This window comes from Catharus ustulatus, chromosome 2, assembly GCF_009819885.2.
Source record: "Catharus ustulatus isolate bCatUst1 chromosome 2, bCatUst1.pri.v2, whole genome shotgun sequence".
NCBI lineage: Eukaryota > Metazoa > Chordata > Aves > Passeriformes > Turdidae > Catharus > Catharus ustulatus.
In genome coordinates, this window is record NC_046222.1 from 38,867,279 (window position 1) to 39,410,304 (window position 543,026).

General features: G+C 41.5%; 1 protein-coding gene across 11 annotated transcripts; it reads left to right on the forward strand.

The window, feature by feature from the left end:
- The first annotated feature begins 32,887 nt into the window (after positions 1 to 32,887).
- FAT3 (FAT atypical cadherin 3) lies at positions 32,888 to 437,191 on the forward strand. Of its 11 annotated transcripts, none has more exons than XM_033052633.2 (30): positions 87,378 to 87,485; positions 87,618 to 87,828; positions 119,655 to 122,966; positions 216,997 to 217,311; positions 297,660 to 297,721; positions 325,742 to 326,056; positions 327,916 to 328,126; positions 328,571 to 328,639; positions 337,313 to 337,452; positions 346,903 to 347,178; positions 348,728 to 348,938; positions 352,616 to 356,689; positions 364,024 to 364,220; positions 365,341 to 365,494; positions 366,343 to 366,576; positions 382,549 to 382,938; positions 385,207 to 385,421; positions 386,141 to 386,278; positions 388,930 to 389,073; positions 389,626 to 389,823; positions 392,289 to 393,087; positions 400,711 to 400,845; positions 401,852 to 402,009; positions 409,565 to 410,033; positions 419,166 to 419,319; positions 420,508 to 421,163; positions 423,876 to 423,989; positions 427,343 to 427,402; positions 429,994 to 430,029; positions 430,625 to 437,191. In XM_033052633.2, exons 3-30 carry the CDS (start codon positions 119,672 to 119,674, stop codon positions 431,242 to 431,244), a joined length of 13,839 nt encoding a protein of 4,612 aa, XP_032908524.1. In that variant the 5' UTR covers positions 87,378 to 87,485; positions 87,618 to 87,828; positions 119,655 to 119,671; the 3' UTR covers positions 431,245 to 437,191. The 11 variants fall into 11 exon arrangements, 10 of the variants coding, with proteins under 10 accessions (XP_032908523.1, XP_032908524.1, XP_032908531.1 ...); XM_042779062.1 differs by lacking the exons at positions 87,378 to 87,485; positions 87,618 to 87,828 and adding exons at positions 99,258 to 99,617; positions 429,526 to 429,601 and having other exon boundaries at positions 430,625 to 430,680; XM_033052632.1 differs by lacking the exons at positions 87,378 to 87,485; positions 87,618 to 87,828 and adding an exon at positions 32,888 to 33,002.
- Positions 437,192 to 543,026: the final 105,835 nt, after the last annotated feature.

The window sequence follows — 543,026 nt, forward strand, 5'->3', positions numbered from 1 at the left end:
AAGCCAGCCCAGAAAGCTGGAGGGGTTGGCCACATTGCAGTCCTCTGACTTGGGGACAAGGGTGACCCAGAGGGCTGAAGCTCTGGGGACGGTTTTCAGGGAAGGGAGTGTCCTGCAGGTTAAAAAAGAGCTAATGACTGATACTTCAAACTTTATTCAAGACATTATTTTCTGCAGGTTTTGAAGAGCATCCAAGTAAGTTAAGGCCACAGATGGGATGAAATGAACTCGATTTAAATTTGGATTTCACACTGCACATATGCATACACATACATGCACACAGCACAGCAGCTTCTCTGATCTGAGAGACAGGTCTGAGCTGCTCTTGAGACAGAGATCAGCCGTGGCACTGCATCCCTAAGTCACCACACCCCTACGAATTATAGCCACAAATATTGCGGGGAAGGCAGAAAGGGAGAAGGAAATATCTTCACCTCTGCAAAAACAAGTTTTAATCAACACACAGAAAATGCTTCCTCTTTCCCATCTGTCTCCTCATTACCTATGATAAGTGGAAAGTAACACCTTCTCTCAGCTCCAGGTTTCTTCCACTGATCTTCATGGCACCTTTCATATACGAGCAGACAAGGACCAAGCCATTATTTCTCACCACAGCTCTGAGAGGTTTATGGCTTTTTTCCCTTCCTACAAAAGAAAAATGTCTGAATGCTCAGGAACTCCTTGAATTTTTCAGCAGCTTAAGTTTCTCTTTTACTCCTTTGCATTTATATCTGCAAAGAGGACAGGGAATCACACTAAGTCTCTGATTTGCACTTATACTACATATTCACACTTACGTGGGACTTTGAAGGAGAGTTTCAAAATGGGGGAAGAGTTTGTTCTTTCTTTTTATTTATATTAGCTGCTAGGTTACATCAGGTGAAATTTCCACTTACCTGATCCTTCATGGGCCTTTAGACATCTAGATCTCCCAGAAGGAAAGAATGGTGCCCTTGCACCTGATCCTGAAGGCCAGAGATTTGGGTTATTTAAATTATTTAAATTGTTTTCTCCAGATATCTGTGTGATTTGGGGGAAGAAAAGTTCTACTCTACTCTGCCTTGTGCCTTCTCTATGCGACAACAAAGTGGATTAGTGCAAGAGGGCTTTAAATCAGAACAGCCAGCTTAGGCACTTGTCTTACACAGGGGTAAATGATGCTGTGAGATAGATGGGCTATAAAGCAGGACAACCTTTGTGCTTTTGTTCCATCACCTGTGAAGTTTTGTCTGGTTTGGTCTCCTTTGCATTTGCAAGGTAAACTCAAGATCACCAGGAGAGGAAAAAGCAAGATAAGATACATCTATTCTTCATATATGAAATAAAATAAAAGTTCTGGCAATTGTAACTAAAGATCTCTGAACACTTTATGTAAGAATGCAGCTTCCATCTTAATGTTGGATTGTACCCCTACTTAACCAACTGTATTTTTTATTTAAAACATTCTTCTCTGATGGTATTAAACACTACTGTCAAATATTTAAGAAGCTTCCCCTCAGTGGTGAAAAAAGAGACTACATGTGCAATTTAAATACATCTGTTAGCATGTGGAGATCACTGGTCACTCAAGATGAAGAATACTGAATACCATGAAGGTCTTTCATTTATTGCATGTCTAGTAGTTAATAATTTCTTCTTCAACACTTTTATTCATAAAATGTGCAGAAATTTTATGTTATTTTTTAATATGACTTCTCTTTTTCCTATTCCTGGGTGCTAAAAACCAACCAGAAAAAAATCCCTCCAGCAACAAAACCAAACAACCCACACAAAACTTTTGAATTTCTAACACCAAAACAAATGTAGTACTTTTTTATCTTTAACCTCCTTCAGCAGCAGAGTATATTGACCATATGCAAACAGTGCTAAACGGACAAGATAAGGATGTTCATACAGGGAAAAAAACCAAACCTCCAAAACTAAGAAATGTTTTAAAAAATTCAGGTATGCATATACTACAACTTCCTCTTGCAAAGGGCACAAACATAGTCTGCTTATCAAGTTATCTGTGGTTGTGTACTGGGTCTTCATTTGCAGCAATTGGGTCTCATTGGTGCGGATATTTGGACTAGCATTCTGAAATAAAATCATCAAATCTCTTAATCTCTGCAAATGCAGCAGAGACATAGCAACTTTGTCCTTACAACAAGGAAAGAAACCTATTACTCCTCCAAAGTAAACAAGAGAAAATATTTCCCAACCCAGCTAAATGCTGAAACTTCTCAGCTATGTCAGTGCCCCAGTTAAAAACAAACAAAAGGGTTGCAATAGCCTTTGGAGCCTTTCAGCTTCAAGTATGTATTCAGAAAGGTTCTCCTTGTGAAGTTAATGTCTAATGAATATTGCAGGAGAACTTGCTGATTCTGGCTCTATCAAAATCTGGCTGCACAAAGCAATAAACACACAAAAAGGAGCCACAAGTGGACCTTTTATACTCAATCTGGAAAAAAAGTTTAACTGGGAAAACATTTCAGAGGCCAGTTTTGATTCCCAAGCACTTAAATTTATGTATTTATGTGTGTATTTATTTATTTGTTGGCTTATCATGTTACATTTAAATGAGAGGGAGAAAAAAATGGAAGTTCTGTTTAACAGGTGAGGGGAAAGTGATATAAGGGATGACAAAAAACTGGAGCTGCATAATGTGGAATATGACAAGGGAAATAATGAATTGAAGTGAAGCATTAGAGTAACAGATGCATCACTCAGTCCAAAGCCATATGCACACAGAGCCTTGCTAGAGGGCAAAATGTGCCCTAGAAAGAGAAACTCTAAATTTTACTACAAACCATATGTGGGATTGGAGGAGACATGAACAATTATGGGATAGAGGGAAGTTTGTACTGAAATTACAAACAGAAAACATATACATAAGCTATAGAAAATTATACATGCAATACATTCAATATACCACCACCATTTATCTTGATTGGCTTTGTGTTAAACCTTCCATTGAGGATTATATTCAAACACATGAAGGTCTCCTTGTCCTCACACTGTCATTATGAGATAGGATGAATCAAAACCCCAGCTGTCCCTCTTGTGCCACCCTCCAGTGCTTTCCTCTTGTCTCTCATCTGGGTAGTCTCCACTGCTGCCTCTGAGTACAGTCCCCACATAACCACACTCCAGGCAAGGAATTCACTGCCTGTCAGTAGCTTAAGTGTGTGAGGAATATCAACAGCCACGAGGTGCCACTTAAAACACAGTGGGAAGACAGAAGCACTGGAGAGAGTTGCTCTCACTCCACTGACCCTATTTTGCATGCAGGTGCCCAGCAAGGAAATTAAACCCTGGACACACTTTGCATGGGTTTGGCCACCTCCCTTAACTTCCCATGCTTCTTTAGCAGCAGAACTACTCAAAAAACTCTCTCTCTGACTTCTGATTACCATTGCATTTTATAAAGGGAAGAAAGATAATCTCAGTAAGAGTAAAATAATCCTCTTGTGTATCAGAGAAAGCAGCCAAGTGCAGGCCCATGGCACACAGGAGGACATGAGATTTCGGAAATGCAAAAGCAATTAGAGCTACAGTGTTTCAGGATTTCTTTTCAATGGTTTGTTGTGGTTCTTACCACTACACATGCATGATTTTTATGGAAAGCAAATAACACTTATAAAAATATCTGCTTCACTAAAACTTGATTTCCTGCAAAGATTCCTAACTGCAAATGTTCAATCAGTTCCAGACACAATCATTTGCAAATGGCATCAAAACTGTTGATCTTATTTAAAACAAACAAAGAGGCAAACAAAAATCCTTTCCCTTACTGAATCACAAAATGCTTCTGGATGTTTAGATTCAGCATATCACAGTTTAGAACTAAAGATTATCTAAAAAAACAACTCAAAATTCTGATGGAAAATCACTATGATTTCTTAAGTGATCAGGCTGGTAATTCTGTTAAATCTGAAAATTGTCCATTTATTAGAAGAGGATTCTAATTAAAGGAAACCTGGACTGTCTGTAACCACAGCAGTGTGATCACAACATCAGAGAGTCACTTCTTGCAACATGTGGCTGCACAGAACACTGGTAACACCCTCTCAGTCCCATAGACAGTCAGAATAACCACCTCTGGCTGAAATGTTTGGGTAGAAGACTTCAAATACAGGGCTTGTGTTTTCATTAGCATGGAAAGTCATGCTCATAAAACTCAGCTTTGGCTAAAACAGGCTCTCTGTCACTGGTGATTTTTAAATTAAGAGTGGATTTGTGGTCTTTACAAGATAACTCTGATTCCTTTTCATATCAGTTTTCACAATTGTGTATGATATACTAAATTATTTTTAACTGCAATAACGTCTTCCTATGCATGGCCAAAAAAGTGTTTTTGCTGAAGGAAAAGCATGGCTCCAGTCATGTTCCATAAATTCATCACAAAACATTACCAAGGTTTCCAAAATACTAATTCCCACAGACCTGGAATTGGTATCCTTCAGTCTAACAAGGTATTGCTTACAGAACTGTAAGAAAGGAGAGAAAAACAATTAATTCATGGGAATAAATATACTCAGCCTTCAGTGCAGGGTTTTGATAACACTCAGAAGATGAGACCTCAGGCTTATATGAGTGGTAGAAACTGAAAGAATCTCCTGGCACCTGGCATGGAAAAGAAATTGAGAGTGGGAACAGGGGGTGAAAGAAGGAACAAGAGGAGAGAGAAGAAGATCAAAGTTCCTCATGTTCAGATCATGTCTCATCAGGAGTCTGTTTGACCCCAAGTGCCAGGCACAGCTAAGACACACCTTGCAAGTCACCACTGTGGTTATATTCCTCCCTGGAGGAAATCAAAGGAAATTCTACAATCCTCTCCCTCTGGTTCTTAATCTTTCCCCTCTGACTGTCACTGTGCAATAGCACATCTCCCACAGCTGAGACTCTGGGCTCATTTTTTAACATGTCCCAGATATTTGGTGGATAACCTTTAAGATAAGGAGGTCAGTGAACTCCTTAATGAGTTTCAACATTTTTATAAATCTATTTAGTACCTAATAATTTTCTACAGCCTTCAATGGCACTTATGCATCTGGTTGTAACTTTGACAAACGTCCAGCCTTCATCCATATGTTAAGATAGAAACAGAATTTGAATTGAAGATTTATAACCTGAACTTGAAATTGTAGATATATAGTGACAAAGAAAAGTAAATGCCCATGTGCTCTTTCCAGTTCATGACATAATTTCCTTCTGCACAAGCTTACATTGGAGCAACATATCAAACTAATTCAGTAATAGCAATAACATTTTGCATTGTTACAGCACTTGCCACAAGTGAGTTAAATAACCACTGCTCTTCAAACACTTTCACCACCACCCTTTAGGATTTAGGATATTACAGGCTGGTGAGAGATATTAAGTAACACATCTCAAACCATTCTTGACATCTGTTGCTGAAGCAGGAATAGACAGCGAGTCTCCTGGGTATTTACCCATTCATTTCACCACTAAACGATCATTTCTGTCTACGATATGAGTTCTTCAGTCAAGAGATTTCAATTACACAGCCCATGAACACAATTCACATTTACCCTTGGCGTAAAAAAAAAAAAAAAGCATTGATTGAAGGAAGGACCAACTTCCTTTTTTTTTTTTTTAATTGGAATTTAAACTAATTATCTTAGACAGGCTTGACAGGGCAAAACAAAGGTTGGCAGCTCACATCCAGGAATACTCTGACAGCATTGACTTCCCCCAGTGGAGGATTTGTTCAGGGCAGCTAAGAAAAAGGTGCCCATTGAGGAGCACAAGAATACACCATCAGTTGTGATCTCCATCCTCATCTAAGATGAATCCTCACATTATAAACATTCACAGTATCCTCACAATATAAACATTCTTAGTATCTCCAGCTCAAATAGGAAAGTATAAGCCCCTTCCAGATAAATGCTGGATAGAAATAAGTACTACAAAGCTTTTAATTGGTAGTTTTACCCCATTACGTTGGTGACATTCGGGGCCACCTGGTAAATAGCAAGGTGAGAGACCCTGGACCACATTCTCACCATTAAATACACAGCACTTTGCAACTGTCCCCAACAGCAGTAGGAATGCTCCCTTAAGTTTCAGTGCTGAGAGATCACGAGGGCCTTTCTTCTCCACTGGAAATGGGGATTAAACACATATTTATAGAAACATGGTTTTCACATGCTGTGCTGGATCAGTGCCAAGATGCTCTGCATACTGCAGGCTGATGCCATATTCTCAACCCCACAAAACCCAGTAACATGATCAGAAACAGATTTTGCAGTATGAATTTGATCTAAGGGAAGTCAGTGCCTATTGCCTAAGATGCAGTAGAGCTAATATTGCTGCCAAGATTATCAGACTACTGTCAGGATTGCTCATCTTTCAGCAGACATCTTGAAGTAGTTGTTTTACCTGGTACCATTTCCCCAAGCTTTTCAAAATGACACGAACATTTTATAACAAGTTATTATAGAGCAAGTATTTTTTTCTTTTTCTTCTTTACAAAGGCATGCACTAGGGGTTGGAGGTCAGGGACTTACCTGAAAGATTTGTGGAAACTGAAGGAAATAAAATTAATCCCCCAAGAATAAGCCCAGTAAAGTCCAAGTTGCAGTGAGAAACAGCAGTTTACATGGTTTTCTCAGCAGCCTTTGGGTACCCCAGGAAGAGAAATTACAGCAATATTTCTATAAAGACTTAGAAATTATATTTTTAACAACTTCAAACTCTTCTCTTGGAAATTAGTCATTGCTCAAATAACTTGTTACTCTTTTGCCCTGAAGACTGATTGGATTATGTAGATATGGGACAGAACATTCTAGTTGTCCCTGCTTACCACAGAAAATATATCCTTTTCCCACTCTCTTCACATCCAAAATTGTTTTAACTTAGTATCTTTTGGGGGAAAGGGAAGGAGGATTTTTCCATTCTACATGCTATGAAACTCCTGTGTTAAACAGTGCTGGAGATGACTTCTTATTAACAGGCAGTAAAGAGCTGTTGTACTATTCTCCTTACTCCCCACCTTCAATTTTCATACTCACAGAAACGAGTTCAGCTACCATCTGTAATTCCACTTCTAGCAAGTTGAATGTCAGAATTCCTGGGGTTTTACCAATGCTAGAGAGCCCTAGGGAAGATGCCATTAGCTTATTCAAATGTCAAGGGATGTGACATTTTCTACCATTGATACATCACCTTTCAACATGTGAAACTTGAAAAGTCCTCATGTCTCCAAAGCAGAGAGAGCATAAAAGTAGCTTCTAATATCCTCTTTCTCCCAGAGGAAATGCATGCTTATGCAAAAGCTCAAGGAAGAGCAGAGAGGACAAAACTTCCTTCAACTCTGCCCGTGCGAGGAAAAAAGCATATGCTTTGAAATATGATAGCAAATACACTGCACAGGTATCATGGAGACAGGGTATGGGTGACGTACATCTGTATTCTGCTGGTCAAAATGACTGCAGAGTTCTTTGGTTTTATTCAAATGTGGCCTGGAATAACCCAAAATATTTTATGGAACTGACCTACCTCATTGCTGATGGCAACAGAAGCATAACATGGCTGTTTCTAACTCAGGCACACAAATTGCTGGGCTCTTGATCCAGTGAGTGATGTGACTCTCTCCAGCTGCATATTAGAAAATGGGATTGCTATGGGTCATACTGAAGGTTCTGAAGAGTGAGGGATTTTTCACTGCTTAAGCATGCTGTGCTGCTTTCTGGACACATGCATAAAAAGGAAATAACAGAAAATAAATAAGGTTGCATGGTTAGTGCTTCAGGGCTGCCAACTGTTGCTGTTTTATTGAAGCTTGAGAAATTTACTGATTTACCTAAAGTTGCAGCTCCTTTAGTCTGGTGTCTATACATCAGTTTTATTTTCATTTTTCAAGAATGACTCTATTTTTTTATGGCTGAAGAAGTAATTTTGAAGCTTTAAAAATATGAAGACAAATAAAAAAGGAAGCCAAGAATACAGTAGGAGGTGGGAGGAAGAATTGGGTTTTCAGAAATTTAATAGTCTTCTGCATTTATCTCATGCATTTGGAAGGTGACAGTGAATCCTGAATTTTGAATGTCCAGAATGTGCAGCACTGAGGTGGGAGAATAGTATTAAAGAAGATACACATATTTCAAAGAGATCAGATGTGTTTGGGAAGGAATAAGCCAAAGAATCCTCCCATTTTCATGTCTCCCCTCTACTATTAGACTAGACCTTTGTTTAGATACTGGTATACCTAAAATGAGCAGGAATATGTCAGTTTTCAAGGACTGATCTCTAAATCGAAGGACCTGATGCTCTGGACCAGTGACTGCAGCTACAATCTCAGTTGTGTTGGCCATAGCATGTGCTGCAAGGACCACTGACTCCATGGAAAAGGAGCACATTTGCCAATGATGCTTCCTCACATGCCTGGGAGGAACGTTGCAGAAGGCTTTCCACTTCATCCAACAGAACCTCTGATCCTCACAGAGTTACACATCCATGTTCAAACCCCAACCAACCAAACGAGGATGATTTGCTTGCAAGGAGAACAGGAAAAACATGGAAATGGTTATGAAAGAAAGTGTGTGTTGGCTCAAAATTTAGAGGGCCAGGACTGGGTGGGGAATATGAGAATTTTTAAGGAAAGATGACAGTATTCTGGTTTTGGAATGCACGAGATATTTTGCATGGAGCACCTTCTTCAATGAATAGCATGTATTCCACACTGAAGAAATTCTGCTGAAGTGATGGTGTTGAACTTCCCTCGATAAACCAATGGGACTAAGAGAATGCATAGGTGCTGTGCAACATTTCCGAGGCAGAGAACTGGGACCAACATAGAAGTTAGCAAATGAGATGTCTAATTCCAAGGTTTCTTCTATTCATTTCCTTGTGAGATCATATGCAAGATTAATTACTGGACTTCACTTTTACCATATCTAAGAAAAGATTTCACCTTTTTTAAAATTCCTTCCAGATACTCTTTTTTTATGGAGACTCTTTCTTTTTACACACTAGAAAACTAGGACGATTTTTTTTTTATTACATATTACTTTTGTGTTGAAAGAAGCATAAAGACAAAGCAACATTTTGCAGGCACACAGACGGTAAGGATTTTTTTGATGGCATGTTGTCTCTCACAAACAAATCGATGCTGACTTACTCTACTGTTTCCTATCCTCATATGCTGCATATACAGAGAGTCTTGTTTGCAAATTTCCACTTTCACTGCTCAGACAAAAACACTGGAAAATGTTCCACTGGGTTATGAACCAGTCAGTTTGAAGAAAATGTGCTGGCTGGCTCTTTCTGTCAAAGTATCTGTCATAGGCATATTACACATTTCCAGCCAAAAAAATAGGGAAAAAAAAAAGAATAAATACTTCTGCCTATTAAAACAAAGTGAATGCTTTTGCCATGATATAATTAGCCTCTGAAAATGTGTCAAATTAGGGGGTTTTACTTTGTTTTATATTTCATTTATGTACCTGTAATATATGGCTAACAACATAAGGGATAAGTAGTTAAAAGGTAATCTTAGGACACAGATCACTTGGAAGTTTTAGGTAATTGGAAAATACACTTTTGAAAAATACACCTTTTATACAGTGTATTTGCCCAGGATTACAAAAATCCTTTATCTGCACAGAAAACAGGATGCTTGAACCCAAGGTGAGGGCTGAAACGATCAGGTCATCTGAGATTTCAGCCTTCAGAGAGTATGTGGGAAGATTTCTAAAAAAGAAAAAGCAAGTGAGAAAAGAGGAGATTTCCTGATTCTGCTTTGACAAAGTTACTGAACGTGTGATGACCATGCAGGCATGGCTGCCAAGCCCCTCTTAAGCACAAGTGTCTTGTCTTCAGCAGCATGGCTCAGGGTTCACATTTTGATAGCAGCCTTCCAAGGTTTCACCTTACCTGCACTAAAATCCACAGTAGTAACCTAGGTTAGACTGCACTGAGATGATTGGACACGCAGGTGTTCAGTTTGTACCTCAGGAGAGATCCTAGTGCTTCCGCTAAGTGTATCCAACAGGACAACAGTGCCATTGAATGCCAAGCAGGTCACAAAAAGTTAAAGTCATCAGCATTTCAAAAGACTGAGTACCAACTGACCAACAACTGGTTCTAGAGAAGGTTTTCTTCCTGCTGAATTCACAAATACCTAAGTGTCTGTGAGTATTTGTTATCTATGCATGACAAGTGTAAATATATGTTTATAAACATTCATGGTGGTTCTCAAACTTTCTGGACCAATGAAATTTTGAAACCTTTGCAGGTGATCATATTCCACTATATTCAGCTTTTGACTGAAGGAGTTTTGTTAAATCCTGCTCCGAGTCATAGCCCAAGCTGTCAGTGGGCAATTTCCCTTGGGTCACCACTGTACAGTTTTGAATTTAGTAAAGCAGCACAAAACCTGCTGTTTCAAGGCTGAGGATGGATTCTGACACTGAGACTGGAAGTCAGCAATGTCAAGATAACTTTGCCATGCCTCTCTATCTGTAATTCATGAGTGGGGCTTCAAAACTGCTAAGTATTTTCTCACTTCTCCCACTTTGATATCAGTAAAACATGGTTAGATGTGCCTTCATTCTAATGATGAGCTCTTCACCATAATGATACACAGTGAATTAAGAGATTAGCTGAATGTCTTGCCTCTGTGGTGACAAGCATGGCGAATGCATCATTTCAAAACTAAACATCTATGGACAGAGTAGCAGAAAAGGAAAAGTCAGAACCACTGCTCAGAGCAAGGAGCTGAGGAATGGGCAGTCCTGTGTTATGGGTGCACCCAACACAGCCTCCATGTGCCACCACACAGCTCTGTCCCTTTCCCATCGCTCACTTTCCATCTCTCCCATCACTTCAGGCTGCTATGCCTTCATCTCAGCAAGCAGGAGCAATTTCATGAGGACAGAGACTGTTTGGCCACTTGAGGTGAAACAGACACAAGGCTGTGCTGCCTCCTTCATGGGAGGGATGGAGGGCTTAGAGCACTTCTGTCTGTGGGTATGGTGCTGTGAAACCTCGTGCACTCTCTTACCAGGGGTCAGACTGCAGCACCCAAGGGGTCTGTCAAGTCATTTTCTCTTGAAAAGTCAATTTCTCTTGAAACCAAGAAATATTCTGCTTCAGTCTGGTTCATGGCTGCAAGCTGATGGAGTTTAATGATTTGGAAAGGCATCTTTATAGATTGGGAAAGCACAAGGACATATTAAAGAACAGGAGTAAACAAAGCCAGGAACATGTAAAATACTTTATAATTAATAAATGACCACACCAATTACAGCCATCTAGTGGGCATATGTATTAAGCAATGAGTTGTCAACAAAGTGGTGTTCCTTGTATTGTTGGAAAATGTGCCTCTTTCAAGCTCTGATCTATGTTCCTAATTAAACCAGCCAACACAAACACCTAGGAACACAATGCTTTACGGAACAAAGGCTGAGTTGCAAAGCTGGGATTCTTTTGCCAACCCCACTTAAGGTTGAAAGTGTTTGCATCAAGAGCTTTGGTGTATCTCTGCTAATAGTGTAAGTATGGGCTGCAATCGCAATAATCCTTCAGCATTTTAAGTGCAGGAATAAGGGGAAGAAATAAAAGCTCTCCTTCTCCATGAACACTTTGCCTTGAATTTCATCAGCAGGGGATGCATGTATTATTCAATCATACACCTACCACTACTATGAAGTTGCTCTTAATTATACTCCAAGTGGAACCTCTCAGGTAATCAGAATTCAGGGCTAATGCATAGCTATTCCCCCATCAATTTATAATAGACACAATTAATCCAATTTAGAATTTCAAGTTTTAGTGATTATTAAATGCAAACAAGTGTTCTTTCTTTCGCTTGAGGGTGACCATTTTTTTAAGTGCATCTCTTTTTATGGCTTAAAAATGTATAAAGTAACAATTTCCACAAAAGCAGTTAGAGCATTAACATTAAGGAATCATGACAGAGCATGAACTTCAGTGTGCTGGGACTAAACCCTGTGGGAATTCACTTTACCCATCCTCCCTCTAAATGTCTGGGCAGTCCCCTTCAGTTACTCTGTGCCTCTATTGCTCTTCTGCTGTTTTTGCCTTGGGAACGATTTACAGCACAGCACAGATAATAAACTGGCAGGGATGATCCAGTCAGAGATCCTCTGCTACCAACCAGCACCCTGGCATCTCTTTTGTTTCTTGAATTCCTACTAAACATGAAAGATCAAGTGGTATGCATATCAAATTCCTTAAAGCAAGGAAACATATGTCACTCTTAACAGTGAATCAAAGCTTGTAGCTTATGGCAGTAGGGTTCCCAGGAGGAAAAAATATATAGGGCAAAGCAAAGGTGTATTTAGAATGAAAAGAAAAAAAAAAATCAAAAAATCCTTCCATGACTGAGAAGGCATTACACCTCTGGAAGCAAGAATTAAAAAAAAATGTATCTCTTTCTTGCTTTTTCCTCCTAAGTTTAAAATATATCTGACCTATATAATTTTAATGTTAAGCTTCAGATTTACTGAAGCATAATTATATATTATACTACATACCAACACAACACATTAATTCAAGGGTTTTGCCCATCTTTGGAAACATGGATTAAATCTCTAAAACTGTTTGTGTTTCATGCTCACTGTATATTTATAGATGGTGCATCTATCAGGACATTTATTTTCCTCCTGTATGTCCTTAATGTAAAAGCAACCTTTAAAAACACAAAGGGAAGAAAATTAACCCTCTCTCCCCTCAAACCCAACTTTTCTCCCAGGCAAGCAGAAGGAATAGCTGGGAAGGAAGGGAAGACAGAATTCACAACTGATCTGAGGAATCTCAGCACTCTGTATTTTTAGTCATCTCTGGCTGTCACAACTGTGAAGAAAATCCAAGTTGAGCTTCACTAGAGCAACGGTGTGGGCTTGGAACTGCAGAGCAGCCTGAAACAATCACTCCAAGAAACAGAAACTGCTGCACTCCTCACATCCAAGATGCTAACTCCGATGCTCATATGCGAACGCTGTTAACTGTTTCATGGCCCAGCAGAGCACAGCAGAAAGCCTACCGAGCTCTGCACAGTTTTCAGCGTGCCCAGGAGGCCTTCCAAAGGAGCAGCTGGTATGGATTTCCAGTACATATGCTGCTCATGAACCAGGCCCACCCATCCACTCCCATGTTTTGCCATGGGACAGCACTGGGTTGGGTGGAAATGCCGTCTCAGCTTTTTCTAGATGCAGAAGTAGCTCGGATACATCAACACGGTAATTCAGGCAGAAGATCCACTCTGCACTAGGCAGCACTAAGCACTTGTGTCCAAAGCTGCCATTGGTGGCTACACTGCTTCCAGTACCCCAAGCATGGACAGGACCAGCCCACTGTGCAGCTCTGTGACCAGTGACCTCTGCCAGCTTCCTGGTGGGTGGCCCTGGTGTACCTCCTGGGTCTCAGTAAGGCCAATCTCCCTCCTCCTACAGGGGAAGAGGATCCACCAGGTGGCACAATGCTGTAGTAACTTCAAGGATTAGAAAAAGAATGGGGGCTCTACAGTCATTATATTCCTCACTTCATTTTTTGATCAATTTGTTCCTTCGTTTGTGAAGCTTGCCATTAAACATGGCCAATATGAACTATAGAAACCTCATCATCCCACCAGAAATAAGCAAAATATGAAACTATTAAGTCAAAGAATAAAACCACAAAGAAAAGTACAATTAAGCACACATTTATAATGCACTGAAAGTGCTTAATATCCTGAACAAACTACTAAAGGAAGTGGCGAACACCCCACCCTTTGGGGTCTTTGGAACAGGACTCTATGCCTTTCCTGAATTTGTGTGTCAGACAAACACAGGTTTTGGGCTTCATACAGGGTAACTGAATGAAACTAAATACCCTGTTAGGTGCAGGAAGTTCAGTGATTTAATTGTCCCACTTTGCCTTCAGCTTCCTGTATTCAGCTGCTCATAACTAAGGCCTTACTAAGGGCCAATGCTGTGTTGAAAAGTTTCCTGGTTTTTTACAGTTTACATTTACAGAAATTTTGTACATTTCTGTATGTGTATGTGGGTATCATGTCTATAGGAATTACGTAATCTTCCTATGAATAACGAGTTGCATTGGGTCACTCAAATCATGCAGCCTTTCCAACACAAAAGAGAGTAAAACAAAATGTAAATTATTTTTTATGCCAGCTTCAAGGCCTTGGGTTCATCCTGGAGCACACATCCAGCAAGGCACAAGATTAACCACACCTCTTGGAGAAGCACAAGCTGCCCTCATTATGAGCACTCCTTCATGCATCAGATGCTCTATTTTTAAGTACCTCTGCTGCAATGAGCCCAAGGCTGAGGAACAAGTCTGGGGAATTTCCTTGACTTAAGACAATGATGTTGCACCTCAGTGATGTTTCTCCAATGCAAGGAATGACTCAGCTCTAGGTTGCAAATTTCACTTTAGGGAATGTAGGGTCAGCATAGTTGTAGCCATATTGAAAACACAAAGTCTTTCTGGTCAAAGCTTTCTCAAGAAGCTGAAATAGCAAAATCAGCCAGTTGAGCTTTTTTCAATGGAGGTATCCTTCATCAGTTCTATCCTTGGACCTTTTTCTGCTGCTTCCAGTCTTTCTCAGACTTTTTGGACCCACCATCTTATATTCTCACATCTTTTTGTTGCTTTTTGGCACTGCCACCCAGGTGAGACTATTTTCACAGCCATGTTCAAGTATCTTTTCTCAATCTTTTGGAAAAAACTTTGTTTTTCTTTGCCTGCTGTCAGAAATCCCTTGATCCAAGCTGCCTAACCAGACGCAGACATTTTCACTGCATGTTGCTAAATCAATTTAACTTTTTATTGTTCAGTACGCAACAGCCAGGTCAAACTACCCAGTGGCTTTTACAGAGACAGACAGACAGACATACAGAGGTTAGGGCCGCAGGTGTCCATAACAATGAACCTCACAGACTGAAGCAGAAGCAAACACAACTGAACCGAACCAGACACAAAAGTAGAGCAGGCATCACATATCCACAGTCTGGGCTTCAGGGGTATTTTTGGACATCTGTTGATGAAGTGAGAGCCAATTTTTTGTGTGTCACTGAAATGATATGGCTGTGATGGCAGAATCCAAATCTGACAGAAAGTGATTGTCAGAGAAAGGAGGTAACTTTAAAAAATTACTCAAAATGCTTTATTTTTCATCTGTATTATTACCACAGTATGTGTTTTTTGAAAGAAAAGCCGAGGTGAAATTGAGAAATTACTTGAAGGGGATAATAGAAATTGTAGGAAATAGGGCTGGAAAAGGATCTCAAACACCATTCACAACCACTTTCACAATTTGTGGCAAACAGCAGGACAGTGGCCATCCTCAAAACTTTTTCAAGAATAAGACAAAATACTTCATAGTTCTCTGCAGGACTTAAATCCTCCTTACCTTTTATGTATGGGGCTGTGTGAGGCATACAGACCTATGTCACCCCCAAAATAAATCAGCTATGCATGCAAATTTTAAGGAGAATGTGTGACACTTTCAGAGTTTATGATGTGCATTTTTTGCAGTTTATGTACCTACGTGCATTTCAAATCAGTTGATGGGATGGCGTTGTTTAATCTAGCCCATCTTTTTCTCAAGTGATTCTCAAAGAAAAGCAACTAGAAATGGCCATTTATAACATGTAAGGATGTGGTTTCACAACGCCAGGTGCTGCACTAGCAAAAGAACCTGGTTTCCTGAAGTAGTTGAAGGGATGATCCCACAGGAGCTCTGTCATCAGGAGAAAAGGCAGCACACCACAGCCTAGGGAATACAAAAAATACCCAGTGTAAAGGGAGGAAAATATTTGAGGCCAAATTCTTTGTAAGATGAAACCCTTGTGCGGTTTATAAAGTATGCCAAAAGTTTGTGCAACTGTGCAATACAACCAAGAAGTAAATTTGGAGAAACATCTTGAGAGAAGAGAGGAGGTCCAGCTTGCTATCTGTATTTTCTAATTCAATTACAAGTGAACTGCATACAGCAGAGAAACCCAGTCCTATAGACTGTGAGTCATCATGATCATATTTGGCACAAATTTTAATATTATATTCCTGTTTAAAATAACCAGAAGTTAGAAGTAAGACATGTGACAAAATCAAATAAACTATCTTTAATCAAACAAGCAGGAAACTGAAGCTTTATGTCTCCTGAACCAAGCCAGTACAGTGCTGGGCACAATTCAACGATGTTGCAGCTTCTTATTTTAGTGTCTCACTGAGGCACGGGAAGAGCTAAGGACAAGCATGCATTTAAGCAAAATCAAAGGCTAACTTCCATTATTTCTTCCTTCTGTAACCAATTTCATAATTAAGCAGGTAATCTTGCTAACTCACTGCTTGTTGCTTTAATTTCAAGCCTGCCTAGCTCTTGAAAAAGTAATTCAGTAAATCTGACAGGCAAAAAACCCATGCTTTTTCAGAAAACTTTCCTCAAAAGCACTGATACAGTAAACACCTGTTGGAGGGGCTGCAACCCAAAATACAGGCATGAATTCCAGAACACAGGCTGTGCTTCCTACCATTGCGCAAAGGACAGGGTTACTCGAAGACCTTTTCAGCTGGCATGGGTCACTTAAACACGATCAGCAGGCAGGAATTTATGAGGCAATTCATACTCATGAGCAAAACTGGTACTAGAAAAACTATCCCAAAATGTAAAGCACAATTTTTTCCTCATTTTGCAGCATGTACTTGTCCAGCCAGGTTGACTCTTAAATACATGATAGCTTTTGAGTTATAATTATTGTAAACTGCTGTTTAAAGATATTTACACTCTTAAAGAACCATGATTTTTCGGCATGATTAGCTCCTGATTTCCAGAAACTGAGGATGTATTTACCAGCAAGCTGCAGTGATCTCAAACAGAAAGCTATTTCTTTCATCCCATACTCGTATTGGCAATCATCACCAGGACCTGTTGCAGTGCCTGGAGTAGCTTTTGTTGACGAGGCATGTCCCAAAATCTGAACTTTACTTTCTCAGCCTTTATTTTGTGTGGAGAAACTTGTAATTTTGAACTCTACTGCAATCTCCATTGCATACCAGCAGCATAAACCTTTCTCAAACACAGCACACATGCATCGTTTAAAACCAAACATGATGCCTTTCATAAAAGGAGCATCTTTCAGCGTTGATGCTTGACCAGATCTTGTACCACGGCTTACACAAAGCAGCTGAAGCAAGTAATGAAATAGGACAGACTCCACAGTGGTGAAATAGCCCACCCACTTAGTTAACCAAGGGTTAACCACTCCCATCTGACTCAACCTTTTGAATGCCTTTTGAAGTTATCATCATTTGTGCTTTTGGCACTTGCAACAAGCTGAGTGCCCTTGGAGACAGCACCTGTGAAAACTGGTTTTTCCTAAGCAATCCTGATCCCAGCATGGACCAGATGATGAATTTTGGTCGTTTCCCATTCCAGATACTTCCACCAGAACAAAAGGCAAAAAATTCAACCTGAGTTCTAGGTGGAAAGGCTGAGATACTGAGTCTTGTTTAGCCTGGAAAAACGTGTCCTAACTGCGACCTTTCAGCACCTGAAGGGAGTCTACAAGAGACTATTTACAGGAGCAAGAAGTGTCAGGACAAGGGGGATGGTTTTAAATTGAAAGAGAGTAGTTTTGATTACACGGTAGAAAATTATTTGCCATGAGGGTGGTGAGGCATTGGCATAGGTTGCCCACAGAGACTAGGGATACCACACCCCTGGAAGTGTACAGTTCCAGGCTGGATGGAGCTGTCAGCAACCTGGTCTATTGGGAGGTGTCCCTGACCATGGCAGGGGGATGAAACTAGACGATCTGTAAGGTCCCTTCCAAACCAAACCAAATCAAACCCCTCTATGATTCTCTTCTGACCTGGTTTGAGTTCAGCCTGTCTCTTGTCTGACAGCAAGCATATGCTCCCAGATCCAGTTTGTAACCAGAGCTTTTTTTCACTGATTTATCGCAACACTGCCTGTACCTTCCAGAGCAACACTGCTTGCCAGGCAGCCCTCCCTCTTTGCTCCTGACACATGAATCCTTACCTTCTTTTTAGCCCCAAAACGAGTGAAATAGCTCTTGAAAGCCCATAAATGCTACTTGGTGTGCCAACTATGAAATCTCTGGGGTACATCTTGAAGATTTATTTATTTATTTTCACAGTGTCAGTCACACATACACAGGAAGAAAGAAATCCATGAAACAAGATTTTCCTGCATGCTGAGACTCTCTTGACAATCTAACAGCAGGGTGATCTCAATAGGGTTAATCTAAAAGGAAGCCACTTGTCATCAAGAGTAGGGCTGAGAAGGACCGTAAACTGCTATCAATCTGGTAGTACTTCTCATAAAAAAAGCCCCAAACCCACCTGCCATCATCTGGGCATCTTCATGGTGTGTTAAGGCTGCAACATGCTCTCTCAGACAGAGCTTAGACATTCCAGGCTTGCCTTTGGAAAGCAGCTTACCTTAATAGAGTGGTGTGATTTTCCTTGGTCTTGGCACTCAGAAAGCATACTGGGCAAGCAGAAAGCCTGTGGGGATGATTCTCTAGTGTTTGCATGAGATTTTTCTAATTTCTTTCTTTTTTTCATGCCTTTTTTTTTTTATGCTACCAGCTGCTTCATATTCTGCCACTTGCTACAGAAGAAGGCTGTTCCATCTTGATAGGATCCAGTTCAGTGCATAGACTTCACAAAATTGGAGACACAAACTGGTTTATTTTTCCAGTTTACAGATTTTGTTCAAAAACCCAGCAGCAAGTCCTGAGGCACAGTGTGCCAGCACCAGAGACTGAGTGATGCAGAGGTGATTTCTGGAACATCTTTTCCATTTATAATTCAAATCCAAAAATATTTTTATGACTTCCTTCTTTTCCTTCTGCTGTGATCCATAAACAGAATAGACATTCAAGCTGAAAATTGCTTAAAGATTCTTACTCATTCACATGAAAAACAAAGTTTTGAGCTTTCTCGGCCTAGTGTATTCATATCATAGCAATTTTTTCAAAGAAAACTGCCTGTTCAAATCAGATCCAAGATTTTTTTTCAGATTTACATAGGAGTGGAAAAAGTAGAAATCCTGCCCACTCAAGACCCCCATTGGGAATGGAATTTTAAAATAAATTGTGAAAAAAATCCAGGAGATCTATATTATGGCCAGATTGGTAAATATGGACAAAACATGCAATATCAGTAGGCAGTGAAACTGAGGAAGCCTGCTCTCCTAAGGATCTATGCTCTGCAGATGTACTCTTGGTGCCTTAATAACACTTGATTTCATGTTGTGGCCCTTATCCCAGGGATATTAACAGCATCTCTCTCATCAATCCACCCTCTGTTATATTAGAACTTGTCAAAAAAAAATCTCCTTGGGACCATTGCTAAATGTGATTGAAATTGCACAAGCCAAAAAAACCCAGGGGAAGAGAGTGACAGATAGATGCACAGAGAATATGAGCACAGAAGCCCTGTTCCAAAATGAAAGCAGACTAAAAGCTGGTGTAGTTGCATTCAAAGTGGAATCCTGCTAATTTAAATCGATCAGTGAACATTTCCAAGTGCACCAAAAAGCGCCAAAAGAACAGGTTGTTTGCTTATAAAGGGAACGCCTTAACCATTTAACTATCACTTTTGTCGACTGATGGGGAAATGCAGTGTTACGTGGGCAATCAGACGGGAAGTTCACAAACACTCTCTGCAGATTTAAAATATGCAGGAGCATGAGAGAGTGTAAAAAATGTAAATCAAAGGAACCAGCTCCTATCTGGATTGAATAAATGAAGGATCATTGAAAAATGACAGGGTTTGTGGGAAAACAGTAGTTAGAGAGTATGCTTACACATATGCTTGTAAGCTTATATACACTTCTGCTTACAAATAGCGCCAGGAATGTTCTCAAGCACTGGAAATCAGTCCTCTAGGCTGCTAACTTGTCAGAGAGTCCCTGACACTATGCATCCCAGGCCAAGTACCTTCTTCCAGCCATGGATTAGATGTTAGCATGGATCAAAGGCCAACAGACAGCTTGGTGGCAGCCTCCCAGCTTTATAAGGTTTATAAAGAAAAAAGTTTAATAGTCTGGAGACAGCCCAGCATGACAGCAGTATTCCTCCAGCTGATCTCACCAGCCAGCCTTCAGGGGAGGATGCCACATGCTCTGCACTGAAGCCCACTGCCAGACCAAAGGCTGCTGATGCTCCGGGGAAATGTGAGCACCACACATTGATGTCAGCACCACTGCAGATCATCTGACTTTGTGAGAGATATCATGCAGCTTGGAGAAGCACCTGGAGAGGGAGAAATGGGAAATAAGCATCCATATACATTTTCCCCCACCCCTCTAGCTTGAAGAATTTTTACAATAACAGCCCAAGAGGAAAATCAGACATCCCCTTGCTAGCAGCTCAAGCTACCACAAGGTCATCTTGCCCTTTGGAGACCTCCCCAGCTTTGTGCCCTGACATGCTGCAAGTGCCTCTTAAGCCTGAATAAACTCTAAGACAGGGTTTACCAGCCTCAACACTGGAGAACACCACCATGGAAAGCGGATTCAAGCTATTATGCTCAATTCGTTTTCTATTTATCTTCTTTTAATGGGCAGAATTTTGGGAGATAGGACAGCACAGACACACCTAGCACTGATGCAAATTCTCTCTCCAAATCTACTTCCCCACTTCTTGCACTTCTCCTGTAGGAAAATCCCAAATTCCAGGTCCCTTCCCAGACACTAAGCGTATCTTCTGAACCACAGAGAACTGCAATAACCACATCATGGAGCCACTTTTGTCACTCCCTTTGCAGACAAGACAACATGAAGTTCAGAAATGTGCATCTACCTCATCACTGAGCCACCAGCTTTGACCATCCACCAAGTGAATGCCCCTTTTTGATAGTGAGAAAACTCCCCCTTTAAATTTAACAAACTTGTGCACCTGCTCTGTGGTCAGGGATAAAATTCAGATCAAAATTAAGGTGCACAAACTCCAATAAATACTTGTAGGTGTAGATGATGTCCAGTTCAAACAGTGAGGAGATGGGGCTCTGCCCAATCAACATGCCTGTCCCAAGCACTGACTAAATCTCATCTCCTTTCCTATACAGGTTCTTTGTCCTTGAGGAAACTCCAGCCTTCTGGAATCAAATCTCTCTTCTACTCTCTGCCTGCCATGAATCATTCCACTTCCTCTCCTGTGCAATGCAGGACTATATTCCTGTCATCTGTCCCAATCCACTCTCTAGCTTTCCCTGATGCACTTGTGATCTCAGTTCTCCCAGCCTATGCTCTCTCACTGCCTATGACAATCTAACCTAAAGGTCTCACAGAAGAATGGGACATATTCATACACACTGCCTTCCCCATCCAATAATTCTTCTCATATGAGCATTTATTTTCAGTCTTTGCCCTCAACAGGGTGAAGCTTCACAGATATTAAGTCTTCTGGACATTATAGGTAATTTCTAAAGAAAAACATAAACCCACACATTGATAGAGACAGTCACTTGCTTTTTTTAATTGAATGATGAAGCTGACAGGAATGAAAGGAAATACTCCCAGCATCAATTCTATGTTAAAAAAGTAACTAGTACAGTAAGTGAGAGGAGCATGATAAGCAAGGACTATGTAAGGAAGTGCTTGAGTGGTGATGGGAAAATCTTAATCCTTTGCTGAAGGCATTTAAACTGAAGGGCTAAATTGCCTCCATGTTAATTTTGATGTTACCCTGTAATATCTCTGAGTGCTCTTTGGTGAAGCTCTAATACCTTTGCAAAAGTTAATGTTTTATATCCGATTAACTCAAATGGGTAAGATATGTTATAATGATGGCATGTATTTAAGAAAGACAGGGAAATTAATGGTATGGGCATAACTCCCCTCTACTGTTTTAGATGGAAAACCCATGAGACAAGGACTCTCCTGTTCTATTGCCAGCTCAGGTACAGGAAGCCCTCAGCAATCCACTTAAGTTCTTCTCTGTTTCCCAAATGACATAGGAAGGGAATATTTATCCTTCAGAGATTATACCTAACTCCCATCTTTTGAAGATAAATATCTTAATGTGAGGGCTGTATACTATTACGTGTACAAAAGCAATGACAAGAAAAAATACTGTATTTTTGAAACAGATGTTTGTATCAAATGTTATATACTGTATAAACCAAGCAAGCTAGAAATTGTTTTTTTCTCCCGGTATTGATTTCTATGTTGATTCTTTTAAAACATTGTCTGGATTGGCTTTTTTTAATATTTTTATTGTTTGCATCTATTTCAGACAGTCCTTTCCTTACCAAGAACAAGGACTTCATAGCTTCTGTAGCTATGCTTCACTCTGTCTTTTGAACCATGATTCTGTGAAAGGAAATGGCAATCCCTTATCTCTTTTAGTTTCAATGATGACTTTTCTTCATTCCTAGAGGAATACTTTATCATGATCTACAAAAGCCAAATTAAAAGGAAAAATACAGAAAATTATTTAAATTATTTCAAGTGATGAGGAGTACAAAATAACAAATGACTAAAGAGGTGAAAGTGTTGAAGCAGGCATTTTTCCTACACTCAATCTCACTGTAGAAGCATGCCTGGATTAATTCAAGGAATGCTGGAATCTCTCATCCCTCTCAAACTATTGGAAAGGAACTCTTCCATGCTACACTTGAAATGCTATGTTTTTCTAGCTTTCTAAAGGCAATATACAACAGAAATCCAGACCCCTTGGACTTACTGATTTCCAGGAAGCACAGAAAGGCCCTGTTTTGGTCTAATTTCTTCTAGGATAAGCAAAATCTCATTTTCTAAATTTCTTAGGCGTGCTTGACTTGATAAGGAGTCAATCTTCCTCTTTGACATAACTGCAGCTTATCTATAGGGCCAACACTATTAAACACCTCCTGCATTGCACTCCAGAGGTGGCTTCATGTGTGTGGTGAAGAGGATGATCCCCATCTACAGCTCATAAAGAGTTTTATATAAATGTCCATTACCCATGTAATGGCAACAGCCAACAGTTTTATTAGGCAATATAAAAATATATTAGGGTTATAAACTGTAATGCCTCAGGACAGAAGCCAATCAGAGGCTCTCAATTTAACCAGAAGAAACTTTCTGTTTGCAAGTTATTCCCTCATCATCTGTTAGGCTGTTTCTTGCCTCCATCTGCAAAACATCAGGAGACAGTCATGCTCAGAGCCAGGTTGTTGAATCCTGATGGGGTCTGGTTGGGTCCAGTCTAGAAAATCCCCAGTTCTTGTCACAAAGCATAATTGAAGTGTGGCACTTCACTTTATCAAATGATTGATCTCCAGTGAAGACCAGTCCAGGAATTCTCACATGAAATTCATGCTTGATAAAACAAATTTATAGATTTTTTTTTCCTCCCAACTTTTCATTAGTTTAGTTCTGGACATTTTCTTGCTATGTTCAAGCCCTTCAAGTACCAGATGAAATGACAACAAGCATTTCAGGTGGTGAAGAGGATATAACAGTACTATGAACCCTGCAGTCCAGACAGACACGGTCTTAGCTTTTGCCTTGGGATTCCAGTAAAATATCTTGGAACTTCTTTGTATCACAACACTGTATTACCAATCTTTAGGATGCACACAACTCTAAAAATTGCCTCCAGCTTTCCAATACACCCGCTGAGTTTTCCTCTTTAAGGCCACACCTCAAATGCCCGAAACACTTCTGTCAGGTTTTACTTTGTTTTAGCCTTTTAATGAACTTCTCATTTCCCCAGCAGCCCAACATGTGTCCCTCAAGTTTTTTTCTCATTTTCCCCTGCTTTCTCCTAATTCTCCTCTCCTCTCCTCTCCTCTCCTCTCCTCTCCTCTCCTCTCCTCTCCTCTCCTCTCCTCTCCTCTCCTCTCCTCTCCTCTCTTCTCCCCTCCCCTCCCCTCCCCTCCCCTCCCCTCCCCTCCCCTCCCCTCCCCTCCCCTCCCCTCCCCGCCCCTCTCCGCCCCTCCCCTCCCCTCTCCCCTCCCCTCGTCCCAAGACTGTTAGCTTTGTCCTTGTTGCTTCTCCCTGGTGTGTAGTTAATCTCAGGAGCTAATTGACATGTATGAAATAAAAGTGGCTTGACAACCTTACTGTGTGACTGTCACACACCCTTATGGCTCCAGAAGCCTTGTGGAATATATGGAGCAACTGCAAAGTTGCATTAAAGGCATTAAAAAGGCTTCAAATTTTGCTACTAGAAAGATGATTTTTCTCTGCATTAAAATATATTCCTTAATTGAGATTAGTGAGTTATTTTGTAAGGTAGCCTCCTAAATATAGCAAAGAAGCTCATGCTGCTTTCAGGATATGGCTTTCCCACGGGTTGCTACCTCTTCCTCTATGAGACAGAAATAGCCATAATCTCATCTAACAACCTGCTCAGATTGTAACACCTCTCTGTCTGAAAAAAGGCTGGTAAGGGAAAAGGATGGGATCTTTTTTGCGTGGGATAAGAGTATTGGTTTGTGTTGTCTTTTTAGGGGTGGCTGGGTGAAGCACATTTGGATGGAGAAAAGCAAAGAGCATCTGTTTTGCGCAGTTTGTGATGGCTTGGCCAGGTTGGTCTCACTGAAGATCACAGCCATTTCACCACCAAAAGCAAAGTGACATCAGTGAAGGGCTCTATTTGCAGTAGGTGCAAGTAACAGAAGTCAAACACACCGAGGGTTTCCCTATTTCACACCTCAATGAATCTTCTGCTTTATGTGCCTGCATACTGGTTTGCTGAGACAAGGCTTTGTTCAGTCACACTGTGCCTTACTGCCTCTGTCAGGCAGCCTGCTCCCAAAACTTCTGAATCCCTGTTTAGGATAGGGATCTATAAAACATTAAATTCCTGTAAGAGTTATAAAATTATGTTGCAAGAAAGGAGAAAAAGATTGAAAGAGACTAACTAGATACCAAAGAATTAATTCTACAAAGAGATAGCATCACTTCTCTAAAGTGGAAAAGATCTCAATTTGCATCTGAATAGAAGCCAGAGAATCCATTTCTGCCCTTGTGGCCCTGGGGTAAGAGTTGCAACTATGATTCAGTTTCCCAGATGGAAGTGATAGAGCTTCCCGATTTTCAGCGGGTATTAAACAGCCAACAATTAACCAGGTCCCCTTCTAGCTGTTGCAAACTGCCTTCCAAAACTTGCATCATCTGTAACTAGGCACTTGTACTTCCTTTGGATCTTCCCTTAATCCCCAGAGAGTAACTAACCTTCAGGGTGTAGGATGAGCAGCAACCTTTGCAGCTCTCTCCAGAAAGCTGGGAAAATGGTACCAGTAAAAACCAGAATCCTTCCCAAGCTGGATCATCTTCCCAGGTCTGTTGGGGACTTTGAGGAGCTGTGAGGCAGCAGCATGCAGTAGGTAGCAGCACTTAAAACACAATCACACCCCAAGATGACAATGCCATATTTGTCAGGATTGATTTTTATCACACTTTATCCTTTCGTTTCCAATGTTCTTTTTATTTTTTATGGTCTCTAGTTTCCTCTTCGTGTCCTATCATACAGTTGACTATTCTTACCTGTCTTTACTGAAGTCATCCAACACTGGCATATTGGATGTGCTTATTTGACCAGCAGCTTTCCGTTTTTTCCCCCTCTCTTTTTTATCATCTCTTTTCTGCTTGTTTTCCATCATTTCTGTTTTTTATCTCACTGAGTGAAAGCACCAGGGATTGCGGTTCAGGAATGACTCAGCTGGAAGCAGAGGGCAGAGGGCAGCATGCAAAGCCAGCACCAGAATTACAAAATGCACCTGACAACTTGTCATTAATGCGGCCACCAAAAGAGGGAGAGTAACAATGCAATCAAACAGGACTCAAATTCATGTCTCATACTCTGCTCATTACCAAGAAGGCTTTGAGGAATGACAAGTTTTTAATCCTGTAACTCTATTATGAGCTGATGCCAACAGGAGCTGTGATACAAGTTAAATTAGGATTGCTTGGCATGGTAACTGAAAGCCATCTCACCTGATGTGAGATGGCAGCTATGGCATGCAACCACAGATAAGTTGAAATTTGTAAATATATGCTTTCTAGATTTTTTTTAAAACCAGGTACCATGAAAGCATACAACAGCAAAAGAACCTGTGAACCCAAGTAAACATGATCATTACCTCCTGCTGAACTGTTGTGCACAGCCAAGCAATTCCTTCTGCTCACTTAAAACTAAGGGTTTGCTAAGTCTGTGTTATACTTCCTCTTTATTTTCAGCAGCTCAGTGTACAGCTGGTAAAATTTTTCTCTGGTTAGAAGCTTGATTTATAAAGTCTCTAGTCCTAAAACAGGAAATGACTATTTCATCCCCACAAATTTAGAAGGATTTTTTTTTGCTTTTATGTTCCACAAAATCTGTTTTTATTTCCTATAAAGGGTCCAGTCCAACTGCCATCAAAATCTCTAGGAATTCCCCTGACTTCAGCCAGGCTTGGTTCATGCCCTAAGGCAGTGCTATAGAAAGAGACAACACCTAATGAAATCATGTGTGCAAAGAATCAGGGAATCCCATACTAAATCTGCACCCCACAAACAGCCATGCCTAAGCTTAAACGTGCATTAAAATGGAAGTAGAAAAAGCCATTCATGTCTATCAAGTTAAGCACATGTTTAAATGTTTACTGGAGTCAGTTCTTTGTGCAATGAACAGTAAAAGCTGTACAAAGCTATTGTGGGTAAGATCAACCCTTCCCTCATGCTGCATGGTACCCTGATCCTTATAGCTTTCTACTGTCTGGCTGCAGAACCTTTCATAATTTTTATAAAATCATGTTGCTTTCATTCAATTCTGTCTCTTGCATTAATTAATATAACAGACTTTGATGGTGAACATTTGCACTGACCTCAGAGTTCTCCAAGGAGAAATCTCAGAACTATTTACTGTATCTATTAACAAAATTAAAGGCCCTTAGTCAAATTCAAACATCTAAAAGGTAAATCACTTTGAAATACAAAATAGCATATATGTTTATTTGTCTTAAAACAGAAGACAGACAAAAAGCGTTTCTGGGTTTGTACCACAGACAGAAAACTGAGGCACAGAGACAACCCATGATTCCTCTAAAATCTCACAAGATACAGGTAGAAAAAACAGGGAATCAAATTGCAATTTGACTGGTAAACTTGCAAAAATACATAGTTTCTTATCTTATGATCTCCAGTGACTCTGTATTTAATTTTTCAAAATGAGAAATCAAACTCAAGGAGGTTAAGGTAAAGGTCAAGAGCTACCTAGAAACCCGCTGGCAGAACTGAGACGAATGGAAACTTCTGGCTCTACACAGCACTTCCTTCCTCTCTCAGATCTGTTTCAATGAAATAAAATTTAAAAAAATGCAGCCAAAAAACCTGCTCTCAATTTTCTGTGAGCAGGGTTTGATACGTTAGATCCAGGCATCAAATGCACTATTACCCTGATGGAGGGTAAGCGCTCCAGCATCACCTCCTGTGATTTGCCTTCAGCTCACTGATGACATTGCAACCCTCTCTGACTGGCAGGTCTGTTCCCTGGGAAGGGAGTCTGTGGATTTGATGTACTCCTCTTTGAGACAGCGCTAAGCACAGCTGGGCTTGAATGAGACTGGGTTATGGCTGAGATGAGCAAAGTAGAGCAGAGAGAAAAGCAAACTTTATTTCAGTTAAACAGTCAGAGGTGACCAAGTCCTTTACAAATAGGCTGTCCAAAAAAGTGGTCACAGCACAAAGTCTGACAGAGCTCGGGAAGGATTTGGACAATGTTCTCAGGCACATGGTGTGACTCTTGGGGTTGTCCTGTGCAGGGCCAGGAGCTGGACTCAATGATCTCTGTGGGTCCCTTCCAACTCAGGATATTCTATGATCTGTTATTGCTGCATTCTTCAAATGGAAAAAATCAGACACACCAGATTGAAAGTTTCCTTTCTACATGGGATGATCTCACTCTGTGAGTTTAAGTCAAACCTCTGACATTCAGCTGCTAGAAATGCTAATAACTTTGTGCTGCAAGGCATAATCTGGCATAATACAAGGCAATACTTCAATATGCACTGTCAAAATGGATCTTTTGATGTGTGATCCCACTGTAGCCTCTAAAAGAGATGGAGATATCTGGCAAAACCCTGATCCAGTTTTTCTTGCATTAACAGATCTTTTTGGTCGAATGGCACCATAAGCTAGTGATAAGCTTTGTGCTGTACCTATCCCCTTAATTATTCCTGCAAACCCTCTGTTGCTGACAGTCCTGCAATGCCCTTGAATAACATTTGTGTAGGAATGCTGTTTCTTGAGGAAATGTGAAGAATGGCCTTGAAGCAAATTTCTGGTGTCGTCACCATCAAGCTGTCTTGTGCTGCCACATCATGTTTCTAGAGAAATCTTTGAGCACTGTCACTACTTGTTAACTTTCCTAACACTGCACTAGTGCTACTCACTGTCAGGAAAAGTGAGAAGAGACAAAAAAGCCACAAGAAATTTGCAGTGAGGTCCTTGGTATGACCAGGAGGCTGCCTCTCTACAAGGAATCAGATGGTCAGAGAAAAAACCACGTAGGGGATATTGGACTGTGATTTGTTCACATCAATCTTGAGGAGCTTCTGAATCAGGAGATTTTCTCTGTAAGATAAAGGAGAGGCTCTGAGCAGGAGATACTAGTGAAACTCAGGGAATTTGCAAAAAGCGATGAATGATTTTATATAATTTGGATGACATTTCAAATAATTGTTTTAATTATTTTAAATCCCTGTTTAGTGAAGTACTTAAGCACTGTTTTTAGTCTAACCATCCAGTACTAAAGCACTTTCAACTAATACTGTACAGAAATTCCAACTAAAACACCATTCTGTAAAAAACAGCCTCACAAAAAGTAACTTCAGTGCTGTACTTTTCACCCCTCTAAAAAGGGGAGCAAAAAAGAACAAAAAGCATTGTCAATTCATATGTGCAATAATGGTGTCTTGCTATGTAGTCACAAAGTTCAAAATTCAGGTGAGTATATGGAATATTTTTGCTTTGTGCTCATGCCTTATTCTTCCACTGCTATCTGCTACCCAGACCTTTAATTGGTAGCAAGCCCACAAAGGCAAACGTAGCCCATTGAATGCCTCTTCCTATGTTGGTGGTCTGTGGCTCTCAAACAGAAAGCAATTGCATGAAAACAAGCAATCTCTCACACTGAAAATCATTGGTAGTATACTGAATAAAGTTAGATTATGGATTAAGGAGCCAGTGAATTATGACTGATTACCTTTTCAAAGTAACTCACAGAGCAGCCCTGGGGGACAGATTGTATTAAAACAGTTCCAATATGCAAATAGTTTGATACTTTGAAAAATAGCAGTGTTGTTAACATTTGGCCTGGTGACGGAAAAGTGTATTAATTTGCCCAAGCAACTGTCGCTAAAACAGCGTATAAATAGCCCTTTGCATTAATTCAAAGTGAAATGTCAATGTTTCATAATTTATGATATTATGCTGAGATTAAGCTTCAGTAGCTGACTACTGGATCAGTTAACATCAGGTCTAAAACTTGCCTGCCTGTCTCCTGAACCTTGAATCTTTGGGAAAACCTTTCCTTTCTGCTTGGATTTATATTTATTTATACTAGCTGAATTATGTATGATAATTTCAATGCAATTTACTGAGTTAAGAGAATGTGAAATATTCAGTTGTCGCAGTGGTTTACTCACATCTTCTTGAATCTGACTGTCTTGGCAGGAAAATGAGGAGAAATTCCTGCTTCTCAGGATATGAGGATTTAAAAGCTGTTTCCTGCTCTCTATCTGTAGAGCATGATGACATTATTAATCAGACATAGAATAAGAGAATAATAAAATTATCAGAGTTGGAAGAGACCTCTAAGATCATTAAGTCCAATTGTCAAACCAGCACTACCAGTACAACCCCTGTATCACTAAACTACCACCCAGTGCCAGATCCAGATGCCCTTTAAGCACCTCCATGGATGGCAACTCCACCACCTCCCTGGGCACTCTATCAGCAAAAAGTTTTTTCTAATATCTAATTTGAATCTCCCTTGTTTCAGCCTAAGGGCATTTTCTCTAGTCCTCTCATGATAAAAGAGACTGGGTCCCTCCTCACCACAACCCCCTTTCAGGTAGCTCTAGAGAGCCAGCAGGGCCCCACTGAGCCCCCAGTTCTCGAGACTAAACAGGTCACCACCTTTCCAATACCATATCACAGAATGCTTGGATTGGAAAGCACCCTTAAAGATCATCTAGTTTCAATGCCACTGCCATGGGCATCTTCCACCACAATATGTTGTCGAGACCCTCATCCAACCTGTCCTTGAAGAATTTCAGGCACATCCACAACTTCTCTGGGCAGCTGTTCCAGTGCCTCACTGCCCTCAGAGTAAAGAATTTATTCAACCTGCTCTGAATCACCTTTCACATTGTGTAAATTTTACTGTACCTGACAGATACACAACTATAAAATGGTGATATGGGAGACAATACAGTTCTTTCTGCCCTAGTTATTCCTTAAGCATAATTTGAGAATTGCTCACCTCCTTGAGAAAAAAAAAAAAAAAAAAAAAAGATAACGAGATTGTTATAGATGAACAAAAATGTTATATACATGCAAAATGGTCTTGTTAATCAACAGAGCTCACTCCCTGCTGGAGGAAGCTCCAGAAGAACAACAGAAATCATTACCATGCTGGTAGGATTGATTAATTAGGAAAACAGCTTCTACTAATACTCATTAGCATTTATACATTGTAAAACCCACTAAATGTATGTGTAAATAACTTTCCTAAAGAGACAACTAAGGGTGCCTGAAGGGTGCCACATGATGTTACTGTTGTTTTCTGCTTCTGTGGGTTTTGCATTGTAAGAAATGCTTCTGCATTGGCTAAGAAAACCTGTAAGGAGCTGGAATAGGAAGAGAACACACAGAAGGCAAACTCTGAGACATGAGACAGGTTTGACATAAGAGCAAATGAAAACTCTATGCCAGGACATGTTTTCATTTGGCCAGACAGGGGATGGTGGAATATGGGAATAAATCCAGGGTGCTGCTACCAGGCATAGCATAGGTAAGGACTACACAACCCCTTTATAGCCTCAGGAAAACACCGTGAGGAGCAGGATTATCTCACCCTCCCAGGACTAAGATTTGGACACGCTCTGGCTCCGTTTGAGGAATGGGGTAGCAAAAGCAGACATGCTCAGAAAGCATCTGTGTTGGCCCAGATGCTATCTGTTAGTGCCTTTTGTTTCACAGTATGAATTTCTGGGTAGAGGACTTTCAAATAATGTGGTTTAAATTTAGAAAGTGACCATTCAGTTATCAGTGCAGTGGAAAATTATAATGAAATGGAGCACAGTAAGTCCCAAATACTGGTCAAAAGATGATCATCTGTGTAATCTGTGTTTTTTGGAGATCATGTGCAAAAATAAAGCACTATTTTTAGTCTGGGTTTCAGGAGAGTTGTGTTTAGTTCTTGGCTCTGCCACAGACTTCCTACATGACCTTGGGCAAATCGGTTTCTTTCTCAGTACCATCTGCAGCATAATACACTTTCCTCCCACTCTAAATTTGTCTAGTTGATGTGGATTATGGGCCTTTTGGAGTAGGACATCTCCTTGCTGTGCTCATTTAGTGAGTGGCACAGTGAGGTTCTGAACTTGTAACTTCTAAATAGCTTTTTAATGCACCAAGATCACCTTCCATGATCAGCGTAAATAGGTGGTGGGTATAAAATCATTAACTGTATTGCAGATTTTAGACAAGGCTGTGTTTTGTTACATGCTTCTATTATAGAACATTTTATTTCAGTTGCTAAATTTTACAAGCAGCTTTTGTATTTATTTTCCTTCTCCTTTTTTACAGTGCAGCCAATGGCCTCCTGCTTTGTGGTTATTATCCTGGTCCCTGTGATTAGCGTGGAGCTGCTGGTTGGTTTTGTCTGCTTACTTGTTTTTTCACCTTCACTCTAAATTACAGCAGCAAATTGCCCAGGGCATGAGTGGTTTATGGAACCAGTGATGCTGCCAGTCGTCACAGGGACCTTCTTACCTGTACCTGGGTTTAGCAGCTGTGACCTGCAGCCAAGTGGGAGGCAGGGACAAAGTGAGAGAACAGCAGACGAGAAAACAAACAAACGTAGCACCATTTCAAAGCTCTTGCAGAGCAGGGAATAGCTGAAGGTAGACATTATTAAAAAAAAAAAAAAAGAAAAAAGAAAAAAAAAGATGCTCAAGTTATCACTCTCTCTCTTGAATGAGATACCTGACCAGGCAGAGGCCTGGGCTCTACTTCTCTCGAAGGAAACAAACTGAACAGATGATCAAACAGGTGCCTCATCACAACATCCTATTAAAATAGCCAGACTGAGAACCTGGATAAAAATTCACAAGTGCAGAAAGCACTAAATGTATTTCCCATCAGCTAAAGCTGGAGGGACCGGCTCTTTGGACAGCTGTAGCTTTCGCAGCAGTGTCACGGCTCTCACGGAGCTCCGGCCACCCACCTGCGCTCAAGGCAGGCTGCGATCGGGCTGCCAGCGCCCACCGGGATCCCGTGTGGGACCTGGCGCTGCCCAGCGCGGGGACCAGGCTCCCCCGGCGCGGCTCCGGCAGGGCTCGGGGTGCAGGTGAAGCGCCGTCAGGGCCGGGGCGGCCGCCGGGGAGCGCAGAGCCGGCACTGCCCGCCCGCCCGGCGGCAGGACAGCAGCGGGGACCCCGAGGGCAGCACGGACACCGCGCGGCGCCCTGCCGGCAGCCGATGACCTTGGGCGAGACCCCGGTAGGACAGGCATTCCACGAGCGCCTCCTGGACCCCCCGCGGGCCGGGCGCGGGCGGTGGGAGCCCCGCGGCGGGCGGGGCCGGGGCGGTGGCGGCGGCGCGGTCCCTCCCCGCGGGCGGGAGGCGGGCGCGGGCCGCGCTCCCGGCAGGCTGCGCTGGGCTGCGCTGAGCTCGGCGCGGCGCCGGCCGGGGAGCGCCGCACTCGCCTCCTTCCTCGCCTCTCCACACAGCCCGGCGGCACCCAGGGCGGCATGGAGACCCAGCGCGGGAGGCCGCGGGGCAGCGCCCGGAGCTGAGCCGGCCGGTGCGTACCCGCCTGGGGCTCGGGGAGGGGCGCGGAGGCGATGGCGGAGAAACTTTCCGCCGGGCAATCTCGGCGGGGCGCGGGGGCTCCGGGGGCTGCGGCCGCCGCTCGGGCAAACTTCTGCGGCGGCGGCGGCGTCGCTGAGCTGTGCCCGTGTCCCGCTCCTCTCTGCCCTGCAAGGTGCAGCAGCGGGCGGCTCGGCTGCCCCGGCGCGCTTCCCGCTTCGCACCCGCGGTCAGCGCGGTTTTCGTGTTTCGGAAATTTCCTCGCCGCCTTTTTAGCGCTTTTATGTTGTAGTTTTTGTGGCGGTGGTGGATTTTGGGGGTTTTGAGTTTGGTTTTTTTTTTTAAAACTTGTGGCAGCGAGGGCGAGGGGGTGTGCGTGTGTCTGTCGCTGCTCTTCAGCTGCAGTTGCTCTTGGCCGAGCCTGGGGACTGGCTGCAGCTGCTTGGGCTGGGGAGAGACGGGTGTTACCCGGAGGACCTGCCTGTTCGTATTTCTGTCTGTCTGTCCGTCCGTCTATTTTCTCGTCAGTGTGTTCGGGAGGGAGGGCTCGCCGGCTCCGGAGCGGGGCGCGGGCTGGAGCTGGGGCAGCGCTCTGTCCGGGACAGCGCGGGCAGCAGCAGCCGTGTCCCCTCGTCCCTGCCGGGCTCTGCTGGGGCTGCTCTGCGGGCTCCCCATCCCCTCTGCGCGCCCCGGAACTCGGGCCGTGTGTCCGTCTGTCCGTGTGTGTCCGTCTGTGTGTGTGTGTAAGGGCTGGGGTGTGCACCCGGGAAGGGAACCTGCTCCGGCTGGCGATGGGTTAAACGTGGCACTCCCAGCTCTAACTTCTGCTATTAAGGGAAGTAATTCAACCTCTCCTGCCCACTTTTTGAATCCCACTGGATTATTTGCAGGAGGGAAAGAGAGCCGCAGTGCCCCAAGGAATGCATCAGTGGGTGTCTTTTACCTTTTTAATTTTTTTTTTATTACTATTTTTCATGGTGGCTTAGTGCCCTTGCTTTGTTGTTGGGAGGATTAAGCGTTGCCGAGTGTCCTTAGTCCCAGATTCAATTAAAATAAATACAAGTACATGGGACATAAAGGGAAGTCAGCACTGACATCCCGGCAGAGGCACTAAAGCATCAAGTTTGGTTAAAAGGAAGGGATTCGAGGAAGTGAATGCTTCTGTTCATACTGATTTGCTTTCCCTTTGCAGTGCTGTCAGACAGCTTAAAAAGAAGTGTATCTTTTGATCAGGGTTTGTGTGTTCTTTACCAACTTCTGTCCAACAGAAAGAAGTCCTCTGCACAGGTGTTACAACTTACCTCTCATTTAGCAAATGCTTTATGGAATTTGGTTTGAGTTTTCAGTGAAGGAATTAAAGATCAGGAGAGGATGCACTATGAGGAATGCAGAGCACAGTTGCTGCAGCACTCTGCTTGCTGCCTGGATGTTCTGCTTGCACTGAGGACTCGTTCCTGGTCTGGAGCAGTTGTGGGAGGGTATAAGCATTAGCTGGGAAAGCAGAACAAGGCAGAATAGCCTGGCTAGTACTTGTCTGTCTCTTCCTGCTGACATTCAGAGGGCTGCTCCTTCAAGTTAAAAAAAAATTCCTTTTGTTGATTGGAGAGGACTTGGTGCTGGGTCAAGGAGAGAAGGAGTGATCCCTCCAGATCTAGCTTGCTGTTGCAGAGTGCTATGGAGAAAGAGCTTGCAGGTGTAATCGTTGTGTTCCAAAAAACGCTGGAATCTTGTTGAGAGAGCCAAACAGGAGACAATGTACTGCAGGACTTCAAACTATGGATATCCCTCTGTCTGATCCTTTGGTGGTGCTAGTGTTGTGGAAAATCAGCAGGTTGGCTGTGCTTATCTTGATGCAGTAAATCATAGTTTTACCTACTTTTGTTCCTGTTTATTTTTAAGCTTGATTCTTAACATAGCATCTCTTGGCATTGTAATGACTGTGCTCCGTAGGATCACGTGTAGGATGGTTCCTGAGCTGTGTGTTCTTATCCTGTGTGCTGGACAGTGATGGGGTATAGTCCCCCCAGGTTCCCTAAATGCTGACTTGCTCCCTTTCTCACATGAGGGACTTTTGTTCCACCAGGTTATGTTGTTGTGGCCCCTACTGTGTTGCACTACTACTGATGTACTCTGATTGATGGATTTTGTCACATACAATGAAATGAACAATTAGCAGGTAGTTAGGGTGTTTAGCCATTGCTTGTTAGGAGCAGTTTGTAGGTGCTGTTCCAGTACAGATATATTTCTGTGCTATGTTCTAAAATGTCTTCTGACACATGCCAACTGCAGTCATACAGCTTGTATTTACAGGCAGGTTTTTGTGAAGGACAGGAAGTTGGTTAGGAAAAGGTTTGTTTAAGAATGTTGTGCCAGTGTGTAACATCATGCTTCTGGATGAAGGTTTGAATTCCTTACAGTTCAGCAGTGTCTTAAATTTTCTAACTGTTTGATGAGTATTTGCTTGCTTATGTGAAGGGTTTCATGACTTCTGCCTGCAGTTCATAACACAAAAGCTCTTGGCACTGTTAAGACCCTTATTGTGCTGGCTGGAAGTTCCAAGGCAGAATGGGCAGGAACTCAAAATTGCTGTGACAGAGGTGAAATCCTGGCTACACTGACTTCAGTGGGAGTTTTGCCATAGATGACAATGGGCCAAAACTTCAATCCAGAAGTAGTTCTCCCTTGTTGTTGGTAATACTGCTGTATTCTCTAGGGAAGCACTTGCTTTTCTGCTGCCACCCAGACTGTCTGTTAGGCAGAGAAGATAGAAGTCTCTTAGGATGTCATGCTGTGCCTTTCACAAGCACAGCATTCTTGGGAAGGAAACCAGGGCAGATAGGAGTGGAAACAAAACCCTAAATGTGGATACATGCTGACTGTCTTACTGCTTGTGTCCTGAGTCATTCCCAGGAACATGGACCAAGAACTCTGAACTGAGCACAATTAGCTTCTTGAAACTGCAGAGGAGGGATCTGTCAATGCCTGCAGCCAGAGCATCTCCCAGTCCCTGCTTCTGCATTTACAAATTATTGGTTTAGTGACAGACATTCAATATGTGAAGCAACAGTACATTCATTAATTCAACCCTACTTAGCCTGTGCACACTGGGTGAATTTTCTGCGTGTATGTGATCTAGTGAGTTATTCTCAGAGACAGTCCATATATCCAGCATCGAGATAAATTTTTATGTTACATGACAATGATAAATGGGAAATGTTTACTACTTTTTTCTATGACTTGAAAGGTATGTGGTACAGAATATCAGAATATGCATTTAATCAGTGCTGATTGAAAGTTGGTCCAGGTCATGGCCATGTAATAAAACTGATCATCACAAGAAGAATGTGTTGCTTCAGTTTATTATATTCAGTGAAACAGAAGAGGGTTTGTTAATATATACCAAAAATGTTGACTGGGGTTGAGGTATTTGAATCTGTCTGATTTTTAATTTTTTTTCAAGTGGAAACACGGTGGTGTCTGCAGCTCCGGTGTAGACAATTTTCTTTTACAGAACATTCTTCTGCCTTGCATTCACGCCAGACTTTTAGATATTTTGCTCCTGTGTGATGATGAAAGAAATGAAAATATAAACTAATATGAAACTGAGTAGCCTGTCCTGCGTGTGCATCATTGCATGCACGTCTTTAACAGACTTAAATTAAGGAGAATGTGTTGAACATTAATAAATTATACTTTGCTAATGTCTCTTAGCTTGTTTGGTATGAGGATTTAAGCATCTAAAACAAAACAGTGCTGATTCTTATTTACTTTATACAAGTACACATGCCTAATTTTGTCCCAGTATAGAAAATTATAGATATCATAACAGGCATTGTTTTAGACCCTGAAGTTGTGTGAGTGGTTAACATCTGGATGTGAGTATTAAAGGCAAGTAAGTTTTGGACACTGTTAGTACTGTCAGGATGCAAAAGATGGCAGTGCTGTGAAGAGGGATCTGAGCAAACCCTGCTGGGCTGCTGTTCAAACCTCTGCTCTGAAATCTGCATGGACTTCTAGGTTTGAGGTTTGTTTTTATTTTTTCTGCAAATCAAAGAGTTGATCATAGCCATCATTATATTTTTGCTCTGTATCTAAGCCCTGAGTAATGCATTCTCTTCAGTGCTTGAACTTGAGGGCTGAGCTGGAGACAGGACTTGCTAGGTGCTGGATTAGAATATGCATCAAGTGATGCAGTGTGAGAGAAATGCTGTTCTTGGTTTGCTTGTTTTTCTTAACTTCATGTGCAGTGCTACAGGTGGGGGAAGAGTAGCTTGAAAGCTACCCAGTGGAAAAGGACCTGGGGTACTGGTCAACAGCAGCTGAACATGACCCAGGGTGATGGCCAGGAAGGTCATGGTGTGGCTGGATAAGCAGTGGTGTGGCCAGCAGGACCAGGGCAGTGACCTCCCCCTGTGCTGGGCACTGCTGAGGCCACAGCTCCAATCCTGTGCTCAGTTCTGGGCCCCTCCCTTCAACAAAGACATTGAGGGGCTGGAGCATGTCCAGAGAAGGCAGCGGAGCTGGGGAAGGGTCTGGGGCACAAGTGCTGTGAGGAGGAGCTGGGGGTGTTCAGCCTGGAGAAAAGGAGGATCGAGGGGACCTCATCACTCTCACAGCTGCTTGAAAGGAAGGTGTAACGAGGTGGAGGTCTGTCTCTTCTTCAATGTAGAAAGCCATAGGACAAGAGAAAATGGTGTCAGGTTATGTCAGGGGATATTTAGGTTGGATATTAGGAAAAATTTCCTCATTGAAAGGGCTGTCAACCCTTGGAAGAGGCTGCCAAGGGAAGTATCACCATCCCTGGAGGGATTTAAAGGATGTGTAGATGTGGCACTTGGGGACATGGTTTAGGTGGTGGACTTGGCGATGCTGGGTTAATGGTTGTACTGGATGATCTTGGAGGTATTTTCCAACATAAATGATTCTATGATTGTGTGAAAAGAGCAAAATATAGGGTTTTTTTTTGGGTGAAATTAATGTTGCATGGGATTAGTAGCAATGATGTGACAACTTCTGATTTCACTCTTTTTTTTGTTTTTCTTGAAAGAATCAAGAGCAGACTTTGAGTGAGGTTGCAGGGATGTAGAGAGATGTTGGGTTTTGTGTTGGAAAATTCTCCATTGTCTTATTGAGCTGTTGTTGATTTTGCTGCTGTTCTTGGTGTATGAGCCTGGTTACCATAATAATTATACCTAAATGCGTCTATGCCTGTACCGCCTGTCATGTACAGTAAATCAAAGGCATGGACCCTGCAGGCACTTAAAGCAAGTTAACACAAATGAAAAACACCAGCGGCTTTGCCTGGGAGAAAACAATATTTTATTTCTTTTTCCTAGATGATGACACTACTAATTGTATGGCTTCCAGTGCGTGAGTGTAACTTCCTTTGACATCAGTGCGTGTTGGCTTGGCCATTCCACGTGTGCCAGCGCAGTGCAGCCCCTGCTGCAGGGCTTCAGTGGTGCTGTCTGTGCTCCTGCTGAGTCCACAGCTCCATCCCTTGGCTGCAGAACTGGTCAGAGAGAAGTGACAATGTGTGACCTGAACTGGAATCATCCTTCCTTTTCTATCTTAAGCCGATTTCTCCTCTTTTTTAAAAAATGCATCCCTGATTTAAAAAAAAATTAAAATTTTAAATGAGTTTAGCAGACCATCCTGAGATGTTCTGGGATTTCTAGGGAGGTAGCCATCAACAGGCTGAGTTAGGCCACTTCTGTCTTCAGTGGAGCTGGTAGTGGGATTTAATGCTGACTGTAATAAGAATTGCTTTTGGGCCATTTGGAGCCCTGCAGCATTTCCAACTTCTTAGCTTAGCCCTGTAGAGTATCTGGGTAGAGGGAAATAGTTTTGAAGACTTCCTGTAGTGCTGGTGAGAAATGATCTGTCACCAGCACTGGAAATGCACCAGAAACACAACTTGTTTCTGCTTGCACTGTGCAAACCAGCCATAAATAACGTTTCTTCCATGTCTTTGCAGACTTCAAAGAGTCTTCCAGCTGTTACAGGAAGCCTAGTGAGAGAAGGTAGCTGCAAGTTTAATTGTAGCTTCGGGACTTTAGCTCAATCAAAATCCAAACAATCTGATAAAAATTACAGACACTTGAATGTTGTCAAAGGTTAAAAGTGAACCCTCTTCAGAGCAGCGATTAATGGTTTACATCTTAAATTAAAGGAGCTTATTAATGTTCCTAAATAACATTGAACATACATTATTTTTGCCTTCGAACCATCTGAGCACTTTGCATGATATTGCAGGTTATATTTCTTGATAAGTGCATATAATGACAGCATAAATGTCGGTTTTGCTATCAGATGTGTAGTTCTAGTATCTTCTTGATATTAAACATGATTATGTCCCACATTGCTTAAACAAATCACGGCACCCAGAGTCTTGAAAGGATGCCTTTGTGTTCTGCTACAGGGTGAATTTTTTTGATGACTCCTCATATTTCATGGAATCCTAGAATGGTTTGGGTTGGAAGGGACCTTAAAGTTTAGGTAGTTCCAACCCTCCTACCATGGGCATGGACACATTGCACTAGATCATGTTGCTCAAAGCCCTATCCAACATGGCCTTGAACTCTTCCAGGGATGAAGTAGCCACAACTCTGCTGGGTAACCTGTTTCAGTGCCTCCCCACCCTCACAGTAAATAATTTCTTCCTAATATCTAATCTAAACCAGACCTCTTTCAGTTTTAAGACATTACCCCTTATTCTATCACTAAATGCAAGAACATGAAAAATGTTCACTGGTGTACTTACGGAATCTTTTTTCATTGCCCTTTACATCCCTGGCCAGAATTAATTCTGTTAGTTCTTTGACTTTCCTAACCTGCTCCCTGTCTGCTTGGACAGTCGCTCTGTATTTCTTTCAGGCTGCCTGTCCTTGCTGCCATCCTCTGGAAGCTTCCTTTTTGTGTTTCAGTTTGTCCAGGAGCTTCTTGGTTCTGTGCGTCTGTATTTAAATAAATAATTAATAATTTTGAGATATGCATGTATGGGGTGGGTTTGGTTAGGTTGGTTGCTCAGGTTTGGTTTTTGTTTTTTTTTTTGAAAGCTGGTGTTTGAAAGTCTTTCATTCATCTTCTATGTGGCAATTAGGCAATGGGAGGTTGTGCTGCAGTCTAGGTGAGTGAAGTCACTGCTTGCATGGCTGCATCTTTGTGGTGTGATTGCATGTGAGGTAAAGTTGCCAGCTTGTGTTGGGATGACCTAGCTTTATGGATTTTTGCTGTAGTGCAGTGATGGATACACTGATAGTCAATAAACTCATAGCTGAGGTTTTACATGGGCATTTTTTACAGAAGCTTGCTGATATTTTTTAGTCAAAATTGAGAGACCACTGTTCATTGCTAGGATTTTCAAGGAAGCATGATTGCTGGTTTTATTTAGAGAAGACCAGCCTTTTTCTTTATTCTTGCACTTTGTCAAAAAAAAAAAAAAAAAAAAGAAAAAAAAAAAAAAGTGTTGCTTCTGCTTTGCCCTTGGTAGTGGGTGTCTATATTATTGCAGTGGTCCAGACCTAGACAAGTCTACACTATCCAGAAGGAAGTGTTCCTCTGGCAGATGAGCTGGAGGACTGGGCAGAGCAGCAGGAGTAATTTATTTTAAGCTGGAGGTTTTCATTTGGGGCTGGTATGCAAACAGAGCTAAAAGGCAGATGTTGATTTCCAGTAGCCAAAGCCTTCTGTGTTGTGAGCTGCTGAATAGCTGGGGACATTGTGATGGTAAAGCCTCTTGATGCTTCTGCTACTTGCCTGGACCCCTGGATAACTCTAAGATTTTTGTAAGTCTTCAGGCAGCAGACTGATTTTAAAGTCTTACTGCTGACCTTCCATGCGTGAGCACAGTTCTCTCCAAATGATGTGTGAGCTTTGGATCACCTTTGATGCACTAGATGAGGCTTTGCCAGCCTGCCTTGCTGCCCCGTGCAGGCTGCTGGCTCACTTTCCCTCGGCTTTGCACGGCAGCATCTGTTTGGGAGGTTCTTTACCCAGCATGTTTGGTGCAGAGAATATTTAAAGATGCCCACAAGGCTCCTTCGGTGTGGTTTACTGCATGAGTAAAAAACCATTGTGATCCACATCATTAGGACTGCAAGCACATTTTCTGTGTGCTTTTGTAGCCATATTGTGAGGTCAGGAGTAAGTGGTGAGGCATGTATGGTGCTGTCGGGGTTTTGAGGATTGACCTTTGCCAATCTGTGATGCATCTGTTTGGCTGTGGTTTGAGTGAATTTACACAGTGAGGTGTAGCTGGACTCGTGCTGGGTCCTGCTCCTCTGAGCTTGCACAGTACACACTTGAGTTCTGCTTTGGAGCAAACCAGATCACACTGACAGCGAGAGCCTGAAGGGCCCTGCTGGAAATTAAGCCAGTGGTGATTCCTTATGGATTATCACGGTGTGGGGAAAAAGACCTGTTTACCATGTTAAACCAGCATGATGCAGAGTTCTGTTCCTTTCTCTGCTTCCTCTGCTGTTTCCAGAAGCTGCATTCTGGAACACCCTTCCAAGAGCTGTTTCTCTCTGTAGTGGTTTAGAGACAGCTAAAATGCTTCTGGAGCATTAACAAGTATCAGTTGATCCACAACTGATTTGTTCACTTGTACATTTGGAAAGACTAAGGAAAAAGTGAAAGGGAAGAGAGATTGCAAGAGGAGTAAGGAGTGAGTAGAATGTACAACTCTGTCTGGGCATGGGTTAATGGATGTGGAGGAGCAAAGGGTGAGGGAAAGGAACCATGGGAGGGTGCAGTTTTCTGATGGTGGTGATTCAGTAAAGGAACGTGAAGGCTTTGGGGCCCTGGACTGTACTAGGTACCTGGCTGGGGAATGGGGAGAAGGAGGAAGATACTATATTCAGCTATATTAGCCTTTAACTGGTTTATTTTTTTTTAATAAGCTGTCTTAAAGACCTGAGATTTTCAGCACGGCTAGAACAACATAGCTGATGTCTTTGTTTGGTGTTCTGAGATTGACAAGCCTAAAATGGGCTTTCAGACTTAGTTTTTCATTAGCTAACTACATGCAAGTGGAAAATGTGTCTGGACATAGATTCTGAGAGACAGTGATGTACAAAGGAGCTGGCTGAAATTGAATGAAGTTTGACTTCTCAAAATTTGGTAACTTTGGGAATGCTTCATCCCTTATTTTACTGGTTTGTTGTTTTGTATATAAAAATGAAGGTGATATTAATAATAAAAGCAATGTTTCTACCTGTTCCAAAAAACTTTAAGGAATTACTGTGATAGGCAGATGAGCTAAAAAAATGTTTTTTGAAGAAATTCCCATTATTTTTCTCACTGACTCTTCTGAGAGATTTCCTTTTGGCTTCCCAGTTGCTGTGATACACAACTTCTCCTTAACCCAAGTTTAAAATTAATTTAGCATTCCACGACTTCTGCAGATGTAACAGTCTATCACAGCTTGCAGTGTATGCCCTGCAAGGAGTTCACCTGCAGCGTGGACTGGCCTGGCTCACATCCACATGAAGAGAGTCTTGGCAAAAGGAGGGAGATGGAAGCATTCTGCAGTGCTCTTTTGTGCGTATAATTTGCCTTTCTCACTTTTATTGCTTTTCATCTACTGTGTGCTCTTTTCCTAGTGCTGAGCTGCAGTGACACCACACCAGTTCCCTGTAGCATGCAAAAGAGAGCTTAGCCTATAATGACAAAAGTAATTTTTCTCCTGACTGATGTGTTGCTGGAGCTGTAGGAGCATCATTAGTCACTTGGGTAGTCCTGTTGGTGTGTGTCAGCCCTGTGTCTTGCCACCAGGACCAAAACTGCAGCCAGAGGTGAAGCCCTTCCCTGAGCTGGTGAGCCCAAGGGCAGGTGCTGGTGGCTGGGGCTTGCACAGCAGGCAGGCTGGGCAGGGAGCTTGTCCTGGCCTCAGAGCATGCTGTGCTCATGGCCATCCTCACAGATGCCCTTCAGGGGTTGTATGGAGATATGCACTGGCTCTAATAGGAGTCATTAAGCAGAAATTATGTGGGTCATTATCCTATGTGGAGTGGGAGTTCTTGTACAGTGCGTATGTGTACATTGAGGATTGTGGCTGTTATCTTGGTATGTCCTTACTGGATTTAAATAATGTTGCTCTTACGTGTTTTAAAGTTGTTCCTAATGGGATTGGCCACCTTCAGGGTGCACTTTATGTGTGGGCTGTCTTTATTGTACTGTCAGTGTAACCGTATTTGTTGCTGAAGGTCAGCAGTAGACTAGAAGTCCTAGTTTCTGCTGTCCTCTTGGTTAAGTAGTTCGCGGCAGTTTTGGAGTAATTTTCCTTCCACCACACTGAAACTGAGATTAGAATCTGATTTTTTGGATTTCAGACTAAGGGAATAGTGACTTCTCGTGAAAGTTCGTTTCCTTGCCAGTAGAGGCTGGATGACTTAATCTCTGCATATATCAACACGTTGTTCAGGTTTCACACCAAAGTTTCCAGGGCTAACTATAACAAATACTTAAAAATGTAAGCCTGGCTTGTAATTGAAAACCTTACTTGGTTATACAGTTCTGGGCATAATGAAATGACAGCTCAGGGCTGGATTTTTAGGACAGCTCTATCTGCAATAATATTCAGTTCTGGGTCTATCAAAACAGCCCTCTAAAGCCGGAGCTGCCTGTGGCATGGCATTTGCTCAAATATGCCTTAATAAAGTCAGTGCAAGGTTTCCTATCCAAAGGAATAATGAAGTCTTTGGGTGTATCTGCTTTTCATATACCTGCTGGGAAGTCCTAGGGGCTGAGATTCTATGAAGATGGCAAATTTGGATTAATTCTGAGGGAGATGTGGCTGCTTGGGTTGCTCTTTCCTTCCTTCCTTTTGGGCAGGGAGCATACGGCTGAAGCTGATGTCGTGGGTGGAGATGGGAGCAGAGCCCTTTGCAGCGTGATTGCTGAGCTGTTTGCAGAGCAGGATTTTAAAACCTACCATCATGCAGACTTGCATGCCATCCCTTGCAAATGGAGGTACAGTAGTTTCACGAATACAAGCCGCACGGATTATAAGCCGCACCCCCGGTGCCTCGACAATGTTGCTGTCTTTGTCAATAGATAAGCCGCACCCCGAATATTAGCCGCACTTTCGTTCGTCGCGAGAATCCGTGCGCAGCTTTCACAAATTGGCCAATTAGTAAGAGGATCGCGGCATAGCGGGCTTTACTGGCTCGGGGCGGGGCCAGGCAGGCTCGGCCCGCTCATGGTTGCCGACGGGGCCGGGTGGCCCAGCTCAGCGCCACGGCTCGGCGGGGCTGGCCGGGTGGTGCTGCCGCCGCCGCCGGGCTCGCTGGCCCCCCTCTCCCGTCAGCACCGCCCCGCTGCCGCGTTCGCTCGCCCGGCTGGCAGGGCTGCCGCCGCCGGGCTCGCCGCCCGCCCCGCTGCCGCTTTCGCTCGCCCCGCTGCCGCTTTCGCTCGCCCCGCTGCCGCTTTCGCTCGCCCCGCTGCCGCTTTCGCTCGCCCCGCTGCCGCTTTCGCTCGCCCCGCTGCCGCTTTCGCTCGCCGAGCGCCGCTTTCGCGAGCGCCGCTTTCGCTCGCCGAGCGCCGCTTTCGCGAGCGCCGCTTTCGCTCGCCCCGCCGGCAGGGCTGCCGCCGCCGCCACCAGGCTCGCCGGCCGCCCCCTCCCGTCTGCACCGCCGCCGCGTTTCCTCGCCCTGGCCGGCACTGCAGGCCCCCGCACCGCCGGGCTCCCCAACGCTGCTGGCCCCGATTCTGCTGGGCTTCCCCCGCTGCCAGGCAGCCCCACCCGCCGGCCTTCCTGCTTCTGCCATGCTCCCCTGCACTGCTAGCCCCAGTTCTCCCGGGCTCCCCCGCCATGCTGGCTCAGGCTCTGCCGCCCTCCCTGCCCCGCCCTGCTGGCTCAGGCTCTGCCGCCCGCCCCCCACACTGCTGGCCCCGCCTCTGCCAGGCTTTCCCACCTCTGCCGGGGCCGGCCGGGCTCCAGCTTGGCTTGGGGCTGCCGCGGGCTCTCACTTCCGTGTTGGCAGCTTTTAGAATTTTGTTAATAGATTAGCCGCCCCGGAATATTAGCCGCACTTCCGGGTTTCCACCAAAATTTTGGTCAAATTGGTGCGGCTTGTATTCGTGAAATTACTGTACATGAACCTGCTTATTCCAGCAGGACAGCCCCAGGTGCAGCTGGAGGAATCAGGTATCTGTTGAGATCTAGATGCAGAAATGCTGTAGACTGAACTCGTCTTTGCCATTGCCAGCAGGAGCACTTCATTTGCAGTAATGTTATTTTATCATGAGCCAAACAAAACCACACAATTTAGCTAAAACCACACCAGACTGTGTGTTTTAAAGGTATCAATCAGTCTGCTGATTTAAAAGAAAAACCTTTTTCTAGCCTGCTTTTCTGTACTGATTCTTTTTTAGCTCTTAACATATCTTCCCTGCCCATTCATGAGTTGACTTTGACATTAGGTCATTGGGTCAAAAACAGGAATGAGGTGTATGGGGTTTGCCACCATTTACAAAACCAGTAACTTTTTCTCCCTAATACTATGGACTCTGAGTTACAACAGGCTTCATGGCTGACTGTGTTGTGAACATATAAAGGTTTTATCTTCTATAATACCCAGGCTTTCAAATCTGCCCCAAGATACTCACTTAGGAGTTATGGAATAAAGAAATAAATCTACAGACCAATAGTCCCTCCAAGGAAACCATTTTACCATCCTTGTCCCTGTGTGCCCACAATTTTTTCCACTGAAAAAAGAAACTGATGGGAAAAAAGGAAACCCTGAAACTCTGACACGTCAGGGAATATTTCCCAAATTCATTTGGAGGGAAATGTTACTGCCTATTATCTTCAGGTCTTGCACTGTCTTGTATTGTACAGGTCTGCAGAATCTCTGAGGGTCAAGCTTGTCTCAGTCCTAGCAGTAATCCCAAAGGTCTGTCTCCTAGGAAAGGATTAGTGCCAAGCCCTCACACTCCATTTAAATGGACAGACCTGTGCTCCACCTGCAGTAGTCCCGCACAGACACACAATCCTGATTTGTTCTAGCGATTGCTTGCTTTATGAGTTCCCAGAAAACATCTACTATATCTTGGTATTTAGTGTTGCATAAGATGAACCTTTTGAAGGAGGGAGATTATGGAGCAGTTCGATAGGAATGACTGATAACAAGTGAAAATGCTGCTAAGCAGCCCTGAGCTGCTGCAATCTGGTGTGGTCTCAGTGGTCATCCCAGCCAGCCCGTTCTGGAGGCTTGTGTCTGCACTGTGGAGACACAGCTCCAGCCCACAAACATGTGGTTTGTTTCACTGATGCACATCAAAAGGCTTCATGAGTTAGGGCAGGATCGTGACTTGCTCCCGTTTTAGAAATTAAGGAATCAAGGCAGAGGCAGGTGAACTGGCTTGCTCCACAGCTTCATAAGTACTGGAGATTGAGTGAGATCTGGCACCCAGCTGTCCTCAGATTTCTGATGAGCAGCAGACTATGCTCAGCAATTCTCCCCAAGAGGAGGGAGACACATAAGCTTGACCTAGCACTGCAGTGCTTAAAAAGTCACTCATCTTGATTAGGGCACTGTGCATGTTGTTGATTTAATTTAACGTTTCCCTCCTGCTCTTCCCTTTCCTATAAGAGATTATTAAAAGCAGCATTGAAATACTTACATGGTGTTTTTCTAAAGAAAACTGGTTCAGATGCTGAGGTAGTCAGATATCACCCATGAGCTGCAGTTTGTCCAAGTCCTGGGAACTGATGCCCTCCCTGCCAAAGAAGACAGGACTCTTGGCCTCCTTATCATCAGCAGAGCTAGAGATAAAGGAATTCCATGCAGGAAAGGTCACCCCAGCTTAGTAACAGAGCCTCCCTCTGTGGTTAATGATAAGCACTTCCAGGTGGGTTTCATTCCTTCCTTCCCATGTATCTGGCCAGGCACTTGGGGTGGGTGATTCATGGTGCTTACATTGATTACTGTGGCAATGGAGTTGACTAATTTAGATTAGATTCATAAATTTTAGCTGGCTGAGTTGGATGAGAAAAATTCCCCGCTTTGCCATCTTGGGTGAGTTTAGTGACCTCCAGCAATGCTACCAAACTAGTGTCTGTTAGAGAACTGTATTGGTGAGAGAAAAGAATAAAGAAAGAGAGTGACTATGTTACTTCTAGGGTTCTCTTGATTTGAAGATCCAGGATGATTAGAAATTGCAGATATACTTTCTGTAGGTAGGGGTATTTGGGTGTTGTGTTTTGTGGAAATTTTGGATGAAAGTTTTTGACAGAGGTAAGCATGCATAACTTACAGGAACTCTATTTGGGAAGCAGCAATTAGGAAGAGGGCAATAGCAGAAATTAAAAGAGAGGAAATTCTGTTAATGCCTGTCTTTTTCGTAGCAAGTAGGTCAGTGAGCTGAAAAGGACCCTAAACAGATTTGGAATCCTCACACAGTGAGGAAGTTGAGATGGCAATTTAATCAGGGTTTCGTTTCATAAAGCAGGGAGTAGTCAGAATTGCAGAAAATGTGTTTTATTTTGACATTGAAAATAAAGATAGAACTTGTGTCAGCCCTGCGTTCCCATGCAGAGACAGCCAAACCCATTGTCTTTGGGTTTTATGGATGGAGGGACTAAGGCAGATTAATTGAGGCCATGCAAGATTATTGTCTTGCACATGTGATTGCTGACCTTGGTGCAAGGCACTGTCTCTTTGTGTGTCCCATGCAAGGCAGACTGTGCCACGGCGTGGGTGGCAGAGGGGCTGTGGGACCCCCTTATCAGGGCTACTGTCACAGGGGGTGGGCAGGAGCTGAGGTGCCCTGATTCAGAAAACCATTTGCGTGATGAGCAAGTGACGACACGATTCCCGCTCCCCAATGAGCGTCAGGGTAAGAGTCCAATTATTTTGTGCATAATGAGGAGGTTACTGAAAGAAGGACTGGAGTTTGGCAAGGCAAAATGGGAATGCTCTCTTGCTTCCATTTTGCACTGGGAAGCTTCATTGTTTAGTTATGTGATTATGGTTGTAGTTCTGGCTCTTGTGGTTTGAAGTTATTGAAAGGATGATGCGATTGTCGTGGTATATCTGGGAATCACGTAAGGTAGAGTAGGAAAGAGGCTGTGGCCATATAACCCAGCCTTTTTTGGAAACATCCTGGGGATGATGGAGGAGTAATCGTGGATCACAACATGGACATGTTAATTCAATACAGAATCAAGTCCATCATATTAGCCATTACTTATTTTAATTTTTTTAAGGAAAGAAAATTTCAAACCTGTCTTTATGCAGACTTATCTGAATCCCTCATTCAATAAATATAAGAACTTTTTGATCTAGGAAACTTGAAACAACTGTAAGAACTGAACTGGGATGAGATGCTGGTGCAATGACAGCAATGGGTGGGATATTGCATTGGTACTGGTAAGCCAGGAATGCTCTGGGCCTGAGTGGTGGGTACAAAGCTGCAGCAGGAGACCTCTCTGCACCCTGGGAAACCCAATCGGCTGCTTCAGTGGAAAATATGGTGAGAAATCATAATTGAGCCATTGTTCTAAAAATGCTTTGGAGCCTCTAAATTTTTACCTATGTTTGGCTGCTTTGGCCGACAACGTTTTTCACTGAAATAGAGTTGTTTAGGAACACTTCTAAAATTAAAAAGTGGTGTTCTCCCATTCTCCATCTCTTAAAAGATTTTCTTCCATTGTTTAGGCTGCAAGGTGGAAATGAACAAGAGATGATTGTTGCACCTTGAAACCCACTAGGTATTCTCCAAACAGTTTAAAAATCTTTCATAAACTTGAATGAAATGCTTTAATAAAAAATAAGTGTGTGCGTGCATAGAATTTAAAAGCATCCTCATCTAGTTTTTCTCTTTTTATTTTTATATAAATTTACTTAACATGTAGAGAGGCAGCGAGCTGTGTACCTGTTTAGTTATCACATTAATGAAGCTCTAGGTTGAAAGGAGATGAAGTTATAAAAATAAAGTGCTTCGTGGCATTGATTTCTCTAGACGCTAACAAGGCAGAATTTGAGTGGAGATGACAACAAAGTAATGTCTCTGATGGCTAACATGCCAAATTAAAGAAAATGTAAATAAATCAACTGAGTCATCCTGTTACTTTGCAGGCTAAGGAAGTTATACAAACAATTTCTGGAGTCTTCTAGAGGTTTTTAAAACTGGTGATGCAGTACTAAAGGCATATGAGATATTAAAATAATTTCTTGGTGTATAACAGATTTATATTTTGGAGTGGGAGTTTCTGAGAAGAAATGATCCTTTATTTAATGCACAGCTGTATGGTGGAATCAGTTGCAAGAGTAATGAAAACTAAACCTGCCAAATGACTAGAACAAGAGGTCCAGTCTTCTTCAAGGTATCAAATAAATCCATAGAATCCATTAATGAAAGATAAAAATTAAATGGATGTAGCTCTCTTGCCTCCAGAGGGAGGTGGAAGTCTCTCTCTACCACAGGGTCTTGCTTCTGTAGCCCATCCTGCAAGGAATTTTAGAGCAGCATCATTGCACAACTGTCTCTCAAAGTAAACCTGGTATTTTGGAATGTCCTATTTACATGTCTCAGTGGCTTTGGAAGTATCACAATGAATTTACAATAAAAGGGAAGTGCCTTTTCCTTCTCTGCTCCGTAGCCCTCTTCACTGGTGCTTTGTCTTCAGCCTGGGGTTGTAGCATCCAAGTGGAAACATCCCTCATCTAACATGGCATGAGCTTCTTTGGGCGTGGCACACCTGCATCAGGTTGATGGATTTTCCCTGTTATAAGTGTAGAATTCTGTTTTTGCAGAGTTAGGGATTTCACGTGGTAGTGTGCAAATACAAGTGAAAAACTGGCCTAATAAAATCTCTAGTTGAGATGTAGCTGTCTGAGAGAAATTTTAGCTTTGTTATAAAACCTAAGCCTAAAATTGAGACGGAGAAGTACTTGGCATGTTCATGAAAATGAAGCATGTGAAACTGGAGTCTTTGATATCACTGGTTTTATAGCACAACTCCCGAACTGTGTTTCACTTCAGGAGGATTCAACCCAATAGATAAAAATCATTATATTATATGGCATGGTGTGGATTTTGTTTTGATGAAATAGGGGTATTTGTAAGGCAAGTCTAGGTTGCAGTTAGGCTGGAGTATTTCTTCCTGTGATCTTTCTTTACCTCTTGTAGCTTTAATAAATAAGTGGATTGATAAGAGTTCTTGAATATATTTTAGTGGTTTTTTTCTATCTTGCTTTTTGTGCAGTAGAGGTCTAACCTACAATTTGTGATCTTATTCAGTCATCTTTGAAATGAATTTTTCAATAATTTTTTGAGAAATTGAAGGTTTTTCTCTTTGCCTGTTTTATAAAAGATATGAAAAACCAGGTCACATCTGCCTTTTAAAACTTTCTGTTGGATTTTCTTTGTTTGGGTTTTCAGATTGAGTTATTTACTTACTCTTTATCTGTTGTTTATTTAGTTATTTAGATTTTCATGTTGTTTGAGATTTTTCATTTTTTTTTTTTTTTTTTTTAGTTTGGATTTTCTGTTGTAGCATCTTCAATCTGATACATCTGGTGAAAGTTTTTGAGGAGGCAGGGAGGTGACTTTTGGGACTTTTTTACCTATTTCTGTGGTGGCCTCAGATTAATACATATTTTTTTATTACTTTCTGGAAATGGAAATACAGAGAGATAATACACCTATGGAGAAGTAATATCCGTCTGTAAGGAGGTGAGTAGGGAAAATACGTATTCTGCAGAAATAGAATATGTATTAGTTTACATTTCCTTCTGTATTTTGAGCTCTAAGAAGTGATAGGATGAGCTGTTGTTGCAAGCTGCTGGTTAATCTGATGCTTTTAAGGTCTGCTTTCCATTGCGGTCAGGGAGTCTCACTCCACATTCAAGTTGCTAATTCTTGACACACAGGATATTTTCCTTCTCATTAAAATGTATTTATTTATTTTACAGTGAGAATATCTTGTTTAAGATGCTTCTTTTGATCTTTGGTAATGTCACAGACTCAGTAAGACTGCTAGCATAAAGTAGTGTTTATCTCATTTCGCTTCTACATCCACTGTTAATTGGACCTGAGTAATATAACCCCATTGCAATAGCTGTTTTAGTTTGCCAAGTCTCAATATGGTGTCCAGAAAGATGCAGGTAATATTAGTGCTTGGAAATTGCTCCCTGACTGTAATTGGAAGGCTTCTTCATGTGTTTCTGTGATTTTATTTGCATTTATTGGGTTTTAGGCCATTTCAGAAATACGGGGAGAGGGAAGAGGTATAGTGAGAAGTACAAAGTTTTTGCAAAAACAATTTATTTTTTTTTTAGCTTGAATTTGTAATATCACTTGGGTTTCTAGGGCAACAACTTCATGTAATGCAGATCAGCAGCTGAAATACTTCTCCTAGCAGCTGGAGAGTGAAGTTAGCAGGACCCACGGTCTGTTCTGCAGCCAATACTGTGAGCTTTGTGGCTGGTGGGGATTGTCCCTGAGCTGCCCTTCATAGCTGGTATCTCTCCGGGGAGCAGCAAGCAGTGACACCGGAGCTATCCTCAAGGGAGGTACAGTGCAGGATGCTGCAAGTTCAGGGGAGTGAAAAAAGTCAGGTTTTTTATACCTCTGACTCTGGAGGAGCTTTGAGAGGAGGGAGGAGGTGATGAAATGAGCTTTCTCCAGAAACTTGGATTGCAGAGGAATGTGAAACTTCACAGTTTTCTCCCATATTGCTCTTGAAAGTTAACACAAGAGATAGGAGTGGGAGACAGTTTTCTGACAGGAATCCCAGATTCTTCATCCCCAGAAGCTGAGATGGTGACAAGAAGCTGGGTACTCAGCAGAGAGTTACCCGCAAATTTTGTTGACTGAGTTAAATCCTCCAGCAAGCAGGTGTCGGGTAAATGTTTTGATTCCTTGCAGTATATATTTGCATATTTGAAGATTTCTGGTACTTATGACTCATTTTTGTTTGCCCAAATTTTAAAAAGAGCAAACCGTCAAGGCCCTTAATTTTTATGGGATTGCTGTGTAAGGGCTTTGAGATGCACACCCCGAGCTGGGCGTGCTGGGAGTGTGATGTACTTGCAGGTCCTAACCATTGGCATCTTATGGATAGCTGTAGTCTCACCTCAGGCTGTGTGAAGTGTCTTTAACCATCACTGTCTCATCATCTCCAGGCCTGAACCTGTTTTCTAGCAACATCTCTGCTGGGTCTCTCTTGCCCTCCCCAGCATGGGTGTGGCATTGTGTCCTGCTTCTTGACCAGGGTGCGTGGGGGTCAGTGTCACAGGTCAGGATGTAGCAAGCAGCTCTGGTCCTTTTACAGAGGGTCCTATGAAGTGTTTTAGAGCTCTAATGGAGGGTGAGGCTTCATCCATAGTGACATTTTGTTTATACAGGTTTATTTTCTTCATGCAAATATGCTGGGGGGGTTGGAGGAAGAGAAAACTTGCTGAGAGAGTAACGCTTGATGCCTTGAAGCATTTTTTTCCTTGATAAAAAAAGCTTTTTCTGTGTTTTTGTTGGTTTTGTCACTTTTCATTTGCTGGGATCATGAAAGGTGGTAATATGCCCTGTGTAACCTTCTTACGTGTATTTTTGTCTGGTACATTAATAGCTTCATTAATATGTGCGGAAAAGCAAGTTTCAACTTACTAGTTGCTAATCAGAACATGAAAGTGGTGTTTTTTTTTCTAAAAACTGTAATTCAAGGTTATGCATGTGCAAAAATAGCTTTAGGCTACAACAAATACTTTCTTCAGCAGGTCTGGCTCATTTTATTGACATATTGTTTTGTAAACTGTGGGTGACTTGCATTGTTCTCACCAAAATAACTTGCATCAATCAACATAAGAGGGTAATTAATTTACATATTTTCATTGTGGAAATGATCCAGACTCTACAGTGCTAGACTTGAGAGAGAAAAACTGAAATAACATTTTGGGTTTGTAGTTTGTTTTTTAGTTATTCTTCATTTCTGATTGTGCTGGAGAAACCGTTGTGACCTTCTTAAATTTGAACTTGGCATAGCATTGAATGAAAATAAAGCAAGACCTATTTCATCACTGTGTGGTACATCAGTACAGCCTTAATGAGATGAGGAGAGGGCAGCTATTGCATGCCATAGCAAAGTGTAGTCCAAAATACTTGGTAGAACAAATGCAAGAGTTAACTATTTCCTTTCTCTATGAGAAGCTGAAGCCAGCAGAGGAGATGTGAGAGATAGGAAGTCTGATGAAATTTTTCAGGGTGTACCTGGCAACACTCCACATGCCACAGGTGAATGAAAATGTGTAGCATTTTAATGAATAGGCAACGGCTGGCTCCTGTTTGTATGAGGCAACAAAAGGTTTCAGAACTGTCTGAACTTCTCAAGTCTATTGGTGAAGTGTAGTTAAAACACTGGTTTCTGAATCTGATGAAGTGCAGAGAACAGAGTGGTTATTGCTTTGCATGGATTGACAGGAAGTGGCTCTTGGGGGAGTGTGAACTTGTGTCTATAAAGGTTTACCTCTCCTCCTTTGCACCCTGACTGTTATGTCTGCTTGATTATTAATAGCTGCTGTTTTATTTTTTTTTTTTTTTATTTTTACTGCCATAGGGTGACGGAGCAATGAGACAGGAAGCTCAAAGCCTCCACTTAAAGAGATACCACACACAGGCTGCTCAGGCAAATCCAGTTTACCTACAGTGTCCTTAAGAATAAATTCTTACAGTATTAAAGCTGAGATGTAGTGCAAAAGAGCCTTCATTTTATGTTATGCATTCTCTGTTACGTTGCCTGATCTGTTACCAACATTGCCACTGTGACTTAATTCCTCACTTTTAAGCACCACCTGAGGGGTAGGTAGCACTGGAGGTGAGAAAGCTTTTTCTTAAGGCAGGGGACCAATAAGATTTGCCTGACATCACCTGAGGATGTCTTTGGGAAAAAACCGCCAAACAAACCACTTCTGTTTCTTGCTGGTTTTGTTCTTTAAACCTGATTCCTGATAGGTTTTTTGAGAAATTGCCCATGAACAGAGAGCATTTAAACTGATTATGCTGGCATTTCTAGTGGCTTTCTAGTGGTTAGTGTTGCATCACTGGTGCCAATTTTTTATCCTTCTGTGAGAGAGATAGCTGCTGTCATTAAACTATTGCTGCTGTAGAGATGAGGACTGGGATCAGATTTTCTGGGTTTGAGTTCTGGTACTGAGATGAGGAGCCCAGCAGTACTGCTTGTGCTGAGCAAGCATTAGCAGCTCCTCTGGGACCACTGCTGGGAAAGCAGCAGGTTGGCCCAGCTCACTGGTAACATCCCTAACTTCAGAGTATGTTCTGCCTCCTGCTTGCTTGCAATCCCGTGTCTCACTCCTCCTGTGCCCACACAGAACTCCCCCCCGCCTTGCATGCAGTGGTGTTTTCAAGCTGGCTGTGCTGGTGATGGCTCAGTGCCCATGTTCTGCTTCCACTCAAGCTGGTAACCCTCCCACTTTTCATGGAGTACCAGTCAGCTCTCCAGAGCTTTCCTGCATTTTTCCCTGGATACTTGAAAGAACAAAGGATTTTCCTGTTTTGCTGGCAAAGAATTGGAGAAGTGTCTCACCCAGCAGTGAAAAAGTACTCGTGACTGTTTACTCAGGGACATGAAAGACAAAGGACGCTACAGAAGGTTATATAGGCAGATGATCATTGTGAGTGTTGGCAGCTAGGCAGGACCAGGTTAGTCCCAGGTGCTCTTACCTGTGCTAACTCTGCTGGGGAGTGTTAAGCTGATGGGGGGAAATGCAGTTGGGCTTTCAGTAATTTGCAGAGATTGAAATCAGACTTTACTCTGTAACAGTCCAGATGCGTTCTGCTTTCTTTTCTTTCCATAAAACTGGAAGTGTCAGAGTACTGCAATTCAGATGCAATTTTTGACTCAAGCCCATTTTCTCAACCTGCTTACTTTGAATCAAGTGGTGCAGGGGCTTGAACTTGGGCTGTCCTCATACCAGGTCAGTGCATTTGTCTTTGCTCTGTGCTTAATTGATGTGATCTGCAAGCAAAAGAGAATTGGTGAGCTAATCTAGTGAAAGCCTGTTCTCAAAGCTTCAGTTTTTAATCTCTTCCTGGAAGACAAGTGATGGGTGCAGTAGATGGTGCCAAATACAGGGACCCAAACAGTACTCCCACGCTGGCAGAGAGCACGTTATCCCATCCTTGCTCTTTGTAATGACTTTATGCATTATGAAAATTCATGAGGATTTTATTTTCCTTTGGGTTAAGGAATTATCTGATCAGCTGTCTGTCATTCTGAGAGTGTCTGGATGCTGACAGTGTCTGGATCCAGTCTGTATTCCCCTTCTATCTCGACTCCTTTTACAAAGCTTCTGACTGGTATCCATTGTCCTGGCAGCGTTCATGGGCTCTTTTTGGAGGGCACGCAAATGACTGAGGCCCAAAGCCAACTGGTGCAATGCTCAATGAGCACTGCAATGCTTAAATAGGCATGAAGGCTGGAGTTGTGTTGCCTAAACAGAGATATCTGCTGCCATGTTAGGAGCTTCAGGGTAGCACGTCGCTGTTGGTTCAAAAGGGCATGGATCTTTCAGCTTCCAAGATGCCTCTCGGGTGCCACCATGCCCCAGTGACTGGGCAGATGAAACTCTTGTAGGCTTCTGTTAATTAAGTGATAACTTGCTGTGTGGGGAGGATAAGCAGAGTGACTCTTCACAAATTTTTATGCTTTCCTGATAAAACAGCAATTTATTTGATCTATTGTGCCAGTTCAGTAAGTGATAGAATCCTAGAATGGCTTGTGTTGGGAGGGACGTTGGAAGACCTTCTAGTGACAACCTCCCCCTGCCAGGGGAAAGGACACCTTCCACTAGACCAGGGTGCTTAGAGCCCCATCCAGCCAGGCCTTGAACACTGCCAGGGATCCAGAACTTGTCTGAGCAGCCTATCCAATATTAGCAATATTAATTTTTAAGGAAGTTGGAATATTGGGGGTTTTTTAAGAGAAAGTGCAGTAAAGACAAGTTCAAGGTTGCAATGTAGTAAAACAAATTGATTGGGATAAATTTCATTGGGATGTGCTTGTATCTAGCTTTTCAGTAGTGTACCATCACAGCAGGACAGGGGTTGGGACTACACTGGCATTAGACATGCATTGACAGGTTCCACTATTTTAATTTGCTTCACTGTCATGTCTTGCAAACTTATCTCTCCTCTCATGCTGTCTGGTGCATTTAATAACTGGATATTGTTAAAGTAAATCTCAGGAAAGGGAAGGTGAAAAAATAAGTGAAAGGATCTCAAAAAGTAAATGAAAGAAGAATCTAGCTTTCCCTAGGGTTGTGAGTTTTTTTATTGGTTTTTTTCTTTCCCCCTTTTGAAAACTGTTAAAAAAATCCCTCTACCTTAATCTGGTATTGTAGTAGGCATTTTGCATCTGGCCCCATGAGAACCCCTTTCTAAGCAGGTAGAATATGCAAATAAACACAAATACTGACTTGGATTCTCTAACTGTCTAGGATTCCCAAAGGGAGTGAAGCTAAGCCTAATTTTTTTTCTATTTTCCTCAACTGCACGAAGCTCCTTCAGCTCACAGGATCTTCCCGTTTTCAGTCTTCATGATTGGGAATGTGTCTTCTTCCAAATGCCATTTAAAAACATTTCCATGCAAGACTATGGATCTTTCCTGAGATCTGTATTTTTTCCCCCCACATTTGTAAATATCTTTACAGACAAAAAGTACAGTAATTTCACGACTATAAGGCGCACCCTTTTGATTGAAAATTTCCCCTGAACCCAGGAGTGCGCCTTATAGTCCGGTGCGCCTTATGTGATGGACAAAATTGCAACATTTGCCACCCCGGAAGTGCGAGCCGTGGGGGGAACCGGCAGTGCCACGGCAGCCGGGTGGAGGCGGGCCTGGGGGCCTGCGGCACCGCCCCTGTCGGGTGGAGGCGGGCCCGGGAGCCCATGGCTGCCAGGTTGAGGCAGGGCCTCAACCAGCAACTGTGCAGGGGGAGCTGGGGGCAGAGCCTTGCTGCAAAAAAAAAGGTGCGCCCTATAGTCCAGTGCGCCTTGTATGATCTACAAAGTTGCGAATTTTACCGTCTCCCGGGGGTTGCGCCTTATGGTCCGGTGCGCCTTATGGTTGTGAAATTAATGTACTGCAGCATTTAAAACCAGTTTCAAAATTAATGGCTGAGCATGGTGATCTTAGAAGTCTTTTCCCACGTAAATGGTTCTCTGCTTATATTCTTTTAGGGGAGTCAGTTATTGATGGGATTCCGTGTGGTGTGTAGGGTTTTTGAGGAGGAAAGCAGTAGCTGTCACTGCCATGGAAAAGGAGAAATGAGAGAACCTTATAGGGTGACTCCCAGTTGCATTGTGGAGCAAGTGCCTGACCAGTTTGGTTACTACAACAGTACTGCTAGGATTCGTGCAGAAGGGGATGTTATTGCCATTCCCAGTCCCCAGAGAGGAATTGTGCTTCCCTTGAATTCTCCTTGGCTTCAGTCATTCATCTGACCCTGAAGGGCTGTTGTGACAAGTTCCTTCATGTGCAAGGGCAACATGAAGCTGGCTGGGTTTCAGCAAACACTGGTGCTGAGTGGTGTTTGTGTTGTGTATATAGAGTTGCAGAATGCTTTCAGAACGAATAGTCCACGGCAAAGCTGTTTTAATGAGCTGGAATGCCAATTGTAGCATATCCTACCCAATCTGGCAGCGTTTTACTGAGCTGAAATACCTTCTTTGTTCTTAAAATAGCCCCCACTGATTCAGATTTTAATTGCAGATATTACAGCTGTCAAAGGAATGGAGAGGTGACCAGATGATTGTGTTGATAGTATAAATGGAAGCTGGGGATATGTAGAGTTCCAGCCTTTAGATCTTCCTTCATGTAAGATATGCCTGTATGCTGCAGTGATTACAAGGGACAGGGGCTTTCTCTAATGCTGAGATGAACCTGAAGTGCACTGTGCCTCATTATATCCACCATGCTGAGTAAACTAGTCTGACAAACAAGCACGTAGGGCTGTAAGGATTTCGGCACTAATAATGGTAAAAAACAGGCATAGATATTAAATATCTTGGTTAAAGCCTGAATCTTGATCAATGCGGATGGAATTTACTACTATGCTGTGAGACTGTGATTCAGGAATAAATTTAAAATAAAACAGTAACTAAGGAGGTGAATAAAATATAGGGATTTACGATTTTGGGCGTCAGACTGCATGTTTGCATTGCCTATCAGTCAGTGCTGGTCAGGGGGTGAGAAGTCTTCTGAGTAAGTGAACTGAATCTTTTCAGCACAGATGTGTCAGGAGTGATTTTCAACTGAGCAGGCTGCCATGTTGCTGTTTTACTTCATTACAAATCAAATTCTCTTAAGTTTTGCAAGTTAATGGATTGCCTTATGGAAAGACACATGATAGGTTGTCTTTGGTTTGTATGTCTACGTTTCTGGTACTGAGGATGGATTTTTGGCTGGATGGAAAGGTGCCTGGCAGGTTCCTCAGACTGCAGAAAAACATCAACAGTGTAGGGTGGGACCACCCACCTTAGGTGATAATAGACATGAGAAGGAGGGAAGAAAATAGGAAAAATCTCTGGACTGAGTCTGCAGCTCAGTGCAATGCTGACTACACAAACTGACACTGTGAGTTTGTCTTTGAACCTTTCACTGTTCTGGACAAGAGTAGAAAGCCATCTCTCTGAGGGGAGAGGGTGCTTCTGCCAGCTTTGGGAGACTTCTGCAGGGAATCTGAGAGAGTTATGGATGGATGGTAGTGCACCTTGGCAGTCTTTTGGGATTCACCGTTGTCCCAGTGTTGCTGTTATATGAAGGTTTCCATTACATCTCTTATGCTTAGTATTAGTCACCATTAGCTACACATTCACACAAAGAATGATCAAGTGAGGGGCTGATACTTGCTGCACCTAGCAGATCTGGTCCTTACAGATGTATAGGGCTTTCTTACCCATTCCTGGTGTGAAAGGTAATATCATCCATGGCTGTCGAAGATTTAATTATGCCTTTGCAGCATTCTGATGAGCCTGAAAGGATTTTGCTGTGACTTACCAACAACAACAAAAGCAAGGTACAAGATGGATAATGGGATTTTGTTTGTGTGTTTTGCTTGAAGTACTGAAGATGGAGGGGCAGATTGTTGCTTCAGGAGAACTAAAACCTTTTTCTTTTACTCTGGTGCATATTACTTTGTAAACACAGTAATAAAATAAATTTGATTTTTTTTTTCTTCCCCTGTATCTGTGACAGGGACGTTCTGCTCCAAAGATACTGGGCCTATGTGCCTCACTACATTAGTTATATAACTAAAGAAAATGTTGGTAATGGATGCTGTGTTGTGTGAGGAGTGAGGTGTGTGAGTTCTCTAGGTGCCCTATGATACCTGTCCTGGTGGCAGGATACTTGTCTCCCACTTCATTTTATTCCTTTGCCTTTGGTTGACAAGAAAGGAGAAACAAGATGAACTTTCTTTTCTAAAATATTGACTGTCTTATTAAAAATCTTTCAAAAGTGGAAAGCAGAATTGTTTTAAGGTTACAAGAGCCATTTGAGCTGCCTTGCAGCCTCACCCAGGAGGGGAGACCAGCAGAAGGTGCTGGTACACTGGTAGCAAATTACTGGCAATAATTACCTTGAACTATGCTGTCTTACTGAAGTTTGAAGAATGAATGTGTATGCTTTCTTGCCCTCTTGTGTTTTGGGGGCTTATATTTTTTAAATAGATTCACAGTAAGTTTTAAAACATTGCAGCAGGGCCTTATCCTGACCATTGATTCAGGGAAATCTTTCAGTTGAATTTTCAGAGGTTTCACTTCTCTGAAGACCTTTACAAACCCAGTATTTTATAAATGGTGAATAGCAGACATTGCTACATATCCTTCTGATTGCTGTGTGTGTTCACTCACATTTACTGGATAGAAAGTGGGAGGAACATCTCATATACACCATTTATGTGCAAATGATTTAAAAGCAAAAGGTTTGGAGGAGGTAATGTGAATGAAAAATGGGAGCTTAAGAAAATTGCACCTGATGACCAAACCCTGTAATTTTGCAAGCCAGAAAGTAGGCGTTGTTTTTCAGACAACCCAAAAAACCCCACAACTCTACATCCCACTCTCAGATGGAATTGAAAGTAGTAATGAAAAAGGTATTTGTTCATCATCTGTTTGTACCAGCATGGGGACAATATTACTGAGACTAGGTGGTACTAGCAGGACTGAAGGAAATAAGGCGCACACAGATTTTTCTTTTCACAGTGAGTGCAGTTAATGATTAGGAAGAACTCATCCAAAAATGCAACTCATGGGGTTTGGCTGCTTTCACAACTGGGTGCCTCTGTGGGAGGTGGGGGTAGCTCAGTTTGAAATAGTGCACTAGATCCAGGAGCCATTTGGCCTGAACTGAGCAGTCAAGCAGTGTGCTCTTGACCTTAAATTCTGTAAGGCACTCAAATCACTTGTGTGTGTGCATTTTCAATATATTAATTTAAAATTTTTTTTATAGTTCTAAAATGGGGACTGTCTCATCCTGAGGAGGTGGTAAGTAGAAAGCGATGATTATTGTGGTTTTATTTTGAAGTATATTTTAATACCTGCTTGTCCCCAGCATGCTCAGTAGTCCTGTTTACTTTCCTCCTTGACCACCAAGTTGGACTGCTGGTGGTATCCCTTGCATCAGTGGGCTGGATAAACACTTGAAGTGCACTTTGAGGAAAAAGCATTTTGCATCCATGTGTTTATTTAATGCAAAATGAGGCTGAAGGATTAATCAGATAATTACATTAATAGTGTAGTGTTCTTTAAAAGAAAAGGATTGTTGAATACCAAGTTAGTATTGCACAACACGTCCCTATGCAGGAAATGGAGGAGGAGTTCTTCAGGGACCCTGCTGCCCTCAGTAGGTATCAAACTATCAAAATATTAAAATAGCTTTCAGTGCATATGGACCAGGATAGTTAGATGCAATGTTTGGTGGGAGTAATGACTGTTTCTTATTCTGTAGTCATAGGAGGGAAATGAAAACATCTAAAGATCAATCTATTCTTGTAAAACTGGGAGGAGACTTCCTTTCTTATTCCCCTTTAATTTAATTTAATATTATATGGAGCTGCTGGATGAGGCTTGCCTTGGAGTTAACATAATAGGACCCCCATTTGTACTGGGTGTTAGCCTGTATAGACTTGAAATTTGCCCCTGGGCTGAGAGGCGAAGTGGTAAAGGGTAATGCAGGGAAGTACTGTCATCAGCCCTCAGGAAAGGCTGCCTGGCCAGCTCATCCTTCCCAAAGATGGACAAGATTTGGGATCTGAAAATGGCCAGGTCTCCGTGGGCCTGAGTTCAGACCTGCCTGGACAAAGGAGAGGCATTTTTGCTATGCAGAAGCTGTTGTAGCAGGAGCATGCCTGTGCACATGGGCTGAGCTCACCCTCTTCAGCCAGTGGGCTTGCTCTGGTCTGGAGGATGTGTCACTGGGGTAGCAGTGACCCATACATGCCTGAAAACGCCGTGCTCAGACGTGATGTAGGCAAGGGAACTCCTGCTGCAGGACCAGCTTCCTGGTGCCTGGAGGAGGCTCAGCTGTCTGGTGTGAGCTCTTATAGGGTGCAGATGCTGCACAACTGGTTTGGAGATCCTAAGGTGAGCTCTCAGCCTGCTTATCCAAATTTGTGTGCTTGAAGTTAGGCTCAAATCCATTTTTGGGCACCCATTAGGTTGTTTCTAAACTTGCAACACTGTTCACAGCTTCTCTGGTCAACATCTTCTAGTTCTTCACTGCTCTCAGGGTAAAGAATTTCTTCCTAACCCAACCTGACACAGCCCAAATCTCTCCTCTTTCAGTGTAAAACAGTCCCCCCTTGTCTGATAATCCCTCTATCCATGTAAAAAGTTACCTTCCCTCTTTTTCATAAACCCTCTTTAGGTATTGGCAGTCTGCAAGGAGGTCTCACCAAAACCTTCTCTTTTTGAGGCTGAACAATCACGACTCTTTAAGCCTCTCTTCACAGCAGACATGCTCCAGACCTCCGATCATTTTTGCGACTCTCATGTTCACTCACTCCTACAGGCCCACATCCTTCTTTTGGTCAAATCCCAGAGCTGGATGAGGTATTTCAGGTGGGGTCTCATGAGGGCAGAGTAGAAGGGGAGAATTGTCTCTGTCAACCTGCTGGTCATGCTTCTTTTGATGCAAGCCAGGATAAGTTGGCTCTCTGGGCTGGTTGTGGCATCAATGCAATGGCTCATCATTTCCATGCCAGACAGCAGGGAGGCAGCAATGGTCTCAGTACTGTGAAGGCCTTCACAGGCAGAGAGGGTGTGCAATAAACTTCATTGCAGTAACTTAGGGGTAGTTTTCCGGGCAGTTCCTGAGGGGAAGAGGGAGAAGCAGAGGGTCTGGGAAGGTGGGTGGGTTGCTGCCATGCTGCCCTGGAGAGCTGTACCTCAGCCCCTTGCAGCAGCTGGAACCTGGCACGGCGGAGGCTCCCCGGTAGAGGACATGGATGCCAGGGCAGTAGCCACTGTGTCAGTGTTAGTCACACAGCGTGTGGCTGCCTGAGCTCCCTCTTGTCATCGCTGTGAAGCTGAAATTCAGTGGCAGTTTCACAATGGCACAGTTCTCTGTGTGAGGGAGGGAAAGTAGGTCACAGACTGCCCTGCATTTGTTTGTACGGCTGTAGGGCCGTGCCGGGAGCTGAAGGCACTGAGGATCCAGCAGCCAGAATGTGTTTCTCACCCCTTTCCTTTGTCTGACTCTGGCATGGGAGTTGACTGGGAAGAGGTGCTGGAAGGTTTGGGTGGCTGGCCTGCTGTGGTTACTACTGTTTCAGGTTTTTGGTGTGACTGGGCACTGAGCATTGCACAGGCTAGTCAGACTGCCCACGTGCCAGAGAGGAAATGCTACAGGTGGATGAGCTACAGCACAGATAAAGTACAATGGACATTCAAAGTTTTGGCTACTGAAGTGTGTGCTTAGTATCTATGTGCCTGAATTGCAGAAAATGCTTCAGGATACCAATATAAGGCCTTCCAACCCCAGAGGCAGTGACAGCATAGCAGCACCTGTGTTTCAGCAGTGATGCTGCATGGTGAGAGGAAACTCTCTGCACTTCTTTTAAAGCTGTGGTAAGCCAGTGGTCTGAGGGTTGGGAGAGAAGTGAACAAAGTGGGAACCCAACCCTATAACCCAAAGCTTGAAGCTTTAACGTGACCAGAGTAATGCAAAGACAAGGTTAATGCAGTTGTTGTACAGATAATCAGAGAACTGTCTGGCAAACCCTTGGAAGCACAGCTGGAAATGTGATCTGCATTTGTGCATCAGCAGTTGGGGCTCAGAAGAGTGGAGGATCTCCAACCACACTGACCTGTGCTCCATGATGTAGAAGGGTTTGGACCTGGTGCCCCTGGACACTCCTCTACCTGTGCAGTTGTAGAAGTGGATAAATTGTTTTTCCTTGCCTTAGCTGGAGTGGATGGAGGCTCCAAAGGGGCACAAAAGGAGCACAGATCAGGTTCTCCTCTCTTTACTGACCTCCCAGCAAAGAGGGAAGTTGGAATTGTTGGTGTAACATAAAACAGGGCCAGGGAGCAATTCAAGTACCTCTCCTATGTTAATTCAGTATTTTTCCATTTTTTTTTCATTTGGCTTAAATATGAAACTACTTAAGAAATAAAAAGAAATCCCGTTAACTGGCTTCCTGTGGAGGGTATCGCTGGATGTTCTGAGGACTGTTCATCACTTACTAAAAAGTTAAAACATTGTGGCTCTTTTTGACCACCGCAACTCTTCAACTGTTGCTTAGCTACCCCTTGGCAATGACCTTTTCTGACATAAATGGTGTTGTGAACCTCCAGGCTGAAAAGGAAAGAGCACAGAACACCCAAAGTCTTTACCCTGAACTCAGTGTTTTCTATTCCCACCAGGAGCTCCTGCATTTTATGCATTATTTCATGGAATCACAAAATCACAGAATCATTAAGAATGGTAAAGGCCTCTGAGATCGTTGGCTCCCACCATTGACCCATGTCCACCACTAAACCATGTCCTTAAGTGCCATGGTTACACATGTGTTAAATCCCTTTAGGGATGGTGGCTCCCCACTGCCCTGGAGAGCCTGTTCCACCCTTTCAGTGGAGAAATTTTTCCTGTCTAATCTCCTGACAACTTGAGGCCTTTTTCTCTTCTCTTCTCCTATCACTTGTTACATTGAAGAAAAGATTGACCCTCACCTTTCTACAATATCTGTTCAGATAGTTGAAGAGAACATTTGACAACACCATCAAAAATTTTGAGTGATAGTTAGTGGGATTCTATCTGAAATGTAGGCTGTGAATTCTTGAATTTCTAAGCTGTCATTGCCTTCCAGATGGTTCCTCTGTGGAATTTTGGTGCCATCAAGGTAAAAGCATTGCCTTTGTGCAGGCAGTCAAAGCTGAGTATTACCAACCTTCCCTGGCATTTGGGTTGGAGCAGCAAGCAAACTACATGTGGCAAGCAGTATGGTATTCCTTCAGTCATGGCCCAGCACTGCTTGGTTTGGTGGTCCTTGTGTCCAGAAAGAGTCTCAGGGATTCTTCCCTACCAGCCACGGGCAAGTACTCCTCAGTGTTGGGGTCACTGGCATCACAAACCGCTATTTCCATGGCCTGGAGGGAGCTCTGTGGGGTTTTGCAAAAAGAAAGGCAGTCTGTGGTGCGTTTTTATTTCTTTTTTCCATTTTCAACTTGTCGTGTTCTGAAAGGTAGATCTCAATTTTAAGTATTTTTATCAGGCTGGCAGGTCATTTTTAGAGAAGGAGAAAGTTGGTCTATCCTGCATTGCATACATTTCATTGAAATTATAAGTACTGATGCACTGAGAACTCAAAGTTAGACTTCTTTTGGTTTGCTTAGCTTTCAGTAACGTTTCTGAGGTAGATTCAGCCCATAATGTGCATTTGTGTCTCTTGTTCTGTTAGATCATGTTCCAAGCAGGGCAGTCTTCTGTTTCTTTTTCTGGGAGAAAGGGAGTGTTTTTGTTTTCAGTGGAATTGAGCTCTCATTCCCTCAAAGCCAGTTCAGCTGTGCAGGTGTGTATGGACGCAGAAGGACCAGTAGTGACAGACCCAGACCAACAGCCTGTGCAGCAGAGAAGGCAGGAGATGATCCTAATGCTGCAGAGTTGGCATCTGAACATAGGCTCCCATTATCTAAATACGGAACAGGACAGCTTCATTTTGAAGCCAAATGTCAGAAATCTTCAGCTTGTGTCAAAACCAGAGGCTTTATCTCAGCTTTCTGTAAGTTGTCAAAAGTAGAATTTCCTAATATGGATGCCATAGCCTACACTACAATTTTTGGATAAGTTATGTAGAATCCGATGACCTCCTATTCTGAGATAAAGAACAATAGATTACAATGAAGTTACTAAGGAATTGATTTTCCATACCTTTGAAAATAGAATTGTGAGTTAATAAACTCTTTGTTGGTCAAACATCATCTCTAAGTAAGCTTGAGTGATGAAAACCTAAGGAATGCATTGGAATTTGTTAGGTTTTGTGCCACTGTGAAAGATGCCAAAAAACATCAGTAAAGATTACCTAGTTCATGGTTTGTGGGTGGGTACAAAGCAGTTTGGATAGCAGTTTGGTGGATACAAAGCAGTCTTATCTTAGGGGAGTCTAGTAGTAGTTTATTACAAAAAAGGAAGATAAGTTTATTACAAAAAAGGGAAAGAGAAGTTGTATCATTTTTTAAATCCTCAAACTTTGACCCTATACTTTTTCACTACAGTATTATCCCAGAAAATCAAAAGGTGAGATCTCTTGAAGGTTTTGTGAAGGATCATGTTTTTGCAGAAAGGTAGAGTTGGAAAAGATGCAGAAAATTAAATTCAATAAAAAGTTCTCACTTATTAAGCGGCTTTTCAAGCAGTTTTAGAAGAAAGCAGCAAGGTTCAAGTTCAGACTCTAGCCTCAAGATGATTAGGTGCTGCAGTGTTTGATTTCTTGTCTGCTGCAGGACAGATGCCCAGGACACAGAATGAGTCAGAGCTTCAGCAGAAATAGAGGATGTAAAATCTTGGTCCTGCGAAATGAAGAAAAAAAGTTTAAAAATTTATGTGTTGAATGGTTACCTGATCACTTTCATTTATGAGTGATAACTGTAACACTAGTGAGTTGTAGAAGAGCAGCATTTCAGACTGTGATTGAAAGCTTGTGATGGCAGGCTGCTGAAGGCTCCTTTCTTAGCTGTATGCCACACCAGAGGGAAGGATATTGGTCAGAAGGATGGCTAATAGTCCTGGCCAAAATGCCCTGTCCCTCCACAGGACCTGACAGCCCCATCTCTGCTTGACACTTGATGAGGAGCTTCCTCCTGACCTGCTGCCTGGGGGTGCAGTCTCATGTCTCCCTGCAGATCTGGTGTGGAGATGTCCTTTTGGGTTGCACTTAAATTTGTGTTCTGGGCACTGCTGCTGGTGATGTCTCCATGCTCAGAGGAAGGGGATGTGCTCCCAGGCCAGAGGAGATCCCAGTTACAGAGGAGTCTCTGCAAGTGAGCTCAGTGAACGGTGAAGGAGGATGCAGGAGAAGGGCGTGCAGAGCTGGCAAGTGTGTGTGTGTTGCAGTTTCTAAGTGTCAGGTAAACTCTCAGGCTTTCAGAGGGTAAATCAAGGTGATGACTGGTAGTGCATTACTTTCCCAGCTGGAACTTGCTCTGTGTAGCTGCCTTAGTAAATACATATCCCTCTCTCTGAGAGCTGGCAGGGGAGTGACCTGCCCTTTAATCTCAATGTAGCAAAATACACAAGAGCAGTTAGAAACACACTCTATTTCCCACCTCGCATTCTTGCACAGATATGCTTTTAATTATGTCTGACTTTTTTTGGAAAACATTTAGCTGCCCTTGAGTGACCCAGGGATTAATTTTTCTAACCTGAATCAATACTAGCTATATGGAAAGTATGGCTGTCCTGCTGAGCTGTGCGGGCTGTCCAGCAGGCTGGGCTTATCTGGCTTTATCAGTGTTCGTGAGATGGCAGTGTAGCATGAGCCAGGCACACCAGCCTCCCCTCCCTCTCTTGTGGAGAAAGAAGGTTGGTACCCAGCAGTGCTTTGTCCATTTTTTGAGGCATCTCTTTTGAGGTGGGATGCATTGCTGAGGTGCTGGTTGCTTTTCCCTGATGAGATTGGGAGCATTCCCCTGGACAAGCCTTAGCATGGATTGATTTTAAGTGAGAGTAGTTAATCTCTGGTAAAAAACTGTTCAGTCCCTTTGTGTTGATTTGAACACACTTCACAGAATCATAGAATTGTTAGGGTTTGAAGGGACCTGAAAGATCATCTAGTTCCAATCCCCCACTGTGGGCAGGGACACCTTCCACTGGATCAGGTTGTTCATCCAACCTGGTCTCAAGTATTCCAAGGATGGGGCATCCACATCTTCACTGGGCAACTTGTTCCAGTGCCTCACCTGCACAGTAAAGCATTTTTTTTGTAATGTCTAATCTAAATCTACTGTCTGTTTAAATGGTTTTGAATGGAGAATAGATGGATATTTTTTTATACAGTTCTGGGATGAGCACATGCTTGAAAGTTTTGTTTCTTTACTGGATAGCCTCATTGGTACGAGTACAGCAGTCCCCAAAATACACTGCAGTGTAGTAACACCTCAGCTTGCTTTAAATGGTGTGTTGAGAACTAGCTGCAATCGAGCAATGGCAGCATGGAGCTCAGCACAAGCTAATTTTCCCTGCTGCTTGTGTGCACCAAACATCTTGGAAAATAGTACAGACATACTTGTAACACTCCTGGAAGAAGAGTGTCATACATAAAATTACTCTGATTAGCTGTCTTCAGGAGTGGTGGTGATTCTCCCCCTGAATGTTTACACCTGGTATGTACTTGGGCATGGAAGAGTTCGTTTCAGAAATTAGGATTAATGGGTTGAATGTCGTAAGTTTATATAAACACTATATTCAGTGTATTTAACAATTTCACTTGTTTTCTGTCCATTATTTCCTCTTTTTCAGTTCATTTCATTAGTTTCCTTAAGGTTTTAGTCTAATAACCATTTCTGAAATATAAATATTAGTTTCCCTTTTTTCTATTAGGCTGTCTTAAATTAGAGGCCTGATTTCATATGAAAGGTTTGTTGTAAAGATGGGTAGGATGGAAAACCATTCTTTTCATGGTGTGCACTGCATTGCTTCAGGATAACTCAAACTTCTGCAGTTCAAGAAACAAGATTTTATTTATATTGATTTAAGGAAAAGCTTAGGGGGTTACATTTGCATATTTAATGTAGTTAGAATTTCAGTTATTTGCATTAGCAATTGCTTTACTTTCAGTATTAATAAGGCAGGTGCTTTTGTATACATAAAAAATGAAAAAAAAGAAAAAAAAAAGAGAAAAAAAGTAAAGAGATTAGTGCCACAGGTTAATTTTTGTATAAAGGTAATGACTTCCAGCCACCACAGTAACACTCAATATTCCCCTAGTGATACCTTGAGTCAGGAAAGAAATTAACTTCTGTATATTAAGTTAACAGTGGCAAACAAAATTGAAGATGAAAAGAAAATGAAGGGGCAAGGAAAAAGGCTCAGTTCCTCCACACTGCCACAAGGAACACTCAACTCTAATTTCAAGATTTTGTTATTTCCTTTAATGCCCAACAGAAGTGAAAAATGCATTGGCAGGGCCATATGCATTTGCTGGGCCGTATGCAGATCTCTTTGGAACTTGTGGGACTTAGATTAGGCGTATCTTTTATTTGGTTGTTTTTATGTTTCAGTTTTGGTTTGGTTTGTTTTTTTGGGGGAGGGTGTTTAGGGGTTTTTGGCTTTTTTATTTTTTCCAGAAACAAAGAGACAAAATAGGCCTGCTGAAGGGTGTGCTACAAAACTTGCGGAATATCTGCCTTACCTATTGTATCCTTTTGTTTTTTAATGAAGTTTCACTGGGTGATGTAGATTAAAGCTACTCCTGTGTAGAACTACGTGAAGTCTTTTCCATTAATGCAGTGTCAAGTACCTGCTTAGGAGGAAAGCCTACAGGTGTTTCATTTGGCACCTCTGTCCCTGTGGTGTGTTTGTGTAGCCAGAAAAAGCCAAAAGATGAGGACTGGATGTGTTCTTGCAGCAATGCCTTGGAGCTTTCCTCCCATGGAGCTAGAGTGGACTTGAGGAAACTCTCTGATCTCCAGTAATGCAATGACTATGTTCCCTTCTTTGGAAACAGAGCAACTCTGTTAGGGCATAGGAAGGAAGCCAAAAAGTCACATTGGCTGAGAACAAATAATGAAATTAGCTAGTGCTGCTTCCCTGACAGAGCTAATAAATGGGGCAGAAAATCTAACGAAAACCAGAAATGAAGATGGGGTTGTTTATGAATTTTTTAGGACTGTGTCTGTAATATGTGTGTGTATATATATATATATATCTTTCTATTTCTATTTTTCTCTCTAAATATATATGCATTTTTTTTTTTAATTTTTTAATGACTGTGTCATTTTAAAACAACAGTGTGCTTTTTGAGTTTCTGGTTCATGCCACTGCAAATTCTTTTCCTAAATCGTTAAGAGACCCGCAAAAGTACAAGGAGCTTGGCATTGCTCTTTAAATGGGCAGGATCTTGGGAAGAATTCATTTCTCTTGTAATGCAGTTAGTTCTATTTCTGTCACGTTCAAATCCGCTCTGACCCGGAATATTGAATTAGAGCTGGCTGTGGGTGTTAAGTGTCTCCACAGATACCTTTGCTTGTGTTTCTAGAAAGAAAAGAAAGTGGATGGTCCTGTCTGTGTCTGTGTTTCCTGGAGAGGAGCTGTCCTGCACCCAGCTGGCTGAAGAGGACCTGGCATGACAAGTTAAGCAGGTGCCTGTCCTTGGCAGGAACATCTTGCTAAACAAAAACCTGTTGCCACTTGTGTGCTGTGGCTTAGCAAGACAAAAGATCCACACAGGAGTGGATGCTTCTCAGACAGCTAACCACCAAGCATGAAAGTCCTGCTGTATAATCTGAGGCAGCCAAAAACTGGTGGCTGCCATTGGCTATGCAGGGGCTGAGGGCAGAAGGTGCAAGAGAAAGCAGGTGTTGCATGCACTTGGGTTTCTTTAGGTCAAACCTTAAAAATCTGTTGCTGCTGAGCACGTGGTGTACTTCATGTGAATTGTGCTACTATATGCTTGGCCCTCGGGACCGATTGCTATGTAAATGCAAATTATTTAATTAACATTATTGTTTCCGTTTGCCATAATATGATTTTTATGAGCATTTCTAGATTAAAGTTCACTTTAGAAACATAGCAATTGCTTCCAAATTGCTTGGCTGTGCGCTGCATTTTAAAACCCCTTAATGCAATAAGGAATCCTTATCATTCCTTAAGCACCAGATGAGCAGACAGAGGAAAAAATATAACCAAGGTAGGTAAATATAATCCTTCAGAAAGTGTAACGAAAGCCCTGTTTGTTTTGACATGGCAGAACCAGTGATTCATGACAGGTAACAGGACAAAACATAGAGAAGAAACTTGCGACCTCTGGTCTTTAAATCATGAGCACAGTCTTAGCTGATTTTTTTTTTTTAATCCTTTATTTTCTTCCCACACCAGCAGCTATGGTGCTTTGTCAGTAGAAGCTCTGTATTTGCCGAAAGTCATAGTGGTTTCTCCTTCTATGTGGAAAATATGAGCAGGAGATAGATGTGCTGCCTGGGGCACTGGCCGGTGGTAGGATCCTGCTGATAACCCAGCCAGGATGGTGTGGGCAGTGAGGGTGGAAGCTGTGCCAGGAACTCCCTGTGTGTACAACTTATTGCTTGGCTTTTTGTGTTCATTTCCATGGGCTAGAGGATAGCTCACAGATCAGTTTAAACACCTTTGGAATAGGATTGAATTGTTCGGGACTGCAGTTTGTCTTGTAAAGTTGTTCATGGTGAAAAATTTGAGAGCAATCCTCTTTGTTATAAATGTAAAAAAGGAGAAGTGTTGGGCAGTGCCACCTTACTTTGCCCTGTGACAGCATTTTCTCAGAGTTTGCGGCTTTTACAAAAGTTGTTAACTTAAATTCCTGCAGCCTTAAGACTAAACCAATTACGTGTCAGTGCATGGAATTCTAAACAGCGGAATATTTCCATAGCCAAATTTTTCTATCCTTTTTCTTCTGTGGAATTTTAGTCTGCATTAATTTAGCAAGGGGTTGGGAAATGTCTTTAATACTAACTGTCTTCTACTGTTTTCTGTTTGGGGCTTGTTAGTTTTAGGTTTTATTTTTTTTCAAATGGTAGCAGAGCACAGGCTTGCTGGGAATCTCACATTGACGGTGCAAAGCAGGCAGAAGTACTCAGTACTTTCCAGTGAATATAAAGAAATTCATGTACAGAGGAACATTCAATAAGCCATGGATTTTTGCTTTGAAAGGGGAAAAAAGTGTTCTGTTGTTCCCAGCCTGGTTTTTTATTGCTAGGTCTGAGCAGACAGTGTAGCTGCTAACACTTCCCTGCATTCCTCTGGTGGTACTACGGCTGCTGATATCTGTAGGAGCTGGAGCTTCACTCCTTGGTTTGGATGTTTCCCCATCTGCCTGTGGCACTGTAAGCAGTTGCATGGAGCTGGTGAGAGTCTCTGGCTCTGCTTCTGTGCTCAGTTGTAAGCACATGAAGGAAAAAATAAGTGTATAATTTGTTCCTTCTAAGATTTTGCTGGTCGTGGCAGCAGATCAGAATTTGCCAATCAGAAATGGTGGTAGTAGCTGACAGCACACCTTTAGTCTTTAATTTGCATCTACAATTTTGGCATGTTTTTTACCCTCCCATCAGCTGGCATATGCAGTGGTTTATGTTCCTGATTAATGGTTTATCTCTGTGCTTCCAGGTGCCAACAAAAATCTATGTTGCAGAAGTTTACCAAGTACTTTTGAGTGTTGGTGAGGAAATCTGGATACAATTCAACCTCTTGTATAGGGTGCACTGCTGACCTGTGAGTTCTTTCTGGTTTTGGAGAGGGGGAAGGGAGGTTCTTTCAAGAACCGGCTTCAGTACAGTAAACAGAAATGACAGGGTTTGAAGTGATTGTATTTTCATTTTCAGTGTATCTTTATCCTGCTTGGGGAAGGGGAGAGTGAGATTAGGCACGGGTCAGACAGGTAGCTGTAGTTCTGTGTAGTGTTGCAGTCCTTCCTTCCCTTTCCCTGTGGCAGGGATCACCACACCTGCAGCAGCCCTAGGTCACAGCACATCAGCTGAATATTTCAGTTTTGAACTGGGTGAATTAGAAGATTCCTTAGGGCTGAGGTGACATCAGGGGTTGAGTTTTCTTGCAGCTGCAATACCCTTTGGTATACTGAGAGAGACAGAATAAGGAAACGAGAGTGTGAGACTGTGTGTTTTTAAATGGACTGGAAATACAGAGGTGGGTCCTCGCTCCCCTGCCTGCACTGGGCACTGCCCTGAAGTCAAACCTCTGTGCAGAGGCGTGTTTAGTCTGTGCACACAGGCATCTGGGGGGAAAAAATTGCCGCTATGTTCCCTCCCTCCCCACCTCCTCAGAGAAATTTCATTCACAGCCAAGATGTCCAATTGGTTGATTTATGGTGTGAGGGGTATTTTATTTTTTTTTTTTTTTCTTCTCTAAGCTTTGCTCTTAAAAAGCCAACTGAGTTCAGTTCTCCCAAGGCAGGAGGAACATTTTCTGTCAGTTTGATTGATCTGTGAATAACTCTGATGTTCCAAGGCATAATGTTAATAAAGTTTGTGGTGTAAAGTCATATGAAGAAAATCTAAAAATAAAGAGCAGCTTGATTAACGTCCACAGCCTAAAAAGAGCACTGCTTGTGAAGCAACCAGAGACTGGCAGTATTTGGAGAGGAGTTTTCTAAAAGGGGGAGCTGGAAATCACTGTGTCTGGAAATGGGACTAAATTGTCTTCAGAATAGTTTCTTTAATTGAAACCAAACTGACATTTCTCTTCCTGGGAAAGTGCCAGTCAGCTGCAGAGCCCATGCTATGTTGCTGGCAGTGCCTGGGCTTGGCAAGGGACAGCTGGGAGGAGAGGGCAGGAGGCTCCAGACCTGCTCACAGCCCCTGGGGGCCCCAGGGCCACTCCAGACAAAGTGACCAGATCATTTGCATTTGAGACTCTTTACTGATATGCTGGATTTTTCTCCTGGTGTTTCTGGTCATGCTCCAATGCCTGACAACCTTTCTAGTGAAGAAATTTTTTCCAAACATCTAATCTAAACCCTCCCTGATGCAACTTGAGACCAGTTTCTTGTCCTATTGCTTGTTCCTTGGGGAAAAAAGAGTGACTTCCACCTATCTGTAACCTTCTTCCAGGTAGCTGTAGACACATAGTTGGAGTGGTGGATGTTGGTCAAAGAGGAATCCTACCATCTTGGTGAGCAGGATCAAGACCTGATTGCTGAAGTTGTGTCTCTTTCTCACTGCCTTGTCTCCAGAATCCAGAGGAAGCATGTGCAGCAATACCAAGGCAATTCACAGCCATAGCCAGACACCCACCCACCAGAGACCACAAACCTCCACTTCTGCTTTCCTCTTCCTTCTGTGCCTACTGCTATTGGTAGCAAGATCCCACTCAGCCTCCTGCAGGTTTGAGGGAGCCGTCTGAACCATTCCTGCTTATTAACAATATTCCCTACATGGCTGGAGCCTGTTCTCTTCGAGTGCTTGGAAATTTTGTGTGGGTGACCCTCTTTAGTGCAGATGTGAGTCTCCCTAAAGTCTCTCATGAGAGATGGATGTTTCCATACGCCATGGCTGTGCCAGCCACAGTGAAGGCTTGGCATTGTCAGCTGCAAGTTTTGGTCCATGAGCCCTCCCCTCTGGACCTCTCTAACTGAAAGCTACCAGGAAGAGGAGGACCTTTCCTTGCTATTTTTTTCCCACCCCCCCATCCCCCAAGTCCATCGTCTCATTCTCTTAAAAATCCTTTAATAATTTTATCCAGACTAAGTGGGTATTTTTTTGGGTTTTTTTGGTTTGGGGTTTGTTTGTTTTGTTTAGTATTATTTCTGGATATAAACTCTCCAGGACTAGTTGTCCTGCACTGTCAGTAGGGAAGCTATGAAGATTTTCTAACAATAGTAGAAAGGTTCATGGCCTGATGATATGGGATATCACTTTGTCATTCCTTGTCCACCTTTCCCTGTGTTTATATGGCTTTTTAAATAGCTGGGCAAAAAACAAGCTAAGCCAACCAACCAATCAAAGGCCAGGACTAGAAAGGTTCTTCTGGTTAGAAAGAAATGCATGTACTTGGAAACCAGATGTGGTTTTATTTGAAACAAAACAGAACAATCACAGTTTATCTGTAGGAGTCTTTTTTTTTTGTTTTTTTTTCCTTTTAACAGATGAAAGAGGTTCAATATTTAAAGGCTTGTAAGCCTGGTAAGGAATCATATCTTGTCACCACTGTTTTCAATTGTTAAGAGACTGTCATAATAGTATTATGATAGGAAATGTCCTCTGTACATTTCCTTTCCAAAGAAGCCCATTCTCCAAGTAAGCTGTATATAGAATGACGTCTGGAACATCTCCAACCAGTTTGTGATTAATCATACCATCTCGGTAGGGCAGCTCAGTCCTTGGTGGCCACTTCAAGTCTGGTTTAGAAAGCACTGGATCAAGCTTGCTACCATGAGGCCGCACTTCTGACCAACGTGAGTAGTGTGGAGCAGAAAAAAGTTTGAGATCCTTTTCCTGAAGGAAAGATGAAGTTTTGTTGTCATTTGTCTCGTCATCAGAGACTCTATCGTATGTCAGCTGGAACAGAGGATGCATCCCCACTGAGCGCTAGATGTTCGACTGCTCTTGTACCGAAATGGAGGCAGATGCATTTGAAGAAGTTTGTATGGTGACTGCTGGCTGTTTCTTCTGGCTCTGAATTTATTGTTCACTAGAGTTAAATTCATAAAAATGCATAAGTTGCAGATGGGGAAGTGATAGAGGAAATGCATCATTCAAATATGTGCAACTGACTTCAAGGAAAAAAGCCACTAAGTGGGAAAGATAAGAAATGTTAAAGTGTATTTTTGTGAAAGAGAAGAAACTTAGGGATTTCTACCAAGGCCAGGCTGGATGAGGCATTTAACTACTTGCTCTAGTGGAAGGTGTCCCTGCCCATGGCAAGTGGGTTGGAGCTAGAGGATCTTTATGATCCCTTCCAAGCCAAACCGTTCCACAATTTTATGAGTTATTTCACTATCTGAGTGATAAGGACAGGAAGATTTGTGGCTGGCTGAGCAGACTGAGATATCGATCTGGTATTGTATTGTGTTTTCTTATGATATAGGATAATGATGCATTATCTTTCACTTCAGGAAATAATGGCTTAAAAGGTTTTTGAGCAAAGAGGCTGTTGACTGTAGGAATAAAATTAAGTGGAAGTTAGATGAGACTGGATGGAAGAGATCTGGGAATTGAAAAAGGCTATTGTAAAGTAGGCGTTGGCATTTTTTCAGTGAGGGTGTGCCGCCCTGTAGCCTTTTTTTCCTAAATGAGAGGTTGCATGTGCCAGTAGAAATTGAGTGGAAGCTGAGAGCTGCTACCTTCTGCAGAGTCCATAGAACACTACAAGGTCCAGCTTTTGGCATGTCTGGTGGAATGTTTGGGATCAGTCCTGGGAGGTTTGCGCTGCACACTAACACCATCGGTTGTGCAGAGCTCTGTGGTGCTCAGAACAGGTGGACTCTAGAATAACTTACTGTTTCTTCACAGATTAGCCTTCATAAAGTAACTGTCCCACGTGTCATGCCTTTGTTTCTAACAGGCTCCAGATTTTATGCCTGTCCTATTTCAGATACAACATTACCAAGGAAGATGGTGAAAAGGTTGTGCATTGACTCCAGGTACTTTGAGCCCTCTCAGAGTAGCATCACTCACCCACCATGGTGGCATTTATTTGAATGTATCGCTGGTGTGGTAAAAAATTTATGGGAGAGGTTATTAGCACCTTGTAAATCCCAAGGACAGCTGAACACAGCCTTTTATAGTCTGTCATAGAATAGCTTTCTGTTCATGAAAGTGTGAAAATTACTGGTTTGCATGTAGACTTCCGTGTTGAAAAACAGTCTCTGGTTTGGTAAATGTCATTATTATTTTAATCAAATTAGGCTTCCCTTACACTTTTTGCAATCTGCTGTTAAGAAAAATCCTTTATTAAGCATTCTTAAAAATTTCTTAATCTTCGTGGTCCAGAATGCAGTTGGAGAGGAAGAAGAAAAGGGAGTTAAAAGTGGACACTTTCTCCTAACTACTCCACATTTCTTTTTAAAATCTTTTAATGATAAGCCTTCAGTTTTCAATAGCAACCCATGCCTTTAATATTCCTGCATTTGTTTCTGCTGGCCAAAGTGTGGCAATAAAGAATAATAATGTTCATGGCATTCTGTGTATTTTTAAATGCAGAGAAATGGTTGGACTCAAGAATAGCATGATTGTAAAGTTTAGACTCTCTTTGTAGGTGCCATATGCATTTGATAGTGCGAAGTCTGAACTATACATACAGCTTTCTTGTATCAGCTGGCAATCTCTTCGAAGGGACATTTTTCATTTCTCTCTTATTTTTTTTATTTTTTTCTCTACCTGAGGGCAGCATGTATTAAAAATAATAAATAATAGGTGATTCCACCAATGCCTGATGGGACAGCCTAGTAGCTTAGTCTGATGTAGAAATAACTGGAATTTTCAGAAATTAGGACTTGAACGCCTCTCAGGATCTGTCTCTTCAATACTGGTGTTACTGTTTTGTTAGGTTGGGATTTTTTCCTGCAGCATATGAGTCTTGATCAGTCCAGGAGCTTTCAGTATTGGGTTGCAAAGTCTTGTGGAAATGTTGGCCAAGCTTTCTTCACTGGAGCAAACACATAATTTCTGTGCTTCACAGTTTAGGAGTTGGTAAGGAAGATGCCTACATAGGAGCTCTAGGCTTCCTGCCATTTAATTTTAGGGCAGCTTGAAAAGCAAACATTTAGTAGAAATAAATGAATTTAACTCAGTCTGCAAAGGAATTTACTACCAAAAAAGAAAAGAAAAAGAACAGATCTTGGTATTAGTCCTGTATCAATAAATCACACGTCATATCAAGTTTCAAATATTGATGGTTATTTTCTTTGACTGTCTCTTTATGTCCATTTTCTGAAGTTGAGACAGAGACAGGAGAGCAGAACTGCCAAGAATTTCTTTTTTGTATTCATTTTCCTCCACTGAGAAAGCTAATTGTATCGCTTTCTGAACCACTTAATTCATTGCCTGTCATGCTCTTCTCTCAGTGTAAACTTCCTTGGGGCTATCGCCACAGTCCCAGCAGAGGAGGAAATTAGGGTCTCTAACAGAAATAACCTACAGCTTACATAGCATAAACAAATATTGGAAAGCAAACACTGACAGGTTGGAGAAAAGTGTTTTTTAAAAAAAGGAAAGTAATAAAAAAGAAAAGATTAAATGCAAACACAGTGCCCTGCAGTGTTTAAAACACTTCCTTATAGTCTGTCAGGCTCCATGTTCAGGACCTTTGATCAGGATGGAGGTTGTTTATTTCCTGTACAAACCAGCTTATACATTGATCAATGCATTGTTGATATAGTGAAGGTATTCATTCCCTTTACTGGTCTCTTTGAAAGGCCTTGGACTTGACAACAGTATTGTGAACATTAACATGGGTATTTAGTCATGGAGAAAATGCAAAAAGAAACAAGACCATGGAGTTGAACACCTATTTAAGGGAAGAATGCTTGGAGGGGTTTCTGTGGAAAGAAGTGTAATGGAGTGAAGGTTGTTCACACTTAGAAGAGGCCATTGGGAACCACTGCCCTAAATAACTGAACATTTTGCTTATTGTGCGGGAAGGACCTGCTGCAAGAGTCCTGCAAGACGAGTTGTTTCTGGCTGGCCATACATGCCCTGTGGAAGGGAGAAGACATTAATACTAAGAGAAAAACCAACAAAACAAAAAAACCTTAAAAATATACAGCCTGCCTTAAAACTTTGCTGCATTTTGGTGCAAAAATTTAGCACGTTCCTCAGGGTGGACCTGAATGCAGAGTTACGCAAAGGATAACCTTAACTTTGTATGCACAGTAATGGGATCTAAAATAACTATTATTAGAAAGGCAAACTTGCTTAACTGGAAAGTGAAGGATTATTTTTTTTTTGTCCCAGCTCTTTTAAGTCTAAGGCATCAGGCTTAAAGTGACCTACTGGAGATCTGTAATGAAGCTGTGCAGTTTTCTACCACTGGCTCTTGGGGATGCCAGAAGTTTTTGTGCCAACAGACAGCATCTGTACAAATTCATGAAAGAGAAATCCATGCACTTAAAAAAAGAAAAATCCCCTCCAGTTCCTGAAATGCAGGAGCTACAAAGCACTCTGTTGCTGTCTATAGTTATTACAATAGATTTTGCCTGGTTTTACTCCACCATACACATTTTCTTGTGGATCACTATCGGGTTGTATTTGGGTTGGGAAAACCTTTGACCTGACCTCTGTCACTCATTCCTGTGACTCATGGAGCAAAGGTCAACTGCAAACCACACTTTAGGAACCTCCGATCCCCACTCATTTTTAACAGAGCCCTAATTCAATAATATTATGGTTACTTGGACTACAAGCTGGTGGCATGAATTCAGTTTTCCATCTCAGTCCACACGTTTCCTTTGTCACATAAAGTTCTTTTCTGTCTTTGTGAAGCACTCTGTAAAACATGAATAATGTCTCTTCTCTGATTGTGTGTGTTATTTCATCTAAAAAAGCAATCCCTCAGCATGTATTTGAGCACTGCTTTGGGGTTAGTGGGCACTAAGTATAGATGCTATCCCACCAAGGGGAGCAGGAGGTGAAATTCCTTCATCCATCATCTTCCTTGAAACGAGTGATGCAGAGTAGGAACCTCCTGTTTGCAGAGAGGGCAAGCTGTTATCTGTTAATGTGGCAGCGTTTCGCCAAATGATTAGACTGTCAGAATTGCAGCAATTTGAACACGCTGAGCAAGCTTTATATACACAGGAACAAGATGCCGGCGTTGGATTACTGAAGAGGAGTAATGTGCGCTGGAGATTGACAAGTGCTTGGCAAACCCATGTTCCTGGGGCTCATCAGACATTCACGGCTCTTATGCAATGCTGGTGAAGAGCATACTCAAGTGGCTTCATCATAGCCTGGGTGACATCTGGTGACATGCAGTTAGGCCTGTCATGTTTTTTGGGGATGAATTCATTTTCACAATATTTGAATGGAATCCACTTATGCAAAGTGGAAATATTCTGGCATATGCAAGTGGTTTTCAGGACTAGTATTTTTGGTCCATCTTGTATTTGGTGACAAAAGTGTAATTAGCTACACTTAGCCACGTGCTATTTTATGGAGTATTTTCTGGATTTCTGTGCTTCTTACTGGCTCTGCTCCTCCTCTGCTCCCCTCGATGAGGGCAGCTACGACAGTTGGGATGAGGAGGAGGGAGCACAGGTACACTTGGCAGTTTCCTGTGGTGGTAACTGGGGCTCCAAACAAATGTGTCTGCTGGCAAAAGAGCTTTTTTTTCTCCCTTCAGCAGCTGGAGAGTTTACATTCCACTAAACAGAGGCTTGGACACTAAGTGGTTTTTGATCCTCTGATATGCTCTGCTTCAGTAGTGGAGTATATTATTATTTCTCCACCACCTGAGTAGGTTGTTCTACTTTGGTGTTGCTGAAGATAAGTGTTGGGAATTGAGTGGTTTAGGTTTTTATTTTCTTTGACCTCAGAAGACAACTGTGGATTTGATCCTACATTGCATCCAAGCTGAACTTAGGTTTAGAACGGATTAGGAGTCTGTTAGGAGTTCTGTTAGGAGCTTTAGCTTGTTTTTCAGCTGTCTGTGACAGAGGTGTGCAGAAAGTAGGATTAATTGTACAGGAAATGCTTCTATGTTAAAAATCAAACTGCAAACAGCACATTTTGCTTTTCAAGCACTCCTCTTCCTGACAGGCATTAGAGTTTCTGTGGCAAGTGAATGTAGGAAAACATGTATTTTGGATAAAAATCCATCTTTTCCTGAAAAAGTGCTTTTAAAGGAAAATTCTTACCTAGGTCTATTGAAAAATGCCATTTCTGAAACTTTGGTGCAGTGGAAGTCTGTGTTGCACTGAGGCATATTACAGGACTGTGTGTGGTGGGCCGGCGTGAGTCCATGAGATGCTCCTGTGCCGGGGAATAGCTCAAAGTGGAACTCTTATTGCAGGACCTGACACATAGGAAGGACAAGCTCAAAGATGTGTTAGCTGACTGCCTGGGGCCCAGCAGCCAGGGCTGTCCTGCATCCCCTGGGCCATTAACCAAAGGCACTTTGGGGTGGCATCAGGCCCAGTTCCCTGAAGAAACCTCTGCCAAACAACAGAGATCGAACTTGGGTCATTTCAGGTTTCTGATCTGAAACCCAGCAGCCAAATAGTAGTTGAGTTCAGTATGATGCCAAGGTGTTACGTTAAGGGTATGGCCAGGCTGTGCCACACAACCTGAAGCTGAGTGGAAGTTCCTTGGCCCTGTTCAACTGATTAGTAGTGTGGCCTTTTTGCCTCTAATAACTCTAAATGAAGAAGACCTTAGGCAGTAAACCAGTGCAAAGTGTGTGGTCCTTGCAGCAGGTGAGATGCAGGTTGGAGCAGGAATGCAGAAAGGCAAATCCTCTTTGACATTTTGTCCTGCTCCTGGTGGGAGCATCCTGAGAGCCAGGATGTGAAACACACATTTAGCAGCTTGGGTAGGGATAAATCTGCTTTCTGTAGTCCTAGTCACACCCAAGTGCTAATGATTGTTTTGCTGAAAGGGGTCTTTGTGTGTCCAGCTGTGGAAAACAGGAGGAACAAGGGGGAAGAATGCTAAAATAGGGTTTCCAAATGTTCTTCTGCAGCCTATGCTTCTGAGTCTTAATGCATACTCTGGCTTAGGCTCCAGAGGGACCTAAGACTTGCCCCTTGGAGACAGGCTGGCAGGACTCAGGTATACTGCAGAGGCTCAGGGCAAACTCATTTCATGTTAGCCTAAAGCAGCATGCCAGATGAAGAAGTATTGTGAAACTCTTACTTTAGCTAGTTGCTTCTGTCTTTGAGAGTAGGTGATCATGAATGTGAACAGTCTTTTTTTTTTTTTTCCCCAGTACAGTGCTGTTATGATTAAAAAAACACCCCCAAAACCCTCATACGAATTTCCAAAGTGCCTATCACTAGGTAAGGATAAAAAAAAGTTTCTCATTGTTAAAACAGGCATTTTGAGAGTACCATCAAGGCATTTTGGAGAATAGAGGTGTTTTATTTTTAATGAGAAGAACTAAAGAATAAAAAATGGTAGCCTTGGAGAATTGCAGATCAAAGGTTTCTTCATTGTAAAACAAATGAAAGGTTTCAGTCCTAGAAGTGATGAATAAATTGATAAATTTTTAATACGAAGAACAGGCTATAAATGGTAATTTAATTCTTTGGGGAAGAGAATCATTTAAGCACTGTTTAAAAAGTCCAGATTTTTTTTCCTGTAGAGATGATAATGATAACTGAGGGGAGGACTGGGAGAGTGTGGCCAGGGCTGTTGTGCTCTGCGCTGCTTGCACTCCCCGCAGTGCTCATGTCCTTCCCAGTTGTGGGAGGCAGGAGCTGGATGCCTATGTGCTTTTTACAGAAGCTTGGTGGTGCTCTTTTCCTTTTCCCATGTGCATCTGAGGACTTCAGCCTTGGGGGGGGGAAACTGAATGCTTAAAAGAAGAGTTCGGACTTACCAATGTGCCCATGCTTGCAGCCTCCTGTGCTTTGGCTTTGCAAGAGGCAAAACCCAGGGGGGGAAATGATTGGGACTGAGTGTCCTCTGCCCCAGTGCCAGGGATGCCTGGGGATGTGGAATTGAAAATGGATCCTCATGGAAGGAGTAGATTGCCCAGGGTACTGGTGCAGAGAGGGCAGCACGGGACAGGCAGGAGGCTGGGATGGGAATGACTGTGCTGGGAGAGGAGGATCATGGCCTTTGCTGAGTAAAGCAAGCATTAGGAAATGTAGTCTGGAGAAGGGGCATTTAATGGCATTTGCCTAGGGCAGCTCACTGCTACCAGACTGACAGGCTGATGGGTTCTGCCAAATTTGCATAATAGCACCACTAATAAAGGCCTTGAGGTCCCTGCTGATTGCTTCTCCATCGCCCACTGCACACAGCCCTTGCGTTGGGCTCATCCTCCTCTCCGTAACTGTGACCCACTTTTCACTTTCTAAACCCGATTTTATTTGTCATTTGTGAGGTACCCTCGCCCAGCTCTGCAGGGAAACCCTGTCAGCTCCTATATGGTGTTCCTGCATGGCCAGTGGCTGGGACCTCAAGCTGCTGCTGTGTCCCTGCCTGGACTGTGCCTGGGCACATCTGAGCTGCCAGTTTGCCAGTCTGTGTCTGCTAGTGATGCTGTCACACTCACTAACTTTTCCCCTTTCCTTCTCTCAGCGGTGTTTTGAAAGTTAAAATAAAGGAAAACAGAAGGAAAAAGGGAAATATTTGCCTCTTGCTTGACATTATTTCCTTAATTCTAATCTTCATTCATGTTTCCATCCCCTGCCAGTTCTCTCCCTTCCCTTTGTGTCGCACCTTTCCCAAGCCTGGTGGATGAAGAAGCTCCACCACAGCTGTCCTGTGTGGAGATTGACTCGCTTCACAGACCTGACTGGCTGAGCCATGCCTCATGCCCCTGGCTATCTGCTATTTTGGAGAGAGAAATGTGCTACTGCTTGCACTAGTGATTGAATTCTGACTTCTCTCTGACTCCTTAGAGCGATGCAGGAAACAAAATTAGTTGTATTTGCAAGATTCAGAACAGCATCTCATTTGCAAGTGATTGTGTCTCTATCACAGTTGAATGTCTTTTATACTTTCAAAAAAATAAAAAGCATAAATTGCCCACTTTGACATAAAAAAGTTTGCTAAGAAAAGGTAGTGTTTTTGACAAATTCTGCATTCTTGTATCAGTTTATACTGAAGTGGCTTAGAAGGCATGATGGGACTTATTAGTCATGGGCACAGCTTTTTGGTCAGCTTTTGGCTTACAAGGAGTCACAAATGTATGTGTGCATTTGTATGTGCGCATTAGACCTTTGCTGTATCACTGGATTCCTGATGATACGCCTAAGCTCTAGCAGCTGGTCACAGTGGTAGAAAGTTCCAAACTGAGAAGCAGGGCTGAGCTCTCCAACATTAACCCTGTGGCGACTGCAGGTGGGCAATGTGTGAAATATTGTGAAATTTTAAAGAGTTTTATTTGTAGTTTAAATACGTAGCTTAAATGCAGCACTGTCCCCTGCCCCCCGCCCTTGCACCCTTTCCCCAGCCCAGATAATGAAGGGTGCACCCATAAGGTTTCATAATTTAATTTTTTATCTTGTATCAACTTCATGTGGTAAGTGGATAATTCAGTGTTATCATTAAGAGTGTAACTGAAGTTGATTCCACTTTGCGGATGGAATTTTATTTTTTGGCCCTGAGGTTTGACCAAATGTTTGTTTCAGGTGGATTCTCCCATCCCTTTTAAGTACTCTTCAGCTTTACTTTGTATGGCTGTTCCAGCTGGTGGTTGTTAGCCTGAAATCAAACCTAAATCTTGAAGAAGGTTGAACAATAATGTCTGGAGGTTGCATTGGTACAAAAGTGGTTCACCTTGGGAAGTTCGTATCTGTATCTAGCCCACTGTTCTCTTTAGAGCTTATGGGTCTGATCCAGCCTCGTGTTTATTTTGCAACATTTCTTTGGGTAGAGCTGCTGCTGTTTTTTCACTGATGTGAGATCAGAGCATGCCTTGTGGAGTTTAACTCTTTGCACTCACAGCAATAAGCTTCTGAAAGCTTTGTGAGCCGATTCTCAGCCAAGTGATATTTGCTGCTCCCGTTTTTCCCCTGCCTCTTTATCAGGGCAGCAGAGGGAATTTGAACCTCTGGAGAGATGGCAGTGAATGCTCAGAAGGAGCCCAGGCTTGTCAGTGTAGACTTTTTATCAAACAAGCTTGTATGAATCCACACATTTATGGAAATTTATTCAGTTTTGACCCAGTGAAAGGTTTTGCTTCAGCAGAGAAACAAACCCTTTAAATCTCATCAGCTTGAATGTTTTAGCAGTGCTAATGCACACAAACCTGAAAGTTGTATTTCCCAGAAGCCTGGCTGAGAGAAGTATGCAGAGTAAACCAGCACAGTGAGAGTTGAGAGTTTCTACAATGTATGTGAGGATGTTAGGGTGTTGAATATATTTTAACTGGACACTTCCCCATCCCCGCTCACCATTTTTTATTATTTTTAACATCTGTGTTTTAAAGTTTCTTTGGCAGCGTAGAAATACCTGGATTCAGATGGTTATGAGTTTAATTTGCTGGCCCTTAAATACTTGCCTTGCGAACACTGCACTCTAGTGACTTGCACCATTGTGTTTGCTGTGCTTGCTCTTATCTTCCAGGTTTGTGTGCCCCTAGATATTGCTTGTTCAGCTGTTGCTGTTCAGCTCAGCTTTTCAAAGTCTGTTTCCTGTCTGTGCTCCAGCCCCTGCTCAGGGCAGAGGCTGAGCCCCTGCGATTTTTTTGTGTCCCTCTTACACCTGTCTGAGAGAGCTGTGAATCTACCTGTGCTGAACGTGTACCATTGATGGCAAAACTGCTAATGACACTAAATTCCAACTCTAGCAGTGATGGCAGAGCAACAACTGAAAAATTACACAGTCAGTGATGGACTGAGCATCATTTAGTGATGTGAAAAGTGTTTCTGACTTGGCTGGAAGAGGCTTTCAAAGCTTCTAGCTCTCATACACTTGAAAAGGGCTGCTTGGATTATTGGCTTTGTTGTGGTATTGGTTTTGAGTTATATGAGTTTAAAGCTTTGGAAGTGGAGAAAATATGAAGGGGAATACAGGAGGTGTGACAGTCAATCAGATAGCATATGGAAGTAAAGATTGACAGGATAGGAGGTCATAGCCATCAACACTATTACAGCAATGTGCAGAGATAAATCCAGAATCCATGTTGCAAAACTGTTCCTTTAATTGGAAAATGGAGAATTTCTTGGCACAGCATTTCAAGTGTTGGAAATATAAGGTATTTAAAAATAAATGGTATTTTTCTTTTTTATAAACTCTTCTGTGGGCTAGCAAATGTGAAATATGATTACTTTCGACTTCTGTTCATTTAAAAGGACACATTATTGCCAGTTTTATGGCTTAATTTCCAAAACTAAATTATTTATTTGTATAGCTGAGATTAGATTAAATTTGTGTTAGTCCTTAACACAATTGGTAAATTTGGATCTTTGTTCTTAATAGTCAGAGAATCACAGGGTGACTGAGGTGGGAAGGCACCTCTGAAAGATGTCTAGTCCGAACCTTGCTCGGAGCAGGGCGAGTGAGAGCAGGTTACTCACAACCACGAGCAGTTAACTTGGAACAATTGCACAGAGGGAGACTCCATAATCTGTCTGGGTAACCTGTGCCAGTACCTGACCACCCTCCCGATGGAAAAGTGATTCTCTTACATTTAAAAAGAGTTTCCTGTATTTCAGTTTGTTCCCATTGCGTCTTGGCCATAGTAATATTCCTCATACAAATAATTTGTATTCAATCTTTTGTTAAATTATATTCACTCATTCATTCATATAATTTCCTGAAAATATTAGAATTATTTTTCTCATAGGGAATGTAGCTGAATCAGGGCATAATTTTTTTCCCCCCAGAAATCAAAATGTGAAGTTAGGTCTTCAAAAACTAGTGTATATCAATGAATAAAAATTCTCACCCACTTTCTGCTCCCCCCTGTTTTTATATGTGAGAGGGTTGTTCGTCCCCCACCACCCCATTAACGGTTATATTTATGAGCAAATAATATTTTATAAGATCTTTATTGTAAGTTACCTCTTCAATGGATGTATTATGTCATAAAATTTATTAGATACAAGATCAGATTTCTGATTTTTTAAGAGTGTCATAAAAAATAAAATTTCTGTGAGGAAAAAAAAGGCGGTAACAGCAGGAAGATCTGAAGCCTTTTTCCCCCACTTTCCTCTTCCTTAATTAACTTAAAATTGCACTGGACAATCTGCAAGTAATGTGCAAAAGTGGCATTTAATAGATAGAAATTATTAAGAAACTTTCAACTGTCCTCTGGGAATATGCCTTAGTGCTTCTGTGTGCTTAAGGCTGCCAAAAATATCCCCAGTAATTCTCAAACTCTTTTGGCAGATGAAGGCAGAATGACTGGTTTTACAACAATCAAGATCAGATGGTGGCAGATCTATCATACACTTTTCTATATTAAGAAATATGTACACTGGGAAATAAGCCGTGATCATATGTTCCATCTCTTTCCATCAATTTGTTGCTAGCAAGTTACTGTTAGCATTAGCGTCTGTGAAAAATGGAAGACAGTAAGAGTTCAAATCAGTTGTGCTCTACGTGCTTTTTATTTCAAATATTCTTAGTGTGGTTTCACTGCTGTCTCAGGGAAAAAAGAAAAAGTTCAGTTTTCTCTTTCACCTAATATTGAGAAACTGTCAGACATACTTTGATACTTCCATGTCTTGAAACAGCGGTGACCACAAAGAAAAATACACCTTTTCTTCTTTGTCTTTGTTTTTTTTCAGTGAGAGGTGAGCTTATACTGTTGGCAAGAGAGACTGCCTTTGTTCTGCTAAGATGTATCTTTTTAGCTATGGATGAGTCTTGGGAAACAAAAGCATTTAATTTTCTATCCCAGCTAAGTGATCTTGTGAGAAGCTACAGCTAACACCACAGAGCATTTCTGCTGCATTTGCAGGAACAACCTTGGCTCTTTTTCTATCTGCCTGTTTCTTTTGAGGAATTCCTATGCCTTTCTTTGTCATTTTTGTTTTCCTAAGGGTTTTTTACTTATAAATTACTCTTAGATTTTTCTTGTTATCTTTGAGCAGTTTTCCAGTCCACCACAAGGACTTGTCAAGTTGCTTCTGCATAAGCTTCAAGTAAACCTGATACATACCTGTAAAATTGTAATTCCATTCATGCTGAAAACGCAAAGCCTTCTCTTTTCAAGGTGTGCACTCAGTCTTGCTGATGGTTCCTGCAATCACAGTAATTTGATTCATCTCCCATCACAGTAATTTGACTCATCTCCTATTTGGGAATGTAGTTTCACCAGATAAAATGGATGGTAGTATCTGCATCCAATCTTAAATTAGGATGACCCTTATTTTCCTTCATTGTCTTGAGTCGGACTCCATGTCCAATCTGTCATCCTCTAGTTGAAGATAAATGAATTGGCTCAGATCTGAAAACTCTGTCTGAGGAGTCTTACTAGTCTCAGTCCCTTTAGGTACTTTGTTCCACAGCTATAATTCAAAGCTTGACTTTTGGCCTATCTGTCTTGTTTACAGGTCTACATGCAAAATAATACAAGGATTCAAAAATTCCATTTCCTTTAGTTGGAGCTTTGTAATATAAGTCGTAATTACTTTCCTCTGTTATGAAGAGTCCAGGTCTGGAGTCAGGAAATAAGGATGCTACAAGAGCCCAGAAGGTTGGTGGTTTGTTATAATTATTCAGGAGTCTCTTGATGAGAATGCCTGCCCTGGTGTTCCCAGCATCTGGCCTGTGTCAGGCTGAGAGGGAAGCTCCTTTTTTTTCACTTCTTTTTCTCCTTCTGATCCAGAGGACAGCCGCAGGAGGATACCTCCCTGGCTTGCAGCCAGAGCCCGGAGCGGTACTGCTTTCCCCTCGGTTTCCCCACGCGGTTTGCGCCTTCGCTCTGCCATCTCCTTAGCAACTCGGAGCACACCAGCAGCACACAGTCACACAGCCCCCGGGAGATGCTGCTCTATTTATAGGCAGTGAGCCTGGATGTGAATTTCCAGAATGCTCTGGTAAGGCCTCTACAGGCACAGAAAACTTACGGGTCCTCCTAAAGGATCTGGCTTGGTGCTGTAGCTCAAAGTCTCGCCCTTTGCAGGATGCTCAACCTTTGCAGTAAAACACACTCACTCTGATACATAGCGAGGATTTGCTGTTTACATAGGTGCTTATTAACATTTCAGGAATCATGTTCTCTGTAACCCAGGTTAGGAAGTGAAATGCAGGTGCAAAAACAACAGCCTGGGGTAATATCATGTTGTAACAGGCAAAGTCTCAAGGATGATGCCATGTCTATGATGTTTTGGTTTTTTTTTTTTTTATTCTTTATTTCAGGGATATGCCTTAGTGAAATCATAGAAAACAGGAGAGGAAAATATTTTTTTCTGAGCTTTGTGGTTAGAGTTTTTTTTTTGTTAATTACATTTCTTCAGGCTGAATTCTACATCAAAACCAAGATTTAATCACTGGTTATATTGCTTACTGTTGTTCTGCGAAGGCTTATTGATTCAAGCATTTCCCTTAGTCATGTGGCTGAGAAATCAAGTAAAGAATGTGTGGTACTGCTAAGAATGACTCCAAGTATTTAAGAAATTAATGACAATCAATTAAAATGGTTTTGTTGATGACCTGTTTTCATGAACTTTTTATGTATACTGAGCTGAAACTGTGAAGGAATTTAGTATTTATTGGGAGATAATACCTTTTAAGTGCATCTGATGAGCTTTTTGGAGATCCTGAAGTTACTATATATCTAGTTGCATGACAACTGTGTACTTTTTAATCTGGGAAAAATCATAATTAAAGACTTCCAAAGGCTAGTGAGTTTCTTCTTTTCTTTAATCCTTATATCTGGACTTCAAATACCAGTATAGGAGAATTTGTGTCCTGATCCTTAATCGGGCATCCCTCCCACATTTCCCCCATAACCTTCATTCCCTGCAAATGACTGCTAATGGGAATAGCCTTGAAGGAAATGTCACTCCACTTTTGAAATACTCTTTGATGTCTCAAATTCATTACTGGAATTGTTCTCCTGGACACCACAGGGAGAGAATAATGCCTTAGACTGAAGCAGCAAGGAAAGTCCAGAGGAACATTTCACCTACTCTTGGTAGGAATGCAGGAATTATGTGCTTTTGTGTGTGCTTCCACATGCGAGGAGAACATGGTGAGGTGAAGACATGCAGTGTATAGGCAGGCTGATTGACAGCCCAGCTGGTGCAGATCAGTAATTGGAAATTCATTGCACATAAATCTTCTAGTACTTACCGTGAGACATGGGAAGGAGAATATCTGAGCTCTGAAACAGTTAACTCTTTCAGGGCCATCTGTGAAGATGTTCAGCTTTCCGAGTAGCAAGACTGTTCAACCGTTTCTCTTTAAATCCTTCATTTTTTGTTGTAGCAAGAAGAGTGCTGGTGGAGGAAAAAGCCACCACCATGTGCTTCAATTGAAAGCATTTAGGTGAACAGCCTTAAATATTTAATATTTATTTCTTTTACAAGTTCAGCTTCAGATTGTCTTGGAAAAATCATCTTTGTATTTGGTGGCGAACACATTTTTGCCTTTACAAAATGCATCTTGCACGTGTTGCCTGCCAATTTCGTGTCTGATTTACCTGATTTGTGTCTCCACATTGGTGGGCTTATTGTATGTTTGTCCATGTGCCAGCAGACTCTGCAACTGTATTTTAAGAGGTCTGTTCATGTCTAAATATTTATATTATTTTCCATGAGGCTGAGACTGATTGTATGTGCTAGCAACTTCATCCCTGCACCCCCCTTCTTTCCCCCAGTCCCAGTGTGTGGTTTTGGTACATTTTCCTTCTCACTTGATTTCAACACTCTGGTGATTTCCACAATACTGTTTTGAATATATAATTGGTTTCTGGTGACCACATTTTTTCTCATTTATTTTGGACTGCCTCTGTTCTGTTACACACATATTTGTCTCTTCATTAACGTCAGCGTGAATTACAGATGAGAGGCTAAGTGTGGACAAATTAGTAACTACATGAAACGGAAGGCGGCATTTAACTTTGTGAATTATTTGTGTGGGCACAGAACAGCTAATGAATACCTGAGGATCTGAACAAACAGGCAGTGCCAGCACGCAGAGCTCCGCTGTCAACGCAGATCGCAGCGCGGTGGCTGCGGGAGATGGGGGCTCTCTGAGGGGTACAGCAGCCCTGCTGGCTTTTAAGGCATGCTCTTCTGGCAAGTGCTGTGGGTGGATGGACGTGCTGGTTGTGGTTTTGGAGCCAAAAGTCGTGCTTGCCTCTAAGGGAACAGTTGTCTATGTACAGTAAATAGAAGACTGAATAGTTTGCATCTCAGTTCATAATGTATTGAGACTTCTCTTGACCTTTGAAATGGTGTAAAGCAGTCCAGAATGGTGTTTTTTGCTGTAAAAACTACAGTGCTCGGGTGAAAGCCTTCCTTCAAGATGGGCCATGTTCTCCGCTTCACTGCCTGTGGTAACACTTTATTCATTTATGTCAGTAGAAAACCTTTTGTCTTCAGCTGAACAACTTCAGCTTTGCTTGCAGTGCCCTGCAGAAACATTACAAGAGGTTTCCTTAAAGGGAAGCACTTGGCTATTTTCTAAGCTCACTTTCAAAGTACTCTGAATTAATTATAAATGAGTAACGCTGTCTGGCTCTTGATTACACAATTGCCTATCCTGGATTCCCTCTAATGAAATGTAAGCTGGTCCAATCGCAGTAAAACGGGAGGTGCCTTCTCTCCCTCCCTATCTTATGATCTGAGCTATTCTCAGATCTACTGTTGTGATTTTTCTTAGGCTGCAATTCTGCCAGACTCACATTTCCTCCCCTCTCGCCTTGCTACCTTATTTTTATTAGGCCTTTCTTTTGGCTGCACTTACGCCCATACCCTGTTATAATTTCCATTGAAAGTAGTTAATATGCATTGATACAGTGCCTTTTTGCACTGAACTAACACAATGCATTTTATTTATTTAAAGGATTCTAAGTGCCTATAGTGTCTAAGTGTTTGACAAACACATAAAAATACACAGAAGTCAAGCACTTAGCTGCCCCAAGAGGATGGGTTTCCCTCTGTGTCTGCCAGGAGCATCCATAAACCCTATTATTCATGTACCATGTATCTTAGTAACAATTAAACTGAAGTCTTGGCTTTCTATGTGGTGAACCCTGGCCTGTTGTCTCCATCATTTGCTACAACTTGAACCTCGAAGGACATGCTGTATTTTATCCCAGTTCTCTTTTTCTGCCCTCGTTTTTTTAAAGTGATGGATATTATGGGCTGCAGTTCTGACTTTTGTCACATTTTCACTTGGTTTACCACCTTCAGATGGTAGATGGCTCAGTGCAAGTGCCATGGATGTCATTTGTTCTGACATTTTTTTCTGTGTGAAATACCAGAAGTTAAGGAACTGTGAAGTCTTGGTTTGGACTGTAATGTATAAGCTGAAGACCCCAGCCTGAGTTTTGGTGTGGAGGTCATTGAGCCCCAGCCCAATTGAATCACAGCACACGTGGCAGAGATGATGCTGCTCTGTCTTCTGCTCATTGAGTCTCTTGGCCTGGACGTCCAGCACTGCTCTTGACCTTTCTACTTGTTGAGGAAGGAGGAGTTCAAAACAACTTAGGAAAGCAGCAACCAGGGCAACACACATTTATTCACCCCTGCTCCTCTCCTCTCTTCCTTGTGTTGGTTTAGGGAGTTGAAGACAGTCTATGAAAATGGATGAAGCTGTAAATTTTCTTCTCATGACAATACTGTAGAATCTAAGGAAAATTGATTCTTCTGGGTTTTTTTTTTTTTTTCATCCTTACTGGAGATAATAAACCAAGAGTTCAGAGGTCCTCCCGAGGCTGGCTGAGGATTGCCTTGAAAAGTAGACTGTACCTGCTGAGCTACCATCCTCCCTGCCTTTGGGATTTGAAACCCATGTTGATGAATGCTGTTTAGTTCCAGAATTACCAGAGTGCTGGTACATACCTGTTACTGTACCAGATTTGGAGTCATGTACATTGAAACTAAGTTGAAAGGGGAGACCTTTACTATTTTTGCTTTTTACTGGGATGTTCTCTCTCCTACCAATCCACCAAGGTTAGACCATCCCAGTTGCTTTTTTTCTAACAGGGTGCTGCATTTTTTCATCTGTTCACTTCCAGCTCCCTTTGCCAGGACCTCTGGCCCTGAAGCTGCTTTTGTGAAACATCCACAACCTTCAGGACTCATTCCCGTAGCTGGTGCTTGGGTTTGATAAAGGCATCTACCCTGAGAGTTTTAACCTTCAGCAACCATAGCAACCAGCCTTGTATCCTTTGAAGAAGTAGTCCTGAGCACAAGTCACTTTAAAGACCCATGCACTTTGCTTTAGATGGTGTTCCTAAAATGGATGGAAATTGTGACTTGAAGACATTTAGGAACTAGGGCAGAACTTGTAGGACATTTGTTCTGAGAATGATGGAGGCCCACAGTTACACTAATGCAGCCTCTCCTAATAAGGGGCACATCAGTCTGGCTATGCTGGAAACCTGTTAGAAATAGATGGTTTTTCAGAGTGGTTTCTCTATTTTCGCTTTCTTCCTCTCTAAATGGTAAGTGAGACCTGTATAGGCAAACCACAGAGTATGAAGCATTTCTAGGGGGAGGGTGGGCAGGGGAAGAGGGGAAAGGAGTGGAGAAGAGCTTTGGTGAGAAAAGCATTACCAAACCAGTGGTGAACTATCAGAGGAGAAAATTATCTTTTTACCTGTTAATCTGGAGCTAACGTACTTGAGCTCCAGCTTCACCTTCAGGGATGTCCATGAAATGGGAGGATGAACTCAGTAATCACCCCATCCTGGTGTGCCTGATGACCCCCTGCAAGTTGTATCTTTCCGGAAACTTCCCAGGAGACTCTCAGAGGAGGTGTCCACATATAAGGAGTGGTTTTGGCTGCTCTGATGCAACGCGTTTCCTGAAAATACGTCGATGAGGGTTTTGACTACCTGACCACAGTGACGGAGTGGTGGCAGTGGGATGTGCCATCATACTTTGTGTTCTCTTGAGCTCGCTTGCAAAAGGTGCTTAGAGAAGTTGCTGCTGAAATAAAACTGGAGAAGGAGTAAAGGATGCAAGCTTGCAGTGAGCGGGAGACAGAAATCCTAGGCGTTAGCGATCTCTTGCCAAATTTATCCATCTCTTTTCCCACATTCTCTCTCCATTTCTCAGGAATGATGCTTAGCAGTTACTTTCTGTCTTCGAAGGTAATAGATGTGAGCATCTGTGATGTGGCAGAGCTTTTCATTTGAGCTGTTATTAGCATGTGTTGGAGATATATATTCAAGCAAAGTGACACTTAAAATATATTCCGTGTTTTATGCCGATATCCTACGGAAAGGCCTGATGTATCAGTAACCAAAATTAGCTATGGAGCCATACTATCATATAATCTTCTCAGTGAAATCACAGACCACTACGTAGCAATTTTCTTAGGTACTTGTAATGCTCTTATGCATACTTATTTTCCCTTCCCACTATCCCACGTAGTTGCTTCTTCAGTAGACTTTGGCTGGTGTGTCCTAACCATCACTGCAGGCTCTTTTGGCTCTGTTCAGATACAAGTCTCTCTCTGCTTTTGAGCCAGCTCCGTCCCTAAGCTGCCAAGCTGTAGCAGTGGGGGAAGGTTTTCTTGCTGCAGAGAAGGAACCAAAGCGTGGTAACTCAGCCTGAATTGGGAGAAGCAATTGGAGGTGTTGTATAGAAAAACTGCTTGACAAGAGCTCTGTCCTGTCTTCATGCTCAGTGTGAGCAAGATCGGGATAGGGATGAGGCATGCATCCTGGAACCCTAAACACCTGGTAGCATTGACTGCATCAAGCTGGCAGCAGCATCAGCCCTGCTGCCTTAGGACCAACCAAGCACTTAAAACTGAGTAGTATGAATTTCTTGCAATGTTATTTTCAATTTTATTTTTATTTCAGTTCATTCTAGGAAGAGCTCCTTCCTCCCCAGTAAATTACAGGTCTTTCTAATGCTGCAGTCAGAAGCATGAGAAATGTGGCAGCTGCTTTAACCAAGCTTGCCTGACTTTAACCAAGTATGCCATGAAGCCATGGTAACAGATGCTTTGTTGTGCTATGGTCAGTGGTCAGACCTTCTTGGACCCTGATTAGATTTATGTGGTCTGTGCTACTACTTGTAACTTCACTGTTGTGAACAGCAATGCTGTTCAGTCTTGTTTAAAATTAGGTTATGTTTGCTTCTCTGTGCTGCAGTCAGATTTTGGGCACAATGTCATTTACCACCCCGCTCATGCAGAGCAAGAGCATCTCAGGTGGGAACGGTAAGAAATAACTTGTTTTCGAAGTTTGTGTTCTATCGCATTTTGTAGAACCTTTCTCAGTGTGTTTTGCAGACCCACTGAATAAGGACTTTAAAAATGTGAAAATTAGAGCTAGTCAAGGTTGTTTGATCACTTTAGTGAGTTTGTTAACATCATGAGGATGTAAAAAAGACTTCCCAATTCCCAGTTCACCAAAGCACGGGTTGATTTGGCATAGAGTACAATGAGCCCCTCATGCCCAGCTGGGAGGCATGAACACCTTCTGAAGAGCTGGGGCATGGAAGGGATGCAGTGGGCACTGCAGTTCCATTTGGGATTGTTGGACCTCCGTGGTGGATGCTGTCGTGGGGGCAATCACCCAGCTCCACAGACTGGCAGCTGCACATTACTGAAACCAAATTTTCAAATAGGAAATTGGCCTTTTATCTTTGATACTTGCTACATAATGGCACAGAGCATTAGTCAACTGAACCTCACCATGGTTTACTGCCTGGTTGTAAATTGTAATTGGCTGGCTAACTTTCTCTGATGTTAAGTGCCTTAAAAGGTTGTTTTTCCTTTATTTTCGTTTTGGTTTAGTTTCTGGCTTTATGTGTTCTCTCTGTTTATTCTGATACTAAAATGTAATTAGAAATTAAAAAGAACAAAGCAAACCTCCAATCCTTCTGATGTACATTAACATGAATCATCATCTCTTGAAAGTGTGTTTAATCCAGAGCTCTGCAACCTGATATACATCCCCTTCATTTGGTAAATATTTAAAATATCTGCAGACATTTTTTTCACATTCTTGAGTAAAGACTACATCACCCTGTGTTCAGCCTTGTTTCTGTTTTTGAGTAATTATGTTTTGAAGATATGTTAAATGTTTTCTCTTTTTTTGTAATTTCTAGTGTCTGTTGTATCATTATGAAAACAGATGCAAAGAAAGAGAAAAAAGCCGACCAATTTATTTCCCTTTTAATAATCAAAATGAGTATATTAGAAAGAAAATGTAAGCAACTTTAAATAGTGCCAAAGGCTGTAGTCTTTGAGAACAGTTGAGTTGGGAGGTTTATGTAGTGAACAGAGTTGATGATGCCTGTAATAAAGTGGATTAGCTGTTAGAAATTCTGTTACACCATTTATCTTTATGTTGCTAATCTTCCATGTTTGCAGTTTTGGTGATATGTGCTTGGGGGTACACAGACAGATTGTGGTTGTCCAAAAAGAGGGCACATTTTGGTTGTCCAAAATGCTGGCACTTCCCAGTGTATTTTCCAAAGGAGACAAGAGAAAAATTTTTGTAACTTTTCCTCTGGATCACACAGTATTGCCCCCTTAGCAATCATTAGTTCCTGCCCTGACGTAGTGATACTGACTTCTTTCTCTTTTGGTAACAACTCTTTTTCTTTGATGCATCTTTCCACCTTGGACTTCTGCTAGGTAATTCCTTACAGCTTACCTGGAGTTGCCTTTCATGTGAATAAAGCAAATTCTGAGCACAGTGCTTCTTCTTCCAAGTCGTTTCAGGCTAAATCCTGTTCTGTGGATTCTATTTGTGTGATTGTCGTGGCCCCACGTCTGCTGGTGGCAGCAGTGGTGGCCTGTGTGTTGGGTGGTGCTGTTCTGCGAGGACTGTTCCTGTCAGGTGGGGTGTGCAGAGCACGGCTGGGGAGAAGAGGCCAGCAGGCAGCACAGGCAGCTCACCAGGACAGATGTCTGTCTGTGGCAGACTTCTTTTAGAACCCTCTTGCCTGGGTCAGGACCATGGCATATCCCTCTTTCCCTGCCTCCAGAAACTGAAGGGCTTGTTTTCTTGGCCACCTTCACTGTGGCATTCAAGATTTTTTACTTTAAGAGAACCAGTAACTTGGTCTGTTCCTGGCATACTGGCTTATTTTGAGAAATGTTCTCTATCCCTTTTTTTGTTTGCAATGTCCTACCAAACAGGGACTGTCATTCTAATTGTAGAATGATCTTGATATTATTTGCTAGTAAAAGAGGGTGGATTTTTATTTGGAATGAAACTTGAGAGTGAATACACACGCAGAATCTTTAAGGAGTATGGCTGTTCCTCTAATATCATGAATAGTACTTTGATTCAAACTTGAGTAGTCTAGAATGGTGTTGCTATGTTTTTAAGGAACAAAGCTTTACTTAAAAAATAGGTCAAATTCAGTTGCTTGTATTTGAAAGGAGAGCAGTGTTTGCAAGTAAGGGACTTGAAAAGCCTGGAATCAGTTTCCTTCTATTCTCCAACACATTTTGTATCTCCTTGGGGAGGCAATTTAGGCTTTCAGTCATCAAATCGTCATCTCCAAAACGGGGATAATAAAGACATTCTTAGTGCCTGGGAGTGTTGGGATGACAGACCAACTGATGGACCATTTGTGGGTTGCAAGAGTCCTTACATGCCTCTGTGTGGCTGTAAACCTCAACCTTTCCCAAAATGCAGCTGCCCACTGGGCCTCCATAGCCAGTGTAGATTCAGTGCATTATATCCTCACTAAAGTGTTTTTTTTTGTGTAAGCAATTTGATTGCCAGGGTGAGCGTATGTACATGTTCATTCACTCTGATGTTGTCCCAAAGCAATTGGGAAGTGATTTGATCCCCTTGCTGAGAGAAGTGTTGTGTACAAAGGTTTAGGCTACTTTCAGGGACACTTTGGCCCATTAGCATTGCTGCCTAATTCAGGGTAGGGGACTGAAAGAGAAGTGTTGTTTTGCCAGCTCTGACTATCAACTTGGTGTTACCAGTGAGCTCAGTATCTCATTTCAAATCCAGTTTGCCGTGCTGTGGTGCTGGATCAATAACAACTGTGAAGCATGATGATCTGCATAAATTCCTGTGGTTTCCACTGAAGGTTTTTTATTTTCCTCTCTTTCAAATTGTCACCCAGTGCTGTCCTGCTTAGTGCAGTGTTAGTCAGGGGTACTTCTTCCCTGACTCGTTTTGCTCAAAAAAAGACATGACAGCTAAAAGGTAGTTGAGAAGTGCAGCATATTTACCACAAATGCAAATGCAAGTGCATGAGCCTGGAATTACTGTAGCTCAAGAAACATGCCCTCGTGTCTATAAGCAGTATAGCTACACTTCTTTGGATCTTCCCATGTAAATAAATCTTTGATTTGTGATCTCTCTTGGGATAGTTGACCACTTCTTGGGATTTCTGCATGCCCCACATTTATCTAACTATGAAGGATGTTACTTGGCATCATAAACAATTTGTGACAAATGGTGTGATATTTGGATCTACTGCTTGTAGTCGCTAACAGAAATTTGTCCTGCTGCTGGGGTTTTTCACTCTGTTAGCTAGAGCGAGAATCATAACCTTAACATTATTTAATTGGAGGCCTTTTGAGTTAATTAATTTAACTCTTCACTGCCTTTGATCGCATGGTTTTATGAGTATTTTTAATTGATCTTATTTGTATGGAAATGTAATCTAACATTAATGGAACAAGATGGATTCAAACCAGTGGTCAACCCAGCTGTTCAATCAAGGGTATTGCTCAGTGCTATTTATTTGGTTTAATTTGAAGATCATGGCAACCCCAGAAACAAAAAAGAAAAAGCAGCTGCTGGTGCTGAAATCCTGTAATTGTAGGCAGTTTCACTGATGGATACTCTTAGCTTGGAATTGTACTGGCCACAGCAAATAAATATGGCTTTCTTTCCTTTCCACTGAGTTTTACAAATACAAATAGAAATATGGAAAGGGAAAGGGGAGCACTTAACCTGTGAATTTCAGTCCAATTGGATTTAAGCAAACCACCCATTTATTCTTAGATTAATGGCTTGCAGGCAGACTCTATCAGTTCTGGACTGTATTATATTATTTGCAACTGCAAGAGTTAATGCTAGTAATTGCTTTTCCTCTATAGAGAGAGCCTGTAGTAGATTGTTTTTACATGGCAATCTGTGATTGATAGATCAGGGAAAACAGGACCATAGAAGGTTACTGCCTCCCAAGAACTTCCCTCTTCAAATTAAAATAATTTGCAATTTGTAGGATGCCTTGTCACACGTGCTTCAGGAATGAAGCAGTAAACACACTAGGCTGCATTCCCTTAAAGCAGTGAACCTCTTACTGCCTTTCTTTCACCAAACCAAACAAGTCGTGTTGTTGGGAGTCCATTGAAAACAAGTGTGCTGGTGAAACAGTCCCCAGACCCCTTCAGCAAACTTCCTGTACGGTCAGGCAGCGGACCTGATGAAAGAGCCTGTTTGTGAACCTTTGGATTCCTTCCATTGATTTGTAAATCCACTTTATTAAAGTACTGCCGAAGCTAGTGAAATGAGCAGCCAAGGGCTCCCATCAAGTTCCTTAGAAATATCTGATGCAGCTTGGATCACTGGTACTGGCACATGCTTTTGAAATAGTTTTTTTTTTTTTTTTCTGCTGCGTTGGATTGTTTCGAGACTGGGGGAGTAGAGACGTAGGAGGAAAAATGCAGTCTCCATCAGCCACACATTACATGGCTGCTTTATTTTTCAGTGCTGCTAAAACTCCTCTTATTTAATATCGACCATACCAAGGAGCCAGCAAAGTACGGTGTTAATTGGGTCCACTGGAATTCTTGTCCCCTGGGAGAGAGAGCTTCCTAGGCAGGGAGGGCGGAGGGAAGGAGGGAGGGAGGGAGAGAAGGAGGGAGGCAGGCAGGGAGGAGGGGACCCACTGTGCGCAGCATAAAATGTAAGTGCACTAGACATCAAGGCTTCTGCTCGCATCGCTGGGAAGCAGTCGCGGCAGTTCCCACCCGCCCCCCTTTCAGAAATTAGCCAACTATTTTTTTTCTTTTTTCTTTTATTTTTTTTTAAAGTCTGGTAGTTGTTCTTGAATTAACAGCTCCTTTCTTTTATTTTTCTTTGCTTTTTATTTTCTTTCCCCCCCGTTTACGGAGGGCTCTTTTTAATTTGAATTGTTTTCCTCTGCTTTCTGCAAAGCTGCAAAAGCTCTGCTTTGAAAACTGCTGCCCCAGAGTGCAGTTGCTTAGCTGTCCTGTCAGCATTGTTCTAATGCTCATTCCATATGTATGTCACATAGGAGCAGTACCCTCCTCCTCTCCCTTCCCCCCATCCATGCATTTGATTTTTTTCCCCTAAAGACCGAATTTTTTTTTTTTTTTTATTTTTCCGAAGGAGCTTGCAAACAGGGAAATTCAAACTGAATGTGTCTGTGCTGTGGTTACTTATATAGCCAAGACCACATTTCTCTTAGAAAAAGTGTTTGCTCTGTTCCTTCTTTTCCCTCTTTTTCTTCCCTATAAGCACAAAGCCTTTAAAAACTAAGATCTATAGTTCCTTTTTCCTTTTTTTTTGCGTTACCGTGACAGCATGTATCTCTGTTGCTGAAGAATGAAGCAGGCAGGCTGGAGGTTTTTTATGTTCAGTGCTTTTGGGACCACTAAAAAGAAGTCTGCAGAGAAATACGTACAGCAGCTGTGCCAACTGAGTTTCTCATGACTGTTATCTGTCACTTATTCTGACTAAAAGGTAAGGGGTTCTTTAGTATTTTTGTTAAAGTCTTTGTGCATTGTTTGTGTGGTGTCATTTGACATGTGCAACTCGGTGGCTCAGGAGGGAGGTGGGTTGTGAAGATTTTTGTGTTAAGGTATTATAGGTCACCCAAGCAAAGCTCTTTGCATCTAGAGGAGAAAAAAAAAAATCTTGTTTCTTGGAATTGTTTCCCATTTCATCTCAAATGGTTCCTCCACCTTAGCTCGCTACTGATTGAGACATAAAGCTGGGGCATTATCGCTGCTGCTTATCTTTGCTGGTGCTCTTTCTCTACCTAGGGAGCACACGCACCCAGTTGGTGTGTGCGTGCGCAGATGTGGGGTAAGGCACAGCCCCGGTGCATGGCAAACACTTGGCAACATGCACATTCTCCTCTCTTACTGTAACTAAATGTCTTCAAGCACCCTTCCCAAGGTAAGAATGCCTTAGTTCAGCACACTGCAGCTTATGCCTGTTTAAAATTATTACTTGGATTACAGTGCATACTGTGGAAAGTTATTAGTTTCCACAGAGACCAGTTTAATTGGGGGGTATGTGTGCAGTGGTTCTGTTTTGTGCTTTCCATACACTGCTTGTGGGGGAGTATGAAATGTTATTTTCTTCTTAATTCTTGGGAAGGGTGAAGTTTACACTGTCTGTTAGGCATAGCAAATGAAGTTATAGCTGAAATCGATTAAAGCTGTGGAGAAGCATACCCTTACAAGGGCTCTTCAACTTAGCCTGAGAGTCAGAAGATACTTTATTAAAATGTTTGTTTGCTCTGCATTGTAATATGCCGAATTGTAAGCAGGGATGCATCTTCCCCAAGCTGAATAAACAGTGAATGATGACTGGACAGGATCATTATGTCATTTATGTGTTAGAAACCTGTTTAATCCACAACCTTGGCTTCTTTTTTTTTTTTTTTTTTTTTTTTTTTTTTGTGCCCGTGTGCTGGATACATCTTTCAACAGCCTCTTAGTTCAAGAGGGCATTGTTTTATAAAATGTGTTAATGTGTTTCAGCCTTACAGGCAGTCAGAAGTGCTCTCTGTAACTGTCCCCTTAGCTGTGACACAGCCTGTTATTTGGCATGTTGGAAAGGGCTGATTTTAGGGCTTGCTTTGCTTTCTTTCAGTTATTTGTGTTCTTCTCAGCTCTTAGTTCTCTGCATGGAAAATGCATCTTAAGGGTGCTCATTTCTCATGCTTTGCAATCATAAGTGGCTGAGACAGTTGAGCAACCTGATGTAGTGGTGTTGCTTTACCAGGAATGTTGCATTGCTTATTTAAATAACCAGGAGTGCCACCAAATATGTAATTACTTTAAAAACAATCTAAAAATACAAAGTGTGAGGGAAGAGACAGAAGTCCTGTCTGCAGGCATTCATTTCTTTCTGTGCTGTGGCTGTTTATAATATTATTTCAACATCAGATATTTCCTAACACATGCTCTGTGACTCTTATTTTCCCATTATTATTGCATTATATCAGCACTGAGAAAACAGTCATGTAGATAACAGGTTTTCATTGATACATTTTTTATAATATAGAAGGCAGTATAAGAAGCAGTAATAAGTTAAATTGGCATCTGCTAATTATGCTGAATACAGATTGTGAGCTCTTCAAGCCGTCCCTTGCCTTAATGCTGTTAGCATATTTTAGCACTGGCAACCAAAGGAAAGAAACTGAAATGTTCCTGCTTGGGGTTTTTTTGGAAAAAAAAAAAATTATGACTTGTGAAGAAGTGTGAAGTTTTGTGGGTTTTTTATGTTTCTGTGCTGAACATCATACACAATTTGGTAGCACTTTGCAGAATTGTGATCCAGGAGAAACGGACCTGCTCAGTGATCGCTGGAAGCAAATTTGACCCTTGGAGACAAAACCATTGTTGTCGAAAAGTTTGAGAGTTTTGTTGTCACCAAATACGTGACTGTTTTGGATCTCTAAGAGAGACGATTAAAAATACAACTCTTATGAACTTAGTCGTGGTTCTTCATGGTAGTTTTGCTGACGGTCTCTGTGGCAGCAGGAGAGCTGCGCTGTGCCCAGGTGCGCCCAGGTGCGCCCAGGTGCGCCCAGCTGTGCCGTGCGCGTTCTCCCTGCAGCAGCGGTGTGCCGCAGCGCGGGTGGCGCTGGCTGTGCCAGCCCGGGTCACAGCTCCGAGCCGCCCGCGGGCAGCGGGGCCGGCAGCGGCGGCTCGGCCGCTAGAGGGGAGGCGAGAGCCACTTATCCCGGTGCCGGGCACCGCCGGGGAGCGCCGGGAGCCGCCTGGCCGCGGGCGGGGAGCAGCGAGCCTGGGCACGGCCGGCATCACAGCCGGGGCTCGCTGGGCTGATCCACGGGCTCTGCTCGAGGGGCATCCCGCTGCCCTGCTGGGGCTGTCCTGACACGGCTTCAGACGGAGCAGAAAGGAGCCCACGCTCCGTCTGCGCCGGAGTGTGTGCCTGTGGGCCTGCCCCTGTGCACAGCCTGGCTCCAGCCTGCAGGAAGAGGAGGCTGAGGGGAGATCTCGTTGTGGTCTTCAGCATCCTCATGAGGGGAAGCACAGGGGCAGCTCTGATCTCTGCTCTCTGGTGACCAGTGACAGGGAAGGAGGGAATGGCCTGAAGCTGTGCTGGGCAGAGTTTAGGGGTATCAGGAAAGGTTCTTTCCCTAGAGGGTGTTTGGGCACTGGAACAGCTCCCCAGGGCAGTGGTCACAGCCCCAGCCTGACAGAGTTCAAGAAGTGTTTGGACAGCACTCTCAGGCATGTGATCCCGTTCTTCAGGGGCTGTCCTGCGCAGGGCCAGGAGTTGGACATCAGTGATCCCTCTGGGTCCCTTCCAACTCAGGATATCCTATGAATTTTACCAGTAATGATAATTTGGCACATAGGTTTACCACAAGTTGCTTCATCCTTCTGTGGAGAAGAGAAGCGCTATCTTGAACTTCAGGGATTGCTGTGTGTGATGGGGATGGGCACGGTGGGAAGTGTCCTGTGTATGGGAAGGTGCAGGGCTCAGTGCAGATAGGAGAGCTCCCAGACCATGAGTTCTCCAGGTCAAGGTGAGGCTGCCAAGGGCTGGATGGGCAGTGCAGGAGCTGCATGCCTTCATGCTGGTGTGTTAGGGCAGCGCTGTAAGTCTTGTCTTCATATGAGCCTAATTTTGCTAAAAGTGGTGTCAGAGTCTTTTTAATAAGACATTATGATTTTGGCTTCAGTTTGGGGTTTTCTTACTCTCTTATGTGCATGTGTAAAATGCAAAGCATATTTAATGAGCGAGTACTTCAAATGCTTCCAAATTAATTAAAAACAGTTCCACATCTGGAATAAATCCAGTACCTTTCATGGATGGCTTCAACTTCACGGTTTTTCCGTTTTGTGAGAAACCCTCTGAATATTCCTGTGTGGATGCTTATGAAAGCTGGAGTACAGAATTCAGGCTTATTTTACAAAGGAGAGAGAACTGGAATCCACAGAGATCAACAGAATCTTGGCCTTTATTCCAGCAGACTTTGGATAAGACCAAATAATATTAAATTATTATATGATAGGCCTGTGCACGGTCAGGTTTTCTCTGGGTACCTTTTCTTGAAGGTAACTGCAAATCTTAATTAAAATTTGTTGTTTCTTGTGGTTCAACTGCTCTTTAAATTCACACAGGTTTCAGAGAGGTTTGAGTTAGACACCACAAACAAAAAAATAGTATTTTTATAATAAGATTTTTCTTCTTCTACCTTCTCTGTTCCCAGAAGTAAATAAAATGATGAGATTTTTCTCTCTGAGAATGTAGTGATTTAAACTGACACAACTAAGTGACCTAAAGATAGGCTTATTGCATAGATAGAAAATGCAGGATTTGGTTGTTTCAACTGCATTAGCATCAGAATAAGAAATGGCAGGGCAAGTTGGCTGAGGTGCCCATGCAGAACTGGGGAGGGTTGTTCTTTGGAAAGCTTCTGAGCTGGGAATTCTCTTCTGAGCCATAAATAAATAAATCTGTGTCCTGAACAGTTAATGAATACAGGAGTCTGGGCAACTTTAAGCTGTTTGGGATATTTAGGAAACCCCTATAGTGCTTTTGTTAGTATTGTGGATTTCCCTTTTTTCCCCCTAATATTTCCATTTTAAGGTTTTTGTTGGGTTGGTTTGTTGGGTTTTTTTTACTTGCTTTATTTATTCTGAAAGATGCTGTTGATAATGTTTTTGCCAGCACTTTTCTGTAACCCCCCCAGCAGTTTTGTTGTATGTTGCACCAAAATACTGCCCCTGAAACTTGGATTCTCAAGTTACAGATGAAGATTGCAGAGTTTTGTGCTTTGAATACCTTGCTTTTGGAGTTGTCCTCTGGCTGCTTGAGCTGGATCCTCTCGGAATGCCAAGAAAGTTATCTTGCAGGGATCCTACTGTGATTGCATATACAGCTTTTCCTGGGGAACTCAGTGTGTTTTGCGGACCAAAACTAATTAAACCTCATGACATTCATGGCAGACAGATAAGCATAAACCATGATAAGTAAACTAAAACAGGAAGAGGTGAAGAGCTCAAGTTTCTCATGGTACTGAACAGTGACACTCCCACTGAACCACGCTGTAGGTGCCGTGTACCTCTGAAAATTAGGGTGCTGTTGGCTTGGCTGGGAGAGCTTCCCTTTTGGCAGTGGATTTTGTGGAGGTAGTTAATATTTACAGTTTTGCATCTAGTACTGCCTATTAAAGATTGAATTAATTCAAATTACATTAACATTTCCTTGCTGCTGAGTTCTTGGTGAGTCTGCATAAGCAGTATCATCATGGGAAGTTACTGAAATGTCCTCATGCCCTTCCAGGCTTTTCTTAATTCAAAATTTTCTGAGTTAACCAGCCTTGATTGGAATTGTAACTTTATGCATTACGTATAAAATGCCTGACAAAGGTGCACCAGCTCTCACAACACTGACAGGTTGTTACCATTACTAGGTTCTGACTTCATTGATATTTCTAGGTATTCCATCTTTGGTGTGGCTTTTGAGAGAGGATTGATACTCCTGAAATTACTGCTGTCATGGCTGTTGGTCAAAGGAAAAATAAAAAAAAAAACAGTGCTGGTGAAGTGGATGAGCTGACCATACAGTAAAATGGAATGGGAATGAGAAAGTTCACTCACTGAAATGCTTTGAGTGCACAACAGCTTCAAGTACAAGAGTACAAGGCAATGCCTTTAGAAAATAAAGGGTTTAGCCAGTCTAGTAATCAGATAATTATGGTGCTATTAGCCAGATTTGTGGGTGTACTGATCCAATGCAGAAATTACCATTAGGACATGCTGTACAACTGGGATATACTGACAGAGAGAGAGTAGAGAGAGAAAACTATGTCCCTAACTTACACAGCCTTTTAAGAAAGCTTTTTAGGCACAGGAACCAGTTAAAAAGGTTAATTGGGTGAGATCTTTTTTGTGGTATGTGAAAGTGAGCTTTGGAGCTTGAGAAGCAGACAAAGTGTTCCAGGAGATGAAGCTGTTCAGGGTGGAAAAAGGAGGATCATCCTTACACAACCTGGAAGAGAGGAAGTGTGAAGAAAGTGACAAAATATACAGAAGATGTGAAAGTTCTTTAAGAGATAAAAGACCCCCCCCCCCCCCCCATCCCAAAAAAAAAAACCCAATGTGAGTGGAAAGAGCAGGGCAGACAGTTGCCTTTAGATCTTACAGAGATGACAAGGGTTACCCTAGGAAAGGAGTAAAGTTTGGGAAAACTGAAGAGACAAGGCCTAAAAGAGGAGGGAGCATGAACGTGCTGGTGAAACCTCTTTTACCAAATCAGCATCCATGAATGCATCTGGGACAGAGTTCTGTTACTGTGTGTGTTGTCAGTCAGTCATGGAAAAAAATGAGCCAAGAAGGAATGTAAAGGTCACATAGACTGCAGGGGCATCTGGAGAAGCAGGGATGTTGAGGTATGTGCTCCTATAAACTGTCACACGTACTGGAAGAGGGGAATACCAAAGTTCATCCACAGCATGACAGAGTGGTTGAACCCACTGGAACTGCTTATATTCAGTGGTTGTTGGGGGGAATAAGCTGCCACAGAAATCAGGAGAATAAATGAATGCTTGCTGAAATTGAGCTGAAAACCCAGGGGTTTGGCATGATGCTCCAAGTGCTAACACCGAAAAGCAGGAGTTAATTTTGAATTGGCTTCCTTACTGCAGCCTGCCTTCCTGTGAAACCTCCCAGAATGTGAACTGTTGATGTTGGAGCACAAGTATTCATTTTTGAATTAATTTTAATAATATGTGCCTGAGTCAATATGCAGTAGTGCTTGGTGCTAATGAAGTGTATTTCAGACCAATGGGGTCCAGAGAAGAGTGCAGTTTCAGTATTTCTCCTATTGCACATTTCAGTTTGCTGAGAACTTGGAGCAAAGGACAGCATCTCTGCTCCATTTGTTGCTGGTTATGCAGTTTAATTAGTACCCATCATTACTGAACAGCTCCCATGAAGGTGAATATGGGCTTAGAGAAATATTCAGCTCTACAGAGGAACTCTGTAACTAGATGCTAAGAAGGGGCTGTCCATACACGGGAAACAAAAGGGCCCTTTATGTAAAAGTAGCTTGTTAGCTTTTTGTTTTTAAGCTGTAGCATGTCCAAGTGATCAGGGTGCCACTAATAAACTGGCCAGTCCCTCTGGAGCAGACATTCTTGATGGTGATTTAGAAGGTGCATTTATACAGTAGTCTCCAACTTCATTACTGCTCTGTTTCCTTGGATACTGAACATTTTGCATATAATTACGAGAGGGATGTTAACAATGCTTCGTGGTTCTAATGGTTTTAATAAAAGTTTTTCATATTACTTGGTTAGTGATTCGCTTTTTCCTTTAATATTCTGTATCAGAGAGGAAGAACAAAAGGAAGTGATTCTTGTCAGCTAATTTGCACAAATTCTTTTGAGCCAAGAACAGGTTTTATTTCTTAGACTGTGGAAATCCTGCATGCTATTTCTGGAATTATGTTGCTGAATGGGTTGTAAATAGGGGTTAGAGTGCTACTATTCATTGTAACTTGAAATTCACACTTTGGGAACAATTTTACAATAGTAAAGAAAAAACTGTTTAAATGCTGGGCACTAAACAAAACTTGTTATGGGTGTGAAAGCATTTAAATACTTCATGTGCCTATTTAAGGCTTGGGTATTTTGATAGTGTTCAGTATGTTTCTCGAAGGTACTTTCTGCTCTTTACACACCATCTTGGTTGCCTCAACTCCGGCTGTTGTTTAACAAACAGTTTGAGCTGCCATGGACATGGAGAGGATCCTGCCTGCCCCAGGCACCCGTTCCCATCTCCCTCCCTCCCTTTTGTTCACAGGCGTATTTGCAGTAGGGCAGCTCAATCCCCACTGAGAACAAAATCAACAAAAAAACAGATAAAACCCAAACTAAACGAAAACAACAATGACAAAGACAAAATCAATGCCAAAAGCATGCATACACACACAAACCACAAAAAATAAAAACACACACACACAAAAAAAAAAACCACCACCAGAAAAACTAACAGGAAAAAGCAGGAAGCTTGAGCCTGGGACAGCTGCTTTGGTGGCCACGGTGGCTTATCCTGCTGTAAATTGATCACCAAGCTGTGGCATGAAAGGATTATGGCTGAATATAATTAGGTTTAGCTGTGCAGAGTGTCTGCAACTCTTGCAAAGAAGTTGGTAGGAGCCTCCAGGCTATGGTGCAGGCTCACACGGTGATGCACTGTCTGTCGTGGCCCTTCAGTTATGCTGCACATGAGCATGAAGCTTTGTGTGTGTTACTTCCATGGTTTTTGCTCATCTCGTTGTTCTCATTGTTGCTTCCACTGACTGTAGAGGATGCTTTCATAGGCACTTGAGGAACATCTATTCAGGAGCAGTATTTTTGTATGTCAAAAAAAGAATTAATGCTTTCGTGTTCTTCAAGACCGTGTTAGACCTTGGGATATTCCCTAGACAGAAGCAACAAGGATTTAAGCTCTGAAATATCTGTAACTGTCACAGGCTGTGTAGTGCATGAGGTATGAGGGCAGCTGGGCATGATGAAATGGGCTGTACATGTGTGTGTGAGTCTACACTTCACTCAAACTAGGTGTGCTCTCTTACTGGAAGCTGGTTTCAAGTTCAAAGCGTTGTGCATTTTTTAGCGTTGAAAGAACTACTTTATATTCCTACTGATGTTTTTTCTTCAGAGAAACAATATATTGCGTAGTTCATTTAATGAAATAAAAGCATTTTTCCAAAAGCCAGAGAATACAGAATTTAATAAAATGGCATTTGAAGATAAATTCTAGGGATGCATATGAGAAGGCTTTTTAACAGTATACTCAGTTTTATTGAAGTCCTCACAGCAGCTTTCATATGCCAAAAGCTATTGGCAGTCTTTTCCTATCAAAGTGGTACAGAACTATATTATATACAGATATTTTGTCCTTACCCATAATAGTTTCACAAGCAAGGCGTGCTTTCTTTTTTCTTCTTCTGTGTAGATTTGTAAGTTTGCTTTGTAAGCTTGTGCACTACTATTATATATATATATTTTATGTATGTTTTTTTTCCCCCCCTGCAGTTTCATCTTAAAAGCACAGAGGAAACAGGTTACGTTCTTCCCAATGGTTTTGATCTTTGGCCTGATGTTCTCTGAAGCAACTTCTTTTGGCTTTTTACCTTTCTTGAGATTTACAGGGGTCAGGTTGAAATTGCCGCTGACTTTCAGTCAGTGCATGGTGGAACCTGAGGAAGAGCAGTCTGCAAGTAGCGCCTAGTTATGTAGAACTTCATTTTCAACTGAGGCTTCAAATTCAAGGGGAGCAAGCCTCACTGGGCACTATTTAAGAGTTATTTAGGTTGTAGTCCTTTTTATTTCATGTGAACAGTTTTCCCCTTCTCTTGTCAGAAGAAAAGAGGTAAGAGAATGGTGAATATGTGGCCTGAGCTTACTTCTGTGAGATGATGTAAAAGAGAACATCCATGTACCTTTGCCGAGTGCAGCTCCTGGGCGCTGCACACCATCATGGCACCTTTGGGATGAGGCAGGAGTGATGGAGCAGCATGGTATAGCCATGCCTGGGTTTTGAGGGAACAGGTGGGATGGTATGGGGGTGCCAGTACTGATTACTCCCCTCTTGGTGAACCAACAGAAGGTATTTTGGGAATATGGATCAGCAACTTGAGAACATGGGATCTGCCCCATGTATTGGCAAGCACTAAGTTAGTGTTCAGTGTGTGATGTGAGGTGTTCATTTCACTAGCAGGTTCTCTGCTTGTCAGAGTGTCTGAGGGATGGGGTGGCTCTATTAGGAAGATTTATCTGCAGGGACTTGGGGTGGCCCCAGCAGGCAGGGGGCAGTTGGACCAAGGAGCCTGGCAGCAAACTGATGCACAGGAGGGAGACATGATGAATGCATGGTCAGGGGAACAGGGCCTGGCCTTGCCATGCATGTTTAGGTGATTTACTCCAGCCAGTGTTTGGTGTGCGTGCCAAGGATTTGGGAGCACAGGTTTTGCAACTTGACCTCAGTGATCCTGACTCCAGAAGAAGAAATAGAAAGGGGTGAGGCATTGAGATTCAACTGTTCTTCTTGGTGGCTGCCATTGTAAACAACATAATCGAGTCATAACACTGTTGTTGATGTTGTTGGTGTTACTATTATTATTATGATTATTGTTATTATTATCGTTAATATTATCTCTGCCTTACTGGTCTCCATTTAATGATCAGTGTTCACTTAACTTTCTGTGATTGACATGTAATTTTGAAGACCAAACCCAAACCTGTGAATAAATGGTGAGTTTTGAATGGCAGCCATGGCAGCAGTGGTGAGAAACGCAACTGTATGACCCTGTGCTCTGGGAGTTTAGGCCATACATGCTGGTGAGTATTACTTTGTAAGGAAATGTTCCTGCCCTAGATTTTGCAGGTACCAAAGGCAGCACAGGGAGGCAGTGAGAGCTGGAGTATGTGGGAGGGGTCTCCTGTGTGACCTGGAGCAAGGGGCTCGAGACCCTGTTTGCTCATCTGGAAATGGGCTAAGTGTGTGCACTCTCCTGACATTCAAGTATGCATGAAAATCAGGGACCTCAGGGGCACTGCTGTCAGGGCAGGTGGAGGCACTTGGCGGTGGAAGCTTTTGTGACATCCAGTGAGTGTGGGTGCCTCGGAGAAGTCCAGTACCCACATGGATTTCAGGAGGTAGATAGCAGTCTGCCATGGAGTTGGTTCCTGCTTCCCAGTGTGCCTAGTGGTGAGGCTCACTATGAAGCCTGGGCTGCTGTGCTTGTTTAAAGTGTGTATCGCAGAGAAAGGGCAGGTCATAGATCTGTAGGGCTGTTTCCCCTGGTTTTCCGTGCGCTGCTCCTGTAGATATTTGAGGAACATGCTTCTCCAGAGGGAAACATGGAGCTCTGTTAGTGAGGAGAGCTAAAAGTAAGCCGAGCTGCTTTTTTCTTCAATTTTTAATTTTAGTATGATTTTGACATTTGAAACGGGATCATACACGAAAATACACTTTTTCTGAGGTTCTGCCTCTTACGCCAAATATTTTAAAGGCACTTTTCCAAGGTGATAATCAAAAATCTGCATTAAGAGAGACCTCATTTAATCTAACATATACTGATTACCATGAAGATATTTTCAACAGATAGTCTGCCATGGTGTCTGTTATCCTTCAGGACACAAATTACTGCTGGACTGTGGATGACTCTGTGGGTAACTGGTGGCTTACGGCTAACCTCTTTTCTGGCACAGAAATAATGGGTTGTTTGTCCTCAAGTTGAAGTCCTGATGTGTTTTGATGTTTCTGATTTACATTTTTAGCACTGTTCCTGATACCATTCAGTGTTCTGTGAACAGTCTTTAAACTTGGTGTTTATTTTGGAGTGTTGGTTTTCCAGCAAACAAATGTGTGATTAGCAATTAATGGTTTTGCTATAAATAAACAAAAGCAAGCAGTTCAGCTTTAAATAGTGATCTCTGCTCTGTGGAGCTTTTAATTGAGCCGAGCCTGCAAAGTTGAACCTTTCCAAACACGCAACTGGCTTTGAGGGACTTGCAGCTGTGGTGACTGAACTGACCGAGTTGGAAAACTGAAACTGTGGTGGTTTGAGTTAATGCATGGTTAGCTAAAATGTGGTTATCTTCTCAAATATCTCTGCATCTGCATGAACTGGCCATTGGAGGGGGGAAGAATCGTGGTTTCAGTGTGGATAAAATATTTGAATGTGGAAGGAGTTCCAGGATGCTGAAGACTTCCAGTCTGTGCTTTTTCCCTTGAGGGGTGCTCTCTGCATGGGGGTGACTGGAGGAGGCGGTACCAGAGTTAGAACCAGAGGCTCTTCCACACAGCCAAGATAGATCTGTCTCTCCAAGTGCCACAAGCACTCCCTTGTGTGCATCAAAAATAGCACGTTGTTATATTCCCTTCAAAACAGTTGGATTTACCACCTTGTGTGGATTTGGGTATTTCTAATTGCAGATAGCAGTCCAAGCCCAGCTTTGTTGGAGAGCTTTCCTTGCCATGACTGAACCTTAACACATGAGCTGGAAGGAAATTTCTAGCTTTCTCTCAGAACTCTAGATTGAAGGCTGACTCCATCTACTTTCCTATTTCCCACATGATGTCTGCAGTGTGTATTGGACTTACCTGAGAGAAAGTGTGATTTATTTGACCTGATGTAGCTGTGCATTGCTTTTTATTTAGGCATTTTAACCAACTACTGTGGCCTGAGCTGGTTGTAATTTTAAAAAGTAATAGCCATAGCTCTCTCTCTAAATACTGCCTCTTTGAACAAATGACAAACCTTCAGATTTTTTTGTAGAGAAAGTTGGAGAGCAGCCTCTGTATTTATCAGCAATCCTTTTTTTTGTTTCTTTTTTTTTTTGCGAAGAGTTGTGGGCTCTGTACAGTTTGTCTGAGTTTTCAGAGGCCCTTTCATCAGAGGGCCAGTGAGAGGCAGATTTTGGGGAGCTGGCTTTCAGGAAGGTGTTTTTTCTGCAGTGCCTGGCAGCCAGACCCAGGTAGATTTCTCTAGTTGGTTGTAGACAGCTCCAGTGTGTTGCTCCAGAAGCAGCTCGGTGTTATGCCTGTGACACAGCAGCAAGTGCCAGCACCCTGCAGATTCCTGCCGTAATGAAAGAAAAATGTTCATTGCTAAATCTAGGGTTTGTTCTCAAATCTCAAACTTGTTGAGAATCTCAATCAAAATATTTTCTCCTTCCACTTCCATCATGATCTCTTTCTATTGCTGTGTGTCACAGCTCTCTTGAAGAGAAATGGCACTGCAAAACCAATAATCCAATTCCTAGCCTCAAGAAAGAATTTTTTTCCTTTCTTTCTTCCTGACTGGTAAGATTAGTAAGATCTAGCTAGTTCTCAAGTGGTTGCTCCATTTAATTGTGTTTTTATTTGATGGCACCTGGCTACATTCATGTGTTCTTTGGTGTAGAGTGAAGTTTTATCCTACAGTGTCTTTGTAAAGTCCTTACTGGACTATCGTGATTTTGATTTGGCGTCTCATAATCATAGAACCATAGAATGGTTAGGGTTGGGAGAGATCTTTAAATATCATCTAGTCCAACCTGATTTCCCTTAATCTCCATTTTATGTTGCGTGTTTTACGTGGAGCTGTCAATGGTGAAGAAGCTTTTGTATGTGCAATTCTATTTTCAGTCTCCCTTCATTTGCCCATCTGTAAAGGTCTGTACTATTTGAGCTGCCCTACCTCCCCACACAGAGTGTCTGAGGTAGATATATATTTTTTTTTCCTCTGAGAGTAGCAGCTTACTGCTGTCCTTATATCTACATACCTATTTATGGCCCTGGAAACAGTAGTTGTAAATCTCATGGACTTCTTTCTTACTATAAACTGTATCCAAATAGTTTATACAAGCCTCTGCAAGCTGTCAGAAGGAGTATGTGCAGTATCCCAAACACAGAGCAGACCGGAGGCAGAAACCAGCAGCAGCTGGGACTGGCCAGTGTGAGTTCGCAGGAAAACAACCATGGAAGAGAGTTCATGGTGTGAACTGAGCCTTGTGTGGCAGAGGTGGAATATGAGTTTTTAGCTGTAGGTACATCACCTTCACATCAGTGCTGCAGCTCAAAAAGTGCTTATTTCATTGCTGTGTTTCACAGCAGATATTGTAAAAAGTTGAGATTCAGATTGGTCTAGGGTTTTGTACAAAGACTATCTTGTTTCGATTGTGTTAGTACTACTACTAATAATAATAATGTATTATTAGCATTATTAGCACTATAATTTGCATTGTGGTAAGGGCAGAATTGCAAAAAACCCAGTTAAATAAATCACTGCTCAAGTCCCACTGTATGCAGCTGGAATGTGCCCCATGGCAGGCTGTAGTCCTGCTCCCCATCTCAGCAGCCTCTGGGTGTGTGAGTAGAGCTCTTGCCCCTAAGGGTCAGAGGTGCAACTCAGTACAAAGCTGGCTGTTTGAAGGGGGTCCAGATTTACTTGTGGTGAAGGGGGAGCTGGGGAAAGACCAGCAGTGACAGGACTTACCGGTGCTGGATTTTTGCTGCTGACATTGCACCTTGAAAGAGCTTTCAAGCTAGGACTCCTTAGACGGGGTCAAAGTAGATTTATGAATAAAACATAAAGAAAAAAAAAAGAAAGGCCAGATAGGCAAGAAATAGTACCATTGAGTGTGTTCCATAAGGAAGCCCCCATGAAAATAACTGTTTCATTTTGAAACTGCCCCAAAGCATCCCCATTTTACAGTGACTGAGAAGCAGGAGCCAGGGGGGATTTGAGATACACAAAGCGTGAAAACTGGATAGCAGCTTTTGTTTCCCTGGAGGCAGACCACCAAGGGAAAAGCTCAAATCCTTTGTAAGGTGGCTCCCAGGAATTCGCTTTTGACAGATCTCACATGGCGGCAAATTATTCCTCCCCCCTCCTCCTCCATTTCCCTCAAGCCACGTTTCATCCTCGAGGGGAAAGGGAGAGTCCGGCAGACCCTTCGCACCCTTCCTTTGGGAAGAAAAATGATGCTCGGCTCCTGCTCGCAAGTGGAAGCATTTGCTGATGAACTGATACTTGGCAAGGATTGGTGTTGCATGGAAAAAATCCCCAGCACCTGCTAGCAAAACAAAGTTATTCATAACATACGGCTGGGTGGCTAAATCTTCACTTCCTAGGGACGGCCTGAATTACACTTGCTACACGCTGAGCGGCCTGTCTCCCGTGTGGAATGACATGCAGGCAGCAGGAGGATTTGCAGCTCTGAGAAAGGTTAGGATTTATAGTGCTGTCTCTTGCAAGGGCTTACTCTGCAGAAATGATCATTTTGTCTTCACCTTCTCTTTTGGGGATAAACACATCATGATATAATCATATGTATGGAAAAGCAGATCTCCGTGCTCATCGGGGAGCAGGTAGCTCCATGAATATATCTCCTGTTGTAAATCTGTCTGTGTCAGTAAGGTTTTTTTTTTTTTGCCTTCTGCCTAGATTCGAACACAAATCTTTATTTCATTTCTGTATGGCACAAGTTCTAAATTCTTATTCTGTATTCTGATTTCCTTTCCTGGCCAGTAAATTGTTAGCCTTTCCTAACTGGGTGAATTACTGTGGAGTGCAAGGAAGTTGTCTGGCTAGGGGAAGTGTTGTTCAAAATGCTTTTTTGCCTTACTCCCTATTCATTTGACAACATGCTAGTGATACTGCCTGTGTAATGAGAGGAGAGTTGGAAAAATCCATGTCTGTCTCTAGTCTGTGCTTCAGCTTTGCAGGTAGAATGACACCTTGGTCTTTAAACTCTAGATAAATATCTTCCCTATACCTAAATAATAATTTCTGTGAGTTTGGAAGAGTTTCAATGGTTCTGTGCTAGAGAAGAGACTTCTTCCAAGGGGACACTGATGCACATGGGCTCTCAGGTCCTGGTTGCAATACTGACAATGGATTTGTTAGGTTTTTTTCCTATCACTGATGCAGCTTTATGAAAGCCTTTCATAGGTGACCACTGCAAACCTACCACAATGCTTTGCAAACCTCCTTGTATCCTGTTTGCAGATCCTCATGACCTGGTCATGCAGAAGTTTTTGTGTAGTCAAACTGCTATTGTTGATAGAAAAGAACACTGGGAAGAGGTTTCATGCCTTGTGTTTTGATGGATGAGAATGGATTGGCTCTCGTTGATGTTGATGTTTGAGTAACAGGAATTACCTTGAAAGATTAGGACCACTTCCCCAGAAATCAAGAGCTTCTGTTCTGCAGCACATGCATGAGTTCTCCACGTACTATTTAGACTTCATGTACATGGGATGTTACTGTTCATCTGCTTCCTAAAAATAACTTTGCATTTTCAAATGTACCTTTTCTGCTGTAAAGCTGCTCATTTACTAAAATTTAGGTAGCTGCCATTTGAAACAGAATTGTGACAACTCTCTCAAGGAAACAGCAGTAATTTCAAATTATACTATTTGTCCATGCCGTGAGGTCTCCAATCCTGTCCTGTGTGAGGAGCCACACTTCCTTTCCCAACTTCACCAAGAGAAGTGCAAACTAAGATGAAAACCTTTCAGTCAAGGTTTACTGATGCCTTTTTTTTCCCTTACACATGGAAAAAAATACTTTGCATAAATAGTTTGACTCTCAGAAATTTATCTGAAGTCAAGAAACATTTTTCCTCCTCATAGCCTAGAGGACGTATGTATGAGCTCCATTGGGTTCTTCACCTTCTGTTGAGTGAAGCTGAAGTTAAAACATGTCTTCAAAGAACATGTAATAAAGTCTATAATGGTTGTTCTGTATTAGCTAGTCACATTGCCTGAGTTAGTTTTTCCTGATGGCCAACTGGAATCATACTCTCAGAGTATACCTGGGCTTGGAGGCAAAGTAGGGAGAGAGGAAAAGGCTCTTTTGTTATCCCTTCTGTGGCCTGCTAAAAGCTTATTCCTCCTGTTTGCTGAAGAAATTTGCCTGCTGTATTCCTTACATTCTACGAAAGACCTTTTGGCTCTTGTTTACCCAAGAGACATACACACAGTTTTCTTTTTTAAGCATTTTATGTTGTGGAGCCTAGGGAGAAGGAGTCAAACCAAGGAATGGATAGTTCTTGTTTAATATCTGCTCACTGAGTTAGAGCCACATTTTTGGTGTGCAGGAATCCTGGCAGGTCTGGGACTTCAGTCTTTCTTCTCTGTCTGGTGAGGTGTTGTGTTTGGGGATGCAGCCCAGACTGGAGGTTGCCAGAGCCAAGATGAGCTAAAGGAATGATGATCATACCTCTGTCAATTCCTCTGAGGAGCACCAGCCACCTACAGGTCCTTGCAGCTGTTCTGCAAGGTTTGGGTCATGCAGTTAGTCTTTGTTCAAGGATCCAATGATGAACTGAATTTAAAATAATAGAGTTCTTCATGATGTTCACGTTTATTTTAAAGAGTTTTAAAAATCAAGACACACTGTTCTTGTTTCGCATTTTTTTCCTTCCCAACTCAAGGCTGGAGTATTTAATAAGAGCTAGAATGGAATGATTCTGGTCTCCTATATTGTGTTATTTTTTCACCTCCTTGGATAGTTAAAAGGGATTTGTTTCCTTTAATCTCTGCTGCTGTTGAAGACCAGTTTTCCTTTCTCAGAAAGCTTTTACCTTTACCTTTTCCCCATTCCTTTTTCCTGTAATTTCCTTTCTTTTTTCCTTTTTTTTTTCCCTTCATACTAACCATGTTGAGACATACTAGGGAAATTATTTTTTAGTAGCTCCTGCTCAAACATTTTAAAGTCAAGCAAAAGCAATCACAATCTTTCTCTTCACTTGAAACATAACCTTTTTTTGACCAGAAGTGCCTTTAAAGAAATGCCTCCTAATTTACGGCGGGTTGCTTTGTACTTTGTTTTTGTAACCTATCTCATTACATTTCCTGTGTGTTATGTATGTGTTATGAGCTCTTAAAAACAAATATCCCAGAAAAAGGAATTCAGTAAATGAATAAAACATTCTTGGGTTGCCCAAGTGGTAACTTAATAGCTCATCCATTGGGACTTTCATATAATATAATGATGATAGCCATATAAATATATGGATAGATGAATAACTTCAATGGGGAGCTTGTTGCAACTCTGCATACCACATTTGAGATGAAGTCAAACTCTAAAAGCACTGCCTGATGTGAAGGTCCAATTTTTCCAGTGCCAACCATGAAATTCTACCTAGAAAATATTCCATCTGCTTGTCTGTGTATACATATGTACACATAACTAAAACATGCTTTCAATAGCACTCACACATATACATATGCTGCTTCTAGGTGGAATTTAGTGTTTCTCAGGACTGATACTGATTGCACTGAACCTCTAAAACTTTGTGGGCTATTGACATGACTGGGTTTGCAGCAGTGTGTTTGAGATTAGGTCTTAGCCCCAGCTTTCTTTAAAAATTGTAAGATAAATGGAATAGGAGCATAAGGTTGTCATGTTATATTGCCTAGGATATACACAACTTTTTCATTAGGTTCCCCTAATCACAGAGCTTTGTAAATATCTACTTTGATGCCTGTCTGCTACAGCAGTCTGTAACCTTGGGTAGGGCTGAAAGTAAAGTTTCAAATAATTCTTTTTTGTAGCAATGACACTCTGAGGAAAACTGATTTCCAGTTGTGTTGGACTTGAAAACCTGATGTTGATGACCCTGAAAGATGGAGAGAAACTAGCTCATGCTGAACTATGGCATGGACAGGAGAAACTAGACCACCAAATGAGACATAAATAGGATAAGATAATTCATTTCCTTACTTCAAAGAATAGGGAAGTGAATTTCTAGGAAGTTGCTGAGCTGTGGTGAAAGAAATTTAGGTGCTTATATGAAACCTAACATCAGTCTCTTTTGTAAGCCAGCAAAAATTCTTTCTCTTAGCAGGGGGAGAGATGGTTATTGTGGTTATAGACAAAGGATGCTGAAGTGCTCTTCATGAGAGGCAGCAGTACAGTGGTTTTCTGTTGATGGTTTTAATAATGCACATTACAGAAGGGTCTAACCCTTTATTTTCGCCTGAACTGTGTCTCATTAGAATTTCTTATTTTCATTGTCTCAATTTCCTCGGCAGTTTATTGTATGTTGTGTATATATATATGTATATATATACATATATAAAATACAACTAGCTTCATCTCCCACACTAGTCTGATGCAACAGCTTTTAGTGTCAGTACTCAAAAGTGATCACATAAAGAAAGGCCCATGAAAATAAGGGACTTTGATGTTTTCATACTGGTGGATTAAACTGATGAGTGTTTGTTGTGCTGAAGAACAAGGTGCCACTGCTGATCTTTCAGCTGAGTGAAATGGTAACAACAATAAAATAACCTTTCATAGATGAAGTAGAAGAATTCCATCCTGGGGCTTCTGGAAGTCAACCTGAGCATGGGGAGACCTGTTCCCTCATGTACCCAAAGCATATTGGAGAATTGTGTTTATTTGGTATATGAACTGTATGGAACAAGATGTTATTCATAGGACTCACATACTATGTGCACAATAATTGAGTGGGCATATTCAGAAAAGAAACTACCACAAGTGAAATATGCTGGCTACTGAGGAATGCAGGTCCAGAAGGTGATACAATCTTAGATTTCTATTCTCTTTTTTAAAAAAGTTCATTTATTTTCTTGTTTTTCTTTTTAAATATAATAGAAAAGAAAATAAGAAGGAGTAAAAGCATGAGGAGAACTGCATGTGAAAATAAATGCATTGAAAGATGAGTGCTTTGACAAACACTTGGGAGAGTTGACCAAATTGATCAGTGTGTTAAACGATGGGATATAGACAGTGGGATCAGGAGGTTGACTGTAGTGTGTGGACATTGCAATATCAGTTTGATAAATTGTTTGTTGTTAGTACTGAAACTGCAGTAGTCCCTCCATTACATTGGAGATGATAACTAATATGAATTTGTATTTCAAAACTTGCATGCAATTTTTAAGTCTCCTTGGGGAAGTTGAAATCTTCTTGGAAGTTTAAATTAACCTGTATCATTGACAACTTTTCCTCTCCTTTTCCTCCCTGTATTCTAGCTTGAAGAAAATGACATTTTCAAGTAGCTTTTAAATGACAATGAGAACAGCGTGTGTGTGCAGTGGGTCTTTCCATAATTGCCTTTTAAAATCAATTTTTATGATTTTCACCAGGAGCAGTGCATGTACTCTCATCTAACAAAGATACTCACTGCCCTATGGTAGCAGTTGCCTAGTTTCCTCAGGCTCCTTTCCTCTGCTTTCAAGGAGGAAGTGATAAGGAGGACTTGGCTCCCAGCTTCTGCAGTACCCTCCAGCAACCTTCAGCCAGTGCCTCCACTTTGTCTCTGCTTAACCTCACAATTTAGATTCTTGAAGTGGGGCACTGAGCCTTTTCTGAAGGTATCTGTATTTAAAGTAATGACTGCATAATGACTTTCTTATTCTATTCTTGGTGGCTCAAATTTCATCATTCTTAACTGACCATAAAAAAAAAAAAAAAGGAACATTTGAATATCGCCATGCCACATACATATGAAAGGTCTGTCTCTTCCAAACGCTGGGACTGAAAGTGAATTTTCCAATATGCTCTTAAAATAAACAAGTTTGGGCTTAGTTGGAACTGCTGATAAATAAGAAAAAATAATTTCTCTATGTGGTTCATCTTTTTATATAAATTTATACAAACATGTGTGGTGGATTTTAATTTTTTTTTCTATGATTATTATTCTGGACTGTGTGCATGTGTATATGGATTTGGGGCAGTCTTTTATGTAAAAAAAGTGTGCATGTGTGTCGTTATGCATCTATGTATATATATATGTGTATGTGCATATATGTGCACATGCATAAATACTACTCAGGTGTGGAAATACCCAGAGCTGGTGTGATTGTGTATGTGTATGTACAGTGTTCTCCATTTCTGTTTTGTTAAATAAGGTGAATTGATTTTACATAGATTTTACTTTCGATCAGAAATTTAGTAAGTAATTTTGACATGTCACTTTGCAGTACAGTTTTTCTCTCTTGCTCAACCATTTCCTGTTTTCTCTCTCTGTCACAGGGTGAAAGAATGATGTGATGGATGTGAATATGGGCCGCTGGTCAGGCTCACGGCTACCTCCGTCATGCCTCGCCCTTCTGATTGTCAAGTTCCTGGCCTCCATTTGCCAGGTGGCTCATGGGACTGTCCCGCTCGGCTTTCACTTCACACATTCCACTTACAATGCCACAGTGTACGAGAATTCCGCAGCCAGGACCTATGTCAACAGTCAGACAAGGATGGGCATCACCATGGCTGACCTTTCATGGGATATCAAGTACAAAATAGTGTCTGGTGATGATGAGGGCTTTTTTAAAGCAGAGGAAGTCATCATTGCTGACTTCTGCTTCCTCAGAATAAGGACTAAAGGTGGGAATTCTGCTATATTGAACAGAGAAATCCAGGACAACTATTTATTGATGGTAAAAGGGTCTGTCAGAGGAGAGGACTTGGAAGCATGGACAAAAGTGAACATCCAGGTTTTGGATATGAATGACCTAAGACCTTTGTTTTCACCAACCACATACTCTGTCACGATAGCAGAAAGCACTCCCTTAAGGACTAGCATTGCCCAGGTGACCGCAACAGATGCGGATATTGGGTCCAATGGTGAATTTTATTACTACTTTAAAAATAAAGTTGATCTCTTCTCAGTTCATCCTACGAGTGGTGTTATCTCCCTAAGCGGCCGCTTAAATTATGATGAGAAGAACAGGTACGACCTTGAGATTTTGGCAGTGGATCGTGGGATGAAGCTTTATGGAAACAATGGTGTGAGCAGCACTGCCAAGCTTTATGTTCACATTGAACGTATAAATGAACATGCCCCAACAATTAGTGTAGTAACCCACATTCCCTTCCCATCAGACAAGGAACCTACCTATGCAGTTGTTAATGTTGATGACCTAGATGAAGGAGCTAATGGAGAAATAGAATCTGTTTCTATTGTGGCTGGAGATCCTTTAGAACAATTCTTTCTGACTAAAGAAGGGAAATGGATGAATGAGTACAAAATCAAAGAAAGAAAACCTGTTGATTGGGACAGCTTCCCTTATGGTTACAACCTCACTCTCCAAGCTAAGGACAAAGGATCTCCTCAGAAATTTTCTGCGGTCAAACTGGTCCACATTGCTAGTCCCAAGAAGGAAAGTATCCCCCTGAAGTTTGAAAAGGAAGCATACGATATTTTGATCAGTGAATTTTCACCTCCTGGTGTGGTGGTTGCAGTAGTTAAGCTGATGCCTGAGCCACAGGGTGTGGAATACAGATTATCTCCAAGTGAGGACGCTGAGTATTTTAAGATTAACCCCAACACAGGTCTTATTACTACTGCTCATCCTCTGAAAATCATTGAGAAGGACCTCTATGAATTAGAAGTATATGCAAACAAAGGTGGTGATTTAAAAGCACAGGTTACTGTCAGGTTAGAGGATGCCAACGATCACACTCCAGAGTTCCAGCAGCTCTCCTACAGCTCATTTGTCAATGAAAGTGTCCCAGTGGGATCCAGCGTTCTGGCAGTGTCAGCAGTGGATGAAGACCAGGGAGAGAATGGGTACATCACATACAGTATTGCCAGTCTGAACTCACTACCATTTACAATAAACCAGTTTACAGGTGTCATCAGCACATCTGAAGAACTGGATTTTGAGTCCTCACCAGAAAGCTACAGGTTCATTGTGAGAGCTTCTGACTGGGGTTCTCCCTACCGCCATGAAAGTGAGGTGAATGTTACCATATACATAGGCAATGTCAACGATAACAAACCCCTCTTTGAAAAAGTGGCCTGTCAGGGAGTGATTTCATCTGATTTTCCTGTTGGTGGTCACATCACTGCTGTTTCTGCAATAGACATAGATGAGTTAGAGCTTGTGAAGTACAAAATAATCTCTGGAAATGAGCTTGGCATTTTTTATTTAAATCCAGACTCTGGTGTCCTGCAACTTAAAAAATCTCTTGTTAACTCCGGCATAAAGAACAGCAATTTTGGCCTTAAGATAACGGCAACTGATGGAGAGAACTTTGCTGATTCTATGTTTGTTAATATTTCAGTAGTTCATGGGAAAGTGTCTTCAAAGACCTTTAGCTGTAGAGAAACTAGGGTTGCTCAGAAGCTAGCAGAAAAATTGCTCAAAAAGGCAAAAGCAAATGTGAAGCTGAATTTGGAAGATGGTTTTCTTGATTTTTATTCAGTCAACAGGCAGGCACCTCATTTTGACAAATCCTTTCCTACTGATGTAAAGGTTTCAGAAGATCTGCCTGTTGGTGCCACCATCCTGAGGATAAAAGCCTATGATGCTGACTCAGGCTTTAATGGAAGAGTACTTTATACAATTTCTGATGGTAATGTAGATAGTTGTTTCAACATTGACATGGAGATGGGGATACTTAGTGTTCTCATGCCCTTGGACCGTGAAAAAACAGAGCTCTATCTCCTTAATATTACCATTTATGATTTAGGTAATCCACAGAAATCTGCATGGAGACTGCTGACTGTCACTGTGGAGGATGCAAATGATAACAAGCCTGTTTTTTTACAGGACAGTTACTCTGTTAATATTTTGGAAAGTACAAGTCTTGGTACGGAGATTATCCAGGTAGAAGCCAGAGATAAAGACCTAGGATCTAATGGTGAAGTGACTTACTCAGTACTGACAGACACCCATCAGTTTGCCATCAACAGTTCCACGGGAGTGGTGTACGTTGCAGATCAACTAGACCGGGAAGCAAAAGCAAACTACACGCTGAAGATTGAGGCTAGGGACAGAGCAGAGAGTGGCCATCAGCAGTTTTCCGTCGTGCCTCTCAAGGTTTTTTTGGATGATGTTAATGATTGCTCTCCAGCCTTTATCCCGTCCAGCTACAACGTGAAGGTCCTTGAGGACCTGCCGGTTGGCACTGTCATAGCGTGGTTGGAAACTCATGATCCAGACCTGGGCTTGGGAGGCCAAGTGCGCTACTCGCTGGTGAACGATTACAATGGGCGGTTTGAGATCGACAAAGCCAGCGGCGCCATCCGCCTGAACAAGGAGCTTGACTATGAGAAGCAACAGTTCTACAACCTGACTGTGCGTGCCAAGGACAAGGGGCGCCCAGTTTCTCTCTCTTCGCTTTCCTTTGTGGAAGTTGAAGTGGTGGATGTTAACGAAAATCTTTATACCCCGTATTTTCCTGACTTTGCTGTCATTGGATCTGTAAAGGAAAATTCACGCATTGGTACAAGTGTTTTGCAAGTTGTTGCTCGAGATGAGGACTCTGGAAGAGATGGGGAGATCCAGTATTCCATCAGGGATGGCAGTGGCCTGGGGAGGTTCAGCATCGATGAAGAAACTGGTGAGTCTTGTTCCTAATTTCTCCTTCACGGAGGGTTTTTCCAAAAGAGATGCTGAGGCATAATTGTTTTCTACTCTTAACAAGAAATTCAGTTCTTAACAGGCAAGATAAAATTATAAGTAAGGATTTTCCAGGCACAACAATGGCATAATTTCATTACCTGGTTACGTTCATCACTCTTTGGATGTGAAATAATACACATTTCTTTTCAGTGGCTATGTGATGACTCCATTTAGAAGGCAGTGATAGTTACAGAACGACTTGCTTACTGTCACTGCATTATCTGTTGATCGCTGTAAATTACTCTGGGCACCTCCACAGAGTCACAGTACTCATGACCTTGAATCCAGTGTTAAACCAAATGAAAGGAAATAAGGAGCATGAAAGAAAGATTATTTTGTCCTAAAACTAATTTGTGGTCTTGTTCTTGCTGCTGGGAGTCATTTTTCATAGGAGTTGTTCTGGAGTGACACACCATCCTGTGTAATACACTTTCTTGTAGCATGGTGTTTATCAGAGTTGGTGTACTTATGTAAAAGGTAGAAATCCAGGGAAATGTTCATATGGCCTGCGCTAGCTTTCCTTTAGTGTTGCAGTATTACAAACATTGGCATTAAAAATCATTGTTAATACAGTGAAGGTTTTTCAGATGCTGAACTTTATTCCCATACCACCCTATTGGAAAATGTTCAAAATACTAAATACAAAAGTGGATTTAGTAAACCACTTAGAAACTGGCTGTTTAAATGTCTGATAGTTGTTGGGAGTAATGGTACAGCTGTGCACTAGAAGTAGTGATGAAATTAGAAAATATTAGTCAACAGTTTCCGAAATTACATTAAATATGTTAGGTCTGTGAATTTACTGTGGTTTGTATGTCTTCTTCTGAAGCTTTTAATTGAGAATGTGGTATTAAACATAAGATTAAAATGTATGTTTTGGCAAATTCAAACTGTTTAATCAAATGTCAACTTTCTAAACTGAACATTATGAAAAACAGACGACATTACAAATGCTGTGGCTCTCATCTAAGTATAAGCAGAGAAAAATATTTTTATTCTATTTTTGCTACAACCTTGCTGCTACAGCCTTGTACAGCTGTACACAGATGATTGCAGTCAAAACCTTATGTCCAGAAACATCAGACTTGAGTGTCAGAAGTCAAGAGGGCACTTAGTGTAATTTCCAGAATCGTTAGGAGCTCACATACCGTACAGCGCTGATAGTAGCGGAAAGCATTCAGGCAACATTATTTAGACATTTGGACATGTGCTTAAATATTAAGCTCCCACATTTGAAAATTTTGTCCTACCTACTTATTGAGTAACATTAATTTCATCTCAATGAGTTCTTTATAAAGCGCTGGGAGGTTGGTGCAAATGCTGCAGTATTGGTGCAGAAATCTCAGCATTTGACATTTATTGAACTTAAAAGAACTGGTAGGGAAAGTAACTCAGTGTGTGTCACTCCTAAGTAGAATAACCAGCTTTTTACCCTGTGCCTACACTAGTAGAGTGGCCTAGAATAAATTAGATCCTTTGTTCAGTAAAGCACAAATCATGTTTTAATGTGAGTGGAATTGTACTCAGTGGTCCACATTAAATATACTTACTTTCTTTCCAAAATTTAAATATATTTTGTGGAGGCAAAAAAGCTCCCAATCTCCCAAGATGCAAATATTTTTTCTGTCTTTCACTCTTTCGTGAGTGTTACATGAAAATGAACCAACCTGTGCGATTTCACTTAATCATTCCATATGAGACTTGATAAGGCAGCAGATCAAAAGATTTGGGATTCTTGTTTCTGATTTCCCCAAATGTGTATGTAAGCCTTGAAAGCAGTTTGAAGAACACTTTGGGCACAGAGCTGCAGCCAGGGCGATGTGGAGGGCAGGGCTTCAGGGTTGCTCCAGGTCATGCTGTTGTAGGCTGAATGCAGGATTTGACCTTCTGTGTCAAATAGAATGCAACATTAATACTCTGCTATTGAACTGGTGGCAACTTAAATGCTGCTGAATGATGAATCAGCTTTCTAGCTGTAGAAAAGGGCTTAAGTCACATATTGAATTAATTTATAAAGAGATAGCTGTTTATTTACTTTCAGTGCAGTTCATTAGTCACTTTTAAACTGACCAACTCTATTGGCTTATGCACCGTCTCTCCTGAAATTTGTGAAGGTAAGCAGGAGTGTGAAGTACAACGAATCAATATTTTTGGCTGCTGCCTTAATGAAAAGATGACTGCAGCATCCATTATAATCATTAGGATATAAACTGGGCCAAATTCATTCTGATATATGAGCAGACTGGACTGCAGGCAAGTCTGTTCTTTCAGCAAAATTCTGCTCAAGTGCATTATTTTTATTTTTTCTGAAATACTGCATGTTAATGGTGTTGCCCTGTGTTGAGTGAGATGTGCTTTTGCTCCCTGGGGCACATTGATAGTGAGGAGTTGGAATAAGAAGAAGCAGACCTTCATGATAGATACAAACTGCACCATGCAGCTGCACATTTGTTTTCGTGGTGACTTCTTTTTCTTCCGCCACAGATAAATATAGGTGCATAATGGTGCATCTGGAAAAAAATGAGGCTCGGAGAGATCTCACTCTACAACTGCCTGAAAGGAGCTTGTAGTGAGCTGGGGGTCAGTCTGTTCTCCATGTAACTAGTGTAAGGACAACAGGAAATGGCCAGGAGAGGTTTAGATTGGGTGTTAAGGAAGATTGATTCGCTGAAAGTGTAATGAGGCACACCCATGGATGTGGTGGAATCACCATCTCTGAAGTGTTCAAAAAACATGGATGTTGCACTCGTGGCTGTGGCTTAGTGGTGGATTTTGCAGTGCTGGGTTAATGGTTGGACTCGGTGATCTTTGAGGTCTTGTCAAAGTTAAATGATTCTGTGATACTGGGATCTGTCTCCACCAAGCTTGATTTAGCTTTTGGTGTGGGTTCCACAAGAGGCTACTCTCCATTCAGGTCAGAACAGTGCATTGCAGTCAGCGAGCTTGGGAGTCTTCTCTGTATTGGTCCTTAAGGATCCTTCTGCACAGTGTAAATGTGCAAATCTGGATGCTGTTGTAGTTTGGTAAGAGCTGTACCATGGGGGTGAGCCTGGAATTCCCTTCCTACAGAGCTGTTCTTTGCCTCGTGTCATATATTGCTGGTCTGGTAGATTATTGTTGATACAGCATTCACTGCTAAACATGATATGTGATGGTAACTGGAAGCATAGCAAGTATTTGCCAGCTAGAAGTGTGAATCACTTCCAAATTTACTTCAGTGGATTTATTTTCCATTTCCAGGAGTCAGAGCCAGTATGAATCTGTAAATTAATAGAGAGTATCCTGAAGTGGATTTCTGCAGTTCCTGACCTTTCAACTCCATCTGTGGTTTCCTATTACCTAGACAGAAAATGAAATTTCTCATGGGTTTAGAAGTTAGCCATGATTCATAGCTAAAAATCTGGTTTCAGACTTTTCTAGAGGTTAAAAAATCTGGAGGAACTTTTTTTTTATTTATTGACTGTTGATATAAACGTCACAAACATGCCATTTAAAAACCCTGCTCTGAGGAACATGTAATGTGATCCTTCTGTCTCCTGTTCAGAACTGCCTCTTTTTTCTTTTTTTTCTTTTTTTTTTTTTGCATCATGTTAATTTTTTTTGGAATCCAGATATGTGACCTGTTAGAAAATACCGTTTTCTACAATGAGAGCTAGTCACTGCAAGCTTCCAGTCAACAGGAGGAAACAAGCAACTGGGAAACATGATTCATTTCACCCTAATGTAAAAATATGAAATAAACTGGGAGAATCATGCTCTAAAAAACGTTCAAAGGTCCTTGTGAGCCTACCTCAGGTAGAGGTCTACACTGAGTGCTTTGCTTTGGTCAGATGTAGCCCATCCCTGTTAACTGTGAACAAGATACACTGTCAGCCTTACTGCTAAGTAATTTTTTATGACTTCTCTCTACCAGATTCATGGTTTTAATCTGATTTCTGGGAATTATCTTTCATTCCGAAACCCACACATAAGTGCAATTCTAGAAATAAAAAGTAGAAAAAAGATTTTTAAGAGTATAGAGGTGAGAGTAATGTAAATAATAGTTTATGGTTTTTCATTTTCTGACAACACCATGTAAGAGCGTCCCACCATCTTTTCTATCTACAGAAATTGATCAATATCTGATATTTTGATCTTGCAGAAGTGACTACTAACCTTCCCCTTGTGCAACTCTGGTGCTACAAAGAAGCTGGAGCCATTTCCTCATCATTAGTACTGCTTCCTGCCTGGTGTACATCTCCACTTTCTTTGCCAGTCTGCTAATTGCAGTTCCTTAGAAGAAAATTGTGTAAAACCCACTTTCATATCTCCAGATTGTTGTGACACAAAATGAGCAGAGATGTGGTAAAAAAATTGTGTGGGATGAGAGTGTGCTCAGAGTTTCCATCACAGGTTAACTCTAATAGTTTTGATTTCTGTTGTGGAAATGGTCTCTGTCAGAGGTTCTACACTGCTGACACTGCTAATTTTTTTTTTTAAATTGAAAACCTGTATTTTTTTTTAGCTCTGTTTTTTTTAGCACCCTCATAGTGCCGGTATCACAGCAGAGTGGTGTATTTTTGTTGTTTTGGGTGTTGGTGGTGAGTCCAAAAAATGCACAAGGGTTTATGATACCACCACCTTGGGAGACTAAATACCATCCATTAGAACCTCTTTGCTGGCTGCAGTGGAGATTTGAAGAAACAGTGGCAGTTCCTGACTTCTTGAAAGGTTGAGTTAGATGAGATCAAGTGGAATCCTCCTCCTCCTTTTTTCATGATTTGTAGTTCAGCTGAACTGCATTTTTCACTCTAGCCCCACTTTTTAGTCTGGCATCTGTTTCTAGATGTTAATGTAACAACCTGGCACTCGGAGAGTTTCTATATATACCCTTGCACTACCCATGGATATGCTGGTGATAGGAAATGATCAAAGTGAGTTCTAGAGGAGCAGAGAGACGAGACAAAATCAACAGCTTCTGCTGCAGAGGCTTCTGTAGGATTTGTCGGAGTTGGTGGAGCAGCATCTTGACATGTAAAAAATAATATTAACTCCACTGCACAGCTGGGAAAACTGAAGTAACAAGCTTTTTACTTGTTCTCAGGAAAGCGTAGGAACATCTTAAGTCCCACTGAAATTAAACACGAAGATAAAACAGTGGTATTAATGAAATGGTTACGGGATCTTTAATGTTCGTGCGAAGCCCATGAACTTAAAGTTCAATAAAACTTTAATTTAGGCACTGTCAGCTTTAGCTGACACTAATTTCTACCCCTGTAGAGAACCTCTGATAAGATTGCAAGCTTTAGATAGCCCTGTTAACTTAATGTCTTTAGGTGTTTCATCCCTGAAATTCACATTAACCAGCCAGTCCTGTTTTTCACAGTGCTGAAAGTTTAAATGTACTGACAGATGGGAGGTAGAGTTCAAATTATTACAGACTCCATAGGCTTATTTATGGTGCTAAGGATTGTGGTCTGATCTTCTATTTGGATACCTCATAAGTGATAGAAATTTCTGACAAACTGTGGCTAGAGAAGGCAGTTGGTGCTGGAAAACCCTAATCATGGCTTCCAACGACTCATAGTGGAAACAAGAAACACCAGATGATACGGTTTACATTAAACCAGACCTGCCTGCACTGTTCCATCTATTTTGCAGAAAGGAATAAATTTGCTGCTTCAGACTCCTTGCATCTTGTCACTCTCTGCTAAAATAGTTTTCAGTTATTATGTATGCAGGTTGGAGGATCCTTTAATTTAGTATGATTTGAGTGGTTTGATAAATATTTATGTGGGACCATTACTAGTGTTTCCTTGAAACAAAGTAAAGTAAAATGAAAATCGTTTGTGATACATACTTTTCTCCCTCTCAATTGTTTAATTTTATGGAGGCATGTAGGAGCTAGTGGGTGTATCTGGGTGGACTCACTGGCAGAATTTAATTCACTGTAGTTTGGAGATACTACTATTACAGATTTCTTCGTCTTCCTGGAAAGTGTAGGCAGATTTCTTTATTCAGAGCCAGTATTTTGGAGCCTCTTTATTATCCCAGGCTTCTAAATCCATTTTTCAAGGTAACTTCAAGCCATACTACGAAAGAAGAGCCAGTGGGTGTTGCTGGGAGGTAGCTTGGGAAAAGAGGGTTTCTCACAGGGGAGGCACTTGGAGCAGGCACTGGTGACAAGATCATCAGCCCTCAGCCTTCCATGGTGTCTCTCCTGAGCAGCCTCTTTGGGGAGGAGTGTGCCAGATGGATCTCAGAGCACAGTGCTGGCCAAAATCTGGTCTGTCAGCCTGTATCTGTGTCGGGCAGGAATGAAACATTTCTGAGAGCAGCTATTTCTGAGCCTCTGGTACTGTGTTATTATTGTTCTGTGAGTTATCTCTGGCAGCTTTTAACGGTGAAAGTGTTCCTTCATATAAGATTCCTACTTTTAGGACATCAATCACTAACACTTTTCTTTTTCTTTATAATTATTTGTGGTAGAAAACCAATAATTTTGATACAAATTCTGTGTCTGTGTATTTATAATTTCCCTGTTGTTTCTAGATGTAAATGAATAAGGAATAAGGCTTGTGTTAGTTGCATTGGAGCAAATTTAACTTTTTTTTAAATAATAAGAACCCTAAAACAGTGCATCAGCTTATGAAAATATTTACTTTAAAAGGCTCTAAGTGTCATTCTGACACACTTTCAAAGTTTCCAAAGTGAGACCAGTCATGCAGAATTGTTTTATTCAAACTGTTCAGCTCTCTAGGCTTTATACTCCATAAAACAGCTCACAACATACAATTTTTATAGCTAGCTGTAATTTGCATGCTTTCCCTTCTTTGGAAAATGTTTAGAGAAGCTCCTTTATTATTCAGGATGCTCCTAGTGATAGGAAATTTTGTCTCAATCTCCGAGTAGTTTATTTATTAATAAAGAAATGTGTAGTCTGTATTTCCTCCTGTCACCTTTATTACCCTTGAGAGATGTTTCCAAGAGCATTTTGTATTACATGTTCTGTTATTCTCTCTCTTAGTGTGTAATCCCAAAAGTGACCTCTATATTAGCTCATGCATCATCATCCATTAAATTATACCCAGGTGCTCCTGCAGAAAGCTTATCTCCAAGGTGCCAGCAAGGGACCAAGCCACAAGGTAGTGAGTTAGACGATATTAGAGGAAAATTGAGTTCCAGTGTCTCGTGTTCAGTCTGAGCACATGAGCGCCAGCTTTGTCCTGGCATCTCTTCAGACCATGAGAAGCAGTTCGTGGTAGTACAGAGGAAACTGGAGAAAAATCCATTTTAGCTGTTCCAAAGCACCAAAGGAAGGCAAGGGCATTGAGAAGCGATGTTGTTCATGCAGAAGTGTGAGCTTAGGAGCATATGGAGGGCAGTATGAGCACTCCTCTCTTCCAGGGGTATACAGAGGAGGATGTTTGGACAATGTCTAAGATTACATGGAGACATTTTGTTGCACTGCCTAATCCTTTCCTCTTACAAGTCCAAGAGAGAGAAATCTCCACTGGCCAGTAAAATTAAGGACACACTTTGCTGTCTGACCTTGCAGCGGGTTGTGTGGCTTTTTAGAGAACAGTAGAACTGGACAGAGTTAATCAGGAATTTGTGGAGCTGGTTTGGAGTGATAACACTGGACTATCACGTATCTCTTCCCCTGCCTGAATACATAGGTAGGTTCAAGGATTTACCTTGGAATGTGGATTAAAGGGTACTTCTCATAAAGCTGTTTCCAGTTCAAGGGCTACAAGTAATAGTTAATCAGTCAGTTGCTTGGAAAGCTTTTCCAAGATTTCATTGCTCTCATTGCTAAAAATCGTGTCATATTTTAAGACTGTTTGGCTAATTTCAATCTTCAAGTCTTGGAACTTGCTAGGTGTTTGCCAACAAGGTAAAAACAAAATAAAATTAAAAAGCCCTTCCACTGTCAGATCTCTTTGAATTCACATATACATGTTTACCTGAAAATAGATGTTTGGAGATGAGCTTCTGTAGCTCATGGAACAGATTCTTTTAATCTGTAGTCTGCTATTTAATGTAAACATCTTTATTGCATTTTATGCACTTATGGTGTCGTATTAGCATTGAAGTGTTGCCAGTAAGAAATAACTGAGAGAAAGCCAAACAGAGTGGATGTCGGGAGGGGGTTTTCATTGCAGTTGGTTTGCATTAGGTGTTTGCACTAATACATCTGTGTGTGTCTCAGAGTGAAGTTGCCTGCTGGCATTGACCTGGTCATTTTGTCCATGCTGAACAAAAGGCGTAGATCCATTTAGCTGTGGCAAGAAGTTGTCACAGGTGTGGCTGCAGTGTTCCACCAGTGTGGGAAGTGTGTGAAGGTGTAGGGCTGTGCTTTGTTTCCTCCGTGCAGAGAGCTGTGGTACACCTCTGTACATCCCCACCTAAATGGCTGCGAACATCAGGACATGCTGTGGCACTTACCACCCCTCCATTGAGATACTTGTGTTGATTTTTTTGCTCTTAAGATGTCTCAGCTTTGCAGCTGTTGCCCACTGGGGACAGTCTGGTTACTACAACCCCCTCTGAGAGGGAGGCAGCCTGAAGCTACTTCTCTTAGGAAATGTTTTTCAATTACTTTAATGATAATCATGGAGTTGAGCAAAATGTGTTCACTGTACATGAGCAGCAATTCTTCAAGGTGATGGATGGGAAAGGTGAGAGTATTCTCATTGTGTGTGGTTTCAACAACTCTCTGCTTCCACAGTGTGTTGGCAAGGTCTGCCTATCTTTCACAGCTGAAGCTTTTGGTTTTTCAGTTTTGCTAAAACATGCATAACAAACTAATTTCTGATTTTAGATCTTTGCAACCCATAATGAATTATGTACATCTTTATTTGGGGATTTTTCATCTTCATTTGCAAGTTTTGCTGAGAGTAACTTTACACATATGTCATTAAAAATGGTTTTGCTGTTCATATTATAAGGTAAAGATTTGGCAAAAAAAAGGAAACTAACTGTTACTGTGAATTAATTTTTTTTTTGCCCAAAAACTTTATTTTTACAATATAATAACTTTGGGATTTAATTAAATTTGCCAGAATACTTCACAGTCCCAGAACACCTTTCATCTAAAGTACACAAATTATTTTCCACATTTTAATGAAGGTAGCTCTTTGATGTACAATGCTTATGTAGTTTCCATTTTACTGAAAGGTGTAGATAAGTTAATAGTTTGAGATGTTTTTCTCTTTTTTGGAAGGGGGGAATGGCAATGCACAAATTCATTAAAAGCCAGGTGCTTGGCATCTCTGTGATGAAGATGTAGTTAGCCACAGCAAGTAGTGGTGGATGGGACACACTCTGAGTCTCAGCATGTCATTTCATGTGAGACCACTCTTCTTGCACTGTATAGGATCTTGGAGTTGGTTTTAAAAGGGTTGAGTTTTACCATTTCTTTTTTAAGTAGTTTGTAAGGATTAACTGGTTTGGTTTGCTCTGCTCTACTTCCACTGGATATGTTAGTTTGTTTTGGTTTCTTACTTTGCTTTAATTATCTTTTAACAATTCTTTGTTGATGGCAGGTTGTAGCATAGGCCATCATCAGTGATTAATGCAGCTTCCTCTGGGATGATAACCATCAGTGGATAGCCACAAGCACCAGAAATGAGGGTCCATCCAGGGATAACCAGAGTCCCTGTGCCCCCAAGACTGGCATCTGGACAGAAACCTCGACTGGCCTTTGGGGCTAGTTCTTCTGGGTGGCACTGAGTGCTCTGAGTGGCTGTGGGGGCCTTCCCAGGATGGGGCAGACTTCCCAGGATGGAGAACCTCCCTCACTTTACCCTCTCCCAGCACTGCCTTTCAGAGACACTTGCCTCATTCTTCTCTTTAAGGAAATCCTGAAAACAGCAGATTGAGCCCCTCTGAGCTATTGGTACAGCTTCCATTGGAAACCTAACAAACATTTAATGTGCTATTTTCACTCCCACATTACCAGGGTAGGGCAGTCTGTTCTGTGCCTTCTGTACCTCAAATTAGTGGTGCATCTTCATCTCCACGAGGAACAGTTGCACCAGCCATTTGCTAATGAGATGAGATGCTTTTTGTGAGTGTGTGGCTCCTTTGCAACCCAGTGTGGGTCTGCCTTTAATGAGGTATCTTCCTTTTTGGAACATTCAGTGTGGGCAGTAATTCAGTGTGGGCAACAAGCTGCTTCTGAGGTACAGAGTGTCATGCTGGAGACAAGCAAAATAATCAAAAAAAGGAAGATTGTGTTCATAGTGACATTTGTAGAGGAGATGGGGGCTGTTTACGAGGCAGGGCCAGGACTGGCATTTAGCTGTGCTGGCTAAAGGGTAAATAGCAAAATCTGTTTCATAAATGTGACCTAATGAATTTAGGACTACTGATTGTGAAATTTGTCCTTCCATCAATTTATTGTCAAAACCCTTAGCAGCTTCTCTCTAAAAATGGAAGGTAATATCTAAATAATGTTGCAATTTTCTCAACTATAAAAATTGAATTTGTTTGTGCTGGAAGTGGAAAAGTTCAGCTGGTGGATGTTGCTGGCTGTAACCATTGCTGCGTTGCAAAGTGCTCTAGTCCAGTATTGTTAGGAGCACAGAAGGGTTCCTGTTGTCTTTGTGTAAACATACCAGTGTTTAAAACTTTTTGCATATGCTTCTACTCTTTCATGAGGATTTCCTTTAATTGCTTAATCTCTCATAATTAACATTAATCTGTCACTGGCAAAGATAAAATCCAGCTAATTCTCAGAAAATCTGTTTTTCTTTCTCTGTACCCACAAATTAAAACTCATCTGATAACAGATGGAAGCTCTGTCTAGACATTCAATGTGGTCAGAAATAACTGTGTGGTCACACTGTCAATCGTTATCCACTCCACTTTAACAGGAGGGTTTGGACTTTCCTGACAAGTCCCTGGGAGGTATGGGAACCTCTGGTAAAGGGGCCATGGATCCCCTTTCCCTGGTCACCTGGATCTAGGGAAGACAACCTCACAAGTGGGGTTCCTAAAGGATTGATATATACACAAAAAAAAAGCCCAACCAAGCAAACTGACAACAAGCTTTTGCAAGTTGAATTGCTTCTGAAGAATCCCATGTTTTCCATTAAAAAAGGCTGTGGTTACCACTACCTTTATACCTGGCATTTATCTGCTCTGACAGCAGCAGAGGCAACCCATTCCTGGTCCTGAGTGCTGTTTCCTACTACCTCCCCTCAGTGGCTCTGCTTTTCCCCACAGCCACTGATGAAACAGCTCAAGAAAGCCATGAGGGAAGAATTTTTATTTTCTTTGAGGACAGGGGTGGGGGGATCAGCTCCCTGGTTGTGTTTATGGGCCTGGCAAACACAAACCATTTTGGTGGAGCTAGAGAAGGAGATCATGTGCAAAGTGAAGTATTGCATTGCCCTTCTGATGCTTGTGGCCCCGTGGGTTTGGGAGCATCCATGCAAAGAGCTGCAGTGGTGTAATTCATGTTGTTGAAATTCATATTGAGACATAGTAGAGATGTGCTTGTCAACATGGGAAATTTTAATTCCCTGTTTTGTAGAAGTTGCTTGGTGGGGAGTTGACCTGATAAACCAGTAGTGAATTTAGCAGGATGGAGGAATGGCTTGGTAATAACATGTGCAAGAGCTACTGCTTTGTCCTGGCTTGGGTGTGGAAGAGGCAGTTGTGCTGGAGCGAGGAAGATGTGTGCTAACATGGGGATTTGGTGTGTTAGCTGATTGGGATGCTTATTTGCTACATGTTTTTTATGGTGTGGGTCCCTGAGCCTCGAGCTGAAATCACATGTCAGAACAACTATCAGATGGCTAAAGCTGCTTACTACATGTCAAGGAGAGAGACAGAATCCCTCTGGCAGTATAACTAACCTTTTCATGCCTCACTTTACCTGTCTGTACAATAAGTGTAATGATCATCACATTGTCAAAGGCAGTTTTGAGCCAGTTGTGATACTTGCATGATTTAATGGCTTTAAAATGCCGTGAGTGATTTTGATGGAAACACGTATCAAAATGCAGTGCAGCAACTGGGTAATGCAGTCACTTTGTATTTGGAGGGTGTTAAAAGAGACGTCCCTTCAGGAGTCACTTCTTCCCAGTTTAATCTCCCAGGAGAACTGTAGAATCACAGTGACCTACTTAAGCCAGTACATTTATTCCAAATAATTAACAATAGAAATGTTACACTGACTGCACTGGACATATGCAAGAGCCGTGTGCTCAGGTTGCTTAGTCAATGCTCAGTTACTTTCAGCCTTCCAGGAGTGAGTGATACTTCAAATCCTGGTTCACTGCAGTGCTGGATGTAAACAAAATGCTAAATAAATTCCAGGATCAAGTGAGGCAAATCCTTGCTGATGTCCCTGCATGCCATAATTGCTGTGTCTCTCTTTGACCTGGCCAGGGGGCTGGCTGTGGCTTTGCATTGCAAGTAGTCCTATGATGTATCATTTTAAATGGATAAAAAATGAAGCTACAGAATTGTTTTTAGCCATTCTTCCCTGTTGTGGCGCTGACAGCCATAGATGGATACAGCTGTTCAACTTTTGTCTTGGGAAAGCATTCCTTTTGAGATACAATGGGAGACCATTTTGGAGGACTCAGAATTTTTTGGAGTTATGCTTCTGGCTTTCAGGTGCCATGGGAGAAGGCCACTTCTGTGTTCCTGAGACAGGTAATACATTTTGTGATACCATGCATAATTTATCGAGGACACGTGCTAAGATGGGGCTCTGCTATTATGCAGAACCAGAATTTTTGTGCCATGTTATCCCCTGGAATGCAGCAGGACTTCCAGCCCAGCATGCTTAACTGCAGGACAGTAGACAGCAAAGCATGCCAGAAATGTGCAGGTTTTGTCTCCATACCAAGGGAAAGCTGCAGATGAGAGCACAGCGCAGCAGAAGCTCATTTGAAGATTCTCTCTGTTTATCTCAATGCATAGTTCCAGCAACTGCTAGCTAACTTGCCTGCTTAGAGTATTTTCCATGCCAGTCAGAAACACTGCCACAGTGTCCTCATTTTAAATCCAGTACAAGGCTCACTAGAAGTGACAGAAATTAACCTGAGCTACTAATTCTCATTTTTGGTTTTGGGGCCCAGAAATTTGAGGCAGGATGCAGAAACTGGCGAAGCAGATTAATGCTGCCTGCAGCACATGGTATTTTGGCTCAAAAATGTGCTGGAGGATGACATGTCTGCCATGGCTTCACTACCCTGCCTAAACGTTTGCCACATTGTGTGGCATAGAAGGTAATAGTTGTTTTAGGGAAGCATGCTCTGCCATCTCCTATTCCCCCCTTTTTGATCAAACTTAAGATTTCTAGCCTGCAAGCAGAGTTGCAGACCTCTCCTTCCATTTATGTGATTCTTGAACTTCTCTGTTTTTTTTGGCTTTTTATGGTTTTATGTTCTTGTGGAAGCGTCTTTCTTCCCAGTGCAAACTGAATTCAAACAATTCCCCCATCAAACCCCCGTTGTCTCTGCCTTGCCCTGCTTCAGCTGCAGAACCAGCTGGGTGGGTTTTTTCAGTTTTTCTCTAACTGGAGCTAAGCACAGGACTGGAAATCTTCCTAAAGATTTCTGGAATCTGTCGTGATTGGGAGTAGTTTCATGTGCCAGTGTCACAACCTGGTCCATCTGTATGAACAGGGCTAGGTAATGCAGAAAAGAAAAATTTATTTAATGGAGGTACCTAAGGTTTAGGCAAAGAGAAATATTACTGATTCTACAGCCTTGGTTGAGTTTCTTGATGTCACTGAAGTGCATTTACTTATTTATTTAGTTGTTAGTTATTGAATTTCGTGTTCAAAATATGTGGAATCTTTAGGACAGAAAATACAACAAGGGCTTTAAAGAGTTATTAGACCACATGGCAATAAAAGTAGATTACCCTATCCCTAATCATTCATATATTGTCTTTTTTTTGTGTGAAAATGGCTTTATGTTTCTAATCAGCCAGAAAGGAAGTTGGTCTCTTGGTGGTGATATTGCTAATGGCGATAAGCAAATGCAACATGGAAAAAGTCATGCTGAAAGTAATGTACCCTGGTCCTTGTCACCAGCCTCCGTTCTGACTTTTTCATTTATGCTGGCAATGAGTGATGTTGAGAGTGTCTCCTGGGCAACATTCTGCCTGAGTGGTGTGATTTATGGTCCACTGTTTTAGAGAAACTGCAATATTCTGCTTCTTACTAAAGAGAGCTTTAAAAACATACAGAAGTTGGGAAAATATTATCTGTCTTTTAAAAAAAAGATCTGTGAACAGATGTATGTGTCTATTCTGTCACCATACAGATGGGCAGAAAACATTTCGTTGTCATGGCAACAAAATGTATAGTGCCACAAATGAAAAAGAAATACATAAAAGAAAAGTATTTGTCTTGCCAGTTGTTATATCATGGCAGCAGCTGCTGAATTTGAGTTTTATTGTCCTGAAACTTTAACACAAAATCCTCCAGACCACGTTTCTCCTTAATGCAGTATTTGTATCCTGCAGGCTTCCAGCAATTTGCCTTCAGTTCCCTTTACTCTGGGAGGCATTGGCATTTTCATCTCTAGTTATTTATTTAGATGTGGTTTCTCTCTTGAATGAGCACGGGGCAGTAAGTAGATGGATATCTCTGTTCTCATGAAGCAGCTCGTAGATGAATTAACGTTTCTATTTTGTTGTTAACTGAAATTTCCATATTGCTGAGCATGATGGGTTGTGCCCTTGATATTAGGGTGAAGCAGGAGCTGTTTAGGCTGTAATCAAAATTGCTGTAGATCTGTATACAAAGTGAGCAGAATAAAATAATGTAGCCTATTTGTATTATTCATTGGGATATTCTGTTCTGAGAAAATCATTCTTTGAAAATGAAATGGTACAATTCAAATGACTATGGCGTGGTGGTGGCAAGGTCACTTTCCTATTAGCATGGATTTGGGTCATGCCAAGCACCCACAGCCCTGGGGGCTCAGCCTGTAGCAGTGATGGGCCTTGAGGGTGGCCTTGGTTCCTCTGTGATGTCCAAAATTGGTGTGCAAGCACCCACTGTATCTGTCCCCCATGCTGATGCAGGGTGCTGCTGTTTTACCTGGGGCACAAGTACAAGATGCCAGCAGGAATTACAGTATTTGGCAATCAGCACATGAAGGGATAGTAGCAATTAAGTAACTGTCAATGGTAAACTCAGAGCCATCATAAAAATTTCTTTTGCTCCGTTGTCTTGCTAGATGCTTTAGACTACTTTTTAAACTGTTTTCAAAAAAAAAAAGAAGTGAGAAGTGAGAATTCCTGGTACCACTTGCCTGCTTTGTTGGTTATGTGTAATACTGCACATGTTTAGGGTGCATCCTCTTGGTCACTGCAAATGAGGCGTGTAGCCAATTCCATTTAAATGACCTTTTTTTTTTTTTTTTTTTTTTTTTTCCCTTTCTCTTGTAGCAGTGTTTCCTTTTTTGAATAATTAAAGAGAAAGCCAGGCTCTCTGAAGGTCAGAACTGTTTATGACGCTCTTCCCTGCTTGGCTTTTGTTTTCACAAAAAAAAACCCAACAAAAAACTCAAAACAAATTGGGATTTTTGGGATTTTAGGTTTAGTTAATGTATTTACCTAGCCTTTAAAAGGTAATTTTCATGGGATAGAGAGATCTTATTTACAATATGTATAAAAAGATTAAAAGGAATTAATTTAATTGTGTAAAACTCTAAGTAGTCGCCTGCCTTCTTCTGTCAACCTGTCGTACCTTCAGTTGAGAGGCACTTCCTATTTCTACTTTTTCTTAATCTTCAATTAAGTAGAAAGCTTTCTCCCATTTTTAATTATGTCTTTGTATTTCCTTCCAAGACCTTCTCTAGCAAATTCGTGCTTACCCTGGTATGTCCTCTCTTCCTGTCTGTCTGTCATGTATTTTTATTCCCTGCCACCAGCACTCGCCTCCTATTTAACTGAGTGCTTTTAACCCAATGGAGCCAGTGGGGTTTAAATACCTGTCTGTGTGTTTTGGAAAGGGATTAGCTTTAGTGAACTCAGCCCTTTATTATGAAAGCAGTGTTTCAGTCTACATCTACAGCTGTGTAGATGAAGAGTTGAACTAAAGATAAAAAACCCACTGAGAATAAAGATGTTCTTGCAGTCAGTTTGCAGCCTTTGAATGTTGAAGAGTCTTCTTTTTGTATGGTTAGGCTTTTAAATTTGTCTGTAAATCCAAATGCCTATTTCCAGAGCTCAAATCCAGTGAAACAGTCACAAGAGTGGACCATCCTGCTGGGTCCCTCTTCTCCTCTTCACCAACACAATCCTGTTCATCCCTAAGGAGAAGTCACTGAGAATGGGGGGGAGGCATTAACAGTCAACTTTGCCTTGTCATAAATGCGAATGTTTTAATTTACATCACCTAACAAGAAAATGTACTTTTTTTCCCCCCATCTTCTTCAGTGTGTTATCAGAGCTGTTACTGCCATTTCCAGCTGACCCAGACATGGCCAGTGGCACATCCATCTTGGAGCTGCCTGGGGGAAACCACTCTTACAGCCCACCCTGCTACCCAAACCTATATGTGCAAACTCGATACACCTTTGCATGGTGAGAGGGTTGGAAGTAGGTCTTTAGTTAAAGAAAGTATCTTCAAGGTGCCTTTTAATCCAAACCATTCCATGACTCTGTGATTCTAATTTTGCTCAGCAGAAGCTGACAAGTGCTCTGCTTCTTCCATTGGGAGAATTCCCCCAGTAGAGCACAGCTCATTTTTCGGAGGTGTCTGCCATGGTTCTTGCTCCACTTGCAGTGCGACAGACTTCAGCAGTATTCCAGCTAGAAAACTTCCACTGTTATTTTTCTCTCTGGGCACATACTACTTGTGTGATCACTGGGTCTGATCTCACTTGTGTGTGCTAGAGCTTGCTGCCTTCTTAAAGCTGTGCATGCAGCATGAAAAGATTCATGGATATGAGCCCTTGCTAGTTCACAACCGGTAAATGAGCTAATGATGATACATCTTCCCCTCCCTGCTGCACTCAGAATTTTTATTGCAAGGCCAGTGTCATTTGTTTTCATCTCTAGCAAATCCTCCCTACATCCTTCTCTATCCTAATAATTTCCTTTGAAAAACACCTACTGCAGTGACCTCCATTTGACTATGAAATTGAAGCACTAATCAGCAGGGCTGATGTCCAGGAGGTTTTGTGAGCATTGTGTAGTACAGACCCCTTTCCAGCTACATTAGCCATCAAAAGGCAGCACTTTTAAACAATGCAGAGCCAGATACTTTCTTATATGAACTTTGGTCTCAGCAGCAACATCCCTTCTTAGAAGCAAATTTAAGAAGAGAATTTGAGTGTAACTTTTTGCAAATACAAAGTTCACTACTAATTTAACCCAGGCTAATAGGTATCATGTAAGGTTGAGCAGATTAAAATGAAACACTTTCTTGGCTTAGGAGCAGCCTGCATGGGGTTTTCCATGTGAAAATTTTAATTATGGAGCTTGATGTCCTCTGGTTCTGCCTGAACAGCGAGCCCTGCCATGAGTGTCTGCCTTATGAATGGCACTTCCACATGCCAATGGCACTCAAAGCAGTCATAAATTCCTATTTTAATGTCAAATGCTTGGATGTACATAGCTCCTCTCTCAAGTTGGAGCCAGGATATGGAGATTGGAGTGCATACCTCAGTGGAGTAAGATTTTCTGAATTTTGGAAGGTGACTTGGACAGGTCATACTCTTATCTAAAGAAATTGATTTCAGCTGCATTTTGAAAAGGACAAATGTGTGTCTGCATCATGTATTTATTACTTAATGTCAAGAAGCAAATTATGGATTTGGCAGATCTCTGCAATAGATGTCCGTAAGTGATTCTTGCAGTCTAAACTGAACGAAAAAGCAGATTTGTGGACTAACATGTCTGTAAAAGGAATTATGTTTTGACTTTGTGCAAGATTTGTTAAAATACATTTTTGTTCTGTTTGGGTAGTGGTGCATTGGATAAGTACATGTGTGGGTGTTCAGAAGCCTGCTGAATGGCGTATTTTTTTAATAGCAACAATTCAGTTCCTGAGTTTTTTTGAGTACATGATGAAGTGATGAGTTTCAGTCATCATAATTACTTTGACCTTGCAGATAATTTAATGGTCTTCCTGATGCCTTGCATTATGACCTTAGACCCTCATTTTAAATGTCCCAAGGGTGGGGACGTATTCTGGAAGATTTTTGTTGGCGTAGAGATGTGTGTCTGTGTTTGGACAGCAGGTAGAAATTCATGCTACTTTTTCGTACAAATACTTTTGGTCACAGTCAGTATGCAGAGTGCTTGTCCTCTCCCTGTCACAGGAAACCTTCTCCCTTCTCACCATCCATCTTGGAGCTGACTTCATGCCCAGAGGCTGCCCCTCTTTCACACAGTGCATGCTGGGCTGATAAAGGAGGGTTTCCTTTTTGCCACTTTGGCCCCTTCTTCCTCAGCTTCATCATTGCTTTAGTCATGTCCTAGTGTCTGGCATGGCAACAGATAGACCTTTTTAATACTCAGCTGATTCAGAAATCTGAAGCTGAATCCTGGCCTCTCCCTAAGACCATGTTTAGAGCTGCAGTTCATGCATTTTTAAAAATAATTATATTTCCACCACATTAGGAGTCCCTCTCTTTTTTTTTTATTTTTACCCCATTGTCTTCATACCTAATTAGTCATTCCCTGAGTAAATACCGTGGTGCCTCCCAAATTACTTGCACCATGAGGGAATACAGTTCTCTCTCTTCCAAATACAATCTGTTTTGTGCTTCATGGGAATGATGGATTTGTCTCACAGATAAACTTACTGAGAACATTTTTCATAACTTCTTAGCTTGAGGCATGTTTATGTTTTGAATAAAAAACCACGTTTTTGGAGGTTTCTCTTTTTTGAAGGCTATCACTATCTCATTCCTTGAGGAGAGATGGGGTGCCATTTCCTGGTGTTTCTTCTGATGGTCTCCTTAGTGCTTCAAGGGCCTCATTCTCCTTGTTTGAGCTGGTCATTTTTTAAATTCCATCAATGTAGTATAATTTTATAGCTTTTTGGTACCTTCTGGTTGCCTGCCAGTTCCTTAACTTGAAAACTGTTATATTTCAGCTTTTAATGTCCTTTGTATGTTTAACAGTTCACACATACATCTTTAACTCTCAGCATTGCTCTCTTTGTTTAGCTGGAAGGAAATGCTCTCCGTGAGACAAAGCTAATCAAATGATGAAACTCTAGTCACACTTTGAACTCCTAATTTAATGAAAAAAAATCACCTGAACTATAAAGTATGTAATTATGCTGATTTTCATGACATTTGGGTCACAAATGGATTCTTCCTTGTGTACAGATGACATCAATTAGTACTGGTTAGAGCTTTCTGGTAAGCTACAGATTTACCAATGTTTTTTGATGAAGGGGGCTTTAATTCATGCTAAACTCTGAAGTGAGTCTTTCTGTACTTCTACTGCTATTCAGATACCTGGAGATTTCCTTTTTTGTCTTAATGCTAGAAGGCTCTAGCATGGAAAGTTCTTTCGACTGGGAATATGCCTTCTCAGAGAACAAGTATTTTGAGATTAAAAGAATATTTTTCAACTAATTAAAATTCCCTTTACGTGGAAATACAAATTTGTATGGAATATTCATGATGTTAATTTCTGTATTGTTGAAAGAAGACAGCTACTTCTGTGTTTATACCCCAGAAGTTTGGCAGAGCAACAGAGATATAAAGTTCCTCAGGCTAATCTTTATTGTTAAGGTCTAGAATGAATGGGGCAATGCTGCCCGTTTTCCATGCTAAATCAGATCTGTCTTCTCTGCTGGATGGGTGTACTAGGTTAGGTGGCAGGCTAATGTGAATGCTGAAACTGGAGTAATTTCACAAATACTGTTCAGGCCATTTCTCTGCAAATTCATAGTGCAAATAAATAAACATTTGTACCATGTGGCAAGAGGTTAAAAAAAAAGTCCCATTGAGACAGAAAGGAGAGTAAAGAACCATGTTTCTGATGTCATGTTGCTCTTACATGAGCATTTTCCTCCTTAAAATACCTTAAGCACTTCTAAAGAAATTGCTATTTCTATAGCATGTGATACATATGGAGTATGTAATACATATGCATACATATTATATATATATATACATATATATATCTATGCGGATTGTGTAGTAATAATATTCCTTAGGATTTTTTTATCTGGGATATACTAAATTTTCTCCCTTCAGTGCCATGTTTTGAACTTAAATCCTTCATCTGCTATGTTATTATTCTTTGATACTTCATTAATTCTGACTAAATTTTGTTAAATTATAAGCACAGTTATTTTTTCTGCAGAAATGCTAATAAAAGATGGCATGCCATATTTGGGAGTTTTTACTGAATTTAATTAATAACAAAGTGAGCTAATCAGGTAACATTCACCTTGAACTTTTTCCTTTAAAGGGAGATAATTTCTCATCTCTTGTACTTTTGTGTTAGGTGGAAATTTTCCAAGCACATTCTGACAGCTGCATTTGAATATCTTTGTAGGGTGTAGTTAAATATTCTGTAAGCACTGCTGCTTAGTGATCTAATGAGCACAATACCAATCTCTTGCTACATTATATCGCTGATTCTTCGCAGTCAGGAAATACATCTGGATGCATTCAGCATGTAGAGCTGTTGTCAATTTCTGTTATTTAATATGAGAGTGATGCCTTGGAAATAAAATAATATTTTTAAACATTTAAGTGCTGACAAAATTATAATTTTTAAGGTTGAGTGCTATTATTTTTTACCCTGAAGAAACCCTTCATTTTAGGGCATTTGGTAAAAAATGATACTGGTGCTGTAAAATAATGGCTTTATTTCATAGCCATGTGCTAGTTTGTATTTTAGGTTAAGTGCATATGCAAAAGTATTCACTCTTTCCTTAATGGAGTAACTGAAGGTGGATTTTACTGGAGTGTTGCCATCCTCAACCTACTTCTTGTATGAACGATTAGGACAAAAGAAACTCCTTAAAATAGGTATTCAGAATATGATATTATGGATGTAATTCATAAAGCAGCAAGAATAATTTCAGGGAGAAAAAGTAAGGCTGTATAAAATTACATTATAAATCTCAAGGTGAGGAGGGGAGGAGGGGGAGGAAGATGTCAGAAGGATAAAGAAATTACCCTGGTCTTCAGGGAGAGAAATGTTAACCCAACACTGAGTGTCTTTGAAAACTTCACCCTTTAGTATTCATATACTCATGACTGTGCCTGGAACACTGCACAGTGAAAGTGCATTAAAAGAACAGGTTTAAAGTGAGAAATAAAGAAAACTTGGAGGTTAGGCAAATAACTGTGTGAATCTAGTCTGTCCACTCTCTGCATTATCAGGTACTCTTTAATTATGTAATGTTTTCCCCATTACCTGCTGCCAGACATGAGGCTGATTTGGAGCACTGGAGAGGCTGCTCTTGCAGCAGGGCAGCCCTGGGCAGGTACAAAGGCAGGCCTCCATGTGGATGTCCTGTCCCTGTCTGTCCCCAGCAGAGCATTTGTAGGAGCAGAGCAGGGCCATGACTCTGTCCCTACAAAGCCTCCAAGCACTTGGGTGCATTTGCCAGCCCCATGGGCATCTCTGTCAGAAGGATGTCATAGGAAATGACAAAAATACCTGTGAGGGTTGAAACTGATAGTTGCTCAGCCCTGAGGAGAAACAGGACTTTAATCAAATCAAGTAGTTCAGAATTCCACAGCATTCCCAGCTGGAACCCAAATCCAGCACTGAGCCAGTTCCTGGGAAAAAAGGAGTTCTCTCCCAGTGAAATGTAGAAAATCAGAAGCACTCAGACAGTTCTTTGAGGGAATACTAATTTATTTAACAGCTATCCTAACTTAATTAACACCTATCCTAATTTATGTCCCCCTATCACAGAAGGGCTCCCCCATGACGTTGAACACCAGTTTGGAGCCTGGGGGCCGTCTTGGGCGAGCCTCCTGGAGACCATGCAGCCTCCATGGTCTCCTGGACGCCGTTTGTGCCACCGAGCTTGGGCTGTCCACAGCTGGCTGCGGCACAGCATCCTGGGAGCCCTGTGGTGGACACTGGTGGCTGCAGGACACTTGTGGCTCTGCCACCTGCTCCTGGGAATGCTTCTCTGGTTGCAGCTTGGCTCCCATTTCTGCTTCCCGGCTTTCCCTGGGCGTGTCAATGTTCTGGGTTGTGCCGGTGCTGCCGATGTCCATGGGGTGTTGTTGAAGGGAGCAGGAAAAGCTGTCCAGGCATTCCTCGGTGTTCATAAACTGGAAGGGCTCTCCGAGAGGCTGCGGGGGATCGAGGCCTTCAGGAGTGAATCTTTGGGAGGGAGGCAGGAACCTGGAGTGAAGGACGGGTCTTGGCACGTGGAGAATCTTGAAGGAGCGGGGGCTCTCAGCAGGAATGGGGGCTGTGGGAAGCTGCTCGCAGGGACGTGGGATCTCAGTGATGGGGAGGTTCTCCGATGGAGGGAGGCAGTTGACATCAGGGAGGGTCTTGCAGCCTTGGCGGCTGTCAGAGGCAGTGGAGGCTCCTGGAGTGGTGGATCTCTGACAGCCTGAGCTTCCTGGAGAGATGGTTGTTCCACGATGGAATCTCCTCAGAGGTCTGGAGGCTGTCCCAAGGATGGCCAGTCTGAGTGGGAGCAGGCTCTTGGAGGGACGGAGGCGCCTGGAGCAGCGAGCTGAGGCACAGCAGGGCAGGTGGCCTCGCTTCCACAGCTGCTGCAGCTGTACCCAGAGCGCCTGCCACATCCCGGAAAAAGGTGACGCTGATGTCCCACATGGAACCCAGAGCAGCAGCAGCAGCCTCTGCAGCTCCTTGGCCATACTCAGGCAGGGGCCGCAGCCGCAGGGGACGCTTGGGGAATTCGCGGTAGCATGCGGTTGCTTCCAAGGGGTCGCACGAGGCCTGGAGGCCCTGGGAGCCACAGGGGTTCCTGGGCTCCTCCATGGGCCCCTGGCTCGGACTCTGGGGCGCTTCCGCAGCTTCTGAGCCCTGGCCTGCTGCCCCCGTGGTGCCCGGTGGCCAGCGGCCCACCAGACAGCCGCGGTGGCCAGCAGCAGGACAAGTGCAGCCAGCAGCACACTGACGTCGCTCATGGCTCCGGCATGTGCCATTGCAACTGCACTGGCGGCTGTGGGGCTGGCTCAGTATTTATAGGGATGGCCCTGTGATGTCACAGTGCTGGGGCCACGGCACTGGCTACACCACAGCTCAGCCTCACGCCAGTGTCACCCCCTTTGTGCTGTCACAGCCCCGCCCGCCTCAGGGCAGCAGGACCGGCCCAGCCCTGAGGGTGCTCATGGCCAGGAAAGGCCTGAAAGTGGAAAGGGGAGCCCAGCCCATGGCAGTGAAGCATTCCTAGGAGCAAGGGGCACATCTGGAGGAGGCCGGGTGCCACCACTGCCCACCCCATGGCTCCCAGGACACTGTGGCAGTGCCAGCTGGGAACTGCCTTTGCTCTGTGCCTGAGAAGATCCTGAAGACACCTTACATACTGGATTAAAGATTTGGGCCACCAGCTAGCCCTGACAGAGTTTGTCATATTGCATAGAAACCTGATTTATTGATAAAGTGAGGACCAGGCAGTCCGTGCCTGCATCATGATACAGGCACGGTGACACAGACATGGTGACATAGGCATGCTGACTGGCACGACCCTGTGGCAACCCAAGTACACAATCATTAGTGTTAGCAGTAGCATTTTTGTATGGCCTTTATTATTCAAAGCACAGTATTTTGGGGACTGTTCATTACTTTTCTTTTCCCTTGTTTTTCGTTTATTGTAGTCCACTTCACTATTTTTAAACATATTTTTAAACAAGATAAATTCGGTTGTATTTAACTCATATTCCCTTGATGTTCTTCACTCCCCACTGTATCTTATATCTTATTTTGTTTTTAAAGATTACTTTGACTGGCTGTGGAAATGATGGTTAGGATTCAGCTTAAGTTGAGACTTGCAAGTGGACACCTGCGGGCACGATGTCAAGTGTTTCTGAGTGTGAACCTGCATTTGACCAGCTGAAGGGCTAGTGGGGCCATTTCATATGTCCCAGCATTGCCTACCCAGTCTCCTGCTAGAACTGCAGAGGAGTATCAATCCATGCGTAATTTCTGTCATATCTGTCAGTCCCTTGAGGATGCCTCAGGTAATATGCTGAGGAGCCTTAAATGGCACTAAATGACAGTGTGGAGGGAGCTGTTTTTCAGATGTTCATTGAGCCTGAGGGGAGTGTAGATGTTTGACTCACGTCGAGACACCTACATTTAAGAATGTGAATCTGAACTTGGACTCCATCCTTGGTAATAATCTTAATGACAGATTGCACATGGGAAACAGAGGCTCAAATAAATTAAAACAGGAAATACACAGAAATTTTATCGTCTGATTTTTTTTCAGAAAATACAGCAATCTGTGTATCAAAGCACATCAGAAAATTGCAGAACTTTTAAAATTAGGAAGTCGTCTAGCCCATCCTCTTGCTCCAGCTTCATGTATCCTCAGTGTTGGGTGCAGTTACTTCAGGTAGGCTTTGTCCAAATTGGTTGAGCAAATATCTCTGTGAAAGCTGTTTCAGTGCTTAACCACACTTCCGGCAATGAGTTTTCACTTAGTTCCAACAGAGTTTATTTTGCTGCCACTCGTGACGGTTTCCTCTCTGTGCTTTATTTTCTCTGTAGCCTCTATTCAGGTAGGAAGATTGCAATGAGATTTCTCTCTGCCACCATTTATCTTTTATTTCCAATCTCTACAAACCCAGTTCCCTTATCTTATTCTCATCCCCTCCATGCTTGGGCCCTCTGACAGCCTTACTGTCATTAGGGGCACTGGGCCTTCTGTTCCATCATCGCTACTTGGAAATACTGCTGCCTCGTTCTATGTTACCCACCAGAACCACCATGGCTTTTTCCTTTGACCTGCTCCCATTAGGTTGCAGTGGATGAACAGCAAATCCTAATGCAGGGTTTTATTCTTTGAAGATTTGAATGGTTCTTGTCAATTGTTTTCATGTCTGTCAATTTTCCATATTACTGAAGTGCCTCTGAAGAGAAGCCCTGCTCTCCACACTATCCATTGTTCCTTCTAAACTGGTGTCATTTGTGAGCTGGGTGAGGCTGGTTTTTATCCACCATCCAGGTTGTGGCTGAGCAGCAGCAGTTCCACTCCTGACCTTTTAGGATCCCTTGTCACAGTGAACCCCTGGATGTGTGATGAGCCGGAACACTTGGAACTACATACCTCTTTTATTTGTGTCCACTAGTCCAGCCAGTTACTCCACCTTGTCCGCTTATCTGATCCAAATCCCCTAAATTATTCTGCACAGACTACAGAAAACCATACTGAGTTGTGTTTGAAGTTAAGCTTTGATTTGGCCATTGATAGATCCACCAGATCCAGAGACTCTTTTTCTTGGCTGGCAGCTCCTTACACCACCTTTTGCTGAGCACAGTTTGCTCACTTCGTGAACATGGGATGCCCTCCCTGATCCTCCTTTCTTGGCTGGGCTCCACCCTGGGCAGCAGCAGCCTGGGCCAAGCTCTCGAGAACTTTGGTAACATCTATAGCCTGCTGCTTTTGACCCCTTTTCATGATTCCATGAGTGTGAATCATGGAAATGCTATGACCTCTCATGGAAATTATTTTAACTTTTTTCTAGAGCATTTTAAAATTGTTTTCACCAGTGCAGTTCTTGAATGTGTTATTAATTTAAACTGAACTATAGGAAAAGGTTGAGTTAAAGGCAGGTATGTGGCATAGAAGGCTTAGTGAAGAACTGCTTAGTAACTAATATGGTAAATTTTCAAACAAATGAAGAGAGATACTTCTAAAATTAATGTTGAGCAATTTTAATGTCAGCACTGCAGCCCAAAAATTTTAGCCAAGCTAATAAAATGTGTTTATAAAATGGCATGTGTACACTTACTTTATGATATGAGAGCAATGCCAAGGGCGAGGACTTCGATTTCACAAACTGGTGGTTTCCCTAAGTTATGGGTAGAAATAAACTGCTTTCAGCAATGGCTGTGAAGTGTAATGATTGCAAAGGGAAAGCAGACATGGTTACAAAGATAACATTGAGCTGAAAAGGTGACTTGTGATGCTTGTAATGAGAGTTTTGATTATTAATCAGCAGATGGATTCTTTCTCAATAGACATTGCTTGAAATAGTCATATTTACTAGAAAACATTTTCACGGTGGTATGAGGTAAGTGTCAGCACACTTTGGTTTTATCCCTCATAGACTTCTAATACCTAGTATTAGCATCTCAGTGGAGTACAGGCTTGGTCTTATCCCCATGGGGTGGCAGAAGCCAAGCTCTGCCTGGCTGTGGGAGCCAGAGTGCATAAAGAAGTTTATTTGAAGCCTAGTCTGGATTAGGTATTTGGTACACTTGTTGGCATTGTATTTTGCCAGTCAGATGTCATTTGTCTAGAAATTGCCTGGTGTGTCCAATCCCTTGAGCTTCCTCTGGCCCTCTGGAAATGGCTCTCTCTCTACTCTGAATGCAGTGAGTCTATCAGACCAGGTTGCACCAGTCACCAAACTTTTAGACATGTAAGGATAGCTGTAGAGAAGTTGTACCCTTAAATAAAATATAAACTGACTTCCAGGACTGTGGGAAATGACACCAGTTTTGTTACTTAACATCTGTCTTTTTCAACGGGAAACCAGACCCAGAAGCCTTTTCATTTGTGCTTGTAGGCTCTGTGATCTGCACCTTTAGTTAATCTTAGTTTTTTTAGCTGTGGCCATATCACATCAGCTGGATAAAATGTACCCAGCCCATGGAGCTGAGCCCAGCTGAGCCCTGGTGTAGAGGAAGGATGAGCAGTACATGCAGTGGAGCTGATGTGGTGGCAAAATGATGGGAGAAACTGGGATATCATTCAGGAATTTCTTAGCCACCTGGACACATCAAGAAAGATTTAGGGATGATGCATATGGATCAGTCAGCCCTGAGTGATGGAGGATCAGCTGTGTCTCCCACCAGGTCCAGGTTTGGTGAACTTTCCTGTTATGCTGCCAATTGATTTGAATGAACTTCACCTCTTCTTGTTCTCTCTATTTTTCCTGGCCGCAATTTTAGATGCATTGTAAGGTCTTTGTTTTATTGTTAGTCTTGGCAAAACATGACTACAGTTTTACATTTCTGAGATTATAGAAAAAGAAAAATATGATTTCTCTCTTCTTCTCTTTCACCCAGAATCATATCAGAATTTTGTGAGCTGTAAAAAGGAGCTTTTATTCCTGAAGATTTCAAGATAAGGTCTTGCATTTTCTTCTTCCATAGCAGATTTCAGGTTAAAACACTAATTTAAATGCATTTGAAATCAAAGTATGTTATTTCCTTTTAATTTGAAAGGAAGACGGATTTAAAAGCAAAGCTTATAGGACTGCTTGGATATGTTCTGTAAATTGTTTGTATAAATTGTATGAGAATAAATAGCAGAGAGCTTTAACTCTTCCCTTCTAATTTTCCATGGATTTGAACTTGTTTATTCAGAAGTTAGAGAATATCATTTGTGGCATTTACATTATACTGAAAATCATCTGCTCTCCATTTTCATTGTTTTTCAAGCCGTGAGGTTCCTGGGTTCCTTTATTTCCATGGAGTTGGGCAGTCAGGGCAGATGGAGAATCTGAGAATCCTTTATCCTGGAGTGTTCCCCATTTTCTTTCTCTACCCTTCATTTTTACAGCTTGCCGTATTTTGTCCATCTGGTATTTATAGCAGTTTTAGCAATTTCGAATTTCTTTCCTTCTTACATTCCCTCTGAAAGTAAAATGAAGTAAAGAGGAACGCAGATGCCACAGCTTGCAGCTTTAGAATCATAGAATCAGGGGATGGTTTGGGTTGGAAGGGAACTGAAAGATCTAGTTGCACCCCTCTGCTGTGAGCTGGGATGCCATTCACTAGATCAGGTTGCTCAGGGGCCCATCCAGCCTGACCTTGAGCACTTCCAGGGATGGGGCACCCTCAGATTCTCTGTGCAAGCTGTGCCAGTGTCTCACCACCCTCACAAAGAATTTCTTTGTAATACCCAATCTAAACCTGCCCTTTTCCCATTGAAATTCATCCCCCCCTGTTTTTTCACTACATGCCTTGTGAGAAGTCCTTCTCCAGCTCTTTTGTAGTCCCTTTAGGTACTGGAAGGTGTTCTGTGGTCTCCCTGGAGCCTTCTCTTCTCCAGGCTGAGCATCCCCAGCTTCCTCAGCCTGTCTTCATAGGAGAGGGTGATGCAGTCCTCTGATCATGTTCATGGCCCTCACCTGCACTGCTCCAACAGGTCTCTGTCCTTTTTGTGCTGGGGGTTCCAGAGATGGAGGCAGCACTGCAGATGGCAGCTCCCTGCTGCTCACGCTGCTTTGGATGCATCCCAGGATGAGTCTGGCTTTCTGGGCTGTGAGCACACACCATTGGATCATGTCCAGCTTTTCATCCATGAGAGCCCCCCAAGTTCTTCAACACAGGGCTGCTCTCAGTGAGTTCCTGCAGTGTGTGCTCACGTCTGGGATTGGCCACACCGGGCCTGCAGCTCCCTGCACTTAGATTTACTGCACTTCCTGGGATTCAAGGGACGTACTTGGATTTATGGAGGTCTACTCCTCACACACCATGTACTAGTCTTGTGTCACAGGATTACTTCTAGCAGAATTTCCAAAGAGAAATTTGAAGAAATTTGTAAGGGTTTATGGCATTGTTGGTGGAAATAGACTTATTTATAGTCCTGGGCTGATAACATTGCTGTCTGATGTCAGCTTGATAACTTGCAAAAAGTAATTTGAAGGTATCCTGTATTTTAAACCAGACTTTTGAAAGCTATGAAGATTTATTATTATTGATGTTAAGAATTTTAGAAGGGATATTAGATCTTGTGCTTCAGAGTTTCATCCAGTTTCCGAATTATCTTCTGTTGTGGCCTTGAGTTACTTTAATAATAACCTAAACATCAAGTGAGATTGAAGTCTTGGATGGCTCGTAACCCCATTTGTCACTGCCATAACGTACTTGTGCTTCCCAGGCTCTGGGTTAGACCATTGTCTGACTTCAGTAATTCAAAGAGAAGATTATTTCCTATGTTTCTATAGGGAATCATTGTTATATAATCATTGAGGAAGGTCAGTAAACTGTAAATATTTGGGTCTGGTCCTGTTTAGATGAAAACCTAGTGTTTTCTCAGTTCCTATTTTTCATTTTGTGTTTACATGCCTTTGGGTTTCATCCTAATGGTTGAAGATTTAAGTGTATAAAGTTGTGCAGCCACTGAAAAATGACAATTCTCGACTCAGAAATTAAAGTCCAGAGGCTATTCCCAGTGTTCCCTCTAGCAGGATGTGTTACCCATGTCAGTAGGTGTCAGTGCTGAGGGTTTGGTGAGTTTCCATTAGTGCTGCCTGTGTGTGACCGAGGCACAGATGTGACTGCTGGAGTTTCACCTTCTCAGCTGAGTTAGTGTGAGCAGAGAAGCAACAGAAGCAATTCCACTGTAAGGGAATAAAATCTGGTGGTTTTGCTTTATATTACCCCATAAATTTCATTCTGTTTCCAAGAGAAAGTAGCACTGTCCATTAAAGTAAACAATTTCACAGTCCATTTGGCATCATACAATGAAGGGCTGAGTTCAGAGATAACTCTGGTACACCCTGTAAGACAAAGGAGGGAGCTCTGGTAGGTTGTTTTATTATTTTTCCCCCTGAAGTTTCTAGAAGTGGAATGCTAAGCAACTAACAAGAATATTGGCGGTCTACATTTACTTTTGCTCCAAATATGTAGGGACTAGCATATATAGATGTCTTGATAGGAATTATTTAATCCATGAGTATCTTATATATTTTGAAGAATCTTCTTTCTTGAATTGTTTCAAAAAGCCCAAACAGAACATTTTCACAAACTAAGGATCCAGCAAATCTAGGTCAAGATTGTCGACTAATTCAGTTCAGTGTTCAAATTGTAGCTAACATTAGATTTTAAGCTGATTTTAAGCTTTTACAAGGAACTAAGAAATGGAATTTCTCATTCTGAGTTTCTCAAAGTAGAAAATTCTTTTAATTGTTGATGGCTTTAACGTTTCAATTCATTTTATTAGTTGTAGTTTTAGGACACAGAAAAAAAAAAGGAAGGAAGAGAGAAGGAAACAAGGAAAAAGGTTTGTTCGGTTGCATAACAGTTCTGGAGAAAAATTCAAAACTATTTCCAGTTTCTCCACTGAAGACAGCTTCCTGTGAGTAAATGGAGAGCAAGTAGCTGCCATACTGATAGGAGAGTCTTTGTTTCACATTGTCAACTTAAGTTTGCAAAAACAATATTCTTGGGATTTTAATACTAGAAGTTAAAAAGTTGTATTTTGGAGGCATGCATAGAGAGCTGCTTTCTTCAGGAATTATAATTTGAATGAAAAGACTACCTTACAACAGACTTCTAATCTTTATACAGTGAAAATAGGAATACTTTCATCCCTGCTGTTCAGGTTCTATTGTAAAATTCCTGCCCTTTTTATATACTTTTTAATCACAGTGTTAGTCAAAGAGTAACTGTAGTTAGTGGAGTACTGTATTTAGGGTTGTTAATAAAGATAATTTTTTTTCTTCCTCTTTCAAGTTGGGTGCAAAGCACTTATTTTGAATGCCGTATTAGTCATAGCCAAAAATAAACTGCCACATCTTGCTCCTTCTCATCCCATGTCTTCTGGGGAGCTCTTCTCTTGCTCCTTATCTCAGGAGACTCATGGGTTTCATGTCTGTGACAGACCCGTGCAGCAGCTCCACTGTCTGGTGGCATGCTGCAGTTCAGTCCTTAGCAAATATCTGTCCCTCATATGAGAAAAAAAAGTCGATTTCCTTGCTTTCCATCCCAAACCACCAATGCCTACTGGTTTACACCATGCTTGACAGAGGCCAGGGGATGCATGCCAGCATCTGTGCGTTGGCTGCATGCTCAGAAGTGCCTGGTTGAATCATGCCAGTGGTCACCCAGCAGTGGGGACTGGCCAGGCTGCTCCTGGGCACTGAGATCTGGATCCTGCTGTGAGAAAGCAGAGCCTCAGGGTGCTGCTCCTGCTGTCCTGCTGCTGGCATGTCAAGGGAGGTTTAGCGACCTGACCTTTTAGCTACAAATGGCCTTTTGTCATGCGCAGCAAGAGTGGCTTCCAGCAAGCTTTGGGCTCAGAAGGGACAATTTGGAGGGCTACCAACAAAGTAACTTAGAAAAAGGTATGAATCTAGGACAAAATAAAAGAAGAAAGTGTAAATGCAGCAGCTTGTATTGATTGTGTTGGGATTTGGCATTGGGTTTAAGACCATAGAAATCTTTTCTCCAGTCTTAAGGTTTGGGGATTTTTATGGCACATTTTTCCAAATTAGCATTTAGTCATAACCAGGAGGAAGGAAGTAATCCTCTGGTACTTTGCACTACTGGAGGCTGTAATAGAGCCACCTCTGGGGAAACAGTGCTGTATTACTTCCTGTTGTATTTTCTACTGTTTAGTCTGCTTTAGATCTAAAACACTTTCTTGTTGTAGATGTCACAGCACTTTCTTCGAGACACATTCAAATAATAATCGCAGGCCAGATGCAGAATAGAGTGATCTTTCTAAAATGTCTCAGGAGTAACAAAAGGCATCTTCACATTGCTGAATTGCTACACCTTGAGGCATATAATTTCACTCTGTACCTTTGGAAGGGACATGGATATCATGATTTTGCTTCCTCAGAGCATGTTGAAACCTGGGAAACTTTGGTGGAATTTTTTTGTGGTTTTGGTTTAATTTCCCGTCTCACCCGCCTCTTGGGAATTTCTTTGCAGTTGTAGAATTTCAGTTTGCTTTGTTTAATGTGAAGGGCTGCATGTTAATGGGTCAGAGAAAATTTGGCCTCTTGAAGTGTCTGTTTTACCGGGGGAAAAATGCAAGGAGCATGATACAATTATATTTATTCTTCACATGGGAAGAATTTATTCTTCCACACCTTTTGTGTTGCTTATAAAGTACCAGTCCCAAAGCAGTTGTCATTCCCCAAACTGCTCATATTTAACACATATTGGCTTGCAAATCCCTCAGAAATAACTTGTGTTCAGTGCAGGAGTTAGTGGGAAATGAGACTGGCTGGGACATCCAGAAGATGCTGGCCTGGCCTCTCCCAGCAACCTTGAAGGATTTATTTGCAGCTTGCCTGTCCCTGCAGCTACAAGGTCTGGTTTTATGAATGATTTCAAACACCTCTCAGGGGACAGCAATAGGACTAGGATCAGCACCGTCTCTCCTTTTCAGTACTGTTGGAGAACATATATGATAAAAAACACAGAAAAAACCATCACAGATTTTATGTGAAAGTGGGATTTCTGTCAGAAATCAAAGTTCCTCACAAGGGGAAGTGGAGGGACAGGCGCTGATCTCTTTCCCAGGCTGATAGTGATAGGACCCAAGGGAATGGCATGAAGCTGTGTTGGGTTGGATATTAGAAAATCCTTCTTTATCCAGAGTGGTGGGGCACTGGAACAGGATGACCAGGGAAGTGGTCACAGTATCAAGCCTGACAGAGTTCAAGAAAAGTTTGGACAATGCTCCCAGGCACACAGTGTGATTCTCTGGGCTGTCCTTTGCATGGCCAGAAGCTGGGCTTGATGGTCCTTGTAGGTCCTTCCTGACTCAGGATATTACTCTGTACTGTAGTTCTAAAGTGAAATTCCTTGGAGATATTCTACAGAACGCTAGTTATTTCTTCAGACACATGGTTGGAGCGAGGTGGCATTCATCTTCCCTGACTTTAGCCATCTGGAAGTTGGATGGGTGTTTTTAGGTAGTCATCCAGGCTCTTGCCATAAAAGCAATAGAGAGCCCTCTGCATGACACAGTGCCACCTCTCCCAAGTGGAATACCTAAGATGGTTGGTTGGATGGTTTAGAGATGTAGCTGTGGGCAAGCAGCATATCTTGCTTTGAAGAGAATTTTTCTGTGAATTTATTTATCTGAGTAGTCTCATTGGTGAGCAAGAAAGGTCACTTCTAGTTCATCTTTCTTCCAACTCAGGGTATTAGGAAAACTTCATAATTTTCAGATAAAGGTGATCAGTACTAGAAGGAAATTATTTCAAGGACTGCAGAAGAGTATTTGTTCAGTTGGACTGCTGTTCCTTTCCATGCAAACCTTGAAACAATCCTTGAAGGACTCTTAACAGCTGTCCCTTCGAGCTGAGGTCATCATCAGTGACCTCCCTCACTCCCAAGTGCTGGATCCAGATGACTCCAATAGTTTGCCCGGAGTGTTTGCTCCTGCAATGATATCCTGTCTATATATAGTGACTTAAAATAAACTAATGGATTCAGTTTTATACACAAGCTCATTGATTTAATAAATAGATATTATTAAGCATATAAAGGTTGAAGGAAAGTTAGATAAAGACACCAGCTAATTAATCATGCAGACTGCATATTCGTCCCTGAGCTATATTTGGCTGCTGCTTAGCAAGTAAAGGGTGAGTAGATCTGTGCTTGATTACATTGAAAGAGCTCTCTGTTGGCAAGAGAGTGAAAGCAGGTTTGTACTTACTTTTAGGGATAAAAGCAGCATTCCTTTGACATGGGAGTTGTACTCCTTTACTGCTTACATCCCTGTTTGGAATAACTTGCACCCAGCTTGCAATTTACCCCATTGCTCTAAGCGCCTTGCAGGATTTGGCCCTGGCAGATTAACATGCATTTACAAATCCAGCTGGCTGTTTGGAAGCTCCCAAAGGAGTACTTGATTGCCAATTACGCTGTTTCTCCTTTCTATCAAATTGCCAAGAAACAGTAACTCAATTGATTTAAAATTATTTCTATCCCACGCAGACTCTAAGCCTTGGAAGCAGGTTATTTTGCTCAGTTGCATGGTGGTGTTTTACCCCATTGAATTGTGGTTTTAGGATTGCTCATCATGTGCCCGGTTGGACTCCAGTTAATAACTTGTTTGTGCTACATTAACTGTGTTTTCTATCAGATAATTCTGCCTTCCTGTTAGGAAACAATGTCTCATAGTAAAAGCAAACACAGCTTGTGTCTAGGTTTGGGCAGGTAAATTTCAAACCAGTGATATTGATTTATTATTTTGTTTAAATAAAACACAAAGAAAGGTGTCACAGTCATAAAGGAATCAAGTGCCTGTCACTAGGAGAACAAACCATGTCTTTGCTTATTCTTTCCAAACAGTTATGTTTAAAGGAGATTAATAAGGCAGAGAATGCAAGCATTCAGGCTCAAGTGCTTTCAGGGTGAGGGCTGCCCATGGTGCCCTTCCTCTCTTGTGCCCTGCAGTGTCCTCTGGTTTGAATCTAAAGGGTTGAGCAGTCACTTTTACTGCAAACTCATTACCTTATTCTATTCCCTTCTTGAGTGGTGCTTGGCCTTTGAATGACTCTTCAACTTCTTTCTCTTCCATAGTCCTGAATTTGTAGAGCAGTGTTTGAATAGAGAATGATAACCATCCCAAAGGCATCTTTCTGTAGATGGTTTTGGGTGTCTGACTTGTCTGAACACATACCCCTAGAAGGCACCAGAAACGTTCTGGGAAAAGCTGGTGCCGGTTGGATCTGCTCTAGGGACCTTGGAGGTGCCAGGGTAGGTGGAGGCATGGTCTGTGTGTGAGTAGAAGCTGCCCTTGAAGCCTTTGTTTCAGAATATGTCTGTGACAGAAGGGTTGGGATGCAGCTGCCCATGGAGCCTTCAGCTGAGCTTCTGTTCTCCCTTTTGTCCTCCCCGCCTGCCTTCCAGCTCCTGCAGCAGGTGGCTTGAGCACCCTCATGATCAAGAAGCCCTTGCAGCTCTGTGATCCTGCCTGTCCTGAGAGCAGCCTCACTGCCTGCAGGCGAGGAGACAGTGGCAAGAAGAGCTTGGGCTGCTCCTGGGCACACACAGTAGCAACTGTTGTTTCAGCATGTAAATTCCTTCGTTGGGAAAGATAAAGTACCCTTGTGTGGTAGTGATAAATAAACACAGTGTCTAGCATCAGCTGTCATTAGACATGCATGCATCACACTTCTCCATTGCATTTTGCAGTTGTTTTCTTTGAAATACTGAGGTGCAGGAGTTTTATTACTGCAGATTTTGGATGAGAGTTTATTAGGCACAGGCTTTTTCTACCTGTCCTTGCTATAGCTTTTTCCATCCTCCTCCCTTCCTGCCTTGGGAGACTGCTGAGGGGACTGAAAAGCACAGCACCTGCGCTGATCTCTGGGGCAAACAGGTTGCAAAGCCTGGTACAGCCAGTAACAGCAATCACATGTGACATCAACCTGTGATAGGGAGTGGATCACATCTGGTTGGCAGGGGCAGTGCACAGATGACCTCTGATCTTGTAGGAAATGAGCAGCAACTATTTGTCAGTGACAGTTTGTTCAAGGCTTCTGATTTGGGAGAGAAAATGGGCAGCATTTACCAGAGAGAAGAAATAAAATACTGGCTCTTGAAGGCTGCTCTCATGCCAATTCAAAGTCCATCTTGCAAATTACATGGACAGTGGAAGTCTTCAGACAACTCTGATTTATTACGAGTCCTAAAAGTCTTCAGTAAGTTTCACAGGTACTCACTCACCATGGTGCAGGCAATCTGGAAGACCGCAGGCAGTTACAGGTTACAGTCTGGATAAGCAGTGAATAAGCTGTCAAAAACAGTGTTTGTGGAAGGCATTTTCAGGCAACCATAGCACCAGGTGTTGGTAGCAGCAGCTAACATATGTGGGGTTGTTCATGCACCTGCATAGCACAACCAGTTATTTCCATGTAGCACTTAATGCAGCTGGCAATCAGCAAGATGCTTTCTCGTGTACAGGGCTATGAATGAAGATCAGAATACCAGCATGGTTTTGGGTAGCTGTTACACTGGAATACTGTAAGCTCTGTGATAGTTAATGTCTATTCAGGAAGCAGTGTAGAAAGCAAGACATGGGTGTCCACAGCATGTTGAGTAGAGCCAGTTCACTCCCTGTTGCAGAACATTACTCAGGCTCACCAGCCACCAATTTGTGGTGAAGAATAAGACCATTTCAGTGATGTGCAGACTTCTTTATACAAGCAATTTGTAAAGCCTTTGGAAATAGCATTAAATAAACAAGACATTATTGTACAGTTGACCAGCTAAGTTGAGCTTTAGCCAGTAATCCTGCTTACTAAGCATATTATCAGGAGGAATACACTAGTCTAGACACTTTTTGTGATTTTTAACTTTGGTATGCAGTTACTCTGAAATAACAGGCTTTGAAAGGAAAATTGTCTGAAATGGCGAGTTCTTCACTGCAAGCATTAAGTACATTCAGGGAGAGAAAACATTAAGCACTAAAGGGCTCTTCAACTGAGTGGAGAAAGAGAGCACAAAGGGATGTCTAAAAGTTGGGGCAGAAAGATTTGTACAGAAAGTGAGACACATTTTTAACAGTTACAATCCATTGGAACAAATTATCTTGGAAATGTTAGATTTTTCTTTCTGTTTTCAAATTAAGTCTTAGCCCAATAAAACTGATCTTCGGTGAAACAGGAAGTACTGGGATCTCTGGGGGAGTAGCTGGGAGATGTGTGTTTACCTGCAATGTAAAGACCAAGTTACATGATGTGATGGAGTTTCCTGAACTTGTGTTGTAAATTTAGCAGCAAATGCTTGTCCCTACTTCCCAAAGAACCTGCCATGTCTCTTCCCTTGGTTTCTAGCTAACTTGCACATGCACATTGGTGCACAGATACTCTTCTTCTTTTTTGTTTTGTTTTAGTGGATTTTGACACAATTCAGGTGACCTGGAGGCAACCTCACAGTGTCTGAGCATAGCAGGCATAAGTGTGATGGTTTCTGAAAGGAAGGAAATAACTGCTTCCCTGTAGTGCAGATACCTCAGGCATCTCTCAGTGCCCTTATCATGTGCTCTGTATCAACCTCTGGCCTGAAAGGGCTTCTTTTTCTTGTTGATGAATTGGCTGTGAGATGTGGAAACCAACCTGAGCCAGTTCCAAAGAGACCCATATTAATCACACCATCATGCAAACCATATATGGCAAACTGAGTAAGCAGCTGCTTTCGAAATCTTTGGGAGACTTTAAAGCATGGGGACAAGAGCCATACTTACATAGTTTTGATAGCTAAATAAAGCCTAAGTTCTAAGCATGAAGCTCCAGCAGACAAATGAAATGGAACATCTGGATTCCCTTAATGTATCCCTCCAAAAAAGAGGGGGAAAATGTTTATGACTGAAGAATGAATGATCATAGAATCCATATGCTGAGCAGGGAACCGTGTTGGGGAGCTGAGAAGGAAACTCTTGGACACTAGGTTTAGGTAATACCAGGGAGCAGGCTTTTGGGATCACATGCATGCATTTATCTGATTGCCAGTTTAAGCTTAGTTTGCACAGAAAGTCAGGATCTTGTTGCCTCTGCCTTTATCTTTTAGGTGGCACACACAATGTCATGTGCAAGTAGAATCATAGAATTGTTTGGGTTGGGAGGGTGCTGAAAGATCCTCTAATTGCACCCCCTCTGCTGTGAGCTGGGATGCCATTCACTAGATCAGGTTGCTCAGGGGCCCATCCAGCCTGGCCTTGAGCACTTCCAGGGGTGGGGCACCCTCAGATTCTCTGTGCAACCTGTGCCAGTGTCTCACCACCCTCACAGTAAAGAATTTCTTTATAATACCTAATCTATACATGCCCTTTTTCCATTGAAAGCCATTCCCCTTTGTCATTTCACTACATGCCCTTCTGAAAAGTCTTTCTCCAGCTCTTTCGTAGTCCCTTTAGGTACTGGAAGGTGTTCTGTGGTCTCCCTAGAGCCTTCTCTTCTCCAGGCTGAGCTTCCCCAGCTTCCTCAGCCTGTCTTCATAGGAGAGGTGATGCAGTCCTCTGATCATGTTCATGGCCCTCACCTGCACTGCTCCAACAGGTCCCTGTCCTTCTTGTGCTGGGGGTTCCAGAGCTGGAGGCAGCACTGCAGATGGCATCTCCCTGGAGGGGAGGAAAGGTGCAGGATCACCAGCCCAGGACACAGCTGGCTTTCTGGACCATGAGGGCCCATTGCCCTCAGGTCGTGTCGAGCTGCTCATCCACCAGCATGCCCAGGTCCTTGTCCTGGATGCTTGGTCTTGTTGAACTCAATGATGTTCACACAGGCCCACCTCTCCAGCATGTCCAAGCCCCAGTGGAAAGCAAAGAAATGTTGAACAGCAGTTTCATTTCAGGAGCCCATTCCACGACCCATGGGGGAGTCAAGGCTGTGGAAGAAGTAATTATGTGTGTTGGGCTAATTGTACCTCAGGTCTAAGGCATGGGTGCAGGTGACTGCAGACAGCCTGGGCATGCTGAGATCTGGCACTGCTGAGTGTTTGTGACTTGGGCTTTGCAAGGTGTGCGGTACTGCACAACAAAGAAATTATATGCAATTAAAATATGCTTCGTTATTAATTATTTAAATGCAATTAAGTGATGCTTAATAGACTGTGTAAGCTCACGCCCACACCTAACTCTGCTGTGACTCTCCATAATGCACCAGTACACCAACCTTTCTGGAAAGGCAAATCCACTCATTAAGCAGGTGTTTCCTTGCTCACTCTGCTCTATTTTTTCCACTAATGTTTTGCCCAGGGGGGAACCTGATTATTCACTTGCAATTAGAAGAAATCACAGCTAGTTGGTAGTGGGTTGGTGTGGGAACACTTTTTAGCAGTCTTGTAAGTTGGGTTTTTTTTGTGTTTTTTTCAATTCCATCAGTGAATTAAGCTCTGGGAAGAGTTACTCAGAAAGCCTATGCTTTAGGATGCAGTGGGACTCTATTCCAGCAGTAGTTGTTTTCTTTAGGATTTCTCGCTTCCCCTTACTCTGACTCTGTCTTGTTGCTTTTCTCCTTCCCACCTGTCCCATTCCCTCATTGCTTCATATTTTTATTTTTCATTCTTTCTACGTACCTATGTCATGTTCCTCCTTCACACTTTTGTCAGTCATTACTTGCTTCCTATTTTTCATTCTGTCCACTGCTGCCCTGGTTAGCTCCCCCTTCTCTCCTTCATGTTTTTTTTTTCTCACCCTTCCATATCTCCCGAGCATCACATAATGAGGAACAGATTTGATTCCTTACTGGGCTCGTCAGTGAAGAGCACCATGTTGATGCCAGGTTGAGCTGATATGATATGATACTACAGACAGGAGCTGGAAATAAGTAAACGTGGTTATTGTGGCACATTGAGATTCTTGGCTCTGCCCCAAGGGATTTAAAAAAAAAAAAAAAAAAAAAAAAAAAAAAAAGGGAATAAATAAAATTTAGAGGGGAGTGGGAAACCAACTGAATACTCTGTTGCAGCTCACTTAGAGGGGGGAAAACATGCAGAGCATCAATAATATTTTTGGGGGCTGGTCTTATTGTGGCTTCATCATTCATACTACTTCATATAATTTCATTTACACAATAAAAATAATGTGCTTTCCCCACTTCTTGTTTTAAAGGTCTCCCAGCACCACTGGAAATAGAAACTTTCAGGTCTCCATAAACTGATTGCAAGACCGGTGTTGGGGTCCTGTCTGGGTATCACACAGAGTTGATACGTGATATTTCAGTTGACTGCATGCTGTACATGGATGGTATTTTCACTTAAGAGGAAGCCTGATCTCTGACAGTCCCATAGAGGTGCAGTTACTTTTTATAAACAGTTACTTTTTATTGATGGAGAACTGATAACCTGCCAGGTCCTTCTGCAAATGAAGAAAACTGGAGCATGATCCAGACTTAAAGATACTTGTAGGTATCTTGGTACCCATAGACAGTATTTGTTCATGATCTTTCTTTTATTTTTTTAACTTTTCTTGGTTATAACGAGTAAACTGATAGTGTAGGAGTAAACAACCCATACCAGATAAGGGTTTTTGGTTGTGCTATTTGATATTTCTGGGCTTGCCTCAAAAATACATGTTTTCATCTCAAAACTGAGACCTGTTCAACAGAGTATTAGTACTGCACTAGAAAGAGATCTCAGTGCTGAGTTTTCTTCTACCATATCCTTGTTGGCACTAGATAGAGCTGTGGTGCTGAAGGAGTGTGAACCAGGATGGGAGGGACATAACCTCACTGTGCACCTGTTCTGTCCAGCTCTCTGTGTGCTCTGTGTGTCCTGTGTGTTTTGCCCGGGGATGTGGTGATCCCTAGCTTGTGAAAGTGAGAGCAGCTTAAAGGAAACAGTATTGCACAAGAACTGGGCAGAAGCTGAGCCTCACACATGAGGACCTGAGTAAGCAATTTTTGCCAGTCAGCTTTCAGTGTGCTTGATGGACAGTTACTTATAACTTTGTTTCAACTTACAAGCATCATGGCTTTATTTTCTGTTTATACCTTTTAGTGATTTTAAGGTAAGTGCTGCCCTGGCAAGGCTGGTCAGGACTGAGCTGGGGGTACCTAAGCAAACTGCCCACATTTGACTCTGGAGTCCTGCACTCCTCATCTGGAATACTGTTCCAATCTGAAGTCCTCCAGCCTACACATGGGGAAGGAAGACAGTCATGTGTTCTCCAAATAAATAAGACAGTTTCCAGCTCAGCTAGTGGGTGGACCTAACGCATCCCTGCCTTTTGTGATGACATGTCTGTGGCAAGCCTGTTTGATGTATGGGACTGTGGGTCCTCTGGAAAGGATGAGGTGCTACAGGGTAGGGGCTTCAAGTCCCTTTTCTTTCCTGAAAGAAAGAGAATTTTCAGCAAATCTGTAGGTTCAGATCCCCTGACAAGTATATAGGCAGTTCCTCCTCATCTTGGTCACAGTTTGATATGGAGTGTTTGCGCAGATTTGTGCTTCTCTCTGTGAGCAGGGATAAAAGCATTCATTTACGGAAGTGATGCTGGTGGTAAATACATTAGCTTTCATGAGGTCCTCTAGTACCAGGGAGATGAGAGCCCTCTCAGGACAAGAGCACTCTTGAGGCTTGATGATGTTTCCATTGTAGTCAATTGGCTGGGACAATGAAACATCAGCTTCCCCGGGGGATACTCATGCAAATTCAGCCTTTCTCCTGGATGTACTTTGTCATAACTATAGGGGTTGATGAGCTTTCAAAATTGACTGTCTCTCATTGTACGGATTGGCAGAAAGAAGGGGAGCAGCAGATGTCAACAACTGTGATGCTGATCCCAGGTACAGCAGTGCAGAGTTAATGTGCTTTTTTGTGGTATGTATTCAGCTCTTGAGGCTCCAGTCTGCTTTCACTCCCACACACGAGTGGCAGGCTTGGCCACACTATCCAACTGGGATTCTCAGCTTCTAAAAACAAGGTTTGGACATCCTCCTAGTTGGGATGACAGCGCTTTGCCAGTGAGGTGGGAGAGGGCATCCACAGTTCTCAAGGTTTTAAAAGACTTACTAATGCCACTGGTTAGGATTTCTGAAGAAAATGTTAATCGGGACTTTCACTATAAGTATGTTTAGTGTGACTCATCATCCTGGGAGAAACAGTTTAAGTGCTTAAGGACTTGCCAGTTATCATGCTCTAAGATGTACTGGAGGAAGTGAGAAAGAAATCAACAGAGACTTCAATACTGCACCTGCTAAAGTTCAACAAGCCCATCCTAAGGCTGCTTTGTTCTGTAACAGATGATATTAAATGGATCACTGATCACTTAGCAGAAAATTAATATTGGTGTTCTAGGGTTTTTCCTGGAAAAAAAAGGGAGAACTAAAGCTAGCATACAATGAAATTGCACCATCACTAAAGTAGTTTTTTCTGTGAAGCATGACATTCATTACATGGATAAACAAGCAAACCTTAAAGGATGAGCTATTTGCCTTCTCACATGAATATTAAAGAGTAAAATCACTCTTGCTCCAGATGAGATAGTAATATGTTTCTTTTCTGGGGGAACAAAGCATTGTCTTTGCTGTCTCAAAGAGGAATGCTCACATGAATCTTTCTCCCATGAAATGCCACATCTTTGGGCAGTGTATCAAATGATGGCCTTATTCCACATGCTTCAAAAGAGAACAGCTTTCTAAGAATCTGTTTTTCACATTCCAAGGGATATTTTAGATGTAATCTGTGCCTTTTGATGATATAGCTGTTTATATATCTCTAAACACCAAAAGCAATTAGACATCTTAAGAAAAATGAATTTCCTGCCCCACAAACCCCTCAATTTGTACATTGTTTATAGGATTATATTAGTCTGGTTGTGTAGCATGCAAACATATATTGCAGAAAGTACATCTCCACGGCATGTTACCCATTGTATGTCCTTAGGTTTTCTGTGGTGACAGTGCTTACCCTCCTATCTAAGTACACATCTGATATGCAGTCCTCTTGTCTTTGCAGTAGTCCTTAGTGGTGATGCTGTGATGTGAGATTGCATCATCTGGCTCAGCTGCCTCCCTTTTCATAACTATCATCTTGGGCATTCAGTGGGATGGCCAGAGTTTCTCTTCTGTGGTTTATTGCATGCCTCCATGGAGCAGTGTGTGCGTGCAGGAAGATGTTTTGCTTGGTAGAGTTTTTGCTTTTTTGTTTTTAAATGTGTAAGTCTGCTCCATGCCTTTATTCCTCGAGGAATTAAATTTGTGGTCTTGGACTGGGTCCCAAGAATGCTATTACTGTAGCACTCATTGATTTAATTGTCTTGGTAGATACATTTCTTCTGCTGGTGGGGCAAAAGCAGGATGGAAGAGAGGAATGTGCATTGGGCTCCTCCTTGTACAGTCCTACTTTATCATTGCAGAGGAAGAGGACAGGTTCTCCTCTTTTCCCTAAGGACAAGCCCAGGACTTGGAGGCTGCTGTGAGGAGCAGGATGCTGTGTGGGGAGGTGGCTGAAGAAGATGCTGCCATCTCCTTACCACACAGCACTGTCTGGTCTGCGGGTCAAGCTGCTGTGAAATTACTGGAGGCTTTGCCCATCAGTTGAACCTTGGTTCTTCTCAGGCTTTTGACCTTGAGTCAGAGCCTTCCTTTTGCCATGGCCAAAAGTCCTGTTTTCAGCAGTAGGGTTCTCATGGCTGTTGTTCTTTGAAGGAATGTTTTTGCTTCTTGGGATTTTTTGGGGGGGTTTTTACCCATTTCTAGAGTGTGCTGTGTCACAGAACAGCTAAGAAAACTAGCAGCAGGGAAGGCATGAACTTTGCTTGTTTGGGGGTTTTATTGTTTTCTTTTGTTTTCCAGTGGGATCCTTTGAAAATTGTTTAATAACAATATTTCAGCTAATACTAACCCAGGCCTGTTTCTTTTCCATTTCTTGAGGAGGACAGGGTTAAAGCAACAGCTTCAAATTCAAAAAGGTTTTGAATTAAAACAAGATAAAATAAGTACAGACCCTCTAGTACTGTAAGGGCATTATATACAGTTGGCCACAGTGTTTGGGAAGGGTGTGGGGTTCCTCCAGAAACGTCGTTTCCAGGGTGTAAAAGAAATAGGAACATATGGAGGAGAGTGTTATCATTTGGGGAAAAATTCACGCATGGAAATTGTCATTTCAATAAATACAAAAATGGATAAAGCAAACACATACAGTTACTGCAGCATAATGTCATCTGCTATTTATTTCTGAAGTCTAAAGCAAACAAATATGATCTAATGGAGAAAATGGCTGCTTCGAAAGCCAAAAAAAAATACAGGGGGTGCACCCCAGTCTGTGGATCATGCCTTTTTTGTTTGTGGTAAAATTAGAAATAATCAAATACATTGGCCAAAGCTCAGAAAATTGGCTTAAAGCTGGGGGGAAAAGTGTTTGGAAATACTGTGATATTTAGTGGGAGTCCAAGAGCCTTATGCTTCGTTCTCACCCACATTGAGGGCTTTGTGGTAAGACCACGTTCCTCTCCTACACAGTGGTTACAGAAGGTGATGAGCTGTGGGAGTAGGTGCTTGGGCACATCCTGGGGGATGTGCATGACATGAAAATAGCTGTTGTTCCCCCAGATCCAGGCAGAGATATCTGTATTTTGTTATCCTGAGGGTAGATCACCGAGCTGTTGGGTCCCTTTGAGGCAGCATCCCTCCATTCCTGCAGTGGTGGCTGTGGCAGGACCCGGTGCCAGTTGTGTCTTACAGGTGTTTTTTGTTATTGGGGAACTTACTAACGATGTTCCTCTGCTCACATCTCTTATTAATGCCTTTACATTTTATCAGTGTGGAGTTAGCCCCGAAGTGTCACCCCAGTAAAGATAGGGCTTTCCTGACTCTTAGAAACATTCTGCTCATTTTAAATGATCCCTGCTGAACTTCTGCATCCAGACTACTGTTTAGGATTGATGCGTGTTGCTGGATACATTTGGATTGAGGGATTTCGGAAGCAAATCCGTTTGTCCCCCCTTGCTGGGCTTTGATCCAGACTGGGAGAAGGTCTCACAGGACCCACATATACTACCTTTTGGAAAACTAACTGGGAGATAAGCACCTGGTGCACTCCAGTATGATGGGTGTGCAGCCATGGGAGAAGGCTGGAGTACACCCCCAATGCACAGAGTGTGGCTTTGGGCTCCTCAGACCCCATTACTTTGCTGTACAGACATGCTCCAGTTGCATCATGCTGTTGCTGGCGTAGGCAAGGTTTTTTCTCTCTGTTAGAAACAGGGAATTTAAGACCTGAAAGGATCGTTATTCATCTTTCTGAATAATGGAAACAATATATTACTCGGTGATTTTTCCAGCTTTGGGGTAGCACAATGTAGCTTAGGCAGTTTTGGTCTAGGAAATAATGGAATAATTTACAGATTATTATATTGCATTTTTTTTTTATTCTTACTGTGAATAAAATACTCAATTCTACTCTGAATTTGCTGATATTTTCTTCATTCCTGTATTTGTTGACACCTGCTTTTTTGACACTGTTCTGGGGGTTTATTACTTCATTTTCTGCATCTTGTTGGATACTTCATTTTCGTTAAGTAAAGCAGAAAGTTTTTTGATGTCACTTCATTATGAAGCTACTATATCTGCAAAGATGGTTTCTGCCAATCTGGGATTGAGAGACATGTTTTCTAACATAAAATCTGCTCTTACAGTGTACTTGCATTTCTACCAGGCTTTGGGCTTGGTACCACCAGATCTTTTGTTTTGACTTGTGTAGGCACAACAGTACATGCTAGATGGGTTAAAAACTAGCTTAATGTGTGTCAAAATGTCATTGTTAGGGAGAGGGTATCAGAGGAGGTTACTCCTCACTGTACACTCCTGGGAGCAGTTCTTGTGCTGATCCTACTCAGTGTTTTTGGCAGCAACCTAGAAAATGGTCTGAAATCTTTACAGATGGGATAAAGTTAGGTGAGGGTGCTAAAGATGAGGAGGCTGTTTGTCAGTGTGGGTTAAAACCAGCTAATTCCTGAAGCATAAAATGATACTCTGGCCAGAACAAAATAAAATAAAGGTATCATGTTCTGATGGTGGTAGTGGGGTACTGAGCAGAGACGAGAGGAGACTTCAGTCATTGCAAGGAGATACAAAAGCAGGAGCTCAATACAGTTGTTTTTATCCAAGAAAACAATGTTTGGTGTGTTCATCCCTCCATGTAGTTGCACAGAGGGCAGTTACTGAAGACCGGCATCTTTGTGGTTCTCCTTGAACTCATTACAAGATCCAGTGTGTGAAAGTCCTTGTGAGAAATCTTTTATTTTTAATTAGGGCTGCTGCTGAATAATAAAAGTCAGTAGGTACCAGGATGTTAGCAAAGGAAGGTGATAGTCCCTGAAAAGCATATATATATATATATATATATATATATATATATATATATATATATATTTATTTATTTATTTATTTATTTGTTCATATACGTATATACACACACACACTCTCCACCAGCTCATCCTGACCCCTTATCATCCTTGACAAGAATGAAGATTACTAGTGTTGTCTTCTGGAAATTTTTAATACTTGAGGCTTTCTGTGCAGCTGATAAATAAAATCAGTTTCCTGTTTCTTCTCTCAGACTTGTCCACTAGGTTCAGAATGGAATGGATGAATTGCTGCTTTATCAATACATAATTAGCTGGGGATGTGCTGCATCTCTTTTTGTCTATTTTTCTCTTTGGTTGAGTTTTGGTTTTGTTTTTTTATCCTTTTCTGTTCTTTGGGGAAAAAGCCTCATTTGGAGATAAGAAACTGAACATGATGGGCAAATTCTTAGTCCTCCCAGTTTGGCCAGGGAGGGTTGTTTCAGCGGTCAGGATCACAGAGATAGCTGTTTGAAGGGAGGAGAGATTTTTCTGCTGCATGATTAACAGAGAACTTGGAAAAAATTCATCTGTGCAGCAGGGCTCATCCATCATCTGGGGCAGTCATTTTTGCCTTTATCTTTCCTAATAATTTCCCTGCCATGTCTCTAGTAGGATCTGTGAGCACCAAGGCCATTTTCCCCCTTCAGGGTCAGGCAGCCTGAGGGCAGTTCACCTTAAGGCCAGTGTCCATGATGTGTCTGAGGAGTCACACCTAGCAGTGCCTGCCTCTCCCTGCAGACCTGGCAGGATGAGTGGTCTTTTCTCTTGGGGAGCTGTAATGAGGCTCATGAGCATTGTGCTTAGATATGAATGTCTTATAGGTGTTTGGTGCTCTGAATCTATGGCAAGTATGCAGAAGCCTTGCTTTGCTTCTGCTTATCAGCTTTACATTATCAGCAGTGAGAAACCAATGGTATTTCACTTGGGCAAGACAAACCAACCATTATCTGTGAAATAGTTTTTCCCAAATAGTCCATTTGCTCATGGGAAGCAGTTGTGGACCTCAGGAAAGTCTGACAAAGGAGAATAGAAATAGAGGATGGCTGTGGATCAGTTCACATACAGAAGGTTATCTCTGCAACCTTTAAAGGCTAGAAGTTTAATTTTTATTTTTAAATGAAAGCTTAAATTCTGCAGATGGCTTTGATAAGGTGGCACATAGATTTTTCATCTCCTGTTTGTTATTACTGTGAGGTCAGGAAGAGGTCCTGTGTTAAAAATATCTGGGAGAAAAGAGGAAAAAAAAGTAATAAGAAAAGAAAAAGTGTAAAGTCTTCACAGGCCCGAAGTTAAAAAGGGAAGAAAGACAGTCTTCCAGGAATGGCACATCAAAGCAGTTTAGGAAGAAAGTATCTGTTTGTATTCCCACTGTAGTTCCTCTTTGCCATTGCCGCCCCTGGAGTGTGTTCTTGACCACAGCAGCAAATTATTACAGTAAATGCTTTTGTTTTTATTATTTTAATTTTATTTTCAGGGATGCAAAAAAAAAAAAAAAGGTAGTGCAGGCAGGGATGTGGGCAAACCAGCACAGAAGGTAATGTTTGTCATTCGTTGTGAGGGAACAGAGTAGTCTGTAATTATGATTTATTTAGTTTTGGTGTACAGCACACTGAACTTCCCACTCTGCATTTCTTGCTTCTGTGGAACAGGCACAAAAATGTAGCTACTCTTATAACTGTGATTGTTCATTCAGGTATTTGCAAAACCCTTTGACAATAGCAAAGTGACTTGTAGGTTGGTGAGCTTGTTTGGGGTTTTCTTAATGTGTTTTCTCCCTCATGGAGAGGATGTTATTGTGCAGTTTGAAGTCTACTGAGAAGTTACTTTGATGTTCTCTCTCCCTTTTTGTTCCTGTTTCTAACCCCTGGAAAGGTAAAATAAACTAGAGAGGGCTCAGATTAGGAGGGAATGGGGAGGTTTCCTGCTGCTTGTCCACTCCTTTTCACATCTCAGTGTTCCATACTTGGAGTTTCCATCCCATTCTTGGGGCCTCACCAAAGAAACTCGCTTCAACCCAGCTTATTGCTCCTGCCTGGGCTTTAATTTTTGCCCCTGTTAGGTGCAAAAGAGCAGGTGATTTAAACACAGATATTTAAAATGTATGTGTTACACTACTACAAAGTGTTGGCAATGTTACAGTGCTCTTTTTTATCTTTCTGAGATGTAGTCAGCAGAGAATGGTCAGTGAATTCCATTGGGTGTGTTGGCTGCCGTTCAGAAACCCTCCTTGTCTGGCTGTGGTTCTCCCTGTCGCGAGTCTATCTTATGAGAAGGTGTTTGCTTTTGATGGTTCTTGCCTTGTAGCAGTGCTGGCAGCTGGGATGCCATCCTGTCCCTGAGTGACAGCTCTGCTCCCAGCCCCTGCTGCAGAGATGAATATGAGCAGTTGCCTCTAAAACATTTTAATCTCGCTTTTGGTCGTTTTGAAAAATGGGTAATCAAACCCTGTAAATCATCACCCAGAGACAGTAAACAATGCTTAAAAGTCTTCAACACCAGTCATGGATTGCGCCTCAACCTTAAATCATCGCTGACCAACCCCCCTGGCAAGCTCATCACTTAGTGACGTGGATCTTGGGAAGGCGCCCCATGAGCAGAGCTGAGGAATTCTGTGTGCTTCTGTCTGGCAGAACTTCATTTCAGCTGTGACTGGAAGGGCTGCTGCCTTGCCTTGCATCACCTGGCACCAGGTGCAGGTGTTGCCCCATGGGCTGTTGGTGTGGTAGGAAGAGAGGTTTGTGGTCTTGGCAAAGACCCAAATGGAGACTTGAACTGGCCAAGCACCTCCACTGGGTTTAATGGCTCTTTCTACACATGCTCTGGGATTTAGGTTGAAGTGCACATGCTCTGTAATAACCCTCAAAACCATCTGGCTGTGGAAGTTTGTCAGTAAAAACTGGTTTGGTTTCCTGTAAGAATGATTTGTCTGCCTTAATTTTGCTTTATGATTATGAACTGTTACAATAACATTAGAAAAAAATAAATGCAGAAGAATGTTTTTCATTCCTAAAAACGACCTTTCCCTTTTTCTGTGCAGCAGTTGGACACTTGTCAGATGATGCCAGTAACTGCAATTCCTGAAATGCATTTGCTGTTGACCTTTGAAAACCTCCGAGGCAGATCACAGGCAACACACTCAGGCACCTTGTACAGCTGAACTTTGTTAAACTAAATGAAAGTTCTGTCTTGGTAAATGAAACAACCCAAAATCTCTAAAACTGCTGCCATCATGTGAACATCAGTGTTTGTGAGATAACAGAAAGCTGGAACAATAGAGGAAGAGGCCATATGATACTATTTAAATAAAGATTAATTAAATACAGTTTCATCAAGTCCTTCATTTTTAATAATGTCAGAGGATGGTGCTGTGGGTGTCACCTGGACCCTACCAGCTAGGATATGGCCAGGGCTGCCTAGAGCATTGGCCATCTGCACAGGAAGAGCCGTGGGTCTGCAGGGCCGGGAAGGAATTACTCCAGGAGACCACTGGAGTATGTAACTGAGAGTTAAAACTTTTTTCTACTATCTTCATATTGGAATTAAATTGCAAACTCAAAGGAAATGTGAAAACCTGAGCAAAAGTGTATCAGCACAGGCTTTTCCTCTGTCTTCCTGATCTTGTGCAACAGCTGAGAATTAAGAGGGACCCTCCAGAGGCAATGAAGGACTAGCATGGCTGAAGGCATGCAGGTCCAGACCAGAGGTCAGTAGAGGCAGCAGCATTGCTTGAAGTGCCAAAAGTAGGTCTTGATTGAATGTGCTTTCAGAGGATGAAATTAGACAATTCTAGGCCTTCAAATCATTTTCCCATATTCAGTCCCATTTAAAAATCGTGGAAGATCTGTTACTCATCTGGTAGGATGGGATACTGTTTTGCTTATACTTTTGATTCTTTTTTTACTGTATTATTTGGGTGAAATTAGTGTTTTGGAGTTCTGCAGATTTTAGGTGGACATTTGCTAATTTTTACTGGATGAGTAAGTATATCATCAGGAGTCTATTGGAGGGATAATCATGAAGTAAATAAAAGAATGATTAGCAGTGTTCTTATCACTGTCCTCAACATTTTTTATAGTGCTTAAATATGCATCAATTTAAAAATGTGGACAACTGATTATCTGGTTGTGGATGACATTAGATTTCAAGCTGCATTTTTCAGCTAAGTTCTGTTTCACATGAAAGATTGGACCAGATGGTCTTTTGAGGTCCTTCCAACCTGAGCTGTTTCGTGTTTCTAACAACACGTGAAATGTGTGTGTATTAGCATCTTTCAACAGTCCTCCTTCCTGCTTACAAAGAAGTCTTGCCACTTGCAAAGAAATCTTTAAAGTAGCAAGTTTTTCTACACCAATATGCAGCTGGTAGATTGTGCCATTGGAAATGGTGATACCCAAGGCACGTCAAGGTGGTGACATCTGAGCCATTGTCATCATAAGCTGTGCTCATGCTCCAGCTGCACTCTGCCTGGATGATACCGACACTGCCTGCCCTTTTGGGCTTATTCCCTGTGAAGCAGTGAAGCCTTGCAAGCCTGACACAGCCTCCAAACCTGCAGAAAAAGACAAAAAGTCAAAAAACAAAAAGAAAGAAAGAAAAAACCCTCTCATCCTTAAATAACCTACTTTAGCAGCCCCAGGGAGATTTATGAAGATACTTGTGGCACCTGAGCAGCTGAGACATTGGTTTAATAGCAGATATCACAGTTTTAACCTTTTTACAGAGTCTTCCCTGCATGGCCATGTAGAGCTGTGCACTGGAGGAAGGAAGGAGCCTTCTTACTATCAATGACTTTGATACCATTATCATCACTTCCAAATACTGGGAGGTATTGCTTGCTGAGAGTGCCACATTGATACAAATACTAAATCCAGACTGTATAAAAATACTACTTTTACTAAAAGACACTTTTTAAACATAGGTGTAGTGAAGATTAAATAATTTGGTTTAAGGGTCTGGGAAGCACAGCTAACAGGCTGATCAGGTGCTGGAGAGAGACTGGGGAGGGGCATGGTAGGGAGAAGCCACAAAGAGTAACATGAGGTTTCTTGAAAGCTTTTGTGGTAAAATCACCCCTTAAAGTGTTTAAAATGGGGATGTCAAGTGATATTCCCAGAAATGAGAGACAAAGGCATCTGCAGAGAAAATGAATGGAAGTTTAGTGTATCTGGGTGCAGGTTCTGAGCATTTCATTGTGTGTGCAATTTCCTTCTGTTCTTCGATTTGTATTTAAAAGGGAATTCGTAATCAAAAGGAAAAGGACACTTCAGCTCACAGAATTTCTCTCTCATATTGACAGGCCCATGTCATCAATGCAGAGCAAATGTTTATACCTTCACACGTTTCATGGAGTGAACAATTCATATTCACTCATACCCCCCAGAGCTGGCTAGAAAATGCTCCTGTTCCATGTTGTTCCGATGGGGTTTAATGGTGAATAAGTATTTTCAAGTGCTTGGGGTTTTGTGTTTTGTGTTTTTTTCCACAGCACATGCAAACTCAAGATACTGTCAGCTGTCGCATCCTTCAAAACTCCTCCTATACTGTGGATATTCAAGGAGCTCTTTTATTTTGGTTTGCTAAGGTGTTTTACATACTTAATTATCCCTAGTAGGCTTTTCTGATGAGCCCTGTGAAGGAGCTGAATATAAGGAAAAAAAAAATAAAAGAGGCGAAAGGTTAAAGACACGTGATTCTCTCCAGGAGATAACCAAACAACAGCTGGGGATGCATTTAGTGATCAATGCCACCTTTCCTCAAAACAAAAGAAGTTCTGGGGTAAATGAAATTGAAAGCCAGCACTTAGGAGTAAATAGCCCTAAAGTAATACCCTGGAAAACCAGTTTTCTGGAAAGAGAGAGGCCAAGTCAGTAACACAGCTGACTTGTTTTTTTCTGAAGTTGTCTTTTTTCCTCATAGGTATTGACATGGGCACCCTTGATGCTGACAGCTAGATGATTCTGTTCACATGCTGAAGATTTCAATGTAGACTTCCTTAAGGGGCCATGTAGGATTGGTCTTCAAAGATGCATCTTCTACCCCAAATGTCTCTTGAAGATTTTTCTTCTCCTGTCGTGGCATTGCTGGGTTACTCGAGGCTGAATCTATGATCTCTGGATTTGATTATGGTGCTACTCTGACACCAGAAATATTATTCAAAATTGGTGGGTTTTAAGGGATAATAGGATTCCTTGGGACCCTTTTGCTTTTGCTGGGGAGAAAAAAGGACTGGCAGTGTGGGAACACCCAAGTGTCCAGAACCTTCCTAAAAACCCTAGGCATCCTAGGGTAGGAAGGAGAACATAATTTGCAGTTTCCCTTCACCACCTGCAGCACTGTGAACAAGGAGGGTTTGGCCTGCTTGACTGTCCCCATGGGTAGCACTTAAAAAAAAGAAGAGTAGTTCTTGAAAGATAAGGGCTTTGCCTTGTCAGGAGCAGGGAGATGATAGTCTATCATGTTTAAAAGGTACATGTCATATTTCTAACAAGTTCATTTTTCTGATAGCATTACAACCCTGGGGAGGGAAGTAATTGTCAAGTAGACTAATAGGATGAAGGTGTTGAAGAGATTTAATTTCCTTGAGAACAGTTTTCCAAATTTCCCAGATTTTCCAAAGCTGTATGACACACTTTGGTTTCAGTGTTTTTTTGGGAAAAGCCAAAATTTTCCAGCTGAACTCTGACTGACATAAAGATTGCCTCTGTCTTCCTTTCTGAGAGCTTTAACAACCAGTTGATATGTATAGCTTCCTACAGTAAATTATATTGTAAAGCCTTTACTGAAAAATAGAAGTAAACTCAAAACAACCTGGAGATGTGTGCAGCAAGGTTTTGCCATTTTTGAGCAATCCATTGTTCATAGCAGTAGTTGGTGGCTAAGCTGTTTTTTCTGCTTCTGCATGTGTATATATATGTCATATTGTTGTTATATAGGAATGGTACTCTCCAATTTATAGTTTCCACTGAAACCACTCCAAACCACACTGCTACTCACTCACTCCTGCCCTTCCCCATACCCTTCCCCTCCCCTGCAGATGGAGAGGGAATGGAAGCACAAAAGGTAAACATCACAGCTTGGGAAAATAACAATTTACTGGACACAGCAGTGAAATAAGAGAACAAACAGTAATGCCAGCGATGCTAATGACACAGGGTACAAGGGTACAAGAAAGAGGCAAAAGATTCAGGTGGAAACTCCCTGACACTGCCTGACTGCTCCTTCTGCTATGTTGTGCCACCCAGAAGGGAGCCCTTCCCTTACCCCTGGAAAATGGTATAGGGTGGTATAGAATAACATCTGGGACTGGCCATAGCCCCTCCTGGCTACTGCAACAATTAACCCTGTCCTGGCTGGAACCAGGGCACAGACCTACCTCTCTGTGTGTCTCTGTGTGCCTGCTGGAATCGTGGTGACTGCCAGTTGTGTTGGAGATGCTCAGTCTCACAGGGAAGGTCCTTCCCCGGGTGATGGGGCGTTCCCTGCAGATGCCAGCAGTTGCTGAGAATATGGTTCAGTCTCTTGACAAAGTGGATTCTGTATTATTAATATCTTAAATGAGTCTAACATAATGAAGTAGCAGTCCTTTAAAGCCTATTTTCAGCCCAGGTAGTTTAAATAATAGCAGGACACAGCTGCTGTAAGCTTTTCATGCTGAGATTTGTGCAGGTTGCTTCCCAGGTTATCTGCTTCTCTTGACTTGTCCTTTTCATCTTCTGCTGTCAGTAACTTCAGTGCATAAATGAACTGCAGATTAACCATCCAGGCTGGGACGTTTTGCTTTGTATTTGAAATGCAGATTCCCAGCATGAGGAGCTTGAACTCTCTGGCTGCCTTAGCTCCACAGAGTGTCACAGAGATTCAGACATTAGAGCCACTTGCAGCACCAAATAGTGCCTTCTCAGAGGCTGCTCAGTCTTCAGGCATGATATTTTAAATAATTTTTGAGTCAAAGGTTAAATTTATGTCATCATCCCAAATATGGAGTATATTAAGATAGGTCAGTCACTCATATCATTAAATTGTAATCTTTCTTTGTTTGTTTTAAAGGACGTTGATTTTGTAATTACCCCAGAGATAGCCTCTGAAAACCCCAAGAATGCACTGCTTAATTGAAATCCAAATATTGAAAGCTGTAGGAATGTAGCTGTAGGAGCCCTGTGATGGGCTCTGCCATCTAGTGACACCCACAAGAAAAAATGCAATGTTTGCAAAAACAAGCCAAACCCATAATATGATTATTTTTGAAACCTGCTTGCTATGACTGGTAAACCAATAAGATGCCCAGGCGCAGCAGTGTTGTCATTTTCTGATGGCACAGCTCAGCTCAGTCCAGCTTTGGCCTCCTTAGGCCTGCCAAGAGATCCATGCAGATTAAAACCCCAAAGGTTTTTTACTGTTTTGACTATTTACTCTGCCAAGACAGCTGAACCTTTGCCTGGTGATTTAAGTCCGTAGGGGCCCTGTTCTATACGTCTGGGAAGCAGAACTGAAGAGCACTGCCCTGTCCATGGGGAGGCACACACCTGACCAAGTCTTCAAATGCACAGTCTTGGAAAATGTATGTTAAAATACAGGTCTTACAGTGCCCATTTGTGGGCTGCTTGTTTGCAACCTCTGGTCCTCCCTAGGGAGCAGCCTGACTAGGCTCCTGTGCAGCTGGATCATTCAGGGAGCAGGACACTATCTCCACTCAAAACCCTGGATGAGAGAGTGGACCATTGCATCAAATGGCAGTGAAGTGCCAAGATGGATGGTCACAGGGATGCTGACTCCTAGTGAGCCCTGTGAAAGTGCAAGAGCCTGTTTAGACTCAAGCTGGCCAAGGGATCTCATAGCTCTCAGCCCTACCAGTATGTAAGAAGAGTAGTAATAACCCCATACCCTCAGTCACATCTGTGCACAGTGATGACAACTATAATGCTTGTAAAACTTCACTTATTTGGCAGAGGTTCGGGGCTTTAATCTTCATTTTCTTTTTCCTTTTCCAGCTGTGTTGATATGTCACTTAAATGTGAATAAATACAAGGACCTTCTCAGTCTCATAGTAGAAGACATCCAAGAGGTGAAGGAAAAGGAAGGGGGAAGGTTGTACATGTTTTAGGTGTTGCTGAGGAGGTGGATTTCATAGTCGCCATTTGAAGATGAAGCAGGAGCTAATTCATGTGAAGAGCCAGTGTGGTCTGACCCAAGCCCTTTACTCTGGGGTGGGCTGACAGGTTCAAATTCAGTCTTTGTCCATACAGCACACTTTTGCAAAAGTTTGGCTCTGGGAGGACTCTGATAACTGCTTTAAAGGACAATGTTGGCTGTGATGCAGGGGAATTGGGATCTAAGTGAGCTGTATTGTCATCTCCCACATATTGTGTTTTATGCAGGCTGGGGCAAGGGAGCATCTGGTCAGCATTCTCTTCCTGAAAGCCTCTGATGCTTTTTTGCTGAACAGAAATTTTTTCTAAATATTGACACTATGGAATTAGGAACAAATTTAAATAAATCAGGATTTCATCCCCCATCTCCGCATTTTAAGTGCTGAAGGTTTGGTGTCAGGCTCTGGGAGGTCCATTCTGTGGGTGATGACACTCTGTGGGCAGAGTTGCAGAGAGGCTGGATTGATGTGAGGGGACCTGGCTGTGGCTCTCAAAAGCATCAGGCCTGGTCAGGGTCTTTTGAAGAGCCAACAGTGGAAAATAGGGAGAACTCAGGTGGTTGCTCTGATGTGGGCATGCAGCTGGATTAATGGGCTGGTGACCTACCTGTGGTGCAAAGCCTGCAGGAGGGAGGTGTGAGCACATGGAGGGGGGCAACCACAGGGGTGCCTTTGTGTGGCTGGTATCTTAATCTGGGTTTGTGAAGGCTGGCAGAGCTGGAAGCTGGGACTTCTGGAGATTGCTTTGCTGTCCTTGTGGTGGCTGCCTCTAACAGGAAACCTCTGTTTGTGTTGGCATCTGAACAGGCACTGAAGTCTTGTGCTGTTTCATGACACGGCACTGCCATGTGCTATTTCTCCTGCTGCTGTGCTGTATTTTATGTAGCACTGCCTGTCAGTGTGCCTACCATTGGGAAGTAACAAAAAGAAATTACTCAGATGCTTTGAAAATAGATAGAAATATCGGTTGAAAATAGATAATTTTCTCTTTCAATTACTGAGGTCTAAGACACATTCATTTGTTAGTGTTTAAACAGCAGCTATTAACCTTTTTGTCCCTACCACTTATTCCTTCCTTACATTTTTCTGCTTGCAAATTTTGCAGCCCAGATGAATACGGAATGACTGCTTTAAATAAATTATTTCTTCCTCTTTCTGAAGCTGAGTCAAGGAGCATCAATGTCGATGCCCCGATTTGTATTAAGGAGACTGTAGATAATTAAGCACTTGTGAGGATCTGGGCAGTTTGTTGATGTGTTTTTAATTTTCTGGTGAGTGAGTGATGTTCTTTGAACAGCGGTCATTGGGGAAATCAGAGCTTACTGAAGTGACAGCCAGTGTTGTCTTCACTGTCACGTTCAGTGCAAGTCCAGCAGTACTATGGCAAAGCTTATGGGCAGAGATAACTATGCATCTGTCAGATGGACTAAGAAATGCTCTTTGCATCCTTGTGCTAAACTTGTGAAAATTTGTGTCAGCTGTTTGGATTTCAGGTTTCTTTCACAATAACATTCCATGTTGTGAGGTGTCGTTGCTTTGTGAACCACCTATAATGCAAAGCACAATGATCTGTAACACAAAATCAAGAGTTATTGGTAGGCTGATGCTGCCTGGACACCAGATGCCCACCAAAGCTGCTCTGTCACTCCCTTCCGTAGCTGGACAGAGGAAATATAACAAAATTCCTGTGGTTTAAGATAAGGATAGGGAGAGATCGCTCACCATTACCATCATGGGCAAAACAGAGTAAGCTTGGGGAATTCATGTTATTTATTACCAGTCACATCGGAGTAGGATAATGATAAATAAAACCAAAATCTTAAAATGCTTTCCCTCCACCCCTCCCTTCTTCCTGGTCTCAGCTTCACTCCCAGTGGCACAGAGGGACAGGGAATGGGGGCTGCAGTCAATTAATCACATGTTGTTCCTGCCACTCCTTCCTCCTCAGAGAGGACTCCTCACACATTTCTCCTTCTGCCTGGGGTCCCTCCTGCCATGAATTTATCTAGAGTCCTGCCCAGGGGCTGAGTTCTCTGTGAGCTGCTCCAGTATGGGTCTCTTCATGGGCTGCAATCCTTCAGGAACAGGCTGCTCCAGTGTGGGTTCCCCATGGGATCCCAAGCCCTGCCAGCAAACCTGCTCCAGTGGGAGCTCCTCTCTCCAAAGTTCCACAGGTCCTGCCAACAGCCTGCTCCAGTGTGGGCTTCCCACAGGATCACAGCATTCTCTGTGCATCCCCCTGCTCTGGCTGGGATCCTGCAGGAGCTGCAGGTGGATCTCTGCTCAGACTTTGACCCCCATGGGCTGCACCAGGGGCTGCACCAGGGGAATCTCAGCTCTGGTGCCTGGAGCACCTCCTGCCCTCCTTCTGCACTGCCCCTGCTGTCTGTGGGGCTGGAAGTTTACTGGTGGTTTCAGTGAGACCAGTCTCTTGGCTGTCCTTGTATATGCTGCCAGGCCACGGTTCTTGCTTCCCTAAAGTTACAAGAGGTTGCTGCAAAAACAAGACCTCACAAATGCTGCTCATCTCTACTTGGCACTCATTGCCAGACTGTGTGCTGGGGCTCTGCACATGCATGGACATTTCTAATAGCTGGTTCAGGGTGCAATCTCATCCAAATCAAAATTTCATCTTATTTTGAATAAGGAGCACAGACTTTTCTTCAGAGCAATTTCAGTGAGATACAGGCTGTTCATTGCAAACAGACACTGGAGCACAGTAACCCGCTTGGAGAGGACAATGCCATTTAAAGCCCTGAGTTAATGAGAAGTCCACAGCACACATTTGATAAGCTTTGTCATTCTTTTGTCTGCAGATCATAGACCCTGCATTTTAATTTACTATACATAATGCTTTCTTAATGAGTTCCACTGGACAGCCATTGAAACATGGCACTGCAGCTGCCAGCACGATTATGAAAAAGAGGCAGTTATTTGATTTACGTGATATTCTGTTATGGTAACTAATATTTGCAGACAGGATACAATAGAGGAAGAAAAACCCCTCCGTTTAGATTTTGGTATCTCAGGACTAAAGTGCTAAATCATTTATTTTGCATGTACGTGGACCTACTACTAATTGAAAATTAATGGAATTATGTTTGAGTCTTGAAAGTCTAGAGGGACTCCTGTTTGCTTTACACCACAAAGTTCAAGCAAACCCAGTAACACTAACAGGATTTTTAAAGTGCAAATGAACTTCTTAACATGGTACACAGAAGCATTTTATAGAAGAGGTCCCTCATCTATTTGCTCTGTTTCAAAACAGAAATGAGAAAAATTCAGAACATGGGAAACAACAAAATTGTAGTGCTATAGAAAAAACTATGCATTGCTGCTGGTAAGGTTGGTTTTGTAAGGAGTTACTTTCCTGGCCCCCTTTTCCTTTTCTTCAGCTTGAGTCTGTGTGCAAGCTTTATCTAGAGCTCTGTGTGTGTGTGCATGCTTATCCCCTAAGCTATACACCCCTCCTTGCAGAGCCACACACTGGTGGCTTCTCACACAGAGGCATTATTTAAAGGGTTTATAGGGTTTTTTCCTGTTGTTCTTCCTGGGGTTTTATTTTACTTGTTTTGTTTTGTTATAGTAGGAATAGGAGCCATGATGCCTTTGTGTAGGCAGTACTAGGCAGTAAACAAGGGGATAATTTTCTTCTGTGCTGGTAATTTCAGCTGAGTTTGTGTGTGGTGGGGAAATGTGTATGTTTATGGTGGGATGATACTGTGGAACCCAAGTCAAGGAAGAGATGCAACTTCTGATGCAAAATACAAACTACTGGGGAAAAAAAAAGAAAGAAAATAAAAACTTTGAAGTGGGGATGAATTACATTTTGTATGATTACACCTTCTGGTATTTTCTAAGTTAGACTGCTTGATTTTGTAGTTGTAATTCTTAGCAATGATGATGATGATGATGATGGTTGTTATTGTTGTTGTTGTTAATATGCTTGGAAATCCCCACAGAGCTAGCAGGGGGATAAGACCTGCCTGTGGGTTTTGCAGATACTTGCAGAAACTCTAAAGTGGTGCATCTGAGATTTCCATATTCCAATCTCAGCTATGGGGAGAGGGGTTGTCACAATCATTCACTGTCCCAATCTCATTTGTCTCTTAGTCCATCTCTACCCAATCCAGTGCTCCCAAATTTTCCCTTTACTGATCTGCTCCCAGGTATTCCCTTTCCTGATCTAGCCCTGGATCCAACTGCCCAGGGAAGTGATTGAGTTGCCATCCCTGGATGGAGTTATTTAAAAGATGTGTAGATATGGTTCTTGGGGACGTGGTTTATTGGTAATTTGGCAGTTCTGGGTTAACAGTTTGACCCAATAATCTTAGAAGTCTTTTCCAACCTCAACAATTCATGATTCTATGAATCATACAGCATGTAACATTAAAATACCACTGCTCCTCTGCACAGTGACCAGCACTGCTGCAGCCATTTAAGTCATTTAAGTTTGGCAAAGTGTGGAGGAGCAGAGTCCCACAGCCAAAAGCTTCTGCATCACTGGTGAATGGGCTTGAAGTGCACATTCCCCTTGTGTAGCATGTGAGCAAATGCATACGTCTGTGTGTGCACCGTGCGAGGCTGAGTCATCAGTATCACCCTTTGCCAAGGCAGGGAGACTGGAGAAATGAGAAATGCATGTAAAAATACACCCGTTGCTAGATCAAAAGGATGTGCCACGGGGAAGCTGCAGCGAGGCGACAGTGACGCTCGCGTTCGTCAAACGGCTTTTGTGCGAGAGGAAATTAAACAGAGAGGGACTGTGGCGTGTGGAGATGCCATTTCCAAGGGGCAGAGGGAAGGTAGAAAGAAGCGATTTTTCACGGGTATGCCTGCTAAAAGGTGTAGATGTGTCAGATGAAACAGCTGGGCAGCAAGTTCAGAGCGAAAAGGGGGACTCCATTTCCCCCAGCACCATGGGGTTGCATGGCTCTGCACCCCTGGCTGCTCTGTCTGCTAGGGCCAAAATGGGCACACAAAAGGGCTACACAAGGGCATGGAAGGGCCTTTGTGGAGCTGTTACTAACCAAGGAGCAGTTATTCCTCACAGCTCAGGAATCCTCCTCATTTTAGGTTGCCAGAAACTTTGCAAGTCCTGCCCGGGGAGATCTCCCTGCTCTCATGCCATAGGCTTACATCTGGCTCCAAGCAGCAGCAAAAATGAGCTCATGGTTTGGTTCAGTCCAGACCTCCTTGTGCCTGTTGTCTTGCTGAGATTTTAAATTAGTTCTTTTTAATATTTTTGGAAGTTTCTGAGGAGGCATTGCTTTAATATAACTGTAATTAAACCCCAGAACTCTTTAAAAAACTCTGTTTAGAAGTAGGTCAGTTTGCACTTACGTGTCTTGAAGGGGTTTTTTTTTCTTTTTTCATGTCTTAGTTGTAGGCTGACTTACCATCTGCCTTTCCTTGGCAAAGCAAAGAAGCGGAAGATAAAAATTTGTAAGATATAATTGGGCTAATATTAATCATTTATCTCACATAAGGTGAGTCACTGGAAATTATCCGTGACTGTATTTCTAAGTCCTCTTCACGGTCTTTTATGGTAGACTTCAAGTTCAGAAAACCTTTCCAGTAAAAAAAAAATGCCAAATAAAAGACTCAGTCTGTGCAGCGTGCTAGGATATTTTAAAGCCATGAATGGAGAGCTGGGAGTTTCTTGTCATGCAGTGATTGGGTTTTCCATGGTTGGGGAATCACAGGCAGGATGTGGGATTGGTGCTCACCTTAGGGAATTACAGAGCAGGCTGGGCTCTCTTTCCCACTGTCCTGCCAGGCTGGCAGCGAGCAAGCAGCAAAACAGTTGTGTATAGTACACACAGACTTCAACAGATACAATAATTTATTGTAGTTTACCATAACAAGTCTCCACAGTCAATGCATCAGTTCATAGATTATGTTTGTCAATCTGTACACATAATCAAGTTCACCAACTGCCTCAATTTAGCAAAGTATTTATAATAAGAAGGCTAAAAAATGGGCATCTCCTGCAACATCCCAAAAGTAATTTTCCTTTTGGTCCAGTCATTGAATTTCTTTCCCTCCAGCAACTGGAGAGAGACTAAATGAGCAGCATCACCTTCCCTCCTCTGAGAAGCAAGACCAAAGGAAAATGCTGCTTGTAATGTCAGTGTACTCCCTTGGATTAATGGCTGTGCCCAGCAGCTAGCAACTGCTTCCTCCTCTGTTTTTATAAATATATAGGAAATATGTATTTGAATCTAAGGTATCAAAAAAAAAAGCAGGAGGATATTTTTTCCTTTGCTTTTGGTTCTTCCAAGCCTCTACCACGTTTTTTGCTGACTTTAATAAAAGCTGCTCTTATTATAGCTTTCAGACAGTTTCTTTATTTTATCTGTGTGTGTGTGTACACATGGGCTTTTTAAAGCTTGCAGATGGTTTTTCCTCACCTCAGCATTATGGCTAGCCAGGAATTTTTTTTTATTGTTTTGGTTTGGATTTTGTCTGAAAAGTAAGGCCTGCCAGAACAGGAGACAGGAATGGGTGAGATGTACTTTTGGAAGCAGATGGCAGCATGAAGAGGTTTCAGTAGCAGAGGGGCAGAAAATAAATGCACCAGACTATTAAGATTACCTGAAATAAGGTGCACATATAATTCTACATTTGCAGCTTAAAAGGAAGCAACATGCCATAAGTATAAATTTACTTTTGTTTCTCCTTATCTTTCTCCACTGACAATTACTATTTTAGTGTTCAACACTGGCATCAAATAAAGCAGTTGAAAGCAGCACACTTTCCCTTTGTCTTCCCATGGGTTTCATGGCTGCTGAACACTGCCTTTGGTTGGTTGGTTGGTTGGCTGATGATTAAGACTCAAAAGGGATAGTAAAGTTTACAAGTGTGAATGCTGATAGCACCCTGTGTGGTGTTGGGCGTATGGAAACAGTTCAGCCTTTTTGGCTCAAGCTCTCAAGGGAGTTTAAGCCAACTTATTGTTTCTCCAGACTTATCCTTACATTTTGACTAATTTTATACAGTTCAGAACTTAATGTTTTAAGTTTTGAGTTGGTGAAACACTAATTAAATAATTCATTTTGACTGTCAGCATAAGGAAACAAGAGAAAAAAGAAAATTCTGTGACTTCTTCTATGGCCCACAAAGACTGGGAGGGGATATCTGTGCCCCCACCTGAGTCAGAAAACCAGGTAAGGAGACAGAAAAATGCCTGGAGTCATGGAAGTAATGGAGGCTGTTTTTCAGTGAGAAGTCTTAAAATTGTAGAATGTTTTTTGCTTAGTTTCTCTAAATGGATGCAGTATTGATTAGCGTGATAGAAGCCTTCACCCAGAAACAGTGCCAGGTGCTCTGAGACTCTTCAGTGCAGCACAGACAGAAGGGAAAGACCCTAGAGAGGGAGAGTTGCAGTTGAATGTCAGAGCCACCACTTTAAAAACCTATCCCACATCTCCCCATGTCATCAGGAAAATAAGCCCTAAGCAAATGCATAAGCAGCACAGTGCAGATTTTGAAGTCCAGTGAAGGTTCAGATCAGTGAAATGATGATGTCTGTTATATGAGAGATCAGATTATGTCAGAATCTCCTGATTCCTTTTTTCCCTAAAAGCTATTATTGTGTGCCATGTTCTGTTTTAGATATGGGTAACCCACATCTGTTACATGCAGTTCATAGTATGATACTATTTGTCTGGAGAAAAAAAAAGTCAAAATTAATAAGCAGAATCTGAATTTTAGGTCTTCACAACAGATTTCTTTGGGGAAATTTCCCATAGTCTTTTATTGATACTGGCTTTGGATTTATCTTACTGCCAGATAAATTTTGTTGAGAGGAGTGTAGTTATTAATGGCAAGAACATTTTAAAATTCTTGTGAGATGGGCTAAGATTATTATTTTCCTTCCTTGGGTTTTGCCATGTAATGCCTGCTGTCAGAAGATAAGCACTATGTGGCTTAATCAGCACCTGGGGAGAGCCCGTAGTGACGAATCCAGGTATTATAGGTGGTCATGTGTATGACTGAATAAACAGTGTTGTTCTTTCTTTACCAGTGTGCTGCACAAATATTGTGGTGTTCAGTTCAGTTGCTGAAGTAGAATGAGTTTTTGCAAGGTATTATGTATCAGTAGGAGAGGGAAAACTGCATAGGAAGCAGATGGTGTAAGCAGTAGAGTTTTCAGCAGAAGAAATTAGTTTGGTTAGATGCTTTTAAGCTGTTGAAGTGAGGTGGGGACTTAGCAAAGCAAAATAGACATGAATGAGCACATTGAACAGTGTTTCAGCTTCTAATAAAGGTTTCCTAAGAGTCACAGAGTCAAAATAAACTTGAATTTCCTTTGTGTTCTCCAAAGGGATACTTTAAAACGTATTACAGAATTAAAGTTTTATTAAAATGCAGATAAAGATTAAGAGTGTCTGAAAGCAATTTAGGGCTGGACACATTATGGGAATACTGCAAATATTCTAAAATAAACCTGATAGATGCAATGTATCTACAATTGGGTTAACTTTAAAATAAATCAAAGATGTTCAGGAATGGAAATGCACAGTTACTTCACCCAAATAATCTTGACTTTGTTCTGTACTGAGGTCATGTAATAACTGTATAATTATTGTGAGTGAATAATAGGGTTTTATTCTTTTTCAAGTCCTGGAACAGATTAAATTGGTCTTTTAAATTATGTTTCCTCTTAAGTTGTGCCTGAGGGATGAAGATATGGTCAAGACTAGTGCCTGAGGAGGGTTACTACCAATGCATTTTCACGTTTTTGTTCACAAAATGACAAACGATCCTATTTGTGAGTTCTCAGAACATACTGTCTGAACTGCCTGTTGTACAGGGAAGATGTGCTACATTGTGTGAATTCAAGTCTTCACTTTCAGTGCAGACTCAAGCTAGTTCAGGGAAACTAAGTGGCACTTCTGCTGTGGAAGATGTGTAAAATGATGAAAAAGTGACTGTGGGAAACTCTGAACATGAGAAAAATGTTATAGACAGAATTACCCAGGGAATTGAGTGAAAATAGGTATTTTTCTGAATGTGATATTGACTTGAACCCTGCAATGAGATTAGAAGAAAAGAAGGGCAGAATGAAGAGCTACATCAAGAATTGGCCAGGGAAATTCAGTGATTTCCTTCTGTCCTGAATGCAAATGCAGGGAAGGCTGATGCAGAGCAGTGGCTCACACAGGACTGAGAGTGGTTGCCAAGGGAAGGCAGGGAATCTCTCCTTGAATGCCAGCAGCTTGTTGGATGGATGAGGGAGCCTGGTACCACTCTGAGAGCCTTCAGTAAGACACAGCTGGAAAGGAGCCATGGGAAACACCTCCTCAGCTGCAGCTGAGGGGATATCTTTGTGTAGGGAGACTTACTCATGTTACTGAGTCTGTGCAAATCCACGTCCCTGGTGCATTCTGACATCTGTGAACTGGGTAGTGGCCCAGATAAGAGAACACTGGCATCTCTGCTACATCAAATGCAGGTCCAGTGGTACATCCAGAGCCTGGCATGTGCCAGGACACAGGGAAAACAAATGTCTCAGTGGTGGGACTGTCACCGTTTCAGCAGAGCTGTTGCTGGAAATACAGCACCTTTCCGTGGGATGAAGGATGAAAGAGGATTTTGGCTTGATGTAAGGCTGCTTTAGTGGATTTAGCAGCAGCAAGGCACTTCATAACCCTTCAGTAAGAACAGAAACAGCACAGGATGCCGAGTCCACCATATGTTCATGTTTAATAGAAGTTTATAAGTCTGTGAATTTTGCCTACGGGATGTCTAAAGACTCGGGGGTCATGTAAATTGAAACAATGCAAAGTTTATTGTGCATTTAACTTAATTTAAATACTTCGAAACAAGCACAGAGGGATTCTTACCAGTTGCAGTTATTAGTTTTAATAAATACCATTGTAATTGAATGCGATTTAATAAAAACAGTGTATTTCCAACCTTTTAGAGTGGGCACACAAGTCCCCGAAGAGAAGACAACAGAGGGGGGTTAATCAGAGTAACTTTTCTTTTAACTCAGTCAGTGTTACTGAGTCACTCCAAGGAGCCAGTGGATATTCAGTTCCACTCACACCACCTTCAGACTCCGTGTTTTGTCTTGATGGTGTGAGGAGGTCTGCACTGAGGTGGCTGCTTCAGTCTGCAGGTCCCCTGTGAAATGACCCTTGGGAGGAGGGAGGAGGCCACTTTCTGACCAATATAATGGTCTTTTCCTAGGAGTTAACTGTGGGGAATGGTGACTTCCCAGTTGATCCTGTGGGATTCCAGAGCTCAGGAAAAGCTGTCCACGTGGCTGCATGTCCATTGCTTTGCCCATCAATTACCTCCTTTCTGTTTTATTCAGCTCAGCGTGGTCTTTGATCTGCTGTGATCTAATGTGATCTCATATAACATAATCTGTTTGTGCTCAGAATCCCAGCTGAAGTCAGTGGCAAGATTGATACTAATTTCAGTAAACCTAAGATTTGTCCCGGTATGGATATTTGCACACCCTAACACCTGCAGAGACATCATTTCTGTGCAAATCACAGTCACAGTAATCCTGCAGCTCTCAAATACATGCAAAAATTAACGTAGTTAAAAATTCCCTTCCTGTTGATGGATTTCCTGGTAGATTAGAAACCTGGAGATACATGTGCAATTCCTGTGTGTTGTTTTAATGGTAAATTCCCTAAAGCCATCACCAGATTCAGCAAGTCTGTGTCACATTACTTTTATCCAGCTTGTTTTATTGAAAACATCTGTGTGAAACTAACAGGTATCTGGCATCAATTAGATATTCAGCATCTAAAAAATATTCACTTATTTATGTAGTATTTAGGGATCAGAATAATTGCTTTCAGCATAGTATCAGTGCTGAGAAAATCAGTTTTTAAGGTATGACTGTAAGATCACTAATAAATTTTGAGTCTTAGAGTTGCCTCCAGAAAAGCAAAAGGAGTCTGTGACACAGTATTTGAAATATTGTTCTGCTTTGTATATGAAACCAGAATATTTATTTAGCTTAAAATCAAGTAGGTGCATCAGAGATGGGTTTTATGTTTCATATTATCAGGTATACCCTGTAACCTATTACAGGATCACTGCAGGAAATGGGAAATCCCTATATTTGGGGCAAGGTTAGGAGAGATCTTTTAGCTCTAAGGCCATCATAATATTACCTTTTACTCAGCCTTGGAAAGTCGTGTGTTCAGTTTGTAAAGTGTAACGGTAATTTCTGCTTTGATGAGAGCTCCAATTACAGTGATTTTATCTTACGATGTTTGATTGTGTAATCTTTAGAAAACCATTTAGACATGCTGAAGCATTAGCACCAGGTGTATGGTACCATGAAATCTGTTATAAAACAGCTGTTAGCAATGCATTCGCCAAGTATCTCTAAATAATTGAAAGACCTAGTTAAGAAAATACTTGTTATTTATGCAGTATCACCTTATGAGTGCTGTGTGTGGTAGCACAGCAGGAGTGGTGTAACCAGCCTGTTGCAGCATCACTGAGAAGTTTAATATGCTCACAGGTAGGAAACTTGGTATTTTGTGATATTTGTAACACAGTAATTCACTGGATCTGGTGAAAATGGTTTTTTTGAGTTTGATGGTCAGTGAAATGGAGACTGTATTCCTATGGAGGTGGTATTTTAGTGTCACTGGAGTATGTCATCCTGCCAGCACAGGTGGCAATCAATGATAGAACAGTACAAGCAAATATATAATGCTAAATCAAGTAAAATAATCAATAACATGGCACCAATGCCATAATAATAAATTATGTTCTGATGATAGCTATAGGAAGTGTGTCTGAGCCACCATTCTCCAGTAAGGTCTTGGAGGTGTCTGTGTGCCATTGGTCTCCATTGTGTGCACTGACAGTGAGCAAACAACTTGCCAGCTGCAAAGCTTCTTTAAAAAGCACAACATTTGATTCAAGATTTGAAAATACCACAGAACATGAATAGGAGAATATTTGATAACATCTCAATAAATGCTGTCCTTTGACAAAGCTCTTACCCCTTAGCTGGCCTCTGAATACAGTATTATCCTAGAATGAAAATAAGATTCAAGATAAAAACAAAGAAACAGGCTCTATTAACATTAAAGGGCCTCTGCAGGTTTCCCTATCTGGGCCAGCCTGTTTGTATTTTCCCCCCTCAATGAGTTCCTGTCGGTTTATATTTCATCAGATGATATAAATTTAAGTCCTTACAATGTTCTCCCTCTCATTTCTCTCCTATCATTTATTATTTAACCCTCTAAAGCATTTTATGTCTTGCAAGGTGTCATAAAAAATAAAGCTGATTGGTATAAATATTGCATTAGGAAGTTTCTACATTTGTGACCTGGTTTTTGTTGCCCTACATCATAGGAAGCTAAATAATAGTTTAGGTTTAGTGCCTGTGTGGTGTAGCATTATGTACCTGTATGTGCTTAATTCAACTATACACCTAAAGAAGTTAACAGTGTGATACTGTGTTGGTTTCTATACACCAGTGTGTGTACATTGCAAGTTGGGCAGACTTTTTGTTCGCAGATTATTATTTCCCATGGCATCAGAAATTCTCCAGACTGATGAGATTTTTAATTTAAAAATAAAAAAATGGTTTCATATAGTTGAAAATGTAGTTTTACGAAAACCCTCCACCTGGTTTCATAGCCTTCTGTGGCAGCCAGTTCTCTATTTATCACTTGGCTTACCTGTTTCAGTTAGTTGAAATAGTAGAAGTAAAGCATGAAATACCCTCAATTTGCGTAAAATTTATCCATTTCTTCTGGATGTCAGTTTTTACTGGGTTTGATCCCCAGACTGCTAGATTTATAATGTTTTATTTATGGTGTCTTACTGAGGTGGGGAAACCTGATGGAGTTGTGATTTCTGTCTTTCTACCTTGAATATGGAAATGCTTCATCACTCTGGTTTTACACCAAGGGTGAGATGACCAGCATCAGTCAGAGAGCAGGTCCTCGTGATTGACATTAAATATGGTCTGGGCAGACTGTGTTGTATGGGGACCTCTGTTATCTGAAGTGCCAGGTAGACAGAACTATGTATTTATAACTGAAAGCATAAAATGGATTATACTGGAAAAATGTGGTGTGTAGGAGAGAGAGAGTAGAAAGTAAAGATTACTTTAGGTACTTGGAATGAATCTTTCATCAGAGCCGTAGAATGAAAATCCAAAGATTTAAAAGGTAGTGTGGATTGAGGCCAATAACAACAGTTTATCGGTTTTAGTGGTCTTGAATTAATCTTCATGCAGAAAGAGAATTTCCAATAAATTAATCTTAAAATAGCAAAAAGCAACCCAGCATTACAACTTACTTTATATAAGATAAATAATAGGAAGGAAAGCGTTTCTTCTGATAAGATGACAAATATAGAATAATCCTGAAGATACCTTTATGCACAATATTTTGGTTAAACAGCCTAAATATTTTTGGAAATCACAGGCAGTGGGACTTCCATGCTGCTTTATTTCCAGATGAATGACATTCAAGTCATTGAAAGAAGAACATTCAACAAGGGTGGTTTTTTTACAAAACTGATTTAAGCTGTTAGGTGACCACTGCATCATTCATGGGTGGGTCTGAGTGACCATGGTGGTGTGATTTTTCAGGGTATGTCCTTCATCAGAGGAAAATATCTTAAGTGAGAGGTGAAAAAAAATACCTTTGTCCTATGATTCTTTCTCACAGAACAATGTTTCGTAATTCTTTGTAAGCTTTATCTTCCCTTCGAATTCCCAACTGTGCAGCATATCCTCCCTGGGATTTGGGAGATGGCAACAGAGGTTGATTTGGATGCTTTAGTTCCTTGCTGTCTTCTGCATCAGTGAGGAATGGAAGAAGTAGTTGAAAAAGCAAAAGTTTAAGAAAATAAATATTTCTGATACTTTCCTCCAAACCTCTTTTTGTTGTCCTCAAAAATGACTGGCTTTAATCAGGCTGGTTTTACTCATGGTGAGCAATCCCAGGTTTTCACAGCGCTGATATTGAAAGTGTTTTTCTCAGTATTTGGAATAACTGCAGTTCAAATACAAGGGGTAGTTCATGGCTCAGAGGTATTGCAGTCAGGTTTATTGCAAACCTTGCCAGGAATTGTGGACTGAGGACACCCAGCTCAGTCTTGAAGCTTTTTATAAGGGTAACATGTCTTAGGGAGGTCAGGGAAGTCTTCTCCTCACCCATATCTCAAAGCTTGCTTTCTGCATGCTTGTTGGGAGACCATTAGCTTTGAAAAACATTGCTGGAAGCACTTACCTCTTACTTTTGCTCCCAATCTGGGCAAAGTTTCATCTAGAAAGCTTTTTCTTCTGTGCAGGTTCTCTTTGTCTTATGAATATTTCAGCAGAATCTGTGCAAAAGAAAGGAGCTTTTTAGCTGAAAAGCATTCTTTGCTCTTCTGAGCTGCACACCATCTTCCTATTGTCTGAGCTGTAATTGTTCAGTGCCGCTGTTGTTTGGGGAGTAGGTTGCACACTCAGCATCCTCAGAGTTACAGATCTCTCCCTCTCTCCTTTCCCCAGCAGCTCAACTTTTCTGATGCTGCTGATTTTTGACTACAGCAGAGCCCATGATTTCAAAGCCGCGTTGTCCACAAGATCACTAGTATGGCAGAGCACATGATTTTGTGGTCATCTTATTTCTGCTAAAATATCCGTGTGGTAGAGTATGTTTGTGTGTGTTTGCATAGCTGTGTCTCTAGGGACTGTCTATTAAGGGAAAAGTGTAGAAGAGCCAAAAAGAGAGGCTAGGTATCTGGCATGGTGTCTCTAGAGATTTCCTCCTCTTCTATTAACCTTTCCACCACAACCACTTTTGTATTTCTGTTCTTAATTAGAATTTCGAGTGGAGCTGTGGAAGGAGCATATCTATCCCCCAGTTGATTCCTCCATCTGATTTGGCATCCAGAAATACGTTTCTTAGGAATTAATTATAATTGCTTTTGATGGAAAGCCAACTTTTTTCTTGTGTTAACTGTTAATTCTTAGCTTGTTTAACATGTGATTAAGTAACGATGATAAGCCTGAGTGCAGGCTCTCTGTGTGCGTGTGATTTGAATGAATGGTTGTGTTTTGTGTTCCAGGCTCAGTGTGGCTTGGTGGCTGTGACATGTTAGTGGTCAGCATGGAGACACATATTTTGGAGGGGCGAAGGCAAAAGTGTGCTGGGAGAGATTTTTAGAGCTGGAGGAGCTGAGGGGTTGATTAAAGAAAGGTTAAAACTGCTATTTTTAGGACTGCCTGGCTCATTTTCAGTACACTCCATAGCATGCCTCTCCCCAGCTGTATTCAGGTTAGAAAAGTTTAATGCTGTAGTCACTTCTTGACAGCTACACATGGCTGATCTGAGGGCACTTGTTTCTTGTGGGATTTCTCTGTCCTGGGGACAGTGAGTAGCACCCAGCTCCTGGGTTGGAGAAGTCTATTGCTGTATGTAACCTGTGCCTCGGGGACTCATCACAACAGGCTCCCAGAGCTGTAGGGTTTTTCTGTTTTTCTACTTTTTCCTATATATCTTTTTTAGACTGCCTGCTGTTCCAGTTTGTGAGAGTAACCCCTCATGCTTGTAACTATGTTTTTATTCCTCCTTCTCATGACAGCCAAAGATGTCATATAGGTTATTCAAGACAGGTTTAAACATCTTGTAGACACTTTATAACTATGCTACTGGAATTATTTGTGACTGTCAGTGAAAAGCCTTTACTGGGTAATTTTATTCTGAAAACTGACTTTGTAAAAGGAGACTTGTAGCTGTCCAAGCACATTTCTTTGTCAAAATCAGAGTTTAAGGTGGGGAAGTGCTTATCCTCCTGCTAGCCTTAAACCCCATCTAAGTGCCAATCAATATGGGGATTGTTTTCGGTTGAGACCGACAGTTTGACTAAGTGGTGATGGCTGTGAGTAAAGAAGACAGAGGCTTTCTCTAGCTCAGTCAGTGAAGCTGCATATAAGCTTTACATCGGAGAAGGTAGATTCCCCTCCACCAGCCTCACCATAAATGGGCAAAAAGTAGGTAGGAGAAGTCCTGTTTATGTCAAACACTCATTTGTGCTATTAATTTAGGCGAGAGGATTTCTAGAGACACCTTGCGGTGCAGCACGAAATGTGGGAGTCCCAGAAATGCTGTGTGGGTAAGTGCTCTGTGCATGGATGAATGGCAGGTCCTTAGGAGGAGATGCTGCAGGGGGCACGGGGTGAGTGGGGAATGCTGCACACCTGACTCCAACAGGTGAGCACTTGACAAAAGCTCCAGCACGACTGGACAGCTGCAATTCCGCAAGGGCTTGGAGAGGGGCAAGGATTGTCACTTCGACTGCCACCTTTTCAGTCCAACATGATGTCTTCTCAGCTAGGCATGAACCTATCCTGTTGTGTCTCCCAGGCACTAAACAGCCAAAGGAGGAGCCAGTACATACAGAAGAGACTTAAATGAATAGGAAAATAAAAGAGGTTTTCAGACTTGTTTATCAACTTCCAGGGAATCCATGAAGTTAAGAATGCTATCAGTTTGCATTCCATGATCAGTCATGCCAAAAAGGATTAAAAGGATGGATTCTGAATAAAATAAGAATTCTTAATAATTGTTAATTCTCTAAACTTCATCTTCTCACTGGAAAATTTTGTCTAGAGTGCCTGGGATCATCCTCAACTTCAGCCCTGACCTGAGACCTCCTGAACTAGAGATAGAGATAGAGATATAGATGGCAGGTTTTTTTGTCTCACGTTGCTATAGGTTTGTGCCTAGGTTTTACTGAAGGAGGAAGACACATTTTTTTTAATCAAAACTTTTAATCAAAACACAACTTTTAGCATATCCAGGCAAGAAATGGTGGAAGGGATGAGGTGTGGGAATGGTAAGTTGTGCAGTGCTGCCAGCCACACCAGGTGATGAGATTGCCAGGAGTGTTGTGGGGACTTTGAGTCCAGCTGAAAACGTGAGTTAAGATCTGGTCATATTAGATAATGTAAAAAAATAGCCATATTCCACGAGACCAAGCTCAAGAGATGTTTTACTGTGGCTCGTAACACATATATAAGCAGGAATCCCTGTATAGGACACGGGTCATCTTGAGTCTGTCCTAGCTATAAAGAGTGAGACAAGGACCACATTGCAGGAGGAAGGTTTATGATATTGCAGATATTTGTGCTTTTCCAATAATGTTTGAGAGATGGTTAGAAAGCCATGCAAAATTATTGGAGCCAGGATGTGACTAATTGCTAAATCCCATTAAAGAGAAATGGATTGATTTTTATGATCAGCAACCTGAACTGTTTGCGTAACTTTGCAGGGTATCTTCAAGGCGGTGAGAGAGAGAATTGAAAACATCCTTTTTTGTTCCGAGTTTAGGCATTTGACATTTTTATCTGCATGCAGCAGGTTAGCAGAGGAAGGGCTGTGCAGGGCAGAACATACTTCGTTCTGCCTGTGCTGGGGACAGCATCCCTGTTCCCCTATTCCCTCGGGGCCCCTCCAATATCGACTCTCCTGGCAATTGCTGTATCTGCTGTGCACACTCTGTTAGATGCCTCATTTGTGCATGTGCTACTGGGTTATTTATTGTGGTGTAATTGCTTGCTGTGTTGGTACTGTTTTTCAAAGCTCTGGTAAATGATCTCGCTCCACTCAGCCTGCCACGGTAAATACCTATTTTAGTGTATTGTCTCTCAACTTGAATGTTCTCTCCCTCTCACCGAAGCAATTTGATTCCTGGCTCTGCTTTTCTTGATAATCTTAACCACTTCAGCCCAGTGAGCCTTTCTCCTTTGGGAAACCTCTCCTTTTTTGTGCTTATCTATGTTTTACCCAGTACCTGATGTCTCTTCACCCCCAAAGAGAAAAAACCTTCTCCTGAGTGTCCTGCCAATTCTGCATCTTTTTTTTTTTTTCAGTTTTACGCCTTAAAAAAATAAGACAACAAAACCCAGAACATGCAAGTGGTAATGATGGTTATATTTCTCTCTATCTTTGGTCTCTATTCTTCTCCATCCGGTGCAAGATAGGCATTATGAAGGAACCCCACGTGGAAAATCGTATTTTAAGAGTTACAGTGCTGGGAGCACTGCTGATTCTGTTTTAATCATAGTTTTAGCTGTGTCACATCCTGCCTCTTCTGGCTGACCAGTGTTTGGTCCCATATCTCTTTTCTGACATCTAACCTGGGAAATCTGTTATTTTTTTCTCTTCCTCTCCTATCATGTGTCTCTTTCCTGTCCGATTCCTGCTCTGGTGACATACTTTGCTTCACCACTCTTATACTGGTGTTGAGTTTCATTTATAATCACGTATCTAGCACATCCTTCAAGTCCCTCAAACAGGTGAGGGATTTTTAGTTTCTTCCATATATTCCCTGTCACTGAAGGTACTAGTCACGTCACTAATAACTCTTCCCTTCATCCCTCCTCTCAAGTATCATCTTGCCAATCTATCCAAAATGTTCATCTCTTCCTGTTTAGACTGGGGAGTCTGGTGTTCTCCTGGTCTACAGCTTATTTTTCCAACTCCCTTAATCAGTCCCTATTGCCTAACCCCCTGGCATAAAACTCGTTGGCATTTTAAATATTCTACTTTTCTAAAAGTATTTTTAAAAAAATATTTTTACTTTTACTAGCTCTACCTCTGACTATCTTAGCTGCAGCTATCATTTCTATCAAGTAACTCCAAAAATCCTTTCAAAGCACATGTTGTCCAGGGCTTAGTGCATCACAGCCTGGCCCCTGTTATTTGCTTTTTTTAGTTAAAAGAAGTGGGCAACGTACATAGGTGTTTTTTATCAGTGCAGGTACAAAATTTTGCAGAAGGCAGTAGTGTGGTCTTCTACTTTTTGGTCTGAGGCACACTTAATGCAAATGGAAAAGTGGGGCAAGGGAAAAGATCAGTCTAATTTGTAGCTAGGTACCTGAACCTAAAGCATGCTGTAGTGATGGCTCTGTCTGAAACAATTTAATAACACAATAAAAGGCATTTTTGTTCTAAATATCTGTTGGTGATAAGGAGATCGTTTCTCTCAAGTTAATAAATTTTAATTAAAACTGCACAGAGTGATGTAAAAATAGTGTTTTACTTGTAGTCAGTCAGCTCTAAGTCAAGGAGAGAAATTTTGCTGGTTGAGATGGGATGGAATTTTTCTTTTGAGTCTCCAAATTCATTACAGAAAAATTGAACTGAGACCTTTGGTGGAGGCTGATACGATGCAATAAGGAATTACAGTAAAATTAAGAAAAGTCCAACTTCCATTCAGCATCCTCCAGATAGGAGATGCTTTTTATTGGCTCTTTCCATTGGGAATATGCTCATTACAGTAACCATCAAAATGGAATCCTTCATCTGGAGGCACTGCTTATGTTTGCTATCTGACTGTTTGGGGAATGAGATCTTTAATTAGTTCCGGATAAAAATATTACACAGAATTTCCCTCCAACTCTTTCTTTGTTGCTGGGGTCAGTAAGTGCAGCTTTGTTGTAATTGTAATTGTAATGGTGTTGTCCTTGTCTAATCATAACACTCCTTTCCCCCTATAAACTGTCACGACGTTTTTTCTATTCTGTAAATAGCATAAGAAATTGTGTCCCAAGGTTGATAATAAATATGGCCACTGAAAACAGGGATCTGGTTGACACATATATGATGATATGACCAGTGGAGAAGTTTTATAGCTGTCCTTATGGGAGACTTTTAAAATTAGAGGGTGAGATGTGGTTTTTTTCCAGAGGCATGAGAGATTCAGCATTGATGTGAACGGCATTGTGATTTCATGCAACATTTGCTTAGAGGTTATTGCTGTGGTCTTAATGGAAAATGAGGTAAATAGACTTCTAAGGACTGGTATGTGTTACGCCTCTGTGAGTGTAGTAAGTGCAGATGAAAACGAATCGAAGTCATTGCTTCTTACAGCCTGACAGAGCTTAAATTAGAAGGGTTAGGGAGATGAGAATGTACTGTACCTTGTTTAACCCAGATGCTATATGAATCTAGTTTATTTTTTAAAGCAGAAGATGTGAAAGGATGCCATTTCTCTTTGAGAGATTCTGGTACCCCTTTTCCCAAACTGCAGGCACACATGAGCCTCAGAGGACCAGTTGAGGAAGATGCAGTGGGAGGGTACAGCTCTTCCCCGTGGCCAGGGAGCAGCAAATGCTGGTGCTTTGGGATAGAAATCCCTTTTTTCACCTCTTTCATATGAGACCCATGATGGACAAACCTCATTCTTCCCGCTTTTGACTTGCTCCTCCTTCAATCCCTAGTGACCTTTATTCGCTGTTCTTCGTGCCACCTCACTTAACCCTATTTTCTTTCTTGGCATCCCTTCAACTTTCAGTTCCGCCTTTGTGTCCCTGCACAGGGAAAACCCCACAATTCTCCAAGCATATCTGCTGCTGCCAGGCTCCCTTTGGCCTTTTCTTTCCTACCCAAGCTCCTTATTCCTCTTCTATATTCTGGCTGCCTTCATCTTCCCACTGCCAACTCTCCCTTTCAGAGTTTTTGCCCTCTCTACTCCACTGAGATTGCAGTTGACTAAACCCACAAATTATCACCTCCTGGCCAAATCCCAAAGCGTCATGCCTGTCCTTGGCCTTGACTTGTTTTCATATTCACTGCAGTTGACCCCTCTATCCCCTTCAATTCACTCTTTTCTCAATAGCTCTTGGCAGCTGCAATTGCTTCGAAGAATGGCTGGTGTCTCTTATCTCTGAAGTGCGTTGTTCAGTGACTGCCTTGGCAGCTGCGTCTTCTCCATGTCCTCCTAATCTTAGCATTTAGCAAGGCTGCAGCCTCAGTTGCTTTCCTTCTCTCTTCCTGGTCCCGATCACTTAGAAATTTCACGTTTTTTATTGCACCAGCTTCCTCCTCCGTGATGGCTGATCAGAAGAAATACCCTTTAACGTAGAAATTTCCATTCTGCTTGGGATGAAAATTGCTGTCTATTCCCAGACACCCCCTGCTAGTTCATTTGCAAGTTGCTGCAATCAGCTTGTGTATTATCCCTTCATGAAATTCCTATTTCTTTCATCATGGAGGTGTGGGGGAGGAAGCAAAACCCGACTCTTTCTTTTGACTGAGAATAAATAGGCCATTAAGGGTTACTGTTGGATTTTCCTTCCGCAGCACTTCCAGATGCCTTTGTGTATCTCCACTCTTAGTACCAGATCGGCTCAATGTTCTCTGGAGTTGGTGTAGAATGTCTTTTGTCCTTTCACTTGGTTTCTGATTACTTCAGTCATACAAAATGCTGCCTGAAAATCGGTAACAGGGCACAGAGGTGAGGTTATATTCTAAAGGGTTTGTTCAGGTTAAATACAGCCTCTTGCTTGCAGAGTCTTAAAGTAGAGAATTAGGAAAAAAGATAAGTTCCAAGAGAGATGGACAAGAAGTTTGTACAAGAGAGAAGGCAAAGATAAACAAAATTGCTAATGAGATTTATTATGGTATTGAGGTGCAGCACTCCAAGAAATGTCATCACACACATGCAGGTTACACTAACTGGTAGGGTTAAACTGGGTACATAAAATGTTGCTGACATAAAAAATAATGTAAAAGATGACAGAACTGAGTCCATTAACTGTGTCCCTGCTCTGTTTTCAGGAGCCCACAGTGTTCAGAAAATGAGACTATCTGAAGTTCTTCTTAAATACAGTAATTTCACGAATACAAGCCGCACCTAATTTATAAGCCACATGTCCAGGTGTCGGCAACATTTTGTTCTTTGTCCATATATAAACTGCACCGGATTGTTAGCCGCACTTTCGTTTGCAGCGAGGATCCGCGTGCAACTTTCACAAAGTTGCCAATTAGTAACAGAATCACGGGATTGTGGGGTTTACTGGCTCGGGGCCAGGCAGGATCGGCTCACGGCCACCCCTCCGGCGCCGGGGCATGCCTGCCGCTGCCTGGCACCACCCCTCCGGGGCGGCAGGCTCATATTTCTGGGTTGGCAAATTTCTGAACTTTGTTCATATATATAAGCCGCATCTGATTATAAACCGCACTTCTGAGTTGGGACCAAAATTTTAGTCAAAATGGTGCGGCTTATATTCGTGAAATTCGTGAATTCGCTTTTGCTAAGCGTTCACCTCCATGGTGTTACTTACAGACTTCCAGCAATTCTCAGAATCTGATCATTTTACTGCTGCGGTAACAACACATATTGTAGAGATTGTTGGATAATAATGACAATAAAAAGTAATTTCAGCATTGTATTCAGTTTATGAATGGCTGTAACATAGTAGCTTAATATTGCCTCTCTGCTGGAAACCATGTAAATGCCTGATTATGTATACCTATTAAAAACCCCCGGAATTATTTATAGCAGAAATAAAAACAAAGCATCTGTTTGTCACTGGGGAAAACACTCCCTGCACTGTGCTATAATAGGCTGTCCATGTATTGAGATTTCTGCAGTCCCCAGTCCTTTAATCACCTGAGTTAATTGCTGCACCATTAGACTGCGCGAGCTCGAGGGAGGCTTCCCCTCCACAGAGCAATGCTGTGCAGTGAGGCGTTTACTCACTTTTGTAAAACTTGATCCAGTTTTGCCCACTGAGCAGCTGAACATGTGTTGTAGTAAATTTGCACAGTCAATCAGTTAAACTGAAGATGTGCTGGTTAATAATGTGGGAATTTTATATGGTTCTTATGTTCAGTTGGGATGTCAGTGCCAAAGTTAGTAATGTGTGTGCGTGTTTGTTTTGCCTTTTTTAGGCTTGTTTTGTCTGGCTGTTGTAAGAATTAGCAGATGTTTCATTTGATTCATGATGCTGGATGCCACATCCTGGAACTGGTGTTTTAATTAGGTGGCACCAGATGCTTGTTTGGTAGTGAGTGAGTAGAGGCATGCTCATGCTGGGAATGCCAATGTCGTTGCAATACCATTGCTGCTTCCTCTCTCATTTCGTCCTCGAAGTGGTGCCTTCTGCAGTGAACGTCCCCAGTCTCTCCTCATTCTGAGTCTCTGCTTTACTTCCAGGTTGTGCCTTCAAGTCCCTTGCAAGGAACATTCCTTCAGAGCTTGGTTTGTGTGCCCCAGTGAATTGCTTAAAACTTACTGATCAGCCAGAGTAATTCTTTCATGTCTTCCCAGGATCTTCTCTGGCAGCATTTGGGATCAGAAACCTTGATACCACAGTTCCTCTTGGCACTAAAAGTTCAGATTAAAGGAAAGTCTCTGCTGCCTTTCAGTGGCATGGTCACAGTTCCAGTAAACAGAGATCCTTTCAGCCAGCTTGTTCCTGTGACAGCAGCTATTCAGACATAAGCTTTTGAGTGTCACTTTGGGCATACAGGCAGCGGATAACACTGTCTTGAGGTGGGATTCATTGTGGCAATTACACATCCAGATACAAGGAGACAGCAGCAGTAATTCCAGCATACTGTGTATCTTATAAATGGCTGTAATATGAAGTTTAATATTCTGCTCAGCTGGAAGCCATATAGATACCTGATTGTTGTTTTGTGTGGAAGTGGCACCTGTACGTAACAAAATACTCCTCAGTTTTGTTTGTGGACACTGCTGCAAAACGGAGAAGAACAGGTTTGCCTGTCACCTTCTTTCAAAAAGTAGGAACAACCCATATTTCTTACCTCTGAATACCTCTACACATTCCTTGAAATGATGCAACCTCATTAGATACCTTTTTCAACTTCGGAGTGACCGTGGGGCTGTTTGGGGAGATGCTTGGCGCTCCCTCGCACAGCAGTGTAGCCGTGTTGCTGCTGGGCAGGCTTTGGGCACAGCCCAAAGTCCAATTGGCTTTCTCCTGGCCTGCCTGGCACCAGCATCAATCTGTCAGGACCAAGCCTTGACCTGGAATTAAAGACATTTGGGTATGTCAGCACCATTTGCAGTTCGCACCGCTGGAGTATGGAGTAGGAGTGTGCTCCACTAAAGTATTTTGGCTATGGAGCTTTCCAACCTAGTCCCTGGTATGATGGTTTTGAATGACCAGTTTTCCTCTTGTTTAAATTTGTGTTTTTCTTGCTATCACTGGTGCAAACATTTAATCACTTAGAATGAGTATGAAGTGATTCATCCATTTATTTTGAGAGGTTGAATGCCTGACCACAGTATGTTTTCTTATATTTTACAATGTAATAGTAGCCTGGAGTGCTGTATTAATTTTACTTTATTGCTCCAAGAGGCTGAGATATGGCTGTTTGGTTCTCTGCTGCTTTAGCTTAGCAGTCTTCTGTGAGATTATGGGGACTGCTTGGTAGCTGGAGCTTTATTCTTTCTGTTCTATTTCTGTCTGAAGCTGGGCTTACCCCTCTGTTAAATAGGTGCAGGAGCACCTGGCTACTGGTAGTTTATTAATGTTTGTCTAGAGCTCCTGAAGTGATGTTGTATAAAGTCTAAATATTTTCTAAAGAATGCCATCCTTCAAAAATTCCTGTACAGTGGGTCCTGAGGGAGAGAGTTTGATAGCAAACCATCACATTTAAAACTGAAAGTAAAAAAAAAAAAAAAAAAAAAAGACTGACTTCTGAAAGCTTCTTTATATGTTTTCTTCCCACTGGCCCTGTTACCCTGTACCCTCACAGGGTAAGGACAAATATAATTCCATCCTGTAGCAGTAAAAGCAAATAAACCCAAAGATACTATTATTTTATTTTTTTATTGGGGTTTTGGTCCTCACCACAGTATGTTTATAAGGTAGACTCAAGTTAAATGGAACAGACTTACCTGTTCAAGAATCATGTTTTGAACTGCACTTTCCCAAGTAAGCTTTTCTGAAGAAGCCAGTACCTATCAAGCGTGCTGTCAGTTTTAGTGCTCAGTGCTGGACAAGTGGACATGTTGCATATCAATTAAGAATGGAAGATAAATGGATGGCAGTAAATGGAGGTCATGGGTTAGAGGCATTTAATGGAAGAAATGGAAATGAAAATTGGAAAACAATCTAAGGGATCTTGAGAAGATAAGAGCAAAGGAAACTCAATTAGAGGGAGCCATGCTTCCACTCTTGGATCAGGGATAATTTCCTGGGTTTTGTTTGATGGGGTTTATTGCTTTCACAGTCAGCAAAGTTGCATTATAAATAAATAATTGCATTCTATTTTATTATTTGCTCAAACTGATGCATTTCAAACAGTGAAAATATATTCTCCTTTTCAGAATGGTGCATAAATAGACAAATATACTTTTCGTAAGTGCAACCTATCAATTAGCCCTAGGCAAAGCCCACTGGTATTACTGAGTGTTTAAGAACTTAAAGCATAAAATACAAGTATATTTTTAAATGCTGAAATACTCACAAATCAGATTCAAATGCTAACTGTTTATGAAGGCTTACAGTGATAGATTTACCTGCATACAGTGATAGATTTGCAAGGCAATCTGTGCATAGAAAGCATTCTATGCATTTATGTCTGGCCATTTACAGAAAATAGAATAAATCACCTTTCCTTTTCCCCTCTTCCCTTTGGAATACATGTGTCTGTGAGTGAGTATGTTCATGTGTTTTTATCCATATCATACCTGTCTGTATGTATATACAACATTTCATAATGATGATTAAGTGTGATAAAGTGATAGAAGTCGCTGTGGTGCATAATGAGCATGTAAGTGTTGTGTCCACAGCAAAGCCCGTATTTTCTGTGTCTTATTTCATTAGGGCTCATGCTTGTGGTTTCCCTCAAGGGATCACACAGTGTATATTGGTACTGCAACATTTCATTATTTACTTTATCAGGACTCTCACTCTCCCTGTCTCTTTAGGGAGCTTAGTTCGCCTCATCATAAACAGCTTTAAAATTGAGCTGCTGCAGTTTGTATGCATGTACACATACACCACCTGGGGAAGGCAATGCGTACTCCTCACACTGAGCCTCGCCCTGAATAGCAAGGGAACATCTGGGTGGATGCTGAAGTCTCCCTCAGCACCCCTTTAGTTCCAGGCTGCCCACTTTGCATCCCAGTGAAGTGAGTAGAGCCATAACATCTCCTGGAACCATTAACAGGTAAAGCTGATAGAAGGGCCATGACTTTGGAAGACTCTGGTGGGATAGGGGCTGACCTTACACGAAAGGTTGTACTTTGGAGTGCAGCAGCCAGAGCACATGTATTTCCTCTCTTTCTTCAGAGCCAAAAGGAAGCACCCACAGAGTCACTGGCACTGTTCCCAATAATCACAATAGAATTGTCTAAGTCAAGGCTTTTATTGTATGGCTCTCATTTGCCACAGTCCCTTGTGTATCTCAGCTTTCTTCTTCCTTCCATTCCCTTGTCCAAAGAAGAATATCCTACCTGTAGAAGATTTTTGAAGATAAATATAAGACTAGTGCTTCCCCAAGATTAAAAAACTGGTGCTTTCCACCAGTATATTCCCGTATACTCTTTGAACCGTGGATTTATTATCACCCAGAGTATGAAGAGTGAAACAGAAGTCTAATTATGGTCTGGTTGTGCAGGATCTGTGCTAGGTTTGATGTTATAACCCCAGCTCCATTTCCTGTATAGAAGGTAGAAAATTAAACTTCTGACTATCTCAGTGATCATGTACAGTTTTTTCCTGTGGGGCTACTGTGAGGTTGCTCAAGGGTATTTGGAAAAAATTCAAAATGGAAATGAATCCTAGTTATTTCACTTTTTGCAGTTGCAGATAGGGCTGTAGGTGAGGAGCCTTCCTTGCAAAGCTTGCAGCTGTCTCTAAGACTTCACTATCAGAAAGATGCTTGGAAGTATCTGGGGTTGCACTTGGCAATTTTTGCAGATATTTGTTCCATACTAAGAGAGAGTCAGCTTACAGTAATTTCACGACCATAAGGCGCACCAGACTATAAGGCGCACCCCCCAGGAGTCGGCAAAATTCGCAACTTTGTAGATCATATAAGGCGCACCAGACTATAAGGCGCACTTTTTTTTTGCAGCGAGGCTCCGCCCCCAGCTCCCCCTGCGCGGTTGCTGGCCGAGGCCCTGCCTCAACCTGGCAACCATTGGCCCCTGGGCCCGCCTGTAACCGGTGGCACTGGGCTATGCCCACCGCCGCTCAGTGCACCGTACCCGGGGCCAGGGCATGCCTGCCACCACTCCGTGGAGAGTCCCCGGGGCTGGGCTGTGTCCACTGCCGCTCCGTGGAGCGTCCCCGGAGCCCTGCTGCTCCGAGAGTTCCCTGGCGCTCCAGGAACCCTGCGCTGCCCATGTGCTCCGGGAGTCCCCTGGAACTCCGGGAACCCCGAGTCCCCTGGCACTCTGGGAACCTCGATGCCGGTGGGCTCGCCCTGCGTCGCCACTGCCCCGAATCTGGCAGCTTTCCCCCCTCCACGCAGCGGCCGCCCCAGTGCTGGGGGACCCACCCTGTGGGGCCACCTCCCTAATGCTGGCAGGCCCACGCCCGGCTGCTGCTGCCCCGATGCCAGCGGCTTTGCCCCCCCGCCTGGGCTGCACCGCCGCTCTTTCCCACCCCTGCGCGGCCACCGCCCCGATGCCGACGGGACCACCCCGCGGGGCCGTCCCTGATGCCGGCGGGTCTGCGCTGGGCCGCTGCTGCCCCGATGCGGGCGGCTTTCCCCCCTGCCCAGGCTGTGCCACTGCCCTTTCCCCCCACAACGCGGCCACTGCCTCGATGCCGGCGGGCTCGCCCCGGCCCGGCGCTGGCTTGATGCCGCTGCCAGGCGGGCTCTGCTTGGATGGGGACTGTTGTGGGCTCGCACTTCCAGGGTGGCAAATGTCGCAGCTTTGTACATCAGATAAGGCGCACCAGACTATAAGGCGCACTTCTGGGTTCTGGGGAAAATTCTAGTCAAAAGGGTGCGCCTTATACTCGTGAAATTACTGTACTTGTGAGGCATGTTTGAAGCGTAATGGGAGTTCTTGGTGAAAGGTGTGTGCTGCTTGGGGTAGTTATTGGGAAATCAGAAAAGGAGCTTCAGGAGAGTTTTGAGGGGGCATCATGCGATCTTCACACAAAATAAGAACATTTAAAAAAACCCAACAAAACAAACCCCAGAGATTTTAAGGAAGGTGGGGTTTGGTGTGAATTGGTGGATATCAACTTTTCAGCTATCAGTTACAAGCTATCCACAGGGGCTTGTGGCTCTGCTTGGTTAAATCCAGGGTGACAATGTGAGTGAAAACGTGGTGCTAGCGTGGCTTCCCTGCAGAGGTTCAGCATCTACGCAGAAGGTGTCTCCTGGGGACTGCTTTGTGGAGGGTAATTTCCCATTAGTGAAATAGGTCTGGGGTGTTAGTCTTGTGTATGTTCAACAAGGGGAATGGATCTCCTGGCCTTTCTGAAGCAAACAAAATAAATGCTCCTAATCCTCTCAATGTCGGCAGGTGATCTGAATAAAATTTTGGCCTCCAGGCAACTCTCTTCAATTTTTTTCTGCTGCATTCATTGAAATTTCTGCCCAGGGCAGAAGCAGCAGCTTGAGGTGTTTTTACATGCTCTAGATAAGAAGGATGAAAGGTGGTGATTCTCTTGCTCAGCCTCTCTAGAGAAAAGAAGATAGAGTACACCTAAAAGCATACTTAAGAAAAACTGAAATGCTTTGCTTCTGGGCAATTTAAAGCAGTCGTGCTAATCCAAAACAAGTCACCTTTTTTTTGACATGCTTACCATGAAGTACCTTAGCAGCTGATGCACAAAACCAGTGTCATAGAATGGAAGAACTTTCATTTTATGGACCTGAGAAAAGTCCTGAAAATGGGTCTAGATAAAACTTCAGGTATCAGTGCGTCCATTCTGCATTTCACGGTGAAATGCAAAGTGTGTTCTTTGCAAAACAGAAATGTTCTGCTAGTATTGCTGAAGTATATACTGCCCTTACCACTGGAAATGCCACTCAGAGAAACAAAGGGACAACTGATTGTTCTCACAAAGCCCCAGAGTTGCCTGTCTGAGAGCATCTCCTAATCTGAGACCAAGCTGTTCCCTGCAGTGCCTCCCACTCAGTGCCATGCCCGGACAGGAGCATGGCCATTGCTCCAGGCTCACCAGTGCTCACATGCAGCACTTGTGCTGCTTCTCATGCACATCTCTAGAACAGGCTCTTCAGTTTGTTGCATACGTGAAGCAAAAAAGATACCAAGAGCTTTTTTTTTTTCATTGAGTGTGTTTTCTCCCCATTGTGGCATTGGCAATGAAGCTGTTGGGACAGCATAAAATGACAATGAAAGTGGAGCTGGAGATGTTGGGAGCACTGCAGCAGCCAGCATCACCCAGTGAACCTCTTCTTTACCATGCACCTTGGAGAAAACAGCTGCACAGATCTGTAGTGCTTAAAGCCAGAAAAAAAACCAGATAATTTGATCTCATCCCTTTTATATTTCTGTCTATCATATATCACTTTTATACGTCTTTACTAAATGATCCTTCTCTAACTACACCGTAGCATACATTTGCCATGAAATGTTTCTCCCTCAACAGTTTGTAGCTCTCATTTGCAGATGTCTGAGATTATTCCAGGAATTAATCATCTGCTTTAAAAAAAATAAAATAATAATGAGTATCAAGCTGATTGCTAATTTTATTTTTCCTGGCTTCAGTTTCTAGTCATTAGTGTTGCTCCACCCTATTTTGTTAGATTAAAGAGCCCTTTGCTTCCCAGTAATATTTCCCCATGAACCTTACATGGATTTTTCTAATCAAGTTGCCTCTTCATCTTCTTTTTAATAAGCTTAGCAGATTGAAATCTTAAACTCCCTTACTGTAAATCATTGTCTCTTCAGACTGTTTTTGGAGCCTTTTTCTGTTCATCTTCTCTGATTTTTTTGACATGCTCTGTGAAACAGACTCCAGAGTCATGCATGGTATGTCTGAGAAAAGGAAACATGGACAGGTTAAATGATGCTCCTGTGCTGGCTTTGTGCATCACACTCCTCTTTCCTGCTGTGTTCATCTTCAGGGGCAACATGGCTATTAAGCGATTTCAGAGGTACTCTTCTCTCCTTTCTGACTGCTCCTCTGGGTTAGTGTTTGGATAGAGAGATAAAGGCAGATTCCAGGGTAATGTTACTATTTTTTTTCATAGGGTTGCTCATTTGCTGTGGCCAAAAGAAACAAGTAATAAGGACAGAGCGGGGGAGTGAGTGGGAAGATAACTCTTTTTCCAGTGAAATATACATACTCTGTTTTCACTATAATGTATATAAGTGAAAAGGGAAAGACATTTTCTAGCTGGAATATCCCAACACTCCCTTGTCTGCTCTGGCCAGCCGTCCTGGGCCAGCACTGCTCAGTGTGCAGGATCACTTGCTCTCCAGGACAGCCTTCCCCAGCGAGCAGGCTCCCTTGCAGGGCTGCCTCTGCTCCCCTCCACCTCCCTCTCCAGTGATACAAAACACCTGAAGCAGATTCACACAGATTTTGCAGAAGGGCTCCCAAAGCAATGTCTTGTACTGTAGGGAGTACAAAAGATGCAGATCTTTGTGTAAAGGAAGAGAACCCTGTGCAGAAGTCCCTTGCCAGGACTTTTATCAGATTCCTTTTGAGCATCCTTTGCCTTTTTTCTTCATCTTTTCTTTCTGCTTCAGCTTTGCTGCGCTTATGATCTTATTTCTAAAATAACCAGGAGCAAACCCTTCTTTTTAAAATAGCTTCCCAGTCCTCCAGGCAGAGGACACATGGGTCGGACTTTGATCTCTTCATTAATCTACTAAAGAGGATGTGTGAAAAATCTGGGTTACTCTGGGCTTTAGCCAGACCTTTTGAGAAGAAAATGTTTCAATTCAAACAGATTATTATTGAGAGTTAACAGCTTTCATCCTTGGTGAGGATTTCTGGTGGTACCATTCCCACATTTGGTGTGATTGGGAAGGCTGCAGAGGTAGGCACAAGGCATGCAAGGGTTTTGAAATCCCTGAAGTGCTCAGAAAATAAGGCAGAACTTGTCATTTGCTGTAGGGACAAACAGATTCGGGGGGAAAAATATATACAGAGAGGCTGTAATAAGGAAAAGAGTTCCCAGTTTGTGATTCGTGTGTACCCACAAGGGCTTAAAAAAAAAAAACAAAAACAAAAAAACCCCAAAAAAACATGGTCAGTAGAGTTAAGTTATGCTATTAATTTGTTCTTCTAAGTTACTTTAAGAATGTCTTCCAACAGTAGATCTTCCTGAAAGATTTTGTGAAAGTTTGAGGTACCTGAATTTTACATGACACTTGCCACAGCCACAAAATTACGCTTTTTGTTTTTTTTCTTGCCCCTCTGGCTGAAAAGCTGAGCCCTGTGCACATGGAGGGAATAACACAATGTTCACTCAGTGCATAGGCATTGTATTTTGCTGTGCCTGCGAGACCAAAGAGAAGGGTGGATCTACCACCACTAAAGGAATGCCAGTAGCAGCCCAGTTTCCTAAGAGTTGAACAATATGGCTCAAGCCATGCAGGATGGCAACAAATCCCTTTTGTCAGAGCAGCATTACAGTTTGCCCCATTGTTCTGGAGCACATGGAGCAAGTAGGGAATGGGATATGGCAGCAGTTTAGTCTTCAGTGGGGCTTCATGACTCCTCTCAGCCTGGTTTTTACTGCTGAGTTTTATTGCTTTATCTGACAGTGATGGAGTGTGTTAAGCTTTGACAGAGGTTATTCATAAATGAGAGGTTTCTTTCCTGCATTTATGCTTTTGAAGGCAGTTTCTTTCTACCAGAGTTGTCCATTCTGTAATTTTTGTTTATCCATATAAGATTTTTCTTCCCCCCAAGCAAAATATATTAAAGCAAGATGAATATGGATGTTTCTTTAAATAAGTAGAGGGATATGATGGAAGATACAAAAGTGGTAATAAAGCCTAGTCAGGTAAAAATGTTGGCACATCTTATTTCATTTAATTCATAAGTGGAAGAAGATAGAGAATTTATTTGACTAAGCCTCTGGTTCAGTGTCTTGATGATATGTTTGGAAAATTGCTCTGAAATTGATGTGTAAGTGACCTTGAAGATGTCATATTTAAGTGATAGCTCATTTTGATGTGAAGTTGTAAGCCTCCCCCGGCCTCAAATAAAGCAAGCAAAGGAACTCAGCATTGAACTCAAGTCATTTCAAGGTAAAGAGGGAAGAAACTCTCCTCAAAACTCAAAATATAAATAGCCTGGAAGGTCAAGCACCTAATCTGAGATGTGCCTCTGTTGCAGTGCCATTAAGGTGCTGCTTCACTGGGAAGTTTGCCCTCATGGCAGCAGTCCCCCAACCCTGGTGTCAGCCTTGGGACACCTGGGGAGATGTGATCTGACTCCAGAGAAAACTCAGTCCTTGTGGTGGGTGGCACTACCAATTCAGTATGCAACATTCATCCTTGGAATCACATAGTTCCTGTATATATATGCTTTATATAAATACTGATACATTCATAAGTATTCATGTATTCATATATGATTATTTAAAATTAAAATATATTTTTAAATAATTATTTTTGTTTGAGAGGGCAATGGCCAGACCCAAACTTGGCTATTGCCTTTAGTTTGTTGGACTTCTACCTGTACTAGATTAGATTACTTTTATGTTTTGCAGCCTGAGGCAGGGCTGGCCAGGATTCCTGCTCAGGCAGGATGCCCTCCCTCGCCTGGTATTGAGGTCATGCCAGTGTAAGCTGTGCTGATGGGCTGTACCTGATTTAATGGCCCTGCCAGAGTACAACCACAGCTGCACTTTGCATTTGAGTCACACGAGAATCCCTGACTTTAGCTGGACCAGCACCTCAGAGGACAGAAGAATCACAGAATCATTAAGGTTGGAATAGACCATCAGCTCCAGCTGTTAAAAGTTGGGAGTTTCCATGTGTACCTGAACTGGATTTCAACCCAGCTGGCCCTGTTTGGTTGAAAGCAGTGCCTGGTGGTGGTCCCCTCTGTGGGCAGGAATGGTTTACAGCCCCTCTGTGGTTGAACTTGCCTCTGAAGCACGTGGTGGAATGTCATGCCTAACGAGAGTTGTAAACTGTACATTATTTACCTACTTACCTGTTAAATACAGATACATTACATTTATTGACCTAGTGAATGTCCATGCCACGATTCTGGCGGGTTGTGATGGTCATGATATTGTGTGTAATGTCACGGTAAAAGGTTTATTTGCAGACTAATTTGGTGTTGTTGGAAATAGCATTGCTGAGGATTGGCTTTCTAATTCTCTTTTACTGCTCTGGGAACTCAGATGTGATATTCACCACAGAAACTGCACTTTGAAGTAACAGTGGATTTGTATGTTCAAAATGTCAGTATAAAAGAGAAAATCAGAAGTTAAGCCCTGGACAGGAATGTAACCTGTCTCTCATTGTCTGACAAGAGTGGTTTATGATACATGTTTTGTATTTGAACCAGACATAAGAATATTAGGAAGTTGTAGGTATGTATAGCCTCACAAAGTTAATATTGCTTTTGGACTCGTTCCTGGGCATGATCTAATCTCCATTTAAGTCAGTGGAGATTTTTCTTCCTGCTTCAATAGGAATTAAGTTTGTGTTTTAATACGCAGTAAAGCCTACAAAATTTGTGCAATAAAATAAAAACAGGAGGGCACACTTTGCCCAGTGGGGGGCCTTAAATGAAGGCGTTGAAATAGCGTTTAATCGCCAGAGTAAGGAGGCAGATTTTCAAAGCTGCCGGCTGCGAGCGGTGGGGGGGATGAGCGATAGGTCTCCTTCATGCTCCGATTGAGTTTGTGGCTGATGTGATACTGCTGCCCACATTCAGAGCTGGCCCTGGTTATTTATGGCTTTGGAAGGCTTTAAAAAGGGGTGAATATAATCTGTGGTTAATTCTCATTCCCACTGGATTTGGTGGCCCCAGTGTGCTGAATTGGTCTGGCATTGGCACTCAGGTTCATGTCTTCCTTATGCTAAAACTGTTTAATCTTTTGGGTTATATTTACAATTTCCCCTTTAATGGAAATAATGAATAAAATATCTCCCAAAATATGTATGCAATCTGCTTTCATGCACACAGAACTATTCCATGTGAAGGACCTAAATAAAAAAAACCAAAAAACAATGGGTTAGGTATAATGTTAGTTTCCTTGAAATCGTAAATATCCTTCCGTAATTGGGTGCGAAATTCCTGTCTACAAATCATGACATTTTGGTTGATTTTACATTCACTGGTCTGATGAATAAAGGGCTTGCAACATTTTTTAAACTTTTCCTGCTTACAGTAGCTCTCCACTAAGTGTCCTTCAAAAATCACATCTCTGCTCATTGCAAGGAATCTGAATTAGCTCTGATATTTGCACTTACACTCACAAATCTTTCCATGACTCCCCTATGTGCCGAAGTTTGGGGCGAGGATCCAGCCAGATCTTGGGGGTAGGAGTGCAGGTCAGAGATGTAAAGCCTTCATCTTGGTGCAGCCAGGTGAGGTATGTAAGTTCTTTCTCCCCACTCTGTATTTTAGACAGAAAAAAAACCATTTTAAAACTCATTATTCAACTGTTTTCTTCTCAAGCTACTTTTATTTATTGCTTTTTTCCCAGCAAGGCAATGTAAACAAGGACCTTTGGCTGACAGCTCGGTGACAACCAAGGTGTTGTGTTTACTGCCAGGAGACTCACAGAGCCTTTGATAAAGGATCATGAATAATTAGTAGCATTTTGGAATCAGTGATTTTTCTGCTTCTTCCTTTGAGGGATGTACCAGCCCTGAGTACTTCACTGTTAGTTGGCATTCCTGACGGCCTCATTTCTGTCATTTTAATTGGGGGACAAACCAGCTTCTGCTTTGTAGCTGTTTGCACTGAGCCCCTTTGTTTGGAAGCTAGAGGAGGGAGAGGCAGATGGGGGCTCTGGAAATGTGTTTTTCTAGCATTTCATGGCAAAAGCTGATAAAGCCCCTTGGACATACTGAGTTTGCTGGTGTCCTGGGTTCTGGAGTCAGGAACGTACATGTCTTACCCTCAGTCCTTCAGTCACCCTGAGGTTATATATTTTTATAGTGATTTTAACCACTAAACCTTGGACTAAACCTGGGCCATTCACCTTATCTAACCTTTCCTGATTTCCCAGTCTGAGATGCACATTTGTGCAATTAGCTCACACTCCTGAAAAGGGTTGGGGAGAATAAGCAACATCTTTTGTCACTGAGTCTCTTGTCAACTGATACCTGATGCAGTGTGTCCCCCTGCAAAACCACTGCAGTATTTTGAAAAGGAGAGAACCAAGTATTTTTATGTGGCATTTCTGTGTGAGAGTTTTTGGAAGAATAGCAGATACTTCCTAGTCAGTCTTCTTTCCCCATATCTTGTTCATCGTTTGCGGAGGATATGGCTGGTTCTACTGGCAACTTTTATAACATGGGCTCAGCAAAATCACATTCTGTATTAGTTTTTGCAGCTAAGCCAATAACTTGGGTAGAAGAATAGGTTATATTGTCTTGTCTTGGTACCAAGGTGCCAAATGATGGGAGATTCTGGCCTGTCCCTGACAAGCAGTTACTCCTGCCAGATATCCTCCTTGTTGGAATATTTGCACTCTCCTTTTTCTGCCGTTGACTTCCAGCCATCAGACCTCAGTTTGCTTTTCTCAGCTAGATTAAAGAGCTTTGCTACTCTCTTTTGACTTTTCCATGCCCAGCTTCTTACAGACCACCAAGCTGTCTTTTAATCTTGCATTGAAAAAACTAAACAGAATTGAACTCCTTTCAATGTTTGTGCTATGAGGGTATTCATGAAGGATGATCTGACTTTTAGGAAGAACGTATGTGTGTAGCAGATATCCATGGCGATGGGCACCTATGTAAACAGCCAGGCTGACAGCTCCAGTAAACATTCTCTTAAAGAGCTGTGTCAGGTCCATCCATCACACTACCTATATACACAGTACTGTCAAATATGTAGGGTAAACAAACAGGGGGCAAAAAAGAGGTGATGAAAGAAATAATACTTTTCTCTAATCCCTTTTTGTTTTAAGGGCCTCTCAGGTTTCTCATCATGGTAGTAAATACATGACTTTCAGATATTTTTTGGGTGGACCACATCATTTGAAGTGGTCTGGTGACAGATGTACAGCAAATCAGTGGGAGAGGAAAGAGGGAAATCCAGTTTGCTGATTCTTCATCCCCTTTAATAGTTTCTTTTTTTTTTAAACTTTCGTCCTTCATAATGCCGTGTCTCATTGTGTCCAATTGCAGGAGCCACACAGAAAACATTATCCCATTATTTTCATAGGGAAAGAGGGAAAACAAGCCTTAAAGAGAAACAAGCGCACAACCTTCGCGTTGCTGGCACATTGCCAAACCCAAGGGCTGTGCTTAATTTACATATAAATGTGCTGAGGATTTTAATCAGCAGCTAATGCACTCTGCTGTTATTTTTCACTTACAGTGTTTGTAATGCACGTGGTGTTTGGCAAATTGCATGGGGCATACGAACTTGGAGGAATGCAACGGCAAGCATATCAGTGGTACTGCTTTTTGGATTGTTGGCTGGCTTTATTTTGCTTCCCTGGAGACCTCAGGTAGTGCTGGCTCCAGACCTTCAGGGATACTGCAAAATCCAGCCCAGGGCAACAGAAGAGCTGGCTCACAGATGTGTGGTTGGATTTCAGCTGTCTCATGTAAAAACGCGGTAGTGCCTCCATGGTGTAGTATCCCAGTGGATGAGAACATCTGTTTTATCTGTCTTGTTCAGAAATGTGTCTGCAAAATCTTGGAACTTTTTGGTTTTTAGTCCTTCTGAAATTTTCATGATTTCTTCTGGTGTTTCTTCTTGATTTGTTTAGTTCAGGCGTCATTACTTTGTTCACATTTCTCTTTTAATTAGCAAGCAGCTGGAAAGAGTGCACCACAAAATTCATCCAAGAAAAGCCCTTGGTGCTGCTTCCAAAGGTGTCTCCTCCTTTCTGCTCTCCTGGTCCTGGAAAACCAAATTCTGTCTTTCTGTAGTATCTGTTAATATCTATGAGTTTTGAAGTAAGTGATGTGTTTTCTGAATTTATTGTGATTTTATCCAAGGATATACCCCTTCTTTCAGCTAAAGTGAGTGAGAGCCTATCTGTGGACAGCCCAGGGAATAGTTTGCAGCTCCTGATGTCAACTCTGTCAGCCTCTTTGCATTCGTGCCATAGTGAAAAAGAAGCAGTGTTGATTACCAAATATCATCATTAGTCTCAAGGGTTAACACCTCATATGGAGCTCGCATTTAACATCCCTCTGGAATGATGTCATCCACACCTGTATTAAGTGATCTGTTAAATATTTGGGCAGCTTGTTTATTCTTGTGGGTACTACCTTTATGTCCATATGTGGGTGTACAGGAAGGAGGTATTTTGTGCAGAACAGTCAAGAGCATGGTAGAAGGTATTCCCAGGATGATGGAAGGATTTCCATGTGGAAAACCTGAAAGTGAACAAAAGCCTTCTTATTTATCAAGCTGCTGTGTGATGTTGACAGGTGAAACAAGACTTATTGAGGAAAAGGAATTAATTGTATCTGGGACCTTTTAATAACTCAAAAGAAAAAGTAAGAACCCGTGTAACAGCAGACCTGTTGGCAGTAGCTAATGCTTGTTCAATGATCCTTCCCTTCTGAAATACAGAAATGAAAAGTAACTGTTGCCAGGAGTTATAAAATGAAGGAATGACTCAGAAGATAGATTTATTATCACCTCAGTATCAGTGAAATTCAGCTTCATAAGCAGAGGTTAATCTGCTAAAACCTTCTGCGCTCTCACTGGGGGAGAACCCTATTTATTTCAAATTTTGTTTAAAGATGTAAAATAATTCTTCTTGTCTTCTGAATAAATCATCATCTCTACTATAACTAATATTCATCTCTTTTTTTCTCAGTCTTTCCTCTGTGGATTTATTTTATTTATTTATTTCTATGGGTTGTTGTGGGCTCTTCTCATCCCTGCAGTGTAATTTCTCTTCTGGACTTGCAGGCTTTTTTCATTACAGTTCCCCATATATTTCACCCATGTTTCTACAGAAACTCATTACATAGCACAGGCTGCTGCCAGCAAGGATATTTAGACTACACTCTACCTTTTTCCTCCAGTGCTGCCCTGCTCACCTGCAACAGGTGAATTATACATCTGAGTGAGAAGGACATGGATCTGAGGTTACTATGAAGCAACCTAAGCCCACACATGACAACAATCAGTGCTACTCCTTTCCTCCTCCTCTCTTATATGGCTGATCAAATGTTAGGGGCATGCCTGTCTGTTCAAACTGGCATTAAAAGACATTTAAAAAAAATCCAAAACTTGAAAGAAAAAGTATGTTATAAGACAAGAGCAAATATATGTGGCATCTCTGTGACTGTGCGGATGGGTTCTATGCTACCTTGAAAACTTAGTTCTAAGACTTCAAGCAGTCATGGAAACAGTGCAGTCAGATCCTTGAAAAAACCCCAAAGCCAAGAAGGCACACATATTTCATTAGTGCTGATCTTAGAGCAGCTCTGTCCTCTATAATTAACTGATAATTTTGTTCTAAATAGCATCAAACACCTTTGAGACTAAATTCAGGTTTCTTGTGTTCCTCTTTTGCCCTGCAATTTCTCCATCATTTCCCATCTCCTAATGACGTGATTTGATGGTTTGCAAACTGTCCTTTTGAATATTTTCTTAAGCTTGAGAATCCACTGCATTAGTGTGTCTCTCAAGATTTAACGATGTTGTTTTAGGAGATAAAGCATTCTTGATATATGTGTCATAGAAGTGGTCAGGAAGTGGAATTGCTCATTTTGATGCTGCTGTGATTTTGTGTGTGGTACTGGTGTATTTGGTCCTCTGTGCACTCATGCTCAGTGCTTAAGCCAGTGAAGGTTTGGACTGTGCCAATGCAAGCAAGTCTTAGAGTGGTGGAGTTTCTGTTTTATCAAAGAATGGTTTGGTTTAAAAGGGACCTGACAGGTCATCTGGTTCCAAGCAGACACAAACCAGGTGCTCATGTCACAAGGAGGATGGATTTCTAAAGCCCTTTAGGCAGGAATGAGGTTGGTGGAAGCCCTTCATGCCAGGACTGTTCAGGCACGGGTTTGACACTTTGAATCCTCTCTGTGGCTCTGTTATACACAGACACACTTTTGTTTTCTTAGGACCAGGTGGAAAACCAACTGATGCTCTCTTACACCAGCAGGTAAAGTGGCCAAGCCTTTTCTTCCTCTGCGGTAGAAGAGGATATATTCATTGTCTAAGGGTTACTGTGTGAACTTTTAATTGCTTGTTATATGCTGAATGCATTTCTGTCATACAGCCAGAGTAAAATAGATCTGATGTTTTATTGATCCTCTTCATGACATGCTCTGTTTGCTGTTTTTCTGCAGGAGTTGTCTACACAGCAGATATTCTTGACCGGGAGACCACCAAATCCTACTGGTTGACAGTATATGCGACTGATCATGGTGTTGTCCCACTCTACACTACCATCGAAGTCTACATTGAAGTGGAGGATGTGAATGACAATGCCCCTCTCACCTCTGAGCCTATCTATTACCCAGTCGTCATGGAGAACTCTCCAAAGGATGTATCTGTCATCCAGATCCAAGCCCAGGACCCTGACTCCAGCACTAATGACAAACTGACTTACCGGATTACAAGTGGAAATCCCCAGAACTTCTTTGTAATCAATCCCAAAACAGGTAACAAAACCCTATTGCCTCAGGGCAGTGGGAGAATGCAATTTACATGTTTATCAGCTTTCACCCCTTCAGGGTGCACTGTTTTGCTTTCCAAACCTCTGTTTTCTGGTTGCTTGTGTGACTAAAGCATCTTGTATGTGTCTGAAGCATTCTGCTTTGCATCCATGCGCAAAAGCAGTGGCAGATGATGCGCTGCAGATGTGCTGCAATCACTCTGCCCTGGGTCACTGAATCGCTGCTGGCTCTTCCCTGTGTCTCCAGGGATGAGACTTTGCTGCACTGAGTCTGCAGAGCAGTGCTAGGAAGCAGATTCAAGCTGCTGCAGGTTGCAGGGAGCGCAGTTTCATTCTTTATAAGCTGGTGCAGCACTACTGGAGTGAGTGACATGATGGCTATCCAGCACATGTAATAGGGCTCCACATTAAAGTAGGGAGATTTAATTCTACAGCTTGCTTTATGCAAAAAGACAGCTTAGATGACCTAAATGTTCCTCTGGCCTCTAAAAAAATCCATGTGTTTGCACTGATTTATGACAGTTGGGGATGTAGCCTGTGGGTGCAGTTTGGCAGAAATGGTGATTGTTTCAAGTTAAAATTCTGTTGTTAGCTGGCAGTGGAGCATGGCACCCATGCAGAGCAGCTCTGCACATGTCTGAACCCTAGGTGCCTTTGCTGAATAAGGCTGATAAGGAAATTGCCCCAGGAGATGTAGCCTGAGGTCCTGGATGCTCTGCTGGATGCCTACCTGTGCTTGGCAGCCAGTGTTCCTCACTCCAGCATGTATCCAGCTTTGCTCACTCATTGGGCTTGTGCAGACCCTCCAATATGATGTGGAGCTGGGATCTTTCAGATCAATATGCTGATCTTCATGAAGGTAGTTCAGAGAATTCACACAGTGCTTTTGCTTGTTTTCATGCTCCTAGTTTTGTTCTGGGGTTTTTATTTTTTTTTCTTAAGTTTATTTATATCTTCTGCAAATTTCTAAACAGCTAAAAAACTAGAAGGAACAGACCATGAGAGGCAACATTTTTAATTTTGTGTATGGAAATGATGTTCACTAAATACGTTTCAACATTTGGTTGGGCAATGCTATTGCAATGTGTGGCATAAGAAGGGGTCAGGATCTTTTCAGGCATAAGCCCAGGTGAAGAATTATGGAGAATGTATAATCACTGTGTTCAATCTGCTGAGCCCTAAGGCACATATCTCACTTATTTTTAACACTTAGAATGGCCGAAGATGCTCTTCCATCTGCATCCCTTCTCCCCCTCCCCACCCCATAAATCCCATCTGGGCAAAGTAGCAGAGTTAGGACTCACAGTGTTTAATGCTTGTGCTTCCCTTCCATCGGCTCCTCCCGCAGAGCAATCTGCTCAGCACAGCCCTGCTGATCTGCCAGGGTGAGCTCCTGACGAGGACTGGAGCTGGGCACATGGCAGCCCTGCAGCACCCTAGCCTGGTGGCACACCCTGTGGGCTGGCTCTTTGTCCCTCTGCAGAGCAGGCAGGGTACTTTTGCCTAACAGGGAGATCTTATTCTCACAGTTAACACTGACAGTGGTTAATCTTCATTTGCACTGTGGAAATTGCTGTCTGGAGAGCATAAAGGCTTCAGGGTGAGTAGCTTTGCTGCTTGGGCAACTCCCAAAGGGCCCCCCTTATACTCAGTGAGCATCCTTGCTAGTGACTGGCTGTGATTTGTCATAGAGAGGATAAGTCATCCTCTTCAGTCCAATTCAGTGCCAAACTCAGAGCAGTGAGAACTGGGCAAGGTGGCCTCTGAGTTTGTTTTGAAAACGATGAGGCTGACAGAGAGTGTGTGTGCAGAGATCCCTTTTCCCAAAAGGAAGCACCAGCCCTTGACATCAGAAGGCTTTCTCCTGATGGGATGCTGATGTCCAAGAAATAAAAGCATAATGGATTTTCCTAGAGAGTGCCCCTGGGGGTGTCTGACAAGGTTCTTTTCAGCCATCTCCCTGCAGTGTAATTCACACTCCAGTTGTTTTGTACAGGAGACTTCTGCACACACAGGAGAGGTTTGTAGCCAGCGCCGTACTCTTGCTGGGATTCAGCACAGCAGTAGCTCACGTAGAGTGTTGCACAGCAGCCCTAAATGCGACAGCATGCTGTATAATCAAGATGAAAAGGTTTAATGTGAACCCAAATATGCTGCGATTGCTGCATACGTGGGCTGAATGAGCATGCTCCTGCTGTCGGGGGAGAACAGTCATTTGAGAAAGGGGATCTTTTATTTTCTGTGTCAGTTTGGAAGTTTAAACACTGCCAGCAAACTGACATCTCACTCCTGTGAGTAATCCACTGCTGAGAGTCAACACGAAGGCAGCATCCTGCATTTTTTACATCTTTTGGTGGGAAGCAGCAGAAGAGATGAGGAGTTTGCTGGAGCATAGGGATGTTCTCAGTTGTCTTTGGAGGTCAGTAGTGGCCGTGTTTGCCTTCCTCTGGAGCTTGCTTTCAGCTGCCTTGCAGCTCATGCAGGTCAGGCAGGTTTCTGGAGGCACATGGACCATTATGTGTGTGATAAATGGGGACACAAGGAGTCCAGGTTTTGTTCCTGGTTCTAATTCAGGATCATAATTGCAGCCAATTCTTACACTTTTGATCGATTATCTGGGTAGCAGAAGCAACATTACTCCCTGTATGCCATATCTGTGGATAGAAGAAACCTCTTAATAGACAAGTTGTCACTTCCTCCATTTTTATAGACTGGCACAGCTCATGGTGGCTATTTTAGGCAGTCCAACTGCGAATGTATCATGTGCATTTGGATCTGTTTGAAGGCAGGCTTCAGACCCTTTAGGATTATTACCTGCAGTTTGCTCTGTGGGTTTTAGAGAGATGAAGAGTTGCTCCTGCAGGAGTGAAGAGCTGCTAAAATGCCACTGATACCAAGTTTTGGGCACTGAAGTCACCTGGGCTGCTCGTGCTCTCACTGGGGGCTGACTCTGCTGCGGGGGCACAAGTACATGGTGGCCTCCTCTTCAGGCTTGGGGTTTGTATGTGTGCTCCAGGGAAGAGGACAGGAACATGAGCAACCCGCCCATGTGTGTCAGGATTGGAAAAGCAGTGTGGGCAACCTCCCATGAAGGCCTTTTTTTTCCTCACCTTGATATTTTTATTAAAATACGGCCGAGCATCTGTTTGCGCCTTGGTAGGCACGTTTATCTCGTGAGTTGATATTCATAGGTACAAGTACTAAGTGAATAATGTAGCACATGAGCACGTGTGAAACCATAAATCATTCACACTGGAGAACAAGGCAACCTTGTTCTGCTAAATGGTGGGCACTGCAGCCTAAGTGTAGCAGGTCCAAGAGAACAAGCTGGGATTTTCCTTTATAGCGGCAAGAGGAGTATATTGCAAAGCACAGTTTTGTGACGGGACTAGGAAAAATGTTTTTCAAAAAAGTTGAGGTGACTCTAGGGGTTACATGACTACAGGGAAAGGCATTCCCCTGGGCATTTGTTTCCCAGCTGTGTATACACGAAGCAGCAAGGGAGGCATTCCTGGAGCTCAGCATCTTCAGCAGCTGCAAGTCAGCCTTAACCCTGGTGTGGCTGCTGGGAGAGCCAGAGCTTTTCCTCATGGCTTGACTTTTGTGCTTGGGAGGGCTTAGGGTTGCTTTGGCAGAGCACAGGGTCACAGGGCTGTGCTCCTTTGTGGGTGGTGTGAGATGGGGAGGACAGCAGAGCTGGGCTGGGCTGCCCACGTCCCAGGAGTGCCTGAGCCAAGTCACTCTGGGATGGGAGGCATATGGAAGAAGGTAAATAAAACAGAAGATGGAGTTAATAAAAAAACCTGATTGATCAGAGCTGTAAATTCTTACTTTTATTTCATGTATTTGGGTGTTAATTTCACAGCACAGGGGTAATTTACTGTGTTGATTTATGATGTTTCTGTGCTCTGGAAAACTGAATTTTAATTCAAGCCATTGCATTATTTTGTTTAGTGTTAACATATTTTGAACAAACCCAGTAAGCTTCTCTTCAGTGTAATGTAGATTACTTAAGAGATTCTTTAACTAACACACCAAAAGACCAAATTTTACTCTTGTGCATATTCTTATTTGTTAAGTTAGTCTAAAATTATGCTTGTGTGTCTGGAAAATCTGCTTACACCTTGCTTAACCTTTTGCTGGCACCATTTAAAAGGAGACAGACCCCTGGCACCCTGAAATAGTTTTTGCTGCAGTGGTTAAGGCAGGATGTATTTGTAGGTTTAGAAATAGCACATGTAGGTCAGTACATCTTTGCAGAGCGGCAATACTCTGCCTCTGTAAGTTCTCTCTGAACTGTCACATCTGCACCTAGATTTGGAAAGACTGGATATTTTCATGCTGAAGTAGTATTAATATTTATATAAGCTAATACGGGGTTAGTGAGTGTCAGAATTTAATTGGTACGAATGCTGCTCTTCTCAGTAGGTTGGGCTTTGCTTTCTTGTGCACTATCAAAGCCAGCTGGTGTAGACTCCTGCTGGGTCTGAAAGCCACATTTGCTCTTCCATACTAAAACAGTGCTTCACCCTCCTGTCATACATCCTGATTTTTATAACCACTTTTCTTTGGCTTGTCCCAAGAAATCCCCACACATCTTTGCTCTCACAGACTGAGACCAGTCCTGTGGTTCACTGCTGCTCCACATCCTGATGGCTGCAGCAGTGCAGGTGTTGGGTGCCCAGTGCCTCTTCTCAGCCCAGAAACCACAAAATCATGGAATGGTTTGGACTGGAAGGGGCATCAAAGACCATCTGGTTCCAGCACTCCTGCCATGGGCAGGCACATCTTCCACTAGACCAGTTGTTCAGGAACTTGTGCAGGCTGACCATGAACATTTTCAGGAATGGAGCAGGGATTATCCTTCTATCACATTTAAAAACATTATAGCTGCTGTTAGAGCAGACCTTGGGGAGAGAATTGCTCTGGGCAGCTCTGGAGGGTTTTCCAGTGATCACAGAGGGTTTCTAGGTTTCTCAACCTGTTCTTGTGGTCCAGGGACACTCACCTGTCCTGGCTGCTCCATCCATGTTGCTAAACTCTTAATAAACTTCCTCTGAAATAAGATCTTCCATGGCTTGTAAATTAAGTCCATGAGCTTTTTTGTTCGTTTTAGTCTAACCTGCAGTATTTCTCCAGGGTGTGTGTTAGGTGCTGTAATGATCAAATTAGAAAATGAATTTTCATGGCATTGCAGGTCAGCTCCCTCTCACTGGGTGCTCCTTCTGAAGGTCACCCTCATGTGCGTTGGCCATGCAGCCGTTTGGGGCAGCTTGTGTAGATGATGAAAATCAGCTCTGCAGATCATGTCATAGCATCGATAGCTCAATGCTATTCAGCCTGTAAATGTTCTTGCCCTGTCCAAGAGCAGAGAGGACCATGCAGAGGGAAAAGACACTGATTGTGGGGCTCTCCTGTCAATGGTGAATTTGAGGAATTGGTCTCCCTTTCTTCCATGTTCTGTAACGCTGTTTGTACAGATGCCAAGTTCACCAACAGTTGCAGGGTCCAGCCTGATACATCTATCACTGATATGTGACCATAACTAATACAGATTTTTACAATGTAATTCCCTCCACCACATTAGCTGGCTTCCATTCTCTGTAATTTATGTTGTATCAACACATGCTAAATGATCTACTTTCTTTGCTTTCACTTCTCTATTATTTAAAAGTGTGACTCTTAATGACTTCTTTGTAATACACTCACTGTTAAAAATTGAGCTTTGGAGCATTTTAAGAGCTTTAGTTTCTGCTTTGGCAGGGCTTATTCTTTACTAGACACTGTATTTCCAGTGTCTTGAGCCCAGGGTTAACAGCTGGAAACTCAAAGGACTGTGAATGTTGGAGTTGTGTGATTAATCACAGTGGGACCTATAGGTGTGCTAGGCACTGTATTGCATATTAGACAAAGTTCCTGCATTAAGGAGCTTGTCTTAATAACAATAATAATAGTAATAATTAGGAAAAAAGAGGAGAAGGAAAAAATAGGTAGGAGGATGTAAATCAGGTCCATCTGCTTGCCAGGGCACGTTTATTCCCCAGAGTAAAGTTTCAATTAGATCCTGAGCTGCAGCATAGCCGAGACACGAACTCTTCTTTTGACTTTGAGTGAGTCACCTCACCTCATGGTTTTCTTTCTCTTTTTTTGGTTTCATGTCAGTGGAAGTATTTTATTGCCTTATGTGATTGTCCTGTAAATTAATTGACAATAGACAGTTTGGACATCAAATGTGCTCTGGAAATGCAAGGTATTTATTTTTCAGGCATCTTGGCATTAGTAGACGTGCATTCACAGTCATCTATTCATAGGCATGCAAAAAAAAAAACAAAAAATAATTAAAAAACAAAAAAACCCCCCCACCCCCCCAAAAAAAAAAAAAACAAAAACCAACAGATAAAGAGGAATATAAAAGAATTTTAGACTTAAGTAAGTATTATTTAATGGCCAGACTACTAATTCCATTGAAAATTACAAAATTCGGGCTCAACCAGCATGTTTCTTCCCTTCTCCCTTCCTCCCTGACAGCGATTTTCTTCTCAATCTCTATATGTTATCTCTGGAGGGGATAACGGTGTGAACTGTGTCACCTCAGTAGCAGCTACAGTAATGCTGCTATTAATAAAATAATAAATCCAGTTTTATCATTTCTCTTGAACAGACCTGATTTCTGCTGGCAGTGGGTTTTTTATTCATGAAGCACTGAATATGGTTGAGATTGCTTGATGTCTCTGGTATCAAATGCCTCTCTTAAAATGGCATTTAAAGATAAAATATTTCTTATAGATGCCATTTCTTTGAAATCAGCAGATTTATACTTGGCTTATAGAAATTTTAACCTTTCTTTAGATCTACATGATGACTTCTTTAGACCTCATTCACAGTAAGAAGTTTAAGGAGTATTCCTGTTGCCTCGACTGGACAATTGTGTCCTCACTCAATGCAGCACCAGTTTTTAATCTGAACTCCCCATTTGCTTCAGGAGAGACTTACGTCTGAAGGGCATAAGCATGGCAAGAGCCAGTCGGGCAGAGTTTTTTTCTGATGGAGTAAGTTGCTGCTCAATAACCAGACAGCTCCCTTCTTTTCTGTCCCAGCACCAATTCTGGAATGGTGAAAATTTTGCCACTGATCGCATAAATCTACATTGTTGTGCATTACATCAGTCATTTATTATTTTTAGAAACATCAGCATAGCATAACTTCTGCCTATTCAGAAGTAACTTTGTCTATGAGCTTAGCTGTGAATCTCATTTTTCTGCCTTGTCTGTCAGTTCAGTTTCTCTATTTGTAAATTTCCAGAAGTCATGGCTAGGCAGAACTGTTTAAAAAAACCACCTGTCTTTTTAATCGGCTGTGCTATTCCTTCACTAATTTTTAATTAGGGCTGTTCCATTCACTTCCAGGTAGCCAGATTCTCTTGTTACAATTATTATCAATGGCAGAAGCACAGCTGAGCTTGCTGGGTGAAATTGTACCACTAATACTGAGTAACAGCCCTGTGAAATGTATGCACAATGCAAATGCTATGGATGCTTGTCATATCCTGACATACATTATTATGATAACATCAGCAAATGTCCCTGCGTTATAGTAATTGCTTGTGGTCCAAGTTTGAGCTCTGGCAGGAGGAATTAGGTTGGTGAGTTAGGGATGCTGAGGTGTGGAGCCTGCCAGCATGGCATTCATGCAGGGGCAGAGGTCTGGAGAGGGAGCTGCCAGGGAGGAAAATAAAGCTGTGATGTTAGCCCAGAGGAGGTGAAAACTTGGGATGGGGGTACTTGAGGGGGTTCTTTTTTCCTTTTTATTTCCTATTGCTTTTTAATCAATCAAGCAACTTGTGTTTATTTTTTGCTCAACAGTCGAAGTTGCTTCTGGTGTCTGTGATGTTGGACGCTGCAAATTCCAAGCAGATGGTATTAAACCAGCTTTTTCCCCCTTTTGCTCAGGTGCAGTGAATACAGTCATACAGTCATCTTAGAACAGGCACTTTTCATGGCTTGAATAGTGTTGCACCTTGTGTGAGCAATTTCTACAATCTCTTAATGGACTGGAAGTTAGAGGCAAGGAATGTAGTTCTGGTTTACTCTTAGTTAGCATCCAATCATTGGTACAAATGGTGATATTTCCTGTTTGGAGAATTAGATTGACCTATGCTGCATGTGGGTATTAAAAAAATAACAAAGCTCGGAAATGGAAATAAAAAGAGAAGGCAACTGGGAAGGCAGGTGTGTTTGCATAAACCATAACAATGTCAGTAATCACCGACTATTAATTCTTCTTTGTTTTCTATCACATAGGAAGTGGTGTCAACACCTCTTAAACCCCCAAAGTCTCATGACCTCACAGTTCAGCTAAACCAGTCTGTACAAAAATTAAACTTAACAGTGGATTGTGTTATTTTCCCCGTTTTTTATTCTGACTCTGTTTCCATCAGAGTTACTCTGTTACAACCAAAGATAATTATTTTCTGTGAAATTACTTTCCCCTCCTTTCCCCTTCCCCTTATGTTAATGAGAGTGTTTTTCGTTTGCTGGGAAGACTGACACAACTTCTTTGAAATTAGTAGTGTTGTTGCCAGTTAAGTATGTGACCTTATCTGTGTAATTGTACAGATCGTGCTGCCATATGTCTACATGCACAGAGCTTAATTTAACCAGAGACATACATGTGTAAAAATAAAGCAGTATCTGGGGGTTAAATATCAGAAGACCCCCCTAATCACAGCTTTCACACTGTACACAGCTTTCTGCAGAGCTTAAGGAACTCTGAAGTTAAATCTTTAAAAACACTCTTTACACGGGACCATGCTCTTGTAACCTTCTTTTTACATTGATCATCATGTGGATTCTACTATACCTCTACTTCCTTGCTTGTTGTTCCAACTTGGTTTCTCCCCCTGTGGTAGCCAAGTCCTTCATGCTACTTGGTATGGTAGAATAGGACCATTTTTACTTTCTTACAAGCAGGGAACTGATGCAAAGGAAGCAGCTAACTCATCTGATGTCAGCAGTAAAAATTTACTCTTAATTTGCCTTCAAAGCCAATAGCCACATGGACCCTTGTGGCATGGGTCCAGCCCGTCCTACCCTGCTAAATGTAAGGCAACCCTGGCACCAGTGTTCTCTACCAGGTGTACAGAACTTACCTGGGCATGCTGGAGCCCCGGTAAAACTGTTTCCTGTGCCATTTCCAGCTAGCCCATGATTTCCCTGTCTTTCACTCCTTCCTCTCCTTTCTTTCTCTTGTGCCCAACAGCAACCCTGGGTTGCCCACAGGAGAAAAAGAATTACAGTTTGCACAGGGACCAGGAGTCTCAGATGGCTCTGTTGGAACCTGGGCATATAAGGACAGAGCTGACTCTTGTCCTTTGAGTGGATAAAAGAACCCCCTTCTCCATCGGCCTAATGCAGGCACAAGCCTAAGCGTTCATGCTGGTGTTTTCATGGAGCAAGGAAACCCAGAGCACTCAAGTCTCTCACTACCCCCACGAGTCGTGTTCTTTCTTTCTCAATAGTACATTTGCTTGTACTTTCTGTACAGGAACGTTTCCTGTGTATGTGAGTCCATGTCATGACATGCTATGGGTTTGTTGCCTTTTAAGAGAAATTTAATGTTTGTGTCGGATGAGTTGCGTGCAAGGAATCTGTACTGCAGTGATCTATTTATATGGTAATTAGCAAGTAGCTTTGCAGCTCTTAGAGGGATTTGGTTTGAAAACTAAGCATTATTTCCTGAATTTTAACTTATCAACAGCATATGAACAGCAGTGCACATGCACTTTTTTTTTAATGTAGCACAATACCCAAAAGATAAATGTAAATCTGCTCTGTAAGAGAATATTTTGGCTATAATTAATTTTACTCCATTCACCATATGCTTCTATTTTCTGACCTTCATTTTATTCACAGACTCTATGTATTAAAATGTGCAGTATTTAAACAAAAGTTGCTTAAAGAAGCACAAGTGCTTGTGGTGCTACATCTTCACCTGAATTACGTGGTTTGTGCCACCTGAGAATGTGACCATCTTATCCTTAAGAAGGTATTATTATGGAAAGGTGTTGTCATTGCTCAAAGATGTTGCAGTTATTTTTTTAATAGAAGAGTGAGATGAGGTTTTCTAAATCTTTGAAGAAATGCTGTTAAGCCCACTCAGATGGATCCTTTAGGAGAGGCAAACAGGGATGAAGACTCTTCTCTTTGTCCTTATTCTGTGTTTTAGTCAGTTCTTGAGACACAAGCTGGGAATGCACTGCAAATGATACAGGGAATAATTGCTGCTAAATATAATTTATCGACTAGGTGTGAATTAGATTAATTAAAAAGAGAATAAACACACACAAGATTACCCAAAGTACTGCATGGATGGAAGAATGTTAGACTATATAAGTAGCTTAGATATGGATGATGCTGAGTTATTTTTCATGTGAAAAATAGGGGATTTCTCTCAGTTTTTTTCTTTCTTTTTTTCTAACAGTGTAATCCAAACTGGTTAAGGGAATGCTATGTATTACAGGGAAGAAAAAACAAGGCAAATACATGCTTAAGAATTAACTCGAGTAGTCTATGGGGTGAACTGCAGCTTTGACTCAAAAATATGCCTATTTGTATGAAAATGAAAAATTTGTGTGAAAATCCCTCGGTTTGGGTTGGATTCCCTTGCAGAGGACAGAGTCCTTTAATGAGGATGCCCAGCTCAGCATCAGAGGAACAAATAAGCAGGGTTTGGATACAGTCCTTGTTTCGTCAGCTGCACTGGGGGGGCTTCCTGCCCCATCCCCAAGTTTTGCTCAACCTGATGTTGGACGAGGAGGATCTCAAGGACTTTTATTGTACTCAGCCTGCAGGAGGAGGTTTCCTCTCCACCTCCAAAACGTCTGTCTGTGCTTTCTGCTTGAAGGCATTGCGCAAAATAGCTGGGATCTTACAAACACCTTGCAAGGCATTAGCCTAACCTCTTTACCAGGCTGCCTTATTAACAGCAGAAGTGCAGCCCTGAGAATGTAATTAAGATTTAATGGGAAGAAAGAAATATCAGAGAAGAAAATATTCCTATATAGAGAGAAATTATTTTTGCTTGTAAACAAACATGAGGAAAGGAGACAAAAACATTAAGAAAATGCATGTGTTGTTTGAAGGGACTGTATAAAGACAGTTGCATGATGCAGAAAATACTGCATGTCCAAAACTGTTTCACCCAATCTGTGTGTACGGACTTGGCTTTTGTCATCATGAATGCTCACCTCCACCTCTAATAGTTCCTTTGGGTAAAAAAGAAAACAACCTAGAATCATATACTCAAGATACCTTAATGCACATTGAGTCTGCAAGCAAAGTAAGGAGGATTGTGGGAGTTCAGGTTGGGTTTGCTTTTGTGGTTTTGTTTCTGGTTTGGTTTATTTTTGTGCAAGTGAGTATTTTTTTGTGTATTTTCTTTAGTGCTTCTATTTCAATTATTTAACAATTAAAAATAATTCATAGCTGAGAACTCGGTCAGGAAAAGCAACACCTGTGCTGCCTTTCGGCAAACTGAAACGGCAACTTATTTTTTTGCAATGTTGTGGCACCTCAGTGGCTGCAGCCGCGAGGCAGCACCCTGCCGTGCTTGGCAGGATAAGTGGAGTAAAAGATGGTTGCTGCACCGAAAAAGCTCGCAGTTTGGGGGGAGCCTGAGACAACAGATGGGGAAAAGCAGATGGAGATGCGTCAGAAAAACCAAGGCGGTATTGATCAGTGCTAAGTTTGTTGCTGGGCACTCTGGGTGTGCGGAGGAGTGGAGACCAGGCTTTTAGAAAAGGGAGCAGTGGGCACTTGGGGCACGTGCTGGCAAGGTGCAGGCGTGCCATGGGCTTTGTCCTGGGGCTGCAGCTCCCAGCCTCTTGCAGAGCTTGCAAGGGCTGGCTCCAAATAGCATACAGCATATATATATATGTGTGTGTGTGTTTTGCCTCTGTATCTATGGAAAGATTTCCCTTCCTCTCTCTGAGGTGTGTATATATAGATACCATTTTTAATTATTTTTCTTCCAAAATTTAACACAAATGGCAATGGGTTGGTCCTGGTGGGTTTCAGTTTTGGCTGTCTCTTTTTAGTTTTTGTTATGTTTGGAGGCCTTTTTCCCTGTTCTCTATCTCCACTTTCATGAGAAAAGAAAGACAATTGGCAGTCTTACAGGAGAAGGGCTTAACTGCCCTTCGAGTGGGACGTGAGGGCAGAGTCTCCTGGAAAGGCTGAAGTTTTCAAACATAATGTCCAGCTGTGCTCCTGAAAGGTGAAATTCCTTTATAGTCTGGAAAAGCTGCCTACTGTCCTCACTATAGTTAAAAAAATAAAATACCTAATGGAACATCCCCAACCTTTCCTCCTACACTGGAGATCCAGGAGTTTTGGAGGGGGGGATTTATAGAGGCATTTGCTGTCTACAACCAGGGTAGGATCCAGGAAGGTCTTTGGATAGTTAATTTCTCATTGGTAATGATGTGCATATAGACAGGTGTGTCAGAGTTAAAACCCTAAGTTTTCTTCACCTATCTGCCTTTGTGGGCAGAGGGATTCAATGTTAAATGTCTGATGGAGTCAGACATTCAGAGCAAGGTTCTTATTTCTTTTCAGGCATGACTGGATCCTGTGTCAATCCACCTGCTTAAAAGAATCACAAAACTGGGGTTCTCAGTTGCCCTTTTCTAAACCTAAAATTTGCACTACCATGCCATGGGGAGCTGAAGAATTTCAGTCTGTGTAATTTGTAAAGAAAAATTGAAGGGGCTGTGGCTTCATAGTTTGTGTGTGCCTACATGGAGACAGGATTTCTGATGAAGGTTTTCTTTCATCTAACAGATAAAAGTCATAAAAGGCAGTGATGTTAGAGAAAATCAGACTAAAAAGAGTCCTGTTTTTCTGGCTCAGAATAGTTGTAGCTGTAAAGCTGCTATTCCAAGGTTATGGTCCAGACACAGAGGCCAAGCGGGGAAATTCCCTGACTATTTATTTTCCAGGAGCACAGAACAGATGATCTGATCTGGGCTAAAAACCTACTAATGCATAATGAACATAGTTTAAGCCAAAAATTTCCATAGCAATAGAGGGGCTTTATGGCACAGCTCTATTTTGCACAAAAAGCTAGGAGGAGAGGCCATATCTCTTCTGGGAATGGAAAATATATATTCAAATACAGTGCTGTCCCATGTTTTTCTCCTCTGGGCTTCTTGAATGCCATTATTGCTGTGAAATGCTATAAATAAATCAACAAAAGAAAAAAATTATTACATATATTCCTATCTTGATTCTAACAGAACAAAAATAAGAAAACATTAGCACCAATTTGCCTCATGTAAGAAGCATGATTTTCTTGTTCTGTCACAGCTTGAAACATTGCAGACCGTATTCCTTTTAAAATTCTCTCTCACTAATAGCAAGGTGTAATGGAGGTTTTCAGACTGTTTTTTACAAATTTTAGGATTAAAATTTTTCTGTCTGTTACAAAACATCAGTAAGTGCATTTAGCGAGGTGTGGAGTAGGAGTGACTTGTTCCGTTTCTGGGGGCATGTAATATTTTATCATCTTGCAGCCTTCTTGCAATTTGGTATGCTGAGAGAAATTAATTTGACTGTTTACAATATTTAATTTTCAATAATTATTCAAGCATATAGAATGACAGGCATTTACAGTATGTAGTAAACAGATGGATTAGCAATTGTGCATGTAATTAGAAATTACACTTAAAATACAAATGTGCATTTGAATATTTAGTTACCTTTAAAAAGAGAAAATGTATTAATAGAACTGTGAGTGCCTTAGAAATTATTTATAGAGTCCATGAAGTGCCCTTCAGAAGTGGGTCTTTGCCAAAAATATTCATTGAATTCCAACTGCAAAATACATGTACTTCTTTTTTCCTAAGATAAGACTGAATTGTTCAGATTGGGCAGTTTTTCCATGCTGCTGTGGTTCCAGAATCGCTGCAGGATCACTTTTCCCAGCCTCCAAAATGAGACATTCCCCCTGCACAGTGATCTCTGTCCATGGTGTTGGTGGTGTGAAGTGCAGGGTGCTGAGCCCCACCTGGCACCCTGTCCTCAGCCCTACCTTTGCTAGAGGTCCACTTGAGTCATGACACTTGAGAAATTATTTTGTTAGGACAAGATATATCTTTCCCAGAAATTGTGGATCTGTCAGGATGTGAAAGGACTCTAAATGAATAACAGTCTGATCTTATTACTCTAGAGTTTATCCTTTCCCCACCTTGAATTGTGTTGCAATCTTTCATTCGGTCAAATCTGATTTGTAGGATAGATGACACAGCGATCCCTGGTGAAATCACCAAAAATGCCTGGAAATTATTTTTAGAAGTGACTTTTGAGAATTCATTTCAGACAACTTTGCAAATACATTCTTCTCTGATTTTGGTGTGGTCTCCTCACACGACTCCTGGGTTGAATGGTTTGGTTCTGTGCACCAGGCTGTCTTGATCAGAGCTGGTGTAGAAGAACCCCAAATTTAACTTCTCTGGGTATTTAATAACTAAAACAAAACCAAAAACCAACAAACCCCAGTCTTTCGTCTTATTAATACTTCGGAAAAAATGAGTTATAAATGTAACACCTTCAAGGAAAGAGGTTCATCCTGCTTTCAGTGAAGTCAGTGGGATTCTTGCCATTGCTGCAGATGGGTGTGGGATTGAACCCTTAGTGATTGTCTGAGTGTGAAATGAGAAAATATATTTAGCCAGGTTCATTTGAAATTATTAGAGACAAATTCTCATCTAAGGTAACAGTTGGAGCTGATTTCCATGACCTTTCAGCATATTGGCCATAAATCATGTCATGAGTATGAAATACCCCTTCCCCCATATGTGTCTCCTCCATTTAAAGGGATTGTAATTTAACATAGAGAAAAAATTTGAAATCTCTGCCTCTCAAAAGTTTACTGGATTTAAGTAATTACTTTGACTTTAGGAAAAAATAAGTAGTTTAAGATAGTTATTTTCCATTTTTTAACTATGTTGTATTACTAATTTTTATGCTATTGTTCTATTCACTATTCTAATGCAATTAATTCTATGTATTTATTTGTTGATGAACGTGAATTTTTCCTAGACCAAACAGTATAGTGCATGAGAGCTCCTCTATTTTTCCTGCTTGTGGTATTTTCTGGTTTAGAAATGGAAGCAGAGTTTTTGCAGAGGTTTTGCTGTTTTACAGGACAGTGAATAAACAGATTCATAGGCTTTAGGTCAGAGGGGTATTATATCACCTGCTCTGACCCCTTCATGGTAGACAAGGTAGAAAATCACCTAATTACTCGTACACTGAGGTGTCTAACTGGTGTTTGACTAAAGCCTGTATTCCAGGAAGATACCAATTTAAAGGTTATGAGACCTTTATTTTTTTCCCTGATGCTTATCTCTTGTATTGTTTGAAAAGTCTCGTTTATTTTTCATTGAATTTGTCTACCTCTTCTCTACACTATTAGATTTCATTGTACTTTTCTCTGCTGGTATAAAAACCCCTTTACTCCCTAGTAATTTCTCCCTGTGCAGGTCGTTACATGCATTAATCCAATTATTAATTAATTAACGATGGTATAGTTTTTAATGCAGAGAGGAAAAGAAGCACTGATTTAATTGGTGCCATATTGCCATTGACTTAGGTGTAGAAAAATGCAGGCTGTTCTCCTCCATAAAGCCATTTGTGGTCACAGTCTGAACGTGACTTCCCGAGTCCTCCCTGCTTGAGTCTGAAACACACAGGAAAAGCCAGGGTCAGGTGCAGAGGCGGGTATGAAGTAGCTCTGAGCACCTTCTCAACATGAGCAGCGAAGATGATGTGCCAGGTATTGTTCACAAAAATTTCAACTTGTAGTGCTGGCTCCCCTAGTAAGCTGGTAGATGCTTCAGTTCCTTTTGTTGTTGATTGGAAGTGAATTCATATGGCTTGGCCATTTGTCACCCTCCATGGCCATCCCCTCTCTTCTTCAAGGACAAAATACCCCTCTGTTTTTATGGCTAGAGATGGAAGGTTCTTGGCTTCAGGGCAGTTATCCCCTTTAATGCTTCCTTTGTGGTCAAAAGATGGAAAAATTGGTGTTGTTTCCAAATATGTAGGAAGCATCTTAGACAGATGTAAGGTTTCTAAACATCACAGTATATATTGAGAAAAAAAAAAAAAAGATGAAGACCCAAGTTCTGGTATTTCTAGAATGTACAGCACATGCTCTTAGAAACTCCAGTTTGTTTCTGCTCCACTCCCATTGATCACAGATTGATGCACACTGTGACCCCAGCCAGTGTGGGTTTATCAGGTGATGAGCAGTGTATAGAACAGAAGAGAAGAGGTGCAGTGTGAACCATCACCTAAGCACTGCACACCGAGGTGGCAGGCACTGGTGCCTATGCTGTCCTTTGGTGCTCTCCAATCCAGTTCATGACCTCTGTCCTACCAACAGGATGGTGCTGGCTTCCTTATCCACTGGCAAAACCTTGCTAAGGGCACAGAAACCAGAGTAATAAATCATAGGGAGTTGTCTTTTTGGAGAACAAGCTATCATGGGTGAGGGGTTGGCTTTAGTTGATGAAGGGAAGTGGGGAGAGTCATAAGTTAGAATTTGGCTCCTTGGAACTCCAGCTATAAGTCGGAACCACAAGATGTTGCAGTGTTTGCTCTAGCAGACTGGCAGTTATCTCACTTGTGTATTAACAATTCCTAGTTAACCTGAAATGCGGGGTAATTAAGGCCTGGATTCCCTGCTTAGCTCTGCCATAAGGCTCGTGCATGATCTGGAAGTGTCTCTTGGAGCAGCTTCCCCTGCACAGAGGGCAGGACTTTGCCCCAGCCAGCGGATCTCATGCCAATGGTTCAGGGCTGGTGTCCACACATGGGCAGAAAGCCTGACTCAGCTCCCAAGAAGGAATTGCAACCCCTAAGGAGATGGGAATATCAGAAGCACAAAAAGAAAATAAGTTTTTGTTGTTTTCATTTGCCTTCTGGTTTAGGGCAGACTGAACAGATTTCAAACTTCAAATCCACAAATACAGCTTTTTTCTGGGGATTGTTTTCATTTTGTTTCTTGTAAATGAAAGCTGAGTCTCTTGTAATTACCAAGAGTCTCGAGACTTTGGCTGAAATAGGGAGCATCAGGAAAGCAATGACAAATCCTTGACAGGACCCATAACTGGCAGTGAAGTATGTGGTGACACTCGTGCGCTTGGTCCTCGCAATGAAATTCTGTGTCTTGAAAGCACGACTTTATGACTGTGAACAGCAGCAGTAATGATCCCCTTTTTCCTCACAGTGCTCTTGTGTGAGTTATTTCATTACTGCCTGTAATGTGCTTTGAGACCTTGGATTGAAGAGCAGGGTGATTATTATGGTAGTTTAATAATACTGTTTAGAAGGATGTAGTATGCTGCGGAACTGGCTTTCATGGAAACACAATCTGCATTCAGTGGGGATGTTCTCCATCACCAAAGTCAACTCCCAGTGTCAAAGTCACACTTGGCATTGCTGCTGCTCCATCTTCAGCAGTGTTTGGGGAGCTCAAAGGGCAGCATGATCATCTTCCAGTCCCCAGCTCTGTGGCAGCCCACAGCTACACAGGTTGTTCTCACCCACCCTCTGTTCTCACTGAGATCTTTGCATTTAGAGCTCTCTGGTTTGGGATGGGGGGATTTGCCTCAGGGCACCTGTCCTTCTCCTCTGGTTTCTACCATTGCCTGGTTTATGTTGCTCCAGGAGGCTGCTGTGATACCGTTTAGGTTATCCCTGCACCTGACTCCAGGTACAGATTTTTATGAATGCTTTCACAGGTTTCACAGTGACTTTACTCTTAGGTGGTGATCAGCTCTTGCAGCTTGGTCTGCTGGCTTTTGAGAAGGAAGTAATACCTGCTGCCATAGGTTTCAACACCAGAAAGAGCTGTTGTGGTTTGAGAAAACCAGTCATTTTCCCTGTTTTTAGAGGGAACATGGGGATTTCAGTGCCTCCTCAGGGCCCAAACCCACAGAACAGGTTTCCTCAGCTGCAGCTGAGTTAACTCCTGCTCTCTCTCTGGGGATGTGCCATCTGGGTGCTCTGCCAGCTCCCAAGCTTTCCCCTGTCTGTGCCCTGCCAGGCTGCCCAAGGACCTGAGCTTGTGCCCAGTAACAGAGAGTTTTGCAGATGCTGCAGTATTGCTCAGTATCTGGAGAAAAGGAAATTTCAAAACAACCTTTTTCCATCCAGTTATGTGACCTTTTATGTATTTTGCCGCTTTCAAGGCTATTGTGCTCTTGTGACTATTATCTCCTTTTTTATTTGTTAACAAAGGCAGATGTAAGGTTATCGAAAAATACAATTTACCACTTAAATTGGTGTCTGAATTACTGTAGTGTCTGTACTGTAGCATCTCACAGTTTGTTCTGAATTCAGGTTTTTACATTAATCTTTAATACCACAGCATTTAAATACCTTTCAAAAATGCATTAACCAATCCATTTAACATTTCCAATAAGGTACAGACTTGTTCATTATAAGAAATACTAATATACTTCAGTTGCATTAAAGCATGTATAAACCAGAAATATAAAAAACCTCTTCAGAATACCTCTGTAATGAAAGCACAGAGAGGGCAGATCTTTCTATTCTGACTTCAGTTGGAAGGTATGAGTGGGTCTTTGAATGTTCTAGAAAAAGAACCGAACGGTGTGAAAACTCACTGCCAGTATGGGAGGTAGGATCTGTGGCTCAAGACTAGGAGAAGATAAAAAGGAGGGAGAGATTTTGGGGTAGGAATTGCCAAAACTTCATCTCTGTTGCCCTCCTTCTGTCTCCCGTCTCCCACCACTTCTGGATATCACAGGACAAAATGAGAAATGTCCTTGCTCTCCCTTCATTTTCTCCTCTAGACCCAGTTTAGCAACACTTTCAGCAAAGAGAGAGAAAGAGGGGTGTGAAATTATATTTATTTTTAGCATCTGACTTGTTTTCATTTTTTGCTTGTCCTGGGTCTGGAACAATTAGTCTTAGCCCACATTTAGGGCCTCCAAGGTCTGTCAATGATGTAGATGGAAAATCAGGTCTCTGACACTAAAGTCATGCAGGTTTCTTCCCTTATTTGGTAACATAAAATGAGAAATGGCAAGGAGCTTTCAGATTTGGCTTTTCAGATTGATTCCTGACCGTATGTGTCATGTGAGACAGATAAATGCAGTTTAATGATAAATTCCAAAGGGAAAGGAAGAATTAGGAGAGATGTGTCTGAAAATACAACATCTTTGCCAGCCAGCTACATGCTAGAATATAATTTCTGACTGATTATCATCTAGGAACAATTAAACATCTTTAACCTTTTCAACCTCCTGTGATTTGGTGCATTAATGAAAAATGTAAAATGGAGCATCCATCTTTCTGAAGAGGTTACGGAGAAGAAAAAATGGTTGTGAGACTTACCAAGGTTTCATTTACATAGCAAATCTGGTTATTACTTAAATTTTCTGTCAGAACACAGTAAAACAGTGTCCAGAGAAAGGATATTCTTCTGACACTGTGTAATTATAAGATTTGAAAACTGAGAGGAATACAGTGGGGTTTTTAGTTGGCCTTTTGTAGGGTTTTTATTTTTATTTTCCTGTGTTAAAATAATATTAATAAAGTTTTAAAGCACTGTTTTAATCACCACTTCTATCTTTTATCATAATAGTCTAAATATATATAGCTGTATTTTTTACAAGTAAACAAGCAGTTTCATGTTTGCAAGCACATTAAAAACTTGCAGCTCAGTTTCACTATTCAGGACTGATTTGCCTTGTTCTCATATTAAAAAAAACCAACTGTTGCCATGTGGGCTGAAAAGTGATCTGTAATGACTAATCGACTGCAAACATACACCACTTGGGTATTGAAGCAGATAAAATTGCCAGGCATTTTTTAAATCAGGGTCTCAATATTTTTTTCTCCCCAGATGCTCCGGGCTCTAGCAAGTGCTTGCTATTCAGCAGTCATTAAAGTGGAACACTTAGCCATTTCTAAGAACAGATTGATCAGTTTAATCTCTTTCTTCAAAGATGAACAAAAAGCACTGTACATTTTGTATATCACAGTGATCTCCTGAAATGAGACTGTGTGGTTTTCCTGAGCCTGGAACTGTTCATCTTGCTCTGCCTCTGCTGCAGCTGTCGGTGCATAATGGGCTGTGGGCTTCTCCAGGGGTCTGCTGCTGACACTCCTGTACATCATGCTGGCCTCAGCCTGTGTCTGAATTCCCTGAGGTCTCCACAGTAGGGACTTGTTCAACACGGGAGAATCTCTCTTACCAGCCCAAGGAGATGCACTACAAACAATATCAGTCCTACTTGGCACTTGTCTTGCATCTCAACCTCGACTTCGTCGGGCATCTCACAGTAGTCGTCTAGCAACAAAACAAATAGCTTCATGTTACATTTACCATCTTCACTTCTGGGCAATAGTCTTGTGATTTCATCGATTTTTACCATCTGCCATTCTCCCATGAAGTGTGTGTCAATTTTAAGCCATACCCTGCTGAAACTCACCCATGTAGTCAGCACTTAGCTACTGCAGTGAGGGACTGCAGAGCCTGGATAAATTCAGCTCTGGAGGCATCAGGTGTAGGCTGAAAGCCAAACACTGCACAAATTACTGTCCCTTGGGCTCTTGAAACCACAGTTCACTTTTTCAGAAATGCCACATACCAAGTGCCTCAGCTTTGGAGAGAAGACCAGGGGATAGGGCATGGGTGGGAAGACTTGGTGACGGGGAAGGCTGTTTATGGGAGATGACAGGAGCTTTTTATCTTCCAAACCATCCACAAACAGCATGGAAGCACTCACCAGCACTGTAAACTTGTAGTGGATCCCCACCTCGTCTCTTTTGTTGCTTACATTTGTTTATAAATCTCATTCTGATCAGAGCAGCCTCAAAGTTTCCGAATTCCCCAGGTTGGCAGTGCTGGTAACAGTGGAGCAGTGTCCTTTGTGGTTTTCACCTTCTCTGCCTTGGCATGCTGAGAACAATCCTTTCATGCTAATAAAGCCTAAAATGTTTCCCTAGGTCTGGAGTCCCAGCGTCATACTGCTCTTGATCAGAATTATTTCTGGGGTTGTAAAGAACAAAGTGCACAGCTTCAGAGCGTGCTGGGTAGCTTTCTTCAGTGCCACAGCAACCTGCTAGGAGATGGATTAATGATGAACACTGCAGCTTTGCATAGCACTTTTGAACAAGATATAAAGAGACAGTAAACCACGGGGAAGGGAACTCTGTGAGTTGTTGGTCATTTTTTATGCTGTCAAGTAGCTTCGTACAAGTCAGGAAAGCTCAAGTTTGAGCTTTCTTCTGAATGGCCCCTGGATATAATTGGTGAAGATGTCTCTCAGGGCAAGTTTGACAAAAGGGCAAACTTCTCATTTTCCCAGCATTGACATTGACCAGAACATCCTGAAGTCCTTGCAGAGGAGCAGAGCCTGATTAATGTGTCATCAGCAAGGTGAAGGAGGTTCACAGCACAGGCTGTGGCTGTCAGTGTGGTGCCTTGCCACACGTGCCCACACCACAGACAGCATGCCTACCTTGTTTTCCTCCACTTGAAGCATGTTTTAGAGTCTTTTCTGCTAAGACATCTGGACGTGAAGATCCCTGCAGTTGTACTAGCAGTCATAAAAAGTAGGTGGTCTGTTCTTTGTTGCGAAAGAGATAGCTTGTGTGTGGAGGGGCTTGGAGGTGTCAAACCATTTCCCCTCTTTTATTTCAAGTAACAGAAGGAGAACTCAATTTCTAGGACCTTTTAATGGAAAAAAAATGTTTCTGGACAGTCTTTTAACACCCAGTGTAAACCTTAGCGTTCTTTAACAAACCATTATTTTTTTTTGTGTTCTGTAACAGAATGTGAATGAGAGAAAATGAGGCATTTCATTGTTAAAAGGCATTGATTTTGTGAAAAGTCAGCTATGTCAGAGACTCATAGAAGTGTTTAACTTGGAAAAGACCTTTAAGATCATCAGGCCCTACCGCTGACACTCAGAAAGATCGTTGTGTCACAATATATACGGTGCTTTTCCTATTTGTTGCCTTTTTTCAGCGGATGCTGTAGCTCTGTGGCCATCTGTGTTTCAAGAGCAAACTTTCTAGGTCATTGCTTTTATGCAGCCAGCTAAATATGTTCTGAAGTGCTAGGGCTCTGGATACAATCACAGATGAGATTCAGTGCAGAAAATACAACATGCATGAAAGGTGTGTTGTATATTAAAACTATTTAATTTAGTGTTATCAGGGAAAAATTAAAAAAGGGATTTTTGCAAGCCTAAGATGAAAGGTTAGAATTGTTTTACATTAAAGGTAACCTGGTAATCTGGTGACAAAATGTCACTAGAGAAAAAGCTTTAGCCCCTCTCGTTGTACTGTGTGAGAAACAGCTTTGTAAAATTCATTGTTCAGTCAGACTTCGCTATAGTGGATTATGTCTCTATGGATGAAGATATACCATACTCTGAATTCACTGCCATACACACCGAAAAGGCATGAAACACCTTTTCTTTTTTGTTGTTATTTTGATCCCTCTTCTTACATTTATCTAGGTTCTCTATTTTTACTTTTATTAATTGGTATGAGACAACAGATGAAGAAACACTTTATAGTGCAGTTATTGAGCTGTTCAAGGAGAGACACATCTTTAGTATATAAGGAATGTCTAAATCTAAGAGATAGTTTGCCTGAGGCTTCCAAAATATTACCCAAGTGCCAGCACATAGAAAATGCCAACAACTCCTGCTGAGACATGTACACTGGATCAGAGTGCACATGTGCATTATTGTCATTTCAAGTTTGCATGAAGATAAAGGAGAGAAGGATGCAGCAAAAACAGTCAAGTGAATAAAGAAGTGTCTGTTTTTGTAGATAAGTTTTTTTTGGGAAAGGAGTGCAGAGTGCTGGGTGCAAGAAGCTGGGTTGCATGGGTGACATTTCTAGTGCAGACAGCGCCATGAGGAAAGTAGGGCATTTTGAGCATATGAAAGAGAGAGGTGTGCTGAACTTCATTAGGAATTCCAGTCACTTCTTCAGTACAAGACAAGATAGACAATGTATTTTGCTGTTTAGTCACTTTAGTTGTTCCCTATACAATCCACATGAAGGTTAAGCATCTTTATTTTTTCTTTCAATAAAACTGGGCATCAGTGCAAGACAGAGATATCTCTGAGACTGTATTTTAACAAGGTAGCTACATGGTGGAATTATTTTAGATTTGCTTTGGGTTCTGATTTAAGGAAAGTCTTTTCACCTACAGCATCTTTTTCTGTGCTAATGTTATCAAACTATTTGAACCAAAATTTACTAATCCATTTATTCACAAAGGCAGTCAACCAGAAGTGGCATTTACAGCTTTCTCACTGTTGTGTTGGTACCTTTTCTACAAGCCTTAGTGTCACAAACTTTTTAATTTATTTATTTTTTTTAAAGAAGGCTACTCTTCCAACCCAAAATATATTTATCAACTGAAAAAGTTGGGATAGACAATGAGAAGTTCTTTGCATTAAGTCTTAACCCATCTACTAGAAGACAGGAGCTCACAGTCTCACTTTTTAGTTTGATTTTGGTCCTGGTTTCAGCTGGTATAGAGTTAATTTTCATCTTATTAGCTGGTACAGTGCTGTGTTTTGGATTTAGTGTAAGAATAGTGTTGATTACACATTGATGTGCAAGTTCCTGCTGAGCAGTGCTTACCCTAATATGCTTGTGTGTGAGTATGTGTGAACCTTACTATACATATTTTTTTTTGTAAGGTAAAAAGAAAAATTGGAAAGTGCCTGGGAAAAAATGGGAGTAACATATGCTTTGGCAGATTTGTGTCTTGTAATATTTTATTTTGTGTTTAGAATCTATAGATACCCTATTCTAAATGTGTACAAAATGCCCTCCATATTGTCAGTAACTTATATATACAGTTTTTTTATTCCGTTAATAGTGCAGAGCATTCTATAGAAAGTGCAGATATAGAAGAATATTGCTAAGCATAGTTAATAATTGAAGATAAGTGTAACTTGAATATTTTCCTTTATTAAAACTCAGAGCTTCCATCCTGAGAGTGACTTTTGAATAAGCAGAACCAAAACCTTCTGTTTTATTTGACCACATTTTGAGCTGAAAATAAACAAGGTGATGACATTAAAATCCTGAAAGCAGCAGCAGTGTTCCAGCATCCCACCACATCCCTTGTGTTTTATGGTTTGCAACCCACACAGAGGTTTAGATCCAACACAATTTAAAAAGTCAAGCAGTCCCACTCCAGAATGAGAGGTGGCATTTATCACCGCCTTTCAGAGTGTGTACAATTATGATATTCTGCTGTTATAATTATGAAATGTGTTCCTGAGCACAATGTGTTCCAATCTCCAAAGAACCCTTTCACCATGGGACCATGTTTAAAAGCCCCTGAGAATGCTTCTGATTGCATTGCTTCTGCACACAATTAATATTTTGTAGGCGGAGAACTATATGAAGTCTTCATTTTGAGGTGATGCTCTGCAACTGTGCTTTGTTTTGTTTGGTTGGTTTTTTTGCATCAACAGTTCCAGACTTGGAGGAGAATCCATCCTTCATGAAACATGAGGTTGTTAAATCCTGTTGTGTTGTTGTTGTTGTTGTTTTCCTCACATCAGTCGTTTTCTCTGCAGAAGCTGAAGATATGGTGTAGTTTGTATCTTCTCTCACAAATTACTGTAGAGCTGTTTTGAATCCTCCCCCATTGTATAATGCAGTAAAAACCTTATGCATACATGTGGGGGGAATGAAAAGCACTTGAAATTTCCAACATAAAACTAATGTGTCAAAGAATTTTTTTTTCATAGTAAAGTAGTTAATTCTTTTGGTAGCAATAATTATGTCACATTTGTTCAGTAGCACGTATTAAGCAAGCCTGTGTAACCTTTGTGCCCCTTCACATGTTTCACTGCTTGTATTTGCTAAGTGCTCAGAGCAGGGAGGTAAAATACTAAGTATGCTGAGCTCAAATGGTGAATATTCAGACTGAAGTATGGTGCATCATTAATTAAAATTAATGACATTTGCATTTTAAATGGCTGCCTTTGCCTGTTGGTGCTGTCTGGCCGTCAGGAGGATGTTTTTCTGCCTCGGCACAGCCCTTTGCTGCTCAGCGGAGGAGCCTGGGAGGGTCCCTTGGGCTGCATCTTGCCCTGTGTTGGTGAGGTACTTGTTCCTGGCTGAGGCTCTTTGAACAAACATACCCTTAGAGCAAGCAAGAATAAATTTGTGTGAGTCATATACTTTATACATGGTGTCACTCTAATGTTCAGCGTGATCCCAATCTGTTTATAATCCATGAAACTGATATAGTGGTATTCAATACTGTATGGATTCAGCCAGCTTTTTGTAAGATGAGTAATAAATTTATGTGATGTTCTTCAACATCCCTCTTTACAAATGCCTAAGAGCCAGTATCTTATCTATGCTTTATGTAGAAGCACAATCACAAAATGACAACTGTTTCTAGAATAATGAATCTGTTTATACACTAATCTCACTACCAGTTTCTTCTTACTGTCTCCTAGAGCAATCTGGTGATATTTGTATGGCAGGAGACCTTTTGAAATAGTGATTGGTGCATAAATTTATTAGAAAACCAAATTAGTTCATCCATCCCAAAACTTGGGATGAGCCTTTTGCTCAGGCACTGGGAAGTTCACAAAATCTGTAGTTTTGGCATAGTAACTAGAAATCAGCAGTTCAGTTGTCTGACAGTTCTCTAGCATTTCATTAATTTAGAGAAATCAGCTAGTATTATATTTTTCCTATATTTAATCTATCATTTCATAATAAATAATACCTGATTTTAAAAATAGTATTTATGAACTGTGTAACTCAATTCTAGTTAGCCTCCCAGGACAATTTCATGCAGGAATAAAATTAAAAAATGTAAAATAAAGTAATAAAAGTAATCTAGAAAAAGAACACCCCATATGTACCATAGGAAAACACAGAACTTCTTTAAAGTGTGTGCAGATATAATGTACTGTCCTGGTTAAAAAAAGGTTTCCAATTTAGTGTATAGTAACTGTTTAGTTACAATTCAGTGTGTTTTAATGATTACCAACCATTGGAATGAAACTTATTTTAAGGAAATGAATAAAAAGTACATCTGCAAACCAAGATTAGAATTGATTAATTAAATTAACGTTTCCTGCTTACTGATGTAAATCATGATTAGAAGGGGTGATTTGAGTCTCTTTTATTTATATCATATTGTGTGGAGATTTGCAATCCAAGTCCGGAGATGTTATTTTCCTATTCCAGAATCACAGAGCTGCCTCCAGTAAACCACAATTAAATTTTGGAGTCCTCTTGTCTTCACTAGTTCAAGATTTTTTTTTTCACCCTCTGCCTGAACAAAGTACATTGATAGCACAAGCTGCCTAATTATTGTTTCCTCTGGCCTCTTTGTGCAACCTACATACTGTTGGGTTTGGGGATTTTTGTCTGGAATGTCTCTTGTTTTACTTGTCCTTGCCCACTGCAATGACACCTTCCTTGGCAACTCCTGCCAGCGCTTGGAGCAGGACATATGGATAGATACTGGAGCTGCTGTGCTTGAGGAATGCTCTTGACTGAAGACAACACAAAAATCACCATGAGGGTGGTTTAAAACTTGCATGGTTTCCTTTGCATTTGCAGCAGGGTAGGAGCACACACACAGCCCCTCAGTGATAAATCTGTGAAGTGCAGGAATTCTGATGGCACTACCCTTGCCTATGGCTGGCTGTGTGTGTGTCTCGGGGTTAAGCATGCTTAGTATGGTGTGGTCTGACTTTGTATGATAAGACTTTAGTGTGAACTTTTTAGTTTCATTTAAGGGAATAGTCTTGTGTTGCTGGAGAGTAGTTGTAGTCACAGCAAACAGAAGGCATGAAAGCTTTGACTGTAACCTGGAGGTTAATCTCCATCACACCATTACTGAAAATACAAGAGATCATATTGAAATCTTCAGGTTTTTTGAATATCACTTGCCTAAAGCCTGAAAGAATAAATACGAGAAGCTCTCTAACTGATTTTAAAGAGGGAGAAAATGTGCAGATTTTGTTCGCTGAGATATCCAAGGTTATATTTTTTTCCTTTTTGAAACATTCATAATTCTCCTGATAAGTAATTTGGTGATGTGTAATGCAAAAGGGAATGTAAAATGCAGTGTTCTTCTTCTCTTTGTACTTCTGTTTCAATGAGCAGAAATGACACTCCTGAGGTTAAGAATGTTCAGAATGTTGTCCTCTCATCACATGTTATAATTATGTGGGGCAGTTTCGTAGAATGGTTGGAGTTTGATCCTAGAAGTCTTTTAGTGGGATCCTGCCCTAGTGAGTAATAAATGGAGTCTCCTCAAGGAAAGGGGATTTTTTAAAGGGACAAGGAAGCAAATCCAAAGAACAAGTATTATTTTGTCAGGGTCCCTATATTAACCAAGTGACAGGCCTATACTTTAAAGGATTTTTACATTAGAATCACAAGTGTTGTGTCATTCTCCTTCAGCTCAAGAACTTGTCTACCCTCTCATTCATCCCTAATGTGCTAGAGTTTCCCAGAGCCTTGTTCAGAAATTCTGGTGATGTGAAGTAGAACCGTTTAAAAAAAAAGAAGTATTTGTTGTTACTATCACTGTTACGCTTTGTAAGATAAAAATTATAAGTGATACCAGGTTTTAGGCTTTAGAATGGAAAATAATACCATTCTTCTGATACAAAGTTGGAAACACTATTTTCCTTCATGGAGACAAGTCTTCCATCTACATCCTTACATCTCCATAGGAAGCATGTAGCACTGGGCATTGTTGGAAGCAAAAAAACAGATTAATCTCAGTCAACCACTTATTTCTGTCAAATAACCCCATTATTGTCTAAAAAAATTACATGAGGGAGATAAGAGTCAGCAAGGCAAGTAAACCGAGAGAAAAAAAAAATATGAAGGATTTCATTATATGGGTTACTTAAATTAAAACTGTACGTACCTTGGAATGCAGAACTCATTCACTATAAAATACATACACCTTCATGGCTTTTGGCTGTGGATATTTAGCAGTCCTTAGGGCTCACTTCCAAAAGAGATCACAAAAGCCTTGGTTTGTGACATAGGAACCAGTTGCATAGAAGAGGGATTGGGGTTTTTTTTTTTGCTCCTACTTTACTACTGGAAGTTCTAACCTTCCATCATGGACTTTTCCATGCAACCTCAGTTGCTTTCATAATACATCTATCAGAGTAGCTGTTACTTTCCTGTGGCAGTGGCAGATCTTCAGCATTCAAGAAAGTGGACAGGAATGTATGTACTCACCCTACTCTTTCCTCAAGGATTATCTTTTTATTTATGCCTAATCTCAGTGTATTTCCATTTTGATTATAGCCTGCAGTTCAAGCAAGAGAAAGAACGCTGCAAAACCCAAGAGCCAGATGGAGTTTCGTTTACCTGTTAGTGGAGAAGCTTGGATGTCTATATGTTTATTTAATAGTACCAGTGGCAGAAATTGAACTGTTCTGGCCTTAAAACATCAAGTTACTTCTGCCCATTACTTATCTGTTGCATGTGCTAGGAGCTCTTAAAATGTGTAGAGTAGAAATAAATGCTCTTGTGAGTAGGAATTCTGATTTGTGTATTATTTTTTGAGTGCTATAGAATACTTCAAGATGAAAGATGATACATGAATAGCCACATGATATTGATTGTTAACCTTAGGCATCAAACAAAAAATACCTTGATTTCCTGGAACCACAGATGTAAATCTTGGCAGAATCACCTCAATGTTTATGCTTGCCTTTTATGTAGATGAAAGCCTACCAATTTTATTGTGTTTTATTCTCTCGGAATGAGATCTTAATGACTGATACCCAATCTGATATATGTAGCCATTACATTCCATTACCACTTTCTGTAACAGTAGAAATTTGCCAAATCACTTTAGACAGAATTTTGTCTTGCCCGATGTGGTGCTTACTAATTGCCTAGAGCCTTCAGTGCTGTCGTAGCCATCAGGGGAGTGCCTCTTTGGCAGTACACATCCCACTGAGTGGCACTGAGGTTCTGATCATTGCAGCAGGCTCCCTTCTTCTGAAGGACAAGCCTGAAGGTGTCAGGGCTACATGTTGTTTCAAAGCTTTCTGGATCCCTCTGCCCTAAATGGATTCATCATTTTGACTTTGTTACATTATTGATAGATTTCCTAAAGGAAGCTCAAGAAAATGTCCCTAGGGAGTCAAAGCTTTCACCTATTTAGGAAAATACTTTCTAGAGTGTCTAGGAAATTGTCAGCCTTACTGTACTTCACTGTGATGCATTAGAGGCACTTGTGGTGAAAACAAATATATAAAAGGACCCCAGCATGCTGTTCTTACATGACCACTTAGTCATATCTCTTGCAGTCTCCAGCAAAGTTCCTTGGTGAATGTTGACTTTGCGAGTCTCTCAGACCTTGAAAGTTTCGATGTGGGTTTCTTTTTTGCTTTTTATTTTTAAGTAGAGAAAATAACCACATTTGCATGTCTATGACTTACCCCTTTTAGCCTTGCTATTTCAGACTGTCAGTATGTGATTTTGAAGCTGCTAGGTTTTTCCTAGGGCTGGTTCAGGTCATCTTCAACAAGATTAATGTTCTAATAGTTTGCTTCAAAGGGCAGAGATAGCCATCAGTGTGACTTCTCATTTGGTACTTTCTGTAAAAGGGCAGACTCATTTCCACCATTTGCTCAAAGTGGTCTCCAACAGTAAAGCTCCTGTTAGAATATTATTTATGGAACACAGAAGTATTACCAAGTCCAACCTGATTAACTAAAGTGGCTCTTCTCTGTAATCCATTACTCTAAACTGATGCTTGATAGATGGATGGCTATTGCCCTGTTTGCATTTAAAGCAGTTGTTTCTCCTGTTATAAATTTGCTGTCAAAGTTATTTCCAGCTTCTAAAAAGCTAGCCTAACCTTTTTAGAAAACTGAGTGTTTTGAAATGTTAAAATACAAAATGTGTTCATGAAAAGAATAAGAAAAAAAGCAATTGATATGAAGATTAACAGTTCTGGTTTTATTTAAAAGACATGTCATTGTGATACTTGAGGAGATGGTTTAGTGGTGAACTTGCCAGTGCTGGGTTAATGGTTGAACTCGATGATCTTAGAGGTCCTAAGTGATTCTACTTTTCTAAATACAGCCAAAATCTTTCCTAATCACTGACAGTAGAGGGGCAGTTGTATGGCACTGGCTGTTCTTGCTGTAGTTCTAGTAGCAGTACAGTAGTGAAAATAGAGTGGTATTATTGGTGGTTGCTTTTGTCCTCTCACAGAGATGTTTGCTGTGAGGAGTAGTGGGAATCAAATGTGTCCTTGAAATTCTTATTTTTTTTTTTGCACCCCATTTCTGAACTGGATATTGTTTTTTAGATCTTTCTGCGAGGATGATAAATGCTTTCTTTTTGTGGTAGTCATTTCACTTACCTCTGAAGAGAAAATGTTGTTATCCATTCAGCCCAGAGAAGACACAATATTAGGGCCTGGTAGCAATATTTAGAAAAACATATAGTACACAACAAAAGAACAGAATACTTGCCATCACTCTCCTGTACTGCATGAATTTTCTTTGCCATCTCTGCAAACTGGGGACATGTTTATAAAGAACAGTTTCTTTTGTGCAGTAGAAAAAATAGATGTCTTAGAAATTTTCATCTCCTCTCCCCCTGAGACCACCTCAGAGTGTTAGATATGTTATCCTCCCAAAACCATGTGTCTGAGTCAATGAAGCTGCCAAATTCATACTTTTTTCTGCGTAGTGCTTTAGTCTCACTTTTGTTTTATCCCTCAGAGTCCCAAGTATCTGTGCACAGCAATGCAGCAAAGTTGACTGTGTTCTTGTCCACTGGGGCTCTTTGAAAACCACAGCACCTGCACAAACTGGAGAAAGGCTTGTGCAACCACTGCCTCCTGTCCAAGAAAACCAAACTTACACTGCTGCTGTGGTTAACACGGTATTCATTGCCTTTCCATTAGTCACTACATTTAGAAATAGTAACCAGAGAAGTGTTCTTCCAGCCATGGTGGGCCATCGCAGCAGCTTTGGCATCCACACTTACTAAGAGGTTCTTCAGGTCTCATCTTTCTGAAGTAGTGATGAATTCACTTTTAAAAGTCTGTTAATTTTAATTTCAAAGTCCAGTTACCTCATTGATAGTAAAGCCTTATAGTAGAGGACTCTTTAAGAAAACTGTAATGCTAAATTAAGGATTAGTTCACCTTTTGGCCTCAAATGTGCAACTGAAATGGATATGGGGTTTGTATTAGCATTCCTAAAAATCAAGCCATTTACCTAAATGCCTAGATAAGGCTTAAAATGTCTGGATTTTATCGAGGCAACTCAATTAAATGAGTCTAATCTAGGCATTCTTGTGGAAGCAGACATTTACAGAAGACTTGTGCACCTAGATATCTGCTCATCTTCTAAAGAACTTGGAAAGCCTTAGAATTACAGACTGATTTTTGCCTTTCTGGGAGATTGGTGGTTAATTGCACCATTCTGCTGTCTTTCTAAAATTGAAATACATCTATTTCACTTTGCAGTAATAAATCTGATAATAAAATTGTAATTGCAGAGAGCAATTTGTTGGAGCAGCAATTAGCAGTGAAACAACTGCTTCGTTAACATACAGATGCAGGGTAATGGCTTCTGAATCAAATGGGACTTGGTGAACTCTCTGGTGAAGAGGTTCCCCCTGACACTGTTACACATTTTCCTTTCTCTGAGCGTTGTTTTCTTTTGCTTATGAGCTTGACTTGCTTTAGCACAACATTATTCAAATGTCTCTGATACCCTTCTCAACGTTATCCAAGCTTTTTTCTGTTTAGAGTCAGAAGCAATTACCTAGCTCATATTCAGCCAATTTACTGTGTCAAACTCAGTCACCTGCTCTGATGTCTGAATTCAAGAGAGTGATTAAAAATTCACGTAGTCTGTTGAGTGAGGCTGCTAATCCACAGGTTTATGCTGAGGGCTGTATTTTTCAAACCAGAGCTCTGAAAGCTTCCCTCAGGTGCTGCACCCACTGGTTATTGTGGGCTGTGCAGTAATTGTTGTCTGGCACTCCTGAACTATAGCAGGTCTTGGTCATCACTTTCCAAATCTGATGGCATTCCAGGTAGATACTAGATAATCTGATGCCATTCCACCATTGTAGATATCACCAGAATTTGTGTTTAAACTCCTTCACAAGCCAAAGACCTAAGTGGTTGTCACAAAGTCTTTGATATTTTTCCTTTTCACAGGTAAAACTCTTCTTGGGCAGAAGCTTGTTGTTGGAGGTTTATTTATTTTTATTAAAAATGACGGGGAAATTTGTAGTCCCACTGTTAGACTCCTCTGTCAGTCAGTGGACAGCAGAACTACAAGGTTTAGTCTTCAACAGCGCTGAGTAGCCTGTAAGTGGCCACTGGAAGAGCTGAAACCTCAGCTTTCCATCCAGCACTGCTGGAAATTAGCCTACCTTCTAGGGACCTACTCTGGAAAGGATGGGTCAGTCTTACCATGTGTAAGGAATTTTCCTCTGTAGCACATATTTGATATTACTTGAATGTATATACAGCTGCATGGCTTTTGAGTTTCTCCTTTCCAGCTGATATATCGTTTAGTCCTCTGGTTTTTTCCACTCTTGAAATCCTTTTCCCATGCATGTGGTATACTGAAATCACTAGTTCCTTGGTGTGATTAGGGTAACAGTACATGCTTGTATTGTCTGAAGGCAGTAATATCAGTAGAGATTCATACTGAAATTCACTGAAATAAGAACGCGATCATTTGGCAACCTGTTTACTATACCATCCATTATTGTAAGGTGTTGTCATGTTACAGTGGCCAGCAGACAGCCTTCTGAACAGGGCAGAGTATTTATTTGAAATTGGTGATAACACCCGAGGAGATGTTTCTGTTTTGCAGTCCATTATTATGCTCATCTAAAGGGATAGGGAGTAGAAATCTCAGGAAAGCCTAAAATACACATTTTCAAGAGTGTTGTTCGATGCAGAATGGTGCAGTTTTAGGCACTGTATGCCACCCTATGCACTGAAGTCTACACTTAGTTCTAATGCTCCTGGATCTAACTGGGAGCTGCTAAATGCACAAAACACTGCCACAGACACTTAGCATCGCTGTAACACATCACAGTGTTAGTGATACACTTCTGGGCATGGTCACATCTCACCTCCACTCTCAGAGCACCCCTTCAGTCCAGCCCAGCTCAGGAGACTGTGACACTACAGGTCACAAAAGGGTAACACCATCAATGGCTGATAATATGGATGTAGAGGTATCACCTCAAATGTGTATGGTGCAGGACTAGATTTTGATTTACATGACATTACTTCTTCGACAAAAAGAGAGCATGTCAAGGTGATGATGACATTATGATTTTTATAAACAGAGGTTTAATTTCATGTTTATGGCTGAAAACTTCAGTACTTGTTCCTCAATCAGCACCATTTTGCAATTAGCAGTGAGAGCTAAGAGAAGTTCAGTCTCCCACCTTTTTATTAGATGTGAAATCTGGTCAATCTTCCTTTCCTAGCAGTGTGTGGAGCAGGGCGATGCTCACACTTATGATTCCACTATAATATCATCCATGAGGCAGATTGCTTGCTGCAATTCCTTTGGATGTGACATGCCAGCTTAATAAAAGGTAGCAATTTCAGACACATGGTGATAATAGCTTTTGCTTGTGGGCTCTGAGGAGGCATTAAGTGGTGAGGTTTTGGTCTTTTCTTACAGCAAGAAACAAATGTGTCTCAAAAATAACTCCAATATCAAATACCAGTGAATGCAAAGGCAGCTTCCAGCAGACTGCAGAATGCGGGCTGCTGATAACTACATCTTTTCAGTACCACAAAGATACTTTAAATGCAATGTCATAGGGAGCTCTCAAGGGCAGAAGTGAACTTGACACACACTGCCCTGGTAAGAGTAGGAAAGCAGCTGTGATAGGAAATGGGCTGTCTGAAGGGCAGTGTCGGTGTGTTAGGGCTTGGTTTGGAGCTCAGTGGGGCTGTGGTTTTGGCCAGTTCACCAGAGCGTATGAGACAATGCTGCAAACCTACACTGCATCAGCAGGACTGTGAAGGAGACACCAGGGCCATCTCCACTGTCACAAAGCCACAAGTGTTGTTTTATTTTTCCCCAGAGACAGCTATCATGCAGTGGTTTCTTTGCTGTAAAAGCTCCAGTGGTGCCAAACTCCCTGCGCTGCTCGTTAGCATTCTAACCCGTAGTCATCCCCATACCTCCACAGCAGCCAAAAGACCTTGTCACCACTTTTGCACAGGGATAAATTACACAGGTTGTCCTGCAGATAAAATGCATGCCTTCCTGGCTTACTGTCATTGATGCTCAGTGCAGAGGTCCCCTGACAACAGCTTTGAAAAGGTTCAAGAGTATGAACTGGGGGTGAGGGATGAGCAGTGTCACATGAATGACTTACAATGATTTGCATCCTACCCTCAGTTCCCAGCTTTCTCTCCTGATACACCCAAAAGAAAGTGTCTTCTCCAGTAGCTGTTGCTGTGTAATGTCTGCAGGCTTTCCTCTCACTACGCCTCCCATCTCATTCATCAGTGGTGAAAGGTGACATTAATTCATGTGATAACCATCTTCAACACTTCTCCAAGCCTGGGCTCACCACCAAAAGTGACACCACAGGCTACTGAAGTCAGCACAGTAGAAATTGGCCTGCATTACCCTGTCAGTGTGAGCCCTTGGAAAAGCTCAACTGGCAACAGTGGGACCAGTATGTTCCTGTGAAATCTAGCAGCCAAATGCCCTGGGACACTACTGTCTCCCTGGTATTCTTTGAAATCACCAGTGGTGCCGTGAGACCCTGCAGAGAGCACCATGCTGCCTTGCACTCCCACAGCAGCACACAGGAGCTCTGCTATAGGGTGTCTCAGGTCTGGCTGTGCATGGACATGTCCTGTTCCCACTCTTGCAGGGCCCCTGGAGCTATTAGAGCAGTGGTGATGGGGAGAACAGATATTAGCAAGAACCTGTGAGTGTTCACTGCCTGGCCACACACAGACAGCACAAAGAAACACCATCTGACCAGGCAGTGCCTGTGGAGAAGAGTGAAATTCCTCTTCGTCAGGAGCCCAATCTGTTCCTGAGACAATTATCAGCTTTTCATACTCCCTTGGTCTTGGCTCTTCACAAGGGATGGGCAGATCCCAAAGCACATACACGCCGGCTAGCTTGATCCCTTGGAGCTGACCTTCCATCTCACTGAGGGGAGGTTTGCCCTAGCTCTGTTTGGGCTGTGGAGATCAGGAATCCTCCATCACAGCAGATGACCTCTATCAGAAGGGAGGTGGATTTTAAGAAGGTTGGGCTTTCAGTCTAAACTGCGGTTAATAAATAAAACATCTAAAACTACTTTAGACTGTCAGGGTAGATTCATTCTGCTCTGTGGCATGGGAAAGCCATTTGACTTTTAACTTGTTGTGAGCTGGGCAGTGTGTGGCATCTCTCTGTTCCTCTCGTTATGTTGCATATCTGCCAAAGGCATTTCTCACTCCTCCTTTGGTGGCAACTGGTACATTAGCTAAATCCGCTTCTTCCAGCAGATGGTGATGCTGCTGCCCCGTCTGTAAGTGTGCTCTGCCTCAACAGCTCCTATCACTCCTGCTCTTCTCTTTTACTTGATATTCAGGCTGGGGGCTTCCAAGGGATTTTCTTACATCAATTTTTATGTGACACCTTTTCATTGGACTTGTGATCAAAAGAAAATGTCAGGCTCATTTTCTCAGCAAGTGTCATGGTAATGAAAGAGATCTAGGCTAAACTTTAGGGGAAGCATTTTAACCATAAGGACAGCTAAGCTGTCCTTTTCAGTGATGAAATGTGAACTGTCATGAAACATCCTCAGGAACAGTAGAGTAGTTAGAGAATATTTGCAGCAGTAAGAGTAGTAAAGAGAATTTCTGTTGGGAAAGGATTAGATATTGCTGATCTGTCTTTGGGGTCCTGAGATGGACAAAGCTGCTTAAAGTTGTTCTGGACATGTCTTCATATTATCTTATTGAATTTGTCAATTAATGGGTTGTTCTGAACATACTGTTCGCCCTGAATGTGTGTGTCTGATCAATGAAATGTGTAATATAAAGGAGGTCATTGTGTGTTTTAAGAGGCAATGATGAACTTTGCAAATATGAGATCAGGGAGAGCTAGCAATCTATCTATTTATCTATCCTTCTATCTGTCTATCTCTCTCTCCAGGCTCAGTAGACAGAAACAGCATGCAAATTGAACCCCAAACTGATACAGATGCAAGGCTTTTTACTCTGCCTGATGCTTGGGAAGAGGATTTCAGCAAGGATTTTTTAGAATGACTGAGACAATACCTGACCTAAGCTGTGTCATAAGCTGTATGCTTTTACAGCCACTGGTTTGATGAATATCTGAATCTGCGGCTTTTCAAAGACAAGAGTTACTGGAATAGGGAGTTTTTAAAGGTGATATTAATAGACCTCGAGAAAGGCACTAGAGATTTCCAAAGAGAAATGGCCATTTTTGTTAGCAAAGGAACTCCTGGGAAGACTTAAAAGAGAGAGAATCCAGTCTTGCCAGCATCTCTAAAGCCTGTGGAAAGAAAATAGCCTTGCTACTGACTTGCTTGCTGCCAGACTCTGGAATCTCCTGTATTTCTACCAAGCCCAGTGAATAGGGCATCTTTAATTATTTTGGTGGTAAGAAGTGAGCCCAGACATTCTGAAATGCAGCATGTAAATGAATAACTCATACACAACTAGCAAGCCTTTCATTGTTAAATTGTAAAAATAGAGATCAGTAAATAACAAATATTCCAAATCATGGAACATTTGTAGGCAACTGAGTATCAGCAGTCATGCATGTGATCCTGTACAAGTATTAAATTTTCTGGTTCTACTCTTGATAGAAATGAATACTCAAATGCATGATTAAATCTGCTTTTATTCCTGGGAAACCCTCTCTGATTTCATAATCAGTGATGTTTCTGTGCTTGTGATGAAGTGCCCATGGCTAGAATTTACAGACAATATTTGAAAGTGACACTGGCAGCTTTGTTCAGATCTGTTAATTTTTAATATTATTTATTGTTGCTTTATTTTTGTTTGCTGTTTTCACATAAATATATAGTTGAATTATATAAATAAAACTGTATATCTCTGAAGTATGGCCTTTTCCTCCCCAGTACTGATAGTCAGATATGGAAAGTTGTTGATTTAAGTAAGATAACCTTTCACAATCCCTACAATGAAATCTGAAATCCCCTCATCATGCTTCTGTAAGGATGCATGTTCTGCAGCACAGATACTGAAATGCTGACTTACATTTTCATGAGGGTGTTTTTACTCAGAAAGTAGGGTAATTTCAGCATCACTGTGAAACTAAAGTGAAGTGGCCAGTCCCAGATGACAAGTTTCTTGTCCTCAGTGGCTTTTTTGCTTTACTGAAGGTAGCACAAGCCATATGAGAAAAACCCCTTGGACCTGGTCTCAAGAAATCCCTACTGCCCCAGGAGGTTCATAGCTTGGGGGCCTACACATCCTGTAATGTTTTGCTGCAGTCTTGGCCCCCTTTGTAGAGATCCTGGGTCAGTTTGGTTGCCTTGTGTAGACACTGTGTTTGGAAGTTGTTATGGGCTGCCTGGTGTGAGATTGAGCTCAGCTGCTTGGGCAGTCTTCCACCTGCTTGTCTGTTCTGCAAGTCTCAGTTTCCATCCAGGTCCTGCTGCGACCACAAACTTTCATCCCTGCCACTCTCCAGATGCTGACTCTGTTTTCATCTGCCTCGGTCTTAGTTTGGATGTAAAATTAATTTGGGCCCAAGAGAGTGCTTGATGCCCCCTTTTGATGCAGCTCTCACGCAGTTACGCGTGACAGGTTTGTTATGACAGCGTTCAGAGCTCTGAGCTCCAGCTACAATGGAATGAGGCATGTGACAAGGTAAATCAGGTCAGTGGTTTGAAGGCACTGACAGATTACAGTATTCAAGTCATTATGTCCAGGCTGTATGTCCAGGTCAGTAACAGTGAGAATGATCAAATCTGCATATCATGGTCGTGCCTTGTGGTAAGGTTGCGTGCTTAGCAGGTGTTTGTAGACTTTAGGTATTAGCAGTTGGATTCATTTTGCTTTATCACAATTAAGTTTTGGTTTATATTTTCTTGATCTGCATGAACATTCTGTTTACTCCTGGGAATTTTATTTAATAGAAACATGCAATTCTAGCTGCCACTGAACACAAATTGTGAATCCTCTTAAATTTTAGAATTCACTGACATTTCCTAAAAACTACTTTTAGCTGGAAACAGTTTCCAAATTTCCAAATTTTGTATCCAACAGCTTCCCAGGCGTCTGTTTTCAGAACAGCTATGTTGCTGAACCTGCTGCAGAATTAATGTCACCTAGTTTTTGAAAAGTAGTAATAGTGGTATTTACATTTGAGCTTGTTCCCCAGGATTCCCTAAATACTTACTGAAAACAAACAAGACCCAAGTGAGTCATCTGTGGGAGAATATTCCTCATTGACTGCCAACTTACGTGGGGTTGCTAAGCAAGCTGTAGAGATCTGCACTGTGCCTGCTTTTGGTTTGAGAGCTCCTGCCCTCTGTCTCTCATGAGCCATCAGATGAAAACCTCATCCTTGCAGTCCAGCATCTCATCTGAGCTCCTTTTCTAGCTGTCTTCTAAAACATCTTGGCTGTTCATCTTCACTTTGGATATTCTCTAAAGGGCAACTTTCTTCTTTCTGTTTATCCCAAGTCCTTTCTTTCTGCCTGTGTCATTTCCAGCTTCCTTTCCCAGTGTCACATTTGTCATTTAATTTGGAGCTATAACGCTGAAAGGAGCTCATATTGTGTTTGGGTATATGTGAGATAAGGCTACTCTGAACAAATACTCTTTGTAGGCTTTGTCTGCACCAAATGTTCTGCTACTTTTTGCTCAGATGTCTGTGATTCTTTGTTCCCAGTGCAATACTTGGGATTGCACAGTGACAAGCTCACGGTTTATGAAGGCACGTGAGGATGAAACCACAGGAGGGTATTGTTGAAGTCACAATAAGCAGTTTCTTAATGCTAACCTTGTTGGTTAGGAAAATAGAAGAATAACTGTTCCCTTTGAAAATGTGGTTCATCAGCAGAATTCTTCAGTGTGCTTTTCACAGTTTCCTCGGAGTTGTCAGTGGCTTTTTATAAGTGAACCGCGAATAGTCTATAGTATTAAATATTTAATCACAGTTAGGTACAGTATATTCATCAGTCTGTAGAGTGAGCTTGTCAAAAAGCTCCTTGTTTTTATCTTCAAGTCAAGGCACATATTTTTAATACAAATCTGTTATGTCTGTTATGTGGACTTAAATTGCTGCTTGCTTGCAAAACTAGGCAAAGAAGAAACTAAAGCTGTTAGGGCTTTAAGTGATTTTGAAATACTTTCAGCAAGGGTGTAGGACGAGACATTGCATCCACATAATAAATGTTTAGTGTGAAACTTAAGAATGTGAAAGCATTTGTATGGCTTGTAAGGCATGTTCACTGATCATGATAAGCTTTATTCCACCTTTTGGTACTTTAGTCCTTGTGAAAAAGGTGGCTTCATTTCCCATTAGAAGCACCCTTAGTGAATCTCATGTCAGTTAGGCATTTAGAAGTTTTTACTGTTCGTTTTTCCAAGCACTGAGCAATCAGAATTAGAAGTAATGTGATATTAATGAGGCTGTGCTGCTTGTGGCCTTAAGGAACTTGATAGGAAACCAACTAATGAGAATATCCACAGTTGTGCTAGGTAGGATAAGGAGAAAAATACCCAAGAATTATAAACCCTTACGCTTTAGAGCCAGCCCTTAATTGGGAGGGAGGTATGAAGAAACTTACACAGTGCACAGGGTGTTATGATGTCTTCGTGTAACTTTCTTCAAGAACATCTGGTACTCATCCCTGTTAAAGTGAAGGTGATAGAGCTAAGAATTGCTCAGGGCACCAGTCAGATGAAGATGAAGATGCCCATTGCACATTATTTGGGAGCTGTATGGAGCATTAGTTTTATATGTGGATATGAGTTTTCCTAATTAGTCAGTGGAGGAATGACTCCCCTTTCTTGGGGAAAAAATATGTGAAAAATAGATGGCATAGTACTGGAAGCGGAAAATCAGATATGTGCCTGAAGCAACAGATGTAATAGTGATCAGGATATACAGTAATTTCACGAATACAAGCCGCACCAATTTGACCAAAATTTTGGTGGAAACCCGGAAGTGCGGCTAATATTCCGGGGCGGCTAATCTATTAACAAAATTCTAAAAGCTGCCAACACGGAAGTGAGAGCCCGCGGCAGCCCCAAGCCAAGCTGGAGCCCGGCCGGCCCCGGCAGAGGTGGGAAAGCCTGGCAGAGGCGGGGCCTGCAGTGTGGGGGGCGGGCGGCTGAGCCTGAGCCAGCAGGGCGGGGGAGCCCGGGAGAACTGGGGCTAGCAGCGCAGGGGAGCATGGCAGAAGCAGGAAGGCCGGCGGGTGGGGCTGCCTGGCAGCGGGGGAAGCCCAGCATAATCGGGGCCAGCAGCGTGGGGGAGCCCGGCGGTGCGGGGGCCTGCAGTGCCGGCCAAGGCGAGGAAACGCGGCGGCGGTGCAGACGGGAGGGGGCGGCCGGCGAGCCTGGTGGCGGCGGCGGCAGCCCTGCCGGCGGGGCGAGCGAAAGCGGCGCTCGCGAAAGCGCCGCCGCGAGCCGCGAGCCGCGAGCCGCGAACCGCGAGCCGCGAGCCGCGAGCCGCGAAAGCGCCGCCGCGAGCCGCGAACCGCGAGCCGCGAGCCGCGAAAGCGCCACTGCGAGCCGCGAAAGCGCCGCGGGGCGGGCGCGGCGCTCGCGAGGCGCGGCGCGGGGCGAGCGAAAGCGGCAGCGGGGCGGGCGGCGAGCCCGGCGGCGGCGGCAGCCCTGCCAGCCGGGCGAGCGAACGCGGCAGCGGGGCGGTGCTGACGGGAGAGGGGGGCCAGCGAGCCCGGCGGCGGCGGCAGCACCACCCGGCCAGCCCTGCCGAGCCGTGGCGCTGAGCTGGGCCACCCGGCCCCGTCGGCAACCATGAGCGGGCTGAGCCTGCCTGGCCCCGCCCCGAGCCAGTAAAGCCCGCTATGCCGCGATCCTGTTACTAATTGGCCAATTTGTGAAAGCTGCGCACGGATTCTCGCGACGAACGAAAGTGCGGCTAATATTCGGGGTGCGGCTTATCTATTGACAAAGACAGCAACATTGTCGAGGCACCGGGGGTGCGGCTTATAATCCGTGCGGCTTGTATTCGTGAAACTACTGTAAATAAAATAGGAAGCAGGACGCACAAAGAAGGTGTAATGAAACCAACTGTACCATATACTGTTAAATAACCCCAGTGGTTTAGGATTTCAGTTCACCATTATGTCTGCATAGATCATGACTTTGGTATTGCTTCATAATTGTCTACGGTACCTGCCATATCATGAGCTAGGCTGGAATGTATTTTAAAAGATTGTTTTACCTTGAAGCTTCAGAAGCAATTTGTCCAGCCCCTGAAAGCTAGATGCTTTCTATCCAGTCCTTGACATGGTTATCTTCATAAAAGCAGATCTAGTGTTTAGCTCAGCCAGTCCTGTGCTACTCATTGCTATTGCTGTTTATAGAGCAGGAGCAAGCTGATGATTTTCTTCACTTTAGATAATTCTGTAGTGAGTTGATAGCAGCAGCATGGATTCTAGCTGGCGATTAAAGCATTAGTTAAATGGACACACTTTATGAGCCTGAATAAATCCTTCAACAGAGTATCTCTGTAATAATTTTAGTAATCACGTACCAGGGCAAGAGGTGGCCTAGAACAATCCTGCAGAGGATTGAACTGCTGTTACGTTGCCCTCTGAACAACATGAAACAGCAGGGGAAATGAAAGACTTGATTTTACCTTGTGATAGATGATTGTGGCTAGAGCTGGGGGCTGACCATCCGGTCCTCTGCTGCGCAGCCTAATAATGAGTTGAGAAGGCACTCATTGACCTCATCTCAAATGAAATTTGCCCCATAATCACAAAGACTTCTTTTTACCTTAATCTATTTTTTAAAGGAAATCTTATAACCTTTTGACTTCAGGAGGAAAAGGAAAATAGTCTATTAATTGGGAAAGTTTTCCCTTAACTGTTCTTTGCTGGCAGCCCTCAGAAGGCTCTTTTGCTGATAAAGAGTATTCATCTTTGCTTGATGATAACAGTTTCAATGAGAGTGAGATTGATGCGACACTAAAAATTAAGAGCATTGGAAGGGTCAGCACTGAAAATTGCATTAAGATTTTTCATTTAACTAGCATCCCTTTGGTTGTGACTCTTGTAAGTAACATAAATGACATAACAGACTTTCAGTTTTGGTATTTTGGGTAAGGTAAGGCCTAGATTCACAGCTTAGCTGTTTTTCAGAACAGTGCTGAACTGTTTGGTTTGGTTCCTTTTTTTTCTATAAAAGTAGATTTTGCCTTCTGCTTTGTCCTGTACCATCTCTTGTAAGAAAGAGATGTGATCTTGGCAACGCAAATTATAGTGAAATATTTTTAAGCAGTGGAAAAAACACAATTCCTTATATTCCACTTAAATAAAATATATTAACTCTGGGATTTGTGGGATCACTTTCACAGATATTTTATGCACTTTATCTACGGCTGTTCATAGCAGCATACAGATCTTCCAGCAATTCACTTGGTCTGATTTACTTTAAATTCCGTGAATCAACCTTGTGATAGTTTCCACAGCTGCACTCCTCTGTAATAAGAATGTTCTGTAAATCACTTCATGTGTCTATATGCACATGCATATTTTTACATATAGAATTCTAAATGTGTTCATACGAGTTTCTAATACAAGAATGCAAATCTCACAATTTTAAAATTTTAAATAATGTCTTTTCACTATAATCAAATGCAACAACAGCTACTTATCATTAGAACAATTATAACAAGAATCTAGATCACCAAATTTCTATAAGGGGTCATTAGTAGTACAGTAAAATTATGTTCCCAAGTATCTGTCCAATTTTACATTTCCATTCTTTATTAGTAGGTGGAACTGTCAGCATCACATGCTCTTTGCAAGAGAAGTGTGATGTTGATGATGCAGATTTCCTTCTCCTGAGGTTTTGATTCACTCAAAATAATTTTTTCTCCATAGGTCAGTGTCACAGTAGTTCACAGGTTGTGCTTTCTTGTTGGTTCACAAGGTCACTTGAACCACAGTTACTTACTTTTGCTGGTCTTCTGTACAAACCATGATTTCTCTTTGGAGCAGGAAAAGAATCTACAATTGCTCAAAGCTAAGCAGAACTGAAGTAAGCAAAGGTAAATTGGTAAATTAGGTAATGATGCAACTAAAACAACTTCAAAACCACAATGCAGTCAACAGGCAAATAAACACAGGCAAATTTTACTTTACAGCTGGTCAAATGAGGCAGTAGACATCTGATGGTAGGGCCAGCAGCAAACTTTCCTTGACTTTTGTAGGTACAGCAAGCCAAGCTAAAATCAGTTCAAGACCAGACAAGGTCTTACAGGGTTTGGAGTCACATGTAGCTTGTACAGTTAATTATTGTGAAACTTGAGACGTGGTACAAGCACCAGCATTTACCAGCAGGGCTCTGGCTGGGCCATGGGGCTCCTGTCTGTGGTAGTGTGAACCCCACCATTCCCAGGATTGCACGAAGGTGAGTTTGGGAAGAACTGATTTGCAACAAGAAGGAGATGATGGTATTACCCCTGTGCAGCATGATTTTTTGATGCCTAAAGAAATCCTCCCTAAGGGAGAAGCAGGTTGAGTTCTCTCCTGTGCCTGCAAGGTCTTCTTCCCTCCTGGGAAGCATCCTGGCCACCAAGCTGTGTCCCAGGTTAGTCCATGGCTCTCACTGTGCTGAGTGAGGACAGAGGCTCCTCCAGCAGCACTACACAAAGGGTTCATGAGTGACCAAACCTCCATCAGCCAAGGGTACTGGGTGTGCTACAGCTTTCCCACTGGCAGCAGGGCCTCCGTTGCTGAGGCTGCATCATGTTTATTCGAGGATTTGGATTTGAACAGCTCGCACCCCTCTCTTCCCTCAGGGCATAAAGAAGCCTGCAACAGACTGCAATATGTGTTATGGGGGTCTTGATGGAAATGAAGGCACGGTGAAACACAAATGTTCAGAGAAATGTCCTTCCCTGGCTCCAAAAGTGACTGGCAATGAAGCAGGAAGGGTAATAGAAAGGATTATGGCCCCTTTCCATGGATATATTGACATACATTCTGTGGTATTTTAACAGATTGAAAGCTCCTGGAGCTGGAGTGCAGACAACATGCTCTGAGTAGCAGGCTACCCGTGGTTGTGTGCTTTCTGGTTTGGAGCACTTTCAAATACAAAGGTCTCTTGCCTTAAAGTTGTTGCACACAGATTACTGTATAATCTAATAAAATACAGATGTTCATTTGAGATGGCACTGTCATGAAAGAGCAGGACCGCTAGGAACCTAAATTCTTTGGCAGCCCCTTGTTCTGTCTTAGACAATTCTCAGTTGAAAGTCTTTTCACATTATACTTTCATGCTTGAAGCACACAGTGTTACTTCACTGTTCTGGGCTTCACTGCATATTGCCAGGCATTTTTAGTGGAAAATGTTTGGAGAGGCTTGTGTAGCACTAGTCCTCTTTTTGTCTTTTGGCTTCAACTCAAGGGACACCTCCTGCTTCCTTCGGGAGAGCTGGTCTTCAAGAGAGACAGGCTGTGGGTAGGGAACGAGCACAGGCAGCCTCGTCCTTCCAGTTAATGTTCCTGGTCCAGTACTCAAATGGGAGTGGTTGTTGACAGGCTGTGGATGGTCATAAAACACACTAAAAACAGCACCTAAATGGGGATAGAAATAAAGCTGCTCTCAGACTTGGGGGAGCAGATGCCATGAGGTGTGTAACAGCTGGGAGGGAGCATGGGCCGAGTGAAGAGGAACATTAGAGATGCTCCCCTTCTGACCAGAGCCATGTAGTCTATCTGCTGTGTTACAGCTTGGTTTGATGCGAGATTTCACTGAAGCAGAGCTGATTTCTGCCTTCCAAAGCCCTGCCCTTAGCACTGATTTTGAATTATTGGGGAATTTGGAGTAAGTAGGCAAGTGATAGATTGACAGGAGAATCCTGCAGAGTTGGCACAGGCACGTACCATGAAGTATCCTGTGCTGAGGTGTCAAGGATCCCTTGGTCAGGCAGAAACAAAAATGTGGGATAGGTTGTGTGTAGGGAGCAAGGACCAACCAAAGCATTTGTATTAGTACTAAAATTTATGTGGTGCCCTGGCTCCTGTGTCAATACTCTAATCCCTTTCAATTTGCACTTAATCTGTCATTTCCAATTTGTTAAGAAGCACCCATGCTCTGAACCACTGGAAAGCCAGCACTGGTAGTTTTGGATTAGCAGCATGCTCCATTTGATACACAGCTTGGCCTCCCTGTCTCCTCTCCAGCTCAAAGTCCTGTGGAAACTCTGCTGAGTTTATCACTCTGTCATTTCTCTGAAGCAAATCAGCTTGGCAAATGAAACAACATTCTTTATAATAACTGTGTCATCATCTCTCCTCCGAAGAGATCTCTTGGAGCAAATGTTTGTGAATGTACCATTGTTTGAAATGCAAACCCAATTTTTTCCTTAAGAACTACAGGAGCCAGTAAGGCATGCACTAAGTTTATCCCTTAGTGTTGACAGAAGGAAAAGGATTTAGTGTTCATTTTTCCTGTTTAAGATCAGTTTAAGATTCTACTTACATTTGGCCAATTTTTTAGGCTAGAGGGCAAATATTTTGAAGTTGAGGGGTATATTGCAAACTGCACCTTGCTGCATTCCTGTATTTGAATGATTGGGCACTGTAACAAGACGTAGAGAGTCTTTAAATACCTGGAAAAGCTGCTGGCTTGGCTCTGAGCCAGCATCAAGAGCACATGCTGGGGGTTTGGCCAGGGGCCCCTTCCCAGACTGCAGACTTAAATACATTTCCAGTCCAGGAAGGGCCATAAGCCCATAAACATCATCTGGAAATTTGCTTCTTAGAGGAGATTTCCTCAAAAAGGGCTAGGTACCAGGGAGACCGACAACTAAGGGAGATGGTTCTCATCATTTAAATCATACTTAAAAACATCTAAAGAGTTTTTTAAAATGAGGTTTGGAAAACAGAATTTTCACTGTCTTTACATCTCTTAAGTTCTCTTTTACCTTTCTGTTCTCAGAGTACTCTGAGAGCGAGACATAGGCTCCTACGTGGAACTGTGGAGATCAACTGATAGGATTTTGGAAGTGAACTGAAAGGAATGTTTGGGTGTTTTTCTCCTTCTGCCATGGTTAGTCAATACCATCCAAAAAGGTTAAAAAACACAAGAGGATCAAGGATGCAGCAAGTGCAATGAAACATCATTGTGCATACTGTGGTCATTGGGGGAAAAGTAATCTCATGTAACTGGGGCTTCATGAGTTTTCCTATGACTTCTTCATTCATAATTCATTTTTGGGCATGTGGATTCTCTGACCACTGCTAAGTCAGCTGAAGTCAGGCTGCAGCTTGAGCAGAGGGAGGCATTAAAATGGCTCTGTCATTCAGTCAGCTGCGTTTTACTCTAAGAGCATGGATGGGGAATTCTCTCCTCCTGTCAAATGAAGGTTAAAATCAGCTAAAACAGAAAAAAACGTTCTTGGGGAAGAATGACAGGCACGCGTAACCTATTCACTTAACTCTCAGTGCCACGGGAGCAGGGTCTGTTGGAGGTTCACAGCGTGCCAGCAGGTGTAGCTTCTGGAGGGCAAAGCTGCATTCCACAATTCAGAAAGTATCTTTTAGATGCACATATTTAGGAACTCCCTACCTGCCCGCATTCTTTGCAACTCATGAAGTTTTTATGCTGAGTAACTTAGTTCACCACCACTGCATCAGGAGAGTCTGATTGCCTGGCTTTTATCCAGGGGAAGAAAGGTGGCTTCCCAAGCAGCACCAGCTACACGTGGCATTACAAGGTCAAGTACCACTCCTTAAGGTTCACACAGGAGCCATTTGGCATCCAGCAGAGATTGCAGGAGAGAGGTGTAATGAGCCATATGGGTAGTAGGAACTTTCTGGGTGAGCTGCTACGTGGCTAAGCACTTATGCCAGCCCACATTAAGGCACATATCACAAAGCAGTTTGAGAAAGCATTTAAGCACACTTCTAAAGCTAAGCATGTTCTTGAAAACAAGGAGACAAAACCATATGCACAGTGTGTTTCCCTGAATAAAAGCTTGGGGGAAAAAAAAGCCTGAAAACCAATGGCTGCAAAGGTTTAAATATAATCACCAACTTCAAGTTTAACAGAGCTGCAGAAAAGACACATATTGTAATTTTCATTATCTGTGTTGTGTTTCCCTCTTGTTAGAAATTCATCCGAAGTCCAGAAAAGGCTGGATTTTGATTGAAAAATTGCAGGAAAGGCATTTCAGCATTTTCAGTGACTCCATGAATTCAGAGTCACCTGTCACTCATGGATCTGAGTTCTGTCTGACCCATTTTCCCACTCTTGCAGTGTGTTATATTCTGCAGCACATGTTCCAAACCCATGACCAAGGCAATTTCCTGCCACAGCTGTGGCTCTCAAGTCATGGTGCTGTGATCACAAATCCCCCTGTCATCCAGAAAAACTGTCAAGCTGGCAAAATGCAGCAGCATCAGTACTAATACCAGATCAAATTTGATATTTCAACCTCCGCCGAAAAAATGGACTGTCAACTCAATTATTGTTTGGAGCAAAACACAACAGTACTGTTGGCTGCCAGCCATGCCATTACTGGGACAATTGAGTTTTATGCTGGGGAATAAAATATAGTTATCTTTAAGAGTGCCTGTCTGTGCGCACACTGCACTGCAGACCTCCACGCACCAGCACACAAGTGCCAAGACTGTTTTCCTTAGTGTATCTGTCTGTCATGTGTTGTCCAGATGCTTCAAAGATCCCATGCAAAGGGGCATAAAGGTACTGCATAATCCTGCTCTCCTCAACTGCAGTTTTTGAGACAGAGCATTCACAGCTTGCCTGTGTCCTGTGGAAACGTTCCTTTCTCTTCTTTTCATCTCCTCTTTTTAATTTTTTTGTTTTCATTCATGGAATTAGAGAAATGTTGAAGGGGAACCTAAAAGTCATCTAGCCCAACTCATTCAAGAAACTGGGCCACTTTAGGTCAGCATCAATTCGATGGGATTTGCTTCTTCATCTTCTGGCTTACTCAAACACTCCTTTGGTCACTGTCATGGTTCTCCTGAACTCAGCGTGATAAGAGGTTTATGAGTCCATGTCCATGTACTCCCATGTCTGTGGGAATTGTGCTGTCCATTTATTGTCCACTTTTTGGTCATGAAAGAGCATGTGGAGAGCTGACTCTAGTTTTCCTAGTGGAGTCATCCCCTGCTTCTGTAGCAGAGCACTGAGCTGCATGCAGTAACTTTGGGGGAGCACAAACTTGTGCTGAAATGCAAGGCCAGAGCATGGTTTCAGAATGACATTTTTCTGAGATGAGCATGACTTTGCAGCCTTGCACTGTGAATATTGGTGTTCCATACCAGCAGGCTCCTCTGCACATTTCTCCATTGGTATTGATGGATTTGGAGGTGTCACTTCATTTCACAGAACTCTGCTCATGAATGATATAGCCACAATTGCACTGCTAAGGTTTTGTGATGGCCCAGAAGCATTAACTACATTAACCCCATTTTTCCAAATCTAGTTGGAAACTCTTTCTACATTCTACTCCATTGGCATGCTCCCTGTGATGCTGATAACTCCTGCAGATTTGAGCAGAAGCCATGGGAGCCCCCTGAAAGAAAGGTTCCTGACCCTTTGAGCCTGTCTGCCACCAGCTCACCCTTCCTAGTGTTCTGGCTCTGGAGACATCCTTTGACTTTAAATTTTTCTTTTGGCGGTGGGCCCTCCTTCCACTTAAGATTTGACTCCATAAGCACATCACACCACCCAGGATGTATTGATTTCACACTGTAAGCCCTCCCTCACTTGGTTTTTATGTTCCCTCAATGTAGCACAAGATGAGTTTTCTGATTTGCTCAGCACATTGTCTGACTCATCTTCCTCCTGGGATGAATAGTCATCACTCCCTCAGTCTAACAGGTGGCTGTCTCTGAAGGCATGCATGAAGGCATGAAATCCAGCTTTACAGATTTCCATGGAGGAATTAGAGGAGCTCACTTGTGAACTCAGGGATACATACATTTGCATCAGTCAGCCCTCATCCAGTTAGCCCATCCTCTCTTTGGAGGACAGGGACAAGAACAGGCAGTCTGCCACTCATGACTTGCACAAGCAGGAGTCTGGCAAGCCCTTCACAAGGCTGTGGAGACCTCTTTTCTTTCAGTGGTTCCCTTGGCCAAAAGAAGTATGAGACTTGTAGTGTAGCATTGTAAAGATAAGGATGGAACTAGAAGAATGGGGGGGAAAGGGAGGGTAACAACAAAAAAAAAAAAAAAACCCCAAAAAAAAACCACAACACAGGATTGTGCTTATTTTGTGTTGAATTGCAATGCCAAAATATCAGAAGACTTGGTTGGTTTATTGAGATAATAGGTCCTGCAGAGGCAGCACATGTTCAACTGGGAAGTCAGGACAGTCTGGAAGGAATATTGTTTGCTCTACCTGCAGAAGAAGAATCAGAGTAACATTCACCTCCCCTGCTCTTAGACATCTGCAGTCTACCTGTTCTTGTCACTCCAGGCTTACAGGTTGCAGTATAGGAAATTTCAGATACAAATCAGAAAAGACTTTTTCACTCTGAGGATGTTTAGATGCTGGAACAGGTGCTCAGAGAGGTCATGGAGTTTTCATCTTTGGAGATACTCAAAATTCAGCCAGTCCTTGAACCACCTGATCTTTTCCTCCTGATTTGTGCAGTGAAATGCTCTATATGCCATTCACATGTCCCTTCCTATAATTCACAACCTGAATTATACTAAATTTCTATGACCCTATAACCATTACAAAGAAATAGAACATTCCAAGACAGGGCCTGTCTGTTTAACAGATGTATCATCTAGGGAAAGATGAAGGTCTGCCAGAAATGGTTTTTATGGTTTGGTGTTTTTGTCTTAGTTTAAGATTAGGAAATCAGCAGCTAAGCATGTATTTATCTCACCATGGCAGAAAATAAAGGTGTGATGCCCATAAATAGTCTCTGTTGCTACGTTAAAACAGAAATTGTCTACTGAAGTCAGAGATGGGTATTGCTTCCTGAGTAGTGGCTGGTTTTTACATTTTCTCTTTTGCTATTAATATTATCTGTGATATTTCTTTGCATTCTTATCTGTAAAGATTTTTTTCAGACTCCTCAATATTCAAATTGCAGATAGCTCTGTTGTCATGGAAATCATTACAGAATTAGGCCACAAAGAGTGACAGTGACAGTGACTCAGTAGCCAGGTGATACAGGCACTCATCTGGGAAAAGAGAAATATATTTTTCTGTCCCTATTTCTACACATACAATTGTTTCTTTGCCAATTAAACAGATGCACTAGGAGGGGATATCCCAGAAAACTCCTGCCAGGTAACTGCAGTATTTCTTCTGGCCTGGATTCAGATCTCTTGTCCTTACCAAGCAAGAGAAGGGAAGAGTTGAATTTCGATTTTGCATATGTTAGCAGAAGGAATTAATCTCTGAATAAGGAGCGGGGAAGAGGCACGATGGCCACACTTGTCCATCCTTGCCTGGGTGCTTAGGCAAGCTGTGAGCACACTCACCCATCACTGCTGCAGCAAAAGGAGCTGATAGACAAGCAGGTGACTAATTTTAGTTGCATCAAAACTCAGCCAGGCGTGAAACCGTTTGCTCCTCACACGACAGATGTGAGCTTAGGAATGCAGGCATTGATGGGAATTTGTCTGAGTGGAAATGGAGCAGGAGTATTGGGAGTCTCTTTGTATCAGAATAGGAGCCTGTGTTTATCTGCTGAGTTCAATGCTTCGATGTTTGGTGTTGCCAAAAGAAATAGCTTAATAAAAATTGACCCTGGTTTGCACAAAAGCATACATTGAACGTGAAGAAGCAGTCCCATGGTGAATGTGACAAAATGGACTTTCTGAGGTCCCTTCCAGCCTGAAATACCTGCCATTGTCCTATATCTGAAATATCTGGCTTAGTGTCAGAGGGGGTTAAAAATGCTTAAACCTTTGCTCACAGAAGAGTCCAATTTAAATGGGTTTTTTTCCACTCAGTTCACATGAGAAAGAAGGTAATGTTTGCAGAAGTTTATATCAAGAAATCTCTGTTATTACTATCAGAAAGCCAATTAAGATTGAAACAACATTTACTCGGGTTTTAGTAGATTTTGATACCCTATTAATGATCTTCATGGAAGCAGTAAAATAAAAATACTTCATCAGGAAAATACAAATTTGCATCAAAACTTTAAACAGCTAGTATGTCCTCCCTTAGTTGCTAGAATTGTGGTGGGGTTTTTTTATGTTTTTAGTATCAGCTTTTAACTCAGTACTTTTTTGCTTGCAAGAAGGAAATGGTAGTGCAGTTCTGTAGCCTGTAATCATTTGTCGGGGATGGGGGTGGAAGAAGATTAGCTCATAACACTGTAATCTCATCTGCTATCTATTTTTGGACAGATTTTGATTAATTCCCTATTAAGCAAATTCAGTGGTGTGCGTTATTATAGTGTCATGCTTTTCTGTAGCATTCTACCTGTGTCATGTGATGAGCTGTCCTGAGGGCAAGAAACCAATAAAAATGACATTCTTGCTTCTTATTTGCACCACTACCTTTTCATAGCCCATCACCAGCGTTGCCTAAGTTCAAAGTTAATTAGAATGACTGCCACTTCATGTCATGTGAAAGATGATTACTGTGTGTGCAGGGGAAGTTATGCACCTCCTTATACGTGTCTGTCACCAGCTCTGCCAGTTGTGCCCCTTTCTTTGTTTTTAATGATTGCTATCAGTAGGAATATGGGACACACAGCAACCATGAAGGTGCCAGGTTTAAATTGTTGGGAAATCAGCCACCTTTTCACTGCAAATGTGATGTTTCTCAGGAAGGCATTAACTCCACTAACCAAAAACTCTCCTTTGTACAAAATCATCCTTTTAAAAATTATTTTAAGCTCTTCTATTTTATTTACGTCAATCACTGGAAGAAGATTTGTGAAGAGATAGCAAAGAACAATCCTTCAATTACGTGGTTATGAATTGTAAGATAAAAAACTTAATTGCAGTTTAGACTTCAGATTTATTTGAAAAGGGGATAATGATAGTAATTACCCAGTTTGAGTTTTGTAGAAGGCTAATTAGATCCCAAAAGCATTTGTATGCACAAGGCAAACCATAAATACAAAAGACCATCTGGTCCTTATCAGCTTACAACACTAACACTGTCTGTAATTATTTTTTCTATATTGTTTTGATGTTGACATTTTATGATGCAATACATCTAACCATGGTTAGGGAATAACCTGTAAATGCTTTTCTGGTTGTTGATGAGTTTGGGGTTTTCTCATGCATTTGAAGACAGGGTCTGGCTCTAGGAGTGCAGTGAAGCAGTCTGGAGTTCAGTTGTTTACACTACAAATGGGTCAGTGTTTTAAACTGAGTTTGATCGTGGGGTTTTCATCTAAATTGTTCCATCTGCTTTTTCCAGCATTCTGGGGGTTTTAAAATAATTTGTGAATATGATGATAAGGCTTAATCAGGCCATGAAGAAGTAGTTCCACAGCAATACAGGAGCTAATTCCAGTGTCCTTGTTCCAGGTTTAGAACTTGTGTCCAGAGCTGCCTGTGCTTTTGCTCCAACATGAAGTCCATGGCCTTGTAAAAGTCCTTGTTAGCACTGTGAAGTTACATGTTTGGTCCTGTACTGTGGGGTTGGCGCTCCATACCTCCATGTCACGAGCCCAAGCAGGCAGGATGTCCCAGCAGGACCTGTCCCAGGTGTGTGCTGCACAATGGCCACAGATCCATCCTGTGGAAAGCATTAGTCAGGCCCTACCAAACACAGGGAGGCAGGACTGGCTCCAAGCCTTATTAGGGAGGTGTTGGATGTGATTCAGTTTGTGTGATTTACCAGAGATACAGAGAGAGACGCTGCCTGCTGCTTTCTGTGGCATCTCGTGGGTTCTTTGAGCTTTTCTCTAAGAGGAAAATTCTTGTGCAGAATTTTAATCAATTCCTTATTTATGAGAATTGTCACTGATTTGATGCCTTCTGACAGCTCCGCTCGGTTGTACAAGGAATAAATAGTCAATCCTGCAGGTGCTGCTAGGGACCCAAGCAGGCTTCAGGGATCTGCCTGTGCAAATCCAAGTGTAAATCCGACACTTACCATGAAGTTTAGGATCTATTTCACTGAAATTAGAAGTGGTTTAATCCAGTCCTAATTCTCTTCCAGATACCTCCTAATCAATTGACTACCTAAATATTGTCTAGGGCTCTGCATCAGTCCAATTCCCAAAATCTGGCAGGAATTACGTGTTTAAAGTAACAAATTGTCCTGAAACTGAATCTTGTGTAAAAAATTATTCGATGCCGGGTGCCTTTGCTTCTCTTTTTTCAAGGGATAGGATTTTCTTTACAAATATTTTTCTGTTTCTCATGAAGTTTGGAATTTAACATCTCTAGTGTTTTAGAGTCTGTTTCCTTATAATTGCATAATCTCATTTAGCAGTGCACAGAATCTCTAACCAGACTTGGACCTGTGTGAGCTTTCTGTTTTGAAAGGACAGAGCAGCTATGGCGCAACTGTACAAGCACTGTGAGCAGGACTGTTACCTATGTATGCCCTGTTTTTTTCCATGTTTTTTCTATGCTTACATGGTCTTTTGTCTCAGAAAGCCTGGCCTGTGTTGGTACTGTCAGTGCCACTCTGCTTGTGCAAAGCTTCACCCATTGGGTGAAGATAAAGGTCTGTATCTGAAGAAGTTGATTTGTCTTTAAGTAGCAAAACATGACTAGAAAATGAGTGTGTTTTGGAGGAAGTCTTAGGTGGGTGTATTGTTTATTTCTTTTCTTTAACTGCTTAGAAACACACTGCTGGGAGGTTTTATATAGTAGCTACAAGCTCTCTGTTTTGTTTTTTTTTTACAGGGACAAGGTTTAAAGTAGGCAGTGTTCCTTAAGTAAATGCCACTGAATGTCCTAAAATTTCATATCTAATCACATATTTTCATGTGACATCTACTTTCTATCTACTGCAAAACTGGGACCTAGATCTTCTAGTCATTTAACTCTGCTCATATCACTTTTGTGTCACCCTGTTTTTGTACAGTACAAGTATAAAACAGATAGTTCCTGGAGGTCTCCAGGAGTCTGTAGGCAGAGGGTGCAGCTGGAGAGAATAACAGTTTGATGGCACAGAAGCATGTCAGTTCTCAAACCTAGACTTCATGTAGCCTTGTCACCTCCTGTGGCATCCAAAAGGTTAAGATGCACAGCAGGAGCCACAAAGGGTGAGTTTGCTTTCTGATAGTGACTGCCAGTAAGAAAAATAAAACACTATTTTACTACTAAAACTGCTTTGGAGATTTTTGTGGGATCATCTTGTTTGAGTGCTATAGCTGCCTGTAGGAAATTGCTTGGGATTAGCCTTGGGAGTAGAGTTGTGCATGTGAGACTGATGGACGTGCAAGCACAGTATGTGCAGTGTGCCCAAGGCTGGGCTGGGGCAGGGAAGGAGCATTCTGACTGGGTCAAAACTTCCCTCTTGCTGTCCCCTTCCTCCTCCCGTGGTGATTCCAGCTCTCCCAGGAAGCATCCAAGCATCCAGCATCTGCTTCCCTCTTAATATAATCCCCCACATCTTTGTGTGCTTCCTCCAGGCCTCAGAAAATGTGGTTTAGTTTTGGTTTTTGCATGTGAAATTAACACCTGGAATGGGATTTGCTTAACTGAATACTGACCTCTAAAAAGTCAGCATTTCTGAAGCCGGTTCCAAAGGCTGTGAAGGGACACTTGGGTGGTTACTCTGGTGAAACATCATTATTATATGCTTAGGCAACAGGAAATCTACTTCAGCTAACTAGTCACCAGGGGCTAGATCCAGAAAACATCAGTTGCCTAAAATAAGATTTGGAATTTAAAGACATAAATCTAATATTGCAGTCCCCAATCCATAATTACTTGCACACAACCCTGGTTCCTCTTCGGTTTCTCAGCTAATTTATGTTAATAGTGAACACTCACCCTGCCCTGGAGTCCACTGTGGACATACAGCACTGATCAGCCTGGATTGTAATTCACGTATCAACTGGATGAGCTTGATCCATGAAGTTTTAGGAAAAGAAAGCCTACTGGATGGGTTGGGCAGCCTGCACCTTGCCACTGCCAGGCTATTTTTGAAGGGTATAAGAAGGATGGAGGGGGTCTGTCTTTGATGAAACAATGCAAGAGCTATTGCACTTACCCAGGAAGCTTAATGTTCTCTCGTCCCACAGATTCAAGATGGCATTTTTCCTCTTCCAGGAGGTGAATGTGCTAGGTTAGATGCACTGTAATGATACCTTCAGTACCTTTTCTTTTATGCTGACTCTCAGTAAAAAAAAGAGAATTAATGATTTTCTGTAATGGAAGGAGAGAAGTAAAGCACAGCAAGCTTTGCAGAGAGAGCAAGAGAAAATATGACGTTCTGTTACAGAGCTGTGACCATTTACATGGGGGAGGGAATGTTAAAACCCTCTTCTCTGCTGCTGAGGCAACCCTGCTGTTTCGTGATGAGCCACAGTTGAATTAAATAGCTAACATAAAACTGGAAAATTTCCAAGGTGAGATTCTGCACCGAAGAGCTCCACCAAAGGCTGATGATCCAGTTTTAAGCTTTCTCTCAGAGTCAGTAAATTTCAAGACTGGCCATCTCTGCCAGTGTCCTCCAGAACTGAGGCTTCGACCTGCTGTCATGGATAGATCCACCACCACTGGCCTCAGCTTGCTGTTCCTCACTAGTCTACGAGTGAGTTTTTTCCTGAAATCTGTGACAAGTTACGTCAAGTTAGTATAATGGAGACCAGTACTCCTCTGATAACTTTTGTTGAAATCACCTAATAAATGTAGTTAAGGGCTTTTACCAGGCAGTGCAAAAGTGATCGGGATTTTTTATCAGGCAGTGCAATCTTGTCATCTTGTTACCTCAGAAATAAAGGCTGAACTAAGGGTGCATTATGAGTGAACATCAGTCTGCCTGTAGCACTTGGATGTCAGCAAGAATAGGGAGGTGGATTTTACGTCACGGTTAGTTACTATAGCTAGAATCCATTAAGTTTCATTACCAATTTGGATTTGATGTGATGATTTGACCCTGGCGGTCAAATCCTGTAAATAAAGCAGTGTGAGTTTACCTAAATTTCTGCCTGACAGGAGCACTCAGTTGCAGCATTATGACCTATTATCTTACATTACTGTTCATGCAATGGTTCAGGAAAAGAATCTCCTTGCAGATATAATTTATTACATCTTGCTAAATTCTTTGAGTGACATTCAGACTTAAAGACAGCCAATTACACTGCTTCTCACAATAGGCATATCCGCTTGCAGAGCCTTTTAATAGTACTTAAGATTTCTTGACTGCATTTGTCTTTTGTCTGTGAAGCTTGCTTTCAATGTCACTTCCACTCTGCTGCTGGAGATAATCTCTGGCATCACAATTTTCCTTTCACTCCTCGTGCCCCTCTCCCTCTACCTTGATTTTTCTCGCGGAATTTGCCGGCGGCTGAGGGGTGTCAGCCATGGCTGCAGCTTCAGGAGCCTGAAGCAGTTATAGGAAGAGTCAGGACCATGAAGGCACCTGGCACTATTGCAGCCCCCGTTGCTACAGCCCTTGTTAAAACCTAAGTTCACCTGCCCCGTCACTGACACCAGTTGTCATCAGTTGGCTGACTTCAGGCTGGCTGGCTTCGTGTCTTCCTCTCTCATCAGCTACTCGATAGCTCGCTGATCTGTTTTGTTTGCAGTGTGATAGATAGTTTGAGCATACTGTATTATTTATAAATGTTTGGTAATTTTCTGTGTCAGTGATGCATTCTTTGGGGCTGCTTCAGTCTTTCAAAAACAGGCTTGACGGAGCATCTCTGTCGTGGCGTTACTGCAGCATTCCCAATTGGTTACTCTGTACTTGTCTCCACTTGCTGCAGTTTTAAAAATGTTCTTGAGCTCTGTGCTGAGTGTTTAATTAAAATTTCATGAGGGTGCTTGGTCTAATTCTCATCCAAATTACAATAGCATGAATGGGAAGTGGCCACAGAGGACTCAGCAGAGTTAGGGTAGTGTAAAATTGGAGAATGAGGGCTGTTGTCTTCAGTTACATTGCCAAATAGTAAATCTTACTGAAGATTTTTCCCTACAAAACCTAACAAATTGAAACTAACGTTCTTGTCCATTCACTTTTCCAACATTTTTATTACTAAACTTACTGTATTTATATTTAATGCCCCAGAGTGCAATCTTTAGATATGCTGACCCCGCTACAGATTTCTCAAACTTGCATCTCATGTTTTGTTTCTGAATCAATAAAGATTACTTGCAGTGTTTTCTGTGTTTTGCAAGCATTAAGAAGAGATCTTCAGAGTGAGGAAGAGAGTAGTTCCTCCTAATCCCTGTTTTTGTTTCTGTGGTAAAGATAGGTTCACAGTCCCCATCCGTGAAACTGCTCAAGGCTGGGTTGGATGGGGCTTTGTGCAACCTGGTTTAGTGGAAAGTGTCCCTGTCCATGGCAGGGAGCTTGGAATTAGCCCCTTTAAGGTCCCTTCCAACCCAAACAATTCTATGATTCTATGGTTCTTTTCAGATCCCAGTGGCCCCAGTACAGAGCCATGCTTAGAGGAATGCAGAAGGGAAGACCTGCTATAACTCCACTGTTACCAGTCTTTTTGCTTCTCTCCACCTTTTCCCTACTGTCCAGGCAGATGCAAATATACAGTAATTTCACAACTATAAGGCGCACCGGATTATAAGGCGCACTTCCGGGTTTTGATCAAAATTTTAGTTAAAAGGATGTGCCTTACAGACGTGAAATGACTGTAGTTACGACTTTGAATAGATATCTAGTGAGTTACTGATTGTTAGCTATGCTGTCTGTCCATAACAGATCTTTTACTTTCATAGGTGCAAGCATGAATTACTTTAGATCCTCATGAAAAACAAAAAAAAATGTCCACGTATCTACACGTTACTCACTTTTTTACATCCTTGGGTGTATGTGTGCAAAAACTGAAAAACAAGATGTGTAGATATGGAAGCTCTAAGTTAAATTGGTGTACATCCTTCCTCCTGACCCATCATGGATGTCTTATTTCACTGAATTGTCGCTGTGTTGTCTTAAAAGTGTTGGTAGTTAATTTTATTTTATATATGCCATTCCTATCCTTAATGTAAACTGCATCTTATCCAAAGTTGTTTTCCCTGAGTTGAGGATAGACTTCTGGAAACTTTTCTTGATAGCCCAGTGATTTAGTAGAAAAAGAGATGATGGGACACAATTATACTATCCACTAACAACCAGTACTGTCAAAATGCCACATTAACCTTCTAATTTTGCAGTTAACAGTATACATGTGAAGAGGTATTAATGGCATAGGGATTTTTCATGATCTTTGTAATCCTTGTGTATTAAAGGGATAGCTTAGCATTTCAAAGAAAGAAATAGATTTCTACAATGCTTAATTGTAAGGGCAAACTAAAGTGATATACTCCTCAAGTTAACTAAATAAGCAAAGGATGTATTAGGAATAAGGAGTGAAAAAGAAGTCCAAAAATTATCCCGTAAGACCAGATGGATAAGCACAAGTGTAAATCTCAGATAAACTTACGCTGAGAAAATACCATCTCATTTGCAAACAGGCACTGAACCAGGTGGGTGTGGAACTACTGAGAGGAGATATGCTTGATCCCCAAATTTAAATAATGACTTCTAGTTGACAGCAGCTATGATTACTCCTTGGAGCTACCCAAGCGAAAGAGAACCTGATGCATTTGTCAGCCCCATCACTGACTATCTGGACTCATCATGTTCTGACAAGTGTATCAGGTACAGATGTTTGTAAAATTTTCTTAATAGGAGAGTCAAACAGCTCCGTCTTACCCATCAGCTGCCTCACATGTAGAGAGTCCACCATCGTCATTGCTTCCTGCTTTCCTCCCATCCTTGTTGAAGAGAGAAACCAGATAAATTCTCCACAAACCCTATAAAGGTTGTAGCCTAGAGCTCTGTTCTTGCATTCATGTGCATGCAGATATGATCATACTTTTCTTGTCTGGATTCCCCTGCTTTTCTACCCAAACAGGAGCAATAGTTTTAGCTGTTCTGCTCCACTCTGCCCCATTTTACATGCTCCCCAGGTTGTCTAAAGAACACCAGCAGCCAAGATTCTCAAATTGCCTCAATGTACATAAAGATCACTCAGGAATCTTCAGCTTTTTATCTCCTCCTGGATTTCTTTTTACCATTCTGGCTAAGGTGGACACTCTATCCCAGACCTCTCCCAGCAGCATTCCCAAGCACTAGATGTGAAGAAGTGGCTCAAGCACTAAGCCTGCTCCACTGCAGTAGGTGGCTTTCAGCTGTTTTCTTTCCTTACTTTAAAGTCATTAGTTTAATTCAGTCCAATTATGGAAACAGTTCATTAGGATCTTCGGTTACTTCAGTTTAGGGGTGCCCGAAATGAAGCAATGGTCTGATTTCAGAAGGTGTAGTTTTTCGGTCTTCTAAAATTTTTAAGGTACCTTCAGTTGTGGCACCCCAGATAATAATGTTTGAAAATTAAAAGTAGTTTTTGAAATACTGCTTTTACCCTTATGCTTAAGAGCACAATACCTCCAATTGTCCTGCTGAGCCTTAATGTCAGTTACTTAGCATTCTTTCAGGTGCAGGCTTGTTTGTTTGGTAAGCTGGCTCAGAAGGAGACATTGCCAGCATTCCAATGTTCTGCTGCTATTCAGGGCTTCAGCCTTTTCTGGTTTCTAGCAACAGTTTTGACCTAGATGTTTCTGTGGATCTTGCATGGAAGTGGAAGAGAATGGAGCAGCTCAGCAGGTGCAAGTCCAAGTATTGGTGATTACTCCTTTTAGCCTTTGGCTGTGATTTGCAAAGGTAGAGACATCAACAACACATCAGTTCTTACTGCTGTGTTAAGAAACATGATGAGATTTGACAGAATGGATGCAGGTGACAGATCATTTATCCCTTTGCCAAGCAGCTAGTGAGTTGATGTGACAGAGCCAAAACTCCTACATCCAGTATAACTGTTCACCATATTTTTTCCCAGAGATGTTTTGGGGACAGGAAATACCATTATCACAGATCCAGCATCTACCCAAATTTTGCTCAGTTTAGTAAAATAGGTCTTCATTATGAGGATGGCCACATGTGAAACTGTTCTCCTCTGTGCCAGTTTTAAACATGATGGTGATTTAAATGCTGCTTTTAGATCAGATATTGACCATTTGTATAAGCAACAAATAAATGTTTCAGAAAAACATCACACAATGTCCTGATTTGGAAGGGACTCATCAAGATCATCAAGTCTAGCTCCTGACCCTATGCAAGACATCCCAAGAAACACACCAAGTGCCTGTTTCTCAGTTTTTGCTTGAAATGACACAGATTTTGTCTGGTTTTCTGAGTTGTGTCTGTAAATGAATCTTAAATTCAGTCATTTGGAGAGGGTAGGAAGTATATGGTCATATTTTATTTCCATTTAATATAGTGCATATCCTTTGGAAAAATGTCATCACGTGCTATATGCACAGATACAGGCACGGTGCAGTGAGGTACAGGATCCAAGTTCCTAAGCTAGGTTATTCTACAAGGGGAAACTTTGGTTATTGGTATCATGGGCACGGAGAGGAGGTCAGCTGCTAAGTGTTTCAACTTAGTTGTAAATTGTTTTATTATCCTGTTGTCTTTGTGATACTTCAACAGTCATCATTGCTGCAAATTGGTAGTATTCCTGTGTCCTGGGTTTACAGCTGAAACAGAAGAAGCAGAAGAGCATGTAGTTGAGGAACTGGTTAGAGTGAAGGAACTTGGACTTGTTCTCCCTGAAATATTTACTGCCTTTCACGGACTTTTTATGGGCTCCAGGAGAGATTTGAATGAGGTGTTAGGTTGAAAACTGAACTGAGAGGCTGTTCCTTATGTAGGGGAGGATGGTATAAAGGAATTAACTGTTTGACAGCTGGACTTTGACTTTTGATGAATATTTTTTGCAGGAGAGTGCGAATCCCCCTGCTCCTTTTTCAACTGCTTCACACAGGGTGCAGCGTGCAGGGGGTCACTGCTCACTGTTCCATTCCTGTGCTGGGAGCAGGGGGATGAGGACTGTGTGGGGTTCTTCTCCTGCTGCCTCTGGGCTAACCAGGGCTAGGGAACTGTGCCACAATGTGTTACTGTCAAGGGTCCATGGTGGGTGACTGCCCTGGGGATGTGGCAGGGAAGTGTGCAGGTAAGTGGGACCCAGGAGTATGTGCCTGAACTATGATGCCTCCTGGAACTGCTCTCCCTGGGGTGGAGGTTGTTCTTCCAGCCCTTACTCAGGGCTTGGTTTACAGGCACTATCTGGCCTGTGAAAAGCAATTATAACATAGTAAGTATTTGCCCCTAGCAACCCTTGTGGGCTTGCAGAGGGAACTCAGCAAATAAATCACTACTCTTCAACATCAGCTTATACCCACCTCATAAACCCATTCCTGAGCTTGGCACCAGGAAAGAAAGAAAACAGCATTCAACCAAAGACTAGAGCTTTGTGTTGTGGTTTTATTTTTGCTGTAAGAGTTCAGTTATTTTTACCTAACAAACAACACGACCGCCCCTCTAACTCCCTGCGCGTTGGCACGGGGGCTGTGCGGTGCCGGTGTCTGACAGCTTGCTAATAATGCAGCGTGGTACGAGCACGTCCTGTGCCAGCAGCGATTACTGCGAGCAGGCGGCAGCGCGATGACAGCCTGGAGGAGCGGCAAGCGCAGCCTGAGAGGTGACATCGGAGGGAATTTCCCAATTATCCCTGCTTCGTTAGGCTGCGGGTGACGGGAAGGTCGCACAGCAAGCGCACTCCCGCCCAGAAGGTGCAGGTCACCTCTTTCAGGCTTCTCAAAATGGTCCCTTTGTAATTAGAGGATGTGATTTAGTTTTATTATATTTTTTAAGAGATAATAAACTATTGACAGCTGAGGTTGCAGGCTGAATTTAGCCGTAATCACAACCACAGATGCTTGTGTTTTCACACAAGTAACTGTACTCATTAAGTCTTCCTGTATAAACAGCTAAAACTCAGGACTAAATTGCCAAAAAGAAACCAATACTTCTGAATACCAGCATGCTGCTGCCTAGGGTGTCTACTAAATATATGGAATGGGCAACAGGAGAGAGGAGAGCCAAGAGTGATTAGGACAGCTTTTGTGGTGGTGATGCTGGCACTGAAGATGGGATTCATCACAGAACAGCCTGAATTGCAAAGGACTCACAAAGGATCACTGAAGTCCAACTCCCGCCCCTGCAGAGGACACCCCAAGAGTCACAGCTTGTGCCCAAGAGCATTGTCCGAATGCTCCTTGAGCTCTCTCTGTCAGACTTGGGCTGGTTCCAGTGCCCAAATACCCACTGGGTGAAGAAACTTTCCCTGATATCCAGCCTAAACCTCCCCTGACACAACTTCAACCCATTCCCTGGGGTCCTGTCTTTGGTCACCATACAGAAGAGATCAGTGCCTGCCTTTTGCTTCCCCTGGTAAGGAAGTTATAGACTGCCACAAGGTCTCCCCTCAAACTCCTCTTAATTAGTGTCAGTATTTCAGAATTAGGCTTCTGTTCTGCTAAGCCAGGCATGCAGACTGATCTGTAGGTACTGGAGAGAGAGGCAGTCCAGACTGCCCAGCAGGCTCTTCTGTGTGTTTTACAGCAGAATCTGGATTGCGGGCTTAGACAGGACACCCACAGCCAAAACCAGGCAAGATGACTTTCATTGTCTGAGGTGTTTGGAATCATATAGGCTGAAATACTAATACTGTTCCTGTGACAGAATGGTGCTGCCATGATGTAGGTCTCATGAAATTACTGGGTGTGATTTTTTTTGCCCTTGGAATGCAGAGCTGTCAAACAACTCTACGTAAGGTTGCATATTCTGGTGGTATCATTCCTGTGGAAAGGGTGGTGTGGAGCAAGAATGGAGACACAGTACCCTCTTGCCAACCCTTTGCTTCCTCCTTAAGGATAAGAGGACAGAGAAAAAGTGAGCTGTTGGTGCTCAGAAGCTGCTGTCATGGTGGCTGAGTATTGAGAAAAGCAGGAAAATAGATACATCACTTGCAACCTTGAGCACTCATTCAAGGGCTTGTTAGGGTCTAATTTGGCTTCTTAGTCCTTCCAGGTCAAACCTATTTGTCAAGGGATAGCAGTACTACAGAAACCAAATGTTATCAGCCAAGAAACTACTTCTGCAAGGAGGATTATCAGTTGGTGACATGCCTCAAAGTTACATAAAATCACAGAATCATAGAATACCCTGAGTTGGAATGGACCCACAAGGGTCACCAAAATCCAGCTCCTGGCCCTGCACAGGACACCCCCAAGAATCACACCATGTGCCTAAGGTCACTGTCCAATATATCACTGTATAAAACAAGGAGAGACTGAGTGGTTTTGTTGTGGCTTTTTTTTTTTTTCCATTAAAAAATACAAGTTTGATTTTGGGGGGATCAAAAGTCAGCATTTAAAATACTTCTTTGTTCTTTTTGAGAAGCAATCTAATTGCCTTCACTAGAGCTTCCACTTGCCTGGGATGGACGACCCACTGAGACAGCTTCCTCTGAGCAGTAGGTTTTGTCTCTTTGAGATTCTGTGAGAACTTGGATTACATCAAGGCATGAAGAGAGACTGTTAGACAGCACAGTGGGATCCTCAAAAAGTTCCTAGTTTTAGAGAAAAAATACTGAAATTAAAAACACTGTAATGAAAAGGTGTGAGTGCATTTTGGTTGTTTTGGTTTGTTTTTTTTTTTTTAAACAGAAAAAATAGAAAAAGGCTTCAGAACTGCTGGAAAGTGAGAAAAGTACTTCCTTTGATGCCCAATTTTGTCAAAACCACTTGGGAGCAAGTCTATCACTACTGTTGAGCAGTGTAGGAAGGTATGAATTAGCTTGATGCCAGGTAGGATCTGGAAAATAGCCATATGAGACAAAAATTAAATTAAAATCACTGAAGTAGGAACCTAAGTAGTTCTTTAAATAATTTGTCCCCATCACTGTGTTGCAGGAGCGTGTATGGAAGTAACATTTTCTTTTTATCCTTCAAACTGGGAGAAGAGCACTCTGGATGTGGGAATGGAGTGCTAAATGAGAAGTCCTGCGGGTGCTATGGTTAGGAGCCAGATGTACCCAAAGCCATAGATGCCTATGTGTAGGAAACAGAGTTGAACACGCACTGATGAGCTCTCTAGATCACATGCAGACACCTCAATTCAAGTGTCTTCCTCTCAGGATGATTCTCATCTGATATTTAAGGTTTAAGGAATTACTATTTTTTGAAACAGATCTGCTGCCTGTAAAAGAATTTTGTATTTGTATTCTCCTCTTCTTCCCCAAGAAAAAACCTCAAAACAACTCCTTACAGACATTTGAGTGTTTCCAGAAACCTGTTCAATACATGTCAGTACTATTCAGCATTTTCCATATTTATGCCTCAGGTATTTCCAACATGACATGCCCTTTGTTTATGCTAGTATTGCATGACCCACTCGGACATTTGGGAAAATAGAAGATGATTGGAAATGGGGAGTCCGTGTGTCTAGTTGGTGTCTGTGCTGCTGCAGCATTTGCAGCCAGTGCTTCAGGCTTTCCTTGCTTGTGCATTTTTGTGTTTGACCTTGAGGAAATAACTAAGCCCCTCTGTGCCTCTGTTTCCCAATTGTTCTATGCAAACATTGCTCCCTGTCTGCATTGGCAACCCGTTTTTTTTTATTAAATCTCTTTATACTTTTTTCTGGTTAAGGAATTTCTTGCTGTTTCCTGTGAGATTGTGCTAGTATTATTCAGGAAAAAAAAATTAGTCGATATGTATCCATTATCACTTTGATGGGTTCAGCGGCCTCTCGGCAAACCTGGTTTCAGGGAAAGAGCAATCTGGTTTTCTGTGGCTTGAAGTTTGACCTATGGAGAGTGCTTATAGGAGATGGGTTTTTTTTCTGGGATTGTTTTTCCTCCGTTTGTCAGGTTGTGTACTGTGCAGGGGATGAGTTGACAAATACTCCGTCTAAAGCAATCTTGATGTGTATCCAAGCCTCTCTCCAAGCAAGGCCAGGCACTTTGGCAGCTCCTTTCTGCACTGAGGTTCTCCAGAGCTGCTGCTGAATGGGCCAGCACGGGGCCAGTGCTGATTAATGATGGAAGCACAGCCCCGAGCAGCAATGCCTGAGCAAACAGGGGTGATGTCAGCCCTAGCAACAGATGGCAGAGCCCCTTTCCCGTGCTCCACGGGCTGCTCCAGCGCTCGGAGCTGCTGAATAAGGAACAATAAGGGTAGCACAGGGTTAACCTCCACTTCTGTCAGAGTTTTTGTGCTGCCTTCGCTCTTTCACAGCAAAATGTCACTGGGTGAATTGATTATTTTTTTGTTTTGTTTTGCTGTCCAAACGCAAGAGAAAAGTGGCCACAAGCAACTTTTAGCTCTTGGGGCCGTCTGGTAGAGGGGGCACAATAAACATCCTTCCCGCAAATGTGGAAAAAGCAATTGAAGGTGGAGCTGTTTTATAGAGGTTTCTGATGCTGTTGCAAATTGTTATGGGTCAGTTGCTATTTCTAGCACTAACCTCAGCTGCTCAGGGTGGCTGGAAATGCCTGTGTTAATTACCATCAGGCTGAGGTCTTGTCTGTAGACACAAGTTGTATTGCTTTAGCTACACTGGTATCATTAAAGCGGTACAAATACCCCGAAGTGAATGCAGTTACAGCGGTATAAATGAGCTTGTTTATCTCATAATCTATGCTAGCATAAAGCACCTTTATACCCATATAATTGCACTCGCTGAGGGTTGTGCCAGTGTAAATGTTTTGGTACAAAAATCAATAACTGGCATACTTGGAGGCTGTCTGGGGTCTGGCAGGCTGGACAGGCTGTGCTGCAGCAGCTTCCATACTGAATGCTCAGCTATTTTTGTTTTTAATCTATCATCCTTGTCTTGACCTAGAAATAAAAATTTAATGGGAAGTTGAATTTATGGCGGCAGCAGAAATAGGGGTCGCAGGTGCTATCTTGCCTCCTTGAACTGCAGTGGCTGAGGGGTGAAGGAACCATCTGAGCCATGGGATGGGAGAGGTCCCTTCCAGCACAGAGACAGGCAAAGGGCCAGCCAGCAGACCCTCCCTGAGAAATAGCAGTGATGGGAAAGAGAGTGATGTAGCATAAAATAAGAGATGGAGAGCTGCTTCACAGCTTTCTGGGGCTGCTCTCATATATGCCATAAAGCCATGCTGATAGCCCCAAATCCAGCAGGACCTGCAGGGATAAGAGGTAATCCCATTTTGCCTCCCTCATCTGCCTCATGGGGATTTTTTCTTAGGACATAGAGGCTATGACTCCCCCTACCAAACTGTAGTGATCTGCACCATCTGTAAACTGCCTTTATAATGACTGGAGAGAAGAAGATGCCTCTTAACTACATTTTACCTCCTCTTACCTTGGATATCTAAAAAAACCCACATAAATCAAGCACACGTGAGAGTGCTTCTCAGCTCTGACTGTCCAAGGATGTTTGTCAGTGGGGTAGGGTGCAAGTACAGGGATGAGTCTTACCTGTCCTGGTTAAGCAGGGTCCTGTTCTGCTCCATGGCACCTCTGCTGGCCCATGGCTTTGGGAGAGGTTTTGGTGGTGTGGCTGCAGAAATATTACTGACACTTGGAAAAATCCGTGTACTAAAAATATGTTTACTCTCACTTCTTTGTCCTCCTTCCTTTAACTGACAAAGCAAAACTATTTCGGGGCATTGGGTGTCTTTAGTGAACTTTTAATTAACTGTTTGCTCATTTCACTTTTTAATGAACTCTTGTTGATTATTTTGCTACTTTACACTGTGGCTACCTTGATTCATTTCTGCCTGCTCGTACAAGCATTTCTGCTGGAAAAGGCCATTGTATCTCTCCATGCACTCCTTGTTTGGGACCCCCACTCTTGGAAGTAGCCACCAGGGTTGCCCAGGTCCTCAGCAGTTCACTCAGCTCTGTCTGTCAGTGTTACCAGATATCGCAGCCCTTTTGAAAACAGTGAGGTTTCCTTCCTGGGATTAGATCTGTGGCTGTTCTGACTCTCAAGTAGCCCCATCCCAGCTGCCAAGCAGTCTCCAGTCTGTGTTCCCAGCTCCTGCACATCTCCATGATTCCCCACACTGTGGCTCTTAGCTCAGTGTGCCTCACTAGGTGTGGGCTGTTAAGAAGCTGCCTGATAGTGGTTTAAGATTTTAAAACATCTTAAATGTTTTAAAAACCTAATCCATTTGCCTTTTACTTCTGGGTGTTTCAGTTTCACCAGCCACTACCTATAGTAATTACAACCTGATCCTTTTGGATCCTACAGGTCCACTTTCTAGATTTAGGGCTGTGCTATTGCTGCAAAAACAATAGTGCAAGTAAAAAGAATAATTTGGGTGAGTGAGGAGGCCTAATTGATTCATCAAGGGTTATACAGCACAAACACTTCAAAGCATCGGCACAGGATCCTGCTGTGAAATGCCACTCTGCCTCCTGCCACAAGGAGCCCAAGGAGCAAATGCTCTGCATATTTTAAGGAGGTACTGAGTCTTAGCCTTAAAACCTCCAAAACTCACAGTTCTTCCTTGCAAAGGGACTCCATGTCAAGTGTTTTTGCATTATTTTTACCTACATTTACCCATTTTTTAATCTCAAGAAGGACTCTCAAAATTTCTTAGATTCTTAAAACATGGACCTGAGAGACTGAAGTGTTTTAAATGTGCTTCTGCTATGCACAGCGCCAGTCTTTAACATGTGGTTTTACTTTTATAGCTGAGGTTCCTTATCTGTAAAATGGGAGAAATCTTTTTAACCTGAGAAGGGCCTAACCTCATACCTCACACAAGCTTTTGGTGCTGAATTCATTGACATTTATAGGGTACAATGTAATCTTTGTGTGCTAGATGTTGTTAAAGAGCATTATTTTTAGGTACTTAGATTTGCCTGGAGTTTATTTTTTTAGAATTATTTTTAAGTGCATGTTGAAAACTATCAAGTCGCTGAGGAATGAAGTTTTATTTCCAGCTTGTTAAAACGTACCGAAAACTATGGAAAACAGGCAACTCACTGTTGTTTTGAGTCCTATGTTTAAGGCAGTTTTATTCCCTTCAGTACTGAATAAAAAAAATGTAACTGATCTGTAAATCAACCCTTTGATGCAGTTAAACTGCCAGAAACCAAAACTGATCTGGCTCAAATGATAGACACTTACTCTGGCTGACAACTTATACATTTAATTGGAAGCTACAGCTTTTGAAATGAATTGGACAGGGTGAAATCATCACAGTCTCAGATGAAGACAATGACAGAAGCCAGTATGTTCAGTTCTCTTCACTGAGGCTTGTAACACAGAAAAAGCTGCTGATCTTACTAGATTGCAATTGAAGATATTTGCCCTTCACTGAATAATGAGCTTGCAATCACATTTTGCTGAAACAGGTTCTTTGTACAAATGAAACTTAAATCAGAAGGAAGTTAAATCTCATTTCTTACTCTTCGATCAAAACCTTCATGCTTGAGCGCCTTGTAGAGAGAGGAACATTAGGCTCACATTTCTGTAATCTTATTTGTTATTCAAGATTTGCTCCTGATAACTTAAACTACTGGGAAAAAATAAAACAAAACAAAACACACACACACACACACCCCCCCAAAAAAAAAGAAAAAAACAAGAAAAACCAAACCCACACCCATACAGCTTTAAAAATGGAAAATCAATTCATTTTCACCACTTCTCAAAACCTTTCATCAAAAAGGAAGAGCAGAGCAAGTAGAAAAGAACTGCATGCATCCAAAGTCACCAAATCTTCTTCCTTGTTCCCAGGGCTCGGACAACAATGCCACTGTGAAAATAGCACTGAGGAGGAAGAGCATGCTGGGTAATGAGATGCAAATGAGCACGCCAAGATCCCACTCTGCCTTGGAGCCTTTGTATCCAGTAGTGCAATAACAACCAGCTTTTGAGTCATGATAGGTTAGCACAGAATAGGTTTCACAATGGGTGTATGTGTTATCCTCATGGTTCTCCTCAGCTTGTGGTCAGCAGGATAGTTAAACATGGCATCCATTTCAGTGAGAAGTTGCCTAGATTAAAACTAGCTGAAGTAAGAGTGTCACAATTAATTGCAACAAACTCAGTGTGAGACCTTGTGAAGGGAGAAGGGCATTTTATTTTATTTTATTTAACTTGATCTGCAACTTGGTTTTTCTTACACTCTCATACTCTGCAAACGAAAGCATAGGTACCCAAGTGCTGTGGTGAAGATGACACTTGCGGGAAACTGAAAACCTCCCTGTGTCTCATGGGTTCTTCCTGACTTACAAGGAGCTGAACAGGTCTTGTTTTAAACACGTCTTCTGAAACATTTAGGACTTAATAGGAAGTTAAGTCCTGTTAAAATTGCATTGCAGTTTGGCTTTTTTCTGCTTCTGTAACTCATGTAACTCATTGCTGACTCTCTTTGTCTCATCCTGGATCTCTGTAAGGCCATCATCTGTCCTTTTCTTAGCATGATGGTATAGATGATGTGCTGGAATCTTGCTGCCCTCCTCCTGTTACCAAAGCACAGATCTCCTGCTGACAGGTCAGTGCTGGGACCTTATCAGAGCTGTGTGCCCAGGTGTAAACAGCGTGTTACCCAGACATCTCCTTACTTTAGCAGTACAGTCCCTGCCTTTAAATGTGAGTGCTGTTTCTTGGAGTGCTTTTACACATGCACGTTTCCATTCCTGCTTCATCCATATCCATCTTATTCCTCCTCAAAGGGACCTGTGAAAGAAGGAGGCATCTAAGGAGACTTGGATTTACACAAATGACTGAGCTGTTTCACAAACCTGACTTCACAGAGTAAAGCAGCTGCTGTTCCTGTTCCACTTTTGCTGTGCATTTTTGCTGTTTGTTATGTGCTGAGCCACTGAAGTGGGGGTCACACCTAATACTGTATTTTACCCTTTGATAACAGTTCATAAATCTGTGCTCAGAGAAGCAAAAAAAGGAGAGATTTTAAATGCTTAGTGTTCTTATCGCTGAACTTTATGATATTGTTAGTTAATAATATCTTACAGAAGTAATTTTTTCCTTTTAGGTCACAAGGCACTTTACAAAGAAGCATACTCATTATCTCAGTTTTATGGGAGGGGAAACTGAAGCACAGAGACATAAAATGTCCCACATAAGGTTACAGACCAAGACAGAGGGTGAGCTGGAAGTCTTACAGGCATCTCAGTATGCTCTCTTGAGCAGGTGTCCACCTTGGGAAAGGTGGCAGATCAGATCTTGGCAGTGCTAGTGTGAGCTGCATATCCTGAAAGAGGGCCATATATCTTTTCTGTGAGGCTTCTTTTCCTAGCTCTATGTTCTGCCTCCAAATCAGCAAGATCACCTCGCCAATGGATCATTTTCTTATTGAAATAGAGATGAAGATGAGATTGACTTGACTTGGGGAATCTGTAGGTAGCACAGGGAACCACTCTCCCACCGTTGTGCTTTACTGAGCTGGAGACACTTGATGGTCATGAGGGATCAGCACCGGGTTTTGGGGGGTTTTTTTTAGCATATTTGGGGAAAAAGCTGATGTTGTTTTTCTGTTGCTGAGAACAGTGCTTGGTTGAGTGAGAAATGCAAAATCACTTATCTTTAAAAGGTAATGAGGGTGTGTAGATTGGTGGAGAGGGGGGTAACTGACAACTGCGCCCTGCACACCCTCCTCACCTCCTCCACAATTGAAAAGGGAAAATACTAAGCTTTCATCATGCTGTGACCGATGCAATTCTTACACAAAAGCATACATTGGAGACTTTTTTATTAGTCTTTTTTCCTTCCTTTGTCATAATATGCCAGAAAAAGAGATCAAACAAGATTTCATGAGGTATCCAGGTCCAAGGTGCAGAATATTTGCATAGTTCCTTTCCACTGAAAGTCACACCACCACCACCCTTGTTGCAGATATTATATGTCTTCATTTCTGCAAACAGTAAAATTAATTATCATAAATTATATCCAGAGTCTTGTTAGGCTTAGTCATTGCTTTTGCAGAATTACGAGGCCTTTGTGCACAAAAAAATTAAAGAAAATTGTTTAATGATGATGTGTGCTGGTTACTAAGCTAACCACCAGTAAGATATATTTACAGCTATTTTTGCCTCTAATAATGATATGCTAATTATAACCCAAATAGAATTCTGTAATTTCTCCCTGAAAATGGAAGCGATGCAGGGAGATATTAAAATCTGTGCTGAAGCATCTTATTAGCAATTAGGTTTTTAGGTGGCACGGCACTTCTGAAGGGAAGAAAGCAAAAGAAGATATGAGTCCTATTCCTATTCTTACATATTTGTTTGAGCCTAACTAAAGGATTTGAACTTGAAAACCTTCTTATCCTACAAGGCCTGAACTTATCTGTGAAGTGTTTTAGAAGAGCTAAGCCCCTGTGGGACAGTCCCTGAAGGGCATTTGCTGGGTTGTTCCAGAGCATCACAGCCCCAAGAGGTGACTCAGGCGACAATGACAGTGCGGAGAAATTGCTCATCAGCTGTGCTGCAAGGGCACTGCAGCTCGGGCACGTTGAATATTGTCATACAATACTGCAGCTATGGACTGCACCCTGTGTTGGCAATCTTCAGGGTAGGTCCTGAGGGATCATTTTAGAGGGCAGGCATTTTGGGTTGAACTTCGAGTTTCATCCCACCTGAGTTCAAGAGGCACATGCCTGAAGCCATCTTCAGTCTAAAGTGACCACTAAAGTGACCAGGTGGTGACTATGGTTTGATATAGCAACCTTTGCAGACCTTATCCTGCTGTCCACAGCAGGTTTGGATTTGGCTTCTTCCTGGCCAGACACAACTCACTGCCATCACTCTTGCATCAAGTAAGAATAACGATGATAATTTCTGCTCCAGAAATGTGAAAGAATTGGTACCTTAAATACAACTCCTGTAACGAGTAACTGCTGTGGGGTGTTATAAAATCTGAGATTTAAGCCCTGCAGCTGGGAGATAACAAATAAAATGTCAGCAGCAAAGAGTAGGAAGACAGGGTGAAGAAATAAGCCTTGCAGTCACAGAACTATTCGTCTGACCTCTGTCAACCGCGAGGCTTTCAAAAGTATTTTGAAGGACAGTATAATTAAAAACATGAAAATAAATAGAAAACGGGATAAAAGTGCTCATGGGTTTACCAGAAGTAAATCGTATCAGCCTATCTTGATGTCATGGATAAGATAAATGATGTTCTAAGAAATACTTTGTATGTCATCTACGTGGACTTCAGTAATGCATTTGATACGGTTGCACTGCAGAATTTATGAGGCACGAGGACACAGAGATTAATTGTAGAATTGATATTGCTTATGGGCCTGACTAGAGAGGAAATAAAAATGATGGGTCTTGAATTAGGAATTTGCATGCTGAAGGGCATACATTAACAGATTATCTCAAGTATTGGCTAGACAAATGATCTTATTTGGGGGTTTCTTCAGTGATGCTGGCTTCAAAAGAGGCAGTTTGCTCTCATCCAAGGTTGGAAGGCATCATCCAAACTGGAGCGTTTGGGGAAAAGAAAAAAATAAAAATCAAAGACAGGATCTCTGGGAGTTTGGAGGGTAGAAATTCATTAATGGAGTAAGCCAAACAGCGTGTTTGAGGACTAATACGAGATTGCTGCTCTATGCTAGATGGATCCAGAGGAATCAGTGGTTAGGCTGCTCTGGTGTGGCTGTGCAGACATTATCTGGAGCACAGAGTATTCTCCATCCATCAGGCTTAGGAGGGATGAAGGTTGGAATTGTAATGCAGGAAAGGTAACAGCAAATTTATTAAGTGAGAAGGAACCAATACAGCTTGTCTTGTTCAGCTGACCAAAATGAAGGTGCAAATTGTTCATAAGTGCAGTCTGGAAACCAGGGTATTCAACAGTCATGTGTGCAATTAACTTTCCAGGAGGAGTACACAGAACAGAAAATCTGGCCACTCCAGAAGTGGAGAAGAATATTTAGAAAAGTAGTGGCTTTGCCTGCAGTTCCTTGGGACTGCACTGGCTGAGCTTTAAAGAATGAAAGGGAGTTCCTCTAAGTCCCCTGGTTTACAGGCAGAACAGACTGGCACACCATATTGTCACTTTAAACATATTCTAGGAACAAAAAAAAGCCAGAATCTGCCTTTAAAGGAAAGCATAATCCAAAATCTTCATTGAAGTGAATGTTTGCTGTGCATTTCGTTCAGAGTTTTGATATTTTCAGCAATAAGCTGACGGAACTCTTAACGAGAGACAGAAGGGACAACGAAAGAAGAACGAAAAGGTTTTGCTTCAGCTTCTTTTTTTTCCAGGCATAACCATGCATTAGAAAATGTAACTGTTTTTAAAAAGCAATTGTTTTTTATACCTAGCTTGTTTCAAAAAGGTCGTTCCACTCTCATTGTCACCTCAGGAAAAACAATAAAGCAGCAGTCTTCCACATAATTGCACAGGCTCGCCTGGTGGGTTCTCTTTCTTGTTCAATGAAGTATCATTCATTTAGATCAGAATACAGTCTTTCTAAATTAGAGGTTTACATGTGTAATTATATAAAATGATATGTTTGTTTACATCTCCAAGTAAAATGTAAGTCGTTTTCTATCATTTATCTTTGAAATTCAATTTTGCTTTGTCGATCCCTAATTTATTGCAGGAGATGAATGTGCTGTTAGAGTGTTTACAATGCCTCTCGCTGCCTGTGGGTAATAGAATTACCCTGGTTATTGCTATTCATTTCGACATTTCTATGGTTAAGAATACACGATAGTTTTACGTTCCTGAATATATGGTGCAAATCCTGATGCTATTTATTGTGGCTGCCCATTTTTTTTTAATCCATCTAAAGACTTAAATTTACTTTCAAAGAGTAGTGGGACAGTTGACAGCTGATGGCTGTATTTCTCAGCAGCTGCATACTCTCTTCTGTGTTCATAAATACGTAGAGAGGCTGTTTCATACCTTTGTGTGTAGTGTTGGTAAACATTGTAGATTTCTAGTAAACCCCGAAACTCCCATATGAATTTCTGCCGATTCAGCCCTGGGGCTTTGGTGAATGAGCAGTGTGTACAACCAGTCACTGAATTTATGGAGCATTTTTGTAAAAGCAGTGTTTGTTTTACTTATTCCTTTTGTCTGTTTAGCTGGTTGGGTTGAAAGGCCTGTGTTTCCAGCAAACAATCCCAAGGCGTTATTTTCCAAGCAGAGCTTTCAAGGGCAACTCTACAGAATGTTTCCTTTGATATCTTCTTGTGGTTTTCTTTCTGTATACTTGTTCCTTATAGTATTTGTGAAAGGCAGACTGAGAAGCACATCCACTTTGGACTGTGACAGGATAGGAGCAGTGTTGCAGGATGCTCAGAGCATCTCACAGGGCATAAGAAATATGTGGAGAAACGTGTCTTAATTTTATATTCTTGTTTTCATTTCAAAATTGTTCTTTTTGAAAATGAGAATCAATATCTGAATGAAGAGAAAGTTTTCCTCATCACCAAGGGATTAAAAATCTTTCAGATTAGACATCAGCTCCATGCAGACTACCTCTGTGTGTGTGTCATGGGGCATAGATGGCCCTGTGGTGCCTGGAAATCCCAGGCAAAGATCCTGACCCCACTGTGAGTGGGAAGGATGTAAAGCATGTAATGCTATGGCTTGGAGCTAGGCAGTGTGTTCTGAGCTTGTGTTTAAACGCTGCATAATAACCTGAAGTCCCCTGTTACACTTGCAGCTCATCCATCCCCCACTTGCATTTTCTTAATAAATGGTTTTTATGAATATGCAGAGCAAGAAAAAAAATTAATGGACAGTAAAACATGCAGTAAATTGTATCCTATTAATCTTTTGCCAGGGAAGGGGATGATGTTGCTTTCTTTCTCAGCTTCCTATCTCTATGAAGACACTCAGCCTTCATCTTAAAACAGAGAAATGTACTTGGCTTCTTTTACTTTAACCTGCTTGTTACCTGTCTTACACTTTTTTCATATTTCTCCTAAACAAAGTTTGAGAAAGAAAAATCAATAAAGGAGTTCTTCAGAATTTCATTTTAAAAAAAAAATATTCCTTCTACTATAAAATTCGCAGCACTTCCAGAGATAGCAGTAAAATATTCTGTCTCTCCATAGCAGATTCTGTTATCTTTTAAGCAGTACTTCAGGAAGCAGCTCAGGTAAGGTTATCCATCCACAGGTTGAATGAAAGTAATTTAATTTCATAAGGAGAAGGCTATTGAACTCTCCTTGGCTTCACAGCCATATTAGGGAAATTCAATCTGTGTCAGAAAATAGCCTGTGGAAAACTAATTTTTGGTCCCTAAGTGCCATAGTACTGAAAAAATATGTGAATTTCTTCTAAGTCAAGGGTCAGTTTAGTTACTGTCACCTACAGCCATGGGCTGTTCTGGATGTGTAGAGAATATGCATCAGAAGAAGCAAACCCAGAACAGTGCTTCACTCGGTTCAAACTCTCCAGTGCTTCAAGATTTCCTCTGCCAGAGCCTTTGCATTTAGCAGCCCTTTATGAATTTTTCTTCTGTGGCTAAGTCCACAGAAGAAATTTGAATTAATTAATTCATTTGTTTACAACAAAAATACTTCAAATAATGCGTATATGTGGAAAGAATGAACATCAGTAAACCTTAGAGCTAAATATACCTCTGTAAATATGTGTGGTTTAGGATAACTTTTAGTATTCAACTCACAGGGTAGATGCAAAATGTCACACACATGCATATACATAGTCTAATATTTGACTGTACATACAATATATATGTGTGTATTTGCATAGCAATGTCTACTTCAGCACACACAGGCAAACAGGGGTTTTACTTCTGTGAGTACCCCTCTGTGAAACAAGAGCTAACTGAAGGCCGAGAATGGATTAAATCCTTCCCTTTGATCATGATGGAATTCTTAAAAAAATTTTTTTAAATTATAAAGCATTAGTTATACTGTTGAAATTGTAACTACTCCTGGTTTTATGTCATGTTGAGTGATACAGACATACATGTACATTCATCCACACGCATACCTGACATTACTCCTATGACATCAGGTCTATCACCAAGCTACTGTTTGATAATAATATTAATAATAATAATAATAACAACAACAACAACAACATTTCTTCTTTTGCACTGTAGTAACTGCAGGCTTCACTAATTGCAAGTGTGAAGTAATTCAGGTGGGTTTTGGTCTGTTTCTGATGAACTTTTCCTTTCATTAGCACACATCAATGTGCTAAAAGCATTATCTCAAGCATCAATGCTAAGTGTTGCTCAAATGTCTCAATCACATGTGAGCCATTCTAACTGGAGGTTTGTTTGTAAGATGTATTGTCTAAATTGTCAGGATTTCTTTGTGTTGGTCCTGATCTTTGTTCTGTGTCACTAAGGCAGGTGTGGGTGCCTTGTTACCCACCTTACATCCCTGGTTGCCCCATCCACATTGTAAAGTGATGGGATGAAGAACACTGACATTTATTCTCCATCTACATGCTGAATTTCCTTATACAGGGGAATGATTTGGGGGACACTGATGATCTTATCCACCATACAGTGAGGTTTTGATAGGATGTTCCCATGTCAACTGGGAGTTGTGACTGCAGTATTATGCAATGTTGTCTAGAGTGAGCCTGTTCACCTTCCAGCATTTCCAAACTCTGCAATAGGAGTAGAACAATAATTACTCATTTGTTAAGGTGGGAAAAATACTCAAACAGCAAAAAGTATCATAGAAAAGCAAGTTGTATCAGATCTCCAAGTTCTTACATAGCAAGTTATCTCCAAGCTGGAATATTTGGCCAAACAATATTTTGGAGTTTCACAAAAGAACTCATTCATGTGGTCTGAGGAACAGATGTGCCAGGATGAAGAGAGAGATGTTTTAACTCACAAAATCAAAGAAAAGTATGAAATTCTGTGAGCAGAATCACGTGACTTTGTTTGCAAGCAGATGGTTTTACTGTAAATAACTTCTCTATTGAATACAGTTTTCCTCTTCACTTTTGTGGATGTTCTTAATGATGAGTTATAAATATCTCCTGCCCTTAGCAGGACCGTGATGTTTCCCTGCAAATTTTGAGAGAAACTATTTGAGAGGTGTGCAACAACTTCTAAAGCTTATTGGTAGTTTTGACTATTTTTTGATAAATGTGTGCTGTATCTCCCAGCTGGCTTTGGAGAGTTGTCCATATGGCTGTGTCCATAAGGGCTACAGCACATATTGAAGATAGAAAAAAAGGAAGGGTCGTTTTTTGTCATTGTCCCTTGTGACTTTCTCATAGCCAGGAGTGCAGCCTAACATAATTTCCTTAGGTTTATTTTTCTCTGTGAGTTTTTTTCTTTCAATAATGCCTTTAAACCATAACAGGGTATGACAATTTAATACAGTTAGATAAGAACTGAAACTGTGATATGGTCTCTTGTGTGAAGTCAAGTTTTTCCCAGTTGCCCCAGTGTCTGGAAAATAAAGTTCTACACCCTGCTAAATGTTGCTATTATTATGTATTTGTGGCATGGAGTAGTGAACAGAGGAGGGAGGAAAGCAAAAAGGTTTTCATAAAACTCAGGAAATTAATTTCTTTGAGACTGGACTGGTAAAGTTGTGGGTACTCTTAGACATAACTGGCATATTAATTTTTTCAGTTTTGGAGACTACTCTTCCTAATTTCTTGAAATAGAGTTTTGTAACCTGAAGGAACCAGATTCATATCCATCCCAATACATTACAATAATTCAGTAAATATTAATATCAATTAACTGAGACCTGATACATTAATTTAACAACCTGATGAAACTGCCCAGAATGGACATAGTATGTGGAGCTGCCTCTAAACCAAGAAGTTGTGATGGTTCACAATCAACATACTTCACAATCAGGTCTGCAGAACTGGTGGCAATGGTCTGCTACCTGCCCACTTTAGGATCAGCTGTTAAATCTGAGTGATAAATCTTCTGGAATCTGCTACATTTAAAATACAGGCAGTTCTGTTGTAGACACTTGCTATGTGTTCATGTATCTCTTTTAGAAGAAAATTCAGGTCTGAAGGAACTCTGACAATTACAGTCAAAAAGGCTCTACATTAAACAAAGGGAAACAAAAAACCTCCTTTGTGATAACAGTAGTTTTGTGAGAAGGAGCAGTAGTAGTAGTAGTTTTAGTTTTATCAATGAAGGACAAGTACTATTCTAAGAGTATTCAGTTTCAAATGTTAGCTCTTGTTCTTCAAAAGGAATGTGAATTTTTCTGCCTGAAGAGGATAATGAGGACAGAGACCTTGTATAATTTACAGCTAGAGATCTCTTGTTTAAGAAGAAAGTAGGCAGAGTTCACACTGGCACATTAAAAGTGAAGGAAGTGGAAGATAATATAAAAATTATCATATTCTGTACTGTGATTAGGTTGTGCTTGATAAATTTCCACAATGGCCATGCATATGATGAATAGGGATATTTCAAATTTGAAATCTTTACTTTATCAATTTATTGGGGCCCAACTTTTTTTCATAATTAGGAATTTCTTGCCTGTATCTTTGAGTTCTTTTTAGACATGGGGGGATCTTGTGTGAATGACACCAATTTATCATCTGTGCTGTCATTTCTGTTTAAACTCATGCAGTGAGTAGATAGATGTCTCCCATATGGTGTAACAGTTTTGAATACTTACAACTGCTTGATGCAGGCAATACCAGTTTTGTTTTTTCAGCTTTTTGCCAGCACCAGCTTATTCCATGTAATTGTAATGATCCACTCTTAATTTCTCTGACCTCCCCTTGGGTGTCACTTCTGTGATCTGATGTATCTTGTAACAAGTCTGAAATCCTGGAAGCAGAGTGCACTTCCCTTAGTTCATTTCATCACATTATTTCAGGTAATATTTCTGCCCTTTTCATCAAAATAGGTAAACAGATTCCTCCAAGGAGAAGGTGATAGCATATGAGGAGCTGTAGCTTTTGAAGCCCTCTGGGACTACAAGTCTTATGTAGATGTTGCTGGTGGAGTTTTTTAAGAATTCAGGATCATCATGGATTTGTGTTTAGATGCTTGGCTGGTCTGATTAATTCAATAAGTAGAATAGTTAATCCAGGAAGAATTTATTTTTCTGGTTTCCTTGATAATCTTAAAGATGACAAATTCTTGAGAAAAACGTGGTCCACTGACATTGTCTCCAAAATCAGCTCTATCACTAGGAAAAGTTGGTCTATCAAAAAACAAGCACATAATGTATTTTCCTATCCAAAGAAATGTTCATATGAGGCAAAACCCAAATCTGCCTTTTAAATCTTTAGTGAGAGCAACATAAAAAACTAAGCTATGTTCCTAGAAGGTATGCATCACTTTTCATGAGAGAACTTTGGAATTGTTTCCTTTTCTTTCCATGGTATAAATCTCACAAGAGTTTCATCATTCATGGGAGTACATTGCTTTAAAAAAAAGATATCTTGATCATCCTCATGTAAAAAGATACTTTATTTTAAAGGCTCAATGTGAGCGTGGAGCAAATTGATGAAATTGTAGTACAAAACCTTTAATGCATTAGAATTATTACATTTGGAAATCATTATGTATACAAGTAGTTATTACAGAAATAACCTTCTTTGTCAAGTATTCTTGGCGTGGAATTAATCAGCATCCTATCCCATTAATTGTTTGAGAACTCTGAAATCTTTAATGAGGTTTTTTACAGAAGAGTTTCAGTCAAATGCAAATGATTCATTGAAACTCTTAATCATAAGACAAACAGTGATTCTTTAGTTAGTTTTTTTCATTCGCTGTAATAAATGTAACATGTTAACTGTAGACACACATTTAACTGTTTTGCAGTTACTTTTTTTCACAGTATTTTTCTTTAAAGATTCATTGCTGGTCAGAAAGTGATAATGGTTGGACTGAGAAATAAAATGCTTGACAGATGTCAAGAGATCTGTATGTGATACAGCTTCAAATAGATTTTTTTTTCCACTTGGAGTGTTATAAAAATTAATTTGTATTCAGGCTGATATAGATATGTATTTTTCAACAGCTGTTGACAATCAAATATCATCCTTTTTTCACAGGTCTGATTACCACAACATCAAGAAAATTGGATCGGGAACAGCAAGCAGAACATTTTTTAGAGGTAAGTTTAAGTGGAAATTTATGTTAAGAGGTTAGATGATCTTTGTAGTTTAAAATCACTTCTTCCTGTTCCAGGAGAGTGGTATTTTCCTTTCTTTCAATTTATAACAGACTCACCAAAGCTGGGAATAGCCTGATTATACAGAAGAAATAAAACATTTTGCAATTTCCAAGTGCGGGAAAAATACTGAACAAAAATTGATCACTTGTTTTCCACCTCTAATCTACTTCAGTTAAGTAGCTTCTTGTAGCTTTTAAATTTTGTTTGTGACAGAAATTTGGAATATCCAGATCAAAATATTTTTTAAAAAATATGTGGAATGACCCCCAAGCCTGCCAAGATTTTTAGTCTCTCAGGTTAAACCAGTTTAGATTTTGCATCTTGGTTCTAATGTGCAAACTGCTAATTTGGATGAAAACGAACTTTGAACTTTTTCACTGCATTATCAGAATCAATGATTCTTTATTTTTTTTTAGCTTTCACTTACTTCAACTGTTAATGACAATTTTCAAGTTAAAAATTGCCTTCTAAAAAAAAGTATCTAAACCATTCCCTTGGCCCTTGTGATGAATGTTTCTCTTTATAAGGAGCTCACATGTGTTGAATATGGAGTGATACGCTTGTAAACTACTGGTTTTGCCACATGTGTTTTCTTTCACATTACTGTACACCATGCTGTGGTGTTTTTTTCCTTTGGGTAAAAGTTCCTTGACTGTCTTCTTTTGTCTAGGGTAAGGAATTCTTTATTCCTGCTGGTACAAGTAAAAAGAACCATGATGTCCCACATAATCAATCATCCCTACTATGTATTTTAGGAAATCCTCTTCTAATCCATACAAGCTAAAAAACATCTGGACACAACAGTTGCCAATGCAATCACTATCTGAGAGCAAAATGTAGTAAAATATATATTAGCATATTCATTAGGCATTTTGTTTGCTAGAAATCCAAAATTATTTTGGTTAGTGCAGAACACAGGAGAGAAGGGTTGATTATTACTATACAAGTTGGGGTTGGGGTTTTTTTCTTAAGAATTCACAGTAAATTCTTACACATGAATAATAAATAAATGGAGGGAAATAAAAGTACTTTTCCATTTTTAGAATTTAAGCTGTAAAGTTAGTAAAGTAATTATGTATTCCAGTAACTTTAAGCTTTCCACTTTATACTGTCAGCCAAGATCACAAATGGAATGAAAGGGGAATTGATTTTGAATTGTGCCTATTGATGAGAATCTTGGGTCTGTAAGTCTGCTTTGCTCTGTGGAGAAGGACCAGGTAATCCTGGTGGACAAGAATTTAGCATAAAATGGAGCACAGAAGTTCCATCTGAATGTGAGGAAAAAACTTATTTTCTGTGAGGGTGTCAGAGCGCCAGAACAGGTTGCACAGGAAGGTTGTGGAGTCTCTCTCTCTGTAGATACTCAAAACCTGCCTGGGTGTGATCCTGCACAGCCAGCTGTGGAGGTACCTGCTTTAGCAGGGATGAGTTCCCAACATCCCTTCCAACATCAACCATCCTGTGATTCTGTGATTCCATAATTGTGTGATTCTGTGATTTATGTGTTTACCTCAGGGATCTCAGTGTAACGTGCCAAATACACATTTTCCAAAGGATTCCCATACCGGCGGGGGAGTGCTACTATGAATAGCAAAAAGAAAACAAAATAGTTACAGGAATTCAGCTTTAGTCATCAATACAAGTTTAATCTGTTCTTTCCCCTGTATTGTATCTTGCTTGAAAAAAAATAACAATATGCAAGATTTTAGGGGCTGAAGATGCAGTAGAGGGAAATCTGTTTCTTGCACTGCTCCAGGGCTTGTGAATGGGGAACGAAGTGGAGGGCAGGTTACCGGGGAGAGCTGCAGGGTGTCCTGCAGCAGTGCAGATACGAGCACATTGTAAAGCCCACCTGGGAACAGTGAGTGGGAAGGGAATTGGGCTCTGGTGGAGGAGACACAGCCCCAGTGCTGCTGAATTGCCCCTTGGAGCTGCTGCTGGAGCCCTGCCCGTGGCTGGCTCCAGAGGTGCGTTCCCAGCGCACATCCGCGAAGAGGCTGGCATCAGAGCCAGCCTGGTCAAGCTGTGCTTGTTCTTGGGGCAAGCTCAGAAAGGTTTTCTGAAATGCCTGTCTGTCTCTGTGTAATTAACCCCCTGGGGAGGCCTTAATTGCTGAAACAGCCGTGGTTTCCCAGTAGCACAATGTTTCCCTTCCGGCTTCATTTCATACCCCTCTTCCAGGAGTCTGTCTGGTGTAAAGGAGCGCAAGCTTGGCTCCCTTTGAAAAGCTTTGATTAGTACTTGACCTAGCAACCCTTGCTCCCCTATGCCCAGTGCCTGTGTGAGCCGCTGACAGACCTTTCCTGGATACAACTTTTTAATTATTTTTAATAAGCCTGTCTGTGACAGAGATCCTGTACCCTGTAAGTACCTGCCAGTATTTACTTAGCAAATTTCATTATTAACAGTACTTCCACCTCCTTCAGCGAAGCTGTTAGGAAAATGAAGTGATATGAGATTGCAGATGTTAGTCACTAGGTGTGTGTAGTGCCAGTGCTTGTCTCCAGACCACTGCTTGTGATGGCTTACAGTTGTTCTTCTGGAGCTACCTGTCCCTGTCTATTCCAGAGGAGACAGGAGCTACCAGCAAGGACTGCATGTATATTTTTAAGGAAAGGTGAAAAGTGACTCTCCTTCTAAGTGCACAAGAATTCTATTGCAAAGCAAGTGCTGAGGCCTGGTTCAGATGTACATTTCTTCTTCCTTCCCCCTTCAATTGTTTTCTTTAGATGTATGGACCTGTGTCAACATGAATTTTTTTTAATGGTACCTCAGGCTGCTATCACAGGACTTACACTTACCGAAGAGTATGTTCCAAAGTGAGTGCAGAAACATGTCTAGACCCTGAGCCAAAAGATGCATGAAGAAGTCAGAAATTGACTCCTCTTTATAATCATAGAGATTTTCTGTTTGCTTTGGTGATATTTTTTGGATATAGTTTGTTTGTTTTGACATTTTGGAAGGAGGGGATAAAAAAGAATTGCTTCTCCCAGGTTTTCATTGATTGTGGCATTGTCAATGCCTTTTTTGTAAGCTCTCAAGTTGAGGGCTTAATTTTTCTCTGACATTTATAATGGCCTTGCAAAGCTGCAGTTCGTATTCAGTGCTTGGTATCAGGTAGAATTTTGCTGCTAAGGTTTAAATTGGATATCACTGGATTTTATACAGGATGGTCTTTTGCTTTAGTGCATTCTTATTAATGGAATGGTTCTGCCTGAAATGTGAGGGAAATGACCCCTTGATTACATTACTTTTTCACATGAAGCATCAAAAAAAACATTTGTTCTATTTCACAGACTTTCTCAAATACTTTTTCGTTAGGATGAAGTATTTAAATAACAGTCTGAAAGAGGAGAGGTAATCCTAAGAGCTACCTGCCTGCTTTGCAAGTGAATGAGAATAGTGACATATTTCTAAGTGAGGTGCAAGCTTCAGATGGTTTGGCTTTATTCTCCTCCAATAATTGAATACATCATTCTCTTCTTCCCTTCTTTTACTTCCTCCTTGTGTTGTCTTCTAATAATTTCTGTGTTAACATTTAACGTTTTTGTCTCATATTGTGCTAATTTACTAAAAAGAAGAAGCTAGAAGTGAAGAATGTTACTGGAGTTTAAGATATGGGAAAAAAAGCCCTCGAAAAATAGTCTGGCTGTTCTTTTCTGCCCACAATTTTTGCAGATGCCTCCTAATGCTGGTTGACAGTTTTAAAAACTCTAGTGATTTTACTATGTGATTTTATTCAAACAGCTGCAGGAGTGGTGAAGGTCACATAATAAGCACAAAATTTAAACCATTTTATGCAGGATCTGCACCCTTGTGTGGTGTCAGCTGATTCTGAGATGTCCAGAACATTAATAGTTCTGGCCTGCTCTCCAGTGTACATGGGCAATGGATGGGGGAGGATTGTTGAATCCAGGCTACAGTTCACTGACTTGTGCATTGAGCCCAGAAAGTGGATCTGAGCACGTTTCCTTGCCCTAAGCAGTTTCTAAACACTCTTTTGCAGAGGCTTTGTTACTCATGCTTCCAGCACAGAAAGCCTCTGCAAAATGCACCCACCGCTGAGCAGTTCAGCTTGTTGGGAATTGCTGTGTCAAGACCTGTGTTTAGCAAAAAAATGAACCAGAAGAGTTACAGGCTTCAGTGTGCAATTCTAGCAACAGTCTTTGAAACTTCCTGATGGAAGGGATGAATTGTCTGCAGTGAGAGATGACCTCTCCATCCTCTTGATAATGGTATATAATAAGTTAGTGCTTTTAAAATGCTGAGGCTTTTTAGTCTCTCCCTGATGAGCACAAATGGTGTGAGATCTTCAGACATTTAGCCAGTTTTGAAAATTGTATCCATAGTATCTGTTCGTCCAAAACACTAAAATAGCTATTTAAATTTGTAGATTCATTCGAAAAACATCTTTTTAACATTTGTCCCAGTGAAAAACCTGTCTATTCAAAGTGTCTCTAAAGAATAAAAGTAGCTGTTAATAAGCATGGTCAGAACTTTAAATCTCTTCAGAAGTGACAAAGTAACTGAAGGCAATAGGTTTAAAAATAGTGTTACAGCAGCCTTAGCCTTTCAAGGTCCAAGTCATGTACCCTAATTGAAGAGGAGGAGAAGTGGGAACAGAGTACTGGCTTAGTGCAGCTAATTTTTAGCCCACTTAGTGCTATCAGAATGGTAACAGTGCCTCTCAAGTGCCCTGCTTTTGTCACAAATCAGTATACACAGGCTTCATCAATCTTCCTGCTGCGAAGCTCGAGCACAGCGCTGAGAAGGATGGCAGTAACAGTGCAAGGGGTTGTAATGAAGACAAATTGCTAAATCTGATCTGAGTGTCAAAATACATGGGCTGAATGAGACACATTGGTTTCTATTTACTGTAGGTACTCTAAGGGTACAATAAACTCTGTTACATGGCATGTATTTATATGCAGTAATTAGAGGGAAACATGATAATCTGCTGTAATTGGAGCCTTCTAAAAAGAATTCAAATTTCCACTCGTTTAATGGGGACTTGTAAATGTGATGGGAATGTTGATAGAGGGATTATAATTTTATTCTACTTGGAATTTGGTCCACAATATCACTGGGGAAGTTGCTGCTGTAAAGTTTATGGTCACAGTTTGCAGGGGAGGAGGAGTTTAAAAACTTGCTAAATGGCATTTAAATATAGCACTCACCTCTCAGTTCTTCCCACAAACACCACACTGGTGGCTCAGCATTGGACCAGCCTGTGTTCTCCACCATCCTCCTCTTTTCCTCCAGCATCTCCCACACAAGAACTTAACAAATTTAAGTTTGTTTTGCTGTTGAGCCTGCTCTCTTGGGCTGTAGCCCTTGCTAGTGGTGATGCCTGAAGCCAGTGGTCCTTTGTGAGAAACTGCAGCATTTTCTGAAGAGTATAGACAGCTGTGTGGCAATATGCTCATGTATATTTTTATAGGAGAAGTACAAAAGCTGAAGTTCATTGGGTTTATGTAGCTGTATAGTGCTCTACAGCACATTCATTGCTTAAATCCTGGATTACAAGTCTGTGTAAGCATTTGTTTCATGGTTCTTTAGCATTGCCCACATTTGGCAGAAAAAGCTGCATTTTTTCTCAGTGACATGCTGGTGATGGTGTAAAAATGAGGCAGTGTGTCTGATTGAACATTTTGTCTGAGGTTTAAATGGCTCCAAAGGCACATGCCTTTCCCTTTTTAATACTGAAACCTATCAGAAAATGCAAGGGAAATTTAAAAAAAAAGGGTAAACATCGTCTTACCAGCTTGAGTTTGAAAACTATTATTGGTTGTGCTTGCTGGAAGTAAGAGAACTATTTTAATTATTTCTAAGGCCCTGAAAGTATTTCTAGTTGAACAGTTGGTTTGTAGAGGCAGCTTTCTAAAAAGACAATGAAAGATCTATCAATGTCATCTTCAAATGGTGACACACTGAACTTCAATGTCAACTTCAAAATTAAGGGGAAAAAAGAAAAGCAAATAATAAGGAAAGAAAGGAAAAAAGAAGAGAAGGAGGGTGGGAAGGAAAGAAAGGGAAGAAAACAAATAGTCTAAATTAAACAAAACAGATGTTCATCTCATATTACCTCTCCATGGGGCTGTCAGTAGAGGGAAATCCACCTGGCCAGTGTGGTGGTAGAGACACGAGGTCTGGGCTTAGGAGGCACAAACTGAGCTCTCTTACCCCACGGCACAGATTTCCTCCACCCCGTGTTCTGCTGCCATTTTCAGAAATAACCAGCAACTTTCCAAGGGCAGGAGGTGACTGGAGGTTGAAACTATCCTTCAGAGGCAGATTTCCATATGACATTGCACCCTGCTTCTCATGTGTATTTGGGCAGAAAGACTTACACAGCAAAATGTGGGAAAAGTCCTGGTGTGATTCATCTGTCTGCAGTGACAAGTGGTCTCCTCAACTAGACTGTTGTCTCTAACTTCATCTGTAAGATGAAGAATTATCAAGTGCATCACTGAAATTATTACTAAATCCATTGTAAAGTGAGTGGTCTCTGTGCAAGAGATATTAACAGAAATTTTAAAGAGCAAAATAATTAAGGCATTGTGTTTTTACAGATTACTCTCTTTTATTATTACAAATTTCAATAAATCCCAAATGTCCTGCTATTTTAGATGATGTCTTGAGAAGTAACAAAAGTAACAGAGATTAAGCATTGGGAAAACTGATTTTAATAACAATTTTCTTCATTCACATGAAATCTTAATTCTGTTTTCTTATTTAATGAAAAATACCTGCTTATAGATTTATAATAATGAGGCAAATTAAGCATGGATTTGGAAAAAAAAATAATTGTGTGTTTAAAGTCCTTAGTATTCCTTGTTAAATTCAGGTAGCCATTGGAAAATATACCCCCAATTCTGATGACATAATATATACACCAAAGGGAAAGGGCAAGAATGGGTCTGTATATCAACTAGTAGCAGTGACCCTCAACTCATTTGAGTTATTCAATGAAATACCAATAGCCTTGAGAGCCTGCGTGTGCAAAGAACACCTGTGACATTTCCATAGAATTTGCAGACTTTTAAAGTCAGCCCTGAGGATGCTTTGTTTACTTTTTTGCCTTTAATGGCTGATTTCAGTCTTTATTTTTTTTAGATAATAATGATCTCATTCTTTTAACTTTCTCATTGTTAGTTTGATTTTTTTAAAATTGTTTTGCACATGCTAACACCAGGATGATATCAAGGACAAATAAGCTACTGACAGTTCCATCAGTGCATCATTTATATCAGAGTACCTGATTCTGGCCTCTCTTGGAGAGTGTTTAAGCCATCAGCTAATCTGATACTGTATGGAAGTTCTTGCATGGCAGGATTTTAGTCCAGCATTAAAAATCTCTAGCTTGTTTGATTAATATATTTTATTGGTTTGGGATACCAATAGTAATGAAGAAAAGCAGTCCTCTTTTCTGCCTTTAATGAGCTTCCTAAGTAAAAAACCTTCATAACTCAATATGCAAAACTGGGGTTTTGTTATGAATGCTTGATGATTACAGCAATGAGCCAGATAGCTTACAGACCTTCCATAGGTGTAATGTAAGCTTAATTTATTTGGTATTAAAGTAAGAAAGCACAGCTCATATATTATTTATTCCCTCCTCAGCTCATGGGAAAGATTTGATTTTCCCAGTGCATTGACATGATGAGAGATACACCATCTACAGTGGAATACTGCCCCAAGTACATTTTTTACTAAATCATGTTTCATTGGACAGTGAGTCTGCTAGAAATGGGCAGGGAACAATTGGTATTATGATCCAGGATAAAAAACTGATTATCTGTTGAGATGAAAACCTGGTCCAGTATCAAGATACAGATGATTTTGCAGGTACTCATTCAGGTCCATGTTTCAAAGAGCATGGCAAGATCAGAGTCATCCAGGGCTGAGGCTTTGGGTCACACACTGCTGTCTGCAGTGGTGGTGGTGTCTCATTAGAAAAATCACATTTCTGATTGCTTTAATCGAGGCATTCCTCCTATTTGCATGTATCTGACATTTGCAGAGGGAGGGAGGGAGGTTGTTTTACAGATTTCATGAATCACTGACCTGAACCGTTGGGTCATGAAATGAAGAAATGAATATCCACAAAGCACAGCTCTATTGGCTTTTTCATGCTGGGCATCAAATGCCTCCTTTAGGATTTTCCTTGTAGACCCACAGCATTCTAGCAGCAGGTCTTGGCTCTAAGCACCTCAGCATGGAAGCATGGAAGGAGATATTCAGTGTACAGACTTTATTTGCTATTTTATCAGCCATTTTCCAAATCTTTTAAAGGCATAACAGAAAAAATGGAATTTTGCCAGGAAGGAAATCCAGCCTGCAGTCAGCCACCCTGCAAGGTTCTGAGCATCTCCTGGGAGCCTAGGGGTGTATAAGCACTTCCTTGACCCTCTGGATCTAATTAAAATCTCACTGGACTCAGCATCATGGACTAGAGCAAGAAAGTTACCTTACGATTGACTAGCATTATATTGAGATGTGTGATGTCACTGTGGAGAGGGGGAAGTATTATGCTGGGGGCTAGTTCAATTCCTTTGCTTATCCTGAGTGGTGTGCTTAGTCTGGCTTCAGTAGCAATGATTTTCCTAAACTTAACCCTAATAATCCAAGACATTGGTGCCCATGGCTGCATTTCCCCAGGCCAGGTGTGTTGGAAATGGGTGAGTGAATACATGAGAGAAAAGCAATTTAAGATATACTCAATACCTCGCTCTTCCCTTTGCAGAACTGTGAGATGGCAGAGCATTAGATCAATGCAAATTTGTAGAAAAGTATTATTAATACATCAAGATTTATTGCAAACTTTGAAAATTAGATCTGCACCCATGTGTTAAATGCTGTTGAAACAGAGAGGGATGTATTAGTGGTCTTCCTTCTTGTTTTATAAATCATTCCTCATGCAGACAAATTCTGTGGTTAATCTATATCGAGCTTTTCTTTTCAGTCAGGATTTAGAAGATTGGTCTAATGTTGCTTTCTCACTGAGGGATTAGCTCATAGATTAGCTCAGGGCTAACAGGTTTTTTCTTCATTGTATTTTTCTCAAGATCTGTAGCTCCCTTTTTTATGGGCTGGAGCCCACCTACCAGGCCCAAATTGGTCGAATATACTCTTTCAGGGTGTCTCTTTTGCCAGGCTCCATGCTTGGTGAAACAAAGAGTCATTGTGCAGGGTGCACTGCTTTGCTAAATCTTCACATTTTTATATGAATGTACCAATGTTTTAATCTTCCACAGAAGCCACAGGAAATCTTTCACATGATTTGAATCTATTTTAGATATACAGAGCCTTTCTGTTATGTGAAACATGTCTGCTTTAGTGCTATATGATGTTTTTTGGTAGCATGTGCAATACTCATCAGCTGCCAGACTGTTAATTTATGTCTGTAATGTTTGAGCATGCAAACATTCATGCACACACACACATTTTGCAGAGGTCTTGTTTTCCTGCCTTCACAGCTAAGACCAAACTGAGAGTTGAATTTAGGGCAGGGGAGCATCTTCTTCCTCAGTTAGAAACTACTAAAATCCTTTCCGGGCATAGGAAGTCCTACTATGCCTTTTAATTAATCCATCGTTTAGAAAAATGCCCTTAAAAAAGATTTCCATCCATTTGTTCTTTCTCCCAGGGTGATCTGTTCTCAGCTGTTCCAAATTCAGGCTTGTTACTGCTAAAAAAAAAAAAGAGTTGATTCTGGGATTTTTTCACAGCAACTTCACTTGACACCACCATTTATATGCACCAAATCCAACCACCCTGCAATACTGTGTGTGGAGATTCCAGCAATAATGCTTAAATTCTGTTGTCTTGAGCTGACTTTAGGCTGCTTAGGCACAAGTGTTTTGTCAGTGCTCTGTCCTCTTTTTTTTTTTTTTTTTTGTCTTTCCCTTCTTAGTGCTTTTCTTATTCACAGGTTTATCATTTCCAGTACTAGTGATGCATTAAAAACTCAGCTTTCCACAAAACTGCCCCCAGTTGATGAGAACCTTTTCCAGGACACAATGAATACACAACATTTTCTTTGAACCTCATCACATCTCACGGTCTTCTCACTGTAGCCTGTAATGTCGTTCAGTGTAATGTATTTTCCCTCTTTTTCTGATCTTTCAAGTCTTTCCCATATCACCACACAGTCCCTCCACCATATAATCCTTAAATATTCATATTGATCAAGAAAGGTATGCCAGATAGGATAGGAAAATGTCACGCAGAATCATGGTAGTTTGAAAAACATTTGCCTTTTGGTTTGGTTTTTTTTTTCCCTTTTAAAAATAATTTGTTATGGCAAAAGTGTATCACTGTGTGAAATGTGCTGAAGTAAGATGGGAGTTCTCAGCATAATTTGTAATATGACACAGATTAAGGTATTTACTAGATACCTAGAGATAATAAAACCTCTAATCAGGTTGAGAATCAGTTTATTAAGCATAATTGACTTTTTTTCCTCCCTAAATATATTATCACAGAACATAAGAATCCTAATGTTTTTCTTATCTAACTTCAACTTGATAATAATCAGAGACCAAACAGTTATTTTGCTTTTTATGAAGATATGATTTAAACAGAAAAGTATAAAGGCCCTGAAGCATCAAGTGCAAAGAAATCAGCCCTCAAAAACAGTAATTTTCTTTTCACAGCCTAACAAATTTCAGTTGTCAAGGAACATATTAATCTCATCATTCTCAAATGTAATATTGCTGTTTGCTAATCTCTCATGATACAGAGACATTGAAAATGTTATTGTAGCAGTCCTAAAGTACATTTTATGGTTTGGCAAAAAATAATACTTTCTTTGGCAAGGAATATTCTAAATATTCAAAAGCAAGGATTAACATGAGCACTTGAGAGCAAAAAATGTCAAAATCAAAATAATGAGTTATTTTTTCTCACATTCCCTGGGAAAGTAAAAAATACAAATATTGCTAATAGCAGTCTGTCGATTCACGGCTTTGACTTTTCTGAGACTCAGCATGTTATCTTTAATCCAGATACCAGTAAATAACTTAGTATTTTCTTCCACAAACTCAGATATATCTGGTTTTCCCATTGTATCTTGTTTTCTTCACTGTCCTTCCAGATAGTTACTAAGGTGTTGTTCTTAATCCTCAGATTGTTATTTTAAAGACCTTATTGGGAAAAAAACAGGGAGGATATAAACACAGGGTTTTTTTTAATTGCCACATTTTTTAAAATCCCAACACTTGACCACAGTTTAAAAAACACTTAGAAAATTTCTGCAAAATCATAAATTTTAGACCACACATTTTAGCTAAGCAGAGATAATGCTTTATTATCTGATACATCAAAGTATGCCAAAATGGCATGATATCAGTTGACTGAGAGGGACAGAAGGCATTGAGGGATGTGTGTTAGCTTGGTCTCAATAGACCATAATTTGTAGCAGAAGGAATCAAAATATTAACTGACACGTGAGGTTAATTTGCATTTACTCGTCGTCCTCCTCACCAAAACCCTGTTGTTCAAATGGACCTGCACAAACTCTCTTTGTGTAGCTTTGGACATATGTTTGTGGGATTGAATTGGATACTAAAACCTATTTTGTCTTTTTCACTGGGGTTTACCAAGTACAGTAGTTTCACGAATACAAGCCGCACGGATTATAAGCCGCACCCCCGGTGCCTCGACAATGTTGCTGTCTTTGTCAATAGATAAGCCGCACCCCGAATATTAGCCGCACTTTCGTTCGTCGCGAGAATCCGTGCGCAGCTTTCACAAATTGGCCAATTAGTAACAGGATCGCGGCATAGCGGGCTTTACTGGCTCGGGGCGGGGCCAGGCAGGCTCGGCCCGCTCATGGTTGCCGACGGGGCCGGGTGGCCCAGCTCAGCGCCACGGCTCGGCGGGGCTGGCCGGGTGGTGCTGCCGCCGCCGCCGGGCTCGCTGGCCCCCCTCTCCCGTCAGCACCGCCCCGCTGCCGCGTTCGCTCGCCCGGCTGGCAGGGCTGCCGCCGCCGGGCTCGCCGTCCGCCCCGCTGCCGCTTTCGCGAGCGCCGCGCCGCGCCTCGCGAGCGCCGCGCCCGCCCCGCGCCGCGCCCGCCCCGCGGCGCTTTCGCGGCTCGCGGTTCGCGGCTCGCGGCGGCGCTTTCGCGGCTCGCGGCTCGCGGCGGCGCTTTCGCGGCTCGCGGTTCGCGGCTCGCGGTTCGCGGCGGCGCTTTCGCGGCTCGCGGCTCGCGGCGGCGCTTTCGCGGCTCGCGGCTCGCGGCGGCGCTTTCGCGGCTCGCGGTTCGCGGCTCGCGGCGGCGCTTTCGCGGCTCGCGGCTCGCGGCTCGCGGCTCGCGGCGGCGCTTTCGCGGCTCGCGGTTCGCGGCTCGCGGTTCGCGGCGGCGCTTTCGCGGCTCGCGGCTCACGGCTCGCGGCGGCGCTTTCGCGGCTCGCGGTTCGCGGCTCGCGGTTCGCGGCGGCGCTTTCGCGGTTCGCGGCTCACGGTTCGCGGCTCGCGGCTCGCGGCTCGCGGTTCGCGGCTCGCGGCTCGCGGCTCGCGGCTCGCGGTTCGCGGCTCGCGGCGGCGCTTTCGCGAGCGCCGCTTTCGCTCGCCCCGCCGGCAGGGCTGCCGCCGCCGCCACCACGCTCGCCGGCCGCCCCCTCCCGTCTGCACCGCCGCCGCGTTTCCTCGCCCTGGCCGGCACTGCAGGCCCCCGCACCGCCGGGCTCCCCCACGCTGCTGGCCCCGATTATGCTGGGCTTCCCCCGCTGCCAGGCAGCCCCACCCGCCGGCCTTCCTGCTTCTGCCATGCTCCCCTGCACTGCTAGCCCCAGTTCTCCCGGGCTCCCCCGCCCTGCTGGCTCAGGCTCTGCCGCCCGCCCCCACACTGCTGGCCCCGCCTCTGCCAGGCTTTCCCACCTCTGCCGGGGCCGGCCGGGCTCCAGCTTGGCTTGGGGCTGCCGCGGGCTCTCACTTCCGTGTTGGCAGCTTTTAGAATTTTGTTAATAGATTAGCCGCCCCGGAATATTAGCCGCACTTCCGGGTTTCCACCAAAATTTTGGTCAAATTGGTGCGGCTTGTATTCGTGAAATTACTGTATATGTACAGTTAAGGATCTTTCACTGTTTTTGTTGCAGCGCACTAAATACTGCCTGAGTGCAGCACCACAGCCAGGGAATGACATTTAAAAAGTAAAATGCTACTTTCTTTGAATGCCTTCTCTTCAGGCGTTCAATCCTCATAATATCCGACTCTCAGTGTGAAAGTATCAGTTGAAAGCTGTGGCTTTTTTAATAAAAAGAAGTCTGAAGTGTACAGAAGATGTGTTATTTCTGCAGCCCTGGGAGGGTGCCTGATGATGGATCACTGTGGTGACGGGATGCCCAGCTTCCAGCAAGCTGCTGAGGTCCCAAAAGCAACCCTTACTGCTGCAGCACAGTGCTTAGCGCGAGGCAGTCATTTATCCTGCTTCCTGACAAAGTACATTACCCAGCTCAGAGCTGTGGGCTGTTTTTCTGCTCATTCAGTTCTTGCAGAGCTAATTTGGTGTCCCTTCCCTCTCCTCCAAGCTATAGCTGAGGGCTACCCCATGACTTTTTCCTAACTTGAGACACACTTCTGGTTCCTCTGGAGTGCAGTAGGTTCAACGAGCCCTTGAATCCCTAAAAGTAGTAGCTGAATACATGACACATTTGTGCTCTCTTTTCTAAAGGTTATTGAGAACGCATTCACCAGATTTACGTACCAAAACAGGAACTGCACTTGAGCTTCACTTGATTGACAAACTGCCTCACTAAGCCTGTAAATCGTAAATCACTTTTACATGTTCTTCCATATTAGTAATCTGTGGATTAGATCTGCTGCTGATACTTCATTTCTAAAACTGGATGCACTTTTGGAAAGCAAGTTTGGTTATATTCCGTATTTAATTTCTCAAAGGGAGCAGTGGCAGCATCTCTAGGTAGTGTAAAGCAAGGCTCCACATCATGAGTGAACATCTGCAGTAGTGACCCAGCACTGACCACAGGGATTAGTGCATGGGGCTGGCATAGCTGATTGGCTGTGCCAAGGGATCATGCCTCCTGCACTGGTCCTGACAGGATGTACTGTGCTGTTCAGGACCTCCCATAAATCAGGAGATTTCTCACGGCTGTTTCCGGCAGAGTACCCTGCCCCTTTAACGCCTCCTGAGACTGTCTCAGAAGCAAAGCAGCTCCTAAAACTTTTTCAATCTTTTCTGCTAAAAAAAACAACAAAGCAGCTCCTTAGAGGGACCCTTTCTGCTTCCTCCTTTCACTCCCTTCACCTAGTGAGGGCTAATTGGAGGCCCATGAAATGAATCCAGGGAAATTTGCTGCCTTGTCCCATATATCAGTCCTGCGCTACCAAATTGGGCATATTGTCTTATGCAGTGTTTTATTGTCCCCCAGATCACATTATCAGGGAGGCAATCTCACAGAGGTTAATAGCATTACTTGGTTGTCTCTCCATCTGACATTCCTGCTCGTTTTCTAAATCCAGTGTTTCACCAGTCGCTTTAGACGGCTCTACTGCCGTTAATTGGGTGCTGCTTCCCACTTACTTCAAACCCAGTTCTATAAATTGTAACTACTAGCAGCTGATTGTCCCTGCTCTTAACTTTCATTTCACAACTGGGAAGAGTATGTGTGGGCTGATATACCTGTCTTTTCAACCCCACTCTCTGACATTTGCAGTCCAATTATCGGTCACCTTGGCCGTCCCTTCAGTCCAGCTGTCCTCCCATTGGTATCCTATGTGTCAACACCTGCCCCATACACTGCCCTAATGGGGAAATAAACAGTAAATTATGAGCCTGTATAAATCCAATAAAGAGTGACTTTGACTCTGTAAACTGTGGAAGTGAAACTGAGGTGTTTTAGCTTACTGGAGTCAGGCAAGATATCTACCTATTGAGGGCCATGGTACCCATGCAGTAAGAACATGAGCCTTAAGGGCTATACATGTTAAGATTTCTGTGTTACATTTTTGAATCAATAGTTGTCATCAGTAGAAAGCAGTAAATTTGTATTAATCACTCTTGATTAAATATTTCCTTTCTACAGATAAAAAGTATGCTTCCTAAGCTCTGCTCGCATTTTACATTTTATTGACCCTTTGCACAGCAGTGAATGCCATCCTGTGGCTACAAAACCCAAATGCATGTTAAAGACTAATTCTGCAGAAGAATCGAAGTGCTGAGAATATTTTAAAAGTTGTGATCTTTTAAAATTCCTCACGCACTGCAGGAGTAGAATACCATCTAATTATTATTCTGACACATAAAGATCCCTTTCCAGGACTCCAGGCAATATGCAATTAATTAATTATAATAGTATTAATTGATTAATTAATATTAATAACCTGAACATTTTAATGTGTTCCAAGTGTTACTCTGGGAAATAAAGGTTTTGGGACAGAATTTTTTTCTTTTCAACACATTTGGGATATTAAAACTTGGGGACAGCTTTTCCTGTTGCATCGTTACCCCAAAATGACTTTGTTCCCATACACACACCTACTTATTTATGTTGGCAGTATGGTCTTGACACGTTCTGAAAATTAATTTGTATACATTGCTGTTCACAGGATCACTGCCTATGTGTGTAACAGATTGAACCAACAGGAAAAAAATTGTGCTGAAGAAAATAATTGCATGTGAAATTGCTATTTCTTCAAAGCAAATAGAAAATCCCACATTTTCCTGGGTGCTAAATAAGATTGTTCCCAGTCAGTTATCAGGCATACAGTGGTGATGCTGCAGTGGTGCACACCTTCCCTACCCTTCAGCTGAAGGCTCTCAGCTTTTGGGTACTCATGCAGCTGAAGCCCGGGACTGGGCAAAAGCTCTGTGAGAATTAAAACTCCTGAAATTAGTTGAGCTCTGGATGCCCTCTGTTCTCAGCAAAGTCAATAGGAAAATTCCCATTGATTTCCAGGTGTGAGGGTTTCACAACTGGCCAGTACTTCCATACCAAGAAGGTGTCTGTAATTATTTGGCTGTTCAGACTACATGAGATTGGTTCATTAGGGTGATACTTGTCTTCACACTTGCCCTGTGTGTCGGTTGAGCAGTATCTGTGTACCCTGCTGTCCATGTCATGGTTGGGGAGGCCGAGAATATTCTCAAGTGTTTGTGGTGATTTTTAGAGATTCAGCAGAGCTGAGAAAAGAGCTAAACCAACTTAATGAAAAACAGGGTTACAGTGAACCTATCCCTAAAGGTTCACTTAGCTTGTGTCAGTCTTGTCTAGTGAGAAGGAGCAAGGTTTGTACTGTGTCTGGTGTAACACAGAGTCCTGCTGCACCCATCAGGGAAGGGGATGATAGCTCTCATTCTTTATCACCAGAACGGTTACCTCAACTTCAGTTTCACTTCTTTGTACTGGACACAACACCTGAGCCCATTTTCCAGGTTGAGTTCTCCAAGCTGGAAAACCAATGAGGAAAAAGTAAAAAAGGTGATCGGTACAAGAATGTGAGTTTTACTTCAAAATTGGAAGCTTGGAATCCCTCTCGGAATTGTTGCTGATTGATTGTCAACCAGCTTGTAAAATTGACCCCATGCCAATATAAATTGGCTAGTATATATTTACAGGGCATAAAAAATCAAAGCCAAGCAGAGGTTGAGATAATAAGGCTTGTCTGTATTGCCTGTTAGATGAAAGTGTGATTAAATATGGCCCAATTAATGCCTGTTATCTGTCCAAAATTGATTTGTAACAGAAAGTTGTGAAGTAGGCATCAAGAAGTAGAACTTTTTATTACTAAAATCAAAGCAACTTTTGATGTGATTTACTTTAACCTGGTCTGACAAAAACAGGATGATAATGTCATTAAAAAATCTACCATGGGAAGAACCCCAACAACCAGGCTCCTTAGTCATGCTTATCTCCTTATTTTAATTACTTTTCATACTAATTTTCTGAGAATTTTTGTACTATTTTGTAAGATATTTTAGGATGGAATCCTCATCTGACTCCAAAAAATAACTTTATTCAAATATGCATGAATAATTGCTTTGATATTGTCCTCTAAGTTGATGAAAATTTTGATTTCCACCTCCTTGATAACCAAAGAAATTACTGTCAAATAATTTGAATATCATCTTCATTTTTTTTCCCCTTTTTGATTATTGAAAACAGTCACTGCAATCTTCCTGGATGACTATTCAGTAAACACAGATAAATTTCTTAGGTCTAAACCATACAGTTTTGCTTTTTGCATATTGAAAATATCTCTAAAGGGTATTCAAAAATTGGGAAAAGCCTGTATCACTTAAAAGTCTGATTTATATACTTTCTACCCAGCTACAAAATCAATTTTTTATTAATCAGTTTTCTAACTGGTAAGCTTTATTTTGAACATAAAACTGTGGGAGCCACATTTTTTACTGCGAAAAATCTAAATTGCATTTAAATGTCAGAGGCTACTTGTCAGTCTATCAGCTGTAAAACTGTCTTTAAAACGTTTTATCTGTGTGTGTGGATGGAGAGCACTCATTTCTTGCATATTGTGGAAAAACAGTGTAAGATGAGAATTGAGTATTTTCAGCATTATTGATGGGACATGCGGGCTTTTACATTAATGTTAATGGTTCTGGCTTTGCCTGCTTTGGTATTGATCAAAGGCTTGTTGGTAAGTGATGAGTTCAAAGACAGATTTTTTTTGGGAAGGGGGTTTGGGGGGGTGGACTCTGAGTTTCTCTGTAGTAGTAAAACTGGAGAATTTAATCTCAAAAGTTGTAGTTGTGCAATGTTTCTTCACACAAAATTTCTTCAGTGATCAAACACCTTGGTAAAGTTGCCCCATTCTGACTTGGGGAGTGAGCACAGCTCTCCTCCTTTTGCTCTCTCGTTGTCATCACTCATTGCTGTCTGCCTTTTGGGTGGATTTGTTTTCCTTCTGTGGTTTATTTTAAACCCTGATTATTTCAGGAGCCCTGCTTGCAGCACAGATGCACAAACAGTTTATTTATTGGTGGGTGCAAATGGATGACAGGGGAAGAACGTCTGGAGGAGGAGCTGGAGAATGGGGCTGGATGCGTCTTAATCTGCTTTTCAGCCAGAGACAAGGTGGTGTCATCCCCTGTTAGCACAACCAAGTGCTGCTTTGGGGAAAAAAAAAAAAGAAACTGTTGCCTTTCTTTTGAAAAATCTCTGGTTCTGCTTTACATAGTAGCACAGAGTTTGGATGCAGTGTACCTATAAAGTAAATAAACCTGGGTATCCACAGTGTATATCTTTCATCTCATTGCTGGCCAAATAAACATTTTAGCTCCTTAGTAACAGCAATATTGTTTTAAAACTGGCCATCACAGAGCCTCACCTGAGGATGGTTCCTCCAACATCAGAAGGCAGTGGATGTCAGCATAACAAAAACTGTTTAGAAGTAGGTTTTTATAACATGATTTAGAACACAAGATGATTATTCCCTCTGAGGACTGAAAGTTTTGGTTGAAGTTGTTGCTTTGTTGTAACAGAAGGTTCTGCCACAATATGTCTAAGGGTGTACACTTCCATACTCTGCCTTTTCTTAAAGGATCTTGTGCCACATTAGCATGAAGCAGTGCTGCTGACTTACTGCCAGATAGGTGGAGGGCTATTGCCACACACCTGCTCTGAATCCAAGAGTTTCTTCTAAAACACTTGGGTCAGCTTAGATATCTGGGCACCCATGCTGCAAACTGACACAGCTGCACACCCAAACAAGGATGTAAAGTAAACACTGTTGATTAGTTACCTCCATGGTGACTAGTACTATAGCTTGATTAGGTTTTGGCAATAAAACAGCATGCAGTTTTTGAGCAGGACATGTCTGTTGGTAGTTAAGACAGAACATAAATTATTAATACTACGAAAATATGTTAGAAGCATGGATAACATATTGTGTCTTTATTAATAGCCAGAATGTTTTTCTTACATGATTACACATATTGACTGGTCTAGTATGAAAAAAATGGAAGTTTGGAGATATGTAACAATCTTCATCATATTGGGGAAACTGAAAAAGGTTTTTGGTTCCTGCTTATAGTGAAGATGAGAATCAAGTAACTTTTATGGATAGAAAATGAAGAGTAATTGGATCTTGGTGAAAACAGCAGTGTGGTGAGCTTACAAGTTGATGCACACCTCTTTTGAAGCTGAAGCACAAAAACTGAGAGCTACTATATTTCCTGAGTGCTAAGATAAAATTTTTGGAGAAGGGCATTATCTGTAGAGGTAGATCTTATAACGGAGAACTTATCAATATTTAATCACAGGTGTTTCTTATCGCAAGAAAAGCAAAACCCACAAATGGGTGAAGTAGATATTGAGGTATGAATCAGATTAAAATCGACATAGAGAGTACTACTAACATTAAACTGCATGCATATCTTGATTTGCAAGCTTTGTGTTATTTAAATCTCCTTGAAGTGAAGTATTCTCACATTTGACTATTCATTTTCTGTTCACAAAACTCACAGATTGTAATCTTCACTTTCAGCAGGAGCTAAACACCTTCTTCAAAGTTTACTGTGAAGATCAATAGGCAACTTTTATCTTCTTTCTTGTTTAGGGGCTATGATGGTAGTTATACTTCTGTTTAGTAATAGGTTGTCCCTCGGGAAGTTTCATATGCCTAAAAAATTATTTTTAAGCAATTGCATATCATACTTTATTTTGTTTGTAAGGTGTCAGTCTGAAGGTGGGTAAATGTCCTTCGACAGGCGCTATCAGGGGACAGTTCAACGTGTATTCTTTTGCTTTTCAATTCTTTCTTCATTATATATTTAGCAAGACTCATTACTCTAGCCTCATGAGCAAAGAGAGGAAGCTGATATTGTACTCAAAACACCTTTACAGTTCTTGTTTGGAGACTGAGGTTGATGTTCTTACTGTGATCTCAAATTTTCCCATCTTCTTGTTGCCAACTTTGCAAACTGCTGGGATATGATACGTGCAGTTTCAAGCTGCTGTTATCACCTAGAAGGTCAGAAAAAGTCCTGGTTGAGCAATGCTTTTTCTTACCAGAGGATTATGTGACTGTACACTACAATTAGGCAGAGGAGATAAAGCTTTTCTGTATTTAATTCCACCAGTGGAAGTAAAAGGCGCTTCTGATCAGTCTTCTGGAAAATCACTGACTTAGAGTCACTTCTGGACAAAGTTTAATCTGCATTTCATCAAAAGCAAATTATATGAGCTTGACATTCCTGAGGATTATAGTTTTCTTTTTACTCAGGGAAAGGAAGGGGAAGGTGCTTTCTGAGATTGCCTGAAGGAGTTTCCTTTAAAACATGACAGGCTGCTCTGTTTTCCTGGGAAGCTAATGGAGTAATGGTGGGTTCTGCACTTAGAATGTATTGATTGAGGAACTGTAAATAAAGCCTGATGCACAAAGGTCGCCAGGATCTCCAAACTGTAATGAACTTTAAAAGCAGTGCCTGTGGAAAATTGCTATTTTTCTTTTAGAGGGTCACTGTCAAGAGCTATGCAGATTCTTCCTTTTATTGCTACTAAAGCTGAAATACAAGTCTTCAGTTTCTTTACAGAGACTTGTTTACTGTTTCTGTTTCCAAAAAGCTTGTAGAATGAAGTGAGACATGGGATAAATTTTGGACTTTTAAGTCACTTTTTCTGATATGTCATTCTGCCAGGTCGTTTGGTTACCATCTACCAATCTCAGCACTCTGAGTCTGACAAAAGTTAAGATTTGAAGCCTCTAAGGCTTTCTTCAACACACTCTTCTAATATTTAGGTTTGTGAATACTACAGGGAGCATTTAACTCCAAATGAAAAAGCCTGCTTTCCTTCCTTTCTTCCTGTCTTTTGGCAATACAGCACTGAAATTACCTGATGTCATCATTAATTCTCAAATGGTTTAACAGACCATTATGCATCGTTTTCTAGCTGGAGTGTGGCTGGAAGCCATTGACATTCCTAATCAAGCACCTAGAGTGTTTATGTCAGTAATAATCTCTTTTTAAAATGTACTCTCAATTATTTATTTCTCACACCTGGCCAGAGTGAATGTATTATTTTTTGGTTTTTATGTTTGGAAACAAAGATTTCCCAGATTAGCACATTGTAAAGGAAACAAGGAAAGATGGATCATATTGATATGATTGGAGCTCTTCTGGACAAGAAGTGTAATCTGTCTTTTGGGACAGCACCACATCCTATTAGAATAAGTGAAATAAGCACTACCCATTTTTTTCCCACGGTTGCTAGATAAGGGATTAGAAAGAGAAGGTATCTAGTTTGCTACAGCTAGCTCAGTATTCATTTTGAAGTAAAAAAAAAATAAATTAAAAAATAAACAAAGAAAACTATGTACATTTTTTCTTCTCTCATATTCTGTATTTGAGCTACACTGCCTTCACTTTGTAGCAATAATCCGACATGTACTTCAGTAACAGCGTGCATTTCAGAAAAATATTTCCTTGTAAGAATTTAGCCACGAGTTTAGTCTCTCTCTGAAGTAGGCAGAGATAGTAATTCAGTGCATCTGACTTTAAAGTTCTGTTCATCCCTGGATGAGCTCTCCTTTATAATCTTTCACTTCTACTGGGCTGAATTCCAGAGACTTACAATAGGTACTGCAGCTCGTTTACACGTTGGCAGAAGAAACAAACCCATTAGTCACTAACAGCAGGGGTATGCCTCAACTCTCCCGCTCCCTTTGATCATTCTTCTGCCTTCAGTAACTCAACCAGATTCTCTTTTCTAAGGTTTTCTGAAGCAAAATTAGCATTTCTTTTTGGAGGAAGAGAGAGACTTTTACCTGAAGACCTCGTTGTGCACACTCCTTTGATGAGGCACAAGTATCTCAGCTCACTTTACCTTGCATTAATCAGTTATCACACTAAAAAAATAAACAAGCAAATATGACATCTTCAGCTTTTTGCAATGCTAATGACAGTGATGTGACAGTTCCTCAGAACTTAAAAACTGAGTAGGCTGAGTACTTCCTCCTGCCAAAGAATGATAGGAAGAAGATACTTGTTCTTCTCAAGGCTTGATGACTCACATTAAACACCTGCTAATTGTCTTGCACTTGTTGAAGTAACATCCCTGCTAGCTGTTCCCTCCAGCTGAGTTAATAATTACCTTGGAAGCCATGAGCTTTTGTTAATGAGACTCAGTGTAGTACTCTTAATTCAGGAGGGTGGTCCTCACAGTTGTATTTGTATTCTGAAAGATTCAAGAACTACACCGTCTCCAATTAAGTGTCATAGTCTGACTCATAGGAGTGACTGTCTCAAGGCAAAATTCCTTTTGTCACCATTGCTGCGGTCTGCTAGGCTGGATTAGGCTGATTATTAGGCAATACTTCCACAATGGATGTCTCCTCCATGCCTTCTCCAAACTCACGAAATTCTCACATCTAACATTCCAGCTGTGGTATGTTAACAGTCAGTGCCAGTCTTCATTTTTACTGGGAAGGTCCCACTTCCATGGAAGTCCTGTTGTAGTTGTTCTGTGGACATGAGCATAAACATGAATTTCTCTCAGTCCTGTTGGGAAGGGTGTATTAATGTCTATAGACCAAACTTACTGAAGTAGATCCTGCAGAAGAGGTTGAAATTGCTTTACTTGGAGAGAAAGTTCTGTTATTGCACTGAGTTTTTCATATGCTGCAGAAGGAGATATTTTAATGCATTTTTCTCAAAAAATACAAATCTGATAGAGGTAGAGAGAATTTGAGGAGGCCTTGTTCTGGTCCCTCCAGCTAAAGGAAACATTGTAAGGGAAGTGTGACTGTTACTTTAGCAAAGAAATTCTCAGGTAACCAGTATCTGTATGTGTATTGACATATTTCAGTAAAGTCATGAGCATTAAAGCCAATGGGTAAATACAGATTCCTAGTGGAAAATGCTCTTTTTGTGGAGAGAATTGTAGTGGAACTGTCTGTAGGTTGTGAGAAAACATCAGCAATGCTTAGGATTTCATTGTGAAAATATATACAGTAATTTCACAATTACAAGCCACACCATTTTTACTAAAATTTTGCTCCCAAACCGGAAGTGCAGCGTACATCCAGGAGTGGTTTATATATGAACAAATTTTGGAAATTTTCCATCCCGGAAGTCCGAGCCAGCAGCGGCCCCGGGCAGCGGGGCAGTGGCGGCACAGCGGCAGCGCTACCCGGCCCCGGGGGGCGCGGCGGTGGCACCGGCTGGGCAAGCCCTTCTCCCTCCTCCTGGAGGCAATGGCCGGGCATGCCCCTCTCCCTCCTCCCAGTGGCAGCAGTCAGGGACTCTCCTCTTCCTCCTCCCAGCAGCACCGGCCAGGGACGCTCCTCTCCCTCTTCCCGGCGGCACCGGCCAGGGACGCTCCTCTCCCTCCTCCCGGCGGCACAGGCCAGGCACACCCCCCTCCCTCCTCCCAGTGGCAGCAGTCAGGGACGCGCCTCTCCCTCTTCCTGCCAGCATCAGCCAGACACGCCGCTCCCCTGCCTCCCGGCGGCAGCAGTGACTGGGGCTGGGGCTGCTCCCTGGCAGCCGCCCTCAGCAGGGCTGAGCCAGTAAACCCTGCGTTCCCGCAATTTTGTTACTATTTGGCAACTTTTTTGAAAGTTGCACATGGATCCTCGCTACCAACAAAAGTGCGGCTTATAGTCCGGTGTGTCTTATATATGGACAAAGACCTCAACGTTGCTGACACCCCGGAAGTGCGGCTTATACTCAGTGCGGCTTGTAATCGTGAAATTACTGTAATAGTTGATATTATTTGTGTTGTCTGTTGCATTCAGGCCCTATTAAATACAGTAATTTCACGATTATAAGCTGCACCATTTTGACTAAAGTTTTGGTCCGTACCCGGAAGTACGGCTTGTAATACGGAGCGGCTTATATATGAACAATATTCTAAAAGTTGCCAACCCGGAAGTGAGACCCCATGGCAGCCCCAAGCCAAGCTGGAGCCTGGCTGGCCCCGGCAGAGGCGGGGCCCCCCAGCGGCATGGGAGAAGCCCGGCAGTACCAGGGCCAGCAGTGCAGGGAAGCCCGGCAGCAGGGGACTGCCTGGCAGCACGGGGAAGCCCGGCAGAAATGGGGTCAGCAGCGCAGGGTCGCCCAGTGGTGCGGGGGAAGCCCGGCGGCGTGGGGGAAGCTCAGCAGCAGGGGGAAGCCTGGCAGAACCGGGGCCAGCAGTGCAGAGAAGCCCAGCGGCACAGGGGCCTGCAGAGCTGGGTCAGGGAGAGCAAACGTGGCAGCGGTGCAGGCGGCGGGCAGGGGCGAGCGAGCCTGGCAGCAGCAGCGGCCGGCCCCGAGCGGCCCCGCTGAGTGGCCCTGCCAAACTGGGCCACGCAGCCCTGTCGGCAGCCCCAAGCAGGCCAAGCCCACACGGCCCCAGCCGAGCCAGTAAACCCCACCATCCCGCAATTCTGTTACTAATTGGCAACTTTGTTGCACACGAGTCCTTGCTGGGAACGTCGGAACGGCTTATAATTGGGTGCGGCTTGTGTATGGACAAAGAACGAAATTTTGCCAACACCTGGAGATGCGGCTTATAGTCCGTGCAGCTTGTATTCGTGAAATTACTGTAATTAGTAACATTCCTTTTAAGACATTCCACCTGTGTTGAACGGACCAACCCTTTGATTGGGAGTCCAAATTCAGCTGCTTTCCTGGCTGCATCCCAGCTCGGGGAGGTTGTATGCTCTGTTTGGGCTGTCCTGACACAGCAGGAGCAGCACTATCTCAGCAGTGCAGCAGAGGGACCGCAGCTGGGCTGGTCCATCTTAGCTGCACATGGTCAAGCAACAGCTTGTCTGCAGTTGGGTCTGGACAGCAGACTCATCACACAGACAGGAGAAGGTGTTCACCGTTTAGGAGAGCACATGCTGGCCAATCAGCTGTTCCTCATCTCGCTGGGAAAGCCGTGATTTTGTCCTTACCTTTTTCTCATACTGATTTCTGTGAGAGACACTCTTGTTGGGCTTTCAATGGCACATCCTGACAAGCCTGTATTGAGACAGTCTGTCTCAGGCTGACAGATGAATGACAGATGTCATTCAGTTGTCATTCATCTGCATTACCTGTCTTCTCGGTTTTCTTTTTCCTACCTTGCTGCCTGCAGTTTTCTAAAGAGCCCCTTGCTGGTCCTAAATTACAGTTTCTCTCCTGCAAGCTCTCCTGTGCCTTGCACATCTGCCTTTTGCATTTCCAGAGATACCAGCTGTGAATTAGCTTTGTCCTATGTACATCCTCAAATCCATCCTCTCCCTGGTTACTTTTTACTATAATTTCCAGCTGTTCAAGGGTTTAACTAAGAACTGTGGTAATGTTTGAATTGAAATTGCTTTGGTTAGAGGGGCCCCTAAGTGCTGGTGTGATACTGTGTCCTGATGGAAATGGTATTTGCAGAGTGATGTGCTGAATAACCTCTCTGATTCTCCCTGATTTTGTCTGGGAACAATTCTGAACTGGCAGCAATTTCTTGATTTGTTTTAATGTGTTGTCATGGTGGGGTTTTTCTGTAGGGGCAGAGGAAATTTCTGTAGCTCTTTTACCTTGTTTATGGCTGGAACCTGAAGAGCCAGGCTAGGGTCAGGATGATGGAACACTGAAATGGGGTCAGCCAGGGTGCAGATTTACAGTTAGGGAAATAATCACATCACTGGTGTGAGGGAGATTTAATTCATTTACATGCCTGCAAAGACAGAACTTCAGCTCCTGTGTCTGGCACTCAGAGCTTTTTGAGTAAAGCTGCATCCTATAATTTTGAAAAGTTTTGAGTGTTACCCAGAGAAAAAGGCTTAGCTGGTACCTAACATTTTCCTCTCTAGGGATGTAAAGTTTTAGCCCAAGTAGAATTTACTAACTTCAGGTATTCTTTGTTAATTTGTATTAATTAGCTGTCACTTTGTGTTACTGCTATTACTCTTTACTGTTAGCTGTCAGCAGATATTTTCAGTGCAACTTTTCTGTTATCAAACAGATTTCCTCCAAATTTGGGCTTAGAAAATAAATGCATGCCTGCAAATATTTGCTGCCACAGCACCATGCTAGTCAGGGTTTCATCAGTAACCTCACAAACTGTGAGAATGTACTAGTAAGACAGATTGATGCTTCACTTCTTAAACAATTTCTTGACTTAGGTAGGGTTTTTTAATTTTAGTTCTTTGACTGTTTATGCCGCTGGGGTTTTCATAGATTTTATTGTCGTAGTTGGTTGTAAACCCTTTCTCTCACTCACACACCTTTTTTGTTGATTACTGCTAGCAGGTTGAAGAAAATGTCTATTAAAAAAAAATTGCACTTGTTCAGAGAACAAGAGTTTCCAGAATCTCACTAATATTTTTTTATGCAAGAACATTACTCTCTAAAAAAGAATTTTGTTGATTGGTTTTTTTTAGTTTGGATTAGTGTGTCTCTGATTGTTTCTATGCAATGTAGCCTGTAATGCTTATCATCAATGATTATTTTATCTATGGAGAAACCCCAAAAAGGATTTCCTTTGTTAACTTGTGGTCTGGCCTAGAGTTTGGCCAGTTGCAACGTGGTGATCCCAGCAATTTGCTAATTGCCAAACCTACTCAACACTTAGGAAATTCTACTCCAGTCTTGGGAGAAAGAGGCCTGAGACTGGCATGTGTTGTTGGGAGGATGGGTTCCACTCTCCAAGAGGTTTCTGGGCTGTTCTGGGGAATTTACGTTCTGTAAATGAGCTGTTTCTGTCCCTGAGGCTGTCAGTCTACTCCCTTCCACTGCATCAGTTTTTAAATAGATTATTAAATACAGGAAAGGGATAATGTATTTTACCTTTTTCATAGACAATACATTTTTTCTGATGCTCTCAGTGTTAAACTGGGGTTACCTTAAGTTAAGACTTTACACAAGGATGGGACAGTGCCAAGGGATATTATTCCCAGAAAAATTTGCTTTGCCTAAGGATTGGATATCAGAACTATAGGATTTGCAAGGGAACACAGAAACTTTTAAGGAAAAATAAAACATCAAGAAGTTACCAGCAAACCAATCAATGTGCAGTGATCAGTATGAGCAGGGAAGGGTATGTAATATCTTGGCTCACTATCATCAGAAATTGCTACTGTGGGATTTGGCATGTTACCATATGTAGCTGAAAATGAAATTTGAACTTCTTTCATGCAAACAAAAATAACTTTCTGCCTTATTTCATTCTCATTAAAAATGCGATCGAAATATTGAGGGAGAAGTTTGAAACATATTGATTTCATTTTGAAGGCATATTATTAAATCTCCTGAGGGCTTGTTGATCTTGAATCATTTCATTTTCATAGTGTTTCAGATTGAAAATTATTAGTAATTCTGTTTAAGTTGCAGCTAAATTACTAATTAACTTTCATCTAAAAGATTTTATTTCTTACATGTTTCTGTCAGCACAGTGCACTCTCTACACAATGCAGCAGAAATTTTTTTTGTTACCTGCCTCTCTGTGCTCCTTATAATCATATAAAGCAGGTTTGGAATTAATGAGCTGTCACATCTTGGGTAATGAATGAAAAGAACTGACAGAAATCCTTTTGTTGTTTAAGAAATTCCAAATAATTAATGGGAAAAAAATGACAGAGGTTCTTCTGGGTTTAAGAAGAAATGCATCTTTCAAATTCTTTCCGTGACAGAAGAAACTTTAAAATATGTATGCAAAAAAAATGTAGGGATCCCTGATTAATGGGTTAATTCCAGTTCTCTCTTCTGAGATGAACTGGCAAAATCTGAGATAGAAGGATTTTATGTTTTGAGAAATAGCTTCCAAGTCTGCAGGTTCCTTATTCCACATTCATCTCAGAATTAAAAAATCTTCTGGATTCCTGGATTTGCCATTGTGGACAAATTGAGTTAACCACTGAGCATGTTTATACTAATCATGTATTGTGTACACAGGAGATGCTGTAAACTGCAGGTTAGCTCTGGGGAAGACAAGGTGTTTCCTTGTGTTTTACGGTTTTTCTCCACTTCATGAGGTGCCACTGTAGCTGTTGAGAACAACTTGCACTGCTGTTTTCCAGGTGACCGTCTCCGATGGGGGCACATCTCCCAAGCAGTCGTCCGTGTGGGTGGTGGTCCGGGTGCTGGATGAGAACGACAACAAGCCCCAGTTCTCAGAGAAAGCCTACAAGGTCAAACTGCCCGAGAGAGACCGCAAGAAAAGAGGGGAGCCAATCTACAGAGCTTTTGCTGTGGACAAAGACGAGGGCCCTAACGCAGAAATCTCATACAGCATTGTGGATGGCAATGATGACGGGAAGTTTTTCATCGATCCCAAAACAGGGATGGTTTCTTCCAGAAAGCAGTTCACAGCGGGGAGTTACGACATCTTAACAGTAAGCACTCTTTCTTGGCATACAAACCCATGATTTGACTTTATTTTTTTTTTGTATTTTTAAGAATTAGGCCATCCTGTATAAAGAGGAATATATAACTGTGGTTTTTGCCCTGTATGTAAGACCTAAATTAAGAAACATAGTATTCTTATACAACTACTACCAAAAAATTGAGTCTGAGAGATCATTCATGCTATGGCAGGTCATGAAGTGTTCTCTGAGTGTTGTCAGCCTGCAAATTGTTAGCATAAGCCATTCCCTTCAATATGCAGAAATGAAGATCAAGCACTTGTCTGCTCCCAAAGTTGTATCATGTTGTCCTGGGCAGATACAGCTACAAATGGGTAATTACTTTTTGCGTGCACACAATTACTTGCCCTTGCAGAGGGCATGTACTGTCCCAGTTAGGTGACTGCACATAAGAGAGGACTAGTACTGTGTCCTCAGTGTTGTGGAAGCAATTTCAGTTAAAAGAAATCTCAGTCAAAATTCTTCTTTCATACAGTGAAAGTGACAGAAAGGGGGAATAAAGTATGGTTGATATAAAGCCATATGAGACTGGAATGTGTGCTCTTCATCCACAGAAATAAGCCAACAGGTTGTAGCTAACGAGTTGAAATAAAAATGTCAGAGTACCATGGTTTATCATCTGGAAGTGGGTTCATACAGAAGTGGGTTACCTTCATAATGTTGGAAAAGGAGTAAATAACAGAATGTTGAGAAATAACTAGGAATCAGAGTAGAGCAGCCTTCAAGTGAGTGCTTTTCCCTCTGATGACCTCAAAGTCATATTTGAGATCTGAACCTTCTTAAAATGCAACAACTGAAGATTTTCTACCTAGAAACTGCTCATCACACCTTCAGCATCTTTTTCACAAAGGGCCTGCCTGCCTGCCTGGAATGGAGCAGAGTGATGAGTGTTAGCACCAAACCCACTTTAAACATTTCCAGAGGCAGAAATAGGGCATGATATTTCAGGAAAAGAAAAGTATTTCCCATTTTTAAAAGACACTATAACATTGGATTTAGACTAGTGGTCCTCTATAGCCAAAAACATTATTTTTTTTTTAAAAAAATTGGTTAACATTGGTGTTATCCACGAAGGCACCCATTTCATAACCTGCATTGAGCCTGTTCTTAAGCCTAGTGTTTATTGCTGCTCATCTTGTCTTTGCTATGCTAAATCCATTAAGCATGCCACACAAATATCAAGTCTATCCAACTTTCTAGAGGACTTTATAATAATAAGAATTAGCACCAATCAAAGCAACTTTTAATGAACATGACAGACAGGAGAAAGAAAAGAAAATATGGCAAAATTTTAAATTATATTCATTATAGAGAATGGGGAAAATTACTTGAAACTTATTTAATTCAATTAAAGATCCCGAGGAAGGCAATATAAGGAATATTTATCTGCAACAGAGATGCTTCTTGAAAGCAATTAAACATGCCCTGGGTGACCATGTTTTGCAAATGCATGGTATTACACAGGGTCCTTGCAAAGCTTCCAGCTTTGCTGCAAGAGGGAACTGGGCACAAGCTGAAATCAGAGAGGGAAGCTGGTTCTGGAGAGGAGGATCTGTGTGGGGAGTGTTTGAATTGCATCTACAGGAGGCATCACACCAGCATTTTTTAAACAAAACATTTCAGTTTAAAATCAGCTTTTTCAGGGAGAAGTCAAAGCATTGTAAGTGAGAACTGAGAAATAAATGTTTATCTTCCTCTTTTTTCGTGGGATTTTATATACAGGGTTACAAAGGCCATTTTCCAAGCAGTCATCACACTGCAGTAGAATTAGACCTGAGCTGCCAAGTGGGGATGCTCAGCCTGAGCCCTCTTTTCTTTGTGCCTGCCAGATAAAAGCAGTGGACAATGGCCGGCCCCAAAAATCTTCCACTGTGCGTCTCCACATCGAATGGATAAAAAAACCGGCGCCCTCACCCGTGCCCCTGACTTTCGACGAGCCCTTTTACAACTTCACCGTCATGGAGAGCGACAAAGTGACCGAGATGGTCGGGGTGGTGTCTGTGCAGCCCTCCAACATCCCCCTCTGGTTCGATATCGTCGGTAAGTCAGGAGCCAGTGCTGCGAGGAGGACGCCCCAGGAGCAAAGCATATGGCTGTGTGGTTTTGAGAGCAAGAAAACTAACATGAACTGTCTTCCCACCTCCCCCTACCCATCCCCAATTAAACCTATTTTCCTAATGATGAAATGAAAATGTTATTTTAATATAGTGATAATAACAGTAATAATAATATTCCTGCTTTTGTTCTGACTCCTTAGCTAAGCTTAAAAAAGCGCTGTATGGCTGAATTGTTTTTTTTTCGTACTATGTTATTTACTGCAATCTTAATGTTGTCTGTCATTTAAATTCTATTGTCATACTTTGCTAATCTCATTTCTAAATGTATTTATGGTACTTAGACTTGCTGTCCCTCATTTCTCTCTTTCTTCACCTTTTTTTCTGCATTCTGTTCTTTTTTTTCTGCTTCCGACTGCCCTGCTTCAAGGTGGCAAGCATGCTCGAGAGATGTTCTATATTCTACAGACAGCTTGTGGGCAGAACTGTTCAACAGAAGGTACCCTTAGTGCAAACACATTTGCTAAAATACAACTATCCAGGCTGCCTTTTATTTTTTGCAAGTTTTTTGAGACGATTTATATTACATCTTTCATAAGTGCCTGTGACAGGATGCGATGCGACACATGGGTGTGCTGCATTTCGTTCTATGACAGCTTTTACCGTATTTGTGTCCAATTATTATCATTTTATTCACGGATTTTCCACAGTTTATCGCAAATAATTAATTCAAACTTTTCACAGTCCAGTGCCATCCATTTAACTGTGAAACAGAATGGGATGCCTCAACATATGGGTTACAAATGGAACCACCAAAAGTTTGTCTTGAATGCAAGCTGAAACAGAGAAATGTGTTTTGATGTGAGATTTCAACCACAAAATTGCCTTACATAAAATTTCTTATAAAAATAGGGAGGGAGATGCATCCTTAGTAAAAAGGAGGAGAAGCCCTGGAAGTCTTAAAATCATAAGGAAATGCCATTAGTTGCCAAAACGACAGGGAGCAAGGGGTCTCACTTGGTTAAGTAGAGAAATGGGAGTCAATGTTCCTAAACGTTTTTTTCCCTATTTCTGCTGCTGATTCAGTTAATGCCTTTTAAAATATTTAACATCTCAAAAGTGAGAATTTCCCCTGGAAAATTTTTGTGCTTCTTAATATTTGCAGATGCTTGTATGTGATGTTTGCGTACCTTTGGATGTAAAACAAGACATCTGCATGAAGTGCATTATTAGGGTTATAAAGCAAATGCTATATGAAAGATTGGAGAAACAAAAAGCCTTAGCCATGGACTTAGCGGAAAGTGTGCATCAGCAGTCTTTATTTACAGGGATTGAGACTGGCTCCCATTTCAGCATAGTTATTTGCAAATGGGTTTAGCCAACAGGAAGGACAGGGACCACAGGAGAAAGGGTCTGTCAGAGTCGTTTTCATCTACCTTTTACTGCCAATTTGTACAGATGAAAGACAGAAGCAGCACCATTTCCTCTCTGAATTTGTAGCACCGTTTCTGATGTGCTAATCATACTAAAATGAAACCCAAAGCCACTGCCATGTTCTGGGGCTCCTGCTGGTCCCTGGGGGAGGACAGCATATGTTTCCTACAGTTTTCCTGCCATTTCCTTGGTTGCTTCAGTAAGCTACTTGCAGTTTACCAGCTAATGTTTACATTTCCATTCCTATCCTCACTGACCCTTTCCTCCCAGGACATATCCATCTTTTTGATGTTATTGACAGGTTTTTTTCCTATTTGAACCTTTTACTGGACCTCTTTTGGTCCTTTCCATGGCAACTTGGCCAACTCTCATTAAAATGCTGCCCTGAGGGAAGCCGCTGCTCTCCTGCTACCTTCTTTTTCATTATTAGAATCACTTTCAATCAGGCAACACCTTTTAATGATATTTGATATTTTACCTGCCAAATAGAGATGATAGAGAGAACATTAAGAAATTTTAGCCCTTGTCATTTAATGTGACTTTTATGCCTAAACGAGTTCAAATGGTTTAGAAGATTTTTCCCTATTTAAACAATTCTAATGGTTTCCCTATAGGCTGTAGCTTCTGAAGTTGCAAGGTGCTGCTTCACTGCAGATGTCACTGAGACAGAGCTTCCCTAGATTTAATGAGAAATCAGTGACCCTGACCCTCCAGTTTGGTTCTGTTACCATATGAATGTTTTCATTAAATATTGCTGCTGTTACAAATAATAGCACTCCCAACAGCACCAATTTCTGCAACAGGAATAGCCAGCAATCCTGGGCATGCAGAAGACCTTGTTCTTCCAGACACTCAACATGCAAGGAGCAAAGACAAAACTCACCCTGAGAATTTTACAGACAGAACACTGTGTACTTAGATTACCGTTGCTGCCTTTAGCCAGTGTCAAACCCCACTTTTTTTTTCATTGTTCCTTGATATCATCAACATTGAGATCTAGTGCTGGAAAGCCCACTGAAAGACATGGGGGATTTGTAGAAGTTAATTGTCATATATAGAAAGCTGAATACAACTGCTGATGCAAGAGATGGTTTCTGTGCTGCTGTAAAGCCAGACCTGATCCTGCTCCATCTGGTATTTCGTGATTCTGTACCTCTATGCATAGTTCACAGTAATGTCAACAAAACCCCTGAAGGCTTATGTAGAGACATGGTTTAATACAGAGTTTTGCAGCTTGACCTTTATCTTTATGACCTTTTCAAACTAAATGGGCATTGGAATTCCAGACAATCTCTTTTTTCATGCATAACATGCACTTTCTCCCAGCTAAAAAAAAAAGAAGGAGAGCAGATAAAGTTTGGCTGTAAAATATTCTGTCTGCCTAACTTATGCACCTTAATTATATATACTTTAGGTAGCTGTTTAAGGTAATCAGCTCAGAGAGAGGAAGATGCTGCCCAAGTAGAAAGGTCATCTTCCATTGATGGACTAGAGAGGAACAGGATGTTTGGATGATTGTTTGTTAATCTTTATTTGGGAATAGTTGAGATGTCATACCTGTTTTCTGTTTTCAGATTGCATTCAATGCCATTCTCAATTCATGCAGATCCCACAATGGGAAAGACATAAGCATAAGACATCATATCATTTGTATTAAATTTATTCAGTCATTAATAGGAAACTAGTTTTCAGTGGGAACTCCAAGATAAGTCAGAGACCTTTACTTGTACCAGGTAAATTGAGCCCTTTCTGTTTTTCCCTTTGTTACTGATGGGAATGGGGAGATGACTACTTTAACACTGGAGCTAAGCTGCATGGTGCTGGTTTTTGCTTAAGTAGCATGTTGCACAACATCTCTCTGGTTCCCCAAACAGTCCTCCCTCTATCTTTGCTTCTTCCCCCAGCCTGTGCCTTTTAACAGCAGCCAAGCTTTGAAAGCACATCAGAACTCTTTACCAAGCGTGCTTAAATGCCAATAATTTCAATATCTATTCATTTTAGTTAATCGTCCATTTAATTCATAGTGCTGCGAGTTTTCATTAATGTCAAAAACATGCAGCTCCCTTGCCTTCTTTGAATAATCTTCTCTGAGAACTATCTAAAATACCTTCCTGATTTCTTTTTTGCTTTATATGCCCTTGCTTTCAGCTTCTTAGCAGCAAACTCAAGGCTTTTTACTCTCTTTACAGTAGTTTTATCTAAAATTCAGTCTGCATTACTTTCTTCTTAGGATATAGTACATAAAAGAATGAATATTTGCCTGTCATTTTACTAATATTTATTATGTTATAATTAAAAAATCTGTAGTTGAATTTTTATTTCTTTAGACAGTCATTAAGTTTATTTCATCTTCTTTGAAAACAAAAGAAATGAAAATTTTGGCTTTACTTCTTTTTCTGAAAATCATAGAGGTATTTTAGCCTCACCTCTGAGTTTCAGGGTGAATTAGTTCCCTGTGTTTTGCTCTGATTCTCTTCCCTGAGCAATGTGAGAATTGTAGCAATTGGCCCAGTTAATCATCACTGTTCACTGCTGTCAGCTTTTTTTGGGACATGAAAAGTAGGAATCTTTTCTACACTGAGAAAATGTGGTTTAGAGGGCGGTTCTCTAAATCATACAGTCTCCCGTATTTCTTTTCTCCATTTGTCCATCATGGCATGGTGGACCAGATGAGATTTGTGTGAGGATATCCATATATAGAGGCTCTGTTAAGTTTGAACATGGAACATTGTGTGCTGTTTGCTATCTGCCAGTGAAGGAAGACTCCTGCTAGGTTTTAGCAGTGTTTGAATTGGGGATATCCTCCAGAACTCAGTGTGATCCATCTTTGCGTCCAACATTGAACAATTCTGATTCTATACAGTCTTCAGCTATTCCTGAGGTGATACTCAATCCCAGCCTTTTTGATGGTCCCACTGGAAAACATGGAAAAAGGTCCTCATATGTGACTCATCTGCCTGCAAATCCTCCAGATTTGCTGACATGTTTTCTTTTCAGAGGAGAAAATTATTTTTCCCAGCAGCATGATCCCATCTTAAAGTGTATATCAGTGACTGATAGGAGCCTGGGGAGGCCCAGCATCTTACCAAAAAGGAGCCACATTTAGGAAAAGTCCTACCCAAAAAATTAATTGCTTGCAGCAAAATGCAATGTAAGAAGAATATGCTTGAAAATTAAAACCCAACACTGAAATTAGAAAGGGACAGACATACAGAGCCCATGTTCTGTGGGAATGCAATATCTGGATTGTGTCTTGCCTTAGGCAAATTCTTCAGCTGACCCCCAGAAATCCCTTTTGCTAGTTCTGGTTTTCCTTGGCCTGTCCATTGCACCTCTCTTGTTAGCCTTGCAAGCTTCAGTGGTTTGGGGGTTTTTAGGATCTTCTTTATAAGAAGAAAAATTAATTCTTTCCAAAGTGTACAGGACTTCTGTCAGAAGAAAAATGGTTCATAGTGACTGTGAAGCCGAGAAATAAGCTAAGAATTAAGGTAACAGTCCAGATTCAGACAGAAAATGTAACCAACTCCATACCAAGTACACAGCTTAGAGTCTGTTGGCTCAGAGGTGTCTCAGTTCAATTTCCTGAGATCTCTTTCTTAACTGTACTATACCATCTGTTAAACTGAAAATAAAGGCTGTTCTACAAAGTTACAGTGACGGCCAGCTAATAAGATCTTTTGTACCAGGGGCTGTTTCTACAGCTGTACTGACAACAGCTGGAATGGGAAATTTATATATAAACTATAACAAGCTTTTAGATGACATGAAAAATCACTAGTTCTAAAAATTCAATGCTTCCAGGGCTTATGCAAAAGCATCAAGATCAACCTCAAGAAAGTAAGGGTGGAAATATCTCACTTAACTTTAGGTGTCCGAAGCGTAGAGTTAACTATCTGCTAGGTGACTTTGGGAATCTTAATAATCAATTAAGAGAGAAAAAGTACTTTCTGGATGAATTTTTATCATTCCAACATGATGAGTCTTCTCATCCAAAGACAGCATTTAAAGTAGATGTGGCCTTTTCATAAAATCTTATTCAAAGTGCTTCAGTGTAATCAGATTATTTTAAGGGAAGTCTTTAAACTGTATTGAAGAAGTATCAGCATTACATTTTACCCTGAAATGATACCGTAGACAACAGCTAATCCACATCTCTCTGGGGTTATTCAGTATTAAAATGCTTTCTCAGGACAACCTGTCTAGCCAAATTGTCAGTTCAATCATCTTGCTTTTTTTGTCACTGATTTTCCCAAAGTGCCTGAGGAACTCGCAATGTATTATCTTCATTTGAAATATTTCTTTCCTAATGCAATTGCAAGCACATTAGCAAAGACAGTTTCTATGTATCTTGTATCTGAAAGCAGGGTTTAGTAGACAGTAAAAAGGAAAGCATGTGCCAAATGCTGGGAAGTGGAATAAGTAATGAAAATTCACATTAATAAAACTGAGCAGCTGAACAAAATGCCATCATCCTTAGCCCTCTTTCATCTGAAGATTTTGATCAAAGGAACTGTTAAATGGACAATAGTAAAATTGTTAAAACTGATACTGTGGAAGCTCATGGCACTGCAGACAAGCTCACTTCCAAAGGGTTGATACCAGCACAGTGTCAGGCTTTTAAAACCAGCCTCCAGTACCCCAGAAACCAACACCTTCTCAGCTGTCACCTCCTGGGCCTCAGCCCTTCAACCTCTACATGGACACCTTCAGAAGGAAGTGGTTTCATGTGGAGTTCCCAGCTGCAAGAGTTTTAAAGAGAAGATTCCTGGGTTTGTTTTTTTTTACACAAGAATGATACCTCTCTCTTTGTGCAATTCCAGCACCCGTCTTTCAAAGATGATTGTGGCAGATGCTTCTAGTAGGCCTTGCATAGACTTAACACATCTATAATACTCTTAATGTTAATTTTAATGTAACTCATTAATTCTTCAGTGTTTAGTGCAGCTTCAGAAGCATTTATCATATGAGGACCTGTTTTGAGTGTATACAAAGGCCAAGGAGCAGCACAAACCATTTGCAGACTGCCTCTGGTACTGCAGATGAGAGGCAGGACCCAATATCTCAGGCAGTATTCCCAGAAGTTCATCCATCTGCATGGTTCTTCTTCTGCCCATGGTCTGTTAAAATGTAGAAGACTGAATCATGAATAATTCAGGGTTTCACTTCAAAATAGATTATAATCACAAATCTCACAGCAGGATGTTCTCTGATCCATCTCCACCTCAGTGTTTGATGCAATTTCTGCCTTGTTTAATAGAAAACGATTCAATGCAAAATGAACTGCATTGCCTGGTTAGTTACAGGTGTAGGCTGGGGTGGCTGGCAACCAAGATTAATTTGTTTGTCACTAGACCATTTTGGAAGATGTGAATAATGTATAAAAAATTCACGTGATGGATTCAGTTCTTCTTTCAGGGGAAGAGTATACTTCACTTAATGGAAATGGCTTGAAGAAGTTGGTCTGTTTGCAGTAGACTGTGTGGTGCCCTGTAAACCCAGCTCTGAGCCAACAGAAGGTCATTTAAAACACTGATTGCTAATCCTTCCATGTTACTTCTTGGAAGTTTTGGAGGCAGGTTTTTTGGAAGTGTGTGCCGGTTGATAGCATATAATTTTTGATTGCTCATTAAGATGGTTATTAAGCATCCCAAAGTATAGACTTGCACTTTGTTTTCATGGTTATCAGTATGAAACATTCTCTTTGTAAAGTGCCTACTGTCCCAAGGCTAGTTTCATTTCAGCTGAGATTTCCTTGCATGAATCTCGAGCTCTTTTCTTCAAAGGAGGTTTTCATGGTGTAATTTTTCTCAAGTAAATCGATTTAAAACATTAATTGAGGGAGAGAAACTTTTTCTTCCAGACTAACTTTACAAAAGGGGGAAAAAAAAAGAGCTCCAGAGATGTAATCAGTGTCCAAATACCTTGCTATTGCTTAAATATCAAGAACAGCTTGCAGAATGTGGGTAAGGAATAAGCAATGTTTCTATCCACCATAAATGACAACAGATCCAGTGGCAGTGTTTTCCTGGAAAAGCACAACTTCATCTATAAGGCTTAGACCTGTATATATGTCTATGCATCTATTCAAGATGTGGAAATCTGAGGGCACATCTGAAATTACTACATTTGGATCATTTCAGTGGGCAGAAGTTTACCAGTTCTGACTTTCCTCTGCAGCAGTCGCCTGCATTCTTACTTTTCCTCCCATTTTCTTCTTCTCATTCCTGAACGTATTTCAAGGCAAAAATGGATAAGGCTGTTCTTCTTCCACCTTGCCCTTTCTTGGCAGTATGCTGTGTGGGAGGTAGAAGTGAGGGTTCTTTCACATTAAGAAATTCAGGGACTGTGATTTTGCTGTGTTACCTCCTAATCTTTGACTTCTTCAAATGCCAAAACCTTCTTCTCTCACTAAATGCATGACTGCTTCTAAGAATAATGCCAGTTCCTGGTCAGCAAACCATGCAGATTGGAGAGCATGGAAGACTCTCCTCTCCTCTCCTCTACTCAGTCCCCAGCCCTAAAATTTTGAGAGCCATTTTGTTACACTTTGACTTATATCTCTATATGTATTTCACCAAAATTAAGTCAGTGGGGTGGATATTTTTCTACCTGTGGACCTCATCTCAAGAGGTTTAAGCAGCTGTCAAACAAGTCGCATAACCAGTGGGGTTTGAAAGGCTTTTCTGTGTAGAACTGGGTTGCATTGAATTGCTGTGTTATGAGTATACCTTAAGAGTTTGTCTGTCAGCAGTGTTGTGTCCCACCTCTCCCTGTCCCTAGTCTCCAAAAATTTCAGACTCAACTAATACTAAATTATACTTTGTGGATGAGTGGGTAAGAAAACAGCTTATCAGCAGGGAGTGTGTGCTTTGCTTTTGAAAATAATGAGTGGTTCAAATTTATAAACTGTAGCTGTGGCTGACAAATCTTGTAACCCTTCAATCTGAAATTATATTTGAGATTATATTATTTATAGCCTTCTTTTACTTTTTAATAGATTTTTTTTTCTTTTCTTTCTTTCACTCAGTACTCAGGAGGGTTTTCCCACTGCTGCATCATTTAGTGTGTGACAGGAAAAGGGGATGTTAGTATTAGAACAATGCTTTGTGAGGGGTTTTTTTTTGTATTGAAAAGAATTTAGGTTGTGTATCTTTTCAGATCTATTTGAATAATTCCTAAAAGACTGGCAGGGTTTGACCTTTGCTGCCAGTAATTATCATTGTCCTTGGTATTAACATAACAAATCTCTATTTCCATTTTTAAAATTGATAATAATTGTAATTTTTAAAAAACTCAGATGATGGTATTTGCACCCAGAAGTATCAGTGAGGATTTCCTGAAAATAAAATTTGTGAAGTAAAACCCTCTTGAAATGACTTTTATACAAAAATATAATTACTCTTGTTCCTTATTCAAACTACAAGGGCACACATCTTGGGGGCTTATAGCCATTAGATTCTTATTATAGATTCAGCTATAGTTTACTTAAATGTACTGCTAGATTTTTATTCTTTCTTTTTTGGCAATGCATTTTAATGATGTCTGCTTTTCAATATACAAACTGTGCTTAGAAATATAAATGAGTTATGAACAAAGAAGTATCACTAGACATACTGTGTATGCTAAGAGAGGCCATTAAGATGGATGACACTGAACAGATATGCCCACTTCTAGGAATGCTTGCAATGGAAGTTTTCAAGAGATGGCTAATTTGATTGTATTTTTGTGCAACAATTAGGAGGGAATTACGATAGCTCTTTCGACGTGGATAAGGGAGTGGGCACTATTGTCGTTGCAAAGCCCCTGGATGCAGAGCAGAGGTCAATGTATAATATGACTGTGGAGGTCACCGATGGAACAAACATTGCCACAACTCAGGTAGAATATCACGTTCCTTTCTTGGCAAGTTATTCATTTGTTACTGGAATGTATATGCTGTAAAAATTATTAGTTTTTCCATTCAAGTGAAACCTCATCCTTTGAGACCACCAATAACTAATAGAGGGGATATTTTTCAGAGCCTTTCCATCTGGCTGTAAAGAATCGGCTGTTGAATGTTTCAAAGCGTTATTTCTCCTTTTGTTCTCTTCCTGCTCACATGAAAGTAATTTGCCTTCCTCCAGCTGAGGGAGTCCCTATCACAGGCAGCAAAGCCTAGATTTTGACAATTGTGTCGCCCCATAATGGTCCAAAATACAATAGTGCTTCCGTGGTGTTGGGGAATATTGCTATTGATTGTGTTAAATGGAGTTTATACCTCTCATCCTCCAAAGACCCAAATGTGGGACACAAGATCAATTGTTCAGAAAAGAAATTGTTCAGAGGCAAAACTTAGCATTCAAAGAATCCCTCCTTTAGTGTCACTGCCTGTGATTGCACTGTCTTCTGCAAAGCAGCCCTGCTCAACCTTTATAAAACCAGGCTTGCTTATCAGGCTTGTTGCCTTAAAAGTTGGGTCAGATAAACGTGATGGGCTGGGGCAATGCTGGCTCTGACACATCTTTGTTGGACAGACCCTGACCCAGAGCCTAGGTATTTGCTCAGTGAGAACCAGTCTGGAGCTGGGCACGAGGACAGGGACTCTGCGGTCCAGCAGCACCAGGAGGACTTCAAACGGCAAAATCCTTTGATGCGAGGTGGAGTTGTGGGCTGTGGATTACTTAGGCCCTGAAATTCTACATCTGAGTTACTCCCCAAGTGTTAAATGAAAAGAATTGGTTTGTGATGTTGTCTCATTCTTTATAATGCAGAAGGAAAGCCTGAACATTTTTTGTGTTTACATATATGCATGCACATGCAGATGCTTCTGTTGTACCTTGCCTTTTTGCTCAAACGCTTTGACTGTAAATCTCTACTTACTGAGCCACAGCTTTCATAGGAAATTGTTAAATCATTGAGTGCTTTCTTAATCTGAATTCCTGTTTATATACCCTGTTTATAACCCAGCTCTAAAATGTCTGATGTTTTCTCCCAATAATTAAGAAAACATCAGTTCATAGTAAGTTAGGTGGTAGGAAATCCACTGTTTTCCCTGTTAGTTGCAGAATTAATTGAATCTCCCTTACTTCAAGCTTGATTATATCTGGCCCATGTTCCCCATTATGCCTTTCCCTGCTCAATTAAGGAACTCTTTCAAAACCACTATTTTCTCCCTAGGAAGGCACTTACTCACAATACTCAAATCACCTCCCAGTCTTCCAGTAGACAAGCAAAGGAGAATGACTGACCTCTTTATGTTCTCTTTCCATAAGGCATTTTCTTCAACTATTAAGTTGGGGTTTTTTTTGTTATACTGTGTTTTTTAATCTTGGCTACACTCTTAGTCCACATTTCAGATGGTGTTGAATGCCTAATGTGACCTTTTTTTTTCCTTGCAAACATTTGAGACAAAAAAAATATTAAAAAGCTTAGGGAATTTCAAGCATGCTGGATTAAAGTAATTTCTCTTCTCATGGATACTGTGTTTATTGTTTCTGCTGCTTTTGATTTAATAAATTGACCCATATAACAGTCCTCAAAACCTAGTTGGATGAAACCCCTACATTTTTAATTAAAACATATGGTAAAACATATTTCAGTAAAGCTGTTGCGTTCTAAAAGAAGCCCGAGCGTTCTTCTTAACAGTGATGTGACCCATTTAGGAATGTAAGATAGTTTCAGATTGCAATGGTATAGCATTAATATTCCCCCTTCCCTCCCCCACCTTCTTCTCTCTGTGTGGATTCTGTTTAATTATTTAATTGCGGGCGGGACACCTGAGCATGTGTTTCTGTTGGTGTTCACAACATGATTGTTATCTGAAAACTGGAAGAATTATGGCCTTCCTGTTTATTGCTCCATTTTGCAAAACTTTCCTCTTGTATTTTTGGCTGTACTTTGGAGCGTTATCCTAATTTCCTTTTAGAAAAATAATTTTTAAAATGTAAAACTGATCAGTTTAATTAAAAATGTCATAGAAAAGGTAATTTCCTGATAGCTCTCAGTCACCTTATTCTGAGCTTTGATAAAACAACATTTTAAGTATTTTGTTCTATGTACACAATACCACCTGCATTTTTAACTGTAGCTGCAGGAAGCTATGGTAGAAGATGAAGCAGTTAGAGAGCAATTTTGTTAAAACATCCCCTTGAATAACAATAAAATAATTTAAAGGCCCCCTCGAAGTATGATGGTTTATTATGGTACAGCTGATGATCACCATGTGCAGTGGAACACTTTTGCTTTTTATTCCGCCCCAGCTGTTTTCCTTTATCTCTTCCTTGCCTTTTGTCTATTATACAGTTGGAGGTGGTAAAATGCAGCATAAAAATGCCAAAGATTTTTGTTTGGGTAACATGATCCCTGGCATGGACTTGGTGAAGTTTCTTCAGCAATGTTCCTGCATGCCTTCGACACCGATGAACGGCTCACTTCCTTCATGCCTTACTGTGCACACAGTTCATTACTGTGCCATGAGAGGAAGGAAATCATTTTGATTTAAAAGTTAAATCTATTGTAATAATGCCCCGCTGTTGTGAAAAGAGGCAAAAAGAACATAAGAAGTATTAACAAAAAAAAAAGTTACAAACTTTCTGTGTAATTAAAAACCTACTTGTTTTGGCCATGATCAAGGTTTCCAAAAGAAGTACAGTTTCCAAAATGAGAACTAAAGTGCCAGGACTTGTTGAGCCACTGCCACTCACCATGCTGCCCATCCATCTAAGCCTGAACCATCCAGGCAGCAGTTGGGATGGGAAGGGATGGAGAAGGAAAAATACGAAGAAATGTTGACTTGTTTGATTTATATATTTGAGGTGCAAGTATAAAGCTTCAGTCACAGTGATTAACTTCTGGAATGGCTAAATCTCCTGCCTTAGCCAGGGAGAACTTTTACTTTTTCCTCTTTCTTTTATCCATCATTGCTTGAGGCCATGCAGTCATTTATTAAAGTTGAAGGCATACGTTTGCTCTGAATTCCCACGAAACACAATTCCTGCAGCTGCCAGGAGAGCTGCTGGCCCTGCGCAGGGATTGGGGCTTCTGTGTTATCCCATGTGCTGCAGAGAGAGCTGGGACAGCAGCTCTGAGCAGTGACTCTGCTCCCTGCCACAGCCATCACCACCCTTTGGGCTGCTTTTTGTGCCCTTGCTTGAGCAGAGAGAGGTCTCTCCCCACAAGGAATCATTTTAATGGCATCTAAATGCCCTCTCCTGCCACAATTCTGACTCTGAAACACTGGAGATTCTCCTGGTCATGAGTCAGGTTTATCCCAAATTCCTTTTTTTACTCAACAGCTCAGGTCTTTTACATACAGGCGCAACAGAGAATTACTTTTATTTACTTTTATTTACTTATTTGTACATTTATAACATTTAACATAACTTATAAAGTTAATTTACTTATTTGTAGTGCATACTCTTGAGTTTTGCTAAAATACCCATAGAAGCAGATTATGAGGGGGAATCACTGAACTATCATTTAAGTTATTATAATGCTTCATTTTTATTGAGAATGTTGTCCTACAGATAATTATATTTTTCTAACAACAGCCCCTGGAGTGATGTTACTATGTGAAAAAGATGGTTTTACTCCTTATTTTCCTATCTTCTCCTTTCTTCTCATCATTTTAACTGCTAGAGAAAAGATGTGTTAGAATATGAAGGTTGTTGCTTCCAAGCTAGGAAGCAAAAAGCACCTCAGCTTCACTTACTGCAAAACCACCTGGCTGTTTCCCAGTAGAGTTACTCAGAGGGTAACGTGCACTTTCCTCTGAAAAGTTTTTGCAGATCAATACATGTTCACTTACAATACCTTTTGCTGGAGCCAGCCAGGCTGGTAGAGCAGACAGAAGTTACTGCTCATTGCCCCTTTCTGTCTCCCCTTGCAGAAGGTTCTGGAATTTAATTTGTTCTAGTGCTGAGGATTGACTTTTAACTCTGAGTTTCTGTCTCACCTTTCAGAGCTCACCATTTCTTTACAACATTTTCGTAAGAGGAGCTGATCAGTCACCCTGAGTGAGGGTGGTTCTCTTAAATGAATGGTGAAAAGCTCTTCTTAGAGGACCATGGCCAACATGTAGATAAGACATTAGAGCCTGCCAGAAGCAGTTCTGGGCTGTGGATTCTTCTAGGGCAGTAAAAGAGACATGGGGATTCAATTCAATTTTTCGCTTTTGCGCTGTTGAACATTTCCTCCAAACTGTAACCAGTCCAATCCTTGATTTTTTTTTCTGTCACATCCAATAATCTCAGCACTGCCTTGATTTTTTCTTTCAATTTTAACACAAAGAACACAGTAAAATACAAATAACTGGCCACTGAGGTTGGTAGGGAAACTGAATTTTTATCTTAAAGTTGGGGCTTGGAGGAAAGAAAAACTTGTCAGGAAATAGAAAATAAAGCTATATGGTAAGACTATTGAAAGCAGTATTAAATCAAAATAGATTTCCTATTTGAAAAAAAAAAAAACATTACAGAAGTGTAACCTGAGTTTAAATAAGTTAGGCACTTAATAGGTTGTACTACAACGTGGTGCCCAGACCAAGCAATTAGCCAAGCAGATTCTTCCAACTTCTAATGTCTGTAAAGCAGCTCCTGGCGTTTACCCAGTTTTCACTCAAATATGCCTGTGCCTAAACCAAAGGTATTTGTTATGGGCGACATTAAAAACAGCTTCGGAAAGACTTCCTGCATTAGGTTTTGTCCTGCTTTGATTCGATTGTATTTCTCTGGGCCTTTCACTTGCCATTTTGAGTACAAAGTCGTTGCTAATGCTCTGAGTGTTACTTTGCCTAATTTGTAATCTTGGAGGCCCATGATTCCTTTATCTGAAATTTGCTTTAACTGTGGGAAATAGGAAGTGAACAGGGAGAAGCAAATCTTTTATGGCGGAGTGCTTGTTCAGACTATAAATTAGACTCCACACAATGGACACAGAAGGAGGCAAGGCTGCCTTTCTGAAGGCCACAATGCACTGGAAAAGATAGGGGCTTTCAAGAAGAACCAGGCAGAGACTGGTTTGCTGCATGTTGGCTTTATGAGCGTGGAAAAAAAAGAGACTTGCAGCTAATGTTTGTCAATGAAAAGTAGTTCAGTCAGTAATCTTGAACAGTCCTCAGCAAAGAGGAATCCCAACTTAGCAGCCAACAAATAGTAAACATTTCCATTCGTCACCTTTTGGAGATGTGTTGGGAAACTTTTAAAGCCCGCTTTGATTCTACACAATGGATATTGTCACAGCTTAACACCCTGGGCACCTATGCAGTAATAAAGGATATTTATGCCACTCAGCTCATTCTTGCCATATCTTCCATTTGGGAATAAATATGTAGAAAATATTAAATTACACAGACACTGTGAGTCTTTGAGGCACTTCAGTAGCGTAACACTTAATTTGAGGTGAAAGATGTGCTACCAGCTGGCTAAAGCATAAGACTTCAAGGACCCTTCTGCTGACCCTTTTGAAGTCAATGGGAAATTTGCCAATAGTACCAAGATTTTATGCCTAAAGTTGGCAGCCATTAAATTAATTTGAGAAACTTTCCACATATTAACAATCTGGTGGTACTCAACTTCACCTTTGCTTGTAGGATCAAGTTTTCTGTCAGCCTGGTGTTCACGTCAGCGTCACATTTTCCTTTCTTTCTTTGTAAGTGACATCTTACTAGAAGTTATCCTGCTGGAAATCTGCCTAGGAAGAATTGCATTTTAAGGTGACCTAATAAAAAGGTGTGGCTCAAAAATAAACGTAAAACATCTTCCCCAGCTTTACCACTGCACTTCCTGTGATTTTGTTGACTTTTCTGCAAGGCATTGTTTTCCTGGGCAAAATATGAGGATAATAGTAACTTGCTCCTCAGAAATGTTGTAAGAACTAAGGGACTAATATCTTTTTAAAATGGGACTAAAACTCCATTTTCTTTTACCTGGTTTTGTTTCAAGTAACTCCCAAGATAGCTCAATTTTTTAAGAACATTAAAGAGTTCCATTTATAGGTTTAACAGAGCTCTGTATAATCAGTATTCCCATATATAACCTAACTTTCTTTTGTTGCAAGGAAAATACACCCCCCTCTATTAAAGGAGAGAAATGTTAAAATTATATTTGACTCTCGGGGATTTTGAGGGACAGCTGACAAAAATTAGAAATACTCTTAACTGCTTAAATAGAAGAAATTGTGAATCAATAATGACTTCTTTATTCATTAGCATCTCTAACCCACCGCCTTCCATCTCCAGATGGAAGTGGCTGTTGAAGTGCAAAGTATGTAATAAATAATGTGTATTTCAATGTGGATTACTTGACAAATCATTAAAATACTGGCATCTCTAGGGAGGAAAATGCCTGCACTTAAACAGGCACTTGATCAGTCTTACAGTAGATGTGAAGTGAAAGAGAGAAAAGAAAAAGAAGGGAAAAGAAGGATTTTTTTGGCAATGATTAAAGCAATTTTAAGTGTGTTACTCCCTGTAAGTTTGATGATCACAGTGAATGAGGGAATGAGGGTCTCAATTTTTTTTTTATCTTTTGCCCCTCCATGCCTTGCACTCCCCAAGCACGATCATGTCCGTATGTGTGTCAGGACAACTTACACCTTTTTCCATGGGAAGAAGTGATTCCTGTGAGTCTGTGAATCCATGCTGTAATTCCACAGTTCATGGGTTACCCTTGGTCTCTGATGCTGAGACAGTCCTATACTGTTCAGTTTGTGCAGTCTAGCAAAGGCAGAAATCATGGAGCCATAGCTTGGAGAGTCATAGCACAAGCCTTGGGATGGATAAACCTTCATGCCCTCTTCTGCTTTCTCAGTTTGCCAGTGATCCCAAAATGCATTAGATATTATAGGAAGTGAATCACTGCTCCGGGGTGATTATATACCATGCAAACAAAATAGTATGTCAGTTCTGTAGCAGTACTTTTAACACACGTTGGTGTGTTTCTGTACATTTTTTTTTCTTCCAGAACAGCTTCAGCTTGCACACACCAATTTTAAAAATAAATTCACAGATTCAATCCTGTCCCTCATATGGAAGCTTACTTGTTCCAGTTAGGCTGTGCTGTACCAGCATCAGCAGAGTCAAACACTCTTGGTGTTTTCAATCCATTTGAAAAGATTTTACTTCTCTGTTGGGCTACCTAAAATGATACGTGACCAAGTTTTTGGTCATGAATAAAAAGAAAAATAAATTATCTGTGTTAACAGTGCAGCAGTAAAATAATCCAGTCATGTTATAGTGGTACCCATCAAAGACTGAGAGTATCAAAACTGCCCAAGAAAATATCTGTAAGTATTAAACATTGATTATACCTCAACCCCTATTGCTTCTCTGTCTCCTCCTTACACTAAATAAAGTGGTTCAGCACTGGCTCTATGTCCCATTAGATTACAGTTCAAGTCTTTAATCTTTTCCTCAGGCTTCTTTTCATATGTTACAACTAGTTTCTTCCCATATTTTTAAGACATAGATTTGGGTGGGTTTTTTTTCCTCAGTCAGATCAGAAACATGCTTTGATATATTACAGCAATAACAGTATAAAAAGCTAAGTAACTCTTCATCATTATTGTAGGCCTAGCAATGTGTATTTCCCCCCAATTGTATTGCTATCTGTCCAAGACTGAAGCATAACTTAATATAGGTTTCCCCCTGCTTCACTCTGGCGTGCCATAATCTGGTGAAAATGAAATTGTATGGAATTCAAGTCTTATGCCATTTAACTTACAGAGCATTTTATTTCAGCTGTCTTTTGAACAGTTCCCAGGCTAGTTCATTACAACTGCTTCTTACAACTGCTCATGTTCCTTCTGGTAATGTATTCTGCAAACCCTTCCACATATCATGAAATCTAAAGTTTCATTTCTCTCTGAGGCCAATATCTGTTTGTGCAATATTGCAGTAAAAGTATAGTTGTGTTTTTCTTCTGTTAAGAAAGTATGGGTGAACAGGGATTGATCAAGCAAAATAATGAAATGCTTGCTTAAAAAAGAGCCAAGTAACAAAACAACAAAGAAAATATCATGAGTGATGAGTCAGGTCTCCTAGTCTGACCAAAGAGTCCTGTGCACAGTCTTTCTCAAGTCATTAATTGGACTATTTCTCATTTCAAAGCCTTTGAATAAAAGGATTCTTCTGTTTTACTTACTGTAAAATTAGATGTGTGCTTTCACAGGCATATTCTGGAAAAATTCTTTTTTTTCTAGCACTGAAAAGGAATCAATTCTTCAGATTTCAACTTTAAGCATTAAACAGTTTGTCAAGGGTTTTGCTGCCACACTGCCCACAGCAATCTATGGCATACAAAGTCTGAAAAGCATATTTTGCCCAGGGAGTGACTTCTGCAGTGGCAAAACCCACAAAGTGTCATCAGAGGGACACATGCATAACATAACTCATGAAAGGCAAAGCTTGGGAAATAGTGATTCTTATTATTAATCCAAGTCAGTTTGGGATATATTAAAATGGGTGTAATAGGCAGCAAGAGCAGTGCCCTGGCCTCTTCTCTCCCTCTCCAAGATTACTTAAGGATCAATACTGAAGCTCTAAAGACAGATCTGAGGCAAAGAGCACAGCATTCATTCACATTTTTAGTGTTCTGCCATTCATATACTGCAACAGAAAGGAGGCAAATAGGTGGTGGAGAGAAAGGTGAGTTAGCTGCAATCAAGACAGCCATCGTTGTCTTGATGTAGGGATGTAGCAAAAAAAAAAAATTCTGTGCCACCAGTGCTCTGAGATCATCTGTGCTTGGTGCTATGTGTTGATCTGTGTGGGGTGTGTTTGTGTGGTGGTGAGGCTGTGTCTCCTGCACCCACCTCCAGTGGTTTAAGAGGTGCCACAGCAACTGGAAGGATCCACTGCTGTCACAACTGGAAGTTGCCAGTAAGCCCCAATGCAATATACTGGGCAGAAAATACAGGATTCAGATGAATCTTGATTGTATAAAAAGCAGATTTAAGCAATGTGAAAAGGATTCTTTTATAGCCTTATTGATAGTGAAGGGGAAAGGAAATTACGTAATGGTTCTAGAAGTCTCTTGTAACCAAGGCAGTTACAAGGGAGGACTAAACCTTTCCTTGTGACCATTGTAGAAATATATCTTCCACTCTATAGATACTGAAAATATGGGCTTTTTAATCAGGCTCTGAGTAGGTCTTAGAGTTTACTTTCAAAGTCAAATCCTTTCTATTTCTTTTGATCTGAAAAGTAAGCATTTAATATTATATAATGTTTCTCAGTCCCACTATGCAGCAGCATAACATCTACAGCCATTCAGAGTAAATTGCATTTCTCTAGGTGCTTATTCAATAGTCTGACTTCAATAACTTTGAATTTCCTTTCTTTACTAACTGTAGGTTCTTATCAAAGTGTTGGATAACAATGATAATGGCCCAGAATTCTCTCAGCCAAGTTATGATGTCACCATTTCAGAGGACATCCTCCCTGATACTGAAATTCTGCAGATTGAGGCTATAGACAGAGACGAAAAGCATAAGCTGAGCTACACCATTCACAGCAGCATCGACACAGTCAGCATGAGAAAATTCAGAATTGATCCCAGCACCGGGGTTCTCTACACAGCTGAGAGATTAGACCACGAAGCTCAAGATAAGCACATCCTTAATGTCATGGTAAGAATGCAATATTCCCTTGGGTCTGGCCAAAGTCATGGCTGCTTCAGGTACATCCATAGAGTAGTCTTCACTTGAGGGTAGGACTTAGTGCAATAAGTAGCCACTAGTATAATCTTGCCTGCCCTGCTGTGTATTTATTTCACAGTTTTTATTTCGGCTTTTTGGGAATCTTTATTGTGAATTCATTGTATGGAATGTGATATGATTCTCTATCTCAAGGGAGAGCAAGCAGGAAATTGTTTAATCTCTTGGCATCTGGTCCTCTCCCTCAAGGTAATTTCCAGAGGTTCTGAAGTGAGGCTGAAAGTTATTTGAGAAGTTATTCACAGGGATATAACTGCTTTCTCAGCATGGAGAATGCTACAACCTTTCTGAATATAAGCCTCATTTATAGCTTACTTTTATGGACTTATTTCAGTACATAAACTGTTGATATACAAAATAGCTTTCTTTTATCTATATTTCCAAATCTTTGGGTATGCAGAAAAAAGTTAATTACCAGTTTTTACTTTGCTTGCCTAGACTACAGAACATAAATCTGTCTGTTGGAGTGGAGATTGTGTATCATGGACATAATTCTTTTGTTAATTAAAAAAAAGAACCTACAAAACAAAACCAAAAATTGTTAGTTTAAACATTCTAGTCCACTATTTTCTTTAACCGCCTAAGACTTCTGCAGCAGAGGCCTTCAAAGGAACTATTTATGGTGTGTTAGGTACAGGGGCAGCTTTGGCAGGGCATCCTAGGAAACAAAAAGCTGCTGTGAGATGCAGCACGGAGCTGAGTGTCGTCTCCACTCACAGAGTAAAATGTTGCGAGTCTGTTTGCAAGCAGGCTAAGAAATAGCTATAAACTGAATCACAGAAGGACATAGCCAGGAGTGGTAATACCCTGGTGCTTGGTTTTGATCTTCACCTGATAGAATAGGTCTTTTCCTCTGTTTAAGAAGAACCAAAATTTTGGGGAGATAGTGGTGGCAGGATTATCAGTGAAGCAGTGCTGTGGTATTTTTAATGGAGTTAAGACAGGTGTGGTAGCTTACATCTCTGCTGGCAGTTACCAGCAGAGTAAAGTGATTCCTCCTCTGTTTACTCTTGGTATGATCATCTGTGTATATAATCATGAAGTAGTCCATTGGCAGCTACAAGCACTAGACTGATTTGCCTGTATGCTGTAGAGAAGGCAATGGCAAGATAAAGGCATGACCATTCAGCAAGTATTACAAAAAGGAATTTCTTGCAAACCTCAACCAAAATGTAAGATCCCATGTGGTTGACACTTCAAAAATTCATGCCATGATGGTTAGCTGCTATGCATTTTTTCACAAGTGAAAAACAAAAGTCACTAAGCTCTTTCTGTTTCTTTGATTTTAGTATCTGCCAATACCATGTATGAATGTATTTCGGACTGTTCTTTGGGACAAATGGATTTTTTTAACTACTTTTTATTAAATAGAACTGAAAGTAGTATTCACACTGAGATGATTAATACTTACAAAGTTTTACTAGATGACTGTCAAACTCTGTGTTGTGCACTTGTTCTATAGGTCCGAGACCAAGAGTTCCCTTACAGAAGAAACCTGGCCAGAGTCATCATAGATGTGGAAGACTCCAATGACCACAGTCCCTACTTCACCAGCCCATTGTATGAAGCCTCAGTGTTTGAATCAGCAGCAGTTGGATCAGCAGTGTTGCAGGTCACGGCTCTGGACAAAGACAAAGGAGAAAATGCAGAGCTTATCTATACTATTGAAGCAGGTTAGGACAGAGACCAAAAATGAAGTATCATGAATCATTCCAGACACAGAACAGTGATGTGATGGTCTTAACACAAAATTCAACTTCTTTGGTCTGCTTTCTCCTGTACAAATGGGCAGAGGAGACACCTTGTCATTTTGTTGCGTTTTTTAAATGTTATTTTGAAGCCGCTATACCCAAAACCTGTCAAAATACACTCATTCTGGAATAGGTTGCCCAAGAGAGGTTATGGAGTCTCCTTCTCTGGAGATGTTCAGAACCCCACAGGATTCTGTTCCACCTGCTGTAGATTAACTTTCTTTAGCAGGAAGGTTGGAACAGATGCTCTCCAGTGGTCCCTTTTCAGCCCAGCCATTCTGTTATTCTGTGACTGATTCATTTTCACCAGATGGCTACAGAGCCTGTTACCTCTAAGTCATTGGGTCAAAGCCATCACAGAAGATAGTTATTCAAAACTGCAGCCAGTGACTTGTTTTCAGGGTTCTGGTTTCAGACTAGTGTACAGTGGGTCCTCCATAAAAGAATGCCACAACAGCTGGTATGTCCTGATATCTTTGCCAGTGTTTGGACCAGAGGAGCACAGAGACTGAGAACAGGGCTATGCTGAAACTTCTGCCACAGCATTTTAATGGCACAAGGTCTCTTGAAACTAAGAGAGGACATGATGATACCAGATGAAAATTGCTTTTGCTGTTTAACTCTGGATATTTACATTCAGCACATAATCTGTACTAGCGAAAGCACTTCTTCTGCTGGTGCAGCAGCACAGTAGTAAAACATTTTCATTATCTCTGACACACATGCAAGTCAATGTAAGTTTCTCTGGGTCCCATGAATCTGAAGTTAAGAATTATCTTTGAGATAAACCATTGACAGATGTATAAGAGGGGTTGCCTGGAAAAAGAGAAAGAATTAGAAATTTGTAACTTTAAAATTTTGTAATGTTTCATTTCTACTTTGAGGGTTTTATTCGTAATATGAATCTTTCCACTGCAATACTAGCAAAACTTGAAACTTGTATTTCCATAAAAAGAAGTCACTGGTATTTTAGATTGTACCCATATAAGGCAGATCACAAACCTTTCCTAGCATTAGGCTCTGATTCTACTGGATCGTTACTTACCCCTATATTATTATAAAGATTTGTTACTAGCTAGGATGGCTTATTTCAATTAGGAGCAGGTTAAATGACAAATAACTAATGAAACAAGAATAGCAACACCATCTCATTCTGATTTAGCGTCATATAATTCAAGCTCACACCTTATATTAAGATAATATAACCTGAAGTTTAGAGATGACCCAAGGAACATTTTTTTCTGTCATTATCTTGTATGCTCTGTGGAAGTAGATTACCTTCAGCAAACCAGAAGGTGAAGTCTTTTGCAGCTGAAAGTGTTGAACTTAGAATGAGGAAGATGTTAACACTCCAAATATTTCCTTTTTGCACTGTGTTTGGTCTTAGCAGTTATTTCTCAGCATTCTCCAGGGACCTTTAACTTAATTTAAGGGCAATCTTGCACATGCCCAGACATGAGAAGACTGTGCTTTATGGAATAAATTCTGAGCAGGCTAGATCAGGTTCCTGGGCAATGTTTTTCAAGACTATTCCCAGCTTTTTCTTGGCACCTTATTACTATTACAGGTTCCCAATCCTCTAGAGGTGCCACCACAATGTAAAGTGCATCCTGACATCCTAAGGAGTATAGTTCCCATTACACTAGTAATAGAATCACTCATGATGCAGACAGAAGAATATTATTATTAGAAAAAATGCTTTAGCTATTAGATGATTTCTAGAGACTCTCTTTTTCATTACAACGTATTTCTGTTTCATCATTAGCTCTCTCTGCAATGTCAGACCTCCAAATTCCATTTACTGTAGGGCTCATACTCCTCCAGTTTCATTATCCACAGATGTCCCAATCTCAGATGCATGAAAATTCAGTATTCTGCTGCTGTAGTTTCTGTGATCCATAAAATGTGCAGTTGCGGATATTGATTTTAACTGCAGAATTCAGATTGTACGCAACCCTTTGATTCAGGGGAATTACTCACCTCATCTTACATTGCTCTGAAGAGAGCAATTGGTAAAGAAAGTAGATTTTTGTAATTTCATAAGAAATTCCTAAAGGAGAAGAACCAGCTCTGGCCTTGCAGGAAGCAGTCAGTGGCTCAAAATTATTTGTATTAGCAAGCACTGACAAAATAACAGCAGCAGCATTTGTAATGTCTGTAAAAATGACAGATACTGTAAATTTTTATGAGAAATTGTAGTTCTGGAAGGATCTCACCTCCTGGGTGAATAGCACCATTTTTGGTTTAGCTAGTAGAATAAACTTTAGTGATCTGAAAGGAAGGATATAAATAGAAAGCCACTACTAGTATTGAACTACATAGAGTAGTATGTAGCTTACATTAGCCTCCAGAATTTGCAACAGATAGTGAATCATATCTTAAAAATGGTTCACATTACCTCACTTCATTTAGGATTCCACGTATTTGGCATTCCAGCTACAACTTAGACATTTATTACTCTGTGCACAGCACCTGTAACTAACACTATTAAAAAAACCCCTCTTATCTATCATCTGAGTTATATTTCTCTCCCAGCCTTCATGGATGCTTGACTGTAGATTGGAAACATGTGAATTACATGGAAACATGAATTACGTGTAAAAGATGTGAATTACAATACTGAGAACATTGTATAGTGATTGAAATCACTGTAACTCAGTATATGCTATTTGCACTTAGAATCAAATTCAAAAGAAGAGTCTATGTGCTTACATATGCCATATATATATGCAGCATCCTATATTTCAAGTAAGCACTCAGTAAAACAGCAAAATAAGGATTGCCAATTAAAGGTGATCTCTAATTACAGGATAGGAATACATACAGAAAGTTTCAAATCTGTCTTGCTGAAGAAGATATTGAAAAAAGACCAGAAAGAAATAAAGGCCCCCAAAAAGTTCTCTGATCCAAACTTAACTGTTTTCACCTTTATGCAGTCAGAGATATCCGTGCTTTCATGTTGTAACAGGCATTTCATGACATTTTCTGCTAAATCTCATTCATCTGGATTCATCCTCCTCAGAGATTGTATGATAAACCTTTGTACCACAAGACACTTGAATCTCTTTTCTGTGCTATTTGCTCTGTTTCATTTTTTCTAAATGCCACTTTAACCTTTTTATATTCAGTTCTTTGAGTCTTGAACTACTGTAATCTCCTGTATGGTTTCTTAATATCCCATTCAATTAGGAGCCTGAGTTGTTACCCATTAGTCATGTAATTGGCTTGTTAGCCTCTGATCTCATTTCTTTGCCTTAGGTGTACATGTATTTGACTAATTTCTGTAATTTAGGGATGTTTTTCCTTGCTTCAGTAGGAATAATGTGCATGCAGTTCTTGCTCAGATGCTGGTACTGAGAATCAAGATAGAGGTGGCAACACCTGAGTTTCTGATGCTTTGAATACCTATACCATCTACTGAGCACTCTAATTAACAGAAAGAAAGACTGGAAGCGCCTTTAGAATGCTTCTACTTTGGGGTTTTTGGGGGGTTTTTTTGAGTAACCGCCTCTAAAAATGCAACTTGTTGCTCCTGGTCTAAGTTATCCTCAGGTGAGTCATATTTAATTTCTAATCTCATTCCAATATTTTTGTTTTAGGAAACACAGGAAACACATTCAAGATTGAACCAGTTCTAGGCATCATTACATTACTCAAGGAACCAGACTTAACCACAATGGGACAGTTTGTCTTGTCAGTCAAAGTGACTGATCAAGGCTCTCCAGCGCTGTCTGCAACAGCAATTGTGCGGATCTCTGTGACGATGGCAGATAACTCCCACCCTAAGTTCACTCTAAAAGAATACCAAGCAGAGGTTAATGAAAATGTGGATATTGGTACTTCTGTCATTTCTCTGTCTGCAATCAGTCAGTCCACGTTAGTTTATGAGGTTAAAGATGGCAATGTTGATGGAGTCTTCACCATAAACCCGTATTCTGGAGTGATCACCAGTCAAAAGGCCCTTGATTATGAGCGTGCTTCCTCCTATCAGCTCATTGTACAGGCAACAAATATGGCAGGCATGGCCTCAAATGCCACTGTGAACATTCAGATTGTTGATGAAAATGATAACCCACCAGTTTTTCTCTTCTCTCAGTACTCGGGCAGCATAAGCGAAGCTGCTCCTGTGAACAGCGTGGTCCGGAGTGCGAATAACAGTCCCCTCGTGATCCGCGCCACCGATGCTGACAGCAACCAGAACGCTCTGCTTGTCTACCAGATTGTTGAATCAACTGCAAAAAAGTATTTCACCGTAGATTCCAGCACAGGTGCAATCAGAACAATTGCAAATTTAGATCATGAAACGATAGCCCACTTCCATTTCCATGTTCATGTTAGAGACAGTGGGAATCCCCAGCTTACAGCAGAGAGCCCAGTTGAAGTGACCATTGAGGTAACTGATGTCAATGACAACCCACCAGTCTTCAGTCAGGCTGTATTTGAGACAGTCTTGCTCCTGCCCACCTATATTGGTGTTGAGGTTCTCAAAGTCAAAGCTTCAGACCCAGATTCAGAGATCCCTCCAGAACTAACATTTAGTATAATTGAAGGCAATATGGATCATTTTTTAATTGACTCAAGCACAGGGGTAGTCACCATTAAAAACAACAGTCTCTCCAAAGACCATTATATGCTAATAGTAAGAGTGTCTGATGGGAAGTTTTATAGTACTGCTATGGTGACAATAATGGTAAAAGAAGCTATGGATAGTGGACTCCATTTCACACAAAATTTTTATTCCACTTCTATCTCAGAAAACAGCACCAATATCACAAAGATCGCTGTGGTGAATGCTGTTGGCAACCGCCTCAACGAACCTTTGAAATACAGCATATTAAACCCAGGAAACAAATTTAAAATCAAATCCACCTCAGGAGTCATTCAGACCACTGGCATCCCCTTTGACCGAGAGGAGCAGGAGCTGTATGAGTTGGTGGTGGAAGCAAGCCGTGAGCTGGACCACCTCCGTGTCGCGCGAGTCGTGGTGAGAGTTTACATTGAGGACATAAATGACAATGCCCCGGTGTTTGTAGGGCTTCCATACTACGCTGCTGTGCAGGTTGATGCTGAGCCTGGTACCCTGATATATCGGGTGACAGCTATTGATAAAGACAAGGGTGGCAATGGCGAGGTGTCATACCTGCTGAAGGAAGACTATGGACATTTTGAAATCGATAGAGAATCTGGTAGTGTCACTTTGAAAGAAGCCTTCAATTCTGATTTGTCTAATATAGAGTACCTGGTTGTCATTCTTGCCAAAGATGGTGGTAACCCATCGTTGTCTGCGTCGGTAGAGCTCCCCATTACTATTGTTAACAAAGCAATGCCTGTGTTCGACAAGCCCTTCTATACAGCTTCCGTCAATGAAGACGTAGAAATGCACATGCCAATTTTAAGCATAAATGCAACCAGTCCAGAAGGCCAGGGTATCATTTATATCATCGTTGATGGAGATCCCTACAACCAGTTTAATATCGACTTTGATACTGGAGTTCTGAGTGTCATCAGCCCCCTGGACTATGAAGTAAATTCTCTTTTCAAACTGATGGTGCGAGCCAGCGATGCTCTCACTGGCGCTCGTGCTGAGGTAACTGTGGACTTGATTGTTAATGATGTTAATGATAATCCTCCAGTTTTTGATCAGTCAGCTTATAATGCTACTCTGTCCGAAGCTTCTTTGATTGGGACTCCTGTACTGCAGGTTGTTGCTACTGATGCTGACTCTGACAATAACAAGATTGTACAGTATCAGATAGTCCAGGACACCTTTAACAGCACTGACTATTTCCATATAGACAGCAGCAGTGGCCTAATTTTGACAGCCCGGATGCTGGATCATGAGCTCATACAGCAGTGCAGCTTGAAGGTCAGAGCAACTGATAATGGGTTCCCACCTCTGAGCAGTGAGGTTCTCGTTAGTATCTCAATAACAGATATGAATGACAACCCTCCAGTTTTTAACCAGTTGATATATGAATCATATGTGAGCGAACTGGCACCTCGGGGTCATTTTGTGACTTGTGTCCAAGCTTCTGATGCCGACAGCTCTGATTTTGACAGACTGGAGTACAGCATCCTATCAGGAAATGATCGGACCAGTTTCCTTATGGACAGCAAGAGCGGTGTGATCACCCTTTCCAACCATCGCAAGCAGAGGATGGAGCCCATGTACAGCCTGAACGTCTCTGTGTCAGATGGGCTGTTCACCAGCACGGCCCAGGTGCACATACACATCCTCGGGGCCAACCTCTACAGCCCTGTGTTTTCACAGAGCATTTATGTTGCAGAGGTTAGAGAGAACGCTGCTCCTGGAACGAAGGTCATCCATGTGAAGGCAACAGACGGGGATTCAGGTGTATATGGCCAGATCAGCTACTCCATAATAAATGACTTTGCCAAGGACCGATTTTTGATTGATGCAAATGGGCAGATTCTGACAACTGAGAGGTTAGACCGTGAGAACCCGCTGGAAAGTGATATCGATATATTCCTGAGAGCCCTTGATGGAGGTGGCAGGACTACATTTTGCACTGTGAGAGTGATAGTAGTGGATGAGAATGACAATGCTCCCGTATTTATGACAGTTGAATACAGAGCAAGTGTTAAAGCAGATGTTGGGAAAGGTTACTTGGTGACCCAAGTGCAAGCAGTAGATCCAGATGATGGAGCCAATTCCAGAATTACCTATTCTCTGTATAGTGAAGCCTCTCTTTCAGTAGCTGATCTGCTTGAAATAGATCCAGATAATGGATGGATGGTCACCAAAGGTAGTTTTAGCCAGCCAAAAAACACTGTTCTGTCATTCTTTGTCAAAGCAGTTGATGGTGGCATTCCTGTAAAGCATTCCCTCATTCCTGTCTACATCCATGTTTTACCACCAGAAACCATTTTGCCTTCTTTTTCTCAACCCCAGTATTCTTTCACCGTGGCAGAAGACACCCTCATAGGCAGTACTATTGACATTCTGCATGTTTTGCCCAATCAGGGTGCTTTGTATAGCACAGTTAATGGTGAGCTACCTGAAAACAACAAAGATGGTGTTTTCATCATAGAGAAAGACACGGGGCTCATAAAATTGGATAAGAGACTTGACCACGAAATAAATCCTGCGTTTCACTTCAAAGTTGCGGCCACAATTCAGTTAGACAAAGTAGACATTGTGCTGACCGTGGATGTGGAGGTGAAGGTGTTGGATGTAAATGACAACAAACCTGTGTTTGAAACAGCTAGCTATGATGCTATCATAATGGAAGGGATGCCTATAGGAACAAAACTTATGCAAGTCAAAGCGGTTGATGCAGACTCAAGTGCAAATGGGCAGGTCACGTACACGCTTGCAGTGGAATCGGAGCTGCAGAAGATCACAGAAGCATTCACCATTGATAGCAACAGTGGCTGGATCAGTACACTGAAGGACCTGGACCATGAGAAGGATTCTGCTTTCACCTTTGCAGTGGTGGCCTCAGATCTGGGCGAAGCTTTGTCCTTGTCCTCAACCACCTTGGTCTCTGTTACTGTGACAGATATAAACGATAATGCACCCGTCTTTGAGCACGAGATGTACAGAGGGTCAGTGAAGGAGAGTGACCCTCCAGGGGAGGTTGTGGCTGTTCTTAGCACCTGGGATGAAGACACATCTGATGTCAATCGGCAGGTTAGCTACCATATTACAGGTGAGAAACAGCTTGCATGCTTTCCTTGCTTTCTTCCCATAACTGGCTTGCTGAAGACCTGTGCATGTGTCCAGTGTTAGGTGAATGTTTAGTCGGGCTTCAGCTAAATTATCACAATGATTGAGTCAATTACGTTCTTCTTTTTCTTTTTTTCTTGACAGAATTTGCAGCAAAACAGAAAAGAGAGAGAGGCAATGTGTGTGTGTGCGTCTTTGTGTCTGTTACTCTCTCAATTTTCCAAGATTAATGCTTCCTGATTTGCTGCAGTGCAATGTAGTGTAGCCATCAACCCATCATAATTGATATGTCAGCTTGAAAACCCATCATGACTTAATGTTTCAAACAAGGGATAAGGAAAATTTTCTTCTTACAGAGAAAATCATTATACTTACAAGCATTTAAACTTTTTTGAAATAACATTTTTCTTTTTGAGATAGGAAAGTAGATGCCAGAGCCATTTTGAAATACCACTATTTGGAATGGGGAGTGGGGGAGGCACAAATGAATTTTACATTATGGAGTGAGGGGATGCCATTCCTTATCAGCACAGATTTCTGGCTGGGGAAGTAGTAATATACTTAGAAGCACTGGTTAGCTGCCATGCATTGTTATATACAGCATAAGGAAGTTTTGATTACATTGCTAATACATTTTTCAAAGCATGGTAATGTTGCTCTTTCCTATTGTGTAATATTTATTATCATTCTTTTATCCAAGATTCAGCCTGGCTTTTGTGCAAGTATGTTATGAGTGATGGGTGCTGCAGTTATTTTTCTCCTTCCATCTTGCATGTCCAATAGATTTTGCTAGAGAACAGCTTTTTCACTCCTCCCAGCCTTAGCAAATCAAGAGCGAGTATTAACTATTAACTACCTAGTAATAACCTAATTATTGGGAAAATTCACATATTTCTTACTGGATGCCATTCAACATACATAAGATTGCACGTAGGAAGCAGGTTGTGGGCAAAAATTACTTAACTAATGGGAAAATAGTTTGTGTATTTTGCTCTGGAGAGTAAGGCTCCTACCCCTTTGTTAGCTATCCAAATGAAAATGGCTGTGGTGTGGGGTGTAGGCATAGGTGTGACGTCCAGTTAGCCACAGACTGCCTGTGTCACTCAGCATAGGCAGCATCATTTTCAAAGCAACCAGAAATCCATTGATTAGTTGTAACTTGAACTTTGGATTCAGTTTAAAGGTTTGCAAAGGCTATGTGTTTATAGTGTAATGTGCTGTAGGATATTAGAAGCAGGACAAAAGCAGTCCTGTGTGTAACTGTCAGGATTTAGGGCCTCTGGGCAAGGTGCATTAGCTGCTGGTGGACCAGTTCCCACATAAGTAAAGCAAATCAGTAGTGCCTCATACTAGAAATTTTGGGATATTTGAAGGAGTTTGGAGATCCCAGTGTAGATAGTACTGTGTGAAATGAAAATCCTTAGGTTTTTAACAGAGGTATATTAGTGCACTGTGATCATTGGCTTTGTTGTGAAGTCTGGCAGTCATCTCATACAATAAATTACACCTTTAGCTACACTATGTTTCTTCTTCCAATACCTGTGCTGTTAATTTAGCAAAACCTGGACTTTTTAATAACAACTGTCAGATATGACTCATAAATTATAGATCATTCTGTACCTTAGTTTCTGTCACAGTTCAAAATATGACAGATATTTTGTTGTTCTGTTAACTTCTGAAAACATTAGATCTCAAAGCCCAAAACTTTCTTATTGTACAATTACTAAAGCACATGGGTTCAGAAATTCTACTTGTTTTGAATATATCATTTGAACTTGAAAAATGCACAAGAAGAAATTAGGTTCTTTTTGATTAAAATGTCAAAACATGTTAAAATATAGTTTCACTCAAAATGGTCTATTCACACTTTACCTCAAGTTGATCTCAGGAAGTGCACTTGAGTATTTCATGAAATCAGATTAGTTAGATGATTATTCAAAAGCTGTGACTTTCTGGAGGCATTCTGATTCATAGAAACTTCTGTGAATACAGTAAACTTTGAGTAAAAATGGTACATTAACAAAAAAGAAGAAGAAAACAAATTATGAGTCTGTCACGTGGATCCACTAAAAACAGCTTTGTGAAAATGCATCTGGAGAAAAGTAGCATATAGAAGATGGCTAGAAGAAATCATTATATAGAAAATAAAAGAAATAAACATTCTGGGGCAGATGTGATCACTGAATAGTTCTTTGTGGTCTTTTGAGAAATAGAAATACCTATTGCAGTCTCCTGATCAGTCTTGAAAAGGGTGGATAAATAAATACTCTGCATGGATTCCTTCAGATTATGATTGTTTTCCATTATTACTGGCAAGTAGTTGCCATTGTCAAGTCCACCTTCATTTGCATTTGATGGTGAGGGGAAAAATTATGCACTTACTCTTTGTTATCTGTAGTTCAATAGCAGCTGGAGGAGGTGTTCACAAAGCAAAAGCACTATACATAAATCTTATAGAAAATCAATAGGAAGTGCAGATGACACAAATGCACTTAGGAACCACAGTAGTTTTCTTGTGAAGGCTCATTTGAGGTCATTGCCTATATCATTTGAGGCAGTTTGCCTAAAACCAGGGCTCTTCTGATGTCTAGCCAACCTACATCCAGCCAGATGTTCCCAAGATTTAAGAGTGGCGAGCCATGAAAAGCCACCAGAAAAATGTCAGCTGCCAAGAGATTGGTAGTAAAGTGTTTTTTGTTCCTCAGTGATGTTAATTAGGCTTCATCAGGCACATAAAGCTAGGGAGTCAATAGTCCTTAAGCTTGGTTCAGCTGAACACAAGGAAGATGGACATTGTGTTTTGGAAGAAAGAATTGGTGTTGTACACAGTGGATTATTTGCTGGGTTGATTGCCCAGTATGAGCAAAGGTGTGGCTTTTGTTAGCTTTTATCATATATTTGAGATACTGGAATTCTGGAGAAATAGATGTTTCAGTGTTTGGGAAGGTCTTGTGTTGTCAGATGAAGAACAGTTTCTGCAATTTTATGGCAGTAAAGCTAAGAGGATTGGATTTATCATTTCAGAAGCTCAATAAACATGCAACATCTTAAACTGGGAGTGGAGGATAAAACTATTGATTTTGTGTGATGAAAATGCCTAGAGTTCTAACTGGGAATTGAAAGTACCTAAATAAATGCGTAAATGTAAGACAGAAGCTAAATAAATAAGTTAGTAAATATTCAGTTCCCCCTCCCAGATGGGGACATTGCAGTGAAAACTGATACTGTTGGCTTCTAGTTTTCCATTCCCTTTTAGTTGCTATAATGGCCTCTGTGTGTGCTTTAGTAATGATGTGTGTCAGGATTTGTTTATTTTGGATCACTGTGTCTCTGCATTTCATTTGTATCTGGCTGTTTTCTTTCTTTACTTAAACTTGAGCTTGATTTGGCTTTGTACTATTTGCTGACTAGGGAGGGAGGGAGAGCATTATTTAAACTTCAAGTAACAAAAGATAAAAGATACTGCTGATTCTTTTAGCCTCAAAGCCTTTCTAAAAAGTTACTGGAGTGGGGTTTTTTTGTAGCTAGCACTTCACTGTTGTGACATTCAAAGTAGAACATAAGAAAACTGCCAAAAGATTTTAAAGAATCCATTAATACATGTAGTCAGGAGGCTTCCGTTTAGAAAAGCTACATTATTCAGAGTGAAAAACTAATTAATTAGAATGCCCCTAGGAAACTGAATCTGCTTGCATATATTAGTGAAAAAGTTAATTAATCACTGCAGAACGAGATCTGCATCAAGACATATGTATAAGTACTAGGAAATAGTTTCCTGGGCCACAGTGTGGAATTTTTTGCCTTTCTATTTTTAAGAATATTTTCTTGATGGTGTTTTAGTTTTATATCTCATTATTTCTCACACCTTATAGTTCAACTTTGCCTTCCATCAGTGAAGTATAGAGCCAGTCCTGAGAAGTAAAAAAAAAAAAAAAAAAGTGCTCATGAAAAAGACGTGCAGATAAACATCTATTTCTGCTTATTGCACAGGTTTCTTGGTCATTCAGATTGGTTCTATTCTAGTTGAGTTAAGGGTAGGAAAAGAGATCCCAATGACCATTTTTTTCATACATATTCCCCAAATTCCTAGGTATGGTTTAAAAGCCATTCCATTGGCAACAAAGCACCAGTGATTTTAAAATTGCTCCAAGGTACTGTTACTGCTAACTGTAAAAGTCACCAGCTGATTTTAATTAGATTTTACCTTTCCTCTTTTCTTAGCAATGGGATGCCTATACCTTGAGTGTATTGCTTCCTAGTTGGTCAGGACAGTTAATAATTTACTTTTACAAAAGGACTAGTATGCAGGAAAGCCCTGATTAATATCATGAAGCAAAATAAGAATATTTAAGACTACTTTTATTAATGGTTGACAACATTAAACTCACTATGACAAGATTAAAGCTGTTTATAAAGGAGAGTTAAGCTTTTTTATGCTGGCATTGAACTGAGTAGAAGGAATTTAATGTCAATCAGCAGGGGTCTGACTTCTTTGAAGTCACATTCAGACTCACATCAGTGGACAGATTCTCATTTCCTTGGATTGTATTCAGATCTGGCCAGTAGTACACATCAACACACTGTGTAACCCTCTTTAGGAGAAATGTGTGTTTATATGACACAACAGATTAAACAGTGTGTCCTCTGGTGATTATTTCAGGCTGTCGTAGGAATCAGTGGGAAAACTTCTTGGTTTTGTGATCAAAAGGGGTGGTTTTCTATCAGCAGAAAATATCTGTATTTGATACATGAATTTAGTGCTCTGTATGATTCAAAAGTCTTTTATAATTATAATGCGTCTCTGACTAATTTTCTGGAAATCCTATTCATTACAACTTGCTTTTTTTGGCACAGTCACAGCTAGCACAAATGGTGACTCTTAACAAGAAAGATTTGCTCAGCCTGACTCAACTAACTTAGTTTTCATATTAAATAGAAACCAGTCTATCTTGTCACTGGTAGCTAATGAAGAAGGCACAGATTACAGCCTGTCACCTCTTTCCCGCTTTTTTTCATAGAAAGAAGGTGTGGAATAGACATTAGACTTTTTTGATTGGTTTTAAGCTCAACTTCAAGTTCAGACCTCTTCTGTGTTGTTACTTTGACAAAAGGGTCCCTGAGAACTGACAAAATTGTGACAACAGAAGCAACATCAGAGACACTAATTCCCTAGTAACAGAGTCAACACAAATAAATTCAGCCTTGGATTTATTTTATATTTTTTAATATTTACTTATGCAATCATTCAGTGGAAGTACTTGAGAGGAAGGTTTAAGAACCTGGTCTTTCCATTCAGCTTGTACAGATCCCATGACACGTCAGAACCCTGATTAATTTGTAAGCAAATGTACACTAGCATGTTTGACATTCTTGGATGTATTCCAGCAAAGAATAAGCATTCCCTTAATAGTTTTATACAACTTTTAAACATGAGCAACATGGAAAGTACTTCTAAGATTGAATTCCTGCATAGGAGAAAGCTTAATATGGTGGACAAAGAGCTAGTAGTGGGTTAGCTGCAATTATAGTTTAGCCAGTGAAACATCATGGTGCTTTTTAATATATCCTCACTGAGTTTCTGTAGCACATGGGTTTGCTGTGATTATAGTGCTCTGTCCTAAATTATTAAATGTGCAGATATGTTTTTACAGACCAAGCTGGGCACAGAAGACTGGGTAGTTTGCTTTACTGGCTTTGGCTAGGGTAGAAAGTAGAATCTGCTATGGAGTTATGATTTTGGTTTGTGATGTCGCAGGGATGTTTTAGTTACTGCTGAGCAGAGCTTACACAGAGTCAAGCCCTTGTCTGGTCCTTATGCACTCCACCAGTGATGGGGGTAGGGTATACAAGGATTGGGGAGGACACACAGCTGCGATATCTGATTCCAACTGACCACAGAGATATTCTACTCCATATAGCAGCATGCTCAGCATATAAAAGCTGAGGGAAGAAGGAGGAAGGGGAGATGTTTAGAGTTAATGACGTTTATCTTCCCAAGTAACTGTCAGGGTGACAGAGCCCAGCTTTCCTGGAGATGGCTGAACACCTGCCATGAATTCTTCTTTCTTTTGCTTGTACACAGAGCATTTGCTTTACCCATTAAACTGTCTTTGTCTCAACCCGTGAGTTTTCTTACTTTTACCCTTCAGATTCTCCTCCTATTCCTACTGGGGAGGAAATGAGCAACCAGCTGTATGGGGTTGAGCTGACTAGCAGGGTAAAGTCATAACACGTGTTTAAGAGATTCTACTGTCTGGTCTGACAGGAGGTTTGGATCAGACTCATAGAAAGGTGATTGAAGGTGTTTTCTTCATGGACCAGGCAGGAGATTGTGCCATTTCAGATAAAAGAGTAAATAACTGTGGGAAACATTAACAACTGTGACCACCTTAATTATTGCACACTTCTGTATGTGACATCCCTTCCCTTCCCTTCCCTTCCCTTCTCTTCCCTTCCCTTCCCTTCCCTTCCCTTCCCTTCCCTTCCCTTCCCTTCCCTTCCCTTCCCTTCCCTTCCCTTCCCTTCCCTTCCCTTCCCTTCCCTTCCCTTCCCTTCCCTTCCCTTCCCTTCCCTTCCCTTTTTGTCACCAGGCAATTTAATAATGTGGAAGAGCAACATTGCCAGGTTCAGTGTCAGTGATAAGGCATGGTAAAAAACTCTTCTGCTTTATCTCCTGCACACCTTTGACCAGCTTTCATTCTTAGATACATTTGATCTATTTGTACTGCTTATTTTCCAAATGTTCCTCAAATGACCTCTTGTTAGGACTATTTGATACTAATGTGTCTTCCTGTGTCATGTAAACTTTTTTAAAAACTGGAATTTTAATAAGCACAAGAATGGTGCAGCTGTATGATAAAGCTTTCATTAGAGGATTCCTTAATAGAACCCACTTCCAGTCCTTGATTGCATAATCAACAGCTAATGAAATTGTCTTGGTAACAAGAGCTACGGTGTATTACATCCTCTCCCGAGACTAAGGGGAAAGACAATTGTAGCAGCCCGAGAGGACTATTGATTGTTCACAGTTTGAATTTGATTACCCTTATGGGGAACTGAACAAGAGATCATCTTCAGCTCTGCTAAATGCATTTTTTTTCCACTGAAAGGTATTGGTTCACTTTCATGCAGGGCATTCAGGGGGTAATAAACACGGGGAGTGTAATTTCGTTACGGATTTCCTGAGTCTGCAAGTTTGGAAGCACCAAAAGCTGTGAAAGAAATGATGGCTGCTTAGTGATGTGTCTCTGTATTTAAACCAGGTGGGAGCTCTGAAGGGACACCACAACTCACTGTGTGTTGCTTGTCTTGTTGCAGGAGGGAATCCCAGAGGGAAGTTCGCTCTGGGACTGGTTCAGAATGAGTGGAAAGTTTATGTTAAAAGGCCTCTGGATCGGGAAGAGCAAGACATTTATTATCTGAACATCACTGCCACGGATGGCCTCTTTGTGACCCAAGCTGCTGTGGAAGTGACTGTCACTGATGTTAATGATAACAATCCAGTTTGTGAGCAGGTGAGTTAACACCACCCATGGGCATGTTAAGAGTGATGCTTTCCCTACAGGTGTCTCTTGCTGTTTGCAAGTATTCAGAGTACTCGTAGGCAATGATGATTTTCATCCTTATCGTCTTAGCTGAAGAATCTGCAGTGATCTGGGAGAGAAGCAGGATAAAGCATTCCTGTGAAGCCAAGATTGAAGGATAATGATCTCATAAAGCTTGCAAAGGAGCCTTAGTTGGCTTTATAACAAATGATGCGTTGTGAGGTGGCACTGGGCAGCTACTCCTCCCCTGCAAAAAGTAATGTGCTCTCCCTTCACAACCGATGTGGAAATGTCATCAGTCTAGTTTAACTCCAGCTTTCCTCAGCTTTTCAGATACCAGACATCCAGTGGAAAAGGCAGAAGAATATAGCTTGCTGTCCTGTTGTCAGGAATGCATGCAGTGTGGCCTGACCACAGCTTTCAGAATGCTGGCTGTCTTGTATTCTGTGGAAAAACAATCCAGGGGACTGATGTTAGTGCAATAGAAAGAAAAGATATGATAAAACCCAGAGTTCCTTAATGGTACTACTCACAGAAATTTTTTAAAGATAGATAGATAGATAGATAGATAGATAGATAGATAGATAGATAGATAGATAGATAGATAGATGTTTGTGTGTCTGTGTGTGTGTGTGTCTGTGTGTGTGTGTTTGTATGTGTTGTGCATGCATATTCTCATATAATTCCCGTTGTTACATTATCACTCACTGACGGATTACTGTCATTGCAAGAACCACTCTGCCACTCTGGGGAATCACAATCTGTATTTCCCTCAAAACTGCTGGATGAGGTGATAAAAACAATTGTTTCTGTTAGCACACTCATCAAGATTTTCATTTCATGGGTGTCAGTGGAATAAACAGAAGATACAAAATGGTATTGCATTGAGCCCTATTCACAGTCATAATTTGGCATTTTTTCTGTGACACCTCAAAGCTTAACAGTGATTCAAATTTCCAGGAATGTGTTGTGTAAAGGAAAATTGTTTCCTGTATAGAAAGATGCACTACAAATAGTTTTTAAAAAAAGGTAGTTCAAAGACTGTAAAATACTACTACAGCATAACTTACATGTCTGTTTTTGACTCTAGGTTGCATACACAGCATTGTTTCCTGAGGACATTCCACCAAACAAAGTAATTCTCAAAATCAGCGCTAAAGATGCTGACATCGGGTCCAATGGTGAAATTCGCTATTCTCTGTATGGTTCGGGGAACAACAAATTTTTCTTAGATCCAGAAAATGGTAAGAAGACAACCAAATGTTTCTGAATTGCCTTAACCCCTCCACATCTGGGTACTGGTTTCCTTAATTAGAGTTAGGTTGCACACGGCTATCAGCCAGTTGTTCCAGTTCTGGCAGATGTGGGTGACCATTTGAACAGTGCTGGCAGGAGGGAGAAAGAGGGACATCTTTGTTGGCCAGGTTGGATGTTATAACTGGAACAGTGGATATCGATCCTTTTGTTTCCCTGCAGACATCAAGTTAGATCAGAGATTTGTCATACAACCACAGGATATTTTGAGCTGGCAGAGAACTTTGAAGGTCATCTTGCCACATGTAGAATCATCTTCAAATAGATCGTGTTGATCAGAGACCCATCCAGTTGAGGTTTCTAGGGCTACCTGTGCCAGTGTTTCACCCAGCTAATCATAAAAAATGTCTTCCTGTATATCTAGTCTAAATCTACCCTCTTTTAATTTAAAATGATTACCCTTTGTCATATCACAGCAGGTACTGCTAGAAAGGATGTGTTTCTGCATTAAGGAGACTATAAACCTTGATACTGACAGAAGGACAGACTTGAAAAAACATGATGGTGTTCATATGGGTAAAGCTGTAGGCTGCTGTTAAAGCCACCATGAATAGCTTGTCGTCCCTGCACTCATATTGGTACCTCGCTTTTTTGGGTAAAGAGGAAGGGAAAGTGATGCTGCTGTGAGTTTTTAATCTGTTAATTGGAATAAGCAATGTTGGTTTTGTTTTCTCTTTCCTATTTCTGTGAAACACATGGGTTTGAGACACTTAGGCTATCTAGAATTGGTGGTGTTGCTACAATAATAATGATAGCTGCCGCTTTTAAATAATTTCAGGTGAGCTGAAATCTTTGGCCCCTCTTGACCGAGAGAAAATCCCTGTGTACAACTTGGTTGCCCGAGCCACTGATGGTGGTGGCAGGTTTTGCCAGTCAGAAATCCATCTTATTTTGGAAGATGTTAATGATAATCCACCAGTGTTTTCATCTGACCACTACACTGCTTGTGTCTATGAGAACACAGCCACTAAAGCTTTGTTAACAAGAGTCCAAGCAACTGATCCTGATGTTGGTAAGTGCATAACATTGCAAAAAAGTAAATAATGTTTATGAAAATTCTGTGGGTTGGTGGAATTACAGTGCAGATTCACTTTTCTATTGCTAAATTTCTTCATTTTCTCTTCCTCCTTCTTCTTTATCCTCCCCATTTCTTTCTCTTCTCTTCCTTTACATCAAAATTCTCGTTTGTGATCTTGACATAATGGTATTACAAACAGAAAAGCATTGCAGCATCCACAGAAGCATGTGGTCTTCTCTTGATCAGCAGTAGCTCTGTTTAGGGGGAAATGATCATTTTGGGGCTAAATTGCAACTTTCTTCCTTCAGTAGTCTCACCTCTTTTCTTGAGCCATGATTTTGAATACTCATGCCTCTATTTATGCAAATAATATAGTTACATGCCACAGGGACCTATACCTGATTAATCACAGCTTTTCTAGAGTTTTATACTGCAATAGCTCCCATTTGTTCCAGCTGGTTACTTTAGCATAAAACTATTGTACACTGTGAATGTACATTATAAATGTTCTGGTTATTTAACTGCACATTCGTTGAAAGTATTATAGTTTATTATATGAGGACCTTAGCCTTGAAATGTGGATCCAATTATAAATATTTAAAGGGGAGTTTTTTTGCATAATAGAGTGGTAAAACCTACTGAATATTAGAAAATTGTTTAGGTCATTTAATTGAGTTGAAATAAATACATTTGGAGTTTTTTTCCTTCTTGTTTTGTGGAGGTGTTTTGTAAAACTATGGCCTGAGTACTTTTATGTGCAAAGCAGATCTTTCATTCTCTGAAAATTTTTTTTATTTTCTGGGTAGAGCGCCTGCTGGAAGTCTCAAGTTATTTGCGAGGCTGATAGTTTAGATATACAGGAATTCATAAAGGAGCAGCAAACATTCATTAGTGTATCTATGAAGAGCTGCATTATATGCTATGGTTGAAAACTCACAATTAAAATTATGATACTGTCCTGCAGTGAAGAGCCAATTATTGCTGATAAACTACTGAACCATCTGAAGAGACAGTGTTGTTATTTTCCACTGTTGTATTAATTACCATTTTTCTTGTAGGTGAGATGACATTCAAGGAGAGAGGGGACACAATTAGAATAAAAAGTTGTCAAGAAAAGTTCTTGCTAGCAGCATCTTTACATGATAAGACGGTTAGCAATGAAGAAAAACCACAAACTAGTTGCTGTACCTTCTTTCTGAAACTAGAGAAGTTAAAGGGAAGGATGGATATGATGAATGAGAAGGGGCTATGTACTTCCTTAGACCCGAAAATCAAACCATTCAGTGTATCATAAGTAAACTACTAAAAGTCCTAAAACTGTATTTTCTTCTAATTACTGTTCTCTTAGTCCCTACTGAAATCACTGATTCCCTATTGCTAGATAATGAATGAGTTCAGGTAGTGTAATGCTCCCATGAGAGAAAAAATGTATTATTGATATTCCTGATGGGCTGTGATATTCCTCTAAGTCTTTTTGAAGTGTTATCCTAAAAACATCAGTGGAGGCAGTAGTCATCATACAAATACATTTTTAACATTCAGGAAACATCTTGTGATCAGTCTTAAAATTTGCCTGCTCTGCTTTGGGCTTGAAGGGCCATGTACTGTAAGGACAGGAATATGAATACTGAAGCCATTGAGAGAAAACTTGAGAGAAGTCCCTTTGTGGTCCCCAACTAAACACAATTAAACAGAATTCTGAGAATGCTGTGTTCACATACTGTTGGGTAATGAGGACAATTTCCAGCTAAGTGAAAAATAGTGTTATATCTGCCTTGTGCCTTTGATATCTGTTGAAGTTCCTGATCTCATCATATCCTGTGAAATTATAGGACTGGACCGTAAATTGCTGTTTAATGTATTTCTAATTTGGATACATACTTAGAAACTATCTGAACCAGCTGGACACACTGAGGGAGAATTGTGATCCTTCAAGAAAACAAGAGAACAGTTGTAACTCTTCAGTAGCTCACAAGTTTGTTTTCCATAGCCTCTGCATACAGCTGGGGATCTCAAACTACGTGGTCTCCTGAAGGAAAGAGAATATACATAAGTCTATACGTTAGGATATTTTAGTAGTTTTAATTGAAAACAATTCTTTCCTCTGTACTGCTGCGATTGGAAATTTTTAATATTTCCACAGTATGGTGTTTGCTTACTCACCACCAGCAGGTTTGGAAATGTTCAAACTAAGAAATGAAAGCAAAATGCTGGTTCTACATTTTTCAAGAGGTTCACAGAGAGCAGTGAATTTTTTACCTCACACTGTCTCCAAAGCAAAGTGCCAAATTACTCCATTTGGTCAAATTAAGGCAGAAGAAGAGCTGGAATGAATGCTCAGGTGTAATTACCTGAGCAAACCCATCACACAACTGCAATATCAGCCTGTTTCAAAGGAATTGGGTTCACACTGGGGCAGCAATTCTGAAGAAACCAACATGGGAATTTGTGGCAAGTATGATGTAAAATAATTATAAACTTCAGAATAAACGTGGAGCCCAAAGCTGAGGTGCAAGCACATACTGATTTCCAGTGCTGCTCATGTTTTCTGCATGCACAGTGTTGTGCCCTTGCTCACACAGTACAAGAATGAATGACAGCATCATCCAAGCTTAGCAGTGCTTTAAGCGAGGGTTAAATCCTGCCTCACTTGCAGATTCTGTGCTTTGTGAATGACCTGTGAGGTCTGTTTCCATGATGATTGATGGTGTAGTCCACCAAAGGCAGGAGCACTTACTGTACTAAAAATGAACAGTGCATTATCCATCCTTCTGCCAGATGGATCCATCTTCCTTCGTCACCACTGAGACATCAGCCATCCAGCTCTGTAGTCAGTTTAGTGATTTCACTGACCAATTGATTTTTTTCTAGGTTTATGATGAATATGAGATTCTAATTTTGCTCAAAATGGGAGTAGCCTTGTCAGGCAGCTCTGTCTTGCCTGCCACTGCTGCCTTCCAGCCTCACTCTCCATTCACTGATATTTAAAGCTGTGGCAGATCATCCCCGTTCCCTGCACTACCAGCCAGTACAGATGGACTGGCCCATCTTTGAGCCAGCACCTTGTATTGCATGCAGCCCATGTGCAGGAAAGCTCTGTGCTCAGCTGCCCCTCGCCCCCACAGCCCTTCCCCAGCCCAGGGCTGTGCCAGTGCATCACACAGGAGATGTGGTGTCATGCATGCTGCTAGGAGCTGTCTGGTATCCATGTGTTGGTTTGGGGAGGAAAATCTAGGAGCTTCTCAGAGTCACTAATGAGACTGATCTGCTTCTTCCTTGAATAGCAGGCATCTCATCCAACCACCCTGCTCAAGCAGGGACATCTACAGCAGCTTATCTAGGACTCAGTCCAGATGGCTTTTGGCTACCTCCAAGGACTGAGTGCTGTGCAGCATGAGCACCTGGAGGTCCTCTGGGGATAACCTGAATTGTGGATAGAGACAAAAGTGTAACATCCTCCCCATGATCTGTTGTACGTGAAAGGAAGTGTAGTTTCAGGAAATACCCTCCCATAGCTTACAGCAGATTTAATAGCATTGAGTAATGCAACCTTCAAGAACAATAAGCAGTATGCTGCCTTCTTCAAAGCATTTTCTCACTTTTGTGCATATGTTGCCTAGAGTTTCAGACGTGTCCCAGCTTCTGCAGGGCTTGTCACCTCACGAGCAGAATGGTCTAAGTTCACCAGTTCTGGCAAAAAAAAATTCATCTAGTTTTGGGCTCAGTAGATTTGAATGATGAGCCTGGATTTCTGTTCTTTGTTCCTAACATTTGAAGCCTTAATACTTGGGTGGATGTGAGAGAAAACATTGGTGTTGAAAGCCTAATCCAGGAAGCCAGAATAAGATTTGAGACCCTCCCACAGATATGTTTATATAGTCAGGTTATATGGGTTAATTGTAGTTGAATTTGATTGCGTTCTTTAAACAGTTTTATAGAGTTAAATATTATTTGGACTAGGATTTCTGAGAAGGATTCTGTTGTCAGCTGATTAGTGCATTTGTGTTCAATCTGGAGAGTTTAAATCAATCAAGTCTCTAATCAGTCTGATTCTTGGTGTGGGGAGCTAATTATTCATCTTTTCACACAAAGTGGAAGAGCTGCAGCAGAAGAGACTCAGCCCTTCTGGGGGAAGTTGTTTGACCTTCTTAGTAGAAGACATCTGCTTCCTAAACCCAGACTTGTCCTACAAGAATTGATAGGGGAACTGGCAAACTGGGGGAAGGAGTGCCATTTTCTTTTGGGTTCTGATTGAAAATTTTATGTTGGATTTCGAAGAAATCTCTGTAAAAAAATTACATTTTTCCTGCAAGGTTTGACCTCCCTGATTTTGATTTTTCAATAAAGGCTTGCTTTTTCAAAAAAAGCCCAAGCCCAAATCCTTACCATGAGTGCTCAAAGACACCTGCACAGGAAATAATAAATTTCTTTACTAGAGAAGAATGGTAATACAACTTCTCCTTCAGGTTTCAGCCAGTCCAGTTTAGTATGTACCTACCTCCAAGAGGATGGGGAAGCAAGCATATTTTATCTTCTTTTCTTCCTGTCCTCTCTCTTTGTGTCAATGAGAAAAAGAGAAGAAATAACTAAAACAATAAAAATTAAATATCTGTTAGAAATAGTGACCAAGGAATACAGATAGTTCTCTGGGGTTTATCACTGGCTTTTAGAAAGTAACATCAGGATGCTGGTGAGCCCAGCATGGAAAAACATCACACAGGCTGTTCAGTGGGTCACCACTTTCAATAATACATGCATGGAACTGGAGTACAGACTTCAGCCTCATCAATGGTGGGCTTTACTCTTGAAGGAATTAGAGCCTGTTGCAGTCACAGCTGCCTCACACCTAGGCTTGGGGAAGTGTACAGTGTTACCAGGTGAGATTGCAGGAGTTTCAGAGAGAAGTGTAAGACAGTCACAGCCTGATTGGAGAGCAGCTCTCAGAATTGTGTGTAATGGTGAGTAACAAAATAATAGAAATGCTGAAGTAGATACTGATTTTGGCATTTTCTGGCAAAACCAGTACACAGCAAACATCTGTTTTGTGTGTTTGTTAATATTCAGCGTCTCTTAAAATGGACCTAGAAAATCTGGAGCATTCAGCATCTGAAAAAGACGAAAGCAGAGATCAAAACATGAATAAAAGGAATAACAGAAATAATAGGACAGAAAATTTACTAAAACTCAGCAGCTAATAGGTAGTTAACTTTAGGAATGAGGCCAGCTAAATGACATTTCTGGGTATTGTCTGAGTTTTTGTAAAATAAATATTACAAGATATTTTACAGAGGATGACTCATTCTCTTTAAAATATACATGGTGCTTCCTATATCTTCACCCACATCATTGCCTCATAGACTTTTAAAATAGTACTCGGGTTAGGGCTCTAATGCAGGATATGAAAGAGACATGAATTATTAATTCCTTTTACTCTAGCAATCCAAAACAGCATTGCATAAGAGGTATAGTTGAAGTAGGGAGGCCTGTCTACTGTCACTGAAGCTGTTTTCAAAAAGAATTCAGAAATCAGCCATGGAAGAAAAAAACAGCCAACCATGCAGCTGAAAGACAAAAACAAAACCAACAAACAAAAAGCCAAAAAAAACAAAGAAAAATACACCAAAACACCAACCAACCAAAAAAACCAAACAAACAGAACATAAAACAAAAGGCATGAGTGAACATTGCTCTATAGCCTAATGGGTAATGCAGTTCTGGGCTCCATTCCTCAGAGCTTATTCAATGAGTAGTAATAATCCATGATGATGTACCCTTGTACTCCTTCTTCCTGGAAAGGTGTCCTTACCATTAGACTTCTGTCCCGTTTTCCTTAAGGAGAGTGGAAGGGAATGCCCCAAGTTGTCTGGCCAGTCCTACAGAAACTTGCAGGTCCAAATTCTCTCAGCGAGCTGTTCAGGAGAAAACCTAGATTCTGCCTGCCTAGTAAAAGCAAAAGCACTAATAGGAATGCAGAGATAAAGCACACTGGACCCCTAAAAGACTGCCAAATAAAAAAATGATAGTCAGGCTTTTAAGAGATAAGACTTGACTTATTGTTAGGAGGTAAATAAACAAGGTATTCGGGGATTTTGAAAACTACCAAAACATTCAGCATGACCCTATTGAATACCTCAGAGGGATATTTTTAAAGCTTCAGGAGTAGTTAGGGGAATGCAATAACCCTCCTTGCATTAAAATAATGAGATGTGTGTATCAAGATGACTAAAAGCTAGTCTGTGTTCAGGAACTGGAAGTCATCAAACCAATCTCATTTCCTTCTATAACATGTGAGGAGGCCATATTGAAATAAATATTGTTTGTGTTACGGCTTAAGTTTAAAGAGTTTTATGGCAATGTACTACACCACATTTTTATGTGTAAGCCGGGGAAAAATGGTCAGCACCAAACTGCTCTCGGGGAAATTTGTAGTAACCATGACACTGGAGGGGTTAGTTAAGAAAGGTACTGGGTGCAGCATTGCTGGTTTGATTTTTGAATACAGAAGTAGGCATAAGGACTGCTAAATGGATTGCTAAATGTCAGAAAGCAGAGTGATGCTGCAAGTTACGCTGGATGGTGTTGAAGCCACACTTGTGATATTTATCAGTTGGAAAAGTGGTATGGAAAAGCCGAGGGCAAGTCATGCAGATAAATGTGGCGTTTAGGCAGGAAAACCAAGTGCACTGGTATTGTCTGGGTGGTGAGTGCCTAGGCAGCAGAACTGCAGAGATGCAGCTGTATTACTCTGACCCACAGGCTGAAGGTATTTACACTTTCATAGTGGTGTTAAAAGGCAAATATTTTAATGAGATGGGTAAACCAGAGCAATGCTGAAAAAAAAGTACAGTAATTTCACGAATACAAGCCGCACGGATTATAAGCCGCACCCCCGGTGCCTCGACAATGTTGCTGTCTTTGTCAATAGATAAGCCGCACCCCGAATATTAGCCGCACTTTCGTTCGTCGCGAGAATCCGTGCGCAGCTTTCACAAATTGGCCAATTAGTAACAGGATCGCGGCATAGCGGGCTTTACTGGCTCGGGGCGGGGCCAGGAAGGCTCGGCCCGCTCATGGTTGCCGACGGGGCCGGGTGGCCCAGCTCAGTGCCACGGCTCGGTGGGGCTGGCCGGGTGGTGCTGCCGCCGCCGCGGGGCTCGCTGGCCCCCCTCTCCCGTCAGCACCGCCCCGCTGCCGCGTTCGCTAGCCCCGCCGCCGGGCTCGCCGGCCGCGCCGCGCCGCGTTCGCTAGCCCCGCCGCCAGGCTCGCCGGCCGCGCCGCGTTCGCTAGCCCCGCCGCCGGGCTCGCCGGCCGCCCCCTCCCGTCTGCACCGCCGCCGCGCTTCCTCGCCCTGGCCGGCACTGCAGACCCCCGCACCGCCGGGCTCCCCCACCCTGCTGGCCCCGATTCTGCTGGGCTTCCCCCACTGCCAGGCAGCCCCACCCGCCGGCCTTCCTGCTTCTGCCATGCTCCCCTGCACTGCTAGCCCCAGTTCTCCCGGGCTCCCCCGCCCTGCTGGCCCGGGCTCTGCCGCCCCCCTGCCCCGCCCTGCTGGCTCAGGCTCAGCCGCCCGCCCCCCGCACTGCTGGCCCCGCCTCTGCCAGGCTTTCCTACCTCTGCCGGGGCCGGCCGGGCTCCAGCTTGGCTTGGGGCTGCCGCGGGCTCTCACTTCCGTGTTGGCAGCTTTTAGAATTTTGTTAATGTATTAGCCGCCCCGGAATATTGGCCGCACTTCCGGGTTTCCACCAAAATTTTGGTCAAATTGGTGCGGCTTGTATTCGTGAAATTACTGTACAGTAATTTCATGAGTATAAGGCGCACCGGAGTATAAGGTGCACTTCCGGGTGTCAGCAGATTTCCGAACTTGGTTCAAAGGTGCACGGAGCATAAGGAGCACTTTGTTTTTGCTGTGAGCATCCATGCGCAACAAAGTAACCAACTAGTAACAATCACACCAACCGTGCTGTCTTGGGTTACAGCGCAGGATGTGATCAAAGTATCTATTCTATCACTATCTGTTGTGACCAGGTGGGGCAGTGATCCTTATCTCCGTGGGACATATTCTGCTAATGGGCCATCCACTGAAACCAGTAGGGCATTGTTCTTTATCTTTGCACCCCCCATTCTTCCCCTAGGGAGTTACCTTCTGCTAATGACCCTTTGAGTCCCACTGTGTGACTGATAAAATTACTTTATCCCATTGAGAGTTGCTCCAGCCAGGGGGGAGAGCCCATCCTTTCCTACCTAGATAAAAACTAAAATTCAGGGACACGAAGTTGGCCTCTTTTCCCTGGACTCCAGAGGAAAACCGGACTTTTTTTCCGTGTCATCACTGGACCTTTGGAGGGAGGCTACACCCTTCTACAAGACCACTGCTTCAACTGAACCACATTTGTCACTGCAGGAGGACTGTAGCCACCATTGAATGGGACTGCTACCAACACCCTGCCTGACGGGTGTCACCCTGACGGGGTGTCAGATTGTGCTCTGACTTTGTGTCTTAGTTTGGAGGACAGGTGTCTGCTAAGAAAGGCAGGAGCCTCTCTTTGAAATGGAGAATGTAAACCCCCTCCCTCCAAATTATTATAATTTTGAAATCAAGGAGCTCTCAGGTAAAGATATGGGAATTAGGAATAACAGTTCTTTTCTAGGGAAATTAAAATAGAAATACAGTACTACAAAGAAACAAACTCCAAACCCTGACAAAGTCAGAGTACAACCTGACACCCCGTCAGGCAGGGTGTTGGTAGCAGTGCCATTAAATGGTGGCTGCAGTCTTCTTGCAGTGACACATGGGATTCAGTTAAAGTAGTGGTCTTGTAGAAGGTGCAGTTTCCTTCCAGAGGTCTAGTAGTGATGTGGAAAAATCTCGTTTTTTTCTAGAGTGCAGTAGAGAAAGGGCTACTCGGTGTCCTAGAATTTCAGTTTTTATCTAGGTAGGAAAGGATGGAGCAACTCTCAATGGGATAAAGTAATTTTATCAGTCACACAGTGGGACTCAATGGGCCATTAGCAGAAGATAACTCCCTGGAGGAAGGATGGGGGGGTGAAAAAGATAAAGAACAATGCCCTACTGGTTTCAATGGATGGCCCATTAGCAGAGTATCTTCCACAGAGATAAAGATCATTGCCCCACCTCGTCACAACAGATTGTGATATAATTGATACTTTGATCACATCCTGTATTGTAACCCAAGACACTTTGTCAGTGTTTGGAGTTTGTTTCTTTGTAGTACTGTGTTTCTATTTTAATTTTCCTAGTAAAGAACTGTTATTCCTAATTCCCATATCTTTGCCTGAAAGCCCCTTAATTTCAAAATTAGAATAATTTGGAGGAAGGGGGTTTACATTCTCCATTTCAAAGAGAGGCTCCTGCCTTTCTCAGCAGTCACCTGTCCTCCAAACCAGGACATGTGCCAAGCCCTGCTGAGCCCCACGGCCCCGCAGGGTTCAACTCGCAGCTCTCACTTCCAGGTTGGCAAATTTCCGAACTTTGTCCATATATAAGGCACTCCGGTGTATAAGGTGCACTTCTGGGTTTGGACCAAAATTTTAGTCAAAAGGATCTGCCTTATGCACGTGAAATTACTGTAGATTTTTCTGTTTGTTTGGTGTTGGCAAATCCTGACCTGAAAGGTTTTGTTGCTTTGGGTACAGCACTTCCAAGAAAATGTGGGCTACATCTTCCAGGAAGATGTAGGAGATTGACAAAAGAGATCACAAGTCTGGAAGAAAAGTCAGGTAATATTGAAACAGTTGAGAGGGTCTGCCAAGGAAAAAAGAGTTGATATTTTATAAGAGATGATAAAATATAACAGTCTTCAGCTATCAGATAAGTAGCTCTGAGGAAAGAAGTTGACCCTTGTTCTTTTTTTTTCCCCTTGTCTTTTATTAATTTTGTTCAATCTCAGCAAAAAGTCAGAACAAGATTTTTAGTTGTAAGAAAAGTGAGGCACTGGGGTGTGTTATCCAAGGAGGTTATGCAAGTTCCTGATCAAAGGATAGGCCTCTGTTTGGGGATAAATTGAATCCATCTTGTCTTTGTGCAGGGATAAATTAGATGACCTCTCAAGATCCCGGATCTCTTCGCACTTTCTCATTTCTGGTAGTTTCTTTAATTTTTGAGATTTCCAAGACATTGTTAACAACATAGAGGCAAAGAACTAGACAAAGGAGAATTCTAACTCTTGGATTATATTGAGTGAATAAACCCTTTAAACTGGTTCACTGAAACATATATGTATATGAATAGTCTCTCTATATATGCACACATACACATACGTATAAAATATAATACACAAACTATTGGAGCACCTGTCTGATGAAGAGAGGCTGAAGGAGCTGGGGTTGTTTAGCCTGGAGAAAAGGAGACTGAGAGGGGACCTTCTTGTTCTTAATAACTACCTAAAAAGGAGCATGTAGTGAGGTGGGGGTTGGTCTCATCTCCCAGGTAGCAAATGAAAGGACAGGAGGAAATTGCCTCACATTGTGCCAGGAAAGGTTTAAATAGGATATTAGGAAAAAAATTTCTTCACAACCATTGGAATGGGCTATCCAGGGTGGAATTACTAGCCCTGGAAGTGTTCAAGACATGCATAGATGTGCTGCTTGAGGACGTGTTTTGGAGCTGGGTTAACAGTTGGACTCAATGATCTTAGAGGTCTTTTCCTATCTTAGTGGTTTTCTTCACTCTTATACATATTTATTTATGTTTTTTTATCTCTCTCTGTGCATTCTACTGCTCCAGTTATGTTTCCCTATGTTCCCAGCTGTAATGTGTAACCCTAAAACAGGTATCTCCAAAGTCCTGACTTCAGAAAAATTGGCTCAGAAGCACTGAAGAAAACAAGTATATATGTCAAGTGATGTAAGCCAGTACCCAGAAATATGTAAATCCCTAGCAGGAAAGAGATTTAGGGTGAGCCAACTATCCGGATCTTGACTTCCCACCAAAAAAGACAATACCTGCCCCAGCTGAAATGTGAAGCAGGGCTTTAGACACCCATGGATGGTCCCATGCTGCTAACAGTTTATACCGCCCCTTTCTGTCCAGTATTTCCCTTCAGTAAAGGGCTGATTGTCTTCAGCTCTCCCCTGCCCTCATCCCATGGTGCCCTGACTCCATTGGAGCAGAGGTGTGAATAAAGACCTGTGGGATAAGGGCTGTTTATTCCCTCAGAAAATGGAAAAACAGTGAAAGTCTGTCTTGGTAGCTGTGTTATGGATTGAACTCAGCTAAGTTTTCTGTGAAGTTGTAAAAATCACTTGAAATATTTTCCCTATGGGGCTATATATTCTTCTACTGTTCAACAAGGTACTTCAGGCAAGATTTCTCTTTCATTTCAAAATGATGGAGTAGAGTACTATAAAATCTGGTTTAGAATTCATCTTTTGTCTTGTTTGCTGTTAAGAAAGTTGTGGACTTCTATCTTCTAGTAATTGGCCTTGCAGTTAACATTTGGGTAGTTAGGAAAGGTCATAGGTACATACCACTATTAATAATCACACCATAAAAGAGGCAAGAGGAAGCACAATAATCAGATAGCTTGCTTTGTATGTTTTCAAACCACTGCTAAACTGAAAATTTTTTTCAGCTTGCTTTCTGGTCTGCATCTTGGTTTTTTTTATTTTTAGTTCTTGACATTATTTTCATAGGCTTTCAAGATGAAAATGAGCAGATGACAAAAATTAATCGTCATTTTTCAGACATAAACAATAAGTGCTGTAGCTGTACTAAGGGAAACACATTAAATAATGTGTTCAGGGTGACAGATGAATATAGAAAGGAGAAACACTGTGTGGCTTTTAGTATGTGTAACTTTTACTTTATGTATGATGCGTAAAGGCATTGCTCACTGCAGAAACTTACTGTCATATGGGGATTGTGCCTGTTGGGTTAATGCTCAGCCTTTAAGTGGTGTCAGTCTGGATCAAAATGTATTGGAACTTCACCATTTTCAGTTGAGTTGTAGTTCAAATCCTGTGTCCTGGACCCCTCACTGCAAGAAAGGCATTGAGGGGCTGGAGCGTGTCCAGAGAAGGGCAACAGAGCTGGGGAAGGGTCTGGGGCACAAGTCTGATGAGCAGCTGAGGGAGCTGGGGGTGTTCAGCCTGGAGAAAAAGAGACTCAGGGAGAACCTTTTCTCTCTACAGCAACTTAAGTGAAGGTCGTAGTGAGTTGAGGGTCAGACTCTTTTCCCAAGGAACAAGCAATAGGACAATAGGAAATGGCAGCAAGTTAAACAACAGGAGGTTTAGATTGGAGAGAAGGAAAAATTTCTTCTCTGAAAGCATTGTCAAGCACTGGAACAGGCTGCCCAATGAAGTAATCGAGTTACAACTTGCGAAGTATTTAGAAGATGTGTAGATGTGACACTCAGGGATGTGGTTGAGTGGTGGCCTTGACAATGCTGGGCTAATTGATCATCTCTGAGGTCCTTTCCAACCTCAATGGTTCTGTGATTCTGTGCTTGTTATGCAAGGAGGATATTGGTAGTGCTGATTATGAAGCAAAGTTATCATATATTCCTGCTGTTATTGAAGGTAGTAATGACATAGAAGTTGTCATGATGTGACATTCATTGTGTGTCTCTTTGTTTTAGAAGAAACCAAGAATAAAAGCCCATTTGAAGAATGGCATTTGAGGTACTAGGCGGGTATATGTTTTACAAGCTCTTCACACCAGAGATTTGGCAAAGGGCAATTTTCTATCATATGCTAATACCAGTCTAAATAGAGAATGTGCTACCTTATTCCTGTATTTAAAAAATGTACTGCAGTTTTCTTACTGTAATAGTGATTCCTGCAAAGGCTTTCTGTGTTCAAATAGCTCATGTTCATGATTGGCACCTTAGAGAAGTTTGAGTGAGTGAGTTGACACAAAACAGTTTGCAAGCATTAATCCCCCAACAGCTGTAGGCAAGCAGTGTGGGAGGATTGCTCTCTTTACCAGTGCAGGAACCATAGCACTGAAGCAGTTGTTTCCACAGAAGGCATCTCCTTTATAGTCATAGCAGAATCTAGTATCGCTTCTGTGGCAGGGATGCCATTGACACACACTGATGGACTCCTCTCTCAGGAGAGGGTAGCCTCTGGACTAAAGCATTTTGAATTTCAGTAGAAATAGCTTCCTACTTCACCCTTGTCTCATGCCTATTTCTCTCCCAGCCTCGGGTCCGAAAGCTCAGTAAACCAGCTGTTGATGTAACACAATACTTTCTTCAAAGTGCTGTTTCTGCCACAGTATTTCACTGATTTTATCCCTAAGAAGCAAGTATTAAATCCCACCCCTCAAAACAGTCTATGAAAGGGTCAGCACACAGCTAAGATCTCCCTCTGTATGTCTCCTTTCTTTTCTCCTTTAGGCGTTTGGGCCAAAAGCCACCAAGAGTTAGTATTTGTATGCCCAGTCAGGTCTTCTGAACAAATCTTCTGTCTCTCCTTGCATGAAGTGGCACTTTCACCTGTAAGAGCTTTTGTTTCATGTCCCATGGGAAAAATAAGACTGTTTTCTTCATCATACCAGACTGGTACAAGATAACCCTTTTCTCTGGAATTTCTGTATTCCTCTCTCGTTTTCCAGGAAGGAAAAAATAAAAGCACTTACTTTCAAGATTTTACTGTCTCCATTTCTGCCTAAAAATCCCATATATTAGAGTGAGCAATCAGAACACCATAATCTGTATCTGATCTGTCTGCATTGTAGGAACACCACTAATCACAAAAAACATTATTAATATTTTGTTAATTCATGGACATCACTTTTAGGAAGTAGAATACAAGAAGAGGGGCTGGATTGTATGTCAGATTGCCTTTACTGGAGTTATTACCTCCTGTACATAAACTCACCCTCCATGGTGTCACATGCGCCAAATTCTCTCTCACCATTCCACACAAGATACCCTTGCTGAAGTTTCATGGTGTTTCAAGGCACAAGGCATCCAGTGGCCATCTCCTTTCTAGCTGTTTGTGCCCTTAAGGACTGTGGTATATAAGTCTTCTGTCTTGTGCCCACGTGTGCTGTAGTGAGTATCAAAAAGGGAGTTTTTGCCAGAGAAGAGTGCAAACCAGATTAAGGTTCTCCTGCAGTCACAGACCTGTAGAAGGTGTGTGTTAGGGCCCCTGCCTCAGAGGAGTGTTTGATACTCTGTAGAAACTGGGAGGCACCAAGAATGGATGGTGCAGAATATTAAATAGTTTTACTGTTAAAACTCATGTGTAGTTTCGGTGTTCAGCAGCATGCTCTGAATCAAGGGGGAAAAAAATCCCGTTTTCCAGCATCCCTGAGGATCAGCTGTTATTAGTAAGTAACTCATTAATTGTTATGGTCGGGTCTGTCCTTTTTTTGTAAGTGGAAGTTCACGGAGGATGTCTAGCTGAAGGAGATCCTCCCCAGCTGGGAACATAGATACCTCCAACCATTCAGACTTGGAAAATCTTCCACTTTCTGGAGGGCTTTATAATGTTTATCAGTTTGGTTGACAGTCAACTGGCAGAGTATTGGGATGTATGTATCAAGAGACTAAGGTGAGTGTGCTTTCCAGCGGCTGTAGGGGATTGAAAGCCTACGTGTTGTAACATGAGGAAATCTCCTGTGAGTTCATGGGACAACACAAAAAAACCTAACAGCCTGGTTCACTGCAATATTGCCATTTAATTTGTTCCATATTTTAAAGATATGTGAACCTTTTAAATAGTGGTATCTCAAGCATTGCATAAAAATTTATTCTCTGAAGAGCCAAATAGGAATTCCTAACGCCCTTCAAGTAAGGTCTGGGACTTTGTAGTTGCTCTAGCTTTTATGTGTGCGTGACTGAACAAAGAGTCTCCCAGCTCCCCCTTGTGTGGATGCTGAACTCCTGCTACATCAAGCAGAAAACAACTGTGATTTGTGCTGCTTTTGATCAGACATTTCTACAATGCTTTGCTGCTGGAAAGCAGAATAATACTGTCACAAATTTTAAATTAACAAAATATGCCTAGAAGGGATTGGTAGCTCTTGTTCATCTGATTAATGTCAGGCTTGTAAAATCTGTTCTCCAACAAAAACACCAGCAAATGCTCAACTGAGAGATGTTAAAAACAGAGACTCTCCATTTTAGTGGATCTTTGTGTTTTAGTTATAATCTCTTACTGCAGCACCCAGGACAAAACCACAAAATCAACTAGCATCAAGGGAGTTGAATTAGCTTGTATCTGCGTTCACTTCTAATTAGATTTGAAATGGCTATCCTACTGTAGTGCAGAAACCAAGTCAGTACCATCCCCTCAGGCCTCATTATTGACAAGAACCTTAGCATATATCTGCATATTCAGCAGCCGGGTGGATAGGTGCTTTGTATTAGGAAATACAGGCAGGGTTTTAAAAATGCAGGATATCTTTTGTACAACTCAATTTAGGCTGGGGAACAGGGGGACTTTCCTTTTTAAAATGTTCTGGCAGGAGTTTTTTGATGCAGCCTTTGTTTAACAGGTATCCTATGATAATATTTTTCTGCTCAACAGTCGAATCAAGGCAGCACTGGTGCAAGTGCATTCTGTGCACCTGATGTATTTCTATGGGTTTATCTTCCCCTTATGTACATTTCTATTCCTTCAAGATGTGCTCTGAGACATTTCCAATTTCAGCATTCTGCTTGTCTCATCTAATTCAATTATAAGCTGTTCTGGGCAAGGACCATATCTGGATTCTGCTTTCAAGTTTCAATACACAGCAGTTTTGCAAAGTAATCTTTAAAAAAATGTATCATGATGAGGGAAGGAACTTAACTTATCCAGAGGGATTTGTCATGTGAGAAGAACATGTCCTGATCTCCCAAACTTCCAGCAATATTGTACCCACAGGCACTCCTACTCCCACCCCCACTGGAAATGCTCAGTTTGATAGCAGATTTTGCTTAGGATTTCCATTAGATGGGGAGAGATTTTTCTTTTCTTTATTTTTCATTTTCCCATTTGCTTCTCTTTCAGGCGTGAACAGAAAAGTCACCTATTCCCTGTCAGACTCCGCAGATGGTTTCTTCTCAGTTGACCGATCATCAGGAATCATTATTTTGGAGCATCCACTTGATAGAGAGCTTCAGTCCTCCTATAACATCACTGTCAAGGCCTCAGATCAAAGCATTGTGCTGACCTTATCCTCATTTGCCACCGTTACCATTACAGTGCTAGACATAAATGACAACCCTCCCGTGTTCGAAAGGAGAGATTATCTTGTTACAGTGCCTGAAGATACCTCACCTGGCACCGAGGTCCTTTCTGTTTTTGCTACAAGCCAGGACATTGGTACAAATGCTGAGATTGCCTATCTCATCAGATCAGGGAATGAGAAAGGGAAGTTCAGGATTAACTCCAAAACAGGTTTGTAAAGTGGCTCTTACTTGCAATGTTAAATTAAAGCATCAGAAAAACATTAATGCTTTGGGGAAGGCTCTTGGACCAAAAGATTTCCAAGGCCAGAGGCTCACAGCTTGTCATTGTATAATTAACTACACAGTTAAAAAGTAATTTTAGGTTGGAGAGTGATGTCAATTATGGTCACACATGGGTGCCCCAGCTCAAGTGGAGAATACTTTTCTCCATTAGCAAGTCTTTTGAAGCCAATATAGATGTGACAGCCTATTAGCCAAACTGTTCAAAACACTTCTAAACACTTGCAGTGTTTACTTGCTTACCAGCTGATTACAACCTCAACTATCTGCCCCTTAGAAGGCATCAACCAGTGCTACCAGGACCTGTTAGGATCAATTCAGTCCTGATATGTGATTGCCATTTATGTAGCTTTATGCAACTTCCCTGACTTAGGTTGTTCTGATTTGTCTTTTTGACTTCAGTGGTGGCTTAGGTTGAGGTCTTTTTGGTTATACATCACAAATTTTAGAAGTACACCACTGCTTCTCTATAAGAAATACCAAGTAAAGGTATCATATTTGCTGTAAATGATGCATTTTCTTTTAATTTCTTTAGTGGGATATATTCTTTATCCTCACTGAGTTTTTATTCCATCAACTGTAAACTATTTCTTCTATGCTTCCTGTAGTGGATCCCCTTCTTCTCATAACATTCAGGATGACAAGTACAAATCTGCCACCAGAGTCTGAGAGCAAAGCAGTCTTGATTTTAAAAGCTGAAGATAACACTTCTTTGGGTGCAACTGTAACAGCCAGTAACGTGAAAAATCTCAAAATTATGCATTGTGTCATTTCTGTAATTGTGTGCAAAAATGGCTCTTCACTCAGCAGAGAGTGCTGCCTCTTATGTGAGGGACTTAACATAACTGTGTTGTCTGTCATCTTCATCATGTTGATTAGTGCTAGCAACATTTAAACATAAATATGCCTAGGCAGCAATGCTTAACTTCACATTTGACAATGAAGCCAAGGAAATAAATCAATAAAAACCCATAATGAAGCTTAATCACACAGGGAAAAAAAAACAAAACTAAAACTATCTATTATTCATTAATGTGTGACAGCTCCATTACTATCTGTTTAGAGGCAGGAGCTCGGTTTCTAGACATCAGAGTGATGTAGCATGCCTGATCACAGCTTGAAAAATAATGTCCTTCACACCATTTATCAGTGGGAACTCTGCTAGCCACTTGGAAGCTTCTCTTCAGGGCTCCTGCTTTCAGCAAGTCATGCTGAAAGGTGGAAATTGTTTGGAGAGAGCCCAGACAAGATTAGGAGGAATGATCTGAGGTCTGTAAAATGTGACTTACCAGGAAAGACTGAAGGAATTAAGGCTGTTTAAGCTAAAAAAGAGAAGACATGCTGTTAGTTTTCATACCTATAGAAAGTACCTGTGAAGAAGAGGGGAATAAACTGTACTCCATGCCCAGTTATAAGAAAAGAAGTTGTGAATGGGCTTAAATTACATTTGGATTACTTTGGTTAAATGATAGGAAGAAATTCCTAGCTGTAGTGATTATGAAGTCTTGAAATACATTTCCTGAGAAGGTTGGGAAACTGATATTGTAGGAAGTTTATAAGAGCACTAGAAATCAGATCATTTCTATCCTAGAGGGAGTCTGGGTGCATGGAGTGAATCAAGTTACAGAGAGTCCTAATTTTGGCTATGTGGTGAAGTAACACAAGATTTATAAACCTATTTGAGTGGGGAAGTCTCTGTTTAATCACTTAAATGATAGACAACTGATTTCTCTGAGGTATTCATATCCTATTCATTTGTATTTAATTCATGAGAAGTTAATTGTGTGGGAGTGAATTTCTGTTGACTTGTCAGGGCTTATTTCCAGAGTCGGCATCCAGTTCTCCCAATAGCTCTGTGAATGAGATGGTAAATGGGTGGATATGGCCCCCACTTCTTCATCCATGATACTCACATAATGAAAGCTATTTTCCTGAGGAACCATTCATTGCCTCGTGCCTTGTAAAGGTCCTTTCTGCAGAGGCAGCCCAAGTGCAATTGGCATCATTCTTTAATCAAACGACAGCAGTGGAAACCTGAATAAACATTTTTATTGGGTTGGGCAGTCTTACAGTTAGTGTTGTATGTGTGCCATGGTGATAAATAGCATGCTGTACTGTTTACTAGAGTCAAATCCCTTACTCTGTGGCATTATTTATTTTTTTGCTGACTGTTGACATTCCCTCCTTTGCTTCAAAGGAGTGATTTCCATTTTTGAGGCTTTGGATTTCGAGTCGTGCAAGGACTTCTACTTGGTGGTGGAGGCAAAGGACGGGGGCACACCAGCACTGAGCGCGGTGACGACGGTGAACGTGAATGTGACGGACGTCAACGACAACGCACCCACCTTCAGCCAGGCTGTCTACAGCGCCGTCGTCAGCGAGGACGCGGCCGTCGGGGACTCCGTCATCATGGTCAGTGCGGCCCTGGCTACCATCTGGGTGCGATGAAAACCTAAAAAAGTGCTGCACTGCTTTGTAATTATAATTACGGTGTCCTGAAGCCCCCAAACTATTTTCTAGCCAATACTCTGCGTCTGCTGCTGCTCTCCAAGCTGCTGTCAGTTTCTCCCCAAAAGAAAGGAGTAGTAGTACTGTTGCTGTCAAAGAGCAGTGGCATATTTAAGGTGTTGCATTTCATGACTCAGCTAGAAAGAAACAGGTTTCAACAGAAAGGCAGAATTCAGCTTTTCAGTGAAATACAATCATAGAGTCACAGGATTGGATGAGATCTTAAAGATCATCTTGTTCCAATCCCCCTGCTGGGGGGACACCTTTCACTGCACCAGGTTGCTCAGAGCTCCAAATACATAGTGTTTGTATAGTCTGCCATGTAATGTGCTATCCCCAAGACTCGCAGTATTCTTGTCTTGCAACTTGTGGATCCAGAGAGGGTGTTGTGTGGAATATTAAGATTAAAATACTCTGTATGTTTTCAGACTAGAATTTTGAAAAGGCCCAAGTGAAGCCTCCTAAAAAAACCCTATTGGATTGATGCTGTAGAGGTGTGCAGTTCAGGTATAACTAGTCCGATGGAATATGAAGTTTACTTTTTGGAGTGTTGAGCAATTAATGTATCCCACAGATCACTTAATATTTGTTTTACTAATTTTTTATTCTTCTCTCAAAACAAGTTGATAGCAGAAGACCTGGACAGTCCTCCCAATGGTCAGATTCATTTTTCCATAGTGAATGGAGACCAAGACAATGAATTTTCAGTTGATCCTGTTTTGGGACTCGTGAAGGTTAAAAAGAAATTGGATAGAGAAAGGGTAAGACACGTGGGACTTCTTAACTTGCAATGACTTACAGATGTACATCAATCCCCACTCTGCTGCTGGCTTGTGTCGAAGGAGTTCTGCAGCCATCGGCCTAAGATGTTCCAACAGGTCTTTCTAACATTTTCCCACTTGTTTCCATGCCAGCCCTATCCCCAGTCTAGCCACAGCCAGCTGCTCTGCTGCCAGTCCCACTCAGCAGCCGGGGTCACATCAGGGGAGAGAGGCAGCGATGCGTTTGTCCCGTGGTGCCAGCGGGAGCGTTAATGAGCTGCCTCCCGTCCCCTGTGCGTGCAAGCTCACACGTGCGGCTGTGTGTGCAACACAGTGGTGACAAAATGCTCCAGATTGTGGCCCCGAGCGCCGAGCTGAGACCTCAACCATTAATTAGCGCTCTGCAAAACATGTCACTGGGGACAGGATGTTATGAAGTGGCCAGGCTGTACCAAAAGTGAAAAGAGTGCTTCATTAAACAAATTCGGCTGCTTTGTTTGCTCACTCCATTATTCATTCAGGATTATTTGTCACCATTTTGCCATAGCTAGCAATTAGCAGCTTTTTGGGGAAAAAAAACAAACAAATGCAGTTGCCTGTGCTACTAGCAGGGCAGGAGAGTGCTACATGGCTTCAGAAATCTTGCAACACTTAAGGAAATCCGTGCCTCCTGCCTCTCAGCAATGCACCCACAAAACTGGGGAAGCAGATTGCAACCATCACAATATGGGCTCAGCTGGAGAAGCTCTTTACTGGAAGCAAACCTGCTTCTTACAACAGTGGCAAAAACCCCCATTCTGTATTATCACAGAGGCAGAATTTAACTGTTCGTGTTTGGTGGTAGAATGACTTTGCCACAGACTGTCTACAACAGGGGAGTAACAATGGGTCCATGTTACAAGTTGGCTGTAAAAAAAAGCCCAGGCTGAGTTTCTTAATATGATTTTTTTTAGTTTCTGAAGTGCACTCATGTGCAGCTGCATTCAGACGCACACACTTAACCCTCACAAGGGTGTGCATGTGTAATGCCAGCTGTGTTAGGTCTGCATTTTCCAAAGTTTCCCTCAGTTAAAATAAGCTGTGATACTGTCTTTTTCTTTGCTTCCTTGGCACATTTCCTGGACACAGGTGTTTCTGACCCCTTCAGGGAAAATTATATATGATGCCCCATCTGCTGTAGATCCTCAAAGGCATTGCTGACTCCCAGGTTTCAGTGGTTTAAGGAGACTTATTTCCAGAGCTGTAATCACATAGAGACCATGACTTTTGCCATCTACCTTTCTGGGATACGTTGAAATGAAAGCAAACACAGAAAAAAAAAATGGGAAGGATTCTACAAAACTCTCTGTCTTTAGCTAGCAGTGGAAATTATGTTTAGGAAAAGATTGTCATCCTCAAGTTTGTTGACTTTCCCTAGTTCAGGATTCCTCTTCCCTCCTGTGTCATTTTACCCCCATCAAATCACAGTCTATCTCCTCCATACAAGCCCCCCAAAAACATGTTCTCTTTTGCTCTGTATTGGTCCCACATCCCAGAAGAACCATCTTATTTTGTGTGCTCAGTCTGAGCTCCTCCCTACCACAAAAAAAGCTGCTTTTCAAATATGTTTGGATTTCCTTCTCTCCCACCCCCTCCTCCCCAAAAAGCCCCTTTACCATTATCTTGTTCCCCTCTGCAGGGCCATGCTTGTCCCCTTTCCAGCCCTGCCCTGACAGGGTGGAGCAGAGTGTTGTATCTAGCATGTTTTGCCCTTCGCTTGCTCCGCTGTGGGAGGATTCTGGGGCACACGTCAGCAGCTTTCCCTGCAGAGCAAGGAGCAATATACAGTCAAAAGCAGTTGTAAGACCTACGGAAGCCAACATAAGGATGCAGTTCGGAAAATCCAACTGTCATCCATAAACTGTGCATAGACAGAGCTTTTGCAAGTTGTCACATATGCTCACACCTCACACACGGGCATATATGTGTGTAGAGAGCCCACGGATGATGCACTGAAGTGCCTGCACTGCACTGAGTTGCTTGTGTCTGTTGCAAACAAGCAGACTCAAGCCTACTTATCTTCTGCAGAATGGTGGATACTATTCTGTTGCTACAGAGACTGTTGTCCCTCGTACTCCCAAATGTTTTCCAGTGTGTTTAAGCCAACTGCCTGTGAACTTTTTCTTGGCTCTCCATCACAGTGTTAGAAACAGTATGTGTCAAACTGACACTGGCTCTAATAAGCAATTTATATAATATCTTGGAAACCAACTGTAAGATAAATAGAATCAGGTCACTTTTCCCAGCTGACACCTAGGAGAGATGAAAATGTAAGCTTACAGGACTAATAGCTGAGTTCACAAATTTTCTGTCGTGTATTTTCTGTCTGCCTCTTTGTTTCAGGAGTGCTTTGTCTGATACAGTTATTTTAATACAATGAAGCTGTTATGTTTATTGGTAGCCTTATGAAACAGAAGTTGGGGCATGATGTGGCAATGAACAGGGTAATGTTACACTAAGGGCAGGAAGGTGATGAGGCCAAACAGCTTTCCTTAGAATATGGAAGGTGGTGCATTGAATGTAAAGAACATTCTTCAATGTTAAAGAATTAAAGGTTAAAATTTGGGACCATTAAATCATCAGAATGATTTAATGTTTTCTCCTTTTTGCAGATATCTGGTTATTCATTAGTTGTCCAGGCAAGAGACAGTGGTACCCCTCCTTTGTCTTCGTCTGTGACAGTCAATGTGGATATTTCTGATGTGAATGATAACAGCCCTGTGTTTACTCCAGCTAACTACACAGCTGTAATTCAAGTAAGTTTATCCTGCACATCAAAAACTTCTCTGACTTTTAAAATGCGTGGGCATTTGGTTTCGGTTAAGTACCTTTTGATGATCTATCTGCAAAACATGTATCAAGTAATCTTATGTAAGGAAAAGTATAAACAAATCTTTCTTGAGTCTTTTGGTAAGTTTCTGTTTGCTGAGGCTCCTTAACCACAGCATCTGTCACGCATTTTAACATTGATCCCTGCTGCACCAGGTACTCCAGCCTCAAAATGTCTGCTCTGGGATAAGTTCGCCCTTCTTTACACCTTGCTCTGGGTGTGAGTCTTGACTTTTAGTCAGTCCTGATCAGAAAGAGTGTCAGAGACAGCCCAGCAGGCCCTGGAGGTGTGGTGGGTACCTTAATCTCTGCCACTGGTCCACGGGGCATAAGCAGTGTCAACAAAATGCAGCTTGGGAAATGCCAGCTTGGGCAAAGAGCATTCAGCTGAATATTCTCAATAGAAAAATGTGGTATTTTATGATTGCAATATGTATCATTTTAATCCTTTTCTTTATACGCTGTGTATATGTGTAAAGGAAAATAAACCAGTGGGCACAAGCATTTTGCAGCTGGTAGTGACAGACAAAGACTCTTTTCACAATGGCCCCCCTTTTACCTTCACCATCCTCACTGGCAATGAAGAGGAGGAGTTTACACTGGACCCTCATGGCGTTTTGAGATCTGCAGTCATCTTCAAGCACATGGTCTCGACTGAGTATGTGCTCTGCGTGCAGGTAAGGCTTGATTTTTACATCTACACTGAAACAAAAAAATCTCTTAATGGTAGGTAACCTGTACTTTGCCTATATGGGTTGTTTCTAATGGACTGTATCCTATGAGTAAATACCACACATTCCAGTTTGCAAATGCACAATGCAGAATATTTTCTTTGATGTTCTTAAACCTAGTTTCGTATAAATATAAATATAAATAGGTAGCCAGCCACCTTTCCAATTTCCTTGGCATGAAATGAATTTTCTGAGCAGCGACCGTTATGGTTTAAGATTTTCATCTTTTTTTTCTGTAACTAAGGAAGGAAAATGAGAAAAAATGCATTATATACATATAAATACACCCCAGAACAAGTGACTGCAAAATACTGCTCTAGGAATGAAAATCATTTTGGCTTTTAAGTCATAAATTTAATCATAAATTTTTGGAAGCCTTCCAAGAATTCATGAAATCACATTTCCAAGGTCAACTTAGCTTTTAAAGAATGTCAAAGTAAGACATGCCATAGAAGTCCAGCTCAAACTTAGCTTTAGAGTAATCATTGAGAAGCTTTGTTACCAGGGTAATTTTGATTGCCAAAACCTGTAAATCCAAAAGTAATTTGTCCACATTTCTCAGGTCTGCCAGAGAAGTTGTATTAGGGTTCAGTAAAAATGCAAGTCGAGGGAATGAACCTCTTCACTGAAATGAGTCATGGTCCCCATAAGCTGCATCTGAAATTCTTTATTCCTCCACTTCCTTTGCTGAGGTTGATCTCTCTAAACACAGCCTGTCTGTTCCTTTAAAAGCACATTTAATGATGTTCACAGCAGTAGCATCATCCTTAGATGCAATTGTTGGTTACGATTCACAAAATATAAGCTCTGATGCTAATTAACAGTTCAAATCAAAGTTTTACTAGTCTGCCATTTAATATCCTTGAAACCTATTTTTTAGCCTTGTAGGGAAATAAAAAATCATTACCTTTCTTGCCATGCCTTAATCATAAAATATCTTGCTTTCAGGGTAATTCACTAGCCAGAGTTCTAGTGCAGTCAAAACTGGGTATGAGAGTTAAATTTGAGCAGCATTCTCTAGCTTTAGGGATCCATATATTTCATATAAATGAAATGTTAGACCACCATGTCTGAGATGCACCAACATGATCAGGAAACCGTGCTGTAGGGTTGTGGAGACATGATTCCTCCCAGTATTATTTTTTCCAGGGATTTCTTCAGGGAAAACATACTTTATAGTTTCCTGTTGTGTATAGACCATAGAAGTGTGTCTTTTTCATCCATATGTGCCAGAATGCTGCTTTCTCTTTTCCACTATCAGGTTTCTCCTCTGTATTACGTTTATTAAGAATTAATGTTAAAATAGAAAGAGGGATGAGATATAACCTCTTTTGCATGTACATGGGTATTTGCCTGCACATACGTATAAAATATTTTAAATACTCCACCCAGCTCTTTTAGGAGTGAAGATGAATGAATTTTAGTGTGTCTTAGAGTTACTATCTGCTCCTAGTAGTGTCCTTATTGCTGTTGTCATCCTGCCATTTTTTCCTTCACCTTCCTGTGTCCAAATACAAAGATCATTGAACATGTCCTACATCTCTGCCTAGTGGCAGTTTAGTCTTCTGTTCTTCTATGAAGCAAATAGATGTGTGGAGCAGTTTATTGTAATAGGGACTGCAATAAAGCATTTTTCTTGTTGTAGGAAAGGACACTGATTCAAGTTTGCACACCTTTCTGTCAAGATGGCCTTGGGTTTTTTGTCATTCTTACTCTTTTGCTTTCTACAAAAAAACTGCAAAGGATGCTATAATATTGCTCTGGGTCATCCAGTAATCGGTCCAAGTGCCGTGCTACTCTCATATTTTATCATCAGTAACAGCACAAGCACCTATTTCATTTTTGGAGGATGATAAATTTTATTTATGTCAAGAATGTTTCTTGATTGCTTCAGGTAAAGAACTACAGAATACTGTAGAAAAAATCTGAACTCCCTCACATTCACACAAGCTAACCAGGGCCTGAAATGCTTTGGAGCACACCAGGCAATGCAGAAAGCTGATATTTCACTGAAATTCAGCCTGTTCTCCATGGTAGAAGTGAGCCCAAACTGTGTTTAGTGCAGAATATACCTCATTGTTGGTATATTCTTCGTTGTTAAGGTGACAAGTGATGACTGCGGGATCCTGGGAACATTTAAGTTTGAGTAATGAGACATTCTGCTGACACATTTCTCTCTGCAATCCTCTTAGAGGTCTGTGCTTCCCTAAAGAGTTTGTAAGTTCCACTGCTATAAATGGCTGAGACACTTCTTTACATATGTATTTGCAAATGCATTTCAGCGTTCTTTCAGGAATTTCTTTTCAGAATTACTGATGCTGTGAGAATATACATCGCAAGAAGTTATGGTTGCAGGCTGTGTTCTATGTGTGTTTTTATTTTTGTTTTTTATTTTTTCCAAATTACATTAGGCAAAGGACTCTGGAAAGCCTCAGCAGGTTTCCCATACCTATGTTCAGGTGAGGGTTATTGAAGAGAGCATTCACAAACCAACCGCCATTCCACTGGAGATTTTCATTGTCACCATGGAAGATGATTTTCCTGGGGGAGTCATTGGGAAAATTCATGCCACAGATCAGGACGTGTATGATGTCCTCACCTACACGCTAAAATCAGAGCAGAAAAGTCTGTTCAAGGTCAACAGCCACGACGGGAAGATCATTGCCCTCGGAGGGCTGGATAACGGCAAGTACGTCCTGAATGTCTCGGTGAGCGATGGCCGCTTCCAGGTGCCCATCGACGTCGTGGTCCACGTGGAGCAGCTGCTGCAAGAAATGCTGCAGAACACGGTCACCATCCGCTTCGAGAACGTGTCCCCGGAGGACTTCGTGGGTCTCCACATGCACGGGTTCCGGCGCACCCTGCGCAACGCGGTGCTCTCCCAGAAACAGGACAGCCTGCACATCATCAGCATTCAGCCCGTGGCGGGCAGCAGCCAGCTCGACATGCTGTTTGCGGTTCAGATGCACAGCGGTGGCTTCTATAAGCCTGCCTATTTGATTCAGAAGCTTACCAATGCGAGAAGACACTTGGAAAATGTGATTCGTATTTCTGCTATCCTGGAGAAGAATTGCTCCGGACTGAATTGTCAGGAACAGCACTGTGAGCAAAGCCTGTCCATTGATTCGCATTCCCTGATGACTTACAGCACGGCACGAATTAGTTTTGTGTGTCCCCGCTTTTACAGGAATGTGCGCTGCATGTGCAATGGTGAGTACTACTCCCTCTTCCCCTCCCATTGCTGCACATTATGCGATAGGATCCATTTTATTCCTCTGATGCAGATTAGAAGGGGCATTTCAATTCAGTCCACTAAAGCACGACTGGCTGATGCGTTGTGGGAATTGATTTCTCAGGCTCGGGAAGAATTGTTCGTGTTTACTGATGTAAATGGAAGTTTATGAACTTTGGCCTTTTATGACAAAGACTGCTTTCCTGAAGGCTCTGCAATCAGAGCCATCAGCCAGCTTCCAGGGGAGGGGAGGGAGTGGGAGGGAAAGGATGAGGAGGGGGAGGGATGTAGTTTCCCAATCAGTTGGTGCCTCCACTGGAATAAATCTGGACTGTGGCCGCAGCAGAGCAGCCTGGTCTCCAGCCAATGCACCAGCAGTCTCCAAGGAAAAGCACACCTGACCTAAGCCAGGCAGGTGGAAAGGCCTTTTCCAGTCCTGTTGTTGCAGAGAGCCACTGAAACCAATGAAGTATTTTATTAGCAAGCATTTTTCCTGACCTTTAATGCTACAATAGGGGACAGGGTATGTTTCAGCTGCTCCACATTTTGGCAGAGATTTCACTTGGGCATGTGACAAATAGACTTGCGAGCCAATCTTCTGTATGATTCTGCACTTGGATTTTAAAACCTCAGGCAGTTATAATACTGGCTCTGTTTCTTTTGTTTGCCAGACTATTTGCTCCTCATTCCACTTCATTTAAGAGCAGAGAAAAAAGCTGCTGTAAAATCAATACATCTAAGTCTGCCTCATCTTCGGCACACGTGCACACACAGAGCAGTACAAGAATTCAGCAGCCATATCCCTCAGTAACCAACCTTTGTTTCTGCAGCAGTCAACAGTGCTTCTTGTTTTACCACTGACCTTGGTGGGGATGAAAATAGGCATGAATTGGTTAAAATTTAACCAGAAATAATTTTTCTTCCTGTGGCACATGGATAATAATGTCATAGAAGTGCAATTCTGAAAAAAATACCATGATTCTCTGAGGTATATTCAAGAGCAGACTATCTGTCCACTTTTTAAGTAAGTGTCTTATAAGTTTCAAATAGACATATCTATTATAACAATAGTCAGCATTTTGTTTCACATGAAAGGCTCTGAAGTAAAGGATTTTCACAGATTTAAAAGGGACAATGCTGCAATATTCTCCAGTCAGGTCCAGGAGCCAGTGCGGGAACACTGTCTGCCAAACTTTTTTATATTCTCTAAGTTATAACTCAGTCTCACTTTTGAGTCAAGAAATCACAAATCCTCATCTCCATGGGGATAGTGATAGTCCTCACAGTCAGAAATTGGTTTTCTGGCAGCCAAAATTTTCACTGTTTATCATTTCATTTCACTACCTATTAAAGTCAATAATGATGTATTATTCCCTCTGCCTCATAATCCCGTAGCTTAACTCCAAAAAAGGGACTTTGCAGTGCAGCACAGTTCTGACCCAGTAGCTCTCCTGGCACAGCAAGTTTGCAGTGGAAGCACAGAAATTCAGCTGGGACAGCGATTTCCAGATTCTTCTGTCATGTACCAGTCAATCCTCAAAATGGATGGCAGGCTGCTGGAAAGGCAGTGTGGTTCTGAGAGCGACTGTGGTCCCCAGCCTCTGGGCCATTTATCATGGCCTTGAAGACTGCTGTGTGGGACCACTTCCAGCAGGCAGCTTGTCCTGGTCCTGCTGAAAAGCTGGAGGGGCTCCCACTACTCACTTTGGAGCCACAAGGTGCAGGTGTCCCATGGGGGATCCACACAATATGGGGTGGGGCTGAGCACATCCAACCTGGCATACTACCTGTAGTAAAAAAAGTCCAGAGCTGCTGAGTTAAGTATGGCTGCCAAAGAGGTGAACACCTTGGTGTCTATTAATTGCACAGAAATAATACACCTTGGTGGAAGGCAAAAATTCATGCTTTACACCTTCTCCTCATTAGTTAATGCTTCATCCCCTTCTATTGTTTTTAATTAAAGAAGCTACAGAAAATATTTTTGGTGTTTAGGTAAACACGTTTTCTCACATAGGAGATAACACAGACTTACAAGAATAAAATAGTTAGAGAATGTGTGGTTTGTTTTGCTTTCATGATAGCTAAAGACTAGAGTAAAAGAGTTAGAAAAATGCAAATACTTCATCCATCAGCAGTTCTTATAACTAAGTGCACAAATGCAGCAATTCAGGAAAAAGTACACAAATGTATGTTGGCTTGTTTAATGAGATAGCATAAGCAAGATATTAGCAGTATAATAAAAGTATTACACTTCCCTTGTTGCTAAAAGAGTTCCACATCCAGTAAATATTAATACCTTGAATTATGAAAAATCCATTAAAATATTTCATATGTTTCCAGAGATCTGATTCAATTACAGCCCAGAAAGCTTGAGATTGAGCTAATTCACTCATTCTTGAAATATGTATCATACTTGGAGTGTTTTTCCCACTGGCAGATGTCACAGATATGCACAATTTATGCATGCCAGCTGTGCATAACTTACCTAGATTACCTTTGTGAGCAAACAGAGTTATCTAATGTGAAAATGCAGGGAGACTGTAAAGTAGGCAGTGGGTGAACTTTGGAGGTTCAGCAGCTCAGCTCTAGAATGATAAGTTCAAAAGTTCACATGCATCAGTCTTAGCTTTTAAATCAATAAAATTGAACTAAAGAGTTTTCCAATAACAGACTGTCCCCTTAGATTTTTGGCTCATCTGTTTGTGTTTGTATGAAAAATACTGTCACAAACTGGGGTTTGTGTCAGCATGACCAGAGGGGCTATGTGATTACCAACCTCCCATCACATGGCACGAGGTATGCAAACATCTGTCTGTGCTGGGGAAAATAAAAGTAGGACGAATGGAATAAATATATTCCTGTAAAATAGTTCTCATGGCATTCTCATTTTTCAGAGGCAAAAATCTATTCCTTATTTTTTTCATGATGCAAAATAATTCTTCTGTGTTGAGACAAAGGTCCAAGGGCAGAGCAGGTTTTGTTAGGACTACTTTGCTCTTAAAGTTGTTCTGTATTATAATCTTACAAAAGTGATGGTATATTAGCATGTTCACAGGAGAGGGATAGATTGAAATAACCTTGACAAATATGGGCATGTATCTACATCTGTGCAGGTCACTCCAGGCCCCATTTGCAGACAGTGGGATGAATGAGGTATTTTTAATAATGTGATACATCTCTCCCTAGATGTCTAAAATCAGTTAGATGAATCATGCCCTAAAGTTAGATGAATTCCATTTCAAGTGTTTAATATGGTTCTGGCCTAATAGTTTGAAAAAATTTTTCTAATAGACCCAGGAGTGTTCAGTAAAAGTGCAGACACGTCCATGTCATTTGATCAAGAGAACAGCAGTCTTGGACCACTTTCTCATGAGCAAGACAATTCAGACTTTATGAAGCCACTTCCAGTATTTTGTGAATGCTGTGATAGAAGGAAATCATAAACTCTGAGGATCTGCTGTTAATACAGGACCTATTCTTCAGAGTTGATTTTTGGCCTCAGCTCCACAGAGCACACACTACATCTAAAAGATATTGTTTGGATGCTTTGAAGGACTGGGCATCAGCAACCAGGTTCTTAGTGTTTCAATTTTCAGGAAGCACACACATGCGTATTAATGAACCTGGAAGTCTCCTGGCAAGGAAAATTGGAGAAAAAGATCTGTGGTTGGGAACAAAGAACTGCAGATACCTTTGTTAGATCTGGCTGTAGTCTGTTTAATGTCACCTTTGTCCATGGAAAGTTTTCTCCCTGTGACTATCTCCAGCAGTAAAGCCTATGCTGAGCATGCACAAGCTCATCGTATAAAAAGTGGGAGAGCTGCAGTGAGAAGTGGGGGTCATTACTGTGGAACCAGGGCAAGTGGGAATTGCTGTCTGTCACTTGAGGAGTCCTAATGGAATCTGGGATTAAGGAGGGGGTGAAATGTCTTGTCATTAAAAACTTGGAGAGGGTCTGTTTCACTGGGACATTCCGTGTGAAACAAAGTTTTCCAGGGGCACCTGAGCCAACTGAAACCCGTATCTGGCTTGTGCAGAAACAATTCTGTGATGTCTGCACTGACATGCATGGAATAATCACTGCCTACTGTGCTCCAAAAATATAAGCAGATTGCAGCTCATGAGTTGCCAGTCTTCTGTCCACAGTAAACTAATTATTATTTGAGGTAGCAGTTTGGAGTTTGCTTTACAGGCTTCCTGCAACTCTGGCTTTCAGGAATCTCCTCCTTTCAAGCTTTTTTTCTACAAGTGAGAAAAACAGTCTTTTTAATACTAAAACAGATTCAGGAGACTGGGCTGATAGAAAACTACCTAATATAACAGGCTCAAGTTAAAATTGTTGAAGCACTCAATTTTCAAAATATATTTACAATCCTAGAAGTGCTCCTATTTTGAAGGAATAGGAATTAAATCTCTCATCTTGCAATGGAACAGTGTTTTCTTCCTCGGTATATTGGTTAGAAGATAGAAATACTTTTATCTTCTTTTAGAGAATCAAACTGAAGATGATCTGTCAAAATCAAGTGGGTCTATTCCACCTTCTCCTGCCACGCACTGGTTGATGCTAGCTGGTGTGTTTCTGTGATACCTTGTAGAGAACAGTTTTATTAATACTAATGTGAGTTTCAAGAGAATGATGCTGTGGATTGTCTGGACCTGCCTAGAAAAAAAAAAATAAAAGATCAATTTGAACCTATATTTCTTTAATCGTTTATTGGATGGAAAATAGACTGCTCTTTGGAGTGGAAATGCAACATTGGAATAATTTTATTTAAACTCAGGCTGTAAATCTTTGATGTGGACAACATAACCTTGAACAATTTTGCAATTTTGCTCCACATGGTTGTGAAATCAGCCTGAAAATGCATGTTAGCTGGGGCAATGCAATAATGCCGATTTGTAGCTTATGTACTTATAACCATACAGACACGCATAAAGCACTTCTCGCAAGTCTGAATATTTTAAAGTTTTGTGACAGCCATGAAATGCTGCTGCCGCAGGATGAATAAAAAGTTGGTTTCCTTGTAGTTTGGCAGAAGGAGTGTTCCTGGCTGTTCAGGATAAACAGTTATCTCCACTGTTGCACGGAGTACATTAGATCTTTTCCATATATTTTTTGAATGCGGAAGGATGGCTCCAAAGTACAAATCAGAGTTTCAATCAGATAAAAAAAACCTGGCAGAGATGGATAGCAAAGTAAGCTGTTCCTTTATTGCTTCATGTCAAAGATACAGTCATAGGTTAGGGGATGTGAAAATTTCCAGAGCCACATTTGGAAATCTCAGTGCCTCTTTCTGCTGCACAGTGGTGAGCTGTGAGGCTTTAGTCCAAGTGGCACGTCTGTCAGCTACACAGAGGCACACTTGAATTGCATCCTCACCAAAAGTTTAAGTTTGTTCAAAGAACAGATAGAAAACAGACACCAGAATGCTGTGTATTTGTCACATGAGTTAAAATAGCTAAAACAACCAAGGTGGAAATGCAAAGCAGCCTGTAGAATTTTTAACAACCCGATATAATTTCAGAAATAATTGTTACTTGCCATTGAAGTCTAAGAAATGAGGAGTTTTATTCTAAAAAAAGCCAACCAAACCAAAGTATAGAAAACATCATAGTTTCTGTTAAATTCTACAGATCTAAATAGAATATAAATATGTAGTCCAGAACCCTGTGACAGTTTTTTCTTGATTCTATAAGGTCTGAAGTGTGACTGTGTATTGCAGCTTTTATTCCTGCTAATGTTACCTACTAATGTGATTAGTAAAGATTGCCATGCATCATTTTCTAACAGAGCTACAGGCAGTACTGTAAATCTTTCACTCCATAGACCTCTCAAACAAATGTTTGATAGAGGAGGGGAGGATGTTAAACATTAAATTGACTGTGCTGTACATCAAGGAAGACATTTACAGTAATTGCCATATTTGTAGTCAGCCCATGTCCACTTTGAAAGCTACAGTAGTAATTTTTCTTTTCCCAGAAAATACTCAGAGTGTCAGGTAATTTCAGCTGTGCTTACTATGAGCCCTGCTTGGCTTGTACAAAAGTGTGAGAGCAGTAAGATTCTTTCTTTCATTACTTTTGGAGATGTACTCCATGACAGGTTGATTCCTTCCTTTATAAACTGTAAATAAAACGATGTGCTCAAAAGTAAACTAGTTTTTGAATATGATGAGGATACTACCATATGGATCCTGCAATATACAAGAACTGCCAATATTCAGAAAGCAACGAGTAGGTTTTTATCATTAAATTCATTACCTGCATGTCTTAAATAAATTAACTTGATAAACAAAAAAAAGGTGTCTGTCCATTCCCAGCAACTGCCTTTCCCTCATTTCATGCTGGGGCTGCAAATCAACAAAAGGAAGGGCAGGAGTGCCTTTTTTCCTGCACTTGAAGTCTACTTTGATAAGACTTTATTACAGCCATACTTAGAGGCCCAAATGTAGGAACTGATCTTGCATCTCCCAAGTACCTTACTGCAACAAAGAAGACGCTAGCTGCTGTGGAAGTCCCATATTGCTCACAATTCATATATTATACAGCAACAGTTGTATAATGTTTTGCATTATTATGGACAATGTGTGCAAGTCTTTTAAGATCAGGGCAATCAAAACAGATTTATTTAGATACTTTCAGAAGTTACATTGAAGTTTTAGCCAAACTCCATGAAATGCAAAAAAATCTTTTGACAATGACAGGCTTTAAATACTAAGTCCTTGACATGCTCATCTTGATAGATGTAAAGAATTTAGGAGCGGTTTGAAAAACCTACCTATAATTGTGTTGCTCAAGTATTTTAAGCAAATTTAAAAGTCAGTATAGTTGTGTCCCTGCAGATTAGAGAAAAGGAGGACAGGTTTTGGTAGCCTAGGCAAGCTGGATAGGATGTGAGATCTCAGAAATATCAGGAGGAACATAGGGGGAGGGCAGTTTTGCCTGTGCTTATGATCAAGCTGACAGCATGCCCTGTGTAGTATGAAATGAAAAATCCAGGTGTCACTGTAGCCCAAGTATGACTTAGAATCACAGAATATCCTAAATTGGAAGGGACTCACAAGGATCATCGAAGTCCAACTGCTGGCCCTGCACAGGACCACCAAGAATCACATCATGTGGTGAGAACATTGTCCAAATGCTTCTTGAACTCTGGCAGGCTTGGTGCTGCGACCATTTCTGCCTCCTAAAATTTGCTTCTCATGGGTGTGCTGGGGGAAAAGGAGTGCATATCTTCAAGCAAATTTTTTCCTCATATCTGTAAAGGCCCTCTGCAGAAAGCTTTGTGGGAAAATGAATAGCCTGAGAGTTATCACACCATTTATAAACCAGTTACTGCTCATAATTGTTCATTTTTATAATATGTTCCCATGGTGTTTAAGGCAGTCTTTGGAAAAGAACTCTTGCAGCTCTGCTGAGTACCTGTCCAAAAGCTGTTCCTTTCTGTGAAGGTTTGTTTGGGCTTTTTTGTTGTTATTAATATTACACTATTTTTTGCTTGTACTGAAGTGTGCGATCAATAATTGTCTTTTGTTACTCTTTTATTGCAACAGATCATGCTTTACACTGTGGATCCCTGACAGTATTTTAACTTCTTGCAGGAGGGCTCTGCCCAGGGTCCAACGATCCGTGTCTGGAGAAGCCATGTCCAGGGGACATGCAATGTGTGGGGTATGAAGCCAACCGGAGACCGTTCATCTGCCAGTGCCCACCAGGAAAGCTTGGCGAGTGTTCAGGTGCATGTCACAGCCATAAAGGGGGATATTCTTGGACAATAAAGTGCTGCCCTTCTCATTTTGTAGGCAGAGGTGCCAGTGAAGTCAACAGAAAATGTACTGCTTAACCCATCTCAGCACAGGCACATGGGGTGTCTGTTTATAAGCCCTATAAATACTTGTCTCTATAGCTATGGGGCTCTGTGTAGACTGTGATCCAGTTTCTTTTTGGAAATTCCCACTGGCTTGCTTGAATACCAGCTCAGTAAAACAGGCTGCTGAGAAAACAGGATTTTTCCTAGAGAATGTTATGCCAGATGTTTTCCTGCCCATGGGCAAAGCTCCATAATTAACTCTTCTGCTTACTATTTAGATTACCAAAATTCCAACCTTTATTAATGAAAACACTACACTATCCCAAAAAAGAAAGTTTGAGGACATCTGTTAGTTCTCTGCATCTGTGGTGTTCCCTGGGATATGAAGAGCCAGGTGGACAGCCAGTGAAGTTCTGATGACTTCAGCAAATCCCAGGCTGCAGGACAGAGGATTTGTGCTGTTTGCCTGGTGAAAGCAGGGCAGATACTGAACTGTGGTCCTGGGCACTGGTTGCAGGGGAGTCATTGCGAGGGTTTGGCTGACATCTGCCCACACGTAACTTGACACCCATAACTCAACTGCCTGAGGTACAGGTGTGATCATCTTTGATTCCTTCTGATATCAGTGAGGAAAGACTGGTGCCTCCAGGAGTGTATAAGCTGAAAAATGCTGAATACTTAGAGAAACCTCTTTTTTTTAAGTATGGAGAAATAGAACTTTCCTTTATCCCCTGAAAAATAGCTTAAAAAAGGAAATGCAGAAATATTTTGTAATAGATGCCAACTTTCTTTTCTCTCATAAAAAATGGGTTTTATTTATTTCTTCCTAGTCATTCCCATTAACTTTGTAAATTCTTTAATTACTTAACAGTTGAGGAATTGTTTTAAATATCACTAAAAGCACATGTGTCTTTTCAAAATGGTTGTTTCAGGCCACACTTCCCTTAGCTTCGCTGGGAATAGCTACATTAAATACCGTGTTTCTGAAAATAGCAAGAAAGAGGAATTCAAGTTGGCTCTCCGTCTGCGAACCCTGCAAAGCAATGGGATTATAATGTACACCAGAGCAAATCCCTGTATCATTCTGAAGGTAATTAAAATAACTTATCTTTTCTGCAGTTGTTTTTCTTGATTCTATATTTTCTCTTGGCTCTTGATTTGGAGAATGCTGTTCTCATTTCAGCTGTAGATTGAGAAGATGAAGTCTGATTCTAACAGGGGAAAACAATTTCAACAACAGCAGCAGCAACAACGATCAGAAAAGCAGCTTGTTAGTGGTACTTTACTTGGAAAATTCCCCACTGGGTGCTGTTCATTATAAGCACATTATGTGTGTCTGTGTGCAGGAGCCAGTCTGCATGAGATGCAAGATTTGGCCATTTATATGACTATGTAGTCAAAACGAAGCCTGCTGAAATTGCTGTTCTTCCCTTCTGTCCTGTCTGTGGTTAGAGGATATGCCCTCACTGTTAGTGAGCTAATTCCAGGAACCAACTGCTTAGAACATGTCTCCTACTGCATATGAAGGTCTCTGCACTCTGTGGGTTAAGATTCTTTGTTAAGAGAGTCATGGGGTCAGTAGAGATTGGTACCAAATCAATATTTAATTGTTAAGTTTTCCATGCATTTTTAATCTTTTTTGGGTTTTTTTGTTTCTTGGAATGGTAAACACATGCTGGATGGAAAGGGAGTATTAGGCTCCTCCAAGAGCCTGCACATATAGTATTTCTGCTATAGCCTCCAAGGTACAAAATGAAAACATTGACATTTGTAATTCAGCCACATTCTATAATTCTGCAGTGGGAGAAATGGCACAGAGCCTTTTGTGTCTGTATTTGCAATCTTTAGGGTACTTTTGGCTGAATGCTTAGGTAACGTCAAAGTGGCTATATGAGTTAAAATGGGCAAAAATAATGGTATAGCTGTTAGACTGAAGTATTTCATGAGCAAGTGTACTGTCTGTCATTCACCAGGAACTGTCAATATTGTTCAGATTTGCATAAGACAATTAACCTCTGCTTTGAGGTGCACAGAAATGCAGTTTAAACTTTAAGCATTTGTTTCTGTATAAAATAAACCACACAAAACTTCAGATTGGAAGACCTTATTTGAAGTCTTCATCATGCTTGCCCTTAGCATGTGGCAGTAGGTAATGTTTGCAATTTTTTAATTCAAAAAAATACCTGGGAGAAAAGAAATGGCCCTGGTGGAAGGTGCCACTTGAAAAAAATAGGAGATGATACAGAGATGGCTTGAATTGCAGTTAGAATAGTGATTGTAGAATTCATTTTGCTAGAGTTTTGTGTATAAGGCTCTCAGCATTCAGGAGCACAGCATATCCAGGTCATAAACAACTGAGTGAAAATAGCCAGTTTCAGCAGGGAAATTTTGCCACCAAAATAAAAAAGATTATACTACTATTGCTACCAAAAAAAAAAAAAAAACAAAAAACCCAAAACAAAGAAACAAAAAAAACAAACAAAAACCCCAAGACCAAATTAACATAGAACAAAAAAAAATCCAAACCAGTAAGAGAATTCCCCTTTGCAATCACCTGAATTGAGTTTTTAGTTGTGAGGTGGGAATCATGTTTTCAATCCCCGCTTTACATAATCACCTAATTATTTTGCTTTGAAAGATGCTGAGTTAAAAATAATACTTCAAGGAGCAATGACAAGAGCTGTGGTTATTGTGCTCCAATCTCAGTCAGCAACCTACATGTCAAGCTGTTTTGTTTCCTATGTCTCAGAAACAAAGAAGGAGAAAGCAGAGAGCCTCATATGCAGCTGCTACCTCACGTATCTGGTAAGTGAGGTCCAGGGTCATGTATGGATGCAAAGCCTTTGCTTTCTCCTGTCCATTTATCAGGGAAGGACATAGGGAATTGCCATCTCCAAGCCTCATGCTCAGCTTTTGAGTAGGGCAGGATTCACTGTTGCAGTATGTCCTTTTCCCAGATCTGTCACTGGGCTTCTGCATGCATGGGGTTTAAAGAAAGCAAAATCATTACACTCAGCATAGTTTTTTTTAAGAAGTGGTATCACTTAAAAGATCAGGAATTGTCAGAGTTTAGTTTGTGAAGGTCTTTTAGCCAAGGAATATCAGGCTAAGTTCTCATAAAAGTGCTCTGTGGCAGACAAATGGCATCATGCTCAAGGGATTCAGCTCTATCAGGTCTCTTCAGGGATGGCAGCTGGCTCATGGACTGCACTTTGGGGATCCCTGACTCAGGTGTTTTCAAGGAAGTTATGCTTGTACTTTCTAACACACTTTTTATTTTCATTTGTAAACCAGAGGTAAGGCTTCCTTTTTTTCATTTAACCAGGTACATATGTTGGGAGGTAGGGAGGCACTCAGATATAAGGCCATTAAGCAGATTAATTAGAGGTCCATAAATGTGAAGTTGTTATCATTTGAGCATTGCTTTCAATTAAATTAAACATCAGGAGAAGCTTTCCAAATAGAGGATAAAGGATGAAACCCTGTGTTCTTTGGAGCACTCTGGCATCACTCCAGCAAAGCACTTAATCACTTGCTTAACTTCCTGTATTTGAAAGCAATTGGAACTATTCACATACCTTAATTTTAAGCATCTACTTAAGTATCAGCTGGATTAGCACCAGAGGGCCCAGCACCATCACTGAGTTTCAAATAAAGGCAGAGGTAGAAGAAATTTAGACCCACAAAATATGAGCCCATGGGAGGACAGGCAGAAAACACCTGTGCTGTCAGGGCATTGAGTGGCATTGATTGTTTGGAAGCAAGTCTCTGCCATTGTGGTCTGTTTAAACATTAATGCTGCAATATGCTTTTTGGTGTTTAAATGACCAGCTTAATTTTGGAAGCTCATACATTTGTGATAACTCCAGGGATGGAAATATTTCATAATCTTAACACAATGTCCTTCCTGGATGCATAATCAATTCCATGGAGAAAACTGCTTGTCTACTACTTTGCTGAAAGCCTAACAGCTACACTGTATTGATATAATAAAATAAGGGTGTTATTTATTCAGCTGTTTCAAACAAAGCAACTCATCCATTGATTTTGAGAGATTGGCCTTTTTTTCTTATTTTGGTTTTTTGGGGCTTTGTTTGTTTGTTTGTTTGTTTGTTTATTGCATGCTCTTGCTTTTAAGACAATTGGAGCAAAATGAGGTGCAGGTCAATGTTGGCTTTTTTTCCTTTGGAAAGATTGCATGTCTCAAAACCAGCATCATCATTTCCTTTTAACCTATGTAGCAGCTAACTCAGAAAAGTAGCATTTAACCATTACAAGGCCATTGCATAAGAGATTTCTGTTTCTTTTTACTAGGAATATAACGGAGATTCATCTTGTTTTGTGAAATTTTAAGGATTAAAATAGGTAAAGAAAGACTTTCCCATCATGCCATAAATATGGCAGCTAAACAGTAAAAGGCAAGCATATGTTCTTCTGTCCAGGCGGTTAATGTGAAACTTTGTGTGGTTTAGTTAAGTGTGTATTATACATTTTAATGCATTACTGCTGCATGGCTTATGCTGGATGGAACTAAAGTTTGGATATGATCCCAGTTGTGGCTGGAGTTGAAACGAGTAATATTTTAATTAAATACACCATTTTACACAAACGAACCTGAAATGCAATTCAGCTAACAAAATATTTCCCCAGATAGATTAGGAGGCAGTATGCTGTATCCATGGTATTTGACTGCAGATGGACTGTGTGAGCTGGAGGTGGTCTCAGAAGAACCATTTGATCATTTTATTACCTATGTTGATACACAAATATGGATGTTAGCCAAACATCTTAGCCAGACTAATATTCTAATATAATTTACAGTATGTGTTTGGCTCCATTCTGCTCATTGAATGAAATTGTTGAGATGTAACAGATTGCATCAGCTTTTGGAGTCTTCATTGTTCTTTTAACTTCTCTACAGGTGAGGAATCTTGTGTCATATATGCTTAAGTGTACATTAACCTCCCTGTCATAATTGTTATAACCGAGACTGTAACTAAACCCTGAGCCTAGAAAGCTCTGGGAAGTGGAAGCTTCATGAGAATTTTCTACCCAGCTCGGAGAAGGAGTGTCTCTGTGTTTTCATGGTGCAGAGGATCTCTGCTGGTGCCATGGGCTGCACTGGTGAGGGGTTGCAAAGTTTGCATGTCTCTGCTGTGAGATGGAGTAACTCAGGCTTTTTGCTGTGTTGCACTGCATAGGTGGATGAAAAGAACAACGCCACACATGCAGTGCTGGACTGACAGTCTGTCACTAGCAGACCAACCATGCCACTGAGGTTATTGTCTGGGTGCTGCTGAACCTGGACAAGAATCTGGCTATTCATTGGATGTCCATACTTTTTGCTTGAACATCCCTCAGTTAGCTTGAAGTTCAGCTTTTCTTGGTACTGAGGTCCAGGCTATAATCAAAGACCCCCCTCTGAGGACCCTGACATCTCAGTGGTTACAAGGAGTCACAGGAACACCAGGGATTAATTGCTGAATGATAGTTGAATTCTCTGTGCTTAGGAATGAGGACAGCAATTTTACCTGTTAGATGGAAAAACCTTCTCCTCCCTGCCTGGCACATCCCAAGTACCCAAGAGTGTACTTGTACCCTTTGCAGCATCTGCTCCTTGCCAGCTCTTCCTGTTCTTCCTATTCCTCCTTGAGGTCTATCAGGGGACAAATATTTCCTCCCAGCCTCTCTACAGCAAGTCCCGTGACCATCTGATTAATGAAAGTACTTTTATGATCCCACTGCTGGGGGGTATCTGGGCATGTCACACAGACTTTAATGTATGTATCTGTAAAGCAGTGGTGTGAGGTAGGGAAATGACGTTACCCCTCTTTTACTAATGGAGACCTGAAACTAATGGCTTGCTTGAGATCTCAGAGGAAGAATGTTGCAGAGTGTGGATTCCCATGCAAATCTGTCATGTCTTAGGCTAGTACTGTAAGTATCAGACCATCCTTTCCATCTTTCACTCTAGTTAGAGGTTACTCGTGTTTCTTCAATAACAGGAAGGAAACTTAACCTTTCAGACAATATATATTTGCTGTGTATGTCAGATCATCTGCTGGTAAAAAGAAATAAAAGTGGATGAGAAAGATGTATAAAACATATTTTAATGGCAAATCTTTTAGATCATAGTTTCCTGTATACAAATGGTGTAATATTTATCCCAGGTGCTCAAATGTGGTGTTGTATTTATAAAGATAATTGGAAAAACATGTTCTGTGAGTAAGAGTAATAGACACGCAGGCAGTAGGTCCTTCAGGGCATAAGTAGTCATAGGGGACGTATATGTATATTATGCACAATCAGTAGAAGAGTTTCCATAGGAAAAAGCCTTTTGAGTAAGCAGCAAGTTATCTGCTTATCCAGTGATGGCTGTTTTTCAAAGTGTAATATGTTGGCATGCATTTTGCTATTTGATTTGTATTCCTGGTGAGACAGACCACACTTTCTGAGCAGCACCTTCAATGAACTGTTTTGTTGCATAGGGAGGAAAGAAACTATTGCTCCATCTCTGGAGAGAAAAAATTCTCTGTTTATCAGGGCGTCTTGTTTACCAACATTCCTCCTGAGAAAATGCTTTAACAGACCCAATTTCAATCTGCAGAAACTGTTTATGGCTGAGTTTTGAGTCCTATAAGAAAATGTTTTTTAATGAAAAATGATGCAGACTCATTATTCTATACATGCATTAGCCTTATTTGATTTAGTTGTAGGGGTATAAAGCAACATCCATCCCTTAAGCATGTATTACAGTCACAGGTCTGATTTCTTCTCAGTTCCATTACATCCTACAGATCAGGGACTTCAGAACAGCCGATTGTTCATAGTAGGGGCTAATTCTAACTCCTTCCCTTGGCTCCTTCTACATGTGAATTAATTCCTCTACACCCCCTCAAACCATGCAGAATAAGTGGGCAGTTGGTATCTGCAGGGAGCCTGCCCCATGCTTAGCACCTCTGTGTCCATGCTGCCAAGAAATCCCCGAGCAGAGGAGTGGTGTGGTTTATACCCCGACTTTCCAGTGTGTTTTGGCTTGAAGTCCAGTTCAGTCAGCCAGCCAGGAAACCAAGCATTTGTAAAGAAGAAGGAAATCCAGAGATCTACACATCTCAATATTTTACCCTTAGCTTTTCTCCAGGTAGTTTTGTCGGCCTCAAAGGACGTAAAATGCTGATAATGGCACGGCAGCACTGTCTGCTCCTGTAGATTTAACACTTTCCTGTTTACCTTCAAGCCACATCAGGGAGCCTGGCTGAGAAGAGTTTGAGCACACAGTCACATGCCAAGGGATGTCTCCATCTGACATGACTGTTCATGCTAGAAATGGCCAAAGGCAGATGGACACACTGCAGGATCCTCACATCTGCATTTGCCATGCCAGTTCAGCAGGCCACCAAAGCTCTGTGAGGTTCTTGCATTGACAGCAGTGGCAGTTCTGTTCTCACTGGGGGGAGCAGTCAGACTCTGTAACAGATACACCAGTGAGAGGACAATGGGAGCTGCCTGGTAGGATGAAAAATGACACAGCACCTGAACTTTTGAGGGGGATAAATAATGGGACAGAACTGTCTTGAAATGGGATTTGCAGAAATAAATACTTCCTAGAGCATGACATAAAGGTAAAATATTTGGAAGAGCTTTCAGAGAACTTGAATCCAATTAATGTGTCATAAGAAATTATTTCCAACCTTGTCAACTATTTTAAACTTATATGCCATCTGTTAGGGAAACTTAAAATCTTTGGGTAAACTGCTAATCAGGAAAGAAGCACTTCATACCCATTCCCTCATTCTGCACTTTGCCTGCCCCAGGAGGGTAGCACAGATTTTCCCTTTATGAGGACTTGGGATGGGTGAGGGACAGCAGGGAGAGTGAAAAACCCTCTACAAACTCTCTAAATCCATGAGTCCGGCATAAATATTACGAAAGAAAGAAAATTAAGATTCATCATGTCATCTATGAGTATACACACAGCAGGTTGTGTAGCATCTTTGGGAAATAACTGACTTCTGTTCAACTAGTAGCTTCCTGTTGTAATTAGACACTGAATTTACGATGTTTAGGGGCAAATCCACACCATGTTGAGATGCTCCTAAAGGTTACAGAAGCACAGGATGTCTGCATGAGCAGAGTACCTAACATCACCAGCTGAAAGTGTGGCCATTGACTTTGCCACAAGCCTCTCCAACACTAAGAGGTGATCCTGTGCCCTGCCCATCCTTTTGATAGCATCAACCACTGGGAGCAGAATCACAGCTCTCAGACTTGCTGAGAGAGACACAGCTGTTCAACAGCAGAGCCAAGAGCAGAGCAAGGGTCCTCAAGTCCCTGTCCTGTTCAGTAAAATGTAATTATCCCGTTTTTCCCCTGTGTTATGCACCCATATGGTTTTCTGTATTTTTAGTTTTCCTGCAGCAACTGGCTTTGGGCAAATTCGAAGTAAGCTGATATTTTCCACCTTATGTTTTTTTTGTTCATGATAAAGGCACAACTTTTTGCTGTTTTAGTGTCATGTAGGAGAGCAGCTTTAACAGTTTGCAGACACTGTCTAGAGGTTCTCTGTGCTCCCAGATTCTCAGTGAGAGCGTATTATGAGACAACTGAGTGCCTGAAGCGCTTTGATTTCTGTTTTCCTCCTGCAGATTGTCGATGGCAAACTCTGGTTCCAGTTGGACTGCGGAAGTGGCCCGGGAATCCTGGGAATTTCTGGCAGGGCTGTTAATGATGGAAGCTGGCATTCAGTGTTCCTGGAGCTGAACCGCAACTTCACGAGCCTGTCCCTGGACGACAGCTACGTGGAGCGCCGCAAAGCCCCTCTGTACTTCCAGACGCTCAGCACAGACAGCTCCGTCTACTTCGGCGCCCAGGTCCAAGTGGATAACGTCCGCAGCCTGACTGACAAGAGGACCACGCAGGTGCTGAGCGGCTTCCAGGGCTGCCTGGACTCAGTGGTCCTCAACAACAATGAGCTGCCCCTGCAGAACAAGCGCAGCAGCTTCGCAGAAGTGGTTGGCCTGACGGAACTGAAGCTTGGCTGTGTCCTTTATCCCGATGCCTGTGAGAGACACCCGTGCCAGAACGGCGGCACCTGTACTGCCGTGCCATCTGGTGGTAAATGTTTTCATTACGTTACGTGCTTCCCCCTCCCCACTTTCCTCTGTAATTTATTGCCAGAGATGGTTTTATGCAGCAACATGCTTGAAAAATCTCATGAACTCTATAAAACTCTGATAGGTATTGCAAATTGGGTAAAAGCTGTTTGCTCTATAAATAACAGTGAAATGGTGCCCCTTCTTATTGCATTAGTGTTCCAGGAGGAAATTGATTTATTGGCTGTTAGTATAATCCTATTTCTATAGAAACCAATAGAATTACAATTACTGTAATGTTCAGCTGGATTTTTCAGAATCCATTTACAGCATCCTTACAGCATTGAGGGTTGTACACAAAGATGGTGATTTGAAATGTCCATCACAGATGTAACAGCAGTGTTGCCTTACTCTGTTTCCAAAGCTGTCACAAATAATTACTGAGCTGTCCGCAAACACCTTCGTCCTTTTGTAAGTGAGTAATTTGATTACATGTCTGCATGGAAAATAGCAAGTTGGGCCCATTACAAACCCCCCTGAACTGTATTTTACTCGGAGGCCTGAGTGCTCTAAGGTCTAAGTAATGTTATCCAAATTTTATAGGGCATTGATTTAAACTGTGCTTGTGTTGGAGTTTCCTATCCAGTGGTTTTGTGGTAGTTTGTGTGATTTGATACCAGTGACTTACTGCAGTGCACAAGTTACCAGAACAGTCAGCATGGTAGCAGGAGAAAAGCAAATGGCACGCGTGTAGAACATTCCCTCTCAGGCAGTTCTCTTTCTGCAGTGTAGGAGTTTCCCTTCCAATTCCCCATAATGTATTAGCATGCAGCATTGCACACCTTTACTGGCAGAATAGAACTTCTCTGAAAAGGAGGTTGCTCAACGGAGACGTTTTCTGCAAGTTCAGAGCTTTCCATCCACTTACTGTCAGTGAGTTTTGATCATGGTTCTCTAGGGAAGTTCCCAGTAAACTCTTGTTTTATGGAGCATTTAACCACTGTCCCAGGGCTTTCTGCTTTAATGTGTCCATGCAGCTCCCTTGCACCCATAGTTATTATTTCTGTTTTTCATTAGTTTAAGCCTGACTCTCATATTTTCTTTCTGAGCCGCCTCCACCACACAGATTTTTAGGCCTAAACTTCAGATCAGTTCAAGACTGACATGTGGTGAGATCTGAGCTAAACTGTGGTAAGTTTCTCAGTTGGGTAGTCCCACTCTTATAAAGTAAGTCCTGAAAATGTGGATTTGTCTATGCTGGGCTGTCTCAGCTAGCATCCCCTCTGGATCTTGGCTTTGATTCAACCACCTCTTCTCCCATGCTATCACAAATTATGTGTCGGGATGCTGTTAGCTTCTCTGTTGATGGAAAGACATGTGGGGACAGTTGAAGGAATGAAGCACTGCCCTGGCAATCCAGGATTTGTTGTGAGGCATGAGGAGAAACGTTGCTGTGCTTGTGTTTTCTTTAAGGGTCTTTGTTTACCAAAGGAAGGAGAGAAAAGGAGGGCTGCACAGCAAGGGAAAAAAAAGTCATTCTGAGACAGAAGGATGCTGCAGCCACTGGAAGAATTGCTAAGCATGATTATTGAAACTCCTAGGAAATATGGCTGTAGTATGTACAGGAACATATGTGTGATGGCTTTGATGCAGAGTCCATACTTAATAAATGAGGTTAGCCATTCGCCTCACATCCTAGGAAGCATGAGAACAGTTCCTTCTATTGATTTTATTTGAGTCTATTTACAGTATTGCTCAGCAATCTCATGATGAGTAAATTGAAACCTTTCTAACAGATCTCCTTACAGTAATTCTTTTTTTTCCCCAGTGTTATGTGCATGCCAATTCAAACTGAGGGGAGACACGGGGTAGGGGAGGAACAAGCAGCCCTGAAGTTTGGACCCATCTTATTACTGGAATGGCAAATACCATTTTCATGTCAACAAAATTCACTGCTGGAAAGCAGTCACAGAACTGATTCAACGTGCCTGTGTTCCTGCCTCGGCGAGGGGCGTGTGCCCTGCAGGGATGTTTTGGCTGCCTGCCGTCAAAAAATCTGTTTGCTGTTTTTACTGTCTCAGCACTGTGTGTAAATAAAGGATTGTTACAAAGCCATAATTCCAGTGTAATGGGCCCTGACTGTATGTTGGTGGCTCTGCAGCCCAGCCCTCAAGGAGAAGGCACGGGTACTTCTGCTTCCACTAGGCAAAGCAATTCTGTTGATGGTGTCCTCCATATGCTGAAAGGCCACGTAATTAAATTCTAGGAGCACAAGAGTCCAACAGCATTACAAGGTCTAGTTGCAGAGCCACAAATTGCAATGTGCATTTAAGAACCATCAACCATTGCACTTGCTGACATAGATGTTAGCAGCTGACTTCTATTTAAAATAGAAAAAAACATAACTTCATTCTTTTAAGAATTTTCTTAAGAATGAAAACGGCAGTTTTTTTCTTTTTTGGTGAGGGGAAGAATGCAAGAATATACCATTTAAAGGTCCTTTTCCCAGTCATGGGGCATTCAGTAGCATCAGGATCTCTTGACTAATATTTTCTATGATACTATCCTCTTTTTTCAGTTTTTGGAGAATACTGTTCCTTTTCCTAAACAGAGAGTATTTGGCATAAGATTTTTTTTAATAAATATACTATCTAATTCAAATTTTACGAAGCAGATTTCGTATACTTTTAGATCCTTTTTATTATGGACAACCTACTGTGCTTTACAAGAAAATTAGGAGAGAGCAGAAGAAAGCTGAGATTTATAGCTAACTTAAGAAGAAAACAGCCAAGCAAAGGTTACCCAACATTATAACGTGAAAGAGTTGCTGGCTACATACCAGAAGTCAAAGAGGCCATGTCTAATTTACATATAATTTGCATAAATTGAACATCTACGACACAAACCTCCATAACAATGTTCCTGTTGTGAGATCTTCCTTTCAGTTGAAATGCCTACTGCCCTGTTCACCATTAAGAAGAAAACTGCTTCAATTGCCTTTCACTTCATCCTGTGGTGACGGGGATAGGGTGATACCATGGCTCTGTTTGGGACAGGGCTCTGTATGCACTAGGAGTGTGCTGATGCTGTTAGAGTTTGGATGGAAACGTTCCCAGCAGTTTCACATGCCTGGCCAGGACAGGGCTGTGCCTGGGCTGCACATAGCTCAGGACTGACCAAAGAGGTGTTGCCCCGAAGCAGGGCTGGCACAGGGCTGAGCTGACCCACAGTGGCTCTTTCTGCCCGACCTCTCTGCATGTGGAACAGGGCAGAATGGGGATCTCAGCCTGTATCAGAGAGCACAGACAGCTCATGTGGGAACTCCATGAGTCCGAGTCCAAAAGCCTCTCTGCTTTCAACCTCTGGTTTCTGAGCCGCCAGAAAGCGACCATGACATGAACCTCTGCTTGCTCTTACGGCAGCAGTGTTGGCCAAGTGATGTCAGTGGTCCAAAAACCCCATGGGGAGATCCAGTGCGTGCTTAAATACAGGTTGGCAGAGGAGGATGGGCATTCTCTAGATCTGAGAGCTCGGGAGACTTGTAGCAGAAGGAGACATACTCAGGACAATTTTCTTGGGAGATAGTGGAAACCACAGCCGTGAAGTACATGCACGTTCTTCCAGACTTTTCAGTCCCTGTCCATGAGTATGGGTCAGTAAAGCTATTTTTAAAGAAAGTTAGCATTTCGAAACCTAAAGAACAGCATGACTTTCAGAAACAGCTTGGCTCTTTGAAGTGAAATTTCCCAAGAAAATTCAACCAAGTGTTTAAAGTGTGGTTAAACCATAAGCTGCTGAATATGAGGTCTTAAAATGGGAAATGTCACACAATCTTAATAATAGTGTGGCACTTCCAGGGCTGCCAATAGTAAATGTATGTTTATCTGCATGAGTAACAGCATGAGCAATCTCAGCAATAGAAAGTTTTACTGTAATCACATGCAAGGACTGCACCAAGGTTTTCAACCACAGAGAGAAACCTCATGCTTGTATAGCCTGCAATTATAAGTATAGTTACTTCCTTTTAATTTGATCAGTCCTATGTACATCTGGCTTTGATTAAAGTAAATGGCTTATATGAGTAGGCGATTTTATTTGAACATGAAGCATTTGAGCAGAAATATCTACTGAGTCAAGGACTGTGGGCAGAGTGTGAGGACATAAAGTCATTTTGCTTTCCCCACTCTTGACTTTTCTTCTGTTCTCTTCTTTATTTTTTTTCATGAACAGAACTAAAATCCAGAGGGAGGAGAAAATGCAACATGGCACTTGGGTGATGGGTTTTACGTGCTTTAAATGCTGTGGATAACATTACTCACAGCTGGTTTTGAAGATCAGGTAGTTCATAAGAAAGAAATAAGGGAAAAATTAGTGCAATACCACAGAACTGACCTGGTCTTACTAATGTCTCCATCTTGCTTTTTCACACACACAAACAACCCAGCATTCTGTCATGTGAGTATACCAAATTCACTTCAATTATTTTTAAAAACCTTTTAGAAATGTTGGGGGTGCTTAATCTTTTTTATAACTGTGATTATAGGCATCTGTTCTTAAATTCCAGTTTTAAAGCACGTACATGCCAGTCCTCTCATAGAAAGCACTGGTTCGGCAAAGACTGAGGTTACTTGTCATGCCAACAAGTGGCAAGAGACAATCATCTGTTTGAAGACAGACAAGTTAAATCTGGAGTGGCAGGACTGTGTATGGCTAAAGAACACACTCTTCTTGAAGGTGGAATGTTTTGACTGTATACCTACCAAAATACAAATGCTGGGAGAGGTCCTCTTCACCTTCAGTAGTTCTCATCGGTTAACTTGGTGTGTGACACTGTGTGGTCAATGCCAAGGGCAGGGCTGTTTCTGGACATCGAGTTCGTGAGGTCTAGATGCACACCAGAGAGAGAAACTACACAGAGAGGCCAGAAAAAGTCAAAGGAAAAGAAGAGAAAGCAGGAAAAGCCAGAGCACATTAACAGATAAAAGCCAGGCTGTTTTGCATGGGATAGATAGAAACAGGACCATACACATGTTCAAAAAAAAAAAAAAATATTGGCAGCAGTTTGGAGCATCCTCTTTAATAAAGCCAAGTAAACCTTAGGATAGACAGACATTCAGATGCTCAGGCTGGGAATGCTACCAACAGAGATGTTCACTACATAACGATGCCCCATCTGCTGATGGCACCGTGCCTGCCTTGTGCTGCTGCCTCTGCTTCTTAAGTGCCAAGCAAACATAGGTATAGGCAGGGAGCCTGTGTAGTGTCCTGTCTTACTGCATGCTGCTCTTCAGTAAGCTGGGATGAAAAACACCTTTTCCTCTGGATAGGGACATGCCAAGGGAGCAGTAAGAGAAGCTTTTTGCATCACACTGGGAAGGTGAGATTTAACTATGTAGAGGGGACAGATTAATAAAGGAGCATGAGAGAAGCCAGTAAGACCAAGACAGTGTGTAGACCTGTGTCTACGTAATGTTTCAGGTCATGAATGGTATTTGATGTGAATCTTCTGATCGTCACCTCTCCCTGGGCTTCACTTCCCACTGTGGAGAGGCAATGTCTCAGAGGGCAAGACCGAGCTGAACTGGAAGACAGCTGGTCCCAAAGCCCTGAGCTGCACACAGTGAGGATACTGAGTCCTCAGCACCAGCTGTTTGGCTCCACAGACCCACTACTGCTGCTCTGCAGGGCTTGTTATGTAGATACAGCCTAAAAAGGCTGTATTGTTGCTCACAGCTTGTTGTTGCTCTTAGGTCAGCTATTGGCACATGCTGAGAATGTTGTGGTCCCACCCTAGAAGCTTTTTAGAGGTGTTTTCCAGAGCTTCCTGTCTTTTTCCACTGATTCTCTCTGAGAAATACAGTGCTGACATCACAAAATTTGCTGCCTTGGAGAACACAGATCAACATTTCTAGGAGAGAAATACTCGTTCTTCTTGGAGGAAGCTCAGATGGACTGTATAATATTAAATGTTGATGAATTTCCAGGACTTCAGTGCTTTCATTGTGAACAGGATCAAGCTCTACATTGTTTAAAAGAGATTTTTCATCCCTTGCTGAGAGGACAGGACACTGAGCCTTTTCTCATCCTTGAATGTGAGAAATTTGCTTGTTATTCTTGTTCTAAACAGGAGAGAATAAATGAATGGTACATTAGCAGGATATTAAATTAGAAGTATAATAAAAATCCTTTATTAGACACAAGATGCACTCCCAACCACAGTAGGGGTTTCTGTACAATTTACCTTTGTCCAAGGCCATGTGGCTAAAATACGCGGTACCCAGCAAAATCACAGCCTCTGCTGAGAGCTTTGGAGAAGGATTAAAGGTCTGGCAGGTCTTCTGGCTGAGCTGCTATATGCTGTCTACTGAGCCATCATATCAGCTCGTCTCTTTCCCACTCCATGAATTTTGACATATGCTTTGCTGTGTTGGAGACCTCCCGGGTGAGTGCTCTGCAGCTCTGAGCATGTGTGTCATGGAAAAGTTCTGTGTCCTTTGCCAGTGGCTTGGGCTTGGCAGGTGTATAGCAGTGAATCCAACAAGAGGAAACACTAGTGATGAATATGGTAATTTAATACTGTCTTGTTTTAGTGCCTTTTTTGATTTCTAACTTTGATCCTTAGACTTAGAATCTACTGTGAATAGTTCAGTCTTCTAAGATCTGATGTGTGTTCCACCATCATTAAATCAAATTGTCTGAAAAATGTAGGCTGTCAGAAGCAGACTTTTATTTTGCTCTGTTCATACAGTGCTGGTCAGGGCTCTGACCCATCTGGTGCATTCAGTTTCATCTCAGTATAAAATGCATAAATCCATGCTTCTTTTATAGTCAGTAGTAAAAGTATTTTTTAATCAAGTTTTCTATAATGAACAAAAGTAGACAGAATATGTTCCAGAACTTAGAAGTTAGCTGGAACAAATACAAGATATGAAAAGGAAGTGATTCAAAGGCTTTGACTTACAAATGATTGACACCTAAGAACTTGGTTGAAAAACAAGCTTTTAACATCACTTTAGAGTTATGGAGATTTATAAAATATCAGATAACAAATAGAATAGCATATATATTCTGCTGTTATATAAGGCAACAGAACTGATTATGAATAAAGTGGTTTATATTTGAATTGAACATTCTCCTTTTGCTTAAACTCATTGAGACTGTAAAATACACGTAAAACATTACTGTAAATTTTGAACTATAGATGTCACTGTTCAGTCAAAAAAGGAAGCACTGAAACAGCCTTATTTATTCATGCTGTGAATTCTGCCTACAGTCACAGGTTTGTAATTCTTCAGATCCAGATCATTATAGGTCCAGAAAGCTGTTCACATTGTCTGAGAGAGATGTTTTTAAGACACAAAAAGAAATAATCCCATCTTGCTGATACTGACTAAACATGCTTTCTGGAAGCCCAAAAGTTAAATAATTTACCTTCTTAACTCTGTAACCTTGGAAAGATCAGTGTGTCTGTCTCCATTCTTGTAGCAGGACAATGAAACAGCATGATATTTGAGTATTTCATTTATCTTCAATTAAATAGCATTGGACTCTTGACTGAGTATGCCAGCAAGTCTGGTTCCAAGTTTATTCTCAAGAGCCTGTCCTCATGAAAGAATTCAATTAGAGTAACTGAACAAGGCGAATTGAACCATATAGGACATAAAAGATGTGGGAGCCTTGATGCAGAGTTGCTTTTTCCTTATGCCTCCACTGGGTTTTTCCATATTGTTTCCATTAAATTCTTTTCCTTGTAACTGCTAGAAATTCCTGCCATGTTTGCAGAAAGAGTAACTTTTAAAACAAGCATTTTCTTTTTTTTCCAGATGTATAGATATAAAAAGTTTTTTAAAATATGTCTAAAAGGCTCTCCACTGAGAGATGATATTTCCACAACATCAGTTTGATTGCCAATAATTTTGACACTGAATTGAGTTGCACTCAACCATTTTGGCTCTAACTGTAGCTGTATTAATGGTAGGAAGGTTCCTTATTTTAGCTCCTTAAAATGCTATATTCAATAAGTATGTGAACCCCATAACAGGAACTTGAACTTTGCCTACACATCTGTTTAGGACATTTGGATTAGATAGGAAACTTTTTAAAAGATCAGCCAAAGTTTTTTTAAAGATGTGCAGGAAAATTTTGCTGGTTCAACAGCTCTAACTTAGGAGTCTTCCACTTCCAGGGACTGTCTTAGCCATCTCATGGCTTTCACAGCCCATGTATTCCATGCTCTTTTCAAGCAAAAAAAGCAGCCAGATTTCCATATCCAGTTCACAGCATTAAGAGATGCACTGCCTCGCTGGATTGCTTTGTGACCTTAAATAAAGATTTTAGTAATGGCACTGTGCTATATGAACTCACAGAGAGAGAAAAAGAAAAAAGATATTTGTCATTTGATACTTGGCAGGGTGAAATGATGTGTTTAGATCTTTTTTTTTTCCAAAATTTTGATGTTGCCCCTCTGTTGGCAAAAAAACATAGAAATGGGACTTCAATCCCTGACAGGGTCCCCCTCCACGTGAATGTTGTTGTGTCTGATCAGTTGCAGTCAGTGTTTAATCAGAATGTGATAGCACACACTGAACATAATCAGCTCTGGTTAGGCCTGGTATTGCAGGTCAGCTGGTATTTTGGAGTTTATAGTTTCTGCCTTCATGATGCACTTTATAAAACTGGTGTTTTATTACTGTACATCCCCATTGTGTTATCCTTGTAAAGGGCAGAGATGGAAAAGCTCTCAGCTGATGTAGTTGTGGATAAAGCCCCAAAAGGAGAGTAGACTGCAACTACATTGGCAAAAACTTTCAAAAAGTTGGGAAATACATCCTTGATCTAGAATATTTCTTGTTATCTTTTTTAAAAGGTGTTCGAAAATTACCTGAATCATGGCAATTACAATGGTCTGGGCTGCAGTAATTCCTCTGGTCCCTGGTTGTAGAAAAGAGCTGTGATTGTCTGGGCATCTCAGATAAACAAACTCTTGATTAGCAATGTGTGGACCACACGGAACAGACCACAATGAGTGTAAACATCCCCTTGCCCCCACAGTACATTTATTTTTCTGTGTAAAGCAGCCAAATGTGTCCTCCTGCTTTTAGACAGAATCGGTAGTAGGAGTCTAATTTCCCTCTCTCTGTCCCTCACCTCCCAGGGTACCATTGCAATTGCCTCTCCCAGTTTACAGGAAGGAACTGTGAGTCAGAGATCACAGCCTGCTTCCCAAATCCTTGCCGGAATGGAGGCTCATGTGATCCCATCGGCAATGCTTTCATCTGCAGCTGCAAAAATGGCCTGACAGGAGTAACGTAAGTGTCCCTCCCCAGGTGGGCAATGGGATGGCTGAGTAATGGTGGGCTTTTTGATCAGGTGTTTTGTATCCAAAAGCTATGATTCATCTCACAAAAAACCACCCCAAGCTTAGCACTTATTCCAAGTCTAAGCTAATGACAGCTGAGAAATCCCTGAGACTTGCATGCTCAGAAATGTTTTTTTTTAACTTACCCTCCAAACTTTGATTCAGGATTTTATCTCAAGACAGTTTTCTCTGAGATGCACTTATCTAAGTGTTGCCAGCTTTTTGAACAGACTCATAAAACCTGCAGAAGCTGCTGCGTAATCTTTGTTTTGAAAATGGATCAATTATTTAGTCACCTTAGCCCTGATATAAAAAACTAATTTATTGCACTCACTTTTTTAAACCCCTGCCTGATCATAAACTTGGTGTAGACACAGAAAATCCCCACCTGCCCATCAACATGCTTTGTCCCTCATCTGTTTTGTCTACTGTTTGTACTTTTTTTTCTGTTTTTTACTACCTCTTGTTCTTTCCAATTCTCCTCTCTCTTTATGGTGCCTGTTCTTTTTTTCCCTCCACCTCTAATACTTCTTTATTTTATCTCCAGACCTAAATAATTTTACATAGACAGTATATCCCTCTTCTCTTCTCTTCTCTTCTCTTCTCTTCTCTTCTCTTCTCTTCTCTTCTCTTCTCTTCTCTTCTCTTCTCTTCTCTTCTCTTCTCTTCTCTTCTCTTCTCTTCTCTCTCTCCTCTCTTTCCTTCAATAAATATTCTGATTTTTTTACTGTAATTTTTCTCAGCTATCTTGTCCTTGAATCCCCCTCTAATATTTTGTATTGAAACCCATGGAGTAATCCAAAAATAATATAAAAGGTAGAGTCTCTATGACATTCAGTAAACCTCATTAGGGTCAAGGAGTCTTTTCCTATTAGATGCTTTATTTCCTTCTTGGTATCTATCAGATGCTTTAAACTCTTAATTCCTTTTTGATATTTCCATTTTATTTTCTTAAAAAACCCATAGCTGTAGAAAAAAAATAAATACTGTTTAATAATATGATAATAATAGGATAATTTGCAAAGTACCACAAGGTGTTAACTAATGGCACCATTTTGACAAGATAAGGCATCATGCACAAGCTGGATTGCTTCTTAGATGTTCTCCAGATTCCAGACTCTCCTTTTCTTCTTTTCAGGTGTGAAGAAGACATCAACGAGTGTGAAAGAGAAGAATGTGAAAACGGCGGCTCCTGTGTCAACATCTTTGGTTCCTTTCTGTGTAACTGCACCCCTGGCTATGTGGGTCAATACTGTGGTCTTCGCCCCGTGGTTGTTCCCAATATACAAGCTGGGCATTCCTACGTTGGCAAGGAGGAGCTGATAGGAATAGCCGTGGTCCTGTTTGTCATATTTGTGTTAATCGTTCTTTTCATCATTTTTCGCAAGAAAGTTTTCAGGAAGAACTATTCCCGCAACAACATCACGCTCGTACAGGATCCGGCTACTGCGGCCCTGCTCAACAAGAGCAATGGCATCCAATTCAAGAACATCAGGAACAGTGGAGACAGCAGAAATATCTACCAGGAGGTTGGGCCTCCACAGGTGCCAGTGAGACCAATGGCCTATACCCCATGCTTCCAGAGTGACTCACGGAATAACCTGGACAAGATAGTAGATGGACTTGCTGTGGAGCACCAGGAGATGACAACATTTCATCCTGAGTCCCCTCGAATACTGACAGCGAGGAGGGGGGTGGTGGTGTGCAGTGTAGCTCCAAACTTGCCCGCTGTGTCTCCCTGTCGCTCCGACTGCGACTCCATCAGGAAGAGCACGTGGGATGCTGGGACAGAAAGTAAGTAGCACTGTGTGCCGGTCTCGTTCTTCCCCGCCAGCAGTAAGGGTCGCCTTCAGGGTGCACCAGGTACAGTGGCACAGGTACTCTTAATGCTCCAGCCTAATACATGTGAATTGTTACACTTCTCCAAGAAGTGATGTGGTTTAATTTTTAAAGGTTATGGTTAAACCAGGCATACAAGACCTCTACTTCTATGCATGAAGTATGACTAAAAGCATTTCTTTCCCTTGTTCGGAAAGCATGTATGAGTAAGTGCTCTGAGCGTTTTTCAAGTGATGCAATGCAATCATCTTTCTATTGGGAAAAAAAACAATTTGGGACAGAATTCTCAAATATAAGTTCTGTTAGGTTCAGGCTGTTTGTTTCCCAAGGGAGTTAAAAATATTTAGACCTTCTGCAAGAAGCAGTTCTGTTTTGCATCAGGGAGAAATGAACTAATATTCCCTACTTTCAGAGTCTGTGAAGTGAAACAGAAAATCACGTACTGGTTGATATATGGGATCACCTTTTCAGGCCATTGCATTCCCCTCTGCATTCAGTATCAGAGCCATCATGGAATTTTCAATGCCCACACTTACCCTATTTGTGCTCTGGTGATTCCTCACCTGATAACACAGTGCTCCCTCCATTCCTGAATGAGTTGCTGGAGATGCAGCAAACCTCTCATCTTGTGTCATGGCAGGAAATACCAGTTTTCTGGAACAGAGTTACAGACCTACGTCATCTATACTTTCAAGTCAGAACATATCATGTGGAGAGATATTTGCCTCACCATATATGATTTTTTAAGGGTGTTTTCTCATATTAGGAATTTTTTCTAATCTTCTAATGCACCTGTTGGAGGGGGCTTACAAAAAGGCTGGAGAGGGACATTTCACAAGGGCCTGTAGTGATGAATTGCCTTAAGCTGAAGAAGGGTAGATTTAGATTAGCTATTAGGAAGAAATCCTTTACTGTGAGAGTGACGTGGCACTGAAACAGGTTGCTCAGAGAATGGGTGGATGTCCCATGCCTGGAAGTATTCAAGGCCAGATTGGATGGGGTCTGCGTAACCTGGTCTAGTGAAAGGTTCCCTCCCTACCCATGACAGGGAAATTGCAGCCAAATAATCTTAAAAGGATCTTTAAGGTCCCTTCCAGCTCAACCTGTTATATGATTCTATGATCTTCAACCCTATTGCAACACAGCTTTAACCAAAACTGTCACGTGAAACTCCACAATCCAGTCCTGTAGTTGAAAGCAGTAAGAACTGAGAAACAGAGAGAGGAATCTGGCAACAGGCCAAGAGGACAGCAACACACTGTGCCAGGGGAGGTTCAGGATGGACATCAGCAAGAATTTTTGCTCTGAAAGAGTGATTAAGCCTTGGAACGGGATACCCAAGGAAGTGATGAAGTCACCATCCCTGGAAGTGTTCAAGAAATGATTGGGCATGGCACTTAATGCTATGGTTTGGTTGGCATAGTGATGTTCAGTCAAAGGTTGGGCTTAACGATCTTGCAGGTCTTTTCCAGCCGTACAGACTTTATGATTCTATACCTGCACCCTGATCCACACATTTTCATCCAAAGCAGCATACTGGCTAAGGTCTTGTAATGAAAAATTGAATTAATTTTCGTTTATTTGGGCTATATTTCAGGGTTGTGTTGTGTCTGACCTTTTAAACCTTTAAATCTAGTTATACTGATTGAAAGCATCATCGCACCAGCCCCCACAGATGCTCTGTTCTATATTCTGGGTGTTTGTGCCACAGCCACTGCTGATACCAATATGAATACCTACACACCATGAGGCCGTACCAGGGAGACAGACCTCAGCTGTCACGGAGTGGGAGGCAGTGCAGCCTTGTTACTGCAGCACTCACTCCATCAGCTCCATACCCTGCTGCTCAGCATGAGCAAATCAGCTCTTACCATGTGGAGGGGTTCCATGCTGGGTAGAAATACCTACAGCTGGCAGGTAGAGAGCTGTACTTTCACGTTGATAGCACCTGAGCTTCTTCATTTGTAATTGGCGCAGGTATCTCAGTGCTTACAATGGAAGATAACTTTTTGTGTTCCTGAATATTGCCCATCTAATGTGTAGTTAAATCTGTTTATTTATATGTGCTTAATTACAGAAGAATTTATACCTTAGGTTGCAGTTACATTTCTAAACAGTAGAGTTGTGAAGACTGAATGTCCCTGATGAAAAGCAATGTAAATTGAAGCATAATGTATTATATGTCACTGATGGAGCTATTAAAATCTGATCCAAGGGCCACTGGTATGAATAACAAGATGCACAGTAACTTTAGTGAACATTGAATGAGCCTTTAATGAGGCTCTCAAATTAGGAAATGAACAGTAAAGATAAATGTAAGTGTAATCTCTTGTATAAGCTGTTTATACCACCACATTCCTTTAGTCATCATTTTCATTGCTTTTGAGACTATATGTCATCTAAAAAGACAATATTGAATACAGATGTTTCTTCCTTGATTACAGTGCTGTCAGCCACTTGAAAGACTCTGGGTTTCAAACACTTCAAAAGTCTAGGTATCTTCACCAACTGCCTTCTTGACAAATAGGTCATGTCCTCTGTGTGAAGTAATTAATTTTATTCTGATTCAAATAATAGAAGGCGGGATTTAAGTGTGTCCATGGTGTAAATAGATAAATGTGCATACCCAGAGAGTACCATTTTGCTTTGTCTTTGCTGTCAATGAAGGTAAAGGGGTTGATGACGCTGAAGAAGTGACCTGTTTTTCAGGAAGTAATAAAGGCAGCAACTCTGAAGTACAGTCCCTCAGCTCCTTCCAGTCTGACTCCGGAGATGATAATGGTAAGAAATGATTTCATCTTTATTATGCTGGGGGGAAAGCTATTTATCTCTCTTTCTAATATTATTAAAATATTTATATGACATCTTGGAACCCTTTAATGATGCTGAAAATAAGAAAGTCGTGGGTTCAAACCCTTACTTTGTGTTCCACTTACTAAATTATAGGAACATAATAAAAATCTTGGTGCTTGGGGCTGTTGTATCAGGACCAAGCTTTACAGCGAATTAGAGGTATGATACAGCAGAGTCACATTTCCAAGATATAAGTTGACTAATAGGTTGCAAGTGAAACTGTAGAATTTATATAATTTTCCTTCTTGGAAGAGCATGACTTTTGTGTGTCACCAGTCAAATAAAGGAGATTTCTGTGCTATTTCCCATGTCTCATTCATGGTCCCAACAGAACTCTGCTGGTGCTCAGCCACAACAATGAGCAGATGAGCCAGTCCCCAGCACCTTGGCTTCTCCCTGGCAATCACAGCTCAGCAAACAATAGAGCACCATTAAATCCTTGTTTGGTGCATACTCAGTGCCTGCCTCTCACATCCTGCATCATCATCTCAGTGGGTGATATGGGCAGAGCTGTGCACAGCCCACGAAGAGGCCACAAAGTCAGAGCAAACCTTTGTTCCTGCAGCCCACATATGTGGAGCAGTGAGCCTGAGAAAAGTCAAGATGTTTCTGCTGGGGAGGGATGGTGGATGTCAGGGAAGCTTTATTCAGACACACAGGAAAAGACTAGCACAAAGAAACAGTACTTGGTTTTCTCAGCCACCAGTTAATGAACTGTCTGTAGACTCAGTTCCTCAGACATGTCATGCATGGAACTCTGAAATGTTGGAAAAAGCACTGATAGCAAAGTAAATTTGCAGTTCCTTTTGGTCCACTGTGGCTGCAGCATTACAACTATTTCTGTCAGGCTTCTCAATACTTTCCTGCCCCTGCACCAAAAAAAAACCTTTTAGCCTTTTTTGTAGGATAAGTATTACTTAATGATACATATTTACATTATAGTTACCTTTGGAATAATTATTCAAGTGGTCATTTATTGTACATTGTTACTTTTTATATCTCCCAAATTCTAATTAGATATTTCAAACTCCTGATCCTGTCTCTGCTGAAATCATTGACACAGTACCCACAGAAGCTAGATTGGACTTTCTGTGCCCACTCATTTTTTGTGAAAGCTACATTTAAAATATGGCCTTTAGAGATAACATTTCTAGTTCAGGGTTCAAACAAATCCATATCTCCAGGGAGAACAAGGGAAAAAAACGTAAATCATCTGAGTAATTTGGAGAGATCGATGCAAGACTACATGCTCTGGTTTGCTTGAAGCAGCAGGGAAGGTTTGCAGTGAAAGAGCCTAAAGGGCAAAGCCAGGCATAAGTAAGCATATAACACTTACATGCCTGTACTTTAGGGCTAATGGATATGCCTCCTGAAGCCATAAATCCTTGCTCTTCTTGTTATTTTAATTTTTTGACCTTCACATACCTGCAAAGGTTAGAAGGTTGTCAGTGAAACCACAACAAATGCAGGTCAGCATCCGTGCTCTTTGATGAGACAGGACAAACTCCTTCCTCCCAAGCCAAGAGCAGTGCTGCTGTGTTCTCAGGCTAGCAGAGGGGACAGGTTTGTGTCACACAGATGTACAAATGGCTGTGCTGATGCTGACCTGTGAAACTGCATAGCAGCTTCTGTCTGGGGAAACCTATCTTTCAGCAGTGGAACACTGGGATGAATCCCACTGAAAGTACAGGCAGCCTCCACTCCCCTCTCCAGGGCTCTCAGAGCCTTCTGGTGCTGTGTCAAGGGTTTGTCTTACCATGAAAATTCACAGGGGCTGAGATTCCAAAGCTACTTTTTTTTCTCCCACTTTATTTCTCCTGCATTTAAATTGGTTAGCTTCCCTAGTCTTTCTGTGAGTAGCTAGCAGTAATTTTTGTAGTCCAAAACCTAAAAAAAGCTGTATTTGAGCACTGACTTGTGCTGAGCTGTGTGAAGTGGGGTTCCCTCCTTTCTGTGAACATGCTCTGCACAGCTCCCACCAGAGCCAACCCTTAGCTGCAAAGAAAACTGGGCTGGCCTTGGTTTCTGACCTGATTTTCTCTCTCAGTTTTTTCCTCTTAATAGTTTACAGCTGCCCTCCATTTTTTTCCCAGCCATGCAGCACTAATTGCATGGAGACCCTTATTTTTCTGTGTTTATTTTGCATTAACCAGTACAAGTTCCTTTGTATAATTACCATTGCTGTTGATGGCATATACTGATCATAGACACTGAACAGGGGTGCTTTTGTTTATCAAGGCTCTTTTTGCTAAGCCCTCACTAGAACTGAGGAAATTGGATTATATACCTGATCCCATGCCCAAAATTTAGTAAAGATGTGACAATACTCAACTTATGTCCACACTGTTAACACATTTCTTGTGACCTCTAAGGCTGTTAGCTGTGTGAAGCAAAAAAGTGTGCTTTGCCCCACATTTCTGGTTCTCTGCTCAGCCTGCTCCAAGCAATTGGTTTTCTCATAACTAAAGCCAAAGAACAGGGAAGGATCCAGTGCCCACTCATCCAGAGCTTTTCCCTCAGTTTTGATGGAGTTTATCTCATGTTCTCAGAGGGCAGCACTGTTAGGTGGTGCAAAATCATCTAGAGGACCACACATTATAGGCCTCCACATTAAGCAGCTGCACAGTCTATTTTAATAATTTCAAGGGAAAAGTATGTTTTGTTGGAACACCTGCAGAGAATACACAAAGCGTTTGGGAAACTATTCTGTCAAACACGGGTCAAAATTTGAACTTCAGCTACAGGGATGTGTCCTCCTAATTATAGCTGTGCTGCTTAACCTCCCTGAGGAATTACATGGCATGGCACAGACAGTAAATAAGTAAAACATTCCTCTTAGGAAATAGATTGAGCTTAACACCGTTTCTGATGGTGTGATGGTCTAAAAGATAATGATCCTTGGAGCACATGGCACCATCTCTAGAGACCTCTAAGCAAGAATGAATTAGAAATTAGTGTCAGGTAGAGAAGATACTGCTTTGGTTAATTGAATCAGCTGACCAGTCTACTTGAATTTATGAGGTGATACACATCATCCCATATGCCTTTCTGGAAATGCTGGTTTGGAATTTATCACCACTCTGAAGATATATGGGATTATCTGAAATGAAATGTCCTGCAACCCACTGCATAAATCATGCATTGGTCAGCAGCTTTTTTTTTTCAATGTCAGCTCTGTCTTTTGAGAGAATTTATTGTGGTAACATACAATGTGTGTTTTAAATACTAACCTAAAGCTGTCCTTCCCCTCCCTTTATTTTCTACTTTCCCTCCCCTGCAAGCTTCCATAGTGACTGTCATACAGCTTGTCAACAATGTAGTTGACACTATAGAAAATGAAGGTATTTAAATTTTTTTCTTTCTTGTTATACAACAATGCTTCCTATATTCATTGTGAAACATTCCAGCAGAACCTCACTAATCTACACTGACCAGCAATCCTGTGGCAGGGATTGGGTTTTGCAGAGCAGCATGTTCACCAGCAAACATGAAAATGCCAGAGGAACATACCACAAAATACCTGTGGGCAACTGGAGGTGGTAGAAAAGGTGTCAAGCCTTCATCCTCTTTTGTTGAAGTCAATGTTTCTGTTTGTTTATTCTCATTGTCTTCAGAGAAAAGAAAAGACTGATAATGGAGCCGTAACATTTTGATTATCCTGGCTGCTGAGACTGGGAGACACAAGATGACACAGGAAGTCTGTAAAGTATCCCATGCTGCAGCAGAGCTGGGTTATGTACTCCAGTGGTCTCACACAAAGAGGAGCACAGTGGTGGTTGGCTGGTGGCTGGTTTCTCCCAGGAAACCCTGCCAGACAGCAGATGTGTGGGCACAGCTCCATGGATGCCGTGGCTCTCTCCCGTGGCGCTACTGTGCCCATTCAACAGAGCATGGCAACGTGCTCCAAAGAGCAAACACTCACCTCTTCCACTGACCTCCTGGGTAACCTCAGGCATATCATGTTAGAAGTGAACCTGTAATGCGGGGATATCACTATTTTCTTTTTTCCATAAAGCACTGAGGAAATGTCTTGTTATCATAGATAAGCGCATTACTTTTATTTATTTTACAACATTTTTCCTACTCTTGGGCAAATGTCAACTCAACATCATCTCAGGTTATCCCCAAGTCGAAAATTTCATCTGTCCTTAGCAAATTTAAGACAGATTTTGCATATTTCAGCTGATCTAGTCTACATAATACATAGAGATGATTAAGTAAATTATTTTTGTGAAACTACTGATTTTTTTCTTGAGCCAGTGTCACAGTAATTTTGAAAAACACGTTTAATCCTAGCTAGTGATTGCCACTTGTGTATTTGTTCATAGTACACTTATTGATTTCCTGAAGTGTAAGAGTGTCGCTCTTCTCACTATCAAAAAAAAAAACAAAACAAAAACTAGCTAAGGTTAATTCAAAAGAAAGTCCCATTCAAATATTTAAAAAAAAAAATCTTGAAAAGAAACCACAGGCACTGCAAATGACCTTGCTTTCCTAAGGGAAAGCTTAAGCTAACGCACTGACTCGTTATCATCCTATACAGGTCAGAAAAAGCCAGTGTGACAGCAGTTTAAAGACACTGTCACTGAAAATGCTTTGCCACTTCCCAATCCCTTGTATGAAACGTAGTGTTCTTCTCTGCCCTGCAGCGGAGCTGGTGGAAGTGGTGAATAATTAACCCCACTGGAGCTCTGGGCAGAATCCCTGCCACAGAGTCATGGGAGGATGGGACTCCTGCCCCAGGGACATGCCCAGGGCTGCGCAAGTCAGCAAATTAGTGAGGTTCTCCTGGATCCTGATCCACTTAGAAGGGCCTGACACATCTCAGGTGCAGTGCCGTCACACTGACCCAAATACAGCAAAATCCACTGTACAAAGAAGAGAGAAGTGCAGAAGAGAGGTTAGGGCCGGTTCAGACACTGCTGCTAAACCTGCAGTAGCCCCAGCACTCCTCACTCCAGGACATGGCAGAGCGGGTGGAGAGCTCCTGCCTAGCTGTCAAGCTAAGGAAGAAATCACCATCACCACGTGCACCATGTGGTGATGAGCAGGGGCAAGTGTGGTCTTAGTAGGTAGGTGAAGGGCTGGAGAAGTCTTTTCTGCCCTTGCCTGTGTGTGAGCCACAGAGGGCACAGCTGTGATGCCATAGAGGTCTATTTCTCCTGCCAGACCTCCTCCAGCAATGTCATCCAGAGACTTTGCCCGATGACTTCTTGCATGAAGCCCAATAACATGCGGCTGAACAAGAGCATATCCATCTAGAAAACGCTGCAGCTTATTCCCTGCTCTTGTCTCACATAAAACCTCTTTCCTTGCTCTCTCCCCCACCCCTGCACCCTCTCCATACTGGAATGCCTCCCTCCCCACCAGCTAGCATGGCAGTGCAGGTGGGAGGTGGGTGTGGGGTTGCGGAGCATTGTAGCTGATAGCCCCATTAAATGGCTTTGTATTCTATTCTATTCAGGTTCTTATACCGTGCCCATCACCATGGTATCTGAGCCCAGGTGGGCCCAGATTTGTTTGAACCGGCCCTGAGAATGGTAGATTCTTATTTTTCTGTTTCAAAGTGAACAAGTGAGAGAAAAATGTACTTTACAATTATAAGCCATGTCGATGGTGGATAGCCCTTTTTTATTTTAAGAATTACAGCTCTAATGTAATTCTATATCTGTTCAGTGAGGGTAAATAATTAAGATATGATAGAAAAGGAATATAATACACAACATAAACATTTCTTTATGTGTGTCTGCATTTAACAGACAAGCTTATCTTGTATGTTAAAATAAAGAATAATTAAAAATCCTACTAAAATGACACCATGGCAGCTGTACTTTAGAAATATGCATGCTGAGTTTTGTATTTTCACATGTAATACAATGCTGGTGACAAGCTCCGAGTTACCAGTCTTTGCTTTTCACTTTGTATCTGACAGTGTCTGTTATGGATCAAGGACAGAACTACAACAGAGGTGATTTTTCTGGGACACCTTCTGCCTGTGGGCCGGGGTGGGCAGAGCACTGACTTGATCTATTTGGTTTTTTCTTTAACTGCTTCACGTGTACTCTTTTGTTTGAATTCTGTTGGGTTCAAAAGATGCATGAGAATGGTCAGCCACTTTATTTTTTGTTTCAAAATTCAGTTTTCAGTCAATCAGTTTATTTGCTTGCACATTCTTTCTTGAAGTCATTGGAGGTGGAAGGGGAGATAAGATTCCATAAGCATGCTGACTGCATTTAAAGATTTTTCTCAAATAACTGTGGAAAGTAGCGATTCAGACATCTTGATTTCTTGGACTCATAGTTTCTAATACAAGCCAGTAGCATCTTAAAGAGCAAAATTCCTGAGAGTGGCCATGTTTTGTTTCTTTGCTTGTTTGCTATAGCATCATAATGCAATTCATTCTCCTCCTCTACCCGTCTGGTCAGAGCATGGCTGACCTGTATCTATGGCGCATGCTGTGATTGGAATGTTCTGTGAGGACTCAGGCAAGGGCGTGCAGGACGCTCTGCTCTCCTCTGTGGTCCCATCCTAACAGAGCCCTGTGGTTCTATTCCCTGCTGCAGCGTATCATTGGGATACCTCTGACTGGATGCCCAGTGCCCGCTTGTCCGACATTGAGGAGGTGCCCAATTTTGAGGCGACAGAAGGAGGCTCGGCTCACCACGGCAGTACCAGAGAACTGGAAACAGATTACTACCTTGGTGGCTACGACATCGACAGCGACTACCCTCCCCCTCATGAAGAGGAGTTCTTGAGCCAGGACCAGTTACCACCTCCTCTTCCAGAGGATTACCCAGACCAATTTGAAACCCTCCCACCCTCGCAGCCAGTCTCCATGGCAAGTACTCTCAGCCCTGATTGCAGGAGACGGCCGCACTTCCACCCGAGCCAATACCTCCCTCCCCACCAGTTCCCCAACGAGACGGACACCACAGGATCTCAAACTGGGAACGAATTTAGTACTTTTGCTGTTGGCCCAAGCCAGAACACAGAAAATGTTAGTGCAGGTAAGATGCCCTTATCCTTGCACAACTCTCTCAACGCCTCCTCCTCTGACGTCTCAGCCGGCTGTGGCTTTGATGACTCTGAAGTAGCCATGAGTGACTTTGAAAGCGTGGAGGAACTCAGCCTAGAAAATGTTCACATTCCATTTGTGGAGACCCAGCAGCAGACACAAGTGTAAAGGAAGCTCCTTTCTTCTCCCTCCTCCTCTTTTTTTTAAATTTTGTCATTTGGTCCAATTAATAGTATAAATATTGAGAAGAAATTTTGCTGAAGGTGTGTCTATATATATATTGGGCAAAGAAAAGTACAGTATAACCCATTATTAACTTGTTCAGAAATGATACTGTATGTGCAGACACGAAGAGACCAATTGTGTTAAGTATTATACATTACAAAATTGTTACAGACAATCTGGAGAGTGTGTACCTTCTATTTATTATCAAGAATAAAACTCAGCTTTTGAGGCAGGGAGAAAAATAACTCCTAAGTAATTTCTTTTTCACAAAGTTGGGTTGTTTTGGGGTTCGGTTTTTTTTGGCATTGTGTTATTAAAAGTGTTACAGTGTTATGATGTCCCCACAGTATTAAGGAATGGGTGTGCACCATTCTAGGATGCACTGATGCATGAAATTTTATGTCAACAAAGAGTGAAAGCAATTGATTGCTGGGGATGCTGCTGCATACAACATGTCAGTTGGCTAAAAAAAAGCAGCGTTTATGAACTGACCTATCAAAGACAAGTGACCAGTTATTTATCCATAAATATTTATCTGTACTTTTGTTTATTACATAGCATTTCATTCTACTTTGTGTAAGTAGCACACATACATACAGTTTATATTTACTCCAAATTGACCTACTTTGGTTGTCATTTTAAAAACCTGATGTCAGGTGCATGTGCATAGCTTTGCCCCTGAGGACTTCCTGAAATGCCAGAGTTTGGCTCAGGAATGGCCTGGTTTTGCCCCAGCTGTGTATGCATAGTCTCTCTTAACACGTATGCAATGTGAAGATGGATCTGAAAACATGAGGTAACCTACACAGCTCATCTTTTTTTGGAAATTTCATGCTTGGGCAATCAACTCTGATAGCAGTCCTCATGCTGCAGTTACTGCAGTAAAATTAGTTGCAATTAAGTTACATATAAGGCTGCTGTAACCTCACATCATTAGTTTAACATCTTTTGGCAATTGTCCATCCCTAGAGTTCACAGGATGAGTTCTCAGCTGCTGTAGACTGACTCAGTCGGTGGAGCTGCATGAATGGACTGTGGCCAAAGATCTGTCGCTAGATTTTCTACTGGGTGCATGATTTTGTAGGATTTGAATACATCCGAAGGTTGTTTGCAGACTTCAGAATATTGTAGTGGAATCAAGAAAACCATGGCATCTGTATGCTTTTATGCTTCCCTCAGCCTGATTGGAGTAAATGGTCATTCACATTGATTTGGTCAGAGCAGTCAAGTGCAATCTGGAAATTTGGGATTTTCACACAATGTATTAAAGCAGAGTATACACATCTGTTGCTTGGTGCTCTGAAAATGTTTTTACCACTGCATTTTACGGCGTCTGCGTACCTTAACTGTGAATGTGAGTCTACAAGCCTGCATTACTGTTGGGTTTTCATCCATTTCTTCCATGGCATAGTTCTGTCATTCCGAAAATCTGTTGAATACCTAAATCATTGTGATAAATGCACAGATTTATTAGCAGGTTTCCCATGCTGCTTTCCCTGTTCTGTCACTTGGTCAATCACCTTAACTGAATAGTTTCAGCAGTTGTATGCCAGGGCATGTTCTTGACTGCCATGAGTTTCACACAAAATTAAATCGTGGGCCATTTCTTGACATATAGGAAGGATTTATTCAGAAATTTTCCCCAACACAAAGAAATTACTAGTAGAATGTAATTTAAATAATTGCAGCTTGTAACACTTTTAATAAAACAGGATTTCTAGAATTATTGGAGTAGGTACAGTGTGTTGCTGCTTCCCTCCAATAGCTCATACAGCTGTGAAAGATTGGTGTGGATATTTTCTTTGGGATGATGCAGCAATTCTTCAGTAGAAAACATCTCATTATGCAGGCATATGAAAAAAATGAGTGAACTTCTGGAACGAATGTACTGCACATACAAGTATTATCAAGTACTTGTCTGCAAATAGGTCCTGTCCATTGAATTTATGAATGTCACTTGGTCTTCTCAAAGTAAACATGCTTCTGTAACAGTGATATATTCTGAATGTGCTCATGGTGCGTTTCAGACCCTTTCCCCTGATATTATTCCTGTGTTTTTAAGAATAAAAAAGATATGGAAATTTGTATTGTGATTGCAAGGAACTGAGGGACTTGCCAGAAAGCCATAAAATGGTTTGGCAAGCCTAGAGGCACGGGTAGAGGATAACTCTTATTGTTCATGAAGTCTGTGTTACAGGAAAGGAAATGCAATTAGATTGATGTCTCTTCAAGAGTCAGGAGCATCAGAGTTGGCAAAGCAATTCTGCAAATTTAACTGCACTTTTAAAGCTTGTATGACCCTCTGAGAATGTGATGCTCTCTTAGCAGCGGGCTGCAGTTTACAAGAGGTTTGCTCCTACTCAGTTTTGGTTTGAGACATTTTTATCCATTATGCAACTAATTCTGTTCAAACCCCCAGCTAGTTATTAGGTGTACTTGTCACCTGTCTTCTGTGGTGAAAGTTCTTGCGTAAGCCTGAGACACCAATATCAAACCTTTACTGGGACATATCAAAAGGGTCTCGAGGGACCGCAATGAGAGCCTAGTGATTGCCATACAAAAGAAAATCAATGTTTCTTACCAAGCTTGTTGCCTCAGTAATGCATTGTTGGTAGTGAGTTTTAGTAGTAAAATATGCATAAGTACAATGTATAATACTTTTTCTGTTTGATGTTGTTGCCATTTCATTTCACTGAAGGCCTACTTATTAAAGTGCTGTTGGGAAGGTGCCAAGGATCACCTGTTCAGCCTTCTCTGTCCTCTTCATGATTTCTATACCTCAGTATCTCCTCCCCTCCAAATCCATCTTCAGGTAGTCCTCTGTGAATATTGGTACTTCTGTGGCTATTTTGGTTTTGTTCAGGCTCTTTTTGATAATGATAAGACCCAAATGCAGATCTAAAGGTGAAATACCTCTTAGGGAGTAAGATTTTCATACTAACATTTCTTGTTAAACCAATATTTTTTATTTTCTTTTTGGTTACTACTCCACATGAACAAGTCAAAAACTTTTAATTTGGAACATAAGAACACATTCATAACATAATGTAAGAATTACCATTCACATTAGCACTTCCAGTATATATTTCCTTTTTCTGCCATATGATGATTTTTGTATCACTGCTGCTGTTGGGTCCTTGGTTCTGCAAGAGCTACCCTGCACATGCTGCTTATCCTGTGTGTCTGTATTTCAAACTACATCCCTGTAGGTGGCTCCACTACATGATATTTTCTCTAAGAATCATCTGTGCAGATGATTTCATAGGCTTAGTGAAGTATTTTTGAGTACCACTGGCTTGTAACTTAGGATCAAGAAAGTTTTTGTATTTTGGAGAGAAGCAGCAAGAGGAAAAAAAGCAACTTGTTAAAATGCAAATGCACATTTATATCAGAAATCACGAACTTTGCCAGGGGTGTATGAGTCTAAGTAAAAGGATGCTTGTTCTCTGCATTTTGATCAAGTTGAGAATGCCCTGCACAGTGCTGGCCTTTTTAATAATGCTGGCAATGAAAGAGCATTACAGTGACTACAACATGATTTATTCTGCCAATACCACGTTAGGTGGCCTTGTGCAAAAGGAAAAATTGGCTTACGTACCATTCCTGAGTATGTTAATTACTTTGTCTTTGTATTATAACCATTAAAAAAGAATGCAACCCCCCCACACACACACACACAAAACTATAGATAGTGGATGTAGTTGCTGTCCTTGATCAGTATCTTAAGGTGGAATAAAGGGCCAAATATGACACCCTGGAGCCGTAGAATGGAGAAAATGGACAACCCCACTAGACAGCCCCAAACATAAAATTACCTTCCTCTAGGACCTTTCTGCAGAATATAGTATATTAAGGCAACCAGGAGGATTTTGGAATGCAGAGATTCACTACAGAACCATGGTTTCCTGTCAGTCAAGCTGTCTTCCTTAAGCTCAGTGACATCTTTGATCCCAAACTATCCCATGGGTTTCTTTTAACATATAATTCTATTAAAAGGCTCGAAGGAGTCAAAGGCTTCTCACTGCCATTGTTTTCCTTTACCTGGAAGTTGTGTGCTCCATCTGTCAGGCAGAGTCTCCACCTCTGCATGTCCCACAAAGAACTTAAATTTTACTCTTTGGAATTTTTTCTCTCATTTTCTAAATTCTGTACTGTAGTCTGAAGTAGTGAGAGCCTTGATGTATCAGTACCCTCTCTAGTCAGAAACTCAGTGTGTCTGCAGCACAGTGAATAAAAGCATGTCATGAAATGCTGATCAGTAGGGAGGCCAGCAGCCTGTTGTCTCTGTGAGCCAGGCAGAGAGACACGTTGAGAATATGACATAAAAGTTGTTGCTCTTGTGTCCTGTAAATTCCATCATAAAGAAAAATGTAGGATGAATAAGACAAATGGCTAAGAACACACTTTACTCCTCATCTAGCTCCTGCTTGAAAAAGCTAAATGGATGCTATAGTAAGTATATCCTTACAGTCAATAATAACTGCAGTCATGGGAGAGGGAGTTGAAGGTGCCCTGGACCAGTTCTGCTAAGCTTCATTTGAAAAGGAGGCATCCTGACTAATGGAGGAAGCCAGCTCTTCAGAACCAGTGAGAAAGTACATCTGTGCTTTGTAGATAATGTTTGGAGCTATTCACTCAGTAATAATGGGCATTTCATGGTTTCCAACAAGAGAGATACATCTTCAGCTTCATTCCCTGATGATTTACCATCATTTACCATGTGGTAAAAACTGTGCTTTTTGCCTGTTTGCATCTCTGCTCCTCTCAATACACCAAACTGTGATTTGAGCCTTAGAAATTTAGACCATTGCCCATTACTCGTGGCTTTTACACATGGCTGTGTTCATGAACTTGACATTTAACATCTCCATTATCAGAAGGGCCATTCAGTTAGTAAATTAGCTGCATCATCCAAGGGATGGGCGGATGGGGAGGAAATTAAATTAAATTCGTTTCTTTATGTAATAATGAAAAGCAATAATTGCAAATATGTCGTATTACACAAAGGCCATAAGTAATCTTTACCAGTGTTAAGAGTGCACTTGAACTGTATTATGGAAAGAGATTGGAGCCCTCAGAACTGTAGCATTCTTTTGTCATAGGAATACCTGAAACACTATTAATCAGCAATGCAATGAGCCCATACTGCCGCTGTTCAGGAGATGACAAAGATGTTTAGGAGTGAAAGCAGTTCTCTTTAAAGCACTGTATTGGAAAAGATTGTCTTGTAAATTTTACCTGTCACAAGCAGGCTGGTTTGTAAAGATGTATGTTTTGGTGTTTAAAAAGAAGTTTATAAAATAATGTATATAATGGTTTCAAATTACCAGGCTTTTGTAGATATTTGATGCCAATCAGGTTGCTTTAATTTCTTTTATTTGTTTGTTCGTTTGTTTGTTTGATATAATTCTAAAAGTCATCAAAGTTGGTTTAAACCTCTAAGATAACAGAAAAAAAAATTTAGATCTGAAAACTTTTTAATCATTTCAAAATGTACTGTAAGTTTCCTTTGAGTTGAGTTATTTTTGTTTAACTTCTTTCTGATTTTAAGAAGATTTTTTAATTGAATTTTTTAAATGAATGTGTTTTGCACAAAGAACCTAGAGATATGATTTCTATTCCATTTCAAGTAGGTATTAAGAAATGTCTTTTTTCCAATGACAACAAATTCAACCTTATGCAAAAGGGAAGGTTTATCACTTCAAGTGGGTATAGTTCTTCATCTGAAAACCAATTGTTCCTTCATAATTGCTGTTGGCAGTATTGTCTTGTGTTCTTTTGCTATAAAAACAAAACAACAAAAAAAAAAGTGTACAGGTTTGTAACTGCCAAAATTTGCTAAAGTTGATGGTTAAAATAAGTTTTCCAAGTAAACAAAAAGAAAAGCCCAGCTGTGTTGACTGCTTTTTGATTTTTCTCCTACTTTCAAAGGAGGGAGCAAGATTAGATACACCAGTTCTTCAAGGAATGTACCATTTCGTTCCCCCTCTGTGTTGCAGAAAATGCTACTTTTTTTGCACTCTTTAAATTATTTCCATTATTACATGGAAATTCCTCCATTTGCACTGCAGAGCACTCTTACCAGGAGTTGCTTAGCTGATGTGTGTAAGCTAAGGCAGTTCCCTGATTAAACCCACATCTTCAAAAAATGCGGAAGGCATCATTGCATCATGTAGCCATGTAGACAGTGAGCTCCATCAGTGGAGACAATTTCAGGGGACAGTGCAGTGTCTGGTTGCTTAGTGGGGGTAGAAGGAGTGGCTGTATAAAGCAGCATCCCACTCCTCAGTGTGCCTGCCATGGACACCTCTGTGCTCCGGCGTCATGGCACTGGCAGTGGGACTGGCAGCTAGGACAAGTTCATTGTGCTAGCACTGCCCCTGGAAAGAGATGTTGTCGTGCTGGGCATGATACTCAGTCTGGCCAGGGGCTTACATTCAGGGATACCCCACTTATTCCTCCTTCATCACCCCTTCTCAGCTCCACAACCCTGGCTGCCCTAGCTGGCCTGGACTGAAGCAAGGCTGCAGAAGCTCAGTGTAGGAAGAAGGGGAGTCCCTCCTGTGCTCTGGGAACACAGCCACCGGCACTCCTCATGCTGCTGGGGAGGAGGGATGCTACCTGCAGTGTGTGTCCCATTAGAGCAGACTCAGAGCAGAGTTTCTGTCCCACCAGTCAGCACACAAATACCCCTTCTCAGCCATCTTGAAACAGAGGTTTAAGCTGTGGAAAGGCAAAATACCAAGTCAACATTAGAAGTGTCTCTTCCCTCAAGAATACCCTTTTCTTTTTTTCCTAACATGGATGACTACCTTTATTTTAGCCACTTTCCTATTTAATTTTCTATTTGTATTTCTGGTTGTAGAGGATCTATTTTTTTTTCTTTTCCACCATTAGTAGTAGATCTTGACATAATCTCAGGGAAATACTTGTGGACTTGTGGTAGCAGAAGTAGCCTGGCAGTTCAGCAAGGCTTACTGTTGCAGTGAGATGAAGCAGAACATAAGACAAAGTGAGTATAGTTCACAGAACATTCAAGATTAAATGATGTCAAATTCTTGCTTCAGTTTGATGTTCAAAGCTAGAGATACGAAATGACATCAGTATTTGTATTAGGATGGAAAAGATGAGAATTGAGATGACAAACAGGTCAAAATGCACCCAAATGTTCTGTCAAAATGGAACCAGCATCACTGATTTTCCCTTTAACATCAACCAAAAATAAGTTATTTCTTTCTTCCGTGTGTTTTAGTAACAGGTTTTGTAAATATGCAGTGTTTTCTGTCCATGTGGAAAGTGCTGCTGGAGCGTAAGTCACACCAGAAGCCTGTGTGGTCTAAAAACTAAGGTGGGATCACCTCATGAGAAGGTATGAAAAGAAGACTCTAAAAATGACAACTCTAGTCATTTCAGTGGACCTGAAGTTTTTCCACACAGAATCTTTTCCTTAATTTGCACAGAAACATCTGTAGTGCAAAACAGTGTGAAAATCAGAGATAGATGTTTGGCTGTGGAATTTCCAGCCCTTCAGCAAAACTTGGGAGGGTTTCTGCAGTATTGTAGGGATGAGTCAGGTGGACATTAGGGAAGAAGCAGACAATCCATCCTATCTGAACACTAAGAGTCTTCATTTTTAGATCAAAGACAGACTTTTCCATGCTGGTAAAACCTTTCCTACTTGCAGTTTTTCTGCCTACCCTCACTCTATCATGTAATGGGGAACGAAACATCAGTGCAATGGCTGTGACTTCCTCTAATGTTCAAAGTAAGCAATTTAGAAACCCCCTACCTCTTCTCAGCCAGCAGTCATAGCCACAAAGAAGAAAGCATTTTGCAGAAGGCACGTCAGCCTGTTGCAGGAAGGACTCCTGGCTGTGGAGAGAAATGCGTGGTTTCATAGGAGAACAGGGAAGGAAATTGAAACAGCAGGTGAATGTCAAGTTCTTCCTTTACTAATTTAACTTCTTCAGGTGTATGTTCTCCCCAGTGGTACCAATGGTCTTTCTGTGCATATATTCAGCTCATAGCCTCATTTAAACTTGCTTTTCTAGGCTTACAGAGACTACATAAATTTCTTCCAGCGCCTGAAATCGTGCCCCTGGTTCTGGTGGGGAGGAGAACTCCTTATAGGATTTAATGAGCCAGATGCTAGAGATGTGTGACCAGCCCCAGCAGTGAAATCCTGCAGTGACCCCTAAACCACTGCCATAGAAGAAACTTTTACTGTGAGGGTGGTGAGGCACTGGCACAGATTGCCCAGAGCAGCTGTGGCTGCCCCATCCTTGGAAGAGTCCACAGCCAGGCTGGATGGTGCTGGGAGCAATTTGGGATAGTGGAAGGCATCTCTGCCCTTGGCAGGGGGTTGGAATCAATGATATTTAAGGTCCCTTCCAACCCAAACCATTCTGTGATTCTGTGTTTATCAGGGAGGTACAGCCAGGGATGATCAAATGCAAGCCAGTTAGGGGAGTCTTTGTCCACAGGTGTGTGAGTTGTGATTTGGCCGCTGCTTTGATGTGATTTATAGCTTCCACTACCTTTGCAATAACTTTCTGCAGCACACATAACCTGAGCTTCCAGGAGCCGTTGGATAGCCACCGGCGCCTCCTGCAGGAGATGAACTTTAAGAGCCAGGGTATATCCATGGGGCTCAGTGGACACTGCTGCTCTGAAGCTATTGCCCAGTGGGGACAGAAAGTACAAAGAACCAGCTGCACAGAAGCCAATTCCAGCTGTCCCACTTGGCTAGTTCTTGGCTTGCTCAGACATGTCACGGATTGCCCTCCAGGGAAAAATGCTGCTGTAATCAGGCCAAGCAGAGAGACCAGCTGCCTGCTGCAGCCTACTGAGCAGTTACATGGCAGTGTTTGTAAGGTCATTGATGTGGCAAATATATATTAAAACAAAAATAATAAAAAAAAGAAACTATTAAGATAATTCTTTTAATTCACTTTAAGATGTGTATTTCAAATAACAGAAAATTAAATGCATTAAGTTTTAACACAGTGACAGAAGGTGCTCCTACCTGTACAGAACAACATGTGAGGATTCAAGCAGCATGAGTATTTAAGCCTTAATCCACATAAAAGGTCATGTGCTGATTTTGTTAAGTCTGCTAGGTTACTCCAGTTATCTTCAGTAACTTCAGGGGTCTTCCTGAAGAGAATGGGGTGTTTGCAATCTACCTGTTGGGCATTAACAATGCCTTAATACAAACAGGAAGGATTTCTCCTGGCAATTGTTTGCTAGGAAAACTTAAATATGCTATTTAAAGTTGGTTGTGAATTGATATATTGCAAGGAAACCAAGTTCCTGTCATTCTGCATCCTGTTAAAAGCAAAGCACAGTTAACAATTTCTGTGCATCTTGAGGTTGAAGATTAATACCTGGAGTAGTGGAACTGCTGCCTGCAGAGCTTCTAGTGCAAAACCGTGTCTGGTGTTTGCTGCCCAGCACAGGCCAAAATACAGCCCCAGGGGAGGATTGCTGTCATCTACCCTCAGATATCTGCAGTGGCAATGCTTCCCTCTGAGCCAGTCATCCTTGGATGCTTTATGTTGAGTGAAGAGATCTAAGACATAAAGTCTTCTGACCTAATGTTAGTATCGACTTTAGGACACCTTCTGAGAACAGATTATTTGTCTTCAGTGACCATTAAGGATTCCAGATGATAATCATCTCAGCCATGAACTTCTATTTGGATCCTATGGGTTCCGCCTCCAGGGCATAATTTCCTATTGTTGTTTCATATAATTGATTTAATATTTAATTAAAATTTAATTGCTTTAATATTTAATTTAAGATAAATATTTAAAATTTGCTCCTATGAGAGAGAAGAGATTAACAAACTGAAGTGAGGTCAGAAGAGAGCCATTAAGAGAACCAGGGCCTGTAATATGTGATGTATGGGAAGAATTTAAAGGTTTCAACTTACCTTCTTCTGTGATTCTATCTATTTCTGTGCTTTCTTGCCTAAGAAATAAAATGTTTTCTATTCTACTGAAATTTCTCCATTGCTATGTATAAATATTATTTTCCTTTCATTAATGATGTTAAGTGTAAATCTAATTTACTAGGTCTTCAAGGAAAAATCACTTTATATTGTCCCTGCTTACTGTTACCTTCTAATAGTACTAATTAATTAATGCAAACACCAAAAACCGTGTTACTCTACAGGAGAAGGAAAAATTTACTCCTGGAGCAAGAAGACCATGCTTTGATCAAGGCCTTTTTCCATTTCAAAGTTTTTCCATCACATGCTGTCCTGCTGTCTGTTTTTGAATGCACCCACTCGTAGCCTGATGGAGCCAACAGAACTTGAGCTGTGAGTGCAGCTGGTGAGGCAGGGAGACCTAGTCAGCCCTCAGGATTAGCCAGGTTGACCAGAAACCCACTTTTGTACCTCCTATCCCTAAAAAGCCTGAAAATGTTTAGGATTGTTGCATTGTCCCCAGGTCTACGGTTGTGAACCAAGTTCATACCTGGAGATGCAGGATTTCTTCAGCGCATAGCAGGGTCAGAGCAAGAGGTGCCAGGAGAACAGCAGTGCTCTAAGATTGCAGGAAAACACAGCACTGTAACACTGCTGAGTGCCTGGCTTTGTCTGTGCTATACAGCTCTCTTGTTTTGGTAAATGGGTATCATTTCTTCAAGGCCGGAGGTAATCAAATCCTTTTGCTTGTTATGTTCAGTGATAAATTTGAGCTATTTAATGAAAAATTACTTATGAGTAATAGCAAACTGAAATAAGTTCAGAGGAACATAATAATTCCCCTCTAAAAGTACCCAAAGGTCTGGTGTTGGAGTGTTGGAGTGTTGGAGTGTTGGAGGCTGAGGTTTGGTCACCCTCTTCAAAGAAACTACAGCCTCTATCACTTTGTTCCCTTGGGCTGGATGTGGGTAGGTGTGGGAGCAGCATTTCCCAAATGAGAGTCCAGAGAACACGGAGAACTGCACTGCTCCTGCTGGTGTACACAAGAGATTGTGATACTCAAAGCAGTCTCTACTTAAGGAATTTTATTTCATGTAATTCATTGCTTTTTAACAATAACTGTTGATTATTGATTCAGATAGCAAGGTAAGAAAATAAGATAAAAACACAGCAAATTGTACAAAAAGCTAGGGGGAAAACTGTTTTACAAAATGCAGTCCCTCAAGGTTGTCCTTGCCCTTGCATGAGTAGCCCAAGGCCACAATCCCTCAGAGGGGATCATATCCCAGCATGGGTCACCCACAGCTACAGTCCCCTTGGGTGTACCTTCTCTGGCATGGACCACAACTTTCCAAGAGTATTTCCAGTCATTTTCCCAACGTCTCCTTCCACATGCTTCCTGATTGTCTCTTCCCATGGGTCTTAACCCTTACAGCTCCCTCCTTAAATACTTTTGTGCGTGAGTTTTTTTTATTGTGTCTGAACTAAACTCAGAAATAGTGTAGTAGATAATCCTTTGAATAAGTGCTTTAAGTGTGATGGTGGGAGTTTGATCTACGGCTGAGAAGCAATCTGGCTGCGTAAGAGTGATAGTAGGTAGATGATATTTCCAGCTGTACTAAGTCTCATTCAAATCATGAAAAGGAATGTTGAGAGGCTGGAAAGCATTCAGAAAATCTGCAAAATTGAAATAAGAGTTGAGATTTCAGCTTTGCAGTGACTTACTTATTTAGCTATGAAAAGATTGTTAAAAATTTCTACAGAAAACAAAGCTTTGTCTATCTCAGGCTAGTTCTGTAGCAAGGCAGTGAACTGACATCGAGAAATTACTCACTTAGAGCTTGGATTGAGTGCCCATCACTCCTTGTCTTTAGATCACTCTGATCTTAAATCCGTCTGTTCTTAAACAGGACTCCATCTGTATCTCTGAAAGATAAGCTATCATTCAGGTTGAAGTTACAGAACTGACAGTACACCCAGGAAAAGTTGTTTGATTTGTTGTAAACACAAAGCTGGTCAATGTGGTAAAAATTAATCCTTTCTATGATTAAAAAAAAAAAATTTAATGTAGAGAAAAAACTAAAAGTCCAAGAGATAAAAAATTCACCTTGGTGTTGAGCAGATCCTGTCTGGAAACCTGGAGTGTGTCTGCCTTGTGAGCACTGTGACAGCACTCCTGCCCTGGTCAGCCAGGTCTGCAGGTGAACTTCGCTAGGAACCACTGAGGGAGAGAGGGGTCATTTATAAGCACTAATCCAAAATTTACAATATTTATTTATTATTTTACCACTTGCTTTTTTTCTTTCTTAAATCATATTTTTAATCAAGGGATTGTTTCATTTTATTGACTGCAATACTGAAAGCATGAGACTTCAACAATATTTCTCCAATAACTCTTTCTGAGGGAATTTAGCATTTGCAAAGGAATTACTCATCATATACCCTGTAGGAAGAAATAAATTCTGTTCCAAATTGCCAATGAAGGTGTTTTTAATTTTTCTTTTCCTTCTTTCTTGTTTGCTCTGATTTCAAGAGCCAGAGGTGTTTTTGACATTAGATCATTGCTTTGACGTGGTTTTTCACAGGGGACTAATTTTAGGGGACAATAGAGTTTATCATGCGAAGGAGAATTACTCATTGCTTAGAGAAAGTAAGCAAAAGAGAAAAACTTCAAATTGTCAAAAGCACTCACTAGAAGCTCAAACTACAAATCTTTTAGATAACTGAAAGGGATCTTCCATGTTCCTGCACAGATATATTAGAAAGGATAATGGATTCACTTTTGGCAGCACACAGGACAACAGCTGTAGGGGCTTTCAGGGTTTTCAGCTAGGTCATCAAATTAGAATTAGTTGTAGTGATCGAGCAATGATGTCTTGAGATTTATTTTAGGGAAAACCGCTGTGTTGGGTATTCCTGCTGAACCCCCAGGACTGCTGTGGTAACTGCTGTGTGAGTGCTCACAAAAACACTGTCATAGCCTCTTGGTCCTCAACAGCAGAAATCTGTGACCAAGTTTTGCATAGGGCTGCAGCAAATTAGGGACATGTTTTTCCACTGAATTTCAGGGTTGTGCATCTCAAAGAACTGTGTTAATACAAGTTTTCAGGATTTGGAAGAAGATCTTTTAACATGTGGATCTTGATAAGCATTTGAAGGCTTGCAGATAATGCAGAGATACCCATCCTTGTTCTATGATGGTCCTGAGAAACTGAACAAAATCCAAGCTCTGCATTTTAAGTTAATGTTCTATAATGGACTGTAAACATGTCAATATATCTCAGATGACTTTTCAGCTGTCTTCCATGTTGTCAACATCCCTTTCCAGTTGGGAAACAATGTGCAGTAATTTAAAACTCTTACAAAGTGTGGTCAAGTTCCTAGTATGGGATAAGCAACACAGAAACAATATACATTGTATTTAATAATCTCAAATTTACCTATGAAATGTTGTTCTGTTGCTTAGCTGCTTCAATTGCAATTTAAAGTATCTAGCCTTCTCCCTATTGATTTAGGGCCCTTCTGAATTCTCCTCCATGTAACAGAATCACATCAAAGGCCAAAGACGAGCAAATTGTACTCCTTCTTTCCTTATTTGTCAGGAAAGGTGCAAGTCACTGAGCTGTCATATTTTCCTGCCCTCCTAGCTAGAGCACTGAGCAACCTGGTAGGCAAACAGCAAATCTCCACCAGCCAAGGGAGCAGCAAGGCAGAAGGTGTTCTGTCTGTTCTGTCCAGACATCTCCATGCTTAGTTGGGTCTTTTTGTTCTTGCTGTATCAATAGTCTTATATATATTTTTACCCTGAAAGGCTGGTCCTTGCATCAATGCCTGCTTGAATTGTTGTCCTTTTTCTAACCTTTGCTTTCTTGTCTGGATGAAGAGGCAGAGGAATATATAAACAAAGTACAACAAGATGCACAGACAAAGTAGTTCAGGGAAACCACACTGAGGATGTGTATGAAAGGGCAGCTTTATCTAAAATAAGGCTCAAGGAGGAAACAACAGTCAAGTTGAAGCAGCTGTTTCCTTTGCAGTGTTTTGGCTAGTTGGAGATACTGACCATGACCTGGGTGAGTCACAGTAGTGGGGGCTGCTCTGTACCAACCAGGGTAGTCATGCTGGCGTTGGTGTGGGTCCAATGCTTAATTGGAAGTTCTCAGTGGCCAGCTGCCTGTATATGCCCTCTCCTTTGTATCCTCATGCCTGGTTCCCTCCCACATGCTTCCATCTGTGCAGGTCCCTCTAATGAACAGCCTCTGTACCACCACCACCTATTGCAATGTCATTCCTCTTCCTCACACCAAGTGGATTTTTCTCGTCTTCAGACTTATAGTGTCAATTATAGCATGGCTTTCTGCCAGGGCAGGATCCCAGGACACCTGCTTTAGTCCTATCAACTATTTTCAAAGCTAAGCTACTTTGATTGTCTGAGCACAGAGAGGAGCAAATTGCCTGGGAGATGCTGCTCTGGACATGATAAGATGGTGCTATCAGCAGCCAGCGTGCCTGTGGTGACTGTGATAAGCAGAGGCATTCCTCCTCTCAATGCTCTTTCTGCCTGAGGAGATCATGTGGCTTGTTATTCCGGATGAATATGTTGGATTATTTCCTAGAGCATGGGGTGGCAATGCCTCTGTCCTGTGAAGGCAGTGCAAGCAAAAGCTGGATAACTCTGCAGTGGGGCTGATTATGGAACTGCCTCTGGGTGTACAGGTGCTTTTCATCTTTTGCCCTCTGGCTGCAATATAAAAATTTTGCTTCTCAAAAAAATTACTGGAGTTCGGGGGCTTTTAACTTTCCCTGAAAGCAGATTAAGAGTGGCTAAAGCATCCTCCAGTGCTCACAGAAACTACCCCAATCCAAAGTGCAATGTGAGCAGTAAATAAGTGGCATTTGAAAATATAATTTGTGAATTAGGTTAGAATGCAACTGAATATTGGAGAAGAGAAGCATGGCAGAAATGTTTGTGCATGGCCATGACAGAAATGCAGGAACTTGGATGCCAGACCAACATGGGCTTCATAACTGTATTGGTTGTGATTTCCTGAAAACCTATAAACATTTTGCACACATGGGCTTTGGATTTTCATTCAGTCAAAATGGGCAGTTTGTGAGATCCCTTATTACCAATCATTTTTCTCATTTTCCTCTTTCGATATCTAGAGTTTTGCAATGCAAAAAGTTCAATATTCAGGGGAACAGGGAAAAAAAAGCATGTGAAACTGAAAATAAAATGCAATCTCTATTGGAAAGAGCAATTTCTGCTAAGTAGATAAATACGGCTGAGAGCAATAGGAGTTCTGATGACAGATGCTGATCACCAAGAAAACCTTGTGTATTATCCTGACATGTCATTTTGATGCTCTTAATATCTTTAATCATTGTCAAGCAAGAACAAGAATCCAAAATAACTGAACAGCTGTTTGGTTCCATTTTTCTTGGTATGGAAATGAAATTTTTGCTTTTATTCCAGCTCCCTGGATAAATAGTTTCTGTCATGGATTTTATTTCATTCTAATCCTCCTGGTGTATATGTGAAAGCAATTGTGTGTATAAATACACAGAGCAGATGTAGCCATATTGGATAATAGGCCTATAATTACTTCTCTGATTTAAAGCCTAATAGTTTATTCTACAACTGTTGTGATGCATTTTTATTAATATTGCAATAATTTTGCTGCCCTTTTGCTAAGTTACATACCATTGTCTCCCCAAATAAATGAAGTACTTACAGTCGAAGGGGTAATTAGAATTTAGCTCAGTATGGAAATACTTAACTCTCAAATATCTGGCTCAATCTATTTACAAGAAGAACTTAGGAACAAAATACTAAGAGGAACATGGATTAAAACTGAAGTTCCTTTGTGCCATTTTATTGAAAGTGTGCAAACCAAACCATGGGGTGAAACTACACATTTAATCAGGACTTTTAACATCTCAGATCTCCTGAAGTGACTTCTCATGGCCCTAGATATGAGCATAAGTGAAAATTAGTTTCCTGTAGAGGTATACATGTTTTGTAGTGGGCCAGGATTGCCACTGTGAATTGATATCTGAATTTCCTGGAATTTCCCCAGGAGTTCTACAGTTTCAGATTTTCTACACTTCTAAGTGATGAGCTTATTGCTTTAGATAATAAAACACCAGGGAAATGGAAGACAGCAAGTATGATGCCAAACTTTGTAGGTAGCTCCAGGTAACAACAGACCCATAAGACTGACCACTGCACTAAGCAAATAACTCAAAACAGTGACAGAGAATAGAATTAGAGGAGAGTTAGCACTGATTTGGTTGGTACAAGTAATCTGTCACAAATCTACTTGAGTTCTTTGGAGACGTCAATGAGGATGTTGTTGTGTCTTTGAAAAACTTTCGATATCATCCTACAAGGAAAAAAATCATTGAAGAAATTAGGCTAATGCGCAAAATCAGAGATCATTCAGGGGGAAAACCTGGTTAAAACATCAGAAAAAAAGATAGGAGGCTATGAGTTTTAATATCACAGGGTTAAAAGAATAATTTCAGAAGGCTCTGTGATAGAATCTGGGCAGTTCAACACATTCTCAAATTATTCCCAAAAGTGTTGTACCAAAGCATGCAAATAATTATAAAATTATTTAGGATAGTCAGAATCTAAGTTGACTACAAACACTTTCAGAAATGTTAGATTAAATTTTATGTTGATAAATGATAAGTACTCCACATTACAAAAAATCACTCTAATTATGTATAGTGGATTCTAATGAGGCACTTTTATTCAAAAAAGAAATCTAGGAGGCGTCAGTAGTCATTGTAAAAATGAGGTTTCTCCTGAAAACTTCAGCTTAATGCTTAGACATTGCTCAAAAGCAATGGGAATTGTGGGTATTGGGAATTTTGAGGAAAGTAATTGAATATACAGGGGAAAATATGCTTCTTTCTGAATCAATAAAGCACCCTTATCTTCAATTTTGTGTATTTTTGTGGTCTATCTCACATAGGGTATAACTGCTGCAGAAAGAGCAGAAAAGAACAGCAATAGCAGTCTTCCACCATACAGGAAGACATGTATTAAGATATCACATCTTAGAGAGAAATACTAAAATGTTTTATGGTAAAGTACTGGAAGTACTGGAAACATTGAACACTTGTACAGAGAACATGCCTAGGGGAAACAATCTGCTTTTCCTAATACAGAATTAGAGGGACTCTGTTAAATTCTTAAGCAATGATTTTGAAATAAATGAAAAGCAATACTTTATTTATATAGAGTTAATTTGAGAAACATTTGATTTAAAGAGTTTAGGAGTCCAAAATGTAAATAGTGCTTAAAATAGTATCATATGAAGTTTATAAAGCAAATGTTTCACAGATCCCTTGATGGCTATTCAACTGAAGGAGACTTCCCCAGCCCTCTTTACTAGCAAGGATCACTACATACTTTGAGTTATTCTATTTCTTATGTTCTTTCTCTAAGGATCTTGTACCAGTCACCTTCATAGACAGGACATATGGCCTGTTAGTGTCACCCTGTGTTCCTACATTCTAAATTTGCTATGCTATGAAACACAAATCTCAGTACTATTAGCAGTAATCACTTGATTTGTATCAATTTCTCTTCAGCCTTTTGGTTTAATGAGTGATCTGGCTTCAGGTTACCTTGTGTCAGATGACATTTGTCTCACACAAGATTAATTACATTACTACAGTTGAAATCCCAACCCTGTTTTTGAACCATGCTCTTGGAATTAGAGGCTGCTATGCTCACCGTTCAACTAAGCGTTCAACTAGGTGTTCAACAACTGTCTGAGTGATCAGCTCTGATCTGACTATTAGGCCCTGAAAAACTGATTGTATTGGTGTTCATTTACATTAATTTCCATTACTGCCTTCATCTGCCGTCATATTCTTGGGAAAGGTTCATCTGAAGTTCAGACATACAGTTCCTGGGTGTGACTGACCTGGCTGGCATACTGCCAGAATAAATTACAGCTTTCACTGAATAAATGGATTCAAGTGCAGCTGTCAGAGCTGCCAGAGCTGCTGAAACATCAGGTCATTGAGGGGGCTGGATGTCAGCTATATGCACTGGGGCAAAGGGAAGAGATTTTGAAGGAAGAAAGGGAACATCAGGCTGCTTAACCACAGGTACACAGCAAGGTGGGTCTGAACCAGGCACTTAGCAGAGGGGGTTTGGACTGCTGAAGCTCTTATTATTCAGGGAAAAACGATCAGATACAGCTTACTGAAAGCTGTACAGATAGCATCTACATGTTACCTGTACCCACATCTACATCCACACATATATGTATATATGTAAACATGCAAGTACATCAGGATCTGGAATGGCATGTGCCTGTAGAGAACAGACTAGGTAAAACTGCATGCAAATAAACTTCACTGCTAATGGCAAAAAAACCAACCACAAACTCAAACCCCTCCATTCCACCAAGGTTAGGGGCTTGGTTTGCTGCTTAATACCCTAGCACCTGTCCAGTAGTTACACATGTGGCCAGAAAAATGTGTGTGCAGGTTGTTCTTCAGACTTTCTGAAGCTATCTCGGAGGCATAGTGCTTACAAAGGCTTTCAACCCATGCTGAGAGCTCAGAAAACCAGACTTAAAGTGAGGCATCCTAAACACAAGCAGCCAAAATGATTGGTTTTCTTAAAGAAACTAAAACCATCATAATAGCTGCTTAAAGCATAGTAAGGAATTTAAAAGATTTCTGCTTATGGATGAAAATCTTCTCTGCATTGATAGCTAAAAATGTGTTTAAAGGCCTTTCTGTATTAACACCCACAGTAAATGAATAGGACAAATTGCACTTCCTTATAGCATTCCAATCTGGAGGCAATGACTAAGAAATATTCATAATTCATAGCTATGACATCAAACCAGTGAATATTGTGTTTCTAGCCTTTACACCATGAGTGGCAATCTCGGTCCCTGGGAACAGATTATATTTTTGCATGGAGTGGGGCTTTCACTCATTCATGCAGCAAACCAATCTGATCTCCTTCCTTCTGTGATGGCTTGACCTGCCTAATGAATGAGGGAAATGCTGTGGGTGTTGTCTACCTAGGCTTTATTAAAGCCTTTGAGAATGTTTCTAGTAGCATTCTCCTGAAGAAATTGGCTGCTCATGGCTTGGACAGGTGTATTCTTTGCTGGTAGAAAACTGGCTGGATGTTGGAGCCCAGAGACTGGTGGTGAATGGAGTTACATCCAGCTGGTCACAAGTGGGTTTCCCCAGGACTCAGGCAGTACTGGGGACAGTTCTGCTTAGACAACCGCATCACTGCAGCTTCCTTTGCCTCTTCTGAACAATCTCTGAAAGGTCTCATTGGTTCCATTGGAGTCAGCAATGCCCATAAATTCAGGCCTGTTTTAAAGCATACTCGATGCTTAGTTTATCTTGAGTCTTGGTTTTTGGTATTTTTGTTGCTCAGTGTCAAGATGTTGTGAACCAGTCCATAGAAGTATGAAATACTGAGGCACCTTATTAAGTCAGTGGGGAGGATGCTTTGACTCACCCTTGAGAAGTATCAGAATTTTCAATGAGTATACACAGCAGCTAAGTGCCTTCCTTTGTTAACTAGGTCCCACTGGTATTTAGGTCTGGAAACAGCTCCTATTTCACTTCTACACTTTTCTTGTTAACAGATGGGTCAAGGGGAGAAGAAAAGCATGTGTATTTCCTCCCTATCCACTCCTGAGTGAACAAGTCTTCTCTGTGTTTGTATGAATGCAAGTGTCTCTCAGCAGCCAGTAGTGATGTTTAAGCTAATGCTGAATTTCAGATAAGTTTTTTTTCCAAGAAGTACAAAGCTAAACCTGAAATAAATGCTATTTATAGACAACATTTATTGATAAATAAGAACAAAATTAACTGCAATCTCACACCTTTGTCTTATGTCTCATATATGAGTGCCAAGTGCTAAGTGTCTATGGTCATTCAACAAGAAAAAAAAAAAAATTGAAACCTGAGGATTTCTTTTTAAAAAGTGCGGTATTATTTAGGAGGCCACTTGTCTATAATCTCACTTCAAGCTTTTCCTAACAGTATGGGTTCAGCACAAACTTCTTTCTTTCCTCTCTAGGATAAGAATATTTCTCTGTGAGGCCCCTTAAATTCAACATTAAGAGAAATAAAAGGATTAAATAAAAGACAAGAGAAAAAAGTGGAATTTTAGACAGTGCAACTACCAAATCCAGTCACTGTGCTAGTGGTGATGGGTACAAGAAGGCCACTCCTCCACATTCAAGTAGAGTCTGATTTCAAGCATCTGCTTTGACATTTAAGTAGATGAATCATTAAATGCAATGACTACCTGGAGGCAGGGATGCACTTCATTGTTTTTTTCTCCTGGCAGTACGCTATTTCTAAAATATAAGGGTTCTTAAAGACTTTGTGTCAGTGGTTCCTGCTTATTCTAAAACAAAACCAGAATCTTTCTTTTTCATGTTTGTTTATGATAAATTCATAAAATGAGACCATTGAGTTATCTCACCATCCTTCTTTGATTAGAAGCAGATGAGCTTCAGCACTTGCTAATCTTTTAATTTTTTTTTTTTTAAATAATATGAACCTGAATTCCAAAATGTTTGACAGAGACAGCTGAAAAACTGAACTGAAGTTGACATTGTTACTATATGCTTGTAGTTCTGCAGTACTCGTGAGGGGGGAAGGAAAGAGAGAACAGATGTGCAGATATGTCATTCAGAATTGAGACACAACAGGTGGCTTACAGTTGATTATTGACTCATAGATGTAAAACTAGGAGTTTTACAGTATAACAGGATATACTCATGGCTGAACTGAGCCACTTACATGCCATTTTGATTCCTCAAAGACTAATGCTGTCACTACCATAATGAGACAAATGAGACAAAATTCTATTTCTTCTCTTAGGTGGTACTTGCACATCCATCTCATCCCATCTCGCTCTAAGGAAACTGCTAAGAGGAAACAAAAACTTGCTTTCAGAAAGCGCTTCATGGAACAATCTGGAATACACAGTGAAAAAAGATTCTCTCAACTTTATGTCAGAAGTGCTTTGGGTGGGATGGCAAACAGGGAAGAAGGCAGAAAGGAGTGGAAAAGCATGGAGAGAAAAATAACTATGCTAGTAAATCAATTTCTATTCTAGATTTAATAAAAATGATGATGACTTGCAGCAACTTGAAATAACACTGTGAGTAAGGAGGAAACTCCCCAAGCAGAAAGTTTTAAATGTAAGATTTTTTTGCTCTGTTTCATTATGAGGCAAGAGGAAGAGGCAGAAATTTTCACAAGGTACTTGGACAACATCAGCCAGGCACAGGTGGAATTGGACAACAGGAGGGAACGATTCCACACCCATATCAGAGTATTAAATAACCAGGATTTGGTCTTGCCACACAAATGCTCAGGCAGAAGGCTAAGGGGGATGTATTTTCTTCCAGCTACAGATCACCTGACTCTAAGGCCTAAGCTATGCTATGGAACAGCTATGTGTAGGACAAACAGAACACAAAAATATCAAGGCACACTGAGAATTTTGACTTCTCTACAACTGAACTGCTAGGAGTCTGCCAAGACTTTCTTGAAAGATACTGTCTAAATATATTGTATCTTAAAAGGTATGAATGACTCAGAGGTGTTTCACCTGCTGCACAAAGTAACCCAACAAATGTGGAAAGCAGTCACTTTTACTAAATAAACGGAGTCTGTGACCTGGAAAACATTAAGGTTAAATGCCCTCCACTAACTCAGGATGACTCCAGCAGGGAAAAAAAGCGCTCTTAGTGCAGGATGTTAGAGAAAACTACTGGTAACTCTAGATATACCAATTCCTTGCCACACACACTGGACAACAAGAGACAGAAGCAGCAAAACATTGGGATCCAAACCAAAGCAAACTACCCCACTGCAGAAAACCCTCCAGTAAAACTTGTGGGGTCTCTGTTTGAGATGGCATTCCCAGGTTATTGCCCTGAGGATTGCAATAGCAGTTCATCACCAAGGCCTTCTCTTCTGCTGGAAAGCGTCCTGGAAGAAAACCCAAGATGGACTAAATGAAGATAATGCTGTGATTGACTGCAGTGCCGCATATATAATAATAAGGAGATGAAAAATTCCCATAGCATTTTGTTGGTACCCTGATCTGCCATAGCTATCAAGGCTCAGAGAAAAAGAAAACTATGCCTTATTTTCACAGTAACATTCACAAACTGCATCTCCTGTTTGTACACTGATAATCACCCTTGTGAGAATGAGAGGTTATTGGAGAGTATCTAAGGGTCCATTGCAGGGAAAGGAGCAAAATGTTTAAGGAACATAAGTGTCTTTATGCTTGCCATTTTCAGAATGACAATCTCAGGTGTCTTGGAATGAATTTGTGTGTTTTCCTTAGTGATGACACTTAGTCATCACAACTTAGTCACAACCAGATCATGGCCAGTCAAACAGTAAATCTGCATTGGGCAGTTACAATTGCTAAAAGTCTGTTAAATAGCATGGTGGACAGAAAAATAAATGTACTACTGAATAAATAAATGACACTTCTGAATGGAGAAATTTCTCACCAGAGGTGTCTGTAACAGACAGACACTTGGTTCAAGACACAGCCCTCCCTTCAAGTGCATAGCCCATGGGGTGCTGGCAGCAGACAAGAAGACACAGACATACATAGATTAATGCTGTTTATGATAGACAAGGAAAGGATCTCCCAGAATACCAGTTTAGGCCCTCTGTCATGGTTAAATGACTCCTGACCATTTTGTTTACTCCTGTATTAGATTCTTGTTGTTACTGTAAATTACATTTGTCTCTCCCGTTTCTTGGGGGAACCTGAAATAATGAGAAATCCATTCCCTCCATCTGGAAACAGAAAAATATATCACTTTTAACACATTGCCTATGGTCTGTCCTGACAGCTTGGACTTCATGCTATGGATGCTATTTTTATATTATGAACAGTCAAAACCTCATTCATATCACAACACAGATCTGGTTTGGTATGTTGTCCAAATGCAATTCACAGACTCATTGCAAAAGCAAAAAAGAACCATGGACATAGAGGACCACAAGCAGGCACAGGCTGAGAGGTCCTAAGCAGGATATGGATGGATCACAGGCACTTAGTGAGCCATCCCAGTCAACAGAAGAAACCAACCCAAGGTGAAGAGCCAAATGCTAAATACTCCTGCCTGTGCTGCCTGTGCTGCCTGTGCTGTGTAAGGAACACAGATCTTTACTACAGCCTCAGGCCATGGCATATGCATGAAGACTGCACAGGTGAGCTTCTAACTATGAGACTCCTTGACAAAGGAGTCCTCAACAGAAAAGAGTAGATAAGCTGCTTCACTTGGGCCAAGAGAGAAGCCCTGTGGGTCCCTCACAGTAGAATTTTCATCCTCATTAGTAAGTTTTTATGGAAAAATGCTGTGGTACTTCACTACTTGTGCAGGCCTTCCATGAATGGATCCAAGTCAGGGTTCCCAATATGCCTTTTTGAGCAGAGCTCTGAAAGTTTCACATTTAGGGACAATATCTGGGTGCAAGGAATAAATCCTAAACTTTGTCTTTTCCCTTCTTTTTTTTCGCGAGGGCTCGAGGAGTGGAAAATTGCAGTTACAGTAATTTCACGAATACAAGCCGCACCAATTTGACTAAGATTTTGCTCCTAAACCGGAAATGCAGCTAATACTCAGGAGCGGCTAATATGTGAATAATTTTCTGACATCTACAACCTCAGAAGTGCCAGGCAGAGCGCTGAGCCAAGCAGCTGCAAAGTCGGCATTTTGCGATTGTTACAAATTGCTATTCTCTTGCACCGCGGGTGGAGCCTGGCTGCCTGCAGCCAGCACGGGGGGCGGGGAGAGAGGAGGGAGAGCTCCCTCCTTCCCTCCTCTGCCGCAGCCCGGGGGAGAGATGGGGAGGCCCCGCGCCGCCATTGCCGCGGCCCGGAGAGGCGGCGGGGGACCCAGGCCGCCACTGCCGCGGCTCTGGGGGGCGGCGGGGGCTCCATCCCTGCCCGCCGCCGCGGGAGCGGGGGGGGCTCTGTCCCCGCCTGCCACCACAGGGCAGCGCCGGGCCGTGGTGACCGAGCCCAGTGGCAGAGGCGGCTGGCCCCCAGTGGTCCCGCCGAGCGGCAGCGCCGGGCTGGGCTACCTGACCCCGTCGGCAGCCCCTAGCGGGCCGAGCCTGCACAGCCTTACTTGAGCCAGTAAACCCCGTCCTGCCACCATTCTGTTACTATTTGGCAACTTTGTTGCACGCGGGTCCTCGCTGCGAACGACAGAGCGGCTTATACTCGGGTGCGGCTTATTTATGGACAAAAAACGAAATATTTGCCAACACCCAGAGATGCAGCTTATACTCAGTGCGGCTTGTATTCGTGAATTTACTGTAACTTTTAATGCAGTCTTAGAAGCCTGTCTTTTTAGATAGACTTCTAGTCCAGTTCATCAGGCAAGTGAGAATTTTATCTTCTAATAGTATGTCTGCCATGGTATAGCACATGGTTTGTAGAAGTGCCTTAAGCAATACTGTTGTCAGCAGCACACAGACTTGTTAGAGCATCAATTCCTTATCAAATTCTATTTTCCAACAGGAGTCCCTTCTTATGTCATTAGACTAACACTTTAATCTCATGGTGAAGGCTTTCTTTTGATATCAAAACATATGAAAAACATAAAGGGAAAACCTTCCCCTGGAAGGATTCACCGTGATTTCCCAATTCCTTTGTTGTGAATATTTTGATCAAATAATTAATTAAATCATATTAAAGGGTTAGCTATGATTATAAGTAGAAAATTGTGAAGTATAAGGTATGGAAATACCTGGAGTGCTGTGTAACCATAGAAACCTCACCAAGAAGTTACTGGACCCTTATGTTTCAGTCAAGAAACTGTGGAGATGATCACGCTCACCAGTTATGCTGCTTGGAAACCCACGCCTTCCCATCTTGATCTTAATATCAAGGATTCCAACCAGTAGAGCTCAGTAGAAATAGCTAATGAGGATATGAATATATGAATATCAATGAACTTATTAGCTATTAGAACCAATCAGTGTAAAGATTAAATTTAAGAGCAGGCATAGTATGTATAGTATATATAAGAATTTATGTAACAATGTTTTAGTAGAAAAAGTATACAAAAGGGGTGAGTTTTGTTTGCTGAGTGGGACATGTTTCAGAGGAGTTATGCCCTGTGTCCCCAGTGCCCCCAAAAAGAAATGTCTGCTTATTTGCATCAAATTGGTGTTGGATAAGTTGCTTTCATCCCGTTTGGTGATGCCCTAGCTAAAGCTCTTTGAAGAGCCAAAATGAGGAAAAAACACTGGTAAAGAGGCAGGGCAAGTGACTAAGGGGATAGAAGTAAAAGTTGATATGGCAGCTTGGATCCTTATCTCCATTTCCCTACACATTCCTTTTTTTCCCAGGCCTTACTTGTTCTCTTTTCCTTCTGTCCAACACTTTACTTTCTTTACTGACTTCTTTTAAATGTGAATTCTGTTCTCCCTCAGTTCCCCTTTGGTGTTCATGACACAATTGTGGCTGAGACATGAAGGTGTCCATCAGGGTTGTGTTGACTCCTGCCAAAAGGAAGCTTGGTGGCCCACCCTGGGTAGTCCATTCCCTTATCAGGGCTTCCCAAAAGTCCTTTTATTATCCAGTCCACTGTACAGCCTGCCTTCTGTGCTCTCTGCTGGAAAGGACGGATTGCATCTGCAAACCAGGTTTCTCTCTCTGCGTTTGATTGTCTCCACCAAGAGCAATATATACCAAAATGTTTGCAAGTATGATGATTTTATCAGCAATGCTCAGCACTCAGCAGCTGCTGCTGTTTCCAGTGCCTAAAAGAAAGCCGATCCGAGCCCTGAGAACCTGCCAGCAGTATCTGCAGGCCATGAACCTGTGACAAAAGAAAGCTGAGGTGTGATGCCTCCTCCTGCACAGACTGCCAGCACCATGGAAGGGGCTTGCAGTGGGAACAATGTAGACATGGAGGTGTGTTTACCAGTAGGGGCTGGGGAGGGGGGTGTTGTTTGTTTTTAATACATATCTACATTAGCGTGTGCTGCCTGAAAAGAATTATCAAGCACATCTGTCAAATCCACTTCCTTCTTTTATGTACACATGGACAGAAAGAAACCAGACATAGCACAGAGTAAAAATACCATATGTGTCACCCTGTGTCCCTCCAGCAAACACAACGCTCATATCTCTTTATCAAAGGTCAAGTCACCTCCTGATCGTGTACAAAAACCCGCTCACCTGGAGGAAAAGAGCCAAATGCACACAGCTGTGCTGAAGTATCAGGTGCGTGGGTAAAGGAGCTGGGAAAGGCATCTCAGCTGCTGCATAGGGTGTTTGGGCTGGCCCCCCACACTACACGGGTGTGGGTGCTGCACTTCCAGGCTGGCTGGGCAGGGAGGGACTACTGGAGGGAGGCAATTGCATTGAACCAGGAGAAGGAGAATGTGGGGATGACTCATAACAAACCAGGGTTTAAGCCTCTGCTGTTGAATCCAAAATACATCAAACCAGGAAAAAAGCTTTCCTACTGATTGCCTCCATGAATCAGGTTGTGGTTTTCACCTTGGCTACAGGAAATACTAACAATCAGTTTTCTATCAGGGGTCAGCTCCCATTTCTCACTGCAGTCCCATTCTGACTGTTCTTGCTATAACAGAGTTGTCTCCCCAAACCATGTTTCTCTTTAACCACCAGCTCCATTCCTTCCTGAGGGTTGAGTCATACGCAGGTCTCTTCACAGCTTCCTGGGGCACAGTTTCAAAAAGCCTGCATCTTTTAAGGGTTTACTAAAGCGCAGTTCTCCCAAGCCAGAGCACAATTGGGTCTCCTGGCGATGACATATGGACCTGCACAGACACCTGCTGAATGCATCACAGGACTGGAAGAGAGTTCAAGGCAGTATGAGAAGAGAGTGGTGGGGAGGGGATGAAGGGATAATAATATGCCTATGACTTCTGCATGCCTAAGAAGAGAAAGTAGAGAGAGGCAATATGCTTCCTGGGGATCACAGCCTCTAGAGTACTTCAGTCTCACCTAAGTGCAAAGCTCTGTTGAATCACTGCAGCTTTAGCAAATTAATGTCTCTGCAGCTGAAGGCAGATGAAAATAGTCCATTATATTAAGGGCTGCCAAATATGGTCCTTTTATTCATGCAGAGGAGTGATGGGCAGGTACATGTGTGCCTTGAGCAGAATGTTTTGATCATAATGTTCACTTACCTCTGTTTAGATCCTTTCCTAGCCCTAAATATGCCTCTGACTTCTACCACCCTTGCTTGAATGAACAATGTAATAGAGTGTGACCTCTGTTGTAAATGCAAGGAAAGATGAGGAGAAATGTGCTAGTCCCATAAGATGAGGTTAACAGCAGTCTGGAAGAGCGGAAAACAGGCTTATCTCCTGTGATGCATAATGTCTGGTGGCACATTTTATTTTCACATAAGTATACATTAGTATTCCTGTTTTATTTTATCACTAACACACAGGGACTAGTGCAGGTATCCTTATTCCTGGCAAACAGTATATTGCTATGTAAACTACTCTATTATTCTTAACTGTGCAGCTTCCAGAATAATATTTTCAATTCATATTTATTGTAAGTAAGAGTATAAAAATTTGGACATGCATAATGATGTGGGTACGAAGAGCTTTTAAAGGTGAGGTCTTTCATTTTAATGTTCTGAGTAATACACCTGAAATATTATGACATGTTTAATAACAAGCACAAGAAAACAGAACTGTTCTCTTAGTGTTAATGATCCTTTTTACATAAAAGAGAAAGTATCTTTAAAAACAGAACTATAAAAAGACATTAATATTTTCTAATGTTCTTGAATAACAATCTAATAAAATTAATATAACTTTCTATTAGTGAGACCATTTTAATTCTCAGGTTAAAAAGCAATGAGCCATGTAGGATCTGAAGTGTGTATGGAATACGGATATTCCTTGAACAAAGAGGCTAAATTATTTAAAATATTATAGAGGTTAAAATGAGTGTTCCTACTAATTTCAAACCTACTCTCACTCATGGTGAAATTTTCTGAACATCACAATTACAATTCCTCTTTCCTCACAGTTGAGCTAGCAGAGCTATAAAGGATGAGGAGGGACTGTGGTATGCTTCGGTTTGGGATTTAAAAAAGGCAAGATTAAAAAAAGCCAAAAAAATTCCAAACACTTTTATTGACTATTCTGAAGATGTGAAAAACACTTTGGAGCTCTATCTTAAGACTGTAGGACATACTTCAAAAGGAGATGATATTACTGCCCAGATGGCTAGAAAGTTCAAAGCAGAAATGGTCATGCAGTGACTAAAACCAGAGTGAGGCTCTGCAAGGACTGCAGAGGGTTACTCACCATCGTGTGTGGGCTAAGGACAAACCACATGATGCACCTGATGCAGTAGGTCAGTTTTAGTGAAAGCTTTGCTTTTTTCACTAACCCTGTTACTGTGTCTCCGCCCTATATTCAATCTTTGGAGGAGAGTTTTATAGTTTATCCAGCTACATCTAGCAGTTAAGTCAGAATAATATATGCTATGAAGGTGAAAGACAGCATCTATTTCATGCTTGAATACTTACTCCCAAGTAAGCATCTTTATGCAGATAGTTTATTCCAGAATCATTATGCCAAAATAGCTACTCCCATGTGACTGCTTAGCCTGGAGCAGTTGTGAATACACTGCATTTGCACTGATTCACTTTCAGATAGTTCACCCAAACGGGAGCAACTGCTATGGATTGAATCTCTTACGCTGGAGACAAAAATGCACAGGTACAAGCTGTCCTTCAATGAACCCCTTTGTAAAAAACACCCGCATTTCAAAGCAAGTCAAAATGTTTAATGAACATTTTAGCCATTGAAAAGACAGGTTTTGGGATGAAAGCCTTTCCACTTAAAATGCACTATCTCTCCCTCAGACACTCCCAAGGCATCCATGTATTTTGGAATGTGCTGCTATCCAACTCAAAACTTACTTACCCTTTACAATTTAGATATCTCTATCTGAAAGCTGTTAGGTTTTATCCCCCGAAAGATACACACAGCAGGTAATTTCCTCCACTGGTGTAGCAGAGCAAGAAAAAGACCCCATAGTCCCAAATTCTGTGTTTCTGCTTTCCTTTCTTTCCAGTGAATTATTATCTTTTGTTATCAGAGTTCTGCTTCAAGATCCTACTAAGAGCAAACTTCTTTGGACATGATGCTGTGCAGACATACAATAACAATTTTATCATAAACTTCAATGATTTTGCATCTTTACTTTCTTTGCTTTCCTTTTGGGACTGAGCCAAAATATTCAGATGCTGATTCCTAAGACACTGATGGGGAAGTTGGGCTAGCCAGGTCCTTCTCTGGTTAGCATCACTCCATTCTCTCTACCAACACATCTGAGATGGTTAATGTTAGAGAAAATACATAGTACTTTGTTCATGAAAGCAAATATTAATTGCCAGAAAAAAATGTTGGGTTTTTGTCAATAAGTGCACTTCCAGTGAGGTCCATTTTTTTTTTCTTGTATAAGAAGATCTAGATAACATTAATCTGTCTAAGCATCCAATTTCAATGTGGATTTGGTTTTCTTCAGGAAAAAAATAATTATTTCTTTAGAGGTTTCATTTGAATTAAATTAAATATGAATAAAAATTAAAATTAGGAATATAATGTGATGATGGAGAAGATTTAAACCAAAACATCTTCATAATTTTTCCTCCAAAAGAAAATGTTCTATCTTGAATTGTCATTCAAATTTAAAACTCTTTATTGTTTGCTGCATGCTGAAATATTTTTGAGATAGAAACAGCAGCATCTTAACACTTAGATTATCCCTTCTGTATAGAATAGATTTATAGACAGTCATATAAAGGAACAGGATACCTGGTGTCTCCTTACTCTGTGGCTTTTTAGAGAACTAAGCCCTAAATAGTTGCAAGAAAGACTCATGGGAAAGAATAAACTCTTTCAGGGGAACCCCTGAAAATTTTCAGTCTGATCTCAGGTGAACCTTCTTGACTTCCATACTTGAATGCAATATTTAGTAAAAATGCAATTTCCTCCTTTAAAATTGCCCTTAATTAAGACCTGACTATAGCCTTAATTATTTTATGAGACAGTTCTCCTTTTGAATAACAAACTAAAAATGTGAATATCTAATGCCGTGTCCAACTAGCACGCAACTGTTTCCTGCCCAGAGGGCCTTTTGGGAATGGTCCACAGCTTGTTGTGTCTGCCAAGCCCTGCCTGGGCATTGCAGGGGAGAGTGTTTGTTGGGACTGATCCAAACCACAGGCTGGATGGACAGATTATTTGATGTATTAAAAATGGGCTGGACTGGCAGAATCAGAGGGCAGTAAGTAGAGTCTCAGTGCCCAGTGGGCAGCCAAAAATGGATGGGATATGTCGGGGGTTGATTATCTTCATCAGTTACGCAGGCAATGAGGCAGAACAAAGCCTCAGCAATTCTGTGGATTAAGTTAAATTGGAGGCATTTGATATGCAAAGCTGTAGAGATCTAATTCAAGGGGACCTTGGTAAATTCGGGGATAGGAGACCAATAGAAGTTTCAAGAAGTTCAGCAAGAAACACAGAGTGCTCCATCTGGGGCAGAGTAACTCCACTGTTACAAACATAATACAAATGGGAAACAGATCGACTCACTGTTAAACAGGACCCAAGAGTTATGACGGACATAAGGCTCAGCCTAGAGTGTGCTCTCCTCAAAAATAAGACAAGCTGCAGAGCAGAGTTTACATGGAGAAGCAAGGCCAACAGGAAAAAAGCAAGGAGCCTCATCTCCTTGGCCCTGGTGAAACCACACCTTGCAAAACTCAGTCCAGTTTTGGGTCTTCCAGAGCATGAGGGCTGTGGAGAAACTGGAAAGAGGCCAAAGGATGGTTATACAGATGGTCAGTACCTAGAATCCCAACAAGGAAATGTTAAGGCATCTGGGATTGTTCTGCACTGTGAAGAGGAGATTAAACAGAGACTAATGCATTCTGTAGAATTTAGTGGAAAAACTTCTTTCAGCAACAGCAGTAAGAGAATATATAAAAATTAACAACAGTCACAGACCGGGAGATGGGAGGTTCAGGCAGGACATTAATTTTTTATCAGCACTGGAGCAGGTTGTCCAAAAAGTCTGAAAATTATCCCTTCTAAAGTGTTCAAGTCAGCTAGTAAAGCCACACTGCTGGGGATCTTCAAGGAGGAGGTTGGAGAAACACCTGCAAAGATCCCTCTAACCAACATTAGTCCTGATTCTTACACAGACTTGCCTAGGGCTTTTACACAAGTTTGTGTGAATTTTACTGTGGGGCTGTCAGCTGATGTCTCCAGCTGCCTGCTTGACCCTTCTCCTGATACTTGCCCAACAACCCAGCCCAGGCCCCTGACTGCCCTACTTCCCCACAGCCATGGCAAACTGAGAACTGAGGTACATGGCCACTGCCACCCACTCCTATGGGAAAAAAGCTGTCAGAAACCCTCAAAGAATACAGTAGGTCCTCACACCACCACAGCTTTTTGCTAAGCCAACTTTACCCAGCAGTCTGGGCTTTGACCCATTTGCAAGCATAGCTTTTCCAAGCCTTTCAGAATGAAGCAATAGAGATGATGTTCACCCTTCCCACTTGTACACTCCTAAATGCATGATAAATGAAGGCTGTAGAATCATAGTGTGTCTGTATGTCTGGCAGTAATAGTCACAAGAATATCTTCACTGAAAGGATTAGCACACCATAAGGACAATTCTAGTTTTGTACCCAGCATATTCAAAATTCATACAGTCCCGGGGACAGTCAGTCATAGAAGAGATAATTGCAAGATTTTTACTTGAGACAGAAAAATAACAATTTTTCTCAAAACCATGATGGGTTACAAAATGGCTGATTCTGCTCTTTATGTGGAAATTCATTATCCACTGTTACCAGAGACAATTCATTGATATAAGGAAAACTCATCTTTTCCAATGTTAGCAATAAATTTCCGTGCTTGCCAACTTTACCCTGAAAAATGCAAAGCATCCTGTAAGAAGCACCCCAACTATGACCTCCCAAGCACAAAAAGCTCTGCTTTTCAGAACTGCAAATCTAACCTTCCCAGGAAATACGAGGACAATAATTTGACTGTGGTGATCATCTCATTAACAGAAGTGGAATCCCTTGTCTCCATTGTTAGTAAATGTATATTCACACAGAAAATGGCCTGTTTAACCCATCATTATTTTTTCATATAGATAAGCGATTTTTTTTTCCTCTCAGTGAATAAATACAAGTTTAATGTCAGACACACAATGTAATGTTTCCCTTAAAATATCTTTGTATGGCACAGCAAGCTGATAATAAAGAAGACTGGGTAATTGAAGCTTTATGGGCTTCAGTGCTTCTAAAGAACAAACACTGTCATTGAGACCTTCAGTGAGGTTTATCAGGTTTCATGGGCTTGTCCTTGTGCCAGCCACCTTCCCTCAATGTCCAAACAGGCAGAGAAGAATGGACAATTCAAGGAAGAAGTTCACTGTGTCCTGGTGCAAACAAAAAATAAGTGAATTGGTTGAATTTAAAAGGTTTTTCTCCCTCTCCATTTCACAGAAGGAGACCCAGTGGGCCAGCTCAGGTGTAGATGTGTGCACTGCGGACACCTCAGGTGAGGTGAGACTATCCCTAACCCTGATGTGGGTTGTGTTCCCCTTAAAGAGAAGGTAATCTGTTTGCAAAAAGAATTTCAAAGAATGATGCCCCATTGTAAGATCTGAAGTTTACCTCTTTGTTCCAACAGATATGGCTGTCTCTGCACAATATGCCATGGATTGGAGCCCCAGTTGCCTATTTGTGAGAAATGCATTTGACCTCAAAGTAGTATCTGTGGACTGGAAGCACTTGCATCTTGACCACTCTCAAAAGATGTCTGATTCTCTAAGTTGACTGTAAATACTCTTTATGTACATCCCCTTTTTGAAGACTTTTGCAAAATAACTGCTTTTCAGAGGCATGATGATTCTCCTCTCCTCTCTTTTTTTCTCACACAAATATATTCAACTTGTACTTTTAAAACACTTTCTCGGGATATGTGGTTTTGTTTTTCCTTTTCACAGTCTCTAGGATCTTGCTGATCTTGCAGTCCACTATGCACTATTCTGCTTTCCTTCTGAACAGTTATTTTTTGCAGCCTGACAAACTCTGATTGCTTTTCTCAACTTAAAAAAAGGAACTTTAGCATTTTGTTTCTCCTTTGAGTCCCTGATATCCCATCTGGACTCAGACTGTACAAACCATCCAAAACTGCATATTCAGCTCTGCAGTTTCAAATCTGTTATAAATGATGCAGCAGTCCCGTCCTTTCTTTTGGCTTCTCCTATCAAGTTGATGCCTTTTAAATGCATCATTCTTTTTAGAGCACAGTATTTTCAGATGTCTGTGACTGTCTAGCTGTCATACTCTTCTTCATTTAAATATAGCTATTAAACCTAGTGTGTCCAATCCACTAATATTGAAATAAAAATAGCTACCTTTGGTGTGCCTTGCTTTCCAGAAGGTCCATTTTCATTCATGAATACACAAAAACCTTACCATTGATGTTTCCATTGGGCAGGAATTCTGGAGAGTTTGAGGTGCCTTGGGCTTTCTACCTTCTGCTCCAGTTTCTCAAATCTTCTCTTCCACTTTTCTTTTTCCACTTCCACTACTGCCATGAGGAGTGGCTAATGCAATGACTAACATAAACCTTGACTCAGAGTGTGTATCTCTGATGAAGCTTCCATACAACAGAGGATATAAGAAGAAAAATTGTAGGAAAGAGCTTGAAAGAAAAGGAGAAGGATAGATTATCATGCTAATTCTTTGTCAGATTGTTCATCAATTAACACTATTAAGCAGCAGTTCACAAGCAAGATGAGCCAAACCTCTTAAATGCCCAGTCAGCTGTTCAACCCAGAAGTTTCCATCCCTATTACAAAGGCAGGGTTTCTTTCTTTGGGGTTCTTTCTACCTCATTTCTAAATCAAGCAAAAAAAGACATGTTTGGGAATTACTTCTACTGGATAAGGGTCAGAAAGGATATGCTGGGAAATGGAAAGAATGAGTTTTAAATACGATAAGGGAAAACCTTGGAAGAAATGTGTTGTGTAAATTTGACTCTCTAGCCAATAAGTTTAACTTTTCCCTTTTTGCTTTAATTCAGCAATTTGTTTCTGGAAAAAAATAACAGAACAATCACAAAAACAAACACTGAAAAATAAAACCAAAAGACCAAACCAAACCAAAACCCCCCAACAGAAATAAACAAAAATATCAAAATGATTACTGATTTGAGAGCAGAGGGAAGAGAGAAGAATTCATGCCAATGCCATGGAAAAGTGAATGGCTCTGTGGGACCTAGTTGCCAGCTTGGTTTAAACTACAATAATTATATCACAAATATTAGACTGTATGAACTGCATGGATGTGGTTTATTTTTTGTGTTATAAAGAGAACCATCCAGATTGCTGGTTTTGAGATGAGCTCTCACCTTCCAAATCTTGCACCTGGGGATGCAGTCATTGGCCTGATAAAGGAGCCTGACCTCCTTCTGCGCTGTGGAAATTGTCAGTAAGATGCATTGGGTTGGGGATTAAATCAACCTGGGTGGTCTTGGCTGACTCAGAAACAAAGCTAATATTTCCAGGAAGGGAATAATAGAACATTTAGAGCAAAGAAGCTTTCTGATCTGGGAGAGAGTTCACAGACACACAGCTTGAATGTCTTTGTGGCGTCAATATCCTTAATCATAGAATCATAGACTAGGCTGAGATAGAGGGGACCCATCGGGATCATCCAGTTCCCTTATAACCTTTATAACTTCTTTATAACACAGTTAAATTAGCTCTGATACAAAAATGCCTCCACTGCTGAAACTTACAAGTAAAAGAGTGATTTTCTTTAATTTATTTAAAGAGTAGCAGTGGTAACAGTGTGAAGTCACAGTCAATATTTTTTGTAGGATGTAGCAGTCTGAATTTCTCAAATGAACTCTCTGAACTTTTAATTTACGGCATCTGAAAACTTTTAATTTCTAATAGGCTAGAGTGGAATTCACTAAAATTATTATCACAACAACGTGACAAAACAATTTCAATGCAAGAGAATAAATATTATTCAAGAATTGTTTAGTGAAGTAATGTTTAAATGAATGAACACTTTGTTGCTTGAAACTTTGTAATAGGTATAGTGTTTTCTTCTCCAAGTATCACCTGATTGTCCATGAGGATTTGTCCAACCTGGTACTTCTGTGGCAGCTAGTTCTCTCTGAGGCACTGTTGTTTGGGGCCAGTTGCTTTCCAAACAGATGTGCTGTCACTCTAAGGGGGCACGGTACCCTGCCCTGCACACAGCATGGTGGAAGCAGGGCTGTGCTGTTACCAAACAAGCCCTTGTACCACATCATGTGGCTTTACTGCCTCAGGTGTTTACTAGCTGAGTGTCTCTGCACTGCACTCCAGGTCCTAGTCAGGACATGTCCATGGAGAACTTGTGGCTCATTTATTATCTCCAGGCAGTGGATTCAAAGACATGTGATAAGGTGCCCCCATGATAGACTATAAACCAGTGTCAAGGCATCCAGCAGATATCCAAGCTGATTCAATCCCATTCATCAAACGAAACGCTAAGGCTCCAGCCTTGTCTCCTCCAAACCACACGCTCACTCTTGTGAATGAGCACAGTGTCAGTTTGCTCACTGGAGTGTACTGTGATCCACTCGGCTTGCTAAGATAGCAGAAGAACTTCCACCATTTTTCCCTAAGTGATTAAAAGCTTAAAGAACAACAGAAAAGTCTGACAGAAGAGAAAAAACGTCCTCTGAGGAGAGACAACTGGGACTCCTTTATGGCAGCAGTCAGCTGTTATATTTGGTTCAAACAGCCCGGTTCAAGACTCATCCATGAGGATGAAGCAGCTGTAGATGAAGAGAGAATAACAATTAATAGGTATGGTTTCTCTACCAACAGACCCACAACCCAGACTTGCAGTTTTGTTTCCAACAGGGATGCAGATCTGAATGCAATGCTCTGGCACTCCAGGCCACTGTGCTTCCAGCAGGTGCAGTCAGACTCAAGACCTGTATCATCAGTTCTAAAAAGAAGTGGTTACAAAGCTTTCAGATGTTTGGGGTAAAAGGGATAGAGAGCAGATTTTGGGTCAACTTGTGTAGTATGGCATGTGGAGCAGACTTCCAAACATGTTTGGGATCAGGAAAGCAAGTGATAAGCTATTTTATAAACATATTAGTTTTTATACCAAAAGCAGAGGGTAGGAAAGAGGGCATTTGCCGATGGCAATGTTGTGGAGACATGAAGAGGAGTGAAGGGTAAAGATCAGAAAAGTATCGAGCCTTTGCCCCATACATTTTCAAATAATATAAACTTTTTGTGACGTTTTGGCAAGACCTGAAATAAGCTTTCTTCCTTAATAGTGCAATGCAGTGCATGTAAAGGGTGTGTATTGATGGGAAAAGGGTTTCTGTGTTGTGCAGGACACTCAGCACAGTGATGACTATCCAGAATTTCTCTCACAAATTATATGAGGTAGAGCCATGCTTTGCATATTTGGACCTCTTGTGCTTTCTGAGCAAGGTGGTTGTGGCAGAGATGCTCTTCTGAGACTTGTGTTAAGGAGGGACTAAAATAATTGGTGATTTTAAAAGGAATTTGAAGGAGTAGGGGAAGCATGGGAGAAGGTGTAAAGCTGAAGAGATTCATCATTAGGTTCACATTTCAGATTTCACTGGCTTTCAACTTCTATTGATTCTTGATTCCCTTTCAGCAGCTCCACCTTATTAGGAAGGTAAATTACTGGCAAAAACTGAAGAAATTGCTATCACGTACTGCTACAGAAATACTGTGTGATTAGCACAAAGTGAGTCATATGTTTTTCACAGTGTGGGAGAAACCATACCTGCTTGAAAATAATCCCTTCTCATTCCATATAATCCTTTCAGTAGTACACTCTAACACATAAAAGCAGGGTCACAGAACTCTCATAAAACTCATATATTCAGTTGCCTCCTAAAAACACTGGCTCCTAGTACTTTTATTTCTTAGCACAGTGCTGCAAGGAGCTGCTTTCTGCAGCGTACCTAACAGATTCACCTCTGACAAAGGGAGAATTACAGGGGCATTCAACAATTATACCTAAGATATTGTAGGTCAGTTGACTAGAGCTCTATGACATTCACTGCATGGTGCATTAAAAAAAAAAAAATAGTGCAAATGAATTGTTTACAGCCTCGGGCCATAAAAAGTTGCACAATCATGTATGGCAGATCTCTTCCCAAAGTGTGGGCTTAGTAATTCCTTCATCAAAAGGATATCCTGCAAAATGAAGCTAGAAGCTCAAAGGTCCTGAAATGCTATCTGTACTGTGGGTGTCAGTCCACAATTCTTACATTAGTATTTTGATATCTTTCATTCTTGGGTTTGCTATCTATAAAGAATAATGCTTAGTCCTATCTACTAAAAAAGTTTTATTTGAAAAGGGGAGAATTACTTGAGTTTTAATTCATTCTTTAATTCAGTTTAACCCTAAAATGTGCTAAAACAATACAGAAAGAATTCTTTAAGAGTTCCATTTTGTCATCACCGCAAGCTGTGATGATAACATCCCTTCCCCAGATTGGGTGCCACTGTAATATAAATGAACCATAATGACAATGATTGTGAGATGGCTTGAAATGGGTGGCAGAGGGAACAGACGCTTGCAACTTCACCTTGACATCAGACTATAACATTTGAAAGCTAATGAGAGCTAAAAAGGAATGAATGAGAAAATTAATAATGCACTGCAGAGTAGAGCATTCAAGAGAAAATTCTCCTCCCCTCCATACCAGGGCTAATTAATGTGATCTATCCTAATAAAAACAACCCTAAGCACTACTTCTTCTTTTTTAACAACCTGTATTACAAGTTAATGTATAAATGCTCTTTGTAAAAGTACAGAATTTGAGTAGCTATGAATCATGACACTTAAAATGACACATTCAATTGTGAAAGAAAATTCAAGGACACTGATTTTTCAAGTGGTTTGTTGTGTTCATATTACTGTAAAGGAGTCCAGGTGGTTGTTCTATTAAATAACTGCTTTTTTTTTTGTATTGGTGTATGTGTTATATGCTCCCAAAAGACTACAGAAGTTGGACCAATTTTTGCACTAATTAATAGTCCATGCAATCTTACTGAAGTCAAAAGAGTTGCCCAGGATGCAACTGCTAGCCGTTTTGGCCTTCTGTATTAAAATTCTAGTAGAAGGCAAAAAATTGCTATAATGATCACCGCTAAATACAAACTGACCGACTCCCCTCAAAGGGAACTTTGTCATGCTAACAATAAGGAGATAACTTTCAAGTTGACATAAACTTGCAAGACATCTCAAAGGAGTGATGAATTATTGAGTCAAACATAACCACTCCCACATTTGTAGACACTGTCCTTTCCTTAGAGGATAAGTAATGCCTCACTGTCTTTTTATTCTGCATACAGAGACTCATAAATTCATAGACTCATTTAGGTTGGAAAAGACCTTTAAGATCACTGAATGCAGCCATATAGCTAGCTAGCAATGGCAAGTCCACTATTAAAACGTGTCCGTAAGTGTCACATCTACATGTCTTTTAAACACCTCCAAGGATGGTGATTCAACCACTTCCAGAGGCAAGTGCTTTTTTCAGCTTATTATATAGGCCTATTTTTATGTACTCCTAGCCTTTCCCATCTTTGCATTAGAATTAAAGAGTTGTAGAACTGTGAAATAGTTGGGGTTAAAAGTGACCTTAAATATCTTCTAGTTCCACCCATCCTGCCATGGGCAGGGGTATCTTTCACTAGACGAGGTTGCTTAAAGCCCATCCAGCTTCATTGTGAACACTTCCAGTGATGTGGCATTCACAACTCTGGACAACCTGTTCCAGTGTCCCATCACCCTCACTGTAAAAACATTTCTTTCTCACATCCAATCTAACTCCATCCCATTTCAATTTCAAAATCTTGCCCCTTGTCCTGTCACTGCATGCCATGTTGAAAAACCATCTTTCTTGTAGGTCCCCTTTTTATACTGAAAGGCCACAGTTTCTGAATGCTTGCAAGGTAATGCTCTGAAAAAAAATAAAATTTATTAAGAAACAAGTGAGATTCCTAACCAGTATTCCTCCTTGGGGAAGAACTAGCATTGACAGTTGTTTTTAACTTTAGACTTCCTATAGCAGAGACTAGAACACTGGAAGAAAAGGGAACAGAGGCCTGGTAAATTAGTAACTAGCATTTTTTTTCCCCCTTAGTTCAGTGATGTCTCAAGCAAAATAATGAATGCATACTGCGCATGGTTAGTTCTGTACATGACTTTTTCTGTAGATGCAATTACTATAGGTAAAATTGTTTTTGAAATGGGTTGAACAAAACGTCAATCTGAATGGTGGTCGTGCTGCTGCTAGTGACTGGAGAGTGTTAATTATGAGGAGATGCCAGATACTGCTCATTAATATCAGTTGTTCCTATGTCAATAAGTCTTGCAAACTTCACATAACTTGACAATATTCATGAATTACCAAGTGACTTTCAAGGCACAAAACTCAAAAGTATAGAACTTTATGATTTATACTTGCGTTAATTAGAAATTTTGGCTGTTAATAAAACTGCATGTATTACAGTTTATTTGGACTTTCTGTTACAGATGTACTTAAATTACGTGGCTGCATGCACATATAACTTTTGTTATACTTGTATAAGCGTTTAAATATGTACACTGGGAGTAATCTCTCTACCTTCCTTCTGGGGATAGCAGGATAAAGAAAACTGGGGAAATTTTCTTCCTGTTGGAGAGATAGAGGGTCATCTCCAATCCCACAATTGGAGTGCTGGGGTGGAGGGCTACAGGAAGGACAGGATAGGCAAGGTAGGAGGAGTGACAGGATAGGCAAGGTAGGAGGAGTGACAGTCTGTGAAAGGGCGAGGTTTGATTGCATGGTCCTTACAGTCAGTGGTGATGTGGTTGAGCTTCTGGGCAAGGACTAGAGAATGTGATGGTAGGAGACTGTATTGGCCACAGTGATGACAAAACAGTTGAGTATAAAATTTTCAGTGTTACCCTGGCCTTCAGAGGTGCAAGCTTTAAGTCATTCGAGGAGACATTTAGCAAAGTATTTTCACTTTTCAGGGCTGGTCAGTCCGCAAGAAACATCTTTTACAAGCTCAGGAGCAGGCAATTCCAGTGTGTCCTAAGTCAAGAAAGTAGTGCAGAAGACCTGCCTGGGGAGGGCAGTCCTGCAGACAGGGTTCTGGTGTGCTGGTTGGCAGCAGCTCACTGTGAGCCAGCAGTCAGCCCTGGCAGCCAAGAGGGCAAATCCCATCCTGGGGTCTATCAGACACAGCATCATCAGCTGGCCAGAACTGTCCTGCTGCATTCTGCACTGATGTCTTCTTACGTGGAGTGCTGCATGCAGTGCTGAGCTGACAGATCAGAAACATGTGAAGGTCCTTAAACACATCCAGAGAATGGCAACAGAGTTGGTGGAAGAGTTGGAAGGAATGTCCTACAAAGGGCTGCTAAGAACCTTGGGCTTGTCTAGTGTAGAGGAAAAGAGGCTAAGGGGCAACTTTATTGCTCTCTACAGCTTCTGGAGGAGGGGAAGTGGAGAGAGAGGTGCTTATCTCTTCCCCCTGGTATCCAGTGATTAGATGCATAAGAATGGTTCAAAACTACACAGGGGAGATTTACACTGGACATGAGGAAGCATTTCTTTATGAGAGAAACACAGTGAAACAGGCTTTCTAGAGAAGTGGTTAATTCCCCAAGCCTGTCAGTGTTTAAGAACCATTTGGACATAATTCAACTAAATTAGTCAGGTACAGGGACGAGATGATTGTTGTAGGTCTTTCCAACTAAAATATTCCATTCTATTCTATTCTATTCTATTCTATTCTATTCTATTCTATTCTATTCTATTCTATTCTATTCTATTCTATTCTATTCCGAATAAATGTGCATTCACAATTTTATTTCTCCTTAGGTCTGCAGCAATGCCTGCACAGTATGTTGGTAACATGTGAAAGTAGCATATCAGACCAGCATAAGAGAAGAGAGGGCTTATCTGTTAGTTGTGTTCTAGTGATTGAATAAATCACTGCAGCCTGCACCCAAGAAGAGGGCCTGTGGACAAGAGAAATAGTGATGACTCTGCCCAGGTTTCCTGTGCTCAGTGTTTATGCAGGCAAGCTGGAGACAGAGGCAAGAGTAGACACAACTGTAGGGGTATAAGGCAAAATACTCAGATGCACTGAGCCCTGCAGTGATACACAGGCCACTGCATTTCACCCAGCTATGCACAGACCTTGTGCTAAACTAAAGGAACTCTTCCCTTGCTGGCCTGTTCCTTTTGTCTATTGCTTCCAATAGAAAAATTTCTGTCTAATTCCTTATTTGCAAATGGTTACTTCCACCTTCTGGTATTGATTCTTATTCATTTCTCTCAAATACTTTAAATTTCAGCATTCCTCTGTGTCATGAGAACAGTCTATAATGGTCTTATAGACTGAAAACAAGTAATTTGTAAGGTTTTGTTCTAACAAACTAAAACCACTAAGCTCATTAATTTGGTCCCAGAAAAGAACTTCCTTCAGCCCTCAAATATTTCCGTGGCTCCCTATCGATCGTCTACAGGTATTATTAAGCACTCCTGAAAGGATGCATTACTCCAGTGCTGGGTTTATTAAATATCCCAAATACACAATGAACAGTCTGACTATGTTTACCAATTATTACCCTGATTACAGATTCGGTAATGCTAGTTCTTTTTACCACCACATCTGTTTGTTCAACACAGTCTGTAAATTGCTTTTACCACTTTGTACTGGTACTTACATGTGTATCTTTGTTGTTGGCTGTATTAAAACACAACTTGGATGGACTAAGAATACCAAGAAACCCTGATCAGCCATTCTATCTGCACATCCCTGTTTGTTGTGGTGACTGTATTGGTCTGTAGTTTGAACTTCTAATGGGCTTATACTTGATAGAATCAGTTATTAGTATCTGAGGTGTGATTTATGTTATATTTAACAGTTTTGCACAGAATATGGGACATCCTCCTCTCTGATTCTGAACTGTAATCTGCCTTCCTGCTTGGATTCATATCAAGGACAGTCATAAAACTAATCTTGGGGCATATTGCTAGTCCTTCCTGCAGAGGTGCCACATTCTTTGCTGCCAAGATGCATGAATTGGGTAGACAACTTCCTCTCAGACTGCCTTGAAACAGTGTGGACACTGGACACCTGGCTCACATGCTCCATTTTAGAGGCTTTGTGGCTTCACAGTAATTGCACAGAAGTAGATTAGTGAGTGAAATGTTCTCCAGCAGTTTTAAGTGTGTTGACTCTGAAAAGATAGCACATATGTAGCCTCACCTACCAAAGACTACATCCTTTCAGTTCATGCTCTGCAGTACAGTACTGACATTTAACAGGAATGCCAAAGCAAGTTAAATACTCTAAAGAGTTCAAGTAAGAGATATCGCTATCTTTGGAAGTAGAATGGAAAACTGGATTAGAATGGAAATATTCTTTACATTTCCTTCCAAACATGTAACCTTCAGTATATCAGCTTTATATTATATTACCTAATAATAGGACTTTGCCATTGCTAGGGTTTCATTACTGCTAGCACTCTTATATTTGCAGCCTTTCATGTCTTTAGTTTTATGCATCATTTACATTTTACACAGTTCTGTTTTCCTATTTCCACATTTTTTATTTTTCATCATTCATGTCCACTGGCTGACCTCTTTGCTGAAGAAGGGACTTGAGCCCAACACTGTGGGATTTTACTATCCTGACTGCTTAAGGGCTCCTGTCTGCAGCTCATGGCAGCACTGTGCAAGATTGATGTTGACAATTTTTTAATACACAGACACTAAGGCGTATTCAGTTTGGTGCCCACCATTGAAGAGCAGCACACTGCCTAAGCCACCAAGCTGTCATTTTCTATGCCACCTCTGAGCCCTGCCTCATCCTACAGTGTAACTCTTATCTAATACTCTTTTTCCATTTCATCTCCTGTCTCATGGCTACACTGTTCTCCTGATAATTTTCCTTAGAATGAAAACTCTGGACTCTACAAAACAGAACATATGTGTCTTACAGTTGGGACCATCTCTGTCTTTACAAGTTCAGAATAATCAGGTTATGGTTGCTGGTATCCAGGTAGCATTCAGCTTTCATATCAGAAATTATTTCATTTTCTAAATTCAGCATGGTCCTGTAAATTTGCAAGGTGAACTTAGGAAAAAAATGGTAGTTTTTTTTACTTAAAAGGAAAAAAGTAATTCAAGGCAAGCTACTTCTAATTATCTTGCATTGATGCTGAGGAAAGGCAGTGCATACATCAAATTTACCATACACCTTCAAGTCTTAACATCTTCTTTAACAATGAGTAGAGAAACTAATGAAGAATTTATGATTTTTCAGTCCCTGAAAGTGAGTTTCTTGGACTTCATGGTCATTCATTACAATGAAGTTTAAAATAATAATTTTCCATATTTTTCCATATCTATAATATTTTAAATGTGTTAAAAATAATATGAGATTATACATGCTCAAAGTCGTTTCATTTTCCTTGTTAATGGGTGATTACAGCTCTGCAGAACCTGCTGGGTAATTTCTCTGTTAGGAGCTGGAGACTGCACCCAGCAGCAGCGCTTCTGCACAACTGGACCTGATATCCAGCCAAGGTACAGCAAACAGAGGAGAGAGAACTTTGGGGAAATGGATGCCTAAGGGTCTCTGGAGAAAATGGTTTAAATAGAATGGAGCTTTAGTGGAGCAGAATTGACAAAAAAGAAAAAGCTGTTGATGCTTTGACTGATGATTGATTGATTGATTGATTGATGGATGGATGCAGCACTGGAGCCTTTATAAACCAGATATTGGTGAGAGGGACTGGTGTGAACAAGCCTGAATGTCTCATTGCACACTGGGTGGGACTGAAAGAAGAGGACACACCATCCAATTGATCCCTTTTAAAAGGAAGAAAAGTGGGACCTGTGTTACAGCATGAACTGGGAGTCAGTGCCTAAATAGCAGCTGAGAATGTGTATTGAATGTGTAAATGGAAGGGAGTCCCTGTGTATTAGAGTCAACTGAAGCCTGCTATTAGTAATAGGCAGAAGATAGTAGTGCCTGGAGTTTCAGCTTTCCATTTGTGCAGCAGTAGCTGGCCTCCACAGGCTCAGTTTGAGGTTTTCAGTCTAGGGCATTTTGTGGATAACAGTTTCTGATTCTCCTCCTCCTTTTTTCTCTCCTCCTTTTATTCATTGTGCTTCAAGTCAAAGCTTGAGGCAGCAGATGGATTTAACAGCATGGGATCAGCAAATTCCTATTATGATGAACTGAGAGAGCGAAAAACCCTAACTTAGCTCTATTCATGCAAAGGGGAATAATTGCTTGTGAGTCAGTGGAGCTAGGATTTCATTCTGTGCATCCAGACTCCTCCTGAGTACTTGAAAGTGGAAGCTCTGGGAGTGTTTGGCACTTTTAGGAGTATTCTTACAGAGAGAGATTACAGACGATATTAATGAAGTAAAAAATTATCAAGATAATAATATTTACTTTCCTTGAACAATCATCTTAACAAGCTGGGTATGATTATACTTATAAAGCTGCTTAAGTTAAAGTAGAGCAAGTTCTGTTTCTGATGCGTCGTGACATCCTCAGGGACTGTTGGGAATACTTGCTGGTCATTAGGATAAGCCTGCTCTCTTGGACAGCATCCCACACATTAACATGTAGGTGTTGAAAGCAAACAGTAGGTGGCCTCAGAACATTAGCATTGCTCTTCCTGGGAGCAGCAGCAAAGCGAGGGCAGAGCCCTGCTGATCCTCGGCGGCTCAGTACAGCTCCTTCCCTAATTGCAGGCAACATGCTGAGATGCGTCCTGCAGCCCAGCGCTGTGGCTTTCTCCTGGAACAAGGCCACGTGTGAAACCCGAAAACAAACTCCTGAGATCTAACTTTTCTTTGCTGTTTTAAACCCATTTTGACCATTGTCATGTCTCAGAAGTTATAGGAAAAACAAGCATTGAACGGAATAAATGAGGAGATAAGCAATTCTCGTTATTCGATGTTGGCACACTGGATATATTACCTGCATGTGGTAGTGAAGAAAGACTGGAAAATCCACTTGCTGCTTTACTATGAAATATTCTCTACTCACATGCCTTGCTTTTCAAATATGCAGTGAGTGGCTACATCTGGTGGTTTGGGACATGAGGGCTCATTAGCCACCATGAGCTAATTCATTATTTGTCTTGCCTTCTTTAGGGAAATTCTGCGGGCAATAAAGAGTTCAGATCAAACCTGTGGACTTCAATGTCATGAGAGTCAGTTTGCAGCCTTGGCCAAGGTTTGGTCCCCTCAAGCACAATTTGTATTGTTAGTATTTAATCTTGGCCCTGAACTCTCTTGCCTTAGGAGAATCCCTGATCTCAGAATCCAGACCCAATATATGGTGGAAGTCCATTTACAATAACCTAACCTGTTCCATCAGTCCCCTTCCAGACTGCCAGACTGTATCAAGGGGAGGGAGAAGGAAAGTCTGTTACTGCATCTACTGTTCAATTGTTTCCATTGTTAACTTCTCTGAAAATAAGAGAGAAGCCTTGTGCATTGCAATGGTAGTCATTCTTCCTGTCAACCCAGGCTGCTAGGGCAGAGGTGCATTTTCCATCCCACTTCCTGATGTGTTCTCCAGGTTCATACAGGTAAAAGCACAGGTTACCTTGGGGAGTGTACCCTTTCCCTCGAATGGCCGGTGAACCTGCTTTTAATAGCAAAGTCTCTGGTCTGTACTGGCGGAGCATGGAAAATTTCCTCTTTAAACTCCTCTCTAAGTTTCTTGTGGTCCTCTTTAATTTCCTCCTTTAAATTCTGGAAATTCTTGATCCATGGAAGAGCCCTTAATGGGGCAGAGATAGTTTCTTCATGTATCCTGAGTTTGCCAGTCAAAGTTACCGCTTTTTGTTCTCCCTTTTTCAATGACATCACTCCCAATGAATTGGCATATGACACTGGCACAATCCATATAAATTTCTACCTCATGTTTTCTGTGCACTGGATGCTATCTGGATTATTAGGGAATTGTTCATTATCAGAAAATATTATCTCCAGCACAGCTAATTCTCTAAGGTACCAGATACCTTGTGCCATGCTGTTCCACCCTTCACGGCGCACTAAAAGTTCATCCTTGCATTGGTATCTTTCCCTCACACTTGACTAGAATTGTCTACAGAGGCTGAAAGTTTCTGGTCTTCTCCTGATTCCCTGGTCAATATCAGCACCCCGGGACAGGGATCCCAGTTGTTTGGCTTCACTACCACCTGGTGCCACAACACTGGCCATGGTATCCCAGCACTGGAGAAGCCAGGTCAATAGGGGCTCCCCTGGGGATAGGGATCAGGTGATTATCTCTCATCCTATTTCTTCCGCTGGTTTTGAAGATCCTGCCTCCATTTTTTCACTCCCTGAAAGAATTGATTTGGTCTTGGATTTCTTCTTCTTCACAGTGGCCACTGTTGCTGGCATGGGTCGTTGCTCTGGTTCAGCTGTAGTGTCAGTGACCATGGTGCTTGTTGGTCTGTTCTCCTTCCCCTCCCCTGAAGGTGCTGTACAATAACAAACTGTGTAGTAGGCAGTACTAGGGCCAGCATGGCTTCATGCCTCTCTGGAACTGACACTGTAATTTTCTTTCAAATACTCTGCCATTTTATGGGGGTCCTGTATTTGTTCAGGAGTGAACTTCAAAACCATTGGAGCAGAATACTACTTTAAAAGTTGGCCCATCTTCTCTCACCTTTCATGCTTATGCTGTCCTTAACATCCAAAGGGAATTCAAAATTCTCAAAAGCTGTTGTAGCAGACCTGAATGAAGATTAAGAGGGTGAAAGACTGGGTAAAGTCATCCTCTCCTGCTCTCCCCATAAGCTGGGTACTACTATTAATGAAGTGCCAAAGGCAGCAGCCAAGGCCAGGACAGGCTAACAACACTGAATTCACATCCCAGATGACCCTCATGGTCCTTGATGTTATCGTGTCATAAAATGAGGTCACATAGTACATCATCAAAGCAATCCTAATCCCTCTCCCTACCTTGACAAATATTATCAGGAGGAGCACATACAGGAATATATACTGGGCTAGGTACCACACCCACAGGAACAGATTGAGCTCTGGAAACAGGGAGTTCTGTACCCAATACACAAATTCTTCAATCTAAATGCTATTTCAACTTCTCCCTCAAGCCCTACATTGGGCATCAATTAAATGTGCTGGGTTTAGCCCCAGCAGGGAAACTGAACTCCAAATAAGCCATTCCCCTTTCCCTGCCCCTTTCAGTAAGGACGGGACAATAAATGAGGGATTATGAGTTGAAATAACAATTTACTAAAAGCACAATTACAGCTGCAATGTTAATAGCAAAATTACATAAAAGAGTAGATGTTTTATCCACAGAAGGGTATTCACCACTGGGAACAAATAAAAAATGCTTCCTGAAGATATTTATATTTCTGCCAGAGAGAAGAAATCCTGCAGAAAACACAATCACAAGTCCAGCATTTGTAGAAAGATCTCCAAACTAAAAACTGCAGTGGGTGCAATGAAACTTTTCCTGACAAATAAGCCTTTTATTTTGCATCTACACCCATCAGCAGAGCTGTCCCTGAACACCTCATCTATTAGGTAAGGTTGGACCCGCACATGTGGAGGGCTGGCTGACACTCCCTGTAAAGCCAGGCTCCTGGGAGTGCAGGCAATGTTAGACTGCCCTGTCTGTCCTCAGATACCCCACAGTGCACAGAGCCTTTCCTGTGATGGGATCCACCCTTCTCGAAGAGGGGTCTGTTCATCCTGACCCCTTCCTTTCACAGCTCCTGTGACTCTCTGCAGACCTTTATCACCTCCTCTGCATGGTAGTTATCAGGTTAAATTATGTCTGCATGGTACACTCTGAGTTAGCTCTCAAAGTAACAGCAGCAAGCTTGAGATTTGTTATGATTTGATCTGTCTGGAGAGTGACTACATTAACAGTTTATTAAGGCTGTCTTTCACTCATATCCCATGTGGAGAAAAGGATGGGCCTGGACAGTTTTGTGCCACTGAGACATCCACAGCAATCTACATTTGGCTCATCAGAAAACAAAATTTGACCTGTCTTAATTTCAGTAATGCTGACATTTATCTGAAAAGGGAAATCCTCCTGAAATAACCCAGATCCTGTCCTTCCATTTAAGTTTCATCTGCTGTTGGTTGCACTTCAGTGCATGGGAATCTCCAGAGTCATCAGGACTGATCAGCCAGCAGTGTCAGGTAGAGGGATAGGATGTACAATTTTCCCTCACCAGGAAGTTATCATTCATGTGTAAGATAAGAACATCCTTCATTTACTCATTAATATGATTTCAAAAGAACCCTGCAATTTCACTTGCCTTGCAGCTGACGCTGACCTAACAATATGAAATGCTGTTTAGTGAGTTATCAGTCCACACAATTTCAGTCAAAATTTGATTATATTTTTGTGTTTATTGGACTAGATTCATACTAAATTGAGTTGCTTAAGGCAAATGACTTAGCTGGTACTATCTCAGTTCAAACTGTTGCGGGTTCTACTCTTGGTTAAGTATCCACATCACATTTGCACAGGCTGAAAATGTCTTTTAAAAAGCTCAGAAAGCATGAAAGTACAGTATCTCAGTTAAATACCACATTCTTATTCTTCTAAAAATGTGATAATATCTTTCTTCTCATCCCACTAGTTTTACTCTCTGAGTTGATTAAATAATGGTCATCTTCAGTGGCTTTGGAGCAGAGCAGAGCTGGTTCGAGTGATCTTCATATGGCCTTCGTCTAAAGACCTGCAATGTTCAGGATATGTAAATCAATACACTAAATTCTGTGCTTTGCTTATATACTCTTGTCTGACTACATCTGCATCATAGAACACATCTGCCTTGCTATATAAAACTGAGGAAGCATCTTGCTGAGAGAGTATCTTGCCGTGAAGCCAGGGAGAAAGGCTACACAACCCTAGGTCGTGGGTCTCTTCCAAGTTCAATGGGATGAGTCCCTTGAAGACTCAAAAACCATAATTCTTGCTCAGTTCACCTGGGGTTTTTCCCTGTTCAGACCCACAGTACATGTGAGGCTGTGGCTTTCAGCCTAGTAGGAAGCTGTTTCCACAGTGGGAAGCCCAGGGTTTGTGTTACACACCCTGAGAGGGGAGTTTGGGGCATAGTTGGAGGTCTGTGCAGGGCAGAGGGCAGCAAAGCTGAAGCAGTTGTGCTCAACTGGTCAAACAGGAGGCAGTCAGGCCATGTGCTGCTCCTGTGCAGCACACAGCACCAACCCAGCCTGTGGGCACACCAGCAATGTGGCACTGGTTCTCTGACTTGGAACACTTTGGCAAGAGAAGCATAACCAAACCCTTTTTAGTCTTCTTTCTGCCTTAAGAAACTTCCCAAGTTTCAGTAATGACATGGCAACCAACACTGTGATTCATATGACCCGACTTCTATTATATAAGTACAAGGCTTTGGTCTAAATCAGCGTCTCAACAGCACATCCCAATCCTGAAATTACTTCTGAGCTGAATCTCAATGAAAGATGCTCATAAAGAAACAAGGGATGTTTGCGTTAGGTTTCAGTCTGGTTGTTGACAAATCTTCAGTAAAATATTGAAGTTCATTGTCTTTCAGAAAGCAATAATAAACTACCTGTCTCTTAAATTAAGTACTACAAGACTGCAAACCTTTTTGAAATCCATGGCTAAGAGGTGCTGCTGTAATCAGAAGTAAATATCTGCTTATAACTGTGACATGCTGCCATGATCATTAATGAGAACAAAAATCATATTTATCACAGGATAAAAAAAAGGTATAGAGCTTAAATAATTCCATAGTGTTACAAATTTTCCCACTTCTCCACTCCAAGTTAAAAGACAGGGTCTGGGTCATGATAAATGTGCTACCTCATTCAGACAATTATAATGTACCAGAGGAATTCAAACACAATATGTTTTTGCAAAAGACACATAGCAAAGCCTTGAGGGAAGATATGATTTAAGAAAAACCTTGCAGCAGGAGAGAGAGAATAAATGAAATAGAAGTGGGAGGCTGATGGGAGAAAAGGATAAGAATGGGACAAATTTTGTTTTCAGTTGTACTAGCATAAGTGATTTTTACCCCAGTAGTACTTGCCTTTGGAAGGCCTAGATTTTTTTATTGTTCTCTCTTAATAACCAAGGACTAACCAAAGCCAGGAAAGGAAAACCATACAGTGTGGTCAATATTCTGATGTGGGCTCATAGAATTTGTTGCAAGGAGGATGGATGTGTTAGTTTTCTCCCTGTAGGATGTGATATAGGATTGGTTTATTTTTCTGAGCAATGAAATACCTTGTTGCAATATACAGATTTGTTCTTAACAAGGAGATGAAGGAATCGGGTTGATTTTCTATCTTTAGTGGACTACCTGACCTGAAAATTATTCTGCCCTTATACTTCATGCATATGCCTCTACCCTGCAGGTAGAAATATGGCAGGTCCAAAATTCTTGGTAAGTTCTTGGAAAGCAAAGTACAGTAATTTCACAATTATAAGCCGCACCATTTTGGCTAAAATTTTGGGCTAAACCCAGAAGTGTGGCTTGTAATCAGGTGCGGCTTATATATGGACAAAGAACAAAAAGTTGCTGTTTTAGTTTGGAGGACAGGTGTCTGCTGAGAAAGGCAGGAACTTCTCTTTGAAATGGAGAATATAAATCCCCTCCCTCCAAATTATTAGAGTTTTGAAATCAAGGGGCTTTCAGGCAAAGATATGGGAATTAGGAATAACAGTTCTTTACTAGGGAAATTAAAATAGAAATACAGTACTACAAAGAAACAAACTCCAAACCCTGACAAAGTCAGAGCACAACCTGACACCCCGTCAGGCAGGGTGTTGGCAGCAGTCCCATTCCATGCATCCTCCTGCAGTGACAGATGTGATTCAGTTGAAGCAGTGCTCCTGTAGAAGGTGCAGTTTCCCTCCGGAGGTGCAGTGGTGATGTGGAGAAATTCGGTTTTCCTCTGGAGTCCAGTGGAGAAAGGGGCTACCTTAGTGTCCCAAAACCTCTGTTTTCATCTTGGTAAGAAATGTTGGGTTCTTCCCCCTGACTAGAGCAACTTCCAATAGGATGAAGTAATTTTATCAGTCACACAGTGGGACTCAATGGGCCATTAGCAGAAAATGACTCGCTGGAGGAAGGATGGGTTGTGAAAAGATAAAGAACAATGCCCTGCCTGGTTTCAATGGATGGCCCATTAGCAGAATATCTGCCGTTGAGATAAGGATCACTGCCCCCACCCTCAACAGATGGTGATAGAATAGATACCTTTTATCACACTCTGTATTGTAACCCAAGACAGTTGCCGGCACCCAGACATGCAACTTATAATCAGGTGCAGCTTATAATCGTGAAATTACTGTACATAAGGAGATAGTAAAAGGACAACACAGGAAATTATCACCAATACTTTTAAACCAGTGACTGCACAGGCCAGGCTCACATGCTCTCTTGAGATGCAGGGTTAGGTCGATGGACAACAGGACAAGGTAGAATATGTCTTGTGTTCTTACCCTCCACACTTTACAGATCTCACTTTCAAGGCTGAACTCTCCTGCATTCTTAACCAAAGCTTGCAGCCACAGGATCTCGACAGTACCTAGATTGCTCATGGTAGGGTGCAGGTCAGGCATTGGAAGGAAGCTGGTGGAACGGGGAGAGCAGAGCTCTCACATGACCCTGGCAGAGAGATCTAGGCACCACCTGCAGAACAAGGAGACCTGCAGGAACTTCACTGGATCAATGGAAGATTTAACAAACATAGAATTTTGCCAAAAGGAAAACACTGGAATGGCATTCAGAGAAGTGTAGGGGGTGCAGACAGAGCAGAACAAAATGCCAGTTGACTGAAAGTTTCTCTGTTGTCTCATCTAATGTTTAATACCCTTTTCAAAGTGTGACACATACCAGCCTAAGTGTGGGAGGTAATTCTGTATCACTGGCCTAGGTTTCCTCCCACACAAAGCAAATGCTTTTGCTTCGGCCTGAGCTCTGCTTTCACTGTGAGGACACACAGAGTCAGTTCTTCACCTTTTGGAAGATGTATTTGTAATTCAAGAATGTTTTTATGCTCTAATTTGCTATGAGCAGGTATAACAAGCTGTGCCACATCTGACTTCTGAAAACTGTTGTTCCCTAAACAAGGATATATCGTTATTAACAGAGGCCTCATAAAGGTTGGTGGACCCTCTCTCAAACTGCAATCCATTGCAATGCCATTACTTACAGTCAGAAATCTAACTGCCCTGGCTACTGCCCTGACAGATACCAATCGATCAAGATTAACAAGCCAAGATATTCCTCCTGGTCTTTAGGTAGCCTTCCAGGAATCCGTAGGTAGGCAATAGGTACCATGACAGAGCTACCAGCCCCACTGTGAAGCTGGGACTAGCTACAGACACTCAAGTCTAGATGTGAATATCTGGACTGCCCTCCTAGTGGCTGATTTCTACCAAACTGCCTTCTACTCTGCTCTTGATTGTACTGACTAGGGTAGGGATTCATATACCCTGACACCTCCAGACCCATGTGAGCTTCCAACCACCTCTTTAAAAAGATATGGATTTCCTATAGGTTCTTTACCATGGTAACCAGCCCTACACAGGTGTCTTTCCCAGGAAATTCCAATGACATTACACACTGTGTTGAGGTAAATGAGTGAGGATTAAGGTCTCCATCATCTATAGCAGTATTTGAAATACCTACCCTATAACTAGTTTTCAGTGTCTAAACCTCAACTGAGTATCACTAGGAGATAGGAAGTGGATTTTTCACTACAAGATAAGCTTAACACTCTGATTAAGCCTCCTCTGGGCAGCTAAAATACAGTTTCTCAGAAAACAGGATTTTTTTCACTGTGGACAAAACATTTGCGTCTGGAAAAAGTCACTATGACATGATGAGAATTTGCTACAAATAACCATGGAATTAGCCATGTATGCCCATAGCCAGCAACTCTGTGGGGATGTATATGGTAGCATTTTCAAGGAAAGGCTTCCAGATGTTCACAGAATTGCAGAATAGTTGAGACTGGAAGAGATCTCTGGAGATCATCTGATCTAACCCCCACACTACAGTGGGACTAATTACAGCTAATTCCCCAAGTCACTCATACACAGTGAGCTTCTGAATAATTCCAGGGATGTAGATTCTACAAGCTCACTGGGCAATCTGTCAGTGCTTAGTTACTGTCACAGTAAAAAAAGTGTTTCCTGATATTCAGAGGAAACCTTCTGTGTTTCAGTTTGTGCCAGTCACCTCTGATCAGTGCACTGAAAAGACCCTGTTTCTGTTCTCCTTGCACCTTCCTTTAAAATATCTCTTGAGCCTTCTCATCTTCAAGCTTGGCAGTTCCAGCTCTCTCGGCCTTTCCTTATATGTGAGGTGCCCAGCCCCTTTAATCATCCTTGGGGCCCTTTAATCATCCAGTGTGCCCATGACTCTCTAGTTCTGAGGAGCTCAGAACTGGACACAATACTGCAGGTGGGACAGAGTAGAGGAGACCAGTAGGCTGGCAGTACTGGGCCTAATGCAACCCAGGATTCTACCTTCTTTGCAGCAATGACATATTGCTGGCTCTTGCTCAGCTTGGTGTCCACCAGGACCCCAAGGTTCTTTCCTGCTAAGATACTTTCCAGCATATACTGGTACATGGAGTTTTCCCCAGGTGCAGGATTTTGCACTCAATGAGGATAAAGTTTAAGTTTGTGATGGAATAGAATATCAAAGGTATAAGAAATATAAGTTGACAAATATTGATGAGGTACTCCAGAAATTCAGAAACCATTGACTAGATAGTTGGTGCTGAAAGGAGCTTGGGGTGCTGGCCTACAGTGGTGGCTTTGGTTGGACTATTCAAAGGAACACTTTTCTAAGGAATTCATGGGAGTATTGGATGGTGTTTGTCTTTATCCTGGAGTTTGATGCTGTTTACCCATGAAGTCTAAGAAGTGGAAATGTGAAAAAGAGTTCAGAAATTATCATGGGCACAGAGTTACCCTCCTAAGTGGTGAGAGGCAAGGCCACTCCCCAAAGTGAACTCACTGGCTAAGTCTACTAATAGTGATTTACATAATAGGGAATGTGATGGACCTCTGGACCTTTGGACTGTGAAAGTTCTGGCAAAGACCAATGAGCACATTCTTAACCAATAACCAATCTGGGTGGTACTGGCCTCACCCCAAATTTTTTTGAATGTCATTTTGAATGACAGATTCATCATTCTTTATCCCAGAAAACATCCAACGATTCATTACTCTTCATCCTAGAAAGCAGTCCTGGGAACATCAGAGATAGGGAAGATTAGGGTTCACATAGCAGCTGAAAATCCTCAGGTTTTGCACACGGCAGCTATCCATTGTGTTCTGCTTCCCAAGCTGAATTCTCAGCTGGCCCCTTCCCAATCTAATGATATATTCCATCCTTAGCCTAGTGCCTATCCAAATGCTAAATCCCCACCAGCCACAATAACCTAACATAGAAGGTCTTGGAAAATACCTCTTCTTTCTAGTGTCCCTTTCTTTCAGCACAGATTGCTAGCTAACTCAAAGTCAGAATGCATTTCTATCAGAGCTTGCTTGCAGGCTGCCTTTTCGCTCTGTCACAGTTATTATGAAAGTTAAATATCTGGAAATTAGAAACTTTGGTGCAACAGAGTTGAATGGAGGTTGTTTATCTTTCCTTGAGGTGATATGAGGGAGCATATGTGAAAGAGATGTGTTAAACATCTAGAAACCCTTGTGCATTGCTGTAGAGGCAGAAACACAGAGCTGCAGATGAAAACTTAACCAACTAATCCACTTCAAGCATATACTTTCAAGCAGGCAAATCTTACTGGTTTTTTCAGGGCTTGTCAAACTCTCAAGGCTCTCTGAAAAAAAAAAAATTAAACAACCCAACAAAACGAACAAATAAACAAAAAATACCAAACAAAGCAAACAAAAAGCTCAACCAGAACTGATAATTCCATCAATCATAGTTGCGTTTTCTTCTAGTAAATATAAAAGGCAGTCCATTCAGCCTGGGGTTTAGAGGTTAAATACTCAGATCCTGAAGGAGTTCTATCATTTTTCTCTGCCAGATCTCAAATTCCAAGTTTCTTCTTTAATCCTCAGGAAAAACCTACAAAGTAAAATATGTTTGTTAGCAAAACATTTCTCATTAGTCCCCATTGTTATTAGCATCACTTCATCTACATCTGCATTTAAGCCTTGCTTTAGAAACTCTTAAATCTTGCCTGGGAAGTAGGAAAATAATTATGAATTCAATAAAATTTGAAGTGTAACATATTCTTGATATAATTTTTATGTTTGCCATCTTTACAGGTTGGTGTAGTAGAATTTCACTTTTACTGTTTCCTACTCAAAATAATGTTAGCTCCCCTTGACAAAAAAAATTAATGAAACGAAGACATTTTAAATCTTCAAAATGTGAGATTCTTTTTGTCACAGGATGTCATGTGCATGAAGATTCACAGCTATCCTGCTGCGTCACTCTTACAGCTGCACTGTGTTGATTCTATTAGCTCCAATACAGAAAAACAAAGAAGTAGCACATTTCTGAGGCAGAGTATATGGGAGTCAAGGCACAGAAAGGAATTTCCTAGCATAGTCATGCTTAGTTAGAAGATATTGTGGCATTTAAGTTTGAAATAAAAACATCATGTTGAACAGTCCCCACGCAGCATTTATATATGATTTTCACATGTAGGAAAGAGGAACATTATAAACTTGAACAATACCTGACTACAAGTCAGGTCAAGACCCTTCAAGGCCATGGCATAACACTCTATCTGTGCCCTCTGTGTGTGCTCCAAAGGAGAAGGGAAGTTTTGGATGCATCACAGAGATTGATCATGCACCATGGGCATATGGAAGAAATTATCAACAATCCCTTATCCTGTTCCCTACAGCACACAGAAACTGAAGCTCCAATGCTATTTTAACTGCGAAAAGTTGAAGAGATATTTAGAGAGATTTCAAACAGCACAGCTTGGTTGTGAGACCACCAACTAAATTGCAGGTACAGAGTCAGAGCACAGACTTGCTGGATGATCTTAATGAATGAATTTTTAAGAGTGTTTATACTAAAGCAGATTTTTTGTTTTCATTAGGACTGCTGATATTTATTTCAAAATGTCAGAGGCGAACACACAGAACTGCAGGTTTCAGAGCAGGTCTTAAGTTTGACATAATTTTAAGCATCTAAAAGTCAGAAAATAATCCAAAAATGTCGAAAACTGAGACAGTGAAATCAGGTAGAAAAAATACACAATCAGTTAAGTCTGTTATGTGTATACCATGTAGGGATGTCAAAACTGTGGTAGGTTGGCCATGGCAAACAGCTTGACTCTCCCCATACCTGCTTGCTCACTTCCTGCCTCCCTAGGACAAAAGTGGGAAATGGTAAAGAATAGGAAGAAAAGGACTAAAAAAGCCTGTGGATCAAGATAAAGATGGAAGGATTGCTTACTAATTAATGCTGTAAACTAAACACATTCAATTTGGGGAAAATTAAATTCATTCATCTGAGAAGAGGAGGTGGTGTGGAATCTGTTCCCTCTGCTTTGTCAGCCAAGACTCCTCCTAGAGCAAAATCCTATGAAGCTAAGAAAAAATATGAGATTCAGACAGAATCATAGAGTTATGAAATAACTGGGGTTAGAAATGACCTTCAAAGGTCATCTTGTCAAAACTACCTACAATGAGCTGGGACATCTTCAACTAGATCAAGTTGCTCAAAACCTCATCCAGCCTGACCTTGAATGTTTCCAGGACAGGGCACCTCTGAGCAATTTTTTCCAGTGTTTCACCACCTTTATTGTAAAATGTTTCTTCTTTATACCTAGTCTAAATCTACCTCCTGTTAGTTAGGTTGTGCTTCAGTGAAATACATTTCAGTTTATTTGTCTTTCATAACTGTGCTTCTGTTTTGTCATCAATTGGCCAACCTCATCTTCGCAAGAACACACTCAGCTTCTGCCCTAACCTTGCCTGTGCTTGAAGCATATGCTTGAAGTTTCCTATAAGGTCCCACAATGTCTGTTTTCATTGGTGTACTCACCTGAGGCACTGCTGATTCACCCTTAGTGTCTGCTTGTCAACATGTTTTCAAGCTCTAAAGGGCACTGCTGAACTGTGAGAGCAATTCTGGGTAGCAGTGACATTTACCTGTCAGGTAAATGAAGAAAAATATGCCACAACCCATGGTGTTCAGTATTCTGCAATAGCTGGAGTTGGGGTGGAAGAGGCAGTGATACTGCACTGTCTGGTACCAGCATAGAAAACATTAGCCTGTAAGGAAGTATTACCAGCTTGAGATGGTGAAGATTGATGTAGACACAGTTCAGTCTCCTTTCTATGTGGATCTATTTTACCAGCCTCATTTGTTTTTCAACACTAATCATATCTACACTGTGGATATGTGGGGCAGCTTCAACAGCATGGTCAGCAAACATGGACAGTGGGGTCACCTCTATGCTTCATCTTGAGTTTTGTGGTACATACATGCCTGGACATACTTCTCTTGACTAGAGTCAGAAGTGATAAATGCATTAGAGAATTATTGTTTCTTGGACCAACATGAATGATAGCAGCTTTTCCTCAGACACCCATCACATCTCCTGAGGTTGCCATATGGTGGAGTTCCTGCCAAGTTTATTCCTATCCACACTCTAGTAACAACCCCCTTTTTATATTTCTATTGGTCTTTTAAGCCTTCACACTCTTCAGGAAAGCAGACGTTGGGGTACCATCCCAGTGAAGTATCATTATGATTCTTCCCCTGCACAGTTCATTCTCCCTTCCCTTCGGGAGTATTTGATGACACATTTCCTTGTTCAAAACTATGGAAGCCAAAAAGAACATATGGTCCATAGTTTATAATAAACTCCTGGCAGCCTGCCTCTACGGATGTTTTAGCACATTGTGGGGATTTGATAGCTTGCAACGTTTCCTTCTCAGACAGATTCATTTCCTGGTAGTTAGTGTTGGCTGTGTTGACAGCTGCAAGTTTGTGTTGGGACAAAGAGACATTTACATGTAATGAATAGCAATAAAATGCCTGTGTGATAGAGCTTGAGAGGTATAAGGGTTTTCTCCGAGAACTGCTCTACTGGCCTTCTTGAGACAGTAAATGAAGAGCTTTTTTCTCATCGAAAATGCATTTCCCCTTTCTATAAGGCTTTTTCTTAAATGCAGTGGCAGCCTTCATGTAAGTCCATCTTCAGAATAAAGGATTTCCAGTTTCTGAGCTCATCTAAAGAAATCTAGCACAGATTTTTCTCCAAGGTTATAGATAATATGAAGTTTCTTCTCTAGTCATTTTTTCTTGCCTTTGAGTCATAACTTGCATTGGGCTGATGCAACTGCATACTGCTTTTCCTCTGGGGTAAACTGGGGCAGTTCCACAAGGGGTTGCATTGAATGGAGGGGCAGCTCCATTATGCCATATGTGGGACAGGATCTGCTTTATCGTGAGATTGAAACCATATCAGAGTCATCCACAGAAAACACCACTCCATTCATAGATATTCTTGTCCTTTTGTATGTCCTCAAATCTGTATTTTCCTTTTACCTTTACAGTGTTCTCATCTCTACCAAGACCCAAATTATGGTTAAGTAATTTCCTCCATCAAAAAAATGAGGAGCTAGACTGGAGACAGGATTAGTTGCCTAACGAAAAAGTGGACTAGAATAATGAAATCACAGAATGGTTTGTGTTGGAAGGTAGCATTGAAGATCATCTAGTCCAAATCCAGTGCCATGGCTAGCAACATCTTCCACTATAGCAGGTTGCTCTAAGGCCCATCCAACCTGGATTTGAATATTTCTAGGGATTGGGCATCCACAACTTTTGTGGACAACCTGTGCCAGTATCCTAATTACCCTCATAAAAAAACGTCTCATGTCCAATGTATATTTATCCTTCTTCAGGTTAAAAGCCCCTTGTCCTGCCACTACCTGTCCATGTGAAAGTCTTTCTTCCTCTTCCTCTTCTCTCCTCCAGACTGAACAATCCCAGCTGTTTTGGTCTGTCTCCACAGGAGAGGTGCTCCAGTTCTCAAATCATTTTTGTGGCTCCTCTCTGGATCTGCTCTAACAGGCCCGAGTCTTTCTTATGTTGAGGGTCACAGAACTGGACACAGCACCCAGATGGGTCTCACAAGAGCAAAGCAGAGGGGCAGGATCCCCTCTCTTGATTGCTGGTCACAATCCTTTTTATGCAGTCCAGTATACAATTGGCTTTCTGGGCTGCAAGTGTACCTCGATGACTCATATTTTATTTTCACCTTACTAATAAGTTGCAAATAGGATATCAGAGCTACAGTATGTCTGCACCAACACAGCAAATATAGCATAAGCCTTATATAAGACCCATGCTCTTCTAATTGAGCAACTGGAAGACAAGCAGAAGAGTCTGGTGTGACTAATAAGTCCCTGAACAGCTATTCAGGCAATAGAATGACAGCCATGTGAAATGTACCTCCCAAGATTACTTTGGTATTGGTCTTGCAAATTCCTGTTGAGGGACAGGAGCCTTTCTTTTTGCTGTTCTTATATACCTAGCCACATAATATGGATAGCAAAGTTCGGACTTTTTTTCCTTTTTTATTTATCCTAGGAAAATAACCCACCTCAGTATCTTCAACAGGACTGTGTTCTATCAGAAACCCAGCTGCTCACTCTGGCAAGATCTCAGTTTAAGGAACATGACTAGAGCACAGAAGAAAGCCTGTTCTATTTGTTACACCTGGCTCAGGTGGTTCCCACCCTTCACCCATTCCTACCCATTCATTCCCATTTCTGGCAAAATATCTTGGTTTTGGACAAGACCTCTCTTAGAATATATGATCAGGATTATCTGACACTTCCAAATGCAGGCAATTTTATTACCATGGAAATCCACAGAAAAGAGCGAATTGTAACCTCTGATGATGGAGAGGGAGAGACAAAGGACAACAGTTCATTCCTTGCTTGGGGAATGCTGAAGGCAGGAGCCAGTAACTGGCTCTGAACACTGATCCTTGGGGAGCTGCTTCATGTGTTGGATGCCTATTCTTCATTTATTGATATAAATTACCTTGGAGCAGTTTGGACTTTTGTTGCCTAGTATCCACAGATGGTAAGGATAGTCTGAGGGAAGTGCAGACAATATCTGCTACTTGACCTTCACCTTTTAAGATTTGTCTTTTAACCCAGCCTAGAGCATGTTGTCTAGACTTATTCTGGAACTATTTTCCTCCAAGAATAGATTCTTTCCATCTTACAGTTACTTCCTAAAAGTGACATCTCCAGTCTCAGTGAGATATCAATGTTCCTCTGAGAAGCATGTATGTTTTACTAAGAGTATATATCCATATTTCAAACAGTTGAAGTTGATTGAATTGATTCTAAACAACAAGCTTTTTTGAAAAATTAACCTAATGGAGTTGTTATTATATTTGTCCTCTGCTTCCCATGGAAGCTTATTTCCCTTATTCCAACACTCTCATACAGGTCTCAGTTCACTTTGTTCTCTGAGAACAAATGACTTGGGCCTGGACAACAGCAAATTCCTCTGAAAGTCAGCATTTAATTTCTTCAGGACTCAAGCTAGGCTATGGGAAACCCAGCTTGCCCACACAGGGGCTAAGAATGGAAGAGTATGCCCTTGAGGAATCCTGTGGGCAGAAAGCCAGTCAAAAACCCGTTAAAATCCTATCAAAGTGATTTGATGACATAGTGGCAAAATTATATCTCATCTTGAACATCTCATTATCAGTAGGATCTCATAGCTCCTGTCAGGCAAAAGGCCATGAAGCTGGTGCTGCTCGCTCTGATGCATGCAGTCAGCACTGCCAGTGCCAATGTCCTCCTGATCCTGATACCTACTGGAGTAAACTGGCAGGAGGGGCTGGAGTAGCTGCTCTTGCATTGGTACAATGTGCTGTGGGTTTATTGAAGCAGCCTGCAGCCTGCTGCAGTCTATGTCCCAGGCTGTGACTGTACCAAGATGCTGTTAACTGGCTCCTGGCAACACTGATTCCTGCTGCTCTGCACAGCTGGATGAGTAAGAAGTCTGGCCATGAGAACCGAGGTAGAAGCATCCATCATTTAAATTGTGTCTCAGGGGTTATAAGGTGGATGCTAGATGCTAATGGGTATTTATTAAACTTTTCTCCTCACTGCTGTTTTTTATCCTTCTGCTTACAACAGGTCATTAAAGCTTCAGAGGATATACAGTGTGACAGATAATTGCTGAAGAAATCAAGGTAGTTATAACATTTTCCTTCATTTTCAGATTGAGCATAAAACATTCAGGTATATTTTGAAAAGTCATTTTGAGGAGATGGTGGGGTATAGTAATGGCACAAATTACTTCCCAAGGAACAGGGAATTCCAGACAGAGGAAGAGACAGTCTGAGAGTAGTGACATGCTGTGATAACAATAGCTGGGAGCGGGGACCTCTCTAACCCTCCTGAAAAATTGATGTCAGTCCTGGGAGCATAGACCTGTTTAAACTTAAACTTTATCCTCATTAAGTGCAAAGTCACAGGCACTCCTAGGAATGGAGAGAATCAAAGAATTTTTTGGGTTAGAAGGGACCTTTAAAAGTCATCTAGTCCAAGCCCCCTGCCATGGGCAGAGGCACCTTTCTCTAGACCAGGTTACTCAGAGACCCATCCAGCCTGACCGTGAATGTTTCCAGGGATGGGGCATCTACCACCTCTGAGAAACCTGTTCCAGTGTTTCACCACCCACATTTTTTTCTTGCATCTTGTCTAAGTCTACACTCTTTCAGATTAAAACCATCACCTCTTGTCCTATCATCCTGTTAAAAAGTCTGTCCCCATTGTTCCTACAGGTCCTCTTTAGGTACTGGAAGGCTGTTAAAAGGTGTCTGTGAACAATCCTGACTCTTTCAGCCTTTCTTCACAGGAGAGGTGGGCTGGCTCTCTTGTGATCTTTGTGACCCTCATTTGGACCTTCTGTAACAGATCCAGGTCTTTCTTGTGCTGAGGATTCCAGAGCTGGACGTGTCATGTGTCCCTCCTTAGGGCAGGCACCTTTTCAGTGCGTCTTAGTACCTTGCTGTCTGTGGGTTGGGGGTCTGTTCAGTCCTCTGTGGGAATAAATGCATGTTTTTTTCCTGGAGCAGGGACCTTTGTCACCCTCCTTAAGAATCAACATGTTTCTTGGAACAGAGCCTATTCACCCCACGTTTGCACATAGGGCTTTTCTATCTGTGGAGCATGACAGTTCAGAATGGTCTGAACACTAGGCACTTCCAAAAATTTGGTCAAAGAACTTCAGTAGTGCCTCAAAACATTTCTCCATAACTGCCATTTTAATTAATTATTCTTTTTTTGTAAAGTAAAATAATCAAATTTATCTGATGAATTGGAAAGAGGATTCTGACACGCTAATGAGGGAGGAGGCAAAGGAAGTAATTTAAGAAGAAACTCTCCTGGGATGACCTGGCGTGAGCTGCCTTTGTACAGACTGGAGAACAGAATCACTCGAACACGGACTCATTAGTTATGCAAGCAACAACCAGCTCTGATGACAAAAATAAGACCCAAACAGTGGGTGATTCTGCAGTGGAGGAGGGCACACCACCAAGGTGATCTTCTGTCTGCAGACGCACCCATGCAATCACACAGAAATCAATGCGGTTGCATGGCTACCACTGAGCACAGCCTTTGGCACAGTTTTCCCAAGAGGTCAGTCACACAACCAGAGCAGTTACATCACATGCATTGAACATAATTTGGACAACTCAGAATCAAAGGAGCAGCTTACTTGAGAAATGCCGGTCAGTTTCTGAGTGCCTCCTTTGCATGTGTCCTCACCTGCTGTGCACCTGAATTAAGTACACAACTGCATGCTTACAGGCTTCTTATTATGGCCCATTACTGAGTATCTCTTGAACATGTTTTGTATAAGTTGAAAGAGAGAAATGTTTAAACCTGAAGGTTTGGAGGGAGAGGCAGAGAGAAGAACTTGTTAGGGGCTTGTTGCAAGATTGGGTTGACCCAAGCTAGCAGGTAAGTTCCACCCAGTTCCCTCCCAAGAGGGATGGTAGAGAGAGTCAGAAGAACAAAAGCAAAAAAAAAACATTATTAAATGAGATAAAGACAGTTTAATAAATAAGCAAAGCAAAACAACATTCATTCACTACTTCCCACCAGCAGGTGAATCTTCAGCCATTTCTAGAAGGCAGAGTTTCATTGCATGGAATGGTTATTTGGGAAGACAAATATCAGACATCCAACTTTCTTTGTCTTTCTCCAAGCTTTCATAGCTAAGATTATCAACACAGGGTTGGAACAGCCCTTTGGCTGGCTTGGGTCAGCTGTCCTGGTTGTGTCTCCTCCCAACTTCTTGTCCACTGCCAACCTACTGAGGTTCTTAAAAAAGAAAATACTTTGAAACTGGAAAAACACTTTTCAGCCACAGCTAAAATGTGTTACCAACAATTATTTGGTCACAGATCCAAAACCGTGCTCTCCAGGCTGCTATGAAAATTAACTTCATCTCAAGCAGACCCAGTACAAAGGTTCATTATTTTTTTTCTAACTCAGTTGGTAGCACAGCTAATGCTATAAAACACTGCTGATATGTGCCTTACACAAATTCTACCAAAGTGTTCTCCCGTCTCTGCTCACACTGATCCCTTTGCAGTCAGGAGTCTGCATTCCTTATCCCCAGAAGATTCAAGAGCAGAGAGACTAAGAGTCTATCTTTACTGACAAGTTGCTGGAAGAGGACTTGCCTCTCAGTTCCTATATTTTGCTTTCAAAATATTTTGGTTACTTTACCATCCTGTTTACCCAAACACAGTTAATCAAAAGTCTTAATTAAATAAGGATTAGTTTTACCCTCAGGACTTGACAGTACTATTTCCTGGATCCAGAAAACCAGAAGTCAATATCCCTTGGACAGCTTCCCAGCACAGTGCTTGGAGAGAGCTGCACTGCAGCTTGCTGGAAGTCAGTTATGCTCCAAGATCCCATACATCCCACACATAATGAGGATAGCAGAGCTGGCTTTACAGCTTTGGTTTCTTGTCAAGCATTTAATTCAGCAAACTTCCAGTTCCCTCCTTATATTGCTTAAAGGTATATCTAAAAATGCTCTTCAAGACTTTGTGCATTCTAATGCACTTGAGTTCCAAGAGACTGTATTAATCTGAATGCTTTTTTCCCTTCCTGTACATCTCACCTGAAAAGGGAGCAGCACATACAGTATCTTCAGTTAAGGCATCTTCCACTTTTTGTACTTTCAAAGCACAGAATAGATTCCAATACTGAATTTCCAGTAATGTGTTGTTACTGGGAAGGTCCTTGCTTTCAATTTGCTTCAATATACAGGAAATAAGATGATTCAGCAGCAACTTCTGCTGGGAAAATTCATTTGAAGTGACATCCTTTCAGTTACAGCACTTCTCTTCCGTACAATGTCGTCAACGAGGTTGTCCTGCAGCCAGCCAGGATTGTTTTGAAGATTTTTTTATAATAAGAATGTCCAAGTTGTATCTAATTTTATGTATGTTGTAAACCCTATGTTTATAAAGGCAATAAATTCAGTTTAAGCCCCCACAGTATCTCCTTTCCCCATAATGTGATATGGCTAGGTGTAATCAACACTTTCCATGGGGCTTGAGTCAATCATGTATTGAATACATAAAGTAAAGATGAACACGAGCAAAAGTTTTAACTAGAATTAAAAATAGCAAAATATTAAAAAAATAACCAACTGCATTTCAGAGTTGTCCTAATTTAGGAAAAAAAAAAAGTCTGTAGTGCATGATTTTGAAAGCAAATCACTTACATGACAGTTTCATTTTTATTATCAGACATTCTCTGCATTACCTTCTGTGTGAACAATTGCTGTTTTTTATCTAAAACAATCACGATGAAGTGAATACCATACATTAATCACATTTGAAAATATCTGTCCAGTGTGTTTTCTTTTCATTGTTTTGGGTCTTCTTTTCTTATCTTCTTTGCATTAAGAGCTCCATTTATGCTTGGCAAGGTTAGAATTTTGTCATGGTAGATGATAGCTGAAGTTTTCAGAAATTTTGCCAAATAAGTACACACTGAGAAATGTTAAATTCAAATGTTTTGGAAACAAAGTTTTGAAGCCTATGAAGCAAATTTCAGTCTGCCAAATAAATTAAGCTGTTACACATATGCTACATAGATTACAGAAAAATTATTTTAAATGTCTTGCAGATATTTTTCATGCTTAAAATATTCAAGCTTCGTGCCCGTTCAGACATGTAGCAAGATGTCACAGTCTTCAATTAACCCAAGAATTTAAGCTTTAAAAGGATGCATAAACCCTCCTTAAAAGTGGTGTTGCTCTATTGAAAATACAACTTTCCAGGACAATAGCCTGGTATCTCCAGCTTCTAACAAATATAATGTGTCCCCTTCAGCAGCTCAGGGTCTCTGATTCAGGATACAGAACAATCTCCAGCCTTACAGGATGATGAGGCTTCAGACCTTTAAACTAGTATACTGGAAACATGTTACTGGCCCAAAAATGAGTGTTAATCACCTTGCAGAAAAACTGATCAAAAGAATAATTCACAGTAGGGAGAACTAATTTATCCACAAGGACAAATAGAACACCTTTTTCTAGCAGGAACAATTTTTAAAAGGTTTTTCTTTCATTCTGCCCAGAAGACTGGAATATCAGCAAAGAAATTGATTAGCAAGCAAACATGACTGGAATCAAAGGGAATGCAATTTTCTTGTTTGACATGCGATTGCTAATTTTTCTTGGAAAGTTCCTCCTATTGTGGCACTTCAGAGAGTTCCTCTGCTATTGTCTTCTGGTTCTAGGAAAGTTCCTTGTGGAACTCCATCAAAGAAGGAAAGTAACACAAGCTCATAATGAACAATTTCCAAGATAAAAAGGACCAGGAAACTGCTATGTATTAAATGCACTGTTGGCAGCATTAAAATGCATAAAAATACAGGAGGAAAGTATCAAAAGGACTTTTGAAACACACAGGTATGTAATGAGCATACAACTTCCTACAGAAGCAGTCAAAAAAAGATCCAAAAGCATTTATGCAGAGCAAACTCTTAAATCGTGTCATTAATTATTATTCAGACCAAAAGCTTGCCCCACTACTAAATGGGTATGTATTGGGAGGGGTTTCCAGCTACATTTTATTTTCAAAAGACAGGAATTGTCTGAAACTGGATACCGCAAATGGTAGCAATGCCAAAAAATTAAAGATGTGTCATTTTTTCAAAGAGTGACTGTTCTGATGTGTTCTATCTCATTGGTTTCATCAGAAGAGGAGAGCAGGATAAGTGATATTACATTTAAAAAGGACATTTTAAAGTAAAGTCTATCTCATTTTTTAAAGGAACAAGTGGCATTTCTTTCAGTGAAAATTATTTGTTTGCCCATAATTTACCAGGTACATCCCTTCCAAAAAACAATAATGTTAGCATTAATGTTTACCTTTCTTCATGTGGCACCTGCTCAAGGCTTGTTTCTAGCCCCAAAAATTATCAGCAAAGTGACCATTGGATTGAATTTTAGCAACAGCAACTAATGGTTGCCATTGTCGCACCTGATAGTTCTGCAGGAACAGCAGAAGCTAATGGTCTGACAGATTTGGGTTTTTTACAAAAGTATTTATAACTGACAAGGTTTCTGTTCCTGGGGATCGCCCAAATGCCTGCCATAAAAATACATTGCCTGGGGTGACACTGGGAAATGTACACAAGATCATGTTTTTCTTCATTTGAGTGCTGACCTCACCTAATGGGATTTATAGCTGTGCTGAAGGAATTGTTGGCAGGGAAACAAAAAGGATAGGCAGGGACCATAAAGTACAGAGTGATCTCACACTTTGTGAAGATTATCCCTTAACAGGGAATTTCTTAGACTGTGTGTAGAGCTTCCTATGCAGTTCTGATGAAAAGCAAGATTTTGCAGGAGAATGTGCATGAAATGAGCAATCTCAGTTCTATACAACGCATGACGAAAAGCTCTGAGGGGAGCTATTGCATCTAGCATGTTTCTGCCAGGCTTAATTCATCATCCTTTCCTCTACCAAGTCTTTGTTCTGGGGGACAACAGGTTTTTCCTAGGGCAAAAGCACTGGTGAGGCACTGAAACTAGTTGTTCAGAGAAGTTGTGGGTGCCTCATCCCTGGAAGTGTTCAAGGCAAGGTTGGATGGGGCTCTGAGCAACCTGATCTAGTGGAAGGTGTCCCTGTCCATGGCAGGTGATTTAGAACCAGAGGATCTTTAAGGTCCCTTCCAACCCAAACTGTTCTATATAGCTGATAATATGATCCCTTTAGTGTTTGCTTTTGGGTATGATCAGCTTGCATGAATAGAGAAGCATAAGCAGATCCAATGGACCTGAGTGATGGGAGTAATATCTGTCACATAACTTTTCTTTGCTGTTTTGATTTTACAATTTTTTGAACTACAAAAAGCCATGGATATAAGACATCTGGGCGCCATCTAATTAAAGCATACTGAAATCTTTAGAAAATGAAAATCTTTACATTGAAAAACAACTTATTCAATATTTTTTCTACTTGATTTTTTTATTTTTTAAAATAATTGGGTTATTTATTAGGGGGTTTTGTATGCTTTATTGTTTTTTTCACCTCTAAGACTAATGAAAAAACTGAGATTCTATGGCATTCATCTGACTCGAAGGCCTAGGATTTTAAATAAAAGAGCAGAACCCATGACTGTCAAGAGAAGGTTCAGCATAATCAACCAGTGAATCTGTGTTCAAGTACAGCAATTTCACGAGTATAAGGCGCACCAGATTATGAGGCGCACCTCCGGGTGCTAGCGAATTTCACAACTTTGTACATTATATAGGGCGCACCAGACTATAAGGTGCACTTTTTTTTTTTCAGCAAGGATCCATGCACAACAAAGTAATGAACTAGTAACGGAATCGTGAGAGACCCTCTGCGAGCAGCAGAGACATTTAGTCCCTGGTTTAGTTTGCTGCTATTGCAAGACATTTGTTGCACAGAAACTGGTTCATAAACAGAACAAGTTTCTACATTTATACCAGCTGTGAGTTCATCTCTGAAACACTGAGGACTGAAGTGTCAAATCTCACTTGAGTGAGATTCTTGCCAGTGGAAGCGGATGATTTGGAAGTGGGTCCAAATTAGAAGAGAACAGAGCAAATGCTGTCTAATCTGGGAAAATGTATTGCTCAGAAATTCCAGGACTCATGTCTGATTGACTAAGAAAGTCCATTGAATTAATATGTGGTTTTACTACTCACAGGGACCTATCAAACATCCTGGATCCATGCAAAAGATAGAGGAGGAATAATCAAAGGAATTAAAAAATACATTGCTTAAACAGTGAAAAGTGTACAAAGAAAAGAATTTCCCTCTCTTCTTCAGTGCAAAATTTTGTCACTTTTTTCCTTTATAAAGCTGCTATCCTCTAAACTCCTTTCTCTCCACGTCGGAACAATTTAAAATAATAATTTTAAAAATCTAACTTCATTTATTGCCGTAGATATCCCATAGATATTCTCAAGTACAGGAAATTTTCCTCTGTACTACTAGGTTTAAAATTTGTATTTTTTTTTAAATGCACTGCATTTCTAAAAATTAAATCTGACAAACTGCTGGAGTACCATGAAATATGTATAAGCAAGTTACAGCTGAACCAGAATATCACATGGCTCTCCCATTGCCTTATGATCCCCTCTGAAAGCCAACAGTGTTATAGTCACACACAGCTCTTAAAGGGTGCATAGGAAGTGGTGACAGTGCAGGTAGACATATACAGAATCTCTCAGTATCAGTAGCAGTGACAAAATGGAATATCCAGGGTCTCATCCAAGCTTCAAGTGACACAGAGCATTGCTTTTCTCATGGCAGGAAGGAAGTCCTAACCCTGGAAAGATGGTAGGGAGGATTTTTGCATGGAGAGCTACTGTGGGGATGCTGGTAGGCAGCAGTTTTTGCTCAACTGGGACAGAGATCACAGCTGTTTGGGAAGAGGGGGAATAAGGTTTAGAATAGTAATACAGCATCCCTGCTTGAAAGGTGAGGCAAGTAAAGCAGACAGTGATAAGATGGAGTTCAGGGTGGAGGGGAGGAGAAGTGGTCAGGACATGGGATGGGAACTCAGCCACATTGGCATTTTAAGGGAGGTACAAGCAGATGAAACCTGTCTGTAAGACTCTGTGTGCCCATCCCAATTCATGTCTGAGGAGAGGGGATGTGCAGGAATCCTCCTTGGACTGCTACTGAGGACACCTCCCACTCACCACAAGTGCCTAACAGTGGCTCCTGCTTTTGGGGGGAGCACAGTTTTGACTGACAGTTTTTTTTACCTTCCTGAAGAACTAAAACTTCTATGGTTTTACAATGTCATTTTGGCATTTGGTCTTACCTCCTTTCTTTTCCTTTTTTCCTGTATAATATTAATAGAAAATTATGCAACTTTGACTTAAAGACATGAAATGCTGGAAAAGCTACCATGTGTGGATTCTATCTGGACTAGCAATTACTAGAATGATAAGAATTTGAGTACAGTAAATTCACGAATACAAGCCGCACGGAATATAAGCCGCACTGCTTGTGTGTTGGCAACATTGTTGCCTTTGTTAATAGATAAGCCACACCCGGAATATTAGCCGCACTTTAGTTTGCAGCGAACTTTCACAAAGTCGTCATTTAGTACAATCACGGGATTGCCGGGGCTTACTGGCTTACTGCCGACCTCGGAAACATTGTTTCCAAGTGAAAAAAGACACACCCTTTATTTACAAGCCGAAAAAGACAGGAACAATAGTGTGGTCATTTTGCGAGCATTCCCAATGGATCCGTGTTGCCTTTAAACAGCCACTTAGCCACGCAGGCAGGCAGCTGAGCTCCGAGCGGAGCCACATCTCCGTGCTGGCACAGGAGCGGCCGTTGTAGCCCCCGCAGCCGGGCGGGGGGAGCGGCCGTTGTAGCCCTCGCAGCCGGGCGGGGGGAGCGGCCGTTGTAGCCCTCGCAGCCCACGGGGGGAGCGGCCATTGTAGCCCTCGCAGCCGGGCGGGGGGAGCGGCCGTTGTAGCCCTCGCAGCCGGGCGGGGGGAGCGGCCGTTGTAGCCCTCGCAGCCGGGCGGGGGGAGCGGCCGTTGTAGCCCTCGCAGCCCACGGGGCGAGCGGCCATTGTAGCCCTCGCAGCCGGGCGGGGGGAGTGGCCGTTGTAGCCCTCGCAGCCAGGCGGGGGGAGCGGCCGTTGTAGCCCTCTCCCTGCGAGCCGAGTGGTCGTTCTACCCCTCTCCCTGAGGGGAGAGAGGCTCCCCCAGCCCTCTCCCTGCGAGCCCAGCCAGCCCCGTAGCCGCACAAGACTGAAAACACTTTAAAAAGTACAGAGAAATATCACACACTTTTATCGAACTGCCGAGGTAACTCACCCCGATAACAACCCCTGCCCCTCAGTAACGCCGCCATCCACAGGCAGGCAATAAGCTGTTCTCTGATTGGTTCATCGTCGGAACAACGGGAAACCATGGATTTCAGACTGTTTTGGCTCGGGACTGGACCAGCATGATACTAGGTAAGGGCAGATATCACATTTTTGTCCATAGATTAGCCGCACCGGAATATTGGCCGTATTTCCGGGTTTCCACCAAAATTTTAGTCTTCTTGCTGCGGCTTGTATTCGTGAAATTACTGTATACTAAAATTACAGTAAATTCACGAATACAAGCCGCACTGAGTATAAGCCGCATCACTGGGTATTGGCAAATATTTCATTCTTTGTCCATAAATAAGCCGCACCTGAATATAAGCCACTCTGTGGTTCGCAGTGAGGACCCGCGTGCAACAAAGTTGCCAAATACTAACAGAACCGCGGCATGGCGGGGGGTTTACTGGCTCAACTAAGGCTGTGCAGGCTTGGCCTCCTAGGGGCTGCTGATGGGGCCAGGTGGCCCAGCCCGGCGCTGCCACTCGGGGCTGGCCGCTGCCTCTGGGTTTGCTCGCCCCGGTCCCGCTCGCGGCGCGGTGCCGGCCGGGCACGGAGCACCCCCTGCTCCCACCACGGCGGTGGAGGGCAGGGGCAGAGCCCCCCATCCTCCTCCCCGAACCGCGGCAATGGCAGCGCGGGCTCCCCCCACCTTCCCCGGGCCGCGGCAATGGCGGTGCGGGGCTCCCCGTCTCTCCCCTGGGCTGTGGCAGAGGAGGGAAGGAGAGAGCTCTCCCGTCTCTCTCCCCGCCCCCCGTGCTGCCTGCAGGGAACCAGGGCAACAGAGTAACACTTTGTAACAATCGCGAAATGCCGGCTTTTACTGGCAGGTGCTCGGCTTGGCGCCCTGGCTGGTATGTCTGGGGTTGTAAATGTCAGAAAATTATTCACATATTAGCCGCCCCCGAGTATTAGCCACACTTCCGGGTTTCCACCAAAATTTTCGTCAAATTGCTGCGGCTTGTATTCGTGAAATTACTGTATATTATTTGATATACACACATTGATAAAAGATGTGCTTCCTCTTCCCTCATAAGCAAGAATTTGAGTGCTCATAGTGGCAAAAAGTAGAAAAAGCTACAGATGTTTGGGGGTTTGATCCCTGTATGGGCCCTTCACTTAAGAGTTGGACTCAATCATCCTTGTGGGTAGCTTCCAACTAAGAAAATTCTGTGATTTTGTGAAATCCTTGATCTTACCTTTACTTCTGTCTTTGCAAACCAGCTGATTTTGCTCTGTACTCTGAAGCTAATTAGGGTATAAATTGGATCTACAATTAGGATATGCATTTTTCCTTATTCTTCTCTACCACTAGCTTCAAGGCTAGTTACCGCTAGCTCCATCCCAGCCTGGAGGAATCAAAGTGAGGAAGGAGTCTGGAAACAATGACCCGAGATTCCCAGTAAACTGGGCTAGTGGAAATGAGCACGCTGAGAAGTCCATAATCCTGTCTCTGACAGTGGCCAGCACTGAGTTGGGACAGTGAGCACTACCAAGACACTTACAAAGGGTAATTTGCCATCTTGTACATGATGAAGAACAGTCCTGCCTGTGGGCGTTTTTCACACCCTTTACTTAGTTCCTGATGTTTCTTTCACTGTCATGCTGGCCAGAAAATCCTCGGTAAGTCACTGAAGTCTCAAGTACACCATTTTGTGGAAGAGAATGGATAAAGAAATCAAGCATTTCATCTCAGTTCCAGAAAGGACAGGAAGAAAGAGAAAGAAGGAAGAAAGGGAAGGAAGGAAGGAAGGAAGGAAGGAAGGAAGGAAGGAAGGAAGGAAGGAAGGAAGGAAGGAAGGAAGGAAGGAAGGAAGGAAGGAAGGAAGGAAGGAAGGAAGGAAGGAAGGAAGGAAGGAAGGAAGGAAGGAAGGAAGAAAGAAAGAAAACAAGTGATACAGATATTTGTGTCACTAAGCATTGTTGGACAATAACATGCAGGGACTGCTTTGGTACTGTAATAAAACTATCTGGCATTAGTTTTCATTCTGCAATTACAAAGTACAGGCTTGTACTCATAATCCATCAATGTTGTACTTAGTTTTCACTGAAATTTGTTAGAAAAAGATTTTTTTGAAATCTCTGTCACTATTATCAGTATTTATTTTCTTCTTCATTCTTTTCTGAGAAGTGACTAAACAGCTTAAGACACATGGCTAACAAAAATTTTAATGATTTTTGTCATATTTTAGGGTGAGCAAGTTTCTCTTTCCAAATATTTATTCTGCAAACTATGTACATACTGAAAATTACTCCTGGACTTTATGACTCTTTCAAGATGAAAAATGTATGTAGATTTACATACTGCATTAAAGGTAAGGAAAATACTACAAGAGTCATTACTTTTTTGTCTTTTCTGGTTTCATCATACTGAAGTTAGACTTCAGACAAAGTCAGGGTGAAAACTTGTCTTACATTTTTCTGGACAGCCATTATCTTAATGTGTATTTAAAATCAATAGAAAAGGAAAAATGCAACACTTGTTGGACATTTTAATTATAGTCAAATCTATGTAGGCATATTTATTCATGTGTATGAAAAAAATCAAATTCCTCTCAGGTTTGGAAAGAGCTTTGGAGTTGTAGTAGGCCATAAGCTACCACAATGAAAATGCTAAAGGTGCTATGATCAGAGATGTTTGGGAAGAGGTATCTTGTAAGAGAGTGGATTTTCAGACCACTCTGAGTAGAACATGCTACTGGGTGGAATCAGATTAAAATAAATGTGTACTTCAAAGTAATGACAGGCTTTCCTGGATACCTTATTCCATTAGAGAAACTGCTATTAAGCAGGGAGACTTACTAAATATTGCAGTGCTTATTAAACTTGTCAGCCCACACGAGCCTTCTTATGTCATACAGTCATCTGACGTTTTAAATACCCCTTGGACTGCCTACTCTCATGTTCTCCTGAACCTTGCAGATTTTTTTGGAGGGAATATTTAGTATTTGATTAGCAGATGTGTTAAAAAGTGGAACGGTGCTTTTATTGCCCTATGGGAAGGATTACTGTAATCACCATGAGATTTAAAATTCTTCCAATGAGAGAGTTACGACATCAGACATTCAAATTACAGATTTTCTGTGACTATCACTGTGGAGAGATGGTTATATTATGAAGCAGTCCATAAAATAAGTTTTCTTAAAAGACTGTAAAAACTCTGTCTGTAATTAGAAGTTTCTGAAATTAAATAGAGGAAATTGTAAATTTTAACAAAGAGCAAAGTTTTTACCCCAAGAAGGACCAGTCAGTCAGGGTAGTCAGCTTCATATTAGAGGAGGTACTTTAGCAAAAGACCTCATCTATCACAAATTTGTCTTCATACCCTTTTGATACAGTTATAAAAATCAACAAAAATCTCGACTACTTTGGTCAAGGAATGTTATAATTTTCAAATGCACCATATATGGAATTGCAGTTCTATGTGCTCTGTTCAAGATACTGAAGATCCGTTCAAGATACTGAAGGTCCATTCAAGATCTGTTCAAGTGGGAAGATACTCAAGCCTGTCTCATACTCCTCACTGGTGACAGCACAGCATCTCACAGGCCTGCAGGGATATTTGGAGACTTGAGGAAACCACTTAAGGGACCTAAGAAGTAACCAGCAATCCCCTTTTCCCATGGGAGAAATTCTGAAAAGATGTGGCAGGTTAATTATCACTTCCAGTCAGGTAAACCTGGTAAATCCTGAGAAAAGGTTGTATGGTTAGAGCAGTATTCCCACACAGTTAAGAATAAATACCATCTGTGTGTTCAGACAATGGAAATAGGACAAGAAATGGGTGAGATGCAGTGGCTGGAGATTTATGGTTGGAGACTAGATGAAAAGGGGATGGGATGGGATGGGATGGGATGGGATGGGATGGGATGGGATGGGATGGGATGGGATGGGATGGGATGGGATGGGATGGGATGGGTACAGAGGGGAGGGGAGAGGGCAAGCAGCTTGTGTTCACATGAACATAAGATCCTCCACGTTCCCCACCATGTATTCTATCATTGAGCCTGTGGATGCACCACTACATCATTCTCCCTCCTCCACTTTCATCAGAATTCAACGTTCTTGATCAAAACCATCCTGTCTTCTTTTCATCCTGCAACTGAAACGTAAAATTTCTCCTGCTGACTCACTAGTATCACCAACCCCCCGATGTCCTTTTCCATGCTCCTTCCCATCCTGTTAGATCATCCTGACTTTTAGCAGAATTAGACCACCTAATCTGCACAGACAGAGATGTACAGATGGGAAGGTACAGTAAGCCCCAAGGCTGATAAACTCTCCAGCACATACGGCTGCTCACTTGCTTTGCATTGCAGTTCCCTTCTGCTGAACTAAAAGCCATACTCCTTACTCTCTTTCCCAGCCTGCCCCCATGTTTGCACTGTCTTACTGGTCTGATGCCTTTATTCTAGCTCCTGTGGTCCTATTCTCACCTCCCACTAATGCTGGTGCAATAATTTTTCATGATCTTTGGCACATTACCAGCCACTTACATTGCTCTTATCTGTACTTATCTCAGGCATTTTCCATCTTCCCTTACCATCTTTCATCACACCATTTATAATTGGTGAGTATCTTTAGCCACAGGCTGCATATGCATGCAAGATCCATGTGTTCAGTTTTTACTAGTTATCTGTTAGTCTGATCAGGATATCTCCCAGTCTTCACCACCTCATCTATGTCAGGCTGCAGAAACCTTGTAGCAGACTTCAGTCTTTCATCATTTCTTTAATGGGCTGCAGGCAACTCTTTCATTACCCAGCTATTTATCAGTCACAGTCTCAAGCTTTCTATTACTTCAGCTGCACAGTCATAATAAACAACCTTTATGATTTTGGTGCCTGCATGACCTCATTAGTCTTCAACTGAGCCGCTGGGATACTCCTAGAAACAGATCTGTTTCCTTCTCCTCATTCAAACTCAGGTCACTCTAGTCTCACTGAATCTAATTCTGTCTTCACTTTCTCAGACACAATTTTCAGATGTTACCACATCACTTTTAACATAAGTGTATTCTTTTTTTTGAGTTGCAGCCACTGAGAAATATGATAAATATGCACAGATAAACCAAAAGAATTGGCTCTTTTATTCTCCATTCTGTATGTCCATCTATCTATATTGCAGTAAATAACATACATGCATCTTCATTATTTCAGTCTGATTTTTTACCTTTCTGATTTATCCACATCCTCCTTTTGAGCTAAACAGTACTTAATATCAGCCCAAAGAACTGAACTATAATAATACCCAATGACATTACTAAGATTTTTTTAAAAACCAGAAGAGGTTGCAGTAGCACTGGAGAATCATAAACCATGGTCTTCTTGTGAAATACAGTGGCTGGTCACTGCACAAACATCCCAAAAAAACCTTGTACCTACCCACCTCCTCAAAATAGCACCTACTGACGGGATTATCTTCTCTAATTTTACTAAGTCTAAAAGCTAAGTCCCAATCTAAGATAGTAAAAGAGAAACTAGCATCTCCAGAGAAGAGTTCATCGTATTCTGAAAGACATGTCTAAATAGAGATGAATCAACTGTGAGGTAAGACACTGGTCACTCTCCTTACCAAAGGAAAATTATTGACTAAAGGACTGTCCTGAATGACACACTCAAGACCAAGATGAATAAAGTTAAATGGATGAACTATGTCTCAAGAGCCTGGGCATCTGACATCCTGAGCACAACAGCATTCAAGCAATCCAAGAGATGTCTGGAATGTGCTGATCATAGCTTCCTTCTCCAATTAATACAGGAACCAACAAGGAGAGGTGTCATGCTGGACCTTGTTGCCTGATGCTTTGTTGAACCTTGTTCTCACCAGCAAGGAGGGGCTGGTAGGCATCGTGAAGCTCAAGGGCAGCCTTGATTGCAGTGATCATGAAATGGTGGACTTCAAGGTCCTTAGGGCAGTGGGGAGGGTGCACAGCCAGCTCATTGCCCTGGCCTTCAGAAGAGCAGATTTATGCATCTTCAGGGTCAAAGCCCTCAAGAGAAGAGGAGCCCAATAAATATTCAAGGATCACTACTTCTAAGGGCAGGAATGATTCCAAATAAAGAGGAAATCAGGCAAAAATGCCAGGAGATCTGTGTGGATAAAAGAGGAGCTCCTGAACAAACTCAAACCAAAAAAGGAAACCCACAGAGGATGGATGGATGGATGGATGGATGGATGGATGGATGGATGGATGGATGGAAGGAAGGATAAGTAACCAGGGAAGACTTGTCCCAGAGATTGTCTGAGCATTCAGGGACCAGGTTAGGAAAGCTATAATAGTGAGGGAATAAAATCTGGCCAGGTACAGCAAGAGCAACAAGGAAAGCTACTACAGGCACATGAGAGATGGAAGAAAGACTGGGGAAAATATGTGCCTTCTCTGGAAGGAAACAAGAGACCTGGTTACTGAGGATATGGAAATGGTTAAGGAACTAAATTAATTTTTTGCCTCAGTCTTCACCAGGAAGTGTTCCAGCCACAGCTCAAGTCATAGAGAGCAAAGTCGAGGACTGGAAGAAAACATACACCATAGGAGGTCAGGTTTGAGAACATCTATGGAACCTGAAGGGGCACGACTCCTTGGGACCTGATGAGATGCATCCACAGGTCCTGAGGACGCTGGTGAAGGAAGTGGCTAAGCCATTATCGATCATGTTTAAAAAGCTGTGGCAATCTCATAAAGTTCCCACTGGCTGGGTAAGGGGAAACATAGCTTCCATTTTTGAGTTGACAGGCCAGTCAGTCTCACCTTGATGCCCAGCAAGATTAGGAACAGATCCTCCTGGAAAATATGCTTAGGTACATGGAAATCAAGGAGGCATTTTGTGGCAGACAATATGGCTTTACTGAGGTCAAATGATGCCTGACAAATGTGGTGGCCTTCAACGATAAGGTTACAGCATTGGCATTTTACGGTGCCCCATCCTTGTCTCTAAAGTGGCGGGCCACTTGGTCACAATCAAAAGTTCTGCAGTCAACGACTCAATGTCCACAAGGAGAAACCAGTGACAAGAGGCATTCCTCAGGTTTTTGTACTGGGACTGGTGCTGTTTAACATCTTTGTCACCAACATGGAAGGTGGATTGAGGGCACACTCCTCAACTTTGCAGATGACACCAAGCTGTGTGGTGCACTTGACACGCTGGAGGGAAGGGATGATGTCCAGAGGGATCTGGACAGGCTTGAGAGGTGGGACTATGAAAATATCATGAAGTTCAACAAGTACAAGGTTTTGCATCTGGGTCAGAACAATCCCAAGCACAAATACAGACTGAGCAGAGAATCGATTGAGAGCAGCCCTAAGGACAAGGACCTGGGGGTGTTGGTTGATGAGCAGTTTGTCACTTCTTGACAACCACAGAATCATAGAGTAGTTAAGGTAGGTAGTAAAGACCTCTAACATCGTCAGGTCCAACCACCAACCTATAATCACAATCATGCTCGCCACTAAACCATGTCCTCAAGTGACATAGCCACACATTCCCATATCTATGTGTACTTGCATCCCAGACAGCCAAATGTATCCTGGTCAGCATCAAAAGCAGTGTGGACAGCAGGCAAGAGATGTAATTCTGTTCCTCTGCTCTGCTTTGCTCTGGTTAGATCCCTCCCTAGAGTGCTTTGTCCAGCTCTGAAGACCTTTAGTACAGGAAAGATATGGACCTGTTGGAGTGACACCAAGAAGAGAGTCATGAAAATGATCAGGAGCATCTCTTCTATGGAGACGGGCTGAAAGTGTTGGGGCTGTAAAGCCTAGACAAGAGAAGGCTCTGAGAACTTATAACACCTTCTAGCACCTAAAGGTGGGCTACTGGAGAGATGGGGAGGGAGCTTTTAGAGGGATGTGTAGTGATAGGTCACAGGGGAATGACATCACACTGAAAGGGGGCAGGTTTAGATCAGATATAAGGAAGAAATTCTTTACTGTGGGGGTGGAAACCACTGGTACAAGTCGCCCAGAGAAGTTGTGGATGCCCTGTCCCTGGCAGTGTCCAAGACCAGCTTGCATGGGGCTTTGGGCAACATGGTCTGTTGGAAGGGGTCCCTGCCCATGGCAGAGGGGTGTAACTAGATGATCTTTAAGGTCCCTTCCAAACTAAACCATTCTGTGATTCTATGAATAAAAAAGATTTTATTTCAAAGTCATTATCTCTTTGTTTGCTCCCTGACTCTAAACATGAGTATTCTTTGTAGCTGTGGTACTCCATAACAGAAGGGCAATTCTGCACTACAGAACAGTGAAGTTTGGCTTTGGTTGTTTCACAATCAAACTCACAGTGACTTCTCTAGCTAACAATAAAAGCACCTGCCACCCACTCCAGGAACAACATTTGACCAGCTTTAAATTCCCTAACAAGCAAGGGTCTTCTGTTATTTACAGAGTTTGTTATTTCATTTATTGCAGAGTTTATTTGTCAACCAAGAAGAAAAATGTTGCTTTACAGTACAGTCACCTAAATAATACTTAGCTCCAGCTGGTTTAGTCCAATTTTTTTATGTTTTGTGAAAGAAGGTTAAGCAAGAGGAGCAGAACTTTATTTTGACCTTAGGGTGTAGTGTTATAAAATATTATATAAAAGATAGATACGGACTTGTCAGAGTCAATTACGAAGTCGCGTTGCAGTTAGAAAGCTCAGCTGAGCTGATAGCCAGCCCACACAGCAGTGAGTCATTTTTGCCCCATCACACACGAAAGCACGCAAGTAAGGCATGTCAGTAGTGCGTCACACACACCTCACCAATGGCTGCAGCTCCATTGTAACTTCAAAATGAAGTTACTCACTGCACTCAGCTTCTTCTGAGACTCCAATAGCCCATGCTCAGGATGTCACACTGACATTTCACAAACACAAAGAAGTCACTTCTGTTCTGCTCAGCCAACTCAGTTCTGTATAAATGCACCAGCCAGAGAAAAAAGAAAAAAGAATGTTCAGAGTTGCTGCTTCTAAAATGAAATGCTTCTGCTTAAAACCAATACCAACTGAAGTTTTATTATTTATTTGATTATTAAATTGAAGTTTGATTATTTAATATCTAGAGTAGAAAAATAAAGTTATATTTAATGAATGTGAAGAGTGCAGAGGAACCTCAGTGATCCGGTATAAGCCCACATAATATGTGATTGCCTTGTGTTTATCCACAAAAGGGACAAACCAGTGTCTTGGTCAAAAAGAAAGGCTCAATTCAATTGCCCACACAGAGGCATCTAATGTCATTTAGGGTGTGCCATGGTGCGTGGTACAGACACCCAAGGCTGTCATAGCACCTCAAAAGACTTGCAACCAGCAGTTAGGCAGCCTTTACAGCATCTCAAGTGCTACAAGTTGTTTAGGGAGTCAAACTGATTTCTAATGTAGTAGAGCCTTCTTCTACAAACAAATACATCAGTTTGCAGTAATTTATTTTCAACATCCAAATGACATGCCCAGTCTACTTCTGTTAGCCCTGACCCTTCTGGCCCCAAGTGGGAGTCGACCAGCTGAGATGCTGTGGGGGTCCTGACACACATGCACAGAACTGACCTGCAGGGCACATATACCTCTGGCAAAGCATCTGGATGTCAAAGGTGGTCCAGACTACCCTAGACACTCATGTTGAAACAACTGAATTTGTTTTAGTGTCTAAGTTCCCATTTTAACCAATGGATGAACTATTACTAATAATATTACTATTAATCAGTAATGATTAATGAGATTAATGAGCAGTGCAGTGAATGTAAGCTACTGAGCACTTTAGAGTTGCCTGCTGTTGTGTGATTTTCACTGTTCTCTGATCTTCCTTGGTTGCTGTAGGAGCTCAGACTCTTGTCTCATCTTTAAACACCTACATGTAGATCTCTGCCTCTGGATATGCATCCTACTGAGTTTCTATATTGCATTTGCCCAAATACAAATGAACATAGTAATAGGTGGTCTTTATTGGTGCCACTGTGGGGAACAGTAATTAGCACATCAGAAGCAGAGCTGTCAGGGTATTGTAAGTGCAGCACCATGAGCAGCTGAAGAACACAACTGATTTGGGAGCTTGCATTCAGCAGTTTCACTGTTCAAGAGCTCTCTGAGCTCCTATAGGAAGAGGCACCTACGAATGTCCACAACACACAGAAGTCAGTAGAATCACCTTCTCGGGCTTGGATTGGGGTGAAACAGGCAGTCCACCAAACTACCCAGTCTTTCAACTCCAGTTTCCAATTTCCTGCAAACTTCAGGCCCTTGGAGAGCTAAATTGAGGAAGTATGCATGGTCACACACAGCCCTACCTCACTTAGGATACCACGACTTGTGCTCAGCTGGGTAATGCTTCCCATGTTACAACACCATGCAGGTTGAGAAAAATTTCTCAGATTTTTTGGATGTGAAGTATAATATTTTTTTTTTCTTCATTTAGAGCATGTGATGATTAAACAATATGATTCTTTGCTGAAACATTCTCTGCTTTCATCATGATGTCATGGTTCAGTTCCTTAAATTAAAGGAGGAAACAGAACATAAAAAATTGATATAATGGGCAAATTAAGCACCTTCCTTCCTAATTGCATGCCTACATTTGCACTATTCTATTCATGCAATTTTGCTGAAAGACTCATGCTATTTCCTCCTAGTATTAAAATAACATAACAATTTTGTTACCCTGGTTCTCAGGAAATCTTCTTATTTTTTTATTTCTTTTTTTCACTGGGTATGACAACAAAGAGAAAAAGAAAAATAACTACATAAAAAAATTGCACAGCCTGAAAATTGCCTTTTCATTCAATGGGGACAAAAATTTTCATGTTCACAGAGTCATATAATTGTTTTAGTTGGAAGGGACCTCAAAGATCATTAAGTTTCCAATTTTCATGACACAGACAAGGACGCCTTTCCCTCTATCATGTTGCTCAAAGCCCCATCCAACCTGACCTTGAACACTTTCAGGAATGGAGCTTCCACCACTTCTCTGGATGATGTGTTCCAGGGCTGTAACACTCTCACAGTACCATAATTTTTTTTTTCTTTTATCTTGTCTAAACCTACACTCTTTCAATTTGAGGCCATTCTACCTTGCCGTATCACTACATGCCCTTGTGGCCCCTTTTAGGTACTGGAATGTTCTATAAGGTCTCCCTGGAGCCTGCTCTTCTCCAGGTTGAACAACTCCAGCTCTCTCAGTTTGTCTTCATAGTAGAGATACTCCAGCCCTCCGATCATTTTCACGACCCTCTTCTGTATTCACTCCAACAGGTCCATTATCTTTCCTCTACTCTCGGCTCCAGAGCTGGACCTGGTACTCCAGGTGGGGTCTCACCTGGAGAGTGGATTAAAAGGGCAGAATCCCCTCCCTTAAACTGCAAGGTTCGTGTTATAAGGCTGAGCATGTCATAAATCTGTGCACACTGTGGTTGTGTATTATCTGGTCAGGCTGCAGTAACACAACTTCATACAGGCTGCACATTATTTTCAGATTTATATTGGAAAGGAGACTGCTGGCTTGCAGTAGTGATGCTGCAATTGCGCATTTAAATTGGGACAGCGTCCTCTTAGGAAGGAGGAAGACAACACAGTCCAATGTAGAATGATCTAGTGCAGGAGTAGGAGGTCTGGAATCTCTCCTTAACTCCTTTATAATTAAAAGCAGAGAGTTTTGTGGTCTATGGTAAGCAAAAACCCCGGGGACCATAGATATGACCCCATACTGTGTGTACAGAAGAGGAATACTGACTGAGTGCCTCAAGCATTAAAATAAGCCTTAACTTCTTAGGGATAGTATATGACCCTGATAACTAATTTCTAATACTGATTAACAAATAGCTATGGCGTCCTGATCCTGGATCAGACCCTGTACAACACCTAGGAGCCAGTTCAGCATAGATCTTACCCAGCTAGAGACACTCACATCTCAGTTGGCAGTAGAGAGGTATTTCCAGGTGTTTCCATAGAAGCGTTCACGTGACCCATCTTACACGACATGCCATCTTACAGACATCAAAGAGAATGAGATGAATCATGGCTGTAGAGGGGAATCAGAGTGACTAACTCAGATGTCAATACCTGCAATGCAAACACTTGGTGGTGGTCAGATGAGTCCTGCCTTGACAGACCAGGAGCATCTGCAAGATAAACACAGGACTAGAAAACAACCAGGAGGGAATATTACAAACCTTACAATGCAATTAGTCATCCTGATAGCTACTAGTGTAATAAGAAATTGGTCAATCTTTAATTGTCTCCATCCTTCTTTAGAGGGATGTGATTTACTAGGCTTTCCCCTTTTCTCGTGTTTTTTCTTGTCATGTTACATCAGTCTGGACAGATTTTCACATAGATCTCAGGGGCCCTAAGCCTCCATATCAACTTTTGGGCAATATTAAAAATGAAACTGAGCATTTAGTCTCATAAAAGTCTGATAAGGACTCCAGTGACTTCAGATATCATCAGAAGGGAAATAGAATTAAAAACAAAACAAAACCATAAACAACAAACATACAACAACAGCAACAAAATCCAGAACAACAATAAACAAAAAAAACACAACTCGACAAAAAAAACAACAAAACAAAACCAAACAAAACCAAACCAAACCACACCAGAGAAAATCTAAGGGAAAAGTAGGTAAGTATAGTATAATTTTGGTAACAGCAATCTTAAATGGTACCAGGACCAACATTTTTTTATGGCTAGTACCACACAAGCATACAAAGTTTTTCAGAAGCTTTTTTTTAACATAATGATTAAGTGCATTAAGTGAGTCAGAAAAAATAGAAGTTTAAAAAAGTGTTGCTTTTTTTTGTACTTGTGCAGAAAATTTGTATATCACTTAAGGGTTCTTCATGCTGAGAATGCACCAGAAGCTCATAAAGATGTTTCTAATGCTATTTTCTTTACAGTGACTCAATTGGATCTTCATGGAGATTTTTTTGCCTGTTAATGATAAAGCCAACATGACAATCAGCAAAGCTGTCAAAATGTCCTTGGGGCTTTATCGCTATGATGTGACAGATGTTAATTGCAACAACATTCTATAAAATTAATCACCCAAAGTTATTTCCTGAGCTTATAGCTCATGTGAGTCTCCTACATTTCAGGTAGCGATTTGAAGAAAAAGGATTTGTGGCCTTCCCAATGCAGGGTGGTTCTGTGTCAAAGGCTCTTAGAGAATACAAAATGTCATGTCATGTTCTAATGGGGAGCTCCAGATAGATTCACTGAGCTCAGTAAAGTGGCATCAAGAAAGATCATTAACAGAATTACTCTTTGAAGCCAAAAGATTTTGCAGGGTGTTTGGTCATGTTGACAGCATCAACCATGTTCTCAATACTTACCAAAGACATTTGTAAATTATGTCCTATACCAAAGATACTTCAGACCACACTTTGGCTGTATGCATAGTTTTAGACAAGTGGTAAATGTTCATCATCACTTTTTTACTTTCTTGGCATATCTGTCCTGCATTAGCATATCAACAGAGCCATAAAATCTGCTTCATTGTCCAAATATTCATCAGCATGTTCCCTTTTGAAAATGCTGTAATACTAGTGAAATACAGCAAATCAAGCTGGTGCAGAAAGCTACAAGCACATTTGTGTGCCAGCTTTGATGATCTGCCACTTCCAGGTTTCAGTGGGTTTTCATCTATACTGACATTGCCTCTTTGTAGTATGCAATTGTTAATAAGGTCTGGGAGATTATCTGTGGTTTTGCATCAGCTGACCATGTCCTGTGGCTCCATGGCTGCCAAGGAGAAACAAAGCCCACAGACAGTTATGTCCCACACTCTCTGACCTCTCAAAGGACACAGATGAGTCATAAGCTCATGATGCCTTTCTTCCAAACTGTCTGTTGTTGTAACAATAGCATGGTAGATTTTAGATGTTTTCCATCAGAATCAATATATACTGGCACTCATTTCTCTGAAACCTTTATTTCTGACAAGATAATCACTGTTTTTAGCTACTCTTCTGGAACATGTAATAGTTTTACTAGTACTATACAAGCATCTCAGACTTCAGGAGAGCTAGCTATTTTGATCATAGAAAGGCCAAACATGTCTAAAATCACCTTTAGTCCTAGAGTTTACATGGGCACATTGTAAAGCTGTATGTACTGGTTTAGAGACATACACTGTACTTTTCCATGTATGCCGTATCTCTGCTCCAGCTCCCCTGGGCTTCATAAAAATCCTGAGCTTTCTTGGAGGGGATACTTATAAACTGTCTTTGTTCCAACAAGATTTTCACTACAGTGGGGAAGCCTTAGTCCACATTTTACCATTCCCATTGTAAAAAGGCAGGGGTATTCAAATGACACCAGCAATGCTTTGCAACTTATTCAGGTTAAAAAAAAAATGAAAAAAGGAAAAAAAAAAAAAAAGAGGAATGATTAGCAGCCCGATGTCACTAGAAAATAATTTAGAAGTATGGGTAGAGATAATATCCAAAGTGAAAATACCTGGATACCTTCTTTTCAGTTCTTCAGACAATGCTTAGCTCTCACAGGTTTCAGACATATATCCATGTTTTGTGTCCATTTCCCAAGTTTCATAAGCCCAGTTGTAGGACACTGGTATTTCTTCTTAGCTTCCAGAGAAAAGTCCAGGGATTTCCTCACCCCAATGAGGACCCCATGCACTGAGTGATTTCAGCACTCGGAGTATGTAAGACAGCCAGGTCCTGAAGTTGAGTGTTGAAATGAGTTCAATAGAATGCTGAGATTTTAGGTGTGTTAACATTAAATTGACCGGTCACAGGAAAGGTCTGTATCCACCTGTAACAAGGAGTTTTAACCAGGCAAAATTTAATGTGGCACCATTTAAGCTGTCGACAATTCAGTTATCCAAAAGAGAGTTAAAAGCTAAGACAGAACCAAACAGTATATCCTCACACGACTTCTGTTCAGAACACCAAGTAATGTAACAGATATGCCAGAATTTTGAAATGAAACAGCAAAACTTTTTATTGCATTTTGTTAAAATAATTATTAAATTAGTACTAATTATATTTTTACTGTATTTTTATAACTTCCTATTTCTTTTTATTTTGACTGCACAATTACTATGCTGGAAAAATAAAACATGGAGAAACATTAATCCTGTTTCAGTTCTTCGCAAATTTTTACTCTACACTCATCAGCTTAATTTCTTAATTCTTTCCCACCCAAGGCAATTCCAACAGCTGAGGAGTGCAGAGTTCATTGTTTTGGAGTGCATTGCTTGGTGTTGTGTGTTGCTGAATGCTTTGTTGGCAAATGCCTGGCCACAGAAATACCCATTTTGGAGACAGCAGAAAAGGCAGCAGTGTTTCCAAAAGCCTTTTGCTCTGACTGGAGATCACTCCACAGCTGGAGGACTCCCCAAAGAGCCCTACACCTTGAGCATGAGCATCTCCCAAGGTGAAGGACTGAAGGTGAGCAGGCATGAACACCAGCACTCCTCCAGTATCTGGACTGCCTGACTCTCGTTCTCCCAAAGCCAATTCCTTTAGTCCAGGAGATCTTCCCTGTGCCCTCTCACTCCTTTACTCCTCTTCCCACCAAGGTTTCACTTAAAAGGGATCTGGAGGTGTAAACACACTCCTGGTGCTATCTTGTGCTAGACATTCCCACCAGCTGTAAGGGGACAGAAAATAATTTCAACTCAAAATCTTCAGCATAAATCTGCACTAAATTTGATCATTGATGCTCTTCTATGACAGAGGACTCAGTCGTAATTCTGGTAGAGATCTTACATTTAACTTCCCCTGGGATTAACTAACATGACATAACATATAACATAACATAACATAACATAACATAACATAACATAACATAACTTAACATAACATAGCATATATATAATGAAACAGCTATCAAACCAAACTTCAGAGTTCAGATTTTCAAAGTCGATTTCGACAAGTACAGGAGTGATTCCACATGTTTCTCTAAAGATTAAGGTTTTAGAATTAAGTTCATTGTTGAACACAGAAAACATAAAGCCAGGGATATCTCACTGGGAAAGAAAAGGCATTCACGTGCCTTAGGTCTTCCTATGTGAGAATTTTCCTGCTTACACGGCAAGGAGTCATCCACTTACACTCTGCCTTCATCCAGGCCTGACTGCATTGTTCAATGATGGATTTGTGTGCTGCTCTAAAATATATTTTATGCTGATACTACAGACTGCAGATAGAAGTCTTCCTGATCTCCCTTCCAACCTGAATTATCCTGTGATTCTGTGATTGCATAAGGACTTTGGCAGCCATCAAGCAAAAACTGTCTGTGGTAAGATGAACTTCAGACGCAACCTGGGATATTTATAGAGGACAAGTCACTAGCGAAGTACAGCTGTCTCTGTGTGTGAACTCTCCAATTTAGCTGCATTGGCTCATGGCACTTGTGTGTTCACACAGGCAAGTGATTCTGTCTGGTGCTGTCCTTTTCACAGTTTCCAATACAAGCAGCTGGGAAAGCCCGTACTTAGTCATCTGTCTGGTTGTCTCCTTCCAGGAACTCCACAGAATGCCCATATGTTACCCTGTCAAAAGTGGCATTGCTGTTTTCCACTGAGAGCAGAGAAATAGCAAGGGGAATGTTCAGAGAGCCCAGTGCTGAACAAGACCTCTAAATAACCCAGGTTCTAATCTGTGCTATCACTCCTTATTTAGGCATTAAAAAAAATAATATGAGCTAGAATCTGAAAACATTTTTTAACACACTTAGGCCAACAACGTTTACATGTAAAGAGCATATAAACTATAACAAACCTAACTGTAATTGTTGGGAACTTTTAGTGATGCCTATCACTGAATAAAAGACAGACCAAATGCTGGTTTGTGTCAGCATCATTACAATCATGGAAGAACATATGAAACCAACTCAATATGTCTCTGGGTCAGGGAGGATTTGGTGGGGAGCAACCACGCACACAGTAAAGAATTTCCTTGTAAAAGCTAATCCAGATCTGCTCTCTTTTGGTTAAAAGCCTCTCCCCCTTGTCCTGACACGAAATGCTCTTGTGAAAAAGTCTCTCTCCATCTTCCTTATAGTCTTCCTTCAGGCACTGGAAGGCTACAGTTAGGTTACCCCAAAGCCTTCTCCAGGCTGTACAGTCACAATTGTCTCAGCCTATCCTCGCTGCAGAGGTGCTCTATCTATCTGATGCCTTGGAGTGGCTACCTAGAACAGAGGCTAGACAAGATTAAGAGAATAAAAGGAGGTATTTAATAAAGACTTTCGGTGGGTACGCCTTGGGCAGTCAAAAGCCTCTAAGAGGGGCGACACCGAAAATGGATGATGGTCACGAGTTTTTCAGGCAGATAAAGGTTTGGTCCATTTGCTTGTCAGGGGTCAATCCTCCTTCAGCTTCAGGTAGTGAAGTCATATACCCTCAGTTTGCTTCCCCCAGTTTGCTTCCCCCCAAAGCACTTTTGTTTATGCTTTTTGGGGCCTGAGGCAGTAAAGTGTCCTTGAATTTCAGGCTTAGAGAGATTGTTTTGTCTGATCAAAATGTGAAGGCAGGTAACTAATAACCTACGTGGAGTTAAGAGTTACACATTAACGCAGCACAGGATTTGAAAAATATAAAAGCTAAAATCCTAAAGCATCACCTCTAATCAACTTGGCGCCCTTCCTCTGAACTTACTCTAACAGGTCCATGTCCTTCCTGTGCTGGGGACCCCAGAGCTGGATGCAGTATCCACATGGGGGTCTCATGAGAGCAGAGTAGATGGGGCACCTGGCCTGTGAGGAGACACTGAGGAAGCAGGACTTGTTCAGAATGAAGAAAAAACAGCTTCAGAGGGACCTTATGGCAGCCTTCCAGGACCTGTGGGTAGGTTTTCAAGAAAATGGAGTCAGGTTCTTGACAGTTTTATGTGGCATGAAAACACTAACAATGGTCACAAACTGTAAGAAGAAAGGTTCTTGGACATAAGAACTTTTTCAGTATCTAGACAGACAGGTACAGGAAAAGTTGGTCCATAAAGGCTGTAGAATTTTAATCCTTGACAGTTTTTCAGGGTCCAGATGGAAAAAACCCTGAGTAACTGAAATAACTTGGTCTGACCTCCTAGCTGACCCTTCTTTAGGCAGGGGCTGGACAAGTGATATCTAAGTCCCTCCCAACAAGAATGATTTTGGGATTCTTCTGCTGCTGTCATGTTTGCATGCGATCAACAAAAAATTCAGTGTATGTCAAACTCTGGAAGCTATGAGGTACAATTCTCTGGGGTCATCCAAGAGCAATATGAAAGGCAGGAGTTACTGGGATAGATGTACCACAGCAAACCATCCTGTTGAAGAAGGAAATTATAGAGATTGTTACAATTGCATTAGAGGTCTTTAAAATCTTGAAATTCAGTAGAGATTCATACCAAGCGGATCTGCAGAGGATGATGATGGCAAGAGATAAAGAATGACATAAGCTTATCTGAATAAAAAAACAAAGCTGGAAAAAATAGTTTCACTTAGTATATCATATAAAAGTAATTTTTAAAAAGTTTCCTGCAAATATGTTTGAAATGCAAAAACAAAGGAGAGCGCAGGTCTAGTAAGACTCAATATTATTTGCAGATCATATAGCAGATGATGCAGAGAAGGTTGAGGTAGTCAGCAGTCTCTTAAATTTTCAGCATTTAAGAAAAAGCTTGCTAACAATCCATGTGAATTTCAACAAGATAAGAATTTGGCTAGAATGCAGAAAGGACACATTAAATAATGAATTTGAGTTGGCAATGCCTGGTGGATTTCACATTAGAAATTATGCAGGGCCTGTCTTCCCTCATCCCATTTTCCCTAAAAATGAAGAGGAACAAACCCAGTACTTATGTCATAAAAAGGAAAAGGACATGCACATGAATAAAAGACCCACCATTTAGAAATAATTTTTGGAACATCTGACTGCTGTCAGAGCTGCACTTGTGTGAGTTGACAGTGTCTAACTTTGGTGGAAGTACAGAAGTAAAGAATTAGCCATCCAGTATTACTCATAATTTCAGGCCTGATTAAAAGTAACCTATAGGGGAAAAAACTCTTATTGAATTCATTTTTTTTTATCCACCAGGCCAATTCTTTTCATATTTAATTTGAAAGACAGCTTATGAAAAACATGTTCACTTGTCAATTATGAAAGCTGATTAATACAATTTTCTGTAGATCTGCAGGTTCAAAAAGAGGCAACAGATATACTTCAGCTTAATGAGCTGTTAGGAAACATCTGTGCCTTAGTGTACCTCAAGTTTAGAAAAGTTCTGAACAAGGTACATTTTTTCCCAAAGCTCAGACCAACCTCTATTTTAAACTTTTGCATTAGTAACTTGCTAATTTTTTCCTATGGGGCCGAACATCACTCTGTGTGCATCCTACTCCTGATCATGCATGATTCAACATAGAACATTTCTATGAGTTACATTTATTTAATGATCTCATAAGTAATTAAATGCTGGGGCTGAGATGCATCTGCAGCTCTCCTTAATAGAGTCCAGAGCACACAACACCTGGTTACCTTTTGGTGCCTAGTTATGATAGTGATTTCAGTGAGTTATTGCCTAAGTCCATTCACATGTTCGTTTCCTCAGCAAATTCATTACTTAAATGAAAGATTTTGGCACAATTTAGCCTAGAATTGAGACCTAGAGTAGAAAAGGGCTTCAATAGAGACATTTTATTTCAGTTACACCTTAATTTCATTTCAGAACTGATCTTGCCAAGTCCAAGAGTTAAGTCCTTGCTTCAGCTCCTACAAAAAAAATCAGTAGACATCTTAGATTATTAGTTAATTTCTGTTTGTTCAAGTTGTCTAGAACTGAGACACGTGTCCTCTAACCCTAAGCACTGCAAACTAAAAACCACCAGCTGTATGTAAGTCAATTAAGCTGCAACAATTTATGCCAGCAAAGGAGCTAGCATTCCTTTTTAGATAATATAAATTAAACAAGTGGGATCATTTCATAGCTCTGAGTCTTATTATGAGTTCACAGCAGGTTCTGCTGTTTTGAATTCTAAGTGCTAAATGCCTTTGAAACCTCTGCAAGAGTGTGGATTTTGAAGATGCCAAGGAGTCTAAGGAAGCAGTCTCTCGGCCCCGTGGAGAGAGGAGCCCACACTGATGCAGGTTTGCTGACAGAACTTGTGACCCCACTGGGGACCCACACTGGAGCAACCTGTTCCTGAAGGACTGCATCCCAAACTGGAGTAGTTTGTGAAGAGCTGCAGCCCATGGGAAGGACTCACACTGAAGACATTGGTGGAGGACTGTGTCCCATGGGAGGGACCACACGCTGGAGAAGGGGATGTGTGCTGAGTGCTTGCCCTGAGGAGGAAGGAGCAGCAGAGACAATGTGTGATGAACTGACTGCAATCATACTGCCCATCCCCCTGCACCACTGTCAGGGAGGAGGTACAGAATCTGGGAGAGAAGTTGAGATCAGGAAGGAGGGAGGGGTGAGGGGAAAGTGATTTTATGATTTGGTTTTATTCCTCATGATCCTACTCTGATTTGATTGACAATAAATTAAAATAATTTCCCCACTTCAAGTCTGTATCATCTATGCCAATAATTTGTGAGTTCTTTCTCCTTGTCCCTGTCTGGGAGGCCCAGGAGTCTCCCACTCTATTTTCTCTCCCCTGTCCAGTTGAGGAGGGCAGTCACAGAGTGGCTTTGGCAGGCACCGGGTGTCCAGCCAGGCCAACCCACCACATTTGGGTGAGAGCCATAACAGGCTGACTTTCACTCTTAGAACTGCAGGGCATCTCTGCACACAAAGTAAGCTTCTGTATAGTATTTGGGCTTCCATGGGTAATGTTTTTTGTATAAACATGAAGCTCTAGTGCTGTTGCAGATAACCCTTGGTATTCAAGGCACCTGTGTGGGATTTGCTGATGCCACACAGAACCTGTGTAAAAGCTGTGCTGTTCTGGACTTGTTGCTGATACCAAGCCAGCGTACCTTAGATACTCAAAGGCAGTGAACTGTCTGCCAAAAACTGAGCTGAAATCCTAGTCAACGCTGTCAGTAGAACTTCCTGAATGACCAACCTCTCCATGACTGCTTTAAGATGAAGTGAATCGTTCTATCGCTTGACTTTAATGAGTAGGACTCATCTGCCTAGAAAGATGTTTCTTTATTATTCTGTATTATTATGTATATCTGTTTCTAGTACTATTTGAGGTGGTATAGGGTTGCTGCTCGAAGGTGCAACTCCCAAAGGGCACAGGTTTGGTGCATGGCCATTGTGACATCTGCCAGCCCTGAGCAGAGGTTTGGGCAGCCTCAAGGATGTCACATAACACTGATGTACAGAAATGCAGTCAGCTGAAAGCCATAATTATAGCCTAAAGACCCACAACTAACACACAGACATCCACATGACCACACCCTAGTTTAAAGAAATTATTTTCAGACTGAATACTGCACGGTTTTTTCTTAACTCTGGTGCATACTTCCCCAAGCTTCGTGTACTCAGGAGACACAGATGATATCAGCCAATTTCAGGAAGCTGTGGGATGACCTGAAACAGTCAATGATGCTTCAAGCAAGAGAAAGCAACGAGTATCTGTGTGGGGGACACAATGAGCTTACACTAGTGCCCATTATACAGTATAATGAGAAGCAGCAACACTCAGTGTAATGAGCAGTGGTGATTGCAATGCATGGTCACACTCTCACTGACAGTCTGGGAAATAGAACATGAAATACATGAACCCAGAGACCTAGTGACCTTGAGATGTGTCTTGCTCATCATTAACACCTATATGAGTCATTAGAACATGGTGAAGACACTGCATAAACTTTTATTCACTGTCTGCTGCAAACTGCATTGTTTAGGTGTTGTTCTGGCTATAAAACTCATATCAGAAGCTATGAAAAGAAAAATAAAAAAGAAAAACAAGAGTGAGAAACATTTCTGTTTGTCTAGGATAAATTGCCAGTCAGACACCCTCTTCCCTGTGACACATATCTATCAGCTTGGTTAATTAGCAAGTCATCAAAGAAAATAACTTTTCACCCTCATGACAGCTTCAGTTATAACTGTAATTGGACAGGATGGACTTCAGGTTAGTTGTATTTGTGATAAAACACACTATGCTGTGCATGAGATTTTTCTCACAATAATTTGAAAGCATAAATGTTACTGGGGCTCTAGCTCCAAAATCCCATGGACCATGGCGAAAATGCTTACTGATTTGTGTCAGGTGTACGCCAACAAACCATTCCTGCCTGGTGAGTCATCCTGGACATACTGCAGTTTTTTTCTGGGCAGTTGGTCTATTAAAAGATATTTGCAGTGTGGCAGAGAAATACTGTGGACCAAAGGGGTGTTGTGGGATGTGGGATCTTGTGTGTTTAACACAAGTTACATGGTTGACCTCTGTTACAAAGGACCAGATTTGATTTGATTTGATTTGATTGCCCCAGTCGTGTTTCTGTAAAACAGTATGCATGTATGTTGATCACCATTTGAGTGCTAGTCATAATCTTTTTTAAAACTTCTTTTCTAGTCTACAACATCCATCAGCAGAAACCCCAATAGCTCCTGGAGAGACTTGAGAAAAATAAATAACCCTTGTGTGGGCAGGGGCTTGTGCCTGAGTGTAAAAGCACATGCTATCAGTCTGCCTAAGATACTCTGCGACTGTGGCTGTGGTCTCTGAAACGGGAAAGGGTTGAATTATACAGAGCTGTACTGCTGTTTTCTGTTAAGGAAAAAAATAAATGTGGAGATAGTATTTGTCACATGCTGCATTATGAAGCAGATATGGTTTTTCTCCAGAAAAAAAGTACAAAAAAACCTCTTTGGTAGTGGGGTTTTTTTTATCAGATCATAGAGGACTGCAGCTGGAGCACTGATCTGAGCTAGCAAAAGCAGATGCATCTTTTTCCCACACAGTGGTTGTTTGCTTCCCCCTCACCTTTTCTGCTTCATGTCTGCCTTATCTAACTTGGATTTAATCTTTGTAGTCCAACAGGTCTTACACATTAGCAAATTAGATGCTTTAAAATAGTGTCTTAGCACTCTCTGAGCCAGACTCACCTTGCCTAACTTTAGAGACAGTGAGACTAGGTTTCCTTTCAAGAGAGAAACCAATTTTGCAAGTGTAGATGGCAATCTAGGCAAAATGTTCTTCACTCTGCGTTCTGCTCTATTAGAGACTAGTTATTCCAGGTTTCATATCTAGTACCTGTACAAACAATTTCAAAGCAGCATATCTTCAAGACATATCATTAAATTTAGGAGTTTATGTTATCCAATTATTATTATAAAGCCAACCTACTTCCCTTATCCACTTCTTTAAAGATCTGTGTTGTAGCCAGCATAATCCTTACACCTGGCCAGAACAAGCATTTGGGCATGAAGGAGGCCATCAAGGACCTAATGCAATTACTGTAGATGTCTTTGGTGGAAACACTGTTGAGATGTGGTTCACTTGAGCTTTATTAAATATCTGTTTCAGAGGAAAACCACCACCACAATTTCATCACAAAAACCATCTCATCTGCTTCACTAATTTACAATTACTGGGATTATGAACAAGTAGTTGAAAATATCACAGTCAGATGAATCAGCCCTAAGTTTCTTTGGCACCTTGTTTTCAATGCAGAAGACACTCACCTGCTATGCCAAAGAATGAATTCTAAAAATACAGATAAATAGAATTACATAGTTCTCTTCAGCTTTATCCTAGTTTCATTATATTGATCCATACTGCCCTCAAGTAAAGGGTCAACAAAAACTACAGAAATGAATAAATAAAAACTGGGATATTTTTAATTTTGGGGGTTCACAGTGAGATTGCATCTTGCATATCCATTTCCTCTAGAATTTTAATTTCTAACAAGAACTATGTTTCATGTCTTAAAATTCCCTGAATGTTGTCAGCATTCAACAGACCCTGATGGCCTTTGCAAGGCATTGGGACAGAACAGTGATGATACAGCAAGCTGATCTGCTTCTCTCAGCTATTTAGCACCAACATAATTACAATGAGCAAGAAACCTTCTTCAAATATTCATAAACACTACACATCACCTTGCAGATATTCTGGAAGAACAGCTGCTTGAGGCATCAAAGAATTAGCATGACAAAGACAGCTGAATTAACACAAATGCCTTCTGGCTTATTCCCTGTGTTTATGTACAGCCTGCCACCAGTTACCTGTATTTAGGTTTTAGCAGATGGAAAAGAGTATAATGAAACTGAAGAACCATTCCGCTCTTCGACTTAACTGTGAGTCCAGAAACTTATCGTTCAGGAAAGCGATTACTCATGCTGACCTTAGATTTACTGGTCATCCTTTCTGTTTGCATGGGCATTCAAGCATGTTGATGTTGATAGATAGGCTTTAGGACATACAGACACATTGCCTGCTGAAAACCCCCCTTCGTTTTTCTCATCCTATTAACTAAAAAATAATCTGTGAACCTTTTTCCTCTGAAGAAATGTGACAATACAACTTTTAGAAGAGCAAAAGGAGAAAGAAAAAACCCACTTTGTTTTAAACACATTCTTGCCTTTAGCAGCATAAATTATTTCATTAATTCACTGATAAAATTATTTGGTTCAAGAAGTCACTGTGTTCTTCAATGCATGAACATAAATGGCAACGCACTTTTCTTTAAATGAGTAACTTGGATGTTTAATTACTTTTTTTAATGTAATGAGATGTTAAATGACACAGGCTTATTCCCTGCTCTTTACAATAGTTTTTAATGAAGTCTACTTATCAAAGAAAGTGTACTTGTATGCATAAACAGATATATATAGACATGTAAGCCAGTCAGTTCTGAAGGCAATTTCCTTTTGAAGACATAAGCAAGATTCCATAAACTTTGCCCATTCTTCAAGCAGTAACTAAATCCATTCTGCACATGAGATCTGCATACCTGACTCACAGGGATGTCAGTCTTCCTCAGGCAAATCGATGTTTGAGCTGATTGGTATTTATTGTTTGTTAGATGAACTTATACACTGTATTTCACATTTCTGAAGACTCTTCAGGCAGGGAGCTGCTCCTCATTGAGGATCAGAGGTGTATTTCTAATGCAATTATCCGTCCTTATAGAATATTTCACAATACTGTAAACGCTATACCTTAATTATCTTCTCCAACACCTGCTCTTCTGTTAGTGCCAAACCCAGCTAACCTGAGTAGATAGAGAGAGCCTGTGTCTTCTTCCTCTGCTCCTAGATCCCTTCTTTCCCCCATAAACCCAGACATCTTTTGTCACATAAACCTCCTTGACAGTAACATTTCATCCTTAGTAGCTTTCATAGGCAGGCATAGGTCTCATGCAGACAGCCAATTGCACAAAATGAGAACATAATTATAATGCAGAAAAAAGCACTAGTGATGTTAATATATCCCTATTTTATGTTGAAAGGGATTATGCCATCTTGCAGTCTGTACTTCCATTTGCTGTCCATTCACTGTTCAATAAAAATACTGTTCCATTTCAGGCTTCATGTTTCACACAGCTTGTCATTCCTTATTCAGTCACTCTCTTTAACATCAGCATTGCCAGGCACATGAATAAGTAATTGCACATTTTACAGGCGTGTCTGTGGGAGGGCATGAATGAGTTATGACCTTCTTTGATATACAGTCAAGAGCTTCCAAAAAATTCTGCTTTTAGAGTACAAATTCACCTTGTTGCTAGGACCTAGCTCTCTGGTAGCAAACCATAAGCCTCCAGTCTGAGCATGGTTTCCCTCCCTTAATCTAGATTTTTCACTATTTCAACACAGAAAGCAGTCTCAAAGCCCCAAATAAAATATTTTCTTCAAATAATAACCCATTTTTCTTTACCGTAATAAATCAGATTACTTCTCTCTGTCTCCTCCAACCATAGGCAATGTGGAGAACAATCACTCATTGTCTATTTTTTAGCAACTTGTTACAACCAGAATGCTGTCTGTAATTTGTCTCATGTTTTCTTTTTCTGGATTAGACATATCCAATTTCTTTAGATCTTCCTCTCAAGTCATGTTATCTAATTGTTTAATTATTCTTGGAGTGAGTTCTGAGAACAATCACAATTTGTCTATATTTTTCTTAAACACGATGCTCAAACTGTATGCAGCATTTTAGTAAGGCCTAGCTTAGCTAAGTGCTTAGTAGATGGAGAAAAAACCCCAACTCTATCTTATAATTTCCTCTTATAATAATTCACAGTACAACTTGTATTTCTGGAAAAAAACATTGCACTGTGCCTCAACTTCTTTGACACAACTTGTTGGATTGTTTCTGATTTATTGCACCCCTAAATCCTTTTTCTGCTTCTCTTCAGCTGAGTTACAGTAATTTCACGATTACAAGCCGCACTGAGTATAAGCCGCACTTCCGGGTGCCAACAACTTTTCATTCTTTGTCCATACATAAGCCGCACCTGATTATAAGCCGCACGTTACAATACAGAGTGTGATAAAAGGTATCTGTTCTATCACCATCTGTTGAGGGTGGGGGCAGTGATCCTTATCTCAGCGGCAGATATTCTGCTAATGGGCCATCCATTGAAACCAGGCAGGGCATTGTTCTTTATCTTTTCACACCCCATCCTTCCTCCAGCCAGTCATTGTCTGCTAATGGCCCATTGAGTCCCACTGTGTGACTGATAAAATTACTGCATCCCATTGGAAGTTGCTCCAGTCAGGGGGAAGAGCCCAAAAATTCTTACCAAGATAAAACCAGAGGTTTTGGGACACTAAGGGAGCCCCTTTCTCCTCTGGACTCCAGAGGAAAACCAGATTTCTCCACATCACCACTGGACCTCCAGAGGGAAACTGCACCTTCTGCAGGAGCACTGCTCCAACTGAATCACATCTGTCACTGCAGGAGGATGCAGCCACCATTTAATGGGACTGCTACCAACACCCTGCCTGACAGGGTGTCAGGTTGTACTCTGACTTTGTCAGGGTTTGAAGTTTGTTTCTTTGCAGTATTGTATTTCTATTTTAATTTCCCTAGAAAAGAGCTGTTATTCCTAATTCCCATATCTTTGCCTGAAAGCTGCTTGATTTCAAAATTATAATAATTTGGATGGAGGGTGTTTACATTCTCCATTTCAAAGAGAAGTTCCTGCCTTTCTCAGCAGACACCTGTCCTCCAAACTAAACAGCAACTTTTTGTTCTTTGTCCATATATAAGCCGCACCTGATTACAAGCCGCATTTTGGGTTTGGACCAAAATTTTAGTCAAAATGGTGCGGCTTATAATGATGAAATTACTCATCCTTTTTAGGTTTGTGCATTTAATTTCCCCTTCCTTACAGTCATTCTCCATGATTACCTGTATTAAATTTAATCTTGTTGATTTTAAGTTTTGCTCTCTGCAGTCTGCTGGGATCCCTTCACATACAGAAATCCTTGCAGTCAGTTTTTAATGGTTAAGTTCTTTAATGACTTTAGAGTGAACCTCAGTAGATCTGAACAAATTGAATCCATCTAACTTTTCTAAATGCCTTTAATGTTTCTCTGCTCTATCTGGCTCTGCACCTCTATATTGTCATTAAAATTAATTTAAGTACCTGGTGATGGCTGACATTGCCTTTTTGCATTGGCTCAAATGAAGCACTGCATACCTCCATCATTTTTACCATATCACTCATATACACCTCCTCAATGTTCCCTCTTTTTTGACTGCAACCATGGTGAAAATACACAATAAAGGTAGCAAGCAAACAGATTATCCTTCCCTTTCAAAATGAAATCTAGCCCTGTTATCAAAATGAGGCATGAGGAAGCTGAAACGCATTTCTCAACTCTGGTGTGCTTAAAACGCAAGCAAGGTCAGACAAATAGATATATAATAATGGTACTTTCTTACTTAGCAAAGTTATCCCCCACATGGAGATAAAAGGACACTGAGTGGGCAAAATATCCTCTTTTTCTAACTAGGCTGCATTAGTTCTGGTGTACCAAGGAAGTGAGAGACACATTCAGCTCTCCTTGACTGAAAACAAAATTCTAATGTAATTTTTTTTTTTTTTTTTTTTAAATGCAGATAATGAACCAAGATAAGAAGGCAATCTCACTTTTCTCTTTGCAGATTTTGAGTTTGTTGCTGGCAATCAGAGGCATCATTTGAAATCTGAAAAACATAGGAGAAGTATGAAACATCATACAATTATATTATATGTACAGGCTCTTATGCCCATTTCTGTCCTGACTCTGCAATGAAGTAATCATGGGTGCATTTTTGTACTTGACCAGGAAAGTAGTGGTGGGCCAGAGCAACAAATCAGAGTACTATCTCCAAGATAGTATTTATTGTAGAAGATAAATATATGAGAGCCTCATGGACTCATAAAATAATTCTGGTTGAAAGGGACTTCCTCTCCCTCAATACGTTCCCTAATGCAGCCCAGGATGCAGTTAGCTGTATTTGCAGCAAGGGCCCATTGCTGGCCCACCTTCAACCTGGTGTTCAACCTTTCTGTCTAGTTTCTTCCTGACTGAGTGGTCCCCAGTGTAAACTGGTGCCTGGGGTTGTTCCTCTTCAGGAGCAGGACTCTGCACTTCCTTTTATTAAACTTCATGAGGTCCCTGTCTGTCCATTTCTCCAGACCATCCAGATGCCTCTGGGTGGCAGCACAACCCTCTGGCATATCAGCCACTCCTTCCAGTTTTGTGTCATCAGCAAAATTTTAAGGGTACATTCTGTCCCAGCATCCAGTTAATTAATAAAATTTTTGAATTAAACTAGACCAGTGTTGACCCCTGGATGCATCATTAATTATAGACATTCAACTAGATTTCCTGCTATGATTGCAATCCTCTGATTTCAGCTGTTCAGCCAGTTTTCAGTGTACTGTATTATCTGCTGATCTATCCCCTCTCTGTGAGAATGTTGCAGAAGACAGTATTGAAAGTCTTTCTTCAACAGACTCATGGTTTTGCACCTTCTCCTGTTGTTTCTCCTCCAGTGACTTCTCTCACCATAAGGCACTCTCAGGTCAACAGTCACTGCTCCTGAGGTTTTCTTGTGGGTGGTTGGGGTGTTCAGTTGTTCACTGTAATGTGTTTGTGGAACACGGTTACATTTGAACTCTTCCATGACTTCACTATGTAAGGTTTACTATGTGAACTCCTCTGGTTTTGGATGAGTCACTCCTGCGATGAGGCTATGCACATTACAGCAGTGCTCCAGACTCCATGCAAGAATGTCTGGCTCTTTGCCTCACGTTTTCTGGACTGCATTTGTGTCAAACCATCCAATCTTTTCTGCAGTCATGTCAAACGTTTGCCAACTGCTGGATTTGGAAGTGGAGACTTTCATAACCTCATGCCTTTCCAACCAGCGACCTAGAAGTTGTACTGCAAGTGAGGTGCAAAAACCAAAGGAATGAGTGACAACACTCTTGAAGGAAGACAAACTGGAAGGAGATTAGAGAGTATAAATGTACTAACAAATTGACCTGGTACTAGCAGTGTAGAAGTTACCAAGGTACAGATGAAGAACTGGGTGGTTCAGTGACCAAAATGCATTGAATGGTGAAAAATGGAACTCTGGATACCAATCATCTAATGAGAATTTTGTCTGAAAACTGAGAAGTCATCTGTTGGAAGCAAATGAAAGAGATGGAACTGATTATTCTTCAGGATAAGCATAAGCCACCAAAGTGAAAAAGGGCATCCTGCAGTAAATCAGTCCAGGAGTTTCCCATATGGAGCATGAAACATTGTGTAAGACGTGACTCACCCAGAATTCTGTATACACTCACTATTCATGTCCAAATAGGAATTTGAATTTGAAAAGCTGTAATGAAAAGCTAGGATAGTGGAGGAAATATGAGGACTCTTAAAAGTGGGTGTTGTGTATGACATGAGGTATTGAAATGTGACTACAGTGATATAAAAATGAGATTATTTTTGTCTGAATTTGGGTTTTTTTCCTATTCCCATTTTCAGTATTATCTCATTCCCAGCATTAGCAATTATTAGCATTTTTAATTTTCCAACAATCTCTGGAAAATTCCATGGAAAGAAATAAATATCTGAGAAGTAATCTTAACTATTCTTTTAAAGAAATAAAATGTTAGGCAGTAAGGAAAGGGAGACATATAGATATGCTAGGAGAAAAATTATTAATTTTTTTTGCATATTCAAATCTTTTTATTACATGGAGTGACTGTCTAATATCTCCTACTCAATGGTAGCTATTTGACTTTTTGTAAGAATGGAAGTAACTTTTAGGGAATTACTTGAATGAAAAGAGATGTGTATGCTGGGCAAGCTTATAGGCAAGCTTAGAAAAGCATTCCTAGGACAGTAGAGGTGGAACTTTCCAAACAGCTCTGCTATGCAACTAGAAAAGGCACAACAAAACTGAAAAGATAAAATATACAGAAGTGACAACATGATGCAACATCCTAAAGGTGTAAAAAGAATGACAAACTTCATGTAATAAAAGGGAAGAAAGATAAAACAGGATTTTGCAGATAACAAGGCAATGCTATTTTAGAAGTTAAAATATGACTTGTGTAACTACTAACAACCACAGATCTGCAATCCAGATATCACCCTTGCTCTCTACTCCTCTTCTCATTTTATCAGCACTGAAGATTCAATAATTAAAATCCCTTTGTTTCCTCACTGACTGACTAGGACAATGAGACCCCAGCTCAGCCTTCCAAAGTTCATAAGAGCCTGTACAGTCTAAGTTGCTGGCTTGCTGCCAGAAGAAAACAAAACTGCCCCCAAAAAAACCCCTATGGTGGGTGTTAAAAAGAACGTTCATAAAGTCAATTTTTTGGTCTTGTTGCAGTCTTGAATTATCCTCATGTACTTCCCTGTTGGCTATTTTTTCTGACACCTCTCATCACTCTTGCCTTCTCATGTAAATTACGCCAATTTATTAGACTCCAATTTTCTGTCATGTAAAAAAGCTCACTAGCTTCCACAGCACCTCTGAACTTAACTCTGCCTGACAAGAAAAAGTCACAGGCACATTGTGTGTGGTGGAGACATAAAAAATAAATGCCCAGAGCAGCATGATATATCACGTGGTGATAAAGCAGAGTTAACAGCTGCTTGAACCCTTTGCAATGAAAGCACAGCTATGGCCTATCAATTTTCAGAAGACCTCGGGAGCACTTTTATGTCCACAATCAGCAGTCCTACAGAGGGGAAATTTTTATCTATTTGGTTTCATACAGTTTTTGGAAAACCTTGAAGCTGCATTGTGTACACTAAGGAAACCTGCAAAACCATATTAAATGGTAGAGTTGTCGGACTGCTGTGTGCTGCAGTGCTGGGAGCAGATCAGAATAACAGAACTCTGAGTTCAGAGCACAGGGAGTTATTTTCCTGTTCATAGAAAGAATTTAAAACAGTAAGCCCTACAATATCCTTGTGATCTTTCTATTGTATGCTCAAAAAATTAATACTGGAGAAGAGTGCACAAGCAGTAACAATCTCCCACTCCGAAGCACTCTTTAAAAACAGTTTTTTAATTAAAGAAAAAAGAATTGCCTTTCAGGATCCATCCTAAGAGCCGTTTTGTGGAAAGGAAGAGATGCTTCTGAAGAAACAGGAATTCAATTTTTTTTCTTCTGATACATCTCCTGTCTAAACTCTGTAGCTAATATTTAGGGACTGTACTCCCTATGCACCTATTATATGTAGGTGCATCAGTTTGTGAAAATGGTTGCGATTAAATAGATTAATTGCTGAATTCCCATAGTGTAAATACTGATTTCTTGTCTAAAAGGAATTAGTTTATTTTTTAAAAGTAAGCATGTATGAAAGATCAAGCCAGGGTATGTAATTTGGACATCATGTCTCTGCTCTGAGGGATTAAGGTCACTAGAAAGAGGACCATTTACTTCTTGTCAAGGTATTCTGTCACAGTCAAATTACATCACATTCAAACATAAATAATTCATTTCTGGATTAGAACTGGTGCTAAATTTATTTAAGTATTAAAGAAATCAGCAAGGTGACAGAAGTTCTGCATTTTCTCTTTCAGTTATTATTTAGTTCCAGACTATAAAAATTGGGATTTTTTTCCACTGTAAATCCTGTTTATTCAACAGGGGTTCGGGAAATTGAAGTGAGGTTCATCCGGGCTAATCACAGTCTGAAATAATTTCAGAAATGCCTTTATGGGGGGACAGGGGGCTGTTAGAGCAATTTTAGATGTAGTGAAAAGAACACAGCATGGTAATGATCATTTGAAAGAGTTTTCTTTATTAGCACTGCTGATAATTGTAAAGTCAAGAGCCCATTGACTATCAGAGATGAAATCTAGTTTGCAGGACTAAAAATTAGATTTTTGTTTGTGAACTCAGTAGATCTGCTGCTGAGTCACTGAGACACAGAAATATGTCACCTCTTTGTTTTTTCTCACAGTCAATTTTTCAGGCTGTGCATTGTAAGCACTTAATGGATTTGATATAATGGCACTTGGAAAGTGAACATAGATCAAAACCGTGCTGCAATCTGTGTATATCCTATCATTATGTTACCAAAGTAAGTTTTGCTTCTAGAGTAGTCAGAAAGTAACACATGGGAGCAGTTGTACCATGCATCAAGACAGGTGAGACTATTATTAGAATGGTCAAAATCAAAGCTAAAACATTCTTAGTGACGGTTCAAGCCCATTAGGGGTAATATGATCTCATTTAATAATTAATAGCACAGTAACCTGTTTCACTAAAATCTGTCTGCAGTAGTCTGTGAAACTAATGAAGGAATTAATGTACTTTCAGCCATTCATGAAAACTTATAGATTTTATATGTTGATACTCCCTTGAGTACTGATCAAACAACAAAGAAATCACATTTCCATGTTGGTTGTGCCACTGAAGTCTCACAACATCTCTTCAGATTTGTGTTGCACTGAAATACAACTTACAGTAATTTCACGACTATAAGGCGCACCCTTTTGACTAAAATTTTGGCCCGAACCCAGAAGTGCGCTTTATAGTCCAGTGAGCCTTATATGATGGACAAAGTTCGGAAATTTGCCTACCCAGAGGTGAGAGCTGCGGGGGGGAGGCAGCAGGGCTACAGCAGCCAGGTGGAGGTGAGCCCACAGGGCTCCGGTGCCGTGGCAGCCAGGTAGAGGCGAGCCCGCAGGGCCACAGTGCCGCAGCAGCCAGGTGGAGGCATGCCCGCGGGGCTGTGGCTGCCGGGTGCAGGCAGAGCCGCAGCCAGCAACTGCGTGGGGGGAGCCAGCGGCGGATCCTCGCTGCAAAAACAAAGTGCACCTTATAGTCCGGTGCATTTTATATATGGGCAAAAGTTTGGAAATTTGCTGATACCTGGAAGTGCGCCTTATAATCCGGTGTGCCTTATAGTCATGAGATTACTGTAATCTAAAATTAACCTTCCTTTGCTGTTTGTGGACACACTGCATAAATATTAATGTGTGAAAGCAGACCATTTATAACCAATCAGTTACACTCCCAAAACCTGGGCATCTCTGCCCCAGCCTACATCCCTTCTGACAGCCCACTGCTGACCACACTGTCTGGAAAGAAGCAGGTCAGCAGTTGGCTGAAGACAAAAACAGCACTTTGCTCATATTTACATCCCTTCTCTGAGATCAGCCTCTAGGTGGTCTTCTGCCACTCAGCCTGTTTTTGTTAGGATGTATTTTTCAGGGCAAAAAGTGACTGAGAAGGCATCAGAGGAAAAGAGAAGCATTTGCCAGTCCTGGCTGTGAGACAGTGTTCAGGCAGGATGGAACATGTACTCAAAGCTGCTGCACAACCCAGTGTTTCTTGTGCATCTAGGTTTGAGAGCATCCTGCAATGCTGTTGGACTGGAACAGGATGAGCCCCACTTGAGGATGCCACCACTTCCCAGATGCTTGGTGACAATTGCTCAAGTCCATTCAAATGACCCTGGTCTGAGGATCCGTTTTAGAATGAAAGGCTTAAATTTGAAAGAATTTGCCAAAGAGTCGTCAGATTTAGCAGATGGGAATGTGGCTGTGAAAAGCAGAAAGCTGTTTCTTTACCCTGTAAACTCAAATGGTGTAAGGTAGCTAAGTAAATCTCCTGGAATGTTCAGTGAGAGGCAGCAGAATAAAACAAAAACCAGAAGACAGTACCAGAGGTGCAGGTTTTAATTGTGGAATCAGAGAGGCTACTGACACCCACTTTCCTTTTGCCAGGGCTGACCTTGAAGGATGAGTGAAACACACAGTGGCCCTGTAAGCGCAGTTTCAAAGTCAGAGCAGGTTTGCTACAGATCTTTGGGACACCTAAAACACCAGGATGAAGAGAGCCATGGTGATCCAGACCAATCCGGAATAGGGACTGATAATAACAACTGTGCTGGGAAAACTGGAAAGGCATTCACCACAGCTGCATTATTATTCACCACACAGTGCGCTATTCCAAACCCAGCTCTGACAGGCACGCAGAGGAAACCAATTGCTCTTTTAAGCAACAATGCTGTAGTAAATGGAAAGGGATGGAGATGGGACAGTGAATTGCTATCACAAGGAACTGAAATTCCAAGCAAATTAAACCAGTTAGGAAAATGACTGTGGTCTCAAACAGGCATACCTTTGTGGAACGATGGGCTAAATGGGGGAAAACCATTAGGGTAGCAGCAGGGAAATCCAGCTAGAGTAGCAGCAACCACTGCATCACACCGGGAACCACTTCTCTGGCTGAATTAACACAGAGGTTCCAATAAGGCAAGGAAAATTTTGGGAGATGAATGAAAGACCCAAAGAGATAATAAACACAGGAATGAGTCAGTGCTTTAACATTTGCTAATGATGACCTGCATCAATTGGACTTCAGAACGAGGGGTAAGAGTGAAGCATTGTATAAATAGGAGAGCCAATTATGGTACAAATCCCAGAAGCAGAAAACAAGAAAAGAAAAGGCAGCATCTGCTTTGAGACTCCTCCAACACTCATTCTGAAAAGTTTTGGAATAAAAAGAGAAGCACATACAAAAGAATATCTAACTGCTAGAGTAGCTAAAATGTTTAAAACTGGAGAACCAGAGAAGCAAATGCAATAGAATTAGAATGAAATGAGCCATTCAAATTCACGGAGTATTGTTAAATTCAGCGAGGTATGTGAGGAGGTGCATGAAAGAAACCTGGGGGAGGGGGCTCATTGTCTACAAAATCAACAGAAAAATAAAAAGGACAAACACCAACTAAGTGCTACATAGCACATATAAGTAATTAACAGTTAAAAGGATAGTGGATTAGGTGTGACCATTCAATGGGAGAGAGAGAGAGGTATTAGCTATTTCATCAGACTTGGAGAGATCTAGCTCTTGAATACTGAAGTTGAGACTATAATGTCTGATTTTGAGTTACATGTGAAAACCAGTATTTTTTTCAGAATACAGATAAGGAAAATGATAATGAAAAAAACAAAACAAAGCAAAATGTGCCCCAAACCCCCAACTAAATAAAAGGAAAGGCTAGGTTGTAGAAGCCTATGCATTTATAAGAACTTCTAATTTGAGATAAAACAAACCTATCAGTTATAAATAATACATATGAAATGGACAATAGAAGTTAATTGAGTACATATAAAAAATAGTATAGCCACATTAGCTGATGAATTGTGTGAAATAAAAAAGCTAACACACAGTTAATCAGGCCTTTAAGATCACTAGAAAATCCTGTGGAGAGAGATGCTTATACTGGAGTAACTAGGATAACTATTAATAACAACCCTTAAGCTGGGCTAACTCGGATAACCTTTAATAACAATCCTTAAGCTGGAGTAACTTGGATAACTACTAATAACAATCCCTTCTTCTTCACCTGCCAGAGGTAGAACAGAAAAGGAATATATTCTAACACTAAGAATATATTTAATTATAATTTGCTTGACTTCATGCCACTTGATTTTCATTTCATTTTATTATCATATCTGAAATGGCATAGATAATACTTTCAGAGGTCAGTTGCCTTGTCTGGTGTTCCCCTAATGAAGGATATATCTTATTCTATTAATATGAATATGACTAATAGATCATAAAGGTGTATATGCAATATAAAAATGCACACAGATATGATTTTTTCTGTTTATATGACTTACTATTCTGAGTGTTGAAAAGCAAAGGAGAATCAGTAAGAAACACAAATGTAAGAGTTTTACTTAAAAAGACTGCTTATTTATGTAGTACTACAGCCAAGACTTTTTAAAACAGCTATGAATAAAATCATGGACCTGGGGTAGAACAAAAGATGGAATTTTCTGGGTAGCCTCTACAGAAGGAAGACAGCAAACATCAGGGCAAGGTAGGCACATAGGAAGATAACAGCTTTCTGCTCCAAAAGTGGTCAAAAGCGACTCTGGAATTGTCCCATCCATTTCCAATCAATTTGTAATTGCTTATGCAAGCTGCAATAGTCTTTGTGTGTGTTTTGTGCCCAACTACCACAAGCTAATTTACAATATGTATGTATGTGAATATTTACTGTAAACTCTATGGAAAGATATTATTTCTTACTGCATTTTAAAATAATACTTATTAATGAAATTATTACAAATGTGTGTTATACTAGGCGAGTAAATTTTTGGGGTGAATTTTAATCAATTGCAACAAATGCTTAGGGTATTTAGAAGGTGAGTTGGGTTGGACTTGGTGCCTGAAGAAAGATCAGGGGGATTTTGGTGACTGTGCAGATTGTGTGGACTACAGCAATTCACAGCTTAGCAGGCTGGCATCTAACCAGTACTAGAAGATATCAATGGGCTGCCCTTGGACTTTTACAAGTCACAAAACCAATAGCAAAAAGTAAAAGCCTTGATGAAGATCCATTGCTCTGTCCTGATTCTGACTTCAAGTACAATGATTTAGAGTCTCAATATTAAAAACTATTAGTGGGAACTTTGTCCCAGTAAACTGTTTGTTTTAGATAAACATGAATTTCAGAAAGGCTTTGCTGACACAAACATAAATTTCAGAGGCACAACCTTTATTTTAGTCTAGCATTTAATTTTTTCCCCCCTCAAATAACTAAAGTTCTTAATAATTCTGCTTTAAACTTGCTGTCTGACATGAGGTAGCAGTACCAGAAGTTCAAGCAGTCAGAATCAGCAAAGTTCAGATTAAGGCTCATAGGCACTATTATTCAAGTGCCAAAATTTCATCACGATAGAAGTATTAATGTACTCCTGCAGGCATTACAAATATCAGTACTTCTGTAGGAGTTACAAAACCAGGAGACTTCAATAACACAGCAGTGTTAGGCTAATTTTCCTTTCTTTTGAAGCCTTTCCAGTCTCATGGAAGACAAGATTTTGTATCAGTGAATGAGAACATATCTTAGACCGAGGGGTGTTGATGGATGGCAGGCTGGACTTGAGCTGGCAACACAGAGAGCCAATCATATCCTGGGCTGTATCAAAGCAGTGTGGGCAGCAAGGCAAGGGAGGGGATTCTGCCCCTCTGTTCTGCCTTCATGACACCTTACCTGCAGTGCTGTGTCCAGCCCAAGAAGGACAAGTAGGAGAGTCATGAAGATGGTCAGTGGCCTGGAGCATCTCTCTTACGAAGACAGGCTGAGAGAGATAAAATGGTTTAGCCAGGAATAGTGAAGGCTCCAAGAAGACCTTACTGAGGTCTTTCAATACTTGAAGTGGTCCTACAAGGAAGATGGGGACAGACATTTTAAGCCCAAGGTATGAATTCCTGACAACGGCATAACAAAAGACATGGGGACCTGTGGCCCATGCAGGTGACCAGACACTTAGAAACACATCAGGATCTGAAGGATCTGGAGGAAAAGATGAGACTTGGACTGTGAGGGTACAGCAGCCCCAGGGGTTCCTTTGTTTGGGGTCCCTTCTCAAAGGCACCAGCTCCGGTTGTTTCTGTGTTACTGTACTGTGAATAAATTGCTTTATGGAATAAAGTAATTTATGGGACTCTGCTATGGAAAACCTAGGGTCAACTCTGGGGTTGAAATCTGGAGTAAGGAAACCTGGTCTGCCTGTGATTGAGTGTGGGGGTTATGTCTGGAGTCAAGCAGGGTCCTGTTGGACCTGAAGCTGTGAAGGGGCTTTGGTCCCAACCTCTGGCACTGAGTTGTGGCTGCCAGAGAGTTTCATGCACGGCAGACTGGGACGTTTACCACCATCCAGCCCAAACTATTCTATGGTGTTCCAGCATGCTCCTTAACCTCTCCAATTAGCTTTTCTTTTCACGGTTTGGTCATGCTTCAGTGACACAGTTCTAGTTATTTGAACAAAGTAGTATAAATGTTGCCATTCCTACTAGATCCATTAGACTATCCTCCTCCAGCTTCACCTACTTGGTCCCATGGTCTCTGAGAAAATGCATCCTCCACAGCCATAAAGGCAAGACTGAAACAGGGAACTTATATAACAGTGTGAGCCATCATGTTTCAAACACAGGGGAAAAAACAGGAAAATGTTTGTAATTTCAAGGGTCTCTGAGGAAGTCTTTAAACAGTTTTCTAAAATTATGCTAGTGAGGAATAAGAAAAAAATAAAACAAGATTGGAAAGTTTTTAATAAAGAAAATTCCTGTAAAAATATGAAAGTTTCGACAAACATTGAGACACAAATTTGGGAATGAAGAAACTCTGCTATAAATATAGAGGCAGAAGGACAGTGATGCCAAGAAATGGTAATCACAGCTACTAAAAAACTGACTGAAACAAAAGGCCCGGTTTGTCCCAAAGGGTTGTCAAAAAAGGGGGGAAAAAAATAGTTTATCATGACAAAGCAGAAAGTCATATGTGGATCTAAGACTGAAGATCACAGATATAGTTAGGCAGACACCTGGGAGACTGCTCTGGAGCTGCTACTCTCTTCTACTTCCTTTTCCCAGAAGATGCAGTAAGTACAGTAATTTCACGAATACAAGCCGCACCAATTTGACTAAGATTTTGCTCCTAAACCGGAAATGCGGCTAATAATCAGGAGCGGCTAATACAACCTCAGAAGTGCCTGCCAGAGTGCTGAGCCGAGCAGCTGCAAAGTCGGCATTTTGCGATTGTTAAAAATCGCTACTTTGTTGCACCGCGGGTGGAGCCTGGCTCCGTGTAGGCAGAACGGGGGGCGGGGAGAGAGGCGGGAGAGCTCTCTTTCCTCCTCTGCCACAGCCCAGGGGAGAGACGGGGGGGGCCCGGCGCCGCCATTGCTGCAGCTCGGGGAGGAGAGGGGGGACCCGGGCCGGCCCTACCGCGGCCGGGGGAGGGGGGGGGGTGGACCCGGGCCGCCCCTACCGCGGCCCGGGGAGGAGAGGGGGGACCCGGGCCGCCCCTACCGCGGCCCGGGGAGGGGGGGGAAGCCGGCGCCGCCATTGCTGCGGCCCGGGGAGGGGGGGGGGGAAGCCGGCGCCGCCATTGCTGCGGCCCGGGGAGGGGGGGGGGAAGCCGGTGCCGCCATTGCTGCGGCCCAGGGAGGGGGGGGGTAAGCGCGCGCCGCCATTGCTGTGGCCCGGGGAGCCGACGGGAGCCGCGCGCAGCCGTTGCCGCGGCTCGGGGAGCCGACGGGGTGCTTTGTCCCCGCCCGCCGCCACCGCGGCAGGAGCGGGGAAACTCCGTCCCTGCCCGCCGCCGGCGCCACGGGCGCGGGAAAGCTCCGTCCCCACCCGCCGCCGCTGCCGTAGGAGCAGGGGAAGCTCCGTCCCTGCCTGCCACCGCAGGGCAGCGCCGACCCGGGGTGACCGAGCCCAGGGGCAGCGGCGGCCGGCCCCGAGCTGCAGCACCGTGCTGGACCACCTGGCCCCGTCAGCGGCCCCTAGCGGGCCGAGCCTGCACAGCCTTAGCTCAGCCAGTAAACCCCGCCCTCCCGCCGTTCTGTTAATAATTGCACGCGGGTCCTCGCTGCGAACGACAGAGCGGCTTATATTCGTGTGCGGCTTATCTATGGACAAAAACCAAAATATTTGCCAACACCCAGAGATGCAGCTTATAGTCAGTGCGGCTTGTATTCGTGAATTTACTGTAATCTCAAAACTCACCAACCTGTCTGCTACAGACCCTCAAGAAGATATCCAAACCCCACCATGCCCCCTGTTGCAGATGCATCCTATGGAACTGAGCTGCTTGGACCCAAATTTTAGGCCAATGTCATGTTGTCTCCAAAGTTACAGGGCAATCCTGTCCATAGCTTCTATCCTCCTTTAAGATGTATGAGCTTTGATAATCAAAGCAGCATAAAGTTCTAATGCTGACTGAAATGGGGTAATCCCATCTGGGGAAATCCCCCCAAACCAGTAGAGATTTTTCTCTCTCCACTCTGTGGCTATTGCGAATATCACCTTAGCAGAGTGATCGAATGTATTTCATCCCCTCCACACTGCTCACACTGACCTGACTTCTCATGGTTCAATGCAAAGCTGCTTCCCAAAGTCCTCTGTCCTGAGAGTGACTGGACTGTGTTTATGACAGAAAACGAGTAAAAAAGACCCCTAAGTTCTCATTTCTCTTAAACTGTGTGAACACCCTTGCAACACACAAAGGAATTTTCCTTCACTTAGTCTGGAGAGGACAAAAATCAGTCCAATGCAAGTCAAAAGAAGGACACAGCAAGATGAGTTGGTCAGTCAGGAGAATCTGTCTGGAAAAGCTGGTGGAGGGCCCAGCCTGCTCAAGAAGCCTAGGTCAGACTTTCAGAAATGAAAAGCAAACAATGTAGTAAGACAAGATAACATGAGGTACAGACAGACATGTGCCTGGGGAGAGAAAAAGGGATCAGCAGCAAGGGAGAAAGAAAATACAGGACTGGTTGATATTAAAGTGGGAAAAGAGTCGTGAGATTGGGAAGACATAGAAGCAGGGTAAAGGGTGAAACAAAGTTTCCACGGTTTTGAAAGGAGAACTAGGCTTTGTTAGGCAAGGAGACTGCCTACCCATGAGGAATGGGAGGTCCTGGAATCTCAAAGAGGCTCCCAAAGAGGATACAAGACTGACTGAGAAAGCAAATAGGAATGAAGCAATGAGGAGGCAGAAAAAGAAATTAAAGTATCAAGGTGTGATGCACCCATAGGGAGAAGATGTGGATAGAGTTGTTAGGATAGAGCAGAAAGGAGCATATATGGGAGAATCAGCTTGAAAGATTAGAATCCTAAAAACACAGCTTTTCCATACTCTAGAATAAAACCCAGATTCCTGAACTGCTTTTATCTTCTGCTGAAATCAAGTGGCCATGAAAGTCAGTAGCTTCAGACTAATTTAATGCTGATAAAAAAAGAGAATGACAACAAATTGTGATGTCATCAATTTGAAGGGAG

Coding starts and splice junctions, on each gene's coding strand:
- FAT3 (XM_033052632.1), top strand. CDS start 119,672: ATGGATGTGAATATGGGCCGCTGGTCAGGCTCACGGCTACCTCCGTCA. Junction 364,221..365,340: donor ACAATCCAGTTTGTGAGCAG/GTGAGTTAACAC, acceptor TTTTGACTCTAG/GTTGCATACACAGCATTGTT. Junction 386,279..388,929: donor AGAAATTGGATAGAGAAAGG/GTAAGACACGTG, acceptor TCCTTTTTGCAG/ATATCTGGTTATTCATTAGT.